A 576,716-nucleotide genomic window follows, 5' to 3' on the forward strand; every position below is an offset into this window, starting at 1 on the left:
ATTCTGTATCTTTCTGTTTTTTGCTTTAGCAATTTTTTAAAAATTGGGTTAAAATCTAAAAATATTATCATGGCTTTTTAAATATCTCATTTTAATTATTTTAACTTTTGCTCTGCAAATTGTGAAATTATGTTGCTAGGTAAGTTCAAGATTTTTATGTTTTTCTGTTGAATTTTTTGTGTCTACAGCATATCTTTATTCATTAATAATTGTTTTGTTCTCAATTTTTTTTCTCATACCAATATAGATATCACAATTTTCAAGCTAAGTATCTATGTAGTTATTTGGTGTTTATTTTCTCTCTCCCACTAGAAATTAAATTTCACAAGGCAGGAGTATTTATATGTTTGATTCAATGATGTACTGAAACATCTGCAACAATGCCTGACAAATAGATTCTTAAAAGATATTTGTTGAATGAATTTCATTATGTCTTTCATAAATTATTTTTAACTGAATACTTTTATATTTTAATCTAAACTAGAGTCTCTGTCTTTAATCTGAGTGTTTCTACCTTTATTATTTATCATAATTATCAACATATCTGGATTTATTTCTACATTTTATTTGTGCTTTCCATGCTTCAAAGTTTATTTACCATACTTAAAAATTTTTTTTTTCTTATGCCACTCTTTTTCTTCTCTTATTTTACCTGATTTCTTACTCCTTTTCACTGGTTGGAAATATAGATATAATATCTATTTGATTAAGGATTACAGTAAAACATTCTTATATGCATGAATGACTTAACAAAGTCTACAATGAGTCAGTCACTCCACCCACCCCAAGCCCAAACTTTAATCACCTTCCACCTTCTATTTAATTTGCATCTATTATATTATTTTACCTGGTCTTTAAACCTCTTCAAATCGGTAAATTATTATTATTTTTACATCCAATGTTTATTCGTACAGATGTGCGTATTACTAATTTACTCTCTATTTTTTGTGTTTGGAATGCCTCTCATTCCTGTGCTTGGTTTTCTTCTTCCTGTAGTACGTATTTCTTTTTGGGACAATATTTGGGTAGTATAATTCCCTCACACTTCCATGAAAATGCTCTTGCTTTTTCTCTAATTCTTCAAAGTTAATTTAATTTGGTATAAAAATTTGTTTTCTATTATTTCCCCTCAGCAATTTGAAGATATTTCATTAATCATGTGACTTATTTTGTTGCTTTCTAGATGTCTTCTGTCAGTTGACTTTTTATTTCATTTAAGTTTGCTTTTAAGCTTTTTCTTCCATGTTGGTATATATACCTGAGTAATTTTTATTTATATTGTTTGGCACCTGATTTGATTTTCCAAAGTCGTTTCTTACCTTGCATGATCTGGAGAAGACTTGGAATTATATTTTTTAAAAATTTTTGACTGAAAATGTTTATTCTTTCTTAAGGATTGTAAAGGAGTCCTCTATAAACTCCTGTGAGGTACATTCTAATTTCATCTCTAAACTATCAGATATTTCATTTTCTTATACATCTGTGCTGCCATTCAAGGCTATTCCCTTACAACTACCTTCCAGATTACAAATAATTGCTTTAGCTGAGTTCAATCTACTTAATCCAGTCAATGACTGTTCAGATTTTTTCAATTATTTTCTTTTAATTTTAAATATAGGTATTATCATTATTTTTATATCTTTTTCCAGATACATGTATTTTAAATTTTTTTCTACTTTTATTGTATTTTGTCTGTCCATATAGTATTTTTCTCTATCCTCATAATTTTCATGCTTTCCATTATTGTTTTAATCATTTTAACCATCTGATTTGTTTTATTATTTTGAGTTAGTTCTATTACGTCAAAATTTTGGCTTCTTTCTTTTAGAACTGATGATTCATTCCTGACAATTTGCTCATTCATGTTGTGATTTATTTTTAATTGAAAGGTTCTCTTTAGTGAGGCTTGTATTTTTCCCTTATTGAGTCCCATGAATCCTGAATTATAAGAGGGTGAGTTACAGGTCTTCAAGGGTATTTCTGGATCAGGACAGCTTTTTTTGGTGATCTGCTGGCCTGCGGACTTCTGTCGCATATACTGTGTTGTATTCTACTCTGTATCACCTGAGGGACAGACTTCACTGCTTGATTCTCACAAGGAGACATTTTTCCTTACCTAACAGGGAAAAGTTTTTGTTTTCTTTTCTCCCCAAACGTGGTCAGAGTATGTCTAATACCTCTTTCACTTAGTGGGCAGCCCTTTATAGGTTCAAGATACCACAAATCTGTTTAAACTCACACCCCCAGAGTGATCACAGGGTCAGCTTGAGCTGTTAATCTTAGTATTTTGTCTCTTCTCTGGCCTCTGGAGGTCTCTTACCTTTCCTCGGACCTCGGATGAGTGATCCATATTATTCAGCACTTCCAACTGTAGAGACAAGGAAGAGGTTTCTTGCATTAGTTTAAAGAGCAAGTTTATGGAAATAGTTTTGTTGCTGTAATGTACTACAGTAATAATGCCAGCAAAAGTGAGTTTTAATGGAAAGTGAGGAAACACTGTAACATCAGAATTTCTAAAGTAGAAGTGAACAATATGATCAATATTTACAGAAATACTGCAGCTTGAATAGCCACAAAGTATATATTGGGAGTTCAAGCTTATTTCACATATCAAAACTAAGTATAGTTCTATAAAGTGATTTAAAAAAAACCTCTAAACGATGCTGCTGAATCAATATGTGTGTTTTATAATAACCTACAAAGACAAAAATGGTTATTATGAACAAGATCTGTGAAAGAGAAGAGCCATACATACGCTATTAAGAAAGACAGACATTTGAGGACATTTTAATAATTATCCTTACTTAACAACAGACTTCAGTTAACTTGAAAATGCTATTACTACTTTTTTAAGCAAAATTTCAACACATTTTAAGAATAGCTTTCTCTAATTGAATTTTAATTAAATAGAAAAGTGGAAAAACAGCACCCTATCCCCATGTAGTCCCATTTCTAAATATTAATATTGAAATAAAGTTACCATGTACCTATAACAAACTCACACTGCACCAACTTTCATGCAATTTTTAGGAATTATCAATAATATCTACTATTATGTTTTAACAAGAAAGTGTGAGCTTCATTAATTAAGCATTTGAAATGTTAATCACATTTTGTCCCTGTGTGGGCTCTGGGATAAATAATTCATGAAGTTCTAATGAGGCCAGGATTCTACACACACACACACACACACACACACACACACACACACACAATTTTCTAATAACATCACAATATGTTAGTATTATGAGGGATATGAAACTATTAACTCTTTAATTTTTATAAACTTTATAAATGATAAAACTAAAATGAAAGGTTAAGAGTTTAAGAAATTTACCTCAAATTACAAAATATTCCCAGCAAAGCTGAGCTGTCCATTGGCTCTCCTAACTCTGGATAAAATCTCTTTTCACTAGACCAGCTGTTCTCAGAGTGTAACCTATAAACCTGGGGGGTCCCACCACACTTTGAAGAAGTCCATGAGGTCAAAATAATTTCATAAAAATAAAGAACATTATTGTCCTTCTTCAATTTTTTGACATTTGCACTGATGGTGCAAATGTAACTGTGCAAATTACAGATCAAGGAAGTAATACTAAATTGTTCTACTAGTTATTGTGTTCTTCACTGACCCACTGGGATAGTAAAAAAAAAAGTAAGGTTCATTAAAAATATTTCTTATAAAATATGATGAAACTGTACAATCGTTTTTTATAAATCTCAAACTTAGAATATGTTATTTTAATATTCTGTGCAATTAAATGAGAATTACACATAAAACATGTTTGTTATATATGAAAATATAGCTGATTTGAGGAGAAGTAAATGCACAGTTGTTTGAATTAAAAGCTGAATTTTCCTTCTTTCTAAGGAAGGTCATTTTTACTTATAAGAATGACTGACAAAGAAACAATGGCTATTCAAACTTAGACATTGGGTACTGGTCAAAAATGGATGAAATCTACTTGTCAGTTCAGGAAAAAAAGAATTGTTCATTGACAATAACAAAATTCAAACTCTGAAGCAAAAACCTGAATGACAAAAAAATTGTCCCTACCACTCTGACCTTAATATATCATCAATACTTACACTAAGATCAATGGTGATGTTAACAAATGTGATTTGCTTTTGGAATTGTGTAACAAAATTCATCAACATTTGGAACAGATGTATAACTCAGTATCAGTAATTTCCAAATAATAACATGCCTGATATTACAAAATCATGCATGAATAGAGAATCCACTGCAAGTTGAAAGCAGGAATTATTAATTACATTATTAATTATTGATTATATTATTAATGTAGCAGTATGTGGCAGGCTTATTAACAGGGTTTCAGGTTACATGTTGTGCTAACATTTAGGAAATTACCATTTTATGAGTTTTGGCAAGTATTAAAGAATACATCTATACTGATGTCAAAACAATAGTAAAATATTTCTCCTTTTCCAACTATATGTTTGAATAAGACCTGATTGAAAATAATATCTCACAACAGACTGAATGAAGAAGAAATGACCAGAATCAATCTTTAACTTAATCAGACACTAACAGGTTTTGCAAAACGTTCTACATCAAATTGAAATGCTATTTCCCTGCAAAGGAAACCACTAACAAAATGAAAAGACAACCTATGAAAAGGGAATGAATGCCTCTTTTCTCACTTTTTTTGGGTAATGTAATTATTTTTTCATTAGAATGTATTGTTTATTTTGTCATGGAATAGTTTATTAATATTGTTTTAAAATAAATATATTATTTATCAAAATTCTAATGGAATTTCTCACATAAATAGAAGAAATAACAATTCTAAAATTTGTATGGAACCACAAAAGACCCTGAAGAACCAAAGTAACCTTAAGAAAGATGAATAAAGTTGGAGGCACTACACTTCTTGATTTCAAATGATACTAGAAAGCAATCATAATGAAGACACTATGATATTGACATAAAAACTGAAACATGGACCAATAGAAGAGAATGGAGAGCCCAGAAATAAAACCACGCATATATGGTCATTTAATTTACAACAAAGAAGCCAAAAATCTACAATAGGGAAAGGATAGTCTCTTTAATAAATGGTGTTGGGAACCTGGATAGCCACATGCAAAAGAATAAAACTGGACCACTTCTTATACCACACATAAAAATCAACTCAAAATGGATAAGATACTTGAACTAAAATAATAAAATTCACAGAAATAAAGAAATAGAGGAAAAGCTCCTTGACATTGGTCTTGTCAATGATTGTTTGGATTTGACACCATAAGCAAAGGCAACAAAAGCAAAAAAAACAAGTGAATCTACATCAAATTGAAATGCTTCTTCCCAGCAAAGGAAATCACCAACAAAATGAAAAGACAACCTATGAAATAGGAAAAAAAACACAAATTATATATCTCATAAGGGGTTAATAACTAAAATATATAAAGAACTCACACACCTCGATAGCAAGAAAAAAAAACCAAAAAACAAAAACTCACAATCCAATTAAAACCTGGGCAGAAAAACTGAATAGACATTTTTCCAAAGACTTAGAAAAAGCCAACAGGTACATGCAAAGGTACTTGACATCACTAATCACCAGGGAAATGTAAATCAAAACTGCAATAAGAAGTCACTTTTCACCTGTTAGAATGGGCATCATCAAAAAGACAGGAGATAACAAGTGTGGTGAGAATATGGAAAAAAGAGAACCTGTGTGCATAATTGGTAAAAATGTAAATTGGAAAAAAAAAAAGCAGTTCCTGTGTGGTGATCTCCAATAAGTTCTTCACAATGGTATAAAGGGCATATCAAAGTGTGGGCAAAGGGTTTGTTCGTGTTTATACAGAGGAACAAAGCCTAATTAGGCTACCCAGAAAACGAATTAAGATACGATATGAAGAACTTCCAACATCAACATTCTCTGGAAGAGTCATTCTAGAAGATGATCATCAAAAAACTTCAACAAAGATCCTGGTGCTGTTGCAGTTGTAGCTGCATTCATCCCACCGGTTCCTGGACTTGCCATTGGAATGAAGAAGGAGATATCTAAGCTGGCCTGTGCATACAGTAAAACAACAAATTTGACTGGATCTATACTGTCGGAACTCAACCAAGAATTAGGAGAAGTGCAAGTTGCAGCGCTCCAAAATCTTACAACTACAGACTGTCTACTGTTAGAAGAACATATGGGATGTGAACAGTTCCTAGGAATGTGTTGTTTTAATTTGTCTGATTTTCTCAAAATATTCAAATTCAGTTAGACAATATCCATCATATCATTGATAAGTTTTCACAAATGCCTAGGGTGCCTAACTGGTTTTCTTGGTTTCACTGGATATGGCTGGTAATTGTAGGTCTGCTTTGGTTATGTAGCTGTATTCCAATTATGTTAATGTGTGCACGCAATTTAATTAGTAATTTAAAACCTATACACACTTATGTTACACTACAAGAAGATATGTCAAAAAATTATCAATCTTCCCATGTTTTCTTCCGTCTGCTACTTCTATAGCTTCTCTTCTTCCTTCATAATTACAATCCCTAAGTAGAATTCGTGCCTCATATCGAAATTACCGAGTATCATAATTCTTCCAAGTGGTAAAAATACCTCAAGACAAATGCTGGGCATAGAAGCCACAGGGCATAAATCTGCAAAAAAGTAAAAAGCTAACCTTTTCAAACAATATTGCTTCTCTCTGACTTGCCAACTTTACATTTCCCTGTATGGCCCCGGAAGATGACTGGTTAGCCAGAGACGGGTAAGATTCCTCAAGGGAGGAACAACCTAAGACAGGCACAGTCGCAGGGGGGCCATCAGGTGAGAAATTGGGGATCAACAGAGGTGAGGCTTAGAACCTCACCCCCCCTGTTTTGAGAGAAATCTTCTGCAGCTGTGGATGTTTTGTTGCCCTTGCCTAGCTTGGATTAATACTTAGTCTATAGACACACACCTGATCATCTACATTTGCCCTCTTACAGCACTAAACTATGTTTTCTACCTTTATCTTGCATCTACCTACCACTTCAGCATTTTATTTAAAATAATAATAATAATAAGGGAGAAATGTGGGATTCACATATAAATCAAGTATAAAAATCAAACGAATAAAAAAAATGTAAATTGGTACAACCATTATAGAAAACATTATGGTGATTTCTCAAAACACTAAAAACAGAACTATCATGTGACCCAGTAATCCCACTTCTGGGTATATATCCAAAGGAAATGAAAACAGGATCTTGAAGAAATATCTACATTTGCATTTTGTAGGAGAAATACCAACAACATAAATATCCATCAGCGGATGAATGGATAATGTATATGTGAGATGCATACACATACAGTGGATTAGTATTCAGCCATGAGAAAGGCCATCCTGCCCTTTGCAATATTATGCAGTAAACTACATCGAAGATAAATACTATATGATCTCACCTATATGCAGAACGTAAAAAAGCTGAACTCATAGAAACAGAGGGTAGAGTGGTAGTTCCCAGAAGCTGGAGGATGGGGGTAAAAGGGAGATGTTGGTCAAAAGTACAAACCTCCAGTTATAAGATTAAGAAGTTCCAGGGACCTAATGCACAGAATAGTGATTAAAGTTAATAATTTTGTATTATATACTTGAAAGTTGCTAAAGAGAGTATATCTTAAATGTTCTCACCATAAAAAATAAGTAGGTGACATGATGCAGACGTTAACTAACACTATTATGGGAATCCTTTTGCAATATGTAAGTGTATTAAACCAACATATCAGATATCTTAAACTTGCACAATTATATCTCAATAAAGATGGAAAAAAATACAGGGAAAATTAATTTATTGTTTTTTTTTATATTTCTCAATTTAATTTCTAATAAGGTAAATCTTGATATAACCTGTATGAACAAAAGCTGTTCAGTGTTTTTATCTTTAAGAGGATAAAGGATTTTTGACACCAAAGTTTTCAAAATTGTTCCAATAGATTTTATTCCATTCCTTAAGAGACAAATCAATCTAGTAATCTCCTTATAAAGAAGAAATATATTACAAAACTTCAACATACACACTTAATTCCAACTCCACAAAACCATCAATGGAACTTTTAGAATTAATATGGGCAACAGGAAAAGAGAGTGAGAATCTCAAAGAACAATAAAGTTTCTAAGATATGCTTATAAAAGTCATTTTATAGCTTTGATCCTTCTGTCCAGGCCTTGGGTTACAGTGAAGGAGTAAGGATTAAACAACAAGGTCATTACTGGGAACCATTTAGTTGTATAATTAAATGTATCAATAATGCTGATGGAAGAGATTGGAGAAAATGATTTTGAAAGTTGTCGTGCCATTCACTCAAGGTGTTCAAACAAAGCATGGGAAACTGTAATTTTATTTGTAGCAACCGCTAAGATAAAATGAAGGTGAACAAAGTTCCTTTCATAACATAGTGAATCATTAAACATGATATGAACTTCTGAGGTCACCTTATTTGCATTTCTAATGGCAGGAGAAATAAAATTTAAGCTAAAAAAAATAATAGGTAAGTAATGCTGATGTACAGCATATTGTGAAATATTCTCTGTATTTATTTATATAATCATAAAAATTTCTGAATACTTATAAAAATTGTTAATTCATAAATAGAATTTCCATAAGCAAAGTTTTCTTCAATGTACTTTTTAAAAATTTCTGGGATAGTTTTTCTGGATAATAATTGCTGGAAGAATATCACTAAATACTATGATAAGCATAGTTAAACCCTTGTACTTTAACAAGATATTCAAATTATAAAAAAAAAAATCACAAGACTGGAAGTACAGCATAGAGATTATAACCAATAATACTGTAATACCTTAGCATGGTAAGAGAGGGTCACTGTACTTACCACGGTGAGCACTTAGTTATGTATATAGTTACTGAAACCTTTCTTTTAGAGATGGGATTGTAAAACTCAAAAAGTTTAAGTGATGTAGTCAAAGTCAATATTTGATTCCCACCTGGTCCAAAGAACAAATCGAATTCAAAGAAAGTAGAGGTTAAAATAGAAATTTAGAAACATGGAAAGATAAAGATAGACATTTTAGTCACAAGTAGAGTGTGCAGTTGAAGAACAGTAATTAGTGAGAATGAATACTGAGCCCTCGAGAAACTAGTGGTAAAATAAAGTCCTAATTACAGAGCCATTACTTTGGATTGTTTTATCTTCTTATTTATGAAACTAGCTTTCATTTTTAATGAGAATATCTATTTCCTACGTTACTTGCATTTTCAAATAGAATTTCAAATTCAGAAAATCTAAATGTAACACTGGGCTTCTCACTGAATCTGTCCCTTTAATAATATTTAAAGGACACTCATAAACTCATTAATATGTTTGTTTATGTTTATGAGTATAAACATAATGTATATGTGCTAATGAGTAATGTGCTCATGTATATGATTATGTTTATGTACTAGATATTACTAGAGATAAAAGAAATATAAAGGAAATTATGACTGAAGCCCTGCCTTCTAAGCTTCTGTTCAGTGGAAGGGTAAGTGATGGTTCTAGTTCTGGGTGCAGTATGATACCAGGAGACATAGAGGCTCTATTAAAAGAGTTTAGTATAAAAATAGTCATAGAAGAATATTAGCTGTCAAAGTGATTTGGGTAAATTAAAGATATAGACTCCAGTAAAATAACTTTATCTGCCAAAGAAAATGGAGAGTAGAAAAAGACTTTTTCCCCAAAATTCAATAATATATAATAAAGTAGATAATTAACTGCTAGTAATGGAAAAAACAAGATAATCAGGAGTTAAGAACAGACTAAAAGACACCTAAGGTAATTCCAGTACAATCAGGTCTGGTCAAACCCTTAATAGAAATAGATATTATAGATTCTAATACACTAAAAGAGTAGAATAAAATAGAAAATTTAGTAGGCACAAACTTCATATTATTTTTACTAGAATTTTTAGTTCATCTCATACCTGATTTCTGGGTCTCTGTGAACTATCATAATTCAGAAGACCCATGAATTAGATATTTTCTCTGGTATCTTTCATTATCTTTCTAAAAGTGATTTTTAAAGTGTTAAGTAAATGAGAAAGTGCTAGGATTCCTAATCATTTGATGAGATATGTCCAGCACTGTTACAATGCTATCAGTTGCTTGGATCTATGGAGAATAACTAAGGAATAAACATAGTCTTGTCCTCAGGACACTTACAATACCTTCGTAATAATAAACATTAATTTAAAAAAACCATTCAGAAACAATGTATGACAATATGGAGTTAGATACAAAACATACAGCATAGATAAAACATAATACTGATGGTTTCTAGGAAGGAAGAAAGCATGATCTCCTTTTTTTAAAAAAAATTAACAAGGTAGATTATTATAAAAGATTCCTCTTGAAGTCAAATATCTGGGTGAAATTTCCAGATTTTTTTTTCCATGCGTCCTCAGGCAAATCCTATATTCCTCTGGCTCTCAGTGTTTCATCTATAAAGGGGATGTATTTTTGTTTGCCCAGTCTTTTTAACAGAATTTGTGTGAGGGTCAAATGATAAAACATGTGAACTGAACAGTATTATAAGAGATTAAATGGGCATGTGTATTTTAAGTATTTGATTGGGGAGGTATGTGATCCAAAAAATTAGGAAAACACTATGGAAAAAGAGAAAAGGCATATTCTATAATATATAGTTCTATGGAAGTAGTTCTCAACAACTACAGTGCTTTTATTCTTTATGTTTTATTACCTCTTATTTCCAATGAACTCACATTTAACTCAAAGTTAATACCTGTACTTCACTTTTTTTTATGTGGGTACAATATAACTAAACACTGAAAAGAAACTTCATAGTGGAAAGATTTACTTATATTTCAATATTATATGATAAAATTGTTAGGCTTCCTCTGAATATTTTTACAGCATTCTGTTACATCATTGATTTAAAAATGCAATTTAGCAATTTACCATTAACAATGGAAATGCAAACTGGAATTTTCTGATGTTCTCTGATGGTCAAAACATCTCTGACGGTCAAAAATTCTCTCCCAACAGGCTGACTTATATAGAAACTCAAATTATAATCAATTGTTTGCCTGGGAGACTCTGAAGCAAAAAAAAAGATAAATATTATGTATTATTTGAATATTTGATGGCAACTAAGATGATGAGAATCATTTATTTTTATGTTGGAGAATGTCTACCCCAGAATTTCCCAAATCATATCATAATGGGCTAATGAAGAATAATGATATGCTGTGTAAAACATAATGTATACTCAATAATTTCTAGAAATTTGCTTCCTTATTGCAGGATTTCTCACAGCTTTTTAGCATGCCAGTGTTTATTCGTGATGTATAAGAAAAATCTCAAAAGTCTTGTTTTCCAAAAAGATTTTTTTTTTTTTTTTTGTGGAGGAGGGTGGCCGACGATGTGATGTCTCCCAGAACTAGAGATTCAGGAAACCCAGGTTTAGATTATGGAAGTACATGTGAAAGGTTTGTTTCTTAAGATGTGTGGATATCTCTTTTGTGACATGCCCAACATCTATAGGCATGGGAGCCAAGAAAAATAGAATCAATGAGATTCAAATTAGTGAGAATGGGTGAGAAGCAGAATCTGACTTTCTGGATTGTAAATTATGGAAGTGGTATCTGAGAGCTGCCAGGGGCACCAGAGAACAGAGCAGACACAGAGGGAAGCAGAGGCAAGACAGGAAGAAAGAAAGACCAGGTCCTGATGATGGCACTGAATACTTAAATCCAGCAGTGTCTGAAGTCAACTGTACCTCTTAAGTTTTAAATTACAAAAACCTGTAAATTCTCTCTCTCTCTCTCTCTCACTCCCAGCTCCTAAATCAACTTGGAACCACAATAAACATCAATGATTAACATGGGCAATATTAGGGAAGGGACCCTCAACTTTGATTCCATGGCTGCTTTTTTGTATATTTCTTTTACTGACGAATCACCTTGAAGATCATCATATTCTTTATATATACGAAGGTCATTATATATAAAGACAATGTTTTGGGATATGTCTTGCTTTTGTCATACATCTCGTTGAGATGATTCATTTTCTTTCTGACCCATTATGTACTGGTTTTAAATTTATTTCTCAAGAGAATTTTGTTTTATTTGCAAGTTGTCCTCAATTTTTTCCTCTGTACTACTTGCAGGCATAATAATAAATTCAATGAAATGGTCCCAACCACCTTCTTTGATGTGATTCTCTCTGAGACCGTGGGGTGCTTTTTGTTATTTGGACTCTAGCATCTATTCTCGGTATCCTAAGCACACCAAACAGTATCTGGCACCTAACAGGCTTGAAGGGTCTTTGAATTTATTCCTAGACAAAGTAATCTATCTGTTATTTCGCTCTCACTATGGCTTTTGTTCTCACTGGCCTGCACATGTGCTCAAACATTTGGTCTTCCCTTCTCCCTTTCCCACATCCCTCCAGGAAATGAAGGAAACGAATAGTTTTAAGAAATAAGTGTGGTAAAATTGTTGACGACTGCTATAGTATTATATTTTTTACTTCAAAGGCATTTCCTGTTAAATAAGAATTACTTGCAAAGAATAAACATTTAATGGTGGGATTTAATTGATGATAGTTTGAGACTATCAGTGCTATCTGCCCACTTAAATTATATTAATAACGCAGCTGTCTTCCCACCTTTCCCTTAAAGTTGGTATTACTCTTGCTCATCTCTCTCTCCTACTTCCACTGCAAGTATTTTCCTTTCATCCTTCTTGCAGTTCCTCTATGGCCTCAATAATCCGTTAGCTTCATCTCATAAATGAACTCAATTTTATTGAGAGTAGCTATTTGGAGTAAAGCTTTGTATGTACTGTTTGCTGAATTAGTGAGAAATAGAGCCAAGATCAGTTAGTGATATCTGCCATGGGCAGAGCAGTTGTTCAGTACAATAATTTTGTTCCTCTAAATTCAGCCAAGTGTTTGTATGATACCTTTAAGATTATTTAGCTAGACTGTATATCTATAGTCTTCAAATAACCAGAATTAGAAAACAAGAATTAGAAATGTTAAAATCTTCACCTTACTTTTTAAATTAAATAAATGAAACTTAAGAAACACCAATAGTTCCTTTAAAAACATTTTAATACCGTTAGAGTGAAAATATTGTTTTCTTGGAGGTGGTAAATGTGGGATGCCCTGGACTTAAATTTGAACTCTAGCCAATTACAAGTTTAACTAACTTGACAAAGTTAGAATTAGTCAGAAAAAGGCTTATGGGAAACAAAATATATATTTATTAATTAGCCTTGGAGTATGTTTAATAGTGTTAACCATGGTGTTACATATTTCTATGTACTATTACCAGGTATAAAAATGTCACATATCTGAGAAGCAGAACAATTCTGATATTTAGTTTTAACAAGAGAGAAAGTAAAAATTGACAGAAATGCATTCCTTATAGAGCAGTCAAAACATCTTTCACTTTTTCTGCATTTACCACACATGGGTAACTCCTTTAACTCTAACCTGTCAAGCAGGGGGAGGTGGGGAATATAATATTTGCTTAAAAGAAAAATATTTCTTATGAGGCATGATTTTTCTTAGTGCCAAGTTATACTACTATCACAGTCACGATGAGCAGCCACTTGACATATAGAGAAGCATTTCATTTCCAGAAGGTGGCACTCTAGAATAGTTGGGAACACAGGTCTGCCTGTATCTGAAACCGAGCTGAGGTGCAACCATTAACGTTCAGTTTAACTGAAATTCTGCAACAGAGAGTGGGTATTCAAACCACATAAATGCACTGCTCACAAAGAAAAGCATTTTCTTTGATAGCATTGTTTTTTTCTTTCCTGGAAGTATTGCCACACCAGGTCGATGTGTGGAGTGAATGGAGCAAGCTGCTATTTCATTTTCTAATCCCAAAAATCTATTTAATATGTTCTTGGATAGAGGATGTATTAGACATTAAACTGATAAGACCAGATACTACACTTGATCTTAACCAAAAGCCTGAGAAGTGATTTTTGATAGTATTTTAAACTCCAAACATTTTTCTATGTCTGTAACATAACCTATTGCAGCATTAAACAAAATAGACAAAAAATATAATGGAACATGTTAAAAAGGTAGCCCAGTTTTCAATAAGAGTATACCAGTTTGTGTCAACTTTCAGTGAAGCTCATCTATAAATACATTTGAATAATATTTGATCATTTGATACCACAGAATTGTACACAGAATCAGATAATTATGGAAATTTGTGATCTCAGTGAGTATTAAAAATATATCTGAAATTACAAAAACTTTGGCCTATAATAAACATAATAAACATATATGTAATAAATATATAAAAAATAGTTAAAATTAAAAGAGGCTTTTAAAGAATTTCTTCAGGCAAGAAATAATCTTGGTAATTCTTGAATTTCCTAAATAGAGTCCTTAGAAATCTTTGCCTAGTAAAAAGGTATATGGCATTATAGAGTGTAATAAAGTTTGACTACAGAAAATTGATTCATTTTCTGTGCAGAGACTGGAAACATTTGTGATCTTGCCTGAGGTTGTGAATATTTCCAACACATTTATTTATTTCTATCAGCAATGAGAACTTAGTCGTCAAAGTAAAATTATGTTTAGAATGTCAAAGCCCATGTAAACTGTCAACTAATAATTTTCTGAAAAAAATTAGAATTTTTAGACATTATCATTTATATCCTGAAAGCTATTTGTCTATTTGAATATTGGTTACCAGTCATTATATTACATAAGCTGCAAATGCATCTCTAATATAAGCATGTGTCAGTATTACAAGGTGACTAAAGCACATTTGAAACACATGATTTAAAATATATTTAATGCAGCACTTGTATCACAAATGCATCAGTGAGTCTCACTCCTACTTTTGTGAAGTTAAATTTAAGGTGCCCTATACTTTAAAATAGCTGTGGAGTCAAGAATATATCCTCTACTTAAATATTTGAATACTCATGCTGTTATAGTAAATATCTTTTTCTTAAAATGTGTAACCAAAATGTTTAGATTATTCCAAATTAATCAACTTTTGGTCTTGATTAAATTACATCTTCTCTGTAGTCTCGATTCACAACGCCTTATAGAAACATGCAAACAACACCCATTTGTAAAGATTTGGGAGGATGTTTGCAAATTGAACCAGTAATTTGTCTTAAGGGAGGAAAATGGAGGGCACCAAAATTACAGGTGACACTTTGCCACTTAAAATCTCTACTAATATTTCATCTGTGAGTGTAATAATCTCTACTCAGTTACTTAAAAGTGTGTACATTATGTTTATTTTTCTTGAATTTTGTCTTAAGTTAGTGTTGTTCCTAGAAAACATTCAGTTAAAAAGCTGTGAAACAGAGCTCCTTCAAATATTAACATTTGGAATTAAGGAGACCAAATATTCATATTCAAATTAATGTTTCTAATTCTCAGGCAAATACAGACATACATTATTCTGTACATAATGTAATTCTCTAAGCAGGGTACACTAACATACATGTTACAACTGAAGCCATAGAACTAATACAGTGCAAAATTCTCACCTCAGTTTTGCTCAAAGGTTGAAGTAAGGAAGAAAAGTTATAAATTCAATGTAAATGTCTACTGGGTGCATACAATTTTAAGAAAATACCTAACATCTTAAATTTTATACTTGCTATGAGACAGTACAGACTCCTTTGCCAATAGGATACTTTATTGTAAGTTTGAAGTTTGAGAAAAATGTTAACTGGATATTATCCCCCAAATTATATTATTTTTCAGAATTGCATTCTTTCTTTACATGTTTGTGAAAAGTTAAGATATAATGAAGAATCAAGATTTTAATTACTCTCAACTTGGATCATTTGAAGAGGAAGTTATTTTTTACAAAGTTTATTTTATTTGATCCTAATACAACCATAAATGATTGATATGGAATGTATTCTTATTCTATCTTTAAAGACAGGCTAATCAACCAACACAGGATGACAAAAAAAGAAAAAAAAAAGAAAGAAAGTAAAAAGTAACCTGATACGGGGCTTTCAGTTCTGGCTGTGGTAACGTTCATCAGATTTACAATTCTATTGAAAATAACTACAAAACCGAACAAAATGGGAAAACTGAGAATTTAGAGTTCTGGTCATTGAAAGAAAGAAAATATACAAAATGAGGGCTACTTTATCCTGGCTCTCTGCTATGTATCACTTTCCAATTAAAGAAGTAGAGTCCAAACAGAACAACAATCTCGCCAAGCGGAAGAAACCAGCACTGGAGTTTTGAGCCACCACAACAGCTGTTATTTGCAGGGGTGGGTACCAGAGAGAAGGCAGCTGGACAGAGAATTCCACAATTCTGAGTGTGTCTTCTTGAGTCTTTGTGTAAATTCTAAGTCGCGTGTGTATAGAGTCTCCACTGGCCTGACACATACTGTGACTGTAGAGGTATAAGCCCCAGCAAAGGCTCTGGGCACAGCCCAGATTATAGACCTCACCAGCCAGAGGGAGAGACTCTGTTGAACACCCTAGAAATTCATATGAAACTCCACAATTGTCAGGGCTTAGGAGCAGAGCTGGTCTATTCCCCTACTGTCATCAAGCCTCAAATGATCAAGTTGAGACACTGCCTACCAGAGCAAAACTAGACTCTTCACAGTCTTCTGGCATGCAGCAGAGGATCTATAAAGGTGGGACTAATCTACAGTGATAAAACTTAAGACAGTAATTGTGTCTGGGAGGAGAGGTGAGAACTGTTTTGGAAAGGGGCATGATGCACCTTTCCCTGGGATGTGGAAATGTCCTGTATTTTGACAAGGCTTTCCGTAAAACAAGTCTGCATTTTTCGATTCATCAAATTGTGCACTTAAGATCTATACACTTCACTGTAAGTAAATTATGTCTAAAAAAGGATTATATTCAAACAAGATAATAGAACAAAGTTGGGGAAGCAGGAGCCTTTTAAAAAGCTGTGATAACTTTTTTATGGGATGGAAGAAGAATTTCCTTCCTTGCTGTATTAATTTTGGCTCCAGAGGGCAAAAAAATGAATAAAGGAATAAATGTCAATAATTGAAAAATTTTTTTATAAATGCATGCAGTTAGAAAAAATAATACAATAAGGATATGGAAATACGAAAAGGCCCAGAAGCACAGTCAAGATGTATTGATAGTGAATTTTTAAAATAAATGTACTATGCTTATTATGTTCAAAAAAGCAAAAGGACATGACTAAAGCACAGATTCTATAATATAGCAGGAGAGTAAAAACATACATACACACATTATACAATAATGCCTGAAAAGTTGTTGAGATAAAGGGCAATGCAATTTCAGAAAAGCAAGAAAAGATATTAAGAAGGTTTTATCTGGATAACTTAAACCCAAAAAAGGTAAAAACAGACTCACAAAGAAAACTGGCCATTAGGACTTCCATGTCCACTATCCTCTGTGACTGAAGTGCAGTGATACCCTCAACGGCCTAAGGGTATTCCTGTATTTCCCAAATGTCTCAATAAAAGCTCAGTTTAATTTTCACTCTTCCTTATGTTGAAATTCTACTTATCTATGGTATGGTAAAATATAAGTATTAGTAAATAAAAATAGCCAAAACCAATATGGCAATTCCAACTAATTTCCTTTCACTTGCAAAAGAACCAGAATTTTGTTTCTGGTCCCGGCTCCTCAGGCTTCACATTTCGGCGTTGCTCTCACCCTGGCAACCCTATTAGCCATATACAAGGAGGAATGCTCATAGGCCACTCCAAAGAGACAAACCCGAACAAGAGAAAAATTGTATATTAGTCCCTTTAGTCTTGGATTTGAGAAACACGAGCAATTTCTTCAATCAAAAAATCTAGGGATAGAGGAGGAATACATGTTTTGGCTTTGTTTTTATTTATTTATTTTTAAGGTAGAGGAATTTTCTAACTACATTATGTGAGAAAAAAGGTCTGAATTCCTTTTTAAAAATCAATCCTCTATTTCTTTTTATGCACCTTGTACTATGAACATTGATTTTACATACACTTATTATTCTAAGATACTCTTTCAGTTGTGACTGCTGTGATTTTTTTTTCAGAATGGAAATCAGACTTTATAAAAATCACATTTCAAGTAGCCCATGTATGACCATATTTCTCAACTTTATACCAAATTATGTGAAAAATTGTTATTGTCTAATATGTAAATTGTGACAGAATGTTTATTAGAATTAACTTAGTTACTGGCATCAATATTCAATCGATGATTCTTTATTGTAAATATTCTCTGAGAATAATTATTTAAGAACACTCTTAATTTTTTTTCTAATGTGGAATATCAATACTTTGCACTAGTCTGACTTTAAACATGTGCCTTGGACACTCTTCTTTCCTTGCACATACTTGCAGGCAAGGCCAGTTGCAAGGCTTCTGGAGTTGCTTTAAAGGTCAGACACATGTTGGCTTTTGCAGATCAACACAACTCCTAAAAACAGTATGTTCTGCGTCTAGTTAATGATAGTCAGATCCATAGAAACATAGTCATAACCAAAGATTTAATCTAGACAAGGTTTCTATGCTTGCAGACTATCCTCTTATATTTACTTGTCTCTTTGCTCAGCACAGTTTTGCTTTCTTTCAATTTAATGGTGTCTACTTTGAAACTATCTGAAAATGTTAGTTTAGCAGGAAGGCATCATCGTTAATATAACTTTTGAAACTATAATGGAGCCCAACCAACTGAGAAGTTTTAATGTGGACACTTGAGGACACCACAGAACTGTTTATAGCTCAGGCTGTTTCTTTAAAATCACTTCTCATAACAATAGTCCAAGTACATCTTGTTGCAGAACTTTGCACAAAAAACAGCCAACATATATAAACACTCTGTGTTTTTTCAATGCTCTGAGTTCTTCCAGAAAGTTCACAGAGGTTACATGTTCTTTTGGCAAGTAGTCTACCTTTACAAGGAATTGTTTTACCAATTGTTTTTCATAATGTAATAAGGATTAGTGGCTTTCAATCCTGCAGTATCTGGGTTTTTGCTACTCATTACAAAACTATTAGATTAAACCCTCATTTCTTTTATTATGGTACTGTCTACTCCTAGTAACCATATTCTGCCTTATTTAAGATTAAGATGAGGGGATTAAAGATGATTGCATGAGAGGTGAGACAGAAACCTCCTCCTAAAACCCATATAATATGAAAATATAATTAATACAAATAATCCTGAAAGAGCAACAGGAAAGAAGGCTGCGCCAGATGGCATACACCTGGAGAAAAGAACAGACCTCAGGGAACGGGGCAATGTACCAAGGCTGTGACCCGGTGGGACCCTACCTCTTCCCCCACCCCAGCTCACCGGCAGGAGGAAAAGAAAAGGAGCAGGGAGGGAGTGGAGGCCTGGGACTGCTGAACACTCAGCCCAGGAGACCTGCTCTGGGAGCATGAACCTACATTGCATGGTACTCTGGTGATTAGTGAAGTTGGAAAACTAAGATGGGTGGAATACCTTGAGAGACAGAGATTCCAGCTGCTTGTGGAAAACAGGGATCCACATCTGGCTGCTCTGGAACAAAAGAAAGGCAGGCAGTCTGAGAGATTTACTAAAAGTGAGAGGGCTGCTAAAGGGGCAAGGATTGCACAGAGCTTACTGCTCAGGAGAAAGGACAGGTAGACAAAATTGTCCAGGTGCACTTTGCCCAGCAGTTTGGGAACTTTCACAATGTTCAGGAGCTCCATCCTTCTGGCTGATTACGTAGTTCCAAGGTCCCCCACCATGTTACGCAGCCTGCTGTGACTTCCTCCTGGCCAGCCCACACCTGGCTCGCAAACTGGCAAACCCTGCCCTGGCGTCAGACCAGCCAGAGGAAAGCCCCGCCTACAGTAGCTACAAACACAAATCATAGAGGCTTACAACTGTGTGTTCGGCCCACTGGTTCTGGCAGTGGAGACAGACATAGCAGCCAGGAAGTAGGAAGGAGTCCTTTCCTCCCCTCAGGCATCAGCACCACCCCCCTGGAACCCCCAACATCACTCCAGGGGCTGAGCAGCTCCAGAGAGTAGAGCTTCTGGACACTAGAGGGCGCCACATACAAATATGAATCATTAAAGGAACCTGGTTCAAAACTAAATCTCAATACCACCAGAAAAAGGATTGAATGAGACTGAACTAATTAATCTTCCCAAAACAGATTTCAAAATAAAAATCTTAAACATGCTCACGGAGGTACAGAAAAAATATTCAAGAAATCAGGAACTAACTTAGGATGGAGATCAAATTGTTGAGGAATACAATGGAGGGTATTAAAAACAGATTAGATACAGTAGAGGAGACCATAAATGAAATAGAAATTAAAGAAGATGAACACAAAGAAGCTGAGGCACAGAGAAAAAAGGATCTCTAAGAATGAAAGAATACTGAGAGAACTGTATGACCAATCCAAATGAAATAATATTCGTGTTATAGGGGCTCCAGGAGAAGAAGAGAGAGAAAAAGGGCTAGGTGTCTTTGAGGAGATAAGTGCTGAAAACTTCCCCAAACTGGGGAAGGAGATATTCTTCAGGCCATGGAGGTGCACAGATCTCCCAACACAAGGGACCCAAGGAGGAAAACACCAAGACATATAATAATTAAAATGGCAAAGATCAAGGATACGGACAGACTATTAAAAGCAGCCAGAGAGAGAAAAAAGATCACATACAAAGGAAAACCCATCAGGCTATCATCAGACTTCTAAGCAGAAACATTACAGGCCAGAAGGGAGTGGCATGATGTATTTAATACAATGAATCAGAAGGGCCTCAAACTAAGAATACTTTATCCAGCAAGATTATCATTTAAATTTGTAGGAGGGATTAAACAATTTTCAGATCAGCAAAAGCTGAGGGAATTTATCTCCCACAAACCATCTCTACAGGGTATTTTGGAGGGACAGCTATAGATGGAAATGTTCCTAAGGTTAAATAGCTGTCACCAGGGGTAATAAAAAGGGATAGAAAAAAGTACACAATATGATACCTAATATATAAAGAATGGAGGACGAAGAAAAGGCCGGGAAAAAAAAGAACCTTTAGATTGTGTTTGTAATAGCATACTGAGTTAAGTTAGACTCTTAGATAGTAAAGAAGTTACCCTTGAACCTTTGGTGACCATGAATCTAAAACCTGCAGTGGTACTAAGTACATTCCTATCAATAATCACCATGAATGTAAATGGTCTGAATGCATCAATCAAAAGACATAGAATGGATAAACAATCAAGACCTAACTATATTCAAACCCAGAAATATACACAGACTGCAAGTGAAGGAATGGAAAAAGATATTTCATGCAACTAATAGGGAGAAAAAGTCAGGTGTTGCTGTACTTGTATCAGACAAAGTAGACTTCAAAACAAAGAAAGTCATAAGAGACAAAGAAGAACATTACATAATGAAAATGGTTCAATCCAACAAGAGGATATAACCATTATAAATATCTATGCAACCAACACAGGAGCACCTACATATGTGAAACAAATAATAATAGAATTAAAAAGGGAAATAGAATGCAATGCATTCATTCTAGGAGACTTCAACACTCCACTCACTACAAAGGACAGATAAGCCAGACAGAAAATAAGTAAGGAGACAGAGGCATTGAACAACACATTAAAGCAGATGGACCTAACAGACATCTACAGAATGCTCCACACAAAAGCAGAAGGATACACATTCTTCTCAAGTGCACATGGAACATTTTCAAGAATAGATCATAGACTAGGCCACAAAAAGAGCCTCAGTAAATTCAAAAACACTGAAATTGTACCAACTAGCTTCTCAGACCACAAAGGTATGAAACTGGAAATAAATTATGCAAAGAAAATGAAAAAGCCCACAAACACATGGAGGCTAAAAAAACATGATCCTAAATAACCAATGGATCAATGACCAAATAAAAACAGAGATCAAGCAATATATGGAGACAAATGACAACAATAATTCAACACTGCAAAATCTGTGGTACACAATGAAGGCTGTGCTAAGAGGGAAGTATATTGCAATACAGGCCTACCTCAGGAAAGAAGAACTATCCCATATGAACAGTCTAAACTCACAATTAGTGAAACTAGAAAAAGAAGAACAAGTAAGGCCTAAAGTCAGTAGAAGGAAGGATAAACTAAAGATTAGAGCAGAAATATATAAAATTGAGAAAAATAAAACAATAGAAAGAATCAATGAAAGCAGGAGCTTGTTTTTTGAGAAAAAAATTAACAAAATAGACAAACCCCTAGCCAGACTTATCAAGAAAAAAAGGGGGTCTACACATATAAACAGAATCGAAAGTGAGAAAGGAAAAATCACTATGAACACCATAGAAATACATAGAATTATTAGAGAATACTATGAAAAATTATACGCTAAAAAACTGGATAACAAGAAGAAATAGACAACTTTCTAGAAATATACAACCTTCAAAGGCTGACACAGAAAGAAACAGAAAATCTGAACAGACCAATTACTAGCAAAGAAATTGAATTGGTAATCAAAAGACTACCTAAGAACAAAACCCTGGATCAGATGACTTCACCGCTGAACTTTATCAAACATTTAGTGAAGACCTAATACCCATTCTCCTTAAAGTTTTCCAAAAAGTAGAAGAGGGAATGCTTCCAAACTCATTCTATGAGGCCAGCAGCACCCTAATACCAAAACCAGGCAAAGACAACACAAAAAAAGAAAATTACAGACCAATATCCATGATGAACATAGATGCATAGATGCAAAAATACTCAACAAAATATTGGCAAACTGAATTCAAAAATGCATAAAAAACATGATCAAGTAGGATTTATTCCAGGGATGCAAGGATGGTACAATATTAGAAAATTCATCAACATCATTCACCACATCAACAAAAAGAAGGACAAAAACCACATGATCTTCTCCATAGATACTGAAAAAACATTTAACAAAATTCATCATCTATTCATGATAAAAACTCTCAACAAAATGGGTATAGGGGGCAAGTACCTCAACATAATAAAGGCCATATATGACAAATCAACAGCCAACATCATACTTAACAGCAAGAAGATGAAAGCATTTCCTTTAAGATCGGGAAAAAGACAAGGATGCCCACTCTCTCCACTTTTACTCAGCAGAGTTCTGGAGGTCCTTGCCACGGCAATCAGACAACACAAAGAAATAAAAGGCATTCAGATTGGTAAAGAAGAAGTTAAACTCTCACTGTTTGAAGATGACATGATACTGTACATTAAAAAAAAACCCTAAAGAATCCACTCCAAAACTCCTAGATCTAAATCTGAATTCAGCAAAGTTGCAGGTTATAAAATTAATACACAGAAATCTGTTGCATTACTACACAGTAATGATGAACTAGCAGAAACAGAAATCAGGAAAACAATTCCATTCACAATTGCATCAAAAAGAATAAAATACCTAGGAATAAACCTAACCAAGGAAGTGAAAGACCTATACTCTGAAAACTACAAGACACTCATGAGAGAAATTAAAGAAGATACCAATAAATGGAAACACATCCCAAGCTCAAGGATAGGAAGAATTAATACTGTCAAAATGGCCATCCTGCCTAAAACAATCTACAGATTCAATGCAATCCCTATCAAAATACCAACAGCATTCTTCAATGACTAGAGAAAATAGTTCTAAAATTCATATGGAACCAAAAAAGACCCTAAATAGCCAAAGCAATCCTGAAAAGGAAGAGTAAAGCTGGGGAGATTACACTCCCTGACTTCAAGCTCTACTACAAAGCTGGAGTAATCAAGACAATTTGGTACTGGTGCAAGAACAGACCCATAGACCAAAGGAACAGACTAGAGAGCCCAGATATAAACCCAAGCATATATGGTCAATTAATATATGATAAAGGAGCCATAGACATACAATGGGGAAATGACAGCCTCTTCAACAGCTGGTGTTGGCAAAACTGGACAGCTACATGCAAAAGCATGAAACTGGATTATTGTCTATCCCCATAAACAAAAGTAACCTTGAAATGGATCAAAGACCTGAATGTAAGTCATGAAATCATAAAATTCTTAGAAGACAACACAGTCAAAAATCTCGTGAATATAAACATGAGAAAATTTTTTCTGAACATATCTCCTCGAGCATGGGAAACAAAAGCAAAAATGAACACATGGGACTACATCAAACTAAAATCCTTCTGTACAGTAAAGGACACCATCAGCAGAAAAAAAAGGCATCCTACAGTATGGGAGAATATATTTGTAAATGACATATCCAACAAGGGGTTAACATCCAAAATATATAAAGAACTCTCATGCCTCAACAACCAAGAAGCAAATAACCTGATTAAAAAATGGTCGGAGGATATGAACAGATAATTATCCAAAGAAGAAATTCATATGGCCAACAGCCACATGAAAAGATGCTCCACATCACTAATTATCAGGGAAATACAAATAAAAACCACAATGAGATATCACCTCACACCAGTTAGGATGGCCACTATCAAAAAGACTGAGAACAACAAATGCTGGTGAGGATGTGGAGAAAGGCGAACCCTCCTACACTGCTGGTGGGAATGTTAAGCTAATTCAACCATTGTGGAAAGCACTATGGAATTTCCTCAAAAAACTAAAAATAGAAATACCATTTGACCCAGGAATTCCACTCCTAGGAATTTACCCAAAGAATATAATTTCTCAGATTCAAAAAGACAGATGCATCCCTATGTTTATCACAGCACTATTTACAATAGCCAAGAAATGGAAGCAACCTAAGTGTCCATCAGTAGATGAATGGATAAAGAAGATGTGGTACGTATACACAATGGAATATTATTCAGCCATAAGAAGAAAACAAATCCTACCATTTGCAACAACTGGATGGAGCTGGAGGATACTATGCTCAGTGAAATAAGCCAGGTGGAGAAAGACAAGTACCAAATGATTTCCCTCATTTGTGGAGTATAGCAAAGAAGCAAAATTGAAGGAACAAAACAGCAACAGACTCACAGACATCAAGAAGGGACTAGTGGTTACCAAAGGGGAGGGTTGGGGGAGGGCAAGTGAGGAGGGAGGGAGAAGGGGATTCAGGGGTATTATTTTTGGCACATATGGTGTTGGGGGGGATATTGGGGAAGACAGGGCTGCACAGAGTAGGCAAACAGTGACTCTGTGGCATCTTACTATACTGATGGGCAGTGACTGCAATGGGGTATGGGGGGGAAACAATAACATGGGTGAATGTAGTAACCACATTGTTTTTCATGTGAAACCTTCATAAGAGTGTATATCAATAATATGTTTAAAAGAAGATTAAGATGCTATTTAAAAAAGAATGAAGGAGTCTGAATTTCAGCATTTTAAATAAGATAGAAATAAATGTCTCACAAAATAATTCAGGCATTTGTGGTTTACTGTTGGCAGAGCATCTGTCATTCTTAACATGTGGCTTCTGTCTCTGGCTGTTCAACCTTTGCCAGCACTCAGTGATCCAAAAGAGGGAAATATGCAATATTATTTGCTCTGTCCTCTGACGGACAAAAACCAGGAGTACCAAATATAGCACCTGTTTAAATTCCATTATCTACAACATAGACATATGTTCACACTTCTCAGTAAGGGAAGCTGAGAAAGGCAGTTTTAATGTATAGATAGGTGACCAGTTGAAATTCTCCTATGGACAGAGGTCAAGAACAGAGAGTGGGTAACAAGTCATACTCTGACATGCTACTGTGTTATTCAGAAACAAACCTAAATAGTTAAAGCAGAAAGGAAAGATTTTAATACAGAGAATTAACTTTGAAAAACAATGAAAAGAAAAGCCAGTGTGTGGGCTCTAGACTGGAACAGAACACTTCAGAACTGACACACCCAGGGATCGAGGCCACCAGTGGATATAGTGAGTACAGACATTCCGCTTTAAAAGCAACTTCATAACTAGAAAGTTGAGAATTAGCTGACCCCAATATTTTGCCACAGCTACCTCAACACCGACTGAGGTAAACAATGGACCCTGGAATACTGCTTTAGGAACCAGGATCTTGCTTGCCAGTAGAAAAAGGAAGCACAAAGCAACACAAATATTCCTTGCTTCAACCTTCTAAAATTGGTGCAAATACATCTCACTGGTAGAACCAAATTCTCATCCAGACTCCAGGTTGCAAGGCATGTGGGAAGTCTCACTTTAAACTGTTCAAAATCCACAGTCAGACATGTACATGAGGAAGAAGTTCAGAATGGTGTTTAATGAACCAATTCACAGCCTCCACCAGTTCTTCTAATGACCAATGAGCACCCTGGCAAAGCAGGTATTGTTGAAGTATTATTTTATTCCAACTGAATGCTCTTTAATGAACCTTTCATCTGTGTTTATTCTTTAGTAATTGAATAATCCTTTAAAATAAAATTATTGGGTTAATTTCACAAAGAATGTTATGAAACCCAGTTTGTATAAGGCTTGGAAATATCAATATCAATTTCTTGCTCCTTTATTCTAGACTTTAAATAAATAGCATTTTTGAAGGTTTGAAAGTTCTATAAAGATTTCATACTTTATTGATTCACATATTCCCTCCTCCCTCACTAAAGTGAATAAAAGAACAAGAGATTTATTTTTAATATAGCAACAACACAGCTGGCTTAACTTCAAAATAACATGAGCAAGACATTTTCCTTTCTTTGTCAGTTTCCTAATATTTGAAATAAGGATATACAAATAACTTTATCATCTCAGCAACTGCCTTCACTGGTTTTTCAACAACATGCTATATTCAGATAACTCTACGAAGCAACAGGGCTAGGAGAGAAAAGTTGTTCTTGGAACCTCCATGACAGCAGGGACCTGTCTGGCTTGTTAGTCACACTATCCCAGCACCGAGCAGCTGCTAAGCGCTCAGTAGATACTGTATAAGAATTCTTGACTTAATAAGTGAGGTTCTACTTTTAAAAGGGCTTATGCAAAGAATATTAGTAAGGGAATAAGAGGTAGGGAAAATGCTGAGAACACATGAAATATGTATGCAGCCAGTCTCAAGGTTCTTTGTATTAAATTTTTAAGGTGACTGTTAAATTCTATCCTACTGGCAAGGTCAGACTGGAAGAATCTTTCCCAGGTTTGAGGCAAGACTGCAGGCTGACTAGCACAGAACTTATCTTGGAATGTGTGTTCTAAAATTAAGGCATTTTCAACAAAGAAATTATGCTTACCTTAGAGAAGGGGAAAATAAAATTAGTAGATTTTATGTACTTAGACATTGATTTGTTAAGGCGATGAACAGGAAAGTTTTAGGAGTCTATCCACCATGACATTAAAATTCTTGTTTCTAACACTTTTTAACTTTGCATTTTATTAAAAGCATAAACAAAATAACCTAAAGTAATATTAACACAACACATGGGAAATTCAATAAACTGACACTGTAAAGATTGCCTTTTCTCCCTAAAAGAGTTGCAATTTCAGTGTTGAAGCTTGATCATTTTCTCTTAAATGCGTTGCCTGAAAAATGAGTAGAAGTAGACCACTACCTTGGAGGCAAGGCTCTATGTATTTAAGTAGTAGGCATAGAACAAAGCCATGAAAAAGGAAATTAAAGGAACTGTATACTTGTACAACTGACTTTATTTTTAATTATAAGTTCTACTAAAGTAAGCACGCCTGTTAAATAAGGAACTAGATAGCACTGAAGGGCATATTTTCAAAGGAAACAAAGTGCAAGGTACATTTTGGTACCCTTTCTTGTTATTAAATAATGACTATCAAACTGTACTAACCCTAATCTTTCAGCTTTTCAAGATTAGATTGTGCCTTTTCAAACAAGTCCAGCTTTCATAGCTTCTCCTCAAAATGTGCACGAGTCTAATATTCAATGAATGATTTGTAGGTACAAAAATTTCTGATTTTTCAAGGAACTATTTTCTTAAATATTAGTGGCTCATTTTAGAAATTAAAGTGGTAGTAAATGCTTATTAGAATAAATGTATTGAGAAAAAAATCACTATATGTCAAGCTGTTTTTAAACCCCTGTCCTTTTACAAAGTCCCCAAGAGAAGAATTCAATCTAGGTTACGATTAAAGTATAAAGGTTCATTAATCTTCCTGGAGCACAACCACCATTTCTAGGCTAAGCTGTCACTCTTTTAACCTCTCACACCTTTGTTGCTCTATAAGGAAAGGAGTGTGAGACGATGCAATTTTAAACCTTTCATAGTATAAATATCTTTTCATCAACAGCACTAAAAGTGAATATAGTTCAATTTTCTGTTCCCTGTCCTCCCATCCAAGAAATCAATCTTAGAAACAAACAATAACAACAACAAAAACTCCACAGATAACAAAATTCAAAGGAAGGAAATGAGGGGAAAGAATGAGGATCCTTGTTATGCATTTTAGTAGCAAAAAGGTGACACAACATATTTTTGGTTCCTAGAACTTTCCCTAAAAAAGCACGCATGTGTCTGACTGAACCTGGTACCTGGATCCAATTAGATAATTTTTTTGTGTGTTGCTACAAAAACTCCACACGTTGCTCATTTCCAACAGTGATATACCGAAACAACACAACTACCCAGGTCTACTTTATTGCTAGCCTTGTAAATACTCCTTTTCATCTTTCAAGTATGATTAGATAATAAAAATTTTAAATAGGAAATTACTGTGTGTCCTAAGGTTGAGAAAACAAAATTGACACTTTCCTAAACTAGAAAGAAAAAGAAAAATAACATATTAAATCCCAATTAAATAAAGAAAATCACTCATTAGTCAAATGCACAGAATGGCTAGAGTAACATTTTTAAGAATTTGCCTCTTCCCCTGAGAATGACAACCGCTGGTTCCCGTGCCCCATCCACTCCCACGTTCCAGTGCATGATGACAGGAGCACAAGTACTTTGAGGAGAAATATACTCAACTATTTTTTTCAAAAATATTTTTTTGTTTGTATATTGCTGTTCACTATCTTTTGGCACAGATACTGTTTGGCACAGAGAACCTAATTTATTGTTATGTTTGGGGCATAAATCCTGTATTCATTCTGTAAACTCCTTTTTTCCATATAACCCTCTGGGGTTTTGATGAAAAATAGATTCCTAAACATGCCAAACCTGCCAAACAGGAATAAATGCTTCCAGTGGAAGCATAATGTTCCCTTGAAATAGAAATGTTTGAGCTTGTAGGAGCTCATTTCACTCTGGAAAAGAAATGAGATCATGTTTCAATTCAGGAAGATGTATGCTTCAGGTAAGAGACTGAGACAGTAAACCTCCTGTACTTAGCCGAATACACAGAATATTTGAATTCAAATGTACCGTTGAGGCAAAGTGGCTCTTTAATTAGATTGTGAAACTTAAACGGTAGAAGAATTTAAAATCTAAGTTTGTACATATTCTCCAGAAAATGGATATTTGCGGAATAACTGATTAAGCCTTAATTATCCCTTCTCTCCCTCCCTCCCTTCCTCTCTCTCTCCTTTTCGCACTTTCCTTCTCTCCCTCTCGCTCTCTCCCTCCCTCCCTCTCTCTGGCTGATCCCATGGATTGCACTGATATCATACCCTTTATATCACCTCCTGACTGCTCACTTTCATGTCCGTCAGAGCCTTGAGCAATTCCAGACATGTCTGCTCATACGTTTTCCTTTGTACACATTTTCTTCAACGTCTTGAAGCTAGTGCTGGTAAGACTGCAGACCACATGCTAGTGATGACTCCAAAACAAATTCTTACTGAATGAAGGGCGGATATTCTTAACATTGGATTCCAAACTGACTAGAGTTCCCACTGGAGAAAAGCAGCTGTTTCTTCCTGTTTTGTCACTCCATGCTGGACTCCTGCCCTGTCCTGTCTGCCTACCTGTGTATGCAGCTCACCGGAGGCCATTGTGAAGTTGGTATGTGTCCCAGTTATCCCCTTACTTTCTTACCTGGCAAACTATTAACATTTCTGATACTAAAGACAGAAATGATATGCCCTATATGTAAAAAGTAATATGTAACTTGTGCGCACACTTCTTAAATGCATTATCTAAAGTATCAGCTAACAGAATCAGAAATCTAATTGTTTGGATCAGAGGTTAAAGAACACGTCACCTACATTAATGAATAATGTCACCTATGTCATTAATAACATCATTAAGAGCTGGATTTGAATCAAGGTTTTCTTATTCCAACTCTAGGCTATTTCTATGATATGCTAGTCATACTCCATAAACGTCTTTTTGCTATCTATCTGAGCCATATAGAAAGCAAGTTTGTGAACTAAGCATAAGGAAATAGTACTGTGATTGAGCTGGACAAAAAACAAGACAGCTGCATCCAGCAACTAGAGAAAGAGGTCACTAACTGATTCACTGAATGAGCAAGCTCAGATGGGGCCAGTGTGAGCCACCAAGCCATGATTTCACTCTTTTTCTCTCAGAGCTGTGATCATTTTCTTGGTAAGAAAGCCCTCTACAAGAAAGCAAAAAGCAGAGTACAATTCTCTTGGAGCTCAGGAAAAAAATTGGTGATACAATCATCTTTTCTGTCTAGAAAGATATTGCATTGTATCTCTAACTAAATTATTAATATGTTTTTCCAAATTTATGATCTGATGAAATGATATATAATCATAGAAAAAAAATTAACCATTATAGATATTTAAGCATAAATCTGTTTTAACTGTTACCAGCTCTTAACAATAGTCTTTTTGACATGATTTGTCCATTATTATTAGTTATGATTTACTTTTCTGTTAGATGGAATATTTTAAATGATTATTTTCAGCTACAGAATGAGGGTATGCATCTTTGACTTCTAACTTACTCAAAAATATTTCTATTCTTAACAACTTTATATGTACTTCTAAGTATTTTCCAATTCTATTGTTTTTTTTTTCCTTTTCAGTTACTTAGATATTTTTTTAAGTTGAAAGCAAATGAGTTCCATGGCAAATTATCTTCTTTTTACTGATATTTAACTATGTTGGGGTCACAGAGAATGGTCTATGGAATACACTGACTTTGAATCATGTTAAAAGTTGTCAAATATATGGTCAACTCTGAGAAGCAATACATGTCCTTGAAAAGAATGTGTAACTCCCATTTGTTGAATGCAATATTCTATATATGTTCATTGCATCAACTTATTAGTTTTTTCAGATCTTATATACACCTAATGGTTTTTTGGACTAATTGATCTTCATGTGAGATTTCTATTAAATGCTTTCATTATGGCAGTAGGTCTGTCAATTTCTCTTAAAGCTCTATAATGTGTTGCTGTTTAAATTTTGAAGGAATAAATTTTAGAATATATCTGAGATACCCAGCAGGGAAAGTGAAGCTTTTACTTTTATAAACTCTAGACATAATTTTTTGTTGGTAGGACTGTTTTGTCTGTTTTTAATATAACCACACCAGGAGCCAAGATGGCAGCGTGAGTAGAGCAGCGGAAATCTCCTCCCAAAACCACATATATCTATGAAAATATAACAAAGACAACTCCTCCTAGAATAGAGACCAGAGGACACAGGACAACAGCCAGACCACATCCACACCTGCGAGAACCCAGCACCTCCTGAAGGGGGTAAGATACAAGCTCCAGCCCATCGGGACCCGAGCGCCCCTCCCCCCAGCTCCTGGCGGGAGAAGAATAGGCAGAGCGGGAGGGAGACGGAGCCCAGGACTGCCGAACACCCAGCCCCAGCCATCTGGACGGACCAGAGCGCAGACACAGTGCGTGCGCGGGGCCCTGGATTCTAGGGAAACAGGGCAGCAAGAACAGTGAGCAGGTACCGGAGGCCTGGCGCGGGAGGACATTAGAAAAGCGAGCAGCGATTTTTTTTTTTTCCTTTTATTTTTTGTAGTTTTGTTTTGGCGAGCGCTTTTTGGAAGTCTTAAAGGGACAGGGAACACAATACTAGGGAAACAGGGCAGCTAGACCACTGAGCAGATGCCTGAAGCTGGCGCCGGAGAATAAAGAAAAATGAGCGGCCATTTTTTATTTATTTTTTTAATATAAAAATTTTTTTTTTTTTTTTTGTGCAGTCATTGTTTTGTTTTGGCAGGTGATTTTTGGAAGTCTTAAAGGGGCAGGGCGGGACACTTAATCCAGAGGTAGGGAATCCGGGGATCTCTGGGCGCCCTAACCCCTGGGCTGCAAGGAGCAGGGAGGCCTCTTACGGAGATAAATAGCCTCCCAGCCGCTCCCCCTCCAACGCGACTCCACCATTTTGGAGCAGCTGCCCGAGCCAGGCCACGCCCACAGCAACAGCGGAGATTAACTCCATAGCAGCCAGGCAGGAAGCAGAAGCCCTGTCTGCGCACAGCTGCGCAGCACAAGCCACTAAAGGTTGCTGTTCTCCCAGGAGAGGAGGGCCACAAACCAACAAGAAGGGAAGTTCTTTCAGCCGTCACTTGTCCCAGCTCTGCAAACTATTCCTATCACCATGAAAAGGCAAAGGTACAGGCAGACAAAGATCACAGAGACAACACCAGAGAAGGAGACAGACCTAACCAGTCTTCCTGACAAAGAATTCAAAATAAAAATCATAAACATGCTGACAGAGATGCAGAGAAATATGCAAAAGATATGGGAGGAAGTCAGGAGGGAGATCACAGATGCCAGAAAAGAGATTACAGAAATGAAACAAACTCTGGAAGGGTTTATAAGGAGAATGGATAGGATGCAAGAGGCCACTGACGGAATAGAAACCAGAGAACAGGAACGCATAGAAACTGACATAGAGAGAGTTAAAAGGATCTCCAGGAATGAAACAATATTAAGAGAACTGTGTGACCAATCCAAAAGGAACAATATCCATATTATAGGGGTACCAGAAGAAGAAGAGAGAGGTAAAGTGACGGAAAGTATCCTGGAATAAATAATTGCTGAAAACATCCCCAAACTGGGGGAGGAAATAATCGAACAGAGCACAGAAATACACAGAACAGCCAAAAGAAAGGATCCAAGGAGGACAACACCAAGACACATAATAATTAAAATGGCAAAGATCAAGGACAAGGAAAGAGTTTCAAAGGCAGCTAGAGAGAAAAAGGTCACCTATAAAGGAAAACCCATCAGGCTAACGTCAGACTTCTCAACAGAAACCCTACAGGCCAGAAGAGAATGGCATGATATATTTAATGCAATGAAACAGAAGGGTCTTGAACCAAGGATACTGTATCCAGCATGACTATCATTTAAATATGATGGCGGAATTAAACAATTCCCAGACAAGCAAAAGCTAAGGGAATTTGCTTCCCACAAACAACCTCTACAGGACGTCTTACAGGGACTGCTCTAGATGAGAGCACTCCTAGAAAGAGCACAGAACAAAACACCCAACATAATGAAGAATGGAGGAGGAGGAATAAGAAGGGAGAGAAGAAAAGAATCTCCAGACAGTGTATAAAGTAGCTCAATAAGCGAGCAAAGTTAGGCAGTAAGATACTAAAGAGGCTAACCTTGAACCTTTGGTAACCACGAACTTAAAGCCTGCAATGGCAATAAGTACATATCTTTCAAAAGTCACCCTAAATGTAAATGGACTGAATGCACCAATCAAAAGACACAGATTAATAGAATGGATTAAAAAGCAAGACCCATCTATATGCTGCTTACAAGAAACTCACCTCAAACCCAAAGACATGTACAGACTAAAAGTCAAGGGATGGAAAAACATATTTCAGGCAAACAACAGCGAGAAGAAAGCAGGGGTTGCAGTACTAATATCAGACAAAATAGACTTCAAAGCAAAGAAAGTAATAAGAGATAAAGAAGGACACTACATAATGATAAAGGGCTCAGTCCAACAAGAGGATATAACCATTCTAAATATATATGCACCCAACACAGGAGCACCAGCATATGTGAAACAAATACTAACAGAACTAAAGGGGGAAATAGACTGCAATGCATTCATTCTAGGAGACTTCAACACATCACTCACCCCAAAGGATAGGGCAGAAAATAAGTAAGGACACGGAAGCACTGAACAACACAGTAGAGCAGATGGACCTAATAGACATCTATAGAACTCTACATCCAAAAGCAACAGGATATACATTCTTCTCAAGTGCACATGGAACATTCTGCAGAATAGACCACATAGTAGCCCACAAAAAGAGCCTCAGTAAAATCCAAAATATTGAAATTCTACCAACCAACTTTTCAGACCACAAAGGTACAAAACTAGAAATAAATTATACAAATAAAACAAAAAGGCTCACAAACACATGGAGGCCTAATAATATGCTCCTAAATAATCAATGGATCAACGAACAAATTAAAATAGAGATAAGGGAATATATAGAAACAAATGACAACAATAACACAAAGCCCCAACTTCTGTGGGATGCAGGGAAAGCAGTCTTAAGAGGAAAGTATATACTGATGCTGGCACACTTGAAGAAGCAAGAACAATCCCAAATGAATAGTCTAACATCTCAATTATCGAAATTGGAAAAAGAAGAACAAATGAGGCCTTAAGTCAGCAGAAGGAGGGACATAATAAAGATCAGAGAAGAAATAAACAAAATTGAAAAGAATAAAAGAACAGCAAAAATCAATGAAACCAAGAGCTGGTTCTTTGAGAAAATAAACAAAATAGATAAGCCTCTAGCCAAACTTATTAAGAGAAAAAGAGAATCAACACAAATCAACAGAAGCACAAATGAGAACGGAAAAATCATGACAGACTCCACAGAAATACAAATAATTATTAAAGACTACTATGAAAACCTATATGCCAACAAGCTGGAAAACCTAGAAGAAATGGACAACTTCCTAGAAAAATACAACCTTCCAAGACTGACCAAGGCAGAAACACAAAAGTTAAACAAACCAATTACGAGCAAAGAAATTGAAACAGTAATAAAAAAAACTACCAAAGAACAAAACACCCAGGCCGGACGGATTTACCTCGGAATTTTATCAGACACACAGAGAAGACATAATACCCATTCTCCTTAAAGTTTTCCAAAAACTAGAAGAGGAGGGAATACTCCCAAACTCATTCTATGAAGCCAACATCACCCTAATACCAAAACCAGGAAAAGACCCCGCCAAAAAAGAAAATTACAGACCAATATCCCTGATGAGTGTAGATGCAAAAATACTTAATAAAATATAAGCAAACCGAATTCAAAAGTATATCAAAAGGATCATACACCATGACCAAGTGGGATTCATCCCAGGGATGCAAGGATGGTACAACATTCGAAAATCCAACACATCATCTACCGCATCAACAAAAAGAAAGACAAAAACAACATGATCATCTCCATAGATGCTGAAAAAGCATTCAAAAAAATTCAACAGCCATTCATGATAAAAACTCTCAGCAAAATGGGAATAGAGGGCAAGTACCTCAATATAATAAAGGCCATATATCATAAACCCACAGCCAACATTATACTGAACAGCGAGAAGCTGAAAGATTTTCCTCTGAGATCAGAAACTAGACAGGGATGTCCACTCTCCCCACTGATATTTAACACAGTACTGGAGATCCTAGCCACGGCAATCAGACAAAACAAAGAAATACAAGGAATCCAGATTGGTAAAGAAGAAGTTAAACTGTCACTATTTGCAGATGACATGATATCGTACATAAAAATCCCTAAAGACTCCACTCCAAAACTACTAGTACTGATATCGGAATACAGCAAAGTTGCAGGATACAAAATTAACACAGAGAAATCTGTAGCTTTCCTATATACTAACAATGAACCAATAGAAAGAGAAATCAGGAAAACAATTCCATTCACAATTGCATCAAAAAGAATAAAATACCTAGGAATAAATCTAAGCAAAGAAGTGAATGACCTATACTCTGAAAACTACAAGTCACTCTTAAGAGAAATTAAAGGGAACACTAACAGATAGAAATTCATCCCATACTCGTGGCTAGGAAGACTTAATATCGTCAAAATGGCCATCCTGCCCAAAGCAATATACAGTTTTGATGCAATCCCTATCAAATTACCAGCAACATTCTTCAATGAACTGGAACAAATAATTCAAAAATTCATATGGAAACACCAAAGACCCTGAATAGCCAAAGCAATCCTGAGAAAGAAGAATAAAGTAGGGGGGGTTCTCACTCCCCAATTTCAAGCTCTACTATAAAGCCATAGTAATCAAGACAGTTTGGTACTGGCACAAGAACAGAGCCACAGACCAGTGGAACAGACTAGAGACTCTAGACATTAACCCAAACATATACGGTCAATTAATATTTGATAAAGGAGCCATGGACATACAATGGCAAAATGATAGTCTCTTCAACAGATGGTGCTGGCAAAACTGGACAGCTACATGTAGGAGAATGAAACTGGACCATTGTCTAACCCCATATACAAAAGTAAATTCAAAATGGATCAAAGACCTGAATGTAAGCCATGAAACCATTAAACTCGTGGAAAAAAACATAGGCAAAAACCTCCTAGACATAAACATGAGCGACCTCTTCTTGAACATATCTCCCTGGGCAAGGAAAACAACAGCAAGAATGAAAAAGTGGGACTATATTAAGCTGAAAAGCTTCTGTACAGCAAAAGACACCATCAATAGAACAAAAAGGAACCCTACAGTATGGAAGAATATATTTGAAAATGACAGATCCGATAAAGGCTTGATGTCCAAAATATATAAAGAGCTCACATGCCTCAACAAACAAAAGTCAAATAATCCAATTAAAAAATGGTCAGAGGAACTGAACAGACAGTTCTCCAAAAAAGAAATCCAGATGGCCAACAGACACATGAAAAGATGCTCCACGTCGCTAATTATCAGAGAAATGCAAATTAAAACTACAATGAGGTATCACCTCACACCAGTAAGGATGGCTGCCATCCAAAAGACAAACAACAACAAATGTTGGCGAGGCTGTGGAGAAAGGGGAACCCTCCTACACTGCTGGTGGGAATGTAAACTAGGTCAACCATTGTGGAAAGCAGTACGGAGGTTCATCAAAATGCTCAAAACAGACTTACCATTTGACCCAGGAATTGCACTCCTAGGAATTTACCCTAAGAACACAGCAATCAAGTTTGAGAAAGACAAATGCACCCCTATGTTTATCGCAGCACTATTTACAATAGCCAATAATTGGAAACAACCTAAATGTCCATTGGTAGATGAATGGATAAAGAAGATGTGGTACATATACACAATGGAATACTACTCAGCCATAAGAAGAGGGCAAATCCTACCATTTGCAGCAACATGGATGGAGCTGGAGGGTATTATGCTCAGTGAAATAAGCCAAGCGGAGAAAGAGAAATACCAAATGATTTCACTCATCTGTGGAGTATAACAACAAAGGAAAGACTGAAGGAACAAAACAGCAGTGGAATCATAGTACCCAAGAATGGACTAAAAGAGGATCAAAGCCTAATTTGGCTACCCAGAAAATGAACTAGGATGTGATATGAAGAAGAACTTCCAACATCAGCACTCTCTGGAAGAGTCATACCAGAAGATGATCTTCAAAAAACCTCAACAAAGATCCAGGCAATGCTGCAGTTGTAGCTGCATTCACCCCACCGGTTCCTGGACTTGCCATTGGAATGAAGAAGGATATGTCTAAGCTCGCCTGTGCATACAGTAAAACAACAAATTTGACTGGATCTACACTGTTGGAACTCAACCAAGAATTAGGAGAAGTGCAAGTTCTAGCACTCCAAAATCTTACAACTACAGACTATCTACTGTTAAAAAAATCATATGGGATGTGAACAGTTCCCAGGAATGGGCTGTTTTAATTTGTCTGATTTCTCTCAGATTGTTCAAGTACAGTTGGACAATATCCATCATATCATAGACAAATTTTCACAAATGCCTAGGGTGCCTAACTGGTTTTCTTGGCCTCACTGGAGATGGCTGGTAATTATAGATCTGCTTTGGTTATGTAACTGTATTCCTATTATGTTAATGTGTGTCTGCAATTTAATTAGTAGTTTAAAAACTATACATGCTTAAATTACTCTACAAGAAGATATATCAAAGAAATAATCAATCTTCCCATGTTTTCTTCTACCTCTATAGCTTTTCTTCTTCCTTCCTAATTACAACCCTTAAATAGAATTCATGCCTCACATCAGATTTACCGAGTATCATAATTCCTCCAAGTGCTAAAAATACCTCAAGGCAAATGCTGGGCATAGAAGCCACAGGGCATAAATCTGCAAAGAAGTAAAAAGCTAACCTTTTCAAACAATAATGCTTCTCTCTCACTTACCAACTTTACATCTCCCTGTACAGCCCCGGAAGATGACTGATTAGCCAGAGACGGGTAAGATTCCTCAAGGGAGGAACAACCTAAGACAGGCACAGTCGCAGGGGGGCCATCAGGTGAGAAATTGGGGATCAACAGAGGTGAGGCTTAGAACCTCTCCACCCGTTTTGAGAGTAATCTGCATCTGTGGATGTTTTATTGCCCTTGTATAGCTTGGATTATCACATAGTCTACAGGCACACACCTGATCATCTACATTTGCTCTCTTACAACACTAAACTAAGTTTTCTACCTTTATCTTACATCTACCTACCACTTCAGCATTTTATTTAAAAAAATAAAATAATAATAATAAAGTGAGAAATGTGGGATCCACATATAAATCAAGTATAAAAATCAAACAAATATTCATATTTGACCTGATTGTTTATAGTTCATAACGCATGATCAAAACCGAAAGTTTCTGTGATGACTGCCCTTGCACTGTTCACCATGTAAGAACTTATTCACTATGTAAGAATTTGTTCACCATGTAAGAACTTGTTCGTTATGCTTTAGAAGATTGGAGACTGTTGAGAAGTAGGCATGGGGTTGATTAATGATCGTGCATTGAGTCCCCTATACAGAATTTTATTGTTGTTAACAACCATTAGATCAATAAATATAAGATATGCCCTCTCAAAAAATAATAATAATAATAACCACACCAGTTTTCTGCTGTTATTATTTGCCTAGGTTATCTTTTTCCATTCATTGAATTTTAAGCAATCCTTATCTTTGTGTACCTGACATGGCTCTTCTAAGCCTAATTGGCCTTTTTTCTTAACACAATGTAACAATCTAGAGATCTTATATGACATACTCAGACCATTTACATTTATGTGTTTCTGATGTACACTTATTAATTTCTGCCATTTTAGAGAATGTTTTTATTTGACACCATTTTCTGGGTTTTTCCTGACACTGTGGGACCTTCCTGCAAACTGATCAAAGGTTCTTGATTTTCACTTCTTTGTCCTTACACCCTCTATATGTTAATGGTTACATCTAAAAATTCAAAATGCATTCTTGAAAAATCTAAAGTTATCTATATTCATACTTCCTCTTGGACAATACAAGTAACTTTGAAAATTTGGATTACTCAACCCTAACATACATAGCCTTGTGGTCTAGTTTTTAATTATACTAATTTATTCTGATCTCCAAATTAGAAATTTGTGTTTTTACTGCCAACGTTAATTTAGAATTATCCACATATTTATTACAATTGTACTCACCATCCCCCATGAGAATATGTTTTTATTATTTGTTCTACAACTTGAAAGATGGTTTTGGTTTTGCTGAATATTGGCTTATTTTTCCTCCTCTGATTTTTTCCCAATCATTCTGGTTTCCTCTTTTCTTGTGATATTTTTGCTTAGGTCCCATTCTGGTGATTTTCTCTACATGTGCACCTTTGTATAGGAGCAATTCTTTCTAAGAGAGTTACTTCTTGAGGATGGCATATGAGCAAAACCAGGAAAATTAGCTGTGTGAACAGAGTCTGCATTCGGATCCATTGTTTCAGAACACTTTCTCATGAACACTCTACCTTTGGGATAAATATCGTCTGAAACAGAAAAACATCTACCTGGCTCATAGTGAGAAGATGGAATGCCACGTCAGATGGGCCATAATTTTGGTCTTCATCTGATTGAAATTGGTGTTAATGTTTTTTTCTCTACTGTCTTTTGAGACTGACAGTCTCTTCTACAAAGGTATGCATGGGGCCTCTGCACACTTGCTCACTCAACAACTGCTTTCCTTAATTATCTTGAGAATTCCCTTCCCTTGGTTCTTCATGAAGATGTTCTTCTCCCAGAGTATTGAGATAATTCTGTAAACACCAGATTGGTTATTTATTCATCATGTGTGTGTCTATATTTTTGCATATGCATATGCATGATTGAATATTCAACCTTCAAGAAGAAAAGGTTTATCCAGAGAAATTAGTGATATGTGTATTTAGACCTTTATTCCCTATAGAATTCACTTTACAATTGTAATCCATGTTTAATTTGTGTTAATATTTTTTTTAATCCAATTGATTAACTTGGTTTGCCCGCCTGGTTACATCTAGTAACTAACCCAACATTTCCTTAATGTCTAACTTAAACTAAAAATTGACATGTGCTAGGGTTTATTCATGCATTTTCTCTTCTTCTTTGATGCATATGTCTATAACTGCTCAATTGATACACTATTTTAATTATTGTATCTTTAAAATGTTTATTATTTTTCAAATACAAGTTCTTACAAATATTTTTTCTCTGCTTTACTTTCCCCAAAATGCCTTAGAATTAGCTTATCAATTTCCTAAATATGAGTACTGAATTAAATGTATAAATTCTTCCAAAGTTTATTTATAGTTTACAATTTTAAATCCTTTGTTGAAATATTATACCTCCATATATTGTAAGGATTTAACACATTTTCCATACACAAAGGTATCATCTATAAATAATAATAATCTCCTTTTTTAGGGGTTACATCCTTATTTATTTTTTATTGGCTAGAATTTCTAAAATAATTTGATAAAAAGAATAATATCCCATTCTTAATTTGAAGAAGACAGCTCATAGTGTTTCTTCATGAAATAAAATTTGGTTGTTAATTGCAAAAAATTTTTTTAAATACTTTTTTCTGTTAAAAGTATGTTCTTTTCATTTGTAGTTCAGTACTTAAAAAATCATGAATGGTTAAAAAAAATGAATCCTAATTCTTTTTTCTGCTATGATTTATTGATGAACTATTTATTAGAAGATTCAAGCTTGGGAAAATGAAAATAGAAAACATAAAAGAAAAATATAAAATTTAATATTAATAAATTAAGTTGGTTACAAAATCCCAGAAGTGTCCATGAATTCACTTTTTAAAAAGTACACATACATATACACATACACATACACACACTTTTACTTGATACATAAATACTCACATTTATTACATCTTCTTTAGAAATTGCAATAAATGTCCTTAATGGTTTTTGTTCTATATTCTGTTTTCTGATACTATTTATTAAAATTGGCTATTCTGCTTCATTTTGTGTGTTGTGCATGTGTGTATGTATGTGTGTATGGTATGTGTACCTATGTGTGTATGCATGTTTGAATAGCATACTTGGAAATAGCTTTCTCTTAACTTTTACATCATACTTTTCATGTTTCTGTTGCAAAATCTACCCAATTGAAAAAATATTTTTGGATAATGTTTTTAATTCAATTAGCTAGTTAAATATGCTGTCATTAGAGATGCCATCAATCTTACTTGCCTCATTGTGTTTTTTGTTCTTAATATATACTTTTAATTTCCTATTTTCCTGCTGATTATAATGTAAAGGTCATCAAGTTTTGATTCTTCCAGTATTTGAAAATTATACAACCTGTTTTTCTTTAAGTACTAGTCTCTGTAATACCTAACAATTATATATATATATATATATATACAAACCAATGTATACAAACTTATTTGTTTCTTAATCATCAGTGAAAAGGACATAGCATAATTTAATTTTCCTCTTTCCTCTTTCCTCTTGAGAACAGAAAATTTAGCATGCCTTTCAGTTTTAGTTGCAGGTTTTATTTTTCACCTAGCTTATTAATACCAAATAATTTTGAGATTATTACATTTAAAATTATGTTTGCCATAATAAGGCAGTATTAATCAATTCTTAATACTTACTCTTAGTTCCCTATACTTGACTTCTTATTTTGACTAAAATTTTGTTAATGGCTACACCTTTTCCACTAGAAGGATACAAAGAACACTTTCATACATTCAAATTTGTTTTTGCTGTTCTCACACGTAAGTGGCAAACTGAATGATTGTTATAAAATATATATGCCCTCTAAACTGTGTACTTATTGTTCGCTTGTCTTAAGACAGTTAGCATTTAAAGGTGAAGTCTATGTCCAAGCAAACTTTTCTTTTTCTTTTTTTGTCTTCTCCCCTCCTCCTCCCCCTTCTTGCTGGGTCAATATGTTAGTTTTAAATTTTAAAAAGCATTTTTTTCCCTAAAATTTCCTGGTTGTGTGTATATGTGTCATACATGTATGTTTGATATGCATATTCAGTGCTTATTCAGCCCAATTAGATATATTTTTGCAATCTTCAATGTTACTTCTTTTTATTCCACTTTATTTTTAGAATTTCACTAATATGATGTAAGATGTCTTCTCTCAATTGTAATAACACCTTTCATTCATTTTTCACACTAGTTTCTTTTCTCTGTATTCAGTGTTTCTCAATGTTTATGTCAAAATTTTTTTTTCTACTATGTCATCTGGTTTCAATGAATATTTTAAATGTGTGACTGAACTTTTAGTTTCTTTACTTCCCAGTAGCTCAGTAAACTTCATTTTATTAACATCTCACCCTCACATTTCATCTATATCATTACTTCTCATTTTATTGTTATATTATTTTCCACTTTATTTTTATATCTTATTTAACCAAATACAACTTTTCTTAATTCTATGAAAAACAAATAGCTTATGTTTTTATAACATTTACTTAGATACACTACAGCATATAGTTTGCAAAAGTGACTTCTCCTTTTGTATCTTGATTATAAAACAGCCATTTTATTTCTTGCAGAATATTTTCCACCTCCTATACTGATTTTTTTCCAACTATTCATCCTTTAGGAATGAAGGTTCTCTACACTGATTATTCATAAACAATGTCTGTAGCTTCTGTTTCCTCTCATTGTTTACGTGGCTGCTATAAGAACACGTTTCTCAGATTTCCATCTAGAGGAACAGCCAATGTGAGCAGACTTAGTTGAATTACTGGTCATTAGCAGTCACTTAATTTTTCTAAGTGCTGGACTTCATCTGTCTTGGTCTGTTGTATGGTTGTCTACTTTGAAAAAGTAAGCATGGTTCTAGGTAATTCCAATCAACTCACAGTTCTTCTTTTGCCATAAATGTTCTACCTATGCTCTTTCTCATAGTACTTTCTGATCTCACATTCCCAGATGCAGCAAACGCTAAGGCACATACTCTAGATATTTTGCGTTAATGCAAACTTTAGTCTTAGACATATAAAAAGGAGGATGGTTAAGTGGCTCTGGCTGCAGACATTTTGGAGTGGCCGGGAGGGTTAACCAGACCCTAGATCTCCAAGTCAGGCAATATTATCAGGGAAATGAGTCATCTCCTTACCATGTTTCAGACTGGCAGATTTATTCTCCTTCAGATAATAAAGCAAGTGTCATACAGAATTTTTTTTTCTTCTTCTTTTTCTATTTCCACTTAATCCACTTTGACTAGTATATGGTAAACATTTGGATGACTGAATGAGTGGTTGCCAATCTTTGCTATTAGTAATATTTTACTTTTAATAGATTCTCTTGTTTTTACATTTTTTAAATATGTGTATAATTTTTAAAACATGTACTACTAGCCAGATGCCATTCTAAAGAAAGTCAACTGGACTGCTATTAAAACCCCTTATTTATTATTATTGTTATTCTAATATTAGGAAAGTGAACTCCTTTACTAAATTCACAGTCTATAGACCAGCTTTTATTTTTGTAACTTGCAAACTTTTCCAGTTGTTTCAAAGATTTTTATTTTGTCTTACTATTATTTTCATTCAGCCTTTACACATTAATTCACTGAACTCTTATACTATGTTGATTTAGATGCATTCCTATTGTTGTAGCCCATGTGCAGTGGATCATATGATAATGCCTTTCAATTATATGTTTTACATGGTAATAAAAAGGCTTTCAAACCACATATATTAGCCACATTAAAAAAATTTTTTTTAATTTTGCTATCATTAATGTACAGTTACATGAACATTATGGTTACTATACTCCCCCTATTATCAAGTCCCCACCACATACCCCATTACAGTCACTGTCCATCAGCGTAGTAAGATGCTATAGAACCACTGCTTCTCTTCTCTGTTATACTTCCTTCCCTGTGTCCCCCCCCAACATTATATGTGCTAATAGTAATGCCCCTTTTCTCCCCTTATCCCTCCCTTCCCACCCATCCTCCCCAATCCCTTTCCCTTTGGTAACTGTTAGTCCATTCTTGGGTTCTGTGGGCCTGCTGCTGTTTTGTTCCTTCAATTTTTTCTTTGTTCTTATACTCCACGGATGAGTGAAATCATTTGATACTTGTTTTTCTCCACCTGGCTTATTTCACTGAGCATTATACCCTCTAGCTCCATCCATGTTGTTGCAAATGGTAGGATTTGTTTTCTTCTTATGCTATTAGCCACATATTTTAAAGAACGCCTTGCAGCATATCTCGTTGTATGGGTTGGTACAATAAACATGTCCTTAGAAACATTAATATTACCAATGTATTCATATTACTATTGGTTTTTCCTACTATTGGCTTTTTTAACATTTATAGGATCTCTTTCTAAGTCATATTCAGAAAAAGTTAATCGTATCAATAACTTTGCCAAGATTCAGTTAAAACAGATTTCTTGAGAGTTTAGATCTTGTGCGAATGACTATTAATACTAAATATAATTAAACAGATATCTTTAATATCTGTGATATTTTGAATATTTAATTCACTTATAGGTTTAAACTCATTTGGTGAAAAACATGGACATGTTTCTAGCTGCTAAAGCAGTGACGGAAACCATGTGGCATGCAGGCCTCCATCCCCCGCCCCTTCATGCACTCAGCAGCAGTAGAAGAGCACTCTTGGTCCCTAAGTTTTGCTCAGTCACACATTTCTTCTCAAACCATGTCCTGGAAAGCCACTACCATGTACGGAGATTTCATTTCTTAGATAAAACTATTTCATACCTCAGTTTCAGATTCATTAAAATCCCCAAAGAAAAAACTATTATTGGCTTGTTTCAACTACTTACTTCTATTCTTAAATATTTACAGAAAAGGTAACCTTTCACATGTATGGAAAATTTTGCTGAACTGTGTTACTATTCAGACAATGAAGTTTAAGTTAAATGGAAATAAAAATGGCAATACAAATAAGTATCTTTTATATTTATTTAGAAATACGTAGATTCAGGTAACAAAGGAAAAATAGATTAAAAAACATGTATTAGAGAATATGGTAGAATAGCAATTTGCTTAAGTTTCATAGAATTTTGTTTAGCCTCTGGAATAGGCCCAGTGCTATTATTGTTTTCCAAGAAAATATTTAAGTGTTAAGTTCCTGGATCAAATGAAACTAGGTAAAGTACTCCAAATAATTTTGGACCAGGATCCTATGAAATTTGGCCTAGTTATATAACTGTAAATTTACTCTAATTCTAGACAGTTTGAAATGACAGAGAACAATCTATTGCTGTTACTTTAAAATGAAAATATATAATGTTTCATAAATATAAATCCTTTTAAGAATGGTCTCATTCAAAAAATGTAATTTTGATATGCCTGAAGTTGTTTATTTAAAAACATACTAACATTTTGTTATTCATTTTTAAAAGATATTTAAATGAAACAGGTAATGTTAAAATTAGTAGTGAATTGTAACTAGTGTTTTATATTCTATAGCCCCTCAAAGTAAGAATGACAGAAATACCAACTTGTAAAATGTATAGTGAGAGGCATTTTTTTCCAGCTGAGATTTAATTTATGCATGATGTATTCCTGATTTCTTTAGTCCTCCTTCATTTCCTTTTTCCTGAAGGGAAATCTGGCTCTCCCCAAGGATCTGCTCCTTTGCAGCTCTCCTGAGGTAGTTGTCCCCTCTCCCATGCCCCACTACTAAGAAACAGGAGGCAAAGCCAACATTCTTCCAGGTAGCTACAGACTTAGAAATTGTTCTTCTTCAACATTTTATACTTAAACAATAGTTTATACTTAACACTCCACTCTTCAGAACCCCATGACATCTTACTCCACTACCTATGTCCCTTCTACTCACCAACATCCTCTGACCTTGTGCCTCCACATTCATCTGGGACTTCTGCTCCTAGTTACACCTGGTTCAGTGTATAGATTTCATATTCTACTCCAGGCCTTCCAGAGAACTTCAAAACCATTCTAAATAAAGAATATGCTAAATTTGATGAATTATTCTTTTTAATAATAGAATAGTTATGCGAGTTTTACTGGTCTCATGGCAACACAATAAGGAACTACATTTCCCAGACTTCCTTGCAGTAAATATTCAGGTCAATGGATGAGAGCAGAAGTGATATAATGCAACTTCCCAAGGAGGCTCTTCACAGGAAACCACTTGCCTTTCACTTCTTTCCCTCTTACCAGGACCAGAAGTAGACAAAGTGAAGTGATAGTGGCTTACGGTTTTCTTCCTTCCTCTCATATTATTTTGTACTTTTATTTTTGGGTCCATGCATTTAATATTGATTGTCTCCCACACTAGGATTGATTTATCTCCTTTTAATATCCAAATTGTCCTTAAACAAAGTTTATGGTTTAAGGCTCACTTTAAGATTTATCTCCTCAATGGAAGAATCATATGGGCAAATATTTACGGAGCATCTTCACTTAGATTTTGTACAAATCCTCAAGTTTTGTATGTGCAGCAAATCAAGCTCCCAACTCCATTCTTAGAATTTATGGTATGAACAATAACACAAAGCAAATGTACAGCTGAATGTACTATTACCAGTTGAACAACCTTCTAACTTTCCTCTGTATCAAGAGACAAACCTTCATTTCCTGCCACCCAAAAACCCTCCCTGCGGCACCCCATCACAATACCCTCCCATTTTCCCAAGCACACTTTTCTATATAGTTTCATCATCCAAATGTGTATCATTAAGGTGCATGGCTTTGTTTTGCCTAATTTTTTTTGCATGTTTGTTTGAGGTGGGTATGATTTTATGGTCTTTTTCAATTAATGCATTTCATCTCTATTTCCTTTTATTCTTGCAATTTATTTGTTGAAGAAACTAGCTTATTTTTCCTGTATCAGTTTCCATCCTGATTTAGTTTAACATGTTCCTCCGCCCTCTTGTGTTTTTTGTGCATTAGTGATTGGATCATAGGCTTAATCAGATAGATTAAGGTTAGATTCTTTGGCAAAACTTCCCTAAGATAGTTTTGCATTCGGCATCAGAAAGCAAAAAATGCCTGACTGTGTTTCTCTTTGTGATGTTAGCAGCCACCAATGCTTGATGCCTAGATTTTATAATTTATGTCTTACTGTAAAATATTGATGAGACAATTTTATCATTCTTTCATTTATTTGCTGCAATACTTCTACAAAGAAAAATTTTGCTTCATCTATTAGTTATGTAGTAGTCATTTCATATAAAAAACCACAAAAGTTTTATTGCATATTTTAACCCTGTTTTGCAAAGGCAGTTACTTAGTTGTATGTGTGTACATGTGTGATGAATTCATGCTTTTAAATATGTTTGGTATGTTTTCAACCATTCCAGTTATTAAACTTATTGGCCAATGGGAGCCTGGCAAGTTGGTTCTCACCACTTCCTATTGATGCATCCTTGTCTTCCCTGATATCTTCCTCACTAACTAGAGAATAGGATGTCCTAGGTTCATCTTATACATTATCTGCCCTATACCCAAATCAACCTGTCTTACAAGTCGCTCTGCTTCCTTTACATGGTAATATTTCAATACCACAAGGTGATGTTGGGATGCTCACTGTTATTGAGAAGGGCATTACTTCCAGGCCTTTCCTGGAAGAAAGAAATAGTTAGATAGTTTTTAAAAAACAGAGTTCATTTTGATGTTCTCAGTTCTAATTCTGTCCTATAGAGAATACTGGTTCTCAAGGGCACTGGGGATGCTAGAATTACTCATTTGTTTTATTCAGTGTTACACACAAAATATTTTGAGGATAGCAATTCGAACATGATCGCCTATATGATTAACAAAAGAAGTTTCAACAAAATATGTACATGTTCATCTCATTTCCCCCACCTTTTATTAAAGTTGAACTGAATCTACATCATCAGTGCAGACAGCCATATGAAACTGTCTCTTACATCACTCATTTATCTGAGTTCTCTATGAAAACATACATTTAATGCACTTTGATGGTCTTTATGTTGATGTATCTCTGTGATTTTGATTATCTGGAGTTTATTCTCCAGTAGTTTATTAACAAATAGCCCATAAGATCAGTATCCCTTAAGGTCTTGTGTGATCATGATAATTTGAGAAATTTTAATTTGGAAATCAGTTTTTGTGAATATATATTTTTGGTTCACATTTTCTTTCCTTGATATCTTAAATATATCACTACTCCATTTTCTTCTGGGACAAGGAGTTACTTCCAAGAAGTCTGATGACAGTCCTGTTTCCCATTAGCTGATAGACCATTTGGTCTTTCTCACTGCTATAACTTAGTACTTTGTTTGCAACAAAGTACCTTTTCATTTCTCACTTTTCTTTCATCTTTTCTTCTTACTCCTTCTGTATTTCACATCTTCTTTATTCTCTCTTTTAGCTATTCCTGTTTTTCTTCCTTCTTATTTTTTCTCCTTGACTTTGCAAAATTAGTATCCTCTGTCAGGGAAACAATTTAAAGGTTCCTTCTTCCTCTTCCTTAATCTGTCTGGAAAACTATTATTCTTCCATATCTTAGTTTAGGAATCTTTACATAACTTTACCCAACCCCCTTTGATAAGCTGCAATCTACTTTTCCTAATGCTATTGTTGATAGGTTTAATACAAAGGATTTCACTGAGTGCCAGTAAATTATTGAAAATAATTGTCTAATTCACCCATTCATTACTAATAGAACATTCTATAACAGATATATTAATTAGGGGAAAGAGACCTATATACTGGTTGCAGTATTCAGAGACAAGAGCATCCATAACTGTTTTTTCATTATCCTGGTATTTTTTTCCAGGATTGATCTGTCTGAAAATAAGTGAAGCATTTTTGTTCTTCCCAAAATAGCACGAGGCTGTATTCTTGGAGCCCATCCATGTATCAGGTTTTAAGGGGCTATCAGGATTGGCCAGTGCACAGTTGGTATACTACTCCCCGGTTGTCCTTGTCCTTCCATGAAGCAGGCGTCCTTTCCACCAGATCATTTCCCTCAAAGTTACATCAGAACCAGAGGCTAACTTTTCCTTATCTTATTAACTCTTAAGACATACTCAGAGGAATTCCATGAATTACTGCAATTGCTTTGTTATATTTAAGGCTGAAAATTTAACAACACTCGGGAACCAAAACATTCTTGAAATCAGGATTCAACGACTTGCACTAAATCATGTCTCTGTGCAATGATTTGCACAATGCAAAATGCCAGGAAACAAAGTTGAGCAGGAGAGGAGAGCCGAGGAGTGACAGGGAAGTTAGAGACTACCACAGATTTGTGAACTTCTGGCCAAACACAGCAGTGGCAGGGCCTAGCTGCTATAAAGAAGACATGTTTTAGACAATAAGCATGTATGTGGGCAAAAAACTCAAGGACTGTATTTGTGACTAATTGCATAATAGGTTATTTTGGTTTCTGATCTCTGGAAAGGTAAACCACTCCAACAAAGGGTGTTAATGTAGTTTTTTCTTTCTTTTTTTTTTTGCACCCATGCTGTTGATCATTAAATGAAATAATTTGATCATGACACTGAATAAATGTATCTCTTAAAAAAGTTAAATTATGATCTCTGATGTATTGCACATTCTAAACAAAAACATACCCAATATATAGACCTTAAGTATGTTATTCGTGAATTTTACTCTAACTTTTTCTAAGGCTTAAAATAAGCTTAATAGTGTTCTACATGAAATTCCTCCAAACAAAATGGAGGTCATTGTCTATTACAGTGATTCGTACTTTCTGTTATACTATCAATTTCTGTCTATGAACTACTTGAAGGCAAGAGCTGTGTTTTAACATTTTTGTAATCCCAGTGCTTTTCACAGATCTCAACACAATATATAAAAACAGGTACTGAATACATAAATATGTAAATAGTAAATAGATGTAGGAATAACTGAATGGATTTATTCAAGAAAATATTTACCAAAATTAAGAGTCAGTGACGGCTTCAAATTTTCCATATATATAGAAGATTTAGGCAGTCTAATGGGAAGTATGGCTTCTACAGGATTATACCTTAATTGTTTGCATAGAAAGGCATCAAATAGAGACCATTTGGAGATTAATGTTTTCTCCACGCACACCTTGTCTTCACTTAGGTAAAAATATTACCAGAGCTCTTGAAAATAATAATATGATTACATTATCACTCAATTCCTAATTAGAAATTGAAAAAGTGAGGTAATATAAATTATATATACATACACATATATATGTATATCTTTGTATTTTATATATATATATATTGTGTATAAAATAGGTTGTGGTCTTCTCTGTATTCATACAGGAAATTGAGTTGAGAAAGGTCAGATTTATGTCTAGCTAAAATTTAAGTGTCTGTAGTGTCTCTGCATGATACATATATAATTGGCTTAGAAGGTGGAGAGAGGTGGGCATTTCAGATCATCCCTCCAGCTCAGTCTTCTCAGGAACCAGGTTAGTTACCAAAGCATAGAAATTCCCTCCACCTTACTGAAAACACTGATGGTTTAGCGTGATTAGACTTGGTGGTGTCTCATGTAGGCACATTCTTTATTTTCCATGACATGTACATATATTTTAAAAACTGGTAAATTTTCAATGCTTACAATTTGTTATCAGAAATAAAAATAGTTTTTCTTCAACCACATAATTTATTACTTTCACCCCTTCTCATCTCTCCCTTGCAGAAATACTTATTTAGAAATTAAATAGCCAGGACTTTCTGGATCAAGAACAGACATTTTTCAGAAAGGTTCTTTCTACTCTCTTCTTTTGTAAAATAAACATTTTTGTTCTCCTTATGAACACTGGGGATATTTGTATGATATTCACACCTTTGTGGATTTAAAAAAATGGAAACAGCTGGCAGGGGCTGCCCTTTCTCTGATAGGTGCCCAAATTTTGTCTGTACTTTCTTTTTCAGGCCAGATGAGTAATTAACCCTGAATAAAAACTGATCTCTTGAAAGTTGAACTCAACTGAAGGTTATAAGCAATCGTAGTATACTATGTTGTCATTACTAACATCTTCAAAATATCCCTGTTTGAATTTGGTTGAACTAACAAAGAATACAGGACTATTCTGTGCGGTCTGCTAGACTTCTAGCCCCTGATTCTCTAATAAATTTAGGAAGCAGCTTCCAGTTTTGCATATTGTATTGATTTTATATTGCTGTTGTAACAAATATCACAAACTTAATGGCTTAAAACAACACAAGTTTATTATCGTATAATTCTATAGGTCAGAAATACAACATGGGTCCATTGTGCTAAAATTAAGGTGCTGGAAGGGCTATGCTCTTTTCTGGAGGCTTCTAGGGAAAATCTGGTTCCTTGTCTTTTCTAGTTTCTAAAGGCGACTTGTGTTCCTTGGTTCATGGCCTGCATTTTCCATCCTCTGCCAGTAAAGTGAGTTGAGTCTTTCTCCAACCACATTACTCTGCTTGTGTCCTCTGCTCCCTTGTCCACTTGTGAGGATCCTTTCAATTTTACTAAATACACTCAGATAATCTTCCTACTTTCAGATTAACTGATTAGGAAACTTAACTCCATCTGCCACCTTAACTACTCTTTGCCATGTAACCTAACGTATTGACAGGATCCAGCGATCAAGACATGGGAAAATTTGGGAAGCCATTATTCTGCCTACCAGACATATTTTCTATGGTTCTGTAGGATCTTACTTAAGTCAGGAAGTGAGAGCCATGCCCTCTCATTATGTCATAATTGCTTCCTATCTGTATGTACTGTTCTGCCTCAAAGTCAAGGTATTAATTGTTTTATGCATTACTTCATAATTCAAAGTGAAGATATTTTCCAGGTGGTACTAAATAACATTTCTGTTTGCTTATAGTCTAAGAAATAATCTAGCTTCGAGATGGTAATGGTAAAGAGGAGATTTAAATTTTAGAAATCCCTTAAAATCTCCAAATTTAATATTCAAAAAAATGAATGCAGGAAAGGTTTCATTTATGTTACATTTTCAATATGAATAAATATTTTTCATTGTCCTTTATTTCATGATAGTGTATCATTTCACACAGGCCTCTAAGCCTTTCAAGTTTTAATGTTGCAAGCAATAATTTAAAAATGTTGGCATTAATAAAAATCAAAATGTTTTCAGTACTTTTTCATAGAGATAGTTTGAATTGGGTTAATGCTGTGTTACAGTGCATAAATTCAGGCATGCTCTAGATTATTGGTATGACACAATCACCCGTGTGCCTCTCTTTAATCTCTGTTTAAAACAAATCTGTGAACACAAATTTTGAGACCTTGGGTAAGTTGATTTACCTTTCCATGCCTCAATTTCCTCATTTAAGTGACAAGAATAATATCACGGGTATAAGATGAGAAATAAATACACTAATTCATATAAATAAATATATGTATATAGAGCAGTAACATAGAGTAGATGCTCAGAAAATGTTAGGTGTCATTATAATTAGTATGGACAACAAGACAATAAAGCCAAAGTCATCTTTAATGTCAGCATCGGGCCACAGGTACCTTATTTAAAGACCTCCTTTATGGCTGCACAAAATAAAAAAAAAATTTTTTTTAAACTTGATCAGTTATTTGGAAACCACTCAAAATTGTAAAAGTCACTTTAATATAACCACATTTACCACATTTAAGCTGAGACAGAGCAAGCTAGGCTAATGAAAACTGGAACAGGATATTAAGTATGGTTGTCAGAGTTAAAGTCACACCTACTGACAAATTCTGAGTTCAGTGACAAAGATTGATAAAGGAGCATAATTTGTTTTAATGAAACAGCTTTCACTACTAACATGGAGAAGAAAAAATGGCAATTTCTGCAAGAGGGATTCAGCTAGATAATGTATCTATGTGACCCATAAGTTAGAATCATTTGGAATAACATTTTATAGATTAATTTTCTGGTTGACACCTCATTCTTTACATTTTTTACTTACATTTCCTGAAAATCTTTCTCAAATCTATCAGTTCAATTTCTTGAGTAAAGTATAATAAATCTAATTCACTTATTTCTTAGGTGATCATGAATATTAAGTAAATCTTTAGTGTCAATATAATAAAAATCATATGCAAAGCCTATTGGTAAAAAATCATATTTGATAGTTAACCTTTATAATAATTATTCTTTCAAATGCATTTTGTCTTTAATGCACACACACACACAAACACACACATAATTCTTAAGGGAACTGATGCATTCATTAAAGTGACACAAATACTTTTCTATTTCATTTTCTTATAACCCAATTATAATTTTTAAAATTCATCAAATCATTTGTTCAATAAATGCAAATGTGCAACTACTCTGAAGCAAAGAAGTAGGTACTGAGTTATAAGTAAGAAACACTAACATGGTCTAATGATCTAATGGGAAATCTTACAAATGTAACATCTATGGATGTTACCCTGAGACAGTAGGAAACCACTGAAAAGATCCAGGGAATTTGGTTAGCCTCTTAAATATATCACTATAATATAATGGATTATAGGACATGAGAATGGACTGCAGAAAATGTAGAAGCAGTTTCAGAGGCAATGCAAAATTCTAGATGAGAAGAAGAAAGCTTTAGACTAGGAGTGGCAGTGGTACACAAGGAAAGGAAAAAGGATTTTCTACAGAAACTAGTGGTTTATTGGATATAGAAGAACAGAGGTAAGAAAAGATTCAAACATGAAACCGTGGTTTCTGATCTGAGCAATTGAGTATGTGGTTGTGCCATTTTCTGTCACAGAAAATACTAGAATAGGAGCAGGTTCTTGGGTGAATTATGATTTAAGTTTTGGACTTTCTCTTGGAGGCAAAAATAATAATAATTCCAAATGGAGATACTGAGTAAGGTAATAATAAGAATAGTCCAGGTTGGAGCCACTGACATATGAATGCTTATTTAAACCACAGGAGGGATGAAATAACTTACAAGGAGAAAATAACTGAGGAGAAAAGAAGCTCTGACAAGGGCCACGTGGAAAATGAGTAATAGGCAAAATAGTCTTCAAGAAAGAGCAAAACAAAAGAACCAGCAAATACAGGATCATTGAAAGTCAAAGTAGAAAGACAAGATATTTTAAAATTAGAAGTATGGTGAATGGAATCAAATATTACAAAGAGATAAATTAAAATAGAAACTGATAGATGTCAGTTGAATTTACTGACATGAATCTCATTGGTGAATTTAATGAAAGTTGTTTTGCAAAACTGATGGAAGAAGTTTGCAAGTGTTTTAAAGAGTTTAGAAGATGAGAAGAAAGGTCTAGACAAACTACAAGGTGACTGGTTATGGAGGGGAGAAAAAAAGTTAAGACTATGTCTTGAGATGGAGTAGTTACAGATCAAGAAGAAGCTGTTTAATAAGAAAAATACTTGGGCATGCTAGAGTGCTCAGAGATGACTGGATACAGAGGGAGATAATGATGATATAGGCAAATGGAGCTTTAGTAGGAAAAGGATACAAAGGGAAATACTGACCTGGCTTCATTCATGAAACTCCTGTCATAACTGAGGTAGACTGATTTTTCTATCACAGGATTTCATCACTCTATCAGAAGTCCATACTCCTTCAACAGACTTTAATGTTGTGAGCTCTGATGAAGTTTTATATTACTCATGAATTATTTCACTTGGTAGGAAGAAATTTCAAAACAGTTGTTTATGTTTATTTATCATGTTTTTCTCTTGCAAGCTCTTTTATTTATAATTTATTAATTTTTTGTTTCCTTTTGTCTTTTTTTTTTCTAGGAAAATTCCTACCTTTTATTATATCATCAAGGAGATATTTGGAGGAGAGCCAATCCTTTCAATTACAAAAAATAAAGAATGGAATATTGTTGGAAAACAGATCCAAATTCCAGTGAATCACATGAAGAACAGCATGAGCACGAAGAATTTCACTCTGCAAATCAACCCCTTTTTCCCAGGCAAGTCAGTGTGGGTTTTGATCAGCTAGTAGATGAGATCAGTAATGAAATTCCATTCTATCAGAGTGAAATGGAAGAAAACACCATTTTTGTGCCCAGTGCACCAAGCAGGGACTCAAAAAGGCATTCACTTGATAAAATACATCAAATATCATTGAATGAATTCACTTCTAAAAGTTCAGAACTCTCCTATCACCAAATTAGGAAATCACCAGTAATTGGTTTTAGGAATTCTGTGCTACCAAATCCTCAAAACGTGAATACAGAAACCTCTAGTGGGAAACCCATAAGAAAAGACCATGATGCTGAGAATTACAGATTCAGTATTTTAATTCCATCATCAACTCATTTGGATAAAATTAATTCATGGAGAGAATTAGAAAATGAAAATCCTAACTATCATATAGGATTTGAAAGTATCATTCCTCCTGCATATCCATCCTTCTCAACTGACTTCATGCCAAAAGAAGACAGTGAAAAGAGTAGAAATAGGAACATTGTGGAACCTTCTCTGATGTTTTTAAAAGGTTCTTTTCTACCCAGAACATGGGAAAGTACCTGGCCAAAGAACAAAGAGGTATGTATGTGTCATATATGTTCACCTAAAAATACAAATCTAAAATAATCAATCAATAATGTGCTGGATTAATTTGGTAATGAGGGTAACTAACATTAAATAGGGAAGTATATAAATATTACTTAAAAAATCAGTTATTCACAAATTCTGCATTCCTGAATTAATGGGAAATAAAATATTTATATCATTTTCAAAGTTCCATTTTCATCAGAACTAAATAAAATGGTAGAGTACTTACATTTTATTAGTCAAAATATTATACTTAGAGGTTTAGATGATAGTGTTTCCTATTCTTATTGTTATTAGTCTCACACAGAAACATACATAATGAAATGTATTTTATTCTGTTGTATAATTATGGCAAGGCAAAGGATTTTTCATACATGCAAATAAGTAAAGACATGATATCTGACTCCAGGAATAGCTTATTGCTCAAATTAACTTGAAAACTACTAATGCCAGCAGAGTTACATGCATTTCGTTATATTTATATTTTGAGGGCACACTGTCATGAATTAGAAGTTTGTATCATTATGGTAGGAAAAATGTTCCTTTACTCAGAGTCTCCTAAATTATACTGTTGGCAGGCAACTTCTATTGGATTCATGCCAAGAGTAGGAAATTAATCATTGTATAATTCGTCCTAATGGTTTGATTAGAAGTTCTCCAATCATTTAAGTCACCACAGAGTTTCTTGTATAATATTTGAACATTTACCTGCTTATACTGAGCCTAGACACAAGTGAAAGTGGACATTAACAGTAAAAAGAAGAAACATTGCAGCTGCAATTTACAGGGGGAGGCAAAGGATTTTTCACCTATTCAACAACTATTGATTGTATCCTTGAAATATCCATGATATATAAGGCATAATACATGCAAATAAGAAAAGACATGATACCTGATTTCAAGAATAGCTTATTGATCAAATTAACTTGAAAACTACTAATACCAACAGAGTAAAATAACTGATAGGATAAGCCCATAGGAGAAGCAATACCTAATTCTGTCTGAGGTACTTGCAAAGAAGGCAGCCCTTTAACTGATATGAATTAAACATAAACGAGTTCTGGGGACATCAAGTTCTGAACAGGACAGTTTAACAAGTACTAAACGTTCCCTACTAGTAAAAACAAATATGAAGTTAAACAAAGTATATGAAGCTACTGATTTCAGGCATTGAACAACAGGCAGTGTAGGACACTGATCCTTGAGAGAGGGGGAACACCAAAGTATTGTTCGATCATTCTGGTTTCTGCCTGTGGGCACTTTCTGCTATGAAGCAGGCTAGTAGAATCAAATTTAAGCAGTGATACAAGTACACTTAGGAGGCAGAGCCTGCAGTTCTAGGCTGTAGAGGAAGCTGTAATTTGTAGGGAAGTGTTGGAGAAGGAGCTGTGCAATGGTGGAGATCAGAAGTCTGTACCCAGTCTGCAGAAGATTTGCTGCAGATTTTTGGCCAAGGGACTGGGTTCACCACACACATGCGCTAGCTACTCAGTGCAAAAGTTCTGACCCAGCTAGAGAGGACTCTGAGCTGAGTACTTCAGGCATTCAACTAAGATTACACAAAGCTATCTCTGGAAAGTAAAAAGCAGGCTCTAAAGTAAATACCAAATAGGTATTTACACCGTACCAAAATAGGTGTGGCTTAACAAAAAATAAAATCAAGGATGACAAGTCCAAAAGGATCTTAACTGCCTTACAGAGTAAAACTTTTTACTTTGCAAGAAAGACAACACAATTCATAATGTGTTAGCTACAATGTTGAACATACAATAACAAATGCATAGATTTGTGAAGAAGCAGGGAATTATGACCCATAATCAGGAAAATAACCCAGTTGATTGCAAGAGATTCTGAGTCCAGATGTGGAAATTAACAGACAGGGACTTTAAGGTAGTTTTAAAAGGATGCTCCAGTATATAGAGTAAAATATAGACATAATCAATAGACTAATGAGGAATCTCAAGAGGAAATTAGAAACTATTAAAAAACAGAAAGTAATGGAAATTCTAGTACTGAAAATATACCACAAATGAGTCACTGAATGTGCTTAAAACAGGAGATAACAGGATGTGGAGGGGAGGAGAGGCAGGAGAAGTAAACTTGAAAAAAAAACAACAGAAATTATTCAAACTGAAGAAAATAAAATAAATGGATTATATAAAAATGAACAGGGTCCTGGAAACTTATGAGACTAGTAGCCAAACAAATGAACAATTTTGCAAATTACAGGTCTAAGAATTTCAACAAACAAAATAAATACAACCACATATAAACAAATTATATTCAAGCATGTGAAAGTCAAAGGTAAAATCATAAAAGGCAACGGGGGAAAAAGGTTTCACACAGTGGAATAACAATATGAAATGCAATATATTTCTCATCAGAAAGAGTGGAAGCCAGTTGACAATGGAATAACATTTTAAATTTTCTATTAAAAAAACATATGTCCATTGAGTACATGCTTCAAAAGTTAAAATGAGATAAATATATTATCATATAAACAAATGTTGAGAGAAATCAGTCAGCTAACATGCACATAAGAAGTACCAAAGTAAGTGTTTTGGAAAACTATTTTTACCTTAATTTTTTTGGATAAATTGTTTAAAGCAAAACAATAGCATTTTATTTTGGTAGTTATTGCATATATAGATGAAAATATACAACAGCATGAAAGATGAAAGGGGAAATGTTACTTGCTTTTGTGAATTCTCACATTTTAAGTACAGTGATTATAGTATTATCTCTAACTAAACTGTGATATATTAAAGATACATATTGTAATTCCTAAGCTAATTCAACTATTAAAGAAGCAATACTAAATAGAAAACTAAAAATCCAACAGAGAAATTAAATGTAATAGAGGAAAAAAGTCAAGTAAATGAAAAAAGGCAAGGAAGGAGAAATAGAAGAGTGAAATAAAATTGAAGAAACAACTAGGAACAAATGTGACTACAGTAGTCTTAATCCAACAATATCCATAAATATACTAAGTATAATTAGACTAAGAATTCCAAATAAAAGGGGAAAAATAGACAAACTAGATAAAAAGAATTAACTACTGTCTTCAAGGGACAAAGAAACAAAGAAGCAGATAGGTTGAAAGTAAAAGAAATAAAAAAATTAATGTTCAACCAGAAAAAAAAAGTTGGAATGGTTATTAATATCAGAAAGCGTACAGTTCAAGACACAGTATTGTTAAGGAAGGAAGAGGTCATTTGATGACAATGAAAGGATAAAACAGGAGACTAATAATAAATTTAAATGTGTATGTACCTAATAACAGCTTCAAAAACATAAAGTAAAAATGATTTCTTTTAATCATACAACTACCTTCTGACTAGACCATTTATGGATTTATTCACAAGAAATTAAACACATGACATATAAATACTTAGATATAAAAATTCATAGCTTTCACTACAATATCGAAAATCTATAAACAACCCAAATGTCCATCAACAGAAAGATGGCTAAACTAAACAAATTATATAATATTCACTCAATAGAAACAACTAATCAGCAATAAAAAATGATAAACTAATTTGATATGTGCAACAACATAGATAAATTTTAAAATATTTATATCATTTAAGTGAAATTATTTTTATTTAAACAGGAACAAGGGGCACATAATCCTAATCTTTAACTGAAACAAAGGGGCACCTTAAATCTAAAATGTAGTCATTTCTACCCTCTAAGAATGAGAGCTAGCTTTCTCAACTATGGTGATAGAAAACTAAGTAATAGTAATTATCAAATAGACATACAGATTGACAGAATGAGATGTGGGGAAACTTTCTAAAGTGATAGAAATGTTGTATACTTTGATTGAGTATTGATATCACAGTTGTATGTATCCTTCAAAACAAATTATATATTTAAGATGTATTTATTTTTCTATATGTAAATGTCACTTCATTGAACAATCTAAAAGATTAAAATGGAATGAATCTTTTAAATAAGATAAAAATTACAGAATTGTATTACTCTTTCCCCATACCAAACTATATTAAATTAATGATTTTCATTTTAAGCTCATAGGTTGTTTCATTCAGCTAGTTGAAGTACCTCAAGGCAGTAATATGAGTCTGGCCTCCTTTTGCAACAATGTAAAAAAGTAAGTGTTGCTATTTCTTTAAATTTTGAAAGGTTTCTACCTATATAAATTTGTATATTTTAACCTCAATGAACTGATTAATATTGCATACAAAATTCTGTAATTCTTTAACATAGTGAAAATGACAAAGTTTAACATAGTAATTATGACAAAGTTCATTAATCAACATCAAATTAGTTTGAAAACTGGTGTTGTTTTTGTTGTTCATAGTCAAACAAATTTTTTCTCTTGACAATTTGGTTGGTTCAGTGTTTCATAATTTCAAACCTGCCCTTGCTGTTTATTGATAGTTTAGTTTGGAGTGAAATAATTTCTTACTTAATGACATCGTAACTGACTCCTCTGGCTGTGTCCCAAATTAACATAGGTTTATCCTTCTCTCCTGGGACATTCTAATTAGAATGATGAGAATGCCTTTCTCTTAATAACTCAATTTCACCTTGAATGGACTGTCAAAACACTGCACAAATGCATGGGAGTTTGTCCATTGACATCAAAGCTTTCACTAGGGGATATTACAAAAAACATTACCAATCCCCTTTTTGCTAATCTAAAAATGAATTTTTAAAGGTAGATGCTTGTTTTTTAGAATGATTTCTCATAAGCAATTAAAATTTATATCATACCACATCTTCTATCACTAATGTTTTGAAAAAAATTAATGCACTTACACATTAGTTCTGCTAATTTTATCAATTTATGGATATTTGAACATAATAAATGTACACATATATAAACTATAACGTATCAGCCATAGCAGCTCCTTCCCAAATGATCAGTTGAGAATAAAGATTGTTGTAATTTATATAATAATTAACTTTCAATTGTGGAGCCAATATGGCGGCGTGAGTAGAGCAGCAGAAATCTCCTCCCAAAACCACATATATCTATGAAAATATAACAAAGACAACTCTTCCTAGAATAAAGACCAGAGGACACAGGACAACATCCAGACCACATCCACACCTGCAAGAGCCCAGTGCCTCATAAAGGGACAGCCCCAGCCAGGCCACGCCCACAGCAACAGCGGAGATTAACTCCATAGCAGCCGGGCAGGAAGCAGTAGCCCTGTCTGTGCGCAGCTGCCCAGCACAAGCCACTAGAGGTCGCTGTTCTCCCAGGAGAGGAGGGCCACAAACCAACAAGAAGGGAAGTTCTTCCAGCCGTCACTCGTCCCAGCTCTGCAAACTATTCCTATCACCATGAAAAGGCAAAGCTACAGGCAGACAAAGATCACAGAGACAACACCAGAGAAGGAGACAGACCTAACCAGTCTTCCTGACAAAGAATTCAAAATAAAAATCATGAACATGCTGACAGAGATGCAGAGAAATATGCAAGAGATATGGGATGAAGTCCGGAGGGAGATCACAGATGCCAGAAAGGAGATTACAGAAGTGAAACAAACTCTGGAAGGGTTTATAAGCAGAGTGGATAGGATGCAAGAGGCCATTGATGGAATAGAAACCAGAGAACAGGAATGCATAGAAGATGACATAGAGAGAGATAAAAGGATCTACAGGAATGAGACAATATAAAGAGAACTGTGTGACCAATTCAAAAGGAACAATATCCGTATTATAGGGGTACCAGAAGAAGAAGATAGAGGAAAAGGGATGGAAAGTATCTTGGAAGAAATAATTGCTGAAAACTTCCCCAAACTGGGGGAGGAAATAATCGAACAGACCACGGAAATACACAGAACCCCCAACAGAAAGGATCCAATGAGGACAACACCAAGACACATAATAATTAAAATGGCAAAGATCAAGGACAAGGAAAGAGTTTTAAAGGCAGCTAGAGAGAAAAAGGTCACCTATAAAGGAAAACCCATCAGGATAACGTCAGACATCTCAACAGAAACCCTACAGGCCAGAAGAGAATGGCATGATATATTTAATGCAATGAAACAGAAGGGACTTGAACCAAGGATACTGTATCCAGCACGACTATCATTTAAATATGTTGGCGGAATTAAACAATTCCCAGACAAGCAAAAGCTAAGGGAATTTGCTTCCCACAAACCACCTCTACAGGACATCTTACAGGGACTGCTCTAGATGGGAGCACTCCTAGAAAGAGCACAGAACAAAACACCCAACATATGAAGAATGGAGGAGGAGGAAGAAGAAGGGAGAGAAGAAAAGAATCTCCAGACAGTGTATATAACAGCTCAATAAGTGAGCTAAGTTAGGCAGTAAGATACTAAAGAGGCTAACCTTGAACCTTTGGTAACCACGATTTAAAGCCTGCAATGGCAATAAGTACATATCTCTCAATAGTCACCCTAAATGTTAATGGACTGAATGCACCAATCAAAAGACACAGAGTAATAGAATGGATAAAAAAGCAAGACCCATCTATATGCTGCTTACAAGAAACTCAACTCAAACCCAAAGACATGTACAGACTAAAAGTCAAGGGATGGAAAAACATATTTCAGGCAAAAAACAGCGAGAAGAAAGCAGAGGTTGCAGTACAAATATCAGACAAAATAGACTTCAAAACAAAGAAAGTAACAAGAGATAAAGAAGGACATACATAATGATAAAGGGCCCAGTCCAACAGGAGGACATGACCATTCTAAATATATATGCACCCAACACAGGAGCACCAGCATATGTGAAACAAATACTAACAGAAACTAAAGGGGGAAATAGATTGCAATGCATTCATTCTAGGAGACTTCAATACACCACTCACCCCAAAGGACAGATCCACCGGGCAGAAAATAAGTAAGGACATGGAAGCACTGAACAACACAGTAGAGCAGATGGACCTAATAGACATCTACAGAACTCTACATCCAAAAGCAACAGAATACATATTCTTCTCAAGTGCACATGGAACATTCTCCAGAATAGACCACATACTAGGCCACAAAAAGAGCCTCAGTAAATTCCAAAAGATTGAAATCCTACCAACCAACTTTTCAGACCACAAAGGAATAAAAGTAGAAATAAAATGTGCAAAGAAAGCAAAAAGGCTCACAAACACATGGAGGCTTAACAACACGCTCATAAATAATCAATGGATCAATGACCAAATTAAAATAGAGATCCAGCAATATATGGAAACAAATGACAACAACAACACAAAGCCCCAACTTCTGTGGGACGCAGCAAAAGCAGTCTTAAGAGGAAAGTATATAGCAATCCAAGCATATTAAAAAAAGGAAGAACAATCCCAAATGAATGGTCTAATGTCACAATTATTGAAACTGGAAAAGAAGAGCAAATGAGGCCTAAGGTCAGCAGAAGGAGGGACATAATAAAGATCAGAGAAGAAATAGATAAAATTCAGAAGAATAAAACAATAGCAAAAATCAATGAAACCAAGAGCTGGTTCTTCGAGAAAATAAACAAAATAGATAAACGTCTAGCCACACTTATTAAGAGGAAAAGAGAGTCAACACAAATCAACAGTATCAGAAACAAGAAAGGAAAAATCACGACGGACCCCACAGAAATACAAAGAATTATTAGAGAATACTATGAAAACCTTTATGCTAACAAACTGGAAAACCAAGGAGAAATGGACAACTTCCTAGAAAAATACAACCTTCCAAGACTGACCCAGAAAGAAACAGAAAATCTAAACAGACCAATTACCAGCAACAAAATCGAAGCGGTAATCAAAAAACTACAAAAGAACAAAACCCCCGGGCCAGATGGATTTACCTTGGAATTTTATCAGACATACAGGGAAGACATAATACACATTCTCCTTAAAGGTTTCCAAAAAACAGAGGAGGAGGGGATACTCCCAAACTCATTCTATGAAGCTAACATCACCCTAATACCAAAACCAGGCAAAGACCCCACCAAAAAAGAAAACTACAGACCAATATCCCTGATGAACGTACATGCAAAAATACTCAACAAAATATTAGCAAACCGAATTCAAAAATACATCAAAAGGTTCATACACCATGACCAAGTAGGATTCATCCCAGGGATGCAAGGATGGTACAACATTTGAAAGTCCATCAACATCATCCACCACATCAACTAAAAGAAAGACAAAAACCACATGATCATCTCCATAGATGCTGAAAAAGCATTTGACAAAATTCAACATCCATTCATGACAAAAACTCTCAGCAAAATGGGAATAGAGGGCAAGTACCTCAACATAATAAAGGCCATCTATGATAAACCCACAGCCAACATTATATTGAACAGGGAGAAGCTGAAAGCTTTTCCTCTGAGATCGGGAACTAGACAGGGATGCCCACTCTCCCCACTGTTATTTAACATAGTAGTGGAGGTCCTAGCCACGGCAATCAGACAAAACAAAAATATACAAGGAATCAAGATTGGTAAAGAAGAAGTTAAACTGTCACTATTTGCAGATGACATGATACTGTACATAAAAAACCCTAAAGACTCCACCCCAAAACTACTAGAACTGATATCAGAATACAGCAAAGTTGCAGAATACAAAATCAACACACAGAAATCTGTGGCTTTCCTATACACTAACAATGAACCAACAGAAAGAGAAATCAGGAAAACAACTCCATTCACAATTGCATTAAAAAAAATAAAATACCTAGGAATAAACCTAACCAAAGAAGTGAAAGACTTATATTCTGAAAACTACAAGTCACTCTTAAAAGAAATTAAAGGGGACACTAACAGATGGAAACGCATCCCATGCTCATGGCTAGGAAGAATTAATATCGTCAAAATGGCCATCCTGCCCAAAGCAATATACAGATTTGATGCAATCCCTATGAAACTACCAGGAACATTCTTCAATGAACTGGAACAAATAGTTCAAAAATTCATATGGAAACACCAAAGACCCCGAATAGCCAAAGCCATCCTGAGAAAGAAGAATAAAGTAGGGGGGATCTCACTCCCCAACTTCAAGCTCTACTATAAAGCCATAGTAATCAAGACAATTTGGTACTGGCATAAGAACAGAGCCACAGACCAATGGAATAGAGTAGAGAATCCAGACATTAACCCAGACATATATGGTCAATTAATATTTGATAAAGGAGCCATGGACATACAATGGTGAAATGACAGTCTCTTCAACAAAGGGAGCTGGCAAAACTGGACAGCTACATGTAGGAGAATGAAACTGGACCATTGTCTAACCCCATATACAAAAGTAAACTCAAAATGGATCAAACATCTGAATGTAAGTCATGAAACCATTAAACTCTTGGAAGAAAACATAGGCAAAAACCTTTTAGACATAAACATGAGTGACCTCTTCTTGAACATATCTCCCCGGGCAAGGAAAACAACAGCAAAAATGAACAAGTGGGACTATATTAAGCTGAAAAGCTTCTGTACAGCAAAAGACACCATCAATAGAACAAAAAGGAACCCTACAGTATGGGAGAATATATTTGAAAATGACACATCCGATAAAGGCTTGACGTCCAGAATATATAAAGAGCTCACATGCCTCAACAAACAAAAAACAAATAACCCAACTAAAAAATGGACAGATGAACTGAACAGACAGAAAGAAATACAGATGGCCAACAGACACATGAAAAGATGCTCCACATCGCTAATTATCAGAGAAATGCAAATTGAAACTACAATGAGGTATCACCTCACACCAGTAAGGATGACTGCCATCCAAAAGACAAACAACAACAAATGTTGGCGAGGCTGTGGAGAAAGGGAAACCTTCCTACACTGCTGGTGGGAATGTAAATTAGTTCAACCATTGTGGAAAGCAGTATGGAGGTACATCAAAATGCTCAAAACAGACTTACCATTTGACCCAGGAATTGTACTCCTAGGAATTTACCCTAAGAATGCAGCAATCAAGTTTGAGAAAGACCAATGCACCCCTATGTTTATTGCAGCACTATTTAAAATAGCCAAGAATTGGAAGCAACCTAGCTGCCCATCAATAGATGAATGGATAAATAAGATGTCGTACATATACACAATGGAATACTATTCAGCCATAAGGAAAGGGCAAATCCTACCATTTGCAGCAACATGGATGGAGCTGGAGGGTATTATGCTCAGTGAAACAAGTCAAGTGGAAAAATAGAAATACCAAATGATTTCACTCATCTGTGGAGTATAAGAACAAAGGAAAAACTGAAGGAACAAAACAGCAGCAGAATCACAGAACTCAAGAATGGACTAACAGCTACCAAAGGGAAAGGGACTGGGGAGGATGGGTGGGTAGGGAGAGATAAGGGGGGGAGAAGAAGGCGGGTATTAAGATTAGCATACATGGGTGGGTGGGAGAAAGGGGAGGGCTGTACAACAGAGAGAAGGCAAGTAGTGTTTCTACAACATTTTGCTATGCTGATGGACAGTGACTGTAAAGGGGTTTATAAGGGGGGACCTGTATAGGGGAGAGCCTAGTAAACATAATATTCGTCATGTAAGTGTAGATTAATGATACCAAAAAAAAAGGCAGTTCCTGTGTGGGGACCTCCAATGAGTTCTACACAAGGGTATAAAGGACATATAAAAGTGTAGGCAAAGGGCCTGTTTGTGTTTATACAGAGGATCAAAGCCTAATTTGGCTACCCCAAAAATCAACTAAGATACAATATGAAAAAGAACTTCCAACATCAGCACTCTATGGAAGACTCATGACAGAAGATGATCATCAAAAAACCCCAACAAAGATCCACGCATCGCTACAGGTGTAGATGCACTCATCCCACCAGTTCCTGGACTTGCCATGGGAATGAAGAAGGAGATATCTAAGGTGGCCTGTGCATACAGTAAAACAACAAATTTGACTGGATCTATACTGTTGGAACTCAACCAAGAAATAGGAGAAGTGCAAATTGTAGCGCTCCAAAATCTTACAACTACAGACTATTTACTGTTAAAAGAACATATGGGATGTGAACAGTCCCCAGGAATGGGTTGTTTTAATTTGTCTGATTTCTCTCAGACTGTTCAAGTTCAGTTGGACAATATCCACCATATCATAGATAAGTTTTCACAAATGCCTAAGGTGCCTAACTGGTTTTCTTGGTTTCACTGGAGATGGCTGGTGAATTACAGGTATGCTTTGATTATGTAACTATACTCCTATTATGTTAATGTGTGTGCGCAATTTAAGTAGTAGCTTAAAACCTATACATGCTGAAGTTACTCTACAAGAAGATATGTCAAAGAAATAATCAATCTTCCCATGTTTTCTTCCACCTGCTACTTCTATAGCTTTTCTTCTTCCTTCCTAATTACAACTCTTAAATAGAATTCGTGCCTCATATCAAATTTACCGAGTATCATAACTCCTCCAAGTGGTAAAGATACCTCAAGACAAATGCTGGGCATAGAAGCCACAGGGCATAAATATGCAAAGAAATAAAAAGCTAACCATTTCAAACAATAAGGCTTCTCTCTCACTTACCAACTTTACATTTCCCTGTATGGCCCCAGAAGATGACTGGTTAGCCAGAGACGGGTAAGATTCCTCAAGGGAGGAACAACCTAAGACAGGCACAGTCGCAGGGGGGCCATCAGGTGAGAAATTGGGGATCAACAGAGGTGAGGCTTAGAACTTCACCCCCCCTGTTCTGAGAGAAATCTCCTGCATCCGTGGATGTTTTATTGCCCTTGTCTAGCTTGGATTAACACATAGTCTACAGGCACACACCTGATCATCTACATTTGCTCTCTTACAACACTAAACTATGTTTTCTACCTTTATCTCGTATCTACCTACCACTTCAGCATTTTATTAAAAATAATAATAATAAAGAGAGAAATGTGGTATCCACATATAAATCAAGTATAAAAATCAAATGAGTATTCATATTTGAACTGTTTATAGTTCATAATGCATGAGCAAAACCGAAAGTTTCTGTGATGACTGCCCTTGTACTGTTCACCATGTAAGAACTTATTCACTATGTAAGAATTTGTTCTCCAAGTAAGAACTTGTTCATTATGCTTCAGAAGATTGGAGACTAATGAAAATTAGGCTTGGGGTGGATTAATGATTGTGCATTGAGCATTGACTCCCCTATACAGAATTTTATTGTTGTTAACAACCATTTGATCAATAAATATGAGAGATGCCCTCACAAAAAAAAAAACAAAGAAAAACTAAGAATATTTTTGAAAAAGTATGAACTCATTTTAATAATCATAATAAACCCATTTCAGGTTAAAAAAATAATAATTAACTTAAAGGCTAATTGAATGACTAATTACTAGTCCATACATGAGATACACTCAAATGTAAAACAAGCAAGCAAACCAAAAAAGCAAGGCTCCTGCCCTAAAAAACTTGTAACCATGCTGGAAGGGCTGACAGGCACACATATAAAAATACAAAAACAAAGAATCTCAAATCCATGAAAATATTCGGTCTTTAATTAATTTATTGCTTTTATGGACAGAAGAAAATTTTAAATGGCACTTTAGATTCCTAGATCAGGATCTTTAAAGATTGGTTCTTTCAGGAATGAGCTACTCACTAAAACAAAGTGACAAGCATTCCCAAGAAGTTGGCACCTTAAATCTAAAATGTAGTCATTTCTACCTTCTAAGAATGAGAGCTAGCTTTCTTAACATCACAAGGTATCACTCAACATATAACTCCATTGACCAAACACTTATTATTAGACACTCTCATCAATTTTTTAAAAAAACAGTATTATTCAATGAACTCTTACTAAGGATGCAACAGTAACTTGAAAATATTTTATGTGAAGGTTTGTCAGTAGTTCATGGTGCATTTTCTAAACTCTTAAACATAACTTTTCAAAATGGTTCCTTTCAAAGTAACCATGAAAATTAAAAGTGTGAAACAATAAACTTTAGAGCAGTGAAAGGAAGAATAAGTTATATTCACACACACTTCTCTTGGTTTCAATATTTTTTTTAATTTTGGTATCATTAATCTACAATTACATGAGGAACATGATGTTTACTAGACTACCCCCTTCACCAAGTCTCCCCCACATAGCCCATTAGTCACTGTCTATCAGCATAGTGAGATGTTGTAAAATCACTACTTGTCTTCTGTGTTGCACAGCCCTACCCGTGCTCCCTCCACATTATATATGCTAATCGTAAGGCCCCATTTCATCTTCCCCACCCCCTTCTCCCTCCCTTCCCACCCACCCTCCCCAGTCCCTTTCCCTTTGGTAACTGTTAGTTCTTCCTTGGGTTCTGTGATTCTGCTGCTGTTTTGTTCCTTCAGTTTTTCCATTGTTCTTATACTCCACAGATAAGTGAACTCATTTGGTACTTGTCTTTCTCTGCCTGGCTTATTTCACTGAGCATAATACCCTCTAGCTCCATCCATGTTGTTGCAAATGGTAGGATCTGTTTTCTTCTTATGGCTGAAAATATTCCATTGTGTATATGTACCAACTCTTCTTTATCCATTCATCTACTGATGGACACTTAGGTTGCTTCCATTTCTTGGCTATTGTAAATAGTGCTGCAATAAACATAGGGGTGCATCTGTCTTTTTCCAATTGGGCTGCTGCATTCTTAGGGTAAATTCCTAGAAGTGGGATTCCTGGGTCAAATGGTATTTCTATTTTGAGCTTTTTGAGGAACCTCCATACTGCTTTTTACAATGGTTGAACTAATTTACATTCCCGCCAGCAGTGTAGGAGGGTTCCCCTTTCTCCACAACCTTGCCAACATTTATTGTTGTTTGTCTTTTTAATGGTGGTGATCCTTACTGGTGTGAGGTGATATCTCATTGTGGTTTTAATTTGCATTTCTCTGATGACTAGCGATGTGGAGCATCTTCTCAGGTGTCTGTTGACTATCTGAATTTCTTCTTTGGTGAACTGTCTGTTCAGTTCCTCTGCCCATTTTTTAATTGGATTCTTCATTTTTTGTTTGTTGAGGTGCGTGAGCTCTTTATATATTTTGGATGTCAACCCTTTATCAGATCTGTCATTTATGAATATATTCTCCCATACCGTAGGGTACCTTTTTGTTCTATTGATGGTGTCCTTTGCTGTACAGAAGGTTTTCAGCTTGATATAGTCCCACTTGTTCATTTTTGCTTTTGTTTCCCTTGCCCGGGGAGATATGTTCATGAAGAAGTCGCTCATGTTTATATCCAAGAGATTTTTGCCTATGCTTTTTTCTAAGAGTTTTATGGTTTCATGGCTCACATTCAGGTCTTTGATTCATTTCGAATTTACTTTGGTATATGGGGTTAGACAGTGATCCAGTTTCATTCTCTTACATGTAGCTCTCCAGTTTTGCCAGCACCATCTGTTGAAGAGACTGTCATTTTCCCATTGTATGTCCGTGGCTCCTTTATCGTATATTAATTGGCTATATGTGTTTAGGTTAATGTCTGGAGACTCTATTCTGTTCCACTGGTCTGTGGCTCTGTTCTTGTGCCAGTACCAAATTGTCTTGATTACTATGGCTTTATAGTAGAGCTTGAAGTTGGGGAGCAAGATCCCTCCCACTTTATTCTTCCTTCTCAGGATTGCTTTGGCTATTCAGGGTGTTTGGTGCTTCCATGTGAATTTTTGAACTATTTGTTCCAGTTCATTGAAGAATACTGTTGGTAATTTGATAGGGATTGCATTAAATCTGTATATTGCCTTGGGCAGGATGGCCATTTTGACAATATTAATTCTTCCTAGCCAAGAGCATGGTATGAGTTTCCATTTGTTAGTGTCCTCTTTAATTTCTCTTTAGAATGTCTTGTAGTTTTCAGGGTATAGGTCTTTCACTTCCTTGGTTAGGTTTATTCCTAAGTATTTTATTCTTTTTGTTACAGTTGTGAATGGAATTGTTTTCCTGGTTTCTCTATCTATTAGTTCATTGTTAGTGTATAGGAAAGCCTCAGATTTCTGTGTATTAATTTTGTATCCTGCAACTTTGCTGTATTCCGATAACAGCTTTAGTAGTTTTGGAGTGGTGTCTTTAGGGATTTTTATGTACAATATCACATCATCTGCAAATAGTGACAGTTTGAGGTTTCAATAATTTTTATTGGAAAATATTCATATATAAAATTATTGCACTTATATATGCATAATTATTTTGTGCACAAGTGCACTATTCACAAACAGAAAATATTTTTTAGGACCTATGTAAAAAAATAAACTTAATTCAAATTGAATTTGAAAGCCAAATTTCCTAACAGAATCTATAATTTCTGAAAAGCCACAATAGAATGTATTTATATATCTTACTTCATCTATTTTTTTCAGATGCCTTATATTTAAATAGCCACACCTAAATATGTTGTTCACATTCCTGTTATACTCCCTTTGAAGAGGGACTGTGATTTGTTGGATTTGGTTTCTTATTGTGACATACTTTTAAGCCCCACCTTTCCAGAAACATGTCATATTTTTGTAAAAAATACAATAAAACGGCATGGCATATGAAATAAATTTTTGCCCCACAGTAGATACTCAGCAAAGGTTTAGGAGAGAATGGGTCATGAACTTGCATTTTTAATTTAATTCCCGAAAATAGTAAAAGCTTAAATCATGTATGCATTGCTTAGAATCTTAGTCACGTGGTGAATGCTAAATCATTAAACTCCTCAATCTACAACTGGAATCTAGACCTTTGTTGAAGGGTGTAACAAAGGACAGTGGCAAATATGTTTATCCTGAGCAGTGGTTCCTAAACTACAATTCTGGAGCATAAGCAGTAACAGCTCACTTGGAAATGTTAAGAGGGAAATTTTGGTTCTGTTGTCAGGCAGCTGCAGCTGGGGGGGTCTCTCCCTGAGCACGAGGTGGAACTTCAACATGGATGGATGGCGGAAGCATTCTTGACTCTGAATGAGAAAGAAGTCTTGACCCACTCAAATGAGGGTAGATAAGGAAGGCAGTCATTAAAGTGAGACTAGTACTGAATGACAGCAGCTTTACAGGCAGTAGAGAGCAAGGAAGAGCAGAGGGAGAAGGGAAACTCATGAACTTATCCTGCTCAGCATAGGGCAGATCCTTTGCCAACTCCTGAAGCCAGTCACCTGGCGTCCAGTGTCCACTTGAGTCTGCACAGCATGGGAACTAAGCCCCTACCACACCAGGATCTGGGGGAGCCACAGAGCACTGGATGGAGTGAGATTATGTCCTGAGAACTTCCCAAAGCAAAGAAAAGAGACTCACAGGAAGGCTTCTAAAGAGCATGATCATAGAGCTGCAGTCCTGTCTGGGCCACCCAGGTGATGGCAACTCAAAAGCCCAAATCAGAGGTCTCAGCAGTGATTCCCTACTTGTCTGAAGTAGAAAAGAGAGAGAGAAGACTTGTGCTTAAGTACATAAAATTGAATGAAATAGCAAAGCAACAAAGACGCTTACCACTGGAAGAGCGCAGAGACAAAATGCAGTTAAGTTAGGAGAGAGGTCTTTATTAAAAGGGGAGTAAGGAAAGCCTCAGAGATGAGGTGCACTTAAAAGACTCTGTCTTTTAAGGCTTTCAAGAATAGGGCAAAGACCAGAGGGCAGATTTCCAGCATAGGCTTGACTTGTGGTCTTATGATGCCTTTCTCCAGTGAGAGAGAGTATGTCACCATTCAGTCAGTCCTCTAGATAATTCTGTAAGATAAACTTAATACAAGGAATTTATTGATCCTATTCTTCTCCAAGACAGTGATTACTCCCAAGTAGTGGGGACATATCATTTAGGACTACTTGCTCTGCATTAAAATAGTGTCAGTTATTGTCTGATAACCATAAAATATGTCAGGAGTCTTACCTCCTAACTCCCTGATTTTTAAAATGGAATCTCAGCCTTCCAATGGGGTCCCTCCTGTTCTTACTATGCTGTTCATATCTTGGCATTTTTCATCATAGGCAGGAAAAGTCAATCATGATGCTTGTCCCATGTACCTGCTCTAACTCAGTCCCACAGTCTGAATCAGAAACAATGGGGATAGGACCCAGAAAACAAGATGATTCCGATGCATGCCAGGCCCCTTTGATGATTATGAGCATTTCCATTTGATAGGTTCCTCAAGGAGGGGATGCATCAATGGAATTTAAGGGCATAGAGATTGAGCTACTTCAATGGGCCTGGCACTACTTAAATGCTGCACAAATAGTTAGAATGCATGCCAAGGATATAATGCATATTGAAACATCATAGACTGTATAACATATATTCTTTACATAGAATATATAACTTTCTGTTTAGGAAGTATACTAAAAAATTTAGATGTCTACATATTCATCAAAAAACCCACAAGATTTCATATTCATCATCAAAAATATTTTAAATAGCTACTTGCAAATAATTTTGTTATATTCTACATGTAAGCATAAAACATGGACCCAGAGAGATTCAGCTATAATCATATATAATGATACTAATGATATATTATATAGGTATAGTGACTTACACACTACAAAAGTCTTTACATGCCTTTGCATGTGTAAACCTTTCATAATAACCTTTGAAGTATACATAAATACCCTCCTTTGTGCAAAAAATGAAACTAGTCAAATAACTTGCCTCTTAACCATAAAACTACTAAGTGAAAGAGCTAGGATTCAAACTCAGGGCTTCTGGGACCAAGGATAAACTGTCTTGTGATTCTCTTATGAGCAATAAGTAATTGTTCAGAATGCACAAATGACTTCTGGACTCAATTATTTATCTAAAATCCAAAGATATATGTAAAATCCAAAAATTTACAGAAAATAGCCAATTTGACACAAACAAGAGAATTTATCTATTTATTTACCAAAATCCTTAAATCTACATGAATGACTTCTAGCTTGGGAAAGTTGGGCATTAGTAAAAACAAGGGGAGGAATTCAGTCCTCAAAAACAATGTTAATGAAGCAGAAAACCATTGTTCAGAGTGAATTTTCATTATTTTATGAATGACAATGTATTCTTGATTGCAAAGCCCTGCAGGAAGGGTTGTATAATCTTGTCCTAAGTATTTTTTCCACATATGTTTTCCAGAGTAAGAGAAGCATATCATGCAGCTGACATTAATTCCAATTCTGGGAAGATCTGGAGCACCACGACAGCATTTCCACATCAGCTTTTTTCTAATACTAAGTTTAGTATAAATATTTTTACTGGGAACTCAACACAACTACTTCATCTTATGCCATATGGTAAGCAAACTTGCAAATAAGTATAAAAATCTACATCAAGCTGGTGTAAGGGCATAGCCTTGAGTCCCCAGACTGAAAGCATTAAAAGAGACATTATTAACTAGTATTTTGCCCTGAAGTGAAGAGGAAAACAGCTGGAAACCTTTTGTTGACATTTATTTAGCTATTGTTTTTAAGAACTCTTTTCACTTAGCTCACCCCCCGCAACACCTCATTTTCCTTTTGTGAACTACTAATAGCAAGTAGAGCAGGTTTTTAGTATATTAAAAACAAAAACTAAATTTCAAAAAGATTCTAGATGAAAATGTAATATAACTGAAAATGGCCATTCCTAGCCATTAATGACAATTTCATTCAAATGTAAATAAATTGTGAAGTAGAATAGACTTCTATGGCAGTCTCTGCTCCTCCAGTGAAACTTAGAGTAGCCCTGTGCAGCCCGCCCAGTGTAACTAGACTTAGTGAATCAGTATCTGGGAATTGATCTCAGAACCTGTATTTTTATCAAACTCACTAGATGATTATTTTTTTCCTCAAGTCATCTGTAGCAACTCAAATTTTCTGAAGTTTTAGTACCTCTTTAAAGTTGCTTAATATTTTATTTCCCTGTTATAGTCAACTGTTTTGCAAAACACTATTAGTTCTTTAAACATTTAGTTGCTACTAGAGTATCTACATATCAACTACGGTTTCTTGACAAATAGTGATGTAATAAATATTTACATTCATTGAATATTATTGTTATTATTATTTGTTTCTTTAGCCAAGGCCTCTAGTCAAGGCTTTGAGTTAGTAGATAACTGTAAACATATTATTATTATGTGGGAATATTAGTTTGGAACATCTGGTTTGAAACTAACAGAAACCAATTCCTGCTGGCTTAAGAAGAAAACAAACCAACCAACCACTTTTTAAAGAGTATAGGGATTTCTCACAGAACTTCAGAGCAGAAATTCAGCAAACATTCAGGAAGATACTAAAAGCACAGATGAAGCAGAGCAAAATTCCTGTATACCTCTCACCTCATCTCCTTTCTATATAACTGTTTCTCATGTTTCTCTTGCTTTCTGCTGATTCGTTTCCCTTGCTTTTCCAGAACACATGGAAAGCCAAGCTCTCAAGCTTAAGTGCTTTTGGCCAGCTACCTAAAGAAAGTCAAATCTCTCTTTTAGATCCAATTCCAAATTTCTAAAAGCAGAATTCTTATTGCCCAGCCGAGATGAGTGATGCTGTACCTTGATCCAATCAAATGGCCCAGGGTCTGGGTCATCTTGGCTTCAGCTGCTGGAGAAGAGAGAATAATTGTGAACTAGGGAGACTACTTTTGTTCTTCCAATTTACAGTATTTAATTTCCAACATCTCTTGCTGCCTCTGGACATTCTTTTTTTTAGTTTGGCAAGCTGTAGGCCATTTTTTTACTTATATGAGAAATTTCAGTAAAGTGATCGGTCAATTGTGTTTAGTGTTAGAGATGTATAATGGTAAAGAGGATATTTGTGCCCTCAAAGATATTAAAAGTTTTTATAAGAAGGAGGAGGAGGAGGAATGGTGCAGTACAGAAGAAGGTGGAAGGAACAGAGGAGGAGAAAGGACACATTCATGAAAACATAGTCTATACCATTGTTGGGAAGAAAACTTTACTTACTTTAGACTTAACTGACAATAGACAGATTAACAGGAGAAAAAACAATTTTCCTACATATGTGCACAGGGTTTACTCAGTAATGGTTTGTATACCAACATAATACAAAAGTGTTGGGGGGAGGGATGATCAGGGTTCAGTAGGAAAATATGGAGGGTTATGTTTTCTTTCTTCTTTTTTTTTTTTTTATGCTCATAGATGAGTAGTCTATCTTCCTCCTGGAATTTGCAGGAAAATCCATCATAAGCCAACTAAGGGTAGCTTTATTTTAGGAAGTCTTTGCTTTAACAAGACAAGGGAAGTTCAGATAAGATTTAAAGTGTTTTCACTTTAAAATAATCTTTATGCCCAAACTGTAATCATTTCACCATTTCATATTAGTGTCTTGGTAGTAACACAGATGTGCTCTAAAGAACCAAAATCTGAGGAACACATCAAGAATAATTTTGATAAACAATAGAGGCTTTTATTAGCAATTTAAGAAATATAGATTAAGTACAAAGAGACTGGAGAGGGTTAGGGGTTTTCATCCAAAAAGAACACAGTTTTGTCAGAGTGAGGACAGGGAATCTGTCCAGGGAAGGTGTTTTCAATGAGGAATTCTCTGTTTCACAATGTTCAGCTATCACTTCAGTGAAAATGATTCCCAAGTTCTTATTTCTAACTCCAAAGTTGCTCTAACGCCAGTGTCTTTACTTTCAACTACCTTTTGGGTTTAAATGTCACGTGATTGGAGCTGTATTATGGGCCATTTGTGATCTGCAAAGTGTTGGAAGTAGAAGTCAGTTTGTTGTCGAACAGCTGTGGCTGGACAGGTCTGTCTCTGAGCACTAGGTGAAATCTCAACCTGGATGGGTCAGAGTACTTGACTTTAAATGAGAAAGAATTCTTGAACAGGTTGGACAGGAAAGGAAGAAATTCATTAAAGCAAGAGTAGTAGTGAACAGCAGCTGCCTTGTAGGCAGGAGAGAGCGAAGAACAGAGGGAGGAAAAGGAAGCGCACTGGACTCCTGAGTGGCATAAGGCTGATCCTTTGCCAACTCCCAAAGCCAGGTTCACCTGGTGTCCAGTGTTCACTTGGATCTGCACAGCATGGGATCTAGGTCCCCACCACCCCAGGATTTGGGGCAGCCACAGACCACTGGATGGAGTGAGAATTCGTTCTGAGAACTTCCCAAAGGCAAAGAAAGGGGGCATTTCATTTAGGACTACTTGTCCTGCCCTAAGATATGGTCAGTTGTTGGCTGATTATCAGAGAATATGTCAGGAATCTTACCTCCTAACGCCTGTTTTTTAAAATGGAATCTTAGCCTTAAGTGGAGTCTCTCCTGTTCTTACTATACTGTTTATATCTCAGCATTTTTCATCATAGGCAGGAAAAGTTAATCATGTTTCTTGTCCCATGTTCCTGCCCTACTTCAAGTTTGCAAAGATTAATGAGTAAATGAGAAATGTTTGTAGAAGTTACCTACTCTTTAAAGCAGTTTGGCAGTAACAGGAAGTTAAAAAAAAAAGATACTTTTAAAAGGAATGGAATAGATGAGGAGAGATTTTATTGGAAGATTAAATAGAAATCGAACGTTTTAAAGAAAAGACAAAAGCATATTTGGAATGAAGAATATTGAATATATAAAAGAGGGCAGACTTTAATTGATGAAACAGGAACCAAGTGCAGGAAGGATCCCAGTTGAAGAAGTAAGATTTAGAAAAAAAGCAGTGACATTTATATTTTAAAAGAGGTGTAAAGGATTCGAGAATGTGGCATTCAAAAACTAAATGTAGGGTGCAGAGAAGTATAAAGAATCTTCAAATGGGACTTAGCTTTTTCAATACGGTCAACAGACTGAGAAGGATTGCACAGGTGAAAGACCACAAGAAGTTGGGAAATGTATTGTATTAGCTACCAAAATGAAGGTACAGGGACAAAGTCTACTTAAAAGAAACCACAGTATTTGTTGGCTTACAATATGGATGAGAAGTTTGACTCACACACACCAAAATCATTGGCTTTGAAGAGAAAAATGATCGTCTCAGCATTAGACATGCCAAATTTGAAGTAATAATGAAACACCCAAAGAGTAACATGAAGCAGGTAGTGGAGGATATCAAACCAAACCACAGGGGAGCAGTAATAGCTAAAAATGTCTTATGGAATCTTTCATGTTAAGGGGAAAGATGATCATAGTGAAGTAATGAATTCATGAATGGCCCATTTACACAGTGGATACAGTCCTGGAAATGGAATAATCAGATTAATTAAAGTGAACTCATGTCTTTGGAGATATTTTCCTGCCATTATATAATGGCAATGCTTTTCACTCCTTGGCAAAGTCCTTTTATAGTCATGATTTTGCCTGTGGCCATATTTTCGTCTAGCTTTAATTCATACTATTTCAATTTTTATCCCCAAGCAGCAATGTTTAAGATATTCTCTCCCGTGTCAAAGCATTTTCACAATCCCTAATTCCATGGTGATCTTCACCATTTGTATCTCCAACCATTTCTTTGAACATCTTGATCTACCACAAAAGTTATTTTTAAATCCAACATTACACTCTTCCTTTGTTTCTTTGTGCCAGGTTCAGTAATATCACTTGCACTATTTCTTGTTAGCTAGTTTGTGTCAAAAACCTTTCCCTCCAAACTAAAAGGTATGGCTGTAAAAGAATCCACAGTGGAGTAAACAAATAATTGAAAACACAACATAACTCAGATGAATGCAGTTGAACGTTTACAGTACGCAGTTCAAATTCTCATGGCTAAGGATCATCAGTACAGTCTGTTGCACTTGCTTTCATTGATTCAGACCATATGGTCCCATTCAAAACACACTCTGTAGATAGATGTAGATATAATTTTCAAGTATCATTTATAGTATTAAATAAGTCCCATACTATTTATTATTTGTAATTAGGAAATATTCCATAGACAAATATTATCATAGCTTGGTTCTGGTCACCATTAAATGGCACGTGTAGGTAAAATCTTAGCAGGGAAATTGTGGAATGTGGATGTGAGAAGACAAAGTACTTTATCCTAGAGTATGTTTATACTTTGAGTCCCAGCAAAGATGGAAAAACAAAGCATATGTTCACTAAAATCATTATAATGCTGTTCAAGACAGAACCTTGGATGATTCCTACATGGGAAAAGAATGATCAGCTGGGGAGACTTAGAATCATTACAAGCACAAGCTTTGGAATCTGACAGATTTAGGTTAGACTCTTGGCTGGCCACTCATCACTCACTGTGTAATCTCTTTGGCATCTCTCAAGTCCCTAAAGGTTACCCACAGAATATTTTTTTATGCAGATCTACAGTGTACCAAAGGTTTTAACAGAAAGAATAAAGAATACTCGGCTCTGTTATGTTATATGAAGACAGACTGATGAAAGAAAATGCAATGTTTTTCAAAAATATCTCCAAATCTAACAACCAGAGTAATAAATGAGATGTTGCATCTCATTTAATTCCTTTTAAATATTTGGGTGGAGCTAAACCATTATAGTTCATAATATAACTAAACATTTTTCCCAGTCAATACAAGAAAAGTTCTTACTTTTTATTTTTCACTTTGTTTTTAGCTAATTATCTTGCCAAAGACCTAATCGCAGAAATTCTACATTTTGGTAGAAATGACCAGTTATTCCCCAAGGATCATCTTCTAAGTATATGTGGCTATGAAGAATTTTTACAGAAGTAAGTATTCTATTAAGTCAAATCTTCATCATTGTTATAACCCATGTTAAGCAGCACCTTTTTTCTTTTAAATAGACATTGTATAAATATTATGCTCATAAACAACATAATTAAATAAATTTTTCTCCTTTTAAGGTGAATTTGAAATTTTGCCAGTCATTTTGACAGACTTTTTCTCGGTTTTATTTTGTATTCTGTGTATTTATGGCAACATGTATTTAAGTGGCCTGTAACTATGGTGATCAATCATCTCAGTTTGACCAGAACTTGTGGGTGTTCCCAGGACTTGGGACTTGCAGTTTTGAAACCAAGAAAATTCTGGGCAAACCAAGTCACCTTACCTATATAAATCTTATTAGGACTGATCACAATTAAAAGAATAAATTATTTTATAATATGTAATTATTTGATTTGGCATAGTATTAACATGTTGATTAAATACTGATTTTTAAAAATCAGAGAGAGTTTGAGTATAAGCATTATAATATTACCATGAAAGAGTACATTTTAAAACACTATTCAGGCACCTTTGAAAACAATTAGAAAAGTCTGCTCTCATGTACTGTATATCAACTGCAAATACTTATTTGATAGAAAACTCACCTTCTCACAATGCACCATAATTAATGACTGGCCTAAATTGCCTGAAACACCAACCTGAAAATATATACGACCTTAAAAAGAGGAAATATTTCTCCACAGGTATTGCATAGTTATTCATAATAGAAAAGTAATAAAGACTAAAATGTTCAATGAAGTGGATTGCCATTTACATTTCCTCTTTGTATTTCTATAAGTATCTAAAGATAGATGATAGTCTCATGAAAGTAAACATGTCTTCTTTTGAAATACCCATTCTTGCTGTCATTATTATTTCAACATGACTGCTTGAAAATATTTCATGGGTAATTTGGTGACCTTAATGATATAATCGGCAAATCCAGTCTTACTGTGCAATACTAACTGTGACTTTTAAGACTTATTTCCCTTTTTGTGTCTCCAGTTATAAAAGTAATAAATATTTATATGAAATCACAGAGGTTTTGCTGCTTTCTCACAGATATGTCCCTTTTTCCTTGTCTACTTGAACCTATTAACACACTCAATGACAAGGCTGCTGCCTTCTCCCAACATCTAATTTTGATAGCATATCCAAAGAAAAAGGAGAGTAATGTAATCTTATACTACTGAAAACACGTTAATATTCATCTTTTCAGCATGCATGTCTCCAAATGCACTTCTGGACTTTGACTGATGGCAAACATTATTTGCAAAGAACAAGAACATTATCATTAAACTTAGCATTATCAGTAGGAAATACCTTGAAAATAAAAGTTTTGAACATATAGAAATCTGGGAAAGTATAACATGGAGAAAATTGATAATGGATCTTGACTTACTATTTCAAATGGGTGAGTCGTCTATAATTAGATAGCACCAGTATTGATTACTAAAAATGTTGTATCATTTTACTCTTTCCTTGTTAATATAAGCATAATAGATTTCTAAAATGTTTTCATAGTCATTTATCTCTATTAAAAATTAATTTACCTGGGTTTTATTATGCTAGGAAAGTTGCCAATTGCTACTATAGATTAATTAGAGCCATTTATTCCCTAATGGAAATTGAAGGACATGTATATACCAGGGATTTGCTTACTACTTAAGATTAACAGCCTACCTTTATTGATATGATTTATTTTAATTGGAATATTCATTACTGTTCTTTCTAACATCTAAGTCATTCCAATTTTTTCTTAGTTTATATCTATGTGATTTGTCTTTTAAAAAATCTTTAAATACTTAGAAATCTGTTCATAAAGATTTTCTATAGAGGGAATACAGGCAACATGTAGTAAGGTAATAACGCACTAGGTAATAAATTAGACTCTAACAGTGATAGTGCCACACTTCAGCTGGAGTATTTGACTCGCTTTGATTGTAGAGATGATGATGGTGATGATAATCATTTATCAAGTGATAATTATTTGATTACTTCAGATTGGGTAGACACCTAAGTCTTATAAACATATCAGTATGACAGATAAGGTAATAACCGGTTTTACAGATGAGAAGTCTGAGGCATAAGTCTGATTTCAAACTTGGATTAGGCTGCCTGCTTAGCCCTAGATATTAACTACAAAACAATACTGAAAAAGCTTTCAAGAGGAATACAGGAAATGGGAAATGGTTCTTCATGCTGGAGCCCATGGTGAAAAATATATGGAGTGTTGTGGGTGCAGGGACTGTAATAGTCTAATTCATCTCCTATTTAGAACCACAGATGTGCAAGACATTTTGTTAATCACTGAGAATACAAAGATGAGTTATATATAACCCTCGCTCTCTTCCTTGGTAAGAATTCATAAAGCCATTACATTAGTTACTACAAGGTCTATTTGATTTTTTTTTAATTATTAGAATTAGGCAGTATTAGAATTACTATTTAACAACTGCTTGTATTTCACAGAGAGAGCGATTTGTGGCAAGAATATGGAAATGGTACAAAGAAGTCAATAAATAACTTGTATTTAAAGAATAAACACTAAGGAAAGAAATTAGAATGTGATAAAATGTGAGTGATAGCCTTAGAATATAAAAAATATACTTAAATTCTGTTTTAAAAATATAGTATCAAGGAAATAATAGCCTAAGAATGTGAACACCAATTCCAAGGATATGAAATCATTGAAAGAGTTTAACCTAACTGATAACAAATGTGCAGTTAAAACAATGAGATGCCATGTTGCTTATTAAATAGTTAAAACAGTTATAATGAAATTTAGTGGTAAAATTGACAATATCCAAACAGCTTCTAGAAATATACATTGATATGGCATTTATTGAAGGGAATTTTGTCCAAAATGTGTCAATGATCTATATAGAAATGTGTCAAAAACAGGTCATTGTTTCAGCAATTCTGCTTCTTACAAGTATTTCTAAGGAAATGATCATTACTATACAAAAAAGACTTATATGTAAAGTATATTCACCATGGCATTATTTCTGATAGTAACAACAACAAAAGAAATCTGGGGAAAAAATACTAAATCTCCAATAGTACTCCAAAAAGTGGTAAAATAGGTCATGAACATAGTAAATACAACATTATGTCTTGATATAAAAATATATATCATAGTTTTTAGGATGAAAAGATCTATTTTCAAACCACATGTTAAAAAGAAGTCATGTTTATATTTGTAAAATAAAATGGAATCTTACACACTGAAATTTTAGACTAGTTACTCCCTGAAAAAGAACTACAATTCAGATGATATTTATTCATTTATGTTTTTAATTTACAAAACTTCTATAATAAACCTGCCTTTTTTTGCTATCAGGAGATTAAGGAAATAAACTATTTCTTTTGGGAAAGATGCATTTAAATCATGGTATGAATAATAATATATGCTTACAAAGAGCTAGAAAGTAGGTTAGGAGACCATTACCGAACACAGGAAAGACTGACAGGGCATCAGCTAAAGTAACAGCAGTGGGATAAGCAGGAGGCATTAAACCCATGGGACAATAATATGGTAGAGTTAATGGAACTTGGTGGCTGAATATGTGGGACTGCATGGGAGAAAGAAGTAGAAGTTGAGGGCCAGGTTCAATGTTGAGTTCAAAATCAAACAATGATGCATAATTCAGAGACAGAGAAGCTTTGGGGGGTACAAAATAATCAAGTTAGAGACATGTTGAGTATGTGAGTGCTGAGGTGTGTCCGATATTGAGAAAGCAGAGCAGATTCTAAGAAAACTGGTCTGGATGAGGGGATCTTGTTTCTAAAAGGGAAAAGAAGTCTTCAAAATAGATTAAGACCACACAGGGAAAGTGACAAAAGAAAATATCCTAGGAGCATCAATATTTAAAAGCTGGAAGGAGGAAAAGGAGCAGAAAAAAAAATTGAGAAAAAGTAATTTGAGTTGTGGGACAAGAAGAAATGAAAGAATATCATGGAACAAGTAAATATATCAAATGCTGAAAACAAATATTAGGTGGATATTGAAAGATCATTATTAAGTGGGCAGCTGAGAAGTTAGCTGGTAACTCAAGTAAGAGTAATTTTAGTAAAGTGGAAGAGAAAAAGCAAGATCGTAATGAGCTAAGGAGAACACAGGTGATTAGGAGAAATGCACATGCAGATTGCTCTCTCGGAAGTAACGAATGGTGGTAAAAGCCAGAAGAAAGGCGGAGTTTGAGATGCTCAGGGGAATTGGCCTGGAGATTTGGAGAATTTGGGTAAGAGAGAGATAGAAAGTATTCATAACCTGAAGGGAAAGAGCCAATGGAGAAGGAAGGACTAAAGGCACCGAAGGGATCAGTGGTGAGTCAAAGTCCATGATGAGAGAGGATGGGATCAAAAAGGTGGATGAAGAGTTTAGTAGTTCTCTGAAGGGGTAATTTCTCTACTAATGAGAAAGACTGGCAGGAATTCAAATGGAATGAATTTAAAAAATTGTTTTTAATAACCAGAGAGATAACTATGCTTTTGGAAAACTGGAGCTCTGACAAAAGCAGGGATGCTTAAGTAAGTGGCATGGAGATGAGAATAATAATAACAATAAAAACCACAACAAAATCTACTTCACTTATTAAAAGCCTCTCATGGGCTAGAATTTTCATGTAGTAAGCCTCTCACAGGCTAGAATTTTCGTGTAGTAAGCACCATTCATTCTCATATAAGAGAAGCATGATTATCACAATTTTACAAATAGGAATATTGAGCCTAAGAGAAATTAAATGCCTTCCTAAAGGTCACAAAATTTGCGGGAGCAAAGTCAGGATAGCACAGGTGTCTCTGGCTCTGAAGCCCACAGTTCTTCCAGTCTATAACAAAGTCTTCTTCATGATATAGGGCCACTTGAAAAATAAAAATTACTGGGATAAAGTTTCACTAGGGATAATGACCATACATCTGTGCATTAAACATGGGTTTATAATTCAACATTAATCATTTCAGTCAAACACAAGGAAATAAATCTTAGAGAACACTCATTTCCTGACATATTTAAAATTTTTCAGTCTTTAGTGAGGAAATGTTTAGAAATATTTTGACTAAAATAAAGGTAAATCATAATTACCAAAGGTGGTCATTTCCAAATTTCTGATTAGAAGAAAAAAAATTTTTTTTAATTTGAGACTATTTAAGCAAATACATATTATCAAAACAAATCCTATTATTGGTAATGCTACTGTGTCATTATTGCTTTGAGAAAATGAGCTAACCCCCTTTAATAATCTCTTTATCTTTTAAAAATTGAATTTTTAATGTATTTTTTTACTTTACAAGTGAGCTATAGAATTACATTTTAGCATTCTTTATTTCCAAATGTAAAAATTGTATTGGCTCTCTACTAGACTTTTCATCATGTAGGGACTGCTTTGAGCTCCTGTGAAATGTAGTTCTAAATAAATTTAAAACTTTATATGGTTGTTAAAATATAATGAACTAACAAGCAGAAAATACACTACCACTTTTGGAAAATGATGAAGAAAGACTGTTCTCATTTTAGGTTCTCTTTGTGATATCAGATCTGTGCTTCTTAATCTGTTCTCTTTAAAGAAGATAGAGATTAAATTATATTTAATTGCTACTTAAGTTTTTTCTCGACTTTGAAGAAAAGGCAAAATTTAAACTCCCTGGTTTCTTCCCGATGGTATATCAGACTTTTGAAATAGTCACAACAAGTAACTACTTGATGAATCAACCAGGCTTTGAGGAAGTAGCTAAGATCTTTTGGCATCATAATTAAAATGTCAGTAATCAGGGTATTTTTTCTTAACAAACTCTACAAATGGTATATTTGTGATTCTCTATTTTTTTTTATTTTCTCCTTAAGTCATATTTTGCTATATAATTGAACTCTCCTGTCTTTACCAGAGTTAGTAAAATAATACATAAAATCTCCCAAAGTGGGAAAGTGTAAATAAATGATACATAGATGGTAACACTTACACATGTATTTACATTCACATTGAGTTTTTAAAACAGTGTTCTCAAACTTTGAGCTGTATATGAATCACCTGAGTATCTTTTTAAAAAATAATCTGATTTAGTTAGTCTAGTGTGGGACCCAAGGCTCTGCATCTCTAGCAAGCTTCTGGGGGAGGCCAATGCGGATGGTTGGTCCGCAGTTCACATTTCAACTAGCAAAATATTAAGAGGCCAGGGATGTTAAATAACCTAACAATTTAAAGGACTCTATGGAAAAAAAAAGACCTGTAACATTTTCCCAAGCAGTACACTGCACAAAAATTTAATTTAATTAACAAAGCAATTAAGATGTCATACTTTGTAATATATTGCAAAATTAAGAAAGGTTACTTTCCTAGCAAGCCGAAATTCCCTCTTCTGTAAGTCAGCCATATTATTATGGCCACTCATTTAACATTCATCTTACTTTGATATCACAAACTTTTTCTGTCAATGAAAATATTCCATTCTCTCTCTTCTACCTATACAGGAACTCACTTTATCATCACATTTCCATAACTATTCTCAAAAATGGGAAGGTTTCTGACCACTTACACCTGTACAGCATGTCCTTACCAGATATTTCACTTACATCAGTTTCTACAAATACTATCAGCATTCTCCACCAAAACTGCATTGTTAGCAGTTTAAAATAATACAATACATTTTGAACAGAGGGTAAATTAAATAATTAGATCAGAGACTTCATCAGTTTTCTCATAGGCTCATGTTAGCGTAATACAAATTTGTCAGCAATATGAAGTATGGAATACTAAGCCAGCAAATTAGAGTCAGAATAAATTAAATAGAGAAATAAAAGAAGAATAGAAGTAATCTTATTCATTCAAAAAATATTAACATCTTCATCATGTTCCTGGTCTTTAGTCCCCATGGTAATTACCATAGTAGAAGCATCCTTGGTAATTTTAACTCCCCATTTCCCATGATTTATCCAGAGGACAAAGCCCACTGGCTTAGTCAGTGGCAGGTTTAAGAACAGGAATTACAGCCTCCATTCTTTCCTACTTGAGGAACACAGATGTGAAGACCTAGAAGACAGAAAGACAGTCTCCCAGAGTGTTCCTGTGTTGGCTTTCCTTCCAGGGAGTAACAATAGCTATGCCTTCCTCCAGCCTTGTAATCACCTCAGTAAGTTTTTTTCTCATAAATATATTTATAATGTATGAAGCATAATGCTACTTCATAATTTTATCCTTTGTGATCTAGCCCAAAATTTACTAGGATTGCAGGTTTTTCTGCTTCTTACTCCTAACCTATGCAATTTAAGTAATTTTTTCTCTCAAAAATCTTGCTATAAATCTTTCCAATTCAACTTAAAAACAGTTTTCCTTATCAGGTGCTGTGTGAAAACAGTAAAATTTACTGCACTTCAAAGTTTTTGCTGAATAAATCATGACTGCATTGTCAGTAGCAAACACAAGTGCCTCAAAAGGACTAACTGAATAATCTTTCTTGAAAATTCTTGGGCTTATTGCTTACCATTATGACCAGGTTGTACATCCTTGATTTAAAGAAAACAAAACAAAACTCATCTTTACTATTTAATTAACTTTTGTCAAAGAATGCTAGAGCCCAGAGTGTTAAAAAGAATGTAAAAAAGATAAACAAAACCCACAGTAATGAAAAATCTTACTTTGAAATTGTCATATATATTATTTAAATAAAGCAGACAGTATCTACCTGTTTATTTATCACCAGTATTGATTATTTTGATCTGGTTGTCTACTTGGGAGTCCCTCTTGTCTTTCTTGACATTTCCTAGTAGAGAAAATGTTGCATATCTTTGGTTAGAGTGAGAAAGTCCTCCTCAAAAAGTAAATCTAATTAAAATTTCAAAATAATTTTCTTAAGAAAAAAATCTATTAAAAATGCTTTAGCTAATACCATGTCAATTTGTATTAATTTATTCTTTAAATATTTGATTATAAATTAAAATTATTTTTTATTCAAAGTAAAAGACAATTAACCACCAGTAAGGAAACAGCTAAGTCATATAAAGTTTAAGGCAATAGATTATGTTCACTAGCTGTAAAAACTGGGTTGTATATATTCCTGGGGAAAAAAAAAGTTGGGTCTTTTTCTTCTCAATGAAATTAAGGATTTCACTTAGCAAATGTGAATAAATTATTTTCAACCATCCAGAACAACCAATCTTGGATTTTAGTATCAAAATCTACTCTGTTATAACTTTTTAGACACTATGAGCAAAAACAGAGGTTTGTTTCTATTTACATGACTGCATTTCCACTTATAAAATCACAAAACTATGTTATGTTAGAATATTGAAAAGCGCATAAATTTCAGTGCTCTCACATACAATAATATGTATTGTTACTAAATCATTTGTTAAGAATATCTTGTTATTTCAATGCAGTTTTATATTTCCTTCAAAGTACTTTTGCTAACATTTTAAAATTAACTTCAGTTTCTATCTTTAGTAGTTAACTAAAAAGTAATAATAATAATATGCCATACAAACTTGCATTTGGTTCTAACCAATAACTCTGTCCTAGAACAAATGTTCTAATATGTGGATACTCCATACATACTTTAATTTCAAAGTGATTCCCCAAAGGAAGAACTTGTGCTAAATAAAGGTTATTATTAAAAGCCACATGTAAGAGTTATAGCATATTTCAGACCCATGTTTTCTAAAAAGCTTTGATTGTATAAGCATTATTAAACAACAGATTTGAAAAAAAAAAGAACCATTTGATAAAAATGAAAAGCTATTGAATGATTTTCCAAGAAGACCAGACAAATCAGAATCAAATGTTGGTACATAACTTAATTTCATTACCCCTAAAACTGTAACAGCCAATATGCAGCTATCAAATTATTTTTGTTACTTAAAACTACTTATTTCTAAGCTAAGAATTATTCCCAGATTTTGAATTGAGGTTTAAATAATGTAGCACTTTTTCTTAAATAATTAGCTGAAATACATAGTACTTCAAATTTGCCATTATCACCTTAATTAGGCTTAAATGTACTATTTTAATCTTAGTTCTTGAATGTTTTGTATTAGAAGAGTCTACAGAATGTTTTTCCTCTGGAGATTTGTAGGAAAAATAATGAAAGCTTGACATGGAATAAAATCCATTTTTTTGATCCTGGATTGGTAACTGTATTGCAAATTTTGCATACCCTATCCCCAAAAGAACTCCTTGGAGCTTAGTATATATTTTTGTGAAGGATACAAAGTTCCAGCTTCACTGCTATGTTTCTTTCTTATTAACTCTGTCAGTTAACTTCATTTATATAGATTGTTGTGCTATTATTTAATTGTCTTTTGTGAATGCATAGCTTAATAGAGAGGGCATTGTAAACTTGGGAGTTGTTATAAAACATTTCCTCTAGATTAAAAAGACTCCTTGCAGTATATTCAATTTCATTTTATCATTGAACTTAAAAGAGTATGTATACTGTATGTGTAAAGGTATACAACTATATTCAAGTGAAGAGGCAGGAGGGATAGTTGCCGTTCTACAGGATGGAGGGAATTCTTAAGAAAAATGGGGCATCTGAATGGATAGGTTTAGAGCTCTTAGGTCCAGTTGCCTTTTGTGTAGTAGTTGCTGAAATCAATTTAAGACGCACAGAGTGTCTCTGTTGAAAACCATGACCCTCCTTTACTAACTACCCCTGGCTGTAAGCCCTCGTTTTAAAATTTAACCTAAGCTTGTCTAAGTCCTAAGTCTCACTTTTCCTATTCATAGTTCCCCTGAAAGTAAAATAACAATAAAATTGAAGAGCACTGGTTGAGGAAAATGACATATCACTGATCTTTTTCTATGTTGAGTCAGCAATGAATAACACTTTGAGAATAAAATCCAGGGTGTTTTCACTGGTTACAAAACTTACTAGTATTAAAGATTATGGTAGATGTAACATCACAGAAACTTTCAAGTGGCAAATGCCAAAGGAATATACGTGCGCATGTGTGTGCACATGCACACACACTTAAGTATTTGAAAAATGCTTTGAGAAGAACTATAGTATTGTTATTTTAACATTTTGTTATACTTCACCTTGCATTTCCTAGTTAATCTCAGTATTAAAAGGCAGCTTAATTATGGAGTTTTCTTAAAGAAGTATCTTTAAAAGTTCTCAGCAATTCTGGCTCTCAATATAAAATCAAATTGAAATACTTTTTTCTATATATGACTATAATAATTCATAATACATATTTGTGACTACTTCCTACATATGAGAATGGAGAACATTTAATCCTAGTCTATAAAATATGGATATATATTTATTCTAACGAAAGAGTCATATTTGTATATGTGAGCTTATAAGCAGTGCCTAGGCTAATGGGAATCAATATGCATAGGCTGGACATTATTTAGGATGTCTTTTTATGCCCATAGGACAAATCTGAAGTATTTGCATATCATTTCTCTCTTTAATCATACTACCATAGAAATACTTTGGTACAGAAATAACATGAGTTACTTGTGAATAGGAATTAGGAAAAAAATTATGTGCGAGGATTCAGTCTTTCGGTGTTCATCTTAAATGACAGATACGCTCGTAACTGTTCCGAAGATAGTAACTAGTACATAGCTGGAATCAAATATTTGTTGAGAGAATAAATAAATGGATATACAGAATTTTGATTCAATAGTATATTGAGGAATAAACTAAACTTTTGATTGTATCGTAGAGATTCAGTTCACTTAACAGTTGAAGTTGTTTACAAGATTATTAAATAAAACTACTAAGCACCCATATTTGAAATGTTACCAGAAAAAGAGAAACACTGGAGTGTATAATCTGGAATAGATAATTCTGATTTTCACATTATAAGCCTAATGTGGCCTGTTTCTTAGTACTCAAGCCCTTTCTCCACATTACCCATCTTAGTGGTAGTATTTTTCATTTCTCCTTCTTTTGGTGTGCTGGTATTTTGTCTTATATTTTCTGATACCTAGAGTCCTCAAACACAATTTTATTTTTCTTTATCCCATTTATTTATCAAGTTCTAAACATCAGCCTTCTTTTTCCTCTTTAATGCTTTATTTTCTTTTTCTCTCTTCTCTCATTTTTTCTAAATCAGCACTGTCCAGCAGAAATATAATGTGGGCCACATAATTATTTGAAGTCTTCTATTAATGTTAAAAAATGCAAAAAGAAACAGATGGAAATGAACTTAGTACAATTTTATTTAGCTCAACATATCCAAAATATTACCATTTCAACTGTAATCAAAATTTTAAGGAAATTGAAATGTTTTACACTCTTTTTTGCTGTCATCAAAATTCAGTGTGTTATGCCATAGCACGTCTTAATACAGACTAGTGACATTTTAGGTGCTCAAAAGTCTAGTAGTTACTATATTGTAAAGTGTAGCTCTAGATCATCAAAGACAAAATGATCCAAATGGTGGTCATGACAAGTAGAGTGATGGCAAACTGGTGAATAGTAGCTTACAGCTCTTAGAATATGTAACGGTTATTGAAGGTTCTGAAACATCACACTTAAGTGACAATTCTAGCACAGTAGCAGTTTTTGTTTTTTCTAACATAAGAAAGAACTATTTAGTATTTTAAATATGATACCTGGAAAACTGATGTATCAAATGCAATCTCTTCTGCAAGATAACATGTTTCTGTAACATAAATGAGCTTCTTCATAGAAGTCACCTTAATGCATGTAAATTTTTGTGGTATTAATGTTTTGCTCCACTAAATAATAGTAGCTGCATGCAAAGTATACAGGAAGCTGCTGCGGGTGATACTATTGTAGACAATGACCGGTGACCATTCACCCAACATACATTTTTTTCTCAACTTTGCCTCAGGGCCTGTCTTAAAAATGCTTATTGCAAAATTTTCCACAATTTTTGTGTATTTTGCTCTCATCTCTATTCAGCAATATGAAATCTTTCTTATATCCTTTTCTCCAACAAACTAAAGAAATTTAAAAATCCAACTCTTCTATTTACTAGAATATTTCTTAAATGTTTTGAAATTAGAGATAGAATGGGAAAAATAAGCAATTACAAGGGGGCTGTAGAGCTCTCACATAAATGTTAAATATATTTAAAAGAGGAGGGATTGGAACATTCATTTGACAACTTATTATATTTAATTTCCTAAGGAATATATAATAGATATTTCCTAAAGAATGGTGAGTTTCATAATTACCTCAAGGAAAAGTATAAAAGTGAAACAGGACAATAAACAATGGAGAAAGTTTTAGGCAAATTGCATCTAAACTTTAAGGAATAGATAACTTTTAGCTATATAAATGGCTCCAGAACAGACAAAAACATATATGCAGTTCATAAGAATAGCCTAATTATGATGCCAAAACTAAAGATAACAAAGAACAATAAAGATATAGGCTTATCTAAATTTTTATATATGCAAAAAAACGTTAGAAATTGCAATTTAAATCTAACAGTGGAATTAAATTTACCTAAGATTGAAAGATTATTATACATTAGAAAAATCCATCAAAGTAATTAATATCTAAACACATGTAAAGAAAGAAAAAGTGACCTTCTCATATGATGCATCAAATAGAGGCAGAAACCCATTTGATAATATTTGAAGCTTATTCATAGTTTTTTAGAATTAACAAAACAGAACCAGAAAAACATATACCAGGAATACACAGCAAATATATTTAATTATTAATCATTAGAATCATTTTTTTATATAGTCAAGAAAAAGAGAAGGATGTTAATTATCATCACTACTATTTAGCAATGTGCTGGGCATCCTAGACATTACAATACGATAAAAGAACATATGGAACACAAAATATTGGAAAGAAATAGAGAAATTGTAATTTGCCTACCTGGAAGAAAATTAACACTTCACTCAAAGGAATAAAAGAGAACAAGAAATATACTTTTCCTTGAAAAAAGGATCCAATATTCTAAAATTACCAACTCTTCTTATATAATTGCATAAATAAAATATAAGTCAACACTATTTTAGCATTTTCTCCAGAATATTGGCACACTAATTCTAAAATTGTTCTGGAAGAAACCTGTGCAAAAAATAGATAATACAATTTTTTAAATGGTGACTTTCAGTCATTTCAACACTTCAAAATATGCCAAAAAAATAATAATTGGAGCAATTTGGTATTGGCACAGAAATAGATGTGTGGATTAATAGAATACTTAAAGTCCAGAAACAGATAAGATATTTATGAAAATTGGTCATGTGTTAAATATGACAGCTCAGAGATGAAAAGATGTCCTCCTAAATTATAGGTGTTTGGGAAAATTGCTAATATGTCGGAAAAGTGTCTAAAGTTGAAGCTGTGTATCATTCTTTACTCAATAAATGCATTCCAGATATAATGAGGAAAGAATTATAAAGAGCAAAAAAGAAAGTGTTACTATTAGAAAATTAAAGTTGCATTCTTTAAAGATAATTGATAAAGAGAAATCCTTAGAAACTATTACTGCTGAATTAAATGAGGAAATATTTTCTTTTATTAAGGTATCATTGATATACAATCTTATGAAGGTTTTACATGAGCAACATTGTAGTTTTAACATTCACGCATATTCTGAAGTCCCCCCCACACACCCAATTGCAATCACTTGTCCATCAGCGTAGTAAGATGCTATAGAGTCATTGTCTTGTCCTTGCTATACTTCTTCCCCATGACTTACCTATACTATGTGGGCTAATTATAATGCCCCCTCTCTTCTCCCTCCCTCCTCACCCACCCTCTCTAACCCCTTCCCTTTTATAACCCGCTAGTCCCTTCTTGGAGTCTGTGAGTCTGTTACAGTTTTGTTCCTTCAGTTTTGCTTTGTTGTTATACCTCATGAATGGGTGAAGATATTTGGTACTTGTCTTTCTCCACCTGGCTTATTTCACTCATAGTAATAACCTTCCAGCTCCATCCATGTTGTTGCAAATGATAGGATTTGTTTTCTTCTTATGGCTGAATAATATTCCATTTTGTATATGTACCAACTCTTCTTTATCCATTCATCTACTGATGGACACTTGGGTTGCTTCCATTTCTTGGCTATTGTAAATAGTGCTGCGATAAACATAGGGGTGCATATGTCTATTCAAATCTGGGATCTTGTTTTCTTTGGGTAAATTCCTAGGAGTGGAATTCCTGGGTCAAATGGTATTTCTATTTTTAGTTTTGGGAGGAACCTCCATATTGCTTTCTACAGTGGCTGAAATAATTTACATTCCCACCAAAAGTGTAGGAGGGTTCCCCTTTCGCTGCATCCTTGACAGCATCTGTTGTTTCTTGTCTTTTGGATGTTGGACATCCTAACTGGTGTGAGGTGATATCTCATTGTGCTTTTATTTAATTTGCACTTCTCTGATAGTTAGCAGTTTGGAGCATCTTTTCATGTGCCTGTTGGCCATCTGAATTTCTTGTTTAGAGAAGTGTCTGTTCAGACACTCACCCAATTTTTAATTGGGTTATTTGTTTTTTGGGAGTGTTGAGGCATGTGAGTTATTTTTGATACAATTGTAAATGGCATTGTTTTCCTGATTTCTCTTTCTGCTTGTTCATTGTTAGTGTATAGGAATGCAACAGATTTTTGTGTATTAATGTCGTATCCTGCAACTTTACTGAATTCATTTATTAGTTCTAGTAGTTTTGGGGTGGATTCCTTAGGGTTTTTTATGTACAATATCATGTAATCTGCAGTGGCAGTTTAACTTCTTCCTTACCAATCTGGATGCCTTTATTTGTTTGTGTTGTCTGATTGCTATGGCTAGGACCTCCAGTACTATGTTAAATAAAAGTGGAGAGAGTGAGCATCCTTATTGCAATCTTAGAGGAAAAGCTTTCAGCTTTTCACTGTTAATTATGACATTGGCTGTGGGTTTGTCATCTGTAGCCTCTATTATGTTGAGGTGATTGCTCTCTTTACCCATTTTGTTGAGAGTTTTCAACATGAATGGATGCTGAATTTTGTTAAATGCTTTTTCAGCATCTATGGAAATGATCATGTGATTTTCGTTCTTCTTTTTGTTGATGTTGTGGATGATGTTGATGGATTTTTGAATATTCTACCATCCTTGGATCCCTGGAATAAATCCCACTTGATCATGAAGGATGATCTTTTTGATATATTTTTTATTTGGTTTGCTAATATTTTGTTGAGTCTTTTTGTATCTATCGTCACCAGGGATATTGGTTTGTAACTTTCTTTTTTTGTGGTGTCTTTGCCTGGTTTTGGTATTAGAGTGATGCTGGCATTCAAGAATGAGTTTGGGAGTATTCCCTCCTCTTCTATTTTTTGGAAAACTTTAAGGAGGATGGGAATTACGTCTTTTCTAAATGTTCAATAAAATTCAGCATGAATCCATATAGTCTGGGGATTTTGTTTTTAGGTAGTTTTTTGATAACCAATTCAATTTCATTGCTGTAAATTGGTCTGTTCAGATTTTGTTTCTTCCTGGGTCAGTCTTGGAAGGTTGTGTTTTTCTAGAATATTGTCTATCTCTTCTAGGTTATCCAATTTGTTAGCATATAGTTTTTCATAGTATGCTCTAATAATTTTTTAAATTTTTGTGGTGTCCATGGTGATTTTTCCCTTCTCATTATTGATTCTGTTTGTGTGTGTAGAATCTCTTTTATTCTTGATAAGTCTGGCTGGGGGGTTATCTATTTTATTGAGTATCTTGAAGAACCAGCTCCTACTTTCATTGAATCTATTGTTTTATTCTTCTCAATTTTACTTACTTCTGCTCTAATCTTTGTTATGTCCCTCCTACTGACTTTGAGCCTCATTTGTTCTTCTTTTTCTAGTTTCACTAGTTGAGAGTTTATACTGTTCAAATGGGATTGTTCTTCTTTCCTGAAGTTATCCTGTATTGTAATATACTTCCCTCTTAGCACAACCTTGCTGGGTCCTACAGATTTGCAGTGTTATTATTTTCATTTTTCTCCATATATTGCTTGATCTGGTTTCTTTTTAATTCAAACTTCTGTGTTCATTCATAAAGTTTTATTGGAGCAGAGATATACTCTTATTTTTTTTTATTCATTTTATTATTATTAATCTACAATTACATGAAGAACATTATGGTTACTAGACTCCCCCCTTCACCAATCCCTCTCCTCACAAACCCCATTACAGTCACTGTCCATCAGCATAGTAAGATGCTGTAGACTCACTACTTGCCTTCTCTGTGTTGCACATCCCTCCCTATGCCCCCCCACATTATATATGCTAATCGTAAGGCCCCCTTTCTTTTTCCCTGCCCTTATCCCTCCCTTCCCACCCCTCCTGCCCAGTCCCTTTCCCTTTCGTAACCGTTAGTCCATTCTTGGGTTCTGTGAGTCTGCTGCTGTTTTGTTCCTTCAATTTTTCTTTGTTCTTATACTCCATATATGAGTGAAATCATTCGGTACTTGTCTTTCTCTGCCTGGCTTATTTCACTGAGCATAATACCCTCTAGCTCCATCCATGTTGTTGCAAATGGTAGGATCTGTTTTTTTCTTATGGCTGGGTAATATTCCATTGTGTATATGTACCACATCTTCTTTATCCATTCATCTACTGATGGACATTTAGGTTGCTTCCAATTCTTGGATATTGTAAATAGTGCTTCAATAAACATAGGTGCACCTGTCTTTTATAAACTGGAGTGCTGCATTCTTAGGGTAAATTCCTACAAGTGGAATTCCTGGGTCAAATGGTATTTCTATTTTGAGCATTTTGAGGAACCTCCATACTGCTTTCCACAATGGTTGAACTAATTTACATTCCCATCAGCAGTGTAGGAGGGTTCCCCTTTCTCCACAACCTCGCCAACATTTGTTGTTGTTTGTCTTTTGGATGGCAGCCATCCTTACTGGTGTGAGGTGATAGCTCATTGTGGTTTTAATTTGCATTTCTCTGATGACTAGCGATGTGGAGCATCTTTTCATGTGTCTGTTGGCCATCTGAATTTCTTCTTTGGAGAACTGTCTGTTCAGCTCCTCTGCACGTTTTTTAACTGGATTATTTGCTTTTTTTTGTTGAGGAGTGTGAGCGCTTTATAAATTTTGGATGTCAACCCTTTGTCGGATCTATCATTTATTAATATATTCTCCCATACTGTAGGATACCTTTTTTTTTATTGATGGTGTCCTTTGCTGTACAGAAGCTTTTCAGATTGATATAGTCCCATTTGTTCATTTTTGCTTTTGTTTCCCTTGCCCGAGGAGATATGTTCAAGAAGAGGTCACTCATATTTATGTCTAAGAGATTTTTGCCTATGTTTTTTTCTAAGAGTTTTATGGTTTCATGACTTACATTCAAGTCTTTGATCCATTTCGAATGTACTTTTGTGTATGGGGTTAGACAGTGATCCAGTTTCATTCTCTTACATATAGGTGTCCAGTTTTGCCAGCACCATCTGTTGAAGAGAATGTCATTTCCCCATTGTATGTCCATGGCCCCTTTATCGAATATTAGTTGACCATATATGTTTGGGTTAATGTTTGGAGTCTCTATTCTCTTCTATTGGTCTTTGGCTCTGTTCTTGTGCCACAGCATCAAATTGTCTTGATTACTGTGGCTTTGTAGTAGAGCTTGAAGTTGGGGAGTGAGATCTCTCCCATTTTATTCTTCCTTCTCAGGATTGCTTTAGCTATTCGGGGTCTTTGGTGTTTCCATATGAATTTTTGAACTATTTGTTCCAGTTCATTGAAGAATGTTGGTCAGTTGATAGGGATTGCATCAAATTTGTATATTGCTTTAGGCAGGATGGCCATTTTGATGATATTAATTCTTCCTAGCCAAGAACATGGGATGAGTTTCCATTTGTTAGTGTCCTCTTTAATTTCTCTTAAGAGTGTCTTATAATTTTCAGGATATAGAGCTTTCACTTCCTTGGTAAGGTTTACTCCTAAGTATTTTATTCTTTTTGATGCAATTGTGAATGGAATTGTTTTCCTGATTTCTCTTTCTATTAGTTGATTGTTAGTGTATAAGAAAGCCACAGATTTCTGTGTATTAATTCTGTATCCTACAACGTTGCTGTATTCTGATATCAGTTCTAGGAGTTTTGGAGTGGAGTCTTTAGGGTTTTTTATGTACAATATCATGTCATCAGCAAATAGTGACAGTTTAACTTTTTCTTTACCAATTTGGATTGGTTGTATTTCTTTGTTTTGTCTAAAGGCCATGGCTAGGACCTCCAGTACTATGTTGAATAACAGTGGGGAGAGTGGGCATCCCTATCTTGTTCCTGATGTCAGAGGAAAAGCTTTCAGCTTTTCACTGTTCAGTATGATGTTGGCTGTGGGTTTATCATAGATGGCCTTTATTATGTTAGGGTACCTGCCCTCTATTCCCATCTTGTTGAGAGTTTTTATCATGAATGGATGTTGAATTTTGCCAAATGCTTTTTCAGCATCTATGGAGATGATCATGTGGGTTTTGCCTTTCTTTTTGTTGATGTAGTGGATGATGTTGATGGATTTTCAGATGTTGTACCATCCTTGCATCCCTGGGATGAATACCACATGGTCATGGTATATGATCCTTTTGATGTATTTTTGAATTCGGTTTGCTAATATTTTGTTGAGCATTTGCATCTACGTTCATCAGGGATATTGGTCTGTAGTTTTCTTTTTTGGTGGTGTCTTTGCCTGGTTTTGGTATTAGGGTGATGTTGGCTTCATAGAATGAGTTTGGGAGTATTCCCTCCTCTTCTATCTTTTGGAAAACTTAAACGAGAGTGGGAATTATATCTTCTCTGTATGTCTGATAAAATTCCCAGGTAAATCCATCTGGCCCGGGGGTTTTATTCTTGGGTAGTTTTTTGATTACCGCTTCAATTTCTTTGCTGGTAATTGGTTTGTTTAGATTTTGTGTTTCTTCCTTGATCAGTCTTGGAAGGTTGTACTTTTCTAGGAAGTTGTTCATTTCTTCTTGGTTTTCTAGCTTCTTAGCATATAGGTTTTCATAGTAGTCTCTAATAATTCTTTGTATTTCTTTTGGGTCTGTCGTGATGTTTCCTTTCTTGTTTCTGATTCTGTTCATGTGTGTTGATTCTCTTTTTCTCTTAATAAGTCTGGCTAGAGGCTTACCTATTTTGTTTATTTTCTCAAAGAACCAGCTCTTAGTTTCATTGATTTTTTCTATTGTTTTATTCTTCTCAATTTTGTTTATTTCTTTTCTGATCTTTATTATGTCCCTGCTTCTGCTGACTTCAGGCCTCATTCGTTCTTCTTTTTCCAATTTTGGTAACTGTGACGTTTGACTGTTCATTTGGGTTTGTTCTTCCTTCTTTAAATATGCCTGGATTGTTATACACTTTCCTCTTAAGACTGCTTTCACTGCATCCCACAGAAGTTGGGCCTTGGTGTTGTTGTTGTCATTTATTCTCCATTTTAATTTGCTCATTGATCCATTGACTATTTACGAGCGTGTTGTTAAGCCTCCATGTGTTTGTGAGCCTTTTTGCTTTCTTTGTACAATTTATTTCTGGTTTTATACCTTTGTGGTCTGAAAAGTTGGTTGGTAGAATTTCAATGTTTTTGGAATTTACTGAGGCTCTTTTGTGGCCTAGTATGTGGTCTATTCTGGAGAATGTTCCATGTGCACTTGAGAAGAATGTGTATCCTGTTGCTTTTGGGTGTAGAGTTCTATAGATATCCATTATGTCCATCTGTTCTAGTGTGTTGTTCAGTGCCTTTGTGTCCTTACTTATTTTCTGTCTGGTGGTTCTGTCCTTTGGAGTGGTGTGCTGAAGTCTCCTAGAATGAATGCATTGCATTCAATTTCCTCCTTTAGCTCTGTTAGTATTTGTTTCACATATGCTGGTGCTCCTGTGTTGGGTGCATATATATTTAGAATGGTTATATCCTCTTGTTGGACTGACCCCTTTATCATTATGTAATGTCCTTCTTTATCTCTTGTTACTTTCTTTGTTTTGAAGTCTATTTTGTCTGATACTAGTACTGCAACTCCTGTGTTTTTTCTCCCTATTGTTTGCATGAAATATCTTTTTCCATCCCTTGACTTTTAGTCTGTGTATGTCTTTGGGTTTGAGGTGAGTCTCTTGTAAGCAGCATATAGATGGGTCTTTTTTTTTTTCCATTCAGTGATTCTATGTCTTTTTATTGGTGTGTTCAGTCCATTTACATTTAGGGTGATTACCGATAGGTATGTACTTATTGCCATTTCAGGCTTTACATTCATGGTTACCAAAGGTTCCAGGTTACTTTCACTATCTAAGAGTCTAACTTAACTCAGTATGCTGTTACAAACAGAATCTAAAGGTTCTTTTCTATTTCTCCTCCTTTTTCTTCCTCCTTCATTCTTTATATATTAGGTATCAAATTCTGTACTTTTTGTCTATCCCTTGATTGACTTTGGGGATAGTTAATTTAATTTTGCATTTGCTTTGTAATAACCTGTTCTACTTTCTTTACTGTGGTTTTATTACCTCTGGTGACAGCTATTCAACCTTAGGAGCACTTCCATCTATAGCAGTCCCTCCAAAATAAACTGTACAGTTGGTCTGTGGGAGGTAAATTCTCTCATCTTTTGCTTATCTGGTAATTGTTTAATTCCTCCTTCAAATTTAAATGATAATCTCGCCGGATAAAGTAATCTTGGTTCCAGGCTCTTCTGCTTCATGGCATTAAATACATCATGCCACTCCCTTCTGGCCTGTAAGGTTTCTGCTGAGAAGTCTGATGTTAACCTGATTGGCTTTCCTTTGTATATGATCTTTTTTCTCTCTCTGGATGCTTTTAACAGTCTATCCTTATCCTTGATCTTTCCCATTTTAATTACTATGTGCCTTGGTGTTGTCTTCCTTGGGTCCCTTGTGTAGGGGGATCTGTGGATCTCCATGGACTGAGAGACTATGTCCTTCCCTAGATTGGGGAAGTTTTCAGCAACTACCTCCTCAAAGACACTTTCTATCCCTTTCTCTCTCTCTTCTTCTTCTGGTATCCCTATAATGCAAATATTTTTCCGCTTGGATTGGCACACAGTTCTCTCAATATTCTTTCATTCTCAGAGATCCTTTTTTCTCTCTGTGCCTCAGCTTCTTTGTATTCCTCTTCTCTAGTTTCTATTTCATTTATTGTCTCCTCCACCGTATCCAACCTGCTTTTAATACCCTCCATCATGTTCTTTAATGATTGGATCTCTGACCTGAATTCATTCCTGAGGTCTTGGATGTCTTTCTGTACCTCCATTAGAATGTTGATGATTTTTATTTTGAACTCCCTTTCAGGAAGAGTCACGAGGTCCATGTCATTTAAATCTTTCTCGTGAGTTGTATTAACAATTTTACTCTGGACAAGGTTCCTTTGGTATTTCCTGTTTGTATATGGCGCCCTCTAGTGTCCAGAAGCTCTATTCTGGAGCTGCTCAGCCCCCCAATCAATGTTAGGCATTGCAGCAGAGCGGTACTAGTGCCTGGGGGGAAGAAAGAGCTGTTTCCCACTTCCCGGCTGCTGTGCCTGTCTCCACTGCCTGATCCAGTGGGCCAGTCACACACGCATAATCTTTTGTCCCAGAGCAGCCGGATATGGATCCCTGCTTTCCACAAGCAGCCGGAATCCCAGTCTCCCCAGGAATTCTGCCTGTATTAACTTTCCAACCCGGTAGTCATACGAGTCTCACAAAAGCATCATGAAATGTAGGTGTGTGCTCCCAGTGCAGATCTCCGGAGCTGGGTATTCAGCAGTCCCAACCCTTCCACTCCCTCCCTGCTCCATTTCTCTTCCTCCTGCCAGTGAGCTGGGGTGGGGGAAGGGCTCAGGTCCCGCAGAGCCACAGCTCTGGTACGTTACCCCGTTCACTGAGGTCTGCTCTTTTCTCCAGGTGAGTGCAGTCTGATGCCATCCTCTTTCCTGGTGCTCTCTCAGGATTAGTTGCACCAACTGTATTTTCTAATTATATCCAGTTTTAAGATGAAGCCTCTGTCTCTCCTCTCACACCACCATCTTTAATCCCTATCCCTTGATCTCTGTTTTTATTTGGTCATTGATCTATTGATTATTTAGGAGCATGCTGTTAAGCCTCCATTGTTTGTGGGCCTTTTTGTTTTCTTGGCATAATTTATTTCTAGTTTCATATCTTGTGGTCTGAGAAACTGGTGGTTATGATTTCAATCCTTCTGAATTTACTGATGCTCTTCTTGTGGCCTAGTATGTGATCTATTTTTGAAAATGTTGCATGTGCCCTTGAGAAGAATGTGTGTTCTGTTGCTTTTGGGGGGAGTGTTCTTTAGCTGTCTGTTAAGTCCATCTGTTCTAATTTTTTGTTAAGTGCCTCTGTCTCCTTATATAATTCTGTCTGGTTGATCTGTCCTTTGTAGTGAGTGGAGTGTTGAAGTCTCCTAAAATGAATGCATTGAATTCTATTTCCCCCTTTAATTCTGTTAGTATTTGCTTTATATATTTAGGTGGTACTATATTGAGTGCATAGATATTTATAATGGTTATGTCCTCTTGTTGGACTGACCCTTTGTCATCAGGCAATGCCATTGTTTCTTGTTTCTTTTTTTGTTTTGAAATTTATTTTGTCTGATACAAGGACTTCAACTCCTGCTTTTTTTCCCCCTATAATTTGCATGAAATATCTTTTTCCTTCTCTTCACTTTTAGTCTGCGTATGTCTTTGCATTTGAAGTGAGTCTCTTGTAGCTAGCATATAGATGGGTTGTTTTTATGCATTCTATAAGTCTATGTCTTTTGATTGGTGCATTTACTCCATTTACATTTAGGGTGGTAATCGATAGACATGTACTCATTGCCATTGCACACTTTAGATTCGTGGTTACCAAAGGCTCAAGAGCAGCTTCTTTACACTCTAACAGTCTAAGTTAATTCAGTTATTATGTTATTTCAAATACAATCTGAAGTGGTTTTTTTCCTCCTTATTCTTCCTCCTCCACTCTTTGCATATTAGGTGTCATATTCTGTACTCTTTGCATATCCCTTGACTGACTTTTTGGGTATTTAATTTTGCATTTGCTTAGCAATTAATTGGTTTACTTCCTTTACTGTAGTTTTATTCTCTGTGGTGAAAGCTAATTAGCCTTTGAGCATTTCCATCTATAGCAATACCTTTAAAATACACTGTAGAAATGGTTTGTGGGGGATAAATTCCCTCAACTTTTGCTTTCCTGGAAATTGTTTAATCCCTGCTTCAAATTTAAATGATCATCTTGCTGATTAGCTTGTTCTTGGTTGGAGGCTCTTCTGTTTCATTGCATTAAATATATCATGCCACTCCCTTCTGTCCTGTAAAGTTTCTGCTGAGAAGTCTGATGATAGTCTGAAGGGCTCTCCTTTGTATGTGATCTTTTTCCTCTCTCTGGCTGCTTTTAGTCCTCTCTCCTTGTCCTTGAATTTTGCCATCTTAATTATAATTTGTCTTGGTGTTGTCTTCCTAGGGTTCCTTATGTTGGAAGATATCTAAACTTCCATGACCTTAGAGACTATATCCTTCCCCAGATTGAGGAATTTTTCAGCAAATGTTTCCTCAAGACTTTCTATCCCTTTTTCTCTCTTTTTCTATTGGTACCCCTATTAGGCAAAATTGTTCCATTTGGATTGATCACACAGTTCTCTTATTATTCTTTCATTCCTAGAGATCCCTTTTCTCTCTGTGCTTCTTTATTGTCCTGTTCTCACTTCTATTTCATTTACCATCTCCTTTATCTAATCTACTTTTAAATCCCTCCTTTTAAAATCCTCCTTAAATCTCTACTTTTAAAACATACATAAATTGTATGTTTCATTTCAGATACTGTAGTTTTCAAAATTTCTATCTTTTTCTTGAAGTCCTCTCTGAGATCTTGAATATTTTTCTCTTGCTCCATGAGCATGTTTATGATTTTTATTTTGAAATTTTTATCAAGAAGATTGATCATTTCAATTTCACTTAGCTCCCTTTCTGGTATCTGTTGCATTCTTGTTTGTACAAAATTTTTTGTCTTTCCACATTTCTATTGATTCCTATGGAAAAATAATTTTGTGTAGGTAGTGCTCTCTAGTGTCCAAAAGCTCTACTCTCTGGATCCGCCCAGCATCTGGAGCATGGTGGGGATCACAGGCACACGGGGCCAGGGTCTGCCAGGAGGAAAAAGCTCTTTCCTCCTCCCTGGCTGCAGTGCCGACATCCACTGCCAGGTCCAGTGTGCTGAGCACATGTGGAGGAGCCTCTGCATTGCACTCCTATAGCTGCCATAGGTGGGGCCACCCTCTGGCTGGTCTGGCGTGATGGTGGGGGCAGCAGGTGTGCTGACCAGAGTCTTCCAGGAGGAAGAAACAGCAGGTTGTATATAGCAGTGGGGGTCCTTGGGGCTGCATTGCCAGTCAGGAAGATGGAGCATGTGAAGCTCCTGAACGTTCCCAATTTGCTGGGCTGACTGGGCCAGGATGATTTGTCCTTTCTCCTGAGCAAGAAAGCTCTGTGTAATCTTTGCCCCTTTTGCACCCCTCTCACTGTTGGGAAGTCTTTCAAAGTGCCTGCCTCTCTTCTGTCCCAGAGTGGGTACCTGTTCTCATGTGGCTGGAATCTCAGTCTCTACAAGTATTCTGCCTGTCTTTGCTTTCCAACTACACTAATCTCCAAAGCACCATGTAATGTGGGTTCATGCTCCTGAAGTAGATCTCCAGGGCTGGGTGTTTAGCAGTCCTGGACTTCTACTCTCTCCCCACTCCATTTCTCTTCCTCCTGCCCGTGAGCTGGGGTGGAGAGAAGACTTATTCCGCCTGATTATGGCTTTTATATTTTACCTTTTCCGTGAGGTCTTCTCTTTTCCCCAGATGTAGGCAGCCTGTTCTGCAGTCTTCACTTCACTCTTTCAGGATTAGCTGTATTTGCTATATTTTCATGTTATATATGGTTTTTGGAAGATCTTTCTGCTTCACTTCTTACACGCCACCCCAAGAAGAAGCATTTTTAAAAGACTGGAATAATAGTCATGAAAGTCTAAACCAATTCTTGATTCAAGTTTTTCCCTGAGACCAAGTATATGCTCTTTGTTAAAGTAACTGGAACTGGAAATTACAGACAATTACTTATAGACTTGGTTTATTCCAGAAATAAGACACAAAATAGTAATCAACAGACCTTTCACCCTACATCAAAGGCTTTATTTATTCTAATATCAAGACTTTGTCCTTTGAGAGGCTATTTAGATATTTTTAGTTTAAAAATAAAATCTTTTAAGAAACCTATGTTTTTAATAATTCCCATCCCTAACTCTTTTGATCTTCTATTTCTCTTGATTTCTTAAGTGATAAAAGTATCTGCAACTAAAATTTGAAATTTCTACTTTGGCAAAAGAACTTAACTGAAGTCATATTAGGCTTTAAGTTTTATTTGAGAGTAAGATATAAACAGTGGTTATAAATTGAGGCTACAGTGGAAATTATTCATTTTATTAAAAAGAATGTTTTATTTAAAAAACAGGTAACCACTGGAAGATTAAGAGTATATTTCTGTCTCACAAGCATCTAAAGATAAATAGAGAAAGGAATGACTCCAAGAAGACTCAACCAGTCCCAATAAATGAATGAAAGTAATTAAAAAATTTTTTTAATATATGTGGTTAATATAAGCCTATAATAACAGCAGAAGTCATTTCTATGAGTGGAACAGTTTAAATGTTTTGATTAAATGGCAAAGTCTCAAAATGAGTTCAAAGAAATTTAGCTATAAGCTACAGATAGAGCTAAAATTAAATCATCTCATTCTTAACAAAAATCTATGTGTACTTGGCTATACAAAAAAGTGTGATCAACTCTTAATTGTTACTCTGGAAAAAGGAAAAGAGGGGACTTGTTCTTATCTTTGTTTTGAATAGTTTAGAACAATTCAAATGTTTTCAATGAGAATATATTTCTACAATGTAACTTCAAAAAAAGAGAGAGAGAGAAAAATTATAGAGGAAAATAGATCCTTCCAAAATGTGATAATTACCCAGATTTCACTATACACACACACACACACACACACACACACACACACACACACACACACACACACAGTGGGGAAAGATGGAAAAAACTAGAACTAGGACCTGCTTTTGGGAAGAGGTAGAAATGGCAGATATAGCAGATAAAATAGAGGCTGTTCAGTAAAATTTGAATTTCAAAACAACTCATTTTTTTACTATAAATATGAAATATTACATGAGATACTACACTAAAACATTTTATTCATTGTTACCTGAAATCCATATTTACTGCACATCTTCTATTTTATCTGGCATCCCTAGTAAGGGGTATACAAACAAGTGGGTGAAATAAAGACAGTTCAAGAAAGCAGAAACCCTATCTGAGGCTGAATTCACTGTACTGGGGACAGGGTCCAGACTTTAACACACTGAGGAAAGGAAGCTTTGAGAGCAATGTGGGTCACCAACTCTTAACATGGTGCCCAGAATAGGCACAGGAAAACAGTACTCTAAATGTGGAAAGAGGAGCTGTGTTTGAGGGAAGCGAAAAGAGAGGAACTTTATACATGACTGAACATGAGAATGGCCCTTGGAGCAGAATTTGAGTGATAAGGAAGGCAGGAATAAATGCTTCCAGGGACTCAGGGGACACACAGGCCATGCTTTATGTCCAGATTACCAGTAGAAATAACTCAAGGAACAATATCAGAGTGTTATGGATAGCACTGGACAGGAATCTAGGTTAAACTAACAGGAGGAATGGGAATAGGGTATAGAATGTTGTGATTACTCACATTTTGGTAAATGGGTAGGTTTTGGGTTTTATTTTAAAATAGCAGTTGTCAGAATAAGAACATTTGCAGAGTATTTAGTAGATACTTAATATTAGCAATGGTTTATTTGTCTGACATTGCTGGAAATAGGTGTACCCAAATATTTAGTGAATTTTCTAGGTAAATGAATAGAACCATCTTAAGGGCCCCAAATTTTTAATTTAAAAGAAAATGAATGAGGTTGTATTTAAAACAGTATGTTGTAAATCAGTAATCTATTGTCCCTATTTAATTTTTTTGAGCAAATATAGAAAAGAGACAGAGGGGAAGGAAGGAAGGAAGGAAGGAAGGGAGGGATGAAGGGCAGGAGGGATGGGAGGGGGAGAAAAGAAAGGAAGAAAATATAATTAATGACATTAGAAATTTCTGAAATATGTGGGCATCTTTTTAATCTGTTTGTCAACCCTCTGATGTAGACATTAATATCTCAACTCTAAAAAGGAAAATATTGAGTTTCAGATAGTTTAATTGGCCTGCCTAAGGTTATGAAGCTAGTAAATCTGTCTCTAAAGCCCATGACATTTCCACCTCAGCACTCTGCTTCCTTGATACAGTGGTCCCCACACACATTTTGTAACATAAATTAGATCTCCCAAAAGCGTATCATCCTCAGCTTTGAGATGGCCAGATAAAATTAACTTTGAATGTGTAAAATATTCTTTATTATAACTTACTATGTACATTTAAAGGTATCTAATCATTTTCTAACAATGTATTTGAAGATAATTGTAATATCTTGTCACTTAAAAATGAATATAATGAAGGTAACCCATCAAGGATGTATATAAAACTTACCAGACTACATTCCAAAAATAAAAGGAAATGAAGTCAGAGAGGAAAACATACACTTAAGGATATTATGAGAGGAAATGATTGTGTTCATTTTTTTTTCCTTCAGTGATCAACCTTTGGGGAGCCACAAAATATTTCAGAAATATAAATCGGTTATTCAGCTTAAGCTGCATAATAATGGAGATGTTCCAGGGAAGTTATCTCGAAAGGTAAGACTTTCTTAGTGGTTTCAATTTGCAAACTGATCATTTTAAGGACAATATTCTCATCTTCATTGAATGTTGCTAATTTGAAATTACATAGCTTAATGAATACATGTTCCTTTGAGCATATATATTTATTGAAATGTAATGAAGTAGTCAAATACATATTGAGTATATTATTGAAACATAATGAAATATTTATCTAAATGACTGTTAATTTGGACTAAAGCACTTATATGAACACATTAGTGCAACCTCAGTATAATAACTAATCAATTGGTCTCTTGGAAAAATCGTTTATGAGAAACTTATTTAGGTTACCGTATTCATACTATCCATGAATCCACTAAGTGAATGGAATAGAAAATATGAAGAGAAAACCATTACACAATCTTGTCCTATTTGAAGACTGTTTATGTCTATGTCAACAGAGTCCAAATCAGGACAGATTAATATTCACTTTATATATATAATAAAAACACCTAGAAAGGGATTACTACGCTCTAATCACAATTTCATGCTGCTAGACATAAACATTAGTCCCTGCATGATGTCTTCAGTTACTTCAAACCCAAACTGCACAGTAGAGATGAATGTTGATATTTTTGCAGTTTTTATCTATAGAATCTTCCAATTACTTACTTTAAGCAAAAATCCCATCACCCTATGATTTACATCAGATAACAGATTTCCAGTGCATTTCTTTTTTTCCCTAGTAGGAGGTGTTTCATCAAAAAAAAGGGTCAGGTGGTACATTAGGTTGCAGTATATCTATGTGGAGTATAATGTTTTGAGGCCAAGAGACAGTTGTTTAGAAATATCTTTTGGAACTGGTGCCCAGCTCAGACAGTGTTGACAGCTCCAGGGCTATGCGTCTGAAATCCTACAAAGAAACATTATATAGTACAACTAACACCTTCAATATAAATAAACTTAAACATTTTCAAATTGTCCTCAGTGTTGATGAAAAAGATGTAATCATCATGTTTCTTTCAACACAGTGAAATAACAGAAAATGTATTATTCTAATTTCTATTATTGTTGAGAAGTTGCAAATGGTTAAAAAGAATAACATCTCATTGGTAGTAATTCACAAACCACTAACAGTTCAGTTCATGTAAATTAAAGTTTCTACTTAAATTTTTGTGATTTCACTATTCTGATATAATATATACTTGAGAGTGCATTTTATGTCTGGGACTTTAACATGTCCATTACACTTAATCTTCCCCAATTCTATGTGGGAAATACTATTAAAAATAGGGATACTGAATCGTATGGAGCTCCATGACTTTGTCCAGATCATACTCCTGGAATGCGTAAACAGTGGCTTCGATTTGAACCCGATCAATGAGTCTCCACAGCCTATGCCCCACGCTACTAGTTCATATGATATATACGCTTAGAATTTATGGACTATACTCAAAAGGTTTAGATGTGAGTTTCAGAACAATTGGTCAGAATTCCAATCTTATATGTATATTTTTTGTTTTGTTTGTTTTCCACATACACCAAAGTCTGGGTCATGATGGGTAGTCAATGATAATTAAACATAGTCAATATATGCTAGTTGCCTGGCAATGTTATCCACGCTTTACATGTATTAATGAACAATAGTTAAAAAGTAAAAAAAGTGATACTATTATTTTCCTTTCTTATATAAATAAAAATACTGAAAATTTGAAACATGCATTGAATGGCACAGTCTCACAGCTAGTAAACAAGGGAGAAAGTAGTTCAACAAAGCTCGTCCTGTCTTAGAGCTCTCTTACCATAACGCCAGCCAAAGTAGTACCTTTGGTTTGTCATCATCGCCATTATCATATTCAGGGACAAGCATATAGGCATTCTGGGTGTAAAGTATAGAGTTGCCACTAGAAATGTCTGGTTTTCAATATGTCATTTGGATCACAGCATGGATTGAGTTACGTGGTTCATTTTTTAAACTTCATGGCTCAATTCATGAACCTTTACTTCCTACAATGAATATCACCAATTCTTGGCTAATTCAACAACTTATAGGTAAAGATTATAAATGCCTTTTCACATTCACAACCTTTCCTAGCACTGACACTTGTTATTTTAAAACTGGTAATATGCTCCATGGCATAGATGTTTGTGTATTCGCCACTTACTCAACAAATATTTAATATGTAACTGCTGTGTAGTAGGCCCAATACTAAGGAGCAGTTAGAGTAGTGAACAAAATCACCAAGATCTCGGCCCTGAAAGTGCTCAGTGTCCAGGGAATTCAACTAGCTCTAACTCTCATTAAAGGGGAGTGGTGGCCTCCACACAGAGTGTGAGAAAGGCATTCCATGTTCCCATCTCCCCAAATCCTGGCATTTCCATGAAATCTTTAGCATCACACTCCAAAAGAGAAGACATTATATTTTATTTTTAAAAAAATACATAAAATCTAATAACAATTAATTCAACATTTATTGAATACTTTTTATATGACATATATAGTACTTGACTTTAAGAATCTCTTAACAGTGAACAGTTTAGTGAACCTACTTAAAATTCAACATTATGTCTTAGAAAACATATATGTGTATATTGATATTCAGCTGTTCATTGAATAAATCATAATTGCGCACTTACTATGTGCCCAAAACTATTCTAAACACTGGAGATGTGGAGACAAATGACATCTCAGTACTAGTTCTAGAATGTAGTGTCTACATCCTAGTAAAGGAGATAGACAATAAACAAATATGCATGAAAACAGTCTGACAGATATATGTGCTTTGAAATAAAAGACAACTTTGCTTTTAGAATTCAGAGTATGAGCTCCTGATGCAGATGAATGTGACAGGCTAGTGGTGGTGATAAGTTTTATGTGTAAGCCCTAAAATGTACAGGTCTAGCCCTGACCATAAGAAATGAGGAGTGTTACATTTAATAATTTGGCATCTTGTTTAAAAGCAGAGATTCTGAATTCATATTGCAAAATTCAAATGTCTGTTGGACAAATTACTAAATTCTCTGCACCTTAGTTGTCTAAAAAATGTGAATGATAATACTACTTACCTAATATGGCTATATAAAAACTCAATTGAGAGAGATAAATGAAAAGTTTAAATCAGGACTATGTATTAGTTATTGAAATCATAAAGTCAGGGTGTTTGACTCTATGATATTTCAGTCTTTTACTATTAAAACTCTGTGTGATAAGGAGATAATGAATGTTCTCTCTTGACTCTACTGTTTAAAGTGGTGTCAAAATTCTGTCATTTTCATAATTGTAGCTTCAAGAAAAATATTTATAAACGATTATATTATCTTTCTAGTAGAACATTAAATTGACTTAATAATATTCTCTTTATATAATACAAGGAATATAATGATTATATCATTCTATTAAGTTTAGCGACACCATTACATTCCACTAGATAATTTAGAATTTTCTAATTATCCAATTTCTAATTTCTAAAAAATTAGAAAATAATTTTCTCATTTCTAAAAAAGGCACTGCAAGCCTTGAATTACCTCAGACATCTTTCTTATTTTAAACTTGGTTTTGTTATACTGAAATATGGCAATTTAATTCTTGTTTCATAAGATTATTCATAAAGCAGGTTGGCAGTCTTCAGAAATCATTTAAGTTTTCAAAAATTTTAAATCCCCACCTTGATTAAATGTGATGTGAATGACTGAGTCTTTTGAGAAAATTTATTCTCTCCCTCACAAAGTTGATCAAAAGTATTGCCAACATTGTAGATATTATAAAAACATGATTTCTTTGTAGCTTAAGGAAACATTCACAGAAAATTTACAGCAATAAATACTTTACAAAAAAGAACAAAACGTCTTAACATTTTCCTTAAGACGAAGGTATGGCCTTTAGCTTTGGAGAAAAGTAAAGTGTATGATATAGTCCATGGATAATTGCCCAAACTTTCCTCCAGCCTTTTGAGGTCCTTTAAATTGTTTTTCCTTGTGACAATATGACAAAGGCCTATTTTTCACCCCAAAGCTTCTCTGCAGGCCAAGTAAAGTTATTTTAAAATGAGTATGATTATACCATACAGAAAGATGCAAATAAGTCACATGATTTATGTGCTTGCTTTGGTTCTAACTTCTGAAAGAAGGCAAATGCCAAATATTACAGTTCCAATCTTAATATCTCCTTTTTAGCTCTGGATTAACACTTTTAATTTTCCCTTCTCTTTTACTGCCCTTTCCATGTCTAAAGTTCAGCATTCTGTTGCTGAAACGTTGTCTTACCACCATTACACTTTCAGATTTAATCACCCCAGTGACTCTAGATAAAATTTCCTAGAAAGAAGGTCTCCTGTTTTCAAGATCCTTAGCATTTGTATAAAGTTTTTCTTTTCAATTAGCATGCACTCAAAGCACTGTGTTGGATTGATGACCTTATCTCTCCATGTGACTTAGCTTCCTCCTCATGTAACAAACAACCCGGTATAAAATTAATTCACCTTTGTCCTTGGGCCATGTAAAGGTTTTACTTATGGTTTTCCATCAAAAACTCTAAGAGGCAGTTGTAAAAATAGATTGTGTGTGTATTGACATACAAGAAGATTATATGCACTCCAGGTATTAAAGGCTCACTCAACTCTTATCACCACCATGTGAAAAAAACTGTGCAGTTATGATGGTGCATACGGCATTTTCCTTTGCAGATTTGAAGAGGAACTTAGGATTTGCAGGAAAACTAATGAAGCAGTTAATGTGTGAGTGAATGAGTGAGCGTGCGCGCGCGCGCACCTGCGCATATAGACCAGAGGTCTGATATTTTACGAGTAGTTTCCACTCATCTTGAGAGAAAACACAATGCCACCTGGTAACTCCTGGAATGTATACCTATCAGTAGTTGTTATTTATTAGCACAATTTAATGTTCACAAAATGTAAAGTTCCCTCATGCTGATGTTTTGGCAGGAAGATGTGGTAAAGCTGAAAAATAGAGTTCATTCTGTGTGTGCCAACTCTACAGGCAAGCTGTCAAGTCTTATATTGCCATGGCATCCGTGCACTAAATGTAAAAAGAACCGTGCATGTATGTGGGAGAACTGGTGTCTGAAAAGCTGCTTCCTGCTAGGAAAAGTTAATATTTGACTTTGGTGATGCCAGGATATTTTTCAGCAATTCTTGAGGTTTATTTTTAACCTAAGCTCAGCTTTCTGTTTCACTTTTGAAAAGAATGCTTATATAGTTAAGAAGACTCTTATAAGGTCTTTAAAACAAAGTATTAAAATGATGAATTAGTTTTATCAAAAGAGGTGAATAAAATGACAGCAGGAAGTTACAGACCTATTTTTATCTGGTACTCATTCCTATTCACCCTATAAATATTAATATATTCTGCTGTCTACAGCATGAAGATGACCACAGTCAGTTTTATCTGAACCAACTTCTAGAATTTATGCACATTTGGAAAGTATCCAGGTAAGATATTTTATTTCTGTTCCAAGTCTACTTTCTGAGTTCTCAAGTGCCAAATCACAATATTTTTCAGTTGATTGTAAAAACTGTCCTTTACTAGTACTGCAGAAGTGATTGTACTTTTTATAGGTATCTCCCTTTGAAAGATTCTGTTAATAATGATCTATTCTTCACAGCTATTCAGATACATTCGAAGAGCTGCTAACACCTTCAAAAACAATCTAACATTCATTTAAAAATATCTCTACTACCAATTACATTTTCAAGGATTTTTTTCTCATTCATTCTGTGAATTTGAGTGTGCATGTGTCACTAAGCCCTTTGTATAACTGAATTTCCATACTTTGAAAGTCATCACCTCCTACTTTTACATTCTTTTCTGGAGCTCCCTGAAAGTAATTGTTGTATCATAAGCAGAGGAGTGTGTATTTAAATTGGAAAACTCAAGTGACAGCAAATGAACATATCCTAAATGATTCTGAAATCTAAACGTATGTGCATATTATCTGAAAGAATTAGACCTATCAGGAAGCTAACCTAGGAGACAATATCAGTGATGCAGTATGGGTTTATCTGAAATTAAAGTTGTTCTGAGCTGAATGAGCATAAAAAATGGGGTGTGGGATATACATATCATAAATGTCTAAAGCAAAGCCTGATATAAAAATGTAAGGTGCGTTAAAATTGTTTTTAACGACTATAGTTATCACTTCGTGAAGTTATTACACATTTTTCATACATTATCCCTGCTAATTCTCCCTACAACTCTGGAACAATACATATCTTACTCCAAAATCAAGGAAACGGAAGTTCTGGAAGGTCATAAATAACTTGCCTAAGGCTACTCAGTTCATTAGTTGCAGGAATGAAATCAGGTCTATCTGAAATTTGCAAAGGCCATATTTTTTATTAAATGATTGTGTCTTTCCAGGTGTACTTTTTCTGCAAAAATATTTAGTCATATACCATAAAGTCATAGAATGTGTAGCACTAGAAAAAACTTAACCTAATCCAAATTTTCATTTTATAGCTAATTACATAGATCAGGTGTAAGTTCCCATTGAAATGCTTATTAGCAAAGGCTGTAGTTTCCTTGTTCCCAAATAAATTGATTTAAAAAAAAAAACTGTAAAGAGAGGCACCAAATATGAGAAGTTCTTTGAAATGGGGGAAGTCCCTGTTAGATAAAGAACTGTTTTGAGCTGGTTAGCTGGAGGACTATGACTTGTAGGTGGCTGTACCTGGGGTACAGAAACACAGTGTTGGCCATAATAAAATGGTTAGAGCAAAGCAATTTTTCTTCTGTTCCTGTCTCACCCCGCCATTGCCCACCCCCTCACAAAAGTCTAGCAGCCTTGACACTGCGCAGGACAGGGTCGACAGGGTAAATTGGGGCAAAGCCGAAGCTCTGCTTCAGTAGTACAAGGAACCTGGCAGGGACAGACTAGCCTCAGAACCTAACTCTCCACCCACTCCTTCCAGGCCTAGGGCAGTGGGCTACAACCTGGGGGGACCTCAACTCCCAGTGCTGCTTCAGCTCTGCTAAGGAAACTAAAACACAGAGAAGTCCAAAAATTTGCAACCATTCTACATGTATGTAACGCCACAGTCATAACTAAAACCAGGTGTCTAACCCTGACTCACTGCTTCTTCCACTTGGACCGTCGGCTGCCCGACCCTCGCCTTTCTCAAACGTTATCTAGCGCAGGAACATTTTCAGCCTCCTAAAGGCCACTGCAGACTTCATTTTCTATTTTTCTTCCCAGGTTTATTGAGATATAACTGCCGTAAAACATTGTGTAAGTTTAAGCTGTACAATATGATGATCTGATACACACATATATTGAGGAACATTAACTACAATAAGGTTAGTTAACACACCCTCTGCTCACATAATTAGTTGTTATGGTGAGAACATTAAAGCTCCACTTCCGTAGCAACTTTCAAGTATACAGCATAGCACTGTTAACTACCATCACTGTGCTGTACCTTAGATTCCAGGAGTTTATTTAATAACTGAAAATTTGTACTCTCTGCCCAGAGTCTCCCTGTTTTCTTCCATTCCTCAGTCCCTGGCACCCAGCAGTCTGTTCTCTGTTTCTATGAGTTCAATGTTTCCATAGTCGCTTTTTATTGGTCTATTTAGATTTTCTATTTCTTCCAGATTCCGTGTTGGGAGGTTGTTATTTCCAGGAATTTACCCATTTGTCCATTTTTTTAGCATATAATAGTCTTTTCATCCTTCTTGTCTTTTAACAGTTTTTGACTTAAAGTTTATGTGATGTAAGTACAGCTATCTCGCCTCTTTGTGGTTTCCATGTGTAGTACTTTTTTTCTATTACTTCACCTTGAACTTCTGTGTGTCCTAGAATCTAAAGTGAGTCTCTTACAGGCTGTATACGGTTGGGTCGTTTTGGTTTTTGTATTGTTTTGCTGAGATCATTAAATTGGTTTTCTGTGTTCTACTGTAATTTTCCATGCATCTTTAAAATAATTATGTTGAATTTTATTGAGCAATTCACATATCTCCATTTATTTGGGGTCAGTTGCTATAAGTATGGCATGGTCCTTTGGTAGTGTAATTTAATTTCCTACTTTGCGATCCCTGAAGCCTTGCATAGGTGTATGTGCACAGGGAGAAGCAGTCACTTCCTCCAGACTTTATGGGATGATTTCCATACAGAAATATATTCACCAGCAAGTGGGAGCACACTGGAGCATGCTGTGACCCTGGGTCTAGTGATGCAATGTACCAAGTGCAGGGTCAAGTGGCAGATCCCAGTTTGGGAGATGTGATATTTCTTCAACACAGCATCAACGATGTGGTCCTTTAGCAAGTGCTATGACAGCTCTGCAGTGGTGACAAGGGCTGTTGGTGCCTCCACATCCTTCAGCTAGGGACCAGTGCAGGCAGTGGTTGTTTGCCAGAGCTGGTGCTATGCTATGCACACACACACAGCTGTGGCGGAAGGTTCTTATGTAGTGTCAGGGGGTGGTTGCAGACAAATATATAGTGGTGGGGAGGACAGGGCCAGCAGCAAAGTTCGCTAGTCTCTGGGTGGGGTGTGATTAACACCGGTCCTTTGTGCAGTGTTCCAAAGGTCTGGGGAAGCTGGTTGCTCACCTCTTTCCCCTTCCAGGCAAGGGATCTCTAGCTGGGGATTTCCCTCTTGGTGCTGATCAGTGCAGGCCTGGAAGATGGCATGATGCAAGCAAAATGAAGCTCTTCTCCCTTCCTTTTTTGTGTGTTATTCTCAGTTTCTTTGTTCCACTGTATTACTGAAGTTTCTTAGGTGGATTCTTAAGCTCTCCTAGATCTGTTTTTGTTCCTGGATAGCTTTCTAACTGTTGATTTTTGTAGGGAGATGGAGGCAAAGATCTCTTCTTTTGCCAACTTGGTGACCCCCAGGACTTTGTTTTCTGTAGAATAATGCTACTCTGCCTGCTCTCCTCAGACAACTCTATGGAGTTGATTTGAATTAATGATTTTAATCATTGAAAGACTGAGAACTCGATGGAGGGAGCTTTGATTTCTATATTCCTGTTTCCTGACTTGACTTCCTCTTAGAAATGGAAAACATGACATACCTTCACTAGTTCTTAGGAGTTTTCTATAAAATATATAATACCTAATATCAAAGTGCTGAAGCTGGTACATTCTTGAGAGTTTTTTAAGTTTTAGGATCAAGTTTTACTTACAAACCCTCCCTCCAATAGCCAAAATCACTATTCTTTTCCTACACCTCTATTGACTTTTACATATTTTATGCCTTTTGTCTTTGAACTGTAAGATGGTAATGAACTAAAATGATGATGTAATAAAGACTGAGAAGACAGCTACTGTAAAATGTATTGGTATGTTTTTAACATTGTTTTCGTGTTGTATGACTAGTTATTCAATTCAACAGTTTTCAGGACAAATAGGAAGGGAAAGTCAGTATTTGTGAAAATAATTTTGAACAGTGAAGCCAGAAGAACCTCTGTTCAACTCATATCTATTCCACTTAAGCATAGACAAAGCTGGAGCAGTAAAATATGCTTAGGAAAGTAAAACACAGAAGTTTGGGGTGAAAGACAACCCCATCTATTATTAATATATGTCATTAGTTCCAAAAGCAATTCTCTACAAGATTTTGTATATTTAACATTTTTTGATATTAGTATTCATCATTACCTACTTATGAATCCCTTTGCAACTTACATCTTGAATGAAGAGTAGTTTGATATAATGAATAGTCTTTGAGAGGATTGGTTAATTTGTCATGGATTTCTTTGGAGTTTTAAAGTATTCAAATATGTTTGTAGTCTATAAGGTTACACAAAGTTAATAAGGCTAACATCTGAAATGGCTTTTTAAATTATGTCAACAGTAATTCTTTTTAAACCATGCTGCTATAGAATCATAGACAAAGCAGAATCTGTGATAAATGTGCTGAAGTTAATAGAAGTTTTCTCACCCAATTTTAAACAAATATTTTTTCTTTCCAGACAGTGCCTCTCAACAGTAATAAAAAAATATGAATTTCACCTGAAATACTTACTGAAAACCCAGGTATTAACATTTGTTACTTCATCTATCAATTCAACAAGAATTTATTAAACATACACTCTTTTTCTAAAACTTTTCAAGTAGCTGAATAAGCAGAAGCTTACACTTGAGCAGTTTCCATCCTGCCATGGCAAAACAGACAAGTAAATAGATGTGCGTGATGAAGTGCCATTGGTACTGTGAAGGACATTTGTGTATATAGGACACGTAAGAGAGGGTTATCAATTTTATTTATTTAATCTGAATGTTGAAAAACAAGTTAGTATGCTAGCCAGATAAGGGGTATGGTGAAGGAAGGTGGGAGTAGGGATAACTTTCAGCAAAGAATAACATGAATAGAAACAGTTAAGAAACAGCTTGGTGTGATTATAAAACTGTATGAAGTTTGGAATGGCTACAATTTGGGTTCAAGGTGAGAGCCTGGAAAGTGACCAGATGGAAGGGGCAAACAGGGGCCATGTTACATAGGATCTTACGGCCATTTTATGGACTATTTAATGATTTCCTAATGTATCAGCTGATAATATGGGGCCATTGAACAGGGCAGTTAAATGGCAGATGGGTGGTTAGAGGATCATTTCATTAGCCCAAAGAGATGATGAGGGCATTGACAAAAGCTATGCTATAGGGAAGGCTAGGAGTGGATGGACTCATAACACATGAAAAATGTGCATTTTACAAGAATTAGTGAAAGACTATGAGTAACAAAGTAACAGGGAGTTTAGAATACCTATAGATTCTTCGCTGCTGACTGACTGCATGGATACATCAATTCACTAGAAGAGTGAAGAGAGGAGAAGCTAGTTTGACAGGGGAAAATGATGGTTTCAGTACAAGACTACTACAATTTGGTCACCAACTTGGTATCCAAGTTGTGGTCACCATTAGGCAGATCATTTCTTATAGCCTGTTCTTCCAGGGAAGGGTTAATCTTCCATCGATAAAACATCATATAATTACAGAAATTTGTACAGGTAAAAGAATATTTTTAAAACAAGTGAGGACTTATTTTTTCCATTAAATAACTGACTCCTTACACATATAATCAGATACAGATCTTAAATAACTATTCCTAAAATTAATGAACAGTAAAGGATCCTGAAAATAATAAGTTGTATTTCTTGATGTGGATTCCAAACTCATATGTGAATTCCATGTAAATATTTAAAGAAATAGTGCTGACAAATACATGATTCATATTCCTTCCCAAAAGGTAATCCTCTCACTCTAATTCCATTTTTTATTTCTTGAGCCTGGCCTGAATCTGGAAGTTTAAAATGTGGAGTGTGAAAAGAATTCACAATCAGATTGTTTTGAGTCTCATAAAAATGTCATAATTAGTATTTCTTTCCACTTGATTCTTCACCTTTATGATAGTTGTTCTTTTCTAGTGCAGAATTTGACACTTGCCAGGTATCCAGGGCAGACTGACTTCTAAATCATTTATGCCTCTTGACTATGTGTAGAGATATTTTTGAGGTTATGGAACCTACTTAAGGATGATTTTTAGTTATCTAAGTGTCTTATGTATCATGGATGGATGTCTTTTTACACACATGTGCATGCACAAATTGTTAAGAATCTGCGACAATTCTTAATTTTCAAACATAAAAGCTCTACTATATTACTCATATATGAAGCCTCCAATATTTTCACTTTGAAAGAAACTATTGACCATTGTAAATTTTTGCAATATGACTTAAAACTTGGCAAAACATCAAGGAAATACTGTCTTCACATTATAACTGGAAAATAGTTACAATCACCCACATTTGAATTATTTTGTAAATAGGCCACAGTGTCTGTGATTTTCCAGAAAAATTCTATCCAGAACAATGAGCTTTTTAAATGAGACTTTTCCTATGACGCATTAATATCTGAGAAGTGAGGACAAACTGTGATATTATCAATTCACAATTTTGCACTTTCTATTTATTTGACAAGGGCTTCATGCAGCATTTCATCAACATCAAAAACATTATCAATTTGAAAAATTGTTTTTTCATATTTTCCAAACTTGGATTATTACACAATTTTGAAAAAATAACAAATTTACAGGATGAATAAATATGACACAAATATTATTGAATAATATGGATAATTTCAATTTCCAAATATTTTCTTTTCTCAGCAATGGTTATTTAACATATTTTAGACTTGACTTACTTCAGATTGGGCATCCTATTATGTTTGTTAAATTGCTAGTTTTTTAAGTAGTTTACATAGAACTTTTTTTCCTTTGGACCATTTTCTCCTCTCTTCTATTCTACTAATACCCTGAAAGGTAAGGAATAATTTTTCTCTTCAGTCTATATTCTCTATTTATCTCTAACATTTCAAAGAAATTAAGAGTAGAAAAAGAGAAAGAATTTTCCCCTAAGGTATTACTTAACACTTACTTAATGCAAATTACTGAACTATTGACTCACTGGATCAAGAGAAACGGAAGTCAGAACTATGCTCTGAAGTTGCTGATGGAAAAGACAGCATATTTACATAAATAATGTACACACAGTGATACATATACAGAGCAAAGCAGTGTAAAACCAGATTCAATCTTGGTAAAATAATCAACTTCTGATTCAAAGTTGTTTCTTTCTAATAGCCCCTAATGTATTGTCTCCAAAAATTTTATTAAGATGCCAAGGACCTTTAGAGACCTTTAGAGAAAGTTAGCGATCCCTACCTCTGATAAGAAACTTATATTAGAATCAAGTAACTGGTAAACTAAGTGTAAACCCGATGGATCTGGATTGAGAAAAATCTGCCATGTTTCAAAATGTGGTTTGGCTTCATGAAATATTTACTGATCTGAAAAGAGCTAAAAACCACCATACCCATTGCCATCTAGCCCCTGATGCAGAGACAGTAACAAATAGATGACCAAAAGAATATAGCATCATCTCTATTTCAGGTGCAAGTAACCCAGGAAAAGGCCGAATAATACTTTACCTCATACTTTCCTCTCCCCAAGATGAAAATCCAACAGTATTTAGCCTCTAGACAGTGGCTCAAAATTCTATATATAAGTGACAGAAAGGGGGTAATATAGGGAGTTCATAATATATATTTAGCTTTATTAAAACTGAAGCTCTCTTAGTAATGAGATCTATTGCTGATTTTCAGAAGTTCCAATTTCAAACTTAATTTAGACAGAGTAGTAGGTAAAGACAGAATTTAGGAACAGAGAATCCAAAGTCAGATAGATGTATATATCAGCCCTCCACCACTATGGACACTTTTATTCAGCCTTCCTAGAGTTCATATTATTCATCACTAGAGTATAATAAAATATAATATTTTAAGATTAATGAAATGATGTAAGTCACATGCTTAATATAATATAGTGACTGGAATATAAAATATGTTCAAGTGAAGATTAGTACAAGTGCTATTTTATTGTTATTAAAGTTTTTAACACTATTAATAAAGCAGATGTATAAGATCCTGAAGAAAAATGTCACAAAACTGATTTGCATTCACACTAGAACATAAAAAGTGGGAAAGGACCAAAAAATCATAATAAGAAAATAGAATAAATGAATAGGTAACAAGGACCAGTTGAAAGGTCACAAAAGGAGAAAGAAAAGGAGACAAAGGAGATAAAGTCAGGTCACAGGGAAAATAAACACAATTGCAGAATTGGAACTTACCTTGGCAAAAATAAAGGCCATACAGAAACTACTAAAAGTAAAACCTATTATGTATAAAACACTCTAGACTTGAAGAAGAAAAAAATGAAAAAGTAAAGCAGACCTTCAATAAGGAAGATAATCACTAGCCAACATAATTTGCATTCCTAGTGAGACAGAAATCACTGAAGGGCTTTGTCAAAGGAATAGCATGATGTGAAATTTTACTTGGGATTTGTACAGTGAATTATGTAATACATGAACATATAATGATGTACATACAAACTAAAGAGTAACAATTAGCAGGCCCTCTATTAAAAGTTAAGGAGCAAAATATTGCTAGTATCTTATGATCCGCCCATGTGCCACTTTGTATTTTCTTCTATATAACAGGTATTCTTTGGTGTAAAGTTTTTTGCAGCTCCACTTTGTCATTTCAGCACCAAAATAAGCACACATTAGCAATATAAAGTTTAGGTTTCCTTTTTAATGTCTACCTATGGAAATCAAACTATGTGTACATTTTGAGCCCTGTATCTTCTACTCAATATTGTTTTTGAGATTTATCCACCTTGTTCCATGTGGGTTTTTTTCATTACTGTATAGTACTCAATTAGACGAGTGAACCTCAGTTTATTTATCTATTTACTGTTGATATATAATTGAGCTAATATCAAGGATTTTCCTGGTATATACAAGGTCATAGACTTACAAGGTATTACCAGACACTTTTCTAAAAGGATCATACACATATCACAATATGTTTTCATTTCCCTGACTATTAACAAATTCATAATTCATTGCTCTTTTTAAATGTAACATCAAACTGTCATCTCTTATAATTCACAAATTCAAATTTTTTCTCCATTCCTTTATCTTTTTCAGGTAGATTCTTGGCAGTTATTTATATACTTACTCTTCCTTTGGTAATGTGTATTGTAATCTTGTGCCAGCTGGTGGCTTGTCTTTCACTTTCATATTGATATCTTATTTATTAAATCAACTTTCTCAAACTTTATATAAAATATACTCATGTTACTGTATAGTTTGTCTAGTTTTGAAAATGCATATACTCTGCCAATTACCCCAGAAATCAAGACATAAAATACTTCCATTACATCAAAAAGTGCCTCTTTGCCATAAATCCCTCCCACCCTAGAAATCATGCAAACATAGCTTGACTTTTTCTAATTGTTGATTTTTTTGTGTTCATCTCTGGTAGAATTTTACCAGAGGTAATAGAACAGAATCCTTACCTTGTTGTTAATCTTAGGGAGAAAGATACAGTCTTTCACCATTGAGAATGACGTTATGTGAAGGTTATGTAGTTAAGATATGAAGTTAGTTCCCCTTTGCCAGTTGAGGAAGTTTTGTTCCACTAATAATCTGCTAAGAGTTTATATCATGAATGAGTGATGAATTTTGTCAAATGATTTTCCTATCTTTATACAAGTTATATAGTGATTCTTAAGTATTCTTTCCAAAATTGAAAAATATCTTTGCATTTATTGGGATAAAACACACTTTGTGAGGATTTAGACCCTTTTCATGTTGGCTTGTTAGCTAATATTTTGTTAAGGATATTTATCTATTTTTATGAGGGGCATTAGTTCATGTTTTTATTTTCTTGTAATGCTGTGGTTTGATTTTGATATTGAAGTAATGCTGGCCTTGTAAAATAAACTGAGAAGTGTTTTCTCTCACTCTGTATTCTGAAAGAATTTGAGTAGATTTGGTTTTACTTCTTCCTTAAATATTTGATAAAACTCACCAATGCTGTATAATCTGTTGAGATCTTTCCTTATAGGAAGGTTTTTAATGATAACTTCAACTTCTTTAATTGACACACAACTACTCAAATTTTAAAGCCATGAATTTCCCTCTAAATTTTAGTGGCACCTCACAAATTTTGATATGTTGACCATTATCTCTTTAAATATCTCTCTGCACCCTTATTTTTCCAGAACTCCAACTATATATGACTTTGTCTTTTTCATGTTCTTCTGTGTGTTCTGATTTTTCTTCCCACTGTTTTCTCTTTTTGTGTTTCAGTTCATTTATTTTGACCTATATTCAGTTCCACTGATACTTTCCTTAGGTGTGTTCAATCTGCTAATGAGCCCCTGGAAGGAATTCTCCATCCATAATGTCATATATATTCTTATATTTCTACCATTCTATTTGACTCTATTGTATCACTTCCATCACTCTGCTGAAATTCTCTGTTTATGCATGTTGTTTTCCACTAGACCCTGTAACATGTTAATTATAGTTATTTTAAAGTATTTGTCTGATTGTTCTAACATCCAAGTAATTTGTGTAGTTTTGTTTCATCTACTGACATCTTTTCTGTATGGATCCTATTTTTGACTGAATGCTAAACATTATGTGCAGAACAGTAGAGACTGAGCTAAATTGTATTCCTACATGAAAACGGGCACTGCTCTTCTTTTATTATGTTATTAGTATGTAGGATTGATACAATCTAGACAACGTGTGAGCTTTATCTGTGTTTTGTGGTTGCTATCATCATCAGTGCCCTTCAGGCTCCAAATGCCTTGGTTATAGCTACTATTGCCTGTCCTAACAATGGGGCCTGTGGTACCAGAGTTTCTGTTTTTTTTCTCAGTGTACCTGCTTCACCCTCTGCTTTCAATAATCCCTGCTTTCCTATGCCAGAGAGACAGTCCCTCCCAATATGTTTCTCTCTCCCCAGGCAGTATTCTGTTCTTGTGTATTACTCAAAATGGGCTCATTTTTATAGTTGGGTAAAGGAAGTTCTGTGCTGTAATGCTCAATGACAGCTTTAGGCATATCGTGTTCTTAAGCCTCAAGACTGGAACTTTCTGAGAATTCCTGCCCTACCACATGACAGTCAAACGATGCTTTGTACCTGCAGTTACTCTTTTACAGGAAAGAGTTTTCTGTTCCTCCTCCCCGTGGTGTCTGAGCTCTGACTGATGTCCATAGAGGATTGACTCAAGATGGGGTTTCCTATCCCTTCCCCAGGAGCAAAAGGTTTTTGCAAAAGGATCATCAGCTAGGTCTACCTCTCCCCCAGAGGCAGGCTGCTTTTCTTTCTCTCCCATTCCACCAAAAGGAAGAGACTTTTTGCGTGGAATCAGGGTAACAGAGAGTTTTCTGCCCCTCCTAGTATGTCATTTTTCTAGTACCATCAACCAGTAGCTTAAGACTATTGCTTCTTATGAGAGAAGGCTCCACAGAAGTGGGCAGGCCTTTGTGCCTGTCCCCACAAACAGCTGTTACATACTGCACCCCTGAATAGGCCTTCAGTTTTCTGCTTGGCCTTTAATATATCCCCTGAACATGTGTCCATGGAAAACAACTTGCATAATGACTGTTTTGGACTTCTAGAAATTCCAAATTGGCATGATAGCTCACGCCTGGCCTTCAAGAATTGGTTAAAATTTTAGCTGATTTATTCTTACCCTCCTGTCTACCTCCTTCTCCTGTGTTCTGCCAAAGGCCAAAGCCTATGTGCTCCATCTCTCTTGGAGGAGCCTATTGATCATACTTCAGTATATCAGTATACTTGATCACCTTGTGACCTCAAATCAGGAAAAAATATGATTTTGTATATTATCTGCCTTTTTTCATTGTTACAATGGGACCAAAGTTCTATATTTTAAACTAAAATGGAACTCCAAAGGCTATTTTAAATATTGAAAGAACAGACAGTTTATAATAACAATAACTACTGAACCTGGAATGAAGATAATTCCAAATTCTCAGTTTGCATCCAAACTCATTAATTGAATTGGAAATTTTCAGTATGTAAACAGAACTAGAAATTCACTAAGGTTTATATAAAACATGGAAAATGACAAGCTGTTACATCACCATTTAAACACGTATTACTTTGGTTTCCATCCACAGCTAAATGGAAGTGGAGAGGGAACCTTAAGCTGTTCTGTTTTGTCTTCCAGAAAGATGCAGAGGAGCAAGGTTTGACACCAGTGTCTTCCAACGTTCAAAATAGTTTTAAGGTATGCTGAATATCTAAAGTATTAGAATGCTGCACCTTCAGAGGCTATGATACATCAAATATTTCCTAAGATGACCTTGGAATACAGCAATAAAATAACATCATAGCATTATTGATCAGTTTTCATTAACCTAAAGAGTTACAGAGTTAAGAAAGAATTTAGATATGGTTTAGTCCAAACTCCCATATAATGCAAACATCTCTTCTAAACATTACTGATTGCTTTCATACTGGTAATCCGGAGAAATTCTCTACTAACAGGGAGATTTTTGAACAAATAATTTTTACAAAGATTTTTCTCATATTGAGCCAAAATGAGTTTTTCTAAATTTATAACCATTTGTTCTAATTTATCATTCCAGAGATACTTACAGTAAACATAATCCCCTTCTTCCTTCAAAAGCCATCAAATACTTGAAAAATTATTATCATGTTTCCCCTTTTTTTTTTTTACAAGCTAAAATTTCCTAGTACTATCTACTACCTTTACTTGTGATCATTAAACTGTAGTGTTAAGGCTCACGTCTCAGCACTCTGTGTGCTCCACCTGTGACTCAAACTTCTTCCCCCATCATCTAAATACTGATGTTCTGAAATGTTACATGCCCAGCTTTCAATTTTGTTCCCCTCCTATTTATATTCTCTTTCTGGACAATTATATTCAATTCTTGGCCAGGTATCTATGAAAATAATGCCCACATATAGATTTGATATTTCTTGAAATCAGGTACTAATCCTATTGTGTTTTATGTTTGTAGAGTCTTGCACATAGTGAATTGGCCATCAAGGATTTGTCCATTTTAGGCTGATTATTCCCTTCTTAGCAGGGTGTGTGTGTGTGTGTGTTTATTTGTGTGTACATGCATGCACATATGTACACGGTTTGAGGTTAGAAAAAATGTTTCTATACCATAGTTTTGCATTTGCTTCTGCCTGGCTCTAAAATAGTCACATTACTTTCGCACAATTTTTAGCACAAATTCCCGCTATCAGTAGAATACATTAACCATACACCCACACGCAATGCAGTTTTTCGGGTCATCGTTTTCAGAACTCAGAGCCCTGTCATGGAGAGAGGCTTCCTTAAAAGTTGTCTTGGTCAGTAGATATTGTTTTTCCTTCTTCCATTTTTGTAGATGACAGTCTATCTGGTGCTAGGGGTTTACTCATGGGTCTCAGCTCCTGATCTAACCCCATACCCTACCTCTACCAACTGATTTATGTCTACGGTTTCAGCACTTGCCCCACTGTGAGCAGTAAACACCACTCTATAAGCCTAAGGGCCTAATTCTAGTCTGATTTTTCCACGAGGCCATTGCAGCATTAAAGCTAAAGCTAATGTTCTGACTTTAAATTATCTCTTCAAGTTTCTGTCAACCAGAAATGTATCCTGTTTTGGTATAAGCTGTGCATTAATATTTTTCTTAAAGTCCTTCTAGTGTTTACAGGAGCCTGTGCTGTGTCTGTGTGTGTCTGTGTGTGTGTGTGTGTGTGTGTGTGTATTTTATCAGTCCAACAGTTGCTGCAGCTAGAACCCCATCACATTTCTCAATATCCCAATATTAGAAGGCTACGTCTACTCAGTTGGAAGGTCAAGCCATGCATATCAAAAACTATATGCACCACAACCCCACCAAAAGCCTTCCCATTTTGCCTGTGTTTCCTGCTATCATTGATGGCACCCTAACTTCTTGGTTTCCCAAGAATGAAATTTTGGAATCATTTAAATTCAGCTGTTGTGTTGGTCCTCACATCCAGTTAATCACCAAGTTATTTTTACTATTGCAATATTTCACAAAACATATTCTAGCAATCTCAGTAATTCATGAATGTAATGAGTAAAATATTTATCTTTCAGAATTTTTGTGAAGATTAAATGAAATAAATAGATCAGACAAGAAGCACTGCATGACTAGAGTAAGAGATGGAATAAATTAGCTACTGAGTGATCCAAGTCAACCCAGCATTTGCACTTTAATTAGTAGTATTTTGTGGATTTCCACAAATTCACGTCTTGTATCTACTTAGAATGTATGAATGAAAACTAAACACAGCACAATACATACCCTTCTCAGTTTTTATGACTTTTAAATTTTCACTTTATTAGCTGTCTGGGTATGAAAATGTCTGTTTTCTCTTACAAATTGAAAAAATTGAGTGAATAGATAAAAATTAGTTAACAAAAATAAAGTAATTAGCTAAGATTTAGCCCTTATTCTCTGTATTTTATCTTACCATTACAATAATCCTAGAATAATTATTGCTCCAATTTTACAGAACAGGAAACTTAGACCCACAGAAGTTAAATGATTTGATCATGGTTACAGGTAAAAATAGAGAAGAATCAGGATTTTAACACATAATCTGACTGTTGAGATGAAAATACAGTCTACTATATTGTTCTGAATGAGTACATTAAAAACATATTAATATGGGTTGCTCTCTTTTGGGAAGTCCAATCTGTCAAGTCCAGTCTCAACTGTGGTACCCAAAATTAAACTCCAGTTCAGATTACATACTTGGAAATTTTGTGGGACTCTCAACTTTTTAGTTATGGAGAGTATATGTCTTTCACTCTAATTTAATGATGAATTAGATCTTTTGGCAGCCATGTCATACTATTGACTCATATTGAATTCACATAAAAATAAAACAACTGATTTCTTTCCATATGAATTACTCATAAATTTTTCTTTTCATTTTATAATTGAATAGTTGTAATTTCTTCATCTGTGAAAGACTTAAAATGAATCCCAACTAAACTACATCTTTTTACTTTCCATCTACAGCAAAATGTGGATAAAATTATTGAAGAAGTTAAAAATATATGCAGTGTTCTAGGGTGTGTGGAGACCAAACAAATTACAGATGCTGTAAATGAATTAAATCTACTTCTTCAGAGAAAAGTAGAGGTAAATATACTCATTTATTACACAGTAATTATTTTAAACCTGAGTTCAATAATTAATTAAGCAGAGTGAAAAACTTTAGACTAACTAGTATGTGTTTGTGTGTGTGTGTATGTATTTCAATCACTTGGGAGTAATGGAAACTTGATACTATTATACCAAAAGGATTTAAAGTAAAAGGAAATTGGTATACCTTTGAAGTTTGTACTACAGTATTCTTTCAAATGAGACTGAAATCAGTCCTACAGTTCTACCTAGATGAAGGTGCCTATAAAATAATATTCATAAACTATTATTCATAGACTATTAATGGCTCTCAGGTGCACCAATACATGCAGGTATAAGTGTCCACACTTGTGAGGACAAACACATATTCAGGAAAGATGAATTTTTGTGATATTTTGTGATTGCAATGCACACTTCTTCTATGATCCCACATCCTGTAATGATTTCCTATTTTTTTCTCAGTAAAAAAAATGAATAATATGTGACTTTTTAAAAAAAAATCAAAAGTCTGATGTAGAATTATTGTGATTTGTGATTATTGCCCAAGAAAAAGAGTAGGAAATCTGGCCATGATAAATCAATTCAATCTTCTTAGTAGTTTAGTAAATGATAAATCAAAAAGATTTGTGCATTGAAATAAAAAATAGTTTCATTTATATATTACTCCATTTAATTTGCTATTTTATTTCAATTCATATTGACAGCAATAACATGAGATTGGTATTTTAATGTTCATTTTATTATTAAAATCTGATGCTTAGAATGCTTGGGTGCAGAGAATTAGATTAGTAAGTGGCAAAATAGAGATTTGAACCCAGGCCTCTATACCCACATCAGTATATGCAAAATTTCATAAGAGAATAATTATATGCATTTCTTATCCACATGAAAAGGATCAGCAGAGATTATATTACCTTGAATATGCCAGTCTTATAATTTCAAAAAGATTACTTAGAAAGTACACAATTATGTAAATCATTGTGTTTATTGTTTCAGATAGGTGATGGAAAAAAATCAGTAATTTCTTAATGTTGGATTTCCTATTTCAGCAATACATTTTTCTGTCTGTGATTTTGATACTAATAATGACTATAGAAATTTAAATACCTTATTTACATTATATGAACACTGACAGTGATGACTCTGAGGAACAATGGAGTCACACCACCAAAACATTTTTAAGATATCATGTATTAAAAACTAAAAGCACAAAGAAATGAAGAAATCAAATTTAAACAATATAATCAATAAATTACAAAATTCAATGTCTGAGATCGATATGTGTTTATTTCCTTAAAGTTTCCCTAATGGGGAAATACCTACTTTTGTGCCTTCTAATTATAGAAGGACTGAAATAACTAGTTTCCAAAACTGTTTCTCTATATAGAAATTAAAATCCACAGTCTTCACAAATGATAAGGTAGGAAATCTGATGTGATAACATTTCACCTGAACATATTTTTCCATTCTGTGTCAGAATGAGAAAACTATAGTATAGACTTGAAAAGCCTATCACCAATATGGTTTGAAAATAAACACTTTATACTCAAAATATTTGGGAATTAAATGGTGCTAAGAAGAACCTTCCAATAGCTGAAATTAAGTCAGGATCAGAAGGTATGAGAATTAACTTACAGCAAGCAAGTAGTTTCTCTTAGATTATCACGTTTTGGAGACATTACAAGCACCTACAACTGATGATAAAATGCAAACAGCTTAGGGTCATGCAAACATGATTTAAATTCAATCTATCACTTTCTAGCTGTCATCATTTGGAAAATAAATTCACATCTCTGATTTCAGTTTTCCTTATCTCTAGAATACAAAAATAAAACATAATTTGCAGGTTTAAAGGGTCCAGGTGTTATTCAAGTCATTAACAGTATTGGAGATAGTGGTGATAGTGCTGGTGGTAGTTTTTCAGAATCTTTCCCACGTGGCCAAGATGAAAATTTTAATTCATACAAGCATACCACTTCGGTCCCCATTATCTCAGGGCCATTGTTTAAGGCAAGCCTCATGACAAATGTGAGCTTTTGCCAGTGGAGTAGACAAGATGTATGCATGTCAACATAAGTCTTTCCATTTGTTAAGACCATTGTTGTTCAATTTTTAAGGACAACACTCAGGAATCAGAAGAAACAAACAACTGATCAAAGAAGGAGGAAAATCAAATTTTAGCATGAAGCACTTTAAGTGATACTAAAGTATGACTAGACATAAAAAGCTTTATCTTTAAAACATTCATTTTTCTGAAACTCCCTGAAAGAACAAAGATTACAATATTCTCAGAAATGTCAAACTTTCAACATGGCTGAAGCCAAATGAATCAAGGAGAAATTGAGTATCTCCTAGGAAAGCTATGAATAATTATAATTCTCAAGGAAAGCTCATATTCACATTTCATATTTCTTATATATTTAGAGTACTAAATCATATGTGATTATTTATGCACAGAAATGAAGAGTTCACAATTATCAGTCTTATTTAAATATATGTCAATGGCCAAAACAGATTGTTCAATTATCTCTTAATAAACAGATTCGTATTCTGAGCACACTTAAAGAATTCACTTATCCTACTTCAATCTTCATTCAAACTTTCTGTTCATTTCTTTTTCCATTCTGTCTTAACTAGGAGCCCACCTATATAAGAATACTGGCACAAAAGTAAGTGCATTTTACAAAATTTATGCAGTCACTGCAGTTAACAAAGCTAACGTAGTTCAGTCTATCCACCCACCACGAACCTACGATTAAAGAAATACTGAGAAATAAGAGTCTTCTGCCAAAAAACTCAAATTTGAGAAGCTTTACTTTTTCTTGGCTGCATTTTTGGTCAACTTGCAAGAGACTGTTTCCTGCCATACAGGAAAGTAGTTAGGTATTCATTAAATATAAGACCTGGCAAGATGAAGAATTATATCACAAATGTGCTTGTACTCCAGTTCATGTTCCCACTCAGCACTGGAAACAATTTTTCATCCTTCAAAATTATATTCCAGAAGTTCACATAATATATTTCCATTAAATGTTCACACAATAAATGATCCACAAAGTGAAAAACAAGGTCTTACACACTGTCCTGTAGGTAGATGTCATGGTGATTTTAAAATACAAGTTAATATTTCATAATAAACTGAATCCAGTCAAGTCAGGCTAACATCTTTAATAGTCTTATTCACCTGGATGGTGTGAAGATCTTATGTGTAGTTGTTAATTCTGTTGGTTGAAACTACTCAGATGAAATATTTTCCCTGAGAGAAATGTTTCTGAAAAGGTGCTTGTGAACAATGTTTTTTAAATGAAATGAAAAGTTGTATATAAATGTAATTCATTTTAAACACAGTAACTGTTCTCTCTCTAAAGAAATATTGCAGCAAATTCTTTGCTATAGGTAAACAATGATTCCCTAATTTATTTGAGAAATTGGGCTTTTCATTAATTGGATTTTCTTAAAACCAAACTTTTTAAAAGTTTGTCAAAGCAAAATTTTTAAAAAATCAGTGTCAATTAAAATAGATCTTATTAGAAAATCAAATTTTCTTTTGGACTGAAACTTTATTTTTAGTGAATATGTGGATCACCTTATACAGTTTTATGACAACAAAGTTATAACCAGCAAATTCTAAAGAACTAAAGTAATTTTAGGCCTCCAACAAAGGTAAACATAAACAAATAAGTAAACAAAACCACCATAAAAATGGATGTGAATTCAAACAAACAAAAATTTCACAGTTCTTTTTTTAAATTTAGAATATGATTTCAAGTGTTACACTGTCAGTTTTTTAAAGACTCCCCTAAAAATAAAGAAATAAATGAAACTATATAGTGAATCTATATGATCTGCCTATCATCCAGCCCTCCTTTTGGTGGGACCCAATGTTTGCATCTGAATGACTGCTAATAATAATAATTAGATGTGCTAAACAGACAGAATTAGAAATGTACTTACATCAGAAGATTAGTCACCACAGTGGACGAGGGACTGAGCTCAGGTGGTATCTGTAGAACTGTTCTAATAATATGAAAAAGGCTGAGCCTATAGAAATTTCTTTTTAAAAAAATCAAATTGTTCATTACAACATTCAGAAGGCTTTTCTTTCATCTTACAATTTAGATTTCCTCTGTTTATTATATATATATATAACCCCGAGAAATACTTTGCCTTTTTATCATGCCAGAGAAATTCCAGCGTTTGGATTTTGGATATTATCAGCTTGACTGTTTTGAGAATTTGTTTTCTGAATAACAAGTATGTCTTTGCACCTATTTTTCTTTTTCAGAATTTTCATCAAAATTCAGAGACTTCAGCAAAAGGTAAAACATGCATGTAGAAATACTTTCTAGAAAAAAGATGCTAGTTATAGAATGCAAATAATATTTTCATTTTTTCATCCAAACCTTATGGTAACACACACACACACTTTTATTGAGGGAAAACTGCCTTGCTAAAATTCTTTTTATTTAAGAAGGTGAGTATTCTGCAAAAGAATGAATATCCACACTCTCTAAACTTTTAGCCTGAGGCTTAAAAAAAAATGGTAAATCAAGAAATCTATAAAAATTAAAGGAATACTGAAAATATCTTTATAACTATTCCAAGAAACTATAGCATTTTATTTTGCTAAATATATTTTGAAGTAAGAAAAGTCAAAAAAGTAGCAGATGTCCTTCTTCAAAGTCACTAATTTCAAATTTAATTTCAAGCTCTATGAAAGACCAATCTAACATAAAAGGTGGGAGGATTAGGAAGAACAGTTAGTGTTCACAGAGGCTCTGAGTCCATAAAACTGCAAGGCACAGGAGGGCTCTGCCTCTATAGAGAAACAGTGGATGTGTGATCATGTGGTGTAAAGCAGAGTCTGGCTTTTGGATACAAGCAGAACTCGTTTTAAATTTCAACTCTGCCACTTTTTGACTGTCATATTAGAGAATTAAACTCCTTGATCCTCAGTTTCCCTGATATGCATAAAAGTATGACAGTATTTAATGTGCATGGTGTGGTTAGGGCTGTTCTTGTTTGCACAGACAAGATGGTATTTGGCTTATGAACACTGAGTTTTTTCAAGGAAACTGATGCACAGGTGTTCAACTAATACCCCTGAATTCAGAGGTGACAGTGAAATGCAAATGATAATCCTGACTTGCCCTCCATACGTGTTTTCAGTAGAAAGTTATAAACATAGAAATATCCTATCAACTCTAATTCTCACCACTGAAAAGAAGACATTTAATTATATTTGAAGAACACCTCCACTTCACTTCACAGAGGAGAATGGGATGTCAGAGGATTTGGAGAAAAAAACCTATGCTAGTGCCAAAATCGCTGTTCCAAGCATTCATAAACTTCCAGAGATGGACACCCCTAACTGGTTAAGTCATAGAAAAAGGAGTGAACATGCTTGGGAATGTTGGAATAAAATTCCCTCATCCCATACTCCTCAGGGGTTGGGAATATGAGAGCCCACAAAACTCAACAATGTTCCCCAAAACTTATCTTCTATGCTAAATCATCAGATTCTAATTAATGCATTTGAATGGAATACATTTGGTCTCTTTTTCTTTACTTCATGATATTGTAACTCTTTTTCCAGAGCAAAATCAGATGTGATAAACATTATTTCTCCTTATTTCACCACCAACCTCAGTATCTTGAGCACTTAATACATTTCTGATGGTATTTGAAATGTATTCTTTATCCACAGTTCTGGAAACAAAGCATAATGCATAAGCACACATTTCCATACTACATCAAAAAAGCAAATTATAACCAAGAATTGTATTTCTGCACAAAAATTATAGGTTGAGTAACTATCCAAATAAGAATCTCCACAAAATGTACTGGGATTTGAATTAATAAGATCCCTGGCCCAGCTTTATGATTTACTTTAGATGTATATTCATTTCCACAAGACAGGGAATTAGTAGCAAGAAGTTTGTGCTCCCCGTTTCAGAGTACCAACAGTACAATCTGGGGACAGAGAAACAAGATATTTCTATAAATTTATAATTCTCTGCCTCCTCTTGTTCAGAAGAATCCCTGTTGGTTGGCCTCCAGAGTTTGATGAGGCCTCTTTAAAGACTATTTTTAGGCTGATTTACTCTTCTGTTTCATTATTTGTTACTGCTAATTTCTCAGAGAATTTTAATTAGAGTTCATTCACTCAGCTTGTCCCCTCAGGCTGTTCCAACGAAAAGGCCCAATTTTAGAAATAACAGCAAATAAGTAAAATTTGGCCATCTTATGAATTTTGTACAAATTTATGAATAACTAAGTGAATAATAGCATATGTTGAACAACAACAAGAAATGTTTAATTATGGACAGAGCTACTGAGGGACAGGATGTGGGCAGAAGATCCATGCTGAAGCTGGCTTCTTTCCTTGAGCATCCAAATGCCTGAGCACTCGAACACTGCAGAGGAAAGAGCTAGTTCTTGACACTAATTTCCTTTCAGAGCAACTAGACACCAGATTGCAAGTTATGTTTCAGAAACCACTTATGAAGGAGTGCATGTGTTTGAATAAACAACACTTTTGGGTGACTTGACCCTGAGCATGGTGGGATCAAATCCATCAAATAAATCTTAAGAACATGAAATCCAAGGATGTGCTGGCTTTACTGTGTCAACACTCCTCAGCGGCCCGGTTTGCCTGCCAGGCTCCTTCGGCCGTGCGAGCAGGGACCCTGTGCCCGGGGATGGCGTCTGGGACCCCACCTGGGACACGGGGTAACCACTGTACCTGGTCAACCTGAAGAAGGGGAACCTGGAATCTGATGGAGAACTGGCTGCAGGCTGGACGTCTCCAAAGTCAGGGCCACATCGAACTCGTGGGGCATTTGCAGAACCATCGGGAAGTTGTCCTGTAAAACGTCGGCTCTCTGCCTTAGGGGGTCAATAAGCTGAACTAGCTGGTCTCCTACTTGCAAGTTTTGGGCTGAAGTTTAACAGAATCGTCCATTCCTCCATGACCCGCAGAGTAGAAACCACCGGCAGCATCAGCGAACACAGGCCAGGCGCCCGCAAGTCTGCAGGGCCGGCGCGGGCCTCGCCGGGCGCGGGAGGCTGTGCAGGGACCCGGAGGCGGTGCCCGAATCCACGCACTTCCGGAAGCACCTGCGGCGGAGGACTCCGCGCCGCCCGACAGGGACGGGCATTTCCGGCGCCCAGCGGAGCGCAGGGCCCGCAGGGAGCCTCTGCGGAAGGCCGCCTCCGCGCGCCGCTCTCCTCAGCCCCCGGGCCCAGCTCCGGAGGGGCTGCCGAGGGCGCGGCAGCTGCCCTCTCCCGGGCTTCGCTGCGGTTACCGGGCGTTCGTCCCGGACCAGGCCCCGGAACGCGGCGCTGGGGCCCGGGCTGGAGAAGGCCCACGTTCGGAGCAGCCTGTTTGTTTCTCAGGGTTCTCTTCCTGGGAGGTTTAAGGAGCAAATATTTCATGACAGGCCTGTGGGGCTTAAGGAGGCCTGTTTGGGGTTTGGACGAGGCCCGACAGATTCTGTCACTCTGGGTGGCGGGGCAGATCTGCGGGTAGCTGGCTGTGTGACACCCCCTGAGGCTCCTTCAGCAAAGCCTGTCCGATTTAGGGGACGCCCAGGGGGCAGCCGGGCTTCCATTCATAATTTGCTTCATGCATTCTTTACATTTCTAAAAACCTTTTTGTCATTTAAATATTTGTCAAAGATTTTCATGTGGGTAAAAAAATAATTTTTGAGCTTTTTATATTCGAGTTCATTACTCATTTAACTCTTAAAACGCTACTATAGTTGAATAGTAGAACAAAAACAATTGCACATATTATGATTGTAGTCCTTCACTCATTCCCTACTGTGTATAAAATGCCCGTGGTGTCATTCACTGGTCCTGTTAAGAGGCCTGACGCTGAATACCACCCCTAAAATGATGTGCATCATCCGCACAAGCTTCTCTATTGCAATGGCCCCAATCTTTCCTGATCTGTATCAAAGTCCACCAGTTCTGCCTGGGCTATCTCATAAGTACCTTCTACTTCTTTTCGGGTACGATTTTTTCCAGGCAGGAGAGTTTACTGGGAAAAAGAAAGCCATTCTCAAGAAAATTTACCTTAAATATAGTAACTAGGCAAGCCTTTTCCTGTGATCTAAGATAAATTGGCATGCCTTCATTTAGCATGCATTTGAATATTGTTAGCTCTGTGTTTAGTCATTTTTCTTCCTTTATGAGAAGTCATTTTTAGGAATAATCAGTAGACTCCCTTTGAATAAATAATGGTAAAATTCCAGTAAGGCTTTGATTTTGGAAAGATTTAGTAAACATCATAAATGTTTCATTTCAGAGTTATTTCAGATCCCAGCCTGGTACTATTACCATTCTCTTTTTATAGCAGCACAATGTGTATGATTACTATTCAGTTAGTGTTAAACATCATAGCTTAATCAAATTTGTTGTGATTAATTCTTTAGATGGGATTTGTTTGAAGTACTTACAGTCATACAGAAAACATCTTCCTTGTCTGAAATTAACTAAACAATCATAAACTACAACGAAAGACATTACAAATTACAGTTGATCAGGATGCCAAATTAATAATCCAAAACTCAATCTAGTGCTCAAAGTCCATGCTTCTAAAATTTCTCCAATGAAGATATGAAAGCTTATTGATTATCTACACTACTGGCAGGTAATCCAGGCTGCATACAGAGACACAGATGGCTAATTGGCCTCATTTGGTAGAGGGTCATTTTAATTAAATTTTATTTAAAATTTATTACAAAAAAATTCAAAGCTGTAATTGAAGGCTTATTATAAATATGGCTCTTCACAGATGACCTGATTTCTATCCTTTTTTCCCCATAGGCTTGATAGACAAAGTCACAGCTGAACTGTCCACATCCATCTACCAGCTAATTGATGTCTACTGCAGCAGCTTTCATGCAGATTTCCAGCCCCTAAATGCACCTGAAAGGATTTCCCGTGTAAATCCTGGGCTCTATTCCCACCTTAACTTCACAGTGTATGCAGTTCACAACATTCCAGAGAACTGGGTATACAGGTGAGTGGTGGTGAGTTTTTCACTGAAGTGTTCATTTTTACATAGCTTCTGTGTATAATGAGTATGATTTGTCTTATTCTTACTTGCAAGATCAAACATTACATACAATTTCGAAATTTTGCCAGCACAGATTTATTCTAATTCTTAAGATCATTTTTAAAAACTTTATCCCTAAGCATGTTCTTTTTCCCTAATTCTTCTCCCATTCTCCACATTTGGAAATAACTGCAGATGGCTAATATGTCATGGAAACAGAAAATGCTCATTCCACTTAGCTATGGCCTTAAAATGTTCTGTGTGAGTTTAAATCACTAATGCCAACAGAACAGAGAGAGAGAGACAGAGACAGAGAGAGAAAGGGAACACATACACACACAGGTAGATGGAGAGTATTTCAAAATAGGGAAAATAAATCACTCTGATCCCCATCCAGTTGTAAGTAGTAGATATTTTGTGAGCTTATTACCTTGATAAAATGGAAATTAGCCAAGAGTTGAGTTACAATAGAAATTAACCACAATGATTCATGGACAAAGTCAGATTTTTAGGTTGACTCTATTATGTACTATTTTATTGAATAACATAATTAGAGTAATATTATAATAATTATTTTAAATTCCTTATGGATTAAATCTATTAGAGAATACTGATTAAATCAATTAAAGTTGATGACACAGTAGTAATTTATTAATGGATGTATTGTACCTACTGTATTTAGCATCTCAATGGAAAGCTAAAAGAATTTCAGTGAAAGAAATAATTTTTATCTTTGTTTATATTTTTGCAAATAACTGAACTGTACAAATATTTACAGTGTTAATTAGAAAGGAAACTTCACCTTTGTATGTAAAAAATACTATCTATCTACATGCATACATATTTCTTTAGAACCTATTCTAGATAATGGATTTTGGGTTATGGGTTAAATAATCGTACTAGATGATTCTTTTATGCTCTTTCTCTTAATTTAAAGGAGAAGTTAAAGGGCTAATTTATAATTTTATAAATTGCTATGTAATGAGTGTTCTCTTATAATTTTTTAACCATTAATATATACTTACCAATTTTAATTCACATGGAAAAACTGTTGTCAAAGAAATAGAGATAAAGCTATGTACATGTGAAGAGCATGCATTTACATGGGATATGACACTTAGTTTTATTAATTTTTTCCTAGTGGTTTTCTAATCTCTTTCATGTCTTTCAACTCTAGTATTTATTGTTTTCTTCCTTCTTTTAATTTTGGGCTTAGTTTGTTCTTCTTCTAATTCCTTGAGAATAAAGTTAGGTCTTTCTTCTAATATAAGTGTTGACTACTATAAATTTTTCTCAACTACTTTTGCTTCATCCCATAAGTTTTGGTATGGAGTGTGTTTATTTTCATTTGTCACAAGATATTTTTTAATTTCCCTTTTAATTTCTTGTGACCCAGTGATTCAAAAGTGTAAATTTCCATATATTTGTGAATTTTCCTATTTTCTTTCTGCTATTTTAGGTTTCATTCCATTGTGATCAGAAAATAATGCTTGGTATGATTTCAGTCTCCTCAAATTTGTTAAGACTTGTTTTGTAACCTAACATGTGACCTATGCTGGAGAATCTCCCGTGTGTTCTTCAGAAGAATGTGTATTCTCCTGCTCTTGGGTAGATTGTTCTGTATATGTCTATTAGGTCCATATGGTCTATAATGTTCAAGCCCTCTTACTTATTGAGCTTCTGTCTGGTTTCTATCCATTGAAATTGAGGTATTGAAATCTACTATTATTAAGTTGCTACCTCTTTCTCCCTTCAGTCTGTCAATGTTTGCTTAATATATTTGCTCCAATTTGGAGTATATATGGTTAAAATTATCATACCATTTTGATGAATTGACCCCTTTATCATACAGAACGACCTCCTTTGTCTTTTGTGATAGCTTTTGATGTCAAGTCTTCTTTGTTTTATATAAGTATGACAGCCCTTGCTCTCTTTCAATTGCCATTTGCATGGGATAGCTTCTTCTGTCCTTTCATTTTCAGCATATGTGTGTTCTTAAATTTGAAGTGAGTCTTATAGAAAGCATATAGTTGGATCTTGCTTTTTCATCCATTCAGCTGTGCTATGTCTTTTGATTGTGGAGTTTAATCCATTTATAAGTAAAGTGATTAATGTTAAGGAAGGACTTACTATTGCCATTTTTTTCATTGTTTTTTGCCTATCTTGTAGGGTTTTTTTGGTCCCTCTTCTCCTGTCTTGCTGTCTTCTGTGTTTTGTTGATTTTGTGTAATGACGTACTTTGATTCCTTTCTATTTTCTGTTATGTATCTTCTATAGGTAGGTTTTTCCTTTGTCGTGACCATGGATCTTACATAAATCATCTTATGTTTTAAAACATTCTGTTTTAAGCAGGTAATGACTCAACTTCAATCACATAAAAAACTCTATACGTTTTACATATTTTTATAGTTACAGTTTTTTTATACTTTGTCCTTTAAATTCTTTACCAGTGTTTGATTCATGCACCACTGTTACAGTATTACAATATTCTGTATTTGTCTATATATTTCCTTTACCAGCAAGATTTATACTATGCTTTCATGTTGCTATCTAGCATCCTTTCATTTTTGACTGGGAGAGTTTTCTTTATCATTTCTTGTAAGTCAGGTCTAGTGATGGTGAACTTCCTGAGCTTTTCTTTATCTGGGAAAGTATATATTTCTCCTTCATTTTTAAAGATAAGTTTTGTCAGATGTTCCTGATGGCCATATATTTTTTCTTTCAGAACTTTAGTATATCATCACACTCCCTCTGGCCTGCAAGGTTTCTGGTTTCTTCTGAGAAATCTGCTGATAAAGTTATGATATCTCTCTTTTATGTAGCAGGTCACTTTCTCTTGCTGCTTTCAAAATTCTTTGTCTTTGACTTTTGGTAATTTGGTTTTAATGTTCTGTAGTGTGGTCATCTTTGGGCTCATCCTACTTTGGCTCACTGGGTTTCTTGAATATGGATGTGCAATTTCTTCTGTACAACAGAGACATTTTCAATCATCATATTTTCATATAAGCTTTCTGACTCAGAATTTCTCTCAATTTCCTCCTCCTGGGACTCATATGTGTATTTGTACAGTCGATGGTGCCTTATAAGTCTTTAGAGTTTCTTTGCTTTTCTTCATTCTATTTCCTTTCTGTTCCCCTGATTGAATTATTTCAAATGACCTGTATTTGAATTCATTGATTCTTTCTTCTTCTTGATCAAGCCTGTTCTTGAATTCCTCTAGAGATTTTTTTCAGTTCAATTACTATATTCTTCAGTTCTGTCTGGCTCTTTTTAATATTTTCTATCTCTTTGTTAATATTCTCATTTTGTTCCTGCATCGTTTTCCTGAGCTTGTTGAGCATTTTGATGATGGTTATTTTGAATTCTCTCTCAGGTAATTCAGATACTTCCATTTCTTTAAGGTTGGTTTCTGGAGGATTCTGTTCCTTCTGTTGGACCATATTTCCCTCTTTCTTTGTTTGCTTTGTAGCTTTGTATTGAGATCTGTATATTTGAAAAAATAGCCCCATCTCCCAGTCCTTATGGATTGCTTTCATACAGGGAAAGAATGTCACCAATCAGTCCAGCTAGAGATTCTGGGGCCTTTTAAATGTTTGCTGTGGGTTCATCTTCTCTGGACTTATGTATATAAATTCCCAGTTCAGAGGTTTTCCTTCTTTCTTTAGGAGCTCATATTTTTTTGTTCCTCTTGTGTCTGCCTGTGGTGCTGCAAGTTCTCTGGCACTGCCACAAGCTGCCCAGCTCTGTTTTTGTTCTCACTTGCTCCCAGGCATCCAGAGTATGCCAGGTCCCATCAGTGTACTGAGTCAGGTGAGACAGAAACCCATCCCTCATACAGCCCCCTGGAAAAGACAGGATATTAGATGAACAGTACACTGTTCCCCCTCCCCTGCCAATGAAGAGGCCACCAACCTGTATCAGCCTCTGCCTGTGTCCCACAGATCCTCTGGAGCAGCATCAAGGTTCCCAGCCCTTTTTTATTCTCAGCAGTCCGAGATCCCCAGGCAACTAGAATATATCAGATCCTGTCAGCTGAGACAGACAGAACAGAAATCAGTCCATTAGACACCCCCCAGAAAAAGCTGGAACTTAAACACATATTCTAATTCTTTCTCTCCCTGGAGAGAAGCCAGGAATTGTGTTTTTTTCTTGTTCATTTTACAGTGAGATGGGGCTGAGAACAGTGGTGAGTGAGTTTGTGCTAGTTCAAACCATTGCCCCCAGCCTGCAACCCATTCCTATGCAGCACTTGGCTTCAGGCAAGATAGAAACAAATCCCTTGGATATCCCCCTAAAAAGTCTAAATGCTGGACATGTTCTAGTGTTCTCTCTCTCCCACCCCAGGGAAAAGCTAGGATTTGGGAATTTCCTCAAAATTGGGATCACATGGCACTCTGTGGGCGGGGAGGGTGGGGACTTTGGAAGATGAGGGACATAAATTTTCGTACTGATTCCTATGTGGCTGATTACATTTTCTTGAGGTGCAGGAGCCTCTTGTTCTGGATTTTTCACAAAGGGATCTGAGTATTGTTGAGTTGGTATCACCATGTGGGAAGGAGCATCTAGGGCCTCATGTTCTGCCATCTTGTTAAAGGCACCCAACATAAATTCTTAAACTAATTTTTAAAGCACACTTTATACAAGCAAACTTCAGTTTGTCATTTGACTGTTAGCAATAAATATAATTGACCTATATAGAAAGCTGGTTCCTTTACAGTGTTCAGTTTATTGAATCAGTATTGTTTCTTTTTAGCTATAAAGCATTTTCTTTTTCCTGTTGGCTTACATATGCTGGAAAGAAGCTTTGCCAAGTAAGAAACTTCAGAAATATTCCAGCAAAAAAATCATTTTTTTTCTTGGTCAACTGGAATGAAACGTAAGTTTAATCTTTATTCTGGCAATGTCATTTATCTAATAAAGATCAGGGTTTTTTAAGTGAAGGATGTGATTTTTTTTAAATGTTGCCAGTTGGTTTGATTCAGTTATGTGATAAATATGCTCATGCTAATAGATAAGTGACCATTCAGTTCAACAGATTAAAACTGCATGTAAAAACTTACATATATATCCAATCCACATTATGAGATTAATCAGAGAGAAATTGGAAAAAGGAGAATAATTAATCATTCATAGACTGTGAATATAAGGAATATCCTCTATTTGGGAGTTGGGGAGGAAGATTCCTGATATAGCAAAGAAGAAAGAAATCACTGAGTAGCATATGTAATCTGCATTTTCCCAAAAAAGCCAATTATAAATTTATGTAATCAGTCAAGTTTTTGAAAATAATTATCTATGTGTTGTGTATAGAATGCCACCTAATTTGGGGTGACTGGGTGTTACGTCCTCATTTTATAGAGATGTATTAAATCATGAAGGAAAAGTACCTCCTTGATACTATTCATGGCTTTCTCTTTTTCTCTGTACCCTCCCTCCCTACCTAAAGCCCTTGCATTACTCAGAATCCCAAAAGGCTGTAGGCCCCATCTCTGGCCTTTTCGTGGTTACTACTGCTTTTCCTTGCTGTTCCTATGACACTACTCCACTGACTTTCAGTCATCTCTTTGGGTGGTCCACTGTTTCACCGAGAGCCAGTTTTCTTCCCACCTCAAGTAGAAGAAAACTCCCCAGCCCACTTTCCATCAGACTTTTACAAAGTCTGGCTTTCTTGGGAGATGATTTGTCTCTAAATATTGTGCTTTCCACTGATAAATATGTGCCAAAGTTTCTCAGAGTCCAAAGATAGTGTTAGCACAATTTATACCACTCTTAGTGTTACCACAATCCATGGAGACATGTCCTGAGACATGATATATGGCCTCCAATTTTTATACTCCATGGTTCCTCCTATCCCAATGAAAATCCTCCTTCTTCTAGACTGTGACAATTTTTATCTTCCCTTCTTTGGTTAAGGTTTTACTTCCTTTGTCCAAAGCCTTGACCTTCAGTTACAAATCCCCTTCCATTGCACAGAATCAGTTCTGCTTGTAATATTCCTCAGTGACTCCCCAATTCTGGTGAGGTAAAATATAAATCACTTAGCACAGCACACCAGGCCCTTTGCAGCTTGGCCCTTAACTATCTCTGCACCTTCATCTCTGAAGTTAGTTCCACCGCCTGCCCCACACCCAGCCTTTCTGCACCGAGTCTACTTACCCTATGAACTGAGAAGTCAAGCCTCTGCCAGGGGTCCTCCGTCTATCAGGAATACAGTGCCTTTAATGCCCACCTTGAGAACACCTAATCATCACTCAAGACACTCTTCTTCTACCTTCTCTATAAACACTTTCCTGTATCATTAGAAAAAAATTGGCCACTTTCTTTTGTTGCTTGGTCTGAACCTCAAACTACTCTCTCTAGTCCCTTCCTAAATGTGTTCATTTATATTTCTTTAGCTTCTGTCAAATGATGCATAGATTTTTTTTTTGTTTCTGTTTGTTTTTAAATTTTTTCAGCCTGTTCCCACCAGCTAAAATAGCATCAGATAGATTTAAGAGTCTACTAAGAGTTGATGGGCAAATTAATTAATTTTTTGTAGTAATTGATTCTTTAAAAATGTTACTGACCTCCTTGATCACTAAAAGTATTCTTCTAATTTAATGAAAACTTATTCCTGATTCCTTAACAAAAATATCGATCATTTTCAGCTGACAGATATGTGCCATTATTTAAACAATTTGAGAAAAAAATTGACTAATTCTGGAGTCAATTTTAAAGGAAAAGACCCCAAAATAAATTGAAAATCATTAGTCTTCATAATATATTTTTCTTCTTTCCCTTCAAGATTGCATAAGTGCTATCTTTCCTGTGAGAGTTTGACTCTTTGTTTAATAGGGAATTAGTAGTTTAATAGGGCTTAATAATTCCTTTGATTATTAGAGTTAGTTATCTCAACCAGAATTATTTTTATTTCCATTAAGAACATTTATTTGCCATTTTTGAGGTGCCTGTAGCATTTTTCATATGTCTTACTAACATGTATCCACAACACTATAATTAATTGTACATTTCATTGTTAGACTATAAACTTAAGGACAGAAACTCTGTTGTTTAATAATGTGTGACATACATTTTGACCATTTATTATATTCCATGCCTCATAATACACACCCAAAATGTATATGGAACAGGTGCTGTCATTTGCATTTTATAAGTCAGAATGCTGATGTTTACAAAATTTAATGGGAGAACTAGGGCTTAGACCCACTTTCACTCCAAATATGATGTTTCTACTGTGTTTTCCTTATTGTTTCATACAGCATACAAAACATTGGGAAGAGTATTTACATTCTACAAACAGTTCTCGCATCTTCAGTTAAAAAACAAAACAAAACTCTACTCCATATTCGCACCAGCAGCCACCCCACTTTTTGCCTCGGCTTTGAAGCAAAAGCCTCCAGGAGTTGTCTATATCCACTTTCGTCCATTTTTTTTCTCAGCTCTGAAACATATTCCAGTCAGTCATCCATCACCCACCCCTGATCCTCTGAAATTGTACGTTAGAGTCAACAGTGACCTGCAGAGCTAAATCTCATGCTTGTTTGTCAGTCTTCCCCTTACATGATCTGTAGGCGCATTTGTCATTGTTGATCTCACTCTCCATCTTGAAATAGGCTGTACACTTGTCATCCACATTATTTTAGCCTTCCTCCTCCCTTCATGGACATTCCTTCTTCACCTTCTTTTCTTCTCCCAGACTGATCATGGTCTTAGGACTTACACCCCTTCTCTGTTATATCTGTCCTTTCTCAACCAAAGGCCAGCAACTCCCAAATTTATATCTGCATCCCAGGCATCAGTGACAAACTCCACACTTATACACTCAACATGTCTAAATTAAACTATTGATTTTACATTCAAACCTTTTCTACCTATGGATGGCCACTTTGGATGATCATTTCTAGTTCCAGTTGTTCTTAACATGACTCTCCTTTTCTCAGACTCCCAAGTCCAGGAAACACTACTGGCTTGCTCTTCAGAATATTTGCAGAGTATTATTTGTCACCACTTTTGTTGGCCTAGGCCACCATTATCTCTCCCCTGTATACCATGGTGGCCTTATAATCTTCCCTCTACTTATTTTGCATCATTATAGTCCTTCTCACATGGCAGCTAAAGTGACCTCCTTTAAAATATAAGTCAGATCATTATAATTATTCTGACTAAAACTTCTGAAATGGCCCTGTTTCACTCAGACAAAAGTCAAAGACCTGACAATGGCCGGTTGTTATATATCAGTATTAATAAGGGAGTACTACACAATGTGACTTTTTAATAATATCTCCCATTCTCACAATCAAAAGCATACTCTAGTTTTAGGGACACTATCTCCTATAGAAGAAAAACAGCTTAAGAAACATTTTAGTGTTTATGCATTTTTCAATAACGGAGTAAAGCAAACATATGGTTAAAACTTGAAGCCTTTGGCAACTACATGAATAAAAATAAACAATCTGACTTCACTTTTTGAATTGTCTCTTGAAGTATTTTTCTTCCTTTTTTTTGTCTCAAAGTTCATTCCTTTGATTTTCCAATAGCCATGTAGAAGTTTAAAAAAAAAATTTCCCACTGAGTGTAAGATTATTCTGGCATTAAAAATCCATATGTATCCAAGAGTTGAATAAATAACTATTTAGAAAGCATGTATTCTTACCCTAGAAAAATTTATTTTTATTAATAAAAACGACAGAATAGGGATTGGCAGTAACTATCCACTGTGACTTACCAATTTTTGTCCTTTTTGATATGAAAAGCTCACTAATAAGTGAAGTTATACATGAACAAGCCAGACTCAATAGAAAAAAGAGCATTCTAGAATATGTGAGGAATAAAGTAAAACTGTAGCTTTCATCCTAGCACAGAAATATGAAAACTGAATAGTAAGTCAATCATAGGTGAAAGAGAGAACATTCAAGAAATTACTGAGAATTCCACAGGATAATCAATATTTTAGGTTGGTTTAAAGTTTCTTCTAGGATAATGATTCTCAAAATGGCAGTGTAAGTAGGGTGGCTGAAATCTCCTCTCAAAACCATATAAATTTTGAAAACACAGCAAATACAGCTATTCCTAAAAGAGTGACCAGAAGATACAGTACACAAGCTGGGCTACAACTGTTAAGAACCCAACATCTTACAGAAAAGGGTAAAATACAAAGCCGTAACCCAATGGGACCCAAGCACTCCCCTGACCCCAGCTCACTGGCAGGAGGAAAAGAATCAGAGTAGGGGGAGAGTGGAATCACAGGACTGCTAAATAACCAGCCCTAGTAAACTGTACCAGGAGCACAGACACACATTGCTTCTCTAGATATTAGAGAAGCAGAAAAGCAAAATCCAAGACTAAGACTGAGAATAGGTTCCCATACCTGGCTGACCTGGGACAAAAGAAAAGCAGGTGCTTTAAAGGTCTTAAAGTCAGGGAGCCAAGATGGCGGCATGAGTAGAGCAGCAGAAATCTCCTCCCAAAACCACATATATTTATGAAAATATAACAAAGACAACTCTTCCTAGAATAGAGACCAGAGGACACAGGACAACATCCAGACCACATCCACACCTGCGAGAACCCAGCACCTCGTTAAGGGGGTAAGATACAAGCCCCAACCTGGCAGGACCTGCGCATCCCTCCCCCCAGCTCCCAGCGTGAGGAGAGGAGTCAGAGCAGGGAAGGAGAGGGAGCCCAGGACTGCTAAACAGCACCCCAGCCATCTGGACCAGCGCGCAGACACAGTACATGCATGGGGTCCTGGATGCTAGGGAAACAGGACAGAAAGAACTGTGAGCGGGTTCCTGAGGTCGGCGCCCAGGGACAAAGAAAAGCGAGTGGCTTTTTTTTTTTTTTTTGCTAGTGCTTCTTGGAGGTCTTAAAGGGACAGGGACCCCAAAACCGGACAGAAGCGTCCTGGGACACTTAGTCCAGCAGCAGGGAATCTGGGGATCTCTGGGCACTCTAAACCCCTGGGCAGCAGGGAGCACGGAGGCCCCTCACAGAGATAAATAGCCTCCAGGCTGCTCCCCCTCCAAAGCGGCTCCACCATATCCGAGCAGGAGCCCAAGGAAAGCCACACCCACAGCAACAGTGGAGATAAACTCCATAGCAGCCCGGCAGGAATCAGAAGCCCTGTCTGTGCACACCTTCCCAGCACAAGCCACTAGAGGTCGCTGTTCTCCCAGGAGAGGAAGGCCATAAACCAACAAGAAGGAAAGTTCTTCCAGCCGTCACTTGTGCCAGCTCTGCAAACTATCTCCATCACCATGAAAAGGCAAAATTACAGGCAGACAAAGATCACAGAGTCAACACCAGAGAAGGAGACAGACCTAACCAGTCTTCCTGACAAAGAATTCAAAATAAAAATCATAAACATGCTGACAGAGATGCAGAAAAATACGCAAGAGCTAAGGGATGAAGTCCGGAGGGAGATTACAGACGCCCGGAAGGAGATTACATAAGTGAAACAAACTCTGGAAGGATTTATGAGCAGAATGGATAGGATGCAAGAGGCCATTGATGGAATAGAAACCAGAGAACAGGAATGCATAGAAGCTGACATAGACAGAGATAAAAGGATCTCCAGGAAAGAAACAATATTAAGAGAACTGTGTAACCAATCCAAAAGGAATAATATCCGTATTTTAGGGGTACCAGAAGAAGAAGAGAGAGAAAAAGGGATAAAAAGTGTCTTTGAAGAAAAAATTGCTGAAAACTTTCCCAAACTGGGGGAGGAAATAATCCAACAGACCACGGAAATACACAGAACCCCTGACAGAAAGGACCCAAGGAGGACAACACCAAGACACATAATAATTAAAATGGCAAAGATCAAGGACTAGGAAATAGTTTTAAAGGCAGCTAGAGAGTAAAAGGTCACCTATAAAGGAAAACCCATCAGGCTATCATGAGACTTCTCAACAGAAACCTTACAGGCCAGAAGAGAATGGCATGATATATTTAATGCAATGAAACAGACGGGCCTTGAACCAAGGATACTGTATCCAGCACGATTATCATTTAAATATGATGGAGGGATTAAACAATTCCCAGACAAGCAAAAGTTGAGGAAATTTGCCTACCACAAACCAACTCTACAGTGTATTTTAGATGGACTGTTCTAGACGGGAGCACTCCTAAAACTAAACAGATGTCACCAGAGAAAATAAAATCACAACAAAGAAAGGAGACCAACCAAATATTAACTAAAGGCAAAAAAATAAAATCAACTACCCAGTAAAAGCAGTTAAAGGAAACACAAAAGAGCACAGAATAAAACAACCAACATATAAAGAATGGAGAAGGAGGAATAAGAAGGGAGAGAAGAAAAGACTCTCCAGAGAGTGTATATAACAGCTCGATAAGCGAGATAAGTTAGGCAGTAAGATACTAAAGAGGCTAAACTTGAACCTTTGGTAAACACGAATCTAAAGCATGCAATGGCAATAAGTACATATCTTTCAATAGTCACCCTTAATGTTAATAGACTGAATGCACCAATCAAAAGACACAGAGTAATAGACTGTATAAAAAAGCAAGACCCATCTATATGCTGCTTACAAGAAACTCACCTCAAACCCAAAGACATGTAAAGACTAAAAGTCTAGGGATGGAAAAATATATTTCAGGCAAACAACAGCAAGAAGAAAGCAGGGGTTTCAGTACTAAGATCAGACAAAATAGACTTCAAAACAAAGAAAGTAACAAGAGATAAAGAAGGACACTACATAATGATAAAGGGCTCAGTCCAACAAGAGGATATAACCATTCTAAATATATATGCACCCAACACAGGAGCACCAGCATATGTGAAACAAATACTAACAGAACTAAAGGGGGAAATAGACTGCAATGCATTCATTCTAGGAGACTTCAACACACCACTCACCCCAAAAGATAGATCCACCGGGCAGAAAATAAGTAAGGACACGGAAGCACTGAACAACACAGTAGAGCAGATGGACCTAATAGACATCTATACAACTCTACATCCAAAAGCAACAGGATATACATTCTAATCAAGTGCACATGGAACATTCTCCAGAATAGACCACATACTAGCCCACAAAAAGAGCCTCAGCAAAATCCAAAATATTGAAATTCTACCAACCAACTTTCCAGACCACAAAAGTATAAAACTAGAAATAAATAATACAAAGAAAACAAAAAGGCTCACAAACACATGGAGGCTTAACAACATACGCCTAAATAATCAATGGATCAACGAACAAATTAAAATAGAGATCCAGCAATATATGGAAACAAATGACAACAACAACACAAAGCCCCAACTTCTGTGGGACGCAGCCAAAGCAGTCTTAAGAGGAAAGTATATAGCGATCCAGGCACACTTGAAGAAGGAAGAACAATCCCAAATGAATAGTCTGACATCACAATTATTGAAACTGGAAAAAGAAGAACAAATGAGGCCTAAGGTCAGCAGAAGGAGGGGCATAATAAAGATCAGAGAAGAAATAAACAAAATTGAGAAGAATAAAACAATAGCAAAAATCAATGAAACCAAGAGCTGGTTCTTTGAGAAAATAAACAAAATAGATAAGCTTCCAGCCAAACTTATTAAGAGAAAAAGAGAATCAACACAAATCAACAGAATCAGAAATGAGGATGGAAAAATCACAACAGACTCTACAGAAATACAAAGAATTATTAAAGACTACTATGAAAATATATATGCCAACAAGCTGTAAAACCTAGAAGAAATGGACAACTTCCTAGAAAAATACAACCTTCCAAGACTGACCAAGGAAGAAACACAAAAGTTAAAAAAACCAATTACAGGCAAATAAATTGAAACGGTAATCAAAAAAATACCCAAGAAAAAAACACCCGGGCCAGACGGATTTACCTCAGAATTTTATCAGGCACACAGAGAAGATATAATACCCATTCTCCTTAAAGTTTTCCAAAAAATAGAAGAGGAGGGAATACTCCCAAACTCATTCTATGAAGCCAACATCACCCTAATACCAAAACCAGGCAAAGACCCCGCCAAAAAAGAAAATTAGAGACCAATATCCCTTATGAATGTAGATGCAAAAATACTCAATAAAATATTAGCAAATGGAATTCAAAAATATATCAAAAGGATCATACACCATGACCAAGTGGGATTCATCCCAGGGATGCAAGGATGGTACATCATTCAAAAATCCATCAACATCATCCACCACATCAACAAAAAGAAAGACAAAAACCACATGATCATCTCCATAGATGCTGAAAAAGCATTTGACAAAATTCAACATCCACTTATGATAAAAACTCTCAGCAAAATGGGTATAGAGCGCAAGTACCTCAACATAATAAAGGCCATATATCATAAACCCACAGCCAACATCATACTGAACAGCGAGAAACTGAAAGCTTTTCCTCTGAGATCGGGAACTAGACAGGGATGCCCACTCTCCCCACTGTTATTTAACATAGTACTGGAGGTCCTAGCCACAGCTATCAGACAAAACAAAGAAATACAAGGAATCCAGATTGGTAAAGAAGAAGTTAAACTGTCACTATTTGCAGATGACATGATATTGTACATAAAAAACCCCAAAGACTCCACTCCAAAACTACTAGAACTGATATCGGAATACAGCAAAGTTGTAGGATACAAAATTAACACACAGAAATCTGTGGCTTTCCTATACACTAACAATGAACCAATAGAAAGAGAAATCAGGAAAACAGCTCCATTCACAATTGCATCAGAAAGAATAAAATACCTAGGAATAAACCTAACCAAAGAAGTGAAAGACCTATACCCTGAAAACTACAAGTCACTCTTAAGAGAAATTAAAGGGGACACTAACAGATGGAAACGCATCCCATGCTCATGGCTAGGAAGAATTAATATCATCAAAATGGCCATTCTGCCCAAAGCAATATACAGATTTGATGCTATCCCTGTCAAATTACCAGCAACATTCTTCAATGAACTGGAACAAATAGTTCAAAAATTCGTGTGAAATCACCAAAGACCCCGAAGAGCCAAAGAAATCCTGAGAAAGAAGAATTAAGTAGGGGGGATCTCACTCCCCAACTTCAAGCTCTACTACAAAGCCATAGTAGTCAAGACAATTTGGTACTGGCACAAGAACAGAGCCACAGACCAGTGGAACATAATAGAGACTCCAGACATTAACCCAAACATGTATGGTAATTAATATTTGATAAAGGAGCCATGGACATACAGTGGCTAAATGACAGTCTCTTCAACAGATGGTGCTGGCAAAACTGGACAGCTACATGTAGGACAATGAAACTGGACCATTGTCTAACCCCATACACAAAAGTAAATTCAAAATGGATCAAAGACCTGAATGTAAGTCATGAAACCATAAAACTCTTAGAAAAAAACATAGGCAACAATCTCTTAGACATAAACATGAGTGACCTCTTCTTGAACATATCTCCCCGGGCAAGGAAAACAATAGCAAAAATGAACAAGTGGGACTATATTAAGCTGAAAAGCTTCTGTTCAGCAAAACACACCATCAATAGAACAAAAAGGTACCCTATAGTATGGGAGAATATATTTGTAAATGACAGATCTGATAAAGGCTTGCCAAAATATATAGAGATCACCCACCTCAACAAAAAAAAAACCAAATAATCCAATTAAAAAATGGGCAGAGGAACTGAACAGACAGTTCTCCAAAAAAGAAATACAGATGGCCAACAGACACATGAAAAGATGCTCCACATCGCTAATTATCAGAGAAATGCAAATTAAAACCACAATGAGGTATCACCTCACACCAGTAAGGATGGCTACCATCCAAAAGACAAACAACAACAAATCTTGGCAAGGTTGTGGAGAAAGGGGAACCCTCCTACACTACTGGTGGAAATGTAAATTAGTTCAACCATTGTGGAAAGCAGTATGGAGTCCTCAAAATGCTCAAAATAGACTTACCATTTGACCCAGGAATTCCACTCCTAGGAATTTACCCTAAGAATGCAGCACTCAAGTTTGAAAAAGACAGATGAACCCCTATGTTTATCGCAGCACTATTTACAATAGCCAGGAATTGGAAGCAACCTAAATGTCCATCAGTAGATGAATGGATAAAGAAGAGGTGGTACATATACACAATGGAATATTATTCAGCCATAATAAGAAAACAAATCCTACCATTTGCAACAACATGGATGGAGCTAGAGGGTATTATGCTCAGTGAAATAACCCAAGTGCAGAAAGAGAAATACCAAATGATTTCACTCATCTGTGGAATATAAGAACAAAGGAAAAACTGAAGGAACAAAATAGCAGCAGAATCACAGATCCCAAGAATCGACTAACAGGTACCAAAGGGAAAGGGACTGGGGAGGACGGGTGAGTAGGGAGGGATAACGGGGGGGAAGAAAGGGGGTATTATGATTAGCATGCATAAAAGGGGAGGGCTGTACAACACAGAGAAGACAAGTAGTGATTCTACAACATTTTGCTATGCTGATGGACAGTGACTGTAAAGGGGTTTGTGGGGTGGGACCTGGTATAGGGGAGAGCCTAGTAAACATAATATTCTTCATGTAATTGTAGATTAATGATAACAAAAAAAAAAAGAAAGAAAATGGGGATTACTCCCTGATAGGATAAAACTAACTGCAAATCATTGAATAATGCTTCCTTTAAATATCCTTAATTTTGATCTTTTAAAGGGTGTCAGATGATCAGCTATGGAAGTACATTTTTCTGATAGTATTTCTTTCTCTAAAAAAAAAAAAGCAGTTCCTGTGTCGTGATTTCCAATAAGTTCTTCACAATGGTATAAAGGGCATATCAAAGGGTGGGCAAAGGGTTTGTTTGTGTTTATACAGAGGATCAAAGCCTAATTTGGCTACCCAGAAAACGAATTAAGATACAATATGAAGAAGAACTTCCAGCATCAACATTCTCTGGAAGAGTCATTCCAGAAGATTATCATCAAAAAACTTCAACAAAGATCCTGGTGCTGTCGCAGTTCACCTGTAGCTGCGTTCATCCCACCAGTTCCTGGACTTGCCATTGGAATGAAGAAGGAGATATCTAAGCTGGCCTGTGCATACAGTAAAACAACAAATTTGACTGGATCTATACTGTCAGAACTCAACCAAGAATTAGGAGAAGTGCAAGTTGCAGCACTCCAAAATCTTGCGACTATAGGCTATCTACTGTTAAAAGAACATATGGGATGTGAACAGTTCCCAGGAATGTGTTGTTTTAATATGTCTGATTTTTCTCAAACTATTCAAATTCAGTTAGACAATATCCATCATATCATTGATAAGTTTTCACAAATGCCTAGGGTGCCTAACTGGTTTTCTTGGTTTCACTGGAGATGGCTGGTAATTGTAGGTCTGCATTGGTTATGTAGCTGTATTCCTATTATGTTAATGTGTGCACGCAATTTAATTAGTAGTTTAAAACCTATACATGCTTATGTTACACTACAAGAAGATGTGTCAAAGAAATAATCAATCTTCCCATGTTTTCTTCCGTCTGCTACTTCTATAGCTTTTCTTCTTCCTTCCTAATTACAACCCTTAAGTAGAACTCGTGCCTCATATCTTAATTACCGAGTATCATAATTCTTCCACGTGGTAAAGATACCTCAAGACAAATGCTGGGCATAGAAGCCACAGGGCATAAATCTGCAAAAAAGTAAAAAGCTAACCTTTTCAAACAATAATGCTTCTCTCTCAGTTACCAACTTTACATTTCCCTGTATGGCCCCGGAAGATGACTGGTTAGCCAGAGACGGGTAAGATTCCTCAAGGGAGGAACAACCTAAGACAGGCACAATCGCAGGGGGGCCATCAGGTGAGAAACTGGGGATCAACAGAGGTGAGGCTTAGAACCTCACCCCCCCTGTTTTGAGAGAAATCTTCTGCATCCGTGGATGTTTTGTTGTCCTTGTCTAGCTTGGATTAATACTTAGTCTATAGGCACACACCTGATCATCTACATTAGCCCTCTTACAGCACTAAACTATGTTTTCTACCTTTATCTTGCATCTACCTACCACTTCAGCATTTTATTAAAAATAATAATAATAATAAGGGAGAAATGTGGGATTCACATATAAATCAAGTATAAAATCAAACGAATAATCATATTTGACCTGATTGTTTATAGTTCATGATGCGTGATCTAAACCGAAAGTTTCTGTGATGACTGCCCTTGCACTGTTCACCATGGAAGAACTTGTTCACCATGTAAGAACTTGTTCATTATGCTTCAGAAGATTGGAGACTGTTGAGAATTAGGCTTGGGGTTGATTAATGATTGTGCATTGAATCCCCTATACAGAATTTTATTGTTGTTAACAACCATGTGATCAATAAATATGAGAGATGCTTTCTCAAAAAAAAAATGTCTTAAAGGGACAAGGGTTTAACAAGTGGACAAAATTGTCCTGGCACTCTCAGCCCAGCAGTCTGGGAACTTTAAGGAACTTCAGGCCCTCTAACCCTCTGGGTGTCAACGCAGCTCCGAAGCCCTCACGGCAATAGGCAACCTGCCATCCCTTTCCCCTCAGCCTCCAAAGCAAGCAAACCAGCTGACCTGCCATTGCTGCAGAACAGCCAGAGAGCAGCGCCCACAGCAACCACACAGCTTAACACAGAGGCTTCTCTCTGCACGCGGCTAACCGGCCCAGACCCAGAGGCTGCTCCCTGTGTGTGGTTGACCTGTGCAGACAGTGGAGACTGACTCAGAGTCCAGGAAGCACAAAGGGGCTTTCTTCTCATGGCAGAACACACGCTACTCATCTGTGAATCCCTTCCAGTGCCCCAGGCCATCCAGAGGGCCGCATGGCCCAAGACAGCTCAGGGGATTAACCCAGAGGCTGCTACCTGCTTGCTGTTGAACAGCACAGACAGCAGGGACAGGCACAGAGTCTGGGAAGCACAAAGGAGCTCTGTTCTCATGACAGAACACATGCCGCTCACCTGTGACTCCCGCCATTGCTGTAGGCCATCCCAGGGACTGCCCCACCCACAGATCCCCTAACACAAAGGACCCAAGGAGGACAACACCAAGACATATAGTAATTAAAATGGCAAAGATCAAAGACAAGGAGAGAGTATTAAAAGCAGCCTGAGAGAGAAAAAAGATCACATACAGGCTATCATCAGTCTTCTCAGCAGAAACCTTACAGGCCAGAAGGGAAAGGCATGATATATTTAATGCTATGAAACAGGAAGGGCCTTGAACCAAGAATACTGTATTCAGCAAGACTATCATTTAAATTTGAAGGAGGGATTAAATAATTCCCAGATAAGCAAAAGCTGAGGGAATTTGCCTCCCACAAACCACCTCTACAGAGTATGTTAAAGGTACCACCCTAGATGGAAGTATGCCTAAGGCTAAATAGCAGTCACCAGTGAAAATCAAACTACAGCAAAGAAAGTAGACCAACCAGATACTAACTAAATGCAAAATAAAATCAGCTGTCCACAAAAATCAGTCAAGGGAAAACACAAAGAGTAAAGAACAAAGCACCTAACATATAAAGAGTGCAGGAGGAAGAAAAAGAAGGGAGAGAAATAAAGAATCATCAGACTGTGTTTGTAATAGCATAATAAATGAGTTAAGTTAGATGGTTAGATGGTAAAGAAGCTGCCCTTGAACCTTTGGTAACCATTAATCCAAAGCCTGCAAGGCAATAAATACATATCTATCTATAATCACCCTAAATGTAAATGGTCTGAATGCACCAATCAAAAGATATAGAGTTACTGAATGGATAAAAAAACAAGACCCATCTATATGCTGCCTACAAGAGACTCACTGTAAACCCAAAGGCATACACAGACTAAAAGTGAAGGGATGGAAAAAGATATTTCATGCAACTAATAGGAAGAAAAAAGCAGGAGTTGCAGTACTTCTATCAGACAAAATAGACTTCAGAACAAAGAAAGTCATAAGAGACAAAGAAGGACATTACATAATGATAATGGTTCAATCCAACAAGAGGATATAACCATTATAAATATCCATGCACCCAACACAGGAGCACCTACATATGTGAAACAAATACTAACAGAATTAAAAGGGGAAATAGAATGCAATGTCTGCATTCTAGGAGATTTCAACACTCCACTCACTCCAAAGGACAGATCGACCAGACAGAAAATAAGTAAGGAGACAGAGGCAATGAACAACACATTAGAACAGATGGAACTAACAGACATCTACAGAATGCTACACCCAAAAGCAGCAGGATACACATTCTTCTCAAGTGCACATGGAACATTTTCCAGAATAGACCACATACTAGGCCACAAAAAGAACCTCAGTAAATTCAAAAAGATTGAAATTCTACCAACCAACTTCTCAGATCACAAAGGTATAAAACTATAAATAAATTGTACAAAGAAAATAAAAAAGCTCACAAACACATGGAAGCTTAACAACATGCTCCTAAATAATCAATGGATCAATGACCAAACTAAAACAGAGATCAAGCAATATATGGAGACAAATGACAACAACATCACAATGCCCCAACTTCTGTGGGATGCAGCAAAGGCAGTTCTAAGAGGAAAGTAAGTATCATTCCAGGCCTATTTAAAGAGAGAACAATCCCAAATGAATAGTCTAAATTCACAATTATTGAAACTGGGAAAAGAAGAACAAATGAGGCCCAAAGTCAGCAGAAGGAGGGACATAATAAATATCAGAGAACAAATAAATAAAATTGAGAAGCATAAAACAATAGAAAAAATTAATGAAACCAAAGCTGGTTTTTTGAGAAAATAAAATAGATAAACCCCTAGCCAGACTTATTAAGAAAAAAAGAGAATCTACATACATAAACAGAATCAGAAATGATTAAGGAAAAGTCACGACAGACACCACAGAAATACAAATAATTATTAGAGAATACTATGAAAAACTATATGCTAACAAACTGGATAACCTAGAAGAAATGGACAACTTTCTAAAAAATACAGCCTTCCAAGACTGACCCAGGAAGAAACAGAAAATTTAAATAGACCAATTACCAGCAATGAAATTGAATCAGTAATCAAAAAATTATCCAAGAACAAAACTCCAGGACCAGATGGATTCACCACTAAATTTTATCAGACATTTAGAAAAGACATAATACCCATTCTCCTTAAAGTTATCCAAAAAATAAAAGAGGAGAGAATGCTTCTAAACTCATTATTTGAAGCCAGCATCACTCTAATACCAAAACCAGGCAAAGACACCACAAAAAAAGAAAACTACAGACCAATATCCCTGATGAACATAGACACAAAAATACTCAACAAAATATTAGCAAGCCAAATTCAAAAATACATGAAGAGGATCATACACCATGATCAAGTGGAATTCATCCCAAGGATGCAAGGATGGTACAACATTTGAAAATCCATCAACATCATCCACCACAGTAACAAAAAGGACAAAATCCACATGATCATCTCCATAGATGCTGAAAAGCATTCAACAAAATTCTACATCCATTCATGATAAAACCTCTCAGCAAAATGGGTGTAGAGGGCAAGTACCTCAACATAATAAAGGCCATGGATATGACAAACCCACAGCCAACATCATACTCAACAGTGAGAACCTGAAAGCTTTTCCTCTAAGATCAGGAACAAGACAAGGATGCTCACTCTCCCCACCTCTATTCAACATTGTACTAGAAGTCCTAGCCACCACAACCAGACAACACAAAGAAATAAAAGGCACCCAGATTTGTAAGGAAGAAGCCAAACTGTCACTGTTTGCAGATGACATGATATTGTACATAAAAAACCCTGAAGAATCCATTCCAAAATTACTAGAACTAATATCTTAATTCAGCAAGGTTGCAGGATACAAAACTAATACACAGAAATCTGTTGCATTTCTATACACTAATGATGAACTAACAGAAAGAGAAATCAGGAGAACAATTCCATTCACAATTACATCAAAAAAGAATAAATACCTAGGAATAAACCTAACCAAGGAAGTGAAAGACCTATACTCTGAAAACTGCAAGACACTCATGAGAGAAATAAGGAGGACACTAATAAATGGAAATTCATCCTATGCTCTTGGGTAGGAAGAATTAATATAGTCAAAATGGCCATCCTGACTAAAGCAATCTACAGATTCAATGCAATCCCTATCAAATTACCAACAACATTCTTCAAAGAACTGGAAAAAATAGTTCTAAAATTCATATGGAACCACAAAGGACCCCAAATAGCCAAACCAATCCTGAGAAGGAAGAATAAACCAGGTGGGAATCTCGCTTCCCAACTTCCAAAGCCACAGTAATCAAGACAATTTGGTACTGGCTCAAAACAGACTCATAGACCAGTGGAACAGAATAGAGACTCTAGACATTAACCCAAACTTATATGGTCAATTAATATACAATAAAGGAGCCATGGACACACAACAGGGAAATGACAGCCTCTTCAACAGCTGGTGTTGACAAAACTGGACAGCTACATGGAAGAGAATGAAACTGCATTACTTTCTAACTCCATACACAAAAGTAACCTCAAAATGGATCAAAGACCTGAATGCAAGTCATGAAACCATAAAACTCTTAGAAGAAAATATAGGCAAAACTCTTGAATATAAGCATGAACAACTTCTTCATGAATATATCTCTGTGGGCAAGGGAAACAAAAGCAAAAATGAACAAGTGGGACTACATCAAACAAAAGCTTCTGTACAGCAGAGAACACCATCAGTACAACAAAAGACATCCTACAGTATGGGAAAATATATTCATAAATGACATATCCGATAAGGGGTTCACATCCAAAATATACAAAGAGTTCAGATACCTCAGCAAACAAAAAGCAAATAATCCAATTAATAAATGAGCCAAGGTTCTGAACAGATACTTCTCCAAAGAAGAAATTCAGATGGCCAGCAGGCACATGAAAAGATGCTCCACATCACTAATCATCAGAGAAATGCAAATTAAAACCACAATGAGATATCTCCTCATACCAGTTAGGATGGCCACCATCCAAAAGACAAACAACAACAAATGTTGGCAAGGATGTGGAGAAAGGGGAACCCTCCTACACTGATGGTGGGAATGTAAATTAGTTCAACCATTGTGGAAAGCAGTATGGAGGTTCCTCAAAAAACTAAAAATAGAAATACCATTTAACCCAGGAATTCCACTCCTAGGAATTTACCCTAAGAAGGTAGGATCCCACTTTAAAAGACATATGCACCACTATGTTTATCACAGCACTATTTACAATAGCCAAGAAATGGAAGCAACCTAAGTATCCATCAGTAGATGATTGGATAAAGAAGATGTGGTACTTGTACACAATAAATTATTCAGCCATAAGAAGAAAACAAATCCTACCGTTTGCAACAACATGGATGGAGCTAGAGGGTATTATGCCCAGTGAAATAAGCCAGGCAGAGAAAGACAAGTACCAAATGACTTCACTCACATGTGGAGCATAAGAACAAAGCAAAAACTGAAGGAACAAAAGAGTAGCATACTCACAGAACCCAACAATGGACTAATAATTACAAAAAGGATAGGGACTGGGGAGGGTGGGTGGGAAAGAAGGGAGAAGGAGAATAAATGCCATTACAATTAGCACACATAACGTGGGAGGGGCGCAGAGGGAAGGCAGTATAGCACAGAGAAGACAAGTAGTGATTCTAAAGCATCTCACTAAGCTGATAGACAGTGACTTTAATGGGGTATGTGGTGGGGACTGGTAATGGGGGGAATCTAGTAACCACACTGTTGCTCATGTTATTGTGTATTAATGATACCAAAAGAAAAAAATAAATAAGTGAAGTTTCTTCTAAGCTGAGAAATATGCCCATGTTATCTTAAATGAATATTATGAGCTTGTAAGAGTATGAAAGAATAGAAAATTTTTAGTGTTAGACATCTAAACACATAATAATTTAATTTTTTAATAATCTAAAGTTTGCTAATTTTGAAAAATAGATTTTTCACTCTAGTCTTTCCTTTATTTACCTCTCCTGCTTTTAACTAGAATTATATTTCACCTGTCTACAATAAATATAAATTATTGCCTTATTTTTAAAATAATGTCTATAATGCTGACACATCCTACCTTTTGCCAAATATTGCATTATGAAATATTTATTCCATTTTATAGATATGGAAAAACAAGGCTTAGAAAGGTTAAATTCATTGCTGAAGGAAGACCATCTTATTAATCCTAGAGCCAGTATTTGAGCCCAGGTGTATACAGATCCAAACCTCGGACTCATGTGTTCCATACATACCTTAGATATTGACATCTCAGTTATTAATTCAATAGCATCATATTACCCTATGCCTTAAACTGCACATTTTACCCCATCCCAATTTCCTCCTTCAGTTTCCTATCAGTTAATGATCCCCACTGTAATATAATCTAGAATAATCCCAAAATAGCAGCAGACTCACAGGTTCCAAGAAGGGACTGTGATTACCAAAGAGGGGGTTGCGGGGAGGGCAGGTGGGGAGGGAGGGAGAAGGGGATTGTGGGGTATCATGATTGCTGCACGTTGTGTGTGTGGGGTCACGAGGAAGACAGAATTCATCTTTCATTCTTTGTCCCATTCCACTAACATGTCAACAGTCAAATGTGAGTTATCTTAGTGTCACCCCTAAAATAGCTCTTCTGTTTTTCCTCTTGTTAACTACTTTATTACCACCCTGATCTGGACCTCTCTATCTCAAGGAGCAGCATGTTGAGGAGAGGGATGCATATTTCCTCAAAATTAGTAGTGGTCTCTGGGCTGAATTAACTCCTCCTTGTTCCTGAGCTGGAAGCTGCCTAGTCACTCACAAAAGGGTGTCACCATTGTATGACTTGACAGCTTGAGTAAGGTCTGCTCCCTAGTATCCAGATTAGATAGACAACTCCTAGCATGAGAAGATGCTCTGTATTACCAGCTGGGCCATCCTCAATCAGCACCTTCCAGTTGGACTGTAGGCTTTGCGCATCATCAGTCCTCTAATAATCCCTTACTGCTTAAACAATTTGACATCAAAATTCAATTGGGAATTACTTGGCCAATGGCTACTGTTTATATTCCTTAAACCCAACACCATCAGATATAATCCAATACAAGCTGCCCCATTTGTTCTGCCAGTCCTTTTTCTCTTTCATCTCCCCATTTCTTGGTCAATCCGTTCCCATGAATTTTCCCTTATCTGTCAACATTCGTTCCAATTTTCCCTAGCATTCTCATCTTCTAGTAAATGTATTCCCCCCATCTGAGTCTCTTTAGAAATATGTCTTTCATCTCCTGTCTCATTAATATATCTCTCCTAAACACCATTCTTCTCTTGAGGTCTTTGTAATAGAACCTGATAATTTCTATATAACCAAGATATCTCCAGAAGTGAAAGAAAGGTACCCTTCCCTCTGTACACTATTAGGGACCTCAGATCACATTCTCAACTTTCTGTCAAAAGCCTTTTCTTCTTAGGCTCTCATGATATACAGGTGTACTCCCACCCCGAGTCTTATAGTACCATTTGTAACCTCCTAGACATTCTCTTGTATATATTGATGGATTCAACACCCAAATTCATTTTTCTTATCATTAACAATCTTGTGTTTATCCTTGTTGGCTTTTTTGGCCCACATCTACAGTCCATCCAAGGTCTGAGTTTTAAGTTCTTTCACCTTGACATATCAAGGAAGCTTATATCTACTACATTTCAGCAAACATTCCCCACATTTCTAGGATTTCATCACCACCCAGAGTAGTTCACATTTTAAATTGTAAAGATCATTTGTGAAGTATAACAGTGAAACAAAACTGAAGGAACAAAATAGCAGCAGACTCACAGATTCCAAGAAGGGACTGTGGTTACCAAAGAGGGGACTGCGGGGAGGGCAGGTGGAGAGGGAGGGAGAAGGGGATTGTGGGGTATCATGATTGCTGCACATGGTGTGTGTGAGGTCACGAGGAAGACAGTGTAGCTCAGAGAAGACAAATAGAGACTCTGTGGCATCTTACTACACTGATGGACAGTGACTGAAATGGGGTACAGGGGGGACTCGATAATAAAGGTGAATGTAATAACCACATTGTTTTCTTGTGAAACCTTCGTAAGAGTGTATATCAATGATACCTTAATAAAAATAAATAAAAATAAAAATAAATAATAAAATTGTTAAGAACTCTATACTTTTAGCTTTTTCCTTCAAATATTTTCTTTTGTCATTAAGAAAAAGCTCAAATTCATTTGCCTGGCTTACAGAGTTCTTAAGCATTCTGGCAACTACCTATCTTTGTAATTGCATCCCCCCTAATTTCCCCAACCAACTTGATTATATCCCTTGTTCTAACCACTGTGATCCCCTGACAGGTTTTCAGCTACACTTAATCTTGTCATATATAAATGCCCTTGACCATGTGCTTTTCTCTCCATGGAGTATTCTTTTCCAAATTTCCATCTGATTATAGCCAATTTCCTCCTTTAGACCTATTTTAAGTTATTTTCTGCCTCTTCCATCCCCTAGGCAATGTTAGTCATTCTTTTTTGTGTTTATGAAGAGAAAATGCTCATGTAATGGTTATTTTTAAAAATAAGCATATATGTCAGAATTACAATTACAATGGTCCCCATTGATTGGCTAGTCAATCTCATTACTCTAGGTACTTCTGCTATATTTCCATTTTTTTTTTGTTTATTAAGGTATCATTGATATACAATCTTATGCTCAGATTTCACATGAGCAAAACTGGTTACTACATTCCCCCTATTATCAATATATTTCCATTTTTAAAAGATTAATCACAAAAGTTCAAGAAGATGTCTCAGTTCAAATAGTTTATCACATACCATTATATAACAAGGAAATATTTATTAAAATATTATTGTAATTTGGTAGATAATCAATCTCCTTCTTTCTTTTATTTCAAGGGTCACTTTTCCACTTGAAATAAAGTCACTGCCAAGGGAATCCATGCTCACTATAAAACTATTTGGGATTATTTGTGCAACCAGTAATGCAGATTTATTGGCCTGGACTTGTCTTCCATTGTTTCCAAAAGAGTAAGTATATCATTTGTGATTAATAAAGGTCCCATTTCAATAAAAAGCTCCTTAGAACTAAATATTTTGCAGTATGTGGCATAATGAGAAAAGAAGGCCTTTTATTCTGAAAGTGAGTTACCTTAATATAAATCATGACTATTGAAAGTAGGGCTGAAAAACAAAAATGTAGAAATGGCTTTAGAAACAGTCCTCATGCTCAACTTGTCAAGTGGGTCATTTAAAATGGAAAAGTATTGACATGACTAATTTCAACTGTTTTTCCTTCTCTGACCAGCCAACTTCTCTGGAAGTAGTAATTCAAAATGATTGAGGTCAATACTGTCATTTAGAGACAATGTAAGTCATGGAATTCTGGCTGAAGTAAAATTATATAAGTGGTTTACTGACTTCTTATTGCCGAAAAGAAATACTTGGTAACTTTAAGATGATATTTTTCAGGAAAACAAGCCAAGAAGTTCATATATTCAATCAGAACTAATGGTGATTGCAAAATTAACTGTTGATTTACCCATAAAGATTTGGAACTGTTGATACTTAGAATACTTGATACAATTAACTACATGATTATCTATGCTATTAATGTAAAAATATTTCACATAAGTCAGCATAGTTATTTTTAATATGGTAAGACTTGCTTTAGAATCACATTGTAAAATACAAGATCTTTGAAAAATTAGAATCTATATTGTTATGTTAATATTGTTATAAAGAATGTTTCTACCCCTGTAGTTTTAAAAAGATTTGGTAATATAAAAATGTTAAGAAAATTCCTCATGAGTTTTTAGTTCTCACATGTAGTCAATATACATAATATCAAAGCAATCATGGTAAGTCTTTAAAATCATCTTTGTTGGATTAATTCTGACCTAAAGGGTGTGTATGTGTGGTGTGTGTGTGTTGCTCTGTTATTTATTTTCATGTTATTACCCGTTTCCATGTATGTGTTTCTTGAGGATAAGGAATGTATTTATCTTTGTAATATTTATCATCTGACACAGTACTCTTATAAATAGGCAATCAGTAGAGGTTTGTTTACTAAATTGAATTGGAAAGAAAATCAACCCCTTTAGGAGATTTAGAATGAAATAAACTTTACGAAAGAGTTTAGTCTAAAAGGAATACCTACTGCTGTTAGCAGATATTTCAAAATCTGATTTGCGAACTAAGAACTTCCATTACTTTCTCACTAGGAGCAGCTATGCAAGTGCCCTTCCTTTTCATGAGTGAGTTTCTTTAAAATTTCAACTGCAGTATTTGTAAGATGGAGCATGGTTTTAGAATAATATTTCTAGCTATTCGCTGAAAAAAATGCAATCCATTGTATTCCCTTTGCATATAACAAGCAATAAGCTAAAAATATCTAAGAAGGTTGGAATGTTTTTGTTTTTCAAACTACAAGACTTTATTCTAGATGGTTATGATAATAAAAATACTGTGTCCGTGTTGGTTTGTCATATATCACTGTCCCTCCATTGATAAACATTTTATATGTGACTCATCATAGACAGTGGGCATCTTTAAGTAATGCCATCTGGGTACTAATACTGGGTGGTATTTTCCTAAGGAAAAATGTCAAAATTGTGGATGAGACATATTAGAAAACACAACTTACTTCAATAAGAGCACTTCAATAAACATATTGTAAATATATTTCCAAAATGACTGTTTCTCATGAAAATCAGAAAAACTGCTTCTCTCCTAGGAAACAATTTAAAGAAGTCAAGATCTTTTTAAGACATCAGAAATCCATCATGTGGGGCAACTGGGGAGATGTGATGGCTCCCACTGTGCTCATTGCTCTGAGTTACGGAAATTCTAACCCAATTTATATGATGCAGATATTTCCAGGTTACAGCAAATAGGCCACTTAATTTCCTTTCCTTTCACAGAATGACCCCTGTCCCTAAACTTCTGGTATGAATTTGTCATTTATTACAGTCTGAATTGCCCATACCTAGCCATGTGGAGTTGTGATGAGCACTTATGTCTTTATTTTATCCATCATACACATAACCTCAAAATATGTAGAATTAAAGTCTCTCTGTAGCTATGGGCTGGAGGGGGTTACCACTCCCGGCAATTGAGCTGCGGGCAAGTTCACTGTGGATTTGGTGAGACTGAATGACAACGCAACACTGGGTGTAAAAGGATGCTTACCAAGCTTTATTCACACTGCAGTAGGTTGAGCGCTAGACTCCCATCTGCTCCATCTCTGACCCCACTCAGCTTCTGCCTCAGGCTCTCCTCTTTGCTCTTCTCCATCCTGTTCTCTTTCTCTCCTCTCTCGGATCTCTTCTCTCCTGCTTCCCTCTGCCTCTAGCGCCAGGTGGAACTCTTTTTATAGCAATACTGGCAGTATTGGCTTATAGCCAACAGGTAGGCAAGCATACGCCTGCTCGGTAAGCTAAGGATTACCTCATCGCACATACACAGTGGGTATCAGCTGAGGATCCTGGTCATGGAACTTCCATTTCCCTACACTATCTCTCTGTGGTCTCCAGATGTGGGTTTCAGAAGAACCAATGGTGATTAAACTCAGATATATTAGCTATGGCTGCATCAAGAATGACTACAAATAAAAATAAGCTTTGACATTTTTCAAGCACACAAACTCACCTTCAGGCTTATAAAAAATATGTCACAAGTCCAAAGGTAAAATTTTGCCCACAGAAGTTTTATAATCCTCTGTTTTTGCAGACAGGGCCTCCTGCACTACATCTGTAGTCACAGAGGCTCCACACTGCAGTAAGACAGTGTTATTCTCACTTTAGCAATTCCTGTGAGCAACGTTTCCTACTTAAGTGCAAAACAAATAGTTACTTAGCATTTCTAAATTGTGGTAAACTCCTTCAATGCAGAGATTCTCAACCCTGATTGAAGAATAGAATCTCCTGAGGAGATTTTTAAATAACTAAGTTCCAAGTGCCCCCAAAGATTATGATTTCATTATTGAGCAGCGGGACCCAGATATCAGTATTGTCAAAGCTCCTGAGGTGCAATAAAACCCAGGAAAATTACAACTTTTTGCAGAATTTCAAAGGAGGCCCCAAATAAATCTTACCCTCAAAACAATTTGATTCGTTAGTCAGTTACTTAAGTAGCCAATCCTGACTCCACTGTATCTTATTATTTCAAATATATCCTCAAAATCAAATAATTTTAAAATGTTGTGTATGAGAATTCTTTGTTGTCCCTTCCTGTCCAACAGAGACTCTAAGAGCTCAGCAAGTCCAAGTGCCTCATTTACAGATGGCAATCTCTGTGATAAAGGAAAGTTAAGGGAAAGTTGCTGTAGGTCACTGGGCTACTTATCAATAAGTAGAACAAGAACCAGAATGCAGGTCTGACTTCTCCCACACGTGTTACTGTCTTAAGCTGTCCCCCACTTCCTCCTTAGCTGCCATGCCCTGCTGTGAATGCACTGTGAAAACCTTACCACCACACAAGGGGCTTCCTGTGCTCCGTTGTTGGGCATGAAACCTGTTAGACCTATTAAGAGACTGAGTCCCAAAGAGTTTTATTACATCAGATCCTCTGGATGTGTTGGCTACCCTGTTCTGGAGCCTTTTGTATTCTTGTTTCCAGAATGGCAAGCCATGGATGTATATAATCCTATAGCTAATAATGACAATAATTATTTTATTTAAAGCCCCTATTTTATTCCTTGAGGAAACAGGGACTCAGAGAGAGTAAACCAGCCCATCTGTTCTGCTGGCACAGATTTTGGTTCAGTTTTACTAGGCATAAGAATTTATACAATATTGACATTGAAAAGATCCTTAAGTCCAGAAAAAATATTTTGAAATGATATATTTAGCAGTGTGGTCCTTTTTCTAATGACATTTTATTCAAATGTTGTTGGGTGCGGGAGTTGGGGTGATTTGAAATCCTGGAGTCCAACCCATTTGTCATCTCCTCACCACCTTTCTGAAGTCCACCACCAACTACCAAGCCATATGGAAACAAATAATAACAGTCTTTTGAAAACTGCTGATTTTATCCAAGAAACTCAAAGAAGTTATGCTAATTAAAACTAAGTAATTAAAATAGGTACAGATGTCCTGATATACACTCTGGTGTTCTTTCCACTGTATGAGACTTGCCTGTATATCCTGCCTTTTTCATGTTTTTGTTTTTTGCTTAATTCTAACTGACTTGAGAAAACCTTTTCACGATAGTAATATAAAAAATGCTGGTGGTCCCACTGGCACAGGTATTAAAAGCTTCTGTTTTCATCTTTCTGAGACCACCAACTCTCCTAGATGCTTCCTTTTCACATCTTAATTCCACTAATCATCTTCATCCTCATATGTAGGCACCATAGACCCATTTGAGGTTTCTCTGTGACTCCCAGTTGATCTCAGTTTGGATGGTTCAATCAGATGCTCTTATCACAGGTGCCCCTTATCTCTACCATGTAACCTCCTTTTGGGGAAAACCCCTCACTCAGATATCTTCAGCTGCTTCTCATCTCTTCTGTACAAAAACCAAAGAAGGCCCAGTAAAGCTAATCTCAGGAGTTCCTGCTGCCTGTTTTTCATGTGGCCCCAGGTTTGTGGTCATACACACAAGTTGTTGCCAAAGGAGTGATTTCCTTCCTTGAGTTCTAAAAGAGCCCCTTCTGCCTCTAGCATTTTGCTATGTTCATTTATATAACACTCCCTCACATCTGCCTTTCAAAGGCAGAAAGGGGGAAAATTGGGATACCTATATCTGCCATACTCGTTCTGTTTCCCCTGACTCCATCTGCTTCCCACCATCCCAAATTACAAGAAAGTGGTGGTCTTGTCTTTGGCCACATTTTCCAGCCAGTATGCTCCATCCTCATTACACACTCCTGTTAATGCTTTACCATGGACAGGGATATTTTCTGTAAGTGCAGTGGGGAACATTAACACCTGAGCCCTCCAAGTTTGGTGTTAGAAATGCTCATTTTTCCTCTTACATTCTGCCTGAAATTAATCCAAAACTTTTCACAAGCAGATGGAAGCTTTAAACCATTTTGGGGAAGGTCATATACACTGAAAGACAAAGGGAAAATCACATTAACAATTTTCTAATTTTTACCCTACTAAGGTGACTTTTAGTTGGCCAATACTGACCCCAACCCCCCAGAATTGTTACACCATAAAACAAGTTTCTGCAGATGAAGGAAGAATAGAACAAACGGGTAAAGAAGATTCAAAATTCATCTAGCTAGAAGAATATCTTTGTGTCATATAAACATATTTACCCAATAATATTATGTTTTACAAATTGTACTTCTCTGGGAGAATACTTTCTAATAATATCTTTATATATGGAAAATAAAGAAGACAGGCTTCAGAAAAGTAAAGTTTAAACAGGATGTTTTTGTTGGATTTTTTTCTTCATATTTTATGTAGTCTCTGTTAAATGGCAAGATGGAATTCAATTCTATGTTGTTCTCGAGAAGATTCTCTTCATGCCTTAAAATTCTTTATAAAATTGAATTTTGTTGACTTTCAGTTCTGCATTTTTAATTTGGCATATTAAAATCAAAACTGGCCTCAGTGATCATTGGAACAGTTTAGCAATAATCCAGTTCATATTCACAGCCAGGTATAACTTCTTTTTTTAATTCCTGTAAGGGCCTGTAGGTTTGGATGTTATTGAAGCTATTAAAGCCATCCATGAGTAATTCCTATTTAAAATCTTTCCTATATGCATTCTCTTTTACTATGATAAGTTACAACATATTTTTAAACATTCAAAATGTGAATTATCTTTCTATTTATGCATAAAGAAGCATTTCCTCTGTGAATCCCCACAACTATTTTGATTCTGCAGATCATATGCTAATTTAAATATTTTCTTTCTGTAAGTTTAGGGCCTTTTATAGATACCTGGGGACTTTGGTCACTCTGTGGAACAAAAAAATTGTTCTGAAGAGTTAACATCATTATTGACTTCAGGCAGTCATACTCCAGGAATATAAATCTGAGATTCTTGGTCCCATAGTTTAATGAGAATTGTCAGAAGTTAAGAATAAATGCTACCTGTTAGAAATCACTGTGTAAACAATTTTCGCTGTGGAAGATAAATGTAGGTATCTATGAACATAGCTATGCATGTGATGTATTAAAAATGTACTGTTAATTAGTGTCTAGGATTGTGGAATATTGTGTCTCTCTTCTAGATGCTGAATGAGTCACTAAAATCACTGATTATGTTTAAATTCCAAAAGAAAACATTTATAGGTAATAATAGCTCGAAGTGACTCCTGTCTGTCTATATATGTTGTCTTTTGCAGCAAAGCCATTCTTGGGTCTATGCTATTCGGTATGACCTTACAGAGTGAACCCCCCATAGAAATGATAGCTCCAGGAGTGTGGGATATAAGTCAGCCATCCCCAGCGACCCTGCAGGTAAGTGCTAGACTATGATATTAAAGTGCATGGTAAATCTTGGTTAACAAGTAGCTTTTTGTCAATTATTGAAACAATTTTCTGCCAGAATCATACATTTTAATAGTCCTCTCTCTCTAGTCTGCTGGAATTTATAAAATCTCCACTGCCTTTATTTTTGTATTCAGTACTCTCAAAACAGTTTTTCCCAGTTTATGTAATAACAATTTCAAGCCATTCCCCATCAAACATGATCATGAAGGGAAGGGATGTAGTTTTGCCATTAGTAAACACATTATGTGCATTCATTTTTCTCTCCATTGTCTAAAAGCAGTCATTGTTATATATTATTAACTTACTACCTTACTCAACATCAGACTCTGCATTTTGTCATGGTTTCTTAAAATTTCTTATATTGTACACTCCTAAATGACTATCAATTAGCTCAATAGTGGGGAAGAAACTGCAAACAAAAATCTGTCTTTCATATTTTCATTTTTCTTAAAGCTTCTCTACTTTCTATAATTTGTGATTATGAATGAAAGGTGATTAATGATTCAAGGCTTTCATACTTTTGCTGAGAGTTCCTCATGTGTTCATGATTATTAGTGATCATATTGGCCAGATACCTAAAGCATGGCCACTCCCATACATGGTAATGAAGGAATAAGACTTTCCATCTCTTACAGGAAAAACAGAACTGCTCTCTGGGTAGCACTCTCTAGAACAACATTTCTTAACCTTAGCACTACTGATGTTTTTGGATCAGATAATTTCTTGTTGTGGGGGCCGTCTTTGCATTGTTTATAAGCATCGTGGTTTCTACCCACTGGATGCCAGTAACATCTCCCCAGTTCTGACAACCAAAAATGCCTCCAGATACTGTCATATGTCCTCTAGGGATGAAATTGCTTTCAGGTGAAGATCACTGCTCTAGAGGACGCTAGTGGAGTCTCTGGGGTCTCTTGGGATAAAGATGTGAAGGATAATCTTTAGCAAGATGAACAACAAGATGTTGAAATTGGAAGAGAAAAATAATACTAATAATATGTGGCTTCCATTCTGAAGGAAGGAGAAAGTCCCCACTAGATAGTAGCCAAAGATCCAAATCTAATCCATAGACATGATCAGAAAAGAATGGTTGTTCAGACTGGATCTTGGCACACCATTATAAACACTCAACATCTGATGGCTTACTGATAAGCAGATGTTCTGCTGTGACAGTAAAAACTACTTTTTTTTTAAGAAGATAAATGCATGTTTTTTTTTTAGATAATTATTTTTTATTGAAGGGTAGTTGACACACAGTATTACATTAGTTACAGGTGTACAACACAGTGATTCAATATTTATATACATGATAATTCTAGGTACCAGCTATCACCATACCAAGTTGTTACAATATTTTGACTGTATTCCTTATGCTATACATTACATCCCGGTTACTTATTTATTTTAAAATTGGAAGTGTGTATATATTTTTTTTTGTGAGGGCATCTCTCATATTTATTGATCAAATGGTTGTTAACAATATTAAAATTCTGTATAGGGGGGTCAATGCTCAATGCACAATCATTAATCCACCCCAAGCCTAATTTTCATCAGTCTCCAATCTTCTGAAGCATAATGAACAAGTTCTTACATGGAGAACAAATTCTTACATAGTGAATAAGTTACATGGTGAACATTACAAGGGCAGTCATCACAGAAGCTTTCGGTTTTGCTTATACATTATGAACTATAAATAGTCAGTTCAAATATGAATACTCATTTGATTTTTATACTTGATTTATATGTGGATACCACATTTCACTCTTTATTATTATTATTTTTAATAAAATGCTGAAGTGGTAGGTAGATGCAAGATAAAGGTAGAAAACAAAGTTTGGTGTTGTAAGAGAGCAAATGTAGATGATCGGTGTGTGCCTGTAGACTATGTGTTAATCCAAGCTAGACAAGGGCCATACAACATCCATGTATGCAGAAGATTTCTCTCAGAACGGGGTGGGGGGAAGGTTCTAGGCCTCACCTCTGTTGATCCCCCTTTTTCTCACCTGATGGCCCCCATGCGACTGTGCCTGTCTTAGGTTGTTCCTCCCTTGAGGAATCTTACCCATCTCTGGCTAACCAGTCATCTTCTGGGGCCATACAGGGAAATGTTAAGATGGTAAGTGAGAGAGAAGTCTTATTGTTTGAAAAGGTTAGCTTTTAACTTCTTTGCATATTTATGCCCTGTGGATTCTATGCCCAGCATTTGTCTTGAGGTATCTTTACCACTTGGAAGAATTATGATACTCGGTAAATTTGATATGAGGCACGAATTCTATTTAAGGGTTGTAGTTAGGAAGGAAGAAGAAAAGCTATAGAAGTAGCAGGCGGAAGAAAACATGAAAAGATTGATTATTTCTTTGACATATCTTCTTGTAGAGTAACTTCAGCATGTATAGGTTTTAAACTACTAATTAAATTGCGCACACACATTAACATAATAGAAGTACAGTTATGTAACCAAAACATACCTGTAATTACCAGCCATCTCCAGTGAAACCAAGAAAACCAGTTAGGCACCTTAGGCATTTGTGAAAACTTATCTATGATATGGTGGATATTGTCCAACTGAACTTGAACAGTCTGAGAGAAATCAGACAAATTAAAACAGTCCATTCCTGGGGACTGTTCACATCCCATATGTTCTTTTAACAGTAAATAGTCTGTAGTTGTAAGATTTTGGAGTGCTACAATTTGCAGTTTTCCTAATTCTTGGTTGAGTTCCAACAGTATAGATCCAGTCAAATTTGTTGTTTTACTATATGCACAGGCCAGCTTAGATATCTCCTTCTTCATTCCCATGGCAAGTCCAGGAACTGGTGGGATGAGTGCACCTACACCTGTAGCAGTGCGTGGATCTTTGTTGGGGATTTTTGATGATCATCTTCTGGCATGAGTCTTCCAGAGAGTGCTGATGTTGGAAGTTCTTTTTCATATCATATCTTAGTTCATTTTCAGGGTAGCCAAATTAGGCTTTGATCCTCTGTATAAACACAAACAGACCCTTTGCCTACACTTTTATATGCCCTTTATATCATTGTGTAGAACTCATTGGAGGTCACCACACAGGAACAGCTTTTTTTTTCTTTTTTATTATTAATCTACACATACATGACGAATATTTTGTTTACTAGGCTCTCCCCTATACCAGGTCGCCCCTATATACCCCCTTACAGTCACTGTCCATCAGCATAGCAAAATGTTGTAGATTCACTACTTGTCTTCTCTGTGTTGTACAGCCCTCCCCTTTCTCCCACCCCCCCATGCATGCTAATCTTAATGCCCCCCTTTTTCTCCCCTCCCCTTATCCCTCCCTACCCACGCATCCTCCCCAGTCCCTTTCCCTTTGGTACCTGTTTGTCCATTCTTGAGTTCTATGATTCTGCTGCTGTTTTGTTCCTTCAGTTTTTCCTTTGTTCTTATACTCCACAGATGAGTGAAATCATTTGGTATTTCTCTTTCTCTGCTTGGCTTGTTTCACTGAGCATAATACCCTCCAGCTCCATCCATGTTGCTGCAAATGGTAGGATTTGCCCTTTTCTTATGGCTGAGTAGTATTCCATTGTGTATATGTACCACATCTTCTTTATCCATTCATCTATCGATGGACATTTAGGTTGCTTCCAATTCTTGGCTATTGTAAATAGTGCTGCGATAAACATAGGGGTGCACTGATCTTTCTCATACTTGATTGCTGCATTCTTAGGGTAAATTCCTAGGAGTGCAATTCCTGGGTCAAATGGTAAGTCTGTTTTGAGCATTTTGATGTACCTCCATACTGCTTTCCACAATGGTTGAACTAATTTACATACCCGCTAGCAGTGTAGGAGGGTTCCCCTTTCTCCACAGCCTCGCCAACATTTGTTGTTGTTTGTCTTTTGGATGGCAGCCATCCTTACTGGTGTGAGGTGATACCTCATTGTAGTTTTAATTTGCATTTCTCTGATAATTAGCGATGTGGAGCATCTTTTCATGTGTCTGTTGTCCATCTGTATTTCTTTTTTGGAGAACTGTCTGTTCAGTTCCTCTGCCCATTTTTTAATTGGGTTATTTGTTTTTTGTTTGTTGAGGCATGTGAGCTCTTTATATATTCTGGACGTCAAACCTTTATCGGATCTGTCATTTTCAAATATATTCTCCCATACTGTAGGGTTCCTTTTTGTTCTATTGATGGTGTCTTTTCTGTACAGAAGCTTTTCAGCTTAATATAGTCCCACTTGTTCATTTTTGCTGTTGTTTTCCTTGCCCGGGGAGATATGTTCACGAAGAGGTCACTCATGTTTATGTCTAAGAGGTTTGTGCCTATGTTTTCTTCCAAGAGTTTAATGGTTTCATGACTTACATTCAGGTCTTTGATCCATTTTGAGTTTACTTTTGTATATGGGGTTAGACGATGGTCCAGTTTCATTCTCCTACATGTAGCTGTCCAGTTTTGCCAGCACCATCTGTTGAAAAGACTGTCATTTCGCCATTGTATGTCCATGGCTCCTTTATCAAATATTAATTGACCATATATGTCTGGGTTAATGTCTGGATTCTCTACTCTATTCCATTGGTCTGTGGCTCTGTTCTTATGCCAGTACCAAATTGTCTTGATTACTATGGCCTTATAATAGAGCTTGAAATTGGGGAGTGAGATCCCCCCTACTTTATTCTTCTTTCTCAGGATTGCTTTGGCTATTCGGGGTCTTTGCTGTTTCCATATGAATTTTTGAATTATTTGTTCCAGTTCATTGAAGAATGTTGCTGGTAGTTTCATAGGGATTGCATCAAATCTGTATATTGCTTTGGGCAGGATGGCCATTTTGACGAAATTAATTCTTCCTAGCCACGAGCATGGGATGCGTTTCCATCTGTTAGTGTCCCCTTTAATTTCTCTTAAGAGTGACTTGTAGTTTTCAGAGTATAAGTCTTTCACTTCTTTGGTTAGGTTTATTCCTAGGTTTTTTTTTTTTTTTGATGCAATTGTGAATGGTTTTCCTGATTTCTCTTTCTGTTGTTTCATTGTTAGTGTATAGGAAAGCCACAGATTTCTGTGTGCTGATTTTGTATCCTGCAAATTTGCTGTATTCCGATATCAGTTCTAGTAGTTTTGGGGTGGAGTCTTTAGGGTTTTTTATATACAGTGTCATGTCATCTGCAAATAGTGACAGTTTAACTTCTTCTTTATCAATCTGGATTCCTTGTATTTTTTTGTTTTGTCTGATTGCCATGGCTAGGACCTCCAGTACTATGTTAAATAACAGTGGGGAGAGTGGGCATCCCTGTCTAGTTCCCGACCTCAGAGGAAGTGCTTTCAGCTTCTCGCTGTTCAATATAATGTTGGCTGTGGGTTTATCATAGATGGCCTTTATTATGTTGAGGTACTTGCCCTCTATTCCCATTTGCTGAGAGTTTTTATCATGAATGGATATTGAACTTTGTCAAATGCTTTTACAGCATCTATGGAGCTGATCATGTGGTTTTTGTCTTTCTTTTTGTTGATGTGGTGGATGATGTTGATGTACTTTCGAATGTTGTGCCATCCTTGCATCCCTGAGATGAATCCCACTTGGTCATGGTGTATGATCCTTTTTATGTATTTTTGAAGTCGGTTTGCTAATATTTTGTTGAGTATTTTTGCATCTACGTTCATAAGGGATATTGGTCTGTAGTTTTCTTTTTTGGTGGGGTCTTTGCCTGGTTTTGGTATTAGGGTGATGTTAGCTTCATAGAATGAGTTTGGGAGTATCCCCTCCTCCTCTATTTTTTGGAAAACTTTAAGGAGAATGGGTATTATGTCTTCCCTGTATGTCTGATAAAATTCCAAGGTAAATCCATCTGGCCCGGGGGTTTTGTTCTTTGGTAGTTTTTTGATTACCACTTCAATTTCGTTGCTGGTCATTGGTCTGTTTAGATTTTCTGTTTCTTTCTGGGACAGTCTTGGAAGGTTGTATTTTTCTAGGAAGTTGTCCATTTCTCCTAGGTTTCCCAGCTTGTTAGCATATAGGTTTTCATAGTATTCTCTAATAATTCTTTGTATTTCTGTGGGATACATCGTGATTTTTCCTATCTCATTTCTGATACTGTTGATTTGTGTTGACTCTCTTTTCCTCTTAATAAGTCTGGCTAGAGGCTTATCTATTTTGTTTATTTTCTTGAAGAACCAGCTCTTGGTTTCATTGATTTTTCTATTGTTTTATTCTTCTCAATTTTATTTATTTCTTCTCTGATCTTTATTATGTCCCTCCTTCTGCTGACCTTAGGCCTCATTTGTTCTTCTTTTTCCAATTTCGATAATTGTGACATTAGACCATTCATTTGGGATTGTTCTTCCTTATTTAAATATGCTTGGATTGCTATAAACTTTCCTCTTAAGACTGCTTTTGCTGTGTCCCACAGAAGTTGGGGCTTAGTGTTGTTGTTGTTATTTGTTTCCATGTATTCCTGGATCTCCATTTTGATTTGGTCATTGATCCATTGATTATTTAGGAGCATGTTGTTATGCCTCCATGTGTTTGTGAGCCTTTTTGCTTTCTTTGTACAGTTTATTTCTAGTTTTATGCCTTTGTGGTCTAAAAAGTTGGTTGGTAGGATTTCAATCTTTTGGAATTTACTGAGGCTCTTTTTGTGGCCTAGTATGTGGTCTATTCTGGAGAATGTTCCATGTGCACTTGAGAAGAATGTGTATCCTGTTGCTTTTGGATGTAGAGTTCTGTAGATGTCTATTAGGTCCATCTGCTCTACTGTGTTGTTCAGTGCCTGTGTGTCCTTACTTGTTTTCTGTCTGGTGGATCTGTCCTTTGGAGTGAGTGGTGTGTTGAAGTCTCCTAGAATGAATGCATTGCATTGTATTTCTTCCTTTAGTTCTGTTAGTATTTGTTTCAGGTATGTTGGTGCTCCTGTATTGGGTGCATATATATTTATAATGGTTATATCCTCTTGTTTGACTGAGCCCTTTATTATTATATAATGTCCTTCTTTGTCTTTTGTTACTTTCTTTATTTTGAAGTCTGTTTTGTCTGATACCAGAATTGCAACACCTGCTTTCTTCTCTTTGTTGTTTGCATGAAATACCTTTTTCTATCCCTTGACTTTAAGTCTGTGCATGTCTTTGAGTTTGAGATGAGTCTCTTGTAAGCAGCATATGGATGGATCTTGCTTTTTTATCCATCCTATTACTCTGTGTCTTTTGATTGGTGCATTCAGTCCATTTACATTTAGGGTGATTATGGAAGGATATGAACTTATTGCCATTGCAGACTTTAAGTTTGTGGTTACCAAAGGTTCAGGGTTAGCTTCTTTACTATCTTACTGTCTAACTTAACTCGCTTGTTGAGCTATTATAAACGCGGTCTGATGATTCTTTATTTCTCTCCCTTCTTATTCCTCCTCCTCCCTTCTTCATATGTTGGGTGTTTTGTTGTGTGCTCTTTTGAGGAGTGCTCCCATCTAGAGCAATCCCTGTAGGATGCCCTGAAGAGGTGGTTTGTGGGAGGCAAATTCCCTCAACTTTTGCTTGTCTGGGAATTGTTTAATCCCTCCTTCATATTTAAATGATATTCGTGCTGGATACAGTAGTCTTGGTTCGAGGTCCTTCTGTTTCATTGCATTAAGTATATCATGCCATTCTCTTCTGGCCTGTAGGGTTTCTGTTGAGAAGTCTGATGATATCCTGATGGGTTTTGCTTTGTAGGTAACCTTTTTTTCTCTCTGGCTGCCTTTAATACTTTGTCCTTGTCTTTGATCTTTTGCCATTTTAATTATTATGTGTCTTGGTGTTGCCCTCCTTGGATCCCTTGTCATGGGAGTTCTGTGTACCTCTGTGGTCTGAGAGGCCATTTCTTCCCCTAGTTTGGGGAAGGTTTTGGCAATTATTTCTTCAAAGACACTTTCTATCCCTTTTTCTCTCTCTACTTCTTCTGGTATCCCTATAATTCTTATATTGTTCCTTTTCGATTGGTCACTCAGCTGTCTTAAAATTCTTTCCTTCCTGGAGATCCTTTTAACTCTCTCTGCATCAGCTTCTCTGCGTTCCTGTTCTCTGTTTTCTAGTCCATTAATGGTCTCTTGCATCTCGTCCATTCTGTTTTGAAGTCCTTCCAGAGCTTGTTTTATTTCTGAATTCTCCTTCCTTAGTTCTTGCATATTTCTCTGCAAGTCCATCAGCATGGTTATGACTTTTGTTTTGAATTCTTTTTCAGAAAGACTGGCTAAATCTATCTCCCCAAGTTCCTTCTCAGGGGAAGGTGTAGCAGATGCCGAAGCTCTCTGGGTTAGTCTTGTCTGGATCATATTTTTTTGCCTTTTCATGTTGACAGGTGCTATTGACTGTCAGCTGGGAGGGCCAAACTTTTCACTTGCTACTGGCCTTTCTTTACTGGGACAACTGCGACCCCTAGTGGCTTGTGTTGCGTAATTGCGTGTAGGCTGGGTCTTTGTGTTTTGCCCGGCCGAAGTGTAGGAATTTTCGTTTCTGTGGGCATTTTGCCTTAGGCTGTTTCTCTGTTTTCGCAGCGCCCGGAGAGGTAATGGACAGTGGGGGGAGGGCTGTTTGGCTGTTTACCTCTGTGAGGGGTCTCAGAGATGTTGCCCATGGGGTTGGTCCGCCCGGTTTTCCCTGTAATTTCCAGCCACTGGGCTGTGACCTATGTTGTTTACGTCTAGCTGTTAAATCCCTGTCCCTTTAAGACTTTCAAAAAGCACTGGCTTTTCTTTGTCCCAGGGGCATCAGCTTTGGCACCCGCTCAGAGGTCTTGCTGCCCTGTTTCCCTAGTTTCCAGCCCTCCACGCATGCACTGTGTCTGTGCTCTGGTGTGGGTGGCTGGGGCTGGGTGTTTAGCAGTCCTGGCCTCCCTCTCCCTGCCGCCGGGAGCTGGGGGGAGGTGTGCTCGGGTCCTGCCGGGCCGGGGGTTGTATCTTACCCCTTTCACCAGATTCTCGGCTCTCGTACATGTGGATGTAGTCAGGCTGTTGTCCTGTGTCTTCTGGTCTCTCTTTTAGGATTAGTTGTATTTGTTGTATTTTCAAAAATATATGTTTTTGGGAGGAGATTACCACTGTCCTACTCATGCCGCCATGTTGGCTCTGATAAATGCATTTTTTTATCAGACTATTTCTTGCCAGATCCAAACCACCTCAGCTGAACAAAAATCTTCCAAGTCTTATCATTGCCAGAACTGTGTGGATATACATTCTTTATTACAGGGGTCTTTACTGGCAGATGTTGGGGTGGGAGAAGTAAGGAAGACTCTCAGATGATTTTTTTCTCAGATGAGGGGAACAGATCCTTTAGAACACAGATTCTGGGAAGTGGAATATGAAGAAAAGTTTCAAGTATTCATTAGTAGCATAGATTTCCAAGTAGACATCTGGAGCTATTACCAAGTTATTTTTTGTTTTTTGTTTAAATTAGCATATCTATTATCAACTACATCTTACAAAAAAAGGTAGAGAGCATGTAAATCATTCAACAGTATATAAAAAAGTTAAGTCATCCAATTTTTACAAGATAAGTTCAAATGGTAAGGAGTTAAAGGGAAACTTTTTAGAACACTTTAACTGATGACTGAATATACAAGATATAATAGGAGTTATTAAGGTATTAAAGTTGAAATACTTAGTAATCAGTATGCTCTAATTATGTATAGTTAAATTTAAAGCAGAATATTTCAACCTAAGGATTATAGTGAGGAAATTAAAAGCAAATTCTGCAACCAGTGTTTGTGTTAAGGAGCCAGGGTGGGTCTCAGGAAAAGACATCAAGGCTGACAGGAAATCTAGATTCCAGTCTTAGCTCTTTAACAGAAAATGTTATGACTTTGGACAAGCCACCTTCTGTTTTCACCTCTGAAAGAATTATGCTATGTCTACATGACTTCTTTCAGGTCTGTACTTTTCTGATTGTCTCTGTTAGATGGGCAATTAAACTGGTAGCCACCCCAGTATGATAAGGGATATGAAACAGCCCAGAACCTGATTCCTTCAAGTCTTTTTTTCAGGTTCCATGGCTGGTGTGCTAACCAGAAGCAGTGGATAGAGCAAAGTAGACCCGAGTTCAGAAATGGAGGCAGATTATAGCATGATTCCATTTTAGCCTGGATCTCATTCCACTTCCTGTTTCTCCCCATATACAATCTAGTAGAATGGCTCTGTCACAGTTTAAGAACTAAGAGCAAGGGTGTTTTAGTTAATGTTGCTCTTAATATATTCTATATTTCTTTACTTGCTCACCTCCCCACTCATGTCTAAATTCAATATATTCTGGCTCATTTGTCCTCACCACACTTAGCTGTTGTCAGGTAACTCACTAATTCTTAGCTGCCAAATGCACTGGTGGTTTCCAGTTCTCTTCATACTAGCCCTCTCTTTTCAGTTTTCAGTACTATCTCTTCCCTGTTACAAAAAATTCTTCTCCCCTGGTTATCCTTTCCCTGTCTCCTTCCCAGGCTCCCCTTCTTCTCCTAGTCCACTGTTAACAGTTCTCAAGGATTCCATCTGCTTCCCATTGCTGTTCTTAGTATATACGTTCTCCCTGGGAGAATTTCTTAAAAAGCTTTATTCACATAAAATGCACATACAGGCTGCTCCCTCTTTCTGGGGGCAGCCATTTTCTATTTCAGATAATAAAATCTCTTGCGTGGAAAAAAAAATGCACATACAGTACAACCTTCCCATACAAAGTGTGCTATTCCGTGTTTTTTGTTGTACTTTTAGAATTTTCACAAATACGTACAACTATCACTACTGTCAATTTTTAGGCATTTTCATCACTTCAAAAAGAAATCCCATAATCTTTGGCCATCACCGCCTTTTCTCTCCACTTCTTCAACTAAGCAACAATTAATCTTTCTGTCTCTATAGATTCACCTTTTCTGCACATTTCATATAAATTGAATCACATAATATGTGGTCTTTTGTGACTGGCTTCTTTCACTTAGCATAATGTTTCAAATAATCCACATTGTAGCTAATATCAGTAATCATCCTTTTTTATTGTTAAATAATACTACATTATATGGCTATGCCACTCTTTATCCATTCACTAATTGATATGCATTACATTGTTTTCAAAATTATAGCTATTAAACACAGCACTGGGATGAACATTCATGTACAAGTTTGTGTGTGGACATATGTCTTCATTTATCTTGGAGAAATATACCTAGCAGTGAAATTGCTGGGTCTCATTCACTTCTAAGATTTTATTCACACTATCTGTGCAAGTTTATTTCTGAACCTGTATATCTAGTTCAGAGTCCATCACGTCACAAGTGTCAAAACAAATATAGCCGCATACTTGCTGAAAATTCTAGATGGATATTCTGTAGGTAACTTCAAAGACAACATATCCCAAACTGAGCTCACTTTCCTCTCAAAATAATTGATTATTTAATAAATATTATATATATTTAAATAAAAAGGTCCAAAACGTAATAATTCTTTTAAAAATTATTTATAAATAATAAAGAACACGGAAAGTACAGGAATTTTCCTTTAGTTTCTACAAAAACTCAGATAGAAATTTAAATTAATAATGCATTTTTGAGGCATTCAATTCATGGCAAATCATTTCTTTATTGCAGATTGATTTTCCAGCTATTGAGTGGGAGCATATGAAACTTGATTCTGAAGAGAATAGAAGTAATCTTGAAAAACCACCAAAAGAGTGTTTAAAACATATTGCCAGACTTTCACAGAAGCATTCGCCTTTATTGTAAGTGTCCCAGGCCTTGTGAGTGAATTTTGCCTGCTGTTAATGATACCATCCATCATACTGGAAGCACTCATATCTTTAAAGAGTGAACCTGCCTTTCATTTCCTAAAGTCACACCTGTAGGATGATCAATTAATGTTTAAGAGCCAATTAGTAATGTAATTTTTTAAAGATTTTTTTTCCTATGGCATTTGCAACTTTAACCTTATTCAAAGGAAAAACAAAAATATTTAGGAGTATTTCTGTTCAAAACAATAAAGCAGAGACTGATTAGATATATATATCAGCTTTTAATAGTGATAAACCATTGCTTGACTATCCTTCAAGGAGGTGGAAAGTTGTTTTAGTAAATAGGAAAAATCAAACCTTAATTATCACAGCAGATTTAAATAGTACAGAAATACTAAAAATAGAAATACCATACAACCCAGTAATTTCACTTCTAGGAATTTACCCAAAGAAAACAAAAATCCCTGATTAGAAAAGATGTAGATACCCCTATGTTTATTGCCTCATTATTTACAATAGCCAAGATATGGAAGCAACCTATATTTCCATCAATAGATGAATGCATACAGAAGATGTGGTACATATACATGATGGACTATTACTCAGCCATAAAGAAGAAACCCTTCCATTTGGAACAGCATGGATGAGCCTAGAGGGTATTGTCCTAAGTGGAATAAGCCAGGAGAAGAAAGGCAAATACTGTATGATTTCATTTATTTGTGGAATCTAAAAACAAAACAAAACAAAATGTCTAAAATAGCAATAAACTCACAGACAATGAGAAGTGACTGATGATTACTACTGGGGATGGAGTTGGGTAATGGGTAGGGAGGCACAAATATTCTCAATCAAAATATAAGTTAGTCACAGAGATGTTAGTACAGCATGGAGAATATAACCAATGATTTTGTAACATCTTATCTTGACAGATGGTAACTGCACTAGATTGGGTGAGGATTTAATAATGTGGGTAACTGTTGAACTACTGTGTTGTATAACAGAAGCCAATGCAAATTGTGTATCAATGATACTTAAATTTAGAAAAAAAGATGATAGACTTAACCCAATCATATCAATAATAACATTAAATGTAAATGGTTCATACATCCCAGTAAAAAAAGCAGAAGTTGTTAGTGACTAAAGAGCTTTCAATTTTTGTCAAACAAAAATTCTCTGGAAAAAAAAAATCCCAAGAAGAACTCTAAGATAATTAGTGACACTTGTACTTACTACGGGCAATGTCTGAGGCACTGCTGATTATATTGATGCCAAAAGCATGACTCTAAATAACTCTATGTATCTACCATAAGATAATAACAATTAAGCATTTTATCCAAAAATGAGAAATCATTTAAAATTTTTAACAGAGAGTTGTGTGATCTGAATAATTTTTTTGAGTGATCCCTTGGACTACAACTTAAAGAATGGGTTGGAGAGGAAGTGAATGAAAGCAAGCAATACAGGGAGGTTGATGTAACATTTTAGGCAAGAGGTCATGGTGACTTAAACTAGGGTGATGGCAGTGGACACTGGTAGATACATCTAGATTTGGGAGACATATTTTGGAAGTTGAGGAGACGTGACTACACATGATTAATAGTAATTCAGGGAAAAGCCAATTGAGAAACCAAATTAAATCAATGGAGAATCCAAGATTTTTAATTGATTAACTGGGCAGATGTTTAATCATTTTCTGGTGGAGGAATAAGTTTGGGCCATTGAAAACTGAGGTGTTGAGTGTGATCAAGAGTTTTGTTTTGGCTAATCTTGTTACTGCCCTCTTCTCTAATTTCAACGTGTATTACTCTTCCCCTCATTCACTTCAAACCAGTGATATCAGTCTCCTTCACGTACTTCACATGTGCTAGTCCCTCTCCTACCTCAAAGCCTTTTTATTTAGGATTCCCTCTACTTGGAATACTCCTTCCTCAGTTCTTCACAGCACTGAGTCATCTCATCCTATAGGTCTTCACTTAACTGTGATTTTCTCAAGGAGGCCTTCTTTAACAACCTTGTCTAATGAAGTTTTTCTCTCTCTACCTTCTGGGTTATTACCCGTAGTGTTACCACACTTAACACAATATATTATCATCTTGTTCATTAATGTGTTTTTCTTTTCTCCTTCTCATTAATTTGTAAGAAAATGGGATAACAAGGAACATATTTATGTTGTTTATCGCTATATTTTTAGTATTGCACACTGTGCTGATAGCTTGTATACAGCAAGTGTTACAATGAATAAAGCTCCTTTACATAGAGTTTGGTATAAAAAGTTACCTTAAGGATTGAAAATGGTGAAATATTCTCAGAGTTGTAACACGTGTATTGATGATCTATTGGTATTCACATCCTAAGTATGTGAATAATCTTTTTCTACTATTTACTCAAAAATATAAAACTTTATATTTAACAAGTGTGTCATATTTGTAATGAGTGATTTTAAAATATGAAAAAATTACCATGCTTTGAAATTTTAAATAAATTCAAACAAAAATGTCAAAACTAACAAATAATAAGCACAGTAACTCCCTTTAGAGGTTTGTGTTTTTAAATTAACCGTGCTGAATTCTAACTTGTTTCTTAATAAGTTGCTATTTAAGTGAATAATTTATACATCAAACAAGCAACATTTTCCTCTTTCACCCACTCAAATACAATTATTAAAGCTCGGTACAGTACAATTTCATTCTGTACTGTGAAAACAGATGGAGAACAGCCTTCAATGTGATAAAACTTCTGATATAAAAAAATTAACTTCAGTTTCAAAATATCACATTTTACCATTTTACCATTTTGTTGGTGACTTATTCTTTCTATCAAGTTTATCAAATGTAATCAGAGACAGAATGTTCTGACCCATGAAATTCAATTTAAATGTACCTATAATATTTATAAAAATTAAAAAATACTGTCTTTGTGATAACTAAGAGAGTATTTCTAAAATGGAGTAGAGCCCAGAACAAAAAATATAAAAACATTTGTTTTGAAAGTAATTAATGCCTGCACCTCTGACTGTGAAGCATACCTATTGCTAGACTAATCCTCATGATTTAAAGAAATATGATGCAAGAAAAATACATATGAACCAGCTGCTTTCAGAAATTGGACAGGGCTTGAAGTGAGCCCATAAATAAAGTGGCTTCCATCCCAGAAGCACTTTCTACATCATGGCTCTGGGAGGCATAGTCAAAGAAAGCATGGAGGTCTTGCAAAGATCAGAGTTTAGTGATTCTGGGGAAGCTGGAATTTCTAGAGTATAATAATGGAAAAAAAGGAGACACTACAGGATAGAGGTTACAGAAATATGTATTGGGGTCCCCTTAAATGTTTAGCTTAGTACTAAGCAGCTCATAAGCAGAGAGAGATTTTGCGGGACCTGCAAAGGAACCACTACAGGGAGATATGAAATAAATGTAGATTCTAGAGGTTGCACAATGTTTGGAGACATAGATATTCTGACCAGTAAGAATGGAGAAAGATCACAGAATACCCAAAGCATTCAATAAAGAAACCAGAAGGATGGATATTAGGAGAGAGAGTGCTCTAACCCAAGATTAAGGATTATGCTAGGGCTAACCTAACAGTTTTTAAAAAGTCTCAAAAAGATCAATTTATCTGCTAGGAATTAACTGCCTACTATAAAAAAGAAAAATAACAACCAAAAGATAGCAAAAGTCAGACTATCAGTAATATAACATTTTAAATGTTTAGCATAAATTCAGTAATTGCTAGACATAGGAAGAGTCAGGAATATACAACCATAACCTGGAGTAGGGGGGAACAATAAACAGAAACACACCTAAATACTTTTAAATTAGTAGATAACAATTTCAATACAACTATTATAAATACATGCATGAATATTTGTAAAAAGATATGTATGAGTGAACAAATGAAGTCTCAATAAAAATCAATTCCATTTACAATTGCATCAAAAGGAATATAATACCTAGGAATAAACCTGAGGAGGTGAAAGACCTGTACTCTGAAAACTATAAGACATACACGAGAGAGATTAAAAAAGACACAAATAAGTGGAAATCTATCCTGTGCTCATGGATAGGAAGAATTAATATTGTTAAAATGGCCAACCTCCCCAAAGCAATTTTCAGATTCAGGGCAATCCCTATTGAAATACCAACAGAATTTTTCAACAAACTAGATCAAATAATCCTAACATTTATATGGGAGCACAACAAACCCTGAATAGCCAGAGCATTCCTGGGAAAGAAGAACATTGCTGGGGTATTATGCTCCCTGGCTTCTTGATAGATTTGGGGAAATAATTTGACAAAATTCAGAATCCACTCATTATAAAAACTCACAAAACTCAGAATAGAATAGAACTTCCTCAACTTTAAAGTCCTGAGTTAAAGCTAGATCTATGGAAAAATCTACAGTTAACATCATATTAAATGGTACAAGAATGAATGCCTTGCCTCTAAGATTGGAAACAAATCAAGAATGTCTATCTAAATATTTCTCTTCATTGTTGTACTAGAAGTCATAGCCAGTGCACTATGGCAAGAAAAAGAAATCTTAAATGTGTGAAAGTTGGAAAGAAAAAAAGAAAACTGCTTCTATTTTCAGATGACATGGTTATGCAAGGTCACAGCATTTGAGATCAATGTGAAATCAAAATGTAATTGTATTCTTATGAAAATAGAAAATGTTATTTTAAAATTCTATTTATAATATCAAAACCTCTACACTAAAGAGTAAAAACATTTGCTAAGAGAATTAAAAACCTAAATAAATAAATGAAAGTAAATACCATGCCATTGATTAGAGTACTCCCTATTGTTAAGATAAAAATTCTAATTCTCCCCATTGTTAATACAGATACTATTTTCCACCAGTTAGAATGGATAATATGTATAAATGGACAAAAATCAAGTGCTGACAAGAATGTGGTACAGTTGGTACTATCAAACTCTGTACATAATAATGTAAAATTTTACAGAATTCAGTTTGAAAATGGTTTGAAATTATTAGCTTCAAACAAATTATTTTGAATTTAGTTTGAAATTATTTTCAGAAAATAGTTTGACAGTTAAAGGTAAACAAATACCTGACATTCCTAGGTGTTCCTAGGAGAAATGAAAGTAGATCCATAGAAACACATACACACAGATGTTCACAACAGCTTTATTCATAATATCCCATCAAATGTCCTTCAAATAAGAGAATGGATAAGTAAATAGGGGTATATTCATAAAAAGAAATAATATTTCTAAATTAAAAGGAATGAACTACTGATACAGTCAACAATATGGATAATTCCAAAACATTATACTGAGTGAAAGTAACTATAAACAAAAAAAAAATTTTCTCTATGATTCAATTTATATGAAGTACTTAAATAGTTATTATTAATCTATAGTGAAAGAAAGCATATATGTGCTAGTATCTGGTGGCATGAAAAAACTGTTTGATCTTGAAAGGAATGTGATTTTTACTTGGTATATACATTTGTTAAAATTTATTGAACTGAATCTGTAAATTCTCTTTTATATAAATTATGCTTCAATTAAAGGTGAATAAAAAACATTGTTCAATATGGGAAAAAAGGAATTTAATAACAAAATAATGTCTTTTAGTAATTTAGCAAAAATTTTGTTATAGAATTCTTTCTTCAGAGGGCTTTCTGGTGAGGAAGGTAGTAACAAAACAGGAAAGGAGCCCAAACATATTTTAAAAATTATCTATAATTTAATCCTTTCATTTTGCAGATGAAAATAACATGAAATTGTAGAGAAAGAATTGACTTTTAAAATCTTTTATTATTTTTCATAGGAGTTTTAGGTAATTTTAGTATTTCTCTTAGAAGTTTTATCTAACTCAAGATGAGCAACAGAGTGTCAGCTTGGAGGAGACAGTTTAAAAACTATCATTGTCATGTGAGAAATGCTGTCCTGCAGATGAACTATGGTTCTGAATGCTTCTGCTGGCGTGCAAGCAAAACATAATAAACTGTTCAGCAAGTCAGTGGCCTTAGTCCTAGATTTCGATCTTCTATTTTGGACCATTCTCAGGGGGAAATACTTGGACATTTAAGGAAGTTCTCTTCAGTGGCATTTTAACTCCAGACCTCCAGCTAACTCAGTTTAGAGTCAGAATCCAGGGATGAATTGAGAACTTTGTTTTTGAAGTTTAGAGTAGAGTTTTCTGAACTCTGATGCAACTTGTTTTGAGACAAAGGAACATCATCTTTAAAATATGCCATTTTTCACAGTCCCAGTTGGGTTTAAATTAATGTTTAAAGAAAATAAAAGAGGAAATCGTTGATTACCTAAAGAAAATAAGAGAGGAAATAGTTGATTACCTCTTTTATAAGGAGGCACATGTTACAAGGTAAACTTGGTCTGCCCTAAAGGAGACAGAGATTTTGCCAACCAAAATGACATATTTAAAAAAGCAGCAAGGATGAGAGGGAGGAAAATATCAATGTGAATTATCTGAACTGAGGTTTATTTTATTTTTCTATTTAAAAAAAAGGTAGTGGGAAATAAGCTGATGAAATAACCTATCAAACTGTCACAAAAAGATAAAGGACTTGTTTTCCAAAATAAAATTCAAAGAACTGGACTAAGATTTTATACTGCTTGTTCATAGCAATATTTGTTAGTATAGCAAAGTCCAATAAATTACAGTTTCCAATTTGGTTTTGCAGACTCTCTGAGGAAAAGAGAAGATACTTATGGTTTTATCGCTTCTACTGCAATAATGAAAACTGCTCCCTTCCTTTAGTCCTGGGTAGTGCCCCTGGATGGGATGAAAGAACTGTTTCAGAAATGCATACCATTTTGAGAAGATGGAAATTTTCTCACCCTTTGGAGGCACTTGGACTTTTGACTTCCAGGTAAGAACTACATAAGAAGCATTATATTACTGATAAGGAAAATTTGAAGAGAAAAAATATAGAACTTCAATAACTATTCTGTTTGTTCCCAATTTCAATATCTATATGTATTAAATTTAGATAAGTCTAAAATACACATATAAGTTTTAAACAACTCTAACCTATAGTTGTGTCTTCTGTACTAAGCTTGATGTATAATTAATGCCCATAGTTCCTTTTTTTTTTTTTGTAGATAATTATTTTTTATTGAGGGGTAGTTGACACACAGTATTACATTAGTTTCAGGTGTACAACACAGTGATTCAATATTTATATACATGATAATTCTAGGTACCTGCTATCACCATACCAAGTTGTTACAATATTTTGACTATATTCCTTATGCTATACATTACATCCCAGTTACTTATTTATTTTACAATTGGAAGTGTGTACTTTTTTTTTTGTTTGTTTGTGAGGGCATCTCTCATATTTATTGATCAAATGGTTGTTAACAACAATAAAATTCTGTGTAGGGGAGTCAATGCTCAATGCACAATCATTAATCTACCCCAAGCCTAATTTTCATCAGTCTCCAATCTTCTGAAGCATAACGAACAAGTTCTTACATGGAGAACAAATTCTTACATAGTGAATAAGTTACATGGTGAACAGTACAAGGGCAGTCATCACAGAAACTTTCGGTTTTGCTTATGCATTATGAACTATAAACAGTTCAAATATGAATACTCATTTGATTTTTATACTTGATTTATATGTGGATACCACATTTCTCTCTTTATTATTATTATTTTTAATAAAATGCTGAAGTGGTAGGTAGATACAAGATAAAGGTAGAAAACAAAGTTTAGTGTTGTAAGAGAGCAAATGTAGATGATCAGGTGTGTGCCTGTAGACTATGTGTTAATCCAAGCTAGACAAGGGCAATAAAACATCCAAGTATGCAGAAGATTTCTCTCAGAACAGGGGGGGTGAGGTTCTAAGCCTCACCTCTGTTGATCCCCAGTTTCTCACCTGATGGCCCGCCCCTGCGACTGTGCCTGTCTTAGGTTGTTCCTCCCTTGAGGAATCTTACCCGTCTCTGGCTAACCAGTCATCTCCCGGGGCCATACAGGGAAATGTTAAGTTGGTAAGTGAGAGAGAAGCCTTATTGTTTGAAAAGGTTAGCTTTTAACTTCTTTGCATATTTATGCCCTGTGGCTTCTATGCCCAGCATTTCTCTTGAGATATCTTTACCACTTGGAAGAATTATGATACTCGGTAAATTCGATATGAGGCATGAATTCTATTTAAGGGTTGTAATTAGGAAGGAAGAAAAGCTATAGAAGTAGCATGCGGCAAAAATCATGGGAAGATTGATTATTTCTTTGACATATCTTCTTGTAGAGTAACTTCAGCATGTATAGGTTTTAAACTACTAATTAAATTGCGCACATACATTAACATAATAGAAGTACAGTTACATAACCAAAGCATACCTGTAATTACCAGCCATCTCCAGTGAAACCAAGAAAACCAGTTAGGCACCTTAGGCATTTGTGAAAACTTATCTATGATATGGTGGATATTGTCCAACTGAACTTGAACAGTCTGAGAGAAATCAGACAAATTAAAACAACCCATTACTGGGGACTGTTCACATCCCATATGTTCTTTTAACAGTAAATAGTCTGTAGTTGTAAGATTTTGGAGTGCTACAATTTGCAGTTTTCCTAATTCTTGGTTGAGTTCCAACAGTATAGATCCAGTCAAATTTGTTGTTTTACTGTATGTACAGGCCAGCTTAGATATCTCCTTCTTCATTCCCATGGCAAGTCCAGGAACTGGTGGGATGAGTGCATCTACACCTGTAGCAGTGCGTGGATCTTTGTTGGGGTTTTTTGATGATCATCTTCTGGCATAAGTCTTCCAGAGAGTGCTGATGTTGGTCCATAGTTTCTTAAATGAAAAGAGTCTAGTTGCTCCTACAGAAATAACAAACAAACAAAAAAATAGGGAAAAATAAAACTTGTACTCCTTCCCCTCTCAAAAGAAAAAAATGTCCTTAAAAATTAGAACCATATCTTTCACTATTGAAGTGTACAAACTGTGGCAAAATACCCTGCTTATAATAAGTATACAATTAATATCAATTCCAATGATAATAAGAATAAGAAAAAAATCTATACCTTATATATTCTCCAAGTCTTCCCTCAAAATAAAATAAAATCCATGGGGCTAAGGGATAGGGTAATGGGGTAATGATATCTCTGGGTTAAAAAGCATGTGGCAACAAATTCAGTAGCTAGCTTTGGTTTGAGGAAGTGGCCTTTCTTTGGCTTCAGTTTTATATTCACAGCAAAGAAGAAGTACTTTAAATCTGTTTTCATAGCATCAGTTCACCGACGCCATGAAGCAAGTCTGCAATCTCTAGACTCCTAGAAGAATTGTATAACCTGACTCTATTCTGAATTCTCTACAAAGATCTTGACAGAGGGAGAAAAGTAGAAGAGAGAATGACAAAGGACTTTTGAATGTGATTTATTTAGGTTTATTTTAAATTAGTGTCCTTTTCAAAACTTCTGGGGTGGGAAAGAAGAAAAAAGGATTTTCTTTTTCAATTATTTGTGATAGTTACTAGCTTCCTCTCAATCTTCCAGGCTCAAAATTTACAAATTATTCTTGAATCCTATATTATTTGTCTTTCATGTTGAAGATTTTACTCAGTTTTATGGTGTTTTCCATCAATGAATGTATGCCCAGATGCACACTTTTCCTTAATAAATGATAGATGATAGATAGATAGAGTTGTGGGGGGAGGAGAATTTTTATGTTAGTTGAGCTTTATGTTAGTTGAGCTTGGATCTTTTTCCTTTTTCATAAGCTTCTTCTGTGGATCCTTTCTTAATTATTATTCCAAGTAGAACTGGCTGTGTCTACTTAGTACAGTGCTCTGTTATTTTATGAACTACATTTTATTATAATATGTTTACATGTAACATGTAAAATGGATAATTTTGCCAACATTAGACTGAGGGATACTTAAGGCAAAACAGATCATATTAGTGTTTCTGTTTTCCAGGGACTTACTAATACCCTAGATGTAGTAATTACTCAATGTTGAATCACTTTCTAAAATGCATTATGATCATTTGTGCCTCCTTTTAACATTTAAATTATGTTTTTTAAGGGAATCATCTATTACCTTTATTTCTCACATCACCTTGTGGAGTTGAATGAATTAATGACATAATGATATGGCAAGAAAATCAATTAACAACTGTTGGTTTCAATGGGATCATTCAGAGTTCGTGCTTGTGGACCTGGTTGGTTCCTTCTGGAAAAGACAAATTTTTATTTACCTTACTCCTAGGCCTTTTATCTGGTATGGATATATAAGAATAACCAAAATCTGTAAAATATTTTGCTGCATTTCATTTGGCTTTTTGCTCAAGTAGGAGAATATTAACACAATTATCCTGTCATTCCTGAACTGATTAGCTCAAAGGAAGTTGATTCAGCATGTTAAGGTAACAATTCACAGATTAAGAGAAAATATTGACAAATCATATATCTGATAAGAGAACTGTATCCAGAATACATCAATAGCCTTATAGCTCAACAAGATAAAAGGTAAATAACCCAGATAAAGATAGATAAAGAATCTGAATAGACATTTCCCCAAAGAAAACATACAAATGTCCAATAAACATATGAATACATGCTCAATATCATTAACCACTAGGGAAATGCAAATAAAATCATAATAAGATACCACTTCATACTCATTAGATGACTATAATAAAAAAGACAAATAATATTAAGTGTTGACAAGGATGTAAAGTAATTGGGAAACTCATATGTTGCTGGTGAGAATGTATAATGGTACAGCCACTTTGGAAAACAATTTGTCATTTCCTTAATATTAAATATCAAGTTACCATATGATGTGATAATTCCATTCTTAGGGATATACCAAAGATAAATGAAAAATATATCCATTCAAAAACTCATACACAAATGTTGAGAGCAGAATTTTTCATATTAGCCAAAAAGTAGAAATAACCCAATGGCCATGAACTAATAAATGAATAAATAAAATGTGCTCTATCCATACAATGTAATATTGTTCAGTAATAAAAAGGAATTAATATTAATATGTATGTTAAAATATGAATGAACCTTAAAAACATAATGCTAAGTGAAAACCATTAAAAAAATAGTCACATGTTATATGATTCCATTTTAAGATGTCCAGAAACAAAAATAGATTACTGGTTCCCTAGGGTTATGGTAAAAATAGGGAATGATTGCTAATGGATATGAGGATTTGTGGTTATGGCTGTAAAACTCTGGAAACATGCTAAGAACCACTGAATTGTGGGCTGAGGGGAAATAAAGATGGAGTAGGAAAGCAAGACAGAAACCTCCCACACACACAATAAGGAAGCAAGTACAGCTAATACAGCTAAACCTGAAAATGACCTGAAAATTGCAGAACAGACCACCTACACCTGGTGAAGAAGAGACAACCACACAGAGAAGGGTAGAATGGCAGAGCTGCAATCGAGTGGGACCCAAGTCCTCCTATCAAAGCCCACATTTAGGAGGAAGAGTGGGGAAATGGGGTAGGCACTCAGGAACTCTGCAAACCTGGCCCTGGAGATCTCCCCTGGAAACATGTGTCCAGATTGCACTGGGTTCTGGTGATTAGTGGTGCTGGACACCTGGGAGAGCTAGAGCACTCTGAAAGACTGAGATTCCAGCCAGTTGTGGAGGAAAGGCATGCTCCAGCAGTTTTGCTGAGTCCCCAAACAGGCGACAGTTTGAAAGACTTGCCAGGAGCAAGTGGGGTACTGGAAGGGTGAGGGTTGCATAGAGCTCTCTCTTCAGGATAAAAGACAGGTGGACAACACTTCCCCAGTCCTCCCTCAAGTCAACAGGTTATGTACTCTCAGGACCCCCAAATGCTCCTTTCCCTTTTGCTGGCAGCTCAGGCCTGAGGCACTACCCTGCACATCTCTGGGTCACCCATGCACTCAGCCCAGCAGCATCAGACTTTGATGTCTGGCAGGCATAAGTAGGCTTTCACAGATTTCTCACCAGTGTTTCAGCCAAATTAGGCACCTGCAGAAGTCAGCTCAGAGTACTGATTCCTCCTCATTGGTCTCCCAGCTCAGTGTAGCAGACCCCACCTCTACCACATGTTCTGTTTTCTGCTGCATGGCTGCATGACTCACCAATGCTGGGCCCCTGCCCCAGAGCCATGGGACCTCCTTGCCCACCCTATTAACTCAGTAGCCCTGCCATCACTTAAAGGTAGGCAGAAGGTGGCCCACCCACAATGATCCCAGCAGAAGCACCACTACTCTTATCACAAAGTGCTAGCTGAGGCAAACTGCCATACATGACAGGCTGAGATAGACCATTGTCAGCAGACAGACAGAAAGACAGCCTGTTGGGTAAGTGTGGTTCTGGGGAGAAGGGGGTTCCCTGTGCAGGGCAAGTCCTTCTGAATCCACTGAGACTGAAGTAAGACAAGAGTGAGAGGTTGGGGGAAAGCATTTTTTTTATTTCTCATAACTCAGTCTCTCTCACAGTGCACTCCCAAGTCCTCTTAGAAGAGCTAAGAAAGAACCACTCAGAGCTGAAGAATACAGTAACTGCAATGAAATGTATAGTGGAGGGAATGCATAATAGATTGTTGCAAATAGAAGAGACAAGGAGATGGAAATTATAGGACAGGAAAACAAGTTGAGGAACAGAGGGAAAAATATCTAGCAATGAAAGAACACTAAGAACACTAAGAAGGCTGTCTGACAACACCAAATGAAACAATATTTGCACAATAAGGGTGCCAGAAGGAAATAATTGTTGAAAAATTACCCAGTCTGGAAGGAAATCCACACTCAGGTCATGGAAGTTCAGAGAGTCCCTAACAAAAGGAACCCAAGAAGACAACATCAAGGTGTATAATAATTAAAATGACAAAGATTAAGGATATGAAGAGAGTATTGAAAGCAGCCCGTGAGAGAAAAAAAAATCCCTTACTTATAAGGGAAACTCCAAATAAGAGAAGTCTACAGACATCTCAGCAGAAACTTTACAGGCCAGAAGGGAGTGACATGAAATATTGAATGTAATGAAACAGAAGAACTTTCAACCAAGAATCCTCAATCCAGCAAGATTATCATTAAAATTTGAAGGAGAGATTAAACATTTCTTAGCTTAATTAAGGTTGAATAATTTATAACCACTAAAAAACCAGCATTAAAGGTACTTCTGTAGATGGAAATGTTCCTAAGCCTAAATAGGTTTCACCAGTGAAAATAAACCCACAGTAAAAGTAGTAGACAAGTGCTTACCAAGCAAGTATGAAATTAAAACAAAAGTAGTAAGACCGGCTATACACAAAACCAGTCAAGGGATACTCAAAGAGTGCAGATTATGACATCTAATAAATAAAGTGTGGAGGAGGAAGAAGAAGAAAAGAGAACTACTTTTATATTGTGTTTGAAATAGAGCAATCATCAAATTAATATAGACTGCCATATTGTTAGGATGCTATCCTTGAACATTGTAGTAACCACAAACATAAAGTCTATAATAGATACACAAAAAATTATTTAAAAATTGAATCACAACACTAAAGAAAATCATCAAATAGCAAGACAATAAGTGAGGAAGAAAGGAACAGAGAGGAACTATACCAACACTCATAAAACAATTAATAAAATCACAATAAGTACAGACCCATCAATAATTACCTTAAATGTAAATAGACTGAATGCACCAATCAGAAGACATAGAGTGGTAAAATGGATGGAGGAACAAGACTCATTTATATGCTGCCTACAAGAGACTCTTTTCAGACCCAAAGACATACACAGTGAAGGGATAGAAAAAGATATTTCATGCAAATTATATAGATAAAAAAGCAAGAGTAGCACTACTTATATCAGACAAACTAGACTTCAAAACAAAGAAAGTTGCAAAAGACAAGGAAGGACATTACATGATGATAAAGGGGTTAGTCCAACAGGAGGGTATGACCATTATAAATATCTATGCACCCAACATAGGAGTACCTAAATATGTTAAACAAATACTAACACAATTTAAGGGGTAATAGACAGCAACTTATTCATTTTAGGAGACATGAACACACCACTATCAATAGATCAATGACAGTAAATAAATAGAAAACAGAGGCACTGAACAACATATTAGATCAGATGGACTTAACAGATACCAAAAGAACATTACACCCAAAAGGAGTATGATACACATTTTTCTCAAGTGTATATGGAATGTTCTCCAGAAAGATCACACACTAGACCACAAAAAAGAGCCTCAAAAATTTTAAAGACATTGAAACTGTATCAAGCAGCTTCTCAGACCACAATGGTAATAAATTACACAAAGAAAACAAAAAGACTACAAACACATGGAGGCTAAACAACATGTTTCTAAATACTCAATGGCTCAATTAACATATTAAATATTAAAACAGAAATCAAACAATACAAGGAAACAAATTAAAACAGAAATACAACATTTTAACAATTGTGGGATGCTGCAAAAGCCGATCTATGAGGGAAGTACATAGCAATACAGGCCTACCTCAAGAAATGAGAACGATCCCAAATAAACAGCTTAAACTCACAACTTAAGAAACTAGATCAGAGGAAAAATAAATAAAATAGAAGAGATTAAAATAATAGAAAAAAATCAACTAAACCAAGAGCTGGTTCTTTGAGAAAATAAACAAAATAGACAAGCCCCTAGCCGGACTTATCAAGAAAAAAAGATAGAGGACACAAATAAACAAAATAAGAAATAAAAAAGGAATAGTTACTACTAACACCACATAAATACAAAGAATTATTAGAGAAATCTATAAAAAATTATAAGTCAAAATGGGACAACCTAAAAGAAATGAACAAATTCCTGGAAAAGTACAACCTTCCAAGACTGACTCAGAAAGAAAGAGAAAATCTGAACAGACCAGTTACCAGTAACAAAATTGAATTGGTTATCAAAAAACTCCCAACAAACAAAATTCCAGGACTGATGGCTTCACAGCTGAATTCTACCAAAACGTTTTCAAAATAGTTTAATACCCATCCTTCTTAAAGTATTACAAAAAGTAGAAGAGGAGGGAATACTTCCTAACTCATCCTATGGGGCCAGCATCACTCTAATACTAAAATGCAAAGACACTGCAGAGGAAAGAAGTTTTAGACCAATATCCCTGATGAACATAGATGCAAAACTCAACAAAATATTAGCAGATTCAAAAATACATCAAAACGATCATTCATCATGACCAAGTGGGATTTATGCAAGGCAAGGATAATACAATATTCATAAATCAATCAACATCATACACCACTTTAACAAAAAGAAGGATAAAAACCACTTGATCACCTCAATAGATGCTGAAAAAACATTTGAAAAAATTCAATATCCATTCATGATAAAAACTCTCAAGAAAATGAGTATAGAGGATACATACCTCAAAATTAAAGACCAAAGTCTACAAATACACAGCTAACATCATATTCAATGGTAAGAAGCTGAAAGCTTTTCCTATATGATCAGGAACAAGACAAGGATATCCACTCTCACCACTCTCACTCAACATAGTACTGGATGGAGGTTCTAGCCATGACAATCAGACAAGACAGAGTGATAAAAGGCATCCAGATTGGTAAGGAATAAGTTAAACTGTCACTATTTTGCAGATGGCCTGATACTCTACATAGAAAACCCTAAAGACTCTACCAGAAAACTAATAGGACTAATATTTGAATTCAGTGAAGGTGCAGGATACAAAATTAATGCACAGAAATCTGTTTCACTCCTATATACTAATAAAAACTAGCAGAAAGAGAAATCAGGAATACAATTCCATCAGAAAGGGTAAAATGCCTAATAATAAACCTAAAGAAAGTGGTGAAAAACCTTTGCTCTGAAAGCTATAAGGCATTCATGAGAGAAATTAAAGAAAACACCAATAAATGGAAATCTATCCTGTGTTCATGGATAGGCAGAATTAATATTGTCAAAATAGCCATCCTGCCCAAAGCAATTTACAGATTGAATGCAATCCTTATCAAAATTCCAATGGCATTTTTCAATGAACTAGAACAAATAGTTATAAAATTCATATGGAACCATAAAGGACCCCAAAGAGCCAAAGCAATCCTGAGAAAGAAGAACAAAGCTGGGGATATTACACTCTCCAACTTCAAGCTGTACTACAAAGCTACAGGAATCAAAACAGGATGCTATTGGCACAAGAACAGACCCATAGATCAATGGAACAGAATAGAGAGCCCAGATAAGAACCCTCACATATATGATCAACTAATATAAAAAAGCAGCCATGAATATACAATAGGAAAGGGCAGTCTCTTTAATAACTGGTGTTGGAAAAACTGGACAGCAACATGCAGGAGAATGAAACTGGAGTACTATCTAACTCCATACACAAAAGTAAACTCAAAATAGGTCAAAGGTGTAAATGTAAGATGTGAAACCATAAAACTCATAGAAGAAAACATAGGCAAAAATCTCTTGAACATAGCATAAGCAATTTTTTCCTGGACGCATATCCTCAGGCAAGGGAAACAAAATGAAAGATAATCAAGTGTGACTACATTAAACTAAGAAGATTCTGTACACCAATAGATAATAACAGCGGAACAAAAAGGCAGTCTGCACTATGGAAGAATATGTTTGTAAATGATTCATCCAATAAAGGCTTAACACCTACAATATATAAAGAACTCATACACCTCAACACCAAAAATATATATAACCCAATTAAAAAATGAACAGAGGACCTGAATAGTCATTTCTCCAAAGAAATACAGATGGCCAACAGGGACATGTAAAGATGTTCCACATTGGTAATCATCAGGGAAATGCAAATAAAAACCACAGTGAGATATTACCTCACACCAGTTAGAATGGCCACTATCCAAAAGACAAGAAATAACAAGTGTTGGTGAGGATGTCGAGAAAAGAGAACCCTCCTATACTATTGGTGGGAATATAAATTGGTGCAGCCACTATGAAAATCAGTATGGAGTTTCCTCAAAAACTAAATATAGAAATACCATATGACCCAGTAATTGCACTTCTAGGAATTTAAGTGAAAGAAATAAAATCCCTGATTCAAAAAGATATATGCTCTCTTATGTTTATTGCCACATTATTTACATTAGCCAAGTTATGGAAACAACCTAAGTGCTCATCAACAGATGAATGGATAAAGATGTGGTACACATATACAATGGAATATTATTCAACCATAAAAAATAGATCCTGCCATTTGCAACAACATGGATGGACCATGAAGGTATTAGGTTAAGTGAAATAAGCCTGGCAGAGAAAGACAAATACCATATGTTTCAGTTATTTGTGGAATCTAAAAACAAAACAAAGCAAAATGAACAAAATAGTAGTGATGCACAGACACTGAGAAGTGACTGGGGGCTACCATGGGGTAGGTGGGTGGGGAGGGTGAGGGGGATAAAGGGGCACAAAAATTCTCAATCATAGTATAAGTTGGTCACTGGGATAGTAGTACAGCATGGAGAATACAGGCAATGATTCTGTATCATCTTCCTATGCTGACACGTAGTAACTGCTTGGTATAAGAGACCAACAGCTTAGATCTGTGTTTCTTGGAAGATGGTTGCTATTATCTTGAACCCCGCTGCACAGGCCCAAGTATTCAAGTGCTAATAATAAGCAATTAATAATATGGGTAACTGTTGAACTACTGTGTTGTATACTTTATCCAATATGTGGTTGTATATCCACAATACTTCAATTAAAAAAAAACATGTTGAACTGTACAACTAGAGCAAATTGTATGGCATTGGACTTATATTTCAATAAAGCTATCAAAAATTTTAAAAAGAACATTAGTAGAGGCCAAAACAATGAATCTTTATAGTATCTCTAAAGCGTAATTTTCTTAGGGGATAACTTTCTAAAGTTTCTAAAGCATCAACTGATTTTGAGTGGTGGGAAGTTAATTCCTTTAGGATGTACCTTGGTCTAAAAACATTTAAATGTGTCAACATCTTTTGTAAAGTTCATGGAACATTTTTTATAAGAAGTTTTATCAGAATGGAGCTTATAATACTGCTTAATTTTTCTTGCTTGTAAAGTAAGAGGACTCACTGGATGGACTTCAATATTTCCTCACTCCTTCTAACTAAGCATTTTTATGGTTATAGTGAACCTTCTTTACCTAAGTAGATGCTGAACATCTATTTGACTCCCTTAATATTTTAAATATAAAAATAAAATTTTCTTGCTAACCTTAGTACTATTTCATTTTAATATCTACAATACCTTCTTGACTATAAATACTATTATTATTCCAATTTTACTTATGAGAAAACTGAAGCTTACAGAGGTTAAATTTCCCAGTATGACAGTAAATTGAGGAGCTAGAGTTAAATCCAGAGATGTAGATCTTGCAATCTTAACTACTATGCTTCACACCCTACCTACATAAATATTCTAGACTATTAACATATTAAACATGCACATAAAACTATCCTAAAATAGTTTCTTTTGAGAAAATTGCAGTACTTAACTATCTTATGCTTGAATGTTTCTACTTCACTGTAATTTATTTTCTAAATAACCAGATTTTTAGAGGTTATAAGGGACTAGTGTAAAAATAGAGTGCTGTTTATTAAGTGTCATTCAGGGGACTTAGCAGAAACTTGATTTATTTGCTCATTGGACAATTCCTTTTGCACCAAAGAAGGTCACTGAAAAGGTTGGTGTATTTCCATTGTACTCTTACTACAACTCCCACTCTCAGTTTAACCAAACTATTAAAAAACTGGAGGACAAGCTGTTTCCAGAAATGAACCTTTCAACTCCTCTGAATTCAAAAGCTGTCTTTTCTGAGAACAAAGACTTTGTGCTTATTAAGTGAGTTGTCAGAGTGAGTTCTTCAGAAATCTCAATTTTTTCTTCTTTGAATTGTCTATTATTTCAGTGGTTTAACCTCTTGAAAACTGGTGTGCTCAATTTCTATCTTGGAAAATTTTTAATATTGTTGTTGACTTAATGCTGTCTGAAGATTTGTCACCTCCTTTTGGTTTATTTTTAGCAAGAGACATACTGAGATTTAATTTATCTAGTGTGGGCCATAGGGTGTTAATATTTCCACTACTGAATGCCAGCAGTGTGCTCACCAGGACTGATATTTCCATTAGAGAAAGTGCTGTCAGAATACCAGAGACCAACAGCTTAGATCTGTGGTTCTTGGCAGATGGTTGCTATTTTCTTGAACCCTGATGCACAGGCCCAAGTATTCAAGTGCTAATAATAAGCAGAATTACCCAAGGAATTAAAAGACAGTTCAAGCTAAGTAGTCATTTAAAAATAGCAGCTCTGAATTGGCATCAGAGGATTACATCAGAAGCTGACATAAAAATTTGACAAGGTACGAGAACTTGCCATCCCACATAATGTAAAATTATTGTTTTGTAGGAAGAATAATATTTAACAAGTGATACCTTAGCTTTCAAAATTAGTTTCCTTGGAAAAATGTGCCACAAAAATATGTTTGCATCAAACCACTATATTCTTTAGTGTAGGAATTAGTTTATATTTAAAGCCATTCTTGACTAGCATTGTAATTAGGCAGAATGGAGTATGGAAAAGGGGGATATTTATAACTTCCACATTTGACTAAATACTTAAGTGATGAATGATGGTGTATCTTTTCCATTTCTTTATTGAGCAAAAATATGTGTGCATAGAAATTGGTGTGCAATGAATCAAAAAGACAGAAGGACAAGTCATAGTGACTGTCCCTAGAAAACTAGAAAACATAACAATTTAGAGGGAAAGACTTAAACTAGAGATCATCACACAATATACTTCATACTATAATCAAAGTGTAAAGTGCTACATATGCCAAAGGAGAGAAAGTAAAGAAAGCCTCACAAAAGAATTGAACCCTGACTTGATATATTCATAGGAATTTCCTGAGTGGAAAGGAAAGGAAATGGCATTCGAAAAAGACTAGCATGTGCAGTTATGGAAGTTCATAGTTAACGACTTATTATCATATTAGGATGGAATTATACAGGGAGATAAGGTTGTAAAGGGTGATTAGTTTCAATTTTTTTAGGCCTCATGAGACAGGTTTGTACTACAGGCTTGCTACTGAAGCCCACTGAATTTGTTAAGAATGGGAGTCATGCAATCAGATTTATGTTCTGCAAGGTTAATTTTAATATCAATATGAAGAGTAGACTAAAATAATTAGAAAATAAGAACAAGGATATTAGATAGATGTCAGGTATTGAAATAGTCCATTTGAAAAATGGTCTGAGCCTGATCTGATTTTAGTAGAGATTCATAGAGCAGATCTGAGAGACATTTTAGAAGAAAGTCAAAAAAAAAGAGAAGAGATAAGAAAGGCTTTGAGCTTTCTGTTTTAAGTAAATGAGAGATAAATTACATCATAAACTGAGATATGAATTAACGAGCAAACTTGGATGGTGTAAAATGAGTTTTTTACTGGACATATTCCATTTTTAAAAACCTGTGGAGGACCAAGAATGAAAGAATATTGAGAGAACTGTGTGACCAATCCAAATCTGGTACATTATAGTGGTACCAGAAGAGGAAGAGAGAAGAAAAGGGTAGAAAGTGTCTTTGAGGAGGTAATTGCTGAAAACTTCCCCAATCTGGGGAAGGATATCATCTCTAAGGCCATGTAAGTGCACAGATCTTCCAACACAAGGGACCCAAGGAAGACAACACCAAGACATATAGTAATTAAATTGGCAAAGATCAAGGATAAGGACAGACTATTAAAAGCAGCCATAGAGAAATAAGATCACATACAAAGCCCATCAGACATATCAGCAGAAACCTTACAGGCCAGAAGGGAGTGGCATCATGTATTTAAGGCAATGAAGCAAAAGGGCCTTGAACCAAGAATACTTTATCCGGCAAGATTATCATTTAAATTTGAAGGAGGGATTAAACAATTTCCAGATAAGCAAAAGGTGAGAGAATTTACCTCCCACAAACTGTCTCTACAGTGTATTTTGAAGGGACTGCTATAGATGGAAGAGTTCCTAAGGTTGAATAGCTGTCACCAGAGGTAATAAAACCACAGTAAAGAAAGTAGAACAGTTAATTACTAAGCAAATGCAAAATTAAATCAACTATCCCCAAAGTCACTCAAGGCATAGACAAGGAGTACAGAATATGATACCTAATGTATAAAGAATGGAGGAGCAAGAAAAAGGAGGAGAAAAAAAGAACCTTTAGATTTTGTTTGTAATAGCATATTAAGTGAGTTAAGTTAGACTCTTAGTAAGGAAGTTGCCCTTGAACCTTTGGTAACCATGAATCTAAAGCCTACAATGGCAATAAGTATATACATATCGATAATCACCCTAAATGTAAATGGTCTGAATGCACCAATCAAAAGATATAGAGTCACTGAATGGATAAAAAAACAATTCCCATCTATATGTTGCCTACAAGAGACTCACTGTAAACCCAAAGGCATACACAGACTAAAAGTGAAGGGATGGAAAAAGATATTTCGTGCAACTAATAGGGAGAAAAAAGCAGGTGTTGCAGTACTTGTATCAGACAAAATAGACTTCAAAACAAAGAAAGTCACAAGAGACAAAGAAGGACATTACCTAATGATAATGGTTCAATCCAACAAGAGGATATAACCATTATAAATATCTATGTACCCAACGCAGGAGCACTTACATATGTGAAACAAATACTAACAGAATTAAAAGGTGAAATAGAATGCAATGCATTCATTCTAGGAGACTTCAACACTCCTCTCACTCCAAAGAACAGATCAACCAGACAGAAAATAAGTAAGGAGACTGAGGCAATGAACAACCCATTAGAACAGATGTAACTAACAGACATCTACAGAACGCTACACCCAAAAGCAGCAGGATAAACATTCTTCTTAAGTGCACCTGGAACATTTTCAAGAATAGGTCAAATACTAGGCCACAAAAAAAGCCTCAGTAAATTCAAAATGATTGAAATTGTAAAAACCAGTTTCTCAGACCAAAAAGGTATGAAACTAGAAATTATGCAAAGAAAAAGAAAAATCCCACAAACACATGGAAGCTTCACAACATGCTCCTAAATAACCAATGGATTAATGACCAAATAAAAACAGAGATCAAGCAATATATGAAGACAAATGACAATAATAATTCAACACAGCAAAAATCTGTGGGACACAGCAAAGACCATGCTAAGAGGAAAGTATATCGCAATACAGGCCTACCTCAGGAAAGAAGAACAATCCCATATGAACAGTCTAAACTCACAGTAAATGAAACTAGAAAAAGAAGAAGAAATGAGGCCCAAAGTCAGTTGAATGAGGGGCATAATAAAGATTAGAGCAGAAATAAATAAAATCAAGAAGAATAAAACAATAGAATCAATGAAAGCAAGAGCTGGTTCTTTGAGAAAATAAACAAAATAGATACACCACTGGCCAGACTTATCAAGAAAAAAAGAGAGTCTAACCACATAAACAGAATCAGAACTGATAAAGGAAAAATCACTACAGATACCATAGAAATACAAAGAATTATTAGAAAACACTATGAAAAATTATATGCTAACAAGCTGGATAACCTAGAAGAAATGGACAACTTTCTAGAAAAATACAACCTTCCAAGACTGACCCAGAAAGAAACAGAAAATCTGAACACACCAATTACCAGCAATGAAATTGAACTGGTAATCAAAAAACTACCTAAGAATGAAACACCTGGACCAGATGGCTTCACTGCTGAATTTTATCAAACATTTAGTGAATACCTAATACCCATCCTCCTTAAAGTTGTGCAAAGAGTAGACAAGGGAATACTTCCAAACTCATTCTGAGGCCAGCATCACTCTAATACCAAGACCAGGCAAAGACACCACACAAAAAAGAAAATTACAGACCAATATCCATGATGAACATAGATGCAAAAACACTCAACAAAATATTAGCAAACCAAATTCAAAAATACATCAAAAAGATCATCCATCATGATCAAGTAAGATTTGTGCCAGGGATGCAAGAATGGTACAACATTCGAAAATCCATCAGCATCATCCACCACATCAACAAAAAGAAGGACAAAAACCACATAATCATCTCCATAGATGCTGAAAAAGTATTTGACAAAATTCAACATCCATTCATGATAAAAACTCTAAACAAAATGGGTATAGAGGGCAAGTACCTCAATATAATAAAGGCTATATATGACAAAACCACGGCCAACATTATACTTAACAGAGAGAAGCTGAAAGCTTTTCCTTTAAGATCGGTAACAAGAAAAGGATGCCCACTCTCCCCACTTCTATTCAACAATATACTGGAGGTCCTAGCCACGGCAATCAAACAACACAAGGAAATAAAGGGCATCCAGATTGGCAAGGAAGAAATTAAACTGTCCCTGTTTGCAGATGACATGATATAGTACGTAAAAAACCCTAAAGAATCCACTCCAAAACTATTAGATCTAATATCTGAATTCAACAAAGTTGCTGGATACAAAATTAATACACAGAAATCTGTGGCATTCCTATACACTAACGATGAACTAGAAGAGAGAGAAATCAGGAAAACAATTCCATTCACAATTTCATCAAAAAAAAATAAAATACCTAGGAATAAACCTAACCAAGGAAGTGAAAGACCTATACTCTGAAAACTACAAGACACTCATGAGAGAAATTAAAGAAGATACCAATAAATGGAAACACATCCCATGCTCATGGATAGGAAGAATTAATCTTGTCAAAATGGCCATCCTGCCTAAAGCAATCTATAGATTCAATTCCATTCCTATCAAAATACCAACAGAATTCTTCAATGAACTAGAGAAAATCGTCCTAAAATTCATATGGAACCACAAAAGACCTCAAATAGCCAAAGCAATCCTGAGAAGGAAGAATAAAGTGGTGGGGATTATGCTCCCCAACTTTAAGCTCTACTACAAAGCCACAGTAATCAAAACAACTTGTTACTGGCAGAAGAACAGACCCATAGACCAATGGAACAGACTAGAGAACCCTCATATAAACCCAACCATATATGGTCAATTAATATACAATAAAGGAGTCATGGCCATACAATGTGGAAATGACAGCCTCTTCAACAACTGATGTTGGCAAAACTGGACAGCTAGATGCAAGAGAATGAAACTGGATTTTTGTTTAACCCCATACACAAAAGTAAACTCAAAATGGATTAAAGGCCTGAATGTAAGTCATGAAACCATAAAACTCTTAAAATACAACATAGGCAAAAATCTCCTGAATATGAGCATGAGCAACTTCTTCCTGAACTCATCTCCTTGAGCAAGGGAAAGAAAGTCAAAAATGAACACATGGGACTACATCAAACTAAAAAGTTTCTGTATGGCAAAGGACACCGTCAACAGAACAAAAAGGCATCCTATAGTATGGGATAATGTATTTGTAAATGACATATTCGACAAGAGCTTAACATCCAAAATATATAAAGAACTCACAAGCCTCCACACCCAAAAGGCAAATAACCCTATTAAAAAATGGGCAGAGGATATGAAGAGACAATTCTCCAGAGAAGAAATTCAGATGGCCAACAAGGACATGAAAAGATGCTCCACATCACTAATCATCAGGGAAATGCAAATTAAAACCACAATGAAATATCACCTCACACCAGTAAGGATGGCCAGCATCAAAAAGACTGGAAAGAGGGAATCTATGGAAAAGTCCTGGAGCAGAAACATAATTTAGGAAACTGTAAGAGAGCCAGTGTGCCTGGAGTCCAGGGAAGGAGTGAATGAAGCAAAATAAGCATACATGTTAGATGTGACTGGATGACCTTGTTAAGGACTTTTAAAAAGGACCATGTTAAGCAGCTTGATATTTGTTCTAGTAGCAGTGTGAACTCGTAAGTGATTCTGAGATAAAATTTTGAACAGATTTTCATCTTTTAAAGATAACTCTGGCTTCTGAGTAAGCATGGATTTAGTAAGGGAAGCAAAATTAAATGAGGGAAGACCAGTTAGGAAGCTATGGAAGTAGTCCAGGTGTCAGAGACTGGTAAGTCTGCCTTTGAAGGTAGTAGTGCTGGCATAATGAAATGAACAGAATCAGAACATTTAGGAGTAAAAGTACCAAATTAATGAGGATGGGAAGTGAAAAAGAGGGGGTGCCAAGGATTACTTCTTGGCTTCTGTCTTATGTAAACAGATGTATAATAGAAACTAAAATGGCACCTAATGGGTGATAAATAGATTCTAGGAAAACATGCCATTCAGGTTGGGGTATAGACTTTGAAGTGTGCTTGAGATGGCTGGTGGTGATTCAAGGAAGAAATCTAAGCTAGAGACCTCAATTTGAAATCATCTACAGATGGGTGGGAGTTATGTGAAAGGTGTAGATAAATTTGCTTAGAGAGGGAGAGCATAGGGTCAGAAAAGAAAAGCTTTCTTATTTAGATCCCAAATCCCTCAATTTTTTTCATAACATCATACTGCTTTTGCATGTAATGTTTAATCCATCCAAACACAAAATCTCTACGTGGTACTTTCCATATACCACTTGCTTTACATAGTGCCTTTCTAAGCTTATCTGTAAGTAAAATGAAAGTGTGATCATAAAAATGAACAAAATCAGTAACAACTCTTTAATTATAAATAATATCTAATTAATTAATACCATAAATGTACAGTGAAGTCCTAAATTCTATATGTCATTCCATAGACTATCAGGAAATATCTCTGTACAGTTCCCACGTCTGTTTGGGTCTAGGATTCATTCTTATTCCTTTTGGTTTATAACTGTGCCAATGCCCTAGTTCAATTAGACAAATTATACTGCTCACTATTATGTGTTTCAATTGATCCATTTAGAATGAAGTAAAATAAATAATAAGTCAGACCTGGTCTTGTGGAATTTATGTAAGCATATGTAGTAATGCTTAGTCAAAAGATAAAAAGGCCTTGCTAGAAGTACTATAGAAAACCCACTGGCCTAGTATTCAGATATTTGGATTCTAGTTTCAGTGCCACCAACAAATGGCCTTGGGCAAACAGCTCAGATTCTCTGAATCTCAATTTCTTCATCTCTGTGACAGGGAGATTGAACCAGACCTCCAATTTCTTGAATTCTTACACTCTGTAATCATGTGAAAATCCTTGAAGGAACATGAATTATTCAGTAGATAGCAGTTTATAGTCATCTTAAAGAATCCTTATTCACCACTTTTCCTAGAAAAAATAATTTTTCTGTCATATCTGATCATTTTTAGTACTAAAAAAATAGCAAAGATATTCATATTGACATTTTCCCTCCAATCTGATGCTGAGTGTGTCATCAGACTCAAAACCTGTTGGAGAAACTGTTCTGCACTTCCAATGATTTTCTAATTCTAACCTGATATTGGGGCTTTTAACTGTGAATAGCCTCATGTCATACTGCATGAATTATTACTGTGTATTCTGAAGTCTAACATTTCTTACACTTATATTTGATCTCATATTTCTTTTCAGTTTACTCAAAGTTGCTTTTTTTAAGGGCTGACATTTGTTACAACACATTTGGTTTTTGCCTATAACTTGAAAAGTTCTTTGAGTACATTATTGACCCTACATACTTCTCAAACCAGAAAAAGAAGAAAAGAGACAAAAACGATGATATAGGGAGAAAATAGGAGTAAAAGTGACAAAATAGCAAGTCAAATGGGAGAAGTTGAGAGATGTACTTTTCTGTTGAAATTTCACTTAATGATTCCACTGGCCCTACTGAAGGTTGTCTGAATCTTTTGTGATATTCCTATTGCCCTCTGAAAGGAGACAAATTGTAAATGTTTGAGGGAAGGGAGGAGCAGTGACAATTCTCAAATCTGAATGTTGATTAGATGACTTCAAAGCCAATTTGTCACTTAGGGAACCCATAGGTTGATATCCTTCTGTCTTCAAAATAGGGCGCAAGTGCTGATTTCTTGATTTATGGTTCTACAATAATAACACATGCCAAAATTATGTTGCCTACTAGGGGACCTCAAAATGAGGTCTGCAGTCTCCAAGATGCTCACAAGGGTGTTGCAAGATTATTTTCATAATAAGTCTAATATCACTTAACTGTGTGCACAGAGCGGAGTTTACAGAGGCTACATGACATGAAGTATTGCAACAGATTTAATGCAGAAGCAGATAGGACAATACAGATGTCTTCTGTTAGGCCAGACATTAAAGAGATTTGCAAAAATGTAAAACAGTATCATTCTTCTCTCTAAATATTTTGTTTTTGAAAACATAGCTATTTTTCATAGGAATATATTATGTTTACATGAAAGATATCTTAAATATCCTGGTTTTATTTTTAATATGATAATTGTTGGTAGATATAACCCACATAAATAAAACTCTTTGTACTCTTCCATAATTTTTAAGAATGTGATAGGGTCATGAGACCAGAAATACAAGCACTTCTGTTTTACAGCAAACCCTACCACTGGTCAGTTCCTGCTTCCACCTGGAGCCAAAGAGTTACCTAAACACTTGATACTCTTCCTTTCCTGACCGTGTAGGGATTGCAATTCCAACATGATCCTCTGCCTAACCTAAATTTTGTGTTTACTCTACATTGTTGGCAAGATACAGAGTTGCTATTTCACTGAAGTTCCTTTGGAAAATGTTTCTTCCCCAGATATAATGTATAATGTCCATGTACATAGTAATTAGTAGCCAAGGTAGCAGAATCATGGGAGTGGCTCCTGGTTTATTACTGGCAGGAATTCTATGTACTTTTCAAGCAAATTGGATTATTGGAAAGCACAATAACCTGGCTTGTAGAAATTTCAAAATAGGTTTCAGTTCTTCTGTTACACATGACATTTCAGTCTGTAAATATCACACATCAGTCAGAGAACTAATATGGGTAGCCCTCACTTCATTGAGGAATGAGTTACTGAGCATGAAATGCCAACAACTATATCCCAAGAGAATATTTAAATAGTTTCAGACAGTCACAGGGAAGAAATGCCAGGATTTGTAGAACATATTTGTCCATTGATCTATGCTTGAGTTCAGGGCCCTGAAAAGGCATCAAGCAGAAATTCTCCAGAGGCAGAGATCTGTATTTGGGCCTATGTTAAAAGAATATTTTAAGTCAACCAGAAAAATAACAATGCTTGTTCTTTTACACAACAATGTGCTCACTTAAAAGAACATGTGATTTTGTTTTTCTTAATATTTCACAGCGTTAAATATTCTTTTAATATTTTTAATGACTGCATGTAGTCTGTCATATGGCTACAGCATTTTTAACCTGTTTATTTTTAAATATTAACATTATTTCTAGTTTTGTTTGCATACATATATCCTACATTCATCTGATAATCTTTTAAGGACAAATTCCCAAAAGTAAAATTGTTAGATCAAGGAAGAAATCACATTTTAAAGATTAAAAGAAAAAGTACATGTTGCTCTGTATTGCCAGCATGTATGAAAGAGCCCATTTCCCAGGAACTTCACTAACATTGCCAGGATCTCCTTTAACATGGCCAACTCTTCCTAAAATAGTCAGATGCAAGTTATATTTGGATATGCTTTAAAGTTGTTAGGCCTTAGTCAGATCTCAGAATGTCATGTGGTTGGTTTCTTAGCAATTTATCTTTTAATTTCTTTCTAAACTTCATGCAACAGTAGTGGATAAATAGAGACACTTATTTCCATTAAGGTACAAAAACACTCTTCCCAATATTTGCACATACTAATATATAATTTTCCTTTTGGATGGTACTATACAGATATTACTAGATTTTTGTTCTCCTATTCCTAAAGGAGTCTTTCTTTTCCATTACCTTCAGATTTGTTATTCTCTCACCCTATGACTGAGAGGAAAAAAATATGAAATTTGTATGAGTGGTATTTGTAGAGTTAAACCTATTGCTACCAATATAAATTACCTCAGAGTACAGAAATAAATAATATGGGCTCAAGAGTATAACTTTCCTCATTATTATCATCATGCTCAATGCATTTTTATTTTAGGAGGAAAGATAATTATTTTGATGTAGACATTCTTAAAACAAATGTGTAGGGCATGCCCACAAATCTGGAGACGCTGGGGACACATCTGTGAACAAAGCAGACAAAAAGTTTCTGCTCTCATGAAGTTTACATTCTTGTATTTGAAAATAAATGCGTAAGAGGCATAGTATTCACCAAACAGTTTTGTTGTGGTGTTTATTTTCTATTTCTGTTTCTTTGTTGTCATTCATATCAATGAGATAAAACATGCACACAAGAAAGCATGGGTGATTAGTATCTGACTTAAGTCATTACTTAGGCAACAAAATATACCAAGTAACTATTCTCTCTAAGCCTTCAAACTGTCCTCTAACTGACCTTGATGTCTACAGGCTTCAGACAAATGGTTTAGTAATTGAGGGCAATAAATTTGAGTCAATCACATTTAGTTAGGAGAAAATAAAGCCTCAGTGTGCTAAAACAAGCTGACCTTCTTCTGGCTTTGCATTTTTATTGCACCCTTCCTGCTCTCCGTCTGTGCTTGATGCTGTGCTGAGATCTTCTGACCTTAGCAGTACTTGCTGAGATATGTCTGGACTACAGTCCTCACTAGGTCTTATTGCTAAATTGCTCAAAAGGAGAAAATTATTGGAAAAAGTATTTGAAAGTCAGAAATAAGGGTTTTGAGTGACTAGCCTTGAAAGTAAAATTCTTGTTACAATTAAAATGCTCAGTTTAAATGATGAAAAAATATGTAACCTGTTTTAAGCATTATGTTTCAAAGTGTTGTTAAGGACAGTTAGGAGATAGTGAATAATACCATTTTTTGCTTGACACTGTAGCTGCATGGTATTCATTTCACCTTTTAGTAACTTGATATGCTGAGAAGAGACTGGACATTAAAGACTGAAGTTTTCTGGCCTGCATAGTATTAGAAGCCAATTCTTAGACCTCCCACATGACCGGTTAGAAACCATTCAGTTAGTGTCCATACAAAAGGAATTTGGTATTTTGGTTTATTTGTTTATTCATTTCTTTGTTTTTCAATGAGTCACTATAAAGAGTTCCTTCAAGTTTTAAATTATGCACATTAAATTTTTCTGAAAACTTGTTTGTTTAAAATTAGTCTTTCTATCAAAGCCCTGTTTACATCTAATTACATCAAAGCAGTATGTAAAAATCATGTCAAAACAGTATGGTGCCAAAAGTTATCTGTAGACACTTCCCAGGAGCTTGGAGATAATTGAATCTAATTCTTCTGATGGAACAAGACGATGGCAACCTGATGAACCCATTTGAGGATTAATTGTCTTTGAAATAGAAATTCATATGCTAAGTACTTTCATATATTTAGTTCAGTAACAAACATTTATTAAGTGTTTAATGGGTGCTAAATCTTACAAGCATATGCAGTCCAGAAATGAATAAGGCACAATTACCCTAAATAACTTCAAGCCTAGTAAGGTTTAGGCTTCTTAAATTATTTTTGTTTATTTATTATAAGAGACTCTAAATTTCTGGTTTTCATTATTATCTGGCCAAAACTCATTTAAATATATTATATCCCATTTTTAATCATATAAACCATCAGGTCCCCAGCTGGTAATAATTTACTTAACAAATGCATAGCTAAATAATCAAAGATTTTCATACATTTTTGGAAAAGATTAAAGATATCCTATAATCCACATTTTATAGACAAAAAACTGGCAGGAATCTGGCTTAAGCCCCAGTTTCCAAAATCTAGTCAAAAGGGCTTTCTAGTGTAGTCTATATGAGAGACAGAATACAGAAAAATAATAATTAGTTGGTGCTAACGATCATCTTAATTTGACTGAGATTATTATTTTGTCTTATGCACTAGGGGTGGAATTCATTCTCTGTTCTCCTTGACATTTCTCATGTATTATTTCTGTACCATTAACAGCTTAATAGATATATTTACTTTGCATTAGTTTTCCAGATCAAGAAATGCGTAAAGTGGCAGTTCAACAGTTAGACAACCTCTCGAATGATGAACTACTGGAGTATCTCCCGCAACTAGTCCAGGTACGAACAGCAGAGCTGCCAAAGGATTCCAGGACTTCAACTAATAATTCTCTTTAAAAAATTTTCAGTGAGTCAGCTATAGACAACATAAAAGTGATATTGCAATTTGACCAACCAAGGAACTAAGTTCTGGCTCATATGTCAACATGCATAATGTAGGCATTCTCTAGCCAGTTACAAAAAAGGTACAGTTACAAAAAAGGCATATATAATCCAAAAGGAAAGTTTTTTTAAAAGAATGTCACTTATCAGTACTCAGAAAATATAGAAATGGTTGTGATAAAATTGTTTCACCTGACTATGTAAAACAATAAGTAAAAGAGGCCATAGCTGCAGTTTACGTACATCATTGTCTTCAGACATTCAGACAGCCTCAAGAGTTTATGCAAATTGCTGAAATCATCTTTGATGCTCTCACACCTTAGAAATTCATAAATTTTTCCATCCTTGAGGATGGGTAGCATATTGAGGTATTTCTTTATGTGTATTTTGAATGAATATTGTAACCACTTTTTTCTTCTGTCTGTGCTACACTATAAAACTGGTTTAAACTATTGAATGTGTGTGTGTGTGTGTGTGTGTGTGTGAGAGAGAGAGAGAGAGAAAGAGAGAGAGAGAGAGAGACTTAAATGGCTTATTGAGCAACTAAAGATAGAAACTGCCTCTCAAGCAGGATTGAGCATTTTTATGACAAGAGCGCAGTTTTATTTTCACAACATACTCAGATTTCTGGGATGATGATGATGGGGACCCAGTACTCACTATTGAGGGTGAAGTCCCTGACAAGTGCAGGTGGAGGTCCCAAGGATATCAGGGGCTGCCACTGCCGTCCGAGTGATCCACCAGGTTGAGTATCCTAGAAAATCTTAGTTGTTCACAGTAGAAATCAGGGAAAGGAATTGGGAATGGGTGGATTATGGTGGCAACAATCAGTTCTGAAACCTCTAAGTAAAGCTTCAAGGCCTGCAGATTAATACTGATACATCAGTTGGTGGATTCAATTAAGGCTTTCAATGTGCATTAATTTCATCTCCCAAAGAGAAGAAATATCTGCTGTTTAATAGTGCCATTTTTATATACAGGACACTGATTATGATACTATTTTTGTGCCAGGATTTTCTGTCTAGACATAGTTAACTTGACCAGCCACCTGCGCTTGTTTATTATTCTATTATACTAATGCATAAGTAAGGAATGGAAACAGACTACACAAACCCAAATTGTGTGATGTGTGTATATTATCAAATACATTATTAATATATTATCAAATACATTATTAATATATTTTTTATATGTTTATACTATTTTCCTTGGTCTTTTTTCAAGCCTCTTAAGTCCCTCTGTATTCTGCTATAATTTCGTAACTGAAAAGAAAAGAGTAAAGTAATCATATCTCTTACTTCAGGCTGTCAAGTTTGAATGGAACCTTGAAAGTCCTCTGGTGCAGCTCCTATTACACCGCTCACTGCAAAGCATCCAGATTGCCCATCGTCTTTACTGGTAAGACTAGCTAAAACAGGATAGGAAACCTCTTTTGTTGTCATCTTCTCTCTGTGGGGGAGCTTTAGAAGAAATTGAAGATTCCTTTAACTGGTAATTGATACAAACTTCCACTTAAAATTCAGCCGAGTTTGAATCTTTGTCAAGGTTATTTTTATTTATGAATATAACTGTCACCATCTTCAAAGTCTTCCTATTGTACGGTTGCTGCTGTTTAAATCCATCATAATTTTACGTTTCCTATAGCTTGAAATCACAAGTTCTATTTGTGGTCATATCTACTTGTTGCAAATTTCAATACAAGGTCTAGTTGTAGGACAGTTTTGGATGTTTGGGAAGGACATGTGATTTAAAAGTGATTTCTGTACATCTATGTATAGAGTACAGGCCAACATATACTCTTTCTTTTGAAAATTCCCAGGGCACTAACTTTACCCAAAGCATAAATTTGAAATATTATTAGTGGAGAAATGAGACTTAAGAGATACCAGAATTTCTCCCATCATTACATACTCTTGATCCTATTGAATATGATGTTCTTTGGATGCTGTACTTTCAATTTAATTACTAACCTTGTAGTTTCAAGTTCATAGAAAAATTTTAACATTTTAAAGTGTCAATGACCTATAGATAAAATTGGATCTATCTTTTGTCCTCATATATTTATGGCAGAAATTATTAATGGCTTTAACTGCTAGGGAAGAATTTTAATTAGTAGGGGGAAAAAAAGGAAGTCATTCTTATTTTTCAGTATCATATTTTTCTGCTTCAGTAAATGATACTTATGTTGACATTACTTGTCCCATGTGAATGACTTAAACATTTCATTGCAAAGGAGAGATACACAGAACTGTCAGGTACCAATGTTTGTTTTAATGCTCATTTTCATTTTTAAGGCCTATAAAAAGCAGAACACTTCCTGCTTATAACACTGGGTCCTTCACTTAATAGACTCTCTTGCCAAGCTCTAAATGAAGTCCTATTAGGGTTTTCCATCAGCTGTTGCAGTGCTAAGAGAAGTTAAGTGGATACACTAAGTGATATTCTTCTGTCATATTAAAACTTATTTTAATTCATGTGTATATGCTTTCTCTGTTAAATTCATGTTTACATCCCTTAAAATTTCACTTTTGTTTCTTTTTTTACCTGTGTGCATTAAATGAAAGCAAATTAAAAAGTAATATGACCAGATAACAATCTTGATTTAAATATCTGAACCATAATACAGAAGTATATCAGGTATAAAAAGTATATAAAAAGATAATTTGTAAAAAGACTTATTTAAAAATAGAACAAAATATTAAAGACATATCCTAATAGATTAACGATTGTTTAAATGCATGTGCTACCTTTGTAAGTTCCTCACCTGCTAAAGCAGCATGAAAATTGGAGTCATTTGAAAGGCGACAATGAATGAAAGCAAAGTTGTAAATCAATGTCATACTTGCAAGTTCATAATAAATATAATTATGTCACTGTTACCACCAAAGAGGTTGGGAGAAAAGCCTTTCTATGTATAATTCTCACCTTTATGAAGAAGACAAGGAGCAACAAAAGAGCCTACCACTCCTCTCACTGATTCAGGAAGAGAATAAGATAGAAGGAAGAGAAAAGAATATCAATTACAAATGGACTGCTTGTTTTTGATTACTTAATTTATGAGACTATGGAAAAAAGGAAAACTAAAATAAGGAGGGAGATTTTTAAATGCATACACCCTTTTAAAATGTAAATAAAAATTAAGAATCAGGCAAAATATACTAAGCATGAAATAACATTTATATTTAAAGCATGTCTTGAAGTTTAAAAGACAGCTGGCACTAGTATCATGGTTGGGGAATATTTATGTGTAGAATGTTTGAGTTAAAACTTTAAGGACGAATTTGAGACCATTCATCATGCACGCAAACAAAGAAACAAATAAACCCTCAGTGTATCTTTCCTGAAAAATAAACAAAAAGTAATGCCCTGTAATTATAAACAAGACGAACAAACAAACAAACACAACACTAAAGGTAGGGATCCATCAGCCATCAGTTTATTGATTTTTTTTTTTAACTTGGATGACTACCACCTTCTCAAATTCAGCATATCTAGGACTGAACTCAACATCTTGTCCTGCACATCCAGGGCTTGGAATCTTTTCTGGATCTTCCCTGTTCCTTACTAACATGCTTAATTGTTCACCAAGCCCTGTAACTCCTTACCTCCTAAGTAGCTCTCCTCCAATCTGCTGATTCCACCTGTCACTGCCACTAACCAGAAGGTGGTTGCCCCAGACATTGAACCATGAATAAGCATGCTCGGACAGAAAACCACCTTGACTTCTTGGCATCATTGTGGGTAGCTTTCCTGAAAGCCGAAATTGCCCTGGTATTAACACAAGTCTTCTCCATTGGAAGGGTGAATGCACTATTGGTAGCCCCTATTTTTCATGGAAAGAGAGTTAACAATAACCTTTCGATTTGGAAGGTTTAAAAAGCTTTCCATCCCAATTTGCCCCTTAAAAAAATGGCAGGCTGTACAAGATATGGAAGCAACCTAAATGTCCATCAGTAGATGAATGGATAAAGAAGAGGTGGTACATATACACAATGGAATATTATTCAGCCATAAGAAGAAAACAAATCCTACCATTTGCAACAACATGGATGGAGCTAGAGGGTATTATGCTCAGTGAAATAAGCCAGACGGAGAAAGACAAGTACCAAATGATTTCACTCATATGTGGAGCATAAGAACAAAAGAAAACTGAAGGAACAAAACAGCAGCAGAAGCACGGAACCCAAGAATGGACTAACAGTTACCAAAGGGAAAGAGACTGGGGAGAATGGGTGGGAAGGGAGGGATAAGGGCGGGGAAAAAAAAGAAAGGGGGCATTACAATTAGCATGTATAGTGTGGGGGGGGCACGGGGAGGGCTGTGCAACACAGAGAAGACAAGTAGTGATTTTACAGCATCTTACTATGCTAATGGACAGTGACTGTGAAGGGGTATGTGGGGGGGACTTGGTGAAGGGGGGAGCCTAGTAAACGTAATGTCCTTCATGTAATTGTAGATTAATGACACCAAAATAAAATTAATATAAAAAATGGCAGGCTGTAAATAGGAACTTTAATTATTATTTTCTGTTCATACGTAGGTCCCTCTTCCTATCCTATAGTAATTAATTATAGAAGCTTAAATTCAGTGCCTTTTTCTGAGTTGAATGGGGGTCTCCTAAAAGATACCCACATCCTGACCCCAGGAACCTGTGACTATGACCTTATTTAGAAAAAGAGCCTTTGAAGATGTAATTAAATTAAAATCTTGAAATTAGACCAACCTGGATTTTTAAAGTGGATATTAAATCCAATTATATGTGTCCTTGTAAAAGACGGAAGGGAGCATACACACAGAGCAGGATGTGACGATGGAAGCATTGCTCAGAGTGATGGAGCCCAAAGCCAGGGAACGCCAGATCACAAGAAGCTGGAGGAGGCAAGGAAGGATTCTCCTGTAGAACTTTAAAGATAAATACTTCAAGTATGTTTTTAAAATTTGGAGCATCAGTATGCTATAGAATATGCCATAAATGGAAAGCAATATTGCCGACTTTCGTGCTCCTAAGCTGGTTGAATGAACTCCAAGGAAGATTCAATTTAAATCAAAATCAGTATGGTAGGGAGCCATTTTATAGCATGGCTCCTTTATAAATTGTTACTTAAGCCCTGTGCTGCAAAACTCTGAAAATGTTTCCTTCAAAGTATGGACTCAGGCTGAGATGAAACTCCCATTTGGAAACTTTGTAAGTGCAGCCATTTTCCTTCTGTTTTATTCATTGATGTATCACAAGCACCTAGTCCAGTACTGGTGCTTGGCAACTATTCCGTAAGTTACTGGTGAATAAATAAATGACTAGGACTAAGTTGCCTGGACCCAGCTGTGCACATGGAGGCTTGTGACAGAAGGGGGCAGAAGAGGGCTGTTTGAGCAGTCAATGGGGCCGGATGCCAAACCAGAGATGGCAAGGCTAGAGCAATTTGGAGAGACTGGCCCAAGCAGGACAAGACAACGGAAATCACCAGTGAAGTCAAAACCGGACTGGAGGCAGAATGTGAGCAGAAGTCAGGAATTAGGGCTTGAAGACCAAGCTGATGCAGCAGTGTGTGCCGGTCCTCTTGGGAAAACCACAGAGTGAATGAGGCAGTGGTGTTTCGGGTATGCGGCCTTTCCAAGGTGGCACATGGTATTGAAGAACTATATCCTATAAGCTTTAATATGTTACCCATAAAATTGAGAGAATGCGAAATATGCCCATTCATTTTTTTAAACAATCTACTCTGAACTTTTCTTATCTAGAATTTTGGGGCAATTCTCAAACTGGGAACTACTCTAAATAAAACAAAATAATGTGGAAATTTTGTATCATGTAATTTGAAATCACACATGTCGCACTTATCCCCTATCCTCAATATTTCTCCCTTGATGCCTGAAATTCTCTCATTAATGGGTCACTTCTTTAGGTTAAATATTGTTTCCTCCCAGAAGTTCTCATCTAATATGAAAAAATACATGTCAGAATGTAATACTTATGATGAATTAGTTTGTCCTTTGTGGATTTATGTGACAAATATTGAGGTGCTAGATACCGTTGAACCCGTGTGGGTAAAACAGAATGGTACACTTGCCTAGAGAAGCCCCTAGACTAACAATACATTAGCATCCTGGCAACAGGAAGGAGCTCATTGGCTATGTGGCAGAGGCAAAGGAGAAGGAGAGAATGGACAACAAAATGTCCTTTTGACAGTTTTGCCTATGACCCTTCCAAATACAACTACAAGGCAGAGAGGCGAGGCAAGCCATCAAGTCAATATGAAAGCCTAAACGTGTGCTTCCATTCTGTCAGAGTTAAATACTGATGAGGCACAGAAATGAACACACAAAGGAAGTAAGTGCTTTCTCTGCTTTGATGTCCAAAACACTCCCCAAAGTAAGAGTAAGAACTGTACTTTACGGAGTTATCATGGTGTGACAGAGAACTTATGATACAGAACAATAGGAGGTTTCAAAGCCTCAATCCTTTACCTTCTCGAATCATTTTATTTCTACTAATTCACCTTTTCACCTTTACAAATGTAATAAATAATAAAATACTCTTCACTTTTTTGTAAGGAGAAGATATGTATTGCTTTCATTTAATATTGATCTCTTATAATTATCTTTTGCTGTCATTCTCAGAAAAGTACACACCATATAAAATACTTAGAGGAAGCAATTCACTAATCTAACAATTGTTGTTCTCTACCTCAATCAACCTGAAAAAAAATGTGACATAGTTGTAAGGAAGTTTACCTTTTATATATTAATCTGTAAAATCCTTTAGCACAGTTTCCTAGTGAAGGTATATTTTAAGAATAGTTGTTTTTGTCTGCTTTATTTCTATTTTATATGATAGAAGTTTTATGTAGTTCCTTTAATAAAAGATTTTTTAAAAACTTAATATAATTTTTAAATTAATTTTCTAATATCATTATGTCTTCTTACTCCTGTTAAATATATATGAAAACAGAATCTCATAAAAAGTTCTACCACATCAATGCAAAAGCCAGGAACAGAGCTCCACCTCAACTATATCCTTAGTTTAAATTATTATCCCTTCAAATTCTTCTATTATTTTTTAAAAAGTGAAGATTTATAAAAATAAACTATATACACACACACACATATACATGTATATGTATATATATATATATGTACTAACTTCATTATATACCACCAGCATTATACTGTCTATTTTTCACTGTTTCTTAATCAGACTGTAGCTTTGCTCTAACCAACAAAATATATTATCGACAAAAAGGCAATCTGTTCAGAAAGTATCTTTGTCTTCTAATAATATTTGAATTTGTCTTCCAAAATGAATAGTATAACTAACGTATTCATAGAGTTACATGAAGTGAAATCAAATGGAACCTTAAGAATCATCTGTTATAATACTTTTTTCCCCCAGAAAGAGATTTCAACAAGTTAAATGATTCATCCAATGAAATCATCTAGGTGGCTATAGAATTGAGATTAAAATCTTTTTTAAATGACATCTCAGGCCCAGTTCAGGTCTCTTTCTAATTCAATAACTACTTACAAAAAAAGTGCAACTTGAAGAATTAAAAATGTTTGTTCTTCTGTCAATAATTAGGAACTCATTCAAATACTGAAGGGCACTTTTCCTTAACTTGAAGCAAAACTGAAGAGAAAACAGCATCCCAAATTGAGATATTTGTATCTAATAGTTCAAAATTTTTGCCAAAAATATTGTATCCTCAAAGAAGTTTTGAAGGAAAGAATAAGTTTTTCCCAGAATCTCTTTTGTAGTTCCTGATTCTTACTTAAAACACTAAATCTGCTCTTTTAGTTTTCCTATTAAACCATGAGTGTTAAGAAAACTACTGAGTAATTTACTTAATAGACTCAGTTTGTACTTATTTTTAATATATATTATATAAAACCAAGACTTTCTCAGTTCTCTCAAAAAAAATATTTAAGAAATTAGAAATATGCCAATGAAATTCAAGTTAGTCCATTCAAGTTAAATGAATAAGAAAATTAATTCCTGTAGTTCAGATCAGAACTTGGCAATAATAAAATGTAAGCAAATCAATCTTTGGTTTCCTTTTAAATAATAATACTCAGGAAGCAATTGGATCTATAGAAGCCTAAAGACCAGGAGAAAGATCTGGATTGATGACAGAGAATCAGGACATATCAGTACATTGATATACTTACCAGGCTCCCATTTGGGCTCAGTCATCCCCTAAATTTGGAGTCCCCATCTGAATGTCCCTGATTCTGGACCCAGATAAAAAAAGAGAGGTTTAGCACACTATGTTGACCATATATTTAGGTGTCATGTTTAGAAGTAGCACACATCACTGTTGCCTGTATTCCATAGGCCAGAAATCAGTAACAAGACCCCACCTAGGTGCAAGGGAGTGTAGGAAAGTGGACCAGGTGTATATCTACATATAAAAACAAATGCTGTTTATCTGGTAAACCCAGACCTGCATCTGCGAAAGGTAAAGCAATAAAGATGATTCAAGAAATTTGGCTGTCAAGTGGTAGGAAAAATAGATATGAGAAGAAAACTAGCATTTATATTAATCAGCTTTCTTTTCAAAAGCTAAAATTGATCTCAACAAATAAAAAAGACTACTGCCTAGCTACTTCATTAAGAATCACTATTTTGATAAACAGCCTCTAAAAATGTCTTTTATCCAATCATTCTATAAATATTTCTAAGACATTACCTATGGGTATATTTTATAGCCATTTTACCTGGAGAGCTCATTATTTGTTTATGTAACTATGGTGAATGACTGTCACCCCTCATGGGGTCCAAAATTGAAGTAAGTATCCCTACTTTATACTCTTTTAAATTATACCCTCACCATTCCCAAATCTTTTTTATATGCCATGTCATGGTTTACAGATATTATCAAGATACCCAACACAGAAAACCTGGCAGCCATTATTCTTACCTAATAACCTTCCTCAATTCATCAGTCCTTAAGTTCTATTGTTTCTCATAAATATGTCTTGAATTTGTCCCTTCTTCTTTATTAACTTGGCCAGCACCTTAGCTCAAGCATTCAGTATCACCTACTTGTACTATTAAACAACCTCCTAATTGTTTTACTTTGTTTCCATTCTTACCTGTCCATCCTCCACACCACTCTCAGAATAATCTTTACTTAATAAATACAGTTTGATTCCTAACTCATAAAGTAAACTCTAGAGCCTGAGTAACACACAGCTTGGTAGCATAATTCCATAATTCCAATCAGTTCTTTCTTACTGCTAGGGTTTAGAATGATTAGACTATGAGATAAAAATCTATTCTCCGTTAATAAGAGCTCGCAATAGGTTTTTATGGTCTTAACTCTGCCTACTTCCCACCCCCATCTTGTCTAGCTTTCTACATTCATAGTCTTTCCTATTCTCAGGTAGTTAATCAAATTTTTAGGGGTCTTTCATGCCCTGATGACTTTGTACATGGCATTTCCCTCTGCTTGAAATGCAGTTGTCCCATTATTTTCACAGATTCCTTTAGGACTTAGCTCAAGTTTTTATGCTCTTTGGAGATGTCTCTGAACTTGATCCTTGTACACACTACCAGTACAGTTCTTAGCATATTGCATACTTTGCCCTTTTCTTTAAGACACTCTGGGCTACAGGTAACAGAGAATCGTGATTCAATTGGCTTAAGAGATATGAAACATTAATTTCTCACATAGCAAGATGTTCCTTTAGTAGAGTGGTTCCAGAATTTATCATTGCCGCAGCTCATTGATTTTGTTATAAACCCAGTTTCTTCATATCTTTCTGTCTGTCAGTATGTTGACTTGTCCTTAGGCCAGTTCACTTCATAGTTACAAGAAGACTGCCACAGTTGGTGTCATACATGATACATGTAGCAAAGGAAAAGGGGCTGATTCTTATCCAGGCAGAAAAATTTTCTTATAAACCTCATAGCAGAGTTAATTTCCTGTATCATTTGCCAGAATTGGGTGATTATGTCATCCTGAACTACTTAACTGATCAGATGCCAATTAGATAATTGATTTACACAATTGGTTTAGAACATTCAGAGTTATTTCTAAGCTGGTCTTCTTCCCTGAAGATTTTGATATCTGAAAAATATCAATTTTTTTCTTCAAGTGTGAAGTGGAGAATAGATTTTGGTATAGATAAAACCCTATGTTTCCTTTCTGGATTGTGAGTCCCCATCTTAACCATCCATCCTTAATACAGAATATTGCACATAGTACATATAATTGGTACTCAATAAATACCTCTTGTGTGAATTAACAAAAATCATCACACCATATAGACATTTGTACTGCCTACAGGTTAACTTATCTTAACTGCTGCACTTAAAATAGCAGGTAATCAGAACAAATTACATGATACTATATGTACAGAATTGGCTGTTGGTATTGTAATTACTTTTTTTGCTGTTGTTATTGAAAGAAAGTCTTATATTAGTTTCAGGTATACAATACAGTGGTTCAGTAGTTACCCATATTATTAGTAGATCCTCACCCCCACTGGTGCAGTTATTATCTGTCAACATAGGAAGATGTTACAGAATCATTGGCTATGTTCTTCTTTCTGTATCACTATCCCCATGACCAACCTACATTATGATTGAGAATGGTATTCTAATTACTTTTGCTCTTTAAAATAAAACAATAAACTCCCCTAGCTCTCTGGAACTGGGTAAAGTTGAATTAAATGACTGAGGGAAAAATATGATGCTCTGGAATAAAAGTTTTTTAAGAGATATGAGGTGTTAACACTGATTGGATCCACAGTGTAAGGTGCTTTATGCTGATTTAACTATTCTGTTTCTTAAAACTCTGATTGAAAATGCAAGACTACATCTAGTGATTTGGCAAGAAGTGTTTTACGGTGAGACCTTTCCAAGCAGCCACTAACTATGTTATAAAATAAAATTTTTTGTGTTGAGTCTCTATGAGCTTTGGGGAATTACTGAACAGTTTCTGTTTTTTGCTGCCTCCTATGTTCTCCAGTTTGTTTATTTGGACTCTGAAGATTCATGATTCTTTTTGTTTTATATCAGTTGATGAGTAAGTTATTTATTTTCAGGCCTTATTTTACTTTCTATCTTTACTCATCAAAAGATCACTCTTTGAAAAGGCTAAATGGAGATTTTTCTTGCTTTTCTCCTAACTCAGTTTCCTATTTCACTTGTGTTAATTGTATTTACAAGAGAGAGACAGTTACTTTATTGTTCCTTGTCTAAAGAACTTCATATGCATTGCTTTTATTGAAACAAAATTCAGACTTGAATATTTCAATCTAACGCTTGTCATGTTTAATAAATTAGAATTCTTGTTTTTGTTTTGGCATGTATGATTCATTTTTGACCAATAACGAATGAACAGCTTGCACAAATAGTGCTTGTCTTCAGAGTTGACAGTCTGCCTGATACACTAACCACACTTGACAGGATGTCCAATAATTGGTGTATCTTGCTTGAGTTTAGTCATCTAAAATTGTTAAAAGGAAGAATCCTAATGTACATTGTCACTTTCCTTTTTAAATTGGGCACTGTTTACCTATGTTTTCTAAGGTGCTATAAATGTCATTGATTTATCAAAATGGTAGAACTTTTTTCTTCCAAGTAAAATTTATAATCACTTTCAGAGAGGCTGCTGCTCAATAAACTGTTGGCATAAATTGATTGATTGAATCAATGGCATAAATTGAAAATCTCACAGGACTTAATCCAGAGCTTCATTCAGTTACTAGATGTTGTGGGGGCAGCTGCATAAGTAGACCAGTGGCCTTCAGTGAATAGAGGCAGAAAAGTGCTTAAGAAATATATTGCAGAAAAGCATATTATGTTAGTCATTCATTCTTTCATTCATCTATCTGTTCGCCATGTTTTATTAAGTGCCTATTATGTACATAATTTATAGCTATTTTGTGAAATGGATAGAAATTATAAAGAAGCAATAACAAATACATTTTAAATAATGTGGTTTTATTTTAAACCTTCTAGCTATTTCAGGCAGTTACCACAGATGCTAAAGTCTATTTTTCAACTCTGTTGTCTCAACAGTTAATTTAAACACTTCATTCAGTGATTTTCAAGTCCTCTTTGATTAGATTATGAACCCAAATTCAGTGTGTTCATTCACAATTATTTATTCTTGGAAATCATTGTGTCAAGTGCCAGAGAAGCCCTTTCCATGATCAAGGAACTTCCGGAACTGATTTGGTGATGAGATGCCAACTTGGATAATCTACTACAATGTTTTACTATGCTTTCTCCTATAAAGAAAAGAATACTGAAGCTCTGACTTGAAAAGTATTACTAATTCTAATCATATAAGTATTAGCTTCCAATACTCTTTCTTGTCATAACAGCCCTACTTTGTAATAAACATAATACAGTAAATGCCAGATACTAGTCACTTTTTCATACTAATTTTTCATACTAATTCACAACAACTCCATTATCTCCATTTTTTCAGATGAAGAAATTAATACACAGAGAGGCTAAATATACAAAGCTATTAAGTAGAATAGCCAAAATTCTGTGCCCTATCAATACACTGTAACCTTCAAATCCACTAATATTGTGAAAAATATCATAGTAACAATGAAATAAAAAAATCATATAATAGTAAGAGTATAGGATTTAGAGGAAGCATACTTGAGTAGAAATTCCAATTCAAGTCTCTACTAGCTGTATGGTCTTGAAAGAATTACTACACTCCTGATCTTGTTCATAATTTGTAAAAGAAATGTAATTATGCCTAACAGAGTTATTGTTAAAATAAATTGAGATCATGGATATTAAGATACTTAATATATATTCAGTATATTTAAAGGATATATTTTTTAATCATTTAGGAAGCATAAGAGGTAGCCCCAAAATTCTAGTTCCCAAGGTTATATCACAAATTAATCATCATCTAGAATTCAGATCTTGGATTCTTGACATTTGACTCCTCCTCCTACCATTGTTCTTTATTTTATTCCAATTAAACTTTACAATTAAATTTAATAATAGAATTTGAAATGGGTAGAAGTGCGAGCAGAAAAGTTACTGTATGAACAAACTGGTTTGCAGACCTATTGAGAAAAGTATCTTGAAACATCTAAGGGTCAGAAAAAGTTGAAATATGTGCATCATTTAATTTCAGAGAAATTTACCAGACAAAGGAATCCAGCAACATTCACAGACTGCCTGTTGATACATGTTTCTACATTTCAACAGCCAACATCCATATCACTCACATCACTCATCTGCCTGCTAGCCCAATTCAGAACAAGAAAATATGATACAAACTTGTATCAATCCTTTGGTTATTTTAAAGGATTATGACTCAGCCCTGCAAATGAAAAATTGTACTCACTCAAGAATTTGGGAACATAAAGAGCCCTTTAAAATAGCAAGAGGATGGACCACCAGAGTATTGCTAAACTGACCACACTAGGACAGCATTACAGACTGAGAAAAGAAAGATAATCAGTGAAATATCTCTTGAAATGGGAAAGAAAATGTGATTGGTGCTTACCTTGGATTTTTCCATTATTTAGTCAGATTTTAAAATCTTGAATGATTTATTCATTTGGTGTAAAATGTTTATAATAAACTTTGTTATTGAGCATGTGGCTACAGTGAAATAATTTGTTCTTGAGGTATAACACCGTTTACTCAGGTTTCACTTTCAGGGTCATAGTTGGAAATTCCTTCCAATCTGACAATTGGTTAATGGCAAGTACTGACTGGATATTTTTCTTTTCTCTTTCGTCTACCTGGGATCACCAGCAATGTCTATGGTGAAGAAGTCATTTGTTATTTCTGTACATAAAAGTTAGGTCTCATTGGTGCTCTAACCTCTGGATGACATTGTGCCCACTGTTTTTGGTATTTTATGTTAAAGCAGCTGATGATCCCAGCTATGACACTTTAAGCTTTTTTGATCCTGGGCAATTGACTTAAAATTTCTGAGCCTTCATTTCCTCATTTGTGCAATAAGAATAAAGTAACCTACCAAAAATACCTAGCATAGGACCTGACACCTATACATAATACATATATGTTGAATAAATCCATAGTCGAAAGTACTGAGATTTTTTTAGGGTGCAATGACTTAAAATTATACAGTATGTTTTTGTACAGCTCTTAGCCTTAACAAATATTTCTTCTGCTTTCCCTCTTTCCTTTTTTCCTTTTTGTTTTTAATCAAGTGATGAACTTTATTTGCTGGAAGATAGTTTGGGACTATTTTAATTAGCACTCCCCAACCAAAGTATATTATCAGATAAGTAGGTACATATCTGTAACTCTGTGATCTCATTCATGCACATTTCATCTAAGTGTAAATGGGAAAGCTATGTAAATGGGAAAACTCCCAGGACCCCATTTCTAATATTTCTCATCCCACATCTTGCCACCATTCTGGACAGTTTAATTTCCAAATGGGTGATTCAGCTAAAATCCTGAGTTTCAAGAGCTTTTTACATTCTTTTTCACCAATTTTAGTTCACACTTAAGCAACTCCTTTCCATGGTTGCATATTAAATCTTGTCATACTAGGAATGGCTCCACATCTAGTGTTTGAAACTCAGAAATCTAGTATGTTAGCCTTTCACATTTTGACTTTACTGCACATACTAAACATGGAGTTCAGTGACAACAGAAAACTTCACTCCTGATTTCTGCCTGTTCTTCAGGTTCCTCCAACAACTCACACTTTGATTTACTATCCTAGCAATTTTCCTAACCATCAATTTACACACCTGGACTAATTTCCTCCATCACCCTCTGTATCTACCAAGTCATTTATAAAGTGTCTCATGAATCAGTACCCTCCTCTCCATCTCCACTAAACCCTTAGCTCAGGACATCATCATTTCCTGATTAATACTGCTATTGTTTATTATTTCATCTACCCTATTCAGTGGTTCTGCAATGCCTATAAAATAAAGATCAATTTCATTAATCTTATTCTGTATAATATCCAACAGGATGAATTTATTTTATCACTATCAGAAAAAGTTATCCAAAGCAATGCAACCAGTTTGTCAGCAATGCAACCAGTTTGTCAGCTCTCTTAAGTCTGTGTATAGTTTATATAGTCATATATGTAGTGTTATATATATATATATATATATATATATATATATATATATAATAAATAGAGTTGAGGGAGCATACATATATGTGTGTGTGTGTGTGTGTGTGTGTGTGTGTGTGTGTGTGTATGAAACCGTAGAGTAATAGTTAATAGTTTAGGATCTACTGACTGTACCTAGGTACAAAATGTGGTTCTATTATTTGATATTAAGTGTTTGACTTTCAGTAGGGTACTTAACTTTCATAAGACTCATTTTTCTCAGGTATTAAAAATAATGATAATAATACTGTTTATTTTCAGAGGCTGTTATGAGAACTAATGTGATATGATTCAATTCAGGACCCTAGAGTTGGACAGTCACGTGATGCAGAAAATCCAACCAGGCATCAAGCTTGTATCTGTAAGAGCTGTGATCCTATCTCATAGGAAGAACTTACTCATTAAGCAAATATCGTTAAGCATTTTCCATGAGTTAGGTCATGTCATATTCTTCAAGGATATAGCAGTGGATAAAAGAGACAAAAATCCCAGCCCCTCTTTATGTAGCTTTTGAGAGAAATAAGTTATATATTTGTAAGATGTTGGTAAGAGTTAAGGAGAAGAAAATGAATCAATTAGGAGATAAGGAGGAGAAGGGTTGGGACATTGCAATTTTAAAATAGAGTAGCAAATAAAGGCCTTACTAAGTTACAGAGGTGGCATTGAAAAAAGACCTCAGTGAAGTGAAAAAATGTATGTTGTAGGTATCTGAAGGAAGAGAATACTAGGAAAAGGAAATAGTATATGCAAAGGCATTGACACATGCATTTGGGGTGTGAGGAAGCAACGAGGCCAGTCTGGCTGGATTAACCTGAGCAATAGGAAGAGTAATAGGAAATGATGTCAGAGGGGAAAAGAGGGAGGGTGTGGACAGCTATGTAAAAATTTCTATGCCATTATTAGAATATTGTCTATAAGTGAAACAGAAAATCATTAGAAGGTTCTGAGAAGATAAAAGATATGAATCGGCTTTTATTTTAACAGAATCACTCTTGTTGTTGTGTTGATGATCAACTGAAGAAGAACAATAGTAGAAAAATGAAAAGCAGGAGGCTGATGTAATATTCCTGATAAGAGGCTCTGTTCAGGGTTATAGTAGTGGAAAGAATGAGAAACGGTTTAATTCTGTATTTATTTTTTTAAATAAAGTCTTCATAATTTTCTGATGGACTGGATAAGGGGCATAGAGAAACAGTTAAATGATACCAAGGTTATGGCCTTGAACAACCAAAAGAATAAAGTTTCAGGACTGCATATTTCTAGGAATGGGAAAAAGATACCAAGAGAGTAAATTGGACCTATTAAAATCTGAAATAACTACTGAACATCTTTATCTGGATTACAGAAACAAATGAGGGAATTTTCAACCCAAAGATGAGTTTTAAAGCCGTAAGAATGGATACTGTCAGAGGAGAATGAGAACAGATAGAAAGGGAAAGAAGTCCAAATATTTAGTGGTTAAGCTAACATTTAAAAGTCAAAGAGATAAGGCAGAGGCAGAAAAGAAGACTAAAAAACAATCAGATGTGAAAGATAAAAAACCAAATGAGCATGGCACCCTGCAAGACTAAATCGAGTATAAAAGTAAAGGCAAAATGATCAACTTTGTCAACTACTGCTAGTAGGTCAGGTAACACTGAGATCCTCGTAGCACCATGGACGTCATTGGAAGTCATTGAAAAAGCAGTTTCAGTGGGGTAAGGGTAAAAGCCTAATATGAATAGATTCAAGAGATAATGGAAAGAGATGTCAAAGATGATTATTTCAGGTGGTTTACTGGGAACGAAAGGAAAGAGATGAGGTAGTAGCTGAAGAGAGAAATGGAGTCATGAGAGGAATTTTACTTGCTTTTAGTATGGGAGAAACAGTAGCTTTTTTGTATACTGGTGGGAAAATCAAATAGAGCCCTATGGATAAGACAAGAGAAAGCAGAATTTCTGGTGCGAAGCTGTAATGATAGGGTGGGACTTACAGCACAAGAGACTTGAATACAGAGTCAATACATAGTAATAGGGAGAAAAAAAGAGGAGATGAGAACAGGTAGGTGAATAGGTGTAGTGATAGTTTCTTGTGAAGTGAAGGAAACAAGACCATCTTTTGAATCAGGCGTAAGGTGTTGAGGATTTGAGGACAATGGGCTCTCTTGAAATTACTACTTATAAATTTAAAGTAGGGCCAGCCAGAAGAATGTGTGTTGTACTCCTTACCCAAGAAATAGGTGGAAACCTGGATTTAACCAGAAACGTTGTTTACCATAGCATATCATGATGCAAGGTAGGCCATGGAATTAGAGGTATGTACAAGGGATAGGGAATGATGATAAACCATGAAATTTACCTTGTATAAGAAGAGAAGTGAGAACATGAACTGGGTTAAGGAAAGTAAAAGAATTGACAAATTATAGAGGCCCCATGGACAAAAGATTATAAGCATTGGGATGCTAGCAGCAGGAAAGTGGAAAAATAGGAGGCAGCAGGTGGCAACTGAGGTGCCTGAAATTGAAATTAAGGAGAGTTTGCAAACACTGATGTCAACAAGGGCAAGCATATGACATGGTCCTGACTGATACTAAAGATAAAATCATTAAAGAAAAGGAGGTTATGGAATCAAGATGCTGAAAGGATCATCTACATGGGTAGTAAAGACAGAAAGACAGAAGTACATCAGAGAGACAAAGTGCCAAGTGCAGCAGTACAGATCGTTCTACTTAAACCCCTGACTTAACTGTTCTTTAAGCTTTGTTTTCTTTTCATTTCCTGCTTCTATATATGCATTTTATTATTCAAATGAAGCTATAAAAACCATTCTATAACCATTGGAGAATTCTTCTTTATGTATCAGTAGAAATACTATTGTCAAAAGTTGACATTTTTGGTTAAAAACAAAAATAAAAGGAGCAGAGGCAGACTGAACAGAAAGTTATTTCATGACAAAAGTGATATTATGATTATAATAAAAAACTGGATTACTAAATTGAAATGTATAACTACTAAAGTCTATTCCTGATCTATTACCTTCAATAATTCTAATAATTATACATGTCATCTCTAATCATTTAGACATATGAAAGTTCCAAGAATTCCCTTGATATGGGATGGTGAAGTTTCACAGAAAACACTTTAGAGTGTAATAACCTTGTCCTTGCCACCCAAGAGCTGTTTATTTATGCAGTTGCCACTTCAGCATTCCCAATTCATGAAGCATTATGTAACTATGCAAATATCCACAGGCCTGACTTCTATTCACATTTCTCATGTGTACCAAATATATTTCATTTGACAAAAAATAAATACTGGCTCTCTTATACATCAGAGAATACCAAAACACTTCTCTTACAAAGTGAATACCTAGATGAAACAATTAGCATAAAAGCTCCTATTCTGATAAAATCTACACACTTATCCTCCAAACACACTATACGCAATCTCCCCTCTATAACATCCTGTTTGACTTTCAGTCTCCCTTCCTGGAATGACCTCCTCAGTCATAGTGTTTACCTCAAGTCATAATCTTCACCATTTAGATTGTGGTTCTCATGTCTTCTAGCTGCATAATCTTAAATTCTCTGAAACTCAGTTTCCACAGTGTAGAATGGGTATATTGATGACCAGGTCTTGCATTTAATAGTCAATAAATGGTGGTGGTGCTAGTTGTTACTGAGGACAGTGACAAATATGGCAATATCAACAATAATGACTATTTGTTTCATTATTTTCCTTCTGTGTCTTGAACTGATTTAATCTTTTATTCAACACAATCCAAGCATTTTTATTTTTTGTTTTTGTTAAAAATATTTCCCTGAGTCCACTTGTTTCAGCCAAAACTCAACTCATTCAAGTTGTGTTGTAAGTTTGAAATGTTCATGAACACTTTCCATCACAGTGAATACTTTTTTATCATTTTAGTGCACCTGTGATCAAAATGAAACATTTCCAGAATTAAAATATATGATAGTGCCAAAAACAAAGACTGCTAATAAAAATTAATGAAACAGAATAGGAAGTCCAGAAACACACCCGATTATCTCTGAAAATGTAGTTGACATATACAAAGAAGGAATTTCAAATCCGTGGAAGAAAGATTATTTAATAAATCATGTTTCAGTAACCAACTGGGGGGGGGGAAGCTGGATACATAGCTCACATAATACATTAAAATAAATCCCAAATGTATTACAGATTTAACAGGAGAGAGAAACAGAGCTAAAGAGAGAGACCATTAAAACACCAGAGGAACAAAAGATGTTTCTTTATAAATAGAGAAAAACTTTAATAAATCAAATATGTATTATGTATAAAGTCTTTTCAGTAGCAAAGAACTAATTTCTTTAATGAATATGTAACCCCTATAAATTCATAAAAATGGTTAAAGCATGTTAAGAAGTAATTCATTAAAAAGTAAATATATTTGGTCCTTAATCACATGATTTGGTGCTTAACCTAAGTTGTAATAATAGAAATTAAAATACAATCGTGTACCACTTTAACCTGTCAGATTGGCAACAAGAAAAAATTTAGTCACAGTCTACTGGTGAAATTGTGGAGAAACGTACTTTCAAATTGCAGATGGAAGTTTAATTGTTATGACCTTTATGGAATTTGCATTTTTTTTTTAATTGAAGGGTAATTGACAACAGTATTACATTACATTAGTTTCAGGTGTACAACACAGTGATTCAACATTTATATACATGATAATTCTAGGTACCAGCTATCACCATACCAAGTTGTTACAATATTTTGACTATATTCCTTATGCTATACATTACATCCCGGTTACTTGTTTATTTTACAATTGGAAGTGTGTTTATATATATATATATATATATATATATATATATATATATATATATATATATATTTTGTGAGGGCATCTCTCATATTTATTGATCAAATAGTTGTTAACCACAATAAATTTCTGTATAGGGGGGTCAATACTCAATGCACAATCATTAATCCACCCCAAGCCTAATTTTCGTCAGTCTCCAATCTTCTGATGCATAATGAACAAATTCTTACATGGAGTACAAATTCTTACATAGTGAATAAGTTACATGGTGAGCAGTGCAAGGGCAGTCATCACAGAAGCTTTCGGTTTTGTTCATGCATTATGAACTATACACAGTCAGTTCAAATATGAATATTCATTTGATTTTTAAACTTGATTTATATGTGGATACCACATTTCTCTATTATTATTATTTTTAATAAAATGCTGAAGTGGTAGGTAGATACGAGATAAAGGTAGAAAACAGAGTTTAGTGTTGTAAGAGAGCAAATGTAGATGATCAGGTGTGTGCCTGTAGACATGTGTTAATCTGAGCTAGACGAGGGCAATAAACATCCATGTATGCAGAAGATTTCTCTCAGAACATGAGGGGGGAGGTTCTAAGCCTCACCTCTGCTGCTCCCCATTTTCTCACCAGCTGGCCCCCTGCGACTGTGCCTGTCTTAGGTTGTTCCTCCCTTGAGGAATCTTACCTGTCTCTGGCTAACCAGTCATCTTCCGGGGCCATACAGGGAAATGTTAAGTTGGTAAGTGAGAGAGAAGCCTTATTGTTTGAAAAGGTTAGCTTTTTACTTCTTTGTATATTTATGCCCTGTGGCTTCTATGCCCAGCATTTGTCTTGAGGTGTCTTTACCACTTGGAAGAATTATGATACTCGGTAAATTCGACATGAGGCACGAGTTCTATTTAAAGGTTGTGATTAGGTAGGAAGAAGAAAAGCTATAGAAGTAGCAGGCAGAAGAAAACCTGGGAAGATTGATTATTTCTTTGACATATCTTCTTGTAGAGTAACTTCAGCATGGATAGGTTTTAAACTACTAATTAAATTGTGCACACACATTAACATAATAGGAATATAGTTACCTAACCAAAGCATACCTGTAATTACCAGCCATCTCCAGTGAAACCAAGAAAACCAGTTAGGCACCTTAGGCATTTGTGAAAACTTATCTATGATATGGTGGATATTGTCTGACTGAACTTAAACAGTCTGAGAGAATTCAGATAAACTAGAACAACCCATTCCTGGGGACTGTTCATATCCCATATGTTCTTTTAACGATAAATAGTCTGTGGTTGTAAGATTTTGGAGTGCTACAATTTGCACTTCTCCTAATTCTTGGTTGAGTTCCAACAGTATAGATCCAGTCCAATTTTTTGTTTTACTGTATGCACAGGCCAGCTTAGATATCTCCTTCATCATTCCCATGGCAAGTCCAGGAACTGGTGGGATGAGTGCATCTACACCTGTGACAGTGCGTGGATCTTTGTTGAGTTTTTTTTTTTTTTGCTGATCATCTTCTGGCATGAGTCTTCCCGAGATTGCTGATGTTGGAAGTTCTTTTTCATATTGTATCTTAGTTCATTTTCGGGGTAGCCAAATTAGGCTTTGATCCTCTGTATAAACACAAACAGACCCTTTGCCTACACTTTTATATGCCCTTTATATCACTGTGTAGAACTCATTAGAGGTCACCACATAGGAACTGCATTTTTTTTTTTTTAATCATTAATCTACACTTACATGACGAATACTTTGTTTACTAGGCTCTCCCCTATACCAGGTCCCCCCTATATACTCCTTTACAGTCACTGTCCATCAGCGTAGCAAACTGTTGTAGAATCACTACTTGTCTTCTCTGTGTTGTACAGCCCTCCCCTTTCTCCCACCCCGCTATGGATGCTAATCTTAATACCCCTCTTTTTCTGCCCCCCCTTATCCCTCCCTACCCACCCATTCTCCCCCGTCCCTTTCTCTTTGGTACCTGTTAGTCCATTCTTAAGTTCTGTGATTCTGTTGCTGTTTTGTTCCTTCAGTTTTTCCTTTGTTCTTATATTCCACAGATGAGTGAAATCATTTGGTATTTCTCTTTCTCAGCTTGGCTTGTTTCACTGAGCATAATACCCTCCAGCTCCATCCATGTTGCTGCAAATGGTTGGATTTGCCCTTTTCTTATGGCTGAGTAGTATTCCATTGTGTATATGTACCACCTCTTCTTTATCCATTCATCTATCGATGGACATTTAGGTTGCTTCCAATTCTTGGCTATTGTAAATAGTGCTGCGATAAACATAGGGGTACATTGGTCTTTCTCATACTTGATTGCTGCATTCTTAGGGTAAATTCCTAGGAGTGCAATTCCTGGGTCAAATGGTATGTCTGTTTTGAGCATTTTGATGTACCTCCATACTGCTTTCCACAATGGTTGAACAAGTTTACATTCCCACCAGCAGTGTAGGAGGGTTCCCCTTTCTCCACAGCCTCGCCAACATTTGTTGTTGTTTGTCTTTTGGATGGCAGCCATCCTTACTGGTGTGAGGTGATACCCCATTGTAGTTTTAATTTGCATTTCTCTGATAATTAGCGATGTGGAGCATCTTTTCATGTGTCTGTTGGCCATCTGTATTTCTTTTTTGGAGAACCATCTGTTCAGTTCCTTTGCCCATTTTTTAATTGGGTTATTTGTTTTTTGTTTGTTGAGGCGTGTGAGCTCTTTATATATTCTGGACGTCAAACCTTTATCGGATCTGTCATTTTCAAATATATTCTCCCATACTGTAGGGTTCCTTTTTGTTCTATTGATGGTGTCTTTTGCTGTACAGAAGCTTTTCAGCTTAATATAGTCCCACTTGTTCATTTTTGCTGTTGTCTTCCTTGCCCGGGGAGATATGTTCAAGAAGAGGTCACTCATGTTTATGTCTAAGAGGTTTGTGCCTATGTTTTCTTCCAAGAGTTTAATGGTTTCGTGACTTACATTCAGGTCTTTGATCCATTTTGAGTTTACTTTTGTATATGGGGTTAGACAATGGTCCAGTTTCATTCTCCTACATGTAGCTGTCCAGTTTTGCCAGCACCATCTGTTGAAGAGACTGTCATTTCGCCATTGTATGTCCATGGCTCCTTTATCAAATATTAATTGACCATATATGTCTGAGTTAATGTCTGGATTCTCTAGTCTGTTCCATTGGTCTGTGGCTCTGTTCTTGTGCCAGTACCAAATTGTCTTGATTACTATGGCTTTATAATAGAGCTTGAAGTTGGGGAGTGAGATCCCCCCTACTTTATTCTTCTTTCTCAGGATTGCTTTGGCTATTCGGGGTCTTTGGTGGTTCCATATGAATTTTTGAATTATTTGTTCCAGTTCATTGAAGAATGTTGCTGGTAGTTTCATAGGGATTGCATCAAATCTGTATATTGCTTTGGGCAGGATGGCCATTTTGACGATATTAATTCTTCCTAGCCATGAGCATGGGATGCGTTTCCATCTGTTAGTGTCCCCTTTAATTTCTCTTAAGAGTGTCTTATAGTGTTCAGGGTATAGGTCTTTCACTTCTTTGGTTAGGTTTATTCCTAAGTATTTTATTTTTTTTGATGCAATTGTGAATGGAGTTGTTTTCCTGATTTCTCTTTCTGTTGCTTCATTGTTGGTATATAGGAAAGCCACAGATTTCTGTGTGTTGATTTTGTATCCTGCAACTTTGCTGTATTCCGATATCAATTCTAGTAGTTCTGGGGTGGAGTCTTTAGGATTTTTTATGTACAGTATCATGTCATCTGCAAATAGTGACAGTTTGACTTCTACTTTGCCAATCTGGATTCCTTGTATTTTTTTGTTTTGTCTGATTGCCGTGGCTAGGACCTCTAGTACTACGTTAAATAACAGTGGGGAGAGTGGGCATCCCTGTCTAGTTCCCAATCTCAGCGGAAATGCTTTCAGCTTCTCGCTATTCAATATAATGTTGGCTGTGGGTTTATCATAGATGGCCTTTATTATGTTGAGGTACTTGCCCTCTATTCCCATTTTGCTGAGAGTTTTTATCATGAATGGATGTTGAACTTTGTCAAATGCTTTTTCAGTATCTATGGAGATGATCATGTGGTTTTTGTCTTTCTTTTTGTTGATGTGGTGGATGATATTGATGGACTTTCGAATGTTGTGCCATCCTTGCATCCCTGGGATGAATCCCACTTGGTCATGGTGTACGATGGTTTTGATGTATTTTTGAATTCGGTTTGCTAAAATTTTGTTGAGTATTTTTGCGTCTACGTTCATCAGGGATATTGGTCTGTAGTTTTCTTTTTTGGTGGTGTCTTTGCCTAGTTTTGGTATTAGGGTGATGTTAGCTTCATAGAATGAGTTTGGGAGTATACCCTCCTCTTCTATTTCTTGGAAAACTTTAAGGAGAATGGGTATTATGTCTTCCCTGTATGTCTGATAAAATTCCGAGGTAAATCCGTCTGGCCCGGGGGTTTTGTTCTTTGGTAGTTTTTTGATTACCGCTTCAATTTCATTGCTGGTAATTGGTCTGTTTAGATTTTCTGTTTCTTTTTGGGTCAGTCTTGGAAGGTTGTATTTTTCTAGGAAGTTGTCCATTTCTCCTAGGTTTCCCAGCTTGTTAGCATATAGGTTTTCATAGTAGTCTCTAATAATTCTTTGTATTTCTGCGGGGTCCGTCGTGATTTTTCCTTTCTCGTTTCTGATACTGTTGATTTGTGTTGACTCTCTTTTCCTCTTAATAAGTCTGGCTAGAGGCTTGTCTATTTTGTTTATTTTCTCGAAGAACCAGCTCTTGGTTTCATTGATTTTTGCTATTGTTTTATTCTTCTCAATTTTATTTATTTCTTCTCTGATCTTTATTATGTCCCTCCTTCTGCTGACCTTAGGCCTCATTTGTTCTTCTTTTTCCAATTTCAATAGTTGTGACATTAGACCATTCATTTAGGATTGCTCTTCTTTTTTTAAATATGCTTGGATTGCTATATACTTTCCTCTTAAGACTGCTTTTGCTGTGTCCCACAGAAGTTGGGGCTTAGTGTTGTTGTTGTCATTTGTTTCCATATATTGCTGGATCTCCATTTTGATTTGGTCATTGATCCATTGATTATTTAGGAGCGTGTTGTTTAGCCTCCATGTGTTTGTGAGCCTTTTTGCTTTCTTTGAACAGTTTATTTCTAATTTAATTCCTTTGTGGTCTGAAAAGTTGGTTGGTAGGGTTTCAATCTTTTGGAATTTACTGAGGCTCTTTTTGTGTCCTAGTATGTGGTCTATTCTGGAGAATGTTCCATGTGCACTTGAGAAGAATGTGTATCCTGTTGCTTTTGGATGTAGAGTTCTGTAGATGTCTATTAGGTCCATCTGTTCTAGTGTGTTGTTCAGTGCCTCTTTGTCCTCACTTATTTTCTGTCTGGTGGATCTGTCCTTTGGAGTGAGTGGTGTGTTGAAGTCTCCTAGAATGAATGCATTGCATTCTATTTCCTCCTTTAGTTCTATTAATATTTGTTTCAGGTATGTTGGTGCTCCTGTATTGGGTGCATATATATTTATAATGGTTATATCCTCTTGATGGACTGAGCCCTTTATCATTATGTAATGTCCTTCTTTGTCTTTTGTTACTTTCTTTATTTTGAAGTCTGTTTTGTCTGATACCAGAATTGCAACACCTGCTTTCTTCTCTCTGTTGTTTGCTTGAAATATCTTTTTCCATCCCTTGACTTTAAGTCTGTGCGCGTCTTTGGGTTTGAGGTGAGTCTCTTGTAAGCAGCATATGGATGGATCTTGCTTTTTTATCCATCCTATTACTCTGTGTCTTTTGATTGGTGCATTCAGTCCATTTACATTTAGGGTGATTATTGAAAGGTATGAATTTATTGCCATTGCAGGCTTTAAGTTTGTGGTTACCAAAGGTTTAGGGTTAGCTTCTTTACTATCTTACTGTCTAACTTAACTCGCTTGTTGAGCTATTATAAACACTGTCTGATGATTCTTTATTTCTCTCCCTTCTTATTCCTCCTCCTCCCTTCCTCATATGTTGGGTGTTTTGTTGTGTGCTCTTTTGAGGAGTGCTCCCATCTAGAGCAGTCCCTGTAGGATGCCCTGTAGAGGTGGTTTGTGGGAGGCAAATTCCCTCAACTTTTGCTTGTCTGGGAATTGTTTAATCCCTCCTTCATATTTAAATGATATTCGTGCTGGATACAGTAGTCTTGGTTCGAGACCCTTCTGTTTCATTGCATTAAGTATATCATGCCATTCTCTTCTGGCCTGTAGGGTTTCTGTTGAGAAGTCTGATGATAGCCTGATGGGTTTTCCTTTGTAGGTACCCTTTTTTTTCTCTCTGGCTGCCTGTAATACTTTGTCCTTGTCTTTGATCTTTTGCCATTTTAATTATTATGTGTCTTGGTGTTGCCCTCCTTGGATCCCTTGTCATGGGAGTTCTGTGTACCTCTGTGGTCTGAGAGGTCATTTCTTCTCCTAGTTTGGGGAAATTTTCAGCAATTATTTCTTCAAAGACATTTTCTATCCCCTTTTCTCTCTCTACTTCTTCTGGAATACCTATAATTCTTATATTGTTCCTTTTCGATTGGTCACTCAGCTGTCTTAAAATTCTTTCATTCCTGGAGATCCTTTTATCTCTCTCTGCATCAGCTTCTCTGCATTCCTGTTCTCTGTTTTCTAGTCCATTAATGGTCTCTTGCATCTCGTCCATTCTGTTTTGAAGTCCTTCCAGAGCTTGTTTTATTTCTGAATTCTCCTTCCTTAGTTCTTGCATATTTCTCTGCAAGTCCATCAGCATGGTTATGACTTTTGTTTTGAATTCTTTTTCAGGAAGACTGGCTAAATCTATCTCCCCAGATTCCTTCTCAGGGGAAGATGTAGCAGATGCCGAAGCTGTCTGGGTTAGTCTTGTCTGGATCATATTTTTTTGCCATTTCATGTTGACAGGTGCTATTGACTGTCAGCTGGGAGGGCCAAAATTTTCACTTGCTAATGGCCTTTCTTTACTGGGACAACTGCGACCCCTAGTGGCTTGTGTTGGGTAATTGCGTGTAGAGTGGGTCTTTGTGTCTTGCCTGGCCGGAAGGGAGAAATTTCCCTTTCTGTGGGCGGAATTTGTCTCAGGCTGCTTCTCTGCTTTCGCAGCGCCCGGTGGGGTAATGGATGGGGGGGCTGCTTGACTGTTTGCCTCCGTGAGGGGTCTCAGAGCTGTTGCCCAGGGGGTTAGTGCACCCGGTTTTCCCTGTAATTTCCAGCTGCTGTACTGTGACCTGGGTTGTTTCCGTCAAGCTGTTAAGTCCCTGTCCCTTTAAGACTTTCAAAAAGCCCCCGCTTTTCTTTGTCACTGGGGCATCAGCTTCGGCACCCGCTCAGAGGTCTTACTCCCTGTTCCCCCAGTATCCAGGGCCCCCTGGGCATGTACTGTGTCTGCGCTCTGGCCCGGATGGCTGGGGCTGGGTGTTCGGCAGTCCTGGGCTCCGTCTCCCTCCCGCTCTGCCTATTCTTCTCCCGCCGGGAGCTGGGGGGAGGGGCGCTCGGGTCCCGCCGGGCCGGGGCTTGTATCTTACCCCTTTCACCAGTCGCTGGGTTCTCGCTGGTGTAGCTGCAGTCTGGCCACTGTCCTGCGTCTTCTGGTCTCTCTTTTAGGGCTAGTTGTGTTTGTTGTATTTTCAAAAGTATATATGTTTTTGGGAGGAGATTCCCACTGTCCTACTCACGCCGCCATGTTGGCTCCACCTCCTCGGAATTTGCATTTTTAAATAAAGCAATTTTGCTTTTAATACTGATTAGAAATATAATAAGATATGAAAAATGATGCATGCTTGATAATATTCACTGTAGCTTTGGTTGTAGAAAAAATTGGAAATAAATGCTCATCATTAGACAGCTGGTCAAGGAGGTTTTATTTTTTGCATGCATACAAATAAATTTCTATATATCTTAGAAGGCCCTCTATATGCTAATTTAAATCTCAATATGTATATTACATTTCAATAGGAATATGCAGTCTGTGTAATATGCTACTATTCCTATAAAAAAAGAAATACATACTTATTTACTTGCCTTTTTATTGCAACTGCATGATACATCTCTATAAGGATGCAAAAGAAATGAGTAGAGATGGTTTTGTATAGGGAGGGAAAATGGGCACAGGGAAAGGTGAATGAGACTCTTAATTTTCACTATAATCCCGTTTACATCTTTTGGACTTTGTAATGTAGATACCTTTCCTATCCAAAAATGTAAAAGAAGAAAGTAAAACTTTTCAAAAAAAGAAAAACCCTATAATTTGTCATATTTTAAGGCAACAGAAGCAGCCTGTATAATCTCCTTCAATCTTTTTCCCATAAACACACAATTTAGATTCTGCTAATCTGCCACTGAATCATTCTGTCATACAAAGGGAGTATTCTTGAGATGTCTTCTGTGTGCCTCTCTGGACCCACTCTCCACCCTTCGCTGTGCTTCCTCCCCTGGGAGGCTGATGCATGACCATGTCCAAAGTCTGGCCTGAGGCTGGATACAACCAACGAATGGGGAGCCCCACCAAGAGATTCCAAGGGAAGAAGAAGATGCAGTCGAGTGTATGTTCCCTGCAGCCACTGTCTCTGTGAGGCTCTCCTTTAGTTGGCTGTGTCTCCCTCCTCCATTCACGGCCACTGACTCCTGAGGTCCCATGACTCCCACACTCCAGGCCCAGTTATACTGTACTCAGCTTACTTCCTGTTCATGGTGGTTCCCCTCCAAACCACCCCAATCTTTTTTAAGTCTAATGAATCTTTCCTCAGGTTACTTGTACGGGCACCACTTCCTGTTTGGATTCCAACTGTAACAATGAAGGAAGTACGCAATATCCTTGCCAGTTATTGTTTTACTGCAACTAATATAGGAATGAGCAGAAGTGTATTTTTAAGCATTAGCATGAACAATATACAAGAACATCATGGTTAGAGAGTTTTAGTAAGTTCAAGAGAATATATGTGTTAGAGTTTTTATTCAAAACAAAGTACACTCTTTATTCTACTGCTTTTCAAAGGGCTCGTTTACGTTCTTTTTTGCTTCTTTTTTTATTTGATTGCTAGACGTTTTACTGTTTAATAGTACACCTACTATAGAATAGAGCGCAGGAGGAATTCAGTGAAATTTTTTTTATTTAGAAAGGATGGAAAACATTAATATCTCATTGTAGGCAGAGACCTTAAACCTTTTCAGTTTCTTTCCACTGCTCCATGGTGCTTCACCTTGGTTCAGTTGTTAAATACAGACACTGAACTACATATTGTAGTAACTACTGCATTATAACTTAAGGGTAGTCATTGGCACCCTCACTTGATTCATGTATCAGGTGATCATTTTTCTTTTATAATCATATGACATCATGAAAGAAGAGTGAGTTCCACAACATATAGCAATTGATAGTGGCACTTTTTGCTTGTGCTGGGATAAGTGACTTTGTGTTATTTTGAATGGTGGAATTGTTGCAATACTTCGTAATAATGCAGGAAGTACCCATGAGGAATTTTTGTCCAGACAGATGTTCAGTGGTTATCTAAGTGACAGAACACTTTAAAAAGTTGTCAAATATAAAAATGAGTTGTGCATTTTCATTTACAAAATATGAGTTCCAAATTTGCAGCCTTTCCTATAATGTCCAGTAGTATGCTACTTGACATTCTCTTAAAACATACACACAGGCACACGTGTGCGCGCACACACACACACACACACACACACACACACACACACAAAATCTTCATTTCATGTTACCTCTTCAAGAAAAGCCAATTTTTCATAGTAATGGAAAAGCAAGTGTTATTTTTTTTTTAATGTATTACAGAGGGAGTATTTTGAAAATGTGTTTGTTTGGATATGTTTTTATAACTAAGTGGATTTGTTGACAAAAATTATATAAAATCATTACCTGTAAAATCTTGCATATCTGAATACTTATAAAACTTGAAAACAGAATTTTCTAACCTGTTATAAAATCTTCCAAATAAAGAATTTAAAAGTATAAAAGTGCAACAATTCCCACTAGTTTGTAAGAACAACTAATAACTGTCAGTATTAAAAATTTCAAGCATAACTTGAACAATGTTTGCTTAGCTGTTAGATAGTATCATTAAAAATCATTATTATTATAATTAAAAATACATCCATGACAGTGAAGACTCTGATACATTTCCCTCAGTTGGATTTCTGTATCTCTGTGACAAACCTTTCCTAGCAATAAAGCCAAGAAAACCAGATACGGAAAGCAGACCTCAGTACCATAAAATGGTAAACTAAGATCTTAAAATATAATGCATAATGTTAAATAATATAATTCTTACTAAGTAGTATTAATAATGCTAAGAGAGAGCAAAAAGCACATTTTGGTTAATATGTATGTAGCAATGAAATTAAAATTATTTTAAAATGCAATTTTCTCTCATTCTTTTAAATTTTTCGTTTGTGTGTTTTATCATGTAATGTATTAGAATGGAAGGATATGCATATAATTCTTGATTGAACGTATATGTGTGAGAGTTGTTCCATAAGGTTTTCCTGTGAGAAATCTATGATGAAAAATTTTGGTGACTTTTGCTTTTAATAATGGACTTGTAGGTACTGAGTGTCAGGTTTAGGCCTCAGGTTCAACATAAAAGTTCAAGGAAAATTTTTATCTTTGCATTAATGGCGATACTAAACACACTGGAAAGTGCCAGGAGGAATTTTCTTACAGGTTTTAATTCTGAACAGTAATTTGAAGCAACAAAGAGAGACCCTCTGTCAAGCTTTGTTTTATTCTTTTTAATTAAACAAAGAGAGCAAGTAATTTGCTATTGAAATACTTCTGTGCAAGTGAACACAGCTCAATTAGCTTTCAAATGTAAATTTTAATTAGTGTTTTGACTCAGTGCCTAATCTGAATGTTGTCAGTTATCTGTGGTTTAGAGTATTCCATGCCAAGGTTACACTTGTTTGTTAGGAAGAGCCAAGAGTTGATTTAATTTTACCACACTCCTTATCTGTTATTATTAATGTAAAGCTTCTGTGACTTTTAGGGACATAAAAATGCTATTACATACTTGTCATCTTTTCAAGACAGAATTTTTCTACTAATTTCTACTATCAAGTGCAAATCAGTAGTATTCATTCATTCATTCGTTTAACTAATTCAGCAAATATTGAATAAATGCTTACTGTGAATTGAGCACTGTCTAGAGTGATGGAGATTCAGCAATAAGCATAAAAAAAAACCCATGCCCTCATGGAGCTTACATGCTAGTGCAGGAGACAGACAATAAGCAAGAAAATTAAATAAAGTGTGTAAAACATTATGTTGTGATAAATACTAAAAGGAAAGTAAAATAGGGAACTATAATGGGAGAAGAAGCTGCAATTTTAGGTGGGGCATCCAGGGAAGACCTCTTTGAGGAAAAGTCATTGAGTAAAAATATGTATTTGAGGGAGCCAGCCATGGAAATATGTAATGAAGAGCATTCTATTCTGAGAAAACAGAGTGTAAATTAGTAGTATTCATTCATTCAAGGTATCAAAGTGTGATGGCATGTTAGAGAAGTGTGAGGAGCTGGTGTGGTCATGCTAGGTATACAAAGGGAGAGGAAACATCATACAAGGCCTTATAGGTTTTTGTAAAGTGGCTGAATGTCTGAATGAAAACAGAATCTGTTAACAGGATCACTTGGCCTACTGTTTTATGAATAGAAATAGAATTAAAAGGACTAGGCAAAAGCAGAAAAGTCATATTCTTGGGAGGCTAGCAATAATCAGATGAGAAATTATATTTCATTAGATGAAGGTGGCAGCCGTGAGATGGTAAAGTTACATTCTAATTTTGAATTTTAGGATTCAGAAAAATTTAGAATTTTCTATTCTGAATGTAGAGTTGACAGAATTCACTGACGAATTGGATGTTAGATGTATTCATTATCTAATGCTGTGTAACAAATTACCCAAAATTTTAGTAGCTTAAAAAACACATATTTATTATCTCACTGATTCTGAAGGTTAAGAATTCAGGCACAGCTTAGTAGGGTCCTCTGCTTCAGGGTTTGTCTCTCAAGAGGCTGTAATAAAGGTGTCAGCCTGGGGTCCACAGTCAGCTCAAGATTCAGCTGGAACAGGATTTACTTCCAAGTTCATGCAAAGTGATTGTTGACAGGATTCTGCACCTTGCCAGGAGGACTTCTGGATCAGAGCAAGCCTGCAAGAATAGCCAGGGAAAATACCAGTAAGACAAAACTCAGTCTTTTATAGTATAATCACAGAAGTGACATCCCATCATCTTTGTCCTATTGTATCAGTTAGGAGCAAGTCACTAGGTCCAGCCCACCCTCAAGAGCAGGGATTCCATAGGGCGTGAACACCAGGAGGTGGTGATCACTGGGAGTCATACCAGAAGATGCTTCCAACCTGAGTTAGGATGGAAAAAAGACTGAAGAATGGTTATAATGTAAATGACAGTGACTAAGATCATCTTACTTGATAATGTCTCTTTTGATGTTTAAAATTTGATTGTTCTTTAAACGCAGACTTTGAATTGCAATCAATTTTAAGTTTCAAATTTTCATGATATCTTTATTTTAATTTGCTTTCATTTGTCATCTGCAATGGCATTTGCCTTATGCCATCTCTTCTTGTTTCCCTCACCATTCCGGAGTTGCCAGAAGTGACCCAGACGTATTTGTTGAGGTTTTGAATGTGTCCATTATGGAGTTACTAGGCAATAACACAGAGTCCTCGCCCTCAGGAAGAACTCAGCAAAATCGATTGCTTACTAGTCAGGTTAATAAGAGATTTAATAAATCTAGACAAGGTTTTGGAAGAAATTAAGTTTTTGGAAGTTTAAATAATTTGTCCATATCATAGTGCAACTGAGTTTCAGAATTGTTTGAGCCTGAACCAGTCTTATTTTACAATCCATTCTCTTTACACAACAATTTTTACTTTATAAGAATTAAGTCTTACTGAGAGGCAAAAACCAACATTCTTGAAGCCATCAAAAGTGGTTACTTGCAAAGAATTTTAATGTGAAATGAGAATACAATTGAAACCTAGAAAAAGCACCAAGCAGGGAGGACTGGACTAGATGAATTGGCTGGGAGGAGACAAGACCCAGATGGAACTGTGAAGAATGGGTAGGATGAAGATATGCATGTTATATTGTACTTTGTAGTTTGTGCATAGGAAATTATTAGATATATGAATAATATTGATATCAACAGAGAGTGGTTAAATGTTTTTGTTTGATTCTGCAGTTACATATTACTGCTTTTTTTCTGAATTTTCTTTTATTTATGATGGCAACTGAGAAAGTAGGAAAAATGAATATGCATTGAGTGTATTCCTGTATCATCCCTTCAATACAGAAAAATAATTTAATACTTCTTCTTTAATAGATACCTTGAAATTATACTGTTGATGGCTTTTGGCCATCAGGAAATTATACTGTTATGTAGACTACCATAATAAGGCCCATTCTTCAGTGCAACTAGCACTGGCCCCAGTTCTGGGTGAGCCTGTTTTAACCTGTCTAAACCACATCATTAATTTTAGAAGATGGAGGTATGTCCATTCTGTTCCAGGAAACTCCCCTGGGGCTTTCTGTTGCAATTCTCCAGCAATTACATGTTCCCCAGCTCTCCTTCTTCATAATATAACCATGTGTGCTGATTCCAAAACTTTTCAATCTCTATAAAATAAGAATAAGGTAAACTGATTTTTTTTAAATGAAAGGTCACATCTTTTATTCCAGACTGTCTTTCAATCAGAGTGAGCCTAGTAATACTCATGGCAAACTTAGCTTCTAATTCCTGGACTTTTTATAGGTAGTGAGCATGAAGAATAATAAAGTAGACTCTAGGCATGGATCTAGAGTTGGATTAATCATTTTTGTAGTAAATTAAATTTATTCAGAGACTTAAGATTATTTAAGTAGAATCTAAGTGATACAGAGGTTTTTTTTAACCAAGATTTTAAAAAGCTATTCCATCCACTTCATTTACAATCTTTTTGTTTATTAATGATACAAATTTATTTATGTCAGTGTTCAAAATACAAGATTTAAACATCTTAAATTTTATGGACTAGCACCTCCTGTTATTATTTACTACCTTCATCTTACCCACCATAACCTAGGTTAGGTTATGGACATAAAAGGTTGGGAAAATTTTAGGGATAGATCTTCCAGTTGCTTTTAATTTCCAAGAGTAGATTCAACCTTTTAATATAGTACATCTTTTAAGGAATGAAAGAAATCAATAGCTGTCCAGGAATACTGTGTTATTTAGGACAAAATGTATTTCCACACTACAAATGACTCGCCATGGAATAAATCAAGTATATAATGAGCCATGGAGTATATCAAGAAGAATAAGTAGATTGTGTGGTTAGTCTTGCTACTTCAAATGCTTTGCACTGTACCCAGTACCTTGTAGATTCATATATGTAATATAAATGGTGAATGAATTTTTCAAATAGATCTCTGACAGAAGTGCTTTCCAAACAGATGAGTGACATTAGTGCTTGCTTAGCAGGTATACTAGGCAGAATTCTGAGATGATCATCATCCTGGTGAAATCCCCTGCCCTTCAGTGGGAAGAACCTGTGAATATGATGAAATACCATTCCTGCAATTACAGTTCGTTACACTATATGACAAAAGAGAGATTATCCTGAGTGAGCCTGACTAAGCTGTTGAGTCCTTATAAGCAGAGAGTTGCCTCCAGTTGGCAGAAGAGGAAGAAGCCGCTACAACAACCCAAAGTGTGAGAAGGAAACAGTGTGAGATGTTCTGTGGCTAACATTGCAAATGGAGAGGACCAGGTGTCAAGAAATGAAAATGACCTGTAGTTGCTAAGAGTGATCCTTGGCAGACCGCCAAGAAGAACTTGGAGACTTTTGTCCTACAATCATAAGAAAATGAATTCTGCCAACAATCTGAATGATCTGGGACATTTTTTGTTTTATTATTTTATTTTCCCGGTACCTCCAAGTAAATACCCAGGCTGGCTAATACCTTGATTTTAGCCTTATGATACCCTGAGCAAACTACCCAGCCATGCTATGCATGGACTGCTGACCTACAGAACCGTGAGCTCCTAAGTGGCCATTGTTTTAAGCCCCTAGTTTTATATCTGATCACATTCTCATTAAAAAAGAATTCCTGGGGGAGAGTTTTAAGTTTATTACCTGGAAGCCCTCAGCTAATTTTTTTAAATGTGTAACCGCTCCTCAGATAATCCCCATTTATTATATCTTCCCATAATAATTGCTTATGGAAGAGCAGATGTTTGGCACAAATCTGTCTAATATGAGTTGTTTTAGCTACTACTCACCTAACTCCAAAGCATTAGAAAAAGGAAAAGAGACTAGCTTATATGAGGAAACAATTAATAGAACAGCCTATATTAGGAAGCAGTTATTTTGGCTGAAAACTTCTTTTTTGCTACAACAGAATCCTCAAGAAAATGTTCACAGGACAGAGTGAAAGATTCATTTCTACCGTTTAGATTATTGAGCCCTATGAACGTATAGTCTGCTTTATTCTTTTACGTTATATAGTCAGTATCTTTCCTATTAGGAACAATTAAATTCTAATCTTGCTTGGATTTTATGTTGGAAATGCATTAGTTATGTTGAGATTCTTATCTAGTCTGTTTGAGTGCTTAACCTGTGACTAAACCCTTTAATGAAATATACTCAATATAACCAAGACTGTGGTATATAATCACTGTCATTATGGTACATCAAATATTGTACTAAAGCTCTCTGAACTTAAGGCTGGAAAGGGAGTGTTTTTCTTCTTTCAGTGAATTTTTCTACAGTGGCATCTTTATTCATGCAGCATGACATAGTGGTTAAGAACAATGACTATGCATTCAGGTACATGTGAATTTGAATCTGACACTGAGTAGGTGTGTGATTGTGAAAATGCTTTTAAGCTCTCTGAGATTCAGTTATTTACTATGAAAAACAGGATGATTAAAAATATTGCCTCGTAAGATGTTAATTAGGATTAATTGAGATCATGCATATAAAGCATTTAGCCCAATGCCAAGAATAATTGAAGCACTCAGTGTATCTTAGTCTTAGATATTATTTTTACTGTTTTATATCAAAATTAGAAAATACAGATTAGCAAAAACTTTTTTTTATCTTAATGTCACTAATCCCAAAGCTGGCCCCTATTGTGGAGATGCAGAATCGCCCAGTGGTTAGGCATTCAGATCCTGCACACTGATTAACAAGGTAGAATCCCAGATCTCCTGCTCACTATGTATACTACTTTGAATAAGTTAAACTTTCTGGGACTTGATTTCCTCAGCTATAAAATAAGAGTTTTATAATAGTACTTCTCTGTAGGTTTGGCATGAGGATCAATCGAGTTAATAGATATAAATGCTTAGAATAGATCCGGCAATTCAGTTATACATGTTATTCATTAGTATACCTTTCTGGCAAATATTTTTCTAAATTGTGTATTTATGTGTATAATATGTGTTATTTTATACATACATATAATGCAAAAGTAATGCTATATTGTAGATACAGTCTTTGGACTACTTTCTAAGAGTAGAATTGCTGGAATAGAGAATGTAAATGCTTATGCTTCTTTTCATCTACATTGTCAAAATGCCCTTTATTAAGGTTGTAGAGATTTACATTCTCAAAGCAATGCATGAGAGCAGCTGTTTCCCAGTCAGGCACATGGGCACTCTAAAACAACTTGATAATAATGCCTAATAGTTGGGGTAATTGAATTACAAATGAGGTGGGTGTGGTTTTCTGTTACTTTTTCTTAATTTTTTGTATTTCTTTGTTTTTGAATGTTGTATTTATTTTAAGAGCATTAATGTGAAAATTGCATTACAAAGAATTGCATTTCTCAATAAAAGCCAGCAGTAAGTGTTTAGTTTACTATTGCTACTGTAACAAATTACCAACTTAGTTCTGGGGGTCAAAAGTCAGAAAACAGGTCTTACTAAAATCATGGTAAATTTAGCTGTTTTCCTTCTGTGGACTCTAGGGGTAGAATCTACTTTCTGTCTATTCCAGCTCCTAGAGGCTGCCCGCATCCTTGGCTTATGGCCTTCTTCCTGTAATGGCATCACTCTGTCCTCTGCTTCCATCATATCTTCTCTTAGCTCTGACTCTTCAGCCTCCTCTTATGAGGACCCTCTCATTACATTGGGCCAACCCAGGTAATCTAGGATAATCTTTCCATATCAAAATCTTTACTTAATCATATCTGCCAGGTAACATACTCACAGGTTCTGGGAATTAGGACACAAACAAAAAGGGGGAGGGAGTACGTTATTCTACTTACCTCAGTAAATGACTTACATTTCTTCCCTGTGTAGCCTTAAGTTTAACCCACAATATATTAGCTAATCCTTAGAAAATGCTAAAGAGATTTAATTCTAATACTAAACTTCATAAATGTTGTACAGAATATTGAACACTCAGAGATACCACTCAAAATTAAAACACAACTCTTCAGTAAAAGATAGGTAATACACTTAGGATCACTGCAGGGAAAACAATGTGACTTTTTCTTAAGGATGTTCCATGGGTATTGTACCTAATATTGGATAAACTACAGTGAAATCAAGAAAGCAATCCTTTTGCCTCTCATTCCTTTCTGTTTGCATTATCTTACCTTAGCTGAACCCTTTTTTTATAGTGACAGAGGATAAGCCAAAAGGCATTGATAATTCTGAAATCTGGACCAGTGCCCATGGGAGAGCTGAATGAGACAACTGCATTTCTTTAACCTATGAAAGAAACCTAAAAACTTAAGGCCAAGTTTACAGGTTTTATATGTGAACCCTCTAGTTTTATTCAAGTAATGTCAAGTTTTTTGCAAGCTGAATTTCTGGATCAGGAATTTCTTTTCATTGATTAAATTGGGCTCATTTCAACATGTAATATTCAATATGTCTGCTTTCTAAAGACCAACTTGCTTACCAAAAATATAATATATTATCTTCATTATTGATAAACTAATTACCAGTATCACAGTTTCCAGTGGTTTGGAAACAGCTTATAAACACTTGTTTCTTAGCAGAGAAAAAGATGGCAGAGTAGAAAAACAAGGCAGAAATCTCCCAAAAGCACATCAAACACAAAAATACAACAAATGCAAGGAAACCTGAAAATGACCTGAAGACTGCAGAACTGACTTCCTACATATTAGGAAGAAGAGAAGACCTCACAGAAAAGCGTAAAGTGGCAAAGCTGATATCCAATGGGACCCAAGCTCTCCCGCAACCACAGCCCACAGATGGAAGACAGAAGAATGGAGTGTGGAGGGGATAAGAGTCCAGAATTACTGAACACCTGGCTCTGGAGATCTGCTCCAGGAGCATGAGCCCACATTATATGGTGCTCTGGTGATTAGTAGGGCTGGACAACAAAGGTGGACCACTTGGGGAGGCTGAGATTCCAGCCATTTGCGGAGAACAGACATGCTCTACTGGCCTCCCAGAGACAAAAGCAAAGCAGGGAGTTTGAAAGACTTCCCAGCAGTGGGAGGGACATCAGAGGGGTGAGAGTTGGACAGAGCTCTCATTTCAGGAGAAAGAGCAGGTGGACAATACCTCCCCAGCCTGCCCTCAGCCCAGCAGTTCAGAGACTCTCAGGTGCCCAGATAATCCATCCCCCTTGCTGACAACGCAGCCCCAAGGCTCCTCCTTATGCTCACAGCCAGCAAACAACCCACTTGGCCTGGCAGTAGCGGATGACTTTACTCTCTGGTAGGCAGAGGGAGACCCTCCCAGCTTTCTCAGCTCTGTTTCTGTTTCAGCCCAACTGGGGAGGTGCCTGCAGAAGCCAGCCCTGGGAGCTCCTTCCTCTCTGCAGGCACACCAGATCCTGCATGCCTGGAGCCCCCACCATTGCTGCAGACCCACCTACAGCAACTTCAGCAGAGACTTCTGTGCTGATCACAAAGGTATGGCTGAATCAAACTGCTAACCTATAATCAGACCACTACAAACCAGAAAAAGGCAGTCCCATCCACTGTGCACCAAAGGCTGGGGATCCCATAATAGAAAGTAAAAAGGTTTGAGCTCTGGGCATTAGAGGGAACCTCCTTCATAAAGCTATTACTCCATAGGAAGAAACACAGAAACCCTGGCAAAATGAAGAGGCAGAGGAATATGTTCCAAGCAAAACTACAAGACAAAACACCAGAAAGAGGGCTGACTGAAACAGAAATCCTCAATCTTCTTGATAAAGATTTCAAAGTAAAAGTAAAAAACATGCTCACAGATCTACAGAAAAATATTTAAGATTCCATGGAGGACCTCAATAAAAAGATAGAACTACAGAGAGCCACTCAGAGCTAAAGAATACAGTGTCTAAAATGAAACATACAATGGAGCAATTTAATAGCAGATTATCACAGGTTGAAGAAGCTTTAAATGAACTGGAAATTAGGAAACAGGAAAATGATGAAGCCAAAAACAAAGGAGAAAAAAGAATCTCTAGGAATGAAAAAATAATAAGAGAACTGTGTGACCAATCCAAATGGAACAATATTCCCATAATGGGTTACCAGAAGGCAAACAAGGAGACAAAGGGATAGAAAGTCCCTTTGAGGAAATAATTGTTGAGAACTTCCCCAATCTGAGGAAGGAAATAGACACTCAGGTCATGGAAGCACAGAGAGCCCTTAACAAAAGGAACCCTAGAAAGACAACATCAAGACATATAATAATTAAAATGGCAAAGATTTAGGATAAGGAGTGAATATTGAAAGCAACCAGAGAGAGAAAAATGATTACTTATAAAGGAAACCCCATCAGGCTATAAGCAAACTTCTCAGCAGAAATTTTATAGGCCAGAAGTGAGTGGCATGATATATTTAATGTAATGAAACAGAAGGACCTCCAACCAAGAATCCTTTACCTGGCAAGATTTTCATTTAAATTTGAAGCAGAGTAAACAATTTCAGATAAACAAAAGTTGAAGGAATTCACCACCATTAAGCCAGCCATACAGGATATATAAAAGGGGTTGCAGTGTATAGAAATATTCTTAAGGCTAAATAGCTTTCACCAGTGAAAATAAACCCACAATAAAGGTAGTAGACCAATTAATTCCCAAGCAAGTCTGAAATTAAAACAAAAGAAACAAAATCAACTACTCACAAAATCAGTCAAGGGATACACAAAAAGTGCAGGTTATGATCTCTAGTACATAAAGTGTGGAGGAAAAAGAAGAAAAATGTACCTTTAGATTGTGTTTGAAACGGAGTAATCAGCAGTTTAATATTGACTGATACATAGTAAGGAAGCTATCCTTGAACCTTTGGTAACCATAAAACTAAAGTCTACAATAGATACACAAAAGAAGGAAGGAAGGGAGGGAGGGAGGGAGGGAGGGAAAGTAAAATCCAATCACAACACTAAAGAAATCTATCAAATAACAAGAGAAGAATTTAAGAGAGGAAAAAAAGGAACAGAGGAGCTATAAAAACAATTAGGAAATAATCAACAAAATGGAAATAAGTATATATCTATCAATAATCACCTTAAATGTAAATGGACTGCACCAATCAAAAGACATAAAGTGGCCTAATGGATAAAAAACAAAACCCCTCCAAATGCTGTCTACAAGAGACTCACTTCAGACCCAAAGACATACACAGACTATGGGTAAAAGTCTATTTCATGCAAATAGTAGGGAGAAAAAAGCAGGAGTAGTAGTACTTACATCAGAAAAAATAGATTTCAAAACAAAGTAACAAGAGACAAAGGGGATATAACCATTATTCATATAACGAGAGGATATAACCATTATATATATCTATGCACCCAATATAAGAGCACCAAAATATGTAGAGGGGGAAGTAGACTGCAACACATTCATTTTAGGAGACTTTAACACACCACTCACTCCAAAGTACAAATCAACCAGACAGAAAATATGTAAGGAACACAGGCACTGAACAATGCATTGGAACAGATTGACCTAACTTACATCTACAGAACATTTCACCTCAAAGCAGCAGAATACACATTCTTCTCAAGTGTACATGGAATGTTTTCCAGAATAGATCATATACTAGGTCACAAAAAAGAGCCTCAGTAAATTCAAGAAGATTGAAATTGTATCAAGCATCTTCTCAGACAACAGTGGTATGCAACTAGAAATAAATTACAAAAAGAAAACAAAAAAGCCTACAAACACATGAAGGCTAAATAACATACTTCTAAATAATTAGTAGATGAATGGCCAAATTAAAATAGAAATCAAAAAATATTTGGAGACAAATGAAAACAACAACTCAACAGCCCAAAACCTGTGGGATATTGTGAAGGCCTTCCTAAGAGGACCGTGCATAGTAATACAGGTTTACATCAGAAAAAACAAGAACAATCCCAAATAAACACCCTAAACTTGCAATTAAACAAACTAGAAAAAAAAGATCAAATGAACCCAAAAGTCAGTAAAGGTGTGACATAATAGAGATCAGAGCAGAAATAAATAAAATAGAGAGGAATAAAACAATAGAAAAAAATCAGTGAAACCAGGAGCAGGTTCTTTGAGAAAAATAAACAAAACAGATAAACCCCTAGCCAGACTTATCAAGAAAAAAAGAGAATATACACACATAAATAAAATTCAGAAACAAAAAAGGAATAATCACAATGGGCACCACAGAAATACAAATTATTAGAGAACACCATGAAAAATTATATGACAATAAATTGGACAACTTAGAAGAAATGGACAACTTTATAGAAAAATACAACCTTCCAAGACTGACCCAGGAAAGACCCGAAAATCTAAACACACCAATTACCAGTGATGAAATCAAATTAGTAATCTAAAACTACCTGAAAACAATACTCCAGATCCTGATGGCTTCACAGCTGAATTTTATTAAACATTCAAAGAGCTAATATCCTCCTTAAAGTTTTCCAATAAGTAGAAGGGGAGGAAATACTTGCAAACTCATTCTATAAGGCCAACATCAGTCTAATACCAAAACCAAAAACACCACAAAAATAGAAAATTACAGACCAATATACCTGATGACCATAGGTACAAAAATCCTAAACAAAATATTAACAAACCAAATTCAAAATTATATCAAAAATATCATCCATCATGACAAGTGGGATTTATTCCAAGGATTTAAGGATGGTCCAATATTTGTAAATCAATCAATATCGTGAATCACATCAATAAAAAGGACAAAAATCACATGGTCATCTCAAAATAATACTTAATAACTAAAAATCTGAAAATTTTTCCTCTAAGATTAACGAAAAGAAGGACAAAAATGACATGATTATCTGAATAGATGCTGAAACAGCATTTGACAAAATTCAACATTCATTCATGATAGAAACTCTTAACAAAATGGATATAGAGGGCATGTACCTCATCATAATAAAGGACAAACCCACAGCCAACATAATATTTAATAGCAAAAAGCTAAAAGCTTTTTCTCTAAGATCGGGAACAAGACAGGATGTCCACTCTCACCACTTTTATACAACATAGTACTGAAGGTTCTAGCCATGGCAATCAGATAACACAAAGAGATAAAAGATATACAAATTGGTAAGGAAGAAATTAAACTGTCACTATTTGCAGATGACATGATGTTATACATAGAAAACCCTAAAGACTCCACCAAAAAACTACTAGAACTAATAACTGAATTCAGCAAAGTTGCAGGATACAAAATTAATACACAGAAATCTGTTGCATTCCTATATACTAATAATGAACTAGCAGAAAGAGAAATCAGGAAAATAACTTCATTTACAATTGCATCAAAAAGAATAAAATACCTAGGAATAAACCTAACCAAGGAGGTGAAAAACCTTTATACTGAAAGCTGTAGGACACTCATGAGAAAAATTAAAGAAGACACCAATAAATGAAAAGGCAGAGGACCTGAATAGACACTTATCCAAAAAAGAAACACAAATGGCCAATAAGCACATGAAAAGATGCTCCACGTTGCTAACCATCAGGGAAATGCAAATTAAAACCACAATGAGGTATCACCTCACACCAGTTAGCATGACCACTACCCAAAAGACAGGAAATAACAATGCTGGGGAAGAATTAGAGAAATGGGAACCCTCCTACACTGTTGGTGGGAATGTAAATTGGTGCAGCTGCTATGGAAAGCAGTGTGGAGTTTCCTGAAAAAACTAAAAATAGAAATACCATTTGACCCAGTAATTGCACTCCTAGGAACTAACCTGAAGAAAACAAAATCCTTGATTCAAAAGACATATGGTCCCATATGTTTATCACTGCACTATTCGCAATAGCCAAGGTATGGAAGCAATCTAAATGGCCATCAGTAGATAAATGGATAAAGAAGAAGTGGTACATAAACACAATGGGATATTATTCAGCCATAAAAAGGACAAAATCGTGCCATTTTCAATAACATGGATAAATCTAGAAGGTATTATGCTCAGTGAAATAAGCCAGGCCGATTAAGACAAATACCAAATGATTTCACTTATTTGTGGAGTATAAAAACAAAGCAAAACAGAAGGAACAAAATAGCAGTACACTCAGAGACAGTAGAAGGGACTAGTGGTTACCAAGTGGGAGGTATTGGGGAGTTTGGGGGAGAGCAGAAAGGGGATAAAGGGGCACAATAATTCACAGTCACAATTTAAGTTAATCATGGGGATGGTAGTACAGCACAGAAAATACAGTTATTTATTCTATAACATCTTACCATGTTGACAGTGACCAAACTTGAGGGGGTGAGGTTTTAATAATATGGATAATTGTTGAATCACTGTGTTGTATATTTTTAAAACCAATATAAGATTGTATATCGATGACACTTAATTAAAATTGTTTTAAAAGATGTCATTTATAAATTGTAGTGTTCATTTGGCATAGGAATATTACTTATACAGGAATACCACAGCCCTTATAAGCTGTGTTTACATATATAGTTTTTGAATAAAGCATAGGAAAATTCAATAATTGAAAAGGATTATTTTATTTTGACTCAATTTGATTATTGTTAATAATCATCAGCAGCATTGATTGCTGTGATCTGATTTTTATCATTCTTTTAGAGTCATAAGTTTTGCTTTAGCTATTCATTGTGATAGTATGCCTCACATAACAAAATTGTGTAATATGCAGAATAGTTTCTTTCACTGTGTCATTTTCAACCATACTTATAATAGAGATTACAATTTTTAGTAATATTCCTAAGGGAAATAAAATATAAGGCAGCAAGAAACCAAAACATTCTCTCCCTTTGACATTGATAGCTCAGCAGTTGAATAAAATTCTGCAAATAGAAATTGTTAACCACTCCTTAATGATATCTTTCCTCCTTAATGCCTCAATTCTGGTTTCTCCTCTCACAGGTAAACTTGGCATTGATACTCTGGAGGATTCCCATTAAATGTTTGCATGATGGGAAAAATATTCCTAATTAATCATCAGTGGGCTGCACTGGTAATTTTTTGTTGGTTGGTTTTCTGGTGCAGGTGCACATAATTTGAATGGAATTTAATTATGGCACAGGTAATTTAGCAGCTTTTATTCTCTAGTGAAAACCAAGGTAATTAAGATGGTGTTTGTGTTCAAGGAATTTCAGAAGCATAGAATGTGAGAAATGGAAGAGCCCTGATATGTTTTCATGACCTAGTCTCTTATTTTACAAATGAGGAAACTGAAACCCAGAGACTCAGTGCCTCCCTCCCCTAAACCCCTTAGACTTAGCCCTAAATGAGTTTGTTGATCTCCAGCTGGCTGTAGGCAAATCTACAAAGATCATAAAGTCTCTACTTCCTCACTCTGCCCTTCACTTGGTCTTACTTTCTCCCTACTCATTTTCAGGTGTTCTGTTCTTTCCTCTCTTCTCCATATCAAAGTCAGTCAAGCTCTGAACTCAGACTTATACACTTAGCTATGTATTTCATTCCATTATTATCTTCCCCAGAATTATTTGCATTAACAAATCATAAACTGTGAAATTGTGGAATGAAGAATTACCTGGCATTAGTGGATGAATGAGGCAAAACTTGAAAATTGGATGCCTCTTAGGCATAAAGTTGGCCCTCTATAACCTTAAGTAGTGTTATTTTGTTTAAGTTGCCCCAGAAACCTAGAATACATCAGCTCTGTTTAGATCTCCCACAAAAATTTTGTATAGGTTTGTTTTTTTATTAACTACATACAAAGAGGGATTATAATAACAATATAACAAACAACCACACACCACCATCAAATTTAAGATATATCAAAATATGAACTTTGACATCCTTGTGAGACCTATCCCAGTCACATCCATTAAATTTTTCCTGTCAGATGAATGAAAGACTTTTCAGTTAATTATTGAAATTCATTTACTCTTCTCTATGATCTTACCAGTTACTTTTATACCCTTTCAAAAATATATTTGTTTTAATATAGTACTTTTAAAGGGTTAAAAAATAAAATGTGTAAATGATATTATTAGGTCTTTTGGTAATAGCTTTTTCTGCTTCAATATTATGATCTTAAAATTCATGCATGTTTGTAGTTCTAGTTTATTTAATTTCACTACTGCATAGTACTCTATTGTACAAATGTATCTATCACAACTTATTTATCTGTTCTATAGATGCCATGAAATACTGTAAATACTGATACATTTGGATTTAGTTTTGTCATTTTGTGTTTTCTAGGTACCTTCATCTTCTGCTTATTTTTATCTCCTTTTTTGCCTTATTTTGAATGATTTATTTATTCTACTATCCCTCCTTTACTAGTCTGGCATTTTGTCTTTTAAATTATTTTCATTGAAATATAATTGACATACAATATTATGTTAGTTTCAGTTGTATAACATAGTGGCTTGCCAATTGTATGTACATTATGTAATGTTCACCACAGTAGTTTCTATCTTCCACAATACATTATTCCAATATTAATAACTATATTCCCTATGCTGTACTTTTTATCCCTGTGACTTGTTTGTATTTATAACTGGAAGTTTGTACCTATTAATCCCCTTCCCCTATTTTTCCTATCCCTTCACTTCCTTTCCCCGACAATCACCTGTTTGTTCTGTGTTTTTATGAGTCTCTAAACATTTTTAAACTCTGTCTAATTTCGTAAGAGCCACATTAGAAATTATGCTATCCATACTTACCAGAATCTAAGATTGAAAAAATGGAGAATTTCATTCATTTATTTCATCCATTCAAAGCACTAATACAGCTCTTGGAATATCTCAAACAAAAGCCCTGTCCTATTAAAACTACATTCTACTTCTGTGAAAACTTGTATCTTAATGACTTCAGCACACTCTATCTCCAAACAACTTGCCTCCTGATGTATATGCTATTGCTGTTATATACAGAGTTCTAATTTGTTTTATATTTAACTTTATAATATTTTGTTATTATTTGCTATTTGGTGAATATTTAAGTATATCTCCTACCTTGTTTATTCATCATTCCCACTTGCATTGTAGACTTTCATTTGGAATCACTTCCTCCTACCAAAAGAGGATTCTTCGTGGAGATGTGTTGATGCAAACTTTGTCTCTTTTTTTCTAAAATAACTTTAGTTCACCCTCATTTTTGAAAGATATGTTGCTGAATATACAACTCTAGGTTGACAATTGTTTTCTTTTAGCAGTCTGAAAATATTCTGCTGTCTTCTGACTTTAACTGCTGCTGTGAAGAAATCATACATTATTCTAGTTAATTCTTTGTAGGAATTTTTTTCCTTCTTTCTGACCAATTTTAAGTACTTCTGTTTGTCTTTAGATATAGTATGTTGTGTCTAGATGTTGACTTGTTTTTATTTATTCTGATGAGAATTTGAGCCTCTTGAGTCATGATTGATGTTTTTCATCAGTTTTGGAAATTTCTTAATTTTCATTTCTTTGAATATTATCTTTTCCTTGTTCTTTCTCAACTCTCCTCCTGAAATACAATATATTACAGCCTCTCATTCTGTTTTTTTAAATTCTTTTATTGTTCTTACATGTTTTTCATTTCTGTATGACCTTATACTGGATCCTAGATGATTATTTTCAAATCTATCCTCCTGGTCATAAATTCTCTCTTCAGCTATTTCTAATGTATTTCAGTGTATGTATGTGGATTGATAGTTTTAAATTTATTTTAATCACTTTTATTTCCAAAAGTTATTTTTATTATTTGTACTATTAGCACAGTGTCTTGCTCCTGTTCCGGTTTTTATTCTTTCTTTTAGCCTTTTAAACATGTGAGATATAAATATTTTCTACAGTATGTCTGATGATCCTCCCAATAAGGAGGAGTTAGGGACATTAAGTAACTTTCCCAAAGTTATTCAGCTAGTAAGCACTGCACCTGAGATTTGAACAGTGGATTCCAAACACTCCTCACTACTATGTGTCTGTCTCTTTTGCATAATAGATCCAAAGAAATGAAGGTCCAGCTGAGGCAAGATAAAGTATGCTAAAGACTGTGGCTGCACTTGTCTCATTATAGACTGTACTTTAAGAATTAAAAGATTTCAAAATGATCAAAGAATTAGACTGCAAATTATCTTGGATCAACTTTTGTAAAATTGTGTTTTCTAATTGCTTTCACTTTGGGTTAACATCTCAAGGAAATCAGCATGTCAGAGTTGTAAAGATATTCCAGGATTAAAAGCCAGCAAGATAAAAGAAAGGGCACACATATTCATTTGGTTGAGTATTCATTCACCTAATCTTCAGTGAGTACTTCCTAGTTGCTCAGATGCATCAGTGAACAAAACAAAGTTTGTGCTTTTAGGAGCTTATATTCTAGAAAGAATAAAGAAAATACACAAATAAATGTTTGATGTCAAGTGGTGATAAGTATTATTAGGACAAATAAAGCAGTATTCAAGATGTTTCTGGTAGGGGTAGTAAGATATTCTGCAAGTATCTGAATGAAGTGAAGGGGAGATCCAATTGGATATCTAGGAAACCTTTCCAGATTGAGGGCAGAGATTATATGTGGTGCACTAAAGAAGGCCACTGTCAACCAGGGGGTTGGAAGTGAGGCCATGGCAATAAGTAGGGGTTAGCTCATCATAGGCCCTAGTAAGAATTCGGAATTTTATTATGAATGAGCTAGAAATCCACTGATGGAATTTGAACAGGGAAAGATATGAACTGATTTATAATTTAAAAGCCTCAAAGCTCTTATGTGATGAATAGATTTTGTATGTGTCTATGTGCATGTTTAGGTATGTAAGGATAAAAATAGACAAAGCAGTTCAAATAATACAAACTTGGAATTAGGTAATAGAGATGAAAGTGGGTCAAAGGAGCCAGATTCGGGATATACATTGAGGTAGGAACAACCCAGTGGTTTATGTGGATTCCTCATGTGAACATGAAGCCATGAAAAATGCCCATAAACAGTAGAAGAAGAGAAAGAAATAGTAAGCTTAATTAACTTCTTTTAAAAAAGCAAAAATGTCATTAAAAATGGGAGTAATGTCCTTATGCATTATCACAGTCCATCTTGAAATATTCAGATTTCTGCTTTCAACGCCAAACATTATTAGTGTTGGTACCAAAGTATTGGTTTCAAACTTCTTTATTTGTAGAACCCTTTTTAAAAGTGAAATCTTATACCACATCACATATAAAAATGTGTAGTTTTATTTTATTCATAGATATTTTATATAAATCCAAGCTTGTAACATTTATAGTAAATTCAATCAGTTAAATAGTAAGACTAAAGAATATTAAACGGTTAGCGCCTTCATAAAGCTTAACATTTGTTGGATGACATGATAACCGGATGTATGGGTGAGTTTATTTAGAGAAGCCTGAAAGTTTCAAGAACTAGGACATGGTAAAAAGTCAATAGCAAACCACTTTACTTCAGCATAGAAAGGAGAAAACTCTGTTAAGATGACTTCAGGGTCAGATAATCACCATTACCCTTCCCTAACCTTCATCTATTGCTAAGTTTTAATTCAATCACATATGAACAAAGTATTAACATTTGACACCAATAGAATTAAAACCTCTTTTTTTCACTTTCTATGTTCCTAATTTAATAGAACTAATATGATAATACAAGAGCAAAGTTCTTAAAAAAGAACACAATCAATAGGGTGCTTGATTTTCACCTTTCACTGTTACTTTTACTGAGCTCACTTCTGGAGTTTGCCATGTTTTAGAAGAATAAATATTCAATGACCTTACTTTTGTCATTCATAGTGTACTATTTTCGAAATGCTGAAAGATAGGAAGCCGTGTACAAAGAACTTGATATTGTTAACTGAACTGTCCAGTTATTCATTGATTACAATTCACCAACTCAAACATGTTATAACCATGTCAGTTTGCTCAAAGCTAAGAAACAGATTTGAAATATATTGACACTGCTTGAGAGAATAGATTCTATTCCCCCTCCTGTCAGAATCATTCCATATATATTTGTATTACTCTAGTAGCCCAACATATAAAATGCTGACTTCTAAAACCATGAAGCAAAGAAGCAAGGAAGTAGTATTCCTCATTTCAAAATTTTACTTTGACCAGCTTCCTTGATTCTTGAATGGTTTCTCCAGCCAGTGCCTTTAATTAAAATATTGTTGGTTTATGAAATTTGAGAAACTTTTCAACTATGTCAAGCAAAGTAGACCTGAATCAGGAACCAGTGTAAGACAAGATTTACCTAACAAGGATCCTGATAAACATTTCATTTTTGATAAATCAGATTCTTCCCTGGAAATTTATAGGAGCAGGTGCCTCACTTTTCATGATCAAATGTGTGGACTGTCCCCTCTCACAAGGATCACTGCTCTTTTTTTGTAAATCTTCCTGCCGGCCTCTACTCAGTACCTCACAACTGCCAACTGTTCTTCTTTCTTGCTTTTAGAAATGTCTCATCTTTGAATTCATGGACCTATTTAAATGCTTAAAAAGAAATTCTCAGATGCCTAGTTCAATAGATCTAACATAGCTTTGTGAAGTTCAGTTTGAGGTCATGATTTGTGAGACTACAGAGAATAAATAATTATTGTGACATTTGTCCCTCTATTGACTATAAATAATGCATTGTGGTTAATTGTTGCATCTTATGGTCTTTGACCAGTAATATTCTGTGACTGAAAAACAATTTTCAACCATTTATGATTCAAAATTGGTTTTATAAGGATTGAATTTAGTAAAAAATAATGAATGTAAATGCTGCAGAGGATTACTTTGTAAAAAATACTTTAATCGTACCTTTGTTGCTGTGAACAAAAAAGGCATATGCTTAATGACCAGAAATTGAGTCAATGTATTGTGAAATTTCCTTGGTTGAAGATGAATAATCCACAAGATAAACCAATGACTGAAATATATCTTAGGGGGATGAAAAAAATGTCAGCATGGTTTTACTTCTCTGAATTATAACATCATAAAAACCTTGTAATCCATCTTTGTAGCAAAAGTGTCTCTAGAAACTGTGGAATATGTTCTTTGATCACACACACATTGTTTCAATTAGTTTTTCAGAAGAAGCCTTTGTATTGTATTTTCAAGCTTTCTTTCCAAGTAAGAGTTAAATGTGCTTCATATGCAAACGAAAACTCCTCAGTCCCCTTCAGTCCTTAAACTATTGTTCCTAATTTGGAGCCACCTGAGCATTCATTTCTGAGAAGGAGAATCTTACCTGCATAGTTTATAGCTTCTTTGATATCAATGCATTGAAGTTGTTGACTATGCATAAAATGGAAATGATAATTTCTTATTGGAAATAAAGGAGCAACCCCCATGGTGGGGAGAGGGAAATGTTTTCTTACAAATACTTTTATAAACTTGGTGATTAATAGCACTAAATTGCTTATTTTAACTATCACCTTCCTTTTCAAAAACATGCTGAATATGCTCAAATTATACTATATTTTTAATCGTATTTCAGATTTTAGTTGAAGTTTATTTATTTATTTATTTTTTTTTAATAATTATTTTTTATTGAAGGGTAGTTGACACACAGTATTACATTACATGAGTTTCAAGTGTACAACACAGTGGTAGAACATTTATATACATAATTCTAGGTTCCAGCTATCACCCTACCAAGCTGTTACAATATCTTGACTATATTCCTTATGCTATACATTACATCCTGGTTACTAATTTATTTTACCATTGGAAGTCTGTCCTTTTTTTTTTTTTTTTTTTTTTTTTTTTTTTGTGAGGGCATCTCTCATATTTATTGATCAAATGGTTGTTAACGACAATAAAATTCTGTATAGGGGAGTCAATGCTCAATGCACAATCATTATTCCACCCCAAGCCTAATTTTTGTCAGTCTCCAATCTTCTGAGGCATAACAAACAAGTTTTTACATGTAGAACAAATTCTTACATAATGAATAAGTTACATAGTGAACAGTACAAGGGCAGTCATCACAGAAACTTTCGGTTTTGCTCATGCATTATGAACTATAAACAGTCAGTTCAAATATGAATACTCATTTGGTTTTTATACTTGATTTATATGTGGATACCACATTTCTCTCTTTATTATTATTATTTTTAATAAAATGCTGAAGTGGTAGGTAGATACAAGATAAAGGTAGAAAACATAGTTTAGTGTTGTAAGAGAGCACATGTAGATGATCAGGTGTGTGCCTGTAGACTATGTGTTAATCCAAGCTAGACGAGGGCAATAAAACATCCACGTATGCAGAAGATTTCTCTCAGAACGGGGGGGTGAGGTTCTAAGCCTCACCTCTGTTGATCCCCAATTTCTCACCTGATGGCCCCCCTGCGACTGTGCCTGTCTTAGGTTGTTCCTCCCTTGAGGAATCTTACCCGTCTCTGGCTAACCAGTCATCTTCCGGGGCCATACAGGGAAATGTGAAGTTGGTAAGTGAGAGAGAAGCCTTATTGTTTGAAAAAGTTAGCTTTTTACTTCTTTGCATATTTATGCCCTGTGGCTTCTATGCCCAGCATTTGTCTTGAGGTATCTTTACCACTTGGAAGAATTATGATACTCGGTAAATTTGATATGAGGCACGAATTCTATTTAAGGGTTGTAATTAGGAAGGAAGAAGAAAAGCTATAGAAGTAGCAGGCGGAAGAAAACATGGAAAGATTGATTATTTCTTTGATATATCTTCTTGTAGAGTAACTTCAGCATGTATAGGTTTTAAGCTACTACTTAAATTGCACACACACATTAACATAATAGGAGTATAGTTACATAACCAAGGCATATCTGTAATTACCAGCCATCTGCAGTGAAACCAAGAAAACCAGTTAGGCACCTTAGGCATTTGTGAAAACTTATCTATGATATGGTGGATATTGTCCAAATGAACTTGAACAGTCTGAGAGAAATCAGACAAATTAAAACAACCCATTCCTGGGGACTGTTAACATGCCATATGTTCTTTTAACAATAAATAGTTTGTAGTTGTAAGACTTTGGAGCGCTACAATTTGCACTTCTCCAAATTCTTGGTTGAGTTCCAACAGTATAGATCCAGTCCAATTTTGTTGTTTTACTGTATGCACAGGCCAGCTTAGATATCTCCTTCCTCATTCCCATGGCAAGTCCAGGAACTGGTGGGATGAGTGCATCTACAGCTGTAGCAGTGCGTGGATCTTTGTTGGGGTTTTTTGATGATCATCTTCTGGCATGAGTCTTCCAGAGAGTGCAGATGTTGGAAGTTCTTTTTCATATCATATCTTAGTTCATTTTCGGGGTAGCCGAATTAGGCTTTGATCCTCTGTGTAAACACAAACAGACCCTTTGCCTACACTTTTATATGCCCTTTATACCCTTGTGTAGAACTCGTTGGAGGTTACCACACAGGAACTGCCCTTTTTTTTTTTTTTTTTTTTTGCTATCACTAATCTACACTTACATGACGAATATTATGTTTACTAGGCTCTCCCCTATACCAGGTCTCCCCTATAAACCCCTTTACAGTCACTGTCCATCAGCATAGCAAAATGTTGTAGAATCACTACTTGCCTTCTCTGTGTTGTACAGCCCTCCCTTTTCTCCTACCCCCCCATGCATGTTAATCTTAATACCCCCCTACTTCTCCCCCCCTTATCCCTCCCTACCCACCCATCCTCCCCAGTCCCTTTCCCTTTGGTACCTGTTAGTCCATTCTTGAGTTCTGTGATTCTGCTGCTGTTTTGTTCCTTCAGTTTTTCCTTTGTTCTTATATTCCACAGATAAGTGAAATCATTTGGTATTTCTCTTTCTCTGCTTGGCTTGTTTCACTGAGCATAATACCCTCCAGCTCCATCCATGTTGCTGCAAATGATTGGATTTGCCCTTTTCTTGTGGCTGAGTAGTATTCCATTGTGTATATGTACCACATCTTCTTTATCCATTCATCTATTGATGGACATTTAGGTTGCTTCCAATTCTTGGCTATTGTAAATAGTGCTGCGATAAACATAGGGGTGCATCTGTCTTTCTCAAACTTGATTGCTGCGTTCTTAGGGTAAATTCCTAGGAGTGGAATTCCTGGGTCAAATGGTAAGTCTGTTTTGAGCATTTTGATGTACCTCCATACTGCTTTCCACAATGGTTGAACTAACTTACATTCCCACCAGCAGTGTAGGAGGGTTCCCCTTTCTCCACAGCCTCGCCAACATTTGTTGTTGTTTGTCTTTTGGATGGCAGCCATCCTTACTGGTGTGAGGTGATACCTCATTGTAGTTTTAATTTGCATTTCTCTGATAATTAGCGATGTGGAGCATCTTTTCATGTGTCTGTTGGCCATCTGTATTTCTTTTTTGGAGAACTGTCTGTTCAGTTCCTCTGCCCATTTTTTAATTGGGTTATTTGTTTTTTGTTTGTTGAGGCGTGAGAGCTCCTTATATATTCTGGACGTCAAGCCTTTATCGGATGTGTCATTTTCAAATATATTCTCCCATACTGTAGGGATCCTTCTTGTTCTATTGATGGTGTCTTTTGCTGTACAGAAGCTTTTCAGCTTAATATAGTCCCACTTACTCATTTTTGCTGTTGTTTTCCTTGCCCGGGGAGATATGTTCAAGAAGAGGTCACTCATGTTTATGTCTAAGAGGTTTTCGCCTATGTTTTCTTCCAAGAGTTTAATGGTTTCATGGCTTACATTCAGGTCTTTGATCCATTTTGAGTTTACTTTTGTATATGGGGTTAGACAATGGTCCAGTTTCATTCTCCTACATGTAGCTGTCCAGTTTTGCCAGCACCACCTGTTGAAGAGACTGTCATTTCGCCATTGTATGTCCATGGCTCCTTTATCAAATATTAATTGACCATATATGTCTGGGTTAATGTCTGGATTCTCTAGTCTGTTCCATTGGTCTGTGGCTCTGCTCTTGTGCCAGTACCAAATTGTCTTGATTACTATGGCTTTATAGTAGAGCTTGAAGTTGGGGAGTGAGATCCCCCCTACTTTATTCTTCTTTCTCAGGATTGCTTTGGCTATTCGGGGTCTTTGGTGTTTCCATATGAATTTTTGAATTGTTTGTTCCAGTTCATTGAAGAATGTTGCTGGTAGTTTCATAGGGATTGCATCAAATCTGTATATTGCTTTGGGCAGGATGGCCATTTTAACGATATTAATTCTTCCTAGCCACGAGCATGGGATGAGTTTCCATCTGTTAGTGTCCCCTTTAATTTCTCTTAAGAGTGACTTGTAGTTTTCAGAGTATAAGTCTTTCACTTCTTTGGTTAGGTTTATTCCTAGGTATTTTATTTTTTTTGATGCAATTGTGAATGGAGTTGTTTTCCTGATTTCTCTTTCTGTTGGTTCATTGTTAGTATATAGGAAAGCCACAGATTTCTGTGTGTTGATTTTGTATCCTCCAACTTTGCTGTATTCCAATATCAGTTCTAGTAGTTTTGGGGTGGAGTCTTTAGGGTTTTTTATGTACAGTATCATGTCATCTGCAAATAGTGACAGTTTAACTTCTTCTTTACCAATCTGGATTCCTTGTATTTCTTTATTTTGTCTGATTGCCGTGGCTAGGACCTCCAGTACTATGTTAAATAACAGTGGAGAGAGTGGGCATCCCTGTCTAGTTCCCGATCTCAGAGGAAATGCTTTCAGCTTCTCGCTGTTCAATATAATGTTGGCTGTGGGTTTATCATAGATGGCCTTTATTATGTTGAGGTACTTGCCCTCTATTCCCATTTTGCTGAGAGTTTTTAACATGAATGGATGTTGAACTTTGTCAAATGCTTTTTCAGCATCTATGGAGATGATCATGTGGTTTTTGTCTTTCTTTTTGTTGATGTGGTGGATGATGTTGATGGACTTTCGAATGTTGTACCATCCTTGCATCCCTGGGATGAATCCCACTTGGTCATGGTGTATGATCCTTTTGATGTATTTTTGAATTCGGTTTGCTAATATTTTGTTGAGTATTTTTGCATCTACGTTCATCAGGGATATTGGTCTGTAGTTTTCTTTTTTGGTGGGGTCTTTGCCTGGTTTTGGTATTAGGGTGATGTTAGCTTCATAGAATGAGTTTGGGAGTATCCCCTCCTCCTCTATTTTTTGGAAAACTTTAAGGAGAATGGGTATTATGTCTTCCCTGTATGTCTGATAAAATTCCGAGGTAAATCCATCTGGCCCGGGGGTTTTGTTCTTTGGTAGTTTTTTGATTACCTCTTCAATTTCGTTGCTGGTAATTGGTCTGTTTAGATTTTCTGTTTCTTCCTGGGTCAATCTTGGAAGGTTATATTTTTCTAGGAAGTTGTCCATTTCTCCTAGGTTTCCCAGCTTGTTAGCATATAGGTTTTCATAGTATTCTCCAATAATTCTTTGCATTTCTGTGGGGTCCGTCGTGATTTTTCCTTTCTCGTTTCTGATACTGTTGATTTGTGTTGATTCTCTTTTCTTCTTAATAAGTCTGGCTAGAGGCTTATCTATTTTGTTTATTTTCTCGAAGAACCAGCTCTTGGTTTCATTGATTTTTGCTATTGTTTTATTCTTCTCAATTTTATTTATTTCTTCTCTGATCTTTATTATGTCCCTCCTTCTGCTGACCTTAGGCCTCATCTGTTCTTCTTTTTCCAATTTCGATAATTGTGACATTAGACCATTCATTTGGGATTGCTCTTCCTTTTTTAAATATGCTTGGATTGCTATATACTTTCCTCTTAAGACTGCTTTTGCTGTGTCCCACAGAAGTTGGGGCTTAGTGTTGTTGTTGTCATTTGTTTCCATATATTGCTGGATCTCCATTTTGATTTGGTCATTGATCCATTGATTATTTAGGAGACTGTTGTTAAGCCTCCATGTGTTTGTGAGCCTCTTTGCTTTCTTTGTACAGTTTATTTCTAGTTTTATGCCTTTGTGGTCTGAAAAGTTGGTTGGTAGGATTTCAATCTTTTGGAATTTTCTGAGGCTCTTTTTGTGGCCTAGTATGTGGTCTATTCTGGAGAATGTTCCATGTGCACTTGAGAAGAATGTATATCCCGCTGCTTTTGGATGTAGAGTTCTATAGATGTCTATTAGGTCCATCTGCTCTACTGTGCTGTTCAGTGCTTCCGTGTCCTTACTTATTTTCTGCCCAGTGGATCTATCCTTTGGGGTGAGTGGTGTGTTGAAGTCTCCTAGAATGAATGCATTGCAGTCTATATCCCCCTTTAGTTCTGTTAGTATTTGTTTCACATATGCTGGTGCTCCTGTGTTGGGTGCATATATATTTAGAATGGTTATATCCTCTTGTTTGACTGAGCCCTTTATCATTATGTAGTGTCCTTCTTTATCTCTTGTTACTTTCTTTGTTTTGAAGTCTATTTTGTCTGATATTAGTACTGCAACCCCTGCTTTGTTCTCACTGTTGTTTGCTTGAAATATGTTTTTCCATCCCTTGACTTTTAGTCTGTACATGTCTTTGGGTTTGAGGTGAGTTTCTTGTAAGCAGCATATAGATGGGTCTTGCTTTTTTATCCATTCTGTTACTCTGTGTCTTTTGATTGGTGCATTCAACCCATTAACATTTAGGGTGACTATTGAAAGATATGTACTTATTGCCATTGCAGGCTTTAAATTCGTGGTTACCAAAGGTTCAAGGTTAGCCTCTTTAGTATCTTACTGCCTAACTTAGCTCGCTTATTGAGCTGTTATATACACTATCTGGAGATTCTTTTCTTCTCTCCCTTCTTGTTCCTCCTCCTCGATTCTTCATATGTTGGGTGTTTTGTGCTGTGCTCTTTCTAGGAGTGCTCCCATCTAGAGCAGTCCCTGTAAGATGTTCTGTAGAGGTGGTTTGTGGAAAGCAAATTCCCTCAGCTTTTGTTTGTCTGGGAATTGTTTAATCCCACCGTCATATTTGAATGATAGTCGTGCTGGATACAGTATCCTTGGTTCAAGGCCCTTCTGTTTCATTGTATTAAATATATCATGCCATTCTCTTCTGGCCTGTAGGGTTTCTGTTGAGAAATCTGACGTTAGCCTGATGGGTTTCCCTTTATAGGTGACCTTTTTCTCTCTAGCCGCCTTTAACACTCTTTCCTTGTCCTTGATCTTTGCCATTTTAATTATTATGTGTCTTGGTGTTGCCCTTCTTGGATCCTTTCTGTTGGGGGTTCTGTGTATTTCCGTGGTCTGTTTGATTACTTCCTCCCCCAGTGTGGGGAAGTTTTCAGCAATTATTTCTTCTAAGATACTTTCCATCTCTTTGCCTCTCTCTTCTTCTTCTGGGACCCCTATAATACGGATATTGCTCCTTTTAGATTGGTCACACAGTTCTCTTAATATTGTTTCATTCCTGGAGATCCTTTTGTCTCTCTCTATGTCAGCTTCTATGCGTTCCTGTTCTCTGATTTCAATTCCATCAATGGCCTCTTGCATTCTATCCATTCTGCTTATAAACCCTTCCAGAGTTTGTTTCATTTCTGCGATCTCCTTTCTGGCATCTGTGATCTCTTTCCGGACTTCATCCCATTTTTCTTGCGTATTTCTCTGCATCTCTGTCAGCATGTTTATGATTCTTATTTTGAATTCTTTGTCAGGAAGACTGGTTAGGTCTGTCTCCTTCTCTGGTGTTGTCTCTGTGATCTTTGTCTGCCTGTAGCTTTGCCTTTTCATGGTGATAGGAATAGTCTGCAGAACTGGGACGAGTGACGGCTGGAAGGACTTCCTTTCTTGTTGGTTTGTGGCCCTCCTCTCCTGGGAGAACAGCGGCCTCTAGTGGCTTGTGCTACGCAGCTGCGCGCAGACAGGGTTTCTGCTTCCTGCCCGGCTGCTATGGAGTTAATCTCCGCTGTTGCTGTGGGCGTGGCCTGGCTCGGGCAGCTACTCCAAAATGGTGGAGTCGCGTTGGAGCAGGAGCTGCTGGGAGGCTATTTATCTCCGTAAGGGGCCTCCCTGCTCCCTGCAGCCCAGGGGTTAGGGTGCCCAGAGACCCCGGATTCCCTACCTCTGGATTAAGTGACCCGCCCTGCCCCTTTAAGACTTCCAAAAAGCACCCGCCAAAACAAAACAACGACCACAAAAAAAAACAAGAAAAAAAAATTTTTTTAATTAAAAAAAAAAAAATTTTTAATTAAAAAAAAAAAAAGGTGGTCGTTCGTTTTTCTTTATTCTCCGGTGCCAGCCTCAGGCCTCTGCTCACCGGTCTTTCTGCCCTGTTTCCCTAATATTGGGGTCCCTGTCCCTTTAAGACTTCCAAAAAGCGCTCGCCAAAACAAAGCAGCAAAAAAGCAAAAAAAAAAAAAATGGTCGCGCGCTTTTCTTATGTCCTCTGTCGCCCAGCCTCCAGTGCCTGCTCACTGTTGTTGCTGCCCTGTTTTCCCAGTATCGAGGGCCCTGCACTCTGGCCCGGATGGCTGGGGCTGGGTGTTCGGCAGCCCTGGGCTCCGTCTCCCTCCCGCTCTGCCTGCTCTTCTCCCGCCGGGAGCTGGGGGGAGGGGCGCTCGGCTCCCGCGGGGCCGGGGCTTGTATCTTACCCCCTTCGCGAGGCGCTGGGTTCTCTCAGGTGTGGATGTGGTCTGGATATTGTCCTGTGTCCTCTGGTCTTTATTCTAGGAAGGGTTGTCTTTGTTATATTTTCATAGATATATGTTGTTTTGGGAGGAGATTTCCGCTGCTCTACTCACGCCGCCATCTTCCGCCCCCTCCTAGTTGAAGTTTATTTAAACTAGCTATTAAATATATTTCTTTGATTTTATCCTCTAAATGCTTATTTCTTTTAATATCTTTTCCCCTTTAAATATTTCCTAATAACCTATCTTCCCCAATTTCTTCCACTCTCCAAATTCTTTTCTTGCTCTTCCCTCCATTCCTCCCTCCCCTCCATATTTGGTTTCTTATATTATCTTCTGGTATTTCATTTTATTTCTCTCTTTAAAAGATGCATGCATGCTTACTTCACATATGTAGTTTCTGTTTTAAAAGCTTACTAAGCGAACTGGTTATTACAGTATTAGATATCAGCACTTCTTACACCGTAGCTATTTTCCGTATGTGTTTAAAATTTATAAAATGAGGAAAAACAAAAGCAGCCACCTGCTTTTTTTTTTTTTTTTACCATTTAGGCTTTATGAGACCTGGCACTTCCAACTTTGTTAGATTTGGAGCCATATATAAAGTTGACTTGACATCTATAGCCTGATGTACTTTCTGATTTTATCGCATTCTTCTCGCACATTTCATCTTTTACTACACCTGCTTTTCTGTCTCTGACCATAATGGGAAGTGGACTTCCAGTTTAGGCATAATAGGGTAGAAATCAATTTAGAGGATTATTAGCAATATGGAATTTATAATAACATTATAACTCAGGAGATTTTTAATTATAATAATAAAGACATAAGTGAAGGTAGGTGACTGGCACAAGAGCAGTTAAGATCATAACACACATAAATCCAGACCAGCATTTGGGTCTGGAGTCAGTCAAAGCCAGGATATTTGACAAAGTTACTATTTGGTAGAAGAATACTAAAATCAGGACACAAAGTCAAGATAGGAAGAGACAGAGTCCAGAGTCTCTGCCACTTGTTGAGAGAGCCTTAGATAGAGACCTTCTGACAATTTGTGGTATCTATCCCAAAAATATTTACAAGGAACCACAGTTCCATGTAGTTAAGGCTCAGTAGTTAAAAGTAATTTTGCAAAGGACCGAATGCTCTGTTCTAATCATGGAGAGTCACAGTCACTTCAGGATGTTTAAGACTGAAAAATCAATTTTGTTTATGTAGTTTTTCCCCAAACTATTTGACCTGTTGACATTCTTGAATGAACTCTTTTTGGAAACTAAAGTCTTGGATGGATCCTTACCACCCCCTCTCTTAGCTCTATATTCCATCACCAAGTTCTAAACGTCTCAGGGATTCTTTCCTCAATTAATTCCTTGCAGTAATTCCCTCCTTCCTGCTATCACCTGTGTTCAGGTTAGTGGTTCTCAGCGTGAACAGGAGTGAGGAGAGATAGACATAGCTCACATCAGTAGTAGTACATGTAGTTTCCAAAATCAAATACATGGTCAACAGGCACATGAAAAGATGCTCCACATCGCTAATCATAAGGGAAATGCAAATTAAAACCACAGTGAGATATCACCTCACACCAGCTAGGATGGCCAACATCCAAAAGACAAGGAACAGCAAATGCCGGTGAGGATGCGGAGAAAGGAGAGCCCTCTTACACTGTTGGTGGTAATGTAAATTAGTTCAACCATTATGGAAAGCAACATGGAGGTTCTTCAAAAAACTAAAAATAGAAATACCATTTGACCCAGGGATTACACTCTTAGGAATTTACCTGAAGAAAACAAGATCACAGATTCAAAAAGATATATGCACCCCTATGTTTATTGCAGCACTATTTGCAATACCCAATACATGGAAGCGACCTAAGTGTCCATCAGTACATGAATGGAAAAAGAATATGTGGTACATATTCACAATGGAATATTATTCAGCCATAAGAAGAAAACAAATCCTACCATTTGCAACAACATGGATGGAGCTAGAGGGTATAATGCTCAGTGAAATAAGCCAGGCAGAGAAAGACAAGTACCAAACAAAAACTGAAGGAGCAAAACAGCAGCAGATTCACAAAACCCAAGAATGGACTAGTGGTTATCAAAGGGAAAGGGGTTGGGGAGGGTAGCTGGGAATGGAGGGGAAAGGGGATTAAGAAATATTATGATTAGCACACATAAGATAGGGGCCACAGGGAAGGCAGTATAGCTCAGAGAAGACAAGCAGTGACTCTATAGTATTTTACTATGCTGATGGACAGTTACTATTATGGGGTATGTGGTGGGAACTTGATAATAGGGGTGGATGTAGTAACCACAATGTTGCTCATGTGAAACCTGAGGAAAAGATTGTATATCAATGATACCTTAATAAAAAAAATCAAATACAACATTGTAATTTTTTCACTGGTCTCCACCATAAACTCTTCTCTTGTCAGATTTTTCAGGTCATTATTGCATTAATAATCCTTGCTTATTCTTGCAACAGTCTTCCCTTATGAAAGGATCATCTCTGGAAACTCCCTGCTACTTCTTTTCCAACTCATATCCGTCCATATCTTACTTATTTCTTAGGATTTAATTCTCATCTGACCTTTCTCCAATTATTCTGAGCAACAGTAATCTTTTCTTAATCAACTTTCTGTACCAAAAATGTCTGTCATTATTTGATCCTGATAATGTAGGACATGTATTTAAGCATATCTTAATTCCCCCAATTATGTTTTATGTGTCCCTAGGGCTAGAAGTTCTTATACTTCAGTGGCTTATTCAAAGTGACAAATAAAATCTATTGCAATTGTCAATAATTAATGTTTATGAATATTTGGATATTAATTAGTCATGGAAGAGCTACAAATCCATAAGAGAGTCTATTTATATAAAATCCAATCCTGCATCAAAATAATAAAAGTGGTCTATCCTTAGAAAGCTGTGAGAAATGTGATTCTCTTTTAAACTGCTACAGGGAACTTGCTCAGTCACCAGTTTATTTAAAATAGAAACTAATGCAACTTCTCCTTTTTTTTTAAATTTGAAAGATCACCCTGCATTCTTGATTCAAAAATATATGCTCAAATGTATAAAAACTCAGAAAGGAGAAACAGATTAAGCAGTTATTAATTTAGTTCAAGAAGTGAATATAATTATACATTTGTAATCCTTTTGTGTAAAGTATCGCTCTTTTAAAATGCATCCACATCTTAGAAATTAACCATCTGTATATATTATCATTGTATTTTTTGAACTCTGGGTTTATGCTAAAGGTGTTGTTTTCATGGCTGTACTTACCAGCTATCTAAAGATCCCCATTCTAGTCACTTCGTATGGCATCTTAAAAGGATCAGACTCATTTGGGTACTCCTTGAGCATCTCTCTTTCCCCACCATCAGGAAAGCTCTGTAACGACCAGGCCTTGGTCACCACGGTCCCTGCTGCCAGGTCGTGGTTGCCACTGTGTTATCCTGGTCTGTGTAGGTGCTTGGTATCAATCTTTTGTATAAATAAATAAAATACTTGCATAGACTAGAACAAGTCACAGCTTAAATAATACTAAATTTTACGGTCTGACTTTTCTTTGCACCAACGTTATTGGTAGTCTGAATATCTTAATAACAAGCTTTTGGAAATCCTTTGAAAATAAATGCCTGATTATTTACCTAAATAGACCCACTCTCCCACACATACACACTCATAAACTAGAAGAAAATGATTCTAAATAAGATTTTGTCTCAAAATTTGTACTGCTTTTAGAATTTAAAAAAATGTTAATAAGATTATTTTCATGATATCTTTCTGTAGTCCAACACCTATTTTACTGCTTGTGTTTCTGGTATATTTTTTTTCTTGGGAAAACACTGAAAGGCATACTGTGTAAACTTTAACCTAGAAGGGTTGGCTCATGGTCTTATGAAAAGACAAAATTCCCTTGTGTATCTGAGCCAATCTGATGATTGCTGTGGTATTGATGTTTTCAATGTTGATTTCCATTTTATGCTCATGACTGCTACCTCTTTTCCTGCTCAACCAGTTCAGATGAAATATTGAAAACAACAAGCCCAGCTCTATGGGTCAAATAGTAATGATACATGTAGAGTAACTATCCAGTATATATTGAGAATCTAAAATACTCAGATATATTCAGTCTTATTGGTAATAATAATGATCACTTTAGAGAGTCTTCTGAATCAGGTACATTTTTCTTACATTAGTGCCTTGACTTCAGTTATTACTGTTGTTATTATTATATGTTTGCTTTGTTTGTTACTGTGGTGTTCATTTTGCAAATGCTTTCAACAATGACATAAAAAACAAACTGACACGATGCTGAACTCAAATACCTTTGAAAACAGACTTCTTTCTTTAACAGTGGAGAAAGCTCACCACCATTATTCTTAATTCTTTTTATTAAATTGAGCATATGGGCTAAATAACATTGAAGTCAGAATGACTTTAACTTAGTAGTTATTCTGATTGAGAAAAACAAGTTTTCCATTAGGTCATGTTTGGAAAAACACTCTTTGTAAAATAAGCCACACTGTAACTAAAAATATTTATGAAATCTAGAGAAATAGGAGCTAGAATTCAAACTAAGAATAGCAAAAACAATTATTATTACAGAGCTTATATTAATTTCAGACTTTCACTAGATACTTTCCTAAATTATATCCTTTTATCCTCATGGCAATCATGAGATACTACTGAGGCTCAAATATGGGTTAAGTAAGAGGCCAAAATTCATCACCAGTTTAACTTTTCACACCCTGTTTTCCTCACTTGTGAGAATAAAAATCATTACATTATAATCAGAAAAGGTGTTAAATCACCTGTTTTTTTCTGTTGCTAATTGAAATGAAGGGGGACAGAAAAAAGTTAAGTACAAAAATAAGAAAATAAGGAGTTAAGCATTATTGGATTTGTCTAATGGCACTTCCAAAGACAGAATATATAAACATTTGATTCATAATTCAAATGAATCCTTTTCTAATTCTAAGAATAAATGCCATTTTCTAAGAAATATGTACAGTCATACAGTAAAATACTTGTTCTTTTTTTAATGTGTGTGAAAGAAAAAAAGAAAAATTGCAAACCAGTTAATTCCAAAGCAGTTTCAGTTACCTGCCCTTTAAACACTCTCATTCAACTTCCACTGATAATTTTAGAGACGAAGAAAGCATCTCATTAAGGTAAGGCTCCTGAAACTTTTCTTACAGGATAATTATGAAGGGAGAGTCCCATAAGGACTAAATGATTTAGGGATTGAAAGTGGAAAAGACTTAATTCCAAAGAGGACCAAAGCCAAAAATAACAAAAAGAGTAAGTGCCTCCCATGGGTTGTTAAAGGCTCTTTTATTTTTAATAGATACAACTTTTGTATTATTAGTATAACTGCTCACATCTTAAATAATACTAAATTTTACAGTCTGACTCTATTTCTTTTTTTTGCACCAACATTATTGGTAGTCTGAATATCTTAACAAGTTTTATGAAATTCTTTGAGAATAAATGCCATGATTACTCACCTAAAGAGACCCACTCTCCCACACATACACACTGCCTTTCATAAACACACGTCTCTTTTTCTTACATTTGTAATAATTTATCTGTGAGATGCAAGGAAAATCCAATTCCAAAATGAAATGCAAAATGCGTTGTGGGATAGCTTCTCTTCAAATTATGTAATACTTAGCTCATGTAACTTTCCTCAATTGAGTTAATTTAATTAAGCTATTATTTTTGCTTAGTAAAAATTTCCCCAATATTTCTTCCTCATGATCTGAGTCCTCAAATCACAATATGATGGAGCATCTCTAGTAGTTTCTTGGAATGTTTCAAATTTTTCAAATATACATGAATGTGAAAGTTAACAATATTTATTTAAAATAAATAAATACATATTAAACTTACTGGAGATTAGAGGAAATAGCATATAAAAATATAATTTAAGAGGATTATATAATTCCAGGGTTAACAAATTAGTTTGGGTTCATATCCTAAAATTTGTATCAAGAAAATAGAGGAAACCAATTTTAGAAAGACTGGGTTTATTTATTTAGTAGTCATTGCATTTATTCAACAATTGCTAACTGCCTGTGCTGTCACAATCAGAAACTCCATTAGACAGTAAGTATAAAGTCATAGACCTGCCCTCAAATAATTTTATGTCAAGTAGGGGAGAGGTTAAAAAAAAAAATTAAAACAGAATTTTTTAAAAACACAGTGGTAATTGTTATAATAACAGAAACAGGGAATTACTTCCCCCTTAAGAGGGGATGCTGTACACATGCCCAAGAAAGACTTTTTGGAAAAGTTGTCAATTAAGTTGAGCATTAAAGGTTAACATGGTGTTGACATACTGACATATCATTTCAGACACAGAAGATGGAGCATTCTAAAAGTATTGTAGCCTGAGAAAGAAGAGACGACTCAAGTTACTTTAATTGGTACTTTATGTTTGGAATGGCAGAATATGAGTGGGAATAAGAGACAAACTTCAAGATGTGAAGAAGCTAACGTTATACTAAGAGTTAAAGTTATACTAAGAAGTTATGTTAAGTATTTTACATTTTATCCTGAAGGCTACTTGGTTTTAAATCCTGAGAATAGAACTTCACTGGATTAAGAGGACTAATTTAAGAGAGAAAAAGATCAAAATGCAAGTGGTAGGAAAATCAAGTACTGGAAGACTCCAGTAATACCTTCAAGAAATTAAGGCCTCAATTAACTTCTGTCAGTGAGGGTAGAGAGAGAAAATGAGATTTGAGATCTCTTTACATGATAACTGTATTAAAACATGGTAACAAATCTGATGTTGGGGATGAAGGTGAGAGAAGAATCATGGATGACTTCCTCAGTTTTAGTTAGACTGATGGAAGGCTGGTGATTGTATTCATGGAGATAAGGAATCCAGGTGGAGAGGAGGTATTGGGGGGAATGATTATTAAATTGATCCTGTTAGGGTTCAGTTGCCTTAGTAAAATCCAAGAGTGATATTTTATAGATAGATAACACATAGGTCTTGAATGTTAGGACATAAGAGTTCTAGGTTGGAAACTATATTAGTCAGCCAGGGCTGCTATAACAGAATGCCACAAAATGAGTGGCTGAACAATAAGAATTTATTTCTCACAGCTCTGGAGCCTGGAAGTCAAAATCGAAGTGCCCGCAGGGTTGGTTTCTAGTAAGACCTCACTTCCTGGCCTCCAGACAGCTGCCTTCTCTCTGGGTCCTCACATGACCTTTCTTTCTGTGCACAGCTTCTCTTAGTCTCGCTTAAGAACCTCCTCTCTTTAAATGGACACTGGTCCTATTGGAGTAGCTTCCCACACTTATGACCTCATTTTATCTTAATTACTTCCTTAAAGGCTTCTCTCCAAGTATAGTCACATTGGGGGCTAGGGCTTCAACATATGAATTTGGGGAACACAATTCAGTCCACAACAGAAATAAATATTTGATGACAGGAAAAACATTATTATCATTTTACAAATGGAGTGACTGAAGTTGGAATTTCTAACCTACTTGTGTGTCATACACAGGGGATTAGAACCAAAATGCGCCTAGTCCTCTACATTCATACGATGTAGTAGACAGGACAATTGTCCCTGCCTGGCAAGTACAACATGAACAACAATAACAATAACATCACACAAGTCAACAGAAAATTAGCCAGGGAGGCTATGGAGGCCTCATAAAGACACTAAGTCTTCATTGAATTTCCAAAAGTAGTAGGATTAAATGGTGCTAGCTGACTTCAGGAGACATGCATTTCATGACAGCAAATAATAATATTAATAATGTCCCAGAAATTTTCTCAGGACATCAAACACAGCTCCAAATCTTATGGATAACATCCCAGGGAACCTTCAATATCCTCACACAATAAACTGTGCTATTTGTGATTCTGAGGAATGACGAGTAAAGCAGTCTCCCCAACTGTGATTCGAAGCTGAGGTTCCAGGGATACTAGGTATTTCAAAGTCAAGTTTGCCTTACACCTAAAAACCTGCCCCTCCGGCTGTGTTCAGACATATGAATTCTTTACTACACAATATGATGATTATCTAGTTTTCAGCAGACCGCTGGGCAAGAACAAAAGGCTGAGAGGGGTAAAGAGGATTTTTATTATTAGGTTGACATTTTTATGAAACATTCATACAGTAAAGGAATTGCCTTGCCATTAAAAGACATTTTGTTAGGGAAACTTATGGAAAAGATGCTTGCACTGCCTTTAAAGTAACTGTGTAGGTATTCAGGAAAAAAAAGAAAACACAAAAGAAAAGGCTGAGTTGGAAGCTCAGTTCAGAACCATATTTTCAGAGTAATGGAAAATGTAGACTTCTATTGGACTAATTTAAAATTCTGGGAGCATTAATTTGAGCATTAATTATATGTCAAGCAGAATTTATTTTATTACTGTACTGGTGCTGATGTAGAAATAGTGATACCCTATTTTTCTTCTGTCACAACTTGAAATCCCTTGGAACTATAGGCTCAATTAAATTAAAGTGGGTAGTTCAATGCACATCAGTTGTGTGTGCAGAGCTCATCAGGAATCTTAGTTTCCCAAATGTAATCAGGGGTTTACTTTGAATTCAGCATCTTCTCCCTTCATTCTCCTTGCCCCATCCAGCACTACCACTTGTCTAAATGAACTACAGGAGATCAGGTCCTTCAAAACATGGTGTTGGTCTCACTTTCTAAAGGAGAAGAGGTGAGTCAGGTGTGTGATTTGCATTATGAAAGTATAGGCACATCTTGGAGATATCACAGGTTCAGTGCTAAACCACTGCAATAAAGTGAACACTTCAATAAAGCAAATCAAATGAATTTTTGGTTTCCCAGTGCATGTTTTCACTATACTGTAGTCTAGTAAGTGTGTGATATAGCATTATGTCTAAAAAACAATGTACATAACTTCACTGAAAAAAACTTTCATTGCTAAAAATTACTGTCATTGATGAAAAATGCCATCCATTATCTGAGCTTTCAAATAGGAATCAGTGATCACAGGTCACCATAACAAATAAGATAATAATGAAAAAGTTTCACATGTTGAGAGAGACATGAACTGAGCAAATGCTGTTGGAAAAATGGCACTGATAGACTTGCTTAATGCAGGGTTGCCACAAACTTTCAATTTGTAAAAAACACAGTATCTGCAAAGCAAAATCAAGCTAGATGTACCTGCAGATCCTACATCTATTCTTTTGTAGGCTAGGCCAGGGAGGAAAAAGTATTCCTGTTAATAAATATTTGACACAAGAATGTAGTTAGGTTAAGAAGCTCTTATTTAAAAGATCAAAATATGTTAAAAGAAGAAAGGAGAATATTATTGGCATTTTTTGGAGGCTTTGGCAGGGGAATTTGTAGATAGCAGGACAAAATGAAATGAGGGACTTTGGAAGAAAGAAAGCAATCAAGAGTGTAAGACTTCTGACTGTTAGAAAACAAGAAACAAAAGGAGATTGATGAGAAACACAGTTGGAAAGTAGGAAAAGGATTCCTAGATTGTATTAGTCTCAGGCTAAATCTAGAGCTGTTACCTGTGTTGGAGTATCAGGAGGTGGTGCAGTGTGATAGTGAAGAGTAAGGGCTTTGGAGTCAGACAAACTTGGAATCAGGGAGTGGAGAAAACCAGAACGGGTGGAAAGAGGTGATGCAAGTAGAAAATTGTCTCCCAAGTTGTGTTTTGTTGGTTTTTAGGACACTGTTAATCAGCTCAGTCTGCATTAAAAAGAATAAATAGATCATGTGCAACAGAAATTTATTCCTCGCATTTCTGGAGCTGGAAAGTCCAAGATCAAGTGCTGGCTGATTCCATTTCCCCATGAGGTTCCTCTTCCTGCCTTGTAGATGGATGCTAGATGCCTTTTTGCCATTTTCTCACATGGCAGAGAGAGCAGAGAGCTCCAGTCTCTTCCTCTTCTTATAGACTCCTCAAGTCTAATCCCATTATGGGGACCCCACTCTCATGACCCTATCACCTAGTCACCTAATCATCTCCCAAAAGTCCAACCTCCAAATACCATCATAGGGAGCATTAGGACTTCAACATATAAATTTGGGGAAACATACATACTTAGTCCATAATAGACACAATGTGGTGCCATGAAAGGAGGCTGGAGCAGTGGTTAGGAACTCTGGGTTCTAGTGGTAGAACCTTAAGCAAGTCCCTTAATCTTTCGGTTTCTTCCTCTAATACATGTGAGGGGTGAGCGAGATTATCTCAAAATATTCAGCTCCATGTTCAGGTAATATTATTCTCTGAGAATATGAGTGTAATTTACAGTAACAAATACATGTTTGGAGTAAGAAGGAAAGAACGAACTGGGAATCCAGGACACGACAGGAGAGAGCATAGCTAGGTGGAGTTTTTGGCAAAGGAAGGGCAGCAGGAGCAGAGATTCTTGGGGATTTTTTGGAATCAGGGAATGAAGAAAACCAGAATGGGTGGAAAGAGAGATGCAATACAGGAAGTTCTTATAGATAGCTATCTCTTTCAAGGTGTGCCCAGAGCTAAAATTCTACCTGTTCTGTTTTAGGATTAATAAGCACATACAGAGTATAACAGTGGGGCCTGAGAGGATCACTTACAGCTATTCACAGCTTGGTGCTTAATTTAGGGAAATGATCTGAATAAAATAAGTTACACTAAAGCAGTAAGTGTGCATTGGAATGAGAGGAGGAGGACAATTTCTACTCTTAAATCACATTATTCAGTATATTTAATATGTAAACAAAAGAATACATGTGAATGGATTGGAAGGAATTTTACTAATTTACCTGGAGCAAGATAGGTGAGTGAGAAGGGCTCTGATTCCTTATTATAGACTCAGGAATCCATTCAGGGGAGCTTACCTGCTCAGCATAATTGTTTTCTTTCATAGGTCCCACCTGATGCTAAGAGAGAATCATTGCTGTGTAACAGTAATCATTACAACTATTTACGTAAACCGGGTACCATCTATTCATCTATGGCTAAATTTCTTTTAAAGAATACCATTTAGGCTTATAATTAAATATGTAACTGCTCATATCTTTAAATATTTTATTTAAATATGATAAACTATTAATTTTTATAGTAAGTACCTGCCTATATATACAGATAAATGCAATGATAATGTTTTCTTTTTGAAGAAATAAGTGATTTCTTAAACATAATTCTATGCTTAGCAATGACCACCAACAAATGAAGCCAAAATGGGCTCTGTTATGTAAGAGCAATGAGTGGTGGCAAAGACAGAAAGAAAGGCAATGAGAAAAATCTCAGCCGACTCTCTTAAGAGTTGTGAGGCAATATCCCACAGTCCTCATTCTGCAATCCGAGGCTTTTTCTCTCATGCAGTTCAATCAGTGCATTTCCTGAAGTGTATTTCTTCCTGCACTGTCTCAGATTTTTAACTGGCTTGCCTAGTTTTCTTTAAACTGGCTGAGCTTCATAAGCCTCCAACAAGAGTTTTTATTATTTTTATGATACTACCTTTGCCCTTTCACATACCCTAATTAAAACCAGGTAGATTCTGTAGTTTCCTGGTCACTTTTAGATATCAAAAAACTCCTACCAGTTTTGTCCAATTTGAAATTTAATTTTCATCTCCAATCTGATGCATACCTCCTCCCCAGTATTCAGGACCAGCCAAGCCTTAGCTCGGGAGACTTGCAGGGAGTAGAGGGTATGGTCTGCTGTTTCATTCCTCTTCTTTTCTTTCTCTTCTAGTTCTAACTTCTCTTGACTTTGGACTAGGGAGAAGATAGAGAAAAGCAGTGCCCACACTGGGTGGGGCAAACAGTTGCAGCTCCCTGTCTGCGGTCTCTGATTTTCAAGGGCCGTGTGGGTTCACTGCCACACCTGGCACCTCAGGTGGGTGAGTTCTTTGAGCAGCCTTACAGGACCTTCGCACCAGGAAATCTGGCTTTGGCTCTACCCCTTCCTACACAAGGAGTAGCTCACATATAATTAATTACCTTCCATGTGTTTATTTGAACCTTGAGAAGCTCACACATCTTCTCTTTGCCAAACAGTTAGGGTGCAGAAACGCAGGCTGCTTCCTCACTATGCCATCCTGCCCTTGCATTTTCTTCCTGTTCACATAAACTCAAGGAAAATAAGTAAACCCTCTTCAGAGCAGAAATCTAACCCAGGAATGAGGTGGCAGTCTCCCATCCGGGCCCACACCCAAATAAACGGCTTTGAGCTTCCTTCTTTACTGTACTTTGCAGGGGAAACGGGCACACTGGAACCATGCTGTTCCTCACTAGGCTGATGACTCATGGCTCTCAGACATCCCTTTTTTTTCACCACCACCTGCACATATATAGTAAGGTCTAGCAGGGGAAATAATGCTTGGTGTACCATAGCCATTTAGGCCATACCCCAATAAGCTTTGAAGAATTGTCTGACCAGCAGGGTTTTCTTTGACCATGTTTAAAATATAACTGTTACCTCTTTACTTTAATCTTAGGGTTTAGAGGCTAACTCCAGGGCAGCAAGGGAAGTTCCACTCAACAATCTGATACAGATGCCTCCTTGTTCAAAGCCACCGATCCCCTCTGTTCAGCCACTTCAGTCTCCCAGCTGTTACCATGAGAGCGGCGCTTTGTTTCCCCGAGCAGCTATCCGTACTGTCTCCCTCGCTGCCCTCGACCATCAGGCCCTTGTCTAGTCCTGTGTTATGCGAGCCCTAAAAAATCTCGCTTTGCACTACTGCACTCATTAGCACAACAGTTTTACTCAGAGACAGTCTCTTATTAGACCCTCAAACATTTGGCTGGACAAAGCAACAGATGGCATATAGGTCTATTTCCACTTTTAAATGAGTCAAAAAGTATGTTAGTAGTAATAAAATAAAATTTCAGTAATATAACTGAATATGCATGTCCAAATAAGCAGATCAAATCATTTTTTAAATACCCTTTGGGGCTTTTTTATAATCCATAAAAGAAAGCCATTTTTATTACTTTTAGAGTTGTTTTATCAGAAAGAGTATACTCAAACTGATCACTCATTTAATTCACCAGACTTGGCTCCAGATGACTTTTGTTTATTTTCAGTAATGAGGTTTGCCCCTAAATATCCTCAGGGCTAACACTGGGTATGTTTTAAAAATATGCTTCATGTTCTAAAGGCAATCCAAACAAACAATGAAAACAAAAACAAAGAAAAGGAAAAAAGAGTATGAAACTTGGCATACTCGTTAGTTTTTAACATAGCAACAAATAACCCCATAGTTTCAGTGGCTTACAACAGAGGAGATTTATTTCTCACTCATGCAGCCCATAGGCTGCAAACGTCTTGTAATTCTGCTTGGTTCCAGTGGACTCCACATCAGTGCTCAGCCATGCTCAGCTGTGTTCCACATTGTCATCTCTTCCTAGGAGAAGACATTGTCCAGTGACATTCCATTCTCATTCCCTAAGATTTTTTTAGGGCATACATAATACAGCTGACACATGTTATTCTCATGGCTGAAAGCAGAAGAGGACAAACCAGTCCCTGATAGGACATGTAAAACATCTGCATGGACATGGGCATACATTTCATTCAGCCACATCCTACCGATCAAAGTGAGTTACATGGTCAAACTTGACAAGGGGGTGCAGAGAAGTAGACTGCCTACGAGAAGGCCATGAAGTCATAGAGCAGAGAGTATAGACATATAATTTCAGAGGAGAAAACAGAGAGTTGGGAACAATCATCAAATCTAACACACAGTGTAAGCACACTGGGTACGTCATAAAATGAACATATAGTATTCCAAAGAGACTAAGGGGGTAATTAATGTTAGTTATATAAATTATGGTCTGAGGATGAAATTAAATCGGTTCCTTCAAGGGTCTCTCTCATACATTTGAGTGTTCTAAAAATGTATACAATCTCTAAGGTATGAATTTCATTATTTTCTGAATGTATTCCCTTTTAATAATTTTATATTTGAAAGTTGTTACTAAATGGTTTATTGACAAGTATATATTGCAAAATAACTATTGACTGGAAATTACATTTCTACAGTCTTGGCCCATATAATACTCCTTACGTACCAAATTCAACTGAAGTTTAGTGCTATATTTCTGAAAGAGCAAATCAGTATTCTAAGAATGAACTAATCATAAGAAACAGTAATCTTTGCAAGGACTAAAAAAATGTATCAAATTCCTCAGTTTAGGGAAATGTTAAATAAATCTTTTACCCACTGAGAAATAAAAGTTGTAAAGGTTAAAGAGATAAATGCTTTTTATTTCTTAATCGTGCTATTGAAATCTTTAAAAAAATAATTCCATATCAAATATTGGATTTTAACCTTTCTCTAAATACTGATCTACTGAGCCACATATTTTAGCCTACATAAAGTGGCCACAAACACAGAAGGAAATGGGTAGAGGACATCTTGGAGTCACCTGAAATCACTTATTTTTACTGGGTAGCTCAACTTCCTTCCATGTCTGGATACTGTTTCCTCTCTTCATTCACAGGAAATGCACAAGTGAGCAAAAATAAAGGCAGCCCCTAAGATGTGGGATATCGAGCTGTTGAGAACTAAGCTTAAGCCCTACACACTGAAGGGTTTGTGAGGGAAGGAGGGCTGGGATGGTGTGACTGTTCTGTCCTGCTGGCCGACTGATAAAATGAGACCTACCTACACTTTTCCTGTGGCTAGCAAGTCATTTACCATGAGACCAGAAGCAGCTATGTACATTAAGAAATGGAGCAAAGCTCTAATTTCTGAGGAAAATCTCCATTTCATGGTAACTGGAGTTTGTGACTCTCTTAGGTCTCTCTGAGCCCACCATGATCTGCATAATTGATGCAAATATTTTCATGACATCCTATAACAAATGTGCTCAATCAACCTGGGCTGTTTTCCTTCTCTTCTTGCTTTCTGCCTCTCATACTTAACACTGTCAAAACCTTTAATCAGCTAGATGTTAAGCATTTATCCTCATTTTAATGTCATTATTTATAGTATATTTATAGTGTACATAGACATGTGTACAAAACAATATCAAATTGAATCATTGCTGGATCTCACAAACCTTAAGATAAACAGGTCTGTGGAATTTTGAGATTTGTACACATTGCCTACATCCTTAAAAACCCTATCTTTCAACACCAAATCTTACTTAATACTTATCAGTTCCTTGACTTTAACTTAAAAAAAAAAAAAACTCAAAACATTTTATTTGGCTTAAGCAATAGTGCTTCTCCCAGGTGACAATGTCTTTTGAAAAGAGTTTCTATAATGCTCAAGGGAGAGTAGGTAGCTGTTTTCTACAGTCTACAAACAGAGGCAGTGGGTGAAGCCTATGGCATAAGGGGCTTACCACTTCCTTTTGGTGAAGGTCATTGACACAGAGCTAAGTAACCCTCCATCCAAAATTGTGCAGTCCAACTTCTCTGCAGTTGTTTAAAATGAAAGGACATGTTAATTTCTCTTATTAAAGTGACTGTGCCTACAGACACAGGGATAGACTATTTTGACCTCACACATTCATCTCCTCCACTCTACCACTCTACCAATCATTTCTGCAATTTGTAAAAACAAACTCTTTACAAATTGGATAAAAGCCATAAAGCTTGAACAAGATCTCACCAGTAGAACTTAGCAGGGATGTCATCTTAGCAGAGACACAGGGTTTGAATCAGGCACATCCTACAAGGAAAGTAATCATAACAGAAGACACTGAGTTTTCTTTGCTTTCTTTATTTTTAGAGTACAGTCATATTCTGCAAATCTCCCCTGTTCTGCCTTTTTTTTTTTTTTTGAACAAGAAAACAAACTGAGTGTTTCTTCCTTGAATCAACTGCTCATGAGAGAAGCAAATACATTTCTAATAGAATAAGAATTAGGACTATTAGGAATACAAATGACATAATTCTGACAGGTCCTATGACTCCTCACCCGTAAATATATCTTTTCTTTAATTGTTTTAAAAAAAGCTGACTTCATCTGCACAGAATAGCTTGTCCTTTTATCATGTATATTGTAGTCAGGTGATTATAGAGTTAAAATATTCTTAGAATAAGTTAAAATATTTTTAAAAACAAGTAATTTAATATTCAAAATGCTGGCAAGAATTGATATGGGGTATAGAAATACTCTACCCATCAACTCCCTACCTCACTGAAACTCAAGTACACTATAAAATAATACATTACTAAAGTCCTCAGAACACTGAGAGAATCCAAGACATATAATTCTACATAAAGAGTCTTGAAGTTTTACATGTACAAGCTTGCATTTGTGGCTTTCCAATTCACACTCATACTACGTCTGAGAGCCTCCAAACAATGACATGATTCATTTACTTTATGTCTGACATTGCAAAATTTCACAATAAGGGTGGGTAGGAAAACTTGTTGTTGTTTACTATTCTTCCTACATTGAAAATAACCAAGTAGCAATGGATTATATTTTTAGCTTCTTGAGTTGTTTTTTTTAATGCTTTCCAGAAGTAAATAAGAACTACTGTTCCACTCAGAGTTTATATTTCCTTTAGGAAAGAAAAAGAGGTGTTAGAAAATACGTTGGCCTCCTAACAATGACAAATGCATACTCATTCAATTAATTGTTTTAACTTAAATGTGTAGGAACAGAGAACATAAAACAAATGACAGTAATGTGTTTCTTAGAGTCTCTGCAACATAATACATATTGGTCAGAGATGCAAAATTAGGAATGCAGAATGAAACTCATCTATATATGTTTGGCTGCTATGCATTTAATCATTTTTTTCTCTGTATTCCATTCTCACAATAACTTTCTTCTAGTTCCTTGAATGTTAATCATTTTTCAGAAGAGGAGAAAACTGGAGACCAGTTAAAATTAAAATAATCAGTCCAAGAAAGGCTAACATTAAAAGGACTTAGTCTTTTTTTATTCCATTTCAATGTTTTACAGCATAATAGTAAAGTTTTAACATATTGGAATTAGTTTCACGGGAACAGAAATTGTCACATGGCAGAGAGAGTAAAAAATATTTGTCACTCTTCCATTATATCTAGCAAAGTATTCTTGGTTTTTTATGCTCTCTACCTCCCATGTTTGTGACATGAGCACACTGCCAGGTAGAGACAGAAGCTGGCTTAAGGAGGCTGCGAGATACAGACAAACTAACATTTTTTTACCGACTAGTATTGTACATTGTGCCAAGCTCTTCCAAATGCCTCAGCTCATTCTGTGTTCTATACAGCTCTACAGAGTCAGAGTTATTTCTTTATTTACAGATAAAGAGATAAAATCTTAGCCTGGTTAAGTAACTGACCTAAATTAATTGTAGGTTGTAGGGCTGGGATTTGAATCCAGAAATCTTCCTCCAGGTAATCAAGGCCGGCGGGGTGAGGGGGTGGAATGTGGTGGGGTTGGGGAGTGCTGGGACAAAGAGCAACATACAGGTATGTGACAGTGTGGGGGCAATATCTTTTGAAGAAAAGCAGAAAAATGTGGAGGTGATGGTTGAGTTGCAATATATGTAGTCACTTATAAATAAATACTGTATCTAAAATTCTTGTCTATACTTTAATAAGAAGTCAAAAACATGTTCATCAGATAACTATGTTATAGAATTAAGAAGCCTGAAAGAAGGAAAAGTGTCTTGTGAATTGAAATGAGGAAAGTCAGGCCTCTTATTGATTCTTTACTCTTGGAATCTCATTAGCTATCAGATGGAACTTGTTAACTGCCAACAAATAAACATTTTCACCCATTCTAGGCTGTTAAACTGCCCAAAGCCACCAAATACAGATTAGTCTGAAATGCACTTATTGTTCCTGCTGGAGGTGGTTTAAAAAAATTAGCTTTAAATACAAGAATTCTTTTCCCCTCTTTCCTTCAGGCTGCTAAAGGATGCACAGAATGAAGCTTATTTTAAAAGCTGGTATCAAAAGCTATTGGCCGCTCTCCAGTTCTGTACAGGAAAAGCCTTGAGTGATGAGTTTTCCAAGGAGAAGAAACTAATCGAAATTCTGGAAGACATTGGGGAAAAAGTCAAGTCTGCCAGTGACCCTCAAAGACAGGTTTGTTGAGAAATCAATCTTGATGTAGCGAGGGTTTTTTAAAAGATCTTTCATTCAATTAAGTTTTAATTTCATATCTTAGAAAGCAAATTCTTTGACTATACTTAGTTATAAGACATTTAATTATTTGCTTTTTTTATTGAAGTATAGTCGATATACAATCTTATATTAGTTTCAAGTATACAACACAGTGGTTCAACAATTATTAAATCCTTATCCCAACTAGTACAATTACTATCTGTCAAAATAGGAAGATTCTATAGAACTGTTGGCTATATTCTTCATGCTGTATTACCATCCCTGTGGCCAAATTATATTATGTTAAGTTAATCAATTACTTTAATCAAGTCTTTTTACATTTACAATCCTAAAATAAATGATAATGTCTATCACTAGGTCATGTTTTTTGATCTATGTAGCCTTGTAGCATACAGAGATTACCTGACAAGAAGAGACCAACTTCAAGGCAGTTAGACTAAAAAGACCGAGGAAGTGATTTCCTCAAAATGGCAGTACCACTCAGACTCGTAGAAGTACACAAGGGGACTTTTTAGGGCACCCTTGTCTAAGGTACATATAAGTCTAGATTTTTCTAACATTGCAGTAATCAATCTCACACTTTTAAAGAGTTTATTTTGCCACAACAAATAAAATAAATTAAATGAAGCAAATCAATAGTGGTGTGGATATGAATACTTTTATACTAAGATCCACAGATGATAGTCAAAATATTCTGCCTCTTTCATTGTTGATTATAATAATGGACCTGGCTATCCCTCTGTTTAATTATCTGCATCACTACTTTCCTTCACATATAGACCATTAAGTAAGTTCTCTTAACTTTCTAGACACAGGAAGATAGTGGACATTTATTCACTGTATTAAGAACATCATTCAATAAAATTAAGTATTTACTACAGACTGAGAGTTAAGGATAGAAAGATAACTAAAACATGAATCTTGTCCTCAAGGGAGCACAAAATTTCTGTCTACCCACTCTCTCCAATAAACAAGTTTTCAACAAAATAATAAGAAAATTGCAATAGGCATAGAGTCCCAGAATTCTTTAAAAGCCCAAAATTTTTCTTGCTGGAATTCACTTCACCTAGTAGAAAGGCCAGAAGCTATGCTACTTCACTACCTAGGAGGAAATGGAAAATAAAAAGCATAAACATGGAATTTATTTTTAAATGGGAGATACATAAACTCTAGATACACAGAAGAGCCTTGAGGCGTATAACATGATGGGCAATTCAAAGAAGAAAAATTCTATAATTTCTCCATATTACAGAAAACCTATTATTTTCTAGGGGTGGGCTAAAACTTAAAAACAAGCAAAATGTTTTGGTTTAAAATGTATACAATTTGTGTACTGGTTTGGTCTTTATTTCTTATGCTCTAAAGGACATCACATATTTAAGATATATACTACAGTTCAATAATTCTGGTGCCTTTTTTGACCATTTGCATCAGTTTCCGGAGTGATACTAACTTTATTCTTTCAAATAAGTGTTATTTGTCTCACCTTGACTGGCTGCTTTTGTGATAACACTTTTTCACCTGAAAATAGGAAGGGGAAAAGAATGAAGTGGCAGAAGCACTTATCATTTCTTTCAGTTTGAGTTATTTTCTATTTTTTTTAAAAAAAGAACTAATTGTACCTGACTATATGAAATGAAGAGATTTTAATTAAGAAGAGCAGATTCCCTTTCAGATTATTCCTCAAGCAAATCCAGGCATAGACAAGGCAAAAGGGGCACAGACAGAAAGACTGCCATAGTAGAATTTTGCCTCATTTCTCCACTTTGTTCTGGATTCTTGGGACCGTGATTCTGTTATTTGCCAAAGAGCCATGAGTGAGAACTAATTAAACATTATTAATCCTACATTCTCATTTTTAGAATTGGGCTTAACAAATTTTCAAAAATGGTCTAAAAAGAGCTTTTAGATTTTTGAATTCTTATTATCATTATTCTGCTTTGAATTATTATTGTCCCCCCAACCCCTTTTGTCAGGGAATACACAATTCTAAAGGTGGTGTTTGTGGTGTCAGATCTTCCACAGGTACAGAGGACTATGGAAGGGAGTGAGTCAAGTATTAGAAATACACTCACTGGCATTTACTAAACAATCTGCTCATATATTACTGCTTCTGACAATTATCAGTTGTCTGCAATTACTGTTTTTTTGTCATTATTGCTCCTAATATATGTGATTGTTTTTCTAAAATTTACTATTATTAAGTGTAAATCTTAAGAGTTACAAACTAACATTTCAGGAAATTATCAGAAATGGATCATGTTAATAACTAACTTAAAGCAAGGATTGCAAGTTGGTGGGCCATAGGTCAAGTCCAACCCTTCCCCCCACCATAGTGTTTTATTTGAGCAGAACAGTGCTATTTTGGTATTCTGTTAAATTGAATTTAAAGTTCCTTAGAAAGGGCATGCACTCTTTAGTTCCCCATTTCCTCCAGCACTCCCTATTGTCTTTAGCTTGCTGCCTACTCATATGTGGCTACATCACCTCTCTGACCTCAAAGCATCTAAGAGGGCAACCCCTGAATTAAAAGTGTTTATGTAATCAGTAGAAGAAAATTATAGCTTACGGGAAAAATCAACTTCTTTACAGTTTCTAAGAAGCTTTTCCTAATGATTTTTCACAGGAGGTACTGATGAAAGAGATTGGAAGACTGGAAGAATTCTTTCAGCATATAAATACCTGTCACCTTCCTGTGAACCCTGCCCTATGTATAAAGGGGATTGATCGCAAGGTACGTCAGTTTATTCTGTAGATAGGTTGAGAATTTTTGTTTTGTATTGTTTAGTTCATTGTATGCTTATGAAATGGCAAAAACAATTTATAAATTGTCATTGCAATTATTTTAAGAAAAAAGTAATTGAATCCATCCAAACCACGTGCTGCATTTGATGCATCGTGATCAGTTGGCATCACATTGCCTCATCACATGATTTGCTGATTTAGAAACAATTCATCAGTTCAGAGAAATAAATAAATAAAGATACTTCTCATGGAATTCATTTCTCAATTTATTCAAGAGGGTTGATTCAGTGAACCCATGCAGGCTGGGTTTAATTTCATGCTTATTTAGATTATGCCCATACCCATGCCTTGTATACTATTATATCATTAGCTAAAACTAGCATATCATTAACTACGACATCTCAGTTTTTATTCATCTTAAAATTCATTGAAATTCATGTGTCAGTGGGCCATACAATATGTTTTGTGATTTTATGTATGCCTGGAATGTCCTTCCTTGAGTCAGACTCCTAACTGCTTTCTCTTCCAGTGCCTCTGTCAGAACCCTCCTGTGACTTAGAATCATTCTTTCTCCTCTGTTCTCCATGAGCTTTATTATCCTTCTTCTCAAAAGTCCATGAGTAGAAAACACTAATAAAGAGAAGGATTGATGTGAGATTTGGAAGTGAAGGAGTTAAACTATCATGCATGCATTATACTTGTTACTTAACTGAAGTCATAAGATAATCAAGAAAACAAATCCAATAATTAGAGATATAATGGAGAAAAATTAGACCATTTTTTGTATGATTATAGAAAGTTTCACTAAAAGCTTGATACTGTGAACTTTACAACTTTGCTGCTACAAAGACATCCTACCAACTTTCTTAATATGCTGCATGAAAAGATTTTGAAAAATAACAAAAATAAGGCATCAGATTCCATAAACTGACATATGTGTATCTGACCTAAAATCCAAATTATCACTAATTTTAAACAATTGTGTAACTTTTTAGTCATTAGAAATATTCACCAATTAAAGCTGAAGATATGTGGAAATACAACATTTCAAAGACATTGGTATCTTAAACTAGAAAAAACAATATGGATCATTAAGTCCAGGTGTTTTTTGTTTCTGCTCTCTTGGTGTGTTGTTGTTGAAGGAGTAGAACTATTTGTTCAATTAAATTACATGCAAGTTTTGGCTTTTGCAGGCTTTGGGAATATGGGGTTTCAGCTCTAACAGGCAATCCTGTGGTGTCCAAGCATCTAGCTAAGCTGGGGTCACCACCTAGACTGGTGTGTCTGGGACTACACTCCTTCCCTGCAGCTACCTGCAGTTGGTGGTACTTTCCCTGACACTAGGAAATGCCCCAAGTAGAGTCACATCTTTGCCTCACTTGTCTGACCAACTGCTCCTGGGACAGGGCTGGGCAGTCATGTGTACAACTGTAAACAGGCCCGATGTGGCAAGATGACATTCTCTCCCGGAAACGTCTTAGTCCATCCTTCAACAACAAAAGTATCTGAAGGGACATACATCACATTGGAGTGTTTGGTGAATGTGACAAAGTTCTAATCAATAAAGCCCACATCTGCTTGGCCATTAGAGGATCCATCTGAAAAGAACCTCTATGAGTGTAATGCACATTATAAGACCTTCCGACAGACCTCTCAGCCAATGGTTCATTTAAGAATCTACTGAGGGAAGAAGACATGAATGCAGTGAGTTTGGGAAAACTTGTCATTGCTGCTCCCATCTCCTTCAATACCAAGGATGCCATGATTAAGAGAAACCTCGTGGATGTGATTAATGTGTAAAACCTTCAGTCAGAGTTTCCTACTCATTGACCATCAGAGAAATACTGGGGAGAAGCCTTATGAGTGTAATGAACATAGAACGGCCTTCAGTCAGAGTAAATGTTTTGTTTGACATCAGTCTCCACACTGGGTAACAAGTACATATGTATAGGTAGGGTGGAAAAGTCTTCAGTCAGAAATCTCTGCTTGTTGACTGAACGTATTCATACCAGAGAACAACCTTTTGAATGCAGTGTGTCAAGGCATTCAGTCTGAGTAAAAGTCTTATTTTATGTCACAGACTTGACACAAGCAAAGAGCTCTATAAATGTGGAAAGTATGCAATCCAGTCGAGATACACACCTCATTATATATCATAGAATTGAAACTTATGAGAAATCCTATGAATGTAATGAATGTAGGAAGGTCTTTAGTTATAATGCCAATCTTATGGTATATCAGAGAACCAATCTGGGGAGAAGCCTTATAAATGCAATGATTGTGAGAAAGGGGTTAGTGTCAGTTCACACTAGAGAGAAGCCCTATGCATGTAGCAAGTGTAGGAAAGCCTACAGTCAGCATTCTATTTTACTCACTATCACTGAACTACACTGGGAGAAGCACCAAGGACTGGATCAGTCCATTTCTTAAAGCATGGCTTCCCAAGAAGAAAAGCAAATGTCTTAGGTCTGAAATAAACTTTCTTTTTGGAAGAATTCTCACCCTTGTCTCTCCTTGAAATCACTAATCACAATGGACCATTTCCTTTTGGCTATCAAAAAAATGGGTTTTTTGAGAGAGTGAGAATAACTTTGTGTAGTCTTTCTCCTTTCCTAAGAAAGAAAGGACCAGACATTTCATTTACCAGTGGATTTCTTTTCCTTTCTATTTAAAACTATTTTAAATTTATTTCATTAGTGTGTGCTTCTCAAGAGTAGAGGTCATATCTTCCTTTCTCTATTCCAATTTTTATCTTCTTTTCTCTATTCCAGCCCTTCTTACCATGTACATAAAATCATCCTATAAGACTAATTCTTTCTTTCCTGTGTCTTGGTTGTGGCTTTCCTAATACACTTTTAACTTCTACCCTAATCTAAGATCTCATTGTTTGCCTTCTCCTATCAAGAAAATCTTTCCTTCAGTCTGTTTGCTAATCTGTATCTCTCCCAATTTTCAAATCTAGCTTATCTATAAAAGACTTTCTTCTTCAACTGCTTCTTCATTCAACTCTGATAAATTGCCTTGTACATTATTTTCAACTTAATGTGCACATGTATACGTTCATACCACCTTTTTGTAGGCTCTTTGAGCAGACGGTGTCTCTTTCTGTCCGCATATAGATAACGGTTTATTGTATACTAGTCGTCAAATATATATCTTTGACATTAATCCCCAAAAATAAGCTGCATGTGAAAAACAAAGTATAAACAATGAAAGCAAAAGAGCTTTGAGTGATGTGATTAAGAAGAAGAGGTAAGCCTTGCCTTCATCTTCGCTTTGTACTTTGTCTCTACCCTGAATTCGGGAAGCCTCAAGGAGATTTCCAAGAACTGGATGAATAAAGTTTGATAACCATTAATCTAGACTCATTTCTGAACTAAGGCAGGATTTCCCAATTCAATATAATGGCAGAAGGTCATTTGTTTCTTGATTGACTGATTCTTAAAGCAAGAATTCATTATTTAGCAAGCAGCCTCACCCATTTACTATAAAACTCAAACTGATTCAGTAAGCAAGAGTTTCCATTTGCTTAGGGATTAGATTAGATTTACGTTGATAGGTTAAATTAAGAAACAGATCCTTTCCTCTCAATTTCTACCGATTTCAGACTTCTCAGAAATCATGATATTCAAACTGATCCTTCAACATGTATTGATGTCATATTTTACTAACTTGATAAATTGTAACTATCAAGTCCTTTTCCTTTCTTTAATATTGATTTAACTCTTCACTGTCAGTGTGTACTCTCTAATAGCCCAAAGACACACAGCCTTTTAACATTCAAACCATTGTCAGCACATAACAGAACAAGCAACAAGGAAAGTATGATGGGAAGTAGTCAATATCATAAAGCTGGAAAAGGAAATGCAATGTAATTGAAAGAACTGAGAAGAGAAAAGTCCAAATTTAAACTCAGGTCTTTCTCACCTTTATATCTGTTTCCTTAAAGTATGCTGCAGGGCATAAATAATTAAAAAGGGAAGAACTTAAATAGCAATTTATCTCTTAGCATAAGCACAATCCCTACATAGTACTTAGTATGCTTAAACCCCCAACATATCATCACTGCTCAGTGAGAAGAAATGTAGTTGAAGATTTACAACCTGCCAAAAAGCTGGCTTTTCAGTTTCCAAGGCTTTGGTTGGTAAGCTAAAGGGTTTTTTTGTTTTGTTTTGTTTTTTAAATAAATACATTTCTTTGTTACAAGCGTAAAAAATATTCATGTGTTTTATTTGCTCACATAACAAATTCTGCATGGGACCATGATTTCATGGAAAGTGCTCCTTTTGATTTATTTTGCTTATCATTATTCACTTCTCTTTCTATAGGCATGTTCATATTTCACATCGAATGCTTTGCCATTGAAGATCACTTTCATCAATGCCAACCCAATGGGCAAAAACATTAGTGTCATTTTCAAGGTACAGTAGCCCTCCTAAAACATCCAGTTGATTCCATAAGTAGACCCATTGATTTATTACTCACAAAAATATATATTATAGCTATCTTCCTCTGGCAGCAGCACAGAGGATTCCAGTTATTTTTGATTCTGCATTTTTACAGAATCATAGCACAGGCCAAACTATGATTGGCAATGGATCAAACATTACTGGCTTAAAGGCAGTAAACCTCTAGTGCAAAACTTAAGATGTATTTTAATAAATGAAGTTATATAATCACTTCTGAGGAGCACAGAAAGCGAATGTGTAGTGAAATCTTAGTGGGGAAGTTTTCTTTTGGCTTAGATACTAAATTGGAATCAAAATTAGCCAAAACTAAAATGATAATTTAACATAAAATTCTTATCTACAAGTACTTGCTTCTTTTAGTAATTTGGGTTTTTTTTTCTATTTTTAAATAAAAGATAAATATGTGCCATATTAGTTTTTGTCATGAGTCCCATGGAAAAATAGAGTTAAAGGTAAGGTATTAGGCTGTAGATAAGTAGGAAAAAAGGACTAAAGAAGGAGCTATCAGTAAAAATTAAGGATTTGCCAATCATTCCATTAATTTAATCAATTTTTCAACCAAATTAGACAACCAAGTCTCAGAGTGTAGTTTTTTGGTGGATTCTGTTTTTGAGGATAGTAATTAGCACACCCATGCTTTTGCTTTGACCTGTGTTACTTCAGGCATTAGTGGTCCCATGTCCCAGGACACTGCAATTCTGGTGAAGAAAGAAAAGCAACAGAAAAGCTCATCCTGGAATAATTTTCTGCATGTGATTTCAGAAGCATTTCTGAAACCAAGTATCTTATTTGTTTTAAAGCATAAAACTATCCTTCCCCTTTGGACGTACTACATTTCCTTCACCTGTGCTAGAAAATCACCTTATCATTTCTTATTATCAAAAGCCATTTACTCTGAAAACTTTTAACTGCCTTCATAATAAGAGAAGTTAGTGATTCAAAGTCTGATGAATCATAATTCATCTGCTATTTATATTCCTAGTCAAGAAGCTCTTGTATAACTATAGATCAGTGCATACATTTATGGAAGACCAAATAATATTTCACTCAGAAAGAGAGCTCTCTTGTATAAGTTTGAAATTTGGATAAACATTCATCCAGTCTGTCTCACTAGACTTTGAGTTGAAGACCGTGCACATGGATAATAAATCGAAAGATTATTATCAGGGGACAACCTCCTGAGTAGCCTCTACTTTGATGGCTAAAGCTTCTGTAATCATTTAAGGGAAGTTCTCATTTTCTTTGATCTTCTTTCAGAAACACAAGGTACTCTTAGGATAATAAAACAACTGAAACCACTCTAAGACAGGCTAGAAATTTATTCAGAGAAAGAAATGACATATACCATATTTAAGAACTCTTAATGGAATTCAAGGAGAAACTCATAGTCTATAATTTTGTTCTCAATAGGCCGGAGATGATCTTCGTCAGGATATGTTTGTTCTGCAGATTATTCAAGTGATGGACAATATTTGGCTGCAGGAGGGCCTGGATATGCAAATGATCATTTATGCATGTCTATCCACAGGAAAAGGCCAAGGTCAGTATAGATTAAAAAGTTGGTTGGCCTACATTATTTATCTCATACATTCGCTGATAATATGCCACCAATCTTTCCACAGCTTTCATTCTAGACTACAAATTTTAAAATCAAAAGAATTATGCATCATTGTTCTTCTTTTTAAAAAAATTTGTTTTCAAAAATGATAAGCCAAAATAATTCACATGAGCATGTTGTCCTTGTGGATACTAATGAGGACTTTGACAATCCAAATGTTAGCTATGCTATCTTATTGTGTGTTTAAGGGTTGGTTATATTAATAACCAACTCACATTATTGTCTCTTTTTCTAAGTAGAAAAACTACTACTTCAAAAAATACAATTGTTGCCTATTAACACAAAATTTACAAAGTTACAAGTGCTCAAAGGAGTTCTGAAAATTTTAAATACATTGTAAACTTGCACTTAATTCCTAAAAGACCTTTGATTGAAGTATAAGTTCAGTAGCCAAAGATGACTATGCTTGCAAACTTTGAACATTAGCATTTCTTTTCCTTCATAAAAGCCAAGACATTAATATGGAAATATAATTACTCTAACACACATTATCAATGAAAGTAATGTCAGTGGCTCACCTACTTTACTAAAACATCAGCAGTAAAAGTTGTAATTAGTTACAATCATGCAGAATTTGAAAAAACTAATTCTTAAACTGCCTTGTCTTTTTACATACGTCACTGCCCCTAAGAATTTCATTAAATTAATTAGTGTGAATTATAGCAGATGCACCTGATAAATAAAGAAATAAGAATCTGGAAAAGTGACCTACAACCATGTAGTCTTTTTTTTTTTTTTTTTTTAATTCAGGCAGAACCACAATTTAAACCCATCATTACAAATGAAAAGCTGTCACTGTCTGGCTTCCCAGTTCCTGATCTTACCGCTAGGCTCAGGACCCCAGCCAATTGTGACTTGAGATTTTAGAATAAGCATGGAAGCACTTTCTACTTATCTTAATTTGCAACTTGATACTTCAGGATGACTCTGTTACAAGTCATACTACCCAATTATTTTTATTCCAATAATAGGGCTCTTGCTGCCATTCCCTGAGCTCTTTCTAAAGCTCTAGCTCTGAAGAGTCTTTAATCATGGGTACTCTTAAGATTTTTATTCCTTGAGTCTTACTTTCCCTATTCTCCCACAAGCAGCCTAATTCTTTCTTATCTTTATATGGTGGAAGAGCAAGAATAAAGCTAGATGAGCCACAGTGATCTTTTTGATGTCACATGGATCACCTTTTCTTCAGAAATTGAATCAATCATTGACCTCAGTGGAATTCTTTAATTTCATCTACTCATTTCTCATTTATAATCACAGAATGTAACAGAGGCTGTCTTTTGAAATTAATGAAATGATTCAGCAAAAATTATTGTAGACTTGCCCAAAGTTAAGGATGTCATAAGACAAACAAGTTATTCTTCCCCTCTATCTACCAACAAACCTATAGTTGTTCAGAGGGCATTATATCAGCAAAATAATTCTTCAAGAATAGAGGTGATTAAAGCAAGTGTCATTTTTAGAGATCAAGTTCAATTTTTAATCAGGTTCCAAAGCTTACTGAATGCCTGCTGTTCTAAAGAAATGTTAGAAAGTATGGTAGGGAATACTAGAATGAGCTAAACAGAGTTGCTGCCCTTAAGGAACATATACTCAAGGCCAGAAGTTTACATGACTTGATCAACATTATTGTTGATTATAATTCTCATGACTACTTTGTATATGATGTCCTAGGAGCTTTGAGAGAGACTATCAGGTCATATAATGATTCTTTAGGATTTATTTCATTGCTGGCTCTCCAAATATGATGGGCATAAAAATTACCTAGGGGAATGAGAAGAGTACATACAAACAATTACATACCCAAACAGGGCACTATATCAGGCTCTCACCTGTGGCCTCAGTGATTACAAAAAAGCTGCTCTGGTGTTTCTTATGCACCCCATTTTGAAAGCCACTGCCTTCTGTGATACCACCTTGAAAAGTTTTGTCCCTAAGAACCTTGTTATTTAAAGTGTGACTCATGGACCAGAAGCACTAAAATCACCTAGGAGCTTATTAGAAATGAAGAATCTGAGCGCCCATACCCACCTACTGAATCAGAAACTACATTTTAACAATATCCCTATGTGATACAGATGTGCACTAAAATTTGAGGAATGCTGCATTAGAAGACTATAAGAATGGAACCACACATATTGTTCAGTGCAAACAGAATTATATTAGAAGTATTTAAAAGGTATATGATGCGTACCAGCTTAAAAAGTATAAAATGTAATTTATAGTTTTAATTAATGAGCAGAATTTGGCCACTATGATTTTTATAAATTAGGTAGAAGATTTTCTGAGTAGTCAGCAATGCAAGGCTTATGATAAATGGATTAGGATTTAGCAAAGATTTACTCCCTGAAGATAAATGTGGTCTGAAAAGTAACTGACATGGCTACAACAAAGGGTGCAATAATGTAAGCCCTAATTTTATACATGGTCAGATGAGAGATGGCAGTGAAGCAGTCAGAAACAAGACAGAAGGTGATTTTCCTTTCAAAAGTATGAAATAGAGGAACTAGAAATAGGAGGGAAGTTTTCAAAATTAGAAAGACATCCACCTCTTTCTTGAGTAATTACCTTACTGCTAAATGTAACGCATCACACTTACCATCTCATTTTATACACATAAGAAACCCTGCACAAGAACTGAACTCCCCTGGGGAGGAGGAGGAAGTGTTACGCTGTTAAGGATATGCCCAGGATTTACCTCTGGGTGCTGTTTCTTTTCTTTTTTTTTTAACAAAGAAGTTTCATAGGTTATTTTTGCAGCATTCTGTATTCAATTCCCACTTCCCATATTTGTTTATTTCTGGTACAGCAAGGTAGACTCTTAAGGTCACAAGTGGACTATTGGATATTAAGATAGAGACTAAGGCTGCAACTACCTGCTATTGGCCAAAGCCAGCAGAGAAATGTTTCATTTACCATCACTGTGATTTGCTTGTTTGCTGTTTAATTTGAATGTTTTTAAGGTAGATTATGAAATAGTCAACTTTAAAAATTTAGCCATCTCTCTTTTCTAATAGTTACATGTTTGTCCCTGATCCCTTTGGGCATTTGAGTTTGCAAGTCTTGCAATTATCAAGATTGTGGAAATCAGAAATTCTAAACTTTAATTTCTTTCAATTACCTTATTTATAGAACTGTACATTACAAATTGATCTGTGGACATTAGTCCTGGGAGAGTTTTAAATACTGTGTTTAAATTGCTATTCTATACAGAATAAAAATCAGAAGGTTTGAGATTTACATTCCAATAACCTTAGGCACACAATGAAAAGAAGCCTTGATAGATACATGGCCAATGGGGAAAGGTCCTATTGAAGTTAAATCAGTGTATGTTCCCTTTTAAAAAATCATTATCATAGTTTCTCTTTAAAGTTGACTGAACAGGAAGGAGCAGGTGGTTTTCTACATGTTTACTGCAGAATTGTTCTATTCACTCCTAGAAATGGAACATTTAACAGTGAAACTTTAATTAACCTGAACATTGGTTTCCATAATATATTTGAAATATTTGTTATGGAGATTGTATTTAGTTCACTTACATCATAAATATGCCTGATATACAAGTTTGAATTTCCTTCCTTAAAATATAAATTAATTCCAAGACATATGTTAGTTAACCCACTACTTTATTGACTCAGAGGGGTCTGAGTGAGACTGTCTAGATTGGCTCTCTACTCTAGTTTTAGAAGAAATAGTAAAGCTTCTCCTGATAGATCTGATTCATGCATAATTAATATTCACTGCTCCCCAGGATTTAGGAAAAATTAGAAAGAAATCCGTCTAGATAAGGCTCCTTCAGAAAAGAAATTCTGGAAAGGAAAATGGCAATCCCAGTAGCACTGGCAACTATTGTTGTCAAGATGTATTTCTTAAGAGTCCTTTGTCCTATGAAGAAATAATTACTTCCATAATCTCTTTTTTATCAACCAGGATTGGTACAGATGGTGCCCGATGCTGTCACCCTAGGTAAGGTCCATCGCCACTCTGGACTGATAGGACCGCTGAGAGAAAATACAATCAAAAAGTGGTTCAGTGAGCACAACCATTTGAAGGAGGATTATGAGAAGGTTTGTCCTGCTGGAGCTAATTTTAAATAATGTACTTAGGTAAAAATATGTTCCGGTTCATTACATTTTCTGATTTATGAAAAAGTAAATTAAGTACACCTTGACTTCTAATTCACTCAGTCATTAGCCTAGTAGTAATGACCCAGTTTAAATGGTATATTAACTAGGTAACAATTTCTGTGTTTGGTTTTTCTTCTGGGTAAAACTCTGGGCTGTCAGTAAAGATTGTCTTTGCTCAGCTGCCTTCCTTACAGCAACCTCACCTGAAACCACCTCCTTCAAGTTACCTCTGCCTATTTGTACACAATCTCCAACTTCTATAAACCTTCCTCCATCCCTTGCGATACATTTCTTCTGCCAAGCTTAAGTCTTTCATGCCTTACTATTTATTGTTTGCAGAATGCATGAAAGAGTTTTATTTTTCTATTTTAGATCTCAGAACTTTATAATATTTGCTGTTTTACTCGGATTCAAACATTTTTTCCCACCTTTCACTCAAACAGCTGGCCGGTAGTGCGCAGTTGTGCAGGTTCTGCGCTATACTAGGGCTCCTGGTCGAAGGATGAGTGGATAGAGCCAGGCCTTTTCCACTCCCGAGGCATGAAATGGTACAGTTGGGTCCACCCAGAGGAAGGGCACCCTTATGCTAAATAACATGTAGAAGTGATGGACCAGCATAGATTTGCTTAGAGCTACCCTGAGAATTAAAATTCCTTCATTCTAGGAAACTCCTCAGTCCTGGGCAAGCTGGGATGACGGGTCACCCTAGCTAACACAGTCCATGAGAGAGAGAACCAGTAATTCATCTATTCCAGTTTTTGTGAGACTGGAGTAGAGGAAAAATACAGGCTTTTAGAGGGCAAATAACAAAGAATTAGATGATATTCTCTTGAAATCTATTTTTTTAGCTGTTACCAAAATTGTAACTTTTCTTTTACACAAATCCCTGGAGTTATAATGTTTGAAGTTTTCCACTGTATGAAGGACATATTTTATTATCTTTACTTCATAAGTGAAGGAAATCTAGACAAGCAAAGTGACTTGCTCAGACATTTGGGGTCTGCGGAACCAAGATGTCCTGGCATGTAGTCCAGTGGCATAGACATGCACTCCAGCGACTCAGCCATACAAGGAGACCCATCACTGTGGCCCACCCAATCACACGTGTGTACACCATGGATACATGCATGGTTGCATCACTGAGGAAAATGTTGTATACCCAGGAGACCATTTTGAAAACAAAGAATGATTTTGTGAATAAATATAAGCCATAGTTGACTTAGTGGTAATCTGCTTCCAGCCACATAGGCATTCACTAAGATACACTGTAACAAAACACTTTTGTACATCAGCCGGATGACCTATTTGTAAGGGTAAACATAAAATATTATAGATATCTCAATATAGCTTTTTCTGTGTTAAAAAAAATCAAATTCTCAAAAGTTGATATTTTTAATTTCTCCTGGGATAGGCAATATTGGGCCACATTGTTTCTTCCTCTTTTACCTTGAAAAGAAACATTCGATATTGAATATTTAAGACATCAAAAAATTGCAGCAGGAATCTTCTCTAATAAACCATGCAAATTAGCTCTAGCTGAAAGAAAGAGACATTTTCCCCAGTTTCAATGCAAACGTTCATCTGTTAGGCTAAAGAACAGGCTATTTCATGTTCTTCTGTAGCATATCAAGAACCAACTATTTAAGCATATCCTCCTCTCAACTGAGATGTAGAAGTGGTTCTTGGTTATGTAACTTGGCTTTTATCATATTTTGTGCCACTAGCTCTGATGCAAATGTGCTCACTGTTATTTTTGTGTTATTGTTTTTCAACGGATTAGGCCTTGAGGAATTTTTTCTATTCCTGTGCTGGCTGGTGTGTGGTAACATTCATCCTGGGAGTCTGTGACCGACATAACGACAATATCATGCTGACAAAGTCAGGCCACATGTTTCATATTGACTACGGAAAATTCTTAGGTCACGCTCAAACGTTTGGAGGGATAAAGAGGTCAGTGCACAAATAATGTTTGTTCCAGTAATTAAATGATACAGTAAGTAAACCATGTCCTAAAGTGACAAATAGCATGTAATGGCATAGAAACCCAGCAGATGACTTGCTCCCCATCTCTCAAACCCCCCAAGATAGCACAAACATGGTAATATATCTAATAAGATGGAAGGAAAGTTGCTTTTTTCCCAATAGATTGTCAATGGCACAAATTAGTTTTCCTCAAGTTATTAGTGAACTGAATTGGCCTTCTCCTATTAGTTACCTTATTCTGGTTTGAATTGTCTGAAATATAATATTTTTGTGTTCTTATAAACCTTGAATGGACAATGAGACATGAATTCATGGTCTCAATACATCTGCGGTATTGTCCATAGCGTTTACTACCCCGGTCTACATATTTTAAAACTAGCACACTTACTGCACTGAATTAGCCTTGAATCATTCCAGAAATATTTAATGAGCACCTACCATTCAATGCTGTGGGGATCCAACAGGAAACAAGGCAGATACAAACCCTAACCTCCTTCTAGTAAGGATGACAGACATTAAACAAGTTAACATGTAAATAAATAACATGAGGAAATTCGTTTTTTATTAAGAAAGTGAAGCAGAGAAATAGAATAGAAAGTGACTGGGACAGGGATGCTATTTTAAAGAGGCCTCTTGGAAAGATGAGACAACCGTGTAATGAGTGATCCCCCTTTTGGAAATCCATAGAACAGTTCATGGAAAAGAGAACAGCAAAAATAACAGCTATGAGCATGGAAATAAGCATGGCACATTTCAGTGTCAACAAGAAGGCCTGGGGACAGGTAGGGTAGACAGGGGCTGGCAATGGGAGTTAAATGTGAAGAATTTGGTGGAGGCCAGATCAAGTAGGGCACTGAGGACATGGTTTGGAGATTGGCTTTTATTTTCAGTTCAGGAGCAAACCATTGATGGATTTCAGTCGATTTCAAAGCTCTTTCATGCTGTCCTGTGTAGTAATGAGACCAGTTAGGAGGCCACTGCAATAGTTAAAGCAAGACCTTAATGGTAAAGAAGTGGTGAAAACTCAAAGATTTACAATATGTTTTGGAATCAGAGCTGAGGGCCTGATCATTGATTGGACATTGGCAGTGGTTAATGGGTTGGCTAAGGGAGTCTGGAAGGTAGGGGACAAAAAGAAAACATTCAAGGATGACTCCTGGTTTTTTGGTTTTTAACAAATAATTATATCGTTTACTGAAACAGAAAAGTCTGGTGGATAAATAGGTTGTTGTATTTTATTTGAGCTGGGGACAAGGAAACCAGAACTCTGAAAGTTCCTTGCTTTAAAAAGATACTACAAATTAAAGTAGAAATGGGATTAGATAATTCCAAGACTAATCATTCACTGCTAGCTAAAAATAGCTCCTCAATAAAAGAAATAAGAATGTCTCCAACAATACAGCAATATGAACTTTCACTAAATGGCCATAATATGGTATTAAAATGCCAACATAAACTGCATAATACAGTTTAATTCTTTAAAAATTATATTTCTTATTTTGTAGATGCATTCAAATCAAATTGTTTCCCTTTTTATCATTTTCAGTACATTGCTTTCTATAATGATTAACCTCAGGAAGATTCACCACATATTCATTCATTCCTTAAACATCTTCTGAGAATGGTCTGCATGCTAAGGACTGTGATAAACCTTGGGGAAAACTACAATGAATAATACACATTTGCCACATTAATGGTGCTTACTCTTTCTTTAGAATACTGGGAAGAAAGACAGGTAAATAATTACTATAAAATGTGATAAGGGCAGAGATAGATGTACAGACCATTAGAACATCATAGAGAAGGGATACCTAGTTTATGAAAGACAAATGTTAATTAACATATATGAGTGTACATGTAAATTACTCACATAACACTTTTTCCCTAGAATCCACTTTCCTAGAAATTTAAAGATTAGATTACAGTTTCGTTAACTTTATTTATTTTGCTGCATTGTCCACTAGGAATTTGGGTTAACCTTTATTCATTTATTTGACCAACATCTGTACTGACTATGGTAGTGGTTAAAAATGAGCAAAAATATTTCAGTTCTGCAGAAAAAGTTCCAAGTTGGAGAGACAGAAAAAGTAAAGAAGAAGTTATTAAGCACTGTGATAGAGATATGTACCAGGGTCTAGAGAAAAGGTGGAGTCAAATGTGTTTTGGCATTACAGTAGCTGCGGCTGCTTCTGCACTTTGGCAGTTTAATATCCTTTTTATACAACCTCTAAGGTACATGAAAATGTGCCCAACATAGAACCTCATTAATAGTAGGTTCTTAATATTGTTTACTGAATTAGTCAGCCAATAATCCATCCACAGGTAAGCCTTCAATCACTCAATAATTATTGATTGGATATATGAAAATGAAATTGGCTCTGTCTTCACTTAAGATTATTGATTATTTGGCCATCATCTGGGGCCAACTACAACATCGGACTATTGTTTGTAGGATTTTATCTCCACCAGTGGCTATGTGAGGTTCACTGGCAACGTCTCCTTGAATTTCTTTCTTAATATTGATACTTCTGTCCTGAGTTTGTTTAATAGTTAAACTAAACTATGCCTACTCATTATTATTCACTATATCTTTTGAATTGTAGGCAGCATCTAATAATTTTGCTTCAAGTCTGTTTCAGCTGTTCAGAAGTTCACTTGAATATTGTTTCCCTACACAGCTGACTTCTACCATCCTAGATCCTTTGGTTACTTTTATTGGTTTCTAGGTAGACAAAAGGCCTTTTACAAATTGGACCCCTGTATCCCCTAGGATAAATGAAAATTCTTATTTGTACTCCACTGACTGTATTATAGACCTGGTCTTTAGAGAAAAGCCTAGGTCCACCTAGTTCCTTCTATATGCATAATAAACATATTAATAAATCCTCCATAATGTACAAAGCCAAGTATATAAGTCATGCCCAAAGACTATCCTCATTCCTATTGTCTAGTAAGGCCATATAACAAACACTCCAGCAAAAACCAGTGATAACCCAGGATCACACTTCTTAACATAAGATGCTGCACCCAGTGGGGGTAGAGAGTATGTGTATCCTAGACAGTTTCTCCAGTTGTTTACTCTTCAAAAAACATGTAAGAGGAAAGCATTTGTATAACTTTTCATGGTTTATAAAGTATTACATATATTAACTAATTGCATTTCACAATACAATTGCCTAAATCATAAAGACTAATTTCCAGTTGTGGACAGATTATGGGTTGGCAAAAATAAACCACATACACACATAAAATCCCCTCTCTAAATTGCAGATTTACCCCTTAGCCAAGGATACAGATCTTAATAATGGGAATTAACAGTCCAATAGAGCAGAAGCAGATGCAATATATCTGGGGGTAGATTTTCCTTTCATTCTTGGTTTCCTTAAGAGAAAGCAGCAGTGAGGTGACATTCTCCTTACAAACAGTATCTTGAGAAAGAAATTGATTTCTTGTCAGCTACTGCACTTTCATACTCATGCTTACATCACCATTCCAGAACATCTCACACTAACCATCTGTGATTCTGTTTTGAAAATGTTTGCAAACACTGGACGCTGCTGATTCTTGAACTAGATGAGTCAGCCTAGCAACACTCTTCTTTGGAGTCCTTACTCAGGTCCCTGAACGACTGCTTTGAATTCGGTTTGTCAGAAATCTGGAAAATCCATATCCATGCTTAGGCCTAATCTGAGGCTCCTGTAGACTTCTAACTTTGAAGACAGAAAAAAAAACACAGCTCAGTAATGAAAATGAAGGATTTCATATCTTGTATATAAACAAGCAATCCTTTCTTATTGGTTTGAATTATGAGATTAGATAAAGAGGATTTACACCAGCAGATAAAGTCACAGGGTAATTCAGCTGCCACATCACTTAATGGTGGTGGAGAATTTTAGCTAATCCCTATGATTGAAAACAATGAAGAATTTCATGAACTTTGTGAAACCAGTTGTTTTTTCTTTTGAAGTATTGCTTAATTATTATCTTCATTTCTTTATTTTCTCTCACAAAGATTCAAATTAAAAAGCACTTAACAAATTATGCATCCACAATTTTCACACAAAATTCCCCTCAACAATGATTTCTATATAATAATTTTTTTCATTACAAAGAAGATATTACTGCAATAAACTCTAAATTTCAACTCAATAATTTCTTGGTGGTGATTTACTCTTATAGAGGAGGAGAAATTAAGGAAAGCCTTTTTTGGTTATGTTTATTGCTCTCCTAACTTATTGTTAATCTTTTCAGACTACATTTCTACAGTCTATATGGTCTTTCACTTTGGTAATGCTAGATGTACATGAAGTCTCTCTTGTAGCATCCTTTCCAGATCATTCTAGGGGCCATATGAGCAGCAGTTAGGGCACACAGATAGACTGTAAGTAGGCTATGATTTTTTAAAATCACATACTACCATATGCTGATGTTATGACTTGAACAAATGGATTCTCTGTGCCTCAGTTTAATCTTCTATAAAACAGATTTGTTTGGGAGATTAAATTAGTTGGAATACATGAAGTGCTTAGAATACTACCCAACACCAAATGAGGGCTCTATACATGTTTGGTGTAATTAGTTAAAATATAAATATTCCAAACGAAGTGACAAGAAATGAGATTACATTCCTAGGCTGTTATTTCTTTTTGCTTAAAATTATCTAAATATATTACTTTGGTACTTTGTGAAGTATGTGCTTAGAAATTCATGAATCAAACTAATGGTCTTTTAAGCTTACTTATTTAAGGCTTGTTGACTGACATACTGGATTACACTATTTTTCAGGTTTGCTTAGATTGTAAATTATTTCACCAAGTCATCCTTGACTTCCGATATAGTTTTAGCATAAGCAGAGGCTTGCAAGAGCCTATTGTGTATATTCCTTTTCAACTATTTGTTCGATGACATCACATTGGTAGCCTGAAATCAGCCACAATGGGAGTATATATGCCACAGAAATAGGCAAATCTCAAAAATCAAAGTGTTGTGGGTTTTTTTCTAAAAAAATGTGAGCTGGTTATTAAATATTTACTACTACACCATAGGACATAAATCCATTTTAAACAGATGAAAAATAATTCCAGAGCGCAACAAAATAAAATTCAAACTCTGTTCTTGTTCTATAAAAATATTTATACCAAGATAATCAAAGTATTATATATCTTTCTTTTTACAACATGGTTTATACCCTTTTAAAATTTTATCCCAACAGAGTACCAATCACCTAATATAATTAATCTCAGAATTTTCATTTCAGTATTAGTCATAAAAATTCTCTGTATCTATAATCATTTTGACATTAAGTTCAATGGTTAATTTTTACTGACTTAAAAATTTTAGTGATTAATTTCTAATTTGAGTATTATCATATTTGTATTCTAAATATCCTCAATTTGAGACCATCTTTGAAAAAAAACTCCCTTAGCAGATTAAAAGATTAATTTTTGCCTTACTCCTATTATTCAGATTTAGTGCAACATTCCTAGAAATCCAAATGCTATATAGGTCTCCTACTTGCCTTAATTACTATCTTAATGTTTTTTGAAATTTAAGAAACCTTGGTGGTCTGTTACTCACATGATTGTTTATTAAGAAACACTGTGGTTCTTTTTACTCAAAGCAAGTCTCAGTATCATCTGAGTTTTCTAGAAGAAAAATACACTTTCCAATACTTCTCCAACTTTTGTATCTTAAGCATCTATCTGGTACCTGACACTTAGTGGGGGCTGAATTATGGTAGATTGAAGGAAATGCTATAAAATTTACTGCTCTTGACATGAAAGTTCAATTTTTCTGAAGATAAAATTATTAAGAACTTTCCATATTCTGTTATTCTAACAGGAAATTTACAAAGGGACTTCTTTTTGTTTTCTACCTGATGGTCATTCTATGTGTAGGAGACTAGAGGATGAGACTCAAAATTTGATACATGACACCTTACACCATTAGGATAACTACTATAAAAAAGAAAAGAAAACAAATATTGGTGGGGATGTGGAGAAACTGAAATCTCTATGCAGTAGTAGTGGGAATATAAAATAGTATAGCTGCTATGGAAATATGGCTGTTTCTTCAAAAATTAAAAATAGAATTATGGTACAATCCAGCAATTCTACTTCTGAGTATATACCCAAAAGAACTGAAAGCAGGATCGCAAAAAGATATTTGTATATCCATACTCATAACAGCATTATTCACAGTAACTAAAATGTGAAAGCCACCCAAGTGTCCATTAACAGAAGAATGGATAAACAAATGTGGTATAGACATACAACAGAATAGTATTCAGCCTTAAAGGAAACTCTGACACATGACACAGTGTGGATAAAACTTGAGGGCGCTATTATGCTGAGTGAAATAAGCTAGTCACAGAAAGAAAATGGCTGTATGATTCCATTTACATGAAATCTGTTAAAGTAGTTAGAATCATAGAGACAGAAAGTAACATGGCAGTGGCCTGGGGCTGGGGGCAAGGGGAAGTAGGGAATTACTGTTTAATGGGTATAGAGTTTCAGGTTTACGAGATGAAAAGAATTATGGAGATGGATGGTGGTGATGGTTGCACAACATTATGAATATATTTCATACCATTGAATTGTGCACTTAAAAATGGTTAAGATGGTACATTTTTTGTGTATTCTACCACAATGAAATAATTGAAAATAAAATTGATAATGCTGCATTTCATAAAGGATTCTGCCAGTCACAGAATCAATCCCATGCAAACCTAGCATTTGAATAGTGCTTTGGATTGTCAAAGCAATCTCATACAGGCTATTTCAAGAAATGAGGTTTGCTTTGTCATTCCCATCTTCTCAATATCATTTCTCACTCTTCTACTTCACCTTACCATTCCACTGTATTTTATCACCTGGTTTCTTGAGTAACCTCCTTTACATCTACCCACTCCCATTGTAAGTAAAAAACAGTTTCTTTAATTAAAAAAAAACAAGCATGAATTTTCTTCAAAGTAGCCTTGTAGTTTTCAGATTAAAGAGTAAGGTATGACTGAGAAAGGAAGAGAAGTTTGTAATAGGGAATAAACGGAAGGAAATGAGAAGGAAGAAGGGAGGGAGAAAGAGAACATTTTAGTGTAAGTGGTCTGCCTTCCTGCAGTCAACGAGCCTATGCCCCGCTGAGAACAAAGCACGCGTGAGATGTTAAAGACGAGGGCTGTCGCCTCAGCTGGTCTGTGCCACAGCGTGTGCTGTTAGTAGTAGAAGCATCTCCTAGCCCTGAGTCTGAATCTAGTTTTTAAAGAAAAACTACAAATATCTCCTAAACATAAGCCTAGTATAAGAACTTCAGCTGAAGAACCAGTACCTGCTCCTGTGCTGGGAGAAATATTCATGGTGTGAGAGAGGAAATGTCCATTTCAAGCTTAATATATGAATTTTGATCTTTATGGACTTTATGGGTGACTTAAATTTTTTCAGAGAAAACATACTATTCTTGATTTTCACCTTCCACCTGTTTTAAGAGCCTAACCCTATTTAAAATGTGATACCACAATCCAGTTTCACCCGAGCATTGTAGTATTGATAATCTTTTCCTTATATCCCAACTAACTTCTTTCCCAAGCATATGCTAGAATTCCGTGACAGGAAAAATCCGTGACAGGAAAATGGTTTGCTTTCCTTTAAACTCAAGCTCAAGGGGGAAAAGTTTGGCAGCTTGGAGGAGCTGACCAGCCTCTTCCTGTCTTCATAAAATCCTTGTCTACTGTAAGCTCACACCCAAAATGTCAGACTTAGGAAAGTAGAACTGATAGTTTTGAAGAGGTAGCTTTTTTCACTACCCTGTTCAAATAAGAGAGATAGTATTATCTAAGCCTGCGAGGAATTCCAGAGTCAGTACCTAAAGTTGTTAAGCACTTGAAGATCAGGGGACATCTCAGAGTCTATGGACCCACAGTGCATTTACGAAAAGGCTAGACTGGAAGGAAAAAACATATTTTACACTTAAGAGATTATTGGTGAGGGCCTTAGTTAATAACTGCTGAGAGCTTGCAGATCTCAGAAGGCATTAAATGTTCTTTTTGTAATAGTATATGCACGCTATGTTCTCATTATATTGAGTATATGAGGTTTCCTGTGTTGCCTAATTATACAAGGTTCTATCCTTTCCAATGGAGACTCCAAATTTGCCTTCTCAATTAACTTGTGGATATTAAACAAGAGACTTGGGTTCCTTCTATTGGATAGCAAAATATGCTCTCTGAAATGTAGGTCATTTGTGATACCAGGGAAAGTATAGGCTTAAACATTTTCCAATGTACTCTGTAGTCATTTATTTGTGCACTAATATCAACAAGCACTATGATGGGAGATTACAACTTTTAGAAATAGTTAAAAGAACAATATATATTTAATGTTACTATGATATTTCCTGGGTGCAGGAACATTTGAAATTTATGAAATTGATAATAATAATTTCGATGATAAATACAAAATGTACCTCGTTGCTGAGTCCCACATTTCCATTCAGAGTACAAATACATACTCAAATGCTCAAGTCTTTCAAACCTGGTACTTAAGTTTGTGTATGTCCATTTCCTGACTTTATCAATTGCTCAAGTAAATACTAGATAAACTATACTATAGAAGGAAGAAATATGTATGTACACAGAGCCCAGCAGGCAAATTCTACACTAATGAATCTTAGAGTTCTCTGTCTTCCCATTCCACCTTCTATATCCCCTGCCTGCATTACCAACATTTAAATACGTAGCTTTTCTCAAATTGCTGTGGATTATCACTGGGAATAGCAGAAAGCAGCTGCCCCTTAGTGTGGTGCTGCAATTAGCCAGCACAGGGGACCAAATTCTAAACGAAATAGTCAAAATGACGCTTTAAAGCCTCACAACAGTGTCAAGTAAAAAATATTTATTTGCATTAGCTTAATTAATCTTCACAGGAACTCTTTGAGGTTACTACTTCTATTTTCTTTAATTTACAAATCAAGAACTAAGACAGAGAGATATCTTAGTTGTTATAACTTGTCCAGAGTCATAGGCAGTAAGTGGCAGGACCCTTGGCAAGGTGCCATGTAGAAGACTGATATTCCCTCTCATAATCCTCCAGCATTAGGACAGATGACTCTTTCTTTCGTTACTTTAGTTCTTTAGTTTCTTTAGTTCATTCATGTAACAGATGACAAACCTGTATTTATGGCCATGATATGTATTAAGTTCATATCTTTAACAACTACAGTTAAATATGTTGTAAGAGATTTGCACTGTGAGAGGCATTCAAAACTAAGACCCAGTGTTAAAGTAGGAGGACCACTCTCTCATCTATGGGCAAGATGCTCTTTTATGAGTAAAGAGGTAGGCAAAATTGCTCACTCTCTTTGATTTTTTTCTTACATTTGAAGAAACCCTCTAACAGGAATCCATAAGCTAGTAGATGTTAAAGGCTCAGAGCATGTGTTCAGTTTTCAGAGCCCACCAGAGACTGTTTTATTAAACTTCGTAGGGCCAAAGACCACCCCGAACTGTTGGAATGAAGCCCAGTGGTATTATCTAGGCAGCATAATTCATATTTGAGGAAGTTGCTTTTGTAAATTATTGTCCCCTTAAATAGCTTATGTGCTCAAATACTTTACAATTGATGATCACTCATTTTTTAAGTATGCACATACTTGTTTAAAGAATAGTTCAGTACATGAAAGACTGCTCATTTTAAAGACATAGCACCTCAACTATTTCACAGTGCATCCATTACAATTTGAATGCTTGCTTCATTCCCTTAATAATTCATTTTAGGACAGGGCAGTCTCCACTGTGAGGGCTAGTGATATTGACAAGATTTCAAGAAGAAATAAATAACACGAACAGGACTGTGAAGAAAGGTTAGACTTTAATTAGTGGGAAAAAGAGGAAAAGACAGCCTATAGTAAATTGTAAATAAAAATTGCAGAGGCAGAAGATCAACATGTGCCATAACCCCCTCATCTTCTTTCCCTGCACCATACCACAGCAGCCAAGCACTGCAAGAAAGCGTGAACACTACAGGCAAACATCATCCCCACTTTCCAATGGGCCATCTCCATCGCCCAGCAATTCCACTGTGTCACACTCCACACGATTTGTACTTTCTCCTCACAGATCTCACTGAGCCTTTATTCCCCACTCCCTACATTAGATAAATGACCACACCTCTTGCTTTATTGAGAAGACAGAACGGAGTCAGCTTTGCTACACAATACAAAACACACAAACTTACTTATATTCACATGTAAACTTCTTTGTTATTACAACAGAAGATTTGTTTTTCCTTTCTAAAGCCATCCTTCCATCTGTGCTTTGGAGCCACTGCCACCTTTTCACATACATTATACTAGCAATAATTCATTTCTCCTTGCATGTTGACCCACTCCCTCTTGAACAATACTTTTAAATACACCTGTCTCTCCAAAGTTTAATTAACCTTGCAGACCCCCAGTTTCCATGCCACTTTGCTCACCTCACAAACTTCCTCAAGGGATTGTCTAAACTCTTGATCTTCTTTTCCTTACCTCCCATTCCGTAACCACTTCAACCACTTTATTCTTCATTACTTGATAAGATCAACAATGAACTTCATATTGTTTAACACTTCATAGTACTACATCCAACAATATTCATTCCTTATTTTACCCGATTTATCAACAAAATAGTTGACTATTCTTTCCTCAGAATACCCTCTTGGCTTGCCTTCTGTGATGCATCACCACCATCCAGTATTTCTCCCATTCTCCACATCCAGTTCAGGATGATCTGTCTCCTTTACCAGTGTAGCTATGAAATGGTCGATTCCCCAAAACCCATCTTCTCTTCTCTTCTCACTCCATTGTCTCCACCAAACTGTATCAGCCACATCTAAGGCTGGTATCAGTGTCTGTACCCATATGACTCACACAAATTAAGCACTTCATTTTGAGATAATTGGTGATTCACATGAATTTGTAAGAAACAATACAAAGAGATCTCCTGTACCCTTTACCGATTTCCCCCAAGGGTAACATCTTAGGGAATTATGGTACAATATCATCACTTGGATACTGATATTGACACAGTCCAGTTACAGAACAGTTCCATCACCCCCAGCATCAGAGCTGTCCTTTCGCAGGCACACCCACTTCCCTCCATCCCCTGTACCCCTCCATCTTTAGCCCCTGGCAACCACTAATTTGTTCTCCATTTCAATAATTTTGTCATTTCAAGAATATTATACAAATGGAATCATACAATAAGTGACATTTTGGGATAGGCCTTTTTCACATAGCACAGTTCTCTGAAGAGGCATCCATGCTGTTGTGCATATCAATAATTTGTTGCTTTTTTGGATAAATAATATTCCATGATATGGCTATATTACATTTTAATTATTCACCCCTTAAAGGACATCTGTGTTATTTCCAGTTTCTAGCTATTACAAATAAAGCTGCTATGAACATTCATGTGTAGGTTTCTATCTGAATGTAGGTTTTCATTTTCTAAGACAAATGTTCAAGAGTATAATTGCCAGGTTGTGTGGAGTTGCATGTTGTTGTTAAAGAAACTGTCAAGTGGTTTTCCAGAGCATCTGTACCATCTTACAATTCTGCCATCAGTATATAGGTGATCTAGTTTCTCCATATCCTTGCCAGCATTTGGTGTTGCCATTAACTTTCTATTTTAGCCATTCTAATAGGTTTATAGTGATCTCTCATTGTGGTTTTTAATTTGCATTTCCTTAGTGGCTAATGATTTGAACATTCTTCCATGTGCTTATTTACCATCTTCAAGTCCTCTTCCATGAAATGCCTCGTCTTTTGCCCATTTTCTAATTGCATGTTTTGTTTTGTTTTTACAATTAAATTTTGAGAGTTCTTTATATATGCTAGATCCTAGTCCTCTGCTGACTATGTGGTTTGCAAATGTTGTCTATAATTTATCTTTTCATCTTTTTGAAAATCCTTTGCATAGTCCTAGATCCCAAAGATTTTCTTCTACAGTTTGTTCTAAAAGTTTTAGTTATACATTTTGTATTTAAGTCTTTAACCCATTTTAAGTTAATTTTTATATTAACTTTGAGTTTAGGTCTAGGTTTATATTTTTGCCTATGGATTTCCAACCATTCCAGTATCATGTGACCCAAGGCTGTCTCCTTTCTCCATTGGGTTGCTCTTGAACCTTTGTCAAAATCAGCTGGGTATATTTATGAGTCTATTTCTGTGTTAGTTATCCTATTCCATGAATTTATGTGTCCATCCCTCCATCAATCCCCAGCTCTACTCTCATTACTCACTATTATCTCTGACATCACCTAGACAGGGGATTGAGGTGCTTGACTACAACCTGGTGAGACTGGAAGCTTAGGCCCCCCACCCCATTTTGGCCTTTACTGGTACGGTGAAGGAATGGGGTCACAGTTTGTTCCGTGATATTTGGCTGGATTAGAGTGGTCATTGTTTACATGTTTTCTGTCTGGTTAAGCTACCCCTTTCCTGAGTCTTTGGCTGAAGAAAGAGCAGGATTTTCTTGGTGAATTTTTTCTATATCCATTGGCATTTCCAGATTCCCAGTTTCTTGAGCTCTATGTCTGGAATACATGAGGCAAAAATAAACCCCAGAAAATTCACCATCATGTTACTTCTTAAGTCCTAAGTTTCCTCAGATAGTCTAGCTTCTTCTCTATGCCTTTTATAGTCTTCTTATGTTTGTATTATACATAATTTCCAATTTTTAGTGTGCTTAGCAAGAGAAATAAGGAAAAACATGCCTATTCAGTCTTCCCAGAAATGGAAATTTGACTCACAGAAATTTGCCTCCAACCTAGATATTTTGTCTTTGGTTGGGAAGTAATTACCTTAATACCTCATTGTCATTTGCTCTTATATATCTCAAATGCACCTCAAATGTATCTTGTTCAAATTGAGCCCACTCTGAGTTCTGCACTGTAGTCTTCCTGATACAGAAGCCAAAAATTTAGAGCTCTTCTTAGCATCCTTCTCCCTCCCATTCCAAACCATCATGACGTCTTCTTGATTTTTTTCTTCAGTGTGTATTGTCTTCCCACTTCTATGTATCTGTGAGCCACAATCCTAATCGAAGCTACTCCCACAGCTAATCAAAACCGTCTGCAAGTCTCTAGTCTGATCTACCCACATACACCCTCCCTGTTCTAAATTTTTCTCCATATTGCAACTGGAGGGATCTTTTCAAAACACTATTACATTCTGAATCCTATGTTGAAAATCTCTTATTTACAGCTGTACAAAATATACCAGGGATTTCTTATTGTGACTATCTTACTTTTTTCCCAGATTAGTGGTTTTACTATTATTTGCCTAAGTCTATTCTCTCTATTTACTATACCGAATAGAACTTCTTCTATACCTTTTACCTGTATTATTTCTCACTTTTGGCCATGTTTCCTCCCCCAACCCTCCTTATTTGATACCCTAATACTGACTAAGAGATCACTTAGTGATTTTCTATTGCTTTTTATTGCTTTTTCTATGACTTTTTATTGCTTTTAGAATGTTGATTTTTAAAAAATCTTAACCTCACCTATAAGCCTTGCATATATCTATTATAGATGCCCAATAAATATTTGTTGATAAATGTAGTGTTCTAACATTTGAGGTGCATGCCTCCCTAGCTAGGTTCAGATCACCTAGTTGACAGAAACATATCCTAAAAGTCTATGTACCCTCAGTGCATGGCAATTTGTAAATGCTTATTGATGATGATCCGGGTATTCTAGCAGCTTTATACAAGAAGATTATATCTACGATGTGATTTAAAAAGAAGCTTATGTATGATTAATAACAAATGGAAAATTGTCCTGCTATTTCCCATATCAAGTGAATTAATTTTTTTCCTTAATAATTAGTGTTTGTTTATAATAGAAATGTCCTTACATTTCTGAAGTGGATATATATATTTATTTAGACTGCTACATTCTTCTCACCTATATTGGAAATCTTTAAGATACTCAGCATATTTAAAGGATAATAATTTCAGGGAAAGTCTGATCTTAAGATAATGAAAAGATGAACTTTGACAACAAAATGATAAAATTATAACAGATAAGTTTGTTCATATGGCCTTCCCACATAAATGTCAAATTATCACAAGTTCTTCACTGTGTGAGCTATTTACTTACTGTTACAATCATTACATATAATTAAACACCATCAAGATACTGTTTGCAACATTAAGAATATATAAAATCAGGTAAAATACTTCTTCTCCCTTGAAAATTATACAGATCATTTGGGGGAAAAAGTTAAAAAACTAATAGAGACTATAAAGAGTAAAATATATTAGATGTAGGGCTACATAAAAAGATGAAAAAAGTAAGAGAGAAATTGACAAGGGATAAATTTATTAGAGAAGATTTTTTAGTAGAAAAATTTTGATCCTGATCTCTCAGTCAGTATTAGGGTATCAAATAAGGGGGTTGGGGGAGGAAACATGGTCAGAAGTGAGAAATAATACAGGTAAAAGGTACAGAAGAAGTTCTATTCAGTATAGTAAACAGAGAGAATAGACTTAGGCAAATAATAGTAAAACCACTAATCTGGGAAAAAAGTAAGATAGTCACAATAAGAAATCCCTGGTGTATTTTGTACAGCTGTAAAGAAGATATTTTCAACATAGGATTCAGAATGTAATAACACTATATACTTTAAGAGACCAAATAGTTTCCAATCTACCCTCTTGCCACAAGCTTATATCTCAGATTTATAAGTATTGCTTAAGCTTCAGACACAGGCTCCAATACATTAATTCTGCAATTTAGGATTAGTTTCCCATTTGAGTGGACTGATAAACCACATCCCAGCCATGATTGCTACAGCTTGTACAACTGGGATAGGATTCTGTTTCACATGTGAGGCTTCCTTCCATTTATAGAAAAAAATTTAGTCTAATGCTAAATAAATTATTTTAAAAATTGCTCCAAGTGAGCCATGCAAATCATGCAGAAAGATTCAGCATTTTATTTCATTTGACCCACTGAAAATTTAGACTATGATAGTATTTAAACACATCTAAAATTGGATTCTTCAGTATTATTATTAGTTTATATTTTCTCTAATTTGGATATGTTTCTTTTGTGTATTTTACCATGACAGAAATGGTGTTTCTTCATCTGATTTATGATGGTGGTTACTGTGAAAGGAGGAAATGTGTTTTCACATAAACTTGTGCATAACTACAAAAACTTTCCAAGAAATATCATTTTGGCCAAACATATTTTTCTCTGTTGAAGAGAAAAGCATATAAATTACATTAGAAAAGAAAATTTCAGGAAGCTATAAAATGTAAGACTCTTTTAAAATTATTTCAGAAGTTCTATTCAGTATAGTAAATAGAGAGAAGAGCAAAAAAACTATTGAAAAACATCTGTGTATAAAATTAAGATTTTTTTTCTGATTATGGAAGTGTGGGATATTGCTAAAACTCTACTAAAATGTTATTAGCAATAGTGATGACTATGTAGGTAAGTGGTATATTAAAAAAAAAAAGTGATACTTAATCCAGAGTCCAGTTAAGGGCTTATACAGCCAAAGCAAGTACATGAAAGAGCTGAAAGGAAATTAAACGTTGAAGGAAAGATGGGATTTTACTGGTGGCGTTTTTGAAGAGAGAGGGAGATTTAGCTATGACCAGGTTCAGCTCTGAGAACACTTTTATTATTTGGGACATTAATAGTAGTAATTAATAATGTTGAAATGTTGAGTGCTTACTATGTACCAGGTTATGTTCTAAGGACTTTTATATGATTTAGCCCATTTAATCCTCTCAACAATGCCAGGAGTCAAGTGCTCTTATCCCCATTTTACACAGGAGGAGATTGAGGTGTGCAGAGGCTAAATAACTTGCCTGGGATCACAGGACTAGTAAGTGGTAGAACATGATTGGAAACCTGGCTGACAGGGCCTGCAATCCGGGCTCTTAGCACAGAGCCTCTAATCATAGCAGTTCACAAACATGGTGCCCTTTCTATGTGTCAGGCATTTCTATACATTTTCTCTGTTAATCTTCATGGCAATTCTAAGAGCTAGGTATTGCTTAACCATTTCAGAGCTGAGGAAATTGTGAGACTGCAGGTCAACCTTAGTTATATTTAGGCTACTAGGCTCAAATTTAAAAATATGTTTTATTTTAATTCATTCAAAAATCATTAATTTTATCCCTTATTTATTGAAGTATAGTAGACATAAAATATTATATTAGTTTTTGGTGTACAACATAGTGATTCAACATTTATATACATCATGAAATGATCACCATGATAAATCTAGCTACCATCTGTCACCATACAAAGTTGCTGCAAATTTCTTCTTTTTAAATTGAGGTATATACAATAAAGTACACAAATCTTAGTGTACACCTCAGTGAATTTTGGCATGTGTATGCACTTGTGTAACCATCACTAGATCAAGATATCATTCTCACTATTTTTTCCCCTTCACCTATTTCACCCCTGGCCCCCACCTGCTCTCCATTGAAACTACGTCTGTTTTCTATGTTTATGATTCTATTTCCATTTTGTTTGTTTGTTCATATGTTTTATTTTTTAGATTCTACATATAAAAGAAGTGATGTGTTATTTCTCTTTGACTTACTTCACTTAGCATAATACCCTCTAGGTCCATCCACATTGTCACAAGTGGCAAGATTTCATTATTTTTTATGGCTGAGTAATATTCCATTGTATACATGTACCATCTGTTCTTTATTCATTCATTTATTGATGGCAGTTAGGTTGATTCCGTATTCTGGATATTGTAAATAATGCTGCAGTAACATAGTACTGCAAGTCCTAGCCACAGCAATCAAATGAGAAAAGGAAATGAAAGGCATCTGATATAATAAGGAAGAAGTAAAAATGTTGATATTTGTAGATGACACGATACTATATATAGAAAGCCCTAGAAATTCCTTCAAAAAACTTATATTAATAAATGAATTCAGTACAGTTGCAGGATATTAAATAAATACACAGAAATCTATTGCATTCCTATATAGATAACAAACTAGCAAAAAAGAGAAATTAAGAAAGCAATCCCATTTACAATTACATCAAAAAGAATAAAATACCAAGGAATAAATCTAACTGGGAGGTGAAAGACCTGTACTCAGAAAACTATAAGATTTAATCAAAGAAATTGAAGAAAATACAAATAAATGGAAAGATATTCCATGCTCATGGATAGGAAGATTAGTATTGTTAAAATGGTCATGTTACATATTACTAACTGTATTCTCTATGCTGTACATTGTATCCTCATGTCTTATTTAGTTACAAGTTTATACTATATCTAGTCTTCAGTTCATTCTCAGAGAGAGTTTTTCTATATGTCCTTGTAGATTTTGGTGTGCATGAGAAGACGTGGCTCAGAATCTTCCTACTCCATCATCTTGATCTCACCTTCAAAAATTCTTATTTCTTAGAAAATTTTTTACCCATAACTACATTTCTATCACAGTAGATCTTAGGACAAATTAATATCAAAATTCTTTGTCTCACTATTCAATGAGTAAGACCTTATCACAAAGAGATGTTTCCAATCCTCCCTCTGCTAGTCTCTATTAGAGGTGCTAATGGTTCATCTCAGGTCTCTTCATGTGTCAAATAACATGAGAGAAAACTGAAAAAAGTAGGGAAAATAGGGCCATCTTCTCCTTAGTCCTTCCTTTTCCTGTTTTTCCAACCTTGGGAGTACAGAGGGTGACATGGTCTGCTCATATTTCCTTCTTTCTGATCAATAATTTTATTAGGCCTAGTTTGAAATGAAGTATAGCTACCTCTTTTTTTTTCCTTACTAAGCACATGACAGTGAATTAGTAACTTCTGTTTTTTAATAGATTCCTTTCTGTAAGAACTTGTAATTTTACATGTCAGTTTGTACCCAAAACATTTTTCCTAAAAGATCAACATATCTTCTAAGGAAAAAAATAACTTAAAAAAAAAAATACCATGGGGTCAAATACATGATGTGTTCTATCATTTCAAAATTAACAATAAATACATTTTCTATAAAACCACTTTCATTATTAATTTTTCCTTACATTAATTTTTAATAAATAATATCCCCATCAAATATAACTTGGAATTAAATATTTGAGACAATATAGGTGAGCACTGTGAAATAACTTGACTTTCCTGCCCTGCTGCAGCCCAGCTACATTATTCAAAGCCTACAATTAGCAAATTTCTCCAGCTGTGCCACATTGAAGGAGGTTCATCCATTAGAGTAGAGAGAAAATAACAACAACAACAAAAATCAAATGAAAATAAGTTGTAACTGCCTCATTTAATCCTACAAACCATCCTGCTTATTGATGCTATTGTTTTTGGTTTATAGAGACCGAGCCCCTTTTATTTTTACTTCAGAGATGGAGAACTTTATTACAGAGGGTGGCAAAAACCCACAGCATTTCCAAGATTTTGTGGAGCTTTGCTGTCGAGCTTATAATATTGTCAGAAAGCACAGCCGACTGCTCTTGAACCTGCTAGAAATGGTAAGTTCCCTTGGGGAAATAACAAAAATAATAAGCTTCATTTATGTCTCTCTTTCGGGAGTTTATTTTTGCTAATGGCTTGGAGTTCCCCAAAGGGCTATTCACAACAGAAAGGAGCGAACAAACTAAAAGTACCATTGTACAGCTCATGAACACATTTCTTAATAATTTATTATATTAGTGCATGGTTATTGTCTCAAACATTTCTATTCACAATAATATTGATGTATTCAGGGGTTATCTGAGTATAGTATATTTTGATTAAAGATCAAGGACAGAAATTTAGAATATTGTATTAGCTGTATTGTGCTTTAGGATTTTTCAAAGGTGCTTTAAAAGTTCTATCTCATTTATATGCTAGAGCAACCCAGTAATGTAGACCAGGCAAGGTTTCTCCTGTCTCCCCTCTAATCTCTGGCTTCGATCACTTGTTTATTTTTCAGAGAAAGAAACTGAGGGTCAAAAACATAGGGTGACTTGTGATTTAAACCAGAGAGTAATATATTTAGCAGCATACATTGGGTCAACTGAGTCGTGGTCCTATATGCTATCTGTGGACCAATAGGGGAAAATAGAATGTTTCATTCCACTGTCCAGTGCAGAGATGGAGCAGATAGGCAGGGTGAGATATGCAGGGTACACACATGCACACTAGTAATTGCAACAAACTGTAGGAGAGGAGCACAGCTTTGGTAAATCACTTGGGCATTTGGAGTAACCATGATCATCAAAAAAAGATGCTTTAAAGCCTTTAGATGATAATTCTACTAGATGCTGTTAAGGACACAGATTTGGTGGCCAGGCCTTTCCAGGCTTCAATTCTAAGTTGGCATTTTACTGGGTACTTTCCTCAGGGTATATCACCTAACTCCAATAATACTATGTTTCTTATCTATTAAATAAGATTATAGCATCCGCCTTATAGGATTGATTAATAAATGTCCTAATAGTGAATGCCTTGCATGAGCAATAAGTGCTTTATGTGTATTAATCAATTTACATTTTATAATAACCCTATTAGTTAATTAATGTAAAGCACTTAGAACAATATCTGCCATATAATAGGGTTCAGTTAAATTACTATACTAGATCCTTATTAATTTATAAGAACACTGACCAAAACACTATCCATAGTCACATGTGGTTATTTAATTTAAATTAATTAGTATTAAATGAAATTTAAAATTCAGCTCCTCAGTCTCACTAGCCACATTTTAGATGCTCAATAGCCTCATGTGGCTAGTGCTACCATACTGGAAAGCACAGATGTAAAATAATTCCATCATTACAGAAAAGTTATATTAGGTTGTGCTGAATGAACGTAGAGCTTTTTGCAATCAAGATTTGATCTGGATCCTTATTTTAACTTTCAAACAATATATGCACCTTCCTTCTCTCCTCTTTGTCTTAAAAAATACAGATTTCTTAAAATAGTACAAACATGTAGTCCTTCATATACAAAGACACTTTGGTTCCTTCATGTGTAATTGGATTTATAAAGTTCTGCGCATCTCCAGAATCTTCAAGTTGGCTTTCCAGTAATAGCCAATGATTCATATTGGTATATTTGTATTCTATCTCTAATTCTATTAGGCTGTGTTGCAATTATGAGGTGGCTTATGGTTCCTAATCTGTGTTCATCCCACAAGGACTGAGTATGTGACCTTAACTCCATTTACATAATAAATGTTCAGTAATATCAACTCTAATATCCTCTTGGGCTCTAGCATGCTCTAACTCATGAATCCATGAGGTCTTGAGTAGTTATTCTATGCCAGAAATTGTGGAGGATACAAAACATATCAGGCCTAGTCATTGTTAAAATTTTCAATTTAATAAGGAAGATAAAATTGATATACACAAGTAAATAAGATATCCAGCATTTCCAAATGTATGTAATGCTGTAAGTAACAGCATACAAGAGTAAGTGCCATATTCTAACAACCACTTCAACCAGTCACAGACATTGCAGAAACAAACCCAAAGCAGAAAAGCTTATAGTTTATGCTGTTTTCAAGGTGACACTGAAACTATGCTGAATGACAACTGAGCATGTTAAAATAATGTGGAAAGACAGCTTTTTGTAAACACATAGATTCATAAAGCTATTGGTGGGCTTTTTTCTCTTGATAAATTTCTCTACCTGCCCCCACCCCCCAAAAAACCTGAGCACATAAGACAATATATATTAAATAATCATTAAAGAGTTTATGTAATGTTATTTCACTTAAAAGAAGTACATATATGGTATTTTAATCAAATGTTGAAATAATTTCTCAAAAATAATATTAAAATCAGATGTTGAAAATTTCTGGTATATAGTATATCCAAAAAATCCCTTATATTTTAATTATTCAAGTCTTTTAGGCTAAGGAGGAAAATTTGGCAATGAAGGGCATTAATTCAGATTAAGCATATAATCTTAGATTTAGACTCTCACAGAAATTGAAACAGTCATCAGAGAAATGTGGACCAATTAGACTAATGAATAAATACATGAGTGTGCTGTTCCCTCTATTTCTGGTTATTTGCATCTTAATTCTCTTCTTTTCAGGTTTCTTTCTTAGGGATCTGTAGATAATCAAAACATCAGTAAAGGTTTCAGGACCATCCTTTCCCTTAGTGTAACTTCTTATAAAATAAAAATTAAATTTAAATTTTTGAAAGATTATTTTTTTCCTATGTGAGTAATCTGTATTTCCCTCAATTCTCTCTCAAACTGACTGTTGTTAAGTTCTTTAAAAAGAATTAAATCTATTACACCATGACCCAGTTACAACATTAGAAGTACTTGATATGGGTCATAAGTTCTATCCTCTGTGAATGGTCAGTACCTAGTATTATAAGCCACAAGCACTTGGTGACTGTACTGTGGAGTTAATGTCTCATCCTTGGTAGAGAGCAGCATCTTTCCAGATATCTGCGATCCTTTTTATTTACTCCTGAGAAGAGCAGGGAAAAAATAATCCATGAAATTCCCATCTTGCTTAAAAGCAAAACATCTGTAGTAGACCCAAGAGTGTTGCTGGCTGAATTCACTGACATAAAAGCCTGTATTTCATCAGCTTTTGTCTCATTAAAAAATCAATATCAGCTATTATGGAAGTCGCCCAAAGAACATAGGGACAATTCACCCAGTTTAAAATGTTTATCACACCCACTATTATAGCAGGTATTTCCCAGTAGAAATCTTTCTAACTGTTCTTTATGGTGTCAAAGAGGGTCTGCTTCCCTAAACATAGCTTTCAAAATAGATTTGGACTTAGTAGGAAGAGAACAGAAATAGAAAATGTTAAAATGTTCCTATCCTTTAAGGAAGAATTTACCTTTTATTACCTGTATCTTTTCATTACCTGTTATTACCTGTATCTTTTCATTACCTGTACTAGCTACCCTTCCCTTTCCTAAGGCCCCAATTAAAGTTATTACACAGGTGATCTAAGCTAGGAAGCACTTGAACCACAACTCTTGGTCAGAGGACAGACATGAACTTGAACTGATAAAAAAAATACATTCTTTTTGAAGGCTCAGCTCAGATGCTTCTTCCTCCCTGAAGTACCACAGATCCTCTTGATAAGTTTTATTTGCTGCATTCTTTGTATAGCAGTCTTATCTTGGTCCCCTTCCACCACCATTTTTTTTCTTACCAGAGTACCAGAAATTTACTGGACTTTCCACTTCTCCCAAAGGACACTAGCATACCCATGGGAATGGTCCCCCAGCAGCTCTGTTCTTATGGGCCAGGCCAGGGTGGGCAGCATGAGGAGACCCCAAGCCACAGGCTACAGCCAGGCCTCAGGGGTAGGAGTACAAGGGGACATGGAGAGGGGAACAGAGCGGTCCTAGGGCAGTGGTTTCTGGCTGAAAGTCCTGAATCCCCAATATGAAGCAGGCCCAGGCTAAGTGGACCCAGGTATGAGGCCACCCCTACTCTGGTGTGCAGAGCTGAACACTCAAAAGCCTTCGAAGGAAGAAAGCTCATCAACAAGGGCAAAATTAGCATTTGTTACCAATAATAACCACATGTCAGGGAGACAGCTGGGGTCTTTTCATCTAATAGAAGCCATCTGCACTTGGCAGCTTGTGTGTAGTGTGTGTGTGTGTGTGTGTGTGTGTGTGTGTGTGTGTGTTGGTAGAGGGAAAGGTCTGCTTCCCAGTGAGATGTACGACAGAGTCTTAAGCAAACAGGTCTGAATTCAGGGTATCCAGAGAAAAAGAAAGCAGTTCAAATCTAGGAATTATGCCTGTTGTTAGCAAATGGACAATCTTAGTTTGATAAAGGGAAAAAATTCCTCAATAAGAACACAGATATTTCTAGAACTCTAAGTACAAAATGTATAAGATAAAGCCTAATCTAGACTATAGTTCCTATTGGGAATGTATCTCCCTATGGCTAATTTTAAGTTTAGTAGTCAGGGTTGAACATGCTACTTAAAGGTTTTCAAAGCCTAGCAGGGTCAGGTATTTTTTCATTCATTCATGTATTCATTAATTCATTAAGTTCTAATTATAAAACACCATGCTAGGCAATATAGACAATTCAACACTGAATTAAAAACTCTGTTCCTCTTCTCAAATAAGTTAAATCTTAACATGACAAACATATGCTTGAACAAAACATAGTGAAATGTAGGCAGCAGTAAATAAATCTTATCAAGAGGATCTGTGGTAGTAAGGCAGGAAGAAGCATTTGAGTTGAGCTGAGCCTTCAAAAGTAATTTCAATAAACAAGAAGGGAGAGGAAACAAATCCTGGCTGAAGGAAACATCTGAGTGTGTTGGAAATGGAGGTAATCAAGTGTACCCAGTCTGTGGTACAAGTGGAGACCTATGTAGCTGATAAGGTTGAAGTGATAGATTATGAAAGGCATTTATGACCAGAATGAGGGTTTGGGACTTTAATATGTAGACACCTGAGAACCTAGAAATATCTTTGTTTTTGATAAAGGGTCATAATCTAGCATAGATTTTATACAATAACTCAGAAGTTATGTATTTAGAGAGATAGGGATTAGAGAAAAAGGCTATTCAAGTTATCTAAACAAATGAAGATGAGGAGCTGAACTAGGACAATAATTGCAATGATGAATACAAGAGACGGTTGAGTGGTTTTTATAGAATTAAGGGAATCAAGAAGAAGAGGGAATCAATGAAGATATGAACTTGTTAGTTGGACAATGGTGGCAGTGTAAATGGAGATAAAGGGGGGAAAAGTAAGAGTTTGCAGGAAAAGAGAATATGCTAAAATTAAGATATGAATTTGAGATGCTAGATCATCTATGAGGAGAGGCAGTTGACAATTTTCCAGGACTATCTTATCCATTTCCATGGTTTCAATTACTATCTGTATCTTAAGGACTGTAGAATCTATGTTTATAGCTGTATGCTTTAGACCACACCCCAAATATATCCAATAAATCACACAATTTCTAAGTCCTACTTCCTACATATATTTAAAATACAATAACTTATCTCCCTTCCTAAGCAGTCTCTTAGTCCAGCCTCTTTTTTGGCCCCACTTCAATCCACTTTCCACAAATATATCCTATTTCCACAAACATCCTATTCTACTTGCCTTTTCAGCCCCATATTTTGTTATTCACCCACACCCCTATGTCCCAGAAAGCTCTCCTGGATTTCTATCTGTGAACAAATGGAAGAATAAATTATACCTTGGATAAGATGTAATGGGACAGTAGGAAAGGAGAACAGTTTCAAATCCTTTTTTTTTTCCTCAGTTGAATTTCCATCAAGGCAATCACAAAGCCACACATCCTCCATAATCATATTCTCAGCTTATCCTTTATATTTAAATATCATGAATTTGAGATGCTAGATCATCCATGGATTTATATTTAGGATTAATAGCATTGTTCTTAACTTCCCATTTTCCACTATCGTAAGAGTGCCTCTATTCCAGAGCAGAAAATAAATTATCATCTTAATCTTAGAGATATTGATGGCATTCTTCTTTTTATTTGTTTGGGTTTTTTTTTTTTGCAAAGTTCAAATTTATTTCAAAAAGATCTATTTTTTTCTCAAAAAATATTTTTTAAAAATTTTGCCTCTATCTACAGAGACTATTACACAGTCTACACTATAATATGAACAAAGTGCTTTTCCAGAGGTTGGCAAAACATATCTGAGCCTTTGTACAATTTTTTCTTTACTCATTTCACTGCTTTAATGATCTTTAATAAATGTAATAACCACTTAACTAGGGAAGATTGTGTTCTTATACTATGAGTCCTAGAATCATAAAAGCACATGAAATTAAAAACCAGAGGACTGAGATTTCCACTCCATGCTTAGACACTCCATTGGACACTCCACTTATGGTTTTTTTGGGATTAAGTATTTCTTCTTTAAGATGGGTTTTGTGATATAATTTTGGGGTAACAATTTTTAATGTATAAAACTGTATTATTCATTGACCATTTGATTCTTACAGAACATGTTGGGTATTTTTACTTTAAAAATGGAGAAAATGGAGGTTCAGTGAAGTTAAAAGATTTTTTTCAACCTCATTCAGATTTGAAATGTTGGGTCCAGAAATTCTGACACTAGAGCTCTCATTATTTCACTGTCCTTCTACAAGAGATAGTTCTACAGAGATAATAATACTATCATGCTTACTTCACTTGTTTTTGATGAAGGTAAAATTAAATTATTAATCTGTAGTCAGTTTGGCAATTTTATTAGTTCTTTTTATTTTATTATTTGTTGCTTAACTACTAAATATGGGAGGTTAAAGAACATGAACTTACATTCATTCATGTTTATAAATGGAAAAGCATTGCTATGTAAGTTTAAGTTTATATGTATTTGCAGAATGAATCACGTGGGCTCAACTGCACTTGACCAATTAAGATTTAATTTAGACTCATCTGAGGTTTTTTGGTTTTATTTTATTTGTGTGTTTGTCTGTTTTGTTCAGATGCTACATGCAGGATTGCCTGAGCTGAGTGGGATCCAAGACCTGAAATATGTGTATAATAATCTTCGTCCACAAGACACTGACCTGGAAGCAACAAGTCATTTTACCAAGTAAGATTAGCTGTGAATGAATGTAAGAGTGTTCATTTATGGTGTGCACAGATGCATGCTTCACATGTAACATAATTCCAGGGTGAACAGTCACTGGTATGAAGCTGTCATTTCTAGAACCACCTTGTGTCTTCTTTCCCAAGGAGTAGAAAGGGAGCAATGTGAATGTCTAGCAGAAATCCTTGGTCGGTGTTTCTGTAGCATGCTATGATTTCCTAACCAGCCTCCTCATTTAATATATTGCTCAATAAGAGGTCACTGAAAAGAGCAAGGGCTGACATAAATAAACTGGTTGCTTTTCTTGAACTATGCCCAGAAAAACAATTTGAAAAAAGAGATTTATGATGACATACGGAACCAGTTACTTTCATCTCTAAGACAATACAAATATTGGAATATTTGGCAACTATTTTCTATTTTGAATCTATTTTTTATTAAGCAAGTCTGGGAAAACAGTAGTGTACACCAGGGCAGGAGTCTGGACAGAATGCAGTGAATATCAACTAGACTCAAAATTATTGTTGAAAAGGCAGTGCATCTTATAAGATTCTTTGGAACTTCAGTTTTTGTATGGACAGCATCATTGTTAGCAAATTTCAGGTGTTCAGTAAATGTTATCTGTAATTACTATCCTAGTAAACAGTTTAAGTGGAGAAATACAGTGCTCTTTCCTATAACTTCTTAATGTTGAATCTTAGCTGAGTCTAATTTTTAATTTTTCTAATATTTCCAACTGGAAATTTGTAAACACAGATTTTTTGTTATACTCTTTTTAACAAATGTATGCTTTGTCCTTTTGAAGAAAATAATAGTTACAATAAAACCTTTCCCACAAAGGTATTACTTTTTCTCTCCCCCTTCCAGAATTTAAAGTGAGGAACCTCTCTCAATTACAGGGACGTCCATGGGGGCGGCCTGTGTACTTGGAGAATTTCACTTTTACAAGGGCTTTCTGGTTCATGAACTGTAGTGAATAAGCTGCTCTTGTGATTAGGTAGAAGCAATATGACAGAATCACAGAATATTAGAGCTGGAAGAGCCCTCCTTACAGTTTGTTTATTCTGACAATAAATATGCAAAGGAAGAAACTGAGATCCAAAGAATTAAGGGTTTACCCTTGATTAAAAGAAGTAGTAAGAAATAGAGCTAAGACTAGGGCCCATAGCTAGAACCCTGATCTGCTGGTTTAGGTTTTTTTTCAACATTCAACATTGGAAACTATATGATATGGCTAAGGAACACCAAGAAGAGCCCCTGCCAGAAATATACCCTCCCATTATCCAGTTTGTTTCTGAAATTCTACCATTACAGAAACTTTACAGGAGTCTGGTAGGCTCTTTTAGTCTTGAAAAATGCCTTTTAATAATAAAAAGTTACTTCTGAAAAAAGCATTTGTTTTTATCCAGTAAGGAAACTACAAATATTAGTTGAACAACTATCGGTAGCCAAAGAAGCTAGCTTGAAGACTTGCATAGGTGTTTCAGATCCTTGGTTTCAAGGCTGAGGGACTCTCAGCTTGCCTCAACTAACGAGGATGGGGGCTTGTATGAGAAATCCCAGGGGAAAGCTAACAGCCTGCCTCAAGAAGAGCAGAAGGACATCTGCCGAGAGCCTGGAAGGCCCTTCGGGGTTCAAGGCAGCTCTGGGGATCCCAGCAGGCATCATCCCCTTACTCCAGCTGCCCAGCCCTGGTCCAGTTAATTCCATCCAAAGTGGGTGGGTTCACATGGCACAAAGAGGTGCCTTCCTTCAATGTAGGCTGCTGCATGGCCAGCCCATGATTTTCCCGTCAGTGAGACTGAGTGGGGAGATGGGGAAGGCACATGGATAGGGCCAGAAAAGGTGGAGGTCCGAAATGTGACTGGGCTATAGCCTGTGTTTGGTGTGTCACGGTTATAATAATTTCACTCAAGTAAAGTGGGGACATATTCCCACTTCTCCACTTATAAAAATATCTGAATATGAAACAAGCTCTATTCCCCTTAAAATATATTAAAAACCTTAATTTAACAGAAAATACTATGTAAAATCAAACATTATATATATAAAAGATACTCAATAATGGCTAACATTTAATACAGTGTTTCTTATGTGTCAGGCCCTGTTGTAAGTGGTTTTCCTGAAGTAACATTTAATCACTATAATGTATCTGTGAGGTAATATCATTTTTATCTACATTTTTTTTATTACAAAATTGAGACCCCAGAGAAGTTAAATGATTTGCCAAAGGACACAGCCAGCAGGAGACAGAGTCACAGTTCCAAACCAATTGGTCATGCTCCAGAGGGTGGGGTCTTAACTCTATACCCTCTGTGCTGAAAACAACCTCTGTGCCACTGCCAGGGTGTCCGGCTCCAGGTCTGCTATAATTGCTGCCCTAGGAAACTCCAGTGGGATGATTTGAATAGTGACCCCAAGGCAGTCACCTTCCTTCCTTTTCCCGTTTTGATCCATTTAGATCTCTCTACATTTTTCCCCTTTTTTCCTCAGATAAATCCCCCATGAGATTCACTTTCCCTTTAATTTCCAAGAGCCTGTTCAGTAGTATGTTAATCCAAAAATCTCAATTACATACCTTTATTTTTCAATATGATGCAATGTGTTTTGAGTTTGTCTTCACAACTCTTCTCTAAGCTCCACTGTCGTCATACATAGATCAAGTATTGAGGGTCTTTCCTACCACACATGCCATCCAACACTGTGAAGAACCTGTCATCCACATCAGGGAGCCTCAATTGATTGGGACTGATTCATGACCATTTAAAAAAGTTATTTAAGATCTATTATTTATATATTTTAAATTTTAAAACAAATTGTACAATATTTCCCTTGCTGACAATTAAACAACCTATAGAGTGAATTTATAAAAGTAACCTGGTTAATTAAAATAATAATGGAGCTTTTAATGACATGATCCACATGATTCAAATAAATGTCAAAAATTATGTGCATTTTTTTTTTTACTTTTCTGTGTAAATAATATTGTTAGCTTAAGCTGTGTTCCCTGACATCACATGGATTTCAAAACTCTAGGAGAAACTTGAAGTGCTGGCATCAGTGCACATAATTTTCCCAAAAAGAAACCAAGTTCTACAACAAATCCAACATTAGTCTTAGTGTTTCAATGAGTGTCGTTCACTCTAAAGTCCTTATGAGAGCCCCTGCATGTTTAATTCCTTGTTCTCTTTGTTGTCCCAAAGTGTTTTATGCAACTGTTTCTTCTGACATCACTACTGAGGTACAGATAATAAATAAGACAAGAAAATCCACTTTTGGTTGCCAGGCAGCTGCGTCTGGGGAACGTCTCTCTCTGAGCACTAAGCAAAACTTCAACCTGGACTGGGGAAGACTCTTGACTCTGATCAGGAAAGAATTTGCTATCAGGTCAAACTAGTTCCAGCAAGAATAAAGCAAGAGTGGTGTCGAATGTCAGCAGCCGTGCAGGCAGTAGAGAGCAAGGAAGAACAGAGGGGGAAAAGGGAAGTCCATGGAACTCCCACTGGGCATAGGGCAAATCCCTTGCCAACTCTTACAGCCAGCATCACTTGGTATCCAGGGTCCACTTGATCTGCACATTGTGGGAATTACATCCCTACCACCCTACAATTGGAGGGAGTCATGAAGCACTGGATAGAGTAAGGGTATGTTCGGAGAACTTCCACTTACCTACTGGTCTGAAATAGATAGAATAGGGAGAGAGAAAAAGGTTATATTTAAGACTAGAAAGCTGAATGAAATAGCAAAGTGACAAAGACACCGCTGGAGGTGGAGGTCAGCAAATTCTTGTCTTTATCATGCAAAAGAGTTCAGAGACAGAGTGCAGTAGGCTTATGCAGCAAAAAAGTTTATTTGATAAGACAGTACACACTCAAGACGGAAGTGGGGGCAACCTCATAGAGGAGGCAAGCTTAAGAGTTTAGGTTTGGGGTTTTATAGTACCTTTTGGGTAGCAGTAGGTATAAGGCATGATGTATACAGGTTATTAATAATTCCTTTGAAGTTTTATTTTAAGAATAGGGTTATTTAGTTGACTGTTGATCCAGATCCTGGTATTCTTTACCCTTGTAGGTTTGTTTATGCTCCAGAGGTCTCTCATCCTAGTTACAAATTTACTAATTGATTAAGATGACTGAACAAAAAGGAAGAAGAGCATATAGATTAAGTTAAAGAATAATCTGGGCCTTTTTCTACAGGCTAAGTAGATTTTACAGTGGCAGGGCGCTTGTCCCCTTTCCCGGCTCTAGCTCACTTCCACCACTGCTAACATCAAGCTCCCAGATCTGAGTCATGAATGAGAACTAAGCCACCTGAGACATGGCCCGTGTGGCTACCTTAAGTGCCTTCGATGCAGGTAGTATTAGCATTAAGAGGCTGCCCTCTTGTCCCTGTTTGAGACTTGAAGAAATGGCTTTCCCACCTCTCTGAGGGAGTACTTAGGAACAGTGCAAATCCTACCTCACCCTTGGTATTTACTTTCTGAGTCAAGAGCTGATCATTATAGTTCAAAGGATGCTGTACTCTCTGTAGCATTAAAAATTATATTACAATTAATGGCATTCAGAAAAAAAGCAAAATAGAATTGGTTTCCTGGCCACAAAGATTTTTCACATCATTGCCAACTCCTCTGCTTCTTATTTTTTCTACTCCCCTTACAGCTGAGTGCTAATGAATAGAATCAAGCAAGTATCATGACTCAGTCCCGGCAAATTGATACTCTCATGTAATATCTCTGCCGAGCCCACTGCTAGGCAACAAAGGTAACCATCCATTAAAATGTCATCCAAATGGGTTATTTCAGAATTTTCAATCACTCTCAAACCTCGGGTTAGCTGTCCTTAGAAACAGATAACCTATTTCACAAACCAGACTGGGATTATTAAGCATAAGCTTTCTGCCTACCTCCCCTCCCACATACAGATCATGTTTTCACTTCATCCATTTCCTCCTCCAAAAATATGAGAGGAAATTTTCCATGTACTTCCAGATATTCCATTTGGTCTGACATGCAGATTCTTTGGTTTTCTAAGTATAAGACTGCCTGCTCTTCAGCTAAAACTAAAGGCAGCCTGAGGCAAATCAAAACTCCAAACTTCAACAGAAGGAAAAAAAATTTCAATAATGAAGTATTTTAGTAGCAAGAACCAGACAAATATCTGGTATCCTTGGGGAAAAGGCATGCAAACTATAACCTAACAAATCCAAATAGGACCTGGAAGTTTCTAATAGAAACAAAGACCTTCTACTCTGCTTATCCCTTCCTATCATATTCTGCTTCTCTCTGCCCATTGGCGAGTGTTCTGTAGTATAAATTCCAGAGATAGGCAGTATGATTGACTTAACTAGTTGCCTTTGTCGCTATTGGACAAGCTTCTTCATGCAAAGCCATCACAAACGCTGTTGCCCATCCTTATTCCTCTCATGGAAATCCTTCACAAAGAAGAGCCTAGCATTTCTTCTCTGAACTTTGAGTTTCAGAGAGAGCAATCTCAGTTATTCGGCGATTAGGCAGAGTAGGCATGATGACTGTCCCCAAAAGTACAGCTGTGAAGCCACTGGAAAGAGAAAGTGCCCATGGATTCCACATCACAGACAGAACATGGAGTCCCCGAGCCCCCTAGGGTGTGCAGACATGATGCCAGAAATTCCCAGGGGTCCCCTCATTCCTCCTTATTTGCTTCTCGTGGCTAGAAGCTACAAGACTCTTTATGCTCAATTGTCTCAAATCAGAATTCCATGGCTTTCTATCTTGTTTCTCTTTGAAGCTGAGAAAGAGTCTGGGACAGGGATGCAGATTCCTGGGTTCTTTATTATTAAAATTTTTTGAGGCTTGTTTAGTACTTCAAATTGTCATCTTATGGATAGTTATAGTTCCACAAATATGGGAAAAGGTTTTCTTTTACCTTAGTTTAACCATTGATACCTACAAGAAAAACAAAAAACAAAAACACCTGAAGGCATTCACGGTCCTGATGTCCAACTTTCCCTAAATTAGGAAAGCCGACTTGAAAAGAAATGCAAATTGAAACAAAAGGAATTTCTCCTTTTGTTGTGATAGCCTCCCATTTAAAAAGATACTAATTACAAAAACCAATCTGAACTAAACTAACTTTGTAAACTATTTTTTTTAACTGCAGGTATAATACCTTTTACAATACTGTATTTCTTAAATGACATGACCCAGTTACACTCATTAACATGTTTGACAGCTTGGTTGCTGTTCTAAATTTCTGCATTAAGAGAGTCTCTGTTTTTGAATTGTGTAAGTTACACTAAGAATTTGCCCAATTTGCTTAAATATCAAGTCAGGATACACCTTAGGTATTAGATTTTTTTTAAAAAAATAGAGCTTAAACTCTTCATTAGACTATCAGTCTAAAGGTTAAGAGCATTTGGAAAGTTTAATGTACCCACCAAGAGTACCAGAAGTCATTAGTTTAAGAAGATGAATAGTCCAGATGGCGCTGTTTCACAATGGCTGTTACCGCCACACAGCCATGGGCACCAGTCAATACTTAACACTCACCAGTATTGCTGACTCTGTGCATTGCACACAGTTGCTATATTCCAGAGATTTAACCAACTAGACTAAAATAATTGGCCATTTTTGATGCAATTTTTCATATTTTAAATATCTTAATTTATCTTTGCCTTAATTATAGCACCATTTATCACAATTGAATTTTCTATACTTTTGCATGTGAAGACTTATCATCCTGTTTTGCACCAGATTTCATTTTAATATCGTCAATTAAATAAGCTTGCTTTGGTTGGAGAGATAGAAACCTGGAATACTATTTCACTGGCGTAATACTTATACATAATTAGGTCAGTGCATCAACCTTTCCCTAGGTCCTTTATTCCACTTTCTCTGATTTGTCTAATTTTTGTCAGGAGCCTCCCTAAGAAGGTATAAGAATTATTTATTCATAGTCAAGTCCCTGGAGCCTGGAATTCTTGTTTGCATGCAGAGGTAGGTGCCTGTGGTATTTACATAAGACCGGTGACCTTGTAAGTAAATTGTGAAGACTTGAAACTTCAACTTAGAAAATAGTAAAGTTTTTGTTTGTTTGTTTTGTTTTTTAAGCCAAGTTTTAAACTATGAAGCAAAAGAAAAGGAAAAGAAAGAAAGATAAATTCCCAAGCTAATATCTCTTTTGTGAGATTTCAAGAGAGTTTACAAGTCAGCTTCCCAGAATCATACATCTAAACATTTGTTTCCTTTGTATCCCTCTATCTGTAGTTGCTACCTTTTGAGCTCATATATATTCATTTCTTTTCTTATTTGGTAGTAAGCTTCCTGAAATAATATTTGCATAATGTTATTATATTTCCAATTGTTAGGTAGAAAGATAGACATGAGCAGCTGGGGAAGAAGATAAGGTTCAAGGAAAAAACTGTCCAAACCCTGCCCAATTAGGGGATCCCACATGAAGACACCAAGGCTGTGCAGGGAGAAAACTCCCTTGCCTATTGGGACAAGCCAAATGGGTCCCAGCCAGATCATAACACAAGGGCAAACGAAAGATCACAGCACAGGGGCAACAGAACAAAACTCAGAATCTCCCAAACCACACCTTGTCATGGGAAATGACATGCAAGCTAAGAGGGGTGGCTATATAAATGGACCCGTCAATCAAGTGGCCTTACCTTGTCAATCAAAGAGGCATCTCCTGGCCTCCCACCTAATGGATCCAGGCCTTTGTCTACCTTGACTCTGGCCCACTCCTCTGTTGGAGTGTATTCAAGTAAAACTTATGCTCTTCTTCGCTATTGTCTCTGCCTTGCAATTCTTTGTTTTGGCTGGGACGAACTCAACCAGCAACACAGTGACTTTTCATACGTTACCTCACTCGAAACCATCAATAATCCTGAGAGATGGCGTGGTTTAGTCATCAACTGTATTTTATAGATGAAACAATTGAGTCTCCTGAAAGCTATTTGGCTTCTCTGAGATCATGGCAAAACTAATTAATGATTCAAAATAGAACAAATTGTTTTCTTGCATAATAGGTGCTCTTCCCAGGACCCTAAGCAAAATTATTTGGGAAAAAAAATCCTGCATATGAAACTCCTAGTGCTCTGACAATCTGAGACAAGCATAAATGTCCTTTAACTTTTTATCTTCAGATTAGTTGAAAGAACATGTTAAGAAAACATATAAATGCTTATAGCCATGTTTCTCAAATTAGGGTAATATGCTATCAAAGCCACAAGGAGTTAGCATAAGATATCCTTTTTTAATATCTATTTTATTTAAAAGGTTAGAACATGAAGCTTAAATATTTGTGTTCACACATGTGTAGATACACATTACATACATGTGCAATTTAAATCATCTCTTTGCCATGTCAGACAATCTTGATTTTTTAAAAATAAAAGTGCACAGAGAGGAACTTTTTTTATTGTGTACTAAGAATGTATGTAATGATTATTCATTGAATTCATCTCAGAATGGGAATTTTTTTTGATTAAAAAATATTGGTTTGTCTACTTACTGGCCCAGTATAAATTTGTAACAAAATGGGAATGATCTTGATAACATACTGTTTAGGCGTAAGTGTGCTTTAAAGTGCTAGTCAGATATTTTAGAGTATGAATTCTACATTGAACTAATATTTGTCCTCATGGCACAGAAGAAATTGTGACAAAGTTGTCTTAATTCATTATTCCCTCTGAAAGGAGAGTGACTCACAGAGCTGGACTTAGTAATTCCAATACAAAAAAAAAAAGATAATGTGTTTATTACATACGCCAAATCACTGCAACAAGAATGAAGTTTGAGTGAGATGAAGACACTTGTTCATGGGGACTATGAGTCACTTGAAACTCTTCTATTTATAGATGATAAATTATGATATTATTGGTAAAATAAGGGCATTCTTACGCAAATTCCTTCATGGGAAAATCTGTTGAGAAATATATCCCTAAAACTGTTAGAGAGGTTGACTAGTAAAGCAGGTATTCTCTCAAATCACAAAATAATACACACAAGTTCAGCGATAGAAACTCGCTCTTGCTGACATTTCCTTAGTGTCACCTCAGACCTTCCCTGAACTGCCATTTCCCAGAATGACAGGCATCTCTCCTCAATGGTGGTTCTGATGTGGCCCATGAAGCAGTGAAAAATTTTTGCCACTTGTAGTCACCTCTTAATATTAATGTGTGTTCAAAAAATACAATATTTAATCTGAGGAAAAAAATCTACCTATATACTGAACCTAACTTGGAAGATCAGACCTCTTGGATTCAACCCAGTTTTCTGAAACTGATAAACTTAGCTGCCCAATCACACACATGGTGAGGGAACTGTTAGTAGCAGTTGTTTCTGATGATAAGCAATTTAAAATATTTGTATCATATAAAAAGGTGCATGTGTTATGAAGTAGAATAGAATGTAACACATTTTTAGGATAGGACCTAAGACTTAAGAAATTTCATGCTTATTTTGTGCCCATTTGGACTGTGTTCCCTGGCTGTGAGAAATGCTATTTTCTTTTTTTTTTCTGTCACATTGTTTCTATGTGAAAATTAAAGGATTATTGTTTTAGTGCCTTTGTTCTACCTGGGAATTCCACACAAAAATCAATTGGTTTATGTCTCTTAAAGACAAAGCTGAAAGACTGTTCATTATAAATAATCCATAATGAGAGCAAAAACCAGAATTAGATAAACAGGAGTTGGAATTTTCAGTTGCTACTTTCTAGATGATGTCACCTTTGGTATTCATTTAACCTCTCTTGGTCTTTTTCTTATCTATTGCTAAAATGATTTTACTGCTTTCCTCCAAGGATGAAAAGATTAACAGATGCATTTATTACAGTTCCTGGTTAAGGATATATACTCCCTGAGGGCGGAAGTCTGATTTCTCTAATTTACCTCTGCCTCCCAGCACAGAGAACTGTGCCTAGCTGCAAGTTAGGTGTTTATCAAGACCACCTGGAAGTTTCTCCTAGGCCATCTGAGAACTTAATCCTTCCAGCTGTTGCTTTGGGCCTGTAATGTAAGGATATTTCAAAGCATAATCCTGCTGATGCAGCCATTAAACAGAATAAATCAGAGAGCTGCCACCAAATAAATCAAATCCTCATGGAGGCCTGAAACCTATTGCTCTCAGGTCCCCAGTCCCAAGTTGGCAAATTTATGGCACTATTTTATCTGACCTGTTAACTCTGCTACCTGAGAGACAGTAAATGGACATATGTAAAAGTCTGCCCTGAAACTATAGGCTTACCATAAAAATTCATACTTCATCACCAGTCTTCTTACATCTTAACTGTTGGGAAATGTAAGGATAAGGCATGGACATAGTGGAAATTTTGTGAGGGTAAGTACAACAGATCTTAAGATTTATGGGTTCACAAGCCTATCTTAATGACAAGTGAGTCCATGCTGTCACTCCAGAGCTTTCCACCCCAACACATAAAAATGTTCAGTAAATATTTGTTGAATGAATGAATGAATTAATTAATGGGACTCCATGGTGAAGACAGAGAGCAGAGACAAGCATCATGATTAATTTTCCAAAAAAGCTGAGACATAAACAGTATAGTAAGAACAGGAAGGATTCCATCTTGAAGCTAAGATTCCATTTTAAAAGCCAGGAAGTTAGAACGTAAGATCCCTAACATATTCTTTAGCAAACAGACAATAAATTGGCCCACCTTGGGGTCAGGGCAGGTGGTCTTGATTGGTATGTTCCCAGAGGGAAGCTGCTATCCTGGAGAGGAACTGCCCAATTTCTTGTGTTAAGTTAATTTTGCAGAATTATCTGGAGGACTGATAATAGAAGATGTTTCTCACCCGAAATAAGCATTTTGAGTCCACTTTACAAGTCTATACACCCTGGTCCTTTGAAAAATCCTGAAAAGAGGGAACCCCCAGCTTTTCAGTGTGCCTCCTCTCTGAGGATGCCCATACTTTTTCTATCTTTCTATGTGTAACTTTAAATAAAATAAAGCTTTGTCTCTGCTCAACTTGTTTTGTCTCTCTGTGCTTTCCCAGTGGTAAGCTTCTTTGTTTCTTTGCTATTTCATTCTGTTTCTAAGCCTTCACTTAGTCTCTGCTTTACTCCTGATGTAGAGAGGGGCTGCTGAGAGCTCAGATTTGGGCCTGCAAGTTCCCGTCGCCTGGGTGAACCAGAGGGAACTGCAGCTGCAGGAGCCTGCCTGGCAATCTCCTTTCTTTGTGAAGTTCTCAGAACATAACCTCAGTCCATCCCATGCTCCACGACTCCACCAATCCTGGGGTGGTAGGGGCTAGCCTCCAGGCAGTGCAGATCCAAGCAGACAGAGGACGCCAACTGACCCCGGCTTTCCGAGATGGCAAGGAAATCTGCCCTAGACCAAGAAAATGTTCAGCAAAACTTCCCCCTGCACCTCTGCATTTTTCTGCTCTCAGCTGCCTGCAAGGCCACTGCCCTTCATTTCTACTCTCGCACTAATGAATTCCTTCCTTACCTACACTCATCCGACCTGCTTGGGAATTCTTTTCTGGTTCAGAGTCAAGAACCCTCCCCTGTCTAGGATGAGGTTTCATGAGGTGCACAGGGGTGACTTTCTAGTTGCCGCTGCCTGGCAGAGTCTATAAATCATGATTAGTCATATACATCTACTATTATTATTATCTTCATGTCTTTAAACTATTGATAAGGAAAGAAATGAATATTTTATACACTATATACCCATAAATTCATAAAGTCAAAGAACATTTTTGGAAATAATAAACACTGGAAATAGTGATCCATAGTATATTTTGACTTTCTTAGGAAATTTTGGCCTAGACTGATGTATAATAATGGGAAAATATGGAATTTATTCAGGGAAGTCTAATACCAGAACAAGATTAAACTTGAAATTTTATAAAATTGAGGGAAAAAATACCAAATGTTATTGAACTATGTTGTTGACATTGAGGACATGGAAGAATATATCTCCCGGTCCTTTTATCCTCAGTCCTCCAGGCACTTAACTTCCCAAACTCCCTTTTCCCTTGCTTGCTGCCTACTTGCTGTGTACGCAGAAATGTTGCACATACAGAAGCAGAATGATATATTGCTCCTCTTGCCTTTGTTCGGGACTCAGACCTTGGGAGATTACTCCCCTCTGAGCCCGCCAGTATAAAATAAAACCTCAACACTCCAAGACCTCCGAGTGCCGCTTGGTTCTTCCGTCAGCGATCCAGTCCAGGTTTTCCAGTTTTTTCCGTAACATTATTATTTGCAGATTACATGACTGTGTCCATACAAATTTCAAAAGAATATACAGACATGTTAGAATTAATGAGTTTAAAATCTATTCATATATTATCAAACATTAGTTAAAATAAAATTTAGGAAAAGAGAACATTTACAACTTGCCGTAGAAATATTTGTTCAACTGAGGAATAAATCCGACAAAAGATATGCCAAACTTCACAAGAAAAAATTCTAAATTCATACAGAGATGTAAAATAAAACCTAACTAAATGGAGAAACATACCATGCCCACTGCTGGTTGCATGCCTCAATACCATAGAAATGTTAATTCTCCCCAAATTGATGTGTAGCTTCATTGAAGTACCACTTAGCTCTTCACACATTTACTTTTTTGTGCATGGGTGAACTTGATAAGCTGATTCTAAAATATATTTGGGACTAAAATAGTGAAAAAACACTGGAAGAAGAACAAGGTAAAAAAAACAGTTGTGGATTGCAAGACTTATAAGTTCTAATTATATAAGGAAGCGTAATATTGACACAGAGACAGACAAATGGACTAGTGCAACAAAATGAAGAGGCCAGAAACAGGCCTATACATATATAGACCCTTGGCATTGGGCAAAGGTGAATCAGAAAGGAAAGAATGGTTCTTTGGAAAAAAAAAAATTGGTTACATTAATTATTGTACATCTATACTTTCACTGTAGACTGTGGCCATTTTTAAAAATAGGTTTAAGTCTGTGTTCTGAATTAGAAAGATTGTTTATTCAACAAATGTTTTTGGTTCACTTACTATGCACCAGTTCCTACAATTTTTTTCCAAAATATATTACTAAGTTAAAAAAAAAAGCAAATTCCAACATTGCTTGTAATTGTGATTTTTGACTCCTGTCTTTTTTACTTCCATCTCACACAACATCACAATCCTTACAAAATAATGCTCCCTTTGTCTGAATCCCTTCTTCCCATCCTCATTCTGTGTCAACCACACTGCTGTTTTCTGCTGTCTTAAACACCAACTAGTTCTGGACTAGTTATTTCTGCCTAGAATATCCTCCATCAGAAATTCCATGGTCTAGAATAATACAGAATTAAGGTCTTTATCAAATCATCATTCAACTCCTCTGTTCAGGAGGTTATCCCTGACCATCCTATTTAAAATTGCAAGACTGTTACCTACTCCATATTCCCTCTACCCAACTTCTATTTTCGCTTAATTTATAGTATATATTACTTTCTCAAATCCTGTATTTTACATGTTTATATCATTATTGTATGAATTTCACATTACATAAACTCTGTAAGGGGAGAAACTTCTCTTTTGCTCATTGCTTTATCCCAATACCTAGAATATTACCTGGCATATACTGGGAGTTAATATAGCGTGGTGAGTGTGTCTGTGTGTTTGTATAGTCTGTTGGTAAAATGTATAGAAAAAGCTCAAAAGAATAACACCAAACTGGTTTTAGTGGTTATTTCTGGGGAGGAGAGTAGAAACAGAGGAAAGATAAAGGGAAACATTCATGTTTTACTTTGAATTTTACATTGTGGTTTGAATTATGTATCATTAAAAAGTCAAGTTTTTTACTGTTCCTGAATCTCTTCCATACAACAGACATATCAAATAGGGTAACAACCCCCCAAAACTATGAACAATATGTTCAACAAAACTAGGTAAGAAGGTATTCCCAAGAACCCTAAAATACAAGCAGATAGGGACAAACCATTAAGTTACAAGACCTGTGTATCAGCATCTCACAGGAAAAATCCAAGGAAGCAACAGGAGATCTGAATGACCTGAGAACGGGACTACAGAGAGCCCACAGGGCCAATTTGGTAACAGCAGGAGGGTAGCATACAGAGTACAGGGATAGTTGCTGAGCTTCTTGGAAAACATATTGTTCTGTAAATTTCACTTCTGGAATTAAGTTAGTATTTTAAACAATTATAATCCAAACTGAATTTTTAAAAATTATCCCTAAAAATAGAAAACAAACCTAAAGAAATCAAAATACAATATTGCAATTACAGTTTTATATTTCACCATGAGAGTTTTTCTATTTGCCAACACCTCAAGATGTGAACTTGGAGTTTACAACAACAAAAATAGCATTTAATAGTTGAGATCGAAATAGACATGGGTCTTAACTTTTTCCTCCACATCTAACAAACACAAGGAAGTAAATCTTAAATGAAATGAGTCAACTCAGGGAAATGTTACTCACTATCTTTTCTCTTTCACTTCTCTAGGAAAATAAAGGAAAGTCTGGAATGCTTCCCTGTTAAGTTAAATAACTTGATCCACACACTTGCACAAATGACAGCCATAAGTCCTGCCAAATCTACTTCACAGACTTTTTCCCAGGAATCCTGCGTGCTGAGTGCAAACAGGTCAATTCGAAGAGCCACAATTTTAGGGTTCAGCAAGAAAAGAAATAATGTAAGTCTCAAGTCCATCATCTTGACTTAACTATCATTTGACTTAATCTCAGACTTCCCTTCACTATGATACACATCCTTATTCCATGATTTTTTCATTATGCAAATGAAAAGCAGTTACAGTTTGAGCAGAAGTGCCATTAAGGAGGATGTTCTAAGGAGAAATCGGAACAACCAGAGCTATTAGTAAGAGAACCATCAAAGAGAGTAGTTCCTTCTTGGTGGCGGACTATGAATCAAGAGCTAATTAAAGTGTCCGTAAAAAGAAGAGCAGAAATTAGGCAGTCTGTTCCCAGCATATATGATTCTATCTTTACATATTGTGTTTATAGGTAATTTTGCCTTTGCAAATTACATCTCGTAGCCTTTGTGATGATGATTTTTTACAGATAGTTTCCTGCTCTGTTTAGTTTACATGAAAACAGATTTTAGAATGTATTGCAGGCCGATATTGCCACTTTTGATTTTTGTTTATTTTCTTCAGCTGTATCTGATCCGGGTGACACACGGGGACAATGAAACAAGCCTGACAGAAAAATCGTTTGACCAGTTTTCAAAACTTCACAGCCAACTGCAGAAGCAGTTTGCAGCACTGCCTCTTCCAGAGTAAGGCGCTCTCCTCCAGGGCACTTTGCCTTCAGTACTTGTCCTTGAACCTAAGGAAAAATTATGGTTATGGCATTTTCTGTTTGTGAGCAACACAGCGTTTTGACTCTAATGCCATTGAATCGGTCCCAGCAGGGAGTCTGTACTGCTCTCAGAGAGTAGAACCTTTTGTTTTATAAAACAGAACAAGGTTTACAATTTCTGTTTGCTTCCAGCCATTGATTTTGTAGATAGAAAAATTCACAACTGATTTCATTTTTCATCAATTATTAGGAAAATTGTTTTATTTGCCTATTTTCAAATTTACCTTTTACATTTTTTCTATAAATACAAAACTGAAAATGCAGAACTACCTTGGATACATCTACTCTTTCAACAAATAACTGCAGTGAAAAGCTCCAGTTTATTTGCTGTACTGGAAAAAAATTAAATATATTAATATCGATTAGTATGTAAGTAAAATTTATTAAAATCAACTCACTTTTTTATCATTAATTGTTAACTTTGACTTGGATTATCTAAATTTAATTTGTTGCTATATTCATTTTGAACTGATCTTGAAAACCATTGTTTCCATTCATGTTACAATGAAAAACATTAAATAAACATAAACTAAGAATATAAATGAAAATAACTTCTGTTCAAATAAGTCTTCTAAATTTATCACTTGAAACTAGCTAACTTCAAGTCATAGACTTCAGTATATACCAAAGCTGTATTTTTACTTTAAAAGAGTCAACTTCCCAGACATTATAATATTGACACTTAGGAAAATCAAATGTTATTTTCTCTCTACTGGGATTTTTGTTAAGCAAATGGTCCTTTAACAGTGTAAATGTCACACCTCAACTGAAATGCTCTGTATATGTGGATTTTTACTAGGCTTTCAGGATTTAGTCACTTCCCACAATATAAACCTAAGCAAAATTATCAATGGATGGAGAGAGAATGTGCAGTACTGAAGACTGAGGAGTTCATGTTCATGAAAAAAAAACGTACTTGCAGATGTCACAGAGATTCTGACAGGTACTTTATACATCAGGAAGTCAACAAATTAGAGTAAGAGCACATTCAACAGACTGAGAGGGAAGGCATGCTATTGTGGAAGCTTTTGAAAGCAGCATCTGCTTTAAGAATTACCAAAACATCTAACAGAGTAACTGAGAAAAAGAAGATGCAAAAACTTTGAAGTTTGACTGTAAATACGGAGTTCGCCATCCATGGTTGCCATTGTGCCCTACTAAGTAATCATTGAGAAGTATGTTAATCCTTGTTAAATGGCTGTCCATTTGGGTTGCAAAAACTTTTCTGTTCTGCACATTCATCTCTACAATACATATTAGTATGACTTATAAAACTTAAGAAGTGCTAATAAGCTTTCTCTGTATGCCTTTTCTTGATTTTCCCCTTAGTTAGGATTCTGCTTTCCTTAACAACCACTGCCTGGTAATGGTACCTAAATTGATTTTAAAAGCATTCAAGCAGTGTGTGGAGCAGAGGAATATTTAGTCTGATGTGTCCTTAACAATATTTGCATGCTGACAGTCCCAAAGGAGCTAAGGCTTACACTGATGCATATAATAAAAGGATGAGGGCAAATTTTCTCTGACCCCATGTTTAGTAAGAGAAGTCATACTTCCTCAAATCCTGTATTTTACATGTTTATTTCATTATTGTCTGAATTATTCTAATAACCAGTCATCAAATCTGTTTCCAAGTCAGTGTTTCCTAATCTTTGGTATGAACAAAACTGAGGGGGCATGAATGGCATTGTCAGATAAAAGGTCATAAATTTTTTCAAGAATTGATTTGCTATGTTATATTTGGCTTATTACTTGAGAGTATTTCAAACAATTGAATTGACATTACAAAGCTGAATTCCTCAATTTTCATGTACTCATTATATACAAGATTTTTTTAACAACCACATCTATAAAAACATCAACAACGGAATAGAATTGATGTTGAGCTCTGTTTCATTTTAGCAATAAGGGAAATTCATCCACAGATATGCAAACTAATACTTAAAACCAGCCTAATCCATCTATTATCAAGTACATTTCTATGCTTTGATTAATTGTGTCTGGTATTAATTTTCATGATGGCTAAATCTGGATGAAAAGTTTCAATACTTTCAGCCTTAGAACTGCAAGGAACTTGTAAACCAATAAGATGTCAATTATTTAAACACACATGTTGTTTTGAACTTCCCTGACATTCCCAACAGAAAGCAGTGGGTAGGATGACCTGCAATTGTCACATACTTGTGCATGTTTGCTGACAACTCTTCACCATCCTCCGTGTTCCCTTCTCCAGGGAAAGGTCTGTATCAATGAAGCAGAAGTATGGAAGGACAGCAGCGGGACTGCAGTCAGAGGAAGCTGCTAGATAGTTCCTAAAAAATGTATTTAACCAGCAAAACAAGTTGCCGAATGCTACCCATTAGCAGGTCATAGCACCCAGTACTTGGCCTTCATCATATCGCAGCCATCAGGGCATCGTCAGATAGCGCAGGGGAAATTCTACAAGTTGGACTCCTGGGGAAAGTGACACTTTGTTCCAAACGACTAAGACCAGATGGAAGCATATGTCACTTGGTAAATGTTTAATTTAGTTAGCGTAGCAATGTCTACAGTTAACCCAGAAGAAACAGTACAATCTGACCTTTTTGAAAAATTATGAATCATTAACTTCAGAAAGCATTTATAAGCCCCCACACATATTTAAAGGACAAAATGTGTGGTCTGCCATAAAGACAGTAAGAAGGAACATACATAATAATGTAGTAATGTTAAATTAAATTAGTATTAATATTAATGACAGTTAAAAGAGCACAGTGCCCACAGCTGTGTTAATGAAACTCTCAGGATTAATCATGTGTTCTATGGTTTTTTCAAGAATGTTCTTATGGGTCCTTCCATCTAATGCACCTATAACTTCATGAACAATCCTTAAAAAAATCCTAAAAAACAATTTTCAAACTAATGAAGATAAACTTTTTTCTTTTAAAACAGGTTTCCTCACTGGTGGCACTTACCTTTTACAAATTCAGATCATAAAAGATTCAGAGATCTAAATCATTACATGGAACAGATATTAAATGGATCATTTGAAGTTGCAAATGTATGTATATTTTATATATTATTCCTAGAAATATTTTTAAATACTTTATGGTGACATTCTTTTAGTCCTACCTTCATTCAACAATTGTGCATGCCTAATTTGTGTAAAATGCCTGAACAGCAAACTATGGAATGGCAAAAAATTACAGCACCTTGCCTCAAATAACTTGACGTAATATGGGATTAGTGGATTCTCAGTCCTACTAAGCATCCTAGTGTTTTACAGGATTAAGAATTACTTCTGACTGTGATGGTAAAAGGGTTTCAGGGAGAAGAGAGCATCTGAGCTGGGCCTTTAACACCAGGATTCAGAAGAGCTGTCCTGGAGAAGCACTTCGAGTAGAACCAAAGATAAGAACAATGTAGGAAAGGCAACCAGTGGAAAAAAGGAAGGATTGTATTAGATTCTATTGCTGTTGTGACAAATTACCACAAACTTGTTGTCTTAAAATAACACAAATGTATTTTCTTTCAGTTCTAAAGGCCAGAAGTCTGAAAACAGGTCTTATGGGACTAAACTCAAGTTGTTAGTAGACGAGTTCTTTCCGGACACACTAGAAAAAAGATCCATTTCCTTTTCAATTTCTAGAGACTGCCTGAATTCCCTGGCTTGTGCCTTTTCCACCCGTAGCACATTCCAACCTCCGCTTCTGTAATTATATCTCCTGTGACTCTGAACTTCCTTGTGTTTACATTGGGCCTTCTTGAATAATCTCACCATTTCCAGTTTCTTAATGTATCTGCAAAGCCCCTCTTGCCTTGGAAGGGAACATACTCCCAGGTCCTGGAGATAGGATGTGGGCATTTGGGGAGGGCCATTATTGTATCACAGATACACATGAAAAGCACAAGAACACAGTTCAATTGGATCTCACATTCTTGCAAGAAGCTGTGAGAGGAAGAGTAAACCCAGCAAGGAGGCCAGGGCAGGTTGTCAAGCGCTAAAGCTAAGCCTTAGGGAGTACTAAGAACTAAAACCTACACAGAGAATAGCACTGTCCCTCACTGAGCACTCCAGGAGCTCCTGGCTCTCCTTACTGAATTGTGACTCTGTTCTTATGTTTTAGCCTTTTAAATTGTGAAAATATAACATATATTCAGAAAAATCTACAAAAGAAAGTTGGAGAGTTCAAGGATAAATTATGAAAGGAACACCCATGCAACACTGTAGTAGTTTCGAAACATACCTGAAAATTCTTTGCCTCCTTCGTATCAGTAAGAGGAGCTTATGTCCCCCCTACCTTCAACCCAAGAGGACCTTTGTGATTTTCACATTGCATAGAATTTGTGGAAGTGACACTTCATGGCTTCTAACTTAGGTTAGAAAAGGCTGTGTGGTTTCTGCCAATTTATATTGGGATGTTCACTATGGGAACCTGCAGCTGACATATAAGAAACTGAGCTACCCTGAGTCTGCCAAGTGGAGAAGCATAGAGAGATCAAACAGAGAGATGTCCAGGGAACAGCTGTTCCAGTGCCCAGCTGAGGTTCCAGTGCCCAGCTGAGGTTCCAGCCTGCAGCCAGCATCAACCGCACAGTATTGTGAGTGGATGACCCTAGCCCCGGTCACCAGATTACTGCAGCCTCCTTAGGACCCCAAGCAAGAACACCCTAGGTGAGCCCAGTCAAACCCCAGAGCTGAGACACAATAATAAAATGACTGCTATTTAAGCCAACAATGCAGGGAAGGCAACCTCTGAGGTGTGTGTATTTCCACTGTTGTATAGTATTCTATTATATAAACATATTACAATTTACTTGTAGATTTCTCTTTACAAAAAACATTTGGAATGTTCCCAAACTTGTGGTCATTACAAATAATGCCACTATGAATACTGTTTTACCTGTGTGTCTCTTAATGCACACATGTTGGTCATATAACTAGGAGCAGAATTTCTGGATTGTACGATATGCTATCTTCAACATTATATGTAGGTAGTGACCAAATTACTCTCCCACTTGCAATGAATAAGTGTTCCAGTTTTCCACAGCCTTATCTATACTTGGTATTGTTGATTTTTGTAACTTGGGCCATTCTGATGAGTTTGCATCTCATTGTATTTTTAGTTTGTATTTTCCTAACTACTAATGAGACTGAACACCTTTTCATATGTTATTTGCTCATTTGGATTTTCTCTTGGTCAAGTGTCAGTTCGTGTTTCTTGCCCTTTTTCTATTGAATTATTTGACATTCTTTCATAGATTTTTATTGTTTTTTCATATATTTTGGATAGAAGTCCTTTGTTAGTTTACATATGTTGTAACAATTTTCTTCTACTCTGTGTCTTGTAACTTTATTCTCCTAATTGTCTTCTGACAAAGAGAAACTCTTACTTTTAATGTAGTAAAATGTATCAGTATTTTTCTATATGTTTAGAAGATCATGCACCACCTCAGTGTCATAAACAGTTTCCTACAGTTTCCTTTTGTTTTGTTTTTCACATTCAAATCTGCAATCTGTCTGCAGTAGACTGAAGTGCATGGTGTGATGTAAGAATCATCTTATTTTTTTCCATGCAGATTTTGAATTATTCCAACACTGTTTAAAGGACTTTCCTCCCTGCTTTGCAGTGCCACCTTTGTGATAATTTAAATATCCTTCTAGGTATGCATCTGCTTCAGGACTCTATATTTTATGCCAGTGATATCTTTGTCTATCCTTGTTCCAACGATATTAATTACTGACACTTCATAATAAATCCTGATACCTAGCAGAGTGAGGCCTTCTATTTTATCCTTATTCCTAAACAGTATTTTGGCTCTTCTTAGACTTTTGAATGTCTATGTAAATGTTTAAATTATCTTGTCAATTCCATGCAAAAATCAACTGGGATTTTAGTTGAAATTGCATCTTAGTGTTTTCCAATCTGCTGTCATGTACCTATGTGAATCTTTTTAAAAAACGTTTTCAATAATAATTTGTTGTTCTGTGCATAAAAGTCTTAAAAATATTTGTTATAGTATATCTCTTATCTTGCCTTTTTAAAATTCCTCCTGTTTTTTTCACCAGTATGTAAGTACAACTGATTGTGTATATTGGCATTTTACTCAACAACCTTACTAACTCACTTTTTATTCTAATAATTTGTACTGTTTTTTTTTTATTTCCTACTTATATTCATATCATCTGAAAATAAGAGTTTTGTATTTTCTTTCCATTATTTATAATTTCTTTTCTTGCTATTTTTTACTCCCTAGGGCATCCAATATATACTGAATTAAAGTGTGATGGTGGACACACTTGTGTTATTCCTGAATCCAGGGAAGAAGTGTCTAGTATTTCCTCATTAAGAATATAGGTCTTTGTAGGAATCTTTCATTTTTCTAAGAAAACTTCCTTCTATTCCTAGGTTGCCAATAATTTTGGCAATGAATAAGGTTGATTTTTTTTTCTGAACGTATTGGGCTGATCAATGGTCATCCAATAGTCAATAGTTTTTCTCCTTTGTTCTGTTAATGTGGTGAGTTACATTAGTGGATTTTCTAATTTTAAACAAATTTACATTACTTGGATAAACTCCACGTGGTCATAATATATTTTCCTTTTTATGTATTGCTGGATTTGATTTAACATTTTCTTTAGCATTTGTTTTCAACTTTGTTTATGACAGAAACTGGCCTGAAGTCTTTTGGTCTTACAATGTCCTTACCAGGTTTCAGAATCAAGAATGTGCTGGCCTCATAATATTAGTTGCAAAGAATTATTGCTTTTTTTTTCTTTCTATTCTCTGGAAAAGTTTATATGAAATTGGTTTTATTTCTTTAATTTGTAAAGCCATGTAGGTCTGGAGATTCAATTTATGTAAGAGTTACAGGACAAATTCCATTTTCTATTTTTCCTCTAAGTATTTGCTAAGTTATAGTTCCCTAGGAATTTGTGATAATTTACTGGCATAAAGGTATTCATAGTAGCATTTCATAATATTTTTAACATTTATAGGCTCTGAAGAGACATCCACTCTTACATTCCTCTCATGTCATTTCCTGATAAGTCTTGCCAGAGGATTATGAATTTTTCTAATCTTTTCAAAGAATAAAGTGGAGAACTTGTTGAACCCCCTCTATTGCATTATTTTTGTTTCATTTATTTTTTATCTTTCTTTCTGCTTCCTTTAGTTATATTTTACTTTTCTGTTTATAGTATCCTCCCTCAGTTACTTGTTTATTTTCAACTTATCCTCAGCTACATATTGAAAATTACACATTTAAAATGCCCCTTCCTAATCAAGATTTAATTGCACCCAAGCTTTTAATATGCAGTATTGTATTTTTGTTATCATTCATTCAAACTATTTATAAAATTTTCACTATGAATATTTTTCCTGTGACCATGCATTATTTAAGTCTATTTCACCCACTTGAGTTTTACATTCTATACTAACAATGCATCTATATCTGTATCCATAAACTTAATAGGTACTTATTATTGTTGTCCTAATAATCGACATTTGTTTAAGATTACCCATATATCTCATTTTCACTGCTTCCTAAAACTCTGACCTTCCATCTGGGATTGTTTACCCTTTACTTAACACTATTTACTATTTCTTTTAACATGAATTTGCCACTAGAAAAAAAAATCTGTAAATTTTGTATTTGTCTGAAAAGTTTTTATCTTCATTATCAAAGAATATTTTTGGTGACCATAATACTTTGATAGCAACAATTTTATTTTTAAAGCTTTAAAGCTTTTAGCTTTATTGTCTTTTAGCTTCCATTGATTATATTTAGAATCCTTCTGTTACAATTGTTGCTTCTTTGAATATGTTTTTTCTTTATTATTTGCTTTTAATTTCTCTTTCAGCTCTTGGTTTTCTCAACTTTACTTTAAATTGCTCAGATATGACTTTGTTTCTATTTATCATGCTTTAGGCTTCTTGAGTTTATGTCATAATGTGTGTCATCAGTTTTAGAAAGTTTTCTGTCACTATCACTTCAGATATTGTTTATACCTTTTCCTCTCTCCTCTGTAATCACATATATGGTAATCCTTCTCACTCTATGCTCTATGTCTCATAACTTTACTCCTATAGTTTTGTATCTTTTGGCCTTCATGACTTACTGTGAATCATTTCTTCTGACTTGTCTTCTAGGTTATTTATTCTCTACTTATCTGTTAAATCTATAACTTGAATTCTGAATTTCAATTATTGCATTTTTCAGTTTTAGAATTTCCTTGTTCAGTTTGGAGTTCTTTGCTGAAAATCTGTCCTTTGTGTTATTTCTTTGAAAATAGCAAGCATACTTATTTTAAAAATCGTCCTGAAAACTCCAATTTTGGGACCCCTTTCATGTATGTTTCTATTGTCTAATGCTTCTGCCAGTTTTCAGTCATGTGGTGTTATTCTCTTGTGAGCTTGGTTATTTCCCTTTTTATTGTGGTGTGACCTGTGCTTTGCAGAAATAATTGGAAACCTATTTCGCTGTTATCTTAGTCTAGAGAATTATAATATCTGAGAACATTAATCTAGGATTGCTGAAATTCGAACACAGGGATTCAGGGTTATTCAAAACTGAATTATAACCCTTCTGAGGACCTATTTATGGTGTATCCTTATTCCTTAGGTGTAACCATTTCAGATCTACATCCACACCAAACTGAGGCAGATTCACCAAGAGCCTGTCTGGCAGCTCTAGATTCCATCCCTTTCCTCTTCACTCTGAGAGGTGCTCAAAAGTGTAATCAACCAACCTCTCAGCCATTCCGTTGTCTGACCTCTATCAATAAACACCCATAATAGACCTCCCAATCTAAGTCTTGCCCCAGTTTCCTAGCTTGGCAATTCACTATCTTCTTGGCTCTCTGATGCTTTCAAAGTTTAAAAAAAAAAAACAAGTATGCAATTATTCCAGTTATTCTCAGCAGGAGATTTGGACTAAATGACCTAATCTACTATTCCTAAAAATGGGAATCTAGAGCTGTAGCCATCACCCAGGTTGCCCTCAGCTTTCATAGATCTCTGCCATTCTGCTTCCTCACCTCCATCCCGTGCTTGAAGGCACCTTTTTTTTTTCTAGTAGGTAATTATTTTAGAAGATCTTAGTCTGTTGTCACTTCCCATCTGAAAAAGTATTGAAGGATTTCCTGGTGATGTGTTTGGTTCTACTCACCAGCGACTCTGAGCATAGTCTGGAAAGTTGAGAAATTCCAGACTCCAATTCTACTCCCTTCTCTCTTGTGAGTTAAAAAGGTCTTTTAAGGTTTCCCTGTCTACACACACACACATACATGCAACCTGTATGTACACACTGCTGATAAAACTCCTACTCCAAATGCTGAAGGAGCACTAGCTCTCTTTACTACTAGTTATTCTTATCACCATTTTTCTTGAAAGGTTCCTGTGGACAAATGATAAGTTCCAGAGGCAGATACCAAGCTAACAGAATCCTCCGGAGTTCTTGGATAGACACAGTGTCCTTCAGGGATTTATCTAGCACATCATCCCTAAGGTCAAAACTACAAACAAGGCTTATTAAGTTGTTTGCCTTTTAATGCAAGTATAGAGACCATTTATGGAATTTTTTTAGCTAATCCACATATCTAGGATAACTGTAATGTCACCAATAACAGGTCATTTCTAATATTTATCATGCTAGTCAACAAGCTACCTTTTTTAAAACAAACCTCACTTATGATATTCAGTCTACTAATTAATAAAATGCCCATTGTAAGTTGAGTTGTGAGTGAATAAAAGAAGAACTTACATTGACTACTTTTAGTATGGGTTTCCTGATTAAAATATCAAGACCATTCTCTTTTCTCTCCCTCCATCCTGGTACCCCTAATAGTGTAGCCTTGATTAGGGCATTAACAGTCCATTCCTGGACTCTGCAGTCTTCATTAAATGCTGGCAGCACCTGGTTATGCCTTGACTCAGGAACACATATATAATAGCAGACTGCATATGCAGACATACTGTAAACTTCAATAAATTGCATTGTAACAGGGAGACTACAACTGATCCCATAACTGGGATTTAGTAAAGGGTCAGATAACCCTATTTTTCTCGGCTGTCAATTCAACAACCTTCCTTCTTCACTTGGAGCTTGGAAAAGACATTAGATAAAGTTACTGCAGTCATGATTTTAATTTTTTTAACTATGTGCTGTGTTGTAGATTATACCAAGGAAACCTTACTGAAATTTAAAAAATACAGTGTATTAATGAATGTATTCAAAAATTGTCTCTTAACTATTGGTTTACTGATTCAGGATGTTGGCTTATAACTCTGCCTCCAATCGGGTAATATTTTGGTTTGATGATGAATAGACCTGCTTAAAAGAATAAAATGCCACAATTCAGATCATAGGGGTCCTAAGCCTATTACAAAAACACCAGAATTGCCAATAATGGCTGTATTAGATTGCATATAGTCACAGGCAAGAGGTTACACTTTGAAATCACTATCAGCAGTTCCTAGGACTAGTGTTTCTCAAAGCGCAGTTCCTTGACTGTGCTTGGAACCTCACTTGGGAAATCATAAGAATGCAAATTTTTGGCCTCATCCTAGACCCATTAATTCAGAAACTTTGGGGATCAGGCCCAGAAATCTATGTTTTAACAAGCCCTCCAGGGTGTTCTGATACACGCTAATGTTTGAGAACAATTATCTCAACTATAGACATCTTTACCTATTTTTCCCCAGTTTGAACATGATCGAACATTTGGCCCCCAATATAGTAGATACTCGGTCAGGTATCTTAGTGTAGTACTGATCTTTAGCAAGTATGGAGTCTAGAATATTATGCTACAATATTATTTCCAGGCTAATTGCTTCTCAGCTCAAGATGCTGTTTTGTATTAAAGGACAAGTGCCTGGGTACTTGAGGTATACTTAACTCAATTCCAAGTAAGGTGGAAAAGCCATCCCAGAAAATAGGGCATTTGAGTTATTATTAAAGGGTAAAAAAAAAAAAAAGAAATTGGGGGAATATTGTGCTAAGCAAGGGAACTGCAAGACAAAGCATTCATTATGGTTACATGCTTTCTGTTGTTTAGAAGCTTAAAGAACTTGATGACTGTATGCATTCAATTTTTTCTCTAGTACATAGAAACTCACCAATATTTGATAAACAGTTTTAAATTAGTAATAACAGAATCATTTGCATATGTGATTAACGTATGGAGTTTATATTGTTTTCAAACCTAAAGGACTGAATGTTTGCATCTGAAAAGTATTTAGCAATGGTCTCTTATTTACTCATATCTTACCACTTTCTTTTTTTAAGAAATTAGCTCATGCTTCCAAAACATATAATTTATTCATATTTTATTCATAAACTACTTTACTAATATGTGATAAAGATTTCAAAATTTGTATAAAATGGAAAATTTGGGAAAAATTTGGATGATGTTGCAAAATAAAAATTAATGCAGCTTTGATATTTTTCCCTCACCCCAGTATATAATCCCGATGACCCCATGACCCATGACAGAGACCTCTGGCTTGGTAGAGAATGATTTTGGGAATTCTGCTAGCTGTCAAACTGAGGGACAGGTTCTGCCAGTTACCTAGTACCAAGCTCAAGAATACTGGATGGCCATGCTTATAAAGGATGCACATTAATGGTGCACTGGGCCATGATTATCTCCTTCAGAGAGATCACTGGAGCACATTTCTGATATGCCTGTTGTGAACAAATAGAGGAAATAAATGTGTTCATCATGGGACTGGAACCATGTAGCAAGGAAACTGAAAACAAAGATGTAAAACAAGTCTTGAAAACAGTGTCAGACCATAGGAAAGCTACAGTGCAATAAATGACTGCTTATACATGTATTAGACTATTATACTTGCATATTCAATATAAATTGTATTGCATTTTTTTAATATATTTGATCTGTCTCAATCCATGAGTAATGGCAAACGAGTTATAACATAGGCTTCTGCCCTCAAGTATCAAGGCAACTTAGTTTATTTCATTGGATTTCATAGGAATTTTTTGCATATTCATAGGATTTAGACATTTTAATGTCCTTCACTAACTGATGTTCTCTGAAGGTCATGTTCCCTCACGTGTGCTATAGTAAAGGGCTACTGGATGTGAATTGTCTATAAGGGGAAGTGCTAAAGGAGACAGTGGATGGGATTGCCATCTTTGCATGCTGAGGACTGCCTTACTGATTACACTAATGCTGTTTTAAAGACTATGCCTTTTTAGGACAATGGACAAAATATCTAGTACCATTGAAAGTTTCAGGCTTCAGCCTATTAAGGCAAAGGCGAGCAAGAGCAAAATGGAAAGGCTTTTGATTTCTGGTCCTACCATGAACAGGACGAATACTGAGATCTGCCTTCATATGGCAGCAGGTTTTCAATAGGGAACCCCTAAATGTATCTGCTCACAGGATGAGCTCAGGTGGAAGTGTTAGCAGAGGATGTTAAGGGGAAAGCAAAGGAGTCAGAAACAATACAGGTAGGGAGGACTTGCAGAGATGTAGTTCAGCACAGCAAGGCTGAGTGAATATTGTTGCCCATCATAATCTTTGCTGCATAGAGACAAATGAACCAAACCCCCAAACATGTAGCTTTGTTTTCATCACATTCACATTTGCCAATGTGCTAAGTTAAAGTACTACTGTAGATGTCCCAAGAAAAGATGTTTTTATTTTGTTTTGTGTTGTATTTAATCTCTATTGGTCAGTATTTAGTAAAAGAAAGGCTGAAGAAATTTCAGGCAACACATTGTTTTTGTCTTGGATGAACTTAGGTGTAAGATCTAAGTGGAAAAAAAAATTTTTAAAGGAGAACAAAAAAGAAGAGTCGTTTATATAATAAAGCATGAGCTATTATTGTAAAATCACATATCATAGAAATGCTCCGAGTGAGACTAGATTGGCCATCTTCTAACACTGAACTCCCAAAGAGGGGCATCCCTTTTTGTCCATAATAGTTTCGTAGGAAAGGAAGCTGCTACTGTAGGTGTGCCTTCTCCCAAAGGAACATCCCCCTGGCATGTTAATTGAATTATACATAATGAGTATTTAGAGAATTTAAAGTACCCTCCTGAGATGGAAAATCCTACATCTATTTATTAGTTATTACTTTAGGGCAGAAGCCTCTGTTATAACCCATTTGCCATTACTCATGGATTAAGACATAGACTGAATATATTAATAAACTTCAATACAACTACCTATGTTTCTCTACTACAAAATAAAGTGGTGTTATATTAACAAAAATCAAATCAACAAAAAATAAATGTGGGCACTGGCATATCAGGGGTCACTTTCAAAACCTACTTTTCTTAGTCATTCAACAAATATTTATTTATTGCCTACTTTGTATACTTTCCAGCCAGGGTAAAATACACATTTAGGGGTTCTCTATTGAAAACCTGCTGCCATATAGTACCTAGTGATCTATTGCTTCAGAATAACTTGGGGAGATTTTAAAAACTATGCTCTCAGTCCCCATTCTTAGAGATGCTGTTTCTATAAAGGGTGGTATCTAGGTATCTGTATTGTTTTTTAAGAACCCAAGGGATTCAATGCATAGCCAGATCTGGGAAATTCTACTCCAGAAAATCGAGAGCTGAATTAGACATGAATACTGTCCAATGGAGTTTAGAGTCTTTGTCAAAATTCTGTCTGTGTTGATGCCAGTGGCCTCATGAAGACTTTCATAGCTTCAGATATTGGGTTTTTCTTTCTGTTATTCCTAAGGAACTTAATGGGTCTTGATATAATACTCATTATATGGATTACACAGTGATAGAACAATAATAGTTTGACAAGGGATATCATCAGATGCTAATTAAAATTAATACATAGTGTGACCTGCCTAATCACTCAGGTTCTCTGCAATGCATAACATGGTCAATTTTCAATTATCTCCAAATGGGTTAATCACAGTGAGAAGCTTTATGTGAGACCATGTGTTTGTGGACATGTCCTTCATTCAGTTTGTTTGTATTCAAAAAATGAAAATTTATTTTAGGATTAACTCAGTCAAACATTATTGGCCTAGGAATCATATAAATAATTCCAAAGTAAATCATGTTATTTTGAGACTTTTTAAATTTGTGTTATTGATATAGTTTCTTCCTTTCCTCATATATATTAACAAAGTTATCTACATAAAAACTAGAATTTATAAAGTCAGAGATGTAATCTAAATATTTCAATTATTTTAAGTGACCTGAACAACTTAGAGTTAATTTTTATACATGCACACATTTTATTTCCTCTTTGGATAAAATAAGGTACTTAAAGTAGATTTATATTTGTGCTGAATACTCCTGTGATAGAATAATCCTTGGCCCTGGCCCTAGAAAAAATCCTAGTAAAAATACTTTTCTTCTTTGATAGCTGCCTGTCATATGGAAGTACAGAAAAGGCAAATAATCCTATTATGCCTATACACTAAACCTCATATTCTTTATAGTTACATGGTACACGTATTTGTAACTATTTTAAAATATTTTATCACTGCATGTAACTTTGTAAAGATTTTTACATTTTTATTGGGCACTTACTATGTATAATACTGTAGATTAAAGGCTTTAAATTGATTGTAGAGAACAAATTGGAGACATTAAAATAATGTGATATACACTTTACAGTCATTGAGTTACAATACAGTGATAAATGTAGACATGATCATATGTGAGATACGACAGTGAGTGGAAAAAGAAGATAAAAAGAAGTAGAAGATACAGCTTGACTAGGAAACCGGACAACCTCATCTCCCTAAAATCAAGTATTATATACCCTTCTAAGGGTATTCTCATTTATAAACAGTCTTGCTTTTTGTTAAGGAAGAGAGAATTCAGTTAGATGGGAGAGAAGTCTCGTTTGGTCTAAAGATCCAAGAACAATCAAATAGACGGATGCCTGCAAAGCTCTCTCTCTCTCTTTCTCTCTCTCTCTCTCTCTCTCTCTCTCTCTCTCCCTCTCTCTCTCTCTCTCAATCTGTTCATAAAATAAAGTAGACATTAATGAACACAACAATTACATCCTATCCTCAAATCTCTCCTAATGGATCGCAAACATCAGTTTAGACATTCCAGTACTATGTCTACCTGACTTTTGTCTGTTTAGCTTTGCTCTCCTCTCTCAAATTGACAGAAACTTTTTTTTTCTTTCAATGTTTGTAGTTTCATTCTACAAGCAAATGATAGTTTCAATAGCAGGAATTCTTTTGCTTTTTTAAATTTTGCTGTTTTGGTGGACTTGTGCTGGGAACTAAGATCTTTATAAAGCTCAAGATAAACATTGTCCTAAAAGTTACAGCAAATGACTGCAGTACCTAAATAAATGTGTGCTCACATTTGAGTTTAGCTGATATATAGAACAGCTGTTGTTTAAAAAATTTTTAAGCCATATTTATTGCAATTTTTAGCAAAATTGTTACTCCTTTCTAGAAGTTCCTTTAATAAGGAATAATATCACTTGTGGTTTAAGCAATCTTATTTTTAAAGTAGAAATCATACATCAAAATAAATCCAAATGGGTAAATCCTATCTTAATAGCGAACATATGTTTCTTGTTCCCTGCTTGCTAAACCCAGATGTTAATTACTACATTTTGTCACTACATTGCTCTTTTCCTATTTGGAACTGGCTGAGATTACGTTGCAGACAGGATAAATGTCATATGTGTATTGTCAGTAAAAGCAAGATTATTTTTCAGAGTCTGGTAAAATACTGATGACATTTTAGAACCAGAATTATAAGCGATTCTTTTCTTTACCATTCTTCATAGCGTCATTCTTCCATTGTAACTCCAATACAAATATAGAGAGTTGAACTACATTAGAGACTGGACAGTCTGACAAGCTGCTTTATGAAAAAGGCAATAAAAAACAATTACTGTTCAACTTTGATTTAAAATTCTTATGGGAATTCATTTTAAAATTCACATTTTTATAGTACTTCACAGTGTTTGAGAGAGAGAGAGATTTAGCTTATTGTTTTAACTCACCAAAACCAAATCTTGCAGCCAGTTCTGGATGTTGGCTGCCCAGTTAATAAATGGAAATTCTTAATACATTATTTTAAGGAGAAAAAAATTGATCTGAGTATTCTATTACATTACTTCTGATCTTTGCAAGTACTTTAACTCTCTGTTGTCTCTAAGACAAAGAGTATGTTCAGATGATATAGGAAAAACACTTAGGTTCTGAGGAACTTTGAACTGACCAACTTTCTCAAAAAGCTAATCATTTTAAATTACAAATGCCCATATAACTGTTAGACAAAGTATTAATAAGAACTATGAATTTAACAAAATATAGCTGATGCAGATTTTAATTTAAAAATCTTTAATTGGCTTTCAAGTTAGTTCTTTATTGACTACATTTCTAATTTAAAAGCACATTATTAAACATTTAAAACCCCACATTAGTTAAACATCTATAATAACAAAGAAAAACTATTTAACTTCATAAAGTATTTAATATAGCTTAATGCCATTGATATCAAAGACCAGTAACTTTAGAGTCCCTAAGACAAATACCAACCATTTATTAATTTATTGGCCATGTTTATAATTTTCACATTGGAATGATGTTCCAAATATTTAACAAGTGCTAGGACATAGGCACTAACCAATCGTGATGAGTGCTGACTAGTAACACACCTTTATGACTATTCAAGCTTGCGTTGCTTGAATATTTGCTGTGATGGAGAAAACTGTAGAAGGAGCAGTGGGGGAAATCAGGAGTTGGACCAAAAGACACTAACTTTGAGTTGCCTATGAGATTTCTAAGTAGAGGTGTTAAGTGGAAAGTTAAATTTCTTCAGGGGAATAAAAGAGGCTAGAATCATAAATATTGGAGTTGTCAACAAATAATTGGTTTTCGAAGCCATAAGACTGGATGAGATTACTTAGGGGGTCTGCGGACTAGATCATGCAGCACACCAATTCTAAAGTTTAAGAAGATAGGAGGGAATCAACAAAGATATATAGGAAGAGCTTCTTGTTGGAAACCAGAATAATGTAGCACCTGGAATCTAAGAGAAGAAATTATTTCCAAGAAATAATGATCAGCTATTTCAGATGCTAATGATGGATCAAAAAAAATGAGAACCACTGGATTTAGAAAAATGGAAATTATTGGAGAATTTAACAATAGTTTGATGGGAATGTTAGGAACAAAAGCTTGACTAGAGTGGGCTCAAAAGAGAATGTGCAGAGAGGAATTTGTAATAAGCAGAAAACAATCGACACAGAAGCTTTGGCCTAAGGTTGAACAGGAAAGATATAGGGTGCAGAGAAAGGTACATCAAGAATTTTTATTTATTGAAATGAATGATAGCATATGTGCATGCTGGTAGGACGACCCATCGAAAAAGCAAAAATTGACGGTGCAAGAGGTAAATGAGAACTTAGCCAGAGATCAGAGTGATAACCTTGAGTGCAGAAGAGGTCATGGGATCTAGTGCACAAATCAGTATAAAATTAAAGCACAGACAGTCCACCCAGGTAACAGAGGAAAGGACAGAGGTAAGGTAAGATGATAGCACTTTTGGTGAGATCTTATATAAAATATTTTCTGTTTCTACTTTTTCCATCACAAGAAGACAGCCTTGAGCAGATTGAAAGAGGGGAAAAGCATGTTGGCATTGTGAGGAGTGAGGATAAGGTATTAAATAGTCCAGTAGATGAACGGGAGCATAAATGGACAAACAATGTGTGTAGAATTGCCAGAAAATTCTGAGCACCACCTCGAGGGTAGTGGGCCTGAGGTGACAGTAAGCCTGGTCTAAGCGTGGTTGAGCGCTTTTCTTCAGCAGCATTCAGAAGGCCTGTTAGAGTCCCACATTGGGCAGAGAATAACCACAGTTGGGTTTTTTTGCCAAGTAAGTAATAAAATAAAGGGAGAAAAGGCCAATAGAGTTGAAAGGAGTATGCACGTGAGTGAATATTAAGATCAACTGTGGGGTCCAAACTGGTCAAGAAGGGACATAAGAATATGAAAGGAGTTAGGACCAATGAAAAGGTCTTAGAGACCACAGATTGAGTTGTATAACTAGAGGGAGTGAGCAGGAAACTAGAGGGAGTGTAGACTGGGAGGCTAGAAGTCAAGATAATGAAAGCCCTTTAGTCATTGATCAAGACAAGATCAAGAGAACAGGAGTGGGTGGCTCAGTAGGATGCAGAGCAAGATCACTGGACAAGAGGAATTCAGAACAAAGTATGTGCCATAAGGAAGGATTATCTGTGTGAATATTAAAATAAGTATAAATTATGACAAGTACTGTTGGAGAAAATGACAATATTCCAGTGTTAAGAACATTCAGAAAATGAAGGCCAATGACCTAGAGTTCAGTAGATAAGTGCAACAACAAGGGGAAGAGGACAGTATAGCCATTAAACATGATATTCAAAGCAGAACATTGTTATAAAAGAAGAAAAGTGGAAGTAAGAAAAGCAAGGAGATGAAAGGAGGCTCCACCACTGCACTAAGGTAATGAAGGGAATAGGAGAGGGCACAGCTGCCATTTCAGAGGCCTGAAGGGGAAGCAAAACAGAATGCTCAGATAATACAATGCATTGAGCTTATGAGGAATTTTGCTGATGACATTCTCCAAGATTGGCTGCCTTTTTCCTTTCTTCCATACTGCTATGCTCTCAGCTTTCTTTAAAAAACCTGGTCATGATGCTTTTCTGCTTAAAATTTAATAGGTCATGATAGCACTAAGCTCGTGAGGAAGACTAGTATGCTCTAGGACTCCAAGGAAGCTCTCTCTAGCCAAGTCTCCCACTGTCCCCCATATGCATTCATTAACATTACAGGTCATTGGCCTGTAACCTTGGTAACACAGGCCTAGTAACTACACTCTTATCAGTCAGATTTTTGGTACTAATTTCAATCAGTCAACCACTTCTTATGCTCTCTGGTATTGTTTTCTCATTTCTAGAATAAAATAGTTAAATTCAGAATTTTTTTAAGTCTGAGGAACTATTACCATTTGAAGAATTAAGCAGAAAAGCAATATTTCTAACAATGTGAGAATCTCCTTTGTTTTTCAGGACATTTAAGATAAAGGGCCTTGCCCATTAATTGCCACATGTACCCTCCAGTCATTGAAACAGCCAAAATGTGCCCACCTATTTTCTAAATGCCTCATATTATAGGGTAACTAGATAAAATCCAGACCATGCAGAATTTGGAACAAATACAATTTTTAGTACAAGTATGTGCAAATATCGCATAGGCATTCTCTGTTTCTGTTTGCTATGTCTTGCAGTCCTATGTATATGCAGCCCTGCTGAATAGGATTATACTTACAATCAATGTAAAAAAAAGCACCCATAGAGTTGCTCAGTATACAATCTACAACTAAATGTAGCCACAGTGCTTGGGAGCCAATACAAACCCAATTGAGGACACTGGTACAAGTTATCAGGAGAGCAATTGCAGCACTAACATTTCTATAATTCTTCAAACTATCTAGTGGTGTGATGTGCTAAAAAGCTGTGAGATGCATGCATATAAGTAGAACCAAGTCTGAGAAAACTTTTAAAATCAATTATTTAAAAATGCCGCAATATTACATTTTTCACCCTCTTCATCTCTTTATTGATTTATCTCTCCATTTACACTTGGATCATGTTTCTTCTCAAGAATGAAAGCAATCTTGTTACAATAAGAATTAGTATTTAGTATGTCACCCACACCTAGAATTACTAATGTGGATTTCAAGGATATGACAGTGTAAACACAAGGGGATAATTAGTTAGTGGTGACATTTCAGACACTAATTGGGAAGACTGTCTAACTACTATTGAAGTTTAATAACCGTTGGGTGGTGAGGTCAAAATGTTACCAGAGAAGAATAATTGACTAGTTGTCAAAAGGCCAAAGGAGGTCAAACTTCCTTCAAATTCTGTACAGTCTGAAGTTTGACTTCAAGCTTTCAAAATAAATACTTGATCAACTCCCTGAAAATGGATTCAAGAAATTCTTATCAAACAAGTTCACAAGAGATGAGTACATAGGCTTAGTGACTACACTCTATCAGTCATTTTTTTTGTACTAATTTCAATCAGTCAACCACTTATGCTATCTGGTATTGTTTCCTCATTTCTAGAATAAAGTAGTTAAATTCAGAGTTTTTTTTTAATCTGAGAAACTATTACGATTTGAAGAATTAAGCAGAAAAGCAACATTTCTAACAATGTGAGATGAGAGTCTCCAAGGTTTTTCAGGACATTTAGGATAAAAGCCATAGAGATCAAAATTGGTAGTTACCTATTTTACAGTGATGCATAAAACTGCTATGTAGGTAAAAATATTTGGATTAGAAAATTAATGTATTCTGTATCTGAAGATAGGTCTCAATTTGTTTATGTTAACAAATATTTATTGAGCAAAAATTCTCTACTATATATGAGTGAATGAATGACAATTTGTGTTCTTGATATCTTGCTGACTAGGCCAAAGAGTAGATGAGAAAGCATGTGATAAGCCTTGGGCAAACTGGTGAATAGAGGTGGAAAGGATGGAGAAAGGAGCATGTAAGACAATGAGGTGAGGAAATAAATGTAATATAGTGTAGTTAAGCTTAAAGTACTAGAAGAGAAATGGTGAGAAGTGAAGATAGAAAATGAGCAAGTCCCAACTGAGAAAGATCTTACAAGCCTTAAGCAGTTGATCTTTTTGCTTTATAGCAGTAGAATCATTGCCAAGTTTTAAGTTAGTTATTCAATTTTTATTTTGAAAGATCAGTTTGGCAATCATGTAGAGATTAGGATAGAAGCAACGTAAGAGTTGGGAATACCTGCTGTACCTTAGGTGATGAACTAGGAAGGCAGCAATATACCTGGAAGGAAGAAATGGACAGGTGACGTATTTAGGAGCTAAATCAGTATGACTTAGAAGTTAATTTTATGTGTGGGAAAGGGAGAATGGAGAGTCCAAAATATACAGTAGATATACTTTATTTTTGACCTGGACAAATTTAAGTAGCAAATTGAGGGGAAAGAAAATGCATTTAGTAGTACACTTTTAGGGTTTTAATTGTCCTTTGAAGAGTCAAGGGAGCCACCAAATAGGTACTGTGACACAGAAGGCGAGGCTTAGGAGACAAATATAGGACAAAGGTTCAGATCTGTGCATCATTATAGAAGACAAAAGGCTAAGAATGTATTAGTGTAATGAGAGAGATGGGCCTAGAAGTGAGGGACACTAGAACTCAAATTATAAACAAAAGTAAAAGGATCCTGAAAAAATAAGTCTAAGAGATGGCAGGACAAATAGAGGACAAACTGAGAATACTTAGTATCATCATAGCAAATGAAAGATTTTGCTCCATATTACTCCATTACTAAAAATGGAGTAGCTATATAAGGACCAAGGAAATCCCCATTGGATTTTGGGAAAGGGACATTAAAAAAGAGAACAGCTGTTAGACATAATGGTAAGAGCATTTTCAGAAGACTATTAGCGACAGAAAACTGAGTGTGGTCTGTTAGGAAGTGAGTGACATTGAAGAGCCGATGGGAGTGCTGACAGCCCTTCCCATAAGTTTGTGTCAAGGAGAAAAACAAAATGGATTGAAAGCAGCATCAGTGACAAGACATTATTTATGGGTGTGTATACTTTGTGTGCTTTGACTCATGTTTGTTGTTAAAATGGAGAGAGGTGACCATGCTTTACACTGATGAGAAAGCAAGGAATAGGGTGAAGATACTGAAGTATGGATTGGGATCGTCTACAAGGTTCCTGAGGAGGAAGGAATAGAATCTAGGACATACATGAAGGGATTAGCATTGAATGGTGCCTTAGTTTGTTACAACTGCCACAAACTGTGTGACTTAAACAACAGAAATATATTTCCTCATAGTCTGGAGCTGGAAGTGCAAAATCAAGGTGCCAACAAGTTGGTTTCTTCTGATAAGAACCTCCTGCAGGCTTATAGATTGCATCCTATCTCTATGTCTCTTTACATGGTCTTTCCTACCTGAAAATGGTGTCTAAATTTCTCCCTTTTATAAAGATACCAGGCATACTGGATTAGGAGTCCATTCTCCACCAGTATGACCTCATCCTAAGTTAACTAATTACATCTGCAGTTACCCTATTTCCAAATAAAGTCACAGTCTGAGCTACTGTGTGGGTTTGGACGTCAACATTTAAATCTTTAGAGGACACAATTCTACTTAAAACAGATGGGAGGAGAGATACTTTATCCATTATAACAGGAAGGAAAGAGGAAACATGACTTTATGAGTCTGTAGATTTTGTGGTAGGAAATTTAGGAGTCTGCCTTTTATTTTTTCTAAAGTGGAGACAAAATCATCAGCAGAGAAGGAAGCAGAGTTTGAAGATTAAGTTTCCCAGGAAAGGTTTGCAAGAGCCACTTCACAGAATGAGAGAAGGCTGGCTGGAGAGACTGTCACGCAGCCTTGACAGCTACTGGGACATCAGCTTACGGCAGTCGGAGGCAATGATCAGTTATTTAGTGGGGCCCTTCAGAATATAATGCAGGGTCTCATGTGCAGGGCTTCTCTTGTTATATAATGGCCTGAAACAAAATGCATGTCGATGTCATTAAGGAAAAACTATTCTGATTCACCAGTTAGCCTGTTCATTTTGAACCCAGGTTAAATTGAGAGTAATTTTTCTCCAAAAGTCTTGTCCAAGTGTATACCTTTTCTAGAAAAGGGAGGTGCGAGATGCACACATAATTGTAAAATTCAAGAATGTGACTGTTATGGTGAGCTCCAACACCAGAGCACACCTGATCCTCGTGAAGAAATGTAAACCAGACATCCAATCTTATAGAAGATTAGTTTAATTTAGGGCAAAATTATAGCATTGACTTAATAAACTCGCTAATGTGGTTTTTTCTCTATTTGTGGAATCTATAACAGGTATACATAAACAAATAATATATATTTGGTTCAATGTTTTCATATACTAGAGAATAGGACCAATAAATATAAGATGTGAAGAAATATTATATTTTGTCTTATTTTTCAGAGTGATCATGTACTCAGGTTTTTTCTGTCTAAGCCTGTGCAAAAAACAATTGAAGAATCATCACTTGTTGATCTAGGCAAGTAATTTTATTATTATTCCTATGTACAATTATTGAGTTTTGCTATAATTATGCAAAAGTTATCACAACTAAAATTTCTTTAAATTTTCAACTTAAAATATATTTTTAAGAATAAAGCTTCAAGAGTCTTTTCTCACCATTCCCAAGGCTTTTTACCCCTTAGAATATATTCAAGTTAAATTAAACCCAAATGTTTTTGTCTAATTATAATAACTACATGATGTCACACTATTAATTCATTTCAATTAATTATACATTGAGATGGAATTGCATATCAGAGATGGAGTTCCTGCTTTTCCCTGCAGGTGAGTCTTAACAATTTATTCAACATTTTAGGAAACAATAACAAAAAACATATTAGGTACTAATAATGATCATGAATTACCTAGCAGTTTCACTCCTATCTCTTAAAGCTCAGTTATTACTCCACCTGTCTCATAAACTCTTTTATTACTTGGATCCCAAACTAGCCCAGCACAATTATCCATCCTATTCTCTGCCAAATGTCTGTTAATTCTAACTTTTCTATGATTTCTCCTAGATTGGCAGAGATTCTTTGAATGTCATTTTAATTTTAAGCATTCATAAATTAATTCCATTGCCAGTGGCCATCCAGTGCTGGTACTGGTTTTTAATCTCACACAATATTTGCAAACCCATAATTTGCTAGTCCTCACCCTTCTTTCCTTTGCGTCTCCTAGTCTCCATTTCATTCACACTTACCTTATGCTTCCCTTTCTTTAAGATTGGGCCTATCTGCTTATCACCTCTGTTTGTTTCTGGCATCCTATTTACTTAATTCTCAGGTGTATAGTCTATACAAACAGCTCAGGTTGTATAGCATAATTGTTTATTAAGTTGTGTCCTTATGTTTGTGTCTGCTTTGTTTCCCCTGTTAGACTGAAAGTAACTTTAAAGAATCATTTTCTTATTGGAATCATTTATGCATTGCTCTGTATTCACAAACCCTAAATTAGTATCTCTTATTCCCCTACATTTTACACATGTGACATTACTCTTTAAATAAGATACTTTGCATATGTAGACAAACCACAAACATTATTAAGTAAATATATGTAATTTCTTACATTTGGTACCATGTATCTAAAGAATAATGCTATCCACAATATAAAATATTTTTATTGTCACAATTCACAAATTTATAACAAATATATTCTTTTAGAAATAGTGTTAGCTGGGGAGGTTTTTTACAATCAATGTTTGTAATCTCAGATTAACCAGATTATTTGAAAAACATAAATTTCCAGATTTCTGGAGATGTCAGACATAAGAAAATAGTTTAACCTCTATTTTGTCATTAAAGTCCTTAAAGAAAATTGTTTTTGTTTCAAAAAATTAGACTATAGATCACTATGAAATTTTAAATCTTGCTGATAGTTTTCTCTGTAAGATGTTTTGAAATACATATGCACACAAAAAACTAAGAGTAAGCATTATCCTTGTCAGCTGAAATTTCGAGCTTATGTTCTTAAATGATTAGAGGATAAAATTATTCAAATGTATTAAAATATTGGTTTACATAGGATGGCCTTAAGCAAAAACCCCAGACTTCACCATTTTACTTCCCCTACCAACAAACTGAGAGAGTGGACTCTGGGTACTTACGTATCTAGGCATATGACCTGTAAGCATTGTATTAGTACTAGTTTGAACCCCTGGATCTGGGAGATATTCATATTCCTTTCCCTTTATGCACTAGCTAAACTTGCCTTGGCACAACAGTGGAATTTATCTTTTCCAAGTTCCAATCCACTCATCTAACACTTTTCCTTGGCTTCCCATTGTCCTTAGGCAGAACCAGCTTCATGAGATTGTGACTTGTTTGGTCACACAAGGCACCATGCTTAGAAAGGCCTGATACTTGGTTTAATACACTGATGTTGTCCTCAAATTCTATAATAATTTTTATAAAAAATACATTGCACTTTCATTTTGTATTTCATTTCACTGAACTTCAGAAATTATGTAGCTCTGCCCTTAGGATGAAGACCCATATGCCCATGATTGCATCCCAGCAGAATCTGGTACTCACCAATTTCCCTTTCTAGTTTAACACCAAGCCCTTTCCCATCTTAATTCTTGTCTTTTTCTAGTTCCGTAACTAAGATAAACTCAGTACCTCACAAATGCAATTTTCTCTGCCTGGACTGCTTGACTCTTATTCCACCTTCTCTATCCTTTTTTATATTCTGCAGATTGCATCTCACTTGTCTTTGCTTTATACTCTTCTAATGTCTTTTTCTTCAAAACAATTATTGCAGAAAATAATTCTTTGTAGACCAAAAATCCATAAAGGCATAATCCATGTCTATATGGCTCACCATTGTATCCCCAGGGCTCAGCACAGCGTCTGGCCTACAGCAGATGCCCATCAATAATTATTGAATAAATGATTTATGCTAGAAATAACAACAATGGAAGACATCTTGATACTCTCTACCAAGGGAGCTTGTCATTTTTATAAAAAGGACAAGAGAAGAAACCAAAATCAAAAATCATACTGCTCCTTCCACACTCACCACCTCACATACAAATGCCCTAGTAAAAGGAATTCAGTGCCTTCTAACCACTAGAATTCTCTTGAAATATCACCACATGAAGTGACCACATTTAATATTATGGACACCAGACTCAACCAAGACATGACCAGAAAGTTGCTGGATTTTATCTTGTATATTCTTTAACTCTTTAATGACATTATCCTCCATACTCACCCCAAAATTAATATATCTTCCTAGACAAATAATGCCTCCACAAAAGAATAAATTATCCGTCCTCCATCAGTACACAACTCCCACACATAGAAGATGGATTTTATTAAGGTATTGAAAAAATAACATAAGCAATGGAGTAGAACATGATCAAAGACAACAGTTGGGTCAGGGTTAAGAAGGTAAATTAATAAGCATATTTAGATGCCATTGGTAAGTACAAATGATTGCCAACAGGACCTTTCAATCATTATCTAACATCACCAACTCTAATTTAAGATATTAACTTAAAAGGTAACGTGAAGCCATGCAGCCTCCATGGCAGGGTCTCTCTGGTTAATATCCTAGCTACTTGCCTTGGCAGATTCCAGATCAATTATCCATAGGTTGAAGTATGTTACCGAAGTTTTCAATTTAAATTTTAATGGTATGGAAAGACAAGAATTGGGAGGGCTAGGTACTTAGAAATAAATACTTATATTAAGTTGTTCTGAAACTTTCAGTTGAAAGCTTTAAAATATTATGTATTTTGCTACATTATACTATATAATCTCATGGATTTAATAAGGAAATTATTTTAGACTTTTCTTGTGGCTGATGTGGGAAGGAAGAGATGAAAAGAAGGTAAGTCAGAGGACTCTCTCTGATCACTCCACCCCTAATAGCTTGGCGGCAAAGGGTATCACTGAAATTAGCAATCAAGCAATAAAAAGTCTTAGCATATGCAATATTAGTGTTAGAAAAACACTGAAAAAGATCACAATGTTGAATATATTGGGTGGTAGGTGAAAATTGAGTAGAAAGATTATGTATGCTAGTTTTATCTTTGCTTCTATTAGGAAACCAATATTGTCAAAGAAATAAAAATCTAAGATTATTAAATAAAGGTAACCACTAGAACAAAAAAAAAGCTTTCTTAAGTATCACAAGTACAAAAGATAAAAACTAATTTCTTAGTGACTTTCTTTAAAAACAAAAACAAAAATGTTATGTGTTTTTAATAACATCACACTAAGAATAAAGAGAAAACATACCTATTATATCAATAGGTATAAATAAACTTTACTCATCCATTAAAAAATTTCCAGTTGGAGTAAAAGTGTATGCCATTGCTCTATATTTTATGTAAAAACACATCTAAAGCAAAGTGATTTTAAACTGAAAATTAAAATGTAGGCATAGGTTTATTAGGCAAATGCAAGGACATAGAAATGAGAGGACAAAAGAGGAAAGGTGGAATTTAAACTGGAAAGCATTGAATTAAACAGAAATGGTACTATAAACTATAATTGGTACAATTCTCAATGAAGACATGAGCACTTATGACTATATATCAAACATATGACAACAACATATATATAAAGCATATAAAGCAGAAATTATGGAACATAGGAGAAATACATAAAAACATACTAGTAGCAGGATACTATAATTCACTTCTCTTGATTTATGTAAGACTGAGTGGAAAAAATAAGCAGATATATAAAAAACTAAATAGTAAAACTAATAAGGCAAAACTGATTCACTTAAACTCTTTATCCTGAAAATAGTGAACATATTTTCTCTTTAGGTGCCCATGAAACATTCATGAACATAGATTATATCCATTAAGCCACAAAGAAAATTTTAATTTAAATTCTAAAATGTAGAAATAGTATAGATATATTCTCTAATCATGAGACAATCAAGTGAGAAATTAATGGAGAAATTCAGAAAGCTAGAAAATACCTAAGTTTGGAGATTTAAAAATATAAGCTGTCTTGAACAACTCTTGCATCAAAAGGACTTACATACCAAAATTGTAAGATTTCTAAAAAACAGTAATAATGAAATACCACGTCTCAGAAACCATGGGAGAAATATAAAGCAATACTCAGGGAAAATTGGAATAATTAAAATAAAAGCCACAAAACAAACCAAAGGAATAGTAGAAGAAAAAAATGGATAATTGTTAAAGTAGAGATTAATGAATTACAACACAGAACAAAATGAGTAAGTATGGAAGTTAAGAGTAAACAATAAAACAGCTATTAGTGATCTAATCAAAAGAATGGGGGCAAATGCAAATGCACAAAACACAAAAGGAGAAGCAAAAAGTAACCACAGAAAGAAATGAAACTGAAGAGTACTTTGTTCAACTGCACAAAATGAATTTGTAAACCTGTCTGAAATAGTGTTACAGGAAAACAATTTACTCACCCCAGAAAAGATCAAGTTTGATAGTAGATCTACTTTGATAAGTACAAAAAACTTCAAAAAGCAACCTTTAAAACAGTACCAAGTTCAGATCATTTCCAGAAGGATTCTACCAAACCTTAAAAAACACATAATTCTACTGTTATTTCAGCAATTCCAGAACAGAGAAAAGTAAGGAAAATTCTCCATATTATATTTATGAGTCACATTAAGTATTTAATGCCAGTACCTTCAAGGATTATAAGAATTGCAAAAAAGAAGTTACAGCCTAATCTCACTTCTGAATAATCAATGGAAAATTCTAAATAAAATATTAGCCAAAATAATCCATTAGCACACTAAGGAAATATAATTCACCACGACCAGAAATGCAAGAACAGTTCAATATTGGCAATATACACAGTATATAATACTTGCTATCATAATAATAGATTTAGGTTGAAAATCAGATGGTCATCTCTTGAGACTCTTAAAAGGTATTTGATATAATTCAACGAACTTTCCTGATAAACACTCAAATAAAAATAAATAGGTAGTGCACTAACATGAGAAAATGTATTTGTCTTGGCTCATCCAAGTCCACGTCAGGTATAACAAGGAGCCAGTGGAAAAGCATTTCCACTAAAGTATAAAATCAGGTGCTGTGCCCATGGTCGTCGTGATCACGTCACGTTGCACTGACAGCACGAGGCATGTGGCTCACCTTTCACCTCCTTCGGGTCTTTGCTCAAGATTTACCTTCTCAGCGAGGAGTACCCTGGCCATCACATCTAAAATTGCAAACTGCCTCTTATTCTGTTGCCCCCAGTGTCTTCATCCTATTCTAGGTTTTATTCTTACCATCTATCATATTCAGCATATTCTAAATTTCACTTACTTATATGTGTTGCTTTTTTTTTTTTATATCTTCTCCTACTGCTAATAGAAATGTCAAGACAGGAATTTTGTCTAAAATTGCTCTAAGGGCCTAGAACAGTGTCTTGTCCATAATTGTCAGTAAATATTTGTGAAATGACTAAACGAAACAGGAAAAGAAATTAGGAGCATAAAGTTTGGGAAGAAGAATACAAAACTAGCACTGCTTGCCAGTAATATGATCTCATACCTAGGAAAATAAGAATCAACTAAAATCTATCATAAATGATGAGAATTCAATGAAAGTATCAGGTACCAAATTGACATACAGATATCTATTGCATATGTATATACAATTATATACATATAGATAACAACTAGTTAGATTATATAATAGAAGAAAGATCCAACGTAGGAATAGATTTAACAGGAAATGTGTACAACTGAATAAAGAAAACTTCAAAACACTACTGAGGGATTTGAGAGATGCTTCAAACAAATGTGAAAACATAGCGTGCTCTTGGATAGGAAAATTCAGTGTCATAAAGATGTCAGATATTTCAGATTTAATTTTGAGATATATTTTTTTAAATATTAACAAATTTATTTTTAACTAGATAAACTAATGCTATAGCTCATAAACAAAAATAAACAAAGAAAAGCCAGGAAAACTTAGCAAAAGCAGAGCAAAGAGGTAAGATGAGCCAGATAGTAAAATGCATTACAGAGTCTCAATAATTAAAACAGTGTGGTGTTGGCACATAAATAGATGAATAAATGGAATATAAAAGAATGTTCGTAAATAGAGTCAACTTATATGGATTTAATACATGCCAAAACAATAAGGGAAAAGTCAATAAATAGTGTTAGGATAGCATATTTCACACCATATACAAAGATAAATACCAAATGGATGATAGATTTTAAAATGTAAATAATGAAATCATATATGTGACAAAAAAACATGGACAAAATCCTTTATGATCTTGGGATGAGCAGTTCGAGCTATGACTAAAAGTCCAGATACTATTAACAGTCCCACATGACACAAAACACAGTAGCAAAGTCAAAAAAAAAAAAAAACATGGTAAGTTAACGGCAAAGTGAAATTTTTGCAATTTATCCCAGAAAAGGGCTGGTTATCTAACATATAACCATCTCCTGAAAGCTGATAAGAAAAGGACCAACAACTAACTAGGAAATTGTGTATAGAAAATGGAAAGATAATCCACATGCACACACACACACAAAAGAATATACAAGTGGCTTTAACCAAAAGAAAGGATCATTGACCTCACTCCTAAGGAAAATGCAAATTAAAATTACTTTCATGCCATTTTTAACTCATCAGATTGGCCAAACCTCAAAGATTTAATTAATAAGCTTGGTTACGAATCAGCAGGCACTCTCATATATTGCAGGTGGTTGTGCAAATTGGTACAACTGCCACGAAAGACATTTGGCAATATTTATCAAAATTACAAATGCTAATAGCCTTTGACCAGGAATTCTGCTGTTGGAAGTTTATCCTGTGAATTTTTTTTTTTGTGGCCAGATATGAAATGACATGTACACAAAGCTATTTACTGCAGCATGGCTTGTAACAGCAGGAAAACACTGGAAACGGTCTTATTAATGGCAAACAACCCTATCAGTGGGGAACTGGTTCTATAAATTATGGTATTTCCACATAATGGAATAATATAAAACTATTTTAAAAAGTAAAGAACTTTGTATCATTGATGTGAAAATATCTCCAAGATTTGTACGCAGCGCAGTAAATATACTGTTACTTTTGTGAAAAAGAGGAAAAATAAAAATACTCATATTTGCTTATATGGGGAAACTTTGGAAGGATATGTGTCTATCTGGAAGGATATATGGGACACACAAAATAATAGTGGGGGAATTGGGTTACGAATGGGAAGATGTTCTGCCATATACTTTTAAAATAAATTCTCATTTTAAATCATATGGATATACTATCATCTGAAAAAAGTTAAGTTTTGAAATGCTATTTTTTAGCATTGATAGGCACATTATGCCTGATAAGCACTATATTAGTTGCTATAGTTCCATGCATTAAAGCATTTCAACACAGTCATCTTGAGGATCAGTAAGGGTTTATCAGCTCTTGGGGTTACTATAAATGGTTAGATTAGGTATGATCAGATACTCCAGACTAACTTGAAGCGGAAAATCAAAATATTCTAGCATCTCTTGTCCGTAGAAGCTGTTCTCAAAATTCTGCCTCTCTGGGTTCTCCATTTAAATACTCTTTTCCATAGGTTATTGCCCCCTTGTCCCATTACATCATGTTTAAGAACATAGGCCTTAGGGATCATTTAACCCTGCACCGTTTGTTTTTCTGCATGATCTTGGACCAAATGCCTCAGTTTCCTTATGCATAAAATACAAGTAATGCAAACTTTATAGATTTGCTGTGAAGATTTAGTGAGTTCATGAACATAAAATTCTTCACCCAACATTTGGCACACAATAAGAGTTCTAGAAATACTAAATACCTCTACTATCACTACATTGACTATTAAGACTTCTTACTGGCCTGAATTTTCACTGGGTTCTGACTCTGGCATGTTTTGATTGATATTCTGGTCTACAAATCTTATACAAGAGATTTAGGGTGGGATATCATCTGCAGTCAGTTCAAGTAACAGGTGTGTGGTTACTATTTAGACAACCACAAATTTATGCTAATTTCCTACCTTTGGATAAAAACTCCTCTGATTAAACACATTGAGTTCCTTATATAATTTTTTTCACTCTTTAATTAAAAGGTAACATTCATTGTACATCAAAAGTCATCAGGATTTTTAGCTGATACTCCAACAGTTATCCACATCTTTTTGTTATGAAATGCAGTTTACCTCAATACTACACTCATAATTATCTCATAGTATCTCCAGTTAACAATGTCACTCAGTCATTGTAATCAAGATATTTTAAGGAAAAAAAGATTATTCTATTTATGTAATTACCATTTAAGTTGTAAGAAAAACCCAGTGTCAATTTTAATTATTTCAATGTTGATAGCCCACATTAACAATTAAATTAATTAATATTACATAATTATAATGTGTAAACTATTGTAATAAGCATGTGAAAGACCTTGGAAGAGGAAACATATTGCCCAGGTTTAATTTTCAAGTTAGGATTAAAGAGCTAAGACTGACAATCAGAAAACAACGTGGGCCACAGTAAACCCACACAGAGTATTCCTTGTTATTAATAAATTTCTCCTCTCTAAATTTCATCAGAGAATATACCACCAGAGATTACCAAGGGAAATATTAGAAAAGCTATAAATTATGCTTAATCCTTGGGCTATATGCTGGAAAATGTTAAGCATTAGCAAGAAAGCATTAGCAAGGTCCACAACATAGTTATATGTCCCTAGTTCATGACTGAGGGTATCCATAAGGGTTGCTATAGAGGGGACAGCAGCATGCAAAGGTGGTGTGACTTTATTCGATTCCCTGTAATCCACAGTCATATGCCAAGAGCCTTCCAGCTTTTTCACTGGCCACACCAGGGAATTAAAAGGACTATGAGTAGGTTTTATGATGCCCACCTTCTCCAACTCCTGTAGAGTTTCTCCAATTTTCTTGTGTCCCCCAGGCAATTTATACTGCTTAGTATTTGTCACCTGCCAAGGCACAGGCAGAGCTACAGGTGGGTGCTTAGCATGTCCCCTCACAACTGCCTTTACCACATGTACCCTCAGCCTGAACTCACCTGAAGTGGTCTGTAACCACAGGTCCTACCGAATATCAACCCCCAAAATATATTCAGCAATGGGAGAAATGTACACAGTTTACTCCTTTGAGGGTAAACGCCCTATCCCCAGTCGGATTTGGGCTTTCTTCAGTCTAATTGCCTTACCCCCATAGCCATCTATCACAGCAGGGGTCCCAGGAAAACGCTCAGGGTTGCCATAAATCAGAGAACAGACATTTATTGAGCTCTGCATCTGTTTTCCAGCTAGTGGGTAAGGATGGTGAATCACACTGATTAGGCCAAACTGCCCTGATGGCTGCTGTCAGCCAATCCAGAAGCACCTGACTCCCTGAGGTGTGATGGGCATTTTGCAACCACTGCTAGAGGAAAGCGTGAGTTGTCATCACAATGTTTTCCACCCTCATATCCCAAAGATGCAAGAGCCATGTAGGCAGAGGTTCCAACAGCTTCTGCCAAAACCAAATGCTCATGTCCACCAGCTCATCCTCGGTATAGGGGCGGAGCATGGAGCGCTGCACAACCTGGGGAGGGGGCAGCTCTTCTGCCTGAGGAGCCAGTGGTGTTGCATTTTTATTTTCTCAACTACAGCCGGGTGGACCTTTAATCCAGGAGAGGCTGGCGCCTCAGGCAGTGGCCTCGGCAACAGTTCTGCCCTTGGCTCCACCCCCAATCCTCCCCCAGCATCTCCTCTACCATCTCCAGGGCTGAAGGCACCACTCTTTCCTCCCCCTCATCCACAGCCTCCTGCAACACATCTTCTTCTGCCTCCTCCCTCACTGCAAATGTATCTTCCAGGAGCAAGAGCCATCTTCTCAATACTGTCTCTCTTTCTTAACGGCATTCCATAGGTCATCCCCCAGCTCCTCCAGGTAATGCCAAAGTGTGTCTCTCTCCTGCCAAAGTGTGTCTTTCTCCCTGATAACCCTTTCCACTATCTCAAGAAACAAACATCCCACAATCACAGCTACTGCATGGCCACTCAGGGCCTCTAAGCAGTCTTCTGTCTCGCAGAGGGCTAATTCCACAGCTCCCAGTGTCTCCACCCTTCCCCAATTCTGGAGAAGGGCCTACCCATCTAGGAGGTGCTTTACCCTAGAGCAATTCCTCACTAGGGCCTTCCCAAGTGGAAACTCCACAAATAGGGACTCCCTCGTGAAACCACACCATCCACTGCTGCCAGAGGGAAGAGTGAGTCATCACCCCCCACTGCAGCAGCCACTGGGGCATCAGCACCATCCATAGGGGAGTTTCCGGGTATCTCCCCATCTTTAGGGGCATTCCACCCAAGTGGCACACCCATGGAGACAGATTTCAGGTTCACAGTTCCCACCGACTACTGCCAGGTGTAACCCCAGGGGAAAAATATTTTCTGAGCCCAGGGCAAATAACCTTTGAAGCCAAAATCAGTCAAAGGTAGAAATAAAATGGGAGAAACCTGTTTATTGCTTACAGGCAGTCATCCACTTCTGCTCACCCACGTCTCTGAGACCCGGCTGCAAAAAGGTACTCCACCAAACCTCTCCAGTCCAGATATACCCTTGCTCCCCCCACCCTTGTCATCACCTATTGCTATGGAGATGGACTACTGGAGAAGTGGAGAGACCGTGCCTTGGAAACACCTATTGATACTGAGATGCATTAAAGCCAGTCAAGAGATTCCAGAAATACTGCAATTTTACCCACACTACTACTTCAAGCTTATTGAACTGAATGCTGAAGCCAAAAATGATACTGAGGTTTCAAGCTTAAATAATTAGGAAAATAATGGTATTGATCAAAACAAAACATGGAGTATAAGGAGGAAGAACTGGTTCAGAAAGATTACAAAATAAATCCTAACTTTAACCAACCCAGTTTCCTGAAGAGTATCATGTTTTCAGCATGATCTGAAGAATGTTTATGTTGCATATTATTCATTGATCCTGTTTTGGTCTTTAAATGTTTCATTTATCCTGTGCTGAGCCACTTCCAATTTTACCCACTGAAATTCTGTTGTTTTATCAGGTGAAAAGTTTCCTGACAAGAGGCCTAAGGTGCAGTTAGTCATATCATGTGAGGATGCGAAGCTGACCATACTGGTGAAACACATGCAAAATATTGTAAGTTTATCATATATAATGAGAAACATGTAAACCTACATTTAGAAACCACTTGCCTCCTTTATGTAATTAATGTCAACATTAGTGAGAGGAATGGTGCCAGCCACCAAGTTGAAGTGCTGAACAATGAGCCAATTACAATGCTCTGCCTCAGTATGACTGTGATCCTTGGAATGAAGACTATAAAATATTTCATAGGCAAAGTCCTAGAATGAAAATTAGACTCTATTCAAAATGAAGTGTCAGAACAAAGCTGGTGAAAAAGCTCTGAAAAGGCAGGAATAGCTGGAGTATTAAGAGCCAAAGGGAAAAAAAGCCAGGTCCCAAGAATTTACAATGATCTCATCATGCTGAGCTTAGTGGAGGACTGAGTAATCTCCTTGAACAGTGTCAGCACCTTCTCTTTGCAGCCAGGAACTCAGTTTCCCTCCTGACTCCCACTGAGTACTGTGAGTTTATACCCCAAAACAGAAATATCATATTCTACTTGCTCAGAGATATTTCTTTTCCCTCAAAAAGTAATAATATTTTTGAGGACATGAACCTCATCTCTGCATGCCCAGAACCTAGAACAGCAACAGTAGTTAGCCTCTAAGGAAAACTAAAAGCTGCTTTCTCTATTACAACCCATTCTTCCCTGAAGTTGGGTCAAGTCAGAGGCAAGGACAGTAATCCGACCGCGGTACTAAGAGAGGGAGTGTTCTGTGTCACAGGATAGTTGATTAATAGTCCAAGTCCGGGTGCAGTAAACAGAAAAAGGCAACTCTAAGCCTCCCGACCATCTCCAGTTTTCCTTGAGTCCACAGGAAGACTAGGGGTCCTCCATATGGTGAAACTCCCCAGGAGACTGCATCACTGTGGGGAAAGTCAGTAATACTTCCTGGCTCTCTTCTTCATGCATATAATCTCTCAGGATGCACTTGGAAGGACTTAAAGGTGCAAACTCTCCTCAACCTGGTGTGCATCTGGGACTTACTAGAACTTAATAAACACATCTTCAGTAAAAAATAATAATAATAATTGGCATAATTTCCAGGGGAGATACGTCCTTTATAAACTTAGATAGCTATCCAGGGATGCTTATTGGTAAGTCCGCAGTGTTTGCAATTTTTGTAATAGTTGGACATATTATTAAATATGTTTTTGTAGAAGTTTTACTAGATAAAATAATTATTTTCAATTGCTTTTGGTAAGATAATCATGTTAAATGAGAATAGCAGCTGTTTAAGAAATTCTTAGGCTGGGAAATGAGGATTCAATTTGATATTATATATGGCTGCATGCATATTCATGGAGTTTAAGCAGCTACATAAATATATGATAAAATAATAGAATATTAAGAACTGGTGTTAATCAAGTTAAAAGAACTTATATATGTATATTATATACAATTGTTAATTGAAACTAGTCCTCTTAGAAACTATATACTTATTTCAGTAATATCATTGCTCAAAACATTTTAGAACACGTCTGTTGACATAGCTTTTAGATCTGGCATAAACCACACAGTAGACTTGGTGATATTACCCAATAGTCATGCCTAATATTTGATCAAAAGCAGTATTAACCAACTTGGTTAATTTTATTCACCAGATAAATCCCCCAATTACTTTTGACAGTTCTGTAAACTGCATTTTTCACTCAGATGAAGTTGCACTACCAATAAGGGTATTCAAAATGGCCGTGACTCAGGCATGAAGGGAGGGGAGTGATTAAGTCAGGGTTTAAGATTTAGATGAAGCTATGGGTAAATGATAAATCACCAAGTAATCCTGCATATGAGTCCTGTGGAGAAGGAAACAAACACTTAGGTCCACTTGAGCCTCTTCATTGCTGATGCTGTCTGAAAGAAGGTCATTAATAGTGAAATAATACTTCCTGAAGTCTGACTTCTCAGCTACCTGATGGCTCCTCTCTTCTCCCCAACCTTTTGAAATTTCCCCCGTATTCATTCCTAGACCTCTTCTCTTCTCTATTTCCAGCCTTATGGCTTTAAATACCTCTCACACGTCTTTTCCTATTTATAACTCCACCTTGGAACTCTCCCTAAAGCCCAGAGTTGTATGTACAACTGGTAACTACTCTAGTATAGTAGAAATTCAATAGGCATCGTGAGCTTAGTACACACCAAATCAAACTTCTGATTATTGCTCCCTAACCCTGCTTCTTTTGTAATCTTTTTTTCATATCAGTAAATAACACATTCATGCTACTATTTGCTCTAATTAAAAACCTTAGAGTCATTTTTGCTTCTCTCACTAACTACATCCAATTTATCAGCAAATTCTGTCAGCTCGGCCTTCAGAATAAATGCAGAATCCCACCACTTTCACCTCTGGCGCTACCGCTGCTGGTTCAAGCCACCACCATCTCTCACCTGAATTACTGCTGCAACCTCTTCACAGGTCTCTCTGCTTCTGCTCTTATTTCTTCCTAATTTTGTCTTAATTTAGCAGCAAGAATATTCCTTTGAGACAAAAAAGTCAGATCCTGTCATTCCTGTCCTAAATCCCTCGGGAGGACTCTCATCGTTTAGGAGGTAGCCTAAATACTTATTAATGATCTCTGAGCCCCTGTCAATCTGGCCCCCTTGACCTCTTCGACCTTACCTCATACAACAGCCTCCCTCAGTCACTCCACTCCAGCCTCAGTGACTTCCTTCCTGTTCCTTGAGTACAGCAAGCACGTTTCTGCTTCAGGAAGTTTGCACCTGAAACTCAGTTTATCTGGAATGCTCTTCCCTGGGCTCATGGCTCAATCTCACATGTCCTGAATGACTATGTTTTATTGTCAGCTTTTCAGTGAAGTTCTCTATTCCCTCCCATATGTAAAGCTGCCAAACATCCTATCCTACTTCACTTTCTCCACTGCCCTATATCAGTGCTGTAACACCAGGGGCTAGAACAGGGCCAAATAGGTGCTCAATGAATACTTTGTTAAATGAAAGGCTGTCAAATCACTTATGATGTATACAACTAAAAACTAGAATCTCACTTTCCCCAAATCATCACAACAAAGTTTTGATGCCTTGGGTTTTTCACAGTTTCGTTAAAATGACTTTTATTTCTTCTGTTTATCTGAATACAGAGATAACATTATAACATAAGTGACAGAAAAATATCTTTAAATTCTCAACATATTTTCTTTGATCATTTCAAGTTTTAACTGTTATTTATTTTTGAGCCGTTAATATTTTCACATGCCAAAGTAATCAGACTAAAGAAGTTGTGCTTGATTTTATTTTAATATTAAAATGAATTATTCTGCCAGCAGTTTTGTTATATTTAATAATAAGTTTGATGAAAAAAATTGTTTTATCTTAAATCTTGGAAGCTTTGCTCCTGTGAATTCACAATCTAAAACAAAATTGTTAAAATTTTTCCCTCTCAAAGCAGCGCAATATGATTTAATCTAGTGAACGGAGACCGACAAAGTGATGTAGTTATTTAGAAACATGGCCAAGATTTTTAAAGATAATAGTTCAGTTTTCATAACAGAGAAACATATAAATGTCATTTATATTTGAAATATTCTTAAAAATCTCTCTAGCGAAATTCTCCCTTCCGCTGAGTTCTGCATTGTTTATTCAATTTCCCTCTGTTCTTTGCAAAGTCTACAATGTCACTCTTGATCTGTGGCTTCCTCTAGTCTTGTCATTTCTAAACTGTTTTCTTCTACCTGTTTCAGAATATAAGCATCCCAGAAGGCTCTATAAGTAATCAGTAAGGATGCCAGACCCTCTTCTGATACTGAATATGGTCACCCTGTCAGTCTTTTACACTGCAAAATAATAGTAAGTTATTTCAAATGAGGAACAAATAATGTCAGGGAAAACAGAACACACCTCAGATGGAGTGGTGTCTAGTATAAGAATCCCAGGCTAAACACACGCACACTCATCTGTACGTATGTACACACACACATTAAAATTCATTGCATTTTTTTATTTAAAAATTTTCTTACCATTTAATATGTATGTTAGTCCATAGATTATTATTTTTAAAATACACATTCCTGGGTGCAACTCCCAGTGATTTTGATTCTGTAAATGTGGGTTGGGGCTTCCACTCTTTACAGGCATCTCCTGGTCTCAGGTATTCCTCTATTCTTGCATTTCTAGACTTGTTTTCTTCTTTCCTGCTCCCAAATGTAAGAATTCCAAAAGACTCTCTGACACAGAGTGGTCCATAGACCAAATTTTTAGAAACATTTCCTGAGTGACAAGTTACCCCTTAAATGGCACTGTACACAAAATGCGAGTTCTGACTAGGTACCGAGTCAACTCTGGAGTCTGTTGGAATGGAAGGAACAACTCTTAGATTTGGTGAAGATAAGAAAGGGTGATAAAAACAAAGTACAGATGATGGCAATGTTTGACATATAAATAAACAAGTGTTGTGTGTATCCTTGAAGACTAATTTGGCTAAGTCCTCTGACTATCCCAATTCTTTTCAATTTTTTAAAATCTAGATTTTTGAAAGAAATTTGCCATTGTTTCACCCTTGCTGCATTCCAATCTACATAAATGGCAATTTCTTGCTAAAAAGTTTACAAGTAATAATTGCCCCATCAGTTGTATTTGGCTTATATTCTTCAAATATAAGAATTGCTTTTCAGAGTTGTCCCATTATGGTGTTGCTCTTCCATTTCAAAGAATAAGATCCAAAGCAGTGGAGAGTGAAGAGTACTTGGCCCAGATACAGATATTTTATTGTTTCACATTAAATGTTTTAACCAAGAAAACATTGACCTTAAAGATTCCCAATTATTTCTTAATGAAACAAACAGCAGATTTTTTTATAACCTTATGATAATTGATGTGATAATGATAACTGGTCTCTTTCCAAAAGTCAACATCTTTACCTAATCCTTCCTTCCTGAACTTTTCGGATCTCCACAAAGCCTTACTGTACATTCACTAAACCTCTGACAGAATCTCTGTGAGGCTTCCTTACCTCTTATAAATTTAAACTAGGTGTGATGTATGTAGTGACTTAATAAGTGTCAGCTTCACCCTTAGCCCTTAAACATAAAGATATTCTAGTATTCAGGGATTTCTTTTCAAACAAATTTCCTAAGAAATATCATTCAGTCTTAAGACATCAAAGATTTTGTAAATTACTCCTAAATTTATGGCTCTACTTTTAATATTTCTCTGAACTCAATTTACATATTTCCAACTGCCTGATGGGCATTTATACTTTGACATCTTGCCATCTCCTTTAAATTCAACAATTCTAAATTATAGCCCTCTACTTTCCACTAAAACCAACTCTCATCCTGAACTACTCATTTCAAAATAATTCTTACATCAACCTCAGATAACTCTTGATCAAAACTTCTCTATAATTTATTTTCTATATTTTAATTCATTCCAATATCTCTTTGTATAATCAACAATCCTTTTAGTTTCCTGTCACTTTTATTATTGTCAAAAATCCTATTCTATATTCTCTGTTAACTCATCTATGGTTATTTTGATTGATTGCTATGATATCCTTTCCTTGTTTTTTACTTCTTCTAATCCATTCTGCATAAAACATTCTAAAATTTCCATTTTCATCATATCAATAACAATTTTTAATCAAGTCTATAGATTTCAAATCCCTCAGCCTAACATTTAAGGTATTATACAATCTAGCTATAACCTGCCTTTTATATCCACCCTCCCCAGTACAAAACTTGCATTATATTCTAGATGGTTCATTCAGTTAGTCACTGCAGCTGACTATGTCTTACTTCTACTTAGCTTCTGTTTTCCTTCCACATCAAACTCAACTTGCAGGCTCAGCTCTCTGCAGCTCCTAGGTCACTCTTCCTCCTAGTGATCCATCCCTCCTTTGTATTCCTATTTACACCTGAAATTGTCTGTTTTGATATTCATTGCCTTATGTCAGATCTTGAAGCTTTTATCATCTTGGTTCATCATGTAGTTTTAATTGTACTGAAAATTTACTGATTGTAAAAACTGCAGGAAATATATTTTATATGCTCCACTGTGCCTAGTACTGAATTACAAGGCTCTTCTTTTTGCAGTCAATCTTCTCATACAGTCAACAACATCATAAATCTAATCTTTCAGTATTTCATCTATTCACAATTCCTCAAAATCCACTAACAGTCTCTCTCTCTTATTTATATAATTTTCTCATAACTTGGGGATAGAGACTAAAAGTTAAGAGATTTGAAATCATTTAGAAAGGTTCACTGCAATTGTTAAAAAAAATAATTACCAGTTAACTCATAAACAACCTTCAGCATTAGCTATTAAGTAGATTGTAAAAAATAAATGAGGTTTAAAGATTTCTTTTTACTTGTTATTAAGACTGAGAAATGGCAAAACTTGCCAAACTTCACAAGATATTGCAGTGACAGTCTGGAGCTCTAATTAGCATTCTGGGTTTTTAGAAGCAGTTCAATTTGAATGTATTAAGTCACAAAAGGAATTCCATCTACTAGATTGTGACTTCTGTGTAGTTGTTAACTACATCAAGTTGAAGATTAAAAACTTTAATATGTAATAAGATGATGTCAATGAGTTTCTTTTTTTTGAAAGCAGAAGCTTATTTCAATCACTTCTTTGTGCTTTCTCACAGATCCTAGACACATGATAGTTTGATTTTTTTTTAAGTTATTATAAATCACCTATTGATTTGGCTTAATTTGGTATTAATGGAAGCAGAAGTTCATCTGAATTTAATTACCTGGGACTTGAAATCATCTCATTCTGTATTAATTAACACACACAGAAAGACTGGAAAGATCATTCCACCATTCTTTACCTAAAACATACAACAAACAATATATAAGCACTTTTACTGTACATTGTCATTTTATAGACATCCGTTTAGTGATGGCTAGCCTGAGTTTTCAAATTGCAATTTGGCAGCAACATAATTGAGGAAAACACTTCTTTATTATGTTGTTTTGTTTCTGGCATAGACCTCAGGTTTTGATAGTCCTATCATATTTTAATCATCATCAGCTGATTTCTACCAAAGCCTATATTATCCTATGATTGGAAACATTAAGTAAAAAAAAAAAAAAAACTTGATGGAAAAGTCTTATAAATTATTCATCAAAAGATAATAACCTATTAAATACAATTTAGCTTTGAATTAATCTACAGTAGTTTCCAAAGTGTCTGATATTTTTAAACCATGTATCTTCCTCACATTCCAGATAAAACTTGATCTAGAAGTGCTCTTAATTTCAATCTGACAGTTTCCTTTTCATTCGTTATAGAGAGTCAATATAGTGTAATGATTAAAAACATAGATTTTATAGAAAATCTCTTCAATAAAATAAAGAATAGTACTGGCTTAAGGATTATTTTAAGAGAGTGCTTTAAATAAAGCAAATACTCATTATGTTGTAGCCATTGTTATTATTATATATAGAAACTAAGTATCTCCCTCATACACTCATGAAAATATTAAAGGGTTGCTAGCATACCCTACAATGTGAGGGGTTTTTTTACTTTTAAATACTTTATATTGTTTTTTGTTTCTATACTAACATTCTACTGCTTACGTTTTCTCTTCATTTTGATAAGTGAACCTGTTTTCAAGATGCTTCCATTCATTGACCATAAAAGCAATGAAAGCAGCGAAAGCCACTTGAAATGCTGGGTGCAATCTGGGGCAAGAAATGGAGGCAGAAAGTTGGCATATTTAACTATTCATGCACCTAAAACAATATGTTTAGAAATTAACATGGTGAAAAAAGTTTTACTAGTATACATATATGCATTTTAATTTTTATAATCTAAAATAATAACCAAGCTAAGAATCTTCTCTATTTCACTCTTGAATTTAGAATGAATCTCTCCAACAGTGAATGCTGAGAATATCCTAAGGCCACCATTTCTAATCCTTTCAACTAAATGGACCTCTTTTTAAATTAGAAAAAAAAATTTTTTGATTCCTCAAATGTTATTAAAGTCCTTTTAGTGTCTGATAAGTTTAAGAAATATAATTTTTAAAAACTAGTATAAATGCAGTAGTGCCTTAAAAATATTATATGTTAAAAATACATCACGTACTTGATAAAACAGTAGCATCTAATTGTCTGATATGATCTGAGAGATGGGGTAAAGTCAAAGTTTTATAAGTGGAGCTTTGATATATTGAACATAAAAAGCAGACCTCTGCACAAATAATCCTGATCAGCCACAAAACCCAATGAGGTGCATGAGAAGATCTGCTCTAGCAGAGAGACGCCTTCAAAGGCTAAGTGTTTAGGGTTAACACCTAGGGCAGACCTTGGAAAACAGACCCCAAGATACATCCACTTTACCTTGCAATGGACTTTTTATTGCTTGGTAATACAGTAAGAAATGTTGCAATAGATAAGAGAAACTACTCAGATGAAATCTTAGGAAGTTAGGGAGACATCTTGCTTTTATTTTGCATTATAAATGATTCAGCAAATAGCCTTCAAGTACTTTCAAAGAGCTAGACACTAAGAATATATAGCCATTCAGTCACTGATAACTATCTTGGCATTCACCATATGCCAAGCACTCTGTTAGATACAGGATTTCTGTAAAAAAAGGAATGCTAAGAAAGGAAGGCATAATTATGAAAGGAAAGGATACAGTAAACAGAAGCCCAGTCTCAAGTGAGGATTTCAGATTTTTGATTGACGATTCTGAAACATATTGAGAGTTCAGGAAGAAGGAAGCGAGGGTGGATGCGGGTAGTAGGGTAGTGAGCAGCCGAGAGAGCAAAACCCGAGTGGAATGTGGGGTGTGGGGAGGTGCACAACAACAAGACATGAAGACATTAAGGAATTTCCTATCTCGTTAGGAAGACAACACATATATAAAACTATTTTAAAAACATAAAAAGTGATAAATATTTAACAGAAGATGTAGAATATATAGAATTCAGAGTTATTATGAGTAACACAAATGAAGTTTAGAGGACTTCACATTATCTTCTGAGCACAGTAAAAATATTTGCCAAAATTCTAGAGTAAAGTAGCACTTCATGACTTCAATCCACCGCAGGTGACATGAGAAATGATTGTTTAGACTGAGCGTCAGACTGAGAACTCTCTGTCTCCAAGCCTTATGACTCCTCAAGCCGAAGTGTTAAGTCCTTGAGAAGGTCTGAAATGCATCCAGAGTAAAAATCCTAGGGTAAGACATTTAGAGAAGTTGGGGTTATTTAATCATTTTAACTAAAATTTAATTCACATAAGCATAAGGGCAAGGGGCAAGTTGGAAAGTATTGATGAGGAGACACCTAATGATTTATTTAATAAATTAGCTGAGATCTTTAAGGAACACAATATGCAGTCAGTAAGAAAAGAAAAATAATTTTAATAAGACATCTGCTTTGGGGGATAAAAAAGATTCTCTTAAAGACTGAAGAAATCAATCTCTGCACTTAAAGCTGCTACAGACAGACTATGCCTGATGCTCAGATCTAATGCACCTCTGATTTAAATTGAAACCTGTGCTGTTCTATTATTCTAAAAACTCCAGGATATTCAACAGCCTTGTCAAGGACACTAACTCAGAAACAGATGCCCAAACCTTTCATTGCTACATGCTTGGTGAAGGCTTGTATACAGAATAATTTTCCCCTTCCATGATTGGGAGTTTGTTCTTCAGGCATGGGGGAATCCTTGAATGTTTTCAGAAGGAAAGTGATGTGACCAAAGCAGCTTTACAAGAAGGGCAAATACAACGACAAACAGGATGAATGAGGGAAAGAAGTGGGAAGATTGGGACATAAAAAAGCAATTAAAATCCAGTATAATAAGTTAGGAAATAAAGATCTGTAGTGACAGATAAACTGGGGCAAAGGGGAAGGTATTGATCTTGGTACATACTTGGATTTGAAAATGAATTACAATGGAGAAACTAGAGAAAATAAATAGTATCATTTAATGGAATTTTAACAACTTAATAAGATCTGTCCTGGAGTGGTAAGGAAGGGTAGAAGGTATATTTTGGTCAGAGTTTATATAAGGGTGCCTAGAAGATATCCAACTGGAAATATTCACAGATCACTAGGCTGGAATCCTAAGGATGAACTAGAGAACCTTGTTTGAGAGTCATCTGTATTGGTGGTTCTCAATTGGGGTCAGTTTTGTCCCCCAGGTGGCATTTAGCAATGTCTGGACACATTTTTGATTGTTACAACTGGCAGGATAGCACTACTGGAATCTGGTAGGTAGAGAGGTCATTCAAGCATCCTCAGTGCACAGGACAGGCTCCTGTAACAAAGGATTACCTGGCTCCAAATGTCAACAGTTCCAAGATTGAGATACCCTGCTGATAAACATCATGGCTCCCTAGGGATATCTTGTCCAATCAGTTGTATCAGAAAATAACATACTCATGTTTAATTTCTTGAAAATAAAAATAGCAACAAACACTTAATTGAGTCATTCCATTTCAGGCACTATCCTCACATTACACACCTTATTTTATTTAATCTTTTAAATGCTATGAGATAGGTATCACTTTTTTCCTCATTTATCAGGTTAGGAAACTGATCTACTGAAAAGGAAATATACCTGCCCAAAGCCAAACAGCTGACAAATTTGGGGGGCCCAAATTGAAATAAAAGTCCATTTCTAGGGCTCAGAGCCAAGATGGCGGCGTGAGTAGAGCAGCGGAAATCTCCTCTGAAAACCACATATATCTATAAAAATATAACAAAGACAACTCTTCCTAGAATAAAGACCAGAGGACACAGGACAACATCCAGACCACATCCGCACCTGAAAGAACCCAGCGCCTCACGAAGGGGGTAAGATACAAGCCCCGCCCGGCGGGACCCGAGCACCCCTCACCCCAGCTCATGGCGGGAGAAGACTAGGCACAGCAGGAGGGAGAAGAAGCCCAGGACTTTTAAACACCCAGCCCCCACCATCGGGACCAGAGCGCAGACACAGTGCATGCGTGGGGTCCTGGATAATAGGGAAATAGGGCAGCAAGAACGGTGAGAGGGTACCGGAGACCTGGTGTCGGAGGACATAAGAAAAGCAGGCGGCCATTTTTTTTTTTTCTGTTTTGTTTTGGCGAGCGCTTTTTGGAAGTCTTAAAGAGACAGGGCAGGACACTTAATCCAGAGGTAGGGAATTCGGGGATCTCTGGGCACCCTAAGCCCTGGGCTGCAGGGAGCACGGAGGCCCCTTATGGAGATAAATAGCCTCCCGGCTGCTCCCCCTCCAAAGCGACTCCACCACTTTGGAGCAGCTGCCCGAGCCAGGCCACGCCCACAGCAACAGCGGAGATTAACTCCATAGCAGCCGGGCAGGAAGCAGAAGCCCTGTCTGCGCACAGCTGCGCAGCACAAGCCACTAGAGGTCACTGTTCTCCCAGGAGAGGAGGGCCACAAACCAACAAGAAAGGAAGTCCTTCCAGCCGTCACTCGTCCCAGTTCTGCAGACTATTCCTATCACCATGAAAAGGCAAAGCTACAGGCAGACAAAGATCACAGAGACAACACCAGAGAAGGAGACAGACCTAACCAGTCTTCCTGACAAAGAATTCAAAATAAGAATCATAAACATGCTGACAGAGATGCAGAGAAATACGCAAGAAAAATGGGATGAAGTCCGGAAAGAGATCACAGATGCCAGAAAGGAGATCGCAGAAATGAAACAAACTCTGGAAGGGTTTATAAGCAGAATGGATAGGATGCAAGAGGCCATTGATGGAATTGAAACCAGAGAACAGGAACGCATAGAAGCTGACATAGAGAGAGAGAAAAGGATCTCCAGGAATGAAACAATATTAAGAGAACTGTGTGACCAATCCAAAAGGAACAATATCCATATTATAGGGGTACCAGAAGAAGAAGAGAGAGGCAAAGGGATGGAAAGTATCTTGGAAGAAATAATTGCTGAAAACTTCCCCAAACTGGGGGAGGAAATAATCGAACAAACCACGGAAATACACAGAACCTCCAACAGAAAGGATCCAAGAAGGACAACACCAAGACACATAATAATTAAAATGGCAAAGATCAAGGACAAGGAAAGAGTTTCAAAGGCAGCTAGAGAGAAAAAGGTCACCTATAAAGGAAAACCCATCAGGCTAACATCAGACTTCTCGACAGAAACCCTACAGACCAGAAGAGAATGGCATGATATATCTAATGAAACAGAAGGGCCTTGAACCAAGGATACTGTATCCAGCACGACTATCATTTAAATATGATGGTGGGATTAAACAATTCCCAGACAAGCAAAAGCTGAGGGAATTTTCTTCCCGCAAACCACCTCTACAGGACATCTTACATGGACTGCTCTAGATGGGAGCACTCCTAGAAAGAGCACAGCACAAAACACCCAACATCTGAAGAATGGAGGAGGAGGAATAAGAAGGGAGAGAAGAAAAGAATCTCCAGACAGTGTATATAACAGCTCAATAAGCGAGCTAAGTTAGGCAGTAAGATACTAAAGAGGCTAACTTTGAACCTTTGGTAAGCACGAATTTAAAGCCTGCAATGGCAATAAGTACATATCTTTCAATAGTCACCCTAAATGTTAATGGACTGAATGTACCAATCAAAAGACACAGAGTAATAGAATGGATAAAAAAGCAAGACCCATCTATATGCTACTTACAAGAAACTCACCTCAAACCCAAAGACATGTACAGACTAAAAGTCAAGGGATGGAAAAACATATATCAGGCAAACAACAGTGAGAAGAAAGCAGGGGTTGCAGTACTAATATCAGACAAAATAGACTTCAAAACAAAGAAAGTAACAAGAGATAAAGAAGGACACTACATAATGATAAAGGGCTCAGTCAAACAAGAGGATATAACCATTCTAAATATATATGCACCCAACACAGGAGCACCAGCATATGTGAAACAAATACTAACAGAACTAAAGGGGGAAATAGACTGCAATGCATTCATTCTAGGAGACTTCAACACACCACTCACCCCAAAGGATAGATCCACTGGACAGAAAATAAGTAAGGACACAGAAGCACTGAACAACACAGTAGAGCAGATGGACCTAATAGACATCTACAGAACTCTACATCCAAAAGCAACAGGATACACATTCTTCTCAAGTGCACATGGAACATTCTCCAGAATAGACCACATACTAGGCCACAAAAAGAGCCTCAGTAAATTCCAAAAGATTGAAATCCTACCAACCAACTTTTCAGACCACAAAGGCATAAAACTAGAAATAAACTGTACAAAGAAAGCAAAAAGGCTCACAAACACATGGAGGCTTAACAACACGCTCCTAAATAATCAATGGATCAATAACCAAATCAAAATGGAGATCCAGCAATATATGGAAACAAATGACAACAACAACACTAAGCCCCAACTTCTGTGGGACACAGCAAAAGCAGTCTTAAGAGGAAAGTATATAGCAATCCAAGCATATTTAAAAAAGGAAGAGCAATCCCAAATGAATGGTCTAATGTCACAATTATCGAAATTGGAAAAAGAAGAACAAATGAGGCCTAAGGTCAGCAGAAGGAGGGACATAATAAACATCAGAGAAGAAATAAATAAAATTGAGAAGAATAAAACAATAGCAAAAATCAATGAAACCAAGAGCTGGTTCTTCGAGAAAATAAACAAAATAGAGAAGCACCTAGCCAGACTTATTAAGAGGAAAAGAGAGTCAACACAAATCAACAGTATCAGAAATGAGAAAGGAAAAATCACTATGGACCCCACAGAAATACAAAGAATTATTAGAGAATACTATGAAAACCTTTATGCTAACAAGCTGGGAAACCTAGGAAAAATGGACAACTTCCTAGAAAAATACAACCTTCCAAGACTGACCAGAAAGAAACAGAAAATCTAAACAGACCAATTACCAGCAACGAAATTGAAGCGGTAATAAAAAAACTACCAAAGAACAAAACCCCCAGGCCAGATGGATTTACCTCGGAATTTTATCAGACATACAGGGAAGACATAATACCCATTCTCCTTAAAGTTTTCCAAAAAATAGAGGAGGAGGGGATACTCCCAAACTCATTCTATGAAGCTAACATCACCCTAATACCAAAACCAGGCAAAGACCCCACCAAAAAAGAAAACTACAGACCAATATCCCTGATGAACGTAGATGCAAAAATACTCAACAAAATATTAGCAAACCGAATTCAAAAAGACATCAAAAGGATCATACACCATGACCAAGTGGGATTCATCCCAGGGATGCAAGGATGGTACAACATTCGAAAATCCATCAACATCATCCACCACATCAACAAAAAGAAAGACAAAAATCACATGATCATCTCCATAGATGCTGAAAAAGCATTCAACAAAATTCAACAGCCATTCATGATAAAAACTCTCAGCAAAATGGGAATAGAGGGCAAGTACCTCAACATAATAAAGGCCATCTATGAAAAACCCACAGCCAACATTATATCGAACAACGAGAAGCTGAAAGCATTTCCTCTGAGATCGGGAACTAGACAGGGATGCCCACTCTCCCCACTGTTATTTAACATAGTGCTGGAGGTCCTAGCCACGGCAATCAGACAAAACAAAAAAATACAAGGAATCCAGATTGGTAAAGAAGAAGTTAAACTGTCACTATTTGCAGATGACATGATACTGTACATAAAAAACCCTAAAGACTCCACCCCAAAACTACTAGAACTGATATCGGAATACAGCAAAGTTGCAGGATACAAAATCAACACACAGAAATCTGTGACTTTCCTATATACTAACAATGAACCAACAGAAAGAGAAATCAGGAAAACAACTACATTCACAATTGCATCAAAAAAATAAAATACCTAGGAATAAACCTAACCAAAGAAGTGAAATACTTATACTCTGAAAACTACAAGTCACTCTTAAGAGAAATTAAAGGGGACACTAACAGATGGAAACTCATCCCATGCTCGTGGCTAGGAAGAATTAGTATCGTCAAAATGGCCATCCTTCCCAAAGCAATATACAGATTTGATGCAATCCCTATGAAACTACCAGCAACATTCTTCAATGGACTGGAGCAAATAATTCAAAAATACATATGGAAACACCAAAGACCCCGAATAGCCAAAGCAATCCTGAGAAAGAAGAATAAAGTAGGGGGTATCTCACTCTCCAACTTCAAGCTCTACTATAAAGCCATAGTAATCAAGACAATTTGGTACTGGCACAAGAACCACAGACCAATGGAACAGACTAGATAATCCAGACATTAATCCATACATATATTCTCAATTAATATTTGATACAAGAGCCATGGACATACAATGGCGAAATGACAGTCTCTTCAACAGATGGAGCTGGCAAAACTGGACAGCTACATGTAGGAGAATGAAACTGGACCATTGTCTAACCCCATATACAAAAGTAAACTCAAAATGGATCAAAGACCTGAATGTAAATCATGAAACCATTAAACTCTTGGAAGAAAACATAGGCAAAAACCTCTTAGACATAAACATGAGTGACCTCTTCGTGAACATATCTCCCCGGGCAAGGAAAACAACAGCAAAAATGAACAAGTGAGACTATATTAAGCTGAAAAGCTTCTGTACAGCAAAAGACACCATCAATAGAACAAAAAGGAACTCTACAGGATGGGAGAATATATTTGAAAATGACAGATCCGATAAAGGCTTGAGGTCCAGAATATATAAAGAGCTCACAATCCTCAACAAACAAAAAAACAAATAACCCAATTAAAAAATGGGCAGAGGAACTGAACAGACAGTTCTCCAAAACAGAAATACAGATGGCCAACAGACACATGAAAAGATGCTCCACATCACTAATTATCAGAGAAATGCAAATTAAAACTACAATGAGGTATCATCTCACACCAGTAAGGATGGCTACCATCCAAAAGACAAACAACAACAAATGTTGGCGAGGCTGTGGAGAAAGGGGAACCCTCCTACACTGCTGGCGGGTATGTAAATTAGTTCAACCATTGTGGAAAGCAGTATGGAGGTACATCAAAATGCTCAAAACAGACTTACTATTTGACCCAGGAATTGCACTCCAAGGAATTTAACCTAAGAATGCAGCAATCAAGTTTGAGAAAGACCAATGCACCCCTATGTTTATCGCAGCACTATTTACAGTAGCCAAGAATTGACAGCCACCTAAATGTCCAAAGATAGATGAATGGATAAAGAAGATGTGGTACATATACACAATGAAATACTACTCAGTCATAAGAAAAGGGCAAATCCTACCATTTGCAGCAACATGGATGGAGCTGGAGGGTATTATGCTCAGTGAAACAAGCCAAGCGGAGAAAGAGAAATACCAAATGATTTCACTCATCTGTGGAGTGTAAGAACAAAGGAAAAACTGAAGGAACAAAACAGCAGCAGAATCACAGAACTCAAGATTGGACTAAAAGGTACCAAAGGGAAAGGGACTGGGGAGGATGTGTGGGTACTGAGGGATGGGGGGGGAGAAGAAGGGGGGTATTAAGATTTGCATACATGGGGGAGTGGAAGAAAGGGGAGGGCTGTACAACACAGAGAAGGCAAGTAGTGATTCTAAAACATTTTGCTATGCTGATGGACAGTGACTGTAAAGGGGTTTATAGGGGGGACCTGGTATAGGGGATAGACTAGTAAACATAATATTCATCATGTAAGTGTAGATTAATGATACCAAAAAAAAAAGGCAGTTCCTGTGTGGTAACCTCCAATGAGTTCTACACAAGGGTATAAAGGGCATATAAAAGTGTAGGCAAAGGGTCTGTTTGTGTTTATACAGAGGATCAAAGCCTAATTGGGCTACCCCGAAAATGAACTAAGATACGATATGAAAAAGAACTTCCAACATCAGCACTCTCTGGAAGACTCATGCCAGAAGATGATCATCAAAATCCCCAACAAAGTTCCACGCACTGCTACAGCTGTAGATGCACTCATCCCACCAGCTCCTGGACTTGCCATGGGAATGAAGAAGGAGATATCTAAGCTGGCCTGTGCATACAGTAAAACAACAAATTTGACTGGATCTATACTGTTGGAACTCAACCAAGAATTAGGAGAAGTGCAAATTGTAGCACTCCAAAATCTTACAACTACAGACTACTGTTAAAAGAACATATGGGATGTGAACAGTCCCCAGGAATGGGTTGTTTTAATTTGTCTGATTTCTCTCAGACTGTTCAAGTTCAGTTGGACAATATCCACCATATCATAGATAAGTTTTCACAAATGCCTAAGGTGCCTAACTGGTTTTCTTGGTTTCACTGGAGATGGCTGGTAATTACAGATATGCTTTGGTTATGTAACTATACTCCTATTATGTTAATGTGTGTGCGCAATTTAATTAGTAGTTTAAAACCTATACATGCTGAAGTTACTCTACAAGAAGATATGTCAAAGAAATAATCAATCTTCCCATGTTTTCTTCCACCTGCTACTTCTATAGCTTTTCTTCTTCCTTCCTAATTACAACCCCTAAATAGAATTCGTGCCTCATATCAAATTTACCGAGTATCATAATTCTTCCAAGTGGTAAAGATACCTCAAGACAAATGCTGGGCATAGAAGCCACAGGGCATTAATATACAAAGAAGTAAAAAGCTAACCTTTTCAAACAATAAGGCTTCTCTCTCACTTACCAACTTTACATTTCCCTTTATGGCCCCGGAAGATGACTGGTTAGCCAGAGACGGGTAAGATTCCTCAAGGGAGGAACAACCTAAGACAGGCACAGTCGCAGGGGGGCCATCAGGTGAGAAATTGGGGATCAACAGAGGTGAGGCTTAGAACCTCACCCCCCTGTTCTGAGAGAAATCTTCTGCATACGTGGATGTTTTATTGCCCTTGTCTAGCTTGGATTAACACATAGTCTACAGGCACACACCTGATCATCTACATTTGCTCTCTTACAACACTAAACTATGTTTTCTACCTTTATCTTGTATCTACCTACCACTTCAGCATTTTATTAAAAATAATAATAATAAAGAGAGAAATGTGGTATCCACATATAAATCAAGTATAAAAATCAAATGAGTATTCATATTTGAACTGACTGTTTATAGTTCAAAATGCATGAGCAAAACCGAAAGTTTCTGTGATGACTGCCCTTGTACTGTTCACCATGTAACTTATTCACTATGTGAGAATTTGTTCTCCATGTAAGAACTTGTTCGTTATGCTTCAGAAGATTGGAGACTGATGAAAATTAGGCTTGGGGTGGATTAATGATTGTGCATTGAGCATTGACTCCCCTATACAGAATTTTATTGTTGTTAACAACCATTTGATCAATAAATATGAGAGATGCCCTCACACACACACACACAAAAAAAGTACACACTTCCAATTGTAAAATAAATAAGTAACCGGGATGTAATGTATAACATAAGGAATATAATCAAAATATTGTAACAACTTGGTATGGTGATAGCTGGTACCTAGAATTATCATGTATATAAATGTTGAATCACTGTGTTGTACACCTGAAACTAATGTAATGCAATACTGTGTGTCAACTATCCTTCAATAAAAAATAATTATCTACAAAAAAAAAAAAGTCCATTTCTAGATCCATGTTCCTAACCTCTAAGTTGGAGCATACAGTGGCTATAGGTGTGGTAGCCCTTCATTCTTCTTTTACCCACACAAAAAATTCCACTCTCTCAAGTATAATAGCAATGTTTTTCTGTATCATTGAAGATTCCATTATGCCATTGACACATTTCAGAGCTTTACCTCCTGGGAAAGAGTCTCAGGTGGGGATACAGCAGGATACTTTGAACTCCATCTAAAGCAGCAGTTTTGACAGCGTCAGCATTTTCTCATAGAGGTGTGTGTGTCCAGATGTATTTTACCTAATTTGTGAGTAATAATAAAAAGCCAAATATTCCTAATGACATAATTTTTACCATGTAAATTAGAACTGAATAAAAGTTAGTCCTATAATAATATATATTATTTTCTTACTTTCCAATATGTCTTTTTTGGGAGTATGAAAGAAAGATACAAAATTAAATAGAATGACATTGGTGGTGGCATTGGATATTCACATGTAAATGTCACAGTGATTCAGAACATTAGAATATACTTGTTGAAAATTGCCATTTTAATAGTTAGAATGCATTCAACAAAATGAGTATTTACTTCCTCAGTTTTAACTTTTAAATCATCCTCTTTAAATGGAAATTATACAAACATTTCTCACTTTATCAAACTAGATATTCAAATTAGTATCATTTACTGCCCATTCGGTCAAGATCACAGAGACAGAAGCCATTTCTTTGAAGTGTGGTGCTTTCCACAAAAACAGTAGAAACAGTGAAACAGTGGACTCATTCTTAAAATATTATACTGTGGGATGGATCTAGAGGAGATCACGCTCAGTGAAATAAGTCATGCAGAGAAAGACAAATAACCCTATGATTTCACTTATTTGTGGAATATAAAAACAACTCAAAACAGAAGGAACAAAACAGCAGTAGACTCATAGACACCAAGAAGTGACTAGTGGTTACCAAGGGGGAGAGGTTGGGGCGGGTAGAGGAAGGAGGGTGAAGGGGATAAATGGGCACAATAATTCACAATCACAATATAAGTTGGTCACAGGGACAGTAGTACAGTATGGAGAATATAGTCAATGATTCTGTAACATCTTTCTATGTTGATAGATAGTACATGCACTAGAGGGGTGAGGATTTAATACGGGCAACTGTTGAACTGTGCTGTACATTTGAAACCAATACAAGATTGTATATCAATGACACTTCAATTTTTTTTTAATGTTGCATTATGAAATTCAAATATAAGGAAAGGTGGAAAAGAAGGAGGGAAGTTCTGTAGTCATAATGGGGAGGCAGAAGGGTAGTTAGGACAAACTGGGGAGAGGGGGACCAGAGATCTACCCATTTGGTACCATCGATCTACCTACCAAGCAGCAGTGTAGGCAACTTTGAGGTCTCCACAGAACACAATTTAAAAGTCACTATCCAATATATTTTAGGGTAATTTAGATAATAAATTATTTCAATTATCTTAAAAATCTTGCAAGTATATTAAAGTTGTATGTCTAATTGATATTTTAAATTCTGTTGTAAAATGTGATATTATATAATTTACATATACATACCCAATAATATGCTACCTCTTGTTTTATGTGTTAAACTTGAATTTTTTTTATTTCCAAGTGTTGTACAGTATCCCAAGGCACTTATTTCCTGTCTCTGCCTGTGGCTTATTTTCATCTCTTGGCCATTTCTGTCAAAAATGCAAATTTAGTTGTTAATATTTAAAAAACTAAAGTAAATTATATTTAATGGGCTTTTAAATGTAGTTCTCTGACATAACACTTAATTTAAGATGGCCAATTTTGCTCAAATTGTACTTTGGGATTATTTTTGAGCAATGATATATTTCTTTTGATCTCTTATTTTCTGATCAACAGAGTGACTGTAATAAATTTTGATCCTGCCTTTGGTCTGGATATTTAGTAGCTATGTATTTGTTTTCTTTGAGAGCAACACACATTAATATTTATAACCATTTTCCTTTGCAGCATCTCCCAGATGGCTCTGCGCCCACTGCACATGTTGAATTTTATCTTTTACCATATCCCAATGAAGTTCGTAGGAGGAAAACAAAATCTGTTCCAAAATGTACTGACCCCACTTACAATGAAATTGTAAGTATGATTCATCCCTGTCCAGTCGCTTTGTGTTTTTCTTACCATTTTTCAACTTAACAACCAAACATAGAAAATTTGCAGTAATTGGCAGTATTATTCCATAAAGAGAAGACAATTCTGAAAATAGCCACTGTGTGCAGATCACTGTTCTAGATGCTTTGGGACTGAAAAATACAAATACTGCTTTCAGAGCTCTTATGAATCAATTTTCAAATTGCAGCTCACCTCCAGCAAGAATGCAAGACTATCTGGCATGTGTTTCACCTACTACCATGATCCTTGACTTCCTCCTACTTATTTTCCTTACCTAAGGTCTAACCTATGTATAACAATAAGCTTCATGAAATCCCTTTTGCAAAACTGAAAAAAATAAACAAGTACCTAGTACAAATTAAAGTTAATTTATGTTATACATAGCTCTCTAATTTCTTTGTATTATATATTTTGAACAAACCAATCCCCTAATTATTTCTAAGGCAAACCCTATGGTTAATGTCCTGATTCCATCCTTTCCCATATCCTCTGTACCTTGCCCAGATATTACTTGCTTGCCTTTTTCTTAAAACTGTTTGATTCACTGGATCCTCAAAATCTTGAAAAAACAAAACAAAACAAACTCTTCAACTCAGCTTCCTAGGCATCCAATGTTTTTCCTTCCCTGTTGCCTCCAAACTTCTGCAACATCAACTCACATTTCCTGCTGTCACTTCATCTCTTCCTTTTCACCCTTTAGCCTTTGCTGTGTGGATGCTGACCTTAACTGACCGCTGCTCTATTCAAGTCCTAACTGCTCAATCCAAAGAGCCCTGAGACTCTCCTGTCCTGAAGAGTTATACAGCAGCCCTGCTGACTGCACCCTTATTCTTGACACCTCCCTTTTGCTTCTTGAGTTCTACCCTTACGTAATTCCTTTCCATCTTCTCCATCCACTTTCTCATTTTCCTTCATTGCCATTCTTCCTCTGAAAATAATGTTTTCTGGAATTCTATGATCTACTCTCATGTCCTCTTGATATATACACCCTCTCAAAATTGTCTCACATATCCACAAATGTTCATTATCACCTCTCTGTAGGTTGCACCCAAATTTATTACTCAAGCCCTGGCTTCTCTCCTAAGCTTTTGACCAGCATGTCTGCCTGATTACTGAAGAGCTATATTTGAATGTCTCCTAGGCAGTTTTAAGCCAGGCTCTCCTCATCTGTATGCCATCTCAAAAGATGTCTTCTAATGACACTGCCATCTCTCTCACATGTCCAACTAATCCCCAAGTTTTCTCAGTTCTTGTGCAGCCACCTGCCTCTTAAATCCGTCATCTCCCCTGTGTCCCATTACGATATCTTTGTTTGAGGTCCTTGTGACTTTGACTATTATGATAGCCTCCTATCTGTCTCCTAGCTTTTGTGTTTCAAAAGCATCTACCTAAGGTATCTTTCAAATACTAACCATATTATTTATTATGTCCCTGTTTAATTTTTTTCAAAGGTTCCTTGCTGCCTACTGGATAATGTCCAAAATCCTAAACATGGCATTCATAACCCTCAAAACTTGACTCAGTAATATTCCTGAGTTGTCTCTTGAACAGTATCATCCTCATATACTTTTTAAAGAAAAATTCATTCTTAGATAACTGTAGATTCACAGTCAGTTGGAAGAAATAGTAGGGAATTTAAATACCATTCAACCACTTTCTCACAATGGTAATATTTTCCATGACTGTAGGATAATATCACAATCAGGAAATTGACATTAATAAAATCCACTGACCCTATTCAGATTTCACCAGTTTTACATGGGTTCTTGTTACTGTATGCATGTGTGTGTTTAGTTCTAGGCATTCTTATCACATGTATAGATTTGTGTCACCACCACCACAGCCAAGGTACAGAACAGCTGCACTGCGAGAATTCCTGCTGTTACCCTATTATAGCCACGAGCACTTTCCTCCCTGCAACACCCCTCCACCCGTGGTAACCACTGATCTGTTCTCCATCTCTATAATTTTGTCATTTCAAATGTTACATAAAGGGAATCATATAATTGGTAATCATTTTGAGATTGGTGTGGAGGTAATGCAGTTTCCTTAACCATTAACCCGTTAAAGGATAGCTGGGTTATTTCTGAAACTGCCATACTCTTTTGTTCTGTACCATTTTCTCCCACCAGCTGTGTACAAGTGAGCCAGTTTCTCTGCATGTTTGCCCACATTTGCCGTTTGTCCTCTTTGGTGAAATGTCTCTTCATATCTTTGCTCTACTTTCTAACTGCATACTTTGCATTTTTACTGCTGAGTTTTTAGTGTTCTTTATAAGGATACTAGTCCTTTGTCAGATATGTGATTTGAAAAACTTTTCTCCTAGTCTTTAGCTTGTCTTTTCATCCTCTTCTCAGGGTTTTTCAGAGTAAAAGTTTTTAACTTTGATGTGGGCCAATTTATCAATTTTTCCTTTTATAGAATGCATATTTGGTGTCATATCTAAGAACTCGTCACCTAGCACTGAGTCCTAAAGATTTTTTCCTATATTTTTCTAAATATTTTCAACTTTTCATTTTATATTTAAGTCCATTATTCATTCTGAGTTAATTTTTTTTAAATAAAATGTGAGGTTTAGGGTGGGGTTCTTTTTTTTTCTTTCTTTTGCCTATGAATGCCGAGTCCTCGGGCTCCATTTGTTAAGAAGGCAATTCTTCCTCCATCAAATATCTTTTGCACCTTTGTCAAAAATAAGTCAGGAATATTTGTGTGCTCCCCATACCTGGTCGTAGTCTCGAGTCACATCAGACAGCTTGTCTTTCCCTGAATAGTCCCTGGGGTCCCTGTGATGGAGCTCATGCAGCCACTCACCCTCCTGCCCTTCTCTGCCAACTCTAAGGCTTGCCTCACATGCAAACTCTGAACCATTCTCTCCTCCTGGACCCTTGTACCCCACTTACCATCTTATACTTAGTCCTACATGTTTTTTAATTCTAGTATATTACAGACTTCTTGAATATGAAGAAAATGTCTTAGGTATTATTTAAAACTAGGTATTATTAAAACATGCATGGAAACTATTCAATAATTCTTGTATTCATCAATTTTCGGATGGCTTTCAATAATTCTGGGCTCTCACACATTCTTGGCCCCTTGCTTAGAAATCATTGCAATATTTTCTCCATCAGATTGGGCACCAGTTGTTCACACTTCAAATACATTTAAAACTGTTTCCAAAACAATAGTTTATAGTCTGTCCATAGCAAACTCCAATTTATACATAACTCAAGTTAGCATAAATGCAAGTTAGTAATGTGGATAAGCTGCTATTTTAATAATAACAACTATCACATAGGTAAGCATGATAGGGAAACTGACTGATGTTAGAAATCCCACTACCTTCGGCGTCTGTTTAAACACCATGAGAGAAAAAAAACAATATTTTATTTTTTCTCCCATTATGCTCTGTCTGTATCATTAACAAGAATCTTCATTTATAAGAAATGCAAAAACAAAAAAATACACCAGTTTTAACTCTGGTTTTACTTTCTCTTGCCCTCAGCTGTGATGTAGGTCCCTATCTCTGTGCCAAACCCTTCAGTTATTTCTGTGCATCCTCACCAACACCTTATAAGCTCCTTCCCAGGGAGCCCAGTAAGTAAGTGTCACATGGCATCTGTCTTGTTTCTAAGCTCTTCCCTGCTTTGCTTCGGGAGCACCGCCACCTCAGCCAGTAAGCGCGGCTGGGATCCCTCAAACTGACAAAGCCGTGCAATGTTCTGAGAAGTGGGAGAGAATGACCTTGCTCCCCTTTATATATAAATCTTTTAGAGGAATACAAAGAGGATAGATATTACTTTGCATCGCTAATGTCTCCAAAGCTTTTTATGAAACTAGTTCTTCCATTTTTATTCATAATCCTGTCTCTCCTGAGAAAGGCTGGGTCATGGACACCGCCAAGTGCCCTTTTGGTATCTGCCCTCGGCTATCAAAGCGTTGATACAGGGCCGAGCTCGTCTACTTGACACTTCCCAGAGAGGTTCTCCACAGGCTTGGCCAGCAGCGTCCCTGAAAATCCCTGGCATGTCCGCACCCCTGTGGTAGAGATGACGGGCTCGAGGTGCGGCGGGCTGGCAGCCAGAGTGCCCCCCAAACTGCCCCCCAGCCTTCAGGAAGAGCAGCTGGGATTCTGGCTCCCGTGTCGTTGCTCCTTCCATTCCACTACCTTTGGCATCTGGTTAAAAGCCATCATTTTTTAAATGATTCAGTAGAAATACTGATTCTATCTTATAACAAAATTATATTGTTATAGTCAATGTATTTCGTCCATTGTATTCCTTTCTTAGATAATATCCGATTATAATGTGTAGAGGGGAAATTAGAAAGGACAGAACAGGAACATTCTATGTGTCTTATGTATCTTGCAGAGTGTGTATGATTATCTGGAACAGAGCTAGGTACATGGTATAGCTATTGTGTAGGCAATAGCTATTGTGTTCTGAATCATCCTCTCATTTGATCTCATGAGATGATGTAAATTCTGTTTGTAAATGAAGACATTGAGGCCCTGAGGTCAAACATTTTGACCTGGGTCATGGAACTAAATTTCAAGTCCAGAACTGCTTGATTCCAAAGCTTGTATTGACCCCCTAAACAGCAGTTATCTCTCCTCTCCATTTACAGGGTTCCTGTTCACACTTGCTTTAAACTCTCTCCTTGTCCTTGCGTCCTCTTCCCACCAACACTGGACACATTTCTGTTTCCATACGATTGTTCTCCCACTGCGGTCATTAAAATACACCTTAGAATTATTTACCTGTTTCAAATAACATGTAGTGAGTGCTCAATTCTAAGTTAATAGGTATCAATTACCCTGAGCAATGATGTAATAATTTCAAGCCTACAAATTCAGTATTTGTCAGAAGGCCATGAAGACCTGGCCCAGGTCTATGGGTAAAAAGCATTACTAAATGGATTTAAAAGAGTTGTGCCTTTTTGGCTGTCTTTCTGTGAAGGCAGAACACATTTTAAATCATTTGGTGAAAAAGTCTCGGAGAACATAGCGTTCTCTAGCATAACCCACTGATTATTCATTGCACAATAAAAAGGAGTGCTTATTGTTTTAACAATGACATGGATGCAGTAAAGCAATTAAAATAGATATATATCATCTGTGATGTGCAATGATTACATGTTTATAAAACTTCCATCGCCTCTAAGAAAATAACTTTCACACAATGAAGCACAGGAAAAAAGAATTCTTTAAAGTATTATAAACTTTGGAGTTCAAATGTTTTAACCAGAAAGGTAGTTAATTCCTGAAGTTATTTCTTGAGAATTTCAGCTTGCTAAATACCTGAGAGATTCAATTCTGTCTAGAACTGTTTTCTCCAGTCAGCTAATGCAAAATACCAAGAAATAGCTGTTTTTTTTGTGTGTTTTGGTGAATCTTTTTCAGCTATAATTTATTAGTATTTAATATGTGCCAGGCTGTGTAGTAAGGCTTATATTCATTTCCTCATTTGTTCTTCCCCATAATGATAAAAGATAAATATTATTATCACCATTATGCAGATGAGAAAACATAGTTGAGAACAGATTCATGTAAATATAAATTATTGATATGTTTCTTAGGAATTTAAATTTTTAGAGCTTATTTATATAATTCACAGAGTTCTTAAGATAGACTTCTTCAAAGATGTTTTCCATTTTTCTACTTCATGTATATTAACTTTGAGCCCCTTCATCTATTTTCTCTAAAATAGATGAATTCATCTGCTGAAAGTGTTGGGGTAAGAAAATGAGGGATAGTTTGGAGAGTTCAAAATAGTCACTGAAGAGGGAAGGAAAATGCACTTTCTCTGCAGTCCTGAAAAGACATCCTGGAGAGGTGAGCAGTTCAGAGTCCACAGAGTCAGACATCATGCTGTCGTTAAAGAAAAAGAATTATCTTGATAAGGTTTTGAGATTTTTAAGGCAGCCTTAAAACCCTTTACTACCCCAGGAAAACTCAAGAAGTGAAATAGAATAATTGTAATAAGCAGTACTAAGACACTTAGAAGATAATCTCCTGCTTGGAATGGGAGTGGGAATCTAGGAAAGCAGATAGCCAGGGGCTGTCAGGTGAATTGGGGCAGACTAGATTAACATATGGCGTCTAGCATCTCTTGATTGAATTATTATTTACTTGATAAGTAAATCATTGTTCAGAGCAGCCAACAGATTGATCTTTAATGGAATTTCATTGATAATAGGCTCATAAATGGTAGGTGAATGCAATGCAGGGGATCAGAAAGCACATCCATACACATCAAATCAGTTCAAATGGTTTCCCTCTCAGGTTGTTTGTTTCTTTTCTGCGCATACAGAGAATGCTTCTTTCCACCTTGTCACTTGGCTATAAAAAGCAAGCAAGTTTGTAGCAGCGTACAAAACTCCTTTTCTAAATGTGTTCCAAGGAGTTTCCTGGCAACCACGTTACATTTATGCACAGCTCTCCCCTCTTTTCATGATGGATAACTAATTTCTTGATAGTTCTACACCTAAAGTTTCTTTAACACTGCAGGCATCTGGTGGTAATGCCTGTGACTTACTTCCTGGATACTATAAAACTTAATTGAACAGATCCCTTTTTAAAAAAGAGTAACATGGCTAGTAAGTGAAAAAGAGCAAGACACAAAATTATACATACAGCATAATTACAGCTCAGATTCTTAAAAAGTGATATATATAGAAAACAAAAGGAACATCAAAATGTTAACTATAATTATCTCCCAGTGGTAGAAATATAGATTTTTGCTTTCTTTCTTGTTCTTTTTTGTTTCATCCATATCTTAATTAATGAGCATGTATTTTAATAATTAAGAATTAAACAATTTTAAATAAAATAACCATAGAGTGATTTCTTCATATGTAGAAGGAAATATTGTTGTACTGCCTTAAATTAACATCAGGAAATCATGGGGATTGTTCTACTTTCTTCATTAGCCTTCAACAAAGAAAGATAGTTTTTAAGTTCCCATGTCACCAAACAAATACAAGGATAGTTAAAAGGTGGTGGGCATTTAAATTCCTTCCTAGAGAATATAATTTACAGTCTTATTAAATTTTGGATGGACAATTATTAATGGAATCAGAGTATACTCTAAACTTCTAAGAGAGATATCCTGTCATTAAAGTCCATTATGTTAGAAGAATCTTGAGTTTTCCAGAACTAGAATTAGAAAGAAACGATTCTAACATTAACCTATCCATTCCAAGCAACAAGATATTAGCAGCTAAATATTTTTAATTAAAAGCAATGTTTTTTTCAAAGATGCATGAAAGCATATCAATTTTATGTTTTTGTTATTTTTCTCCCTTTTCAGGTGGTATATGATGAAGTCACAGAGCTTCAGGGACGTGTTTTAATGCTTGTTGTGAAGAGCAAAACCACTTTTGTGGGAGCAATTAACATCCAACTCTGTAGTGTCCCACTCAATGAAGAAAAATGGTATCCACTAGGAAACAGTATAATTTGACCATTGTAACAAACATATGCATTATTCATTAACTACTTATATATTTTTTCACTTCTGGGGCTCTCTATCACAAGAGCAGGACATTTTTGTTGTCAAAGGTAGCATAGTGTGCTAAGGACACAAGGAAAAGAAATCTGGATCAGTCTTCTATAGCTACTTATTTTCTATCTGTATTTTATTTTCTTAGAATCTCTTCTCCATAAATAGAGCACTGAATGATTGTGTAAAATTCAGAATGTAAAATAAAAGGGCTTTTAATTTGAATTCATCTTTTAAATCAAACATGCTCAAATTTTGTTTTAATTCTGTACCTACAGTAAAAACCATTATTTTAATGCATATTCTAAGAAAAATAACCAAAGCCATCTCATCATCTAATTCAAGACCTAAGTATCTCTGTAACAGATTTTTAAAATTTGAATTACATATATATGCCTATAGGCTCACTTATAATCCTACTTATTGGGAGTATTGGTAAGCTCCAACACACTGCTATCTTATTCTCTATGAGAAAAACAAAGTATAAATGCCTGAAATCTTTAAATCCAGTTTTCTGAAGAAACTTCTTTGTAGTTTTTCACACTCTCAATACCAATTCATTATCACTGGACTTCACCCAACCAGAGACATGATCACATTTTAAACTTCATTATCGCCTAACTCTAACATCTCAAACTCTGGAATTCTCCCCTCTGAGCCAAACCTCTTCTCTCTGTACATGAAGAATGTTCCTTACTTCTGAATGTACTTTCACATTCACCATGACCTGAATAAACAGTCCCACAGAATTTCACCTGCAAAGTAACTACAAGTCCAGGCACTGCTACAATCCTTAAGAGAATCAAACAGGATATTTTTTAAAATCCATGCCATTTAAACTACTTTAAAAAAATTTGTAACCTTGCTTTATTCAATGTTTTGCTGTGTATGAATAAAAAACGTAACTTAAGCTTTTTTATACGGCCATCTACTTAACCATGGAAACATATAAAAGACTGTACATTCATTCATTGAAAGCATTTGAGTGCCTGGTATGGGCTAATGTGATCTCCCTTAAAATACATGATTATGCAAATCAAGTGGGCCACTAATGCTGCTGGGCTATTATTGTTCTGTAAGTTCCAGGCCTGTTTTTCTGCTACACAATGATTATGCACCCTTGGCTCTGTCAAAACCCCAGCTCTTCCTATCCTAATTCTCCCCCCAGCTGATGACTTTGTTTCCTATTTCATCTAGAAATTGGAATCAAAAGGCCTGCACAGATCCTGCTACCAATCTACCCACCTAGCAGATTCCATATTCCACGTTCCTACTTATCTCCACAGAAGAACTATCCCTTCTCCCACTGAAAACCAATCTTTCAATATACATTTGATCCCAGGCCTTCTTACCTATTTACAGACATTACTGGAATTCCCTTCTATTCAAAAGTATCATTTCTTGATATTCTATTGGATAATTCTCTTCAGCATACAGCCATGATGCTACATGGTTACATGATGTTATAACCACTATAAAATTCTCCTCAGCACCCCACTTCCCCTTCTGAATACTGACCCACTTCCCTACTCCTCTTGGCAGCAAAAGGCTTCAAAATTGTTGTCTTTACTACGTCTCCAGTTTCTTTTCTCACATCTTCTCTCAGGCCCATTCCAAGGACATGTTTACCCCCAACACTTCAACAAGACTGCTTTTGTCAAGGTCCTGAGGGACCTCCACTTAGCTAAATCCAAAGGCCAATTTTCAGTCGTAATCCAACCTTGCCTACCAGCAGTGTTTGACACTCTATCTTCTTCAACACTCATTCTTCACTCGGCTTCCAGGGCACCCAGCCCCTCTTGTGCATCCCTAGTGTGGCCATGGTCCCTCCTCAGTCTTCCGTGCAGGAGCACCCTCTTCTCTGCAGCCTCCAGCGCTCTAGTGTCCTGGGCCTCACTCCTGGGCCCTCTGCTCTGTCAGCCTTACCCCCTAATGATCTCGTCCATCTCGTGGCTTTAAGGATCATCTGTATGCTGGTGATTCCCAGTATTATAACTCCAGACCAGAACACTCCCAAATTCTGGAGTTCTGCGTCCAATTGCTTATTCAGTATCCCCCTTGAATATCTCATACTCAGGATTTCCAAAACTAGATTCTGATCTTTCCTCCAAAACCTGTTTTAAAGTGCAACATATTTGAAGTTATCCTTGATACAAGTCCCCTCTCTCTTTCTCTGAATGTGATTCAGTCCATGAGAAACTCCAGTTGGCTCTACCTTCAAAACAAACCCCAGATTCCATCATTTACCTCTCTCCATCTGCTGCCTCTCTGGTTCAAGGTACTACTGTCATCTTTGTCGCCAATTACTGTAACTCCTTGTTCTAAACAGTCTCCATGTTCTATGCTTACCCTGCCCCCCTTATCATCTATTCTTGACACAGCAACTGCAGTAATCGTGTCATTCAGCTCAATATACTTCAGGGACTTCTAATCTCAAAGTAAGAGCCCAAACCTTTAAAATAACCTAAAAGGCCCTGTGTGATCTGGCCTCCCATCAGCTATGTCTATTATGTATTTTAACTCTCATTACATCACCCTATGCTCATAACACTAAACAACACTGGCCTCCTTTCTGCCCCCTGAGCACCCCAGGCCTGCTTCCTCCCTGGAATATTTATCACACAGCTCCTTCTTGCCAAAAGGTGCTTCTGTGCCATGTTCCACTTACCTGACTCTCTCACCTCTTTCAAATCTTGATCAAATGTTTTCATCTCTATCCTGACCACCCTGTGATGCTGTGTGACCTGCCCTATCTCCAGATACACATCAGATCCTCCCTACACTGCTCTAATTTTTTTCTTATGTACTTATCACCTTTGAACATTTTATACAATTTATTTATTTTGCTTACTATATATGTTTTGTCTCGTTTCACTGGAAAACAAACCCCAAGACTACCAAGAAGCTGTGTTCACAGCTTTAGATCCAGGCAAGAGTTGTCCTTGTCCTGGTACCCTGACCATAGAGAATTCTGCCTCCTCCAGCTGTGACTCTTAGCCACACCCGAAATCCTCATTCTAGAACACGTCTAAGTACCTGGGATTCCAGAATTCCAGAGCAGTGCTTGCAGGCCTAAAGGCCCACTCATTAGAAGTCAGACTGAACCACTGTTGTGAGCAAGGCCTGGACTGCAGGGATAACCAAGAGGAGGCTGCTTGTGGGATACGTGATGCAGCTTGAATGTACCAATTGGAGCGTCCACAGATGTGCATGAGCCTACCCGCAGTGCAGGAGGAAGTCAGGGGCAGGAAGGAAAAGCAGGGCATAGAAGGGGACCAGGAGAGGAGCCAGCCCTTTTCAGACCACCATAAGCCAACAGGGAGGTCCTAGAACTTTCCTAAATTAAAACCTGTCCTCTCAGGTGTTCATGAAGCTGTATTTTTCACGATAGAACAAAACATATTATATTTAACAATTTTTAGCTTTATTTATATCTTTAAATTTAGGCAGATATTATGTAGGTGTTATGGACTGAATTGTGCCCACCCTAAAATACATATGCTGAAGTCCTAACCCTCAGTAACCTGAATGTGACCTTATTTGGAAATAGTGTCTCTGCAGGTATAATTACTTAAGATGAGATCATATTAGAGTAGGGTAGGCCTCTTATCCAGTATGACCAGTTCCCTTATTAAAGGGGAAAATTTGGACACAGACCTGCACATAGAGAGAATGCCGTCTGACCGTGAAGGTGGAGATGGGGGTGATGCATCTACAAGCCAAGGGACACTAAACATTGCCAGCAATGACCCAAAGCTGGGAAGCGGGCATGGAACAGATCGTCAGAAAGAACCAACTCTGCTGACCCCTTGATTTCAGACCTCTGGTCTCCAGAACTGTGAGGCAAAAAAAGTCTGTTGTTTAAGGCACTCAGTTTGTGGTCCTTTGTTACGGCATCCCCAGCCAAGTAATATATTGGGTCTTCATTTGTTTTCCCATTCCAGCCCACAAATATCTGGTATGTGGCTGATGCTTAGTAAGTATTTATGAATGAATGACTAAAATATGATTGAATGACACACCAGTGAACAAGAAAAGCAAAGTCCCTAATTTAACTCTCAGTCATTTGTTTTAAAGCTCCTTTAGCCTTTTTATATCTGTATTTTATTTGCTTCCTATAAGAAGTCTAATAAGATGGGGAACAGAGGGGTTATTAATGCTTTTAGAAAGTAGTAACATTGAATGTCTCTTAGCAGCATAACCTTCCATTACATGAAATGTTAAATGGAATGTGTGTGTGTGTGTGTGTATGAGAGAGAGAGAGAAAGGTATGTATAAGCTAAGTGTATGTGGGGAACCTGAAGCATTGGACAATTTGTCACCCCATCAACCCCCCAACTTGCCATTCTCACCTACAAAATTCCTAAGAAACTTCCACAGAAAGCTAAGACATCTCAAAAAACACAGGCTAAAAGAAACTGTGGATCACAGATACGATGTGGTTACCAATATCAGTAAAGCTGGTTGTGGTAGCAAAGATCAACTCCTTGAAAATGGTTCAAGGTCAGCTTGATTCCCAGAGGAAATGGATTATTGAGGAGGTACCACTATTTAGGTATTATTCAGGCCCAAAATGAAGATTTGACAGCACATGAGAGAAATGCTAATAACCAAAGCAAGTGCCCAGCAAAGTTAATGCTCATATTGTAACAAAAGTGTCACAATTATTTTATTTTAGATCCTGGAATGGGATCTTGCATACTCTCCATACATTTTAATTAAACTGATCAAACCTAACTAAAGCTTTTTTTCAGAAAGAATGTTGGGGCCAGCATAACATTAACACAGGCATGTCCATGGCCAAGACACATGGCTTAGGTTTTAAGCTTTGGGAAGCAGGGCTATATGGATTTACTAATGTGATAGTTTGTGATAGTTATTGCACCAAATATTGCACCAAATTACTGGTTTTTATCATTAAAGAGATGTAACATTAAAACTAAGGCATTAATGAGCACAGGCCATGTAAGATTTAGTCCTTGGAGCAAAATGGACTATAATGACAAGACGACCCTCCTTTGATTTTTCTTAAATAAGCTTTTTAAGCACTGGGTGATGAAAGTGCACCTACTTCTTTTTAGCTCCTCTCTTCAATGGTTTTCAGCCAGATTTCAAACTATTAGACCAGAAACTTCTACAGTGACTGAATTCATAATGTGCTACAAACTCTAGTGAAGTTGTAGCTTAGAATTCTTAGCTTTAGACACAGATATGCTTGCCTATTATATCAACTTCCCCAAATTGTGTTTGTGTGTGTGTGTGTGTGTGTGTGTGTGTGCTATTTTGAAGTGTCTTTAGGTTAACAGAGCAGTGGAGGAGACGAGCAAACGTGAATTCATGTGGCCTATCCATGGACTTCAGTCACTTTAACAACAGAGTCTCAAATAAGCCCTGCATTTAGTAATTAAAGTAACTCTGATGATTAGAGTTTAGAGATTCAAACCGTGGCTGCAATCATACAAGATAGGTGGATTTTATTAATATTTAAGTTAAAAGTAATGAAGACTATAAAAAGAACATGCCCCCTTCCTAGGATTAGGTCAAAAAACAACTGACCGAGATTATTAAATGCCCGCAAACTTGAGAAAGCAATTTAAAGGCCTGTGCCTGTCAGCCTCTGGCTCCAAGATTCTGATTTACCCCAGGAATCAGGAAGGACCTGGAGCAGTTTGAAAAGGAGCCTGATTTTTTACCATCAGAACAAAGATAGCAGAAAAAAGAAAATAAAATAGAAGACATCAAACTGAGTAGTAATGGAAAAGATATTTCCTTAAAAGAAATAGCAGGATATTAAAACATAGGCTGGGCAGATATGATGGGGATCTGAGACGTTGACAGCCAGGAGAGAGAATCACAAAGTTAAAAAGGTGACACCCTCAAGCTCAACCTCTCTCGAAAAAGGTAATAGAAAAGGGCAGTACATTTCAGTTACCAGTTCAGAAAGGAAGACCGGTACCTAAAAATGTCAATCACATAAAAGGAGGAAATACCTTGGAGAACAGAGACAATGATATCCTGGAGAGAACAGAAGATTGGAACATTTTAAAAGGAACCTTTTAAAGCAGCAGCATTTTTGGAAAACCATCCCTTAAAAACCAGGGAAGAGTGGGCAAATGGTTAAGAAAACCTGGTCATATTTGAGAGGGAAACCTCAGGAAGCAGGTGTAAAGGACTCCAAGAATTTATTGTATGATTTTCAAAGGAATAGAATTATTGCCATGGGGGTGGCAGAGAAAACATACTTGGAAAATTTGTGAAACTGGTACTCTAAGGGGAAATTAAGCAAAAAGAGGACTTATTAAAGGGAAATCAGACAAGATGATTACAAGGCAAGACTTGGTCTGGAGCAGATGTTGGTCTAATGGGACTATTGTCTTTAGGTGAGATTGTCCTACTCAAGAGGAGTCAAGACTTGTTTGAACAAAGGATGTGTGACAATCATGGAACTCAATGACTTCATTTCTCTCAAGACAAAACTTCAAACAAATGTCTGGTCCAGAAAGCAAAGAGAAGGGGAAAGTGAGAAAGGCCCTCATGTCCAAGAAACAATGTTAACGCTATGTGAGCTAGAGAAGTAAAGAGACCAAGCTCAGAAGCTGAATTACAAAGCTATAAGCCCACCTGAAACTATCTGAAAAGAATATGGAAATAATAAAAGAAAAAAAAGAAAATGAAGCCTTTCCCCACATCTTCAGAAAAATAAATGAAGAAATTACTATTCAGGATTTGTGGAATTCAAAACCTGAGAAAAAGCGTTTTGAAGATCAGATGGCAAAAATGTTCATCATTGCTACACTCCTAGTGTTCTTGGACATTAACTGCAGCTTCAGGTAAGAAATCCACTGCCGGCCATCCTCCAGCTGGAACAAATGCGGTGATGGAGGTGAAAGATGTGTCCTGGGAAACAGGAGCCAACTGGAGTAGAATTCTTGCGTAAATAAATAAGTGGGTGAGAAAAGACAAATCGTCACTGGAGAAGAATTCCAAATAATTTATGTAGATACTCTGTCCTCTAGAAGGTGGAGCGTAACTACCCACCATTCAGAGGTGGGCTGCCTGGAGTGACTTCCTCCCAAAGACTTTGGCAATGGGGGAAAATACCTTACAGTGGAGAAACTCGACAAACACCACCTCAGTCCCTCAGTCAGGTAACGAAAGTCAGTTTCAAAAGTGAAAAGCCATAGTGATAGTATCTATCTTCAATAAGATTTGATGAAAATGGCACTTTATCTCTGAGGTCTTCCTTCCCAAAACTTGTAGCTTCGCTCTAACCACAAGAAAAACTCACTCAAAACTGACTGATAGACATTCTACCAGATACTTTACTAGGAATTCTCAAAACTGTCGATTCAGCAAAACAAAGAATGTCTGGGAAACTGTTAAGCCAAGAGGAGCCCCAGGAGACCCGACGACTAAACGTGATGTGTCTCCTGGACAGGCCACTGGAGTCAAAAAGTGATATTAGATAAAAACTAAGGAAATTTGAGTAAACAATGAACTTCAGTGAATAATAATTATCAATATCAGTTCATTAATTATAACAAATATACTATACTAAATATCTTATTTATTATGAATATATTGATGGGGATTATCAATAATCAATAATCCATATCAACTGAAGATGGGGATTATCAATAATCAATATCCATTGGGGATGGCGATTATCAATTATCAATAATAAATGTCAATTTATTATCAGTATATTGATGGGGATTATCAGTTATCAATAATATTGATGGGGAGTGACATCAGCCAAAATGGTGGAGTAGAAAATTCCAAAGGTCCATGCCTCTATGAAAAAACAGCAAATAAACTGGCAGAAATTGGCAGAATCAACTTTTTGGAACTGTGGAATCTAATCAAAATGATGCTTAATCAAGAAAACACAGGTGAATTTTGGTAACAGAGCTTTTTGGAATTTAAATTACTCTGGCTCCACGCCCTACTCCCCAGGTTGGTGGCACCATTAAAGACAACAGCCAGCATTCCTGGTACAGGTTCCTAATACGGGAGGAAGCAGAACGGACCTTATTCTAAAGGATTGTGATTGTTTGTGTTGACCTGTTTAGTGTTCCCTGAAGGACCAGCTCAAAGGGCTTGTCTTTATTTCTTCTAACTCAGAACTCTCCCTGTGTTGAGGTAGCAACCCAGGGAATATTTGCTGAAAACAAAATGTATTAGCCACTGCTGCTAGGGACAAGCAAGAACAATTGAGCAAACAGTAAACCAACTGGAATGCCTGCAAGGAAAGGCTAGGAAATGAGATGCTTCAGAGAACAAGGACATTAGAAAACATTCACATATTCCTGGGAATCTTTAAGACCACACATATGCCCAAGGCAGGAGCATGTTCAGAAAAAACCTGAGAAGCACAAAGCTCTTATTGCTGGTGACCTCTGGGCTCAGTGAAAACAAGATGTGAAGCCTATGGCGAAGTCACAAGCTTTCTGGCTGAGTGGGGTAGGCTTTTGCCGACATGCACACAGGGCCCATATGCAAAGATGGGAAGATTTCAAATTTCTAGTTTTTAATTCCAGGGGTTTAAAGAAATCTCTGTCAAATCACTAGTTGACCAGCAAGCTAACAGAACAGACTTCACTGACCACACACAATAAAAAATACAGACTACTAAAAACTAGTTCAGAAAATTCACTAAACAACCACCTACTATCATAAGAAGCAATAACAAAATCCAAGGGAAAAGGGAAAATCTGATTTCCAGAGCTGTCACATTATAGTATTCCAAATGTCTAGTCTTCAGCAAAAATATTATAAGACATGCAAACAAATAAGAAAGTATGACCTAACATAGGAAGAAAGGAAATGAATAGAAACTGTCCCCGAGAAAGTCCAGTCATCAGACTTACTAGGCAGAGACCTTAATTGAATTATTTAAATACCCACAAATACCTAATGGAAATCATGTACAAAGAACTGAAGGAAACTGTAAGAATAATGTCTCACCAAAAAGAATATCAATAAAGAGATTATACAAAATAGATAACCAGGAATTTTTAGAGTCTGGTTTATTTTTTTTTAAATCCTAAGACATTGCCTTAGTTCTTTCATTTATCTATCTTCTTGTACACTAATTCCTGTAGTGAGAAAAGGGAAAAGAAATCACATTTGTTTGAGATTTCATATGTACAAGGTACACGTGCCAAATGATTTAATCTTCATAAAACTCTGAAAAATAAGTAATGATATCTCCATTTTAAAAGAAAAATGAAATCTCAGAAATGTTAAGAGTGTCTTTGAACTCACTAGTCCAACACAGTGCTGGCTTGACATCAAAGACCACACAATTCCTGCCACACCGCTTTGCCTCAACATAGGGGACTCGGCCCACAGCTCTACCATATTTTTTTCCCCATGAACAGTACAGAGTGGAGAGTTAGTAGGAAGCTGGGGAAAGCTTTGGATCCTGATGGGAATAGAAGAAATAGGAAAAGATTTTCTCCCAAGGTCTACTTCAGTAGGTATTACCTAAAAGATAATTCAATATCTGTAGTCAAAGTTAATATCCATTTAGTATCTCTTACTGATAATTATGGTAAAGGAATCTCTGTCTCTTTCTCAGCCTCAACTTGTATTATCAGAAATTTCCCTCTCTGCCTCTTCATTTAAAAAACTCTCAATCTTTTGGTGTCTCTCAGGGACTAGTGAGTAGTGGTATTTAAGAGAAAAAAAATCCAGTCATACCTTCAGTAATGTCCTCCATAGAATATCACATAAAAGATATTATTTCCTAAGAGACACACATAAAACTTCTTTGTGTTTGTTTTTTATTTCTTTTTAACCAAATACTGCTGTCAGTATTTATGGATCTACTCTGTTTGTTTTGTGTTTTAGATTCCAATGTAAATGAAGTAATATGGCATTTGTCTTTACCTGATTTACTTTGTTTAGCATGATACCCTTTAGGTCCATCTACATTGTCACAAATAGCAAGATTTTCTTTTTATGGCTAAGTAATATTCCATGTACACCACATCTTCTCTATCCATTCATCTATCAATGGCCACTTGGGTTGCTTCCACATCTTGGCTATTGTGAATAATGTTTCAGTAAACTAGTTGCATATATCTGTTTGAATCAGTGATTTTTGTTTTCTAGGATAAATTTCCAGAAATGTAATTGCTGGGTCATATGGTATTTCCATCTTTATTTTTGGGGGGAACTGCCATACTGCTTTCCATAGTACCTGCACAAATTTGATTCCCCCAACAGTGCAGGAGGGTTCTCTTTTCTCCACATTCTCACCAACACTTATTCCTTGTCTTTGGATAGTGGAGATTGTGACTGGTGTGAGGAGATATCTCATTGTGGTTTTGATTTGCATTTCCCTGAGATTAGTGATGTGGAGCATCTGTATGTCTTCTTTGGAAAAATGTCTGTTCAGGTCCCCTGCCGTTTTTTAATTGGGCTATTTGTTTTTATTGGTGTTGAGTTGTATTAGTTCTTTATATATTTTGGATGTACTAATTGCAAATATATTTTCCCATACAGTGGGGTACCTTTTTGTACTGTTGATAGTTTCCTTTGCTATGCAGTAAAAAGTTTATAAAAATAGATTTATATTCTGTAGAAAGTTCCCTCCCAATAAGCATCCCTTAGAAAGTTGGAGAATCTAAGACATCTTTGCCATTTCACCAATTTACCAGTTCACTAATCTCCCATTATGGTAAATCAAACAAAGGATGTTTTTGAAAGGAAAACCTTGTTCATCTATTAGAAACCAGATGGAACTCAACCTACACCCATGGAACATCAAGACTGCTCAGGTGAGACATGAACTGAGAGTAGCACGAACAGCCAAGCAATGACCTCCACTGGATCACCAGGGTGGCAGCCCTACAGCCCCTTGCCTCTCCCCAAGAGACTGGACCATCTTCTTCTGGCACACTGAAGACAAGACCTACATCCTGGGGAAGCCCACAGATTTTAGTGTAATTCCTCACCCTTTCTGTGAGGTACCGCTCACCTCAAGCCAACTCACTGCCACCCACAAGAAGGCCATTTATCACTCTCTGGGGAGAAGGGCTCAAGCACCAAAGCTACACTCACTGCCCAGGGATGCTGCCTGGGCAATTTCAGGCCTGCCCTGCTCTGATGCATGTCAGACTGTGCCTCAGAGCACACAGTGCAGAAAGAGCTCACCCTGCCAAAAGTTCTGATTGATCTTTTTAGAGTTTCAATTACAAATGTGAGCAGAAGCAAAAGAAACCCATTTGATATGTGAGAAAAGTAATAGCAGAATAGGAGAGAAGCTCTGGTGAGTAACTTCCCCCACTGGAAAAAGCAGATAACAAAGATGATAATAGTGGCAACAGCTAATTCTTCTATGGCCTTCATGTTGCAGGCACCCTTCCAAACTCTGTACATACATTTGCTAATTTAATCCTTGAAACAGTGATCATTCTCTTGATTCCCCTGATGTGAAAACTGAAAAGACAAAAAAATAAAGTTGAGTAATTTGCCTGATGTCTTACAGCTAGTAGGCAGCCAAGGAGAAGAACCTAGGAAACCAAGTGCCCCAATCCACCCTCTTAGCCACTGGGCTATATTCCCTTTCAGTCATGCTTGTGATCATCTTTTTCACCCTTATTGTGTGGCAACCATGGTAGTAAATATTTTACATACATTATTTCATTTAATCTTAACAATAAATCTGTTGGATAAGAATAATTATCTTCATTTTTAAAAAATCAAACTCATGTTCTCAGTGAGATTCAAGAAGACATTGCGTCAGCCCAGGCTGCTATAACAAATTACCACAGGCCAGAAGGCTTAAAAATCAAACGTTTATTTCTCACACATCTGGGGGCTGAGAAGTCCAAGACCAAAGTGGTGAGCCCTCTCCTCCAGGCTTGCAGATGGCTGCCTTCCCACTGCATCCTCCCTTGGTGGAGAGAGGAAGGTCTTTTCATAAAGGCTCTGATCCCATTAATGGCGTCTTCACCCCATGACCTCATCTATACTCAGTTACGTCCCTGAGACCACCCCCTAAGTCAGTCACATGGGGGACTTACTGGGGCTTCAGCATATGAATTTGAGGGGACATAAACCTTCAGCCCATAACAGATATCAAATCATTAGATGGAAGTAAGCTACCTTAAAACAAGATCAACAAAAAAATAACATGTTTTAGGAAATCTTTTTTTTTTCAGGAGAGTTATTCGACCCCTAATTGCTTCATTTTTGCACAATTAAAAAATTACACACACACATCAGTGTCAGAATGGATACTGCCCCAAATCATATTATTGATTTAGTCATCTCAGTTGTCTATGTTACAGAGAACTGGAAGTGAACTTACATAGTACCTAGTTTAGAAACCTCACTTTTAAAGAGGAGTAAATAAGCCATGAAGAGTAGAGGGCCTACTCACGACAACTTCAATGTACTACATCAAACACATTTCCAAACCTCTTTAGTTTTTAGTGTCTTCATCTGCAAAAATCTCCTGGGACTGCTATGAACGGTAAAGTAGTGAATGCATATAAAGCACATAGTACAGTGCATGGAATGTGGTTAGTGCAAAGTGTGTGTCTTGATTACCACTATTAATATCATTATTATTGCTGTCACCTTATTGGCATTGGTAGCAGACACAGGTCTCCTAATGTCCAATTCAGTGTTCTTTTCACATTATCACTCTGAACCATTTTAAGTACACTTTTCTACCAATACCCCAACTCACCAATAGTTATGTGGTTCACCAAATATTCTTTCAAATGAGCTCCTTTCCTTGTTCAAATCATTTAAGCAGATTTCACTTGGGAAAACCACTTAGGAAAAACACAGTTATATTATGAAGACCAAACTAAATAATGTGTATAAAAACATTTTGTAAAATGGTAAGCACTATCCAAATAAGATCCTGTATTGTCCTACTGGATTGAATTCACAATAGAGGGAGGAGGTTTGGGAAGATATAGTCACATATAAAGAAAATAATGTGATCATGGCCTTTTTGTATAATAAAGATGGTGTTTGAATCCACATATGGAGAAATCCTGAAACTGAGCAGAAGCAAGGCCAGAAGTATCTGTGGCTACCTAAATATAAATTAATTAAATGAAACAAAATTAAGAATTCCTCAGTGGCACTAGCCACATCACAAGTAAAGGCAAATGACCTGTAGCTAGTGGTTACCCTGTTGGGCGGAGCAGGCACAGAACAATCCCATCACTGCAGACAATTTTATGGCCCGGCACAGCTCTAGAGAAATGACGAGGGAAAGGAGATTGGAAAGTTTTTTTCAAAATACAGAAGAATTAAAAGAGAGATTTTATTTCATGGTAGATCATGATTTATAGCTTAATAGTTTTTGACATTTCCCAGTTGTGCAGAATTAGCATATATTACTTCAGAAAACTGTTTTGTTACTATCTTTTAAGGAGAAAATACAGCTGTCTGTCACCTCATTCTATCCCAAGTCTCAGCACCTCTATTATTTACTTTCTTTTCTGCAACAACCTCGTCTCAGGCTCAATCTTCATTGTTCATCTAGTCAAAAACTCTCCTGAATTAAGATAAGAGTTATGCTGGTCACTGCTTGTTCGTTTCACTCATTACATTTGTGCTAAGCTACCTCATTTCTCTCTAGGTCGTTTAATGTGTTCTCCCTGATCATGTAAATTCCAATACAGAGTTTGGAATTAAGGAACTTAAAAAAAGGAGAGAACTAATATGAACCCTGAGAAAACCAACCATATAAAAATAAATTTGTAGCATTGAATATACTTGCAACATTCCATATATTAGAGGCTGATTTCTATTCCCACTACTCATCTCACTTGAATGAATATAAAAGAAAATCAGAATATTTGTTTTCGATCTCTGACATTTTGTTTTCCGACTCTTTCCTGTTGATCAGAACCCACAAAGGAAGCCAGTCACGTGAAGGAACACGACCTCTCTGAGGTGACCCTCCTGGGAGGACTCAGAGGAATAGGTGTGCTGAACGCAGTCTCTTCCCTCCTTTTCAGCCTCCTGGTGGCTTCTTCTCATGGCCTTTGTGTTTCTGAAAAGTTCCCAGATTGTGCTGTTGTCTCTGGTTGGAGGACCATACTTAGAGAACTCTGCATTTGAATGACCTGAAGAGTTCTTAAAAATCACAATGCCCAAGTATGCCACACCAATTTCACTGGAATCTCTGAAAATGACTTTTTTTAATGTTCTAGACGATTCTAGGCTGCAGATAAAGTTTGTTCTAGACTAAGAACAAAAATAATTATTTAGGTATTCTAAATAGGTCTAAAAAATTCAAGCACAAATTTATCCTTTGTTTTGATTTAAATATCTATAATTTACTAACTTTAAAATAAAACGTAATATATTTGTATTAGCATGGGCATGCATGCGCATGTGTGTTTGTGTACGTAGTGTGTGTGTTCGTTTGTGCATAAATTAGTTTTAATCAACCTCCCAAAGAGGTTAGTTAACATTTTAAAAACTGTAGTCAGAAATCCATATTCCAATGGTGGCGACTTTAAGGGCTTCAAATATCCTTGTCTGTATTAATCCAAGAGCGTATATATTAGAAATAGTTCTCATTGTAAATGAATGCTATTCAGGATATGAAGTTTGGCCATAAATATTGTACAAGCAACTCCACATAAGTTTCTAGCAAGCCCAGAAGCCTCCAGAAACTAGCCTAGCACTGTATGCCTCCACTCAGTCTGTGTCCCCCAATTTAGGGAAGCTTATGCCAACTGATCTGATTAAAGAATGGCTAAACCTGCTGCTAAGAACACTATTGTCACATCTGAGTCAAATAAATCTTTCCTGTCACATTAATCGTGACAAGATAATGAGTGTTACAAAAGGAGTACACATTTATGTCAATGCCCTCCAGCCAAAGATCACCAGGAACATGTGCTGCCAGGTTTATTGCTCATTGTAGGGACGGAGTCACACAAATGGTGAGCCACGGGCCTCTCAGTAAGAGGGTGTTGGGAAGGACAGTCGGTTTAGGCTTGTGTTAGATGATCTGTGGAAATGTTCAAAGAAGTAGGGCTCTTCTTTACATTGCGTGTTGTCAAGAGTAGGGCGCAATTCTACGACTGGATTAAATCTCATCCATAAAAGAAAAGGAATAAATTGTACAAAAAGTACAGTTGGTAAGAATCAGCAGTCATTTATGTTAGCCAGGTTAGGGGAACATTTTGCATTTTGTGTACAGGCAGTATTCAGGCTTTTGTCATGGGTTCAGTCATGACCACAGAGGGGTTTTGTTTTTCCCTTGATCCACAGCGGTTATGGACTGGCCTTGTCGGGTGGTGGTCTGTGACATCTTCACGTTCAACAGGAGACCAGCTGCGGGTGTCAGGCCCCCTCCTCACCACAAGGCCTACCTGCCAGTGTAAAGCCAGTGCCTCGCTGTCCCTTCTGTCAGTTGTACGTAAACATAAACCAAGGGATATAATCCAGTCTTAAGAGTTAATAGGTGGCTTCCCCAAGAAACTGACATTTAAACTGAGTTTAAAAGTGAAAAGTCCATCTGTTGCTCCAGTGCAGGGGTTCAAGTAGGCTTTTCCTGCTGCCTTCCCCTCACCAGTACTACTGTTCCCCAGCAGTGAATTATGCCTGCAAAGCACAAGTCAAAGCCGACTCCTTACACCATTCCTGCCCTTCTCTAATGTGAGAATACTCCCTGGATGTGGGATTTCTGTGGGAAATATTTGTTAAAAGTTCTCGTGAGAAAATAAGAATTCCAGTTCAATTCAAAGAGTAAAGTAAATGATAAATAATGCACATTAAAAAATGGAACCAAAGATGTTTATAAAGACATCACAGTATCATTGGACAGCAAATAAAATAACCTAATGTTTCCTTTCAAAATTGCAATCTGGTGTACAGTGGAACATTTAAAATTGAAAGATTTAGTCTTCAAAGTGAACTGAGTTTGATAATTACCAAAAGAAAAGGTAAGAAAAGAAAACACAACTTTTTTTTTTTCTCTGATTTCAGATCTTGGTAAAATTGAGAGATAGAAGTTTATCCTCCTGCAGAATTAATAAACTATTGTGCAAAACTCACCTCATCATCAATTTCATGGAATTCTGTACTTCAAAAGACTTTAGGAGTTTAGAGAAGGTAAAAGCCTTGACTGAACATCCCACCTGCTATTAGGCTGAACAACAGATGATTTAAATAAGATCCTTCTATTATCTGGCAAAATAAAAGCTTTCCTCTGAGAACTGGCTGTGCTTCCCTATTGGGAAGAGTATAACCCAAACTCCAGTCCAGAGAGCCCATGGGGGGGGAGCTGCTGACTATGCACTGAGTAATCACCGACATGTCTTGCTACTTACGGCCTGCGTATTTGAATTCCCAGAGGCATTTTTATTTTAAATGTTCGGTTGTAAGGGTAAACCATGACGATAGTAAAACATGGTAGATGGGATATTTTGCATTTTTCTGGCCATCAATATCTAACACATTAATAAACATCTCAACAAATCACCATTTTTGTTATTTTAGTTATAAGCTCAGATTTAATTACAACAGATACATATGAGGGATCCCACATTTGTCAAACATTGTGCTAGGTGCTTTCACCTTGCTACCATGCAACAGTGTGGTAGATAAGTATTAATAATGCCTGGTTTTTTCAAGAATTGCTAATAAGGAACTATATTCTTCCAAATATGACCTTTAGTAAAGCAAAGTTCTGCTAATGGTGAGAAGCCCAACACACAAAATAACACAGGATTCTCATCTCTGACCAAGAGACAATCTTCAAAGTACATTTAGTACAAATTCAGAAATATTGTGAATTAATTAAGTAATCCAAGAACCTAAGTCCCCATAGTAGATCTATTTTATAGGTACAGAGATTGAATACAGTTTGAATGCAAATCAATTTCATATGCACTCATAAAAATGTCTGTGTAATTACAGGGCACCAAATCCAATGTGCAGCATCTAAGAACGAGCCTGAGAATCCAGGGATTAATTACTGTCTAGGCTCGGAACAGGCACAAAGCACCTGGGAATCCAACTCCTTCCCCCTGCAGTATGCAGTCAGTAGGCGTCCAGAAGTTCAAACACTCTTAGGTTTCACATTCCTTTTTACAGCTAAATATTTGCCAGCATAGCTTATATAATCATATTTTAAAGGCTTGTAAATTCTCCTAATTAAAAATGATAAAAGCCTGTTAAAAGAGCAGCTTTCGGAGCAGAGGGGCCAGAGGAACTGGATGCCAAGTGGGCCGCACCAGGTCAGGACCCTCTGAAGTCTCTCCTTTCTTTTTCCCACTGTTCTGTTTTGTATATTTAGAAGTGAATTCAATGTTTTTGTTTTTTGTAAATAGTTATTTTGCTCTATGTTTTGAAAAAAGAAAAAAGATCTAGACATTGATTTTGGCTGTTTTATTGTGATGTATAGCTAACATTGTGTCAAGCACCATTAGTTGCTCTGATGTACCAAACATAAACGAACAGCGAGGCAGGCTCAAGACTCTCACCCATTCTGGAAAACAGAGGGATACGACGGTAACCTGTGGAGGGAATCATATCTAATTAGAACAAAACTTAATTAATCAGCAATGGCTCAGATGGTGCTACTGAGAGAGAATATAGCTTTACTAAGCATTCATAAAACTATGTACTTATATTCCTCCTGTATATTAATTTTCCACCAAAATAGAATATTTGAAATTGTATTCCTAACATGGAGCACACAGCCCATGTTTCTCCTCCCTCAAAGTCCAGCATCCTCCAAAATTAGCGACCACCCTTCTGCTTCAGAAAGACTCTGGGTCCTAGGTACATGGCAGATGGTGTTACAGAAGTAAATAGATTTAGAAGAAGTAATTGGGGGCCTGCTGCCAATCACCCCTGTGAGGTGACTGCAACATAAAGGCAGCTCTGGAAAGAGCCAAGGAATGACGGTCCTGAGCTCCACGTTTCTTGTCCTCAAGTGGGAAGAATGAGTCACTTTTTCCTTCTCTTTGATTCCCATCCTTCCTTTCTGTATGGTAGTAATGACTACTCCTAACTGAAGCAAAGAGCTGTGATCCACCTAAAGAAATGCTCACACATGCCAAGTTCACCTGACTTATCTTCTTAGCAATCTCACACTCCACCCCCATCTTCCACATGAGAACACATTTCTCTAAGTCAACTGAGACAGTACATGTTAATATAACAAGCCCTTTACATCTGACTGTCATGGTTAGAGCTATTTGGTAGAATAAATACATGTCTTTGGTAAACTTGAGTTATATTTAAATGTTAGTACAATCATCTTACTTTTAGAAACATTACCTTTGTTCATACATAGAACTGGTAAAGTATATTGCCCGAGAAATTCATTTCCAGCTATTAAACTTTGATTTTCAACAACAAAACGTATCAGTGCCAATTCTGGAACCTGAATAATAAATGTAAATGCTTCATTCCATCTTGGACCAAAAGCTGAAATATAAAGAAATAAATACAATCAAAGAATCTTAGGAATCATAGGCATGATGTCCAGAGAAAAATATGTAATACCCATTCTCCAAAATTATTCTTTTCAATCCTTTCATAATAATATCAATAGCTTGTGCTTTAGAGCACTTAAATTTTTAACACACTCAACAATTTTTTCTTTTCAATTCTTTCATAATAATATTAACAGCTTGTGTTTTAGAGCACTAAAATTTTTAATGCACTCAATAGGAAAAGAGCAACAAAGACAATAACAATATTTATTGGGTGTTTATTATGGTGGGCAATAGTCTGAGAACTCTCAATAGATAATCTCATTTAGCCTTCCCAATATCATAATCCATGAGGATTATTACTATCCACATTTACAGAGGAGAAAACTGAGCCAGAAATATGTTACACAACTTCTTATGGTTTCACATATACACAGCCATTAAGTGGCTGGGCAGGAATTCAAACAAATCGAGTCTGATTTCAGAGCAGAAATGTGTAATCATCATGCAGTGTGTCTGCTGTGTCTCATTAATGAATATGTTGAGACTTGAAGAAGTAGCATCAGTTTTCTATACCAAGTCCTATTGTGGGAAGAGCTCCAAAAATAGTTTTTGGACTGAAAGCTCTAAAGTCCAGTTTTGATCTTTCTTTTGATTAAGTGGTCATTTCAAAGTCCAAAGTTGATGAGTAATTTAGGTCTCTAGGAAAATAGATCTCCCCAAACAACAATCTCTTGCTAAATAAGAAATACAAATTAGTTACAAGGTGACCAAAATCACCTGAGAGTTAAGCATAATTTAAGACAATCAACAAATTCACATCCAGAACACACAATCTACTTAATAAGACTCAGAGCTTCGAAGAAAGATACCATGTAGTTTTTCATGTATAAGGTAATGCTATCCCTGCTATGTCCATAGCTTTTGTTCTTTGCATTAAATTTCCAGAGGCACTGAAGAATTTGTGACTAATTACACTTTATGTTTGCTATGATGCATTTGTGGTCATAAGCACACATTTACTAGATAGGAAACCTGGATGCAGTCTATGCCCAAGAAAATATTAAACTAATTAACTTATGTTGGAAGAATGACTGTATTACCTTGCTCTGAAAAGAGAAATAATCCCATGGAGTACAGGAGCAGGTTTAAGAGACAATTCTTCAGACACTGCAAAATGTCTGCACAAAATTCTTATACTGATTTATTCTTCCTCCTCCGACCCTGCTGCACTATAAACATCCTTTCTTTCTCTCTCTCTCTCTCACAAACACAAGTTATATATGTTATATGAAAAAGTCCTTTTAGTTGTCAAAGTTAAAAAAAAAATAAAAAGGAAACCAGGATACCAAATTTGATGGTTTTAAATAGTTTTCTCTTGTATGACCAAAACTGAAGAATTACTTCCACAGCACATCCAAATGTGATCCTTTTCCTCCCAGACATCACGTCTTTTCTTACACAACTATTCCTCTAATAGCTGAGCTATTTTAGAAGCCCTTTTGACAAGCTATCTGGACTTCTACTCCTGCTAGTCTTCCTCACATATATTTTATCATAACAGTTTTACTTGTATCTCATCTCCCCTACTGAACTGTAAACTACAATAGTTAGTTAGGACATACCTAATAATACATTTAATAAAAATTTTAAGTTTTTTAATCCTTAGCACTGGGTTTTTAACATAACAGGCTTGGTAATGTTTGATGTACCAAACTGAATTTCTGTAGGGATATTTCCAAAACTCCCAGGGATGCAATCAAAATTGTAATGGGAGCTAGAATCATGTCTTATAAGGGATGCATTCTCTGCATCTTATAAGGGATGACTCTCTGCATTTTGCCAAGTAGAGTCAATTTAAGGGATGGGGAGAACAAGAGATAAGCTTCTTGATATTTACAGTTATCATTTTTGACACTGCCATGTAATGTGCGTTCAACTCTAAGGGGCACCAAATGAAACAGTCGGTCATCACCAATATCCCTTCCCTTTGATGACTTAGGATGAGGTAGCAAAAACCTCCCAAATCTTTTTACCCCCATATCTTCTGCACTATGGCCGCACTGGAGGAGTATTGAGAGGGCCGGGGGAGGCAGATGGGGGACGTTGTGGATTGTCACCCAAGAAGAAAAACACTAAAACTGCACCTCCTTCTGTCAGTGCCTTTTAACCCAGAGCATATTTCCGGACTCTGAAATGAAGTTCACTATCCTTTAGGAATATCCACTCAAAGAAGATTCTATCTCAAAGAAGGATCAGTTCCAAGGTGAAACTAAGGATCGATCCCAGGAATATATATATATTTTTCTAATTTCCTTCATAATTTCAAGCTCAAAGAAGAAATGACTTTCAGTATTGCATTGCATAAAATATCAAGGGATGCTGGACAACTGAAAATCTTGAACTCAAGCTATTTCTTCCATTCCTACATTTCCCTTCTGGCAAAAATGACTGAATTATGAATCCAAATATTGTATGAGTAGGTTTCTAGGACATCCTGAATCTGAGTCAGAAGCCACAGACCTTTGAGCTAAAATAATTCCAGCAGCAAAGTAAAAATGTGTGCTGTATTGGAACACTCCTAAGTTCTCTATTTCACACAAAAGCTAGGAATTAAGTAAATTTTCAGCCACCAAAATGTCTCTCAATTCAGCAATATGGGGGAAAACATAAAGAGGAAATGTAAGTGGAAAAAAAGGTGTATTTTTTCAGATCAGATAAATCTTTCTATCTATAGTCTGGAAATATATCTGAACACCCCATTCAATCATTATCAAATTATTTTTGCTGCATTTAACACTTTGGCCATCTTAAACACAGTTCAAAACCTTTGCCTTATGAATAATAAATATGCATCAAAATGTTATCAATAGATAATATTTAAGCTTTCCAAGAAGAAATCTAATAGAAGTCCACTTAAATATTTTAGGAGCTCACCATTTCTTTTAATTACACGAGTCTGCTGTTTCACTTGATCATTTGGAACGCCAAAAATTTCTACCGTCACTGAACTGTCAGCTTTGTTGGAGGATGAATGGCTGCTGGGAGGCAACTGGACACCACTGATGAGCTGCATAAAAATATCCAGTACATGAATTTAGCAGAATAATCGAGCACATCACTGCTTAATTTCAAAATAAAATATGCACCTCAAAAAGAAGACAGACTGTAAATCAGTTACTACCAAAAAAAAAAAAAATGAAATGGAAAATGATGCAGAGTTTAAAATTTAACTCTTTTACTCTCGAGTATTAATATATGATTACCAAGGACACATCTAAATTATTCTACTTTACCAATGTATGATTATAGGAGAATCCTTGTTCTAGATTTAGGATTCAACATACATCTTTATTTTAAAAGTATTGATGAAAAGCATTGCTTAGAAGTATTGTCATGATCACCTTCTACTATGATTTAGGCTGAGTTACTCTGACAAACAATTTTTAAATTTATATTGTATATATACAGCAAAAAGTTAGAAATATGAGTTATACTTCTGAAATATAAGAAAAAACACCACATAATTTCCTATGATAGCATCTTCTGACTGTATAATTCATATGTTTTAAGAATTTGTCGTAACTATGTCCATTATCCATTGTTATCCATATTATCATAAGGTACCCTGAGTCTGACAAAATCAATTACTTTATATATATATTAAGGACTAGGTATCAGAAAAATGCTTTAAAAAGTAATTGGTAATAGTTTTACTTAGTTTTTTAAAACAAGTTCATTGTTGAAGCGAAGACTTGTTTTCCTTTAAGGAAAAAAGTCTGAATACAAGACAATACTAATTGACTAATGTAAAAATTTGAGGCGTGATTTCAATTTCTGAAGATTACAGTAAATAGAAATAAACAAATAATTGAGTTTGAGAAAAAAGAATGAAGGGAAGAAAAGAGAAAGAAAAAAAAAATCACCAATCTGTTATTTTTCCTTTCCTACATCCACACGTTATGGCATTAGCTAGAAACTAGAGTTACTGTGCAAATATTTAACAAACAGTATGGAAGGGCTTCAATCAATCAGCATAGCAAGACATCAGAGTAATTAGAGAAAACATTGGCCATGAACACCTAGCGGACGGATACCAGTGCCTACAAGCAGAGTATCAGCTATGCGAGGCATGGACCCTTACCAGTAGGGACAAGGTTCTGCTTTGGTGCACTTCATGCCAAAAGAAACAAAAAATAATTGTCTAACTAAAATAATAAAAATTTAATATGAGAACTGAAAGAGAATTTAGAGATTATTTACTGTTCAAATAATTTACACACCGTGATTCACAAAGCCCTTCCAGGATCTACTGCAGAAGATGGATGTCAAACAGCACTCCCTTAGTGGTAAACCAGGGTAGCTGTGCTTTCATCTTTCGGCCTAAAACCTGAGACTTATTTTGAACTTAAAAAATTGTTCCATAGTGTTTATAAATTTCAAATAACTGACCTAATCCAAAACTCTTTGCAGATGACCAAGTGTGAAACAGAAATGTTGAAAGGTTTCATCAAAGACATAAGAAAGCTAATGGCAAAACTAGGCCTTTTGATTCCCAAGTCGTGCCTTCTACAATTTGTGCAAGTCATAATATAATCATACAGCTCCCTAGAAAGATCAAAGCAAGAAGGGAAGGTCTACACAGCATCGCAATGCTTTTTTGGGAAAATCGTTAACTCTGTCTGTTTCACACCTTGCCATTTACACCCCTACATGAGAACCCTCAAAACACAAATAGGTGGCATTTGTAAGTATCTGTGCACACTAGCTATCGCCTATCTTTGCTTTCTCAAAAAAAGAGCACATATATTCTTTTTATTCACCCCTTGGCAAAAGAAATCATTCATTCTGTTAGTCTGTGTATTGAGCATATAGTTTTTGTCAGGCACTGTGGATAAGGGTTGAACAAAACAGTCCCTCCCTTAAAGGACTCTCAGACCGTGAAGAAGAAAGACAACAAATAAATAATTATACTACAGTGTGGTAAGTGCCATAATAAATCCCTGTGTAAGGTATTATGGAAAAACAGGATTAAAAATATGCACAACAAACTTAACCCTGAGCAAAGCTTCCAAAAAAGAAACGGCTCTTAAGTCTTGAAAAATAAGTCAGAAGACAATAGGCAGGGGAAGGATGTAAGAACAGTCCAATCAAAGGAAATAGCATGTGCAATACACAGAGGTGTCATCATGGACAGGGCTGCTATATGGTCACAGAATTGGGGGAAAGGCTGGCAGTGGGGAGAGATGGGGCTACAGAAGTAGGCCAAAAGCCAGCTAAGAAAGCAATTTGGGGACACAAATGTTAAGCAGGCATGATAAGTTTAGCATTGTAGCAAAATCTCCCTGATCAACTTGAGGAAAATAAATCAGGAGGACTGAGACTAACCCCTGAAAACCCCTTAGGAAACCAAAGGATTAGAAGTGATGACAGGAAACAAAATCCCAAAAGAGAAAAGCAGCAAATGACATCAGAGCAGGGAATGGATGAAGAAGACATTTAGGAGGAGGATCAGTAGAATTTAGAGATGGATTGGACATGAGAAGTGAAGGAGGTGTGGAAGGGAGAATGCCTTCTCGTTTCCTACCGCCTGCGTGAATTGCATTGATGAATTTGACTCAGTACATTGAGGTTTAAATAAAACAGAAGTACATTGGACTAGGGAAGAATGTTCAGGCTTTAATATTTTAAGTTAGAACAGTGATTAAATAAGTAAGAATGCTAAGTAGGCTATCAAAAATTTGCCTTTATATTCCAAAAATCAGATCAGGTTAAAGATTTAAGCATTGTGGTGGTTGAAACCATGAATGTACATAAAGGAACACAAGGAGAATGTTTACTTTGAGAAAAGGATTTTTAAAAAGCCTTAGGCAACATCAATTTATTTTTATTTTTTTTACTGAAGTATAGTTGATACATAATATTATATCGGTTTCAAGTGTACAACAGTGATTTAAGTTACCTACATTATTAAATATTCACTCTAGTGTAGTTACTGTCAACATAGGAAGATGTTACAAGACTATTGACTATATTCTCTATGCTCTACTTTCATTCCCATGACTAATTTATATTATGATTAAGATTTTGTGTCTTTTTGTTCCCTTCCCGTTTTACCCACCCACCCCAACCCCTTCGCCATGGTAACCATCACTCACTTCTCAGCATCTGTGAATTTATTGCTGTTTTATTCATTTTGTTTTGTTTTTAGATTCCACATATAAGTGAAATCATGTAGTATTTGTCTTTCTCTGCCTATCTTTTTTCACTGAGCATAATACCCTCTAGGTCCATCAATGTGTTGCAAGTGGCAGGATTTCTTTTATGTCTGAATAATATTCCATTGTATGTATGCACCATATCTTCTTTATACATTCATCTATTGATGGGCATTTTTGGTTGCTCCCATATCTTGGCTACTGTAAGTAATGTGGCAATAAGCATAGGGGTGTATTACATCTTTTTGAACCAGATATTTTGTTTCCTTTAGGTAAATTCCCAGAAGTAGAACTGCTAGATCATATGATATTTCTATTTTTATTTTTTTGAGGAAACCTCTATACTGCTTTCCACAGTGGCTACACCAATTTACCTTCCCACCAACAGTGTAGGAGGATTACCTTTCTCCATATCTTCACCAACACTTGTTATTTCTTCTCTTTTGGATAGTGATTATTCTAACTGGTGTCAGTGGAGTGATATCTCATTGTGGTTTTGATTTACATTTCTGTGATGACTAGTGATTGGAACATCTTTTCATGTGTCTATTGGCCATATGTATGTTTTCTTTGGGAAAAATGTTTATTCAGCCCCTCTGCCCATTATTAAATTGCATTATTTGTTTTTTATTAGTGTTCAGTTGTATGAGTTCCTTATGTATTTTAATTAGCCCCATATCAGATATATCACTATACATGAATATATTCTTCCATTTTTTAGGTTTGCCTTTTTGTTTATGGCTTTGCTATACAGAAGCTTTTTAGTTTGATATAGTCCTACTTGTTAATTTTTTCTTTTGTTTCCCTTGCCTGGGGAGATGTATGCAGAAAAAAATTACTCATGCTTCTATTCAAGAGATTTTTGCCTGTGTTTTTTCCAAAGAGGTTTATGGTTTCATGTCATATATTTAGGTCTCTAATCCATTTCAAGTTTACTTTTATGTACAGTGTTAGAGAGTAATCCAGTTTCATTCTCTTGCATGTAGCTGTTCAATTTTCCCAACACCATTTATTGAAGAGATTGTCTTTTCCCCATTATGTAGTCTTGCCTCCTTCATCATGTATTAATTGACCACAATGTGTAGGTTTATTTCCAGGTTCTCTATTCTTTTCTATTGGTCTATGGGTCTGTTCTTGTGTAAAATCCATACTGTTTTATTTATGGTAGCTTTGTAGTATAGCTTGAATTCAGGGAACATGATACCCCCAGTTTTGTTCTTCTTTCTCAAGATTGCTTTGGCTATTTGGAATCTTTCATGGTTCCATATAAAATTTAGTATTATATGCTTTAGTTCATTTAAAATTGCCATTGGTATTTTGATAGGGATTGCCTTGAACCTGTAAGTTGCTTTGGGCAGGATGGCTATTTGGACAATAATAATTCTTCCTATCCATGAACATGGGATAGATTTCCATTTATTTGCACCTTATTCAATTTCTTTCATCAGTGTCTTGTAGTTTCCAAAGTAGGGGTCTTTAACCTCCTTGGTAAGGTTTTTTCCTAAGGATTTCATTATTTTAATGCAATTTTAAATGTTATTGTTTACTTGATTTCTCTTTTTCTAGTTCATTGTTAGTATGTAGAAATGCAATAGATTTCTATATATTAGTTTTGTGTCCTGAAACTTGGCTGAATCCAGTTATTAGTTCTAATGATTTTTTGGTGGTATGTGGTTTTTGTATATATAGTATCATGTTATCTGCAAATAGTGACAGTTTTACTTCTTCATCACCAGTTTAGATGCCTTTTACTTCTTTTTCTTTTCTAGTTGGTATGGACTTCCAGTACTATACTGAATAAAATTGGTGAGCATGTTGTCCTTATCTTATTCCTGATCTTAGAGGAAGAGCTTTTAACTTTGCACCACTGAGTGCTAGCTTTGGGTTTGTCATATATGGCCTTTTTTCTGTTGAGGTAGACAACATTAATACTTTAGGAGCACTTAGAGAAAGAAACCCACAAATAAAAGTGAGAAAGAATTGTTAGGGAAGCATGGGGAAAAGAAGAGAGGAAAGCCCCAGAAGCAAAGCAAGGAGATTTATGTGGAGTAGGAAGGATCTTATAAAGTGGCTGATTCATCCATTCTTCTCATTAGAACAACTAGAACAACTACATTGGTTGTTTAGAAGAACTAGAACACTGAAACTTTCTGCATTTTTTTCATTCATGCAAAAAGACAATAACGAGACATTTTTCAGCTCTGGAAGGATGCTGAAATACCACCCACCTATAATACCTAAAGATTAACAGAAATTCAAAAGGCATTAAAGGAAATCAATGGAACTTGAAATAGTAATGTATACTACCTAGCTTTTATAATAACCAAATAAAGTAAAAGACAAAGTTGTTAATATTTTTTATTTTTTCATTAAAAATACAAAAAGGATACCAAAGTTATAAAAACATTGTGAAGTAAGCTTAATGAACATTACCTGGCCTGGTCCTAGGAAGAGTGCCAACTAATCAATTTTTGGCTATATCCAGTGCTGTAGGCAATTTCTACTATCCACCATATGTGGTTCCAGTTTAGAGTCACAATATCCCTAACCAGGAGAAAAGCCAGCTACATACTTTTCTAGCACTATTTCCTGTAGTGGCCAGGACCAGTCATTCTGCCCATTCATTCATCTTTGCTGGACTCTCCTTCCACATTAATCTCTGGAAAACACTTCTTAAACTGCCTACCATTCTCAGCTGAGACAAAATGGCTAGACCCTGAAATGGATGAAAGTGATCCTCCAAATTCTGCAACATTATGACAGTAGAGGAAGGAGCCTAGAGAGGAAGAATCCTCTAGAGGTCCTAGCATGTCCCGATTGCAGGAAGGCTCTCAGCAGCCCACAGAGTCAGCAGAGCTCCACTCAGTCATAGCCTGAGACACAATAAACCTGACCAAGGACGGTAGTGTAAGTACCAAAACCCCAGACTGGAATCTGAGCTGGTTCATATGTTTCTAGGAGCAAGTAGTTAAGTAGAGGGAGGGACCTATGAGAACAAAGTCATCCAATGCAAACCACAGGGGCAGATACGATCTAAAACAGAATTGCTCACAATTTTGTGAAGAGAAAAAACTAGGGGATTTTCAAAAGATTCAGTGGCATTTTTAAAAGGAAATGAATACAGCACTGAGATTATAGAACAATAAAGTTTTTGAAAAGTCTTTACCATGAAAACAATAAATTTTAGATAACTGCTTTTGCTCTCAGTGAAACTGCACAGGATGTAATAAAACAAAAGATGAAATAATATGATAGTAGTCTGGGGAAAAGGTGCTGGGTAAGTTATAGACAGAAATAAAAGGGAAGCAATATGAGGTAAATAAATATTGAGGGAAAAACTAATAATTCAGGAGAAAAATTCACGTCTACATTAGAATCAGTAAAAAATAAAATCAAATACAGAGGAAAGTTAAATACAGAGGAAAGGAAGTGTTAACAGTGACACAAATTAGTAAACATGGAGGGTAGATTCTCAAGAGCATATGGTTACTTTTGGTTTCTAAGTAATCAAAGAACATTCAGAGACATAAGGGGGAAAAAGATCCTGAAATGCGGAAGTCTAATTCTGGAGACTAATAAAAAGTAAATAACTCCTAGAATGTCCTAGTAAAATTCCTTGGTTAAGGAGGAAAAAGGCAGCATATCCAGAGCATAATTAGTGGGCTGAGCTCAGACTTCTCCATCACAATAGTAAATGCCTGAAGACAACAGAATAATATAAATAGACTTCAGAGAGAATGTTTTAGCTTCAATATTTCTGTTCACAGGCAGGAAATCATTCATGCAAAAAGTCAACAGAAAGACATTTCTCAGATATGGAAGGAGGCTGAAATATCATCCACATATAATACCTAAAAAGATTAACATAAATTCACAAGATGCTAAAGAAAATCAATGGAACCTAGAATATTAAGGTATACTATCTACTTACCTAGTTATACAATTACTCAGAAAGTGAAAGTTATTCATCTTACCCTTATTGTAAGTACAACTGGATTACTGTCTACCAGTGCTGTATTTGGATTAAAGTTTGATTTATCATCTCTTAGGAATTGTGGTTTCAAAATATATCCAGAACCACCATTGTCTAAAAATTTTCCATTTTGAAGGTCCATAGGCATACCAGCAGTCTGGAAATTTAAGGCCACTATGAGAAAAAAAGTTTTTGACACCGTCAGGAAATAGAGGCTATAGCTAAAGAAACATAGTTTGAAATTTACTGAAACCTATGTATCTTCAAATATTTTAAGAGCCAAATGACTCATGAATTTTAGTGTATGAAGGTGAGTTTCAAAGTCTAATCTGTAAATTATTTTAGAGCTTTGAGTTAAAATATCAAAGTAGCACAGCATAGATTATAAAATGGCAATGTACATGTCAGATAACATTCAGGACATATGGGAATAAAGAAAATCAATTTATCCATAGCCAGAAGGAAAGACACCTACTATATTACCAACTTTAAGGTCCAAAGAGATGCCATCATCACTTTAGGAGGAAGTGAGAGGCAGCAGAACAATAATTGTTGTTAAAATATAGAAACACCTCCATAGAGGCTGGAGAATTGCCACTGTGTGAAGTGTGACCCTCTACCCCATCCCGCCCCCACCTAACCATCCAGTTCCCATTGTCCCCTTCTCCATAAACCTATGGGCCTTGCCACAATCCAGAAGCAAAAGGGCTAACACCCAACCCTTCCTGACGGGTTAGTGCCAGCACTGTGCCAGCTGGTCCGTTTAGAACCGGCAGAGTCAGCTAAGGACAAATATTAAAGCCATGCAGCGGCATTCACTTTTTCATCCCACGAATGCAGAAGTTGGTTTAACGTATACAAACTAGAGGTCACTTTATTTGAAGAGGTGCTTAGCAAATCTGTGAAGCAGAAACTTGATATTCATTGTCTTCTTAGACCCATTTTGGTTTCCTTTTTCCCTTCTTATACTTCCCCCACTGCCTCTTTTTTATTTTAACCTCCATGCCCCCAGGCCTCAAGTAGATTTACCTCTCAACTAAATATCCCACTTAGGAATAACTTCAGCTCTTGGAGTCAATGAGTCATCGTAATTGCCTGACCAAAAAATACCAAGGGCCAAAAATTCTTCATAGGAAGCTTTTCTCATGAATCTTTCATTAATTCACAAAATGAATCCATTTTATCTTATATTTGTATAAAAACCCTTAATATCCTGTATAACATACCCATTTGACAACCTAAATTCCAAAATTCTTGAGGATTAAAATTAGAAGAGTCTGTTCTTGTTCCTTTAGGATATATCCTAGTAATGAACTTCCTGGTGTGAAGAATAAAATCATGGGCTAAAATAAATAAATAAATGATTAAAGCATTGTGAAAAAATTCAAATAAACTGCTATATCTGTGTAAGTTGTATAATCTTACAATAGTTTCAACAAATATGATATATATCATCTTTGCAAAAATATTTGCAATTCATGGAAATAAAAATAAATCCATGACTTTATGTTTGACAGTGTAGTTCACTGTTATTGAGAAGTTAATAATAATTTTTATTAAACAGTTTTATGTATACCAATCACTCAGGAAATAAAGCAGATAGCATATTTCTTTTTCTCACATGCAAATTAATTTCAGTTTGACATAATACATAAAATTCCAAAATAAAATCCAGTTTTTAAAACAAAAGTAGCCTCTTTCTCAATTTTTTCCTTATTTAAATTTGGTTTTCACATTAGGACAGAATTCCATGTTAAGTCATATAAAGCTATACGATGCCAAACCAAATTAATCCAGTTGAGGATTTATTCCTCAGATTCATAGGGTTGAAGGGGACCATATATTTATTCAATTCAGTTCCCAACTCACCTCCCAACACCACAGCCTCTTCCCCACAAATTCATTCAATCTGTCTTGGGTTCCTCCATTAAAAAAAGAATTTGCAAACTCCCAGTACAGAAGTTCTCTCTTATCCTCTGGTTTGCTTGCTATTTCAGTTATCAGCAGTCACCTGCTGTCTGGAATCAGAAGACTGTCCTTCTAACAAATCGTCAGAAGGTCAGTAGTGGCCCACCACTACATCACAATGCCTACATTATTCACTTCACTTCAGCTCATCATGTAGGTATTTTATCATCTTATATCATCACAAGAAGAATGAGTACAGTTCAAAAAGATATTTTGAGAGAAACCACATTCACATACTTTGTAGTATGTATACTGTTGTAATTGTTCTATTTTATTAGCCATTAATCTCTTACCAGTATGTATGTATGTATAGGAAATAAACATAGTATATATAGGGTTTGTTACTACCTATGGTTTCAGGCATCCACTGGAGGTCTTGAAATATATACCCCATGGATAAGGGGGGATGACTGTACCTCTGATTATTTCAAATGTTTTCCTTACCATCCTTATAGTGCACATACATACACAATTGTTTCATAATAACTTATTCATTCTGCTTATAGTACAGTCTATTCTATTGTTCTATTCTGTTCTATTTCATTGCATTCTACTCTATTATTTTAACTATGGCCCAGACCTACTGAATTAATTTTTGGTCATAATCTGTAGTCTAAAAACAAAAAGGTCCTGAAGGGTCTCTTTAACAGGCAGTTTGGAGAGAGGGGCTGAAGTATACCTCGTGACCTGTGGCTACCAGTGGCCAGGCCAAAGAGGTCAGCCGACAAATGGATAAGACCATATTTCCAAACAGCCTACAGCTATTCTCAGGCCATGTGCAGATGCCAATTTTCCTGCTATGGGGATTCTACACGAGATGGTAGGTTGCAATTTTTTAGAAAAATCTGGACAGTGTCCTGACTGTTGAGTTAATTGCCCATCCCTTTCTAAATTGAGGGTGTTTCCTGCCATATAAGACTGGGAAGCCGGTGTGGTCTGCTTCCCATCCTTTTGCCCAGGCCTGTTGCATCTTGGGTTCCACCAGAAAGAATAACCCACCTCAGATTTAGAATCAGACGACAGCAGCAGGAAGAGGCAGAGACAAATGGTACCACCTCAGGGGGCGGTGGCCGTGCGCCCTCGGCACAGCCATCTGGTGGTCTGGCCCGGCTGCCCTTTCCTTCACTTCGTATGAACAGCTTGCTGGTCTGTTTAACTGTCCTCTCAGATGCCTGCTGAGCCGCCAGACTCCACCCTGGCCGCTCTGCCTGCCCCCAGCCTTCACTGTCGCTTCCTCACAGTCTGCTGCCCCTCAGAGGCATCTTTCCGAAACACACAGGGATTCGGGTGAGCCCTGAGATTTCAGTCTCCTCCCCTCAGCTTTGACTGCAGGACGAAGTTCCAGCTCCTCTTCACGTGGCTCTGCCTCGTTCTGCGGCCCCGCCGCTCACCGCTCTCCCACGGAAACCCCACCCGCCAGAGCGTCCACCCTGGACATTCTCGACCAAACGTCACGCCTTAACCGCGTTCGTCAACGGTGGAGTTCTGTGAAATAAAATTTCATGTGACCTGTGCCACACAACCCCTTTTTAGATTATGTTGAATATGTTGACATTTTATGAGAACATAGGTTTTATAAATATCACTGGTCAATCCCTTAGCAGTCAATGTAACTTGTTTACATATTTCATTTGTTTGAATCGTAAGACTTTACCTTTCAACTTGGAAAGTTTTCGGGCTTTTGTCTCCCCAATAGAATTAGTTTCATTAAATTGCTGGTGCATTCTTGAACGGTGAAAGCTTCTGAACTTCTCGGCTTTCGTGTAAATGACAAGATCAGATAGGGCCATAGCCACTTTTACCTTTGCGGCATAAAAATAAAATGCAGGAATTTCACATTTTTGCACTAAGCATTTGAAAAAAGACACTCAGTAAAGAAAGGATGTTTTCAAGCAATGATTTTAGTCTCATAAGATGATCCCCTCAAAAGCTATTTGGATTAGGTACATCTGATTACTTTTTATGATGATTTTACTTAATGTTAATATGAAACAGCCTAAACATAAATACCAACTAATGAAATAAGTACTGAGGATGACAAATATTGCTATTTCCCTTTTCCCAAAGATCTCAATTTATACTCATGAATTTTACAAATTCACAAATTTTAGTCATGAGTAAGTGTATTTCCAGCTTGATCTAACATTTTGGAATAATATTTGGAATATTGTACCATGTACACTTGTTCTTTTACAGCCCAGCATCTATATGCTCTACATTGCTGTTAGTTAGTGCCTCCCCAAGTTCTGTTTTGAGAAAACAGTCTTTGTTCATGCTCAATGCATGGACTTAAGTATCATTAATGCGGATCAGGGCTAGCTAGACAGAGTTTTGCATTCCCCCAGCAATAGTAATTGGTTCAGGGATGCACACATCACTGATCACAGCCAATGTACAAAAAGAATTTGCTTAGTCAGCAGAGAGTTAGTTAGCTAGGCCTTCCACTGGATTTGAACCTGAAAGCTTATAAAGCTGAAGCTTCGCGGAGTCTCGTACCAATATAAGTAGGGCCGAAGTTGGAGAAAGAAATGAAGTTCTGTGAACTTTGCTTGACACTGTTCCAAGTCATTCCTGAAATTAGAATCCCTTTCCCTGGACTTTTCATTTATGTGGGCCAAGTCACATTTTACTTAAACCAGCTGAATTAGTTTTGTGTCACTTGCACACTTCTTTTATCCTGCTAATTTGTATACTTATGTTGTATACTATATGTTGTAAACAGTGATTTTCTTGTCTCAGACAGTTGACCTCCTTGAAGGCAGAGACAATATGTAGTTCATCTCTCTATCTTTTGTACACTGCAAATGGGTGGTACATAAGAACACGTAACATTTGTTGACTATAGAAACAATTTTCTTATAGAGAAAAAAGTTAAAACAAGCTAACACAGGAAAATAGATAACAACTTTTGAAATTTCTTTTCCACTGAGAAGTCTTTCCAAACACATTTTAAGTGATAGACTTTTTATAACAGGGAAAAGATGTTTCCCTCTGAAAACAATTTTTTAATTCTCCACCAGTAAGAAAGTAAGACAATTTTTCAATCACTTGTAAGATTTTCACAAAGCATCATCTCACCCTTCTTTTCTTGAAAAGCGGTAATCCGACGACCCTTTTCTTCTCTGTTTCCTGGTCTGGACCTTCTTTTAAAATACCTGCCGCTTCTGATTCCTTGACTTCGTCCTCCTCATCCTCTTGATCTGTCTCCTCCTCTTCACATTCCTCTACCTGACCATGCTTATCACTGCCTCTCCTCTCACGGGTTTCCCTTAAGGTTCCTATTTTTTTGTTTCTAACTAATACTTTGAGTTTTAACGCCTGCAGAAGCAATTCAAAAGAGAGATGCAGTTACACATGTACAGGGAAGTTTGCGTTCGTAACAGTCATTGAAAAGTCTTCCATCATGTTTTCAGTTAGCCCACAGTAGTAAGATCTCCTGAAGACCCCTCTTGTCCTTATCCCTGTGAATGCCGCAATGGACACCAGTGATACTACGGAACTGACCAAACTGCACCAAGAAATAAGCCTGTCATGATTGGGACTTATTGTAGCTCCATTTCTTTTATATTCCACAAACTGCTACAATTCGAAAACTTGGAAAAATCTGAATATACATATATATATATGTTAATACATTATATGGTAACACTATATATGTGTTTATAGTACATAGATGTGTGTGTATTAAAATACTTGCAATGTTACAGAAGTTAGAATGTTACGACTTTTGATAGTAAATACTCATTACCTTCTTATCCAGCATTAAAAAGTATGACATAAGATCAGGTATACAAAAATGTCTGTGGTCATGTCTGGTGTCTAGTACAGACTAAAATGAAAGATTAGTAAATATTTTTCATATTCCAGCTGTGTTGCATACACCCATCATCAACTTAATACTTCCAGTCCTTCAAAACAAAGAATGTGGCCAAATTCACTATCAGGTCACTTGTTTTAAAGCCAAAACCCCCAGTTCCTTGCTTTCACTTAATTATTGCTGCCTTTTCCACTACTTATTAATCTAACAAACATGCCTATCAAATGCCTGCTCTTTTATACCCAATGCTGCTGCAATCTGGACTATGAAGGAAGTTCATTTCTTCAGAGAGCTTTGACTGTCCTTCCTTCTGTCATCTCAGGTACCCACTCACGTACAGTCGTCTCTGCCTTCTCCCCTCTACCGGGGCCCTTATATAATTAACACAGCGTTTGCCAAAATGCTCTCTGTAACCACACCACCACAAGCCTCACTTGTGAAAGGAACAGCATCCCGGGATCTACTTCTGAATAAGAGAATCAGAATCTTGAGTGGTGGGACTGGGATTCCTGTTTAACAAATCCCCAGGCAATTCTTTTGTACACTAAAGACTAAATACAGTATGCGAAAATGATTTTATCTCTAATTCCTCCTTTATTCACTGGGGAGCATCTCCTTTCTTTAGTATGGAAGCAACACCTTTAATGTAAACTGTGTATCTGAATGCTAAAAAAAATAGATTTATAAATAATAGGAGGAAGGATTCTATTCCTAGAAAGTTAAAAATTATAATTTCCTGAATTAGACCATGACTCTTAGATTAAATCTTTGATAATATGTTTCCAGCACTTCGCACTAATTATTTAGTATTTCTTTCCTGCCGTAATTGAGCACATTTAGTCTGTGGGCATCCTCATGAGGTGAGTCACAGTGTTTCCATTTGTTCATTTTATATTTGTCTGTCACAATTCTATCACGAGTCCTGTACTTCCGGTCACCAGTGTCACAAAACTTTCACCTTTAAATTTTCCACTTATCTCAGTAAAATACAGAAAACTATAAAGGGACATATTCAAATATTACAAAAATACTGCTCTACCTACCAAAGTGATGATATGTCAAAGTTAAACTATTGGTTGTTAGACAATATGTTCCTGTGAAAAAGAAGAGTTTCATCTATCACCTGGTAAAATTTGGGGTGAGGAGAACAGGCTAGCAGGGGAAACGGAGGAGGGGCCAGGCAGGAGCAAGGGAAGCCTCAAGAAGGTGCAGCCCCAGAAGGAAGAGTCCCGAAGAGGAAGGAGGCGTCGGTGGTGGTGAAGGTGACGGGGGGATGAGTCCGGTGAAGACTGAAGTAGGTCTGTCAGAACTTACCAGAAGGATGGCTTGGACGATCACAGGGACGCTCACGTGCAGTAGGAAGGGAAGCCACAGGAGGAGGTGAGGAAGTGGAAATTTGGGAAGAGACGGAGAGTAATATATTGAAGAGAGAGCTGGAGAGGGAGCTGAAATCCTGAGGGCAGGGTGGGGTTTTTTTAAACCAAATACTTTATGTTCCACTGACGATGGAAAGGGGCCCATAAGGGCCGGGATGTTGAAAAGAGCAGATTTTTTAAAAGAGGAACCTGCCACCCATACGCTGAGGTATTGGTCACGGATTCTATTTACAGCCCAGATCTTTGTTTCTTTCTTAGTCTTTTGCCTATAAATAACACCAAATTTTTTGTGGCCTTTTTTTAGCAGACTTGAAATTTTGGACTCATGGGGTATGATACAAAATAAAAATATGGGTTTTTACATGTATGTCTATTATTCTCTTTATCAAAATATGTTCATCAGAGGTCCACTAACAGGAACATTTCATAGGCAGCACATTGCAGACACGCTTCTATACATACCCCAAACTAAGCAACGTCGTTGGTCTCTAACCAGTTTTATGCACCAGTATAATAGTGACGTGCTTTTTCTTTTTGTCTTAACCTGAGATTCTCAGAGAAAATGTTACCTCTGGTGAAGGTAGTTTGTCAGGAAAATCATCAAGCATATCAGAAAGCAAGGTATCTCCAAAAACAGACTGCAAAATGTCTGCCATCACTTCTTGCTGGGAAGCGGAGCAGTGATTTTCTAATGAGAGCACCACTGGGTAGTCAGACGTCTAAAAAATTAATCATCACTATGGTTATTGATCAGAATTCCTCAATAACTTTGATACAATTATAGAAGCACTCAATCTATTTTAAAACTTCAACTCTTCAATACCTTTACAAAAGAAGTTTTCTTTAAATTGACAGCATTTTTGAGTTTGACAAAACAGGAAACATTAAATTTGTGTAGAAAAGATTATTTCTATTCACACTAGAAGTATAAAAAACAACCAAAACATCAAAAGGGGAGTTCTTATTTAAATAACTTATGCCAGAGCCATTTAAAGGCATGACACAGATCTGTTAAGAAACAGTTAGAGCTATATATACTGCTATAGAAAGTTATCTCTAATACAGTCTTATGAAGCCAGTTGCCAAAAAAGTAAAACTCTACATCCTAATTTTTAAATTTAATATGTACATATTATATATGGATAGATACATATGTGTGTGTGTGTGTGTGTGTGTGTTCATTTAGTAATTTTTAGATGTAAAGGAAAAATTTTAACTCTGATAAGTTAGGGGAAATTTTAATTTTCTACCTTTTCAGTTTTAAATTCTATAATCAAAACTCTGTGCTTTATAATTAGAAACAAAGAGAAAGACACTTCCAGTTTTTACTAATAAAGGAGGTGATGCTACAAAGATTTTTGCCCTTTGTCACCACTGGGAATTTGATATTTGCCACAAAATAGAGAACATTTTAAAATCTTATTAAAAATTATTTTATCTTATTGCCATATATCAAAGCACATCACCAACTTGTAAACGAGTCCAGGAATTGCAAGATCTGCTGCATTATCTGAAACCTTTGACTAAGAGATATAATATCATGCCTTTTTAATGTACAAGTATTTCTGTTTCTTGTGGCTGCAGTAACATAATACCACAAACTTGGCTGCTTTGGAACAACGGAAATTTATTTCCTCACAATTCTGGAGGCCAATATCTTACAATCAATGTCACTGGCAAAAATCAAATTGTTAGCAGGGTCAGGGTCAGCCCTTGCTTGTTCCAGATTCCGGTGGCTGCCAACTTTCCTTGGCTGGTGGCCATATCCCTCCAGTCTCTGCCCCTCATCTTCACGTTCCTGCCTCCTGTGTGTATGTTAAATCTCCCCCTCCTTCCCCCTTAAAAGGATGCATATTGATGGCATTTCAGGCCCACCAGTTAAGCCAGGATAATCCCATCACCTCAAGGTCCTTAACTGTATCCCATTTGCAAAGACCTTTCTCCAAATAAAGTAACATTTACAGGTTTCAGAAATTAGAACTTGACATCTTTGGAGCCTTTATCAGCTTGCTACAATAACCTTCTCATGCATACACCCATACATATATATTGGCTCAGTCTAATATCAAGAGAACAGTGCAAAATTTTTTCCTAAAAAGCGATTTTGACACTGGGCAAAGTGATGGCCTAAGTAGATAGATTCCTCAATTAGGCCCTGACTTCACTCCCGAAGAAAAGCTCTGTGACCTTGAATCCAGTTCTCTGGGATGGTCCTCTCGTCTTTAATCCACCTTGGCCTCATGGAAAGTAGATGTTAAGGAGTTTGCTTTTGTTAAAGCCAAGCAACTTCTGCAGCTCACTGACCAAGGGTTGTTTTAAGACTCACCTAAGAGTCAGGCTTATGTTGTGTTGTGCTGTGTTGTGTTGTGGTTTTGACAATATAATTTCCTCAAAAATCTTAGATTTCTTATGTTTGCCTCTAGCAAATTACATGCACCAGTAACTATATCCAAAGTTTTTTCTAGTCACCATTATCAAGTCTATTTTATCTTGTCAACCTCTCTTCCTCAAATTAATGGTGACTATCTTGAGTAGAAGGTTTACCTTCCAATCTAATCTTTGCTGCAAAGCTGAGTCACCCTGTTTAACTAAGAAGTCCCCTTGGGTCTTAATTGATCAAAACCTTTTTTCATTCCATCTCTTTCTCTTTGGAGCTTTAGAAGCTGTAGGGGTTTCCATCCTTACAATGCCTTTGAATTTTAAGATTGTCTATATTTCCTTTTATTTCCTCAGCTACTCATCCTGAATGAAGTAATAAGGTTTGCTATGGGAAGAAAGTTCAGATAAAGGTAATAGCAAGTGCAGGGGCTTTGAGATGTATCTGAAAAAAGAGTAAACGCGAAGCAAACAAGGGAGAGGGGAGCGGGAAAGGTTGGAGAGGCAACAGGAAGCAGACCGTGTAGGGCAAGGGAGTCACTGTATGGATTTTAGCTTTTTTATTGTGAGTTGGACTCTAGATTTTGAGAAGGGGAATGACATCATTTGACTTACCAAAATGTCACTCTGGCTGATACATTGAGATGACACTGCAGGGGAGATGGGAGGGAGGGAGGAACATTGAATAAGAAGCCATTGTAATAATCCAAGTGAGGGGTGATGGTAGTTGGCCAGAAGAGTGACAGTGAGAATGAGGAGAAGAGGTTAAATTCCATGTATATTTTGAAAGTGGAGCCAAGAGGATTTGCCGGAGAACATATTAAAGGGTTGGAGAAAGGGGGCTGGGGGATGTTAAAGTTTAAAACAATGATTTAGACATGAACACATAGGAGTTGCCATTAACTGAGATGGGGAAGACCACGGTGAGCACAGCCGTGAGTGACAAATATCTGGGGCTTAATTCTGAACGTGTCAAGTCAAACATGCCTACTTCATACGCAAGTGAAAAAGTCAAAAGCATAGTTGTCTATACTGATGTAGAGTTGAAGGAAGAATATGGGTAGAGACATTAACTTAGAAGTCATCAGAAATTAGATGTTTATGAGACTCAATGCCATTGTATCGATGTCTTATATTGATAGAAATAGTTCATATTTCATATTTATATTTTATGCATATTTAGTATGTTATGTTTTATTTCCACTAAGAGAATAATTTATTTAAATTTGTGATTTTAAGTTAGATTTATGTTCACAAATAATATGTTGATCTATTTAGACCTTTGGAGCTTTTATCAAATTTATAAGTTTATTAGATATACTTTAATTGCTTTGTAAGATTTTGCTAAATCTCTTCAATTGCACTATAATGACATACTTAAGAAAAAAATTATATATACTAAGTTTATAAAAACAATTTAAAATGTCTGAAGATACTTTGAGCCAAGTTTACAAATGGAACCAAGGAATATTCAAAATTGAGTGATTGCTAAACCCTGCTCAATTTATAGACTAAGGATTCGTAAAGTGGATTTAGAAGCTCTAGAAAGAACTAGATTTTTGAGTCTGCAACTTTAATTGATTGAAAATAATTTTACAATCCAAAGTAAACTTCTAAACAATCTTTGCTGAATGAATAGTTGTCATCATAGTCATAAAAATGTTGATGATCAATATGATAGATTCGGATACATTTTTGTGTCTTGAAAGTAAAATAGTTGAATATTGGTAAAACATATTATTTTATATACCTGTATTTCTCAAACTTTTTTAGCCATTAGAGTAAAAAACATATTTTAAATTGTGACACAATATACACACACTATATATATATTATATAACTAAACAAAAAATTCTATGAAGCTATCATCTACCTTACTGAGATTAACTTTGATAATCTACCTTTAACTATATATTATAGGGCTTCCACTGCCTACTAATGGATCATAAGCCACAATTTGAAATATCGCTGATCTAAACTAAGGCCAAGCATTACAGGATTTTGAAACAAGACAAATACATTATGTTTAAATAACTATAATTCACAAAGATATACACATACCACAAATGCATATTTGTGTATCGCTTGGATAACAGTTTTAAACAGAAGCCTGCTGGTGAGTGTATACCCATGATACACAATAGGTTTATTTTGTGATCCATCCCAGCAGTCAATTTCCAGACAACGGCATCCTTTTACAAGGGCACTAGAAAAATTAAACAAAATATATTGTCATTCCAGATCATTAAAAATGTATACCCTAGTGTCAAAATATTCCAGAAACCTTTTGTGATTTAGCAGTAAATGCATAAATGAACCCATAATGAGGACAAGTTGCTGTGTCGGAATGAACACACTCTCCTTCTTATCTTCTGTGAGCATGGTGACATGGAACAAATATGTGCCAACCACAGTTCCAGCACCTTGAAGATGGTGCAGGTATAGTGCTGTGAACTATGAATCCTGCAAATTCTACCTGTCCCTTATGATCTAAGTTTTACAAGGGTAGGAACTGTAATTTCAACCTCATAAAAAATGTTTGATATGTAGTTCACTACCAGTAAATATTTGTTGTGTTTATATTAGAAAAAAATAGAAATTACAGGGAGGTCAGAGGAGAACCCTCCATACGTGGAGATCTTTTTCCCATAAAAACCCAAGGTAACACTTTTTTCCAAGAACTGTATTAAATTAGCACCCCCTCTCCAGGCCAGTGGTCCTCTTAGTCAGGACAATTTTTCACCCTAGGAGACCTTTGTCAATGTCTAGAGATATTTTTTGTTGCCATAACTGGGGATGGAGGATGGGGTTGCACCTAGCATCTAGTGGGAGAGTCAGGGATGCTGCTAAATGTTCTACAATACATAGGACCAGCCCCCACAGCAAAGAATTTCTGACCTCAAATATTAAGAATTTTGGAAACCCTGTGCTATGTCATAAAAACCTGGAGAAGAGAATGTGGTTCCAGCACCTGTACTTGATATAGAATCAGTAGTTCTTCTAAACAAGAATAGAGTAACAGCACTATAAAACCATATGAGAAAATAGAGCTTTTCGATCTAAAGCTTCTTTGGGATCGTATTTAGTCCACTTTCTAGGAAGATGACTCAAGCAGTATTTAGGTAGGAGTGTAACTAAGAAAAGATAAAGCAATTATGACACTGAAGTCAACATGCTATATTCAGAAAAATGGGGCCTGTGTTCCCTTGGGAATAATATGGATGAAAGATGGATGGAGCTGGAGGAGACACGGCATTCTCCCAGAAGGGAACTGGTGAATCTCGTTTTTCTTCAAGGCTTCATTACAACACAAAATATAAAATTGCATGATTAATAGATTATTTGTTTAGGTTGTTTGGGGGCTTGTTTGATTTTTACGACCACTTTTGTTCTACCTTTAAGTGCACACTGCTTCATTCAGGATGTAGTGATGTCCTACAATGTAAACTTGCAGAAGTTCATCAGTCCACTTACCTTTGTGTTGGAGGGATGGGCCAAGAACACTTTTCTAGAGAAATCTTGTTTTTAACCCAATAATATTTCTATGGGCAAATAAGGTGGCCATCTAATTTAAGGTACAAGTCCTAAACTGAGCTACGTATGTGGAATTTAAAATGAATATATTTCTCAGCTTGTGGATTTTTATGTAAGTCTTTAGATCTTAAATTGGAGAAGGAATATCTATTTATAAAGTTTTTTAATTGCTCTGAAAGAATATATGCTTTAATCTCCTTAGCTAATCAAAATAAATCGTCTTGCCCTTTTCATCAACACAGTGTCCTTTCTGCGGGCTGCTACCAGAGAAAAATCTTGAACTGTCTGCTGGGAAAAAAGCAAAAAGAAAACAAAAAAACTACCAAAACTTCAGTTGTGGAAGACTTGTCATGAAGGACAACCTACACTATACTGATTGTAGCTGCTTCTCCAGATAGATTTAATTTTATCCTTAGACCAAGCCAACCCTTATCAAACTTTTTATTTTGAAGACCTTGGCTTGGTCCCCAGCAAAGGTGTTTTGAGTGGATTGTACTGTAGCATTCCGACCTCTTATTGGCAGGCATGTAAGAGAAAGTAGTGTCTCTTCCAGTGGTATTATTAAGCCCACTTTCCACTATGTCATAGTGTGTCCCCTTTTTGAGAATGAATAATGGAAATGTCTCTCTCAGTAAACACTCCACTTCTATAAATTTAAGGGGTGTTCCATGGACTAAAATATTTAATGTTATAAGGTAGTTAATATTAGTTTTCCTCTCTTAAAAATGAGGAAATTGAGACACAAAGAGGTTATATCTGTTATACAGTTAAAAAATGAAGGAAAGGCATGGAAGAGAAGTAACAGAAACTTAAACATGAATAGGTAAGCGTTACGCTATTCCACCTCTCATGGGTTGAGAAATTTTGAAAACTTGCATCTGAGAGTGTAAATTCCACACATAGGTGCAGAAACAGAGGAAATAATATAATTCAATTTAAATTTTCAGTTCGGTGGAGCATTTTCTTGGAATTCAAAAGGAATTTTCTATATTTCTAAATCAGTCTGTTTAAAATTTATTTTCTCTTTTAAAAAAATTAAAATAATAAAGTAATACTAAAAGCTTCTATAATGAAAGTATAGCTATGAATTGGGCTCTCTGCAGAATTCTAAATAGCCACATTTCTCAGTTTGTGGATTTATGTGTATTTACTTAGATTTTAAATTGAATAAACAATGTTTATTTGTAAACTTGATATTATCATGTGATTAGAAAATATCTTTTATATCTAAGGTTTTCCTTAAGTAATATCATCCAGTCACACGGCTTTGACCCTCACTTACACGCTGATGACTTCCAATTCTATTTTCCAGTCTGGATATTTCTTGTAAATCCCAGACACACACACCTGACTATCTGACCTGGCCTTTTGATACCTAATTGGTATTTTTAACTAATGTGGGAACCATCAGACTCTTCTTCTGCTTCACACCCTACAATGGCCCCTATCCCAGGCTTCACTGTCTTTGTCCATAATATCACCATATACTAGGTTATCAGGTCAAAAATCTGATACTGCACTTTCACTTATGCCTCTCTTCAAATCACTTGGTAAGTCTCGTCTGGCTCTGCCTCCTTAAAATGTTTCAAATTCAAACACTTGTTTCAACTGCTGCCTCACGAATTCACCGTTTAAATAACCATCATCCCTGGAACTGCTACCATATCTTCGCACATCATCTTCCACCTCCACTCTTGTACCACCAGTCTTTCCTCCACAATCAAAAGCAAATCAAATTATGACGTCATCACAAGGAAAACCCTTCCAATGACTTCCCAATGCAATTGAAATACGATCCATTCTCCTTTCCTGGGTCTCTCAGACCATGACAAATTGACACCGTCTACCACCTCAAACTCCCCTCCCTGCATTCTCCACACGCATCTCCAGCCACACTTGGTGACTTTCTCTCATTTGACCATGCCAAGCCCTTATTATTTCTCCTACTTAACATGCCCTTCCTACCAGATCTTTCTGAGGCTTCCTCTTTATTATCACTCAGACCACAACTATGTCATCTATAGAGAAGCCTTCCCCTATCCTTTAACTAAAGTAACACTCTCCACCTCATGGTTACTTTCTATCATGTTATCCTCCTTCATCTTCTCCATATGGACTCACCAGTCCCTGAAAGTATCACTTTGTCTACCTGCTTATTATCTGTCTGTTCCTGTAAACAGACGAGCATGGCCCTCTTGAAGATCTGTTCACCACTGTAACCTCAGTTGACTGACTAAAGTGAAGTGGGTATTAATATTTTGCATATTTTAATTATTATTACTACATGATATTTTGTAAGTTACAAAACTAGAGGTGTAGCATGAATTTCTTTTAATCTATGTAAATCATTTGGCATATAGATCTATGTATACCATGACCTATCAGTGTCAAATTACACAATTTACTCTCTGTGTTGGCTTAACTTACAGTATTGTATCCTGATGCCTGGGAATTAATTTTAACCATATTTTTTAAATCTAGGATGTTCTGATTAGCTAAATAAGATAAATCTTCTTCATATGTTTTCTTATAAGTATCCAAATTATTCAGGAAACTTCAGAGGACCAGTAGCTAGAGAGAGGAGGTTAGCAGGCAGGATTAGAAGAAAAGCATATGATACTAATACATAAAATAAATAATATGGCCATGCACAAATCAAAATTCCTCTTCCCTATGTGTTTATGTAACAGACATAGACTGCTTTTACTGGGGGAGTATCACCTAGTGGGGTAGACATCACCAGAAACTTCGAAATGTTTTAAAATGTAATGGATTTAAAAATCAAAATACCTTACATATCCCCAAAGGTCACTTGGTCCTACTAATTGATCAGATATCAAGTATGTATTATGTGAACTTGAAATAAAATAATCATTTAATGGATGATTCATATCTTGATAAACTTTTTCACACTCGTTGTTAAATAGTAAACATTCAGATGAATCCATGTATCTTGTAAAGCCTTCAAATGACATCTGTTGTGCTTGCCTAACTATAAAAGAGTAAGTTGAAAAGATGAAGAAAATTCATTAGCAGTATCAAAGCTACATCTTGCTTTAAAACTTATTCAGTAGTAGAGACTGTTTCTAAAATATTTATTTAGAATTAATACTATTTCTAATTTTTCTTTGGAAACAAATTTCTCTAATGAATTCCTTAGTTCTGGTCAACATTCAAGTAGAGAATATATTATTTAATTATCTCTGATATTTTTAATGTTTTAAATATACATACAAGAAAAGTAACACAGATAGATGAATTTCCACAAGCTAAATATCTCAGTAGTCGGCACCCAGGTCAAAAAACAGAGCATTATAGTTCCCCTGAACTGTCTCCTGCTAACTTTTCAGTCTCTCTCTCTCCCACTGAGTGTTTCAATCATCTGACTTCTAACAGCATAGATTAGTTTTGTCTGGTTTTTGTGCTTTACATGAATGAACTCATACAGTATGCATTTTTCATGAGTCATTTATTTTGCTCAATACTGTTTCTAAGATTTACTCCTGTAGTTGTGTATAGCTAGACATTGTCATTCCCATTATTGTATAGTATTCCACTGCATGAGCACACCACAATTAATTTACCAGTTCTGTTCTTGATGAACATTTGGATAATTTCAAGTTTGGGGCTATTGCAAAGAGTGCTGCTATAAACAAACACATGTCTTTTGTTGCAAATATGTACACATTTCTGTTGTGTGCATGTCTATGAATGAAATTGTTGGGTCATGTGTACATTATCATTGTTAGTAAATTATCTTTGAGCTTTCATGTTCAGTGTCATATATATATCTAAACTATCTGTTAAGCAGAACACTGACTCTGGAATCAGAGAGCTTGGGTTAAATTCAGTTACTTGTTATATGGCGAGAACATTAGTTAATTCTCCCTATCTTTGGAATGATGGCAATCATAGCACCTATGCCTGTATATTAAGTATATATTAGCTCTATAAATGTTAGGTGCTGTTGTTTTTGTTTGTCTCACAGTAAGAGCTGGTGTGAGTATTTACTTCAGAAGAACAGTGATCCTTGGCAAAAAAATTCATTTCCAGGAATTTATACTATAGAAATAGAGATTCAGACAAAGGCAGATGTGCAGAATGTTATGCTAGCATTGTTTATAAAAGCAAAATAAGTAGGGGGGAGGGGGAAAATGCTACAATACTAAGCAGCCTAAAAATATCATAAAAAATATGTAGTGACATAAATAAATGTTTATTACATAAAAGTGAAAAGAACAGCATTCAAAATGCTATTAAAATTTGGTTAAAATAATGAAAGCTAGAAGAAAACTCATTAAATATCTATAGGCATGTAAGTTCTCTATTTTAAAGCCATGCAAATTAAGGAATATTGAAACATATGGGTCAAATGAAACATATATTGTAATAGTAATGATTTGCATGGATTTACTCTATTTCCTGATGTAATTAGCAATGACTGGATTACAGAACTTTTGAACTATTGAAAAATGAAGTAAATATCTTTGGTAATGGTACAGAAAACAACTCATTTTGTGCCCTTAAAAGCTACAGATTGAGATGAGAGGTAAACTCACAGATTTTTAAAAACCTCACTTGGTACACATCACATACCATGCAAGATGTGTTGGAAGAGCTTGGCAGCATTTAAGATTTTACAATCATAGTCAAATTGGACTTAAGTCTCCAAAGTGATCAATAAGCATGTAAATTAAATGCAAGGTCTTGGCTTTGTATGCAAGTGTCTGGGGCAGAGGACGGCTCAAAAAATGAAATGTATGAACAGTATAATATTATGTTTAAAATGTAAACCCAATTCCCATCACATTATCCCTCTGTGTCTTTTAATTTACTACCTGCAGGTAAGAGTGTCCAAAGGAATTTTTTTTAATAGCTTGAGCTAAAACATAAATCAATTCAGTAGTCCTTAGAGAAAGTCTTTGCTAGAAAGAAGAAAAAAGGAAAAGGGGGAAGGGCAGGGGAGAAGGAGGAGAAGAAGTCTGCTGAGTGCATCAGGCATACTTAGTAACATAGTCATTTTACATTCTGCAGCAAGCTCTTTATCTTGTTGCAAACATGCAAAAAGAGGTTTTAAAGGTGATCAGATCAAAGTCTTACTTACTAGTGCTGCATTCAATCTTAGCACTACAATGCTTAAAACGCTCCAGAGTCTTTACATGGCGTTGAGTCATGAAGGTCAAATTGTGTTTATAACCTTCAAGACCAACATGAAATGATCCCTGCCTATCTCTCCAAACTTCTCTTGCACTCAGTCTCCAGGTTCCAACTACACAGTCCCCCGCCTGTCGCTTTAATTCTTCACCTCAGGTCCAACTCTTCTCTGCGCTTGACCTGCAACTTTCTCATGACTTAGGTCTCAACACCCCCTGACAGGACTCTCCTAAACATCCAGCAAAATAATTTGATCCAGAGAAGACTAACCCAGACAGCTTCGACATCTTCTACATCTTCCCCTGAGAAGGAACCTGGGGAGATATATTTAACCAGTCATCCTGAAAAAGAATTCAAAGCAAAAGTCATAACTATGCTGATGGATTTGCAGAGAAATATGCAAGAACTAAGGAGGGAGAATACAGAAATAAAACAATCTCTGGAAGGACTTCAAAGCAGAATGGACAAGATGCAAGAGACCATTAATGGACTAGAAAACAGAGAACAGGAATGCAGAGAAGCTGATGCAGAGAGAGATAAAAGGATCTCCAGGAATGAAAGAATTTTAAGAGAACTCTGCAACCAATCTAAATGGAACAATATCCGCATTATAGGGGTACCAGAGGAAGAAGAAGAGAGAGAAAAAGGGATACAAAGTGTCTTTGAAGAAATAATTGCTGAAAACTTCCCCAAACTAGGGGAGGAAATGGCCTCTCAGACTACAGAGGTACACAGAACACCCATGACAAGGGATCCAAGGAGGGCAACATCAAGACACATAATAATTAAAATGGCAAAGATTAAAGACAAGGAGAGAGTATTAAAGGCAGCCAGGGAGAAAAAAAAGATCACCTACAAAGGAAAACCCATCAGGCTATCATCAGACTTCTCAACAGAAACCTTACAGGCCAGAAGAGAATAGCATGATATACTTAATGCAATGAAACAGAAGGGTCTCGAACCAAGAATACTGTATCCAGCATGATTATCATTTAAATATGAAGGAGGGATTAAACAATTCCAAGACAAGCAAAAGTTGAGGGAATTTGCCTCTCACAAACCACCTCTACAGGGCATCTTACAGGGACTGCTCTAGAAGGGAGCACTCCTAAAAAGAGCACAGAACAAAACACTCAACATATGAAGAATGGAGGAGGAGGAATAAGAAAGGAGAGAAATAAAGAATCATCAGACCATGTTTATAATAGCTCAACAAGCGAGTTAAGTTAGACAGTAAGATAGTAAAGAAGCTAACCTTGAACCTTTGGTAGCCACAAACTTAAAGCCTGCAATGGCAATAAGAACATACCTTTCAATAATCACCCTAAATGTAAATGGACTGAAATCACCAATCAAAAGACAAACAGTAATAGAATGGATAAAAAAGCAAGACCCATCTATATGCTGCTTACAAGAGACTCACCTCAAACCCAAAGACATGCACAGACTTAAAGTCAAGGGATGGAAAAAGATATTTCATGCAAACAACAGAGAGTAAAAAGCATATGTTGCAATACTAGTATCAGACAAAATAGACTTCAAAATAAAGAAAGTAACATAAGATAAAGAAGGACACTGCATAATGATAAAGGGCTCAGTCCAACAAGAGGATATAACCATTATAAATATATATGCACCCAATACAGGAGCACCAACATATGTGAAACAAATACTAACAGAATTAAAAGAGGAAATAGAATGCAATGCATTCATTTTGGGAGACTTCAACACACCACTCTCTCCAAAGGACAGATCCACCAGACACAAAATATGTAAGGACACAGAGGCACTGAACAACACACTACAACAGATGGACCTAATAGACATCTACAGAACTCTACATCCAAAAGCAACAGGATACACATTCTTCTCAAGTACACATGGAGCATTCTCCAGAATAGACCACATACTGGGCTACAAAAAGAGCCTCAGTAAATTCCAAAAGATTGAAATCCTACCAACCAACTTTTCAGACCACAAAGGCATTAAACTAGAAATAAATTGTACCAAGAAAGCAAAAAGGTTCACAAACACATGGAGGCTTAACAACACGCTCCTAAATAATCAATGGATCAATGTCCAAATTAAAATGGAGATCCAGCAATATATGGAAACAAATGACAACAACAACACAAAGCCCCAACTACTGTGGGATACAGCAAAAGCAGTCTTAAGAGGAAAGTACATAGTAATCCAGGCATATTTAAAAAAGGAAGAACAATCCCAAATGAATGGTCTAATGTCACAATTATCGAAATTGGAAAAAGAAGAACCAATGAGGCCTAAGGTCAGCAGAAGGAGGGACATAATAAAGATCAGAGAAGAAATAAATAAAATTGAGAAGAATAAAACAATAGCAAAAATCAATGAAACCAAGAGCTGGTTCTTCGAGAAAATAAACAAAATAGAGAAGCACCTAGCCAGACTTATTAAGAGGAAAAGAGAGTCAACACAAATCAACAGTATCAGAAACGAGAAAGGAAAAATCACGACGGACCCGACAGAAATACAAGGAATTATTAGAGAATACTATGAAAACCTATATGCTAACAAGCTGGGAAACCTAGGAGAAATGGACAACTTCCTAGAAAAACAAAACCTTCCAAAACTGACCCAGAAAGAAACAGAAAATCTAAACAGACCAATTACCAGCAAAGAAATAGAAGCGGTAATCAAAAAACTACCAAAAGAACAAAACCCCTGGGCCAGACGGATTTACCTCGGAATTTTATCAGACATACAGAGAAGACATAATACCCATTCTCCTTAAAGTTTTCCAAAAAACAGAAGAGGAGGGAATACTCCCAAACTCATTCTATGAAGCTAACATCACCCTAATACCAAAACCAGGCAAAGACCCCACCAAAAAAGAAAACTGCAGACCAATATCCCTGATGAACATAGATGCAAAAATACTCAACAAAATATTAGCAAACCGAATTCAAAAAGACATCAAAAGGATCATACACCATGACCAAGTGGGATTCATCCCAGAGATGCAAGGATGGTACAACATTCGAAATCCATCAACAACATCCACCACATCAACAAAAAGAAAGACATGATCATCTCCATAGATGCTGAAAAAGCATTTGACAAAGTTCAACATCCATTCATGATAAAAACTCTCAACAGAATGGGTATAGAGGGCAAGTACATCAACATAATAAAGGCCATATATGATAAACCCACAGCTAACATCATACTGAACAGCGAGAGTCTGAAAGCTTTTCCTCTGAGATCGGGAACAAGACAGGGATGCCCACTCTCCTCACTGTTATTTAACATAGTACTGGAGGTCCTAGCCATGGCAATTAGACAAACCAAGAAATACAAGGAATCCAGATTGATAAAGAAGAAGTTAAACTGTCACTATTTGCAGATGACATGATATTGTACATAAAAAGTCCTAAAGACTCCACTTCGAAACTACTAGAGCTAATATCGGAATTCAGCAAAGTTGCAGGATACAAAATTAACACACAGAAATCTGTGGCTTTCCCATACCCTAACAATAAACTAATAGAAAAAGAAATCAGGAAAACAATTCCATTCACAATAGCATCAAAAAGAATAAAATATCTAGGAATAAACCTAACCAAGGAAGTGGAAGACTTCCTTCTGAAAACCGTAAGACACTCTTAAGAGAAATTAAAGAGGTCATTAACAAATGGAAACTCATCCCATGCTCCTGGCTAGGAAGAATTAATATCATCAAAATGGCCATCCTGCCCAAAGCAATATACAGATTCGACGCAATCCCTATCAAATTACCAACAGCATTCTTCAATGAACTGGAACAAATAGTTCAAAAATTCATATGGAAACACCAAAGACCCTGAATAGCTAAAGCAATACTGAGAAAGAAGAATAAAGTAGGGGGGATCTCACTTCCCAACTTCAAGCTCTACTATAAAGCCACAGTAATCAAGACAATTTGGTACTGGCACAAGAACAGAGCCACAGACCAATGGAATAGAATAGAGACTCCAGACATTAACCCAAACATATATGGTCAACTGATATTCGATAAAGGAGCCATGGACATACAATGAGGAAATGACAATCTCTTCAACAGATGGTGCTGGCAAAACTGGACAGCTACATGTAAGAGAATGAAACTTGATCACTGTCTAACCCCATACACAAAAGTAAATTCAAAATGGATAAAGGACTTGAATGTAAGTCATGAAACCATAAAACTCTTAGGAAAAAACATAGGCAAAAATCTCTTAGACATAAACATGAGTGACCTCTTCTTGAACATATCTCCCAGGGCAAGGAAAACAACAGCAAAAATGAACAAATGGGACTATATCAAGCTGAAAAGCTTCTGTACAGCAAAGGACACCACCAATAGAACAAAAAGGTATCCTACAGTATGGGAGAATATATTCATAAATGACAGATCCGACAAAGGGTTGACATCCAAAATATATAAAGAGCTCACACACCTCAACAAACAAAAAGCAAATAATCCAATTAAAAATGGGCAGAGGAGCTGAATAGACAGTTCTCTAAAGAAGAAATTCAAATGGCCAACAGACACATGAAAAGATGCTCCACATCGCTTGTCATTAGAGAAATGCAAATTAAAACCACAATGAGCTATCACCTCACACCAGTAAGGATGACTACCATCCAAAAGACAAACAACAACAAATGCTGGCGAGGCTGTGGAGTAAGGGGAACCCTCCTACACTGCTGGTGGGAATGTAAATTAGTTCAGCCATTGTGGAAAGCAGTATGGAGGTTCCTCAAAATGCTCAAAATAGAAATACCATTTGACCAAGGAATTCCACTTCTAGGAATTTACCCTAAGAATGCAGCAGTCCAGTTTGAAAAAGACAGATGCACCCCTATGTTTAGCGCTGCACTATTTACAATAGCCAAGATATGGAAGCAACCTAAGTGTCCATCAGTAGATGAATGGATAAGGAAGATGTGGTACATATACACAGTGGAATATTACTCAGCTATAAGAAAAAAAACAGATCCTACCATTTTCAGCAACATGGATGGAGCTAGAAGGTATTATGCTCAGTGAAATAAGCCAGGCGGAGAAAGACAAGTACCAAATGATTTCACTCATATGTGGAGTATAAGAACAAAAGAAAACTGAAGGAACAAAACAGCAGCAGAAGCACAGAACCCAAGAATGGACTAACAGTTACCAAAGGGAAAGGGACTGGGGAGAATGGGTGGGAAGGGAGGGATAAGGGCAGGAAAAAAGAAAGGGGGCATTACGATTAACATGTATAGTGTGTGGGGGGCACGGGGAGGGCTGTGCAACACAGAGAAGACAAGTAGTGATTTTACAGCATCTTACTATGCTGATGGACAGTGACTGTGAACGGGTATGTGGGGGGGACTTGGTGAAGGGAGGAGCCTAGTGAACATAATGTCCTTCATGTAACTGTAGATTAATGATACCAAAATAAAAATTAAAAAAAAATACTTTGAGCTCTTAATTTCAGTAAGGTCAAGCACTGTACCTTAATGGTGCTCTTTCTGCAAAAAATAAAATATTTTATTCTACTCTACATTATTATTTTATTTAAAGCTATGCATAAATGAAAAAATGTGAAGTCTTTTGCCCATTGAAATATGGGGAAAAGATCAAAAATTATATGACAGACTATTAGCCAAAATGTTCATTTAATTTAAGCCAGATGACTGTATATAAAAATGAAGGAAAAGCAAAAAAAATTTTAATGTTTATAAAATATTTTAGATAATTATATGTATAGATACTGGAAGAGGTGGTGACTTTGTAATATTTGTCCCATAGAATTGTTTTCATGTGGCTAATTTAATATTTCTATACATTTTCATGAATATAATGTATAAAAATGGAAGACTGCCTATAACTTTGTTTTATCTTATTAACGAATATCAAGGTGCTTTTTTCCATTAGAGCACATGTAACAGAAACCTCATCTTGCTTTCCATGCCTGAGCTCATCTATGAACGTGAGGGATACAGAGAAGCAATTAAAAGAAAGGGAGCTGGACAACGAAAAAGGAAAGAATGGCATGGTTGCACAAGGTAGTTCTCTCAAAGGTATACATATACATTCTATAAAATACAAAAATAAAACTGCCAATATTTGATATTTCCAGAGGAAATCTGACCCATCTAAAATTTTGAGTTTTATAACTATAATCCATTAAAATATTTTGCTTATAAATAGTTGATAAAATTTTGAAATGCAAACATACCTTCTGGAATAGGTTCATATTTCTGAATGATCTCAGAAATAGTAGTTTTGCTTATGTTAAACGTATACTGTTCTTGCCTCAAAAATGCAGTCAGATTTTTTTCAAAGAGAACTTTTCGGTTTTCAGAATACGTGTTGAAAATCTCACTAATTTCTTTTCTGTGCGCAATAGTTCGATAAATTGATCTAAATTCTTCTATAGTGATTCTTCCTTGCTTCAGCCTGTCATTAGCCTATTAAAAAAAAATGACTGGTGGGCTCACATTGTGAATATAAAACAACACACAAAATGAGTACGTTAGAGTATTTGTGTAATAGATATAACAATTCATACATGAAAAATGAATCCTATGTTGGATTTGTATTATATAGAATAATAATTATTATTTCTTACATAAAACTACATGGAATAATGCCAAAGTCAAGAAAAGGTTAGTAGATCATTACCACTTAAAACCCAGTGGCCATAGTGGGAGTGGAAAGAGATACAGAGAAGATGAGGAGGCTAAGTTGTCTTTCAACTACACACTTTGTTTTTCTATGCCATTCTGCTTTGGAACCTTCTCAGCACCGTGCCAGACGGTATGCAATCCCATGCCACCCATATGCAGCCTGCACCATATACATCAGAGTAAATCAGAGACACTCAAGGTAATTGTAAACTACAAAATCAGCTGTGGTTGTGTAAAACCTTGAGGAAGAAGAATCTGTGTAATCAGAGGGTTGGAGGCAGGGACAAAGTAGGTTCCAATAAGAAAGAGTGTTCTGGAAAATTCATGTTTGAACTTTATAAGATAAAGAAAAGAAAGTGGGCTGGGTCCAGTTATTAAATGTGAGGTTCTCAGTAGGAAAATGACTAGCAAAATTAGAAGGTTAGTATGATTCGCTGTGTGTTACAACTGGAAGAGACAGAGAATTGCAGGAAAGGGAATAAAGAAGATGCAATCCAGGTGCAAGGCGGTGAGTAGAAATTAAAGAACAGGTGTCAGTGAAATTATGAAGACAGAAGTCAGAAGGATTCAACACATTAAAATTTTAGATGCATGAGGGAGAGAAACCAAGAATGTCTGGAGTTGGAGCAAGTTAAAATGACTAGTAGAATTATGGTGCGTCTTACAAAAAAAAGCTGAGGCATAGGAAGTGTACCTTAGAAGGACATGTAATTTCAAAAAACAAATAAATATATTTATTTATATTTTAACTTTTTTATTATATTGTAAACAGCTTGAGTACAAGGAGTATGTGTTGATGGGCCATTGTGTCATGGCAAAAAGCTGATAATTTGTAGACAGAGCTGACTATATTTTACTAGCTCCAAAGTATGTGTGATTTTGGATCTATCAGTTAAACTCTCTGAGCTTCATATTCTTCATCTGCAAAATGGGGATAGAGAGCACACTACCTATGTCAGCAGATTGCTGTGTGAATTGGAAATATACAGTGTATTATTGGATATACATTGTATTAGGTATCAGTGTATTATTACGCCTTATCTAGGTCTGCTTTCCTCACATCATCCAGCCTAGTGTCTCATCTTTTGACACTTCTGCCTATAAAGTGAACCCTCAGGGTACAACAGGGGACAAGCATGCTGGCAATGATCTCTTCATTTTCATCAGAAAAAGCTCAGTGGTGATTACCAAGGAGTTTGATATAAGGGATCCAAGAAGTGGTCTGAACTGGGAATCAAATATGAAGGGCACCAGGTTAATTTCAATGGGAACGTGAATCCATGAATACAGTGCAACCTGAAGAATCAGGAATAAGAATAAAGCCCAACTGGGGACGAGTTGGAGATAAGCTTAGGAGAAAACAAGGATCTGTGGTTGTCAAATGAGAAACTGGGCCCAGAGCTTATTAAACAATTATAACATCTTAAAATTGTATAATCTTAAAGTAATCCAAACTAACAATTACTTCAGAAAACTAAAGAGGTTCACTTTATTGTCTTTGAATTCTGGCTTCTGAGGTCCACATAAATTAATGTTGTAGAATTAAATTTATTTTATTTTAGCCCCATTTCACTCAATCTGTCATAAGATATTAAGCAAGTCAACAAAAATCAAAGTGTTCCTATTATTCCTAAACAGCTGGGTTATATAAAATTGTATCAATTAAAAATTACAGTCCTGCTGAATAACAATATAAAAGGAAATACATTATCTACAAAGTAATGAAAATTTTATTACTTTCAAGCAAGGTATAACCTTGGCCATCTGACATGTCCTCTGGTAACTTGTTCAGTTTTGTTTTTCCCAAAAGATCAAAGCTGTCATCTGATACTAGAAGGAATTAGAGATGTGAAGTTCGAACAAAATTCCACAAATCCAAGTAATTGCTCTAACTGATCAAACACAAAGGAGACTGAGGGTCAAAAATTAATCAATTTACCAAAAAGCAAAAATCACAACGAGTGAGAACCCTGTCACTGAAGGTGAGGAGTTCTAATTGTAGTAAATAGGTAGATGAAAAGGAAAGCAACAAGAAGTAATGAAGAAAAAAAATGGGGCCCAATGAAGAGAGCAATCACAGCAGGAAAGTAGGAAGGAAAACAATGAGCAAGAAAGATTTAAATCTGAGTGCTGAGACACATAACAGCAGCTAAAATTTATAGAGCACTAGCATATGAATGTCTCCCTTGTAAGGGGAAACAGAGCTCAGAAATCTTATGTAAATTGTCCCCCATCCCACAGGCATGGTTGACCAGGATTTGAACTAGCTCTAAAACCACACAGAGGGGAAACAAGAACGAAGAGAAGTCAGTGCACCATTACACATATTGACAGTAGATATGCAGAAGTACATTGTGTAAAATACCAATCCAATCCCTTCGGCTCCCTATCATATTTCTTCTTTGTCTTCAAGACAATACCCAAAGTGTATTGTGTAGAACCCAGGGCCCTGTAAGATGTCACTTATGGTTTCTGCTCTTACCCTTTTCTTCTTTGCGCCTCACCTGTACAGCGCTCTAAATTAGTTATAATGTAAATACCAAGCTGTCTCTTGCTATTGTACAGTCTGTTTCCTGTCTGGAATGCCTTTCTTTTTCTTATCTACTAATTCCTACTAATCCTGAAAAGTCTCCTCCTCTAGAAATCTTCCTTTATGTCCCGATGTTGTTCTCTGTGTCACTTCTCCGGGGCACATTAGATATCCCTCCTCTGGGTTCTTATTAGACTCTGTGTCCTCTTCTATCATTGAATTTATTACGCTGGAAAGAAAGTATAATTTTTTTCTACATCCCTTCTAGAATTGCCTCAGAGGAAGTTTGTCATCTATTTCTTGTTTCCTCGTCCCTGGTACTTAACAGAGTGCCTGACGGAAGGTATTCAGAATGTGCTCTATCACCTAACATTTTTATGATGCTGGCGAAATATGTCCATTTTAATCAGAAAAAGGAGTTAAATAGCTCCCTAAACTTAAGGAGAATAGGAAAAGATATTTTTAAATGCATATTACAGAAATTATGCAGTATCTCGGGCCCACTTCAGGGAATACTATAGCCATTAAAAATGTTACATTTGAATCATTTAAAGGTACAACACAATAATTCTGTAATGGCATTCTGTGTTGACAATACCTACACAAGTTGGGGTGAGCATTTCATCATATAGATAACTCTGGAATCAGAGTTAACTAATTATGTTGTACTCTTGAAACCAATATAATAGTACATATCAACTATACTTCAATTAAAAAATAAAACAATCTAAAAAAATTTTTGGAGTCCTGTTCCACTAATCCAGTGGTTCCTATCCTAGGGTCCCTGAACACTACAGGGAACAGAGCAGACTTCAGGAAGACTACAAATGAAATTGAGAGTAATGAAGCCATTTTTCTCTTGTTTAAAATAATGCTCATTAAGTGGTTATTTTTTACAAGCCATTCCAAAAATGACTTTATCAAACAACTCATTCAATGTTAGTGCATAATTTAAAAACATGTACCTTAAGAATGTAAACCCATGAAGGTAGTTATTCTTTTTATTCCCAATGCTTAGTACCAGACCTACCCTAGCCTAGGACTTAGTGATTGTATGTTTAAGTGAATGGTTAAATACATGAAGTTAAAAGAATATATTAAAATAATTCTATTGATAATCATTCAGATAGTACCTCTTCAGAAAACAGAATTAAGGTTTGCCATGTTGTTACTGTTTTCCATTGCTCAGTTTGCTAGTAAGAAGATGAAATGTTACTTAAAATAAATGACCTCATGAGAAAGCTGATCTATCAAAACACAGAATTAACTTTTAACACAAGATGAAGCATTTTAAATTTGTCTCTGAAATTACACTAAAAACAAAGTTTTCAAAATATGTTACAGGAAATGATATGATTTGCCACTGCTTTTTTCCCACAGTCTGTCATTCGAATTTAAACCTCTTGCCAACTTTGTCTTCTCCCTTCCTTCCTAACCAAATACATGACTCAGAGACTACTCTGGGTAATACGGATGCAAAGGCAACCTGTTACCGGTGCCCTCTGGGGGCTCCTGGTTTAGAAAAGGAACACAAACATGAAACTATTGCAACAGAATGTTACAGACAACAGACACTAGAAAATCGGGCAATTCCCCATGGAAGGACAAAGTCGTTTTTATAGAAAAGGTGATCCCTGGAGCTGAGCCTGCAAAGATGAGAAGGTGTTTGACTGAAAGCAGGAAGGAGAGGGGTTTATCCCAATCATTAGGGTCACAGTAAATAAACACAAGAAGGCACAAAACACGATGGAGATTAGAGCGGGTGTTAGTGAAGCTGCAGGGAGTGACGAGGCTCAAGTCAAAATTTTAGCCTAGAGGCCCTTGGACGCCATGTGGAGATTCTCTGGCTTCATTCACAATGAGGAGTTACTAATGAGCTTTACCAAGAGAAGCCATGTAGATTTTTGTCTCAGAAGGATTACTCTGGCAGCTGTTTACAAGGTAGATGCTAACATTAAAAGCAAAGAAACCAGTTTGTAGGGCTTTTCCAACTAATGTACATACAGGCCACCGGGGGACTTGTTACAATGCACAGCCAGCTTCCGTATGTCTGGATTCTGCATTTTTAACAAGCTCCCAGGGGATGCCAAAGATGCTGAGTAACACACTTTGAGTAACAAGTAGTTTGAAGACCAATTGCCTTTCAGTAGAAATAAGATAGACCTTAAAAGATTTGAAAATTGGATGTGGGGGTGAGGTAAGAGGAAGAGTCTGAGAATGTCTCAGGTTTCTGGCTTGGATAACTGAGAACAGTGCTGACATCACCAAGAAAATAGAGGAAAACAGACATTTTTAGAAGGAAAAATAAGTTGCATTTTAAGCATATTAAACTTGAAACATCTCTGGGGCATCCAGCAGAGACGGCCAGTAGACCGTTGGTTGGGATGGGAAGGGGGTTGGGTTTATTATAGGAGAAAATGCAACATGGATTCTGGAGTCAGGAGGACTCCAACGTGAGTTCCCACAGTGATGTGAGACGTGATCAAATTACATCACTGTTCTTGTCTTCAGCATCCTTATATATATAAAGAGGCTGATAAACAGCTTCCTTAGATGTTCGTTAAGATAATGTGTGCAAAAATCTAATACAGTGCCTAGAATAATGGCAGATAATGAAAAAATGGTAGCATGCATATGGCCTTGTTCAGGATAGAAAACGTGAGCTTCGTGCCCATTAACGTGGTAACTGAAGCCGTTGCAAGTCCACATGCAGTAGCGCCAAGGGCTCTCACACCTCCTGCTCGACACACCGAATCCGCAGCTACCCAGGGCCCAGTTCCCTCGGAAAGACATTCAGAAACTGAGAAACAAATGCTACACAACAGACAAACGAGAAAAACCCACACGAAATGTGCAGGAGGGTCTGAGACACGATCTCACCGTAAACCGTCGCCCCAGCATGACGACGCATGCTTGGGAGGGACCCACCACTCCCAGCTTCTCCCAGAGGCATGAAGGGCTTGGACCCAACACCCGGGGCCCCAGCTGTGAAGACTTCCACCCTAGAGAGCCCCGCAAAGCACCCGGCTCTGAAAGCCAGTGTCTGCAGTAAGTCCATAAAGCCACAGGTCTGTCGTAGGCGGTTCGTAAAGCTCAGGAGGACTCCCGGTGGCTCTGTCCCCAGGGCTCGGCGCAGAGGCCGTGACGGACACACCCAGGGTTTCCCTGAAAGAGGCCTACTTCCCTGCCTGGAGGGCTGCAGTCTGAGCGTCCCGCTGCCTACCTACCACAGGCCTGGGGCTGGCTGAGTCCTCCCGGCGACCAGGGAGGCCACCCCGGGTGCCCTCTCCCAGCTGCCCCTCCGCCCTCCTCCAGGTGGCCGGAGTCTCCCGGGAAGGAGCCCACATCTGGCTCCGCAGCTTCTGCAGCTGCCACGCGGCCAGTGAACCTCTCGGTGGTCTGGCTCTGGTGGCCAGTGGCACTCACAGTGGCGGGTGCCCCGGGACTGTAGCAAACAAGGAAGCAGTTCTTGACTGGCCATTCCCCCGAGGCTCAGCCCTGGGCCAGCACACAGAGGCACCTGACCCTCAGTTTTCTCCACAGGAAGCCTGCGGGCATATCCTGGAGGCTGCAGCCTGAGGGGCAGACTGCGGTTGCACACCCCCCGAGCGGCTGGCTGGGGCTCTCTCAGGACACTCTGTCTCTCTTTGTCTTGCTCTGGGTTGAAGAGTCTCCCTAGAGGGAGTTTGCACCCACAGGCTGCTGCCCAGCAGACACATCCCTTGATAGGCTGGCTCTGCTGCCCAACGGGGCAAGTGTTTTTGGATTCAAACACTGTAGCAAACCAAGAGGAAGTCCTCTGCGGGCAGTCCCTCTTGCTCAATGTAAAAGGACAGGACAACTTCCCAGGTCTATAGCATATTTCACTACCTCGGCCTGGAGGTCCAGCTCCCAATCAGCCTGCGTCTAAGTGCTGACTAAGATCCTCCCCTTTGGGGCACTGACAAGCCTTAGCACACGCTTCACAGCCAGGAGCCATTAAGAATAAACTAGGCTGCTTGGACCATGACAAAAGTTATGAGGGAAACAAGAGCTAGGGGTGGGCTGAGCTCTAAGGCTCATCTCCTGCATGAGACCATTCCTTCAAGACTAGGAGAGGCGGGTGCTCTGTCTCATGCTCAGAAGCCAACACAGAGAGTGAAAGAAAATGAAGAAATATGTTCCAAACAAGATAAAACTCCAGAAACAGACCCTAATCAAACAGTGTTAGGTGATATATCTGATAGAGTTCAGATAATAGTCTTCAACAATAAGAAGTTTCCTCAAAATACTAAAAATAGAACTACCGTATCATCCATCAGGTCCACTTCTTAGTATTTACTGGAAGGAAATGAAGTCACTGCCTTGGAAAGATGTCTGCACACACACACACACACACCCCTGCTGTGCTCTGCAGCATTTTTTACAATAGCCAAGACACGGAAATAATCTAAATGTCCATCAGTGGATAAATAGATAAAGAAAATATAATTTGGCTGTAAAAATGGAGAAAATTCTGTCATTTGTGGCATCATGGATGGACCTTGAGGGCATTATGTCAAGTGAAATAAGTCAGAGAGAGAAAGACAAATACTCTGTAATCTCACTTATATATGGAATCTAAAAACAGCCAATTGATGGATATTGAAAAACAGATTGGCGGTTGCCAGAGGCAGGGGTGGGGGATGGGAGAAATGGGTGAAGGGGGTCAAAAGTTACATCTTCCAGTTATAAGATGAATAAATACTAGGAATGTAATGTACAGCCTGGTGACCCAAGTTAGCAATCCTGTATCGTGCATATTAAAGTTGCCAAGAGAGTAACCTTAAAAGTTATCATCACAAGAAAAGAAAATCATGTCACCATGTGTGGTGATGGATGTTTATGAAACTTACTGTGATAATCGGTTCACAATATATACATACCTCAAATCATCACGTTGTATATACCTATAACTAATACAGTTTTGTATGTCGATTATGCTCAATGAACTGAGGGAAAAAAAAGAAAGTCAGGAAGAATGCTCATGAAGAGTTTGTAAAATAAAAAGAAAGAAAATTAAGAACTCGACTTCAAGAGGAGAGCAGAAGATGGGATGGTAGAAACACCAAAGGAGAAGAAAAGTAGGCAGAAGTGACATCACAAAAGTCACAAAAGGGGAAACTTTAAGATAAGAGGGATAAATAAAATGCACAGAAGGCTAACCACTGGATTTAACATTTCAGAAAAAAAAGGTTTTCAAGATAGGTGTAAAGGCAAAATGTATTGCACTGGATCATTGAAGAAGTAGAGAAAGAAATGTAAAGGATTCTTTCAGTTTATCTGCTGAGAGAATTTAACGTTTAGAAGAGGACATGGTGCTATTCATTTTTCACATAAGTTTAAAAATAAGCTTAGACTGTGAAGGACCAACTAAGGTAGGAATCATAAAGTTAAGGTGAAACCAAATCAAAATATAAGTAGCTAAATTAGGACAAGTTGCAGATTTTTAGGGTAGAGGCGGCAGAGAAATATTCTACCTCATCTCTGCCTTCTAATTTCCAATCCATTCTACACTGCTGCCAGATTGTACTAAAATATGCAATGTTTCCCTTTTCAAAAAATTTCAGTGGCTACCCATTGCTTACAAAGGCAAATCCAAATTCTGTGCTCTACCACTGAGGATTTCTACCCTGGCCAGAGCCACCACTGGCAGCTGTTTCTCACCACTCCCCTTCACGCGTGCCGTCCTCAAGCCCTGCTGGATCACCTTGTATTCCCCAAGCACTTCCTGCGCTGTTCTCTCCACACACTGCTTCTCATTCTTGGAGGTCCGGCAAGAATGCCACTTCCACCACAGCACCTTTTACAAGAGCACAACTCAGAGTCTCCTGTCTTCTCAGATTTCCTTGTTAATATTGCCTGTGAGATTTATGATGACCTTCTTATAAAATAGTAATTTCTGTATTTTCTTTCCTCCTTATCAGAGAGACAACACTTCTTTGCTTCCAGTTGACAGTTTCTAACTGCTTAGAGAATTTGAAGACTTACAGTCTTAAAATTACAAAGGATGCTATTTCATACTCAACCAGCAATCAAGAGCATTGTCTAAGACTAGCTAATGGCACAAAGTATATCCTATAAAATATCTGATATGCTATAAATTGAAGGCAAAGTTAAAAACAATAAAGATTTTTTCAGTAAACGGATAAGAAATTCTTAGGGAACTGCTGCTCAAACCATCACTCAATAATTTTGTAGAAAGAAGTTTAAAATATTTTGCCAGGATCATAAAGTTATATGTTCTTTACTCAAATGTTATAACAAAAGTTCACCTTATAAGAAAATAAATGCATGTCAGAATTTATGTCAGCTTCTTAAGAAAGCAATAAATGTCATGCAACTCTCCACAGTTTTTTGAACAATCATGGTTGATTAGCTAATACTTACTGAGGGCCTAATTTCTGCCAAGCCTGGTGCTAGGTATATTCACAAATGATATCTTATTTAATATTCAGAACAATCCCGCAAGACAGCTCTATTAGTATCCCCATTCTGCAGATTAAAACATTTGCTATGGGAAATGTCTGACTTGTCAAGTGCTACACAGCTAGGACCCACTAGGGTGAAGAATCTCCATGTCCTTTGAACTCGCCAGTAACAATCGCCCTGCAACACTGGAAGACTAGGGTCCCCAGAATCAGATCCATTATGATTCATTTTATTTACTCTGGCTAAAAGATGAACTTATGCAGTATGGACAGATCAACAACAAAAGCTTAAGCAGAAGAGTCAGATGTTTAAGAGCTTAATCTTCAGCCATCCAGAAAACTCAGTTAGCCAATACACCTTCCCTCAGCATTCTATTTAATCAACATTTTAATGCATACACTGCCATTTAACCTGAAACCACAAAGTATTATCTATTAGAGGGCCTAAGAGAATTATTTTAATGACTAAAAGGGATTTATCAGCATCATCAGCCTTGTTTATATGTAATTTATGCCATAAAGTGTTTGAGGTCATTTTAAAGAGGTTTCTGAAGCATCCTAAGCAACCTCTGCCCTACTAATTTTTATAATCAGCAGTGTTTTCACAGCCACTCCAAAAAGGTTTTGTTAAACGAAATAGACCTTCAGCTCTGCCATGTTCAAATAATCATAAATTTCAATTGATAAGCTATTATTACTTTACTTGTTATAATGGTTGGGCATTCTGCAGAATGCTTTTAATAGGGCCTGCATTTACTTAAGTGTATTTCAGACAGATATCTCTGCCTTGCAGATAATTCAAAGCAACCTGAGAATCACTGAATAAGATCGGTATTTCACATTTGATACAGATCTAATACATAAGTACCTCTATATTGTGTTGAATGTAAATTTTATTAAAGCAGGAAGCACAGAGTGGTTTCTCCCTTTGGGGGATCCCACTGGGAGAAAATTCTATGTTTAGAGTTCTTGCACAAGAAAGTGTGCTCTTCAGATGTGTTGTTAGATGTCAACAGATTAAATTCTTGATAGCTTATGGCAGCACATGCAACTTGGATTCATAAAAACCACTCTGAAACTCATTTGTCTGTTATAGAAGTCTCCTGAGAAGTTCTGGTTTTTCATTTTTGGAACCTCTTTGTGGTTTGTAAACATGGAGCTAACTCTTATTGGGAGCTTGTTGGAAGGCAGTTCTCCAAGGGTCTCCTATGTTTCACATGTTTTCTGAGCAGAGGCATCAACCTCCTTTCTTCTAGACTAGCTTTTCAAGAATGTTTGTGTAATGAAGAGGTAGTATCTCCCTCCAGAGGAAAAAGCAGGTTTGTTTACTGCCCATGATAATAATGAGAGTGACACCCTTCCCACAAAGAGTAGATGCACTTACTGCCCACAGTGAAAGATCTGGGATCCCTATGCTTGAGGTCCCTTCCGAATAACACAACCCATTGGGTGTGTACGTGGCACCTGGCTCACTTGACACCACACTTCGGAGACTGGGCCCTGGAGAAATGGGACCAAAATGCTGATACTGTGGCAGTTGCTATTTTTGTGAGTAACAAGTTTTCATTTTTCTCTGAACCAGAAGCCTGACTCTGCCAACATCCAGGACACTCTATCAGGCTCCCTGGTTAGCTTGCAAGCGAGGTACACAGCTTTCCAGTTTGTGTTGGCGGTAACAGTTTCAACTAGCTTGTGTTACCTGGTTGCTCACTTTCAAATCGTATTCAGGATTACTATCTTCCCAACTATCTGGATTGGCCAAGCCAGTATTTTTGCCTGATTCACTTAGAAATTTGCCATCTTCCTAGTACAAAATCCAGCCAAACGTTTGGCTATTTCTTCTTTTTTTTCATGATCTTTCTCTTTGTTCTCTAATGACAGCATTGAACCAGGTTCTTTACTCACTAGTTCTTCTCTCAGCAAAGGGATCTCCTGGCATGATTTCCTACTTTGAGGTGACCAGAAATTTTTCTCAAGAATTACCCATTCCTTCTATAAATCACTAACGTCCAACCCATTTACCATTTCATCATTTATAGGACTTGACCTAATCATATGACCAATCCTAATTTGACGTGAACATTCCTGGATACTCGGCAGATTGTTCTAAACTGGTAACATGGTATTATTGTATTACTTCAAATTTTATCATCAACCCACTTTACGTCTTAGCTAAGTTCTCCCTATCTTGATTATAAATATATTTAGAATAATTAATTGCTTTAATTATTAAGAGAATTAAAATTTTAAATTTCTTGATTTTTCATATGTATTTCCTGCAGAAAGCATCCAAGTAGCTATTGCTATTTCCCTATATTGGATTAAGTCCTTCCTAAGGTAAGGTAGGCAAGGGGTGGATGTCATCTCACCTTAAAAATGTATTTCACGTGAACATTACTGCACCGAACATCTAGTTTTTCAAGTAATTTCTGAGTTTTTTCTAGGTTAATTTTTCCACCTCTAAAGTCATCCCGAATCATAGACAGAAACCATGTATGAAGCACACAAGAAGTTAAGGAAATTCTCACAGGAAGTCATGAAGTACTTAAAATGCCTAAACAAGTATTTGATCTCTCCAATCTGTTTTAATTTTTATTTTTAAAGGATAGCCTATCCCAGGCTTAAGTGTCAAGATAATTCTATGATCAATAATATTTAAAAAAAAATTAAGTAGATACTATTCTGTAGTAAAGGCAAGAAAGGGCATAACAGAATGAAGATTACAGGAAAAGAATAAAAATAAATATTTGCAAACCAAAGTTATTACTTGGGAAATAATCTATTGCCTGAAGACATGGACTTGGGAAACAGCTGGACTTGAAGACCTGTCACCTGACCTTTCTTAACTTATGTTCCCTGATCTGAAAGTGGGCAAATAAATACTATGGGAAGGTGGGAGGTGTTAAATGAGTTCATAGACTATTAGTGAACACAGATTCTCCTACTGTGCTCAATAAATAGTAACCACATAATAGTATCACTACATTAGCCAAATGTCCAGCTACACACATGTCCAAAAAAAGAAACATTTTAAGTACCATCAAAAAGGATTAAAAATACCATGGTGAGTGTATACTTGGTATGAACAAGAAAACTAAAATACTCAAGGATACTTATATACAGATAAACTACAATTTGAAAAGCTAAGGTTGAGAAGAATTAATATGACTGTCATATTATGAAAATCATGAAAGATTTTTATAAAAATTGTTCAAAACTCCAATTTCAGATGATTAGAACTAATGAGGAGCCCTTAAATTTAATGACTATGACTTGATATAGCAAAGCTCATGTTCTTATAAAAAAAGATACAGGAACCTTGGGAGAGCTCAGGACACATGTGAAGGAAGAGGTTTACACTTACAAGCGGGCTTTAGTTCAGTACACTTCAAAGAGAATGAGAGAAGAATCAAGGGAAGGGGATAAATACAAGAGAAAGAGAAGGAAAGAGGCACAGAAAGGACTTCTGAGTGGATATTTGTTCTCCATATTTTCATGACCTGTCCAGTTTCTCCTCACTTAGGAGTCTCTCCCGATTAGCTGTTGTCACGAGTCCCAGATCTAATTAATTCTGTCCCTTTGCAGAAAAGGAATGTCTTGATATTCATTGTTTGTTGCCTCTGCGCCTTTTCTAAAGAGAAAGCAGAAAACACACAGGGGTTTATTGCCTTTGTTCTTTGGAGATAGCTGATGCTTGAATCCCACAGAAACCAAACACAAGTGTGGTCCCCATAACTTGCTGCCCTTGAAAGATTTCTGGCTTCTTGCTCATGTTCTGACCGTCCCCAAGCCCACAGTGTTTATAAAGACAGCATCCTCTGCTCTCTGGCATTTTCCCATGAACTACATTGTATCTCATTTTATTTTTATTATCTTGTTTAAAGTCCTGAAACCGTTCAGCATAACATGCTTCCAGTGGGTTTGGGGCAGCTGTTCTGAGGGCCTGAGTATAAATCAGCACCAAGTGGTCCCCAGGGTACAGAGCGCTGCTGAACACTCTAGAAGTTTTGGACTACTTCCTAGATCCCTGACAACATATAATGTGCACAGAGACACACCACTTTTGAAAGAAAGCTGTTCTGGAGGCTAAGTTCTTAAAATCTTCAAAATATGTATACCTGCTGGCTGGTGCCGTGCTGTCAGGTGACTGTCATGTTTTTCTTCTTCTGGTCTGAACACCATTGTGATATCATCAAAAGTCCCACACTTCATAGAGAAAGCTTCTGTATGATGTCATCAGGAGACTCAGCTTGCCAGACAACGTGTTTTCCTGGTTAGACAGAGGAATCTTCAGCTTGAATGTCTAACACCTTGATGGGAAAGGGGCCCCGTGGAATGTTTTCTCATCCTGTGAGCATTCTCTGTTTCAGAAGCTTTGCTTCTGCTGTAACCAAACATGTCACTTAGTGCTCTGAGTAGGAAAGAGAAAGAAGAAATCATCCACCGACTAGTATTACAGGCTCCTCCAGGGGAATTTGTAAATGTCTTTGATGATCTCTGTCTGCTGATCCGTGATGAAAAACTCATGCACCATCAAGGTGAGTGCGCAGGCCACCAGCATTGCCAAAAATATTCCATCCCACTCTGCCTCGATGGAAACCCAGTACTGTTGTCTCACCACAATGTAGTGGGGGACTTCTGATTTTCTGACTAACAAAGCAAGCTTTCTTTCAGATTCGACCTGCTTCAAAACCAGTTAAAAGACATTCAAAGTCATGGGGTCATCTGGAATGAGACAGAATACCTGAGAACGGTTGTTCTGTACACCTTAAAACTGTATGTGAATGATCACTACCCAGCAGGAAATGGCAACGTGCTGAGGAAAACTGTGAAAAACAGGGAGTTCTTGATAGCCTGCATTGAGGATCACAGCTATGAAACAAGAGGGTGCTGGAATGGCCTTTGGAAGTCTAAATGGATCTTCCAAATAAGTCCATTTCTAACCCAGGTAACAGGAAGAATTTTTGTGAAAGCTCACTTCTTCAGGTGCATCAACCTGCATATTGAAATCTCCAAGGACCTGAAAGAAAGCTTGGAAATAGTTAACCAAGAGCAACTGGCTCTCAATTTTGCAAGGCTTGTGGAAGAACAAGAGAATAAATTTCAAGTTGCTGTTCTAGAAGAATTACAGGAGTTATCAAATGAAGCCCTGAGGAAAATTTTATGAAGAGATCTTCCAGTGACCCGCACTCTGATTGACTGGCAGAGGATCCTCTCTGGCTTGAATCTGGTGATGTTTCCTAAATTAGGATGTATCATTTATTCAAGGAGTGTTTTGAGCAACAGGCTTGCTCCTGGGAATTGCCTTGACTTGGCTGAGTTGTGTTCTTAGGGTGTGGTTGTTTTCCTAAAGTTGAGAAACTACTAGAGATGCCTATCACTTGACTAATGCAAGTTTAAATTAGGGAACAGGGTAGCAAGTAATTTTACTCAGGGAATATTTACCAAGAAGGCAAGAAAAGGGTGATGTCATGGTACTGACCATCATAAAGCCAGAGACATTTCTTAGAACCTAAAATAGCTTTATAGAATGTGGCACCCCAGAAGTATTATAGAGGTGATCAGGGTTAAGACTGTGTGTGTGTGTGTGTGTGTGTGTGTGTGTAGGAATGACTTTTGAATTTCTGTTTAACTGAAAAGGGTATAAAAATGAAAGTCACTCTGCAGATGATACTTCACATAATTCAGTTCAGCCCTATGCAAACCCCAAGAGGGTAGATTTTAATAAGTGACAAAAGGTTGGGTGTTCCATGAAACCAACAGGTATCAAAATTCTAGTTCAGATGAAGGGCTATCAGTAAACCTAGATCCACTGCCAGGGCCTCCTCTCCCACCATAAGAACTTGGGATTACTCAAATCCCTGGGCTTTTCTGACAACTAACATGGTCTGCAAAAAACCAGCTGGAAAATCCTGACCTCCCAAACTCACATAGTTGAGTTCTAATGAAGTCTTCACGACAAGCATTTGCAAGTTGTTTCTTCCTACCAGGCCCTGTGCTAAGTAATTTGCATACAGGTTTTCATCATTAGGCTGGTCCTTCCCATTTTTCATGAGAAGAATCTAAGATCTCGAGTTAATTCATCCCACACGTAGGAAGTGACAGGTGCTTCTGACTCCAGCAGCAGTGCCCTTAACCTCTGGGGTATTACAGCTCTCCATGGAGGCCTGTTTCTTTAGGAGTTGTGACCTCTGCTGTAAACGATTTAGACAACCACTCCACCAAAGGATGCCCCCAGAGGAACTGGAATTGCTGTGATGCTGTTGTTTTTAGCCAAGACAAATTACAGTCTGTACTTTGTCACCCTATCGCTACCCCCAGCCATGTTACTGACCACTGGTGTCTGCTCTCACAGAATGCCCAAACCCAAACCTCTCCAATAAGAGGGAGTAGAACAGTAGGTGGCCCCCAGCCCCCAATGCTGACTTATCTGGGAAGCAAAGTACTTTATAAATCAGATCCATGCTATTGCGAAAACGTTTCCTTTACTTAATAAACATTGGACCAGACAAGAGATTATGTCAATCTAAATCTCAAACCTGTCTTCCCTAACTGGTGGTTCTTTTTTTTTTATTAAAGTATCATTGATATACACTCTTATGAAGGTTTCACAAGAAAAACAATGTGGTTATTACATTCACCCTTATTATATACCCCACTGTAGTCAGTCACTGTCCATCAGTGTAGTAAGATGCACAGAATCCCTATTTGTCTTCTCTGAGCTACACTGTCTTCCCTGTGACTCCACACACATCATGTGCACCAATCATACCCCCAAATTCTCTTCTCCCTCCCTCCCCACCCGCCCTCCCATACCCCTCCCCTTTGGTAACCACTAGTCCCTTCTTGGAGTCTGTGAGTCTGCTGCCATTTTGTTCCTTCAGCCTAACTGGTAGTTCTTAAAGAATCTCAGGAGACTTATTTAGGATATACTTATAAAAATACAGTTTTCCAGAACCCATCCTCAGATTCTTATTTGGTAGTTTAGGAGATCTACCTTTTAAACAATTATCAGAGATGATGTCTATGCAAGGGTCCCAGGACCACATTTTAAGAAATATCTCCCTAATCTTCAAGGAAGACATCTCTGCTTTCTGTTTACTTAATTAGATAATTTCCTATGAAACTATTGCACAGTGAGGCCATTTCTACTACTTCTCTGTATTCACTATGCTTAGACCAAGGACAGGCCTTCATCTGTCGTGTTAAAAAGTTAAGAAAAAACCCCAAAGAAAAGCAGCCAATAAAATTGCTCTCATTGCACTAAAATATACCCATATGACAAATTATTTAGCAAAAATTTGAATTGATATTACGGTTATATATGCAAGTTTTGATTTGCCAGATCATTCAAGAACAGGATTCAATGGTTTATGCGACAGTCACAGAGGCATTTAACTCTCGACCTAACACAGGCTTTATAAACTAATATTTATTGTCATTTCTGATATAAAAGTCAAATGTACAAATCACAGAAAATGCTGAAAATACAAAGCATTTTTGCCTATATCCTTACATCCAATTTTGTGGAATTGTTTTAAATATTAAGAATATACAGCATATTAAAATTTATTCCTGTTCTTTTTATATAATGACCTATATCATACTGTCCCATGTCATTGAAATTCCTTGAGCACATAATTTTAATTATTTACATGATATTCATACTGTTCATGCACCCTAACAAGACAACCATTTCTCTATTCATACATAATTTAAATTTTTAGTATTGTATTTCTGTTAATTAGTCTCTAGTGAGCACCTCTGTGCATAAAGCTTTGCCCTCATTGTGGATTATTTCCCTTAAGATAAATTCCCTAAAATTGCATATTGAAAAGATAGGAACATATTAATGTTCTTAATACATATTGCCAAACTGCTTTCCAGAAAGGTTTAACAATTTATAATCCATCAGTAGCATAAAAGAATGCCTAACTAACCACAGTAATTTTGGCAACATTGAATGTCAAGTTCCTTTTGATAGGCAGCAAAGCTTTAAACAATACAAAACACAAAAGGTATTCACTAACCTATGCCACCCTATACTAAAAGTATTCCCACAATGCTGTTGTTTGGTAGTTATTTTCTTTATATGGAGGCTAGTATAGACAAGAAAATACTATAGTTACTACCTCTTCCTGTACGTTTATCACACACACACACACACACTCCTACACTTAACACTTAAACCCACACTATGAATACACACACATACACAATGCTTCAGATCCTGAGGACTCAGTGTATTATTTTTCAATATTCCAGCGTTCTCCATAATCCCATTCCCAACTGAAATGGAAATTCCGTCAGAATAGGGACTTTGTCTCTCCCAAGTATCTAGTCCATTACTGCCTGTCATATGGTTGGTATTCAGTGAATGAATGAATAAATAAACAAGGATAATAAAGACATAAAGCCTGGTTCATTTAACTGCCCTTAAGATTTTGTAAAGCATTAATACCTGCTGTCCCTTTGGGAACATGTAGTCCTTTGCAGATTCCCAAAGCTGATGGTGTGACCCCTATTCTAAGGCTGTTGATTGCATTCTGAAACTGCCATTGACCACCTACCACTACCAAAAAAAAAAATTTGCTCTTTTCTCACTCCAAATAGAGATTTCTCTTCCAACAGAAAATTAAGTTCTTCAAAAGTCCTATTTTACGTGATCCTCTGTCAAGTATTTCCTGCCCTTCCTCTTGGGAAGCTGGTCCAGAGGGCTAATCGAGGGACCATATCATATTCTACTCAAGAAGAGATCCATAAAGGGCCGTACACCCCACACGGCTTTCCCGTGTCAGGGTGAGTCCCTCTAGTCCAGGGCGTGCCCGAGCCCCAGGCTTGCCTTGGGGTTAAAGCAGACTCCAGCCTGCCTTCTTTGATCCTTCACCACGCTGTGCAAGACCCAGATGCTTCCTCCGGTGTAGCCTGCAGGGCTCGGATAACTAAACAGAGCCCCTGCTGGATGCTGGATATTTAAGAAGTCCCCACAGTTGATAAGGTTTTAGTGAATCAATATGTAAAGGACTTTCAGGCCACTGCCATTCAGACCATGTTTGGGGCATGTTGTTGATTTACCTCCCCTTCTCCTCAATCTTCTTCTTATGACATATCTCGTGATTCTGGCCCTTTTACTTGGACACTTACAGCAGCTTCTTGGAATGTATTACTATTCTTAAAGAATAGGTTCCCAGTCTACTGCTTCCTGAATTCCAGTGAAACCTGTACCGACTCCACACCACTCTCTCCCCTGATGAGCAATGTATGTATCCTTTTCTATTGACTCCTGTAGCCTTTTTTCATGATACACTTCCAAATTTTTCTACTCTGCTTAAACCCTACTTCTTCATCATTCCTTCACTTACTGAATTACTTTGTCCCTTTAAAAAGACACATGCTTTGAAAAAGAGCCCCCCCTACAGCTTGCTTTCTTCTCTGCACTTAAAAATATATTTATTTTTTCTCCTTCCACAAAGTCTCCAAAGATGTGTATATTTCTTTCTTACTACGTCTTCCCCCTGTACACTTGATCCTAAATCCTTGATCTCTTATCATCGGCTCTTGATTCATCAGTAATTTTTTTATTCCTGACTCCATATTTTCTCTATCCATCTAGGTTCCTCTCTGTCAGCAAACATTCTCAGTTCCAACTCTCCTGAAAAATCTTCCCTACAAATATCTCAGGTCCTGTCACAATGAAGGCTTTCAAAAGATTATCCTATTCTTAATCTCCTCCTGTTTCCTTACGACTTACTGTTTTCTTAAAAGAATGGATTTAATTAAGAGCCTGCTACATTCTAGGCATTCTACCAAGCAATTTTGCCTGCCTCATTGAACCCTTATAAGTATCATACAACTGAGAATTATTTTTTATAGCTTAGGAAACTAAGAATACTCTAAAGTAACTTTGCCAAATTGACGTAGGTGGTAAGTGACAAAACTGGGATTCCAGTTCAGGTCCCCTGCCCTTTATGTTATATCATGTCTCTTTAACTCTGCACCTTCTGCATTCCAGTCCAACAGTCCCATCAAAACCTATTCTCAAAAGCGTTCAATATCATAATGGTTCATTCCAGTGACCTTCCTTAGTGATCATCCTGAGAACTTGACCATTTATCCTGAAAAACGTTTCTTTCCTGTTATAACTGCATCTTATCCTCCCGCTTCTCTAATTCCTTTCATTTCTCCTCCTCCACTATATCCCACACTCAGAGGCATCCTCAGACTTAGTTCTCCACCCACTTTTTTACCTTCTTGCCCTCATTTACTAAGGTTTTCACAGTTCTCATCACGTACGACAGGACTGACTCAGTATCCACGGCCTGCTCCTAAGAAACTCTTTGAAACTGTATTTTTTATTGCATATGCATTTTTCTCTCCCCTCTTGCCTTCCAAACTTGTTGCTTATGTTTCTATTTTTTATTTTATCATTGAAGTTGTTACTAAGCACTCTAAGATGTAACCTTGACCACAATCTGCCAGAACAGCTTTGCATAAACACGTCTCCCAGTCTGACTTGACTCCAGGAACATCCTGTCTTGGCACTGCTCCCCCTTGGCCCGCACTCTCCACGCCACCACCCTGTCAATGCCTGTTCACCTGTGCTCTGTAAGTGAAAACAGAAGATCACAAACCTAATCATACAGATGACTAACCAGTTTGACTTTGGGCTCCATTTACACATTTCCATTACTATCTACAAGGCTTACCTTACAGCGCCAGAATCAACATTCCTAGAATTAAGCTTTTACACCTTCCTGCCTCTCTCTCCCTCAAGCAAATTACCCTTTTTTCCTGCTCTTAGAAGCACTATCTTCCCATTAATTTCAGGCATCCTTAACGTCTTTCTTATTTCCTGAAATCCAATTAGTCATTGAACCTTTTCATTTCTGTCCCTGCAAACATTTTTCTTATTTATTCCCTATGTCCCCTTATCAATAATCTTCATTACTTCTCACTTACCAAGTTTTCTAACTGGTCTGCCTTCATTTCTTTTTTTTTTTTTTAATGTCCAATCGACTCTATGAAGTTCCTACAAGTTAATTTTCATAAACTACAACTGATGACTCATTGATATTACTCATAATCTTGGTCACTTTTAAAAGATATCTGTTGACTTGGAAATACATTTTGAATTTCGTGGCTTACAGTTCCAAGGTCCTTTATGAGCTTAGTGCCCCTGCCTCTTCCATGGACCTAATATGGTTAAACTGGATTTAACCACTTTTTCCAAAAAGCCTAAGAAAAGCTTCTTCAGAGGGGCTCTCCACATTTCCTGCAGTGAACATACTGTGCCTCGAATTCTGCCTCCATACTTGTCCACCTTGATGAACACATCTCCCAGTTTGACTTGACTCCCGTGTTTGTCCTGTTTTTCTTAATAGACTAAGGGGGGAATTTTTGTTTCATTCATACACAATATGAAACTTTGAGTTAGAGTATCTAAGTTCAAGTCCTGATTTTACCAATTACTACATTTGTGACATTGGGCAAGTTAAAATATATGACTTCTTTCAAGTCCTGATTCTACCAATTACTACTTTTGTGACACTGGACAAGTTAAAATATATGACTTCTTTGATATCCAGTTGTTCCTTTTCTTAAACTGGGGTTAAATGCATACATAGTATGGTTTACATTAACTGTATGAGCAATAAATAGTTGGTGAATAAATAAGTATCCAAGAAAAGAGAGCTTCCATCAGTGTCTCAGTCTGGCCAGAGCTTTACAGGCAGCATTTCCCAAAGATAAGAGGAAGTTTCAGGGCACCATCCCTCTGTCCAACCAAACACTCCATCTTTCAGGAATTCTCATTTACAAATTCCTCTGAGTTGGAAGTAGAGCTTTGCATTTTTAAGATCTTTCATAGCGCCTGGCACATGATAGGAATATAATCCCCACACTATATTTCCCTGACATTCTTGATGCCTTATTATATACTATGTGGACATAGATTCCTTAAGGAGACTCCAGGGACCAGATTTGTCTTCCAGAGTTAATCAGTGTGTGTCCCAGCAGGAAACAGATGACAAATACAAATTGGGTAGTTCAAAGAAGGTATAATGAAGAGATTATCTGCAAAGACGTGGTAACTCAAGGGACAGTGAAATAACATGAGAGCAGTTTCCATCATTAGGTCAAGCATAGGAAGTAGTCACAGGAACCTGGAAGCAGAAGTCAACAGAATGGGTCACCAGAAGGGCAGCAACGTTCTGTGTAGGGACACTGCCAGCCCAAGGAGACCCATCAGCAAAACTGGTCTCCTTTCTCCAGCTTCTGTCATGGCTCCCCACTAGCAAACCCAATCAAAAACAAGGGGGCAATGGAGCCCATTAGTACAGTTCATGCACATCCGCCTCCAAAGGCCAGTAGAAGGGTGGCGAAGGGAAGAAAAGGGATCTGGAAGGACAAATGGAAGAATCTAGAAACACATTCAATCATGGGAGTGTGATTTCTGACACTGTGCAGGGCTTTTGTTTTAGTAAGATGAACATCTTGCATTTACTAAGCATATTCATCCTTTCGTTCATTTAGAAATGTCATTAGTTTAAATAAATAAATATATTTTGTAGTGTTACATAAAAGATGTGCTTGGAAGAATTTCAGATGATCTGTCAGTATATTTTAATCCATTTTAAGTCCCTTGAAAAGGACAACTTCTTCTCGGTTGTAAATGCAACAGCTTTCCTGAATTAACTTTATTACGTAATTGTAATGCTTATCATACTGTTCTTATCTCCCTAGTCACTTTTTATTCTTATTTTAGAATATGTAAAGTGCCCTCTCTTTGCAAGCACCATATTTGTGCTCCAAACTCATATGAATAAAGAAGAAATATGGTGTGAATAGGATGTACTAATTGGACAGATTTATTTCTTTCATTCCCAAGGAATGTGATCTGTGACCCAAACAGCATGCAAATGCAACCTTCAGTTCAGAGACAGTCATGGCATGAGAGACTGAAGAAAGGGGAAAATTCCATAAACATAATATGTTTTCTAGCAGAGATATCTGCAGTATCCCAGCATTTCTTAATGAGTATTTCCCATATTCACTTCTATACATTTTTTATACCTCCTTCTTGGATAAATAGTCTTCATTCCAACTGCTCAAATTCTTCTGGATTTATAAAAAGTAATAATAAAGGAAAATAGGGCTCTTTTGCCAAACTCATATATGCAAATTATTATAGCATAAATGAATGCCTAAAGTTCAAGAAGGGTCTGTAGTGTTTGCTTGGAATTAAATTAGCATGTCCAGTGCTGCTAATCACATATTATACATTGATTTCTTCAGAACTAGAAAGACTTGAGTGCTGTAATCTCTAATGGCAAGACCTCAAGAAATAGAAGAAAATCTGCTGACAGTGGCTCTTTGTAGTTACCTGATACCATTCAGTACATTTTTCTGGAACTGCATAGACTCCCAGCACACATCTATTCACAGGGAATTTGACTGGAAAATTTGTGTTAACCTGCATTAACATACTTAGCTTGGTCCAGAATGTACTACTAACCCACTCGCCAACACCCAGAGTCTCACTGCCTTGGTTTCACCCAGGAATCCCTCATATGAAACCCTTCAGGACCCTGTAGAACAATCTGATCTGGCTGTCCAACCCGCCCGTGTATGTGTGTCAGCATCTTTCATTTTAAGGGACTGCAATCTCAAGATCTTCCCTTAGAGAACTGCAAATTTACCTAACTCTCTCCCAAAACTCTTCCGTGAAATATTTTCACTGACCTATTACTCACTCTCAGTGCTGGGGAGCACCAAGCCCACTGAGGGCAGGAAGACTGGCTCCAGACTGACTTTGGGGAAATGCCTGGAGCCCCTCTAGCCCCTCAGTTCCCCATGCTTCTAAAAACTAACTGGAACCACTCCTAGGAGGGACTCAGAATAAAGTTTTGGCGTCAGACACGAGCCAGGTTCAACGGCAGCCTTGGCCATTTACTAGCTGCATGAGCTTGGTCAGGACCCTCCTCTGTGTCTCAGCTCAGTCAGCCGTAAGGGAAGCCGTAGCAGGACCTGGCCCACAGGATTGTTGTGGGGAGCAAACGAAACAGCACATGAAAGCTGATTAACAGAATGGCTGGCTCATAGTTAGAGTATTACTGGTAGCAGTTACATGTGGCCTCCCGGACCATCATCTGCCATTACAGTTCCCTTCCTTTTACTGGTAACAGACCCCACCAGCCTTTAGTGGTCACTGCTACATGCCAGGCACAGCTCAGCCACTTACCTGTATGGTTTCATTATACATCCCAGGAAGATGTCCCATCAGGTTCTATCATTAGCCTCATTTATAAACATACCAGGGGTCTATCATTAGCCCCACTTAATAGATGGGGAAAATGAGGTGCAAAGAGGTTAAGTAACTTGTCCAAGGTCATGGTAGAGCCAGAATACAAGCCCAAGAGGTCTGAGATGAGCATAGGCACCTAACCTTTTTGCTACAGCCACTCTTCCAACGTCAGAGATCAGATCCAGAAACAGAAGACCAGCTTAGGCTAAAAAAGGAGAAACTCAGCCCAACTCTGAATTTTCAGATGAGAAACTCAGGCCCAGAGAGAAGTGGGGTCAGCCCAAGCACCCAAGCATTCAAGGCTGCTCCAAGCCTAACATGGCTGGGTTGACCATTTGTAAAAACACCACACATGTGCTCAAAATTCCATTACAGAGTACATGTCAAGGCTATTAGCTACAGTTAGGATATCTACCATGATAATACATTTTCATTACCATTACGTATTCTAATTTCTACAAAGAATTCTCCTTTCCTTCGGGTAATTTTTTACAACTAATTCCATCCTTATCTTGAAAAATTCATGTTGAAGCTTCTGCTGGTAAGCTGTTTTAAGCAAAGTAGTTTGAAGAGTTTCACAGGCTTTTTTTTGGTTTTGATTTTGATTTTCAGCTAAGAGACTGTAACCAACATACAGCTTTATTTTGTCATTTATAGATTAGGAAACTGAAATGAGGCCCTGAGAATTTGAGTGGTTTTTTTTGAAATCATGCAGTTTTAATAATGCTATAGCCCTGGTCTGTTTTCACTTATGTTCTATTTCCCTATTACTCCTAAATACACTAGGCAGAAATTAGAAGTATATATAAGGGGCTAAACCCAAAGAATGAGGTTAAACAACACCTGATTTCAAAGAGGATGCTTGGAAAGACCCACTCTCATCTCCATTACAGTGGAACAGTCTGAAGAGTGGTTTAGGGTGACAAAAGTGGGATTAGATGCAAATTTTATTCCCCTTTACCTTCTAATAATGGAAGGGACTGGCCCCAACAAATTCTTAACAGCCTCATTCCCATTTACATTGCTAAACTGACTACAAGTGAATGGTAGCAAAAAAGGAAATAACCTACGACTTCATAATAAATCAGGCAATGCTAATGCTCCTGACTTTTTAACAGATATTTTTAAATTATCTGTGTGGTTGATGAATGGTAAAATTACACGGGACTTGAGTGGGAAGCTCTCATGAAGTACATCTCACCCTTCCCCTCTTACACATGTATTTTGACACAAGAGGCTGTGAAGTCTACTAGAAGAAGACAGTCATCGTAAGAGAAACATGGGCAAAGGATATAGACAGACAATTGACAGATGGAAAATCCAAAATAACTGTGAACAAAAATGCAAATTAAAGCAACCATTCATTTTATAGTATACTAATTTTAAAAGTATACAAAATAAATAGTATACAAAAATTAGAAGCTGGTTTAAGTAAATTAGGGTAAAGATGTGTACTTGTGTATGTGTGATGTGTACATGCAGATGTGTATGTACATATATGTGTGCATGTGTGTAGGAACTCTGACCCATTGCTAATGGGAAGTTAGACAAAAGCTGCTGTTCTCAAGAGTAGTCCAACGCTATTTAGTCAAATAATTTAGTTAATAGTTAATTTAGTCAAATAGTTAATTAACTAAATAGTTAATTTAGTAAAATTCAATGTACACATATTCTATGACTTTACCATTCCATTCCTGGATGCGTTTACTTCCAAATTTTCACTTTTGTCTGAATGGGAGCATGTACAAGGATGTTTGTTCACTGCAGTGTTGTTAGTGGGGCAGGAAATTAACAGCAATTTAGAAGCCCACTACTGGTAAACAAAAAGGTAACGGTGGTAGATGCATACCAAGGAGTCCCGTGGGCAGCTGTAAGCAAGGGAGCAGATGTACCCAGAGCAATATCAGTACATATGAAAGACACACAGCAAGATAACAAAGAGTAAGACACAGTGTAGAAATTAAAAATAGATGCTCATAAATAATACATTTTTTGCAACACACCCACACATACATATATATACATATTTTTTTAAATAAACATTAAATGTATTAAAATGGTCTCCTGCGCAGGACAGGCAAGAAGAAATGGGCTATGGGAAATAAGAAAATAGATAGGCAGGTGAATAAAAAGTTGAAACAAGAGAAGCAAAGAAACAAATGAAAAAATAATAAACAAACCAAAAATAAACAACCACAAGCACAAAAAGAGGAAGGGAAAGGGAAAAATAAATAGAAGTAAAAACAGCTATTTTTATTTAGAAGCATTAACTGTATTTGAACTTGAAGCCCGCAAAGATGAACTGAAATATTCCCCTGCAATTTCCCTCCCCCGCCCCGCTCCCCAGTGTTTAGGAGGGACCACACTTCCTCTCCAGTTTCCGTAACTGGGAAAGATCTGCAGTGCTAAGCCTGCGACCGAGGACTGGGTAAGGCTGTGCTCTGCACAATGTCCGAAATGCCACTCGTGAGTCTGAAGCTGAATGCCTTGAGGTGAGCACAGACACCAATTGGAAAAGAAGTCTGCCTCTGTTTCTCAAGGGGGTGATTAGAAAAGGTGGGTTTGGTCCAATTACTATTTAGAAGAGATCATCAAAAGAAGCCAGGACTCGCAAGGGGTATAAGGTTCTAACTGGGAAATTGTAAGATCAGTGTATTTCTTACCAGGTCAAAGGATTATGAAAGTCTGACCACAAAGACATACCATAGCTTTACCGTGACTCACACAAAATAGTAACATTTTTCTGTTTAATGAAACTGCTGGGCAGAGTACCTCACTTCCCCATTTCCTCAGTGTCCTTCCTTCGGACCCTCAGGTTTATTCATCTCTATCCAGCCGCCTTACCTTGTTTCCTGGTGGTGAAGAAAAGTAGCTGACAGAAGTTGCTCAACTAATCATTTTAAAATTTTTACTTATTATAGTCCAATGGATATGTCAGAAGAAGCAGAACCACAAAGATAAAATCCATTTATCTTTAAGCAGAGTGTTGCATTCAAAGGAATTTAGCTGTAAAATTAGTAGTGATTTTTTTCTGGGCAATGACAGTATAACAGAAAATGAGTTGACACTTTTCAAATAGGTATTGGAGCTGTTTTGGCACCCTTGCCACACAATCAGATGTATTCTCAGGATAACCTGGAGTGTCTGGCACAAAGAAGAGACAGCCGAAGACTTGATATTAGACAGCAAATTTTATCTACCCCTAGATAAGTGATCCTGGGGGATACAATGCATTTCTGCAGTTGAGACTCTAGCAACAGAAAATACTATGGGCATAATACAGCCAAACTCAACATATATACAATAACAATTTAAAGATATTATTAAAATACCACTCATGTACTGAAGCCAGAATAGTGATCTGAATGGCCAAGGTGTGAAAATGTTCATCTTATGGAGTCAATACAGTGCAGGAGTCTCTCTCCCAACCCCTCTGTTATCACCAGCCATGTGAATCCAGTTAGGGATTGATGTATGCTCCCCATCAAATAAAACTATTCCCTTTTTGGGCAATCCCCCCTGTTAGCTTTCTCCTGGGAAAGCACCCATGGAGAAGCTTCCAATGACGCCATCAGTGAACTCTCTCCAACGGTCTACGGAGCGTGGGAATATCTAAATCAAGCTGAATTCATCTACCATTTGTGAAGCAAAGCATAATCCACAACAATGTTTTATAACATTGGATTTATGACTTAAAGAATTTATTGTCCATCAATTTATTCTACAAGTCATTGTCCTGAAAATACACCTGTATCAGAAACTGTGGAATTTGAAAGACAATATGAGTGATGTTCAAAATCCTGGTGCAATGCTAAAGACACTGAGGACTAATTATGTCAAATAATTAGTGTCCTTATGAAGAGTGATCGTTATGGCTACTACTTCATGGTGAAACTCCAGGTATCGTACCATTTGGAGATGACAATTTTAAGAAAGAATTATTGAGAAATTAGTATCTTTGCTCTTTGCTCCTATAGATCTAAACAAAAGGAATGAAAAATATTTCCCTTCATGGGACACAGTTTTGAATTCTGAAATTTCTTGTCCTAGAATTGCTTTTATTTTTCTGATTCAGATTCATGAAACTGAATTAAGCTGGCTTATCCCCAAATGACAGGAAATGGTGGGTTTCATGTTTTGAAGGTAGAGACAAATGAGGCAAGTGAGACAGTCTGGCAGAGATATCATATCACACTATTCCTACCACATGCCAGGAAGCTGATGGGGCTTATGCAGCCAGAGGGGGGATTACTCCCAACCCCAACCTGTGACTGAAATCAGACAGTCTACTACTGCATTCACTGTCACCAATCCCTTCATATCCATTTCATGAAAATAAACTAAGGTCCAGTTTACAAGACACATGGGTTTTAAAAGGCCCTTCCAATGACTTAGTCTATGAACTCCTGGAGAGTTTATTTTCTATTCTTCAACTTTTTGAAAAACAATATTATTTTATTCTATTAAGCCTGTTCTTTGTGCCAGACCCTGTGGTAGGTACTAGAAGCACAAAAATAGGACGCTCTTCCTGTTTCTGAGCAGGTCCAGCTGAGTAGGAGATACTGGCATGCAAAGAACGAATTACATAATAAGCAGAGCCGTAAACTGCCCCCTGGGGAAGTTAGGGAGGCTTGGATAGTGGATGCTGTCACCACCGCAGCCAGAGCACACTCTCCCTACCAGGCCTGGAGCACTGATTGACGCTAGGACACCCCAACCCCTTACCCTAATTCAAGAAAATTCCACCGTGTTATCCAAGCTTCTGAGCTCCGGGTCAGATTGGCCAGGGTCTCTCCTGTGACTGCTCTGCTGCTCACTTCCCCCTCTTAACTCAGTACACAGGTCAGGATAGAAATGTTTCAGCCTTTGCAGGACACATAAGGTCAGTCTCTGCAGAGAATTCTTTTTTCTTTTTTTTTTCAACCATTTAAAAATGTAAGAACTACTCATACTTAGCACAGGGCCACATAGAAAGAGGCTGTGGGCCAGATTTGGTTTGCAGAACCCTGCTCCAATCAAAACTGCTTTCCCCACCGGCTCCCCATAGGACAGTTGCTCCCCACAGGAGCTGATTCTGAAAAGGAGTCCCCAGTAAACATCCTGCAAACAGATCTATCTCCAGAATTTGCTCCCTGAGAAAGCTGACTATGACAGCCTGGCAAAGGAAATAGTTGACACTGAAAGGTTAGCGAAAGTTTGCTGGTCAACGGTGGTAACAATGTTGTCGATGTTACCTAAACCCTGTGTGGTCCTGCAGAACAGAGGCGGTTAATCTTCCAACATTTTGTTTTCCAAAAACCCCCCACACTGTTTCGTTCCGGGAAAGGCTTAACTGCAAAGAGCCACGTTTCCGTCCCTTGGCTTAGATAACACTCTTCTTTCTCCTGATGGCTGTAAAATCTCAGATGACTCCCTTGCTTACATTCAGTGAGGTCAGACACCAACCCCCAAAATTCTCATTTTTGTCACATAAATGATTGGTGAACTGTTTGTTCCCCCCCAAAACTAGTATGACAAAAAGATAAACAATGCTTGTTCATTTAACTGACTGAGACTCCCGCAATTACAAAAACTAATCCCAACTGTAAAATCATTCCACCTAGAACTTGTCTATTCTTCCTTGTAAAATCTAAGGCAAAACCACCTGCCAGCACATGCGGACCCTCTCATCTGGGTGCTTTCTCCATTGCGATAGGGTGAATAAAATCCATCTCCTGACATGTGCTGGGTTTTTTTGCCTTGACAGTGAAATGACTGCAGGCACAAGAAACATAATGTACAAAGACACCAAAATATGAAAAAATTAACATTGTCAAAGAGACACTGGAAAGTTTGATGTGACAGGAATATAGCGCTGTAGTTGGGGCCAGAGTAGACACAGCAAGTGGGAGGAGACTGAAGCACCTTGCATATTAAACCACCCCAATCATTCAGTCCTTAATGTGGGGAAATACCCCCGGCCTTTGTACAAGCCCTTCTTGGAGGTAAAGAGGCCTGGCCACTAGTTCGTGGAGAGCGGTTCCTGCAGTGGACAAAAGACAGACTTTTTTTTTTCTCTTATTGAAGTATTGTTGATATACAATCTTATGTTGGTTCCAAAAGTATAACACAGTGGTTCCATAGTTACTCATATTATTAAATCCTCACGCCCTCTAGTGCAGTTACTATCAACGTCAAAATCAACCCAGAATCGTTGACTATATTCTTCATGCTGTACTACTGCCCCCATGACCAACTTATATTTTGTTTGGGAATTATTGTGCCCCTTTATCCCCCTCACCTCTCCCCAAACCCGCCCCAACCCCTCCCCCTTGGTAACCACTCGTCTTCTCAGTACAAAAGACAAACCTTGAAGGCTATCAGGAGAGCATGTTTCCAAAGGCCAAGGTCTTCAGCTGACAAATGCTTAGAAAACTCAAAAGAATTTTGAAAACTATATATTCATTTGTACAAGTTACACTTAGAATTTTTTTGTAAAAAGTTGAAATAGCTGCATATAATTTCAAATATATTGTAAATATTGGCATTTTGGAAAAAATATTCACCTTAAGTTTTAAAAAGTGTCGATTTATCTATTTTAAAAATAAGTGAAAAAACACTTTCCCAATTTTATAAAGGTCCTTTCTTTCCTTAAATTTTCCCATTTTATTTTACCAACATACTTTAGGCTAATATAATATACTTTTATGCTGAAAGCTTTTATTGGAAGTTAGTCTTTTATCTTAGAAGGTGTACAATAATCTTTGCTATAAAAACATGTGTATGATTTTTTTCCTGTACCTATACAGTCTAAGAATTTTTTAAGTATCTTTTATTTCTTGAAAAATTAAAAAACAATTTTCCATCTATAACAATTGTTCAAAAAACAAACATCTTAAAAATTTGATGACTAATCATTAAACATAAAAGTAAAACATATTGGAAATGTACCTCACTGTGATTTGGATCAAGCTAACTTATTTCCAATTATTATTTGTGAATCAATATTACTGCAAGAAAGGAGGTCCAGCATCAAATCTATTTTTATTATTATATCATAGATACAAGCAATGAGCAAACAATCAGATAAGTGAATAATAATGAGAATTTGTCTATAGCAATGTCCCTCTGTTGTTTACATTTTTCTGAATGAATTTTATGAAAATCATAGTCTATTATCAAAAATTGTTTCTCATATCTCAATTCACAACTTGTTAGCTCTTTCATTGTACTGAAAGCAAAGGTTTAGAAAACAGCTTGTTTGCAAATGGCCTCACCTGAGGCAGTGACAGTCTCAGTTTTTTAGAGGCACACAAGCTCATCCAATGGCTAGTCTTATGCCTGCAACTCTTTCACTTAAAGGCATTTTACCGAGCCAATATTCTCGGACAGGGAGGGGAAAAATGAAATACTAAATTTAATACATGTTTGTTAATGCAATGATCTTTTTTAACAGTATGTTTTCATCTATTAATATCTGGGAGATGCAGAGTTAATTCATTTAGTTAATGGAAACTACCCAGCATATAACCTAGTTTGTAAAACCAACCTCATTATCAAAACCAATCAGCCATATTAGAAAAAAACTGGACTTCCTGTTTCCACTCCCAATAAAAGTGTTGATACATATTTTTATAAATATAAAAATGTATGAAATTAACTGGAAATCAGACCTTGTAACATAGATCACTAATAACTATAATTAAGACTAAAGTTTTCTCAAATCTATATAGTTTAATTTACCCATATTCTGATGTTATAAGCATGATAAAACACCATTTTTATTTCTTAATCAGCAATATCTTTATATGTAAATTTACAAGTTATAAAGTGAGGAATATATCAGGCATAGTATTCCTTTGGTAAATGTGTACATGCATGTATTAAACTGTGGTGTTCAGCTCCGGTTAATTAAATAATTAAATACAAACTACATATAAAACATAATAAATCCAGAATCAAAATTCCTTATGTATTTTAAGAAAGTAATGATACGTACTATTAAAAATTATTTAGTCCCAAAATTAGCAAACAGTTGTATTTTTTGCTAATAGGAAGTAAAAAATATTAAATATTTTATAAATGAAAAAGATTAGACTGAATCAGAATAAATATTTCGTGAAATGACTTGAGAAAACAAATTTAACTACACTAGCAAATAATGAGCTGCAGTCTAAAAGAAATCACATAAAATGCACATTTACAGTTATTGAATATCTTTAAAAATTTGATAATGTCAGAATAATTTCCAGTTACATATAAAAAAATCAACCTTCTAGTTTCTAATCCTTTGGCTCTTCATTTCAAGCTGATGACATGGCTTGCGGATGATTATTGGAAATTGATGAATCGGTTACCTTTAAATGGAAAAGCTTGCTCTCAAGACACTCTTTGTTCTTCTACAGCACTCATGGCGACAGAACAGCTAAGTCACTCCCGTTGGTACACACTTCAACAAATCTGAATTCAGATCATGCGAACACTCAACCAACACCCAACCAACATCCAAACATCCTCTCGTTCCGCATTCTAGAACTTTTTACACCCTGAGATAAGGTACCAGAGCAGGTTTGGGTGGGGGGTGTGCCTTTGCTTCATAGAGCAGAGGTAAAGCTATTATGAATAAAAAGGTGGCAAAAGAGAATCTGCTAGTGTAGCATCTCTAGCACCAAACGCGGTTCCCACTTTTGCAACACCAAATATAATGTTGTATTTTTCCCTCAGTATATGTATAACCATAGCAAATATCACGCATAGCAGTAATAGTACTGTAACTTCACTGAAGTATGTGGACCTATTCCAATGTGTGTAAGAATGTGGGAGGAGGTCTTCCCACACATACTGACAACAACCAAGCAATTCTCGAACACCCGCAGGGTGTTAGAAAACTGAACTCAATTCTGACGCTATTTAACCGGAGACAGCACCAGACTCCAGGTTAAGGGTTCCATCCTGCAAGACTGCCCTCCTCCCCCTACTCCAGATGCCGGTCACAAGCCCCGGGCAGTTCCCTGTGCTTCTGACCTACTGGCTACAGATTGGAGGTTCCCATGACCTCCGCCTTAGGTTCAATTAATTTGCTAGAGCAGCTCACAGAACTCAGGAAAACACTTAGGTTTACCAGTTTAATAAAGGATACCATCAGGGATACAAGTTTACAGCCAGATGGAGAGAGACACAGGGCAAGGTCCCAAATAAAGGAGCTTCTATCCTCATGGAGCTTGGGGCCTGGCCTGGTGGCACGTGCATGCGTTCTGGCTCCCCAAGCATAGCAGCTCCTCTGACCAAGGAGCGGATCCAACCAAGCAGAGCCCGTTTCACCTTTAAGACTCTGTAGTGTTTTCAGGAACTGTGGCTGAAGAGCAAATATACCTGCGAAATAGATATTTGGTCATATGAATGGACCAAATTTGGTCATATGAATGGACCCCATTTCCAGCTTGACAAGCAGGAAAGTTCTCAACAGATATGTTTTGGGAAAAGTATATATGGAAATGGGGAATCTAGAAAATAATTCCCTTAAGTTGCTTTGCAAACTCCCAGGGGTACTCATAGCCTCTTTGGAAGACTGCCCTCATAAGGCTGTGCAATCTAGGTCTAGAGGGCTAGAAGGAGAGAGATGACAATAAGGAAATGAACAAAAGACTGTAGTACCTGGCCGTTTTATGTCTTATGCTATGTCATAAGAGATTTTGCATAATTGCCTCTCTGTAATATTTCTTTTAAAGAATGGACAAAGTCCACTTCTTTATGTCACAAACAAAAAAGGAAAAAGTTGTGATTGGGGCCATTACTCCCTGTCATCTCAGGTATAAAAGAGAGGGTCACCTGGCTCCCAGGTAAGTAGTGATCATTAGGTTCCAAAGAGTTTGCCTCTTAAGATAGGGATGGGGCAGGGGACGTGGGAGGGGAACAGGGGCAGGAAGCAGAAAAGGGGGGAACATTTTCACTGTTTGACCATTGGAAATAACTGCAGGAAAATGAACTTTCCCACTGCAAAGCTGAAAAACCAGTACAAGCAATATCTGTTTATCACTTAATACATTTGACAGGAAAATAAAAGGGACTTTATTGAAGAACTCTTTATGCTGATGTCTCCTTCCCAGACTTCTGAGTATTTCACTGACTGCTACATAAAGGAACTCATTAATTCATTTATGGCCTAAGAAGGAGAAATTCCTTCTTTGACTATCAACTTATCTAAATTAGGTGATACATAATTGTGTGTATTTTTTTATTCTTATATATATGAAACATATACATAAAAAAGAAAGGAGTTTGGTTTTAAAACCAAATGCTTATGTATTTTTCATATTTATTATGATAAAAAATTGAAGAAAAAGTAAGAAGGAAACTCTTCTTTAAAGAAGGCCTAATAGGAAAACTGCTTGAGCGGTTCAATTTCCATTTTAAAAATTAATCTTGCAACATTTTATACAAAATCTTATAATTGGTTCTATAGTTAATTAAAATTTCATTAGTGAGCAGATATGAAAAGCACAGATTATTTGAAGTATTTATTATTCCTTCTTAGATTGCTTATGAATTAAACCCTCAAGTGCATTTCTGTATTAAAGTCACCTTCCTGCTCATCTACATGCTCAGAAAGTGATATGTTAAGCCAAGAGGGCTTCATATATTTAGTGCTATTATTTTTCCTGCCTAACTTGTGGATGTAAATTTATTCTGTGGTACTTTTTTGAAAAATTAACTACTGTTTCAGCTGACATAGCCTTTTCCAGTCCAGTTACTTTAATAATTAACATTCTATTTGAAGTTCATTTTCATTTAAGCATATTATTACTTTTGTCAACACTTTTCTCTCATCAAAAGGTCGCTTTGAAGTCACATCAACACCATTAACCATTCCAATCTGTAGACTCTTCACGAAATAAGATGCTATTTCATCCTCTGGAGGTTGGTTTGTATCCTTTAATCTATTTAAAACAGATTTAAAAGAACCCAGTCCTTGACACAAATATCAGTGTTTTTGAAGACGTTTGGGATATTTCTTAATTGCAAATGTCCTACTATAAAATTGATTAAGTTTATCCACACAGTAAAATGCATACATACAGATATTTTTATGAGTAGTTAGTATTAGAGATCTGTTTCTGTATTCAGAAAACCATGAAAAATATTCCTTAAGAGTTTAAAATATTTCCTGTTATGAAAATTTCTCAAGTTATTACAAACCAATTAAAGAAAACTATTCTAATTATGAACATTACAGCTGACTTACTACTACAAATACACATTTTTCTCACTGCCATAGAAGGCGAATGTTTCCCACCTGAAGAGGGAGTAAGATGTTTAATCAGAGATGGAAGGTTTTTGGAATTCTTCTATCTTTCTACAGCAAGCAACTATGTAGTTCTCAAATCCTAAATTTATTTAAAGGAAGTATTTTAAAGGACAGAAAGAGAAGGCCTCAGTCCCACTCAGCCTCTATATGAGGACAAGCTACGTGAAATTGGTGATATTCAACTGCTGTAGAGACGCAGAACTGCCAAACAGTTTTATGTATTTGCAAATTTCATATAGTTCTGCCTATAACATCCATGTTAATTTTGAATCCAAGTTTTCCTTGTCTAAAGTCCGAGTTCTCCATAAAGCAGTTCTGTGGAAGTGTCTACACAGCAATTCAAGAGGCGTGGCAGGGGCTAGTGCCGCTTGGAGAGGAAAACGTGTGTATCTGTCACTACTTGGTTATTGACTCAACCAACAGCTCTGTTTTTTATTTTTCTTTATCATAGAGTTTCCAGTCTTTTTCTTTTTAAAAAGAAAGAGATCCATGTTTCTAAAAAATGATGTTGAAAAGCCATAGATTCCAGTATTTCAAAACAGAAATGATTGGGTTAAAAAAGGCAGAGGTAGATGAGATGGTATGTCTACTACAGCTTAACTTTCTTCACTGTAACCTAAAAGGCTGGACCAAAAAAAAAGGCAGAGGTGATCTCATCCAATACCCTGAATTTATAGAACACACTGGGACCCTGAGAGATTGGGTGCTTCCCCAACGCCCAGGGCTACTTCATGGCAAAGCCAATTACAGAATCCAGCTCCCTACAACCCAGGGTTCTCTTCAATATATGATTTGATATATGACCGCCCTCTATTTTTTTGGCATACCCATGCCTTCCATTTCCTAGGCCACATCTCTCCATTTCCTTCATCTGTACTTTGTGTTCTATGCTCTCTAGACACTTCGTCACCCTCTTTTCTTCTACTGACATCCAATTTGTCACGTTTATACTAATAATAAGCACCCAGGGTCAAAAAATAACATAACCTGGAATGCTTTGATCAGTACCAAGTAAAGTGGGACAATGCCCCATTTGTTCTAGGCACTGGCTGTATTTTTCATCCAGCATTTCATTAGTCACTTTATGGGGGGAAATGAATAGGGTCAGATGTCACCTTCCAGATTGTCCCTAAACTTCTGCCTCTTTAAGAGTTAAAGGGGCAGAGGCTGTCAGCCATCACCTCAGAGCCTGGAAAAGGAAATCATAATGAGAGTGAAATGGAGCGTTCTGGGTGGAGAAATGGACTGTATCGGCATAACAAGGTCTGTTGAAGTCCTAGTTATCCTGCATTTTAAACAATCGATCTATGCAGCTTGAAAAACAGAAATAGCAGATCATGTCTTTAAAGGAAGAAAAACCCTCTTGTTTAGTACTTGTGAGACAGCCTCATTATGGGAAAAAAATATATATGTATCTTGAACTAAGTAGACTAAATTATGGGGAATGGGGAAGAAAGAGTTATAAAGTCCAGTTTTAAAGTCTGTGGCATATGGAGATGGGAGAAATCCTTTGACTACTCAAACTCACCTTTTGCATGAGTACTTGCCTCAAAAGTCCTAATGTCAAGATTTTAAATGAAATCAAGGCTGGATCTTACTATCTGCCTGGAAGAATGGAGGAAACTATTCCAAAACACACAGTACAAACGACTTCACATGGGACCATACAGCTATTGTAGGGAATTTGGAGTAGAATATTAAAATAAAAAATGGAGCAATCACAAAAAGTATCCAAGCAGACAGGTTTGCTTTACAAAATAGCAAAAGGCTATTTTATGACCTGGACAACCTAGCACTCTATCAATAAAGTTAAAGTACACTTATCAATATACAACAAGGAATTGAAATCAAATTACACACATTTTTTCCTGCTTTGATAATGTAATGATATACATTTAAACTTCAAATTATCTGGATTTTATTTTGCCAACTTGTGTGAAATTGTTATTAAACTGATTTGTTCTCCCACCAAGAGCACCATTTGGGTGAATATTCTTCCCTAGCTTATTAACTGATGGACCCTCTTTATGATATATTGAATCCTTACATATACTTGTGTCTATTTCCATTTTTCTGTTGTCCTCCCCTTAAATCCTTGTCAAATGTTTTTTAAACATGTACAATTCTTTTCCAAAAAAGTCTTGACTATTCTTACCTGGTTATTTTCCTTCCTATTAACATCAGAATTGCTGTCCAAGTTCACTCTTAAAAACGTATTTTTTAATTTGATTGGGAATCTGTTAAATTGGTTTGAGGGAAAATTAACAGTCATTCTGACATTTTTGAGTCCTTATAATTTTCAAGACACTGTGCTGAGCTCTACAAAGATTTGTGACTTAATAAGAACCCCAGGAAGTATCATTATCCCTAATTTAGAGATAGTGAAACGGAGTCTTGGGAACTTTAGGCAGCTAGTAGGTGGGGGAGCCGGGACGCACCCCCACCTACCTATCTGGAACAGTTGGATTCCAAGCCCATGACGTTAATCATCATGATAAACTACCTTCTTGTCAAATCCTACAATATGTTTCCCCAGCCATTCAATAATCCTTACATAGAGAGCAGTAAGGTTAATCATATTATTCAAGTATTATATATGTTTTCTGTCTTCTCTAACATAGATACACAGAGGAGTGTTAAAATCTCCCACTAATACTTTTTGTGTATTCCATTTTATACTTTGAGTAGATCTTGGTCTGTAAATTGTAAAACTTATTACATCAAGATTTTTTGTCTCAGTTGTGTACTGTAGCTTTTAATATTATGAAATAACTTTCTTATTCTATGTTTTGTCTGTTTCTGTTTGATGTGAATAATGTCATCTTTGCTTTATTAATTTAAAAAAATTGCCATATACAAATTTATTTGATACTGTTTCATTTTATAATGGTACACACTTCTTTAAAACCTGTTACTTTGTAAAAAAAAAAGTGCCATCAGATGGTGTTTATGTATTAACACAGAGATTTAACCCATTTACATTAAATGCCGTAATTGTTAAGCTTGCTTTGGCTTCAGCACACTTACTTCATGCATTCTGAGTACAGTATCCTTCATTATTCTGCTATTATTCTGCAAGAAATTCTGAAAAGAATCAACTTCATCCCCACGAGTGAACCCATAAAGTTCTGCAAATAACCTATATTATATTAACCACCACATTTGATAATGGCATTACTCTTTTACTTCCTATTTTAAAAAGTAGGGGTTCCTACTCTTGCTCTGCATGTCTCTTTCCAATCCTTGTAGATTTTATAGAAAATAGTCATGAGAACAATAATGATGGCTAATGTGTACTGAGTACTTGCCATGTGCCAGCCTCTGTGTTAAGCACTTTCTATGTGAATTTCTTTCGCCCTCACTGCAGCCCTAGGAGTCAGTGTAAGTCCCACTTACAGGCAGGAGAACTGAGCCGCTGAATCGCACTTGACCATGGTCAGTAAATTTGTAAGCAGCAGAGCTAGACTTTGAACCCTGAACCTCTGGAGTCAGAGCCCACAAGCATAATTACTACACTAAAATGCTTCTCTGAAATTGAAGAGCCCCCACCAGTAAGATGGCGAACTTCCGGCTTCTCTTCCGGGTCCTCAGTTCCTGACGGCACCACCTAAAGACCAATCACCCCTCGCCCCCCTCCCACTCCCAGCACCTGGCCAATAGCCACCAGCCCCGTAGAAGTGACACCACAATCACCCCATGCCCCTTCCTGTATAACCCAGCACCTTTCCCCAATAAAGCGGAATTCTCCGGTGAATTGCTGCTGTGTGTCGCTCCTTTCCTTTCAGAAATAATATCGTATTATTGCTTTAGTGTATTGATTATAATTCTAAAAGATAAACACTGGCTTGATTTTTTATGTGTTTAAATAATTACTAAAGCTTACCTTGGCCTAGCACCTCCCCGATGTTTTCACTCCGCTGTCATCTTCTCGGCCCCAGCTATCATATTCAAAATGACAAAACTCCATACACTCCTGCCCTCGCCTCCTCCCTGATTTAATTTTTCCATCATACTGATCACTATTCCACAGAGAATATATTACACTTTTTTTTTTTAATTCTTTTTCTCTCCTCTCCACTAGAATGTAAACTCTATAGGGAAGGTCTGTTTATAGCTGTTGGCCCAACACCTAAAACAGTGATCAAGACATGATAATGATTCAATAAATATTTGTTGAATGGATGACTGAAGAAATGATTTGAATTCACTGGCCACTACTAGTTCTTTCAAATCACTGTTTCATCACTGCTGAGTTCTTCTCTTTGACTCATTTTTCATTTTTCTTACATATCTGAGAAGGACTTTCTGTGTCCTCACCCATGAATAAAAATTTGGTTGGTTACAGTATTATTTATTTCAAACAGTTTTCTGCCAGAATTCTGTAAGTTTCCTCCATATCTTACAATATTCACTGTCACAGAAAATAAAAAGTCTAGACAACTTGACTTCTATCTCCTTATATGTAAAACTGAGATTTTCTTTTAATAATTTCTTTTAATAATATATATCCTTTTAATAATATATTCTTTTAATAATATATATCCTAATATCAACATCTTACCTTGAAATCTCCTGAAAATGGTATGAAACAAATGCAGTGTTTGAAAAGTTTAAAGTCCATTAAGAGATCATATAAATGAAAAGAAAAAGCAAAGAATGGCCTCATTAAATTCTAATTTAGGAACAGTTCATGAATAATGCAATTGAATGAAGCAAAAAATTACATTTAAGTAAGGAAGCAATAGTTTCCAATAAAACAAAATTGGCCTTAATTAAATTTAAAAATAATTTTAACAAGCTGTTACTTATAAGAGTAACACCTAAATTCAAAAACATGAGCAACCTAAAAGTTAAGGCGTAGCCACTGCATCACTCATTTGTGACTAGAGAGCAGCTTATTATCGTTTTATCTACATGGGCATTAGAATGGAATAATTGGCAGAAAGACAACAAAAAACACAGTGTACCTTATATCAGGTGCCTACAGTCGCAAAGATGTTGAAACTCGTTTGCACAGAGATGGCTACCAAAGTAGGATATAAGCAGCCCTCTCTCAGTTGGGAGTACCGTTTCCTTGGTGTATTAGTTTCTTGTTGTTGCTATAACAAATTACCACAGATTTAGTGCCTTGAAATGATGTACATTTATTTTCTTACAGTTCTGGGGATTGGAACTCTGAAACAGGCTGGCAGACTGTGTTCTTTCTAGAGGCTTTCTAGAAGGATCTATCTCCCTGCCTTTCTAGTTTCTCAGGGTGTCTTCATTCCTCGGGTCAAGGCTTCTCAGCACTGCCTCATCACCCACCTTCTCTGGCTCTGCCCCTCCTGCTTCCCTCTCATAAAGACCGTTATGACTACATTGGACCCACCGGGACAACACAGGATCATCTCATTTAAAGACACTTAATCACATCTGCAAAATCTCTTTTGCCATGGAATGTAACAGGTACACAGGTCGGGGAACTAGATACACAGAGTCCCCCGAAATCATTCTGTCCCATTTAAGATGGGAGATACTTGAATATGTTCATGAGAATAATGTAGTAGGTAAGAAAAAGTGATAATGCCAGAGAAAGAGGATACAATAGCAAAAATCTTAAGAAATGATAGGAAATAGCATTCAAGGATACTTTCCCATTTTAGCAGTATTTAGCACATTGTAGGGGCTTCTCAAATGTTTGCAAACACTGTAAATACAAGCTATGCTGAAGCTCAAGTATTTACTTGAAAGATACCGAAAGGCAGAAACTTCCAATATAATGTTCATAGAAAAATCAGACAAAAGCAAAGCTATCTAAAAACAAAGAAATTAAGAGTACTACTACAAAATCTTATGTCAGGGAGAAATATCAAAATAATAGAATAATAAAAAATACAATTAAAACGCACCAACTTCATAAGACAATACCAAAGTAACATTTAAAATAAAATGTACTTTTCTAAATATGTGTAACTGACACCATGCCAAAACTTGGGAAAGAAACAAAGCACTAAGTCAAATAAAGTTGGAAAAGAGAACAATGCCCCTAAGAGCAGAAAGAAGCATGCTTGGAAAGAGGAGACAAAAATCAGTAAAAATTGATCACCAGAAGCCATAATTAACTGAGAAGGAGTTAAAGGAGCTGGCCTTCAATTTATGCCCTCCCTTCTGGGGTGGAGGACCCCCAGGGAAAAGGCAGGTGACTTCTCTGTCAATTGAATCTCCGGGTAAATAGACTAGAGATATTTGTTCGGGAGAAAACTTATTTCTGAAGTGCCTTTAACAGGAGTCTCTGACTAAAGATTACCCAGAGCAAATAGAATATAAGACGTACGGGGTCTGGCTCCTTGCAGGATGTCACATGGGTTATTCACCTGTGTCCTTAATCTTATTGATGCAACTCAGTACTAGGTACGATTTCTGATCCACATACATCTTACTTTTCACTTCACTCCTGTGCAATGGTAGCTCATTAACCAATAGAAAAAAAACTAACATCACTGATCAACCATTGGCTCAATTCAAAACAAATGTAACAAATTATATTTTAAAAGATTGTTTAAATTGAGACAAATAGCTTCAACTATAAGTAGAGAACAAAGTAGCATTGTTAAAATAAAATATATTCAAATAAGCATAACCAAGAAGACCCACATCAGTAAAATCAATGAAACGAAAATATAAAAATCATTATATAATGAGAGTGTGCCATTGTCACAGATTCATTGTAAATCTGTGAAAATGTAGGATAAAACATAGATAACAATAACTGTCCAGAAATACTTAAAATTAAAACATAGCCTGTCTCTATAATTCCATGAGGCAAAACCTCTTCAGATTCAAAAACCTAAAAAAAAAATACCAAACAATGTTTATTAGGCAAATTTCAATTATGAAATGATACACAAACATACAAGTATTATAAATGCTACCAGTGCTTTATCCTAAGATTTTTAACTTATGTAGCAGAAAGAAAACAACCATTGTGACATCACATTAACAAGGGGAAAAAAACAAAAATCTTCTAAGCTTCTCTGTAAATGCCAAGAACACATTTGACAAAATCCAATATTTGTTCTAAATTTTGTAAGTCTAAATGAAACTAAAATCGTTAGGAATTTCTTAGCTGACCATCAAAAGGTATGTCTATTTCAAGTTCCATGTTTTTATATTTAATACAAATTCATTGGAGTAATTCCTTTTTAAAAAATGATGAGTGTCCCCTTTTTAGCAGTTCTACTTAATTCATTAATAATACTTACAACTCATATATTCATCTATTGGCAACACTACTCAAGCAGGAAAAGAAATAGGGGCACAAACACAAGAATGAAGATATAAATGAACCATATTTGCAGAAGGCATAGATATTTACCTGGAAATCCAAAAAGACAAAAAGAATGAAATTACTTATTCCTACTGACGACAATCCTACAAGGCTCCAGACTGTAAGAGAAATCCACCAAACTTAATTGCATCTCTTTATAAAAATGGTACTTGACTAGAATAATTCAGAAGAGGAATTAATTTCACTGATAATAGAGGTCAACATATTTAAAAGCTGGAATATTCATTTAATTGAGGTTATAAGGGGGGGTTTTTTAATAGCATAACAAAAGAAAACATGAATGGTTGTAGTAATATATTAGAATTCTGGTTGGGAATGTCAAATGTAGAGGAGATGACATAGCTGTTATATATGATGAATTAATGGTAATAATAAATAGCATTTACTGTTTACCACATATATCACTAATCCTACACGATAAATACTAGACTGTTCTCTTTACAGACAAGGAAATTGAGAAAGAAGTTAAGTGTTTGTTACCGTCAGTAAGTGACAAAGGCTGGACTCAAACGACTACACACAGGTCGCTTTATGCAAACTGAATAACTGTTAGTGAAGTTTATTGAAAAAAGTAAGCAAAAAACAGTAGCACCTTTCTTTCTTAAAGAGATAACAATAATGAACTGATTGTATCCTATTTTAGAATGCCTCAAAGTGATAACTAGTCATTTGTATTTTTTGAGGCTAGCTACACACGGTGGGTTTGATTAAAACTTAAAATATGGAAGTAATTTGTTGACGTACCATGGGTTTCTGCCAAGCTTCTAAACGGCTCTGGGTCTGAACACTGCCCAAGACTTGCAACTGGCAGAGAACCGGGGCCTCCCAGGTGTGTCCGCAGAGCAGGGCGCCTGCGGGTGGACGAGCACGTGACCCGGCCCAGCTGGTGCTGCTCTGTGGGGCTCAGGACCTCACCGTGCCCTGGGATGGCGGGAGGAAGCTTCCAGAATACATTTCCAACCGCAAGTACTCTACCAAAAGTTCACCACTTGCCTGAATCAATGTGTTTCGTTAAAATAATTAATGATTTCCAGTGTTTTTTCCTTCTATTCTTTAAGCTCTATTTCACTTTATGGGTCTAAAAAGCAGCATTATTCCCATGTGTCCTGGTTTATGCTGATTTGCCCTTCTTTTATTACCTAATTTTCTATACTTAAGGTACTCATGACTGCTTCCTTTAAACCTCTTCCTTTTAAAAATTTTACTTGCTGTATACTTTTTTTAATTAAACAAGTTTTATATTTTGATTTTGTCTTTCCTTAACCTAATTTTTCATTGCAAACATTTGCTATAGTGCTCTTAACATCTTAACTCTCTATTTATGAAATAAAAATAATATAAATAAATTAAACAAATAATGAAAATACGCTCTTTATTCCTTCTTGAAATTTCAAGTTATTTATAATTTTATTTCATTTTTTCCAAGTGATTTTTTAACGTTTGGTTTCAATGTGTATTCACAACCATTCTCAGTGTTATGTGTTCCTAAGAATTCTTGATTTTTCTTTCTGTTATTATTTTAACTATACCTATTATGCTATTTACACATGAATTGTCTTTTCCCTCAAGCCGTGTTTTCATGATGGCTGACACAAGTCATGGTCAACAGAATAGGAGGAGAGGGGAGTCCATTGTGACAGGAAAAGCTACAGGCTCTTTCCCTGTTTCTCCTCTCCTACCCTGCCTTATTGTACAGGTTTCTGGCCCCACTCTCACCAGAAACCCTCCTCTTGGGCAGTTCACAGGTTAATAATCCTAATCAGGATGACAAAAATCATCCCCCATCTATACATCACACTTAATTTTCTTAAATATATTTATCATCCATTATTCTTGCAAGAAACTATGTATTCTAAAATCCATGGTCACCAACATATGACTTATGACTTGGAGCAAGCTACATTGCCTTTAGGGCACTGGATAGGCAGGCCCTTAGATCAGAGGTCACACCTTACACGTGTTATTTGACTTTGGTTGAAGAACAGTCTAATGTTAAATTTCTGCGTGGCCTTCACAGAGAAATGTTAACATTGCTGAGTCTGAGGCCCTATATCTAGCATTTTCTACCTGTCATATTTCTTTTTTTTCAGTTGAGATATAACTGACATGTAACATTATGTTACTGTCAGGTATAGAACATAATGATTCAATATTTGTATATATTGCAAAATGATCACAATAAGTCTAGTTAACATCCATCACCAGATATGGTAACAAATTGATTTTTCTTGTGATGAGTGCTTGTAAGAGCTATCCTCTTACCATATTTCTATCTTTAGATTTTCTGCTTTCTCGCTTCACTTGGCTCTAGAATTTTCCAGGTACACAGGCCTGCTCCCATCCTTCCCTTGTAATGGAGGACAAGTTGATGCTGGTTGAGCCTGAGGTTTCCCCTAACAGAGTTTAAATTTGGAGATGTCTAGTCTTTCCTAGACCCTCTCGTTATCCCTAAAACCCCTGCTCCAAAGCCTTCAGATTACCAGAATCCTAAGAGAAAGGGAAGTCTATTTATCTCTTTGACATGTGTCCCGTATACAGGTAGTGTCAACACAACTCTCTGATTCTTGTCTTTCCAAGTTGAACAGGATGTTATTCTGGATTGACTAGAATTCCAAAAGGTAACAAAACCAACCTTCAGAACTGAGGTTTCAAAGTTGATTCTCCCAATGCCATGTTTTTTTATCCTTCCATGTTCTTCTAAGAGGATGCAACCAAATGGAAGCTCTCAACTTTGATGGAATTATCTGATATTGCATAACCAATATAAGAGGCTTGATGTTCTGGTTATATATTTTTTAATTTTTATTGAAGTACAGCTGACATAATATTAGTTTCAGGTGTACAACATGGTGATTCACATTTATATACATTACAAAATGCTCACCACCATACCTGAGGTTACCACTGGTTATCTATTGCTATGTAACAAATTACCCCCAAAATTTAGAAGCTTAAAACAATAACCAATTTATTATGTTTTATGATTCTTGAAGTCAGGGCTTTGAGCAGCCTTCCACTGATGGGTGGTCATCAGTTGGCATTCAGCTGTGCCCGAGGGTCCAATACGTCTTCTCTTACACATCAGGAATTTCAGCAGTCATGGCTGGAAGACTGGACTCAGTGGGGACTGTCAGCCAAAGCGCCAACACACGGCTTCTCCAGCACGGCCATCTCAGGGTTGTCATAAGTCTCTGTGTTGTGGCTCAGGGCTCTCAAAGAGCATGTTCTCCGGAAAGGACATAGAAGCTGCCATTTTCTTAAGACACTGGCCGGGACGTTGGTAAGAGTTATTTCTGCCATATTCTATTGGTCTGAACAGCCAAGGCCCCCACTCAGATTCTAGTGGAGAGGAAAATAGGCTTGTAGCCCTCCTACTATAGGGAGTGTAATTGGCCAAGGGGCTCTGGTACTGCACTTTGAAGACCAGATGGCCCCACTAGTGATTTGAGTATGTGGAGCATAATAAGGCAGATCATTCTGGGAAGACACAAGACTCCCTTCAGCCAATGTTGTCCCAAGGGCTCCCCAGCAGCTCTGCTGAACGTTCCTCTGATCCCCAGCGCTGTGCAGTGGCCTCGTCCCTCCCCTCCCCTGCCCTTCACTCAGTCAGACTTGCCTGGCTGCCTGGTATCTCTCCCAGCCTTTCTGTCTCCTGCCCTGATGCAGGCTTTGCCTCTAGTAACATCGTTACACATTTAATGCTCTCTTGGTGTCTAATTCTTAAAGGACTCATACTAACAAAATTTTACCTCTCAGTGGGAAGAAGGTTAAAGCTTGTGTGGTCTCTTTGATCACATCATTCGTTTTTCCCTTCTCTGCTCCTGGAACCTTCTCAAAATATTTGATTTCACCAGGAGCACCTCACTGCTGGCCTGCAGCTCCTGCCCTGTTTCATGCCCAGACATTGCTGATTGAACCCCAGAAGGAGCCCTGATTCAGGCAACCCCAGGCTGCGCTGAAGCAATCACAGCGCCCCTTAAGAATGTGATTTCCTGAGAGGCCCAGTCAGTTAGCAATGCGGAGTTGTGCTAGCAGGTGGCAGATGCAGAAGCCAAAGTCACCTCCATCCCCAGCCGAAGCTGTGGAGGAGCCAAAACCAAGAGCCTTGCAGAAGGAGCAGGTTTAGAGACAAGAAAATAGAACCTAATATGCAGCAAGGAGCAGAGAGGAGAGGCAGCACACAGCAGCCCCAGAGGTCCGGTGATAGACATGCCAGAGCTGCCCGACGAATGTCTGGCTCTGTGAGACCCAGGTGTGCATGACACAAATGAATGACATGGAAACCTGTTGAATCATGTCCACCCCCCCAACATTCACATGTCGAAATCCTAAGCCCCAGTACCTCAGAATGTGACCTTATTTGGAAGTAGCATCATCGCAGATGTAATTGGTTTAGATGAGGTCATGCTAAAGTAGGGTGGGCCCCTATTCCAGTACGATTGTGTCCTTGTAAAAAGGGGAAATTTGAACACAGACACACAAATAGAGGGAGAACACTATGTGAAGATAAAGGCAGAGGGTAGTGCTTCTACAGGCCAAGGAACACTTAAGAGGCTGCCAGGAGCTAGGGGAGAGGCACGGGGCAGCTTCTGCCTCACAGCCTTTAGAAGGAATCAACTACGTCCGCACCTTGAGCCCTTGATCTCAGACTTCCAGCCTGCAGAACTGTGGGACAATGAATTCTGTTGTTTAAGCTGCCCAGTTTGTGATCCTTTGTTATGGCAGCTTTGGCAAACTAATATAACCCCTATAACTTTAAAATAAACTCCATTTCCACTTGAGCTATTTTGAGTGGGTTTCTTTTCTTTGCAAAGAAAAGAAAAAGATATCAATCAAAAAGCCTGACTTACATCACCTTTGCTCTGAACAAAGGGAACACTCTGACAGAGCCAGGATTCTTCTCAGAAAATTACTCTGAGTCTCCTCCAGGATAAAGATAAATGAATGAGTAAAAGTTAATATTTCTCTTCTAAAGTGTATGGTTAAAATAGTTCTAGCCTGAAAAATGTTAAAGGCAGGTAAAAGCAGAGTCCTGCCTTGACAAAACAATCTCTCGATCAAGCAACTTCAATATGCTTATCACTAGTGTCACTATTTCCTCATATTCCTTCCAAAAGTATTAGCCAAAATTATAACAGAGTAACCATTCATTTTTTATAGGGCATTGTTATCCATTGCCAAGTCAAAAATTAGGGAACAGATACCAAAATAAGTTAATAAAATAAATAAATATATTAAGCTTTAGAAAAGAGGAGTAGAAGTCTTTTTTTGGCAGTAATTGACCAGCAAGGTCATGCTGTCAATACATTAAACAAAAATTATCTTGTCACCTCCCACAAAAGTCATATGCATCCAGCCCATCCAAAACTGGCATTTGAAGATGAAAATATAAATTTAAAACATGGACGTAGCAGAGAACTAAAGAGAAGTAGGTAAAGCTTAACCACACATGGGCAATGTCTAACTATTAATGACATTAAATCCCACAGAAATCTAGTGATTCTGAATAACTATTTATACAAACCACAAATTATCTAATATTGCTCCAGATTTAACAGGTGTGCAGTGGCCATATATAAATCCTGACTGTTACATAAAGTATTAGACTGAGAATCCCAGACTTTTAAGTAAGTAGCAGACTCAGAAGGAATATAACACAAATTAATAGAACTGTAATTTGGAGAAACTAGCAAATTGCCTATTTAAATATGAAGTATGCTAAAATCCAGCTTCAGTAGGAGAAGATTTTGCTGGCTTTGCAGTCAGATATGCTAATTGAATTTCAAAAGATAAACTTTGGTAGGCACTGCCCTTTATAATAGAGTTTAATATTGTATGTTTGCTGAAGACCATGGTTTAAAACTCATCACTTCGTATGAACAAAGCTAAGCCTTTTGTTTTACTTTCCAGGAAGAAGAAATTCTTTGACTAGTGACTAGTCACGAAATTTCACTCGAAAATTTCCCAAGTACCATGGCTTCCTAAATAGGGTTTTGTTTCTCCAAGTTCAAGTCCTCATTTCATTAAGTTGGCTGTTATTTTATAGAGACTTTCCATCTTAACAGTGTGTTTTCTAATCCATGAACATAATTATGTTCCTCCAGTTTATTTGTCTTCCTTAGTATCACTCAATGTTTTATAATTTTCTATGATTGGGTTTACAAATCTCATTATATTTATCCTTAAGTATTTTATGTTTTACTGTGTCATTATGAATTATATCTTTATAATTCATTTCCCACGTTTATTGCTAGTATATAGAAATTCAGTATATTTTCATATATTGATTTAGTAAACTACCATAGAACTTATAACCATCTAACATATTACATACTTCTCTCTTTCATTACCCTTTCTCACAGCTTGTACAATCCTTGAGGACAAGAACATTTCCTGTGACAGAACTGAGCCCATGGTTTGTGTTTTAGAAGTCTGTATTGAATGAAAATATAAATATTGACTGCATTTGACTGTAAATGAGGCTCACCCTGCTAGTTACTATCTGATAGGGAGAATGGGAAACAAAATTATCATCGAGGAATTCGGAAAGTACCTAAAATCTTATGTAATTTAAAACATATTACAATCTTCATAGTATTCTAGTGTAAAGATCTGGGTTTGGCAATTAAAAAAGGAAATGAGAGTAGATTCTAAGATATAATTACTCATGGCATGATTGTCATAACTGAGCTCATGGAAGAATTCCCAATTAGAATCTTGAAGACCTATTTTTCTGAGTTTAATAATCCAAGCAATACTGCCATGAATGTTGTGAACCCCAAATCTCTTTCTAATAGATCATAGATGATATTTGTATATAAGCACAGTTGATGGAAAAGCTTGCATTCAAAAAAGATTTTTTTTTATTCTTTATTTGATTCGCCCTATAGAACTGTGTATGGCCCACTCTGGCAAATCCTTACCAATTTGTTTGCCTTTATGAATTCTAGTACTCTGGTCTCATCCAGATTGATGTAGAGTGTACTTCATGCTATTTTTTTTTAATGATGTCTATTTTCCACAATTATGATGCTACTAGTTTATTAGTTAATTAAAGAGAACTTCTAAGCTCTGGTATTTATTGTAAGAGATGTTATGAAGACACACAAAATTGTGGAAATAGAACTAACAAATTACTCCTGGAAGAACATATGCATATCAAGGGGGATCTGTCAGCTATGGAAGCAGAGAAAAAGGAAAGTTACAAAGGTTAACACTACACCTTCCACAGAAGAAATCACTGGCTCAGGGACTGAATCCATTTTGTTCCAGAGGCACATTAATCCATTCATGGTGGACATGAATGCATGAAGCAATCATATACTGGTATCATCAAGACGTGAGTACATGTTCCTAAAACTTTCCGATTACAATGGTGTGCAAGAGAGAATAAACTAGCTACAGAATGAAAGGGGTCTTGTCAATTGGTAAAGTTTCCCTTTTTCTTTCTTTCTTTTTTGTCACATAAACCTAATAGGATTTTACTGACATGGCCACATCATGGGAGTCAAGGTTGAGACAAGTATTCCCTAAATCCCAAACAACATTCTGAAAGAGGCTTAGAAAATCTTATTCCATTGCCATGTGCCCAGCTTTATAGTAAGTCTTAGGGGCTCATAAAAATGGGACATAGTGTCATGTGTAGTGTCACTTAGATAATATATAAGTCCTTTCCTCTAGATTACCTAGTCATAAATTATATATCATAAATCCATGGCCACAATCCTAGTACTGGTTACTGACTGAATGGTTGACATTTCAGAGAAAAAAGCTGTTTCCACAAGAGAGACTTCACAATCATAGGACATATTGAAAGTACTAATTTGACACATTCTTTATGTAAAATCTTTATTAAAGTAAACTATATATTAATTGCTCTTGATTGACAGCCTCTATAGCTAATTTTCCCATTCTGCATGATATATCATCTCACAGAAAAGATTGTAATTGTGTTTCATCTGCTGATGATATCAATAACATACACAGTAAATCACCATCCACAATTATCCCCTTTCAGGAAAGCATAGGGTTTTTCACTGAAACCATATCATGTACTACATTCCTTATTGTTTTTTGAATAATTGGATTAGGAAATGTCAATATTTTATTGACTGTGTGGAATTTAATATGTATCATAATAATCATGACGTGTAGCCTCAAATTGAAAACAACACTGAAACAAACACATGCTACCCTCATTCTACAATGATTTTTTTAAAATGTGTTTTCTATTTAGACATATATAGACAGTCGCTACCAGCATGGTACTAAAAACCACCCTAAGGGAATATTCTCCCATATTCCTTCAGGAGAAAAATGTATCAGAGAAAACAGAAACATCACCTAATTATAAAACAATTCTTAGCTAGGTCTAGGCTCTAATTTTAGTGAAAAATACAAACTTTAGTCACTTATACATCATTGAAGATTTATTTCATGCTGATTTTATTTTAATGGAAATAATCCCCATAAAGAATGAAGATGCAGCCAAAAAGCCTTTAAGGGTAATTTGAAAATCGATATCTTGGTAGCAGAAAGGAAAATATAATTTATGTGCAAACATCCTTTGAACATTTCTGCATAATCCAGATTTTCTTTGGTAGGTAAAGGAATGCCCCTATAATAATTGAACTAACTGTTGAGAATTATTTCTCTAAGTGCAGAAGAAATGTGGATGTATAATTTCTCAATCATATAAACTGACCTAGCTCTTTTATTTTTATTCATTTATTTATATTCATCCCTCTTTACCTCATTCTGCAATGTTAAGGTAAATGATGAAACTGCTGTATATGATACCATCACCAAATATTAAAGTATTTTAGGTTCTGTAGTTGGGAATGTTTATATTTATTAAACAAAATTAATCTAGGAGTCTTGAGTACATCAAAGTTAAATTTAGTTCAAATGCTGTTCTAAGTCTTAGAACATAGTGGATAAAGACCAGTGTCTTAGGTTCTAGTTCTCAGGTTAAAAACCTTTACTCATCAGAAGATACCACTAACTCTTAGCATACATGGTTTTCAGTCAATTTATGGAAAAGACTTAATTTGATTTTAAAACTTCATAATCAGATTAGCTCCATTATCAGATATGTCTCTGATGATTCTTAATTATGCAAACTCATTCTCACCTGTAATTGTAGAGATGTGCTGCTTTACCCTTGGTCCTCCGCTGAAATCTAGGCAGCACTTAGTCTTCACTGTCTAAGCTGAGCAACATGAATTCGGTTTAGAGATAAGGGCCGGCAATACACTTCTAGGACACGGCCTATCCTTATTGTAGCAGTTATTGAGTTATTCAGCTGATGCTAAGGAAAAAATCTTCCGAGCTTCCTAAATTAAAAATATCTGGCAATTCGAACGCTCTTTTGAAAGGCAACAAGAATCCTACTTTAACCTCATTTTGTGTTCAAAGACTAAAATACTAAAAATTAATATAAAAATGTTGCTTGCATTATTCATATCCAGTTAGTATTCTGCATTTGTGCCCAGAAGAAAGTGATTAATGCATGTGAGGCACCAAGGTCAGATTTATTTTGGGTACAACATAATGTACCTCCGTATTTCAATTCCTGCCATGGTATGAATTCTTAACATTTCCTCATAACATTTAACTTTACATTCAACCACAATTTAGAAATTATTAATGCTTATACGTGTTAAGATGTAGAAACCAATAGAGGCTATAGAAAAACAATAACAAAAAAAATCATCAAATACTAATATGTGAAAAAAATAATCATACATTAGTTTAATCTTAAATAAAATCTTAATACTAACTTTTTCCTGTCTCAGTAACCTGGCTTGTGGAAAAAAAACCACTGCCACTTTTTCTAATCTCCCTTTATTTTCAAATAACCTTACCATAATGCAGATTTAGTCCATTAATAATAGATACCCATCACTTAAATTAGATATGCTTCATTGAATTCAGCTGCAATGGGAATTTGAACAGAGTAAGTGCTGTATTTTTCAATGACCTCCTAAGTATAATAAAATATGGGATATCATTGAAAAGGTTCACTCTATAAACTTTTGGCATGAAGGAGTTTCAAGGGGCAATAAAACCGTGGCCACCAGAGGCTCCCAATGGCATGGAGCACAGCCTGCCTCCGACTGCCCTTGGCTTTGGCCACACACTTCAGAAACCAGGTACCTTGCACACCACTCCGGCCCACCCCTGCCCCCCACCCGCAGAGAGAGCCACAGCCCCTGGCACTCAGCACCAGTCCTGTCAGGACTGCAGGTGGACTGGGAGGGAGGCACAGTCAGAAAACCCAGGGCCCACTCAAAGCTCCCTAAATAGACTCAAGTACACAATCCTGAAATCTAGAAAGTTCTAGAGCCCAAAAGTATTTTGGCAGAAAAACTGAACTGACCCGAATCACTTGGGTGCAAACCTGATATAAACTGGTATGAGGCTATTTATAGACTTTATGTATCCCACTTTAAGTGAATATTCACGTTTTTCTGCCAACATATGAATCTGTTTAATTAGAGGGAGCCCAGACCTTGCTGGGTTGTTTATATAATACATGATATTTGCACTGTATTGCCTTCTAAATTCTGATATTCAAAATACATCTGGCACGAAGGGATTCAAATCAGGGACAAGAAAATAATGCCTTGTGAAATGATATGAACATGGATTTAAAACCTGGATCTGCTGCAGATTATTAATTATGTGACTTTGGATAAATAATTTAACTTCCCCGAACCTGGTTCTTCATTTGTAAGAAGAGAAATAACTAGTGTTACAAATGCATTGATGGTACCGGCCTAACTTGGGAGTCACTTTTCAATACTGTCTTTCCCTGAAAATTTGCTCTTCTCTGTCTGCCCCTGCCTCACCCAGTATCAGAATTTAATGGCTCACTTGACGATCCCCACTTTTACAGTGTCCACATTGCTCATGTTCTTCTCCTTTTGTCTAAGTAGTCACACCGTCTAATAGACTAAACTGCAGCATCGTTCAGGAAGCACCTGCCCATTTTGGGGGTGGGGGTGCAGAAGGCACAGACTCAGAAATTCAAATAAGACTCTGACACATATAAAAAGTAGATGTCAGCATATAGGAAACGAATTATACACACTAGAGGCCAGGGATCACAACAACCAATTTCTTAATGCATCGCAATTGCAAATCTCCCTCCCACTGCCTTGATGCCAATAGGAGAAAGGGAGCACTGTGGCACCAAGCTAGGGGGAGGAATCCTAATGTTGCTGCACAGGCGAAAAACACTAGTCAGAAGTCAGCAAATATCAAGAAGAGGTTTCCACAAAGATGTTGAACATCTATAAAAGTCCAGAGCTTTTGTCCAGAGAAATCACACATTATGCAACATTGCAGTATTTGAGATTTAAACAAGCTCTCTGTGCTATGAAGACTGATTTCTTCATCACACACTAAGGGGGAGATGTCTGATAAATCCTTCTCAGATGTTACATGTGACATGTTTAGTCCTGAAAAGCAGAGTATAAAATCAGAATCTGGGTGTTTGAAGAGACCTTAAAGATTAATCTAATTTCCTGAACCGAAGCCCAGAGAAGCTTGGTAACTTAATTAAATTTCACAGTTAGTGAACGGCAGAGCTGGAAAAACTCAAGTCCTTGCATTCATTAAGAAAATAATAAATAGATGACAGCCTGTGTCTCCACTGAAGTATACTTGTTTTAAAACTGAGTATTCCTGCACGTGGAGTAATGCACCTGTAGAAAAACTATAGGAGATGAAAGTTGGAGACTTAATTTTAGCAGCGGCTCTGCTACCAACTTAGGCAAAGCAAAACAGAAGACTCTAGGGCCCTTCCAGTTGTGAGATGTCATGAAGTTACAGTTCTTCTCAAGCAACATGAAAGAAATGTCATCTCCAAAGATAAGAACCAGGGAGGACATTTGATCCTGTAAGGATCTGATCCAATGGTTCTAAATATTAAATTCTATATTAATTTAAAGAGATTTTGGTCTGATTGCTCAGGGTCTGAATGTTATGTTATATTTGAACACATGACCAAATGCATTTTTTAATTATAGAAGATGCTATTTTCTCTGCTTGGAAACTGTTTGGAATAGCAATTTGATGCATGCAATATGTCTCCAACTACTCATGTCTTCTCAAAAGAAACTACGCTGAACTTCTCGGTCAATGATTTCTAATCAGAGACACCATCAATAAGCTCAGCCTAAATAGCTGAGAGCAATGAAAGGACGTCGCTGTTTGCTGCCACACTAGACATTGAATATGGCTGTGTAAGACGCAGGCCCTTTGGGAGAGTTGAGGAGAAGTTATTGAGAAAAGAGACACAGGAATAAAAAATCCTTTTTGCTTTATATATATATTTTTAATATTCAACTCACCCTCTTTGGGGGCACCCCTTGCACTTTGTCCTGGTGTATGTCAATTTGAGTCTTTTTTTTTCCCCTATAGAATTGTCCTTCCTCCTGTTAAGTTGACATCCTACAAATCCTTTGGGTAGCAAAGTCTCACTAGAAATACTTTAATATTATTGAAGTCCCTGCGTTTGTGTTTGGGGATTTCATCATTTTCCCCCTGCATACTATTGACTTCAAAATATAGAATACACTTTAAAGCATGTGTTCCATTATCTTCTGGAGAAAGTACTCTTGCCCCTGGGAGAGTGTACAGTACGAGAGAGACTCCCTGGGGGAAGCCCTGGTAGGACATGAGAAGGTGATTATTTCAATTACAAAAGGCCTTCAAACCTACTCACTCAGCGCAGTAAGTGTTTATTTACTGACCCCTCAGACTTTTCGGAAGGGAAGTGACTTAAGCAGCCACTGAGGCAATACAGGGGAATCAGAAGAAAAATGGAGAACTATCATTGCGGTGACCTTAGTACCCATCTCACCATTTAGGCAAAACAAAATACATTTTTCCACCATATCATAGCCCAGTTCACCTTAAATAATGGAAGGTATACTAGGTATAAGTATAAAATAATCCTATTTCTGGGTCATTAAGCATCATCCATAAAGTAGACTTTGTTGAGAAGAATCAGAAAAGATCTTTTAAAAAACCTATAGTATGCTTATAGGATAGTATATATTATATTTACAATCCTCAGTATACTTTATACATAAATTTACAGTTCTTTTCAACACTGTTAATGATAGAACTGACCTTAAATTTTGCTGAGACAATTGTAATAAAATACTCCATAAAGCAAATAATAATTATAAATACCTTTAGAATGTGTTATTTGTATCTTAAAGTAAGGGCTTCTTACAAATAGTGAATTATCCCAGAGGTAAAAATAATTGTCAGAAAAAGGTATGTTAAATAATATATGCAGCATATGACTGTATTATGTTCTTAATTTGGTGAAAAGAACTGTTCCTGCAATTAGCGATTTGCCCAATTATGCTAATAATCATTTATGCTGGTTGAGTGGCTTTGTAGTAATTCTTTAAGATCCCTCACATAGAGATCTCAGCCTAAGTTCCCTCCTTCTCACTATCTTTTTATGTCCCTCAATTTTTAGAAAAGAGTGTGACCACCTACATCTAGGTTATTAAAATCTTCCTAGTAACAGCCACTCTCTCAAAAGGGCAAAGCATTTATACAAATTTTTTGAGAGAATTCTTCAAAACAATATGACAGCCTACTATTATATTGCAAATGAAATGTCTAGCTACTGTACTTTCAATATCTAAATTATGTTTTCAACAAAACCCTTCAATGAGTAAAGCAGGAGCAAAATAATTTCACTAGATAGAAGGAAAAAATTGAATTCATTACAAAAAAAAGATTATTTAGTATGTAAAAATAAAGTAAAATGCTGCCTCAAAGCCCTCCTTTCTCTCCTGTTGCAGGTGTCACATTCATTGTCTTAAACTTGGGAGTTCTGGCCGCTCTTCAGCAGGGACAGGAAGCTCCTGGGTTCCATTCCCTCACAGGAATTGCTTGTCTGTGTGCACCTGAACTTCAGTGAAGGGATTTTCAACATGACCATGTTCTCCTCATGAAATCTATCAGTGGTTGAATGGATGCACCAATGTCATATATTCATTCATACAATGGAATATCATCAACCGTAGAAAGAAATGGAGTACTGAGATAGGTTGCACTGTGAAGAGCCTCGAAGGAAATGAAAAAGCCACTCACAAGGTTATTGCACAATGCCGGTTCTATGAAATCCCCAGGACAGGCAAATCCACAGAGACTGAAGGCAGACTGGTGGTGCCCCGGGGCTGAGGCAAGGGGCGAAGGGGAAGCCTGTGCTGGATGGGGTCCCTCTGGGTCAGGTGAAGGGTTTGGGAGCTAGAGAAGGGTAACAGTTGCACAGTATTGTGAATGTACTAAACGTCACTGAAAGGTGCGCGTGAACATGGTTCATTTTATGTGATGGGGATTTCAACTCAAAAAAAAACCAAAACAAAAACCCTTCAATGACTCCTCATTGCTCTTAGAATCAAGTTCAAGATCTAACCTGTCGCCAAAAAGGCCATGCAGGATTTGACCCCTGCTTTTCTATCAGGACTATCACTAGCTCCTCTCTCATCCTCATTCTCTAGACTCAGGCCAGACAGGTCTGTTACTCGGTTTTAAAACTCTACCAACCCTGTTTCTCAACTCTGGGCACTTTCTCTCCTACTCTGCTCTCCACCTTTATTGAGCTAACTCCTAATGACCCCTCAAGTCTTAGGCACAGTGTCATTTCCTTGATATTATTCCTGCATTCACATCCCCCAGGTAAGCCCCTGTTCCACATCCACATGGCCACATGAGCATCTCACAGTACTCACCTCAGTGGTAATGGTTTAATTAATTAGCTAGATAGTTACATGTTTAATATCTATTGTCTTCCTAAATACATACTTTATTAAGGGCAGGATCCTTGTAGTATTCTTAGTATACAGTAGGTATAAAAGAAATACTTATTTAAGAAATGAATTAAGCAAGAATCTGTTAATGTCAATTGTTCTTTTGATTATCAACATGTCTCTTGATCATTTTCATCCTCCACTAAGCTAAGAACTATGACTAAAACAATGGATATTTTTTCATAGCTCCTTTTAACAGCCACAATTAACATTTATAGAGTGTTTATCATATGCTAGTCATGGTGCTAAGTCCTTTATGGAAATGATCTGATTTAATTCTCATAATCATTATTGCACATTACTGTTATACTTTTATGGTATTCTTATTCTATTATTAATTCCATTTTAGAGATAAAGAGACTGAGACTTTGAGTTCCCACACTGAAGTTCACACAGTGTGTGATTAATTTAAAATCTTATTTTTCTAAGCTTATTATCACCATGGCCAAGAGTTTGCTGGAGATATTAAACAAAGGGAAACCAGACCAAAGTCATAGTAGTTCTTGGAATAAACTAGTAAACCAGGGGACTCTGAAAAGATCATGCTGAGTTTGGAACTGCCACTTAAGTAGAAAACATGGTTCAAGAATGGATGTTCTGGGTGAAAACCAGAATCATAGGACATAATATGAATTTACTAAAATGAGAGCATAGAAAGTTTACTCTTAAAGTTACACAGAGGATATTAGTGTTTAACCGAGTTCCAACATATACATATTATGTTTTAGAAATTAGTAATTCTCTTCTGCAGGAGAATTTAGTTCAAATTCATATTTGTTTCACTAACTAGATCCACTGGAGCTTTTCAACCAATCTGAGCAGCCTCTACACTAATACAGGTTACACTGACACCGAAGTACAGTAGAGAAATTTCCAGATAGCAGCATCTCAGCAGGAGTGATTGAGCTGTGATTAGCACACAACACAGAAAATGCCGTAAAGGTGGCAGGTACTGGTGACTGAGAAGGCTGGAGAATGAAGTGAAAGTGTGCAGGACCCAGCATTCAAGTGTTTACTTCAGGAATTCAAAACACCAGACTCTCCATGTCCCTAATAGCTTGTTTCCCTGCCCTAGAAAGCTTGCATAGCAAGCTGGAAAACAGCAAGAATTTGCATGTAGAATTATAATCAAACATAGATATGGGGAGAAATGTTCCATTTTTATGTTTCTATTAGAGGGGCTGCTGCAGTAATCGAGCTCCCGAGGCACAGGAAAGCTTAGCCTTGAGCATCGGAATTGATTAGGTCAGTCTGAGCAAATATAATTTTATCTACCAATTATTCAAAAATCCCATGTAGAAGCGAGAGCTGCCTAATTCCCAGACTTATGAAGCTCATCAGGTCGAAGTGATGTCAGAGGCCCTGTGGGAGCAGGGACAAAAGATAGAGTCCAGCCCTGAGTCACCAAGATGGACTTGAGAAAAGAGGCTGAAGGGTACACTGAGAAAATGAGAGCAGTGAAAGAACCCCGTGGGAAGATTTGGCTGGATGAGACAATGCTTTAGCAGCTGCTGGGAGTGAACAATATTTAGGCAAGGGAGACGCAGTAGCTATCTCTTCACAATAATGCCGCCCAACCAATTACCCCAAAACTCATGGCTTAAAACAATAGACATTTATTTAATCACAAGTCTGTGAGTGATCAATTTAGGCTGGCAATTTTGCCTCAGCAAATCTGGCCTTAGCTGGGCTTGCACAAATGTCTGGCAATTAGCTGCAAGTCACCTGATCTTAAATAGCCTCTGATGGAAATAAGCAATTCTGAACTGGGTCTCTACTCCAGCAAGCTAGGCTTTCCCGTGACAAAGGCAGAGGGGCAAGGGAGAAAACAAAAACACACAAGTGGTTTATTTGTTCAAGCCTCTACTTTTATCATATCCATTAATACCCCATGGTCCAAGGCAAGTTCTGTGACCAAACTCAGAATCAAGAGATGGTAAAATGGACTCTGCCTCTTTGGTAAGAAAAAATGCAAAGTTTTAAGGCAAAGCGTATGTGTTAGTTATCTATTGCCCCATTAAAAAGCACCCTGACATTTAGTAACATAAAACAATATGCCATTTAAGTTGGTCACTCTGCAGGGCAATTCGTCTGCAGACCTGGACTTAATCAGCCATCTAGCTGAGGCTGGATAATCTAAGATGTACACAGAAGTCTGACAGCTGGTGTTGGCCATCAACTGGGCCATGTGTCATTAACAGGCTAACACAGGACTCTCGTGGTGGCTAGTTTATAAAGCAAGAGAGAGTGAGCCCCATGCACAGTGCTTTGTGAAATGATTGCCTAAGTCCCATTAACCAAAGCAAGTTCCACAGTCAAAGAAAATCACACAGCTAAGCCCAGGATCAGCGCAGGAAGAGATTACAGAGGCACAGCTGCAGGGAGCTCCGATTATCGTGGACTAGTCATGTGACAAACCACTATGGAAAGGAATCAAAATAAAGGTGCCATCAAGGTAATCACCTTAACATAGGAGAGATGTTGAAAGAAAAATTTTAAGAAACTTTTGTAGCATTGTGACTACATTTCCCTTGGCATTTTTAAGAACAGTATTTTTAAGAAGGAGTTTCAGTGAGCTTTGTTGTATAATGTACCTTCCTCACCCCCTCAGTATACCTACTTTTCAACATTACCAATAGTAAAGATAGAGATACTTATAATTATCCAATTGGAAATAAGTCCCTAACTATAGGAAATATTTCCTAAATTGCAATCCATGTAGGACTGGGCTATGAGCACAGAGACTTGACATAATGTTGACTTAGGACATATACCTATCAAAATGATTAGAGTGTACAGTAAATTTTAGTTCTGAAAAAATAAGGTTGCAAAACCTTAAACAGTTAGTTTCTTCATGAAAAAAAAAGGGGGGGAAATTACTGACTACTTCTTGCTAGATTCATAGTGACTCTACTCATGAGAGTACAGACTCCCAATACATGATGGGTTCTTGGAGACCATATCTCTGAAATATGACTGTATTTCACTGTCCCTTTTGACTGGTTGAGGGAGGACACCTGGCCTAAACTAGACCAATCACCTTTCTAACCTAGGAATTTGAAATGTGAGAGTGAAAAACTCAAGCCAAGATTAGGAGTCCTTGGAGCTAAATCAAATTTATGGCTGTACTTTTTCATTGGAAGTCCCTAGAGTGGTCTGCTTTCTGCGTTTTTTAAGGATGTTTAACACGTTTGGAGTCCATGAGTTACCCCAAAATTCTTCCAGTAAACTTCACTTTCTCCCCTCTTTTTTTCCACTTAAGCCAACTAGATTTTTTTCTATATGTGTTGGATGCATACATACAGAAATGTCTCATGCCACCCCAAGAACTCTTCAGAACCGAGATACTCACTCTTCCACTGGCAAGAGTAAAGCCGCATGTTACCCAAAAATTACCTTTGGGTGAAGGGACCTGCTTTGCTGCTTCCCTGGGGACAGCCCCTGATAGTCACCATATCTGTAGCAGATCCAATCAACTACCTGGCAGCAAGTTTATTCCACTGGACCTCTGCAGTCTCAAAGAGGCAGTAACCCACCCTTCTTGACTAAGACTGATACACAGTCCAAATGCAAGCTCTCTTTCCTGCCTTCCAAGCCTTGGCCAGTACTTTACAAGGGTTTAAAGAGTATTTGATCCACTGACACTGGGATTTCTCGTAACATTGCATTAGACAAAGGGACTAATTTTACAGCAAAGCAAGTGTACAGTGGGCATATGTCCTTGGGATCCACCGGTCCCATTGCAAAACACACGACCAGAAGCTGTCAGGTTGAAGGAGCAATGTACAGCTGGGGCATAAAGACACGTGTGAGAACCGGGCATCACTGAGGACGCAGCATATTCCCCAAATCAGTGACTACTGCATGGTGCCGGGACCCTGCTGAGTAAAATCCATGGGTCCAAGAACCAAATGCAGCATCAGGAACGGCTGTTAACCACAGTGCCGGCAACCCACTTGAGAATTTGTGTTGCCCAGCCCTGAACTCTGCCGGTGTAGAGGTTCAGGTTCCAAGAGCATGAATACATCCACCAGGAGCACAGTGAGCTTTGGCTGTACCACACCCCCTGGGGATTCATGCCCCGAGCTACAGGGGCCAAGGAAGGGCTCGCCACTAGGGCAGGGAGAAAGGACCCTGAGCGTAGGAAGTAGCCGTTTTCACACAGGTAGACAGGAAGAATCTGCTTGGCATTTTCCTGGAACTCTTGGTGACAAACTCTCCGTAAATGGACAAACGCAGCAGCTACTTCTCTGGAAAAGCACGATGATGAGGAGCTCAGGCTCCTCGGGGATGAGAATCTATCTGAGTAAGTCACCAGCCCAGCAGAGGTGCCAGCTGAGGGTGAAAACTTCTAGGAAGCGTAATGGAGGAGAAAGTCGGGAGTATGTGATGCCACCCTCAGGCCATCAGCCGTGCTGGGTAGGGTTGCAGTTTCTTCTCACTAACCTTTGGCTTGTATGTTTCCCAGGAAATGATTAAAACCAGAATCTGTCTCTAAATCCGGTGAACTAACTTTAAAGAAGCAAGAGATTGCAAGCACCATGTGGGTGAAGAGTAGAGGGTGTGTGCCGCTCAGACACCCGCTTCATGGCCAAGGCAGCCGCATTTCCCCCACTGCCAAGTGTTGGCTCCTGACACCTCAAAACTGTGTCCCTCTCTCAGCTCCGGGAAGCCGCCCAGTCCAAGTTCATGCCGAGGGCAGTCCTCATCCGGTGCCTGCTTGGGGCAAGGTCACACAGTCGCAGCCCCCGCTTCAATTTCAATCAACTTGGAACCCCCATCCCTGCGGGATCACCCGAGACTTTTATTACACCTGCATCACAGGGCAGTTCTCCTCTCTGCCTGTGTCTGTGTCCCCTGCTTCCCTTCATGTGTTGTCTTCAGTGAGAGAACATGCCTCGGCACACCACCCGCTCAGATATCTGAGTCTTTTCCAGGAACTCCACCCAAGACACCCTAACTTCTTTCAAAATGAATATAGCAGCTTCTTTGACAGAAAGACATAACAAGGGAGCAGATGAAAGAGAGAAAGAGAGAGTGGAGCTCGCAGGAGCCTTGTAAGCTGGACACTACTATTGATTACGTTTTGTAGATGAGGACTTGGAAGCTGAGATAATTTGAGAGATTTCTCTGAGGTCACTCATCATGACTCAGAAACATGTATTTTACTACCGGGTCATTCATAAATAGCCCATTGCCTTTGTATGGCCCTTTGCTAGGCTAGAAATGAAAAAATAGGCATGACTCCCACTTTCCTCTCCCAGATGTTCTCCATGGGCTGAGTCTACGTTTAAGCCAGGATAAGATACTCTCGTAACAGCAGCCACTCCAATTCAGTCTCTAATGCCTATGTTACAAGTTCTCAATAAGGCTCTGTGGGAAGATTCCTCAAGAAGTGGCTAAGTAGCTCATGAGTGGCATCCTAAATATTGGGGAAATGTCTTTGTGTGTGTACACCCAGCCCATTGGAGCTGATGGGTCAAATGGCCTGGTAGAGATGCAGCTTCCGAATGATGGGTTCTCTAATGCAGGATGCAGAGGACTGTCCTCCTTATTTACAATTGATTTAATGTGATAGGAAAGAGGACTGGAAGGGGAGTGAGAAGGAAGGGAGAGAGAAAAGATGCTGCAATGTTAATATCAGTTATGTCAGGAGATAAAATTATAGGATTTTTATTTATCTTTTCTAAATGTTGTACAATTCATATAATAATACAATAAGAATTATGAAAAACAGTGTAAACGTCATCTAATTTATGACGGTCTTCATAAGGATGGAGGCAATGCTGCTGAGAATGTGTAGCTAGAGAAACGAGGCTGGCTGGTGTTTGGAGGTCGCAGGGCACCCTGAAAGGGACTGTTCCAGTGCCGTTCTGATACTGGCTGTTCCCAGTCAGGGAAAGAAGTGGTTATGGGACAGTGGTTGGCGTCAGCTCCATGCGATTCAGTCTGCCCTGCTTTTATGAACTGGAGGGTAAACTGTGTACATCTGAGTTTGCAGTACTTTATATATTCATGAAGATAGGTTAAAAGTCAGCAGGATCATGAACTCTTTCCTTCTTATCAGAAATAGCACGTGTCCAAAATTCTCAAGAAAGGCAAAGATTATTAATAATCAAGTGAACACTGTTATTCTCTCAGAACATGAGATCAGGAAATCAATTTGCATGAAGGTCCTTAAAGGACCTTCTTCTACAAAGAAAAAAAATTGGCTGCAGTGCCTCACCTTTTTCACTAAAATGCCTCTATCAGGTTTATTTTCCTGAACTGCACCTTCAACAGTACATCTATTTGTTATTTTATTTTTCCAGCCTGTCATTGGAGTAACCCTATTAATGAACTGACTATTTAAATGCCTTATCATGGAATCCAGTAGTCTGGATAGGAAAATAGCCTGGATAAAGAAACAGAGAAAAAAATCATTTTGTTTTATTTTTACATTGTCTATAATTTATCTTTCCACAGTGTACCCTAGTATACAGTTTTTCATGTAATTCAGAAAAAAAATAGTATTGGAAACAAGCTTCAGCCTGTCAAGTAAAATTCTATGACACTAGCTTGTCTGGCGCTATTGTATTAAAATGTTCTACACTTTGAGATGTCCTCATTTCTGAAGGGCAAATGAACCCAGCAGGTGACTGAGTGATTATGACTTCTGATTCAGAGCTCATTTTTAAAAACATGAACTGTTTAATGCCTGCTGATTGCCATCACTAACATTCCCTTGTTGTCAATACCCTCTCCCTCTTTTTCACTAACTGAATCCTGCTGTGCATCCAGACAGCCCACTTAAAGAGAATCTGCAGCTAGGTTTCATTCCCCTAGGCAGCAAGAACACTTACTATAATATTAATTTTCAAAGACATATTTAGAATCCTCTATTTCCCTATTCCAGATGTAAATTTTAAGAAATGGCTCTAAGTAAAGGATTCTTAATAATAGGTGAAATGGAAGGGAGTCGCTGTCAATGAGAGGCTCTACTTCATCTAAAATATGCCCCATATGGGCATCCTGAGAAAATGCTAGAGTGTAGAAGCAATTACTCTCCTATTCTGAAAAGTTATTTTTTTAAAAAAGCCGAACAAAATAACAACAGCAAAACAGTTCACCAACAAATCAACTTTCCCAGCATAGCCTTCCTTATTAATACTCTGGGATATTCCTGGAATTCTGAATCTATTGTCTTTCTTTATATTGGTTTCAGGTATACAATACAGTGATTCAACAATTACATACATTACTAAATGCTCACCATGATAAGTGTAGTTGCCATCTGTCAACATACAAATGTTTTACAATATTAACTATATTTTTTATGCTGTATTTCCACCCCAGAGGTGAATATATTGTACTTTGATTATTAAAGGAAATCCTGGATTTTATTAGTTTACAACCTAAATGCAAAAGAGAAAAACAATGTGTTATGCAATAAAGTCTTCTAGAGTTTTCAAATACCATGCACATACTCTGTCCACACTTGGCAACAGCTCTTTGACAAGAGGTGGAGGTGCAGATCCCCAATCCTAATCTCTTGGAGGATACGGGTCTTAGCCCATCTTGGAAAAGGTATTTTTACAGTAACTAGAGATTCAGGTGCCTCCAATAATGCTACAAGATTGTCTCTTCATCCACCGAATCCTCAAGTGCTTTATCACTTGTCATTTGGAAGATGATCATTAATCAAAACACTTTGCACTCAAGCCGTCTTGGAACCTATGGGCTTTTTACAAACATAACAAGCTACATCAATAAAAGGCAGCTGCTGCAAAGTGAAATGAGGCTGTTCATCATAGTATGAGAAGCAGTCTCTCACACAAGAAGATAGAGATGACTACTATACCCAGTTGAAAATGCTGGCATCGTTTTTCTCTTCCTAAACTCAATTTGTTATCTAAAGTATAAGTATCAATGTGGAGGGAATAAATGCTCAAGGGCCATTATTGATAACCACAGAGATAGGTGTCAAAAAAAAAATAAGGATATAGAAGTCAGCATGAGAATTGTATGGAAAGGGTGAGTTTGTATCTATTCAGTGCAGTCCTGACTGGTGCTTTTCTGCTTGCTAATTACAGAAACCAACTATTGTAAGCAATGTTGGTTAGATCTCATGGACAACTGCTCATCTGTCTCCACACCAACCTGGAAGCTGAAGTTGATACTTTGAATCATCCCAGGCATATAAATATATATCCAGCTCTTCAACACACTAGCTCCATGCAAAACATGCCATTGACGTTTTTGTGGGGAGATGACAATGTGGCTTTATGTTCCATACAGTACAGTTTAACCTCCATCATTCCCCCAAATATTCTCTCAGTGCAGCTGTCTCGCTCTCTCTCCTCACCAAGTCCTGCCCTCCTTCAGACCAGTGGGTTTCAAGTCTGGCTATACATCAGTTCAGCTTACTAACACAGATTTTTGAGCCTCGTTCACGAAGATGATGATTTTAAAGTCTGTCAGGGCTTGAACGTTTATGTTTTTAAAAGCTACCTAAATGTCTTAAAGATTAAGCTTCTGAAGCAAAGAGCAACTCCCACCCTCAAAAATATGGTAATGTAAATAAGCTAGAAGTGTATTTTTTCATTATTTAGCAGTCCTGGCATGAGCAACTCAGATAGGCAGTAGCTGGCCTCCCCCTAGTCACTAACGATGCAAATATCTTTCCTTTCTGCCCATCCATGCAACCAGATTACAACCAAGAAGCATTTTACGAACTTGATGCCTATGGTCTTGCCCTTGATTGTTTGTTCAAAGTGAAGTCATTGTCATATTCACCTTGCAGCTCCTGGGAAGGCAAAGAGCAGAGGTGCAAGCCAAACAACTCCCTTATCGGCAATTGGAGTAGAAGTTGTCCACACCACTTTCCCTCCCAAACTCTTGGTGAGGACTTGATTTGGCTCGGAAATACAGTTTGTAGCTGGACAGCCATGTGCCCGGGATGAAGTGGAGAAGATTTAGGGAGAGCCTGAATCCTAAGCCCTACCATATTCTCCAAGTGCTTCTAATGCACAGGAACGTTTGGGAACCACCATATAGAGAAAAGTGGTGGTGACTTTGCACCTCGGCCCTTCATTTCATATACGATCAGCTGTCATGTAGAGGAAAGAGCCCTCTTACATTCACAGGACCCATGTGCAAGTCTTAATTTTGCCACAGATTGTGTGACCTTAAGATCACTTCATAAAAATACTATATGCCAGGCTTAATACTCAGTGATTTATATGCATGGTTTCTTTTAACCTGTGCAATGTGAGGCAAATGTCTTCTAATCCTATTTTATTTTAAAATGCAACTTTTGCCACTTCACACTGTTACATACTATCCTTTAAAGCTCAGCTTGGAATTCAACTTGGTCTGAATCCAAAGCACATCCCCTTGCCCCTCTGTCATAGTTAACCTCACTGAGTCTCATTTCCTTGTAAGTGAGATAAAATGTCTAACTCGATGAGTTGTCATGAGGGTTAAATGAGCTAATTTAAAGGTGCTGTATACACCTTAATATAGACTGTATTTGTAGACCTTAAATACCAACATAAAAAAAGTCATTATTTTCTTTTGTGTACACAGAAGATGAAACTAATTAGCCATGGTATGCCTGTGTTTTGAGTTCCTTTCTGGCGGTGGCGATGAATTTCTGCTTATTCATTCACAATCTCTGGTTCTCTCTTCAGTGATCAATAGCACCCATTTATGAGATGACAGGTCAGCATTAACCTGTGGCCATGGAACTAAGCAAAGCCAACTGGCCCATATGGGAATTGAATTAATGATCTGGAACTGAAAAGCACTGTACTCAGATAAGCTGAAATAACCAGATATCAGCTGTCATCGCAAAGGCACAAACTCAAGAGGAAAAGAATCAAGGAAGAGCCGCCTCTCCTTGCTCCTCTTGTAGGCTCATTCATTAAAGGTTTGCACAAACAAAAACAGAAAAACCCAGCTATCTTGCCAGCAGATGCCCTGATATCCTAAACCAAAGTAAGGTAGATTTTCACACATTAACATTTCTCCATTTCGTATTCCAGGCATATTACTACCAAGCCTATCTTTTTTTTTTTTTTTTTTTTTTTTATGGAGCCTGCACATCAAGTGGCAGCAAAACAAGATACCAAACAAGGTTAAACACATATTCCCTCCCACCCTATCCTACCTGACCTCTCCCCGAAACAAGCAGAAATATTTGGGGAAAGAATAAAATAAATACAAATTGAAATACACACTGCTACTGCCCAGCTGCTGTTTATATTTGTAAGCATGTAACTATATTTGGGGATGGGTGTTAAACTTTGTTTTTAAAGTAAAATTACTGCCTTTTAAAATTAAGACAAAAAGTCTCATCGATAGAGTCCCCAAATCTTTGACAATTTCCAAAATAACCAGCTCCACTCAAATCAGGAGCATCCTGGTATTGGCTTTGGGTTTCCTTGGTTCTCAGCTCTGGATTAAGTCATTTACTGGCTCACAAAAATTTTTCTCTCCCCTTGTGAAGGAAAAACCTCCTAACTGGTTTGGGAAGGAGTGGCTTGGTTACCAAACTGGAAAACTCACTCTCGAGCTCCTACCCCTACCCTGAGTAGTGTGTTTTTCTAACAAGCCACTCATATACATATACCATCGGAAGGGAAATGGAGAGAAAAATAATTTCTCTTAGTTCAAATAATCTCTACAGTCAAAAAAAAAAATCTCTCTCCTCAAAATGATTCTACCACATTTATGGATAAACCATTAGTATTTCCCCCTGAAGGAGCTCTTATTTCAGATGACCTGATAACCAAATTAAGAATTTTAAGAAGTGATTAAAACCAAGTTTTGCTATTGGGAGAATCTAAATTTTCAAATTCAACAAAAAGTAAGTTGCCTTTCTACTTTAGTTAGATGAGAATCCTCTAAAGCAAACTGAGTATGAGGAGTGAAAAGCCCTCCCTTTCTTATTGCTAATAAACAGAGAAGATCTGGAACTCCTAATATACCTCGACTTCTGTAGATCTTGTCAGAGTGACTTAAACCACAGCATATTTTGCTGAACCACATACAGTTAGGGGTATGTTCTGTGTAGAGTCTATTATACTAGCTACTTGCTTGCTCATTTCTGAATTCAATTCCGAATATTTAGAATAAACTGAGAAGCCAAGCAGGTCAAAAAATTTGCCAGCTTATGAAATAAAACATCAAACAACAATTACATTCTCTGAAGAAGCAACTGAAGCACTTAAGTTAGTTGTGGTCCTTCTAAGCTTATTCAATGGCTAAACTGAGAAATTAATGATTGTTGCCTTTAAAACATAATGGGCATGAAGGTTTTGGTGTTCAGCTAGAAAGGAACAATCAGTGACTCTCAGCACTGCTATATGACCAGTAGATTCTAGGAATCTAGAAATGCAGATTTTTCACAATAATTACTAAAGCATTAGAATGATGTTTACAAATTCAAAGATGGCTTCAGTTAAAGTAAGAACATTTTCCCTTAGATAAGAAAAAAACCTAAATGACCCAAGTTCTTTTAGATAGTCCTTTTACAAAGAATCATAGCACAGAAAGGTTGAGAGAGCTCTTAGTCATTCCTGAACAGTTTGGCAACATATGTAAAGAAAACTTGGACAAAACCCGCAAATCCTAAATGTAAAACACAGTGAATATTCTCAAAGTAAATACAAGCTACCCACATCAAGAAATAAGATATTATCAGCATCCAGAAACCTCCTTCTGCCTCCTGTCAATCATTACATACTCCCCTCCTCCAAAGATAACCATTACTCAGAATAGTTTTGCCTGGTTTTGAACTTATATTGATGAAATCATACCATACTTACCCTTTTGTATCTGGCTTAGCTCTGCTCAATATTATGGTTGTGGATTCACCCTCATTATTTCACATAGCAGTAGTTCGATCACTTCCTTTGCTGTATAGTATTCTGTTATATGGATATACCATTCATTTGTATCTAGTCTACTACATTTTGATTAGTTTTTGGTTTGGGCAATTACAAATACTTATACAATGAACATTCTTGTACACAATGTATGGTAATCAAATGCACATATTTACTGTAGACTGAATGTTTGTGTTTCCTAAAATTAATTCATAGTTTGAAATCCTAATTCCCAATGTGATAGTATTAGGAGGTTGGGTCTTTGTGGGGTGCTTAGGCCATGAGGCGAGGGCACTCCCAAATGGGAATAGTGCCCATATGAAAGAGACCCCACAGAGCTCCCTTACCGTTTTGATCACATGAGCTTACGATGAGAAGTCTGAGGCCTGGAAAGGGCCTTACCCAACCATGGCAGCACCCTGATCTCAGACTTTCAGCCTCCAGTACTGTGAAAAATAAGTTTCTGTTGTTTATAAGCTACCCAGTCTGTGACATTTTGTTACAGCAGCCTAACAAACTAAGACAACATTTCGGTTGGGAATATATAGCTCAGCTGGAATTAATGGGGTCATGGGGATATGATTATGTTCAGTTTTATTAGATATTCCAAGTTCTGCAAAATGGTTTTACCAATTTACACTCCTACCAGCAACGTATGAAAATACTAGTTGTTCCATATCCTTGCCACAGTTTTTTATAAAAACTGTGCTGTTTTTGTATTGCAGATACCAGTCCTTTAATTGGAAATACATATTGCGAATATGCTCTCCACTCTGCACCTTGCCTTTTCACTCACCAGATGACATCATTGGAAGAACAGAACTTCTTAATACTACCATAGTTCAATTTATTATCAATCTTTCTTTTTATGATTAACACTGCATTCTACTTCAGTTACACTGGAGCTTTGCTGATCCTCAGACATGCCAGGTATCTTCCCCTTTCTTCCCTCACTATTTGCATGCACATATTCACATGGCTCACTCTCTTCAGGTCTCTTTGTTCAAATGTGCCCTTATTAAAACATAGGACTCAGCCAGGTCTTCCCTGGTCCACCTGTACAAGTAAGAACACAAACCTATCCTGCCCAACCCCAGTGCTCCTTATTCCCTGTACTCAATTTTATTTTCTTCTTACCAGCCATAACTACCTTATGAATTATTTGTTTATTTTTTCTCTCCCCTACCCATACACTGCAATATAAGCTCCATGAAGATGAGAAATCTATCTGATCAATCCTCTGCACCCAGAATTGTACGTGGCATATAAGAAATATTCAAAAAAAATTTTTTGATGAATGAATGAATGAATGAACAAACTGTACCTAAATATGAATTTATTTTTATTTATTTTTCTCCAATTGTTTGCTTTAAGTGCTCAAATCTTCTTCATTTCTGAAAATTCTCAGTTATTATGTCTCCTAATTCACCTTTCCCTCATTATCTCTCTTGCATTGTATATTAGATACATGTTGTAGCTTACACATATCTTGCACACCTTTAAACTCTTTTAAATATTTCCTATCTCTACCTCACAATATGACATTTTGGATGATTTCCTCAGAGCTGTCATCCAATTTAGTAATCTTCCCTTTAACATTGTTCTGCTATTAATTCATCTATTAAAACTTCTATTTCAATAACTATATTTTCTATAATGTTTATTTGGGTAATTTTCTATCTACCTGTTGTTTTCTTCAATGCTATGTCCTTGTTTTGTGGACACCTTATTTCCTAAGAGATAACTTTAATAATTTAGGCACACTTGTTTCAGAGCTTTCTCAGGGCTTAATTCTTCTCAGATATGAATATTCCCATTTTTTTTGTCTCCTTACCCTACTAACTGCATGATTTATAATGTTTTTCATATACAGTGGAAATTATCATTTACAAAAGTTCCATGTGTCCTAGGTTACTGAGATATTCCCTATAGGCCACATTTACAATTGTTTTCTGATAAAGTGATTTTAAGATTCACTGGTTTCAAAACAGTTTCTATGACACTTTCTTAACTCCACATTTCTGTACTATTTGGGAGATGAATTGTGGCTATCTACCAATGCACACTTTGGGCCAGAATGGGAGGATTTGCTCAGCTCTTTTAAAAAAAGTATCCTCCACCTTAAGTAGGTCATTACTCTGGGTTTTAAACAGAGTTCCAACTATTAATAGAAGTATTTCATCTTCTCTGGCATTTCTGTTTGTGTACATATTTATCTTGGAGACTTTACAAGAGACTATTGTGACCAGACAGGATTTATATATATTGTGATCCTGTGTTCAGGACTAATATCATCTCTCTGAAACTCTGTTCTCACTGATGACTAGGACATCTAGATGGAAATATCCAAAAGGTATTTGAAAATGAGGGAACAGTGCTCAGAGGACAAGTCAAAGACAATAATTATCCATGATTAATAAAATATTTGAAATTATTTATTCTATAGCCACCCAATATCATAATTTCTGTTTGCTTTGAAAATTAGAAGACAATGCAATTTACAAACAAGTCCCTTTAGTATTCTCTTGCAATTGAAATTTCAAGTCATTTAATAAACATTAAGAGCCAATTGTATGTGGAACACTATTTCACATTCATTAGTGTGACAATCATTCCTGAATAAAGTCTGAGCATTTGTGTGTAAAAGAGAGAACCAGAGAGTGGGAGAGGTCAATAGCCAACTAATCTGTGAAAAGAAACACATAGAGAAGTTTTTGGAAAACAAGTTTCTATAGTAATGATATTTTGCACTTCATGTGCAAAATTTATATTATCTAATGTCCCTGTTAATTTTGGCAGCTTATTTACCAGTTGTGATGTATTTGTCTTGATCCATTTCCTCTCTTGCCCAGTTCCTGTTGTGGGTGACCTCATGCATTTATAAAGCAATTGGATAGGGTTTAGAAACAGTAGATGGCTATAGAATGGTACAAAGGGACAGGTTCTATTAAGGTTCTGCACCTTGAACTTGGCCTCATTAGTAACCTAGCTAAGTATAAGCAGAGCTCTTAAGGACAAAGCTTATTGTGTTGCAGCAGACAAGGCAGGCTGTCAGCAGCACCTTAGCAGATTTTGGTGGCTCTCTAGAGAGAGGTAATTCTGTCTGCATTATCTATCATTGTAAAACCACTAGGGAGTTGGTATCAGAGCCTGCTTCAAGGGGGAAAAAAAAGTGTTTAAAGGATAGAAACATTGGAGGCAGTAAAACAAACAGCACCAGCCACCAATAGTATTTGTCTGGGAATACTTCTATTTCATACAGAATTACTGGTGTCATTCATCATTACAAATGTCTTCTTAATAACTTCCAGTGGAGTGCAGGTAGGGGGAGGATTGGAATTTCCTATGCTTGAAACATACATGAGAGTGAAAAGCAAGGTTGAATCAGGAACACTTCTTCCTATAATATGGATCAACGTTTATGTCAACCCTATTTCAAAGACACTAATAAAACAGCCAAAATAAAGCGTGAGTATATGCAGTAGACTTGACATTCCAGATTCAAAATTTCTGATTTCCCAGTCACTTGCCAATATTAGCAGAGGTACTTAAAGAATTATTTGGTAAATCATTAGAATGATAGTCAATGGCTTCCTAAATTATCTGGGAATTTACTGTGGAACTGTATTCTTGTAAATTTATAAACTGTGTTTGTAAATTCCAATACAAATTCTTTCCTGCATGTCCTATGTGTTCCTTGGTGTACGAACTAATGGATTGAAGGAATTAAAGAGTAGACAAAACTTAGTAATGGTTGTCATTACAATAGTTTTCTTTAATGGGGCTCTATAAAAGCATAACAAAGAACATCATGTGCTGTAATTAGACCCACAATGACTATAAAAACCTTGCCTAGAATGTGGTTGTTACATCCATTACATTTGTTATTCAGGTAACTTCAAATTAAGCAATGCAGCAAACTGTGTTAGGACATCATGATTTATTTGCACCCAAGGTTTGAGGATAATATTTGCTCATCATCCCACCATTCCCAAACAAGTTTTTATTTACTTTGTTTTCTTTCTCTTCTTCCTTTAGGTTATCTCCTATAAATCTACTGAGTATAATTTATCATCACTCATTCATTCAATGATTATATATGTAATGCCCACAATTAATCAGCCATTACACTCCGTGACAGGAAAAATTGATAGGCATAAACAAACACAACCCTTAACCTCAAAGATTATAGTTGGAATGAGGGACATTCAAATAATCACACAAAAGTATCAAATTGATCATTGCTATAAAATGAGAAGGACATGGTAATATGAGCTTATAACAAGGGGATTTGATGTAATCAAGAAGGACTTTCCCAAGAAAGTGACACATGTATTGAAATTGGAAGGGTGAGTAGGAGTCACCCAGGTACAGAAAGGAAAAGACAGCCTAGTACATACAAATGTCCCATGTAGACTGCCTAAGACCAGTACTTGAGTTGCAAGAATGTCAATACCTTGGTCTTATTCCTAAGGCTAAAGCAGATATGCCTCTATTTCTAATTGGTCAGGGTCAAACATTCTCAGGATTGGATTCAAGAGCAAAAATTTGTTTTGTTATTAGATTCTTTTATTTCTAAAACATCTTTGGCAGAAGAAGGAAAGAACAAAGTTCTAAGTCTATTATAGTTAAATTAAAGGTCTCTTTCATCAGCCAGGGCACAGACAGGTCATCTGCACATGCTAGCTACAGAGCTTGGTGCACATGAGTGTTCTCTTAATTTTCATTCTCTGCATTATGCTTAGTACCTAGTTATAAATAAAGCAAGATGGGCTATTTTGGTTTGACCTGTAGTTTGCATTTTATTTCTATAATTCATGAGAATTTATTGTAGGAAAGCATTTTAAAATGAAATGTAAGGAAAAGTGATTGTTAAGGTTTAGTATGAAACTAAATGGATTTTTTCCCAGAATACAAATGAGAGTGCTATTGTGAAAAACTATCAATCTGAGGGATTTCAAGCTGTTGTGGAAATGATTGGCTTTCATTTTACATTGGTATGACATTTAAATCATCATTTTTACTCTATCATTGTAAATCACTACTTTAATATGTATAATATAACTAAAGACCACCATACATACACAGTCTGCCTTGAGAAATATCCACAGCTAAATTCTTGAAAAATACATTGACACAGTATTCCTCTGAAGACTAAATATGAGATAAATTCAAATGAAGAAAAGTTTGGTTTAGTAGGTAATAAGAATGAATAAGACCTGAATACTAAAAGGCAACGAAAATTTCTGCTTTTCCTGTGTGTATACACACACACACACACACACACACACACACACACACACACAATATGTGTGCATATCTATATATCTATATGTAGTAGATATAGATATATATAAAGAGAGGCTCACAATGCCACAGATATTAATTACAATTTGGCATAAGTTAGTATCTTCCTCCAACTAGTCAGTCATTAACTTCTTATGCATCTATGCTTATTGACAAATATTTCAAATGGATCACATCAGAAAATAAAACTTGGTAAATACTAAGGCTTTAAATAGAAAGGATGAGTATTCTCTTAGGAAAGATAGGAAGGAAGGAAAGAAAGAGAGAGAAAGAAAGAAAAAAGAGAGAAAGAGGAAGGAAGGAAGGGAGGGAGGGAGGGAGGGAGGGAGGGAGGGAGGGAAAAAGAAAAGGAAAAATCTAAATAATATTCAAAAAATAAATAATCTACCTAATATAGTTACATTCATTCTTTTGTTAAGCTCCTTTTACACTAAGCACTGGGAGATCCTCAGAAAGAACAGAAAGCTCTTAATACAATGATACTTAACAATTTTTAAAATTGCACAATAACAGCTCTTTCTTTAGATCTCAAACTGAACCACAAACATGTAGAAGTTTTTCTGGTTGTGATTCCTTCCTTTTCTAAATATCCTTAATACACCCTAATGCACATCAGTAACTGACTTTCTATAATGATATACCAAAGAATTTCATAAACATAGCTTAACCACTACTCTATGGGATTTTATAATTCAACAGAAACAGGCTAACAAAAATTATTACATTGGCATGCAGTTTAACAATTTAAAAAGGACTTCACAAACAAATATCTCATTTGGTCTATATGTGCTGGTATAGTTATACATACAGAAATATCATTATAAGTGATATATGTTTATGAAGATCAACAGAATGAGAACTAAACAACACACACATGAAAAGCCAGGTATACACACAACACAAATCACAACTGCACAAAGATGGGGCAAAACTCTATGAGTCTGTGGTTCTGCAGCGTGAAAGATTTTGGAAAAGAGATGAGATTCCCGGAGCTTTTAACTGAGAAAGGTCCACTTAACAGGTTAAGATAAAGGAAGTACAGGAATAGATTCCAAGGACAAAGTGTTACTTTGGAAGGGGCACAGCACCGTGTAATAAAAATTTATGCTAAGGTTTACAACCACATGGCTTGTCTTACTCTATTTGGCCTACAAAATTGCTGATGGGATCAATATCAGATACTATAAATCATTGAGATATAATCCATCCAGTTTTTTCATCTCACTCCATTTTATTTCAGGTTTTTTAATCTTTCCAGTGCAGTTAAAAGAAGTTGACAAGCAAAGCCATCCAAACCCTCCTGCAACTAATCTTGTCTCCCAATGTGTGATGTAAAGACGTATGGATTACAATGACTCACTCCGCGAGTGACCCAGCACCACTCCGAGTACGAGAACAGGCCAGCTGTTCATTGTCCTCAAAAGCGAAACCATGCTCTGGCCTAACTTTTTTACCACAGTGATTATTCACTTTGGCAAGCTCTGCATTTATTGTTTGTTTCATCACTATAAAGATTCTATTTTGGGCATCCAAATATTGTATATTTTCTTCTCTGGAATCATTGGAGCATTCGTTCCTCCTCATAATATGGGAAATTTCTTCAGTGCCAATTAGTAGAATAAACTGGAAGATGGGAATGGCCCTATTACATCAGAAATCATATATAAACTAGTTTTTTCCTGCTCTCCACCAGTTGCAGAGAACTGCTTCAACAAATTTTCTTTCCCGGATTTCAAATAATTGTTAAATTAGACCATATGAAATTGCCAATAGTCAACTGTTGGTCTTTATACAGTGGTAAATTCATATGTCTACATAATGTGATGAATCAGAGATTCCTGATTCTTTGATACCCTAATTAAAAGTTAGCCAGATACCTGCACCCCCCAGTACATTGCAGTCTTATTTACAATAACTAAGACATGGAAACAACCTAAGTGTCCATCAGTGGGTACAGAAATGTTATATATAGAAAGAGAGTGGGGGGAGGGGGGAGAGTGGAATATTATTCAGCAATAAGAAAGAAGGAAATCCTGCCATGTGTGACAACATGGGCAAGGCTTGAGGACATTCGGTGAAGTGAAATAAATCAGACAAAGAAAGACAAATGGCACTTATATATAGAATCTAAAAAAGCTGAACTCACAAAAACAGAGAGTAGAATACTGGTTACCAGTGGCTAGAGGGTGGGAAACTGGAGACAGTTTGGTCAAAATGATCCAGTCTTCCAGCTACAAGATGAATGAGTTCTGAGGAGCTAATATAGAACATGGCTACCATCACTAACAATACTGTATTACGTATTTGATAGTTGCTAAGAAAGTACATCTTAAATATTTTCACTGTAACAACAACAAAATGATCATTATTTGAGGTGATGTGTTAACTAACTTTACTGTGGTAATCATTCCACAGTATATATGTGTATCAAGTCACCATGTTGTAGACCTTAAACTTATACAGTATGCCCATTATACGTCAATAAAGCCAGCCCCAGGCACATGCAGGGCAGTGGGCATCTAAGTCACAGGGGTCCAGGCTGGCGAGTTGCACACACGGAGCCACAGAGGTCAGGTGCTGGCTGCCAGTGTGGATCCCAGGCACTGGGTGGGGCAGAGAGCGGGAGGGACCAGGGCGCTGGCACCTGTGAACACAGTAACCAGTGGGGCAACAGTCAGTGAAATCCACAACGGGTCTGGGACGGCTGTTGCTGGCAGTTGCTTTCTTCAGTGGTGAAAGCTGCTGAGGTTCTCTGCAGAGCAGGTCGCTGGGGACAGTGGAAACTCCCGCCACGTGACTGATACGGTAGTCCCCGCCCTTCCTCCTTGTCCCTGATGGGCACTGCCATGTCTCGGCTTTGCAGCGGTCTGGCGAGGGTGGAACCCAAGTGGGTCTTTCATACAGTGCCCCAAAGGTCGGGGGAGCTGGTTGCTCACACCCTTCTCCCTTTCCTGGCCAGGGGAACTTCTTCCAGCTGGGATTCCCTCTTGCCACTTGGCACTCCCACCTGGGGAATGGGATGATGCAGGCAAAATGCAGCTTTTCTTCCTTCCCTTTTTCTGCAGTTATTCTGTTTCTTCTGTTAACTGTGCTGCTGAAGTTTTGTGAATCGACTCCTGTGTCTCCCAGAGCTGTTTGTGTCCCTGAGCAGGTGTTTAATGGTTGATCTTTGTGGGAAAATAGCGATCTTTGCAGGAGGGTCTCCCACTGTGCCATCTTCGTGACACCACTCCCCTAATATCCCAATTCTAATGAGAATACAATTACACAGACTTTAGATTTTAAATATTGTTGATTTAACTAAATTCCATTTTAAGTCAATTCCTTATAATATGGAATCTCATGGTTTTTTGTCAGCTTCCTGGAACTGATCTTCAAATTCTGCGTCTGGGGAAAAATTAGAAATTTCAATATACTCTCTTGAGAATGTGTGAATTACAAAAATTAACAGAAGATACATTTATTTGTGTTAATTTCATACCTAAGAGAACGAGCTGCACGCCTATGGTATTTAGAAGAGGCACAAGTGACAACATTTGTACAAAGACAGCTACTATCAGGAGCTCCGCTATCTGTGAATTTAAGTTTCATTTTTACTAGGTAGCTGTAAATAAAAATATTGAATGAAACTTTACCCTCTTTTGAAAAGAACTATTTTAGCAAACAACAGGTCATGCTCAGAGTTAGGGTGAAAACCGAAGAGTCCTCTTTTTGACAGGGTCACTTAACTTGCACACCAAGGAATGCAGTGGACATTAGGTATGTAGACTTCAAGGCTAGAAGACTTCACAGTCTTTTTTAATATCCTTGTGAAAGAGATAGAGAAAAAGAGATTGGATGCTAATACAACTGGATGGATTTCAAATGAATTGAAAAGCCATTTCCTGAGGTTTCTGATTAATGAAATGATGTCACAGCCTGTGGGCTTTACCTTCAGCCCTGTCTTGTTCAATGATTTTATCAATGACTTGAATGAAGACAGGAAATATATGTATATTACATTTGCAGAAGATACAAAGCTTCAAAGGATAAGGAATATATGCTGGATGACAGTATGCCAGTGTTGTGAGCCAGAAAGATCCTGACAGGGGCCAAACCTAACAAGATGGAGTTTTTAAAAGATAAATGTGAGGTCAGTCCAGCAACAACAAGGATAAAGAAAAGAAAAGCACCCTGCTCTTCAAGGGAAGGCTGAGGGAGCCGTAGTCCAAGGGCAGCAGGTGAAATGAGGAATTTAGTTGAGGTCACAGTAAGCTCACTATTAATCAATAGTGTGAATTGTGACTGGGGGCTTGCTCTTGAGAGCCAAATAAAATGGGAAGTTAAAGTCCTGAATCTGACACTTAATAGGGGTTAAATTTTGCAAATACTTAATCTCTCCAAACCTTTATCTCCCTATATGTAAAATGAGAGTGATAAGAGTAAAATCTTCATCATGAAGTCTACTACGTTACTTTTTTTATGAAAGTGCTGACCTTAAATTCTTGAATCTTGAATGACTACTGAGACTTTCCTTAAATATACCATAGCTCCTTTTTCCCATCTTTCAGGGGAATGTGAGGTAGAAAGGAAGACATGAGGAGATAAAGGGGGAGATGGAAAAGAAAACAAGAGAAGGGAGAAATTAACCAGTATTTACGGAGCAGCTATTTTGGTCCAAGCACTATGTAGGAGACCCTGGAGACATGAACTCATTTACTCACAATGATTTCAACAAAGAAATCATAATTTCTATTTTAGACATGAGATAACTGAGGATTGGATGGAGTAGTTTTCCCAAAGTCAAAGATATCAGTACACTTGGACTTTGAACTCAGGTCTGCCATCCAAGATCCAGACTCCCTCCACCAGCCCTGTTCACCTCAAAACAGAGACCTCTGAGATCACCTAATGACAGGTATCCTCAACATGCTTTCATTCATTCTGCACAGTCTGAAATTCAGCTCAAAATATTATTCTATTGCCACACTTGTATTAGTGTTATCTGGTTTGGTTCAATCTGTGAGAATTTATTTTAACACATTAAATTATGTCTATGACTCAACTTGCCTATATAAAGCAATTCAGTAGGAGCAATGACATTCCCAGTAGTCATCCCATTTCTTTAATAGTAATCCTTTCCATAATTGGTTCCTGAAAATCTTTCTTCCCTGGGCCTTTTTTAACCTAATTTTGCTTCCTTTGTGTTTTGTTTAAGACATTTCTTTTGTCTTTGTATTTTCTGCCAACTGCATATGAGCAAACCTTTAGCAAGCCAGCAGCTACAGAACTACTTATATAAAATGAAAGAAAAAGAAAAATAAAAATAAAAGTAATTTTAACTGTTTAAAAAAGTGCAATTCCATACACTTACAGTTTAACACCTATACTAAAGGAATTTGGAAAGAGGCCAGTATGGGAAAGATACAGCGACAGGAAAGAGCATGATGTGCATCTATCATTCAAGCCCTGTGCCCTGCACATCATGCATCCTTCAAAACCCAAATCAGACCTCACATTTCCTATGAAGTCCTGCCAGCCACACCCCAAACCCCAGATGAGATTCAGTCACTCTTTCTTTTGCTTCATGTCTTTTCATGCCTCCTACACAACATACATTGCACTGTATTGCAAACATTTGCTAATGTAACAGGATGTTAAATTATAAGTTTCAACGGATGCATCAACACAACAGAGGCTACATTCCAAAGGAGGTACTACACCATAGAATTTTTCAAATGGTTCCTTAGAAACAATTCCTGATCTCTCATACACATCAAAAAAAATTTTTTGAATAAAAATAAAGATGGGGAAGGATTTTTCTGAGTGGTTTTCTCCCTAGGATTGTGCTTGGAGTCACATCCTCCTTGGGGATGGGGAAGCTCTCAAGCCACATGAAGGAGCATTGGTGGGTCTACTTTTAAAGCTTAGCATGGGAGTCCTGAGGCTGAGAGGAGCATGGTGGACTGACTCCCACCCAAGATCAGACAATAGAAATGGCCTGATAAACTGCTGTGTGTAGGAACCAGTGTGCAAAGGCCCCACATTTGCTGGGCAAGGCATTTTACAACCTATTATATTCTGACTTCTAAATCTATTCTATGGAAAATGTGCCTTTAGAAGTTGCCAATGACAGCCTTCCACATTGAAAAATTCAGTGCACTCGTCAATCCGTGTGATGATTCAACATCTCTGAATGACTTAGTTTGTACTTTCATATTCAAACCTTCCTTGGTTTCTGTGATCATTCAATGAAGTATTGTGCAAAAACCATGAGCTTTAAAGTCAAATGGACCTCTATTTGATTGACTATAATCAGTAAGTGTTTAGAGGATGCACAGTATGTGCCAGAGATTAAACTAGCTCTGCGGGCCAATGGTAAACAAAGCAGACAGGAAGCAGGCCCTCACTGTGCTTCATATTTGACCCATTTACACCACTTCCCAGACATATTACCCTGAGAAAAATTAATAGATTATCTGAGCGTAAGCTTTCTCACCTATAAAGGAGAATTCTATTACCTACTTCATGGGAAATATTAGGAAGATTAAATAAAGCAAATTATGTAAATTGTCAGTTAATCTCAACCAGACATATTATAGTCATAAATGTTCAAGCCTTTCATCATACCTTCCCTCTCCACCACCCTTCCCAGCCCTGAATATTCTCATCTCCTCTACTGCTTTTGCTACACTCATTCTTTAATTATCTCTGTCCTGCTCTAACAAGCAGATATGAAATGCCTGCATTCCCCAAAGCAGTCCCCACTCTATCTGTCCTCATTCTTTATTTTCTCCCAAGGGAACATACCTACTCCATTGGCATCAGTACCACATCTATGTAATTGCTGCTTCAAGTTATATTTTCAAAAGTGATCTCTCTATAGTTCCCATCCCACATTTTCATGCTGTCTCTATTTCGGAAAATAGTTTCAGATAAACTCACAGGACTTATTTGAAATCTACTGCAATGCTCATATCAATTAAATTTATTTAAGCATACATTTACTAAGCACCCATTATATGCAAGAGATTTGTCTGGGGCTAGAGACTCTCCTGTCACTTTCTAAGTTCATAAAAACTCAAAGACATTTTTAAGATAGGGCCAGTATCCCTCACTAGCTGAACTCTCACTGCTTGCTCTCAGAAGCCCAGGAACCGATAAGACTTGATCAGCGAGGGATATTTATATCTACAAAGCATTGTAACTTATACATAGTATAATGAATGCTTGCTTACCTAAATTCTATTTAAATTAATGATGTATACAGAAGAAGAACATATTAAAGTATATAAGCCAGGCTGAGAATGGTAAAATAATCCAGGAGCACAGTTGAGCATAAAGTGAATAATGTATCTGAAAAGGTATATTGAAATCATTCTTGGAAACCTTCAATGCAACAAGTGATTGGAAATTTAATTACATTATCTAATAGAGTCATCTAATAAATGACACCTGTCTAACAAATCTAATGTAATGGAAAACCACTAGAATTTTTTTGGTGTGAATAAAACACTATCACCACTATTAATTTTTTTTCTGTTGGCACAATGAACTTGAGAAACTGTAGGGAGATGAACAAAGTGCTATTTCAATGACAACATATATCCAGAGATTTGTTTGCAAATTGTTTGCAGCAGGCTGTTTTCATTATACCTCCAAAAAATGGAAACACCCAAATATCCATCAACTGGTCAAAGGATAAACCAATTAGAGTACAACCCTATGATGAAATACTAGTCAGCAATAAAAAGGGAAGAACTACATTGATACATGCAACATGAATGAATCTCAAAAGTATTCTGCTAAGTGAAAGTAGCCTCTAAAAGTTTATATGCTGAATAATTCCAATTATATGACATTATAGAAAAAGGCAAACTCATAAGGAAAGGAAACAGATCAGCTGTTGCCAAGGGTTAGGGGTCTGGGAAGGGAACTGACTGCACACATTGATCGCCATGTTTTGGGTTGATGCAAATGTTCTATATCTTGATCCGAGTGGTAATAACATAACTGTGTGCATTTATCAAAATTCATTAAAATGTACACTTTTAAAAAGTAAATTTTACTACATGTAAACTATGCTTGGATAAACCTAACTTCTCAAAATTGCTTTTGTTAGTTCTCACAGGTTCTTTAAAAAGTTCCAAATTAAAACTGATGAGCAGTGTGACTAGAAATTGAGACTGATTCCAAAATACATCAAAAAGGAATAAATGATTTATATCAGCAACTAATTGCATATAAAATGAATGGGGCAACTTTCTTCTGAAAGTATGGTAAAATCGCTAAAAATATAAAGATTCCAGGATAAAATGCAGTTATTTGGGAGGTGTATTTTTTCTCCAATTTTAATGAGGTATAATTGACATAAAATATTAGGGGTACAGTGTGATGATTTGAAACATGTATGCATTGTGAAATGATTGCCACACAAAGTTAGTTAATACCTTCATTAGCTAATTACCTCTTTTTGTTGTTATTGTGAGAATATTTAAGATCTACTCTCTAAGCAACTTTCAAGTACATAATATGCTGTTGTTAACTATAGCAACTATGCTGTTAATTAGATCTCCAAAATTTATTCATCTTATAACTGAAAGTTTGTGCCCTTTGACCAGCATCTCCCTATTTCCTCCAACTTCTAGGTCCTGGTAACCATCATTCTACAATCTGTTGCTCTTAAGTCTGGCTTTTTTAGATTCTACATAAAAGTGAGATCATGCAGCATATGTCTTTATCTAATTTATTTCACTTAGCATAATGCCCTCAAGATCCATCCATATTGTCACATAAAACCAGATTTCCTTCTTTTTATGGCTGGATAATGTTGCATTTTATATCTATATCTATATCTGAATTTATACATACCATTATTATTTACCCATTCATCCACTGATGCACGCTAAAGTTGTTCTATGTCTTGACTATTGTAATAATGCTGCAATAAACATTAGAATGCAGAGATCTCTTTGGGCTATTTATTTTGTTTGCTTTGGATAAAAACCCAGAAGCAGAATTGCTGGATCATCTGGTAGTCCTGTTTTTAATTTTTTGATGAACTTCCACACCATTTTCCATAGTGAATATACTAATTTAACCTCCTATCAATAGCACATGATGTTTCCTTTCCTTCAAATCCTCGCCAGCATTTGTTACCTCTTGCCTTTCTGATAACAGCTATTCTAACAGGTATGAGGTAATATCTCATTGTTGTACAGATTTCCTGCCAATTAGTGATGTTGAGCATCTTTTCATGTACTTGTTGAACATTTTTATGTCTTCTTTGGGAAAATGATGTTTAGTTCCTCTTCCCATTTTTTAATCAGACTGTTTGCTTTTGTGCTATTGAGTTGAAGACATTCCCTTTATTTTTTGGATGTTAACTCATCTGAGAGATGATTTGCAAATATTCTCTCCCATTCCATGGTTGCCTTTTCACTTTGTTGATTGCTTCTTTTACTGTGCAGAAATTTTTGGTTTGATAAGATTCACTTGTTGATTTTTGCTTTTGTTGCTTGTGCCTTTAGTATTATATCCAAAAAATTGTTTCTAAGACCAATGTCAAGGAGCTTTTCTCCTGTTATCTTCTAGAAGTTTTACAATTTCAGGTCTTATGTTTAAATCTTTAATCTATTTGAGTTAATTTTTGTGAATGATGTAAGATATCCAATATTATTCTTTTGCATGTGATTATCCAGTTTTCCCAACACCACTTATTAAAGAGACTAGTCTTTCCCATTGAGTATTCTTGTTTCCTTTGTCAAATATTAGTTGACCATATGCACAAGAGTTTATTTCTGGGCTCTTTATTCTGTCACATTGGTCTATGTGTCTGTTTTTATGCCAGTACCATGTGGTTTTTATTATTTTAGCTTTGTAATATAGTTTGAAATCAGACCATATGATGCATCCAGCTTTGCTCTTCTTTCTTAGGATTGCTTTGGCTATTCAGGGTCTTTTGTGGTTCCATACAAATTTAGGATTGTTTTTTTCTATTTGTGTGAAAAATTCCATCAGAATTTTGATGTGGATTGCATTGAATCTATAGATAGCTTTGGACAGTATGGACATTTTAACAATATTAGTTCTTCTGTTTCATGATCCTAAGGTATCCTTGGTTAAATTGATTCCTTAGTATTTATTGTTGCATCCTTGGTTAAATTGATTCCTTAGTATTTATTGTTTTTAACACTATTTTAAATGGGGGTTGTTTTCTTTGATTTCTTTTTTGAGGACTAGATAAAGAAAAACAAATTAAGCCCAAAGTTAGCAGAAGGAAGGAGATAACAAAGATCAGAGCAGAAATAAATTAAATAAAGATTAGAAAAATAATAGAAAATATCAGTGAAACTAAGAGCTGGTCCTTTTAAAAGATAAACAAAGTTAACAAGCCTTTAGTGAAACTAAAAAGAGATAAGGCTCAAATAAAATAAAAAATTAAAGTGGAGACATTACAAATGATACCACAGAAACACAAAGAAACCTAAACTACTGGTATGAGCAATTATACACCAACAAATTGGGCAACTTAGAAGAAGTGGATAAATTCCCAGAAACACATAACTTACCAAGACTGAATTAGGAAAAAATAGAAAATCTGAACAGATCGATAATGTAAGAAGATTGAGTTGGTAATCAAAAAACCTCCCAGTAAAGTAAAGTCCAGGACCACTGATTAATTCTACTAAACATTTAAAGATTAATTTATACCAGTCCTTCTCAAACTCTTTCAAAAATTGAAGAGACAGGAACACTCCCAAACTCATTTTACAAGGCCTACATTACTCTGACACCAAAGCCAGATATAGGCCAGAAAACCTGATGAACATGGAGGCAAAACTTTTCAAAAAATTATAGCAAACCAAATTCAATAGTACTTAAAAAAGATCACACACCATGATAAAGTAGGATTGATGTCTGGGATACAAGGATGGTTCAACATACACAGTCAATAAATATGGTTCACTATATTAATAGAATGAGAAATAAAAATCATGTGATCAAGATGTAGATAATGCACTGGACAAAGTTCAAAATCTTTTCATGATAATAACCCTGAACAAAGCACATATACAAGGAATGTACCTCTACAGAACAAGGACCTAATATGACAAGACGATACCTAACAACATACACAAGAGTAAAAGGTTAAAAGCTTTTCCTCAAAGATCAGGGACAAAAGCAAGAATGTTCACTCTCATCACTCCTATTCAAAATAGTATTGGAAGTCTGAGACAGAGCAATTAGTCAGAAAAAAAAAAAAAAAAGAAAGAAATGGCATCCAACTCATAAAGGAAGTAAAATTGTCTCTGTTTGCACATGATATAATCTGATATAGAGAAAATCCTAAAGACTCCACCAAAACAATGTTAGACCTAATAAACAAAATTTAATAAAATTGTAAAATACAAAATCAATATACAGAAATCAGTTGCATTTCTGTACACTACCAAGAAAATACCTGAAAATTAATAAAGAGACTAATATTTATTTCAATTTGCCATTGCATTTGAAATACTGCCATGGTCAGACCAACCAAGTTAAAAAGTCTCTTAGGCTATGAGAAATATAAGAAAGTAAGTAAAAGAGAGAAAGGGCCAGAAATCAGAAATTTCTAAAAAATCTGAATAGAATTTACATTTCTATTTGCAGCAGAAATTCAACTATGTAAATATTGAAAAGCTTGTGCTTTGTGGCCATCCATGATTAAGCAGCAAAATGGGAAACAGGAAACATCCAAAGGATAGATAATTTTAAAAGTGGCATTAGCAATCTCTAATGCTTTGGAGCAGTCAAAAATTAAAAACCAAACATAATTTAATGTGGATTTTGGCATTATTGAGTGACCTTAACTAATATAATGTAAGTAGAATAAGAGGGGTAGAATTCAGATGGTAAGTGTTTTAAAAGAGTGAGCTCTCAAGGACTTGAAAATAGTAAAATGTTTTTGCAAAGATTGCCAGAAGGTTATCACTAGTAATCTTTGTTCTTGGCAAACAAGAAAATAGGCTCATAAAATGATGGTTGGGAAAGAATTCAGAATTTTTTTTAATTCTCAAGCACATGGTTTCTCGGCTCTGCAGAGCTAGAATCAAACAATAAATATTTATTGAAGACTAAAATCTTACCATTCAGTTTATCCACGGGTCATCAGGCGTTAGAACGTATTAGGTCAGGATGCCCAGACTGATTTATACCAAAAGGCAGTTGAATAATTCATGATGAAAGCACAACTGTTAAGCAGACTGTTCTTTGTATTGGCTGCTCTGCACATCACTGCCCCGGGGGAGAAGCTTTCTCAGGGAAGCGAGTTTAAAATTACAAGATGTTTGTTACCCCCACCAGCAGATAGGATCACCCACCTCATAGTCCCTCTTTCTCATTGCCAAATTTTATATAATCCAGATTTTATTAAAACTGAAATGCTTTTAAAAATGTACATTTCTGGCCCATGGTAGGAATAAATTAGACCTTCTGAGAGTGAAACCCAGAAATCTCTATTTTTTAACAGCTTCACCACTCCACCCAAATGATTTTGGGGCACATTGGAATATCTCTGGGATGGTCTATACCCACTTCTGCCTCACTTCATACTCACTCATTTCAGTCCAGCTTCCATGCCCCACTCTGCTGAAATATCCAATGACATCTTAATATTCAGCTCCAATGGTGTTATTTTCTTTAACTGTCCTAAAGCAATGAATTTGTTGTCTCTCCCTCTCTCTCTCTCCCTCTCTCTCTCTCTCTCTCTCTCTCTCTCTCTCTCTCTCTCTCTCTCAACTTTCTATTTCTTGGCTTCCAAGGTACCATCCCTCCAGCTTCTGTTCCTATTCACTTGTCTGTGTTTCTTTGCTGAATCTCCTTCCACTGCCTTGGGCCATCCGTTTAGCATTTTCCCAGAGTTCAGTCGTTGTTTTGTCCTTTTTTACTTCTTAGCTTTCTTTTGAGATAATTTCATTCATTCCCATATCTTTTTCCATTGATGATATGTTTATAACTCCCAAGTCTTTATTTCCAATCCTGGCCTCTTTTCTTATCTGTGGTCATTAACCTCCAGTGCTCACCAAACAGGTGCTTTCAAAGATTAAGTAAATTTGAGATCAGAGCAGCAGAAAAGGCTGTGAGTGGGACTGCTCAGCTACAGTCTGGGAAGGGGTAAGGACGCGCTCTGACAGAGCTGCCTAAGGCCCTTACTGAGGACCAGGTGACATAGCCCGAAGCAGAGCCAGCGATTAAGTAGACTGATCCAGCTCGTAGACTGATCCAGCTCGAAGGACCTAAAGCCTGAAGATAGTGTAAGTGTCAGGCCAACCGGGGGTCACGAGCAAAGGATTGTAAAGCTGATTGCAGGCCTGGACAGCACCAAGAACTGAGGCAAGAGCTTGGTCAGGAGCAAGATTGGGAGCTGTTGATCAGGGTGACTGCCCAAGGAAATAATATGGTTCTGAGCCAGTCAACAAACAGTGAACCTGTCCATTGACAGGGAAGCTGAAAGGGGTAGAAAGCTCCATCAGTTTATCTCTAAAAGGTAAAAAAAGGAAATCACCAAGAGGAATTAATGGGTAAAAACTTACAGGTACAAAATAAATAAGTCACAGGAACATCAAGTACAGCATAGAGAATATAGTCAGTAATATTTAATATTTAATAACTGCATAGTGACAGATGGTTACTAGACTTACTGTGGTGATCATTTTATAATATATATAAATGTCAAATCACTATGCTGTACACCTGAAAATAATATAATATTGTATGTCAGCTGTACTTCAATGAAAAAAACAACAACAAAGAAATCACCTAGAGTTTAGAGTTAACATGTGTTTAATCTGAGGTGGTCAGAACATTCCAGGATTATCCTATGAGAGAGCAATTTCTTCTCCTCCACTCCCTCCTATTTAAATGTCTAATTATAAAACATTTCGAGCAGAAAATAATTCAATGCATACGTAGCTGCCAGAGATTAAGCAGATGTTAATAATTTGCTATGTAATTGCTTCAGATTGCTCTTTTTTTAAGAGATAAATTGGTGTATATATAGAGCTGAAAACACCCTGACAAACATTTTCTTCTCACTTCATTCCCTAGAGGTTGTCACTCTGCTGAAGTCATCAGTCTCCATGCCAATAATAAATCTAAAAATTTTCATTCTGCATTGGGTACAATTTAGAAAAATCTATGTCACAATGGCACTTGAGAGAAATCTTGGGTTGAGCAAATTGTTGAAATACGTACTTTGAGAAGTCAAAGCATTGTACTGGCTATAACTGACCTCAGAGAGAGAAGGAACTGATTAGAAAATATTAATATTCCACCAATCACTGGAAAAAAATGGAGCAAATAGCTATGAAACTGGCTAAGTGAGCCAATGATATTAGTTAAATCTAAATCTGTCTAATTTTTGCTAATTGTTTTCATCAAAGTAAAATGCCTTCTTTCAGTATTAACTGAATAGAAAGAAGGTCCCCAAGTTATTCAACTTTTAACTACAAAGTTTTGCTTATGCATCAAAGAATGGGACCTTTAACCCTGAGGCTGTAATAATTCCAAATTTTATTTGTCACCCAAACAATATATTTGTAATAAGAATTAAAATTTGGCCCTCTAAGCTATAAATGTCCTCACATATGGGGATAATATAATTACTAACCCAGCACCATATATATAAAGATAGTTTCTCTTGCTCTTCAAAAAGCTTCAGACTCCTTGAATTTAGATTTACCTGGTACACAGAAAACTTGTTTTAATTTTTTTGTAAAGCAGGCAGTTTTAACAGACAGTCCAAACACAATGTAAAAATATTATTAGAGAAGATGATAGATGATAGGTATAGATAGATAGATATAGATGATAGATAGATAGATAGATAGGCAGATAATGTGTATTTAAAATTGTACATAAATAGTAACACCTTTAATATTATAGATTAAGGTTTATTCTTATTATTATATGTAAGCCTACTTCACTCTTTTTCATGGCTGAATAGTAATACATTGGAAAAATTAACTCACTTATTTTTCTACTCCACTAAAAAGGAAAATTTCATTTGTTCCTACTGTTCCACTATTATTTGTCTGTAGTGAACATTCTTAAGCATATCTCATTGTAGATATCCATAAGAGTTTTTCTAAGACAATCAGAAGTGAGAATGCTAGATAACAAAGCATAAGCATCTTAAACTTTATCAGGTACTGCAAATTGCTTTCCAAAGTGCCTGTACCAGTTTACTCCCCACAGCAATTTATTTCCACTCACTCATATTCCCACAAATACTTAGTAATGCTTGTCATACTAATTTTTGTCAATCGAATGGATATGAAATGGTATCTGACTCTTATTAAATCTGAATTTCTTTGATTACAAGTGAATCTGAGCACATTTTCATTTTTATTAGCAGTTATTTCCTCTATGAGTTGCCTGTTCATACACTTTGCACATTTTTCTATTTTAAATGTTTCTTTTGATTTGTATGAGTTCTTTATATATTCTAGATACTAATCATTAGTTCTTTATATGCATTGCAAATATTTTTTACCAGTTTGTGGCATACATTTTTACTTCATGCTGTCTTTTGTCACACAAAAGCCACTTTCTTAGATGTATAAAGCATAACTTTGCAATTAACTGTTCAATAATTTGGGAGCCTTCTTTTTCTTTCTCAAGCAAGCACTGAAAAGAGGCACTTTCTTTAATGAAAACAGGCAAAGCTGACATAGGTTCAGATTTAACTAATATCTTTTCCCCACTTCACTAATTTTTTAGCAGCCATTGTTGTTCATTTTCAGTTTCATTTTTATTTCTGCCCCTTGAAAAGTTCTTTCCATCCTGTGCACTTGGTTATGTATTTAAGACATTTTTTTTTGTCAAATTCTAGATAGACTTTCTAATACTTGGGAATGAAAGATATTTGAGGTTATCTTATTCCACCACTTTACTCATCCTTTTCTCCCACTTTTAAAGGTCAGCATGCTAAATGTCATTCTGCACTGTGGTTTTTAGACCTACTGCTGATGCAACTCGAGGCTCCAACAAACATGAGGCCCATGGCACATACTAATTTGTGGGAGGCAGGAATATTCAAACTTCATGCCTAATCTCTTCAACTACATTGCAAGCTTTTTGAGAGTAGAGACCATCTTTTAGATCTCTATATATTTCTTGTGCCTGATATAATTCCCAACAAGTTTAGTTACTCTAATTTATTTATGACTGAAATGGGCATTAGTCCACAGAAGAGCTCTTAAAGCAAATGTTAAATTGGTTATTTTGACTTGAGTAAAGGAAATTAATACAAAAATAAGAATATTTTAGAATAATTTGCAACCATTTAATTGAACTGATGCACAATTATAGTCAGTAATCGTATCTTTGGTGAGCTAAATGAGCATAAGTAAATGGATCAGAGAAAATCCATCAAAATAAGTATTTGTTGGTTTATCAGTATTTCGTAGTACCTGGATACATTAGATAAGATATAGGTTGGACTGCTATAACAAAAACTCAAGATACAGTAACATAAGTAAGATATTAGATTGTTTTTTCCTCACAATTAAAAATTTGAGAGGGGTCCAGAGGCTTATATTTTAGTTGGTCAGTATCAAGTACCTCATACCTTTCTATCTCATTATTCTCCCATCCTCAATCCAGCACTGTCAGCTGGTCATCCAAAATAGCTACTGTCTTTACATTTACATTTCAGTGTGCCTTTCCCATTTTTAAGGGCATTTCCTGGATATTGTACACAAAACCTTTAATCCCATTGCTTTGGTCAAAACTTAGACATATTATTACACCTCACTGCAGCGGAGGCTGGGAAATACAGTCTTTGTGTGAGCAGCTTTATATATGTCCTATTAAAACTTAGGAATTCTATAACAGAAGGAAAAGAAAATAGGCATTAACAAATAATATTTTCTGCAACTGAGGCAGTAAGATACTTTTGGCCTATATTAACATTTACTTCAGGCCAATCCATCACCCCGGAGTCTCCGAGAGTTAGTATACTTCCCTTTTCCTAGAAGACCACAGAGAGCAGGAGAGACATGGCCGCGAGCCTGAGGACAGAGCGACGATACCTCTCTCCCTTCAGGAAGGATGGAAAGACAGGACAGGGGCCAGTGTGAGAAGCTCAGCCCGGTCACCGGAGGACATTTTCCTCCCTCAGATATGCAAAATCAACTTAAATTTTCTGTGAAAAGTAACAAAAGGTACTTATCCTTGAAGATAATCATCTTAACATATAAAAATATAAATAGAAACTTGAAAAAGAGAAAAAGAGCATTTTTTATTATTTTCACAATGATATGAAAAATCCAAGTAGATTTGAACAAGAAAAGTTCCAGGTAGAATTACCAATTAAGCTTGATTCAAAGTAATAATCCATGTATTCCGCTCCACATACAGTCAAATTTAAACTAGTGAATTGCAAACTTTCCTGTGCTTAATCACTCAGAGATCCGAGCACTCCCTACTCCGGGCTCCCTTTCTCAGAGATTCTGAGTCAGAGATCTTCAGGAGAAGCGTGGAAACCTGCATGTCAACAATTATACCTGTTTCCTCTGTTTTAGGTTTTCTTGAGAAACCCTGGTTTAAACTCTAGTATCTACATAATGAAAAACAGTAAAGGTTTTGGAGTAGAGGAATAATCTAATCAGAACTCTGCTTTCAAAAGATTATTATAGAATTTAGAGGAAGTGGATTGGATCAGGAAAAGGACCAGTTAAAGAATTATTGCAATAATGCCGTTGAAAGCCACTGAGAGTTAAAACATGCTTACAACTGGAAGATTAGAAAAAAAAGAATGAAGAACAGAGTGAAAAGTAGACTCTGTGGGACATGATGAAAGATTGGAGGTTGAATATAAAATAAATGGAAGTATTGGCGATGGATCAGAAGTTAACATTTCAGGAGGATAATGGTGCATTCATAATATTTGAATACAAATGCTAGAAAATAGAGAAAATAACTTATTTGATTATGAGGATGTGAGTTTGAAGTCCTTGAGATATTCTGCAAACAATTGGAAATACACATCTGGAGTCGGGTAGTCTCTAAAGAGGCAGTTTTAGGTGTCCTCTGAATAGAGATTATAATTGAAGTCATGGGAACCTGTGAAATTGCCAAGAAGAAGGGGTGAAAAGGTGAAGACTGGAGAGGAAAGGAGGAAGCAAAAAGGTAAGCTTTGTAAGAGACTAGAAGAGGAAAAGAAAATAAGCAAGGTGGAGCAAGAAATGGCTGGGTGTTTCATCCCATGAATCTAAGACACAGAGCTTCATAGAAGAGGAAGTGAAGTAGTCAATTGTGTTAGATCTTAAGAGGCTGCATATTATAAGGCTGGGAAAAGATCATGGGTGGTCTTTAAGGGAGAAATTTCAGTTGGCAGGATTTACATAGCTCTAGAAGAAGAAACAGGTTTAAAAAAATGAGAAAATAGTCACAATAAAAGTGAAATTGTGGAGATAGTTTTCATGGTAACTTGAGGGCATGAAGCACTGAGAAAAGGTGGATTTCTGTTCTTGAAAGAAATATGAGTTAATCTACATGCTGAAGGAAAAGAGCAAATAGAGCCAACTAGAGCAAAGATTTTTAAAAATTTAAATATTTGATGGGGCAAAGTTAGAGGGTAAAGAGGATGAATCAAGAGAACAATGTGGTGGGGTTAGGCATGAAAGGAGGTATGTTTCTTCTTCTGAGCTTGAAAGAAGAAAAGAGATAAAAGTTGGAAGTCAGATTAGAGTGTTGTCAGGGAGAAAGTTAAGAGAGTTCACATTTACTTAATTTAATCTTTTCAGAAAAGTGGAAAGTGAAACCATCTGCTTGGAATGGAGGCAGTTTTAACTATAGGCTTGCAGACAATTAATTGGTTTAAAATTGGAAATGTGTCAATGATAGAAAAATACAAAAGTTTCTAAGCTGCATTGCCTCTAAGTCAACTACCTACCTCCTAATGGTAAGAGCGTACTGAGAAATACATTGGACTTAGAGCCAAAAAAGGGTAGAGTATCAGGTTATTGATTACCACAGAATTTCAGCACCTTTGGTGAGTAAGCAATAATTGCTCCTATGTTTGGAGGTCAGCTGACAGGTGGCTGGTCTAGACAAGTCTTATCCGGAACACCTGGGGAACCATGGTTCTGTTCCACGTGTCTCTCATCCTCTAGTAGGAGAGCTGGAGTATGTTCCCCTGGCGATGGCAGAGGCACAAAAGAGCAAAGACCAACACACCAGCCCATTTCAAGCTGCTTCTTCTGTGTCTGCAAACATCCCGTTAACCAAAGCCAGCCACGTGGTTGAACCCACTGTCAAGGAATGACAGGTCACCCTACTCAAAGGGTACTGCAAAGATGTGGATTTAGGGAGGGGTGAAAAATTGATCACTATCACTGAACTTTTGCCTAGTAAAACAAAACAATGAATACATGCTTTTCTGTCACATAAACTCACATCCCAGGATGATATATTTCAACATTTGTGTTTTTAAAAAGAATATGTTCTCATATGGGGAGTAAGCTTCCAGCCAAGGTGCTTGGTGTCATTAAAGCAATAATTTTTCAATTAACATATTGTCATATTTTGGAAAGTGATGAGTAAGCATTACACAATTATCCCCAAATTACCATAGTTTTAGCTATGAAGAAAAATAAATATAAATGAGAAAATAATTAACTCAATAATACAAGCAATTTTGACATAGACAGGGTATTGTGTATTCTTGGTTGCACTGCAAAAAACAAAGAAAACAAAAGTGGCAAGGGAAGAAATACATGTGGACAGATTAATGTACATTTACATTTTGAAGTCCTTCTAAGTCATCTTTTTAATAGAGCTTTGAAAATGTTTTGTAAAATATAAGAGCTGTTAAAATCTTCTCCAGTGAGCCTTTTGCTCTGATCACTCCACTTTGGGTCTTTTTGATGTCACCAGTGACTTCCCCATTGCTGAGTCTCATCGCCATCACTTGCCATATTTGACTGGTCACTCCTCTTTAGTACATTTTCTTCATTTGTCTTTGGAGACTATGTTTTCTGGGTGTTCCTTCCTTCTCAGTCTCTGCTGCTAATTTCTCCTTTTCTCCCAGCTTCTCCTCCCAGCCTGGGAGGAGCTCAGGACTTAATCTTTGAGCTTCTTTTCTTCTCCATCTACATTTATTTTCCAGGTAATCTTCCACAGTCTCACCACTTGGGTCAGAGGATGATTCCTACAACTCCCACCCAAACTTTTCTGAGCTCCAGCTTCCTTTATCCAGCTATCTACATATTATTATTTATGTATCTAATACCCACTTTAAATTTAGCATTTCCCAAATCAAACTCCAGATCTTTCGCTCCAGACACAGAATTCCCAAATTCCCACCTCAAATGACAGCAGTTCCATCTTTGCAGATGCTTTTGACAAAACCTCCATTCCAAGCCATCCTGGACTTCTGTTTTCACTTTCACTCCACATCCTTTCTATCCATTCTATCAGAGAAACCTGTTAGCTTTTCCTATTAAATATATCCAGAATCCAGAAAGGCATATACACCCTTATGTTTATCACAGCACTATTCACAATGCCAAGAAATGGAAGCAAACTAAATGTCCATCAGTAGATGAATGGATAAAGAAGATGTGGTACATATACACAATGGAATATTATTCAGCCATAAGAAGAAAACAAATCCTACAATTTGTGACAACATGGATGGAGCTAGAGGGTATTATGCTCAGTGAAATAAGCCAGGCAGAGAAAGACAAGTACCAAATGATTTCATTCATATGTGGAGTGTAAGAACAAAGGAAAATCTCAAGGAACAAAAGAACAGCAGATTCACAGAATCCAAGGATGGACTAACAGATACCAAAAGGAAAGAGACTGGGGAGGGTGGGTGGAAAGGGAGGGAGAAGGGGAATAAGGGGCATTATGATTAGCACACATAACATTGGGGGGGCACGGGAAATGCAGTATAGCACAGAGAAAACAAGTAGTGACACTATAGCATCTTACTACACTGATGGACAGTGACTGTAATCGGGTATGTCATGGGGGCTTGATAATGGGGGGAGTCTAGTAACCACAATGTTGCTCATGTGATTTTATATTAATGATACCAAAAGAAAAAGAGAAAAAAATATATACCCATTATCCAACCACTTTCACCACCTGCACTGTTACTACCTGGTAATGACCATTATCGTTGACCTGGATTACTGTGTCACATCCTTACCAGCCTACAGGCTTCCACACTTGCCATCCCACAGCCTATTATCGACAGGGTGATCCTTTTAAAATCTAAGTTAGATCATGTCACTCCTCTGCTCAAATGCTCCAGTGAAGGCAAACCCTAACTTCAGCCTACAGGTCTATGTGCTGGCCCTGTCACCTTGCTGATATCATTCTCTGCCCTCCATTTTGCTCACTCTACTCTAGTCACACTGGCCACCATGCTGTTCCTTGGACACAGGCTTACTGCAACTTGAGACCTTTGCACTTAACTGTTCTCTCTGCCTGAAACGGGCTTTCCTTTTCTTCCAAGTCTTTGCTCAAATATCATTTCTTCATGAGGCCTTGCCTAATAAACATTGTATTCCACAGCCTGCCTCCTCCCATATGCATACACACTCCCTGGCCCTCTGTCTGCATAATTTTTACTGCACATACACTTTCCATGGTATGATATAGTTTCTTTCTTTATTATGTTTATTTCTTCCCCCAGTAGAATGTAAGACACAAGAGCAAGGATTTTTTGTCTTTGGTTTACTTATACATCCCAAACACCTAGAACAGTGCCTGGTACAGAATAAGCCCTCAATAAATATGTTTAGTGTATTAATTTTTAAGTTAGTAAGTGGAAAAATTAGTTCAATTAGGTGAATCTCTCTCATACAGCAAGATGGGTATTTTGCTAAATAAAAGCCATTGGAGATTTTTCTGTGCATATTTTTTATTATTCTTCGTACTTTTCTCAGCATCTGCATCTCTTAGTAGTGTGGATTTTAAAATCTATCTGTATTTGAAACTTTCATACATACATGCATGTTTATGAAGTATACCTCCATTAAGCTTGTCTCCTCGTTTTCATACACAGATTTTAGTTAGACCTAGCTTAAACGTCTTCACTTCCGATATTTTTAAGTGTAATTTATGTAGGAAGTTTTCATAGCATACATTTTAATTACTCATTCCAATGTCTGATTTGATTCTCTTTTTAATTGGAGAAATAGCATGAAGGAAGAGTCATCTTTTCTAAAGTGACAACCGAGCTGTCACTGCCATCTTTCTGCTTGTGAGCTGCAAGCAATAGGCTCTTGCCACTTGATGAACTCCCCTTGGCAGAGAGAAGACCTACACGTCACACACTTCAGTGGCTCTCTCCTGCAGCTCCCACATGTCCAAGCTTTGCCTCCTTCCCCACCCTTCTAATAACTTGTCTGGTTCCACTTTAAATAATGCCGATTGCCAGCTTTTCATGCGGGCAGTGCATGGACGGCAGCAGACTGGGTCACGTGCCTCATGCCTCATTGTCAGGCTCCACCTTGAGAACTCTGCGTGGCTAGGAAGGATGGGTTATGCCGAGTGCAGAGGAGTCTAGGGCTGCTGAGTAGCCCATACGGCAGTTGTCAGCAGCACTTTATCACCCAGATCCTTGTACCGTCTCTTTTCCCTTCCTCCAACACCTGGTATTCCTCCTCCTCCCAAAGGAGGAGGAAATAAGTGAGTTTTCCTCTTTACTCTTTTCACCCCAACAGGTAGTTACCCAGCAGTGGTCCTTCCACCATCCTGTTCCCTTGTTCATTTCACTTTACCTTTCTCTCTTTCTCCACCATTCCGTACATACTTACCTTAAGGGCATCTTACTCCCATCAGAAATTATAATGCCTGCTGAAAGTATTTCCTTTAAACTTTTTGTAGGCTTCCTTTTAATACTAAGACTTAAAATCTTTAGCATTCCCACCCATTGGACACAAATCTGTATACTAGATTGGAAGGAGATAATTGAGACCACAGCCAAAGAGCCGTATATCTAGATCACCTTTGCCCTAATATGGGCACCATCAGGCACCAAAACAAAACAAAACAAAAAATAAAGACAGTTGAAGATAAAGAAAGAAGCAAGCATTTGATTTACAGAAACAACCTTGCTACATTTTAATCAATGACTATAGGATATCAGCCCCAAGCTCATTTTCTCCATATAAGATAGTAATATCTACTTACCAGAGAATGTGTGACAATATATCTAACATCTCAGAAATAAGTCTGTATACTTTGCAATGTTTTAAGAACACACACATGATTATTGTTGAAGATCCTCAAAATAATTAGGCTACTTGCTTAAAAGCATGGATTAAAAGAAACGTCTGGGGAAAAAAAATGTCTGTCTTATGTATAATAAACAAAGCAGCAATATAAGGCTTAGCTGTAAGATCTGAGAATAATTGTATGACAGTATATGTGAGAAGATATGCTATCTAAGGATATTTTAAGTTTAAATTTAATCATGAAATAATTCAAACATCAAAAGTGTGGAAAATACTAAAACAGTTACCTATTAACACACCACTAACATTAAACAGATGTTGACATTTTCCATATATGTTTTAGATCTTTCCTTTTTCTGAAGAAATAAAACATTACAGCTAAAATTAAAGCCCTACTTCCATTCTTTGCCTCTTTCCTCCCACTTAAACAACCACTATCTTGAAATTGTTGTATATCATTCCCAATATAAATTTTGGAACATTTACCTTCATCAAGAAAATGTACTAATACTGTTTGTGTGTTTAAAAACATACATACATATTAAATATATTAAGCATACCTTCTTTATCTTTTTCCTCTTAAAAACATGTTTCTGAGATTTATCTATTTTAGATTAGTTTGTTTATTTGTACTGCTCTATATTGTGATGTCAAGGAACTATGTATGTGTCTCTTTATCAGTATAGGAATTCATCCCTTAAAGCATAACTGTTGGTTATAGCTGACAGCCATCTTCACAGCACCATTAGTAATACATAACCTCTCCAGCAGGTGTCATCAGAATTATTAAGTTTTACTCATTAGATATGTTGGTATGTTGTGTCATGACTTCCACTTTGTATTTCCCTGCATAGCAGCTCTATGTGGAGGCTCTTTTCAAATTTTTATTGGCATCCAGTTTATTCTTCTATGAATTACCTATCATAGTCTTTGCCTATTTTTCTATGGGGTTGGTTTTCTTTTTATTATTAATTTGTAGAAGCTCTTTATATATTCTGGGTACTAATACTGGACAATTAAAAACATTACAAATTTCTTACAGTTTTTATCTCCTTTTTTCACATTGTTTATAGTATCTTAGGAAGTTAGTATGTAGTCAAATTTATTAAAATTTTCCTTACTAGTTTGTGCTTCTGCACCATACATAATAAACCTGGACCTGATATAATTAAAATATTATTTTCCCATGTTTTCTTCTAAATACTATTTTACTTTTTAAAGTTAGACTTTCATTCCATCTGGAACTCAATTTGTGTATATGAACAGATATAAAACATTTTCTGCACATAAATAATTGTATATGATTTTTTTAATGGTGTCTGTTGTCGCACAAAAGTTTAATGTAGTCAAAAGTCTTCTCTTCATGTTTTGAGTTTCTGTGTCTTTAAAGAAATCCTCACTGTCCAAAATTCATAGAAATATTTTTCTATATTTTCTTCTAAGTGATTTTAACTTTTACTTTTCAGATTTAATTCCTTAATCACCTGGAACTGCTCTATGAACCCTGTATAGTGGGACACTTAAGGGGAAAATCAAGAGAAAACAGTGATTCCCTTCACACTAACTTATCTGACCATTAAAAACATTTTTATGAAGAATATTAATTATGTCTCTCAGATCCCCTAATACTCTGCAGAGCATAAATTGGGAAATTCTGGAACCAGTGAATGCTATCTAAAATTTCAAGAGTAAGGAAGAAAACTGATAATTTAGTGTCCCTAAGTTGAAAGCACTAAGCTAGGTTTGTTCCCATAATTCAATTCATCCTAAAAAAAAAAACTACTATTATTAATCTTATTTTATAGATTCCTAAAATCACCTAGCTAAGAAACTGTAAAAATAGAATTTGAAGCCAGGTTCTCTGACTTCAAAGTCGATTTCCTTCCATTTTCTTCCCACCACAAAATCATTGAGTATTTTGAAAAAGCTGAAGGATAGATCGATGTACTGGGATCTTGAGACAAATTTGGACACTGGAAAAGGGAGGAAATGACTCTGGTGAAAGATCTACTTGCTTTTAAATACATAAGCAAGCTGTGCCTCTTTAAGCATGACCTAGATTTTACAATTATTTTGAAGTTAAAAGCATTTACCAGGATTCAAGTCCTGTCAACCTGAGTTAAAACCTGTTACACTGGGCAAGCTATTTTCCTAGCTTCGGTTAAAGGAGGGTAATGACTGATACTACACAGGACAGATGGCATGAGCTACCCCGGAGAAGCATTCAGCTCTCTGTCTGGTATATAATAGGAACTGAAATATGAGTTGCATGCAACCTCAACTGTGTTATGCATATGGACCCACAAACCCACCACAAGCTCCCATGAACACAAAGAATATGGGAGGCCATTGTCCCCCCTGCCTTCTCTTTCTCCCGTTTTCCTGCTCTTTTTCTTCTGCCGTTTGTTTCTTGTCCCCTGCCTCTGCTTCAGGCAGTACTTTGTTGGTAATATTGGACCTACTCTAAAAGCAGGTATCCTGTTATTAATTATGACTAGGTCAGCCCAGTGGAGCTAAATTACTTTCATAAGGGCCAAGTCAGTGCCAGAATGAGTCACCGACAAACAGACTCGCTGCCTCCCCCCACATGCCTGGTTCCCGCAGTGGCCACAGCTGCCTTCAGGTTGTGAGAGGTCAGAGCATTACTGGAGAGTGACCGAGGCAGTGACCTCTAATATCTCGTCGCCTGTCCTCCTCTGACATCCCAGAAATGAACGAGTTGGCATCCACGGGGGATTAGCTGGGTTACATCCGGACAAATAAAGGCATCACGTTGATTGGTCTCTGGCTCTACGACTCAAACCTATTTCTTTCATCTCAGTTTCTCTGTCATTCCTTTTCTTTTGCTTTTCAATTCACCACTGAACTTCTCAGCTCTCCTTGGTTAATTTCCCTTCTCTTTGTTCTCCCTTGTGACATCTACCATCTCCTTCCCCATTCCATTCAAATATAATGATAATGTAAAGAAGACAAGAACAATAAGCAGTTGCCTGCTGGTTGTAATGCAGAAACATGGAGTACTTTCCATTAGAATCACAGGTGGCTTCCCGAGTCCCGCCAGCCTGGTGGCTGAATTTTTGGGCCACAGTGAGGCAGGTGGGAGAATGCGGGTGGTACCCAGGAATTAGCCTGCTTTGACTCATTCTACTGCCAACCCTTCTGACAATGAAATGCCTAATACAGGCAAATGCACTGTGGCTCATAAAGTCTATGCTGTTCATGTCACAATTCAACTTCCAATGGAAAATCCCCAAATACCATCTATGGAAGTACAAAAAATAAATAAATGAGACGGACCTGATCTTTTAACTAAAACTGTGACATCATCTCTTGATTTTACGTCTGCCCAGCTTTCGTTCTGCAAATGAACAGTCTTGTGCTTTTCAGAGCAATGTTGTAACATAAACATATGCTAAAGATCATACTGGAATGCCCAATGAAACCTGCATCTACTCAGACAAATTACCTGGTAGAGATGCCCAATGTTGTTAATTCAGGAGGGTAAGTTCTTACCTTTTTATATGTAGCAATTTAAGAGCTGACTCAAATATGTAATTACCTCAAACTTCTCTTCTTAATTCTGCCTATAATTTTGTCTTGACCTTCTAACATATATTTACTTGGTATTTTTATTTGAAAGTTCTAATTGCTTCCAACACATTTGCATTTGTTTTTGTGTAAGCTACTTCAAAACCTTTATGGAGAAATAGGAGTTTAAAAACAAACGTATCAATGAAATAATGAACTATCTTTACTTAATTATCTAAATAGTATGTCATGATCTCTCTTCTGATCTTCAGCTCATAGACTTTTTTTCATTTTTACCGCCTCATTTGAAATATGACTTCATGCTATAGATTGAATGTGGACACCCCCCCCCCATTCATATGTTGAAATCAAATCCCCAGGGTGATATTTGGAGGTGGGTCATTTGGGAGGCCTTTAGGTCATGAGGATAGAGGCCATACTATGGTATTAATGTTCTTAGCAAAAGAAACTCCAGCCAGCTAGCTCCCTTGTCCCTTTGCATGTGGCACACAGTGAAAAAGTGATTATCAATGAGGAAGCCACTCCTCATCAGACACCTGTCAGCAGCACCTTGATGTTGGACTTCCCAGCCTCCAGAACTGTCAGAAATAAGTTTTTGTTTTTATAAGCCACCTAGTATCTATGATATTTTGTTACAGAAGCCTGAACAGACTAAGGTACCTCATGAGAATATTTGGTTGAAAGAGGTCATTAGAAGATGTACAGCCTTCGTTTTATCAAGGTAATGTGAGCCTTCCTAATCTAAACTCATAAAAGAAGAATAGATTTGTAAAAGTGTCAACACTAAGTAGATATTTATTGGCCACTACTCTAAGCTAAGTAAGGAAATTCTGGCTTTAACGTACTTGTTTTGACATGAATTATCCAGGTATAGTATTTCAAGCTGAGTTAAGCTTAAAAGCATGAATTAAGCAGACACTTATTATCAGCCTTACCTTTATTAATTCAAGGTTCTATTAATAAAAAAATTCATCACAAGGAATAAAGTTTCTGCAAAACCTGTTGGGAGTTTCCATTGTGCACTGAAGCTCTGATTTGGAAAATTCATTCATATTCATGGGCCAAAGCAGAGAAAAGTCTTGTATCTTTCTCTTCTACATTCTTGAGGGCTGGGGAGTCTTTTTCACTACTGAATCCCCAGGTCTATCTCCCCACAGCCATGTCTCTGTCAGGGAAGAGGCCATGGGCTCTGTGATCAGGTGGTCTGATCACAATCTGAGCTCTGCCAGTTATAATCCTCACCTTTTAGGGCAACCTGCTTAAACTCTCTGTGCATCAGATTTTTCATCAATAAACACATAAAAAAATAGTTATTACAAATTAAAACAATACCTGCATATAGACAACACTCAAGCAAAAATATATGTATGGAATAGTTAAATTTCACATACTGCATAATTGCTGAGTTATATGTGTGTATTTCTGAATTTCTCCAACATGGATGCCTGGGGAAAAGTCTTCATTAGTGACTACTGGTTAACTGAGCTGGCAATTATCAACTAGTTGATGACACCTTCCAAGACATAGACATTGAACCCATAAGAAACTAGTCAGTGTCAAGAGATATGTCTCTGAAATGCAAGCCTGTTCCGGCCATGGTGACTTTTCCAACAGTTACAGCTTTTTATTATATTTCATGATCAGTTGAGCTGTAATACGGACAACCCCTACAAACACACACACACACACACACACACACACACACACACACACACACACATGCTGAATAGCAACATAGCCAAAAGAATAGTTATTGTCCTTAGACACAGACTGGGGTTTTTGTTCTTCTACTTACTAAGTGTTCCTGGGCAAGTTACTCTCCCAAAGCTTCAATTTTCACTTGTAAACTGGGGATAATACCACTTTGAGGGCTGATAAGTGGAAAAATAAATGAGACAATGTTTGTAAATTACTTAACCTAATGCCTGACACATATGAAGCATTCGTTAGGTAATGAACAAGCTGCTGCTATTATTATTATTATTATTTATTATTATTATATAACCCAACATTCTGAGAAATTTTTCATTAAGAGGGAGACAATAACATTGGTTACTTAATAATTCTATTTTCATTATGACATAAAAGTTCAACAGTTTTAATCCTAAACAGAATTTCTGATGTTGCAATTGCCATCTAGGATGTGCTAAAACCTAAAAAGTTGATAAATTCAGATAAATCTGTACTGTGGATAAAATCTCAAAGTATTAATTAGTTAAGAGGCTGACATGGTTTTTCCAGATGGCTGTGTTAGAGTGACTGGTGTTCAGGTGTGATTATTATGAATAATGGTAATAATTAAACCTTTCATGTCCCATAGTTACAAATGAAGACTCCACTGAAATGCTACATCAAAAAAAATTTTCTTTGTGCTTATGAATTCAGTTTCTTTGTTCCCCATCAAGCACAGTCCATAGATGTCATCAACACCCAAAATGATCCTTCTTTTCATGCACTTTTTGCTTTGAACAATTTCTTCCAGTACCTTTGGTTGGAAGCTAATAGACCTATGTAATATTTCTGTGTGCCTTAGAGGGAAGGGACTTACAGGCAAAGTAAAGGAGCTCAGTATATTCAACCCAAAGGAAAGAGTGGGAAAGCAGACTTTATTAGCAGCCACTATCTCATAAAAGATTCATTTGCCTGAATGTGTTGAAGAAGGAGACCCTGGACCTTTAAGGGAATCTAACAGGTGATCTGAGGACAGGTCAAACATGCATAACAATCTCCTCCACAGGGAAATATCTGAATATAAAAGAGGCCAAGCTGGGCTTGGGAGAAGTACAGAAAGGAAATGTAATGTAATCAAGTCTACCTGGATATTTTCCAGGCTCGTTTCTGTGTTATTGTGTAGTGATTTCATTAGTCATTTATATAGCTACAAACTTGATACTCACTCAGTGTACATTTATTTTTTAAGCCAACCTACACTAGCTCCTTGTTTCATTTCGCAAAATTTTTTTACTATGTTTTCAACTTCTGGTTTGAAGATTCAAACTCTGAGTAAAATTCTGGAATACAGTTCAGATGCTCTGATAGCAAAAAAATGCTTCACTTTTATCTGGCCTTGAAGTAGCCAGATATATCAGCATCCTGTTTTCAATATGTAATAACTTCATTGAATAAATCTTTGATTCAACAAGCATTTCCTGAATGTCTGTGAGTGTCTTATCCACGTCATTATTCATGAACCCAAGCATAATATGATCCCTGCCCTTCTATTCCAAGGCTCAAGTCTTTCCTGGAAGTCTTGATATTTTCAGAAACACGTGTCTTCCTGCCAACTGCTTCAAACAATGTTCACCTGGTATAAGTTTAAGAAATTTTCAATCTTCATCACTCCACCGTGACTGTCAGAACGAATAAAGCACAAGGGAAGAAATGACAGAAAGGTCTTAGAAGCTGGGGCTCCAAACAGAGGATGAGGGAGAGCTGACGCACTGGCATAGATAATTTGGTCACTGACTCCCTTCCCTGTTAAGTATCCACAGGATCTGGAAACGCTCCAGAGGCTTGAAAATTCTTGTCTTAAAAGGGGTCCAAAAAAATCATTCTTACCCGGTGAACCAGAGGGCACACATAGCAGCTGGTGAAGAAGTAAAATTTCTGATGGCTTTACATTTCCCAGGAAGAGAGGGGTAGAAACACTAAATCTTGGTGACACTCACAGGGTCTTCAATTTTTTTATAAAACTGCTTCAATTACAAGTAAACATTGCTTTTTATAGCAGATTAGAAGTCCATGAGTGATACTTTGATGGTAAGCCATACCATTCATTAATAATGTACATAGTACTCCATTCTTAAAACCATTTCCCCAATGGCATAAAGGTTTTCTTCAGTGATTCCATGGTTCTCATTATCATTACCTTTTAAGACCTTAATGAACATCAATGCCTACTTATCATATGTTGCTTATGGTTAAATGCTCTGTGCATGCTAGCAACTCCATTGAGAGAAATGTTTAATTTCTGAGCCTCTACTTACTATCCTGACATGGGTATTTAAAAAATGCCTAGAGAAGATCTAGCCTGCAAAGCTCAGACTTTGAGAATTAAAAATAGTTTAATTATTTATTCCAAATAAAGCTTGAGCCTGAAGAGACTGTTGTTTCAAAATACAAAATCTTTTGTCTTACACTTAAAAACAATTCCTTGGTAAATATCACTTATATATATGTTATTAATTTGGTTATATGTTCTCTGTGTTCCTCAGATATTCTGCCTAAACACAAAACATATGTTTTATTTTTTTCAAGACAGTAGAATTCATTTTTCATTTTTTAAATAATTCCAAGTTAAATAAGGGCAATGTTTGTCCATTTACCCCATTTTTACTGAGGATTTGAACAACTTATGGTGACTTAGAAAGGTCTCTCCAAAACACACATGAAATTATTGTCTGGAAAAAGTAGGAATCCTCAACTATATTTAGCCTTTCAACCAGGATGGAGAAAGTGTTTAGCTTATAGTTTTGAACCTTTATTGATACAAAATCAATAGTGACTTATATATAAAAGTATGCTTCTCAGAGGCATGAATTATAAAAGTATAAGGCATATAACCTGAAAATACTTTGCACCTGTTTTTTTCCTTCTTAGGAGCTGAGTGCACTATATGTAAATGACCAGAAAAATTAAAGAATTTAGGGCAGAAATTATTATACTACGTTCAATGGAAACTCTGAAATTGTATGACAAAATATGAGCTTGTATATGTATGTTCAAGGGGGAGAGAAAGGATAAGAGAACAGATATATACATGTATTTTCTACATATCAGGTGCTATTCAAGGCACTGGAAATATAGAGTAAGCAAGATAGAGTTCCTGACCTTAAATAGCTGATATTCTCATCAAGGACTACAAGCAATAAAGCATACAAACAAGTAAATGAATTTCAGAAACACATCCCAAATTTAGGAGCTAGGATTCCTACAATTTGAATTCAAATAATACCTAAAACCAGAGATGGCCAAAAACAAGAGTACAGGTCATTATGACTGTGGCAAAAAAAGAGAAACAAGAGTTTTAGGACACTAAATAATCAGTTTTTAGAATTATCAAATACAGCACCTAAAAGAACATGTATAAAATGTACCAATTTTTTAAAAACATATGATCAAAAAACTGATCAAAGAAGAAGTAACAGAAATAGCCTTGAAGAAGTAAGGAAGAATCAACATTTAGAAATAAGACATACATTGGATGAGAATGGAGTCTCAATAAATGAATACAACATCAGAACAGAGTTAGTAAAGTCGAAGCTAAATCTGGAGGCATTACCTAGAGCACAGCACAGAGAGAAAACAAGGACTGTATGAAAGAAGAGAGAAAAGAAAGATTCTAGCATGTATCCAAGTGAATCTCAGAAGGAGAAAACATTTTAAAATGCAGAAGGGATCTATTTGAAGAGACAATCACTGAAAAAAACATTTCATAATTGATTAGACTTGTATATAAACAAAAGGGAGACTCCACACATAATAACAAATGTAAATAAATGAGGTCCACATTTGGGAATTTTTTAAATAAGGCTGCAGAACACCAAAGACAAAAGGAACTTGGAAGCAGATGGAGAGAAGAGACAGAGCATTTACTGGGAATGGTAATTATGCTTATAACCTGCCTTTCAGTGGCAACAATGAAAGCAAAGGACTGAGCTTGGCTATTTTCAAAGTCCTGAGAGAAGGTAACTGTCGATCTAGAATTGTTACGTCCAGCACAACTATCATTTCAAAATGAGAGTAAAATGGAGATATTTTCAGATGAACAAAGATTGAGTTTACCACCAATAGACTCTTACCAAAGGACCTTTTAAATTATGTACTTCATGAACAAGAAAAATGATCCTATAAGTATTTTATATAGTTAAATAACAGATAATTGTGGTGAGGGTTTCACAGTGAATAAATTCAAAGCCTTTCAGTTGTACTTTAAATGAGTAGATTGTATGGTACATGAATTATATCTCAATAAAGCTGTTTAAAAAATCATAAGGGACAAAGATCTTCCTTTGCAATATAGACTGTATCTTGAAAACTTAACAAAATAAGTACTAGGACTTCTATTTAAAGCTCTTAAACTTACTGTGGCTTAATGCATAGAGAGAGTCTGACCAATGTGACAATGACATATATCTCAATATAACAATGGGAACATACCTAGAGCTGCCTACAAATCAAGAATTTTTTTTAGTGAAAGTTTGTAAGCTTCTTATAATAATAAACATATTGTGGTAATAATTTTTAAAAGCATAAACTAAAAAAATTCTTAATACTGAACAAAACACTTCCAAACACAAGACCATAAAACAAGCTCAGAGAAGTCTTGCTTCTGTCCCATCTCTCTATTCCCTGCCTCCTACATTGGTAATTAATGTTTGCTTTACATTTTCATCATTTGTCAAAAAATCATATTTCAGAGATGGAAGGTTTATATATACATGTTTTTATTGTATTACACAAGAAAAGCACTGTGATTTTAGCCATTTGTAGCCAGAACGAGTTTGAGAACCATTGTAAATATAACCTGTGACAATGGACTTGCATGAGAGTCTCCTACAGCTTCAGAAGCCAGCTAAAGACCAACTGTAGCAAAGGACAGTTTCTAGCCAATGAGTATATCAAGAGGGACTTTCATTGGTCAGTTGGTACTTTGAATTCCATGTATGAAGTAGCCAACCACTTCCACCAACACTTGTACCAGCAGCGTAGAAGGAAAATAGGTTTCAGAGGCAAATATTTCCAAGCTGTGATACTTTGAGTACGTTTAACATCTCTGAGCTCCAGTTTCCTTGTTAAAGCAAGAATAATAACCACTCAATGTTTCAGATTATCTTAAGGATTTTACTAAATGATGTATGATTCAGAACGTGCAGAAAGAGCCATGTGCTGTCACGTGGCAAGCGCTTTAAGAATGGAGCTAGGATTCTAATGCAGGACCACCAGAGACAATTCATTCCATTTCTGTGGTGACCAGCAGGCCAAGTTGTAGAGGGAGAGTTTCCATTCCCTTCCAAGCGGGGCCACTGCTGTACCCAGATTTAAATCTCGATTTCTGTATTTCCCTGAAAGCATGTGCTCTCCTAAAGCATCAGGTAATAAAATCAGTTTAAGAAAGTGATGCAGGAGGCTTGGGCCATTCACACTGCCGCACAGACAAGGCTAAATGCAAATGGGAGGCAAATACTTCCCAGCAGATTTGAATCTTTCCAGGGTTATGGTTGAAAAAAACAAAGTCACAGAGTCCTTCTTCCTCTTCTTCCATTAAAATGGGCTTCCTCTGCAAGGGATGTCTACCGCTGTTACCCACAGAAAATGTCATGGTTCTTTCCTTAATCTTACCATACAAAATCTTGGGCTTTCTTCAACAGCTAACTCTCGGTGTGTATTGCGGCTGGCAAGGCAGTCATGAAATATTTCTATGAAATCTCTTGGGAAATATATCAGTGGGTTTTGCTGCACAACAGTAACACTTGCTACCACACATTGGGAGGGAATGTGGGCCAATTATGATCCTAAAATGAACCGCCCACTGCTTCTTCTCCATTTCTTAAGCAAACTTCCTTTCCAGTTTATTTTCCCGAATGTGACAATTCTAGGCCACCACAAGCTGAGCTCGTTGCAGCCACATTTGTCGAAAAAGGTGCAGTTGAACTTTGCAAAGGGAAACAAAGAGAGAGATCAACTATCAATCTGGATCCATGTAGGACAGAAACAGGCTATTTTTGCTTTTAAAAGCTTAAAAATAAATGAATTAATTAATACCTCCAGTCCTAGAAGCTGCTCTGTCACTTTGTAAGCAAGTTGGCTGACACAGGTGAAAAACAACTGAACATGAGGCTCCGGCCAGAGGCAGCCTGTGACCTGGACAGGCGTCCACGGATATGCTCAGGACCGCCTCCAAACTGTTCCTCACCCTCCCCGTCTCTGCAGCCAAAGCTGAGGGAAGGTTTTACAATCACCATAGTGATTCAGGCAGAAACAAGCTTTGCTGTCTATTTATGCATGATTTCTGCTAGGCAGCCCTGAAATAATAGAGTCAAAAGTAGGCCAAAACTCCATAAAAATATAAACGATGTAAAACTGGCTATCTGGCAGCCCTGGTCCCTAGGAATGCCAGTTTGTGTGTTCTTGCAAATGCCACGACAAATGTACAGTTTTTCACTTCGCTTCAGAAAAAGACAAATCAAGGATGGTCTCCTTGGACAAGTTCTACCGTGGCAAAATCCCCCAGGAACAGGAATAATCCAGGGAGTGTGCCATGAGAGCCAGGAGCCCAGGGGTTATCATCCCATGAGGGGACTCCCGGCTCCAGGACAGGCTTCTATTGTTGGAAATCCGACGTGACGTACCCCAAGACCACCAATTTAACTGACCCACATCAACACCCATAGTTCCTTCCCATATGGGCTCCCGCCACCAAGGTTCACAAAGGAACCAAGGATGTTTAGGACAACACATTTCCTAAATTGATCTTTTTTAATGTTAATAATTACATTATGATAGTGCCACCCAAACTGGTATGTGAGAAGGTTTTAAATACTACACAAATTAACATTTTTTGAAATTTGGCTTGTATTTTTATGTACATATTTTTTAAATACAGCACATAGAACCTCTGATTTCACAAATAGTAGTTACGTAAGACAAGGTTATATTTATATAGAATTTCTAAATGAGCTTATTCACAGATATAAGTAAACAGTGAAGAGGAAGTACTGGAGTTAAATGTACGTGGCAAAAATGGGAAGTTGGCGCACTTGTGAGAGATTTGAGAATAGTTAACCTAATACCACAAGGACGCTTACATGTATCTAGTCAAGCCATAGGGTTGTGGCCCATGGAAGTGGTTCCTTTGATTTTCCTCCCCGACAAAGGTTGCTGTGAGCTGTTTTCGTGCACAGATAAACCCTGTTTGCTCAGCTGTGCAGGGACTCTGGGAAGATGGTCCTCACTGCCTGGCAAGGAGGCTGCCACTGATGGCTGGCCGGGAAGTTATCCCTCCCCCACTGATAATGATACCACCCAACTTGTTTCTCAAGAAGGGACACGCTGGCTTCAAACAGTTAACAGTTCTTTACAGAAGGGCTTCAAAGCTTTAGAGTATACTGGTAAGGGGCGGGGGAGAGGAGGTGGGAGAGAGCCCTGAGTCACGCATTCTGCCCTCGGCCCAGCCTTCTTGTTTCATCCTCCATGAGGAACCACGCTTTCCAAGGTCTGGAATCTGTGACGCTCCCTCCTGTCACACCCAGTGTTCCCACTTCTGCACCTCCTTCCACACACCTTGCCTTTGTCTACAGTTCTACAGTGAGGAAAGCCTAGCCCAGCTTACTTCTTCCTGTTCCCATGTATGTGTTCATGTGTGGGGTTGGTGCAAGGGTGGGGGGGATTCTCAGACACTAACCCACACCCTCTGTCTGCTAAAACTGTCTTACACATTTTGTTCTGGGATACCTTTCAATCAAAGCACAAAGAGAGGGTTGGAATCATTGCAATTCCTCAGAAGATTCTTCTAGGTCTCCCTGTAGAGGGACCATCACACAGTGGACATCAACACTCCCTACAAAGAAGGCCATGGGGCTTTCCTTTGGCAGTTGCTTATAGAACTCATCTGCATAAGCTGAGAAGTGTATACTCTCCTGACTGCGGTTATGTATTTCTATGTCTGTCTCTTTCTTCTAGAATGTAATTTCTTGAGGGCAGGCCATATGTCTCATACATCTCACTACCAAGAATAATACCAGGCTTTACAAAAGTTTGCTACATGAATAAATAATCACAAAAATAGGACTGTGGGAAGATGAAGAAACTGAAATGCTATGTAGAAATAGGAAATACAGGTTCTTCTCTCTTTTAAATCAACAGTTATATTATTTTCACCTGGAAATCTGCTGCAGAGCAGGAAACAGCAGACAGGTGCCTGGACGAGTGCCCACATCAATCAAAGTTATTATACATTTGTTCTACTTTCCCCTGTATTTCCTCTGTACAAGTGCCACAGTTTCTATGTGACACTATTTATTCCTCCATTTCCTTTGGACACAACATGGGCACAGGAGCCTACAGGGAAAAAAGAAGCAAAACTATGAGGCAGAGTGACTTAGATTACTTTTCACCTAGATTATCTTTTGGGTCCCTCAGGCCTGCAGTGTATCTAGGCCATTTGGTTTGAGTGACAAGCAGACCAATAAATGGTCCTAGATGGTATTTAATTAGTGGTGGTTATAAGACTGGAGGAAGGGACGGGTCTAACTGGGGGAACCCAACTCGAGCCAAGTAAGGAAGAGAACGGCGAATGTCACTCAAATGATTCAGCGGAAGGTCCCTAGCCGCAGGTCCCGCCTAGAACATGCGTCGCAGCACTCTCTCCCCAGCAACCCAGCATGACCCATCATCAGTGATTATGACACCCATACCGGCCAATTAGTTCTGTTCACAATACCCTCAGGGCTCTCCCAGCTCCCTTGATAAGCCTGTCGCCCCCTTGCTGGGCGCGGCTTCCCTGGCCAGTGGATACGCAGACTGGTGAACCTCACCCGGGATTACACTAATAAATTTTTTTTGGCTCCTTTGTTGCCGCTTGCCTGGTCTGGTTTCATTTACCTTACACTTGTGTATCACAATAATCAGTCTTTTAAAAAAGAAAGAAACAAGGTTCTGAAGGAGTAGAGCTTGGAAGGTGATCTGCTTAGTGACATGTGCCAAGAATAAAAATAAAAAAACAGAAGACAGGGTGTTTGGCACAAAGGGAGATACTGCTACATAAGGCTTTTTGTGGATAAAAATATAAAAGGTCACAGAATCTCCTTCTTTCTCTACCCCCAGGGCATATATACAGTGGCAGGTTCCTATGGAAAGGGTTTGTATTAGTTTGCTGGGACTGCTGCAACAAAATACCACAAACTGGATGGCTTAAACAAGAGAAACATTTTTTTTTCACAATCCTGGATGCTGAAATTCAAGATCAGGGGCCTGGCAGGGCTGGTTTCTCCTGAGACCTCTCCCCTTGGTTTGCAGAAGGCCGCCTTCTCACTGTGTCTCCCGTGGCCTCTCCTCTGTGGGGTTCACACCCCTGCTATCTCTCTGCGTGCCCAGATTTCCTCTTTTTATAAGGACACCAATCCGATTGCGTCAGGGCCCACACTAATAGCCTCATTTGAACTTGGTCATCTTCACAATGGCTTTATCTCCAAATACAGTCACATTCTGAGCTACTGGGGTTAGGACTTCAACATATACATTGGGAAGTGGAGAGAGGGATACAATTCAGCCCATAACAAGAGAACATCCTATATTCTTTGAATTCAAAAGCCACTGTATCCTCTTGATCAGTAATTGACTTGACTCCTTACTGCTCAGCTATTTTAGGATTCTAGTGAAGGGAAGGGAGGCGCTAAGCAGAACAATGAGGAAATTAAGGATCATTCCCCAAGGAAGCCAGGAAAGGTTGCTGACTTAAGATTGAGAGTTTGGATAGTTCTAAAAAAAAAAAAAAAGTATCTCAAGTTCAAATTAGACCTGGGGCAAACTGAAATGCTTTCCAGTCCACACAGACAGCATCAGTGTGGGCTGAGACCTAGTGTAAAAAGGAAGGGCAAGCGGAGGAGAGGGACAGCGGCCCCCTGGCGAGTGTGTCCCAAGGGCAATCAAACCGAACTTTTTTTCAAATGCGTCAGCCAGACAGGGAAGGTCCTCCTTGCGACACATTCAACCGTTTGCTAACCAGATGGCCTCCCATATGGCTCGTGACATTTCTTCTTTTTCCTCGCCTTTTTCTCCAAGCCTGGCCAGAGAAGGTCCCCGGTTTGGTGGCAGCCTGGGGCTCCAAGCTGCTGACCTCAGGGCGGAGTGTCACGGCCCCAACTGTCGTGGGCCCGATCAGCGGGGCAGAGAAGGCGGCTCCTCTCTCAGAGCCTGTTTCTTGCCACATTTCCATTCCCTTTGAACTCAGTTGTCACATGAAGGTCCAGTGCCAGAAAAAGAGAACATATGTGAGCCTGCAGGGTCTAGGAAGCCCTGAGTCAGAACCAGACAAGCAACAGAAATCAAAGCTTCATGAAAGCCACAGAGAAGTAGAAATGGGCACTTTTGGAATCTAAGCCCGTGGTTCCTGACAGCAAGTAGTTAGTCGATGGGGTGAGGGGGGGGGGGGTTTTAGATTTAGGAACGCTTTTTCAAAACACACATGCCTACTATCCTCAACTCCTAGTGAAGTTTTATCACCGATTGGCAGCCAATAAAGTCTCAGGGACTAAAGGGAGTGGATTGATGTAGAGACTAAAGCAATTTGTTTAGTCACATACACCTTTATAATCCTCTGAGTCTGATAGTGCCAGGAGTTGAAATGTCTTGCTCTTTCCTTAGTTAGCACAACTCCTGGCTTGTCTTGGTTCTTTTAATTACTCCACCTCAAGGGAGCCAGAAAGACTCATCCTATTGGTGAATCTGGGAACGGTGAGCTGGGCGTGCTGAGCCACCTCCACCTTTCTTCCTCTTGGGACACAGCTCGCTGAGAGACAGCAGAGAGTGAATGACAGCTCTGCCCAGGAGTGGAGGCGGAGGCGGTGTGTCCGCCGTGGTCCACCATAGCACGCGTCTGCCTGTCAAAGGCTGCCTAAGTCCGGGGTCAGTACCAAGAAGGTCACTTTGCTAACAAAGCCACAGTCACATCCTCTAAGCCACTGTCAATATTGAAGGTAATACTTTGGCCTGCATCTATCATTCTTTTATTTATCATTTTGTTCAGAGCCTGAGGATACAAACCTCTCCAACAGCGACATCAAATCTGGAGTCTCTTTTGTGGTAATAATGTCAAAATATAAGACGGCTTAGTGGTGACCCAGAGTGTGAGGAATAGATTCATGCTGTTCCATAACAGGTAACTTCCCTTATACATGAGTAAGCACAAAGGTAAGCACACGCACGTGCATGCACACACACACACACATACACGCAGGTGCATGTGCATACATATTACCATCTTCTATATCAAAATATAGCCTATAAGATTTCAAGGCACAAACTAGTGGGTCAGTCTATAGTCTTTACAACACAACCATTTAATTATGTAATATCTCTATGCATATCAATATCTTTGAAATTCATTTCAAATTGCAAAGAGATGCCTGCCTCTGAAAAAACTGGAGCCTGGACTGAGCATCCCCAGGCCTGACCACAGTGGATAGCTCATGTTCTCAAACTGAGTTAACCTCTAGGGCCTTGGATCAAATAAGGGAGTGAGGAGCCTAGATTATTATAGGTATTGTCCTTCTTGACAACCTTAATGAATGGCAGCAAAATAAATGTTATACTGTATCTATTACATTAAATTGCTTATTAATTTGTAAGATTACATTAGCTTGCCCACACTCCGCTGTCTGTTTGCTGGACCGTGTTTTATCAACATGACCTTATCACTCCCATCAAGGCTAGGAACATCTCCCAGAATACCCACCGTAGTGTCCTGGGTTAGATCTGGATTAGGGAGGTGCTTCTGGGAAATCTGGATAGCAGGAGTGAAATAGAAGCTATTACTCTGAGAAGATCATGACCTTCAAATGCAGTGACATGGAGTAAATGTGCCTGAAGGGCTCCTACTTTCAGCCCATTTTCCCAACTTCTGGCTTCGCCAGCCAAGAGTAACCAAGCCAAGCACCAGATACTAAGCTGCACTTCCCATAGAGGGGCAGCTTTCACAGGCCTGCCCACAGGCTCCCCCTTCACCTTCCACTTCAGTGAATTCTTTTTTTGCCTTTCTGCTGAAAACAGTCTCCTTGGGGATTTTCAGTCTGGGGGAATTTCCCACAGGTTTTGACCTACACATTGACACTGATGCTTCCGGCTGTTATGTCAGTGACTTCTTCTGATCCTCTGATTCCTCCCTTCCAGATCTTCACTTTCCTGGCTCCTCCTGCATGTATATATAAGCTGCAATTTCTATAGTAAACCCCGTAGAACTTTAGTGGTTGTTTTCTTGAGTGAACCCAGATGGCTCGATTTCAGGTACTAAATGTGGTTTCAAAAGAACAGAATTGTAAGGAGGAGAATCTGAACTTTCCTCTCTCTCTGGATTAGACACAAAGGCTTTAATAACCTTGCTGCTAATTGTAAATGAGACAACAGTAGTCCATGACATCAGCTGGCAAAAGTGACTTACGTAACCACCTGCGACACCTACGATTGAGTGCCTAGAAAAGCTAAGGCTTTGGCTGGCCAAGTTGCTACATCCGTCACGCATTATTGGGAAAACAAAGAGAATAAAGGCTGTGAAGTTCTTTGTCTGCTAATGGAGTTTAGAGAAAGAAAACGATCATCCCCAAGCTTAAAATTCTCTGATAATGACACAGTTAAGGAACTCAAAAAGCACTTGATCGCCCATACACACAGGGTCGTCAATATTTCTGGGGAATAAATATCCATAGTCTGAATCTGTGGGTGAGCAAATTACATTGCAGATTGAATTCAGTTTACAGAGATTATGTTAAAGTTAGATATTGAGTGGAAAAAGGATGGCATTCTGAAAGACTGGGCAAATTGAAAGAAGGTGAGAAACATGAATACTCAAATTCTGCTGAACCCCCCTTCCAACAGAAGCAGCTCCTCATCTCCCTTAATCTGGAGAGCCTGCAATGACTTTTCCTGAAGTAGTGACCTTGTGGGGGAATGACGATCCTCCTCAAGACCCATTCCCATTATCTCTCTCCGTTGCTACAAGTACAACCAACCACTCTCAAGTCCCAGGGGGACGCAGGGGGCTGGGTACAAAGCCTGGCCAAGTAAGCTGTCCCACACATGCCAAAATAATTACCATATTTTGCCAATTTATAGTGATGGAAACCTGGGGAACAAAAATACGTATGGGAATGGATTTTATTGTAATGGCAGCAAAGCTAAGCTAACTGGAAAGTTTTCACCTGCAGAGTTCTTTGATGTCGGCTCGTCGATCGTGCTGTCACTAAGACTGACATAGATGAGCAGACTGTGAAAGTTTAATATGATATGTGTTTGCCTGAACAGCAGTGGGACTTGAACCATCTCCATAGAGTTGTGGCTTCGACTGATTTCCAGACTTCGGCTTGTTCCCGAGTCCAGAGCTCCTTGAATGAAAAAAAAGGCCAGGTCACTATTAGGGAGATCCCTGCTACCCCGAGAGAAGGTGCCCTGCAAATCTCCTCTTACACTTCTCTAAAGGAGCCGCAGCCATTTACCATTTTCCAGAGTAACAGCACTGGGTAGAGAGATAACCAAGTTTTTCAGGGGGTGTCTGTTTGATAGCACTGAACCAACATAAATTCTTAGAGCCCCAAAACCCAAATATGGT

At 36.4% G+C, this 576,716-nt stretch overlaps 3 protein-coding genes and 1 non-coding gene across 12 annotated transcripts; 2 read left to right on the plus strand and 2 right to left on the minus strand.

Annotated features, from left to right (window-relative positions):
• Positions 1-13,790: 13,790 nt before the first annotated feature.
• Positions 13,791-13,978, minus strand: LOC118925033 (U2 spliceosomal RNA). The gene has a single exon (XR_005029845.2). It is a non-coding gene; the product is annotated as a U2 spliceosomal RNA (small nuclear RNA).
• A 15,111-nt stretch (positions 13,979-29,089) lies between these two features.
• On the plus strand, positions 29,090-408,062 carry PIK3C2G (phosphatidylinositol-4-phosphate 3-kinase catalytic subunit type 2 gamma). Of its 9 annotated transcripts, XM_057492029.1 has the most exons (35): positions 29,123-29,167; positions 29,523-29,814; positions 54,896-55,651; positions 59,695-59,777; positions 73,658-73,815; positions 79,043-79,157; positions 106,766-106,868; positions 112,209-112,279; positions 116,765-116,828; positions 124,405-124,464; positions 127,253-127,375; positions 131,664-131,697; positions 136,211-136,406; positions 141,196-141,318; positions 162,332-162,463; positions 168,738-168,852; positions 180,444-180,574; positions 187,257-187,445; positions 211,462-211,555; positions 212,961-213,055; positions 288,296-288,476; positions 291,142-291,249; positions 295,589-295,681; positions 297,140-297,269; positions 301,278-301,414; positions 303,255-303,424; positions 321,806-321,962; positions 328,899-329,008; positions 343,455-343,644; positions 344,128-344,249; positions 347,264-347,372; positions 367,306-367,381; positions 378,931-379,025; positions 399,523-399,648; positions 406,992-408,062. In XM_057492029.1, the coding sequence occupies exons 3-35, from the start codon at positions 54,974-54,976 to the stop codon at positions 407,142-407,144; spliced, it is 4,521 nt and encodes a 1,506-aa protein (XP_057348012.1). In that variant the 5' UTR covers positions 29,123-29,167; positions 29,523-29,814; positions 54,896-54,973; the 3' UTR covers positions 407,145-408,062. The 9 variants fall into 9 exon arrangements, 8 of the variants coding, with proteins under 8 accessions (XP_057348013.1, XP_057348012.1, XP_057348015.1 ...); XM_057492030.1 differs by lacking the exon at positions 29,523-29,814 and having other exon boundaries at positions 29,090-29,167; XM_057492028.1 differs by lacking the exon at positions 29,123-29,167 and having other exon boundaries at positions 29,201-29,814.
• A 16,510-nt stretch (positions 408,063-424,572) lies between these two features.
• On the minus strand, positions 424,573-473,462 carry PLCZ1 (phospholipase C zeta 1). Its single transcript, XM_057491288.1, has 13 exons — positions 473,359-473,462; positions 472,060-472,213; positions 460,261-460,492; positions 451,676-451,877; positions 447,413-447,557; positions 443,545-443,694; positions 440,861-441,100; positions 439,437-439,584; positions 437,041-437,157; positions 435,816-435,988; positions 428,561-428,693; positions 425,466-425,615; positions 424,573-424,696 (listed from the first exon to the last, which is right to left on the minus strand). The coding sequence occupies exons 1-13, from the start codon at positions 473,460-473,462 to the stop codon at positions 424,596-424,598; spliced, it is 2,049 nt and encodes a 682-aa protein (XP_057347271.1). The 3' UTR covers positions 424,573-424,595.
• Positions 473,463-474,086: 624 nt separating this feature from the next.
• CAPZA3 (capping actin protein of muscle Z-line subunit alpha 3) lies at positions 474,087-475,022 on the plus strand. Its single transcript, XM_036889636.2, is given in 1 exon segment — positions 474,087-475,022. A coding segment is annotated over 1 exon segment (936 nt).
• Positions 475,023-576,716: the final 101,694 nt, after the last annotated feature.

The sequence above is a fragment of the Manis pentadactyla genome, chromosome 14, assembly GCF_030020395.1.
Source record: "Manis pentadactyla isolate mManPen7 chromosome 14, mManPen7.hap1, whole genome shotgun sequence".
Classification (NCBI taxonomy): Eukaryota; Metazoa; Chordata; class Mammalia; order Pholidota; family Manidae; genus Manis; species Manis pentadactyla.

What these genes read in the sequence shown, in the direction of transcription:
- PLCZ1 (XM_057491288.1), bottom strand. Translation starts at nt 473,462, where the DNA reads ATGAGCAAGAAGCCAGAAATCTTTCAAGGGCAGCAAGTTATGGGGACC. An exon ending in ATATGAACCTATTCCAGAAG is followed by an intron (nt 451,878 to 460,260) that starts GTATGTTTGCAT and finishes ACTCTTTTATAG; the next exon opens with TTAGGCAAGCACAACAGATG. An exon ending in TCGTGTAATTAAAAGAAATG is followed by an intron (nt 425,616 to 428,560) that starts GTGAGCTCCTAA and finishes TTTATATTTCAG; the next exon opens with CTTTTGGTCCAAGATGGAAT.
- PIK3C2G (XM_057492030.1), top strand. Translation starts at nt 54,974, where the DNA reads ATGGAATATTGTTGGAAAACAGATCCAAATTCCAGTGAATCACATGAA. An exon ending in CAGGGAAGTTATCTCGAAAG is followed by an intron (nt 106,869 to 112,208) that starts GTAAGACTTTCT and finishes TGCTGTCTACAG; the next exon opens with CATGAAGATGACCACAGTCA. An exon ending in ACGTTCAAAATAGTTTTAAG is followed by an intron (nt 124,465 to 127,252) that starts GTATGCTGAATA and finishes TTCCATCTACAG; the next exon opens with CAAAATGTGGATAAAATTAT.